This window comes from Somniosus microcephalus, chromosome 2 (genome assembly GCF_052327205.1).
Source record: "Somniosus microcephalus isolate GS21.2 chromosome 2, FLI_Smic_1.0, whole genome shotgun sequence".
Taxonomy (NCBI): Eukaryota; Metazoa; Chordata; class Chondrichthyes; order Squaliformes; family Somniosidae; genus Somniosus; species Somniosus microcephalus.
Window position 1 is genome coordinate 45920730 of NC_140988.1, and position 472509 is coordinate 46393238.

General features: G+C 44.3%; 3 protein-coding genes, 1 long non-coding RNA gene and 1 pseudogene across 16 annotated transcripts; 2 read left to right on the plus strand and 3 right to left on the minus strand.

Annotated features, from left to right (window-relative positions):
- Nucleotides 1-2255: 2255 nt before the first annotated feature.
- Nucleotides 2256-69925, minus strand: pgrmc2 (progesterone receptor membrane component 2). The gene is made up of 3 exons (XM_086009241.1): nt 69384-69925; nt 35553-35708; nt 2256-3606 (listed from the first exon to the last, which is right to left on the minus strand). The coding sequence occupies exons 1-3, from the start codon at nt 69790-69792 to the stop codon at nt 3509-3511; spliced, it is 663 nt and encodes a 220-aa protein (XP_085865367.1). The 5' UTR covers nt 69793-69925; the 3' UTR covers nt 2256-3508.
- On the plus strand, nt 15789-19123 carry LOC147122690 (uncharacterized; annotated as a pseudogene).
- A 12895-nt stretch (nt 69926-82820) lies between the features above and the next one.
- LOC147122691 (uncharacterized) lies at nt 82821-133613 on the plus strand. The gene is made up of 3 exons (XR_015081405.1): nt 82821-83286; nt 83955-84079; nt 131218-133613. It is a non-coding gene; the product is annotated as an uncharacterized LOC147122691 (long non-coding RNA).
- A 7470-nt stretch (nt 133614-141083) lies between these two features.
- LOC147122692 (la-related protein 1B-like) lies at nt 141084-266873 on the minus strand. Of its 7 annotated transcripts, XR_015081416.1 has the most exons (21): nt 266743-266873; nt 265359-265815; nt 235955-236016; nt 231210-231269; nt 226821-226998; nt 212905-213048; nt 211638-211793; nt 208169-208331; nt 207935-208079; nt 197196-197370; nt 183842-184014; nt 178343-178699; nt 174527-174650; nt 163541-163749; nt 162457-162563; nt 159970-160130; nt 157928-158072; nt 152366-152475; nt 151947-152074; nt 149004-151166; nt 141084-143075 (listed from the first exon to the last, which is right to left on the minus strand). XR_015081416.1 is itself a non-coding variant. In XM_086009259.1 (20 exons), the coding sequence occupies exons 2-20, from the start codon at nt 265726-265728 to the stop codon at nt 150921-150923; spliced, it is 3213 nt and encodes a 1070-aa protein (XP_085865385.1). In that variant the 5' UTR covers nt 265729-265815; nt 266743-266873; the 3' UTR covers nt 141084-150920. The 7 variants fall into 7 exon arrangements, 6 of the variants coding, with proteins under 6 accessions (XP_085865385.1, XP_085865413.1, XP_085865404.1 ...); XM_086009259.1 differs by having other exon boundaries at nt 141084-151166; XM_086009287.1 differs by lacking the exon at nt 265359-265815 and adding an exon at nt 262445-262553 and having other exon boundaries at nt 141084-151166; nt 266743-266825.
- Nucleotides 266874-271762: 4889 nt separating this feature from the next.
- On the minus strand, nt 271763-373943 carry abhd18 (abhydrolase domain containing 18). Of its 7 annotated transcripts, none has more exons than XM_086009315.1 (13): nt 373837-373943; nt 356323-356443; nt 350416-350500; nt 337610-337710; nt 331293-331371; nt 329369-329455; nt 327370-327395; nt 314108-314246; nt 312339-312428; nt 304712-304813; nt 290746-291115; nt 280788-280950; nt 271763-272720 (listed from the first exon to the last, which is right to left on the minus strand). In XM_086009315.1, exons 2-13 carry the CDS (start codon nt 356412-356414, stop codon nt 272669-272671), a joined length of 1386 nt encoding a protein of 461 aa, XP_085865441.1. In that variant the 5' UTR covers nt 356415-356443; nt 373837-373943; the 3' UTR covers nt 271763-272668. The 7 variants fall into 7 exon arrangements, with proteins under 7 accessions (XP_085865441.1, XP_085865475.1, XP_085865448.1 ...); XM_086009349.1 differs by having other exon boundaries at nt 373851-373914; XM_086009322.1 differs by having other exon boundaries at nt 373820-373903.
- Nucleotides 373944-472509: the final 98566 nt, after the last annotated feature.

The following is a 472509-nucleotide window of genomic DNA, read 5'->3' on the forward strand; positions in this document are numbered from 1 at the left end:
ATGCTGGAAATCCGAAATAACTGAAAATGCTGGAAAAACGCAGGTCAGGCAACATCCGTGGAGAGAAATTTGAGTTGACGTTTCCGGTCGAAACCCTTTTTCAAAACTGGGGTCTAACTTTGAATGGGGTATTTAACAGCGATGTCACTGTGGAAAAGTCAAAGTTTGTCAGTTTCCCTGATTGCCAGCTATGGGGGGGGGGGAGGGGATGCACAGTGCAGCCAGTGTTGGGTGAATGTCTGACTGCAACTTCAGGAGTTCCGCGTTAGGATGCACAAGCGCTAAATCCTGAAGTTACGGTCAGTTTCAAAGAGGTAATGATGGCGAAAAGCTGTTAGTTTGCCGTATTCCACACAACTCAACTGAAATACTAGTGTAATGGTAACAGAAATGCAAAGCTTGAATTGAAACACGCTCATTACTTAGCACAGACCCCAACATAGGTCAATATCTAGTCTCTGAAGCCCTACAATCTTATACTGTTGATTATTGGAGCTAGTGCCACAATTTACTTTGGTAGGAGTTGAGGTTTTACAAGTTTCCTAATGATACAGGTACTCAGTTAAATTATTACTATTTAGAAATTGACTGCATAGAGACAACCTGCTCATTATTCAAACGTTACTATGCCTACCAGTTTTAGTCAGATGGATGCTGAAACATTAAGCTCATGACTCTCCCAAAATACAAGTTATCAGATGACTGGCAAAATGCAGAAAACACTATCGCAGAAATATCTGCAAAAGACCACCGGCCAAAATGTGTTTGAGGATCTGAAATCATTTGAAAGGCATTCCAAATGTGATGTAACATAGGCACGCGTACAAATTCCACGGTAAGCTGAAAGAAATAAGCAAGAGCTTTGTAGTATACAGTGCATTACTGCATATTAATGCTACAGCAACCTTGCTCGGCTAATGTCATAACAGGTTTACTGTGCCTATAAATGCGTTGATTTGTTGGAAGTTTTACTATAAATTAAAGCCGAATTGTTCTACCCTACGTAAACTTGAGGTCATCCAAAACTTGGCTGCCTGTGTCCTAACTCGGACCAAGTCCCGTTCACCCATCACCCCTGTGCTCGCTGAACTACACTGGCTCCCGGTTAAGCAACGCCTCAATTTCAAAATTCTCATCCTTGTTTTCAAATCCCTCCATGGCCTTGCCCCTCCCTATCTCTACTCTCCTCCAGCCCCACAACACCCCCCACCCCCAAGATATTTGCGTTCCTCCAATTCTGCCCTCTTAAGCATCCCCGATTATAAATCGCTCAACCATTGGTGGCTGTGCCTTCTGTTGCCTAGGCCCTAAGCTCTGGAATTCCCTCCCTAAACCTCTCCGCCTCTCTTTCCTCCTTTAAAGGCGCTCCTTAAAACCTACCTACTTTGGTCATCTGCCCTAATTTCTCCTTATGTAGCTGAGTGTCAAATCTTGTGTCTTATAATGCTCCTGTGAAGTACCTTGCGACATCTTACTATGTCAAAGGTGCTATATAAATACAAGTTGTTGTTGTACTGGCAGTGTTTTTTTTTCTGGATATAATTTACACATTAAAAAAGATTCTCCAAGCAACATTTATATGCAAATGTGCAGTTTCCTGGAAGCTCAGTTTTAAAAGAAACCAAAATGACTTCAGAAATAAAATTGTTAAAATACAAAGCATTTGTAAACATATATGTAAGTTTTCAAAATGAACAAAGTGTCAAATGAAACAAAAGCTGAGAGAAAATGTGATGCAAAGCATTTTAAAAAGACTAATGTAGTAGCTAAAGGATTGACTGCTTAGATATCAGACATGAAAGAGGAATTCACATATCAAGTTGACACGTCAAGCGTTTTTATAGTCAGTCAAACATCTGGGTTTACAAGCACTTGTGACGTATATTGCAAACATAACAGGCTTGCATTCCTGAATAAATAGTCGGAGTGTACAGTAACAAAAAGCTACAAGCGTTTTGATAGTCAGCTGCTGTCACATTTGTACCATGCGTCCATGATTTGGGATTACATTGGTTCCCATCCATCCAAACAAGTAGATACAATTTAATGCAATTTAAACATTAGACAACACTTTATCCAAATTTACAAGTTCTAAGTTGGGAGACCGCAAACATTTTAACTTTTCTCAGATATAACCTTTGGTAAAGATGAAATACTTAAGCCAATGTAACCCAATCTGTTTTTGCTATTTCTGTTACCCGTGCCATTAATGCAGATTTTAAGTATTTTCAAAATAAATCACAAATCAGGCCAGATTATTAACCAATTGTTTATTGTGCAATATCCATTTGATCCACCATAACCTACAGCTCCGGTTCAAGATCTGTTACTCTACACGAAGTCAGTTCTGTCTGGTTGTAGTACGTACATGCTTTTATTAAAACAGTTACATGTATTTACAAAATTTGCAGTGCCTTACCATCCCAATTTTTTTTCCTATCCCACACAAGCTAAAGTACTGCCCTCTCCCACATAATAAAAGAGCTACTGCAAACAATAGGGAAGAAAATAATGAAATGTGGGCTTCTGATTATGACAACACTAAACTGTACATCACTACATAAATATGGCAGTATCACTGGATATGCTAGCCACACATTAGCACGAGTGGATTTTCCCCCCACTCTATCAATGGCAATATCATACTATAGGCAATGATACAGAGGTCTACAGGCAATGACTGCTTTTCTCCTTTGAACACTATTACACCATTGGCTCAGGTCTGGGGAAACTGATTTACAATATTTCAAGTTGAAGTAGAAAAGTAATCAAAATAAGGCACAATGAATATTACCTACATTTCGATAAATGGAGGGGAACCAGACTTCAGTGTTACATCATTGCAGAGAAATATAATTGCGTAACATTCAGTGGGAAAAACCACATAGCATTTTGAAACTGAGCCAGCACAATCAATCAGTTATCAGTACCCCCCACTTTCCTTTGATTACTGTATACTGATTTAGTGCAGTTTTATGGAAAAAAAGCCTTTAAAACTGCATTGTGCAGAGTATTCAAAATTCATCTCTCAACCCCAACTTTCAGTAGTGCAAACTACTTACTGTTTTACTGTAAAAGCAAGATCACTGGCAATTGCTTGTAATGTTGCTGTACATAAAAAAATTGCACAAAACAAGGATCCCAAGACAAAGGGGCCTTGCCCTATTACATCCAGTTTGAAGAATCTTGAAACGTTAGTCGGTCGGATGGCTTAAGCCCATCTCGCCTCTACCAGCAAACAAAAAGGTCCAAGATAAATCAACTCCTGGGTGATTTTTTTGCTAACATGGACGTAACCTTACCTGACTCATTACAACAACTGCAAAACAATGTTGGCAGCATATACCAGACATTTTAATTAAAATTTCCACACAAGGGTATTCATCACTTTTTACAAAATATATTTTGCATTCAATCATTTGTAGCTTGTGAAGAAAAAGGAAGCTGCAGAAATCTGAGTAAAATGGGTTGCAGCACGGAAGGCCCTTGCTTTGGTTGCTGAACAGTTTTAGTCCTGTTTTGAGTGCTCCTTAACATCTTCCTCATCTGTATATTCTGATGGTTCATCCCATGGTTTCAGCAGCCGGCCTATGTAGTCATATTTTTCTGCAAAATCAAATAAGCAAAGATTTTAATTCAGTAATACATCACATGCTTTTTAAAAAAAAAAAATCAGTGCATTAGTTTCTACATAAGTTCGTACGCCAGTAGGTTGCTCTTACAAAAGCAATGCATTGCTCATCCCACAAACTTAAAACAAATGGTTTCTTCTGGTGCATATCAGTTTTAAATAGTATTTTTTTTAAATGCTATTTTTTGGGGATGCAGACATTATTTAGCAGCCCTTTTTTCTTTTTTTACTTGAGTTAACTACTGAAAAAACCATGGTGGAGAACACAGAATTTGGAAAGGAATAATTACCAAAAACACAACGAAGCAGAAGCATTTTTACAGCATAATTTAAATACAGTCTAAAAAACACTGAATTGTAAACAATTTTAATCCTGTATTTCTAATCAAAAAGGTACAATTTCATTCCTTTTTTAAACCAACCGTATCTCTAGTTTTCAACAAAATTATCTGCAATTGTAGTTTGATGGAAAATTTGCCGAACACTGCAAAAGAATTGCAAATCACTCAAATGTTACACAACTATTATAGTACTGGATGCAAAAATATGCAGACATCTGAAAAGATGATGACTACGATCATTATATTCAAGAAAGATCCTGGCAAATTTGGAAACAAAAGGTCGCTGCTCATTTACAGTATCAAACCCTTGAGATCTGGTCCATTTGGTCAAAGTAATTACCATTACCGTGGCTGTTTATTTTTCTCCCCTCTGCTTCAATCACAGCACAGCCAGGTCATTAACGGCACTGGCTGTAATAATGTGCTGATCATTTGCAGGTGCTGGATACTGTTCTAAAATTGACGTCCTGCACTAATCCACAGGGTCATGGCTTCAAAAGGAATATTGGCCCAGAAATTCGGGTCCCAACGCGTGAGTACACACGGGGTACTCACTCGTTGGGCCTACGCAAGTGCCAGTTTCGTGCATGCACGGGAAACCAGCACTTCCGGTCCCCTGAAAGAAGGGGTTAAGAGGTGGAACTCGTGCGCGGGAGGGGCAACGCGTATGCATTGAACTTACTTTTTTTCCAAGTTTCTCCGGAAAGGTAAGTCTCCAGAAGTTAGACATGTAAAAAGCAGTCGCAAGGCCTGCTTTTAACAAGGTAAGCGGTGAATTAATTAAAATTAAAACATTTTTTCCACAGGTTTATTATTTTTAAATACTTTAAAGCAAGGTAAGTTTATTTTTAGCCCCGTTAGAAAATGTAATTAATTTTCAAAAATTTAAATTGTTTAAAATAGTTATTTCATGTAATTTATAGTTTATTTTAAAGATGTGATTTTTTTTTTTTTTTTTTAATTTGAGGTTTGTGATTTTTGGGGCTTATAGTATTTATAGTTTTGACAGCTCTTCCTGTCAAACTTATGAATGAAGCATTCCCTGCTACCACTGGCTCTCCATGGCCCGCATCGAACTAACTGCGCCCCTGGGACACGCAAGCACTGCGCGCCGGCAGTTGGAAGAGGCCCAGGATTGGAATCCCACGCGGGCTCACAGCTCAACGGCCGGCGCGCTAGGTAAGTGCAGGTCGGAGGCTTGCACCCGCGGGAAGCCTCCGACCTGAATTTCTGGGCCATTAAAGATAGTAGCCTGGAATTTCCTCAAGCCGACTTAGGCAAATATTATGGTAAAATCTACGCCCATCTTGCAATCACTGACTTGCGCAGAAATTTCCTGAAAATTTCATTAGCAAGCACCAGAATGTAAAAACTGTCGGAAATCAGCGTAAACGATTGATGTTATGAATATTAACGTTTGAAGCCATCAAACCATCATTTATGCACATTAGACACAACACGTTTAAGAAAACTCAATTGTGGAAGCTTCTTCCTTTTTAACGCAACAGATCCCGCTGCCATAAAAATACATTCAGAGATGCAGGTCTCAGCGGCGAATTTTTAAAAAATGCTACAAAACACCAGAAATAGTGACTTTGGGGGGAAAAACCACAGAAAATGCTGGACTTTGGGTCCTGCTTTGCCAGACATAATTGGATATAAATGCAGGAAATGTGTGTTCTCTGGTCTTAAGTGACTTACACTCGAGTTACCTTGGGGGAGAGAGAAAGCACAATGTGACTCTTATGCCATTATTGCGCTGAAAATTACAAGGAAATTCCAGGCCAATACTAGAGAAAAATCTAAAATATATAGATCCAGGAGTGTTAGTAGACTTTGAGCAGAACATGCTCAATCACTGCGTAGCAGCAATCAAAGAAAATATAATGCTGAACTATATAACAATCAGCAGAGTAAAAGTCAGAAGACATTAATGATGAAATGTTACAGTGCTCTGGTTAAATCTCTCATTAAGTTCTGTGGATGGTGCAGAGCCTTAAAGCTAACACCCAAGTAGATCATTTTGTGAAATGTGTGTTACTGGCAGCGTGTATCAGAAATTCAGGCATGCACTGCCCAAAATTTTTTGACCAAAATCTTAGGCAACACATGCCTGAACTTCCACGTTAAGCTTCCCTCCCATGAGCACAGACTCAAAAAATTATCCCTTTAATGTCAGACTTTGAGTTACATGAAAAGACTGAAGAAATTTCAGCTTTGATTAGAGGTGATGAAGAGACTTATCAGAAAATAAAGGAAGCAAGAAAGAAAATGAAGGAAGAAAGTTGTATTTATGTGGGGGGGGAGAGAGGGGGGGGGGAGAGAGGGGGAGGGGAGAGGTGTGGGGGGGGGAGGGGGGGAAGGGGGAGAAAAGAATATATATAAACAATGCGAATGTATATTTATACACTCAGGGATATACCTGTTTATACACTGTATGAATAGAACTGCGTTTATGTGCTAAACCATAAATGTATTTTGATGCTTTGGCAACATAAGATGTAACTTATCATGCCAATAAAGCGATTTGAATTGTGAATTGTGAATTGTGAATTGTGAATTATATAATGCCTCATCACATCTCTGGACATCCCAAAACATTTCACATACAAATGAGTCATTTTTAAAGTGTAGTCACTGTTGCCATGTAGGCGAACTCAGCAGAAAAACTCTACAAACAGCATTGAGAAATTACCATGGTTTTAAAAATATTTAAAAAACAAAATGCGTGCGTTAATTGAGTGAAGAACATTGCCCGGAAAATTTTCTGCTCCGCAGATCTTTTAACATCCATGTGAACAGGCAGATGGGGAGTCTTGATTGAACATCTCATCCAAAGGTCACACCTTCAGTACTGCACAGTGTCTAACCTAGATTGCTTTCAAGTTCTGGAGTGAGGCTTGAACCCACAACCTTTTGACAATTCAGCAAAGCTGACAAGTTAGTCAATGCTACAGAAAAGATAAAATCAGGAACACTACTTCGAAGTAAACCTTGACATTAGAAAAAACAGTTTAGATTGGGGAGAAGCAAATTTAGGACCATCAGCAAGCTCTTCACAGACTGATCAACCTGTAGAATGAAATTCTGCGTACGGCAGTCGAAGCATTAAATAGGAACAGGAGTAGGCCATTCAACCCCTCGGGCCAGTTCCGCCATGCAATCAGATCATGCCTGAACAGTATCTCAACTCAAATTACCCACCTTGGTTCCATATCCTTTAACATCACTACCTAATGAATATTTATCAATCGGAGTTTTGAAATCTTCAATTGGCATAGCCTCAACAGTTTTTCTTCTTTTTGGGGGGGGGGGGGGGAGAGGCTGGTGATGAAAGGAGAGTTCCACAGTTCCACTACCCTTTGTGTGAAGAAGTGCTTCCCAAACAGCCTAGCTCTAATTTTAAGGTTATGTCCCCTTGTTCTGAACACCCCCACCAGAGGAAATAGTTTCTCTCCATCTACACTATCAAATCCTTTAATCATTCTAAACATACCTCAATTAGGTCTGCCCTTAATCTTCTTTATTCAAGGGAATACAAGCCTAGTCGATGCAACCCATCCTCATAATTTAACCCTGTTAGCCCAGGTATCATTCTGGTGAATCAGCACTGCACTCCGTCCAAGGCCATTATGCCCTTCCTGAGGTGCGGTGCCAGAACTGAACTCAGTACTCCAGATGCGGTCTAACCAGAGCTTTGTACAACTGTAGTACAGGTAGACTATCCTTTATCCGAAAACCTCGGGACCAGCCGTGTTTCGGTTTTCGGAAAATTTCGGATTTCAGAAGGTATTTTATAAGACTGGGAAATTTGTCAGGGGTGGGGGGTCGGCGGGGTCGGGTCGGCGGTGGTCGGGGTCGTGCGCACGACTTATGCTGAACGAAAAAACCTTCGGTTTTTATAGAGGGTTTCGGTTTTCGGAAGTTCGGATAAAGGGTAGTCTACTTGTATGACTTTCACCCTTTCGTATTCCAGTCCCCTTGAGGTAAAGGGAACATTCCATTAGCCTTTTTAGTTATCCTTATAAAATCCTAGAGTAATTTGAGAAATGTTGGATGTTGTGATTGGGCTGCAGCGTGGGAGATGGGGGGGGCGGGGGTTAGAAGGTACAGAGAAAAAGATTGCAGATTTTTCTGTATGAATGAGTCATGAGCTGAATGGCCTCCCTAGTCCATATTGACCTTCCAAAACTGAACAGCAGCTCAAGTTAAAATGCCGCCTGCACAAAACTTAGTTCTCCCAAACACATTTGACCGTCAATAATTTATGCAGTAAGAAAGATTAATTTTTTTCTATAGGTTTTCAAAGTTTGCATTGTATTCAATATTTTTACACAATAGTAACAAGCCATCAAAAGTTTACTTGGTCATTCTCTTCAATTGGGCCATTTAATTATACTAATATAAAACCCAGAAATTAGAAATTCATAGTTAAAACCAATGGCCTGTGAAGAAAACACTACTACTGCAAGCACTTAACAGTTTGTTCAAAATCAGTTTATTATACAAAGCAGCCAATAAAATGATATTCACAATGACAAACACACTGGGTTAGAACACAACCAGGAACTACTGAGCATCTCAAATCTATCAAGTACACATGTTCCATAGAGCATGGTTACCTAGATAACCTGCCATTCCTCTGCCAATTTCTTGCATGGTTGGGGGGTGAGAAATGCACCAGGAAAAGACACTGCTGTAACTCTCACCCATTTTTGCACCAGTGACATTTTCCACCAGAAATACCATCAGGCACAAGAAGCACTTCCTGGCAGAAAGATTTAAACAAAGGTAGAATGACGGTGACATAATGCATCACATTACACCTTGATTTACTGTAAAATACCCCAACGCTCATTCTAAGCTGTGCGGCTGCGCAGCTCTCTGCTGGTCCCGCGCAGCCGGGGACTGGCTTTTTCAATGTTAAATGTTCAATGCACGAAACTGAATGGCCCGCAAATGGGGCCGTGCACCCAAAAAATAGTGGGAACATTGATGCCCTTATAAAACAGGTGTATACTGTTTCTGTAGTGCAATGATAAAGACGGAAATGCTTTCATTCTGTCACAGGACTTCTATATTGCAAGTACTGGAAAATCCTTGTACTGCAACCATTTAACCTAGCTTTTATTTGCATTTTCTGTCTACTGGGGTCTCTTGCTGCCTGGTTTAAAATTATAGGTCCCATTATTCCTTGGCCATGTAGGGCACATCCTTCAACTGTATTTGGCTTTCTTGGGAGAATTGAAGAAGACGAGTAAAGGGAACGCAGGAAAGTCAGGATACACAGGAAGCATCTCAGGGCCACTTAAATATCTCAATCCACAGATCCTATCGCCACCTCACCCAAGAACGGTGTCTCCACTTCCCAACGAAAGCCATCCAGGGTAGTCATGTTAAATATTGTACGGTGACCTCCATACCACCTCTGGCACACCTAGGATAATTGTCTGACATTGCCAAGAGACCATAGTGACCATGAGACACATCGCTCAATACCTCACTTACTTTTTTTACACCGCAAAAGCAACCACAGCCAGGAACTCATGCAGTTCCTCTTTGAATGTGTGTAGTGAATCCACGCTTGCTGCATGATCAGGCGACTTATTCCAAAGATCGATGACTCTCTGCCCTCCCAATATCTAACCTAGTACTATGCTTATGTCATTTATATGCATGTCCCACATGGACAGTCTAGTCCCTTCGTTATTTTGAAGGCCGAAATGAAACCTGCCCAAAGTCTACACTTTTCTAGAGTAAGCTGACCAAGCCTATTGTCATAACCAAGGGCTTTTAAGCTAAGTAACAACCTAGTGGCCCAGGCAGACCACTACCATTATTGACAACCTTCGGCCTACAACCAATTCCTATCCAACCCAGCATCTGTCCTCCAACCGCAGAGGATTCCATCTTATTAAACAATCTATTGTGTGGCACCTTGTCAAGCATGTAGCATGTCAACCGGCCCAACATCATTTACCAACCTGGTAACCTCAAAAAAATTTAACTAGGTGAGACATATCTTTCTTTTCCCGAAGCCATGCGGAGGGTCTCTAATAAACCCTTTCTCTGTCCGAGATCATACAGAGTATTCGTAATGATCCCTTCTAGCAACTTGCCTGTAATCAAAGTGAATCTAATGGGCTTATATTTTCCTGTTTGGACTTGTTGCCCTTTTGTAATAGAGTGACCTCTGCCAACGACCGGAAGCTCTGCCATGGCGTTCTGCGCATGAGCAGCTTCCGGTTCGCTACGTCCCATCATGCAACCCGATTGAAAAGATATGCACATGCGTAAATGACGTTGCGGTTTGGCGCCAAGTCCAATGTTGGTCGGGTCCCTCCGACACCAAAACTGCTTTGGATCGATCAGAGCCTATGCGCGAGGAATCCTCTGTTTTTGCTGTGAAAGGAACACCTGGACAGCCTTAGCCGCCAGGCACCGTCCACTGCTGCAATCAACCATGCAAAGCAACGCAACCCACCGAACAGGACAAAATAAGGCCCTGTTCACTGTCCGAGCGAGAATTGGCCCGAGTGTGGGGGAGAGAAGCCCCTGCTGTGTTTCGGGGGGGGGGGGGGGGGGGGGGGGCGTGAAAGTAACGTCGCATGAACAAGGAGCAGGGGAGGGGGAGTAACATCTCATGGGAAGGAGCTGGGGCGGGATGAGTGACGTCTCATGGGAAGGAGCGGGGATGAGGGGGCAGGGGAGTAACGCTACACGGGAAGGAGCGGGGAGTAACGTCACATGGGAAGGAGAGGGGGGAGGGGGAGTAATGTCAACAAGTGTGGTGCACAGATTTGTCCACAAAAATCCACCTGAGGGGGGGGGGGGGGGGGGGTGGTGGGGGTGGAAGGGGAAGAGGAAGACTGTGTGGGGAAAGGTGGAGGAAAGTGGCAAGAGGTGAAAAGGCTATGGCAGGTGAACTGGGGGAGGATGGTGGGGCAGGGCTCGATAGCAATAGGCTGTGGAGGGAAGAGGCAAACCTTTGAAAATGACTGGCCACTAATGGTCCCCAGAATCTGTGGGTAGCACTTTCACTTGAGTCAGAAGGACGTAGGTTCAAGTCCCACTCCAGAGACTTGAGCCCATAATCCAGTCCGATACTCCCAGTGGCAGCGCTGCACTGTCGGCGGTGCCATGTTTCGGGTGAGATGTTAATCTGAGGACCCATGTGTCCTCTCGGGTGGGTGTAAAAGATCCCACGGCACTATTGGAAAAGGAGCAAGGGTGTCCTGGCCATAATTTATCCCCCAACCAACATCGCTGAAACAGATTATCTGATTAATCTCATTTGTGGGGGCTTGCTGTGTGCAAATTGAATGCCGTGTTTCCTCTTTTACGACAAGAACTTAACTGGCTGTGAAGCGATCTGCGACGTCCTGAGGTCATGAAAGGCACTGTGTAAATGCAAGTCTTTCTCACTCATATTTTGCAGGTGCAAGAGTGATTACTTTGTAAGCGCCCTGTGCAGTTCCAACAAGTGAGTGAGTACGGCAGGACAGGGGGACGTGCTCGCTGTCCGAATAGGTAATTGAGAAAACCGTTGGCCTCCAGTCACATTTAGGGCTACAGAGCAAGCCACGATCAAAACAGCATTCCAGCTCATCAGGTTGGCAGGCTGCGACTAATGGGGTGCCGCAAGGATCAGTGCATCGACCTCAGCTATTTACAATCTCTACTCTCTGGAATTAAGAAGAATGAGGGGTGATCTCATTGAAACATATAACCTAGAAATTGGAGATGGCCACAAAACGGGCAGTGTTAAGGCCCAATGATGTTACGCTGCGGCAAGTCAAGGGGAGGTGCATTTATGCCGCAGCACCTCATTGTCATTCCACTCAACTTCAGCTGGAAGACGGCAGTGCCAACACATGCTGGAGCCTCAGCGCAGGGAGAGAGCCTGCAGATTATCCAACGTGGCTGTTGAGCAGTGATCGTGGCCGTGGAGAGGAGGCGAGCTGTCCTCTTCCCACACACCCAATGTCTTAGTGCTGCAGTGGAAGCGCAGAGTGCTCTCATGCAATCTCAGCTTGCTGCCACCCAAGCTCAGAGTGCTGCCATCGTGGCTGGGTTGTCTACCATCGACCGAGGTTGCAGGGAGTCGCAGCAGCAGAGCAAGCTCTGCTCCAACAAATTAGTAAGAATGCAGAGGTGCCATCCCGGGGGAGTGGCAGTGGGTCAGTACCCTGCTGTCCTCTCAGGATGACAGCATTCCTGTTTCCATCACTGCTACTATGCCATTATTGCTCTTGCCACTGCCCGTCAGGCAGCCAGCCAAGACTGCTGCCGCCTATGCCGAGGTGGTACAGTCTACAGCTGGGCCTTCTAGGGCCGCAGCTGCTTGTGGTTGTCCCGCAAGGCCATCTGAAGTCTCCCCCACGGAAACTCAGCAGCCTTCCACCTGCTATGCTTTAGCCACTGTGGGAGTACTTAATTAGGAAAGGACACCCAAATTGCACAAGGACGATTAGTTCGTGTTGTAAGTATAATTATGTGTCAATTGATTTTGGATCAATTTAATTATGTTTGGAATCTTTTGTGGTGGTGGCTCTCAATTTAAGCTTTCTGCCTAGGAGGAGGCTGTGATAATCCGTGACAGAGGGATGGTATGATGGGGATCTGGCGTTTCATTCAGTAGAATCAAGAGTCTGATGCGGCGTTCACGGACAGCCCGTCCGGAAGGGGGATTGGCTAGCTGCTTCCTCCCTTCCCTCCCCCTCATGCCGAGAGAGATGACAACGTAATCCTTTTGCCTGTTGTAGAATCTTGGTGACGTCCCAGATGCAGCGATGGATGGCGAACTTAGAGATGTTAGCTATGGAAAGTACTCCCAAGACTTCCCTTCTTCCTCTTTACATCTAAGGCAAGAAGTGACTTGAGGCTTTGGGACAAAGCCAGAGAACTTCGCCTTAGAGCAGAGAAGGCTAAGAGGAGATTTGATAGAGGTGTTTAATTATTCAATCTAAACCCTTCATAATTTTAAAGAGAAACTGTTTCCAATGGCTGACGGGTCGGTAACCAGAAGAGACAGATTTAAGGTGATCGGTTCTTTAGGCGTCATGAGGAAAAACTTTTTTACAAAACGAGTGGCTAGGATTTGGAATGCACTGCCCGATAAGCCGGTGGAAACTGATTTAATCGTAGCTTTCAACGGGGATTGGATAAATACTTGAAGGAGAAAAAATTGCAGGGATATGGGGAAAGAGCCGGGGAGTGGGACTAACTGGATAGCTCTTCGAAAAAACTGGCTCAGACTTTATGTTTCTGTGCTGTACTAGTCTATGATTTTATGTCACCTGCTGCAGACTGGAAGGATTCGCTAGCAAAGAAATTGAGGGCCACGGTGACCTTGACCGTCACTGGCAGAGCAGTGTTCGCCTTGCTGTCAGGCTGCAGGAGGTGGCAGAGTTCTGTGGCTATCTTATTGATGAGGCGTAGCCTCCTAATACACTGTTCCTTGCTTAAATATATATATGTATATATATGAGAAGTGCTCTCGGAAGACCCTAGATGGGTAAGGCCTCCTGTTGAGAGCCCTCCCTCTGCATGCATCTACTCCCCTTCTTCGTTGCCTCCGCTCCCTTCCCCGAAGATACGCGAGCATGGGGGGGGGGGGGGGGGGACTGCCAGTAGAGCCCCCATGACTGGTGAGCACGTGTAAGTAGAAGCCTTTAAATAAAAATGAAGGCATTCTCCACTTGTAACAACAACACCCTGTTACCTTAGAACCTTGAAAGAAGTTTATAAAACTGGAGTTGCAGAAAGTTGCACAGAGTGACAAGTGAGTGCTGATGATCCCTTTAAACACCACTGCTGCAGTCTCCTTCCTGCTTGTCTACGCTTGCTCAGCTCTTTGCTCGAGGCATGCCGCTAAGTTGAACGGCAAATTACAAACTCCCAGATCGTGCGTCCACTGAGCATTGCACACTGACATCACAACCTGCATCATCTCCATAATTTTAAGCGATCGCTGATATCAGCAGCAGCGATACTGTCCCACACCGCGATACTGTCCTGTAATACTGGCACACAACACGATTCAGCATCCATAGCACTTTGGGGTAAAGAATTCCAAAGATTTGCAAGCCTCGGAGTCAAGAAATTCTTCTTCATCTCAGTCTTAAATGGCCAACGCCTTATCCTGAGACCATGTCCCATAGAACATAAATAGGAGGAGTAGGCCATTCAGCTCCTCAAGCCTGCTCCGCCATTCAGTAAGATCATGGCTGATCTTCCACCCCAACTCCACTTTCCTGCGCTATCCCCATATCCCTCAATATCAAAAAAATCTATCAATCTCCACAGCCCTCCAGAATAGAGAATTCCAAAGATTCACCACCCTCCGAGTGAAGAAATTTCTCAGTCCTAAATGACCGGCCCCTTATTCCGAGACTGACCTCTGGTTCTGGACTCCCCAGCCAGGAAAAACATCCTCCCTGCATCTACTCTGTCGAGCCCTGTAAGAATTTTGTATGTTTCAATGAGATCACCTCTCATTCTTCTAAACTCCAGAGAGTATAGGCCTAGTCTACTCAATCTCTCCTCACAGGACAATCCCCCAATCCCAGGAATCAGTCTGGTGAACCTTCGCTGCACTCCCTCTTCTTTCGTATGGTAGTAGCAAAGCAAATCAAATGTCAATATCTAAGTCAGGCCAAAGCTTCTGGTGTAACAGCGTGGATTATCTTGTAGGTTTGCCTGCGAATTTCCTGAGGGCAGTGCTCAATGATGTGCTCCAGGGTCTGATTAGGAACTCCACAGTCGCATGATGGGGATACTTTAATCTTCCATCTATGGAGAAGGTGGCAGCATCTACCATGACCGGTTTGGAGCTAGTTAATGGTTGTCCACTGTTTGCGCGGAAGGTGAGACCACACCTTGAGTATTGTGTGCAGTTTTGGTCGCCTTACCTGAGGAAGGACATTCTTGCCATGGAAGGAGTACAGCGAAGATTCACCAGGCGGATACCTGGGATGGCAGGAATGACGTATGAGGAGCGATTGTGTCGATTGGGCTTATACTCACTGGAGTTTAGAAGATTGAGAGGGGATCTCATCGAAACCTATAAAATTGTGTCAGGCCTGGACAGACTAGATGCAGGAAGGATGTTTATGATGGCCGGGGAGTCCAGAACCAGGGGTCACAGTCTAAGGATAAGGAGTAAGCCATTTAGGACTGAAATGAGGAGGAATTTCTTCACCCAGAGAGTGGTGAACCTGTGGAATTCTCTGCCACAGAGAGCGGTGGAGGCCAGTTCATTAAATATATTCAAAAAGGAGTTGGATATATTTCTTGAGGCTAAAGGGATCAAGGGATGTGGGGAGAAGGCAGGGACAGGGTACTGAATTTGGATGATCAGTCATGATCTCATTGAATGGCGGAGCAGGCTCGAAGGGCCGAATGGCCTACTCCTGCTCCTATCTTCTATGTTTCTATGTTTGGTCCTTCAGGTTGCACTGTGGGGTCCTCTATAAGGAATCCATTCCGTATGTCGCAGTTCTTCCAAGCATTTCGCCATTGGTTATCAAGACAGAGGGGAGATCGCTGAAGGGCTTCGGCGACGGTCCAAAATAGCCTCCTAGATTTGAGACGGGTTGGTGGTAGGTTGTTCAAGTCGGCCTGGATCGGCATGTCTTTGCTGGTGTAGTGGTTGTATTCTCTGGGCACTGCATATTCGCGGCGTAGGTGTGGTGGTGTGATGTTTGCAAGCACGGGCAGCCAAGGTGTTGGTGTCGATAAAAGCGTACCGGTAATAATGCTCATAGCAGAATTCAGCTGGGCATCAACGGATTTGACATGCGAACTTGAAAGCCATGCCGGTGAGCAGTACTCCACTGTAGAGTACACCAGGGCGAGTGCTGCCGTACGGAGGGTTTGAGCGTCTGCTCCCCATGTGGATCCGGCGAGTTTCTGCATCAAGTTGACCCTACTCTTCAGTTTCTTCCCAAGGATCTGGAGATGTTGTCTATATGACAGGGTGCGATCAATCGTGACTCCTAAATAGGAGTTTTTTTTTGGCATGGTTTACCTTTACGCCGCAGAAGGAGACTTTCAAAGCTTGGTTTGCTTGACGGGTGTCGAGGTGGAATGTCGAGGTGACGGTCTTGTGGGTTTGGCCGAAGTTGCCATCGGCGGAAGTAGGCATCCATCCTTTGTAAATCACTGGTCAGGGTCTCTTCAGTGATGGACAGATGTGTTTTGCGTGGTCAAGGCAATGTCATCAGCGTATACAAACTTGCGGGACTCGGTCTCGGGCAGGTCACTGGTGTAAACGTTGAATAATATGGGTGCCAGGGCAGAACCCTGTGGGAGTCCATTGTTCAATGTCCTATATCTGCTCTTCTGGGTGCCAGAGTACACACAGAAGCGTCGGTTGCTAAGTAAGCATGGAGTTGAGAAGATGGATCGTTGTTCTGCAGGATAAAATGGTGGAGAGCTTGAAAAGCAGTCTAGGCTTCCATACTGTGTCATACGCTACTGATAGGTCCACAAGTGCTACGGCGGACTTGAGCTGGCGCTGGAAGCCTGCTTCGATGTGCGATGTTAAAGCTACCACTTGGTCGCAACAGTTACGGCTGCTCCGGAAGCCCGCTTACTCCTTAGGAACAGTTGGCTCGATGATGGGGGGCTAGTCTGTGGAGTAGCCTCTCCAGCATTTTATAACAAGTGCAAAGTAAGGAGATCGGGCAGTAGCTGGAGGCTTCACAAGCATTCTTCCCCTGCTTCAGGAGGGCAATTATTTTAGTCTCCCTCCAAATGGATGGAATTTTACCAGTTGCCAGTACCTCAGAGAAGGAGGTCAACCATCTCTTCACTTTGGGTCCCAGTGCTTTTAGGAATTCTGGGTAACCACCATCTGGACCAGCAGCTTTTCCAGATTTGGTTGTCAACAGGGCTGCGTTTAGTTCGTTCAAGGTGAATGGATCAGACATAGTTGACGATCTATGGCAAGTAAATCCTTCCTTAGGTAAGGAGACCAAAACTGTACACAATACTCCAGATGTGGTCTCACCGGGGTCCTATATAATTGCAGTAAGACGTCTTTACTCTTGTACTCCAACCCCCTTGCAATAAAGGCCAACATACCATTTGCTTTCCTAATTGCTTACTGTACCTGCATGCTAACTTTTGTGTTTCCTATACGAGGATACCTAAATCTCTGAACAGCAGCATTTGCTGACAAGGGTGGTGCTGTTGTTGTTTGGCAAACCAACCTCTATCTTGCATAGGCTGAATGTCAACTCTAATATCTCCTCCTACCTCCCCCTGGACCATGGCCCCACTACCGAACATCAAGCCATCGTTGCCAAGACTATCACTGACTCATCTCTGGTGATCTTCCTTCCACGGCTGCCAACCTGAGTCTCCCAAACCTGCACAGGCCACTTCTACCTCCTTTCCAAGATCCACAAACAGGAGTGCCCTGGTAGACCCATCGTTTCAGCCTGTTCTTGCTCCACAGAACTGATTTCTTCCTATCTCAACTCTATTTCTTCTTCCCTTGTCCAGTCTCTTCCCACCTACATTAGCGACTCTTCTGATGCCCTGCGCCACTAACAGTTTCCTGCTTCCTGGCCCCAATCGTCTCCTTTTCACTATGGACATCCTACACCTCCATCCCACCAGGACAGCCTGAGGGCACTGGCTGTATTGATGCGGTTTCCAGCTCTCGACCTGAACTGGAAAATTTCAGCTTTGGTTCCACCAGGAACACTCTGCTCCAGACTAATTACAGCCTTGGTCCAAACACGGACAAAAGAGCTGAATTCCAAAGGCGAGGGTGAAAGTGACTGCCCTCGACATCATGGAGTAAAACTGCATTCAATGGGGATCAGGGGGAAAAACTCTCCACTGTCTGGAGTCATACCTAGCACAAAAGAAGATGGTTATGGTTGTTGGAGACCAATCGTCTCAGCTCTAGGACATCGCTTCAGGAGTTCCTCAGTGCAGTGTCCTCGGCCCAACCATTTTCAACTGCTTCATCAATGACCTTCCCTCCATCATAAAGGTCAGAAGTGGGGATGTTTGCTGAGGATAGCAGTGTCCATTTTCTTTTAATTAAAATCTGACTACCCCATAAACTTCAGATCGATTTTCCCTTCGAGTGCTTGAAACAGCAACTCATATCAATTTTATTTTTATCAATTGCAATTTCAGAAACAAGTGATTACCAGGCTTGGTGGTTTACATGGTGTTTTAACATCAGAGGAGAAACTGACATCGTGTGTAGATAGGATTGGGCAGCTTCACCCACCCCTGTAGGAGTATCTTGCAACGAACTGGGTTCCGCAGAAGGAGATGTGGGTAACATATTCCTGAAGTACCATTCTATATTTCAGGAATAACACCAATAATTGGATCGAGACAGAGAACGGCATGATAAAACACCTGCTTCACTCCTCCTCATTCATGAAGGAGTGCATCGGGTTGCTGGCCCTCCACAAAGAGGTCCTAGATGGGGAGCGCTCCTAGACCATATTTTTGCAGAAAAACTCTTTCAAGCAGGTTGCAGAGACACCTGCAGATCTCCAGTCCTTCTATGCAGAGTTCACCAATTACACTGTGAAGCAGATGCGGGAAAATCATAACCTGTATACAGTGGGCGTCAAACAGCAGGAAGCGGACACAGTCACTGTGACTTCTGGTGACAAGGAGTACACTCTGCAGACACATGATGGCCTAGCTACCTGCAGCTGCACCTTCTGGATTCAGCATTTGTTGCCCTGCAAACATGCTATCGTTGTGCTGAGGCATTTGGGTTTGTCTCTGGGGAGACTTGCCCCAGACAGCTGTTGGCGATCATCTCGGCTACGCGTTTATGCAGACATTGCTCCTGGAGTTGTGGTTACTGAAGACCAGCCACGGGCCCTCAACAGCAGTGATAAGTACCGTATAGCTGCAGACATCACACATCGACTACAGTACATCTTAACCAACAGCGGAACAGATTTTCCAGCGACGGCTCGACTGGCTAGAATGACAGATTTACAACTGGCAGCAAGGACTGGGAGATGAGATGGAATGGACCAAGCTACCTGCAGCTGCTCCTTCTGGATACAGCATCATGAGCAATGGTGCAGCTGTGCCTCGATCAATGCCTGGTGCCTCCAACATGGAAAATGTACCCGAGGCCTTTTCATTCAGTTGAAACAAATGTTGGGGGAGAAATTCGGTACCTTAGCGCCTCCAGTCAACGCCATGGGGGGCGCTAATGGCTTAGCGACCAGGCGCGGCGATAGTACAGACGCCCGCAAAATTGAAGTGGAAGTTTATGGCAGCGGTAACCATTAGTGCCATGCTCTTCTGCGGCCAGAGATTGTGATGTCATCCGGCTGCGCAGCGCCCCGGCTCAGAAATTCACTCTCGTCCCATGCCGGAGTGCCTGCCATTAGCAACGACAGGTAGAGGAGGACGTATGCAGTCGGATGAGCGCTGGAGGAGTGCTATATAAAGGTGTCAACATCCGATTTATTTTTAGTTGGCAAAGAATGTTGCCATGTCAGTTTGACATAGGCAAACAGGCGTTTTGAGCGATTTCAGCGTTTTTCACTTGAAGGAGTCTTCTGCCTCAAAAATTAATAACTGTCTTTGAAGGCTCTGCTTCACCAAGGATGCGGTCAGAGCTGTGCCTCCTCCTGCAGCCAGACCGCGAGCCTCACATCAGGAGCACCACGGCTCTCAGTGGCAGTCAAGTTCACCATCGCACCTCAATTTCTACGCCAGCGGATTCTTCCAGTGTGCAACAGACGACATATCTAACATATCGCAGTTCGCCGTCCATTGCTGCATCTGCCAGGTCACAGATGCTCTGTATAGGAGAAGGGACTACATTTCCTTCCTCGTGACCAGAGAGAAGCAGCACGAATGTGCATGTGGCTTTGCCAGCATGGAAAGAAAGGCTTGCATTTATATAGCACCACCGGACGTCTCAAAGCGCTTTACAGCTAATGAAGTACTTTTGAAGTGGAGTCACTGTTGTAATGTGGGAAACGCGGCAGCCAATCTGCACACAGCAAGCTCCCACAAACAGTAATGTGATAATGACCAGATAATTTGTTTTTGTTATGTTGGTTGAGGGAGAAACATTGGCCAGGACACCAGGGTTAACTCCCCTACTCTTCCTTGAAATAGTGCCAAGGGATCTTTTATGTCCACCTGAGCGCGCAGACGGGGCCTCTGTTTAACTTCCCGGTTGCTCAGCACGTCCTCATCATTCCATACCACATCTCAAAGCTGAAATGAGACACGGCCCCAAATCTGCAACATTCCAATAATAAGTTTATCCAAATTCAGGAGCCACATATATACAACAATATTAACTAATCACCCTTGTGCAAACCCCTACTTCCTCTTTTTACATTGCCTTTCCCTAATCTACTGCTCCTACATAGTGTCTCCCTAGTGGCTGCAGCAGCGCTGGTGGAAGGCTGCTGAGTGTCAGTGCCAGAGACTACATGCAGGACACCCTTGACCAGCTCTGGAAGGCCCGGCTGTACACTGCACAACCTCAGGCTGGGTGGCGGCAGTCTGTGCTGGCTGGATGACAGGCAGCGACATGGGCAATGGCGGAGTGGCAGTGATGGGAGCAGGAATGCTGTCATCCTGGGGGGACAGCAGGTTCTTGCTCCACTGACCCGCCACTCCCTTGGGGCAGCACCTCAGCATCCCTACCAACCTGCTGGAGCACAGATTGCTGGCCTGCTGCAACACCATGAGATCCCTGGTGGACTGTGGTGGACCCAGCGACGATGGCAGCAGTCAGACCTTGCGTGGCATCAAGCGGAGAGCAGTCGGAGATTCGATGCCACCAACCATTGACTGCATGACAGCACTAAGACCTCGCTACTAAACTTGCTTCTAAAGTTCGCGTAGTGCCAGTATCTGAGGTGGTGCCTGCGAGTGAGACATGCAGTGAAGCGGTGCTTTGCTCCTCCTCCTCTTCCTCACTCTCAGTGGGAGGCTCAGGAACAGGTTGATCATCTGGTTGCTGATTCTCTGAAAGCATAAAAGGCACAAGACTCACGTGAAGGTGAGGGCAGGGGGGGGCAGGAAGGGAGCAAAGAATGCAGACAGTATCAGGAGCTGGAAAATGGGAAAGGCTTGTGGTGGGAGGGGGAAGTGGGATGAGATGGCATAGTGGTTAGCACTGTTGCCTCACAGCGCCAGGGACCCGGGTTCAAATCCGGCCTTGGGCGACTGTCTGTGTGGAGTTTGCACATTCTCCCTGTGTCTGCGTGGGTTTCCTCCGGGTGCTCCGGTTTCCTCCCACAGTCCAAAGATGTGCGGGTTAGGTTGATTTGGCTATGATAAATTGACCCTTAGTGTTAGGGGATTAAATACGTGGGGTTATGGGGATAGGGTGGGATGTGTGTCGGTGCAGGCTCGATGGGCCGAAATGGCCTCTATCTGCACTGTGGGGATTCTGTGATTGGAGACGGGATGAACATACCGTTGTTGCCCCCAAAGGGGTCGACGTTGCCGACGGCCGCGCCGCCCACCACCTGCTGCCCAATCAGTTGCAGCACTCGCTCCTCCAGGTCTGAAAGCTGCTGGAGCTGTGCATCACCTCCGCCTGTTCTCTACTGCTCCTCCTATTGCAAGCCATCTTGGCCTGCAAGAGAAACGAATATGTGAGTCATAGTTCAGCTAGGTGTTTGGGAGATATGCCTACCGTAGTTGAATAGCTGGGATTGTAGGCAAGGCGTGAGATGTGAATGTGAGTTTGAGTAGGTGCAGATGCTTGGTGGGTGAGTGGTAGTTTGTGCAGTGTGTACAGACTGAGGTTCAGATGCTGGTATGTAGGACCTGTTGAAGCATGTACTCACCTTGACCACCCAAGTGAGGTCGTTTAATTTCTTCCGGCACTGTGTCAGGCTGCGTACGACCACACCACTGGACGAGACCTCCTGGGCCACTTCCCTCCACATTGCCCTGAAGACCTGGGGCAATGGCCTCCTTCCAGTGTCCGGGAACAGCACTGCCCTCCTACGCTCCACTCCCGTGACCAATGCCTCGTCCGTGAAACGACTCGCTCACTCCCTGGGAGTGAGATCAGCCATCATGAGCAGGGGATTGAGCTGCTAATAGGTCACCTTCACAGCCAACAATGCTGATAATGAGGATCTGCACAATGATGCAACCTCCCCTTTAAGAGCTGGAAGGGGCCAGTGTGAAGGATCATTCTCGATTGCACAGGACCTGAAATTCATTATCGCTCTGCTGGTAGCACCCTTAGGTTATTAGCGCTAGATTCAGCGCTCCAGCTCTTTCCAGGAGCGCTAGCAACCAATTTAAGGGAAGCTCAGAATCATTATCACCTGGCGCTAATTTTCAAGATTTCAAAAATTAGTGGCCCAAACGGGGCGATACCGAATTTCTCCCCCGTTGAATTTAAATGCTCAAACAGACCCTCGCCATGAGGGCAGGATTTGGTTGGGGGGGGGGGGGGTGGTTGGAAAAAGAGAGTGTGGTATAGGTGGCTTTACAGCTTAAGTGCATAAAGGGCAGGCGGAGGACCCCAGTTGTTACCGCCGTCCAATGCACAGGCCTGGATCTCATTTGGACGCTGCCCACATCAAACCAGCGCTCTGCCTGTTGGTGGCGGTTGGAAATCGGATGGTGCCAGTGACAGTCAGAGGGGACTCGCACCTGTAGGCAACGGGAGAGCGCTTTTAATGTGGGCAACAGGAAGCACATACTTGTTTAAAAAGTTACCTTTGGACTTTTTAAAAAAATTTTAATTTAAAATTTTTTTTTTTTTTTTAAATAGCAACCCTTGTGGTTAAGCCACTCAGAAGAGCAACAACAATAATTTGTATTTATATAGCACCTTTAACATAGTAAAATGTCCCAAGGCGCTTCACAGGAGCATTATCAAACCAAATTTGACACCAAACCACTAGGGATTTTAGGGAACACTTGGTCAAAGAGGCAGATTTTAAGGAGGAAAGAGGGGTAGAGAGACAGAGGTTTATGGAGGGAATTCCACAGATTAGGGCATTGGAGGGCAATGTCCACGCACATGCTTAGGAGCAGGGAACTGACAAAATGGTCCCATTTTCCCTCCACGTCTGCCACTATACGACCCAATTTTGGCCAGTATAGCTGAGGAAAATCAAGCTCATAATGTGACCTCTGTACTGTGACTGCCTACTCTCAGCAACATTTAATGGTGTAACTGCATACTAGGAAAGATTCAAAGCTAAGCTTCCCCACCCTGCACAGCAATTAGTGTGACTGAGCTATGCTGACCGGGAGCATCCCAAATTCAATCCTTACTCACTGCTGATCTCAGCGACTTCCTGCTCCTAACTGGTATCCAGTGGGCTCTGCTAGAAACTGGGTGTGTCTGGACAGTATCAGTAATGCTCTTCAGGGTGAAAAGCCTGAGGTTCATTATCTAGGCTGTCACCTGAAGAATGGCCAGTAAGGAACCAGAGGTTTGAAGCTGTGCCAGTATCCATTGACCTGCATCCAAAGTCAGCCTGTGGCTGCCAGAGGGGAGGAAAGAAAAGTGGGAAGTCAGGAGATTAGAAGCTAGGTTCAATTTACATTATATACACCGAGTCTAATTTATTTGCTTTCAACACACAAACTTGATTTTCAAGTCTCTGAAGCAATATAGGGTAAAGTTGGTGAGGCAGGGCACTGCCAAAAGGGCTCACTAAATTTACCTTGATAATTAATCACCCCATCTGTTGCATCAAAACTCATTTTTTATGATTAACTTCTTTGCTTTTCTTTTTTTTGGTGTTTGCTCTTCCTTGTTCTTAGATGAGCCCAATACAGGAAACTCTTATCCGGCACCGACGGGACCGGCGTGGTGCTGGTTTATCAAAAAGTCCGGATTACAGAGGTATAGTAAAAGGTACGAGAGCCCCGTACACAGCAACAGATCCAGGCGTCCCTGTTGCTTAGCAACAGGTGCAGGAACCCCGGCCACAAGATCCAGGCATCCCTGTTGCTTAGCAACAGGTGCAGGAGCCCCACGGTTACACAGCCACAGATCCAGGAACGGCCACTAATATGAAGTAAAACTTACCTGAACCTCATGAATTTTGCCGGTTAACAGAGATTTCCGGTTATTTAGGTGCCGGTAAATCGAGAGTTTCCTGTATGTGTATACCAAGTGTCCTTGCCTTCAGGAGATAGGGCTGGCCTGGAGTCTCCAGGAATTGAAAATTAAACACCAAAACACTGCTGCAAACAACACCTGGGAGAAAAATCATTGGGGTCGGAAGCGTTATGCGCGCTTCCATTTTCTTCTAATATATCTGTTTATTGTTATCAAACTATTGGTGATGGGAACAAGGCTGGCAGCACTTTAAAGTGATTAAGTCACCCTGTCCAGATGGGATGCATCCTAGGTTGCGGAGCGAAGTAAAGGTCGAAATTGCAGAGGTACTGGCTACAATCTTTCAATCCTCCTGGGGTTCCGGGTCATGGTGCAGGAGTTTAAGAGTGTAAATCCTTATTTAGCCACTTTTTATATTGCAACATTAATATTTTGTGCCATTCCCTGGATTCCCCTCTGCTTTAAATAAAAGAAATTGAGACTTTATATTACTTGATCTTCTGTGGTATTGCTTAGAGAAAATTTGGGTACATTAGTGCATTTGTTCTTTAGCTTTACATACAGGACATTCACTGACTCTCTTCATAAAGCTGCTATTAAATATTATTCCTTGCCAAAGAAAATCTGTTCAGATCTTCCTCCGTGCACCTCTGAACCATGATCATTACCCAGTGACACTGGATTAGTGTGGAGGAATCAGTCCAGGTTCATAGAGTCTACAGCACAGAAAGAGGCCCGTCGGCCCATTGTGTCCGCGTCGGCCATCAATCCCGATCTATTCTAATCCCATTTTCCAGCACTTGGTCCGCAGCCTTGTATGCTATGGCGTTTCAAGTGCTCATCTAAATGCTTCTTAAATGTTGAGGGTTCCAGCCTCTACCACCCTTTCAGGCAGTGAGTTCCAGTTCCAACCACCCTCTGGGTGAAAACGTTTTTCCTCAAATCCCCTCAAAACCTCCTGCCCCTTACCTTGAAACTATGCCCCCCTGGTTATTGACCCCTCTCCTGGGGAAAAGTTGCTTTCTATCTACCCTATCTATGCCCCTCATAATTTTGTACACCTCAATCAGGTCCCCACTCAGCCTTCTCTGCTCTAAAGAAAACAACCCCAACCTGTCCTCTCTTCATAGCTGAAGCGTTCCAGCCCAGGTAACATCCTGATGAATCTCCTCTGCACCCTCTCCAATGCAATCACATCCTTCCTATAGTGTGGCGACCAGAACTGCACACAGTATTCCAGCTGTGGTCTAACTAGCATTTTGTACAGCTCCATCATAACCTCCCTGCTCTTATATTCTATGCCTCGGCTAATGAAGGCAAGTATCCCATATGCCTTTTTAACTACCTTATCTACCTGTTCTACTGCCTTCAGGGATCTATGTACATGCACACCAAGGTCCCTCTGATTCTCTGTCCTTCCTAGGGTCCTACCATTGTGTATTCCCTTGCCTTGAGTCCTCCCAAAATGCATCACCTCACACTTTTCAGGGTTAAATTCCATTCCACTGTTCTGCCCATCTAACCAACCCATCTATATCATCCTGTATCCTGAGGCTTCCCTTCTCGCTATTTACCACTCCACCAATTTTCGTATCATCTGCGAACTTACTGATCATACCTCCTACATTCATATCTAAATCATGAATGTACACTACAAACAGCAAAGGACCCAGCACTGATCCCTGCGGTACACCACTGGACACAGGCTTCCAGTCACAAACAACCTTCGACCATCACCCTCTGCCTCCTGCCACTAAGCCAATTTTGGATCCAATGTGCCAAATTGCCCTGGATCCCATGGGCTCTTACCTTCTTGACCAGTCTCCCATGTGGGACTTTGTCATCCACACACCTAGTCACCCCCTCGAAAAATTCAATCAAATTGGTTAGACATGATCTCCCCCCAGACAAAGCCATGATGACTATCCCTAATTAATCCCTGCCTCTCCAAGTGGAGACTAATTCTGTCCTTCAGAATTTTTTCCAATAATTTCCCTACCACTAATGTTAAGCTCACTGGCCTGTAATTCCCTGGTTTATCCCTACTACCCTTCTTGAATAATGGTACTACGTTAGCTGTCCTCCAGTTCTCTGGCACCTCCCCTGTGGCCAGAGGGGTTCTGAAAATTTGTGTCAGAGCCCCTGCAATCTCCTCCCTTGCCTCACACAGCAGCCTGGGATACATCTCGTCTGGGCCTGGGGATTTATCCACTTTTAAGCCCGCTAAAACCGCTAGTACTTTCACCCTCTTAATACTAATTTGTTCAAGTACAGGAAACTTTGGTTTATCCGGAGCTTGTATGGCTGGAAACCTCGATCTAACGGCAGAAATCAGCAGCCGTTTTGTTAAGTTTTTTTTCTTCAAGCAATTTTTTTTTTTTTTCCTAAAACAGTCAGTCAGTCTCTGGAAAGCCTCTCTGAAGCTGTTGCTAAGCTACAGAGACGCTTCCAAGGTACGGGCCGACTGTTTACAAGCTGTTGCTAAGCAACAGCGTTTGTGGTCAGATACGGAGATGAAAACCTCCATATCCTTCAACATTAGCGCTGGTCTGTCCGGAAGTTTTCATAGATCGGCATCACGCCGGTCCCATCGGTGCCGGATATCGCGAAGTTTCCTGTATATCACAGTCCCCCTGCCTGATTTCTATGCCTACATCGTCCTTCTCCATAGTGAACACAGATGCAAAATATTCATTTAAAACCTCACCCACATCTTCTGGCTCTACACACAGATTGCCACTTTGGTTCCTAATGGGCCCTACTCTTTCCCTGGTTATCCTCTTGCCCTTAATAGACTTATAAAACACCTTGGGGTTTTCCTTTATTTTGCCTGCCAGTGTTTTTTCATGCCCCCTCTTCGCTCTCCCAATTTCTTTTTTTAAGTACCCTCCTGCACTTTCTATGCTCCTCTAGGGCTTCCACTGTTTTTAGTCCTTTGTATCTGCCAAAAGCCTCCCCTTTATTTTCTAAGCCATTCTTGTATATCCCTCGACATCCAGGGTTCCCTGGGCTTGATGGTCCCACCCTTGACCTTTACAGGAACATGTTGGCATTGTACTCTCGATTTCCTTTCTGAAAGACTCCCATTGCTCTGATGTGGATTTTCCTACAAGTAGCTGATCCCAGTCCACTTTGGCCAGATCCTGCCTTATATTAAAAATCAGCCTTCCCCCAATTTAGAACCTTTATTTCCAGTCCATCTCTGTCCTTTTCCATGACTACCTTGAATTTCACCAAATTATGGTCACCATCACCAAAATGCTCTTCTGACATTTCTACCACTTTCCTGGCTACATTCCCTAGAATTAAGTCCCGTACCGCCCCCTCGCTTGTAGGACTTTCTACATGCTGGCTTAAAAAGCTCTCCTGGATGCACTTTAAGAATTCCGCACCCTCTAAGCTTTTCACATTCTGACTATCCGTTAATATTGGGGAAGTTGAAATCCCCTATTATTTCTACACTTCTGAGATTTGCCTACATATCTGTTCCTCTATCTCCCCCTGACTGTTTGGGGGCCTATAGTACACTCCCAGCAAAGTGCTTGCCCCTTTTTGTTTTTAAGTTCTACCCATATAGCCTCATTAGAGGAACCTGCTAAGATATCATCCCTCCTTACTGCAGTAATTGAGTCCTTGATTAATATTGCGACACCCCCTCCTCTTTTACACCCCCCCCCCTGTCTCGCCTGAAGATTCTATACCCTGGAATATTGAGCTGCCAGTCCTGCCCCTCCCTCAACCATGTCTCTGTGATAGCAACAATATCATACTCCCATGTGTTCATCAACACCTTCAATTCATCTGCCTTACTCGCAAGACTCCTTGCATTAAAATAAATGTCATCCAGCCTGGTCATACTCCCTTGTGCTGTTACATATCTGCTCTGCCTTCCAGGCCGACTTGTTTTTTCCTTTATATTTGGCTGTGCATCACTCCCTACTATAGCTCCACTCTGTAACCCATCCCCCTGCCAAGTTGTTTAAACCCCCCCCCCCCCCCACCCCCCAAACAGTACTAGCAAACCTCCCCGCAAGGATGTTGGTCCCGTTACGGCTCAGGTGCAACCCGTCCAACTTGTACAGGTCCCACCTTCCCAGAAGCTGACCCAGTGATCCAGGAAACTAAAGCCCTCCCTCCTGCACCAACTCTTTAGTCATGCATTCATCTGCTCTATCCTCCTATTCCTATACTCACTAGCATGTGGCACCAGGAGTAATCCAAAGATTACAACCTTTAAGGTCCTGCTTTTTAATCTGCTATGCAGCTCCCTAGATTCTTGTTGCAGGACCTCATCCCTCTTTCTACCCATGTCGTTGGTACCAATGTGAACCACGACCTCCGACTGTTCACCCTCCCCCTTCAGAATGCCCTGCAGCCGTTCAGTGACATCCTTGACCCTGGCACCAGGGAGGCAACATACCATCCTGGAGTCACGTCTGCGGCCACAGAAACGTCTATCTGTTCCCCTTACGATAGAATCCCCCATCACTATTGCTCTCCCATTCTTTTTCCTCCCCTCCTGTGCAGCTGAGCCACTCGTAGTGCCACAGACTTGGCTCTTGCTGCATTCCCGAGAAACCATCTCCCCCATCAGTATCCAAAACGGGAAATCTGTTGGAGGGGGAGATGGACCCAGGGGACTCCTGCATTACCTTCCTAGTTCTTTTACTCTGTCTGGCAGTCACCCATTCCCTGTCTGCCTGTGCACTCTTTACTTGCGGTGTGACCACCTCGTTAAACGTGGTATCCACGAAGATCTGAGTTTCGCGGATGCTCCAGTGACTCCAGCTACAGAATGCGGATTTCGAGTAGTTGCAGCTGGAGGCACTTCCTGCACGTGTTTGTCCTGGACACCGAAAGTGTCCCTGACTTCCCACATAGCACAGGAGGAGCACTCCACGCTGCCGAGCTGCCCTGCCATGTCTTACCCTTAATTTACTCCCTTGAAATTAAAGAATATTAAATACACTAGGGACCTTACTTCCCTTTAAACACTATTTACTCTAAACTAGAAATCTTACTTTTACTTCAATGACTGGACTGTAAAAATACTCACCAGGTCCTACTTACCAATCAGCTCCTTCCCTGGTTGTGACGTCACTTTAGCGGTTTCGCAGTTGCTGTTTGACTGCTCCCGCTCTCAGACTCTTTCCCAACTCGCAGCACTTCCTGCTCATTACCCAGTGACTCTGGGTTAGTGTGGGGGAATCAGCCCAGGTTCCTGCTCCTGATCATTACCCAGTGACTCTGGGTTAGTGTGGGGGAATCAGCCCAGGTTCCTGCTCCTGATCATTACCCAGTGACTCTGGGTTAGTGTGGGGGAATCAGCCCAGGTTCCTGCTCCTGATCATTACCCAGTGACCCTGGGTTACAGGGAGAAAATCAGATCAGGTCACTCCTTCTGATCTCTGCTTGGTGATTCTGTGTAATGAAGGGATATCAGTCCAGGATTAAGCAGTCAGCCATTGTTCGGTTGCTCCGGAGGTTCAGGGATTGACTGGTCGGAGGAACGGACCTTTCGCCGGATGAAGAGAGGCAGGAATGCTGGGGGCGTTCAGCTTGTCACTCACCATCAGCCCGGGCTGGGGCTCTCCGTCTCCGCAGGTGGCTCGGTTCATCTGGCAAATGGTCGACAACCCCAGGTGGGTGGCGATTTCTCACCGAGCTCTGCGCACCTCCAACCACCAGCAGCTGTGTGCAAGAGAGGCCACAGCAGCCTTGGAGATGAGTTCCCGCAGGCCAGGTGCATGGTTCCAGCCCCAGCTCCAAGCAGCTCGATCAAAACAAGTTTCCGGGTCGCGGCCGCCATCTGCGCATGCGCAAATGTTTTCTATCGTTGCAAATACGAGATCGTTAAGAACCGGAAGCGCACATGCGCAGAACGCTTCTGGCTCATTGGCAGCAGTCACGTCCTTTTTAATACTGGCACAATATGAGCCTCTCTCTAGTTCATGGGAACCTTCCTGAACTCTAGCAAGATGTTAACTATACAAGCAAGGGGCTTGCTGAGCACAGCTTCCAAGTCTTCAAGCACCATCGGATAAATGCCATCAGGATCAGTAGCCCGATGCGTTTTGTGTAGAGGGTGTTAATGAAAGGTAATGGGGGGGAAAAAAGGGAGCCAGTAGCAGCAAGAGCAAGGAGAATGCTGAGGGGAAGCCTGTGACAGCAGCTAGAAATATTCATAACACTCAGTTGATTCTTTTTCCTGAGAATCAGCTGTTATCACTACAGAATGTAGTGATAACTAATGTATTACAAGCCAAATGTATGTTGAATGTTTAAATGTCTTAATCTAAATGTACACTCTCGGGAGCCGCAAGCCTACATTTCGTTGTACTGCACTTGTGCACTAACAATGACAATAAAAGTTGATTTGATTTGATAGCATTCCATGCAACACTGTTCCCCTGCCTGGTTCGGACCACCCACCATCATCTGGGTAAACATCTAAACACTTCCAATTCCATTTATCCAGTTGATGATGTTTTTTCTAAGTAACTACCCACAATCTCACATCTTTGCACCACCATGTTTCTCCTTGGTGCCACTGTGTTCTTTATCATAGAATGAGGCCATTCAACCTACCCTGCCTGTGCCGGCTCTTTGAAAGAGCTTTCCAATTAGTCCCACTCTTTCCCCGTAGTCCTCCAAATATTTCCCATTCAAGTATTTATCCAATTCCCTTTTGAAAGAGATTATTGAATCTGCTTCCACCACCCTTTCAGGCAGCGCATTCCAGATCAGAACAACCGCTGCACAAATTTTTTTCTCAACACCTCGTTTTTTTTTGGTCAATTACCTTAAATCTGTGTCCTCTGGTTAGCAACCCTTCTGCCAGTGGAAACAGTTTCTTCTTATTTACTCTTAAAACCCTTCATAATTTTGAACACCTATTAAATCTCCCCATAACCTTCTCTTCACGAAGGAGAACAATTCCAGTTTCTCTAGTCTCTCCATGTAACTGAAGTCTTTCATACCATTCTAGTAAATCTCTTCTGCACACCTTCCTGAAGTGGTGCCCAGAATTGGGCACAATACTCTAGCTGGGGCCTAACCAGTTCTTTATAAAGGTTTAGCATACATTCCTTGCTTTTGTACTTTATGTGGGGAACTTTAACTCCCAAAAACAGGTGGGTTTGGGTCGTGTGGGATGTTAAAACAAGGCTGCGTGCCCATTTTAAATTTAACCCTGGCCAGCCAGGCTTTCCGGGCCTTGGGAAAACTGGTAGTTAAAGGGAGGCGAAGACTACTGGACCCAGCAGGCATTTGTCTTTCCACTTACTTGCTGGATTCAGCTTACCTACACACACACCCTTCCCACCGCCCCCCCCCCCCGCCAAAAGCCACCTCTCCTTCTCTTTCCCCCCCCCCACATTCTTTATGATCCCTCCCTACTAGGCTCTCCCTGCCTACGATCTAACCACCCCCACCTCCTCTTCGGCCTTCGATCCCTCCCTCCGCTCCTGCGGCCTGGTGCCAAAGGCTTACCCGGCCGACAGCTAACCAACCTCGCAATCTGGCTGGCTGCGTCCAGGAAAAGGAGACAAGAAATGTTAATCAGGTCAGTCATTAAATTAGTCAGGACCCAAGGGAAATTCACTCTTCCAGGTTTCCTGACTGCAAAACAGCCCACTGTTCCCTCTCCCTCCCACCTCTGAGCTCAACTTGTCCTGCCACCTTCAAAGATTTGTGTGCATACACCCCCAGGGCTCTCTGCTCTTGCATCCCCTTTAAAATTGCACCATTTAGGTTATATTGCCTCTCCTCATTCTTCCTACCAAAATGAATCACTTCACACTTCTCTGCGTTAAAATTTAAATTGCCATGTGTCTATGTCCTCCTGAAGTCTGTTACTATCCTCCTCACTGTTTGCTACATTTCAGAGTTTTGTCTCATTTGCAAACTTCGTAAATATGCCCTGTATACCCAAGTCCAGGTCATTTATATCAAAACAAAAAGAACAGTGGCCCCAACACGGACCCCTGGGGACACCACTGCACACTTTCCTCCGGTCTGAAAGTCCATATATGCAATATCAACCACACTACCTTCATCAACTTCAGTTACTTCAAGTTAGTCAAACACGATTTGCCTGTAACAAATCCATATTGTTCCTCAGACCAGCTCTGATCCCATGGATTTACCTTTCACGTTCCCCTGGCTCCTTGGACTTGGTTGCTTTTGATCCTCGGGTTTCAACCCCACTGCTCCTTTCTCCTGATAGCGGTGTATGCCAGCAGATCCAGTATACTAACACCCAAGGCCACTACGCAACTCCTCTGGACCACCTTATCAACCTCTGCTAATTCATAGTCAATTCTCCTTTGCCCAGATTCCACTGGACAACCTCCAGCAGTGCACCTACCAATATCAGCCTCTCAAACAGCTCCTGGATTCACTTCCTCTCCATAGCTGGACCTTAGTTTATGGCTACTCCAAGCTGACCCTGTGTACAACTACTTGCATTTATTTAACATAGTTAAACATCCCAATCCCTACCCCAATTCATCACTGCTCCTCTGCTTTCCAATTGCCCTGATTGTGTCCCAGGCTTGAATCAGTCTTGAATCAGTCCATAGTTCTCCTCTGTGCCCCAAAGTGCCCATCAAGGCACCCATTGCCACTTTATGAGCAGCAACTCCTACTGCTTCTCTTGCTGACTTCCCTACCCAATACACCCACTGGAGGGTTACTTCATCAACCTCCTCCTCACCCCACCCACTATTGCCCCACTGGACTCTGCCAGTAGATCAATCACCTGCATTTCCTGCCAGAATGTCTGCTCACTCATGGAAAAGGTCCTTGACACCTACAGCCTTATTGTGGATGATTGCACAAATATCTTCGCTTTTACTGAAACTTGGCTCATGGACGGCAACATCTTATCCCTTACTGAAGCTTTTCTGTCCACCACCGGCCCTTCCCAAACAAACAGTCAAGATGCTGGTTGTGACCTGAACACCAAGGCACACGTTAGGCTCTGTCCTTACTCCTCTGTGAAGACAGGGGGGTAGGCCTAGTGGGGAAGACGCTAATAACTTTATTAAACATGTCAATATTTAAGACACTTGCATATATTAAAACTAAGAACCTGCAATATAAGCATGGCATTAATGGACTAGTAATGTGCAAGGACAGACATGGTGTGCTCTAGGAACCGAACCACGCAGTCAGGAGATGATCAAGAGACCTGCACATACAACAGACTAGTTGAGAAATTATTGGATAGTAAAGGTACAAATCGTGAGAAAAGCAATGACAGTGTTGTGCAGGTGCATGAAAGAAGATTACAAAATTTACAAGATGGGTTAATGTACTACGTATTAATTTAAAATAACTAGAACGTATTGACATGTTATCCTCACGCTAGCAAGACACTACGAACCCTATAAATGGTACAAAACAAAAGCCGAGTGGAACTTTAACTTCTAGCTTCAACCAGCGTAAACAGATTAGAACTACGCACTTACAACTTTTTCTGATGAGTCCTCCCTGAGTCTCTGTCTGTACCAGTAATCTCATGGTCACTGTACATAGTGAGTTGTGTAATATGATTATAAAGCATTAAGCCGACGTCTCATTGTTTTCTAGTTTTCAAACTTGTTTAAAGGGGTCTGGATACGGATTTTCCTATAAAAACCCAATGTATATTTAGCCTATTAGGGGGGGAAAAACCTAATACTCTGGTACCTTATGCTCTGAGCTGCTTATCTTGTTCCACTCTACCATCCACTAATCCAGGATCATCCTGGACAGCAAAGATAGCCCTGGCTGCTTTAATCCACTACCAACCATTTCCGTAAACCCGCCCCCGCCATCACCTCCAACAAGTGCGATAAGCTCATGGACTTCTTTGTCACAAAGATTGAGACCATCTGTTTAGCTGCCTATGTTGCTTCCCCCTTCTACTTTCCAACCAAATCAAACCTCCCCACACCCTAGTCCTGAACCTGAATCTATATCATTCTCCAGTGCCTACCTCCTGCTCCCTTGACCCCATTCCTACTGAACTGACCACTTCAACTTCCTTTTCTGGCTCCCATGTTAGCTAACAGTGTAAACGGTTTCCTCTCATGTACTGCTCGTCTCCATTTCAAAACTGCCATCATCATCAACAACTCAAAAAATCAATTCTTGCACATTTTTGCCCCATTTCACTTTCCTCTCTGAAGTTCTAGAACTTGTTATAGCCTCCCAAATCCATGCCATCTTTCCAATAACTTTATCTGAAGCTCTCTAGATTTCCTTCCATGCAACAGTGCTGAAACTGCCCTAACCAAAGCCACAAATTATATTTTCTGCGACTGTGACCATGATGCATTACCCCTCCTTGACCTTTCTGCAGCCTCTGACACACTTGACCATACAATCCTCCCGCCAACGCCTTTCCTCCATTGTCCAGCTCAGTGCGAATGCCCTCGCTTGGCTCCACTCTTAGCCAGAGCGTCTCCAATTGTTTCTATACCAACCTCGCGCCATCATCAAATTCCATTGGAATCTATCTATCTTTGGCTCCCTCCCCGTCCTCATTTACATGCTGCCCCTGGACGACATCATCCAAAGATATGGTTTCAGTTTCCACATGCACATTGATGACACCCAGTTCTACCTCTCCATCACCTCTCTTGGCCCCTCCACTGCCTTGGTGTTGTCAGACTGCTATTCCAATATTCAGTCTTGAAAGTACTGCAATTTTACCTTATTAAACACTGGGAAAACCAAAGCCATCACCGATTCAATCTCCCACCCTAACCAGTATCTCGGGCTGAGGCAGACAGTTTGACTTCAAGAAAAGCTCCTAACCCCATATCCTTTCCATGACCAGGACCGCCTACCTCCACATCCATAATTTACCTCAGGCCATCTTCTGCTGAAACCCTTATTCATATTTTGTCAACTCCAGACTAGACTATTCCAATATGTTCCCGGGTGGCCACCCATCCTCCACCCTCTAAATTTCAGCTCATCCAACACACTGCTGCCCATATTCTATCCTGCACCAAGTGCTGCTCATCCTTCACCCCTGTCCTCACTAACCTACTATGGCTCCTAGTCCCCCAGCACCTGAAATTTAAAACTCCTAACAGTGTTTAAATCCCTTCATGGTCTCGCCCCTCCCAATCTCTAACCTCCTCCAGTCCTGAAACCCCCCCCGCCCCTCGCTCAAAATCTTCTTTTCTCAAAGTCTGGCTTCTTGTGCATGCCCCCTTTACCCTGTCATTGATGGGCATGACTTCAGCCAGCTAGACCCCACACGCTGGAATTCCCTCCCCAAATCCCTCTGCCTTTCCACCTTTAAGACCCTCTTTGGCCAAGCTACTATTGCTCTTCAAAAAAGAAATTAAAACATTAGAATTTAGAACAAAACAGTATAAATGAAATGGAAATTGGAATTTTAAACAAAAGCCCAATTATACAATAGTCCCAATATTTTCTTCATGGGCTATATCATCAATTGTAGAATGTCAAACGTAACCAGTAAAAGACATTGAATGCTTACCCATGAATTGCATCTCCCATTCTCTAACACTTTCCATCTGTACAGCATTTAAATCAGACAGATCATCAAATTCGTCCCTCAGAGCTTCTTTATCAAGACAGAAAGTAGCCAATCCTCTGGAGGCATCTCGGCCAGCAAATATGCCATAGGGACCATCTGTAAAAAAAAAAGTTTCATAAATAATAGATTAGACACTGGTTGAATTGGCAGTTGACAACTGAAAATGGATTTTGTCAGAAACTTCTATAAACAGTAGCTGATAAAAGAAATTCAAGAATATTTAAGCACATATTACCTCTAGGCAATTTAATGTGAATAAGTTGCTTCTCATGAAAATATTTAGGAATCTAAAAAGACCATTAGGTTCAACAGGCTTGTTTCTTTTTAAAAAAAAAAAATCAACCCCACTTACTTGCCTTCTCATCAAGTCCCTTATTTCATTCTTCAGAAATACATCCAATTGCCCCTTGAATTCATTTTTACAATCCCCTTGTATGACCTTCCTCAATATTTCCATGTTTTACTTGATCAGTTAACTGGAAAATATTAATATATCGCTATTACTCAATTTAATTGAAGTATAGAGCATAGAACGACTAGCCTATTGACCCGAATTCTTGCAGAAATGTACTTTTAATTGCGAAACAAAAAGGGGAGGGGCCAAAGCCTATGGTACATACTACGGCAACGGTTGAAAGCAAACTAAAAGGGAAAACTGGGCAGATCAGAAGTAGTAGTTTAGTGACACCCAACTTGGATTTTAAAGGCCTGAAAAGCAGAAAGATTGAGGATAGAAATTCAGTAGTTCAAGTCCCAAGAATGAGTTATTGTTTTAGCCTTGGAGTGTGGTTTAAGTTGCAGACTTATTTTTCATAGGTCTGACAATCCGCCACTGTAACAAGCTGCTATGTGACCTGCAAAACATGCAGAGTTGATTCAGCATGCTCATGAAGCAACACAAAATAGCACTGCAACACAAGCACGCTGAAGCTCAGCATCAAAACAAAGCAAGACATCAAAGACAATGATCAAAAAATCTTAAAATATGCAGGTACGCCCAAGTTAGTTAGGAAAATAAAACAGAATATCGAAGCAACACAATGGAAAAATCCCCATGGCTGAAATGTAATCACCCTTTGAAAGGGAGCAAGTCCAGATGGCCTCAACAGGCTGTGCCGATGGGATACCCAGTGCATGCGTCAAGCAGAATCCATGCACCCAGTCTCCAACAAGCACACAGGAGACTTGTGGTGCAGGGAGTTCGTTCTAGCAACACTCTTCTATGACTCAAACTGCAGAGCACTATGACATAGAAGTGCCTTTACAGTAGGAGACTTGTTTCGATCATGTAATGAGCAAGATTGGTTAGCGGAGGCCAGTCATCACAGCTCCACGATATCACTGCAGGAGTTCCTCAGTGAAGCTTTCTCAGCCCAACCATTTTCAGCTGCTTCAACAATAGCCTTCCCTCCGTCATAAGAACAGGAGTGGGGCTGTTCATCTCCATTCACAATTTCTCCGATAATGAAGCAGCCTATGTGATATACCTATCAATTCAGTTCATGAAAAGCGACGAGTTAAGTTAGTAACTATAGGTTTTTATTGGCTAAATAACAGAGCCCACCCTCGTGGGTGATCGGATCCAACAAGGAGGAATACCAGCCAGTCGACCACCTTTATACCTGGGCAAGCAGGCAGAGCCATGGGCGGAGTCAGCTGTGGTCAGCCCAGGTATAACAGCGTGACAAGAGGTGACCTTGTGTAGTGATACAACAGTGTAAACAGTGATAACCATAGTGTAACGATATAAACAGTGATAACCATATAGTGTAACGATAGTGAACGATAAAAGTGGTTTACCACATTCACCCCTTAAATTTGAGTCCGGCGGGGTGAAGTGTACTACCAGTTCGGGTATGTCAGTCTGTCCGGAGGCCACGTAAGCCTTTCTGATCGGCGCAGCAGCGGCGGCGGTGTTGCAGTATCCGATGTTAATGCTGGTGTCTGCGTGGTCGGCGAAGGCTCGTGGGGTTCCGGCATGCCGTCTACCTGGGCTGGATTTGGGGGGGTGGTGGGGGGTAACGGTGGTGTCTCAGGGGTGCCCGAGGGTGCGAGGTCTCGTAAGGAGACTGTGTCCTCCCGCCCGTCTGGGTCCTCCCGCCCGTCTGGGTATGCCACATAGGCGTACTGGGGGTTGGCGTGCAGGAGGTCCACCCTCTCGACCAGGGGGTCCATTTTATGGGCCCTCACGTGCTTTTGCAGCAAGACGGGCCCTGGAGAAGTCAGCCATGTTGGTAGCGAGGTTCCCGTAGTCGACTTCCTGGGGAAAACAAACATTCGTTCATGGGGGGTGGCGTTAATGGCAGCGCAAAGCAGTGACCGGATGGAATGCAGCGCTGCCGGGATGACTTCCTGCCAGCGAGAGGTTGGGAGGCCCTTAGACTTTAAGGCTAAGAGAACGGCCTTCCAGACAGTCGCGTTCTCTCTTTCCACCTGGCCGTTCCCTCGGGGGTTGTAGCTGGTGGTCCTGCTTGCAGCAATGCCTCTCGCTAGTAGGAACTGGCGAAGTTCCTCGCTCATGAAGGATGAGCCCCGGTCGCTATGTATATAGTTCGGGAACCCGAACAAGGCGAAGAGGTCGTTCAGGCATTTGATGACCGTGGTACTGGTCATGTCTGGGCAGGGGAAGGCAAAGGGGAAACGGGAGTACTCATCAATGATGTTGAGGAAGTACACATTACGGTCAGAGGACGGGAGGGGCCCCTTAAAATCGATGCTCAAGCGCTCGAAGGGGCGGGTGGCCTTGATCAGGCTTGCTCTGTCCGGCCTAAAGAAATGCGGTTTGCATTCGGCACAGGTTTGGCAGTTCCTGGTCATGGTCCTGACCTCCTCGATGGAGTAGGGCAGGTTGCGGGCCTTAATGAAGTGGTAAAGTCTGGTGACCCCGGGGTGGCAGAGGTCGTTGTGGAGGGTCTGCAGTCTATCAATTTGCGCGTTGGCGCGTGTACTTCGTGACAGAGCATCTGGGGGTTCGTTCGGTTTACCAGGCCGGTACAAGATATCATAATCGTAGGTGGAGAGCTCGATTCTCCACCTCAAGATCTTGTCGTTCTTGATTTTGCCCCTCAGCTTGTTATTAAACATAAAAGCGACCGAACGCTGGTCGGTGAGGAGGGCAAATCGTTTGCCTGCCAGGTAATGCCTCCAGCGTCGTACTGCCTCCACGATCGCCTGGGCCTCCTTCTCGACCGAAGAGTGTCTGATCTCAGGGCCCTGGAGGGCCCTTGAGAAGAAGGCCACAGGTCTCCCTGCCTGGTTAAGGGTTGCAGCTAGGGCGAAGTCAGATGCATCGCTCTCCCCTTGGAAAGGGATAGACTCATCCACCGCGTGCATTGTGGCCTTAGCAATGTCTCCCTTTATGAGGGAGAAGGCTGCACATGCTTCTGCCGTCAGGGGGAAGGAGGTGGACTTCATGAGGGGTCTGGCTTGTCCGCATAATTGGGCACCCATTGGGCATAGTAGGCGAAGAGCCCCAGGGTTCTCTTCAGCGCCTTTGGACAGTGGGAGAGGGGAAGCTCCATGAGGGGGCGCATTCTTTCGGGGTCGGGGCCGATGACTCCGTTCTCTACTACGCAGCCGAGGATGGCAAGACGTGAGGTGTTAAACACACATTTCTCCTTGTTGTAGGTGAAGTTCAGCCGTTGGGCCGTACGGAGGAATCTCTCCAGATTAACATCATGGTCCTGCCGGTCGCGGCCGCAGATGGTGACGTTATCTAGATAAGGGAACGTGGCCTGCAGCCCGTTCTGGTCTACCATCCGGTCCATCTCCCTTTGGAAGACCGAAACCCCGTTGGTGACGCCGAAGGGAACCCTAAGGAAGTGGTAGAGGCGGCCATTCGCCTCGAAGGCGGTATACTGGCGGTCCTCAGGGCGGATAGGGAGTTGGTGATAGGCCGACTTAAGGTCAATGGTAGAGAATACCCGGTACTGTGCAATCTGATTGACCATATCAGATATGCGGGGAAGGGGGTATGCGTCCAGCTGGGTGTACCGGCTTATGGTTTGGCTGTAGTCGATGACCAGGCGGTTTTTATTGCCGGTCTTAACGACTACGACCTGGGCACGCCAGGGGCTGGTGCTCCCCTCGATGATGCCCTCCTTCAGGAGACGCTGCACCTCAGAGCTAATAAAAGCTCTGTCCCCGGCGCTGTACCGTCTGCTCTTGGTAGCGACGGGTTTACAGTCGCGGGTGAGGTTAGCGAACAGGGAGGGGGGCGGGACCTTGAGGGTGGATAGGCCGCAGGTGGTACGCGGTGGGCGGTTTGAAAGCTGCTGGTTGTAGACTGAGTGGGGGGAGGGGTCCACCGTATGCCAAAGTGACACTTGAGGTGGCATTGGAAATCCAGCCCTAGTAGGACGGCAGCACAGAGCTGGGGCAGGACGAGAAGTTTAAAATTTTTATACTCCGTGCCCCTAACCGACAGGGTCACAACACAGTAGCCGCTGATGTCTGTAGAATGGGACCTCGATGCCATCGAGATCCGGTTGCGCGTTGGCCGGACAGTGAGGGAGTAGTGGCTCACCATGTCTGGATGGATGAAACTCTCCGTGCTTCCGCTGTCGAACAGGCAGGTCGTGGCGTGGCCGTTTACTTTGATGTCCATCATGGACTTGGACAGGTGATGCGGGCGAGCTTGGTCAAGTGTGACGGAGGCTAGTGTATGGCTGAGCGAGCTGCTGTAGTCTGCGGGTGAGGCGGTGGTCGGGTCTGGTAACAAGGTGGCAGCGCCCACGACGTTGAATAAGATGGCGGAGAAGATGGCCGCCCCCACAACTCACATGAGGCACTGCCGGCGTCGGTGGCCTTGATCAAAGATGGCCGCCCCCATGACTCTCACGAGGGGATACTGGCATCTGTGGCCTTGATGAAAGATGGCCGCCCCCACAACTCGCATGAGGCACTGCTGGCGTCTGTGGCTTTCCCCCTGCAGGCCTTCGCGAAGTGGCCTTTCTTGTGGCAGTCGGAGCAGGTCGCGTTTCTTGCAGGGCAGCGCGCCCTCGGGTGTTTCGCCTGGCCACAGAAGCAGCCGCCGGCGGCCCGATCGCGGGGCTCCGATGTCGCAGCCGATACCGGGGGTGGCGGTCCCGATCGGTTCCGGGACACCGACGCTGTGGTAGGTCCCAGAGGCGGCGGTGCGAGGGGTATTGCGGCCGGGGTCGGGCCCGAGTCCCAGGGTCGCGCAGCACAGTACCTGGAGTACGCCTCGAGGTCCTGATCACCCACGAGGGTGGGCTCTGTTATTTAGCCAATAAAATTGATATACCTATCAATTCAGTTCATGAAAAGCGACGAGTTAAGTTAGTAACTATAGGTTTTTATTGGCTAAATAACAGAGCCCACCCTCGTGGGTGATCGGATCCAACAAGGAGGAATACCAGCCAGTCGACCACCTTTATACCTGGGCAAGCAGGCAGAGCCATGGGCGGAGTCAGCTGTGGTCAGCCCAGGTATAACAGCGTGACAAGAGGTGACCTTGTGTAGTGATACAACAGTGTAAACAGTGATAACCATAGTGTAACGATATAAACAGTGATAACCATAGTGTAACGATAGTGAATGATAAAAGTGGTTTACCACATTATGCTAGCCTACAGCAGGGCTGGGATAACACCTAGGCTTGAGCTGGTAAGTGGTAGATAACTTTTGTGCCACATAAATGCCAGCAATGACCACCTTGAAGAACAAGCCCGCCAATCAACAGCATCACCAACAGCAAATTTCCCCATCAACATCTTGGGAGCGGGGTGGGGGTTGGGGCGGCAAATCATTGACCAGTAGTTAAACTGGACCAGCCATATCAAGGCATGGCTACAAGAGCACAGCACTCTGCGACATGTGGCTCACCTCCTGAGCCCTCAAAGCCTCTCCACCATCTACAAAGTCCAAGTCAGGAGGGTGTGGGAATACTCAACAGGCTGGGAGCAGCCACAACATTTAAGAAGCTGAACACCACAGAGGACAGAGCAATGTGCTTGATTGGTGCCCTTACCACTGGACTCATTATCCACCTCCTCCACCATCAGTACACTGGCTGCAAGATGTACAATATACAGGATGCACTGCAGCAACCCACCAAAGTTACTTGTATAGCACCTGTGACCTCTGCCAAGGAGGTCAAGAAGGACAAGAGTAGCAATGTTGCAGGAACACCTTCACCTCCAACTTCTCTTCCAAGTCTCACACCATGATTTGGACATATCACCATTTTATCATCATCAGTGGGTCAATATCCCAGAATTCCCTATCTAACACCATATGGGATCACCATCAACACAAGGACTACTGCAGTTCAAGAAGAACCACCATCACTTTCTCAGGGCAGCTCAGGATGGGCAATAAATGCAGCATTGCCAGAGTCATCCACATCCCAAATAGTTTTGATTGCAACACAGATCACACACAACTTTCAGCTACCTAAATCCTCCTTGAGGGAGGTGAATAGTCACAAGTTTTTAAGAAATTATTTTTCTAGATGACACTAGATTGGGGCAGGAGGACAGGGTGTTCAGAAAAGCACAAGAAACAACATTTCCATAAAGTATTTGATCAACTATATACTTATTCACTTTTATTCCTACTCTTGCCCAAATATTTACTCAGTTTTTTTCTAAAGGAGTTGATTCACACAGCATTATTTGATTTTGATTGGAATCTGATTTCACAGCTGCTATTCTGTAGAGTGGGGGGAGGGCATGCAGTATTCTAACCTTTAGTATCACACAAGGTGGTTTAAAAAAAAACTTGTGTCCTCTAGTTCAGTAATGCTTTCAATTAACAAAAAAAGTTAATCCTTGCTTTTTTAGCATTTTAACAACATGGATCATACCCTTTCTCCTGTCTTTTGTATTGAGTCTCTCAATAACAATGTTTTAAGTCCTAGGAGTTATCCATGAGACTTCTCTTTAAACACTATGAATCATCTTACAGAAGGTAGGGCCTCTAAACCATGCACAGTAGTATAAATGCAGCTATACAAAAATATTGCATTTGCAGCAACTTACAATCAACTGCAGTACTTAGTCAGCTTCACAGTAACAATGTTATTTTCAGAAGGATTGATACATACCCAAATTACTTTTCAATTTTGCCAATGCTCTTGGACATTTAGTATTTCATTTTTCTCCAAAATGGATTATCCTGTAATTATCCACATTCAAATCATTTGCCATTCCCTAGCTGATCCACCTAATTTGTCCAAATCCTGTCGCATGCTACCCAGCTCCCCACAGCTTGGTGTCAAGTTCTAATATAGCAAAGAGTTGCCCTCAACATCATCAGTATTAAAGCAAAATTAGCCTCCCCAGAACTTGGTCATCATCTTAAAACTTTTACCATCTACCACTTTCTCCTTCTGATTACCAAACCAGGTTTTCAATCCATCTAACCAATCCACCATTATATAAACATCAATCCTTCTTTAAAAGCATTACATCCTGGATTTTTGCTTCAGAAAATCCAAGAGATGCACTGCCCCTCCATAAGCTGCATGTAAATGGCATCTCACCTTCTGGGTCCCCATTCAAATGTATTGATCAGCATGAAGTTCCTGTACTTGCACAGTAGGTATGGACTAAACACGCTACAAAAATTTAGGGCTTGCCCATTCCAGTCCAAGTACAGGAAACTTTCGATTTACCAGCATCTAAATAACCTGAAATCTCGGTTAACCGGCAAAATTCAGGAGTAGGTTCAGGTAACTTTTATTACTTGCCTTCCTCCATGTGTTGTTGTGCAAGGGTGTGGCTGCAGCTGTTGCTAAGCTACAGAGACGCTTGCAACTTGTGGCCATTGTTTTGAAGCAGGGTTTGTTGCTTTATACGGAGCTCTCAGCTCCGTATCTTTTACTATAGCGTTCGGTTATCCGGAATTTTTGATGAACCGGCACCACGTCCCGTCCGTGCCGGATAAAAAAAAAAGTTTCCTGTACTCTTAACAGCATGGTAAGTCATAATTACTGCCAAACAACCTCTCTGGCACTGAAAGTTAACTTTTACAAGCGTAGAGTCTCATTCCTTCAGCTTTCAATTATTGCTGGAGATTTTTGTAAAAATTCAAACATTTAAAAAAACTTTGTCTTTGATCTCTCTTAATCCAATCTTTCATTATTTTCTTTATTTTACTTTCTGTAACTGATTTGACATTGAATTCACTATTCTAACTGGCACTTCCTGGTTCAGACTCTGTGCTGCTGATTAACAATTCTTCCAATCTGATTGGTTAAGGAGATAGTCGATTTCCCTGTTCACAGTTCCGAGATGCCCTGTAGAGGGCGCTGCACTGTTTGGCTGACAGCAACTTGCCTTGCAAAAGTCCATAGAAAGTCTATGGGCAAGTGCAATTGAACAGCTGTTGCCATTCGTTAAAAGAAAATGACTTGCATTTATATAGTGCCTTTCATGACCACCGAATGTCTCAAAGCGCTTTACAGCCAATGAAGTACTTTTTGAAGTGTAGTCACTGTTGTAATGTAGAAAACAGCAGCCAATTTGTGCACAGCAAACTCCCACAAACAGCAATGTGATAATGACTAGATAATGTTTTTGTTATGTTGATTGAGGGATACATATTGGCCAGGACACCAGGGATAACTCCCCTGCTCTTCAAAATAATGCCATGGGATCTTTTACGTCCACCTGAGAGAGCAGACAAGGACTAGATTTAACGTCTCATCCGAAAGACGGCACCTTCAACAGTGCAGCACTCCCTCAGCACTGTACTGGAGTGTCAGCCTAGATTTTTGTGCTCAAGTCCCTGGAGTGGGACTTAAACCCACAACCTTCTGACTCAGAGGAGAGAGTGCTACCCACTGAGCCACAGCTGACACTTACAGCAAAATCCAACCTATTATCAAATCAAATACAGCATAAAAGTAAGGACAGAATATATGACTTTAAAATGGGAACCTAAATTATATCTATGCACCGTGGCCCAATTATCCGACAGCATCTAACCCCACTTCACCTCAAAACTACACATGGATCTTGACTCTCCATGTGCAACACTACAGGAGACTGACACATAGCTTAAAAATATTTTGGAACCTTCTTGTCATTAACCATAATCAGACTTTTCACTTTCCTCTTGCCCCTGCGAGACACTCTCCAATTATCCTAAACTGACATTCACATGAATCAAGGCCTCATTACATTTTAATTTGTTCTCTTAAACTGAAGGAAGGTGAAAATTAACATCCCTTTACCTTCACTCCCAGGTTACTAACAATTTCAGGTAATTATTAAATTTAATATTTACCCAGTACCCTGCTTCACATGAGATGCCAATCATTTATTCCTTCTATGAAATTGCTTGTGCTTTTGTCCCTTATTTGATTGGCCTTAATCATCCACTTCACTTTTGGGATATTGAAATACTCCATGGTCAGGCTAAAATTAGTTGCAGCCACGCTCACTTGCATAAATAGTAAAATGATCTACTTGCTCACTTCAAGCTGACAACTGCTAATTATTACACTTTTTTACCTTTATTCATTTCTACTTAATTTTCCTCAACCATGTGCCCTTATTACTTCCACCCTTCTGACTGCATCCCTTATCAGTAATACCAGCCCTCTGCTTAGCTCAACTGGTCTATAAAAATATAAGCGTACAATTTTACAGTAGTAACCAACTGCAGACACAAGGTTCTTTCACCATCAGTAATGCAAGCCAGCAAGCCTATTGTAAACAGGCAGCATCATCAGCCCACGAAAATGTGGACCTCTGAATATTTGTGTTATGGCTGCCAGCTTTATTAAAGTAAATGGAGGCAAGGAGCGTCTCATATTTGGATTCTAGGTCTCCTTCGGTATTAAAAGCAGACTGCAGCAGCACTATAGGTACAAGCTCCCCAACATAGACTGCAAAATGGGGATCCCGACACATGGAGGCTGCCCCCTAAAAGGATCAAAGATCTTGTAAAATATAAACATCCCTTTGGTGACTTTACCCTCTAGGTTCCATCGCGTTCATCTTTTGCTTACTTCCATTTGCTGTAATGTCTATTTTTGCTAACATCATACTTAGTAATTCTTTCCGTACCCCCAGACAGATGGATACCTCAAAGTTTTAAATAGAAAAGACATTTAAGCTACATAAAGCATATAGCATAGATTCACCGGGTTGATGCCAGAGATGGGAAACTATAGATATGAGGAGAGACTTGAGAAGGAGGACACAAATAACCTCCCAGAGATGGCGGGGAACATAGGGTCTAATGAGAGGGAGGAACTGAATGAAATCAGTGTTTGTTGGGGAAATTGATGGGATTGAAGGCCGATAAATCCCCAGGGCCTGATAATCTACATCCTAGGGTACTTAAGGAAGTGGCCCTAAAAATAGTAGATGCATTGCTGGTCATCTTCCAAAATTCTATAGACTCAGGCACAGTTCCCATGGATTGGGGGGTAGCTAATGTAACCCCACTATTTAAAAAAAGGTGGTAGGGAGAAAACGGAGAATTATAGACAGTAAGCCCGACATCGGTAGTGGGGAAAATGCTAGAGTCCATTATAAAAGAAGTAATAGCAGAGCACTTGGAAAACAGTGACAGGATCGGACAAAGTCAACATGGATTTACAAAAGGTAAATTGTGCTCGACTAATCTACTGGACTTTTTTGAGGATGTAACTGGTAGAATAGATAAGGGAGAACCAGTGGATGTGGTGTATTTGGACTTTCAGAAGGCTTTTGATAAGGTCCTGCATAAGAGACTGGCGTGCAAAGTTAAAGCACATGGGATTGGGGGTAAGGTACTGACTTGGATAGAGAACTGGTTGGCAGACAGGAAGCAAAGAGTTGGAATAAACGGGTCTTTTTCCGAGTGGCAGGCAGTGACTAGTGGGGTACCGCAGGGATCGGTGCTAGGACCACAGCTATTCGCAATATATATTAAATGATCTAGACGAGGGAACTAAATGGAATATCTCCAAGTTTGCAGACGACACAAAGCTGGGTGGGCGTGTGTGCTGTGAGGAGGATGCAGAGAAACTCCAGTATGATTTGGACAGGTTGGGTGATTATACTGCATCTGCCATGCATCTGCCCAATGTGGATAAATGCAAGGTTATCCACTTTGGTGGCAAAAACAGAAAGGCAGATTAACTGAACGGCAATAGATTGGGAGAAGTGCAACGAGACTTGGGTGTCCTTGTGCACCAGTCGCTGAAGGTAAGCATGCAGGTGCAGCAGGCGGTTAAGATAGCGAGAGGATTAGAGTACAGGAGCAAGGATGTCTTGCTGCAGTTGTACAGGGCCTTGGTGAGGCCACACCTTGAGTATTGTGTGCAATTTTGGTCGCCTTATCTGAGGAAGAATGTTCTTGCCATGGAGGGAGTGCAGTGAAGATTCACCAGACTGATACCTGGGATGGCAGGAATGACGCATGAGGAGAGATTGGGTCAATTGTGCTTATATTCGCTCGAGTTCAGATGAATGAGAGGGGATCTCATTGAAACTTATAAAATTCTAACAGGACTAGACAGACTAGATGCAGGAAGGATGTTCCCGATGGCAGGGGAGTCCAGAACCAGGGCTCACAGTCTAAGGATAAGGGGTAAGCCATTTAGGACTGAGATGAGGAGGAATTTCTTCACCCAGAGAGTGGTGAACCTGTGGAATTCTCTACCACTGAAGGCAGTTGAGGCCAATTCATTAAATATATTCCAGAAAGAGTTAGATACAGGAAACTCTCTTTTAACCAGCACCTAAATATCCAGAAATCTCTTAACCAGCAGAATTCAGGAGTAGGTTCAGGTAAGTTTTACTATATATTAGTGGCCGTGTAACCGGGGTTCCTGGATCTGTGGCCGTGTAACCGGGGTTCCTGCACCTGTGGCCGTGCAACAGGGACTCCTGGATCTGTGGCCGTGTAACCAGGACTCCTGCACAAGTGCCTGTGGCTGTGTACGAGGCTCTTGTACCTTAGTAAGTATACCTCTCTGTAAGCCGGACTTTTTGATCAACTGGCACCACGCCGGTCCCGTCGGTGCCAGATTAAAAAAAGAGTTCCCTGTATATTTCTTAAAGCTAAAGGGATATGGGGAGAAAGCAGGGACAGGGTACTGAATTTTGATGATCAGCCATGATCGCATTAAATGGCGGAGCAGGCTCGAGGGGCCGAATGGCCTACTCCTGCTCCTATCTTCTATGTTTCTACTGGAGTATAGTTAAGAGGTTTCTAAAAATACAAAGGAATTTGATAGATTAAATAGGGAAAGACTATTTCTTCCTGACACGAAGTCATTAATTTAAAATAGTCATTAACAATAGTGAAGAGAGATGTTATGAGAAGTTTATTTATGTTGCAACATGGAATGCTTTGCTACAGGGAATAGTTGATAGAGATCGTTGTACCTTTTAAAGGAAAAGTGGACCAACTTTTGAAACTCAATGGTCCAGGGCTATGGGGAGAAATAGTGCAGTAGGATGAGTTCTGAATGGCAAAGAGCTGGCATGGATACAATGCAACAAATGGCCTCCTTCAGTGCCATATATGTCTATGTTTCTATGGCCATTGAAAGCTCATCTGCAATGTAAGCCGTTTCAGAACACCATCATACCACACTGATGCGTAACTTGGGCTTTAATCATGGTATCTAACCTAAACAAAAACAGCCCCTAAATGCAATATATACAATGTGATATGACCAAAAACTTATTTTCAATTTCTATTCATTGAACTGAAGTTACTGAGATACAGGATAGTCAATATTTTGTGCAGTAAACTGGAAAAAAGTAGTCTGGCTTACCTTTATTTCTTGTCCTCACATGATTTTGCCGCATAATAACTGCAACAGTTAATTACAAACCTACAAAATGGGAGATTATATATACATTGTAAGTAATAGCAGCTACCTTGGATAGCAAATTACAACACAGCACAGTCCAAGTTGACTATTTAATAAATCACTTACTTTTACTCAGTTTGGAAAAAGTCACTTGAGTCTTCACTATTACTAGCTTGCAACATACTGTCCAGGGTGGCTACTATTATTTAACATACACAATCTTCCATTTTGAAATCCAAGTTTGCAACTTCTGCAGCTTCTGCAGCTTTAATAATTAGGTCTTTGCAGGATTCGGTTTTAACCAGGTTTAACTGTTATCCCCCCAGTTGCCCCATTGACTTTTGCAGCCAGATGTCATTTAAAAAAAAAGCCACTACTGTATTTTCAATGATGGAAAAGTGATATAAAAGAGGATATTTACGCAGCATCTCAATTGGCGAAGGAAATCTTAGAGAGCACTGTCTGAGCATGTCAACTTCAAACAGCGGGGCCACATCTATTTTAAACAATCATTTGCCACTCAGTATTGCAAGAATATGAAAATATGTTAACAATTGGAAATCTTGTTTAAACTACAGAAGCTAGATTTTAATGGAAAAAAGGAACTATTTAAAAAAAAGACCCAACCACCCCCTCCATGTAAAAGAAAATCCTACACACCCTGATTTATAATGTAAGCAATTATTGCACAGCTCCATAGCTTATAACAGGATGAGTCGGGACAAGACTTCTCTATGTTCCATTGCTCAGTTTTTAAAGCCAGGCTGATTTAAGAAAGGTTGCTTCATATTCTGATATAAAGCCAGTTGGAGCAGGTCAATATGATGCAGAAACAATGTGCAGGGTTTGTGCTGAACCCTTTAACTTGCCTGCAGTTTTCACCAACACAGATGAGTGGTACAGCCAGATAGCCAAGCAAAGTCCAACAACTGTGAAATGCATACACTTCAATACAGTATTGCAGACATAACAAATTCCAGGAATTTCACTGGACAGTTAAAATTCCAACTGAGTTCCTGTAAAGTCCAGTTATATGTCCACTGTCTTATCTTGATAGTATCTACAAATGTCAATAGTCTACATCTGCATCCTGGCATAAAGGTAATACATGCCTGCCCATCTACTACTTTTCCAATGCCTTCCAATTGTTTCCTCCCCTGCCTAGCCCACAAAAAAGTTAAAAAAGTCATGGAGAGACAAGCATGAGCTCCAGAGGTTTTCAACTCTACCTCAGTGACTCTAAGTTATTGTCTTTCCTATAGCACAACATGCCAGCTGCTCAGCCAAGACCTCTTGCAAAGAGGGATAGAGATTACAAATCCAGAGAGAGAGAGTTAATAAATGATAAGATATCTAACACAGGAAGCAATCAACAGAGCATAAACAGGCCGGAGGGGGAAACTAAAAATCCTGCTATGTGTGGATGCTGAAAGGCGCTCCAAAATACCAAACCCTGATATGAAGAGGAGGGTAGCAACCTGGGAGGCTCTGCACCTACACACTCGGCAGCAAATGCGAAAAAAGAACCGAGGCATCAGTTAAACTGATGATCTCATTAGAGTCGAAAGATTTTTTTAAAAATTAGCAGCAGAGACTTTAAAGTTTAATTTCCCTTAATAATGTCTCCACCCTTCCACCACATACCCCTTGATCCGATTCCTCTTCACCCACTCGCAGGCTTTTACTTCATTTCAATTTTTGCTGTTTGTCTCACTATTCACTGGTTTCTCCTGGCATTTAAATGTTATCATTCTACCTCCTTCCCACTTTCCTACTCCCCAACAGCAAAAACATAATCCTCCACTCCATAAACATTGGACACCATCTCAAACAGAGGTCTTCATTCATAGACACATCAAGAAGACCTACGCTACAGTTCAATCCAACAAATAAAAAATACCACATAAACTGCAAGACATCAGGCATCATTCCAAAGAGATCTAGCTTCACACAAATATCAGGGGAAGCTAACCTACAGTCAGTATACTAGTGGGAGTTAAAAACTACATCACAGATAAACAGATACAAAATCAATCACATATAAATTACAGCACAGAAACAGGCCATCTGGTCCAACAGGTCTATGCCGGTGTTTGTGCTCCACACAGGCCTCATCCCACTTTAACAACAGAAAATGCTGGAAAAACTCAGCAGGCCAGGCAACATCCGTGGAGAGAAAATAGAGTCGACGTTTCGGCTCTAACCCTTTTTCAAAACTGGAAAGGAAATGAAATAGATCGAAAGGCCGGGCTGGGAGAGAACAAAAGAAGTGAAGAGACATTAAGAGGTATTCAAAACTAGACGAGATGGTGATAGGACTTAAAGACGGCTCTAGATTAGGTGTGAAATGTTCTGGCAGAATGAGAGACAGCTGCCATGTGGGAGAAAGGCCAAAACAAAAGATGTGGATAAAATATAAGCAAAAATGTAATGGGGGCCGAGGTTATGATCTGAAATTGTTGAACTTGATGTTGAGTCCAGAAGGCTGTAAAGTGCCTAATCGGAAGATGAGGTGCTGTTCCTCGAGTTTACGTTGAGCTTCCATGGAACAGTGTAAGAGGCCAAGGACGGTGAGGTCTGAGTGGGAACGGGGCGGTGAATTAGTGACAGGCGACCGGAAGCTCGGGGTCTGAACGGAGGTGTCCCGCAAAGTGGTCACCCAATCTGCGTTTGGTCTCCCCAATGTAGAGGAGACCACATCGTGAGCAGCGAATACAGTATACTAGATTGCAAGAAGTACAAGTAAATCGCTGTTTCACCTGGAAGGGGTGTTTGGGGCCCTGGACAGTGGGGAAGGGGGGGGGGGGGGGGTGAGGTATAAGGGCAGGTGTTGCATCTCCTGCGCTTGCACGGGAAGGTGCCGGGCGAAGGGGAAGGGGTGCTGGGCATGATAGAGGAGTGGACTAGGGTGTCTCGGAGGGAGCGGTCCCTACGGAATGCTGAAAGGGGAGGGGAGGGGAAGATGCGTTTGGTGGTGGGATCACTTTGGAGGTGGCGGAAATGGCGGAGGATGATCCGTTGAATGTGGAGGCTGGTGGGGTGAAAGGTGAGGACAAGGGGAACCCTATCGTGGTTCCTCCCACTTTACTTCAGCATAACCCCAACCGCATAACCCCCTACTCCTTTCTCCCTTGTGCACTTATCCAACTTCCCCTTAAATGCATCTATGCTACTCTCCCCAACTACTCCATGCAGTGGCTAGTTCCCCACTGTAACCCCTCTCTGGGTAAAGAAGTTTCTCCTGAATTCCTTATTGGATTTATTAGTGACTATCTTATATTTACAACTCCTAGTTTTGAACTCCCTCACAGTGGAAACATCTTCTCTACATCTACCCTATCAAATCCCTTGATAATTTTAAAGACTCCCCATTGGTTCATCGCTCCAGCCTGTTAAATCTTTCCTGATAGTTATAACCTCTCAGTTCTGGAAATAGATTTTAAATGTTCTTTTGTATTAATGGCAGTGCAATCCATGGCCTTCATCATATAACTGCAAATTGCTCCATTTGTAATAACATTAGCGTCTTGCACCTTCTTCCCCAACAGCAAAAAATGTTCATAAAACTTAAATTCCTACTACCATATGAAGGCATTTAAACAAAGAGAAAATGCTGGAAACATTCAGCAAGTCAGTCAATATTTGCGGCGATGCCGATATATGCAGATGTATGGCCACACATCCCAAAATGGAACACAACTACAGACAGGCACAGAGATGCCAAGCACAGCCACACACACGAGAAAACACTCAAACCAACACATTTAAAAGAAAATCAAATGCACATCAGCAAAACACACTGCATACAGATGCCCGCAGCAGAGAAATTACACCAAAAAAACTTACACAACAGACAAGTACCAATATCATATCAATGACACTCAGCTAGCATAGCACAGCACAAACACGTGAAGTATATCTCAGGGTGTGCAAAGCGATCAGACACAAAAACATAAGCAAACAGATCAAATCAAATTTTAAAAAATATATATTCCACAGACACCAAAATACAAAGCGTAACATTGCATTAACATACAAAAGGTTAATAGTTAGGACAAAAAAAAAGGTTGTCCCTCACATCTATCAGCATTTTATCCGCTCTCGTTACCCCTTTCGCTTCCTCTGCCTCCCCCCCCCCCCCCTTATGTGTAGACTAGAAGCTAATGATAGCAATTATTTGCGTAATGTTAATTAGTAATTTTGTTTTGAAACGCTAAGTTTTGAATACCAATACCATACTTACTCATTAAGACGGCTTCTAATTTCCTGTTTCCTGTTTATTTTTAACATTCAATAAAAGTTTTGCAGCATCAGCTTCTTGTGATTTTCTATTGCTGGCTTTACACTTTTCAGGCTCTCTCAAGCTTGCTAAATGTGAAAACTGTGAATTTCTTAAAGTACTGGAGAAACATAGCTCAAACCAAATTCTTTGACAGATACATCCACTAGATCAGCATGAAATGTCAAATAACTGGTAAAAGGTCCAAGTGGGACTTCAAGTAAAATATAACTTTTTAGACCAGAAAGGTTTATTAAAAGAATCATCTGCACTACACCCATGGGTATTCTGAACCGAGATATGGTATATCTGTCCATGACAGCATTGGTAGCAGTGACCACTGCACAGTCATTGTGGAGACGAAGTCCCGGCTTCACACAGAGAACACCCTCCATTGTGTTGTGTGGCACTACCACCGTGCTAAATGGGACAGATTCAGAACAGATCTAGCTGCTCAAAACTGGGCATCCATGAGGCACTGTGGGCCATCAGCAGCAGCAGAATTGTATTCCACCACAATCTGTAACCTCATGGTCTGGCATATCCCTCACTCTACCATTACCATCAAGCCAAGGGACCAACCCTGGTTCAATAAGGAGTGTAGAAGAGCATGCCAGGAGCAGCACCAGGCATACCCCAGGATGGCACCTCATTTTTGGGAAGCTGCAACACAGGACTACATGCACGCTAAAAAGCAGAAGCAGCATGCTATAGACAGGGCTAAGTGATCCCACAATCAACATATCAGATCAAAGCTCTGCAGTCCTGCCACATCCAGTCGTGAGTGGTGGTGGACCATTAAACAACTAACGGCAGGAGGAGGTTCCATAACTATCCCCATCCTCAATGATGGTGGAGCCCAGCACGTGAGTGCAAAAGACAAAGCTGAAGCATTTGCAACCATCTGCAGCCAGAAGTGCCGAGTGGATGATCCATATCGGCCTCCTCCCGAGGTCCCCAACTTCACAGAAGCCAGTCTTCAGCCAATTTGATTCACTCCACATGCTATCAAGAAACGGCTGAGCGCACTGGATACAGCAAAGGCTATGGGACCTGACAACATCCCGGCTGTCGGGCTGAAAACTTGTGCTCCAGAACTAGCCACGCCTCTAGCCAAGCTGTTCCAGTACAGTTACAACACTGGCATCTATCCAACAATGTGGAAAACTGCCCAGGTATGTCCTGTCCATGAAAAGCAGGACAAATCCAACCAGGACAAATCCAACCCGGCCAATTACCGCCCCATCAGTCTACTCTCAATCATCAGCAAAGGTGATAGGAGGAGTTGTCAACAGTGCTATCAAGTGGCACTTGCTCACCAATAACCTGCTCACTGATGCCCAGTTTGGGTTCCATCAGGACCACTCGGCTCCAGACCTCATTGCAGCCTTGGACCAAACATGGAAAAAGGAGCTGAATTCCAGAGGGGAGGTGAGAGTGACTGCCCTGGACATGAAAGCAGCATTTGACAGAGTGTGGCATCAAGGAGCCCTAGTAAAACTGAAGTCAGTGGGAATCCAGGGGCGGGGGGGGGGGGGGGGGATGCTCCACTGACTGCAGTCATACCTAACACAAAGGAAGATGGTTGGAGGTCAATCATCTCAGCCCCAGGACATCGCTGCAGGAGTCCCTCAGGGCAGTGTCCTAGGCCCAACCATCTTCAGCTGCTTCATCAATGACCTTCCCTCCAACATAAGGTCAGAAATGGAGAGGTTTGCTGATGACTGCACAGTTTTGTGCCATTCGCAACACCTCAGATAATGAAGCAGTCTTTACCCGCATGCAACAAGACCTGGACGACATTCAGACTTGGGCTGATAAATGGCAGGTAACATTCGTGCCAAACAATTGCCAGGCAATGACTATCTCCACCAAGCGAGAGTCTAACCACCGCCCCATGACATTCAATGGCATTACCATCGCCGAATCCCCCATTGTCAACATCCTGGGGGTCACCATTGACCAGAAACATAAATACTGTGGCAACAAGAGCAGGTCAGGTCAGAGGCTAGGTATTCTGTGGCGAGTGTCTCACCTCCTGACTCCCCAAAGCCTTTCCACCATCTATAAAGGCACAAGTAAGGAGTGTGATGGAATACTCTCCACTTGCCTGGATGAGTGCAGCTCCAACAACACTCGAGAAGCTCGACACCATCCAAGACAAAGCAGCCCACTTGACTGGCACTCCACCCACCACCTTAAACATTCACTCCTTCCACCACTGGCATACCATGGCTGCAGTGTGTACCAACTACAAGATGCACTGCAGCAACTCGCCAAGGCTTCTTCGGCAGCACCTCCCAAACCCACGACCTCTTCCACCTAGGACAAGGGCAGCAGGCGCATGGGAACACCAGCACCTCCAAGTTCCCCTCCAAGTCACAAACCATTCTGACTTGGAAGTATATCGCCGTTCCTTCATCATCGCTGGGTCAAAATCCTGGAGCTCCCTCCCTAATAGCACAGTGGGAGTACCCTCACCACAAGGACTTCAGCAGTTCAAGGCGGTGGCTCACCACCACCTTCTCAAGAGCAACTAGGGATGGGCAATAAATGCTGGCCTTGCCAGCGACACCCACATCCCAGGAATGAATTTTTTTTTAAAATCCTATATCAGACCTTCCCTTTTGTTCTTTCCTCCCCTCCTACCATCGCCCCCCCTTTTTTTTCCTCTGCTCCGTACTTGCTTATAAATTGTTCAACTGCACTTGATCCCAGAATTACACATAAATGAACTAATACAAGATTTTACAAATGCAAAGTGCCACAATCCACAAGTAATAAATACTGTAACGTACTTTCAAAAGGTAACAAAATGAAATCTCACTATTTCCCCTCCCTGCTGTCACCCCATTCACAAACGTAAAAGAATAAAAGCAGGGGGAAAAACTTCAGTCCCAAGTACAGCTTTAACCCTGATGCGAAGTGTACACGTCTGGCCTTCCATTTTTCTACATTGCCACCTCCTCCACAATTTTCAAGTAAACCCCTTTTCGGCAGACCAGTCCAAGCTGTGTACTTCTCCATCCAAAATGAATGCTAGGTTTACTCTTTGCAGGAAGCTACTTGTCAGCATGCATTGAACAAAAACAAAATACTGCAGATGCTGGAAATCTGGAACAAAAACAGAAAATGTTGGAAACGCTCAGCCGGTCACACAGCATCTGTGGAGAGAACAGACAGTTAACATAAATAAATAGAATTCCGATAGACCTATGGAAAACAAGAGGTGGTTAAATGGCAGAAGTGATATTAGCATGAGGCAACAGGAGACAGAGAAATAAAAAAACTATAAACTGCACATAAAAATAATTTGGCTGCACAGAACGTACACTCATACTTTCAACTCCTTTTGTATTGTTTTCCAATTACGTACAATGACACTCTGCTTCAGATACACCAAAGGTAGCAACTAATTTACCTCTTCGTTCTCAAACATGCCACATACAATTCCCCAGCCAAAAGTGTGCACAGACAACCGGCACCCAGACTGTCATTGCCAATGCCACTCTTCAGCTAGATTGTATACAAAAGCGGCTTAGGTGACATTTTCCCTGCAATTGTCGCCCTCTCCTTGCAAGTGCCTAGCTTCCACTCATTTCCTCCCCTTGATAACATGTATAGCAATAAGAAACTCGCTTGTGAAATACACATGAAAATGTGGATTGTCATTTTACAGCTCTGCGTTCTACAACTTTGTTAAACGTCAATGAAGAGGGACTTCTACACTATGTGACGTAAGTAGGGATTTTTCTCAACTTTTGTTTTTATATGATCCATTGTTCAGAATTGAAATAATTGTCTCGGGTACAGCACTATTGCTATCTGATACCTAATGCAATCAAAGCACTACGGCTACACCATCTTCAAGGAATATACTTGAGCATCAAGCGTCAGCTTTGGGTCAGTGGTAGAACTCTTGCCCAAGAGTCAGATGGTCGGGATTCAAGACCCACATCAGAGACTTGAGCATATCATCTAAGCAGACATCAGTGCAGAACAGAGGGGAGTGCGACACTGTCAGAAGTGCTGCTTTTTAAATGAGACTTTCAACTAGTCTGTCCACTTAAGACGCACATAAAAAAAGCCCATGGCACGATTCCAAGAGTAGCGGGGGAGTTCGGTTTCCTGGCTAACATCTATCCCTCAATCAACATCACCAAAAGCAGGTTATCGGATCATTAGCTCATTGCTGAGCACAAATTGGCTGTTGCGTCTCCCTACATCATTATACAGGTAGACCATCCTTTATCCGAACTTCCGAAAACCGAAAACCTCTGAAAACCGAAAGTTTTTTCGTTCAGCGTAAGTCGTGTGCACGACATGACCAGAGTGGTGCAAAACATGACAGGAGTGGTCCTCCGGGGCCCAGAACAAGAATTCCTGCAGATTGTCGACACGCCAGCCTTCGCTCTCAATGTTAAGTGTGACTGAGGGAGCTCTGCCTTTCCCTGTGAGCAGGGCAGAGGGTCACAGAGTTCCCTCCTGGGTAGGAGATTGCAGGCCGAGCCAGGCAGTGTGAAGGAGGTACCGGGAGAGTGAACCCAACAATACAGCAGCCCGTCCGATAGCTGCAACGGCCCATCCGATATTCTTTTCTCCCCGCCCCCCCACCCCTCCCGACCTGATTTGCGGGCCAGCTTAGCGTAGGAGTCAGCCGATATCCGGCTTTCCCGCAACTGGCGGCGGCAGTCGAGCCCCAGACCCCCGCTAAGTCAAGGAATTCAGAGAAGCAGGAAGGGGAATGAGACACAGAGCAGGGGGAGCTGTAAACAGACTGTGAGCGGCAGCACAGAGAAGCAGGAAGGGGAATGAGACACGGAACAGTCGCAAGAGGTAGCCTGAACTTATAAAATTTATATTAAATACAAATATAAAATTACCAAATTAATTTAATGTTCAGAGTTTCCCAGTCTGAAATAATACCTTCTGAAATCTGAAAATTTCCGAAAACCGAAACACAGCTGGTCCCAAGGTTTTCGGATAAGGGATAATCAACCTGTAGTGACAACAATTAAAGAACTTCATTGGCTGTGAGACATGCTGTGGTCATGAAAGGAGCTATGTCAAATGCAAGTTTGTTTGTTCTTTCTTTCAAAAGAAGCAGCATCCTTAAAACCTAAAAAGTTTTTATTCACCTGGCCTTTATACGGAAAATGAGGAAGAAATACAGCTCTACAAGAATCTTACTTCTATAACGGAGATTGCTTGCCTGAGAAAAGCAGAAAGAATCTCAATTTTTGTTAAGCAATCCATCAAGTTTGTATGTAGTCCAAGTTTGATTATTGTACTGTATGGTATCTTCCTGCTTCCGTGCAATAATCCTGGACAGTAGCGTTAGTCTGTACAGGGCTGTGCAAGAGTTTTACCATGATTTGGGATTAAATAGGCTACGTAAACCTACAAACTCAGACTAAAAGAGGCAGGTTTCAGTCCATAAAGTCTGGTTGTTGAAACTCATCAAGCCGTAAGCACGAGAAATGGTTTTGGGGGGAAAAGCACAAGCTATAGAAGTCTGCTGTTAAGTTACCTGGATCAGTTGCTTAAAACATTGAAAAAAAAAGAGTGGAAGGTCCTTGAAATGTAGCAATTCAGATAGTCAGCAGCTTCAAAGATTAACAGAATCCTCAAATTACAGCCAGATGGTTAGAGATACATAAACACACACAAACATTATACATCTCACACACTTTCTTCAAACTTTGAATAGAAGTCTTTCATCAAGTTTCTTGATGTACTTAAGAACAATATGGGTCACTAATTATGGACTACCAGGAAGCAGCGACACCCATGGAAACAAAAACTGCCCAGGCTTCAAGCTAGGAATGTTGGTACCATTGCATAATGCTGTTAATCTCATTGCAGTTATACTACACGCATTGGTTTGACACACATACCAGCCAGCTCCAGAGTGGTGTGAGCAAGCAGTGAGTTACACTAACTACCTGTACTCTCTCTCTAATCATCTAAAGTTCTGCACGTCCATAAAAACACCTCCAGACTCCCCCGATGGAGTAACTGAACCATATATGCCAAGATGATCCCAGGTTTAATCACCAATTATTTGTGTCATTTGATCGAAGTTGGTGTAGCATACAGCTCCTACTGGACATTCTCAGAGCTGGGGGGGGATGGGGAGGAAATCAGCTCGGGTTCCCACCCCTGGTTTCTATCCAGTGGCCCTTGCTAGAATGCACTTACGGAGTCAGATGAGGACTCTGCTATGATGCCCCTCCACTTTGAGGAACTGCCTAACAAGTTTCAAAATTCAGCTTTGCACAAGTTACAGTTCTATTGTACACCTTGTGTGAAAACCATGCCATGTCATGCTGATGCGGCATTACTATCCCATAAAGGTGTCCAATAATGTGATTGAACAAACGTGTATGCAAGCATATATGTTTGTTTCAGACATAACGATATGGGTAAAAACATTGCAAATAAAATTACAAATGTGAACAATTTTGTCTTTGCATCATCAAAACAAACAAATTTAAGGAGAACTTTAGGATGCAATGGGGAGCTGCAAATAAAATGTTGCAGACCTCCAAGTATTTAAGCCACTTTCAGATTGTCTTATCTTCAAAAAAATGAATGGTGTTAAAATGTTTTCTTCCCAGTGTCTCTTAATTCACCCTGGTATTTCATAACAATCTTTAAGTCATTGTAACCTTTTCCTCAGTAGCTCATATGCACATTGCTTGGCATGTACATGTTTTAGGATATGAAGCTGAAAGGCACTGTGCCAATATTCCCTAAAGCTTTTCTAGAGCATCAGAGGAAAGCAAGGCAGTTCCCATGCTGAAGGTGGGGTAGGAAAGAGGGAGCATGGTAAGGAACATAAATTTTAAGATTATTAGTCACCATGAATTATTCTTCTGCACCTCCTATCAGAACTTAGGGCAAATTCAGAGTATATAATTGCCTCATTCCCCTAAAAAAAGGGAGAGAATTTTAAAATTGAAGTAAAAAAAAGTATGGCAAAACTAGCTCCAGCACCACATAGCACCAATACTTATTTGGTATCAGCTTGGCTCAGTCAGTAGCACTTGTGCCTCAGAGACAAAAGGTGTGGCTTTCAAACTCCATTACAGACTTGAGCACCTAATCTAGGCTGACAGTAAGGGAGAGTTATATTTTCCTGATGTGTAGTCTTTCAGATGAAACGTTAACAGAGGTAGTGTCTGCCTGTTCAGGTGGGCATAAAAGATGCCATGGCATTATTCAAAAAAGAGCAGAGCTCTCCTGGTGTCCTGGCCAACATTCCTGCCTCCACCAGTAACACCAAAAACAGATTATGCATGACCTTCAGTTTATTTGCTGATGGTGAAACCTTGCTGTATGCAAATCAGCTGCTGCATTTACCTGACATAAACAGAGACTACACTTCAAAAGAAGCTCATTTGTTGTAAAGCACTTTGGGATGTCCTGATGAAGTGAAAGGCACCATATAAATGCAAGTTCTGTCTTTATTGAGAAACTTAAAAGGATATAGGTTTAAAAAAGTTATGCAAAAATAGCAGTAATACATTTCACAAATATCTGTAGCGATAACACTGCATTTGCAAAAATGATCTTTTAAGTATAAAGTTAATATTTGAGAGATTGGGCTCATGACAGGCAAGTAATGTATAACTTAGATAAGTGCAGTGTTATGCATGTGGGCAGGACAAATGCTCAACATTCATATACCCTTCAGGGAAAAGCAATAAAGGTGGTAGCGATAGAAAGAGATTTGGGCATTCGAGTGCATAAGTCTTTAAAGGTACATGAGCAATGCCGTGAAGCGATAGCTAGAGCAAATAAGGTGTAGGGGTGTATCCATAGGACAATTGAATATAAGACGAGGCATACTATTTTGTCCTTAGGCAGGCCGCACTTGGAATACTGCGTCCAGTTTTGGTCTCCTCACATGGTGAGTGATATTGAGGCTTTGGAAAGGGTGCAGAGGAGGGTCATTAGACTAATTCCCAGTTTAAAACATCTTAGTTATCAGGATAGGCTAAGAGTTGGGACTCTACACTTTCAAGACACGTAGACTGAGATTTAAGAGATAATGAAGGGAATAGATTGTGCGCCACTTGACAGTTTGTTTCAATTAAATAGGTTAGGGAGGACCAGGGGTCACAAATTTAAGTTGTATAAGGCTAGATCTAGGTTAGATGTCAGGAGCTGGTGCTTTTCCCAAAGAATAGTGAACTTCTGAAACAGGCTGCCGTTTCGGGAGGTGGATGTTGATTCGCTGAACTCCTTCAAGCAAGAGCTGGACCTGTTTCTGGCTGGGGCAGAGATCACCTCTTACAGAAGGTAGGGATTGCAGGGAATTCAGGGCCAGAGTGAGCTCCTGGACTAGTTTCGATTTCCCAGATTTTATCCCCCAAATTGGCCTGGGTTTTTAATTTTTTTTTTGCCTCTCCCAGGAGATCGCATGGTTTCGGGTGGGGTGGAGTGTATATGTTGTGATACACAAGGTATCGCAATTGTGTGGGACAGGCTCGATGGACCAGAGGGTCTTTACCTGTCCACCGTTGTTCGTAAATCTACAGTATTTTAAGTGTACATACAGTGCTACAACTAGTAACGAGACATTGCACCATTCTTATCTGCCTCCAACTCAACAACTTCCAGATGTCGAGATTAGACATGATTTTCTCAGTACATTGCCAAGCTTGCCACATAGGCAAGCCTCAATGTGTCTAACACAACGGTGCACTTGCTGTGCACAAATTTATCGTTACTTTATTTAAAAAAGAGACCCTTAGCTACAGTTTGCTGAAGGGAAAATTTTATGCTGCGGACTTCATTCAGAGAAACTACTTCAAATTAAAAAGAAACTTGTAGCATGCTGTTGAATATTAACCAGTTTTGGACAATATAATGAGGTCGTGAAGGTCGCAACACCTGAAACATTAACCCTACCTTCCTCTCTCCACGGGTGCCGACTGACCTGCCGAGTGTTTCCAGCATTTTCTATTTTAGATTTCCAGCATCTGCAGTATTTTGCTTTATTTAGTTCACTGCCACTTCCTTCCAGGAATGCCCATCCTGAAGGTCTGTACTTCAACATGATTTTTATTTGTCTCTTACCCTGTTAACCTTCATTGCAATCAGTTTTCCTTCTTGTGTTTGATCATGTGGTTGTGAAAGTGAGTTTTAATGAACACATCTCTTTTCTCAGCAACTATCCCCCACTCCGACTCATTCCATCTTTCCTGCTTCAGATCCATCCATGATCAGCTATCTTGGTGATATTCAGCATTACTTTAACCACTGCTCTCGCCACTTCGAGATCTACCCTCGCCACACTGCGCCGTTGAATGCATGCTCTCGACCTTTCTCTTCAGCAGCACCGACTGAAGGTTCTGACAAAGGGTCACAAGACCTGAAGTGTTAACCCCATCTTCCTCTCTCTACAGATGCTGCCTGACATTTTCTGTTTTTATTAATGAGATATATATTGTTAGCATGCATCACACCCGAGCATCACATTTTAATACAGTAGGTCACAGTTAAAAAAAGTTAAAGAACGCTAATCATTTGCAGTCTACAGCAACATGATCCAATAAGAAAATACTGTATTGGCTCAGGAGTCAGAATGTCTGTAACCTCTAATTGACCCAACCAGCTACTAATCGGAATCCAACTGATTTCAAGCATGCAGACCAATCAGCTTTAAAGAAAAATCAGATTACACTTTAGCAAAAATTACATTGGCCCAGAAATTCGGGTCTCCACGGGTGAGTACGCACGGGGTACTCACCCGTAAGCCCAATGGAAGTGCCGGTTTCCTGCATGCACTGCGCATGCGTGGGAAACCGGCACTTCTGATCCCCTGAAAGAAGGCGTTCAGAGGTCGAACGCGTGCGCGGGAGAGGCTGCGCGTGCGCATCGAATTTCGTTTTTTTTTTTGTTTTTTTTTTTGCAGGTTTTCCCGGGAGGTTACGTCTCCAGAAGTTAGACATGTAAAAAGCAGGCATAAGGCCTGCTTTTTACAAGGTAAGTGGTGAATTAATTAAAATTTAAACATTTTTTCCACCGGTTTATTATTTTTATAAATACTTTAAAGCAAAGTTTATTTTTAGCCCCGTTAGAGAATAAAATTATTTTTTCCAAAAATTTAAATTATTGTTTAACAGTTATTTCATGTAATTTATAGTTTATTTAAAAAGTGATTTAAAAAAAAATTATTTGAAGATTTAGTGCTGTTTTGGGGCCGTAGTGTTTATAAGTCTTGACAGCTCTTCCTGTCAATCTTATGAATGGAGCATTCCCTGCTCCGATTGGCTCCCCATGGCCCACGTGATCCCAGGGGACACATCGAACTAACTGCGCCCCTGGGATACGCAAGCACTGCGCGCCGGCAGCTGGACCAGGCCCAGGAGCGGAATTCCACAGGGACCCACAGCTCAACGGCTGGCGCGCTAGGTAAGTGCAGGTTGGGGGGCTTGCACCCGCGGGAAGCCCCCGACCCGAATTTCTGGGCCATTATACCATGTAATGCACAATATTCCTGCCTTTATAAAACAGCACATCCTCATCGTTAAGCACGAACAACACCCCAGACAATCCACTAGTATAAAGGAAAAATACACAGAACATAATTGGTGTTCCTTTAGAGCATCTTTCAATTGCATATACCATTGTAATTTAAAAAGTAGACAGCTAGATCGGCTCCTAGAGCTTAATCAATTGTACTTTGCAGCCATTAGTTAGTACAGTACAAGATCTAACTTTTTTTTTACATTTTCTTTGTGGCGAAATGCTATCCCCAATAAGTCAAGAATTAGTCATATTGAGAAACAGTGTGCTCCTACATTTTCTACAACAGAGGATTCTCACTCCCAGGAGTCTATCGTACTGATGCATTCCACCTCCATACAATTCATATTTTATAGTGAGGTCTGAATAAAACAATGCTAATAAGAGTCCATTTTATCTGGCTTCAAAAATGCTACTGTAATTCCCAGTGTTAAGGACAAATAGTACGTTGACCACATTAGATACAGGAAGAAAATGCTATTGGGGGAAAGAAACATTATAAAGAAACATGTTGCAGCTTTTGTTGATTTCAAATGAAATTGTATACTTCACAAAGTGTATTAAGCCTAGAGAGAAAGTGTCTTTCCTAATTTGAGTTTTTAAATAAAGTTGAATTTCAAAAGTAAACAGAGGTCTAGAATTAAACATTCGAATCATTAACACCTTTGAGATAGTGCTGCCAAACTCCAGAATCCCCCCAACGCAGTGCTACTAAAGCCTAGGACTGTCCTCTACGGCTACCAAAGTACAGGACCATACCCCTTGTGCTACCAAAGCGCAAGGCTGCCCTGAGTGCAGCGAAATTCCACTCCCTCCTCCGGGCTGCCAAATACCAGATAAAAAATTCCAAGTGGTGCCTTCTATAGATCTTGAATATTTGCAACTTAAAAAGCAAGGGGAAAAAATATATATTGGTCAATGGAATCTATACACTAAAAATCGCTTTGTCTTGACATCTGTCCATTCAGAAGTCCCCATGGATTTTTCTATGTTAATTGTATTCACATCTGATGTCACCTGCTCAGTCACATTATTAATAGGATTTTCCCCATGAATGTGACAGCCTGTGACACTGTAGTTGCACACTCCAGCAACTAAATGGCATTATGCAACAAATGTGTGGTGTCTCTCAGCTTCAATGACATGTGGATTTTTCAGAATCATTTTTGTCCTCAGGTAAACTAGCTTAAGTTAAATTTAAAATTTTGCTGTTTTTAATACATTGAAATATAAACTTCATAATTTTGTTTTCCTCCCCCTTTCCTGTAATATCACGAGTAATGGGGCTCCTCTCTGCTTCTATCTTACAAGTTGTTTATGCTGCCTGTCGTGGCTCCCATCAAGGGATGGTCTGCCTCTGCCCTCCCTCAACTCACTGTGGACTGCCTCCCCACACCCTCTGGCTTTTCTGCTGCCATTCCCGTTTATCGGTTGCCTGTTACTCTCTCTCTATCAACCAGCACTGTTCCCACTCCATCAAGCTCCGCTAGGTTTTTGGCCAATCTGCTCTGTGCGTCAGCGTTCCGCTCTACCTCCCCTGCGGGTTCTTCAAGCCAATCCCTATATTTAATTAACATAGAATCGTACAGCACAGAAGGAGGCCATTCGGCCAATCATGTCTGTGCCGACTCTTTAAAAAAAGCTATTCAATTAATCCCACTCACCTGCCCTTTCCCCATAGCCCTGCAAACTTTTCCTTTTCAAGTATATATCCAATTCCTTTTTGAAAGTTACTATTGAATCCGCTTCCACCACCCTTTCAAGCAATGCATTCTGGATGATAACTCGCTACGTAAATTTCTTTCCTCATCTCCCCTCTGGTTCTTTGCCACTTATTTAATCCGTATCCTCTGGTAACGGACCCTTCTGCCAGTGGAAACAGTTTCTCCTTATTCACTATCAAAACTCCATATAAATTTTGAACATCGCTCTTAACTCTCCCCTTAACCATCTCTGCTCCAAGGAGAACAATCCCAATTTCCCCCAGTGAAGTCCTGATCTTTCTGGGTGAGGCTGCTTTAAATGAATTAATCTTTCCTTCATTCTCAGTTTCATTTTTAGTTTTGACTACCCTGTCTTCTTCCTCCTCCTCCTCCTCCATCACCTCTTTCCCCCGTATCTCTGCTTCACCTCCCCATTCTCCTCTACACTTCCCTCCCTTCCACCTCCTAATGTACTTTTGTCATTGGTTACAACACTGCAGCCACTTCCTTTAGCCTCAAACTCTGTTGAGACCCTCCAGCATCTTTTTCTCCCTTGACCCCAATAGGCCTCTTTCTATATTCTCCAAACCTCGAACACGGCTCTACATTCCTCCTACCCCACTAACTTTCCCCTCTCAGCTATACCTGCCCTTTCTGCCCTAAACTTGTCCCATCTTCATAGTTCTAGTCCAATTACCCTTCAGCCTCTAACCCTTGACTTAAAGAGTGCACTTCGTCTTGACTCCCTGTATGCAACACCATAGGAGATTGATTAGTAGATGTAAAAGCCATTAATTTCCAGTTTTCACAGAATAAATCAGTCATGAAATTCGATCACAAAAGCACCAGTAAAAATATCAGAATATACATTGAATAAAAATGGAATTTGATTTATTTAGTAACTGCAAATCAATGAACCCAATGTTATCTCCTACATTACATAAACACCTTCTTTAATTGTGTTATAAAACTCACTGAGCAACACCGCATGAGATCTACCATTATAAAAACAGTACATCTGGTTCATCATAGTTCTCCATCCCTGTGTCACACAGCAAAGAGGAGTGCAAAGACTGTCATCTAACACAGGAGGCAGAATGTCTGTAAACTGAGTAACTTAAGCTTCTGTTCAGCAAATCAAACTTTTAAAATACTTCAAAAGCAAATTTGACCTGCAACTGACTCAAGATTCATTTCAAGAATTCAGTGCAATTATAGCTACACTCTTTTACATGGTATGCTCCTTGCTTTATAAAATTGCAAATCCTTTAACTTAATTTGAGCAATGCCATATGAGATTAGCTAAAACAATACAAAGTTATTACACAAAGCTATGTATTTGGGGGTTTACAAAACAATCATGATGTTTTCATTGAAATTGCAAGGATTGCCTCAAAATTGCCAGGAATCCATGTGGATATTTTATATTTGATAACATTTTTCAAAGTACTCCATTACTACAATACCCACTTGGAACTGAAACGGAATTTCTTTCTGCATTTCACAGCTTCTTGCACAGTAATTTGATGTCAAATGATCAGTCATGTAAAACTTTTGAATTAACTATGCAAATGCTTCAAATAGATTCTTGAATTTGGACTGCAAGTCAAATAACCTTCAAAAGTTACGGTTCAAATTAAGGGTAGATTATATGATCTGATAATGTAAATGTTTTAGCACTAAATTCCAACTTCGTTATTTATGTTGCTTACATCAAGTTACTGTATAATTCTATTTTTTTAGTGCAAAAAATGACTTTGAATTATCAGGAGTAAGCAGTATTAGTGTGCACCTGAAGGATTCAGTACCAAGGCCTCAAGAGAACAGAATTACCCTCCAACACTTTTTTTTTTTTTTTTTTTTTTTTAAAACACAGATTTTATGGTACAATGATTTATATGTAATGAAAAGCTTAATGTGCATGGAATTTTAATCTACCCACCACTGGGTTCATAGCCTGGTCATACTGACATTGTTGCATTGGTTACCTATACTATAAAATCACTAAATATACAAAACAACATTACATTATAATTTGAAAGAACCTGCACGGATCTGACAAAAGTCTCCATTCTATAATAGTTATTAGGGTTCTGTAGTGAGGGTAAGTAGCTCCAGATAGATTCCTAATAGAAAATTATAAATTTGGATTACTTCACGATTTATGTATTTACAGCTTGCATATGCAAATTTAGTTGAACATTAGCTCTCAGAATTTCCCCATTGAACTGCCAATGAAAACATGACAACTCATCAACACCCAGATTCAAACATTAGAGGAAAAGCAAGTTCTTGAGGTAGAGTAAGCAGGGTTACCGACTGTAATTTTGTGGCTGAAGGACTAAAACTGGTGCACTAGACACAGCTAGGGGACTAGATCCCTCCTATGTGGTGTCAGCTGTGGCTCAGTAGCACTCATCTCCAAGTCAGAAGGTTGTGGGTTCAAGTCCTACTCCAGAGACTTTGAGCATAAAAATCTAAGTTGACACTCCAGTGCAGTACTGAAGAAGGAGTGCTGCACTGTCAGAGATGCAGTCTTTCGGGTGAGACGGTAAACTGAGGACCTGTCTGCTCTTTCAGGTGGACATAAAAAAGGTGGACGTAAAAGATCCCATGGCATTATTTTGTAGAAATGCAGGAGAGTTCTCCCCAGTGTACTAGCCAATATCTATCCCTCAATCAACATCACAAAAACAAATAATCTGGTCATTATCACATTGCTGTTTGTGGGAGCTTGCTGTCTGCAAATTGGCTGCTATGTTTCCTACATTACAACAGTGACTACGCTTCAAAAGTACTTCATTGGCCGAGGTCATGAAAGGCATTACATAAATGCAAGCTTTCTTTACTGAGGGTTTACAAATTTCCAAAATAACAGTCCAATTGAGTCCAGAAAAATGTCCCACGGTTCCATAATTTGGCCTTTTAAAAAGTACACCCTTCAGTTGTGGTACACAATGATTGCACCATTGATGGAATATTTTTGAAATAATCTTTCATTGAACAATTCTGTGGCAGAGGCACTTACCTATTAGCCCACAGCATCGATAAAACTGATGCATGGCAAGTCTGAGCACAAGCTAGAAAACTGGTAGAGTTTTTGAAAAAAACTTCAGGAGTGTGACACAAGCCCATTAGTGCACTGTGCCAAGGACTATTGCTAATCCAGTCATGCATGGTTGTCTACTGGGCATTATTGATTGAAAGTGAAATGGTACCAGGCCTGCCTACTTAAATTTATAAAAGCACATCAGGGCAGAACCATTTATCAGACTTGAAGATTATGCAAGTTACTGAAATCTTCTGGATGTATTTATATCCTATTAAAAGTTCCATAATTCCATGCAACAAAGACACAGCACATCCTCAGTATTATACTCTTCTGTTTCCAGAGAATCCCAATAGAACAGTTATTGATCCCTTAAACTGGCAGTGGTGTAACTGTTAACCATCTTGTGACACTAAACTGATATCACCCATCAGCACAAGGAAAGCTAATTTCATCCACAGGTGCATCAGTTTTCTTTCTGGCTTTTGTAAAGCAGTATTAACCCCATAAATTTGAACTCAGCTTATAAAAATATACAAAGAATGTAATGTATGTTACTTGCTCAATAAAAGGTTATTTTTCCAGAATCCAGTAATTTCTTTCCCCAAAACATCAGCAATTCTTAAAAAAAAGTACCATCGCCACAATCTTTTGTATATAACTGCAATATTTGCATTCTCATTTACAGGATCTACCAGCGTCTTCTAAGAAAGTCGAATTACATTCAACTTTTTTTGCCCATCTCAAGATACTGTATAAAACACTGTACCTAACAGATAACAATGACGTAAGCAAACTTCACAAAAGTCTGGGAATGCAAAACCCTAAAAGCAGCCAATCTTCGCCAGTTCGAAACTTGAGTTCACGCACCGCCTGAATAGAACTACATTGCAAACTCGCGCAGCTAAAGTAACTTTACACTATAATCTCTTTTGAGTTCTACTGATTAAGGCAACTTCTAGCAGTACACAGGAAAACATCCTCAGGTCCGTAACGAGGTTTCACTGTACAATTCATCTGCCAAGAAAATTGCTCAACCATCACATCCTCTGAAGCATTTAGGGGGGGGGGGGGGGGGGAAACTCTACAAACGATCGAATAAAAGCAATTCTTTAAATTCCTAATTCTCACGTCTCTGGCTTAACTGATGAATATGGTGTTTCAGGAATGAAAATATACCCCTATTAATTTGTTGCTCTCTTACAGGACGTGAACAGTTTGCATACAAATATACCGAGAATAAATGAATGGGAAATCCAGCCACAAAGACGCACACACAAATCGCACATAGCTGCGCATCAGCACAGAGTGTACAGCGAAGTTGTACAGGCAGCTGCCTATCTGCATTCCCCAGTAGAGAGTGTGGAGCCCCTGTGTTTTGTTTATTAGGTGTGTGATTTGTTGTTGCACTGACCGGGTCCGTAGAATTTCTTCCCTTTGGTCACATCGAAGACTTTGCCGTTGACGGCGAGCAGGAGCCGCGGGTTCTGAAGTCCGTCGTACTCACGCAGCTGTTCCAGACTGAAATCGCGTTTCTTCATCTTGGGCAGCGCCGGCTCTTTGCGCTCCGTCTCCGCGCCGGCCCTCCTTCTCCGGTACAGTCTGTAGACCCCGAGCAAAGCCAGCAGCAACAGACAGACGTTAAAGACTAACCCGCCGAAACCGAAACCGGCGACCCCGGCCGCCGCCTCCTCCTCCTCCTCCAGGGACGGACCTGCCCCCTCACCGCCGCCAGCGCTGCCGCTGTTCCCTTCCACATCGTCCGCCATAATGCACGTTAGCAACCCCGCCAGCCGCGCGTACCCACTCCAGTATAGTGACATCCCATTGGGTCACCTTCAACAACACCTCCTCCAATCAGGCGGTGCCGCGCAAGGTCTGACGGGAGTTGTAGTCCGAAGGTCGTCGCACGCATATGCACCTCACAGTGACCTGGCACCGATGACGACAGATGCAGATCCCAGCACGCACCGCAGCCAGTCTTTTGTTGGACCCGCCGCCGACGTGGCACGTGGTGCCCTTGGGAATCGGCTCGTGGCGTGCATATATATCCCCGCGCAATGTCTTGACGTGGAGTCTGTGCACTCTGGCAGGGGAGAGTTATGCAAACTATTTGCTATGGTTACACGTGATATGGTGTCATATAAAGCACGTGAGATTAAGCTGCGGGTCACTAACATATGGATGTTTAATTAATAAAGCGTTCAGAACTCACCGGTTAACATTTGCATTAAATTAGCAGGCAGAAATTTTAGATGAACGTGTGTGGCCTGTAGTGTAATTTTATGACCCAATTTTGTTCTCGGGTGCATTAATTCACGATAGGTAGTACATTGAGAATACATTGCATAGAAGATAGGAGCAGGAGCCCCTCGAGTCTGCTCCGCCATTTAATGAGATCATGGCTGATCATTCAAATTCAGTACCCTGTCCCTGCTTTCTCCCCATATCCCTTGATCCCTTTAGCCTCAAGAAATATATCCAACTCCTTGAATATATTTAATGAATTGGCCTCAACAGCCCTGTGTGGCAGAGAATTCCACAGTTTCACCACTCTCTGGGTGAAGAAATTCCACCTCATCTCAGTCCTAAATGGCTTACCCTTACCTAACCCTTATACCAGGGACTGTGACCCCTGGTTCTGGACTCCACCACCATCGGGAACATCCTGCATCTAATCTGTCTAGTCCTGTTAGAATGTTATAAGTTTCAATGCGATCCTCTCTCATTGCATGTTAGTTTGTTATACTAATGGAGATATACCAACATTGAAAATTTAAAAATACAGAGGTTTATATTCCTATAACAATGGGAGTTGCTGGCAACGGTTGGAAGAGTCCATGGGAGACAGGGCCTCCCCTATACGGGTTCTAGGGGACAAGGCTTCTCAATAGTGGGGGTTTGAGGCAAATCCCCATAATATTTAGCCTTGTTTGTTATTGAGGATGCTGAACTGTGCAGGACATAAGGAAGCCCAGTTCAGTGGTCAGTAGAATTTCTGTAGAAACAGAATAATTAAGAATCATAGAATGATACAGCACAGAAGGAGGCCATTTGGCCCATCACGCCTTTGGTTGAACAATTCAATGAATCCCACTCCCCTGCTCTTTCCCCTTTGCCCTGTAAATTTCCCCCCTTCAAATATTGATGGACTATAATGCTGTGCAAAGCACTGTTTACGGGATACTAAAGGAAAAGAGCATCAAAAATACGATGAGAAGCAGTAAAGATCTGAAATTGTGAAAGATTATGCAAAGAAAGAGAGGCTTATATTTATATAGCGCCTTTCATGACCTCCCAAAGCACTTTACAGTTAATGAAGTACTTTTGAAATGTAGTCTCTGTTGTAATGTAGGAAATACAGCAGCCAATTTGCCCACAGCAAGCTCCCACAAACAGCAATGTGATAATGACCAGATAATCTGTTTTAGTGATGTTTATTGAGGGATAAATATTGGCCAGGACACCAGGGAAACTCCCCTGCTCTTCTTCAAAATAGTGTCATGGGATCTTTTATACCCACCTGAGAGGGCAGACTCAGTTTTACATCTCATCCGAAAGACGGCCCCTCCGATAGTGCAGCACCCTCTAGTGCACTGGAATGTCAGCCTAGATTTTTGTGCTCAAGTCTCTGGAGTCGGGCTTGAACCTACAACCTTCTGACTCAGTGGCGAGAGTACTACCAACTGAGTCACAGCTGACACACAAAAATATGATGAGCGTAAAGAGAAAGATTAGAGAACGACTGAGACAAGCCAAAATAAGTAATACCCAAGAGAAGAAAAAAGTAAAGCAAAACATCTGAGGGAAGTAAAATTAAAAGTGGGCACCAGATAGAAGTAAAATCAAAATGGAACATGTTGGAAGACAAGCATACAGGAACTTACAAGGGCAGACAGAAAGGAAGAGATATTTGAGAGCGGGTGGATAGTATCAGATTCAATAGGTAGGTTATCTCAGGTAAGTGATATGGTCAGGCTAGCATCAGAGAATGAATCTTCAGGGATTGCAGCTGAAGAACAATACAATAAGGAGCAGCGTTGTTATGAAAAGGGGACAAATGCTGAAGGAAGCCGAGGAAAGAGGGATACTGGATAGATTAAGATTGGTAAAATAAGCAAAAAAGATTTTAAAAACCCCGTGAAGCTACCTCAGAGATTATATTAATGAACGGATACCAGGCACTCTCCAACTTGCAGAAGCTAATAAGGTCCCAGAAGAAAAGGTAGTTAGAAAACCAGGGCGGTCAGCCTGGTTAAAAATGTGGTTTTCAGATCAGAGAGAGATTGTAATCTTAAGTGAGTCCATGCTCAGGAATGTGGACGGTGATGTGTGCCATAAGGGCAATTCCTACAGGATGGTGAGCTGTCTACCTGGAGCTAGCGCAGTGCATATTGAGCAACAGTTAGCAGGGATACAGAAGGGGACAGGTAGGGATCCAGTGGTAATAGTCCATGTAAGGGTAAATGAGATAGGAAAAACATAAGGACCTTAAAAGCCACATATATGAGAATTGGCTCAAAAACTCATGGATAGAGGATTCAAATTATGTTCTCTTGTATACTTCCAGTATTTGGGAAAGAAATGGAATTCACTAAAATTTGAGGTCTCATCAAAGACACAAATGACATCCTTTGTGGCTGTGACGAAGGTAAACAATCCCTCCTCGTCCTTCTTGATTTGTCTGCAGCCTTTGACACGGTTGACCACTCCATCCTTCTCCACCGCCATCCAGCTGGGTGGGACTGCACTCGCCTGGTTCCATTCTTATCTATCTAATCGTAACCAGAGAATCACCTGCAACGGCTTCTCTTCCTGCTCCAGCATCGTTACCTCTGGTGTCCCCCAAGGATCTATCCTTGGCCCCCCTCCTATTTCTTATCTACATGTTACCCCTTGGCAACATCATCCGAAAAAACAGCGTCAGTTTCCACATGTACGCTGACGACACCCAGCTCTACCTCACTACTTCTTCTCTCAACCTCTCCACGGTATCTAATTTGTCAGACTGCTTGTCCGACATACAGTTCTGGATGAGCAAAAATTTTCTCCAATTAAATATTGGGAAAACTGAAGCCATTGTTTTTGGTCCCCGCCACAAACTCCGTTCCCTAGCCACTGACTCCATCCCTCTCCCTAACATCTGTCTGAGGCTGAACCACACTGTTCGCAACCTTGGTGTCATATTTGACCCAGAAATGAGCTGCCGACCACATATCCGCAGCATAACAAAGACCGCCTACTTCCACCTCCGTAACATCGCCCGTCTCCGCCCTTGCCTCAGCTCATCCGCGCCTTTGTTACCTCTAGACTTGACTATTCCAACGCACTCCTGGCTGGCCTCCCACATTCCACCCTATGTAAACTTGAGGTCACCCAAAACTCGGCTGCCCGTGTCCTAACTCGCACCAAGTCCCGTTCGCCCATCACCCCTGTGCTCGCTGGCCTACATTGGCTCCCGGTTAAGCAGCGCCTCGATTTCAAAATTCTCATCCTTGTTTTCAAATCCCTCCATGGCCTTGCCCCTTCCTATCTCTGTAATATCCTTCAGCCCCACAACCCCCGAGATATCTGTGCTCCTCTAATTCTGCCCTCTTGAGGATCCCTGATTATAATCGCTCAACCATTAGTGGCCGTGCCTTCTGTTGCCTAGGCCCTAAGCTCTGGAATTCCCTGCCTAAACCTCTCTGCCTTGCTACCTCTCTTTCTTCCTTTAACACGCTCCTTAAAACCTACCTCTTTGACCAAGCTTTTGGTCACCTGCCCTAATTTATCCTTATGCGGATTGGTGTCAAATTTTGTGTCTTAAAATACTCCTGTGTAACACCTTGGGACGTCTTACTACGTTAAAGGCGCTATATAAATACAAGTTGTTGTTGTTGTTGTTGAAGTAAATGAGTGGCTGGCAGCCTGACGTGAGTGCAGCACTGCTACCTTCATAAATAACTGGAAATCCTTCCAAAAAGGACTGCTACATGAGAGACAGTTTACACAGGGACAACGAGAATTTAGGGCAGCAATAGGAAATAATTGAAAACAGACAGGTGGAGGGGGAGGACAGGGAAACAACAAAATCCCAAATGAGACAAATTGTATTGTAGAAGGCAGTCAACAGGTAGGTGTGGACACAGATTAAAAGAGAGACATATGAACCAAGAATAGGCAGACACTGGGGGATGTGAGAGAAGGAAACAGCATGATAAGATCTATATGCATGAATGCCAGAAGTATTAGAAATAAGATGCTGGAACTGGAAGTTGTTATGACCATAGGGAAACTATGATGTGGTGGCAATATCAGAAACAAGACTTGATCCAGAGAATGAAAAAGGATTTAACATTCAGGGGTATAACATGTTTAGAAAAGACAGAGTGGACAAAAATGAAGACGGTGTAGCCCTATATGTCAGGGATATTAAAACAGATAGTAAGAGCTTCTACAGTATATAAAAAGGAAGAGGGTAGCTAAAGTAAACATTGGTCCCTTAGAAGATGAGACTGGGGAATTAATAATGGGGAACGGGGAAATGGCAGAGACTCTGAACAAATATTTTGCATCTGTCTTCACTATCGAAGACACTAACAATATCCCAATAATGGATAATCAAGGGGCCACAGGGAGTGGGGAACTAAAGACAATCACTGTCACTAAGGAAATAGTACTCGGTAAAATAATGGAACTAAAAGACGACAAGCTCTCTGGACCAGATGGCCTGCATCCCAGGGTCTTAAAAGAAGTGGCTGCAGAGATAGTGGATGCATTGGTTGCAATATACCAAAATTCCTTGGACTCTGGAGAGGTCCCAACAGATTGGAAAACTGCTAATGTAACACCCCTATTTAAGAAAGGAGGGAGACAGAAGACAGGAAACTATAGACCAGTTAGCCTAACATCTGTTGTTGGGAAAATGCTGGAGTCCTTCATTAAGGAAGCAGTAGCAGGGCATTTAGAAAAACATACTGCAGTCAAACAGAGTCAGCATGGTTTTAGGAAAGGGAAATCATGTTTAACAAATTTGCTGGAGTTCTTTGAGGATGTAACAAGCAGGGTGGACAAGGGTGAGCCAGTGGATGTGGTGTATTTGGATTTCCAGAAGGCATTCGATAAGGTGCCACATAAAAGGTTACTGCATAAGATAAGAGCTCATGGAGTTGGGGGTAATATACCCTGTATTAGCATGGATAGAGAATTGGCTAACTAACAGAAAGCAGAGAGTCGGGATAAATGGGTCATTTTCTGGTTGGCAAACGGTAACTAGTGGGGTGCCACAAGGATCGGTGCTGGGGCCCCAACTATTTACAATCTACATTAATGACTTGGATGAAGGGATCGAGTGTAATGTAGCCAAGTTTGCGGATGATACAAAGATGGGTGGGAAAGCAAGTTGTGCAGAGGACTCAAAGAATCTGCAAAGGGATATAGACAGGCTAGGTGAGTGCGCAAACATTTGGCAGATGGAGTATAATGTGGGAAAGTGCGAGGTTATCCACTTTGGCAGGAAAAATAAAAAAGCAAACTATTATTTAAATGGAGAGAGATTACAAAATGCTACAGTTCAGAGGGACCTGGGGGTCCTTGTGCATGAAACACAAAAAGTTAGCATGCAGGTACTGCAAGTAATCAAAAAGACAAATGGAATGTTGGCCTTTATTTCAAGGGGGTTGGAGTATAAAAGCAGGGAAGTCCTGCTACAACTGTACAAGGTATTGGCGAGACCACACCTTGAGTACTGCATACAGTTTTGGTCTCCTTATTTAAGGAAGGATATACTTGCATTGGAGGCAGTTCAGAGACGATTCACTAGGTTAATTCCAGAGATGAGGGGTTTGACTTATGAGAAAAGGTTGAGCAGACTGGGCCGATACTCATTGGAATTGAGAAGAATGAGAGGTGATCTTATCGAAACATATAAGATATACTGAGGGGGCTCGACAGGGTAGATGCAGAGAGGATGTTTCCCCTCATGGGGAAATCTAAAACTCGGGGGCACAGTCTCAGAATAAAGGGTCGCCCTTTTAGAACTGAGATGAGGAGGAACTTCTTCTCTCAGAGGGTCGTAAATCTGTGGAATTCTCTGCCCCAGAGAGCTGTGGAGGCTGGGTCATTAAATACATTTAAAGTGGAGATAGACAAATTTTTGCAAGGTAAGGGAGTGAAGGGTTATGGGGAGAAGGCTGGGAAGTGGCTTTGAGCCCAAGATCAGCCATGATCTTATTGAGTGGCGGAGCAGGCTCGAGGGGCCAAGTGGCCTATTCCTGCTCCTATTTCTTATGTTCTTATATCTGTGAGGTAAAAGAAGCTGATCCTGTGCGAGGTAGAAAGCTACAGAATGAACTACTCTGGTTAGACATCACTAATGCTAAAAAATCCAAGCTAACAGTAGAGATATGCTATAGACCACCAGGTCAGAGGACAATTTGCTCTACGAGGAGATAGGAATGATATACAAGAACAGGAGCAGTATTTTATTGGGGGACTTCAAGCAACCTAATCTAAAATAGGAAAACCCAAGTGGTTTAGTGTCAGAGTTGCTGGACGTAGTGTATGACTGCTTCTTGACTCAGTGTGTTGAGGATGCTTAAGAACACTGGGATTGATAGTCTGCCAAGAATATGCAAGAACACCAGAGGTATCCTTAATCCCTTCATCTTAACTTCTCGTCAAGGAACTGTCTGGGGTTTACCACCCAGCCTATGCCGAGGAATGAATGATAAAGTTCCACTTGAAAAGCTATTAATTAAACTCAAAACTGTGATGATCTATAGTAAACCCTGGGAATGGATAAGAAATAGATTGAATGGTAGGAAACAAGTTCTTGTGAGAGGAATTACATCAGAGTGGAATCTGAAGAGGCAGCTCAGAAATCACAGTGAGTTGGATAATGTAAGTAAATGGTTAGAACAATGGCAGATGAAATTTAAATGCAAACAAATGTAAAGTGATACACATAGGAAGAAAAAATAGATGACATGTGTACTTCATGAATGGTGTTGAAATAGCTACAGATGAAGCTGCAAGAGACCTAGAAGTCTTGGTAGACTTGAAACTAAACACATCCAAACAATGCAGACCAGCAATCAACAAAGATAATTAGATGTTAGATTATATAGCCAAAAGTAGAATATACGTCAGAGGAGGTAATAATCAAACTTTATGACCACATCTAGCATACTATGTCCAGTTCTGGTCACCAAGAAGGAAGTACATATAATTGCATAGAATTTATAGCACAGAAATAGACCATTCGGCCCAAATGGTCTATGCTGGTGTTTGTGCTCCACACGAGCCTCCTCCCACCCTATTTCATCGAACCCTATCAGCATAACCTTCTATTCCTTTCTCCCTCATGTACGTATCTAGCTTCCCCTTAAATGCATCTACGCTATTCGCCTCAACTACTCCCCGTGGTAGCAAGTTCCACATTCTAACCACTCTCTGGGTAAAGAAGTTTCTCCTGAATTCCTTATTGGATTTATTTGTGTCTATCTTATATTTATGACCCCTAGTCTACACTATCAAACCCCTTCATAATTTTAAACACCTCTATTAGGTCTCCCCTCAGACTTCTCTTTTCTAGAGAAAAGAGCCCCAGCCTGTTCAGCCTTTCCTGATATCATTGTTGCAAATCTGTTTTGCACCTTCTCCAGTGCCTCTGTATCCTTTTTGTAATATAGAAACCAGGACTATGCACAGTACTCTACGTGTGGTATAACCAAGGTTCTATACGTTTAACATAACATCTCTGCTTTTCAATTCTATTCCTCTAGAAATGGACTGCAAGTGCTTTGTTTGCATTTTTATGGCTTTGTTAACCTGCATTGCTACTTTTAATGATTTGTGAATCTGTACCCCTTTAATGATTTGTGAGGCAGCGCAGAGAAGAGCCACAAGGTTGATTGCCATGAGAAAATACTGGAGAAACTTGGACTTTTCGGACTAGAAAGGAGATGTCTAAGGTGATCTTATCGAGGTATGTAACATTATGAAGGATATAGAAAAAAGTTAATCTGGAATATTACTTTAAATTAAACTGCAGAAGTAGAACTAGGGGGGTAGAGGTTCAAATTAATAATAGGTCATTTAGAACTAATATCAGGAATTACTTCTTTGCAGAAAGAGTGATCAATGTGTGAAATAAACTTCCAGTTCGAGTAGTGGAGGCAAAAGTCTTGGAATCATTTAAGAAACAATTGGATGGTACATAGGTGGGACATTAGGATCTCCCTAAGTGGATGAACTAAGATGGCTTTCCTGGTCTGTAATTGTCTTGTGATCTTATGACTGTAAAGACCAGCTAAAAAAAATGTTAAGTCTGAGCAAGTACAAGGGAACAAGAGAGAACTCGGAAACATTACTGGCAAGTTAATTTCAACATTTATTTAAAGCTATTTAAAAATTAACAAAATAGCTTGACATATTTTGTTCTGATACAGGATGTTTTCTAAAGGTGTTTGCAATGTGTCTCACTTACTTTTTAATCATGAATCTTACTCCTATCATTTCCCTTATGTTAATTGTTCCATTGTGGGAACTGAAGGGGCCCAGTAAAGCTGTGCCTCACTTTTATTCTCTTCTTCTTCTTCTTAGGCAGTCCCTCGGAACCGAGGATAACTTGCTTCCACATTAAAAATGAGTTCTCTGGTGACTGATGAGTCCAATGTGGGACCTACAGTCTCTGTCACAGGTGGGGCAGATGGTGGTTGAAGGGGTGGGTGGCATTCCGGTCTGTCACTGTTGGGGTTGTCCATGAGGGTCCTGATGTTCCAGGTCCCGAACTTCATTTTAAAAGGTGGAAGATGCCTGTGTGTGAATTCTTTTAACGTGAGGTGGCCGTTGCACACCAGCTACCACACGGGCTTGACAGAGCAAGGTCTTGGTCCAATGGCAAGGGGATCCAAGACGATTGGAGACCAGGCTCTGCTACAACGGCCTAGCACACACACACACACACACAAACATACTCCTACTGTCCTCCTCCCTCCTTCCCACAGGTCCTCTCTGCCTGGGTTCCGTAGGATGCATTGTGGTAGTCTTGATGCAGAGAGGTCTGGGAATTTGGGAGCTAAGTTTAAGTGAAGAGCCAGTGCTCACTGATGAAAACAAAAGGGAGTGTCAGCCTAGACTTCCGTGCTCAAATCCATGGAGTGGGACTATGAACCCACAACCTTCCGACCCAGAGGCGAGAGCACCACCCACCGAGCCACAGGCCAACAGTACAGCCAATGAAGTACGGTTGAAGTGCAGCCACTGTTGTAACGTAGGAAACGTGGCAGCCAATTCAGATGCAGAGACACCCACTGTGCACTTCCAGCATTTTCTGTGTGTTTTTAATTTTATTTCTGCAGAGCGATATTGTGCTTGTGTGTGTGTGTGTGTGTGTGTGTATGTGTGTGCTCAAAGTTGTCTGTGTTTGCTCGGTCGCCTTGTTCGAGCTGACTTTGTCCACCAGGCTCATGACTAATGAGATTTGAAAAGTGCTCGGGCCAATATCCGTCATGTGTTACACGTGACCTGTTGACCTTTTTTTTGGGGGGGGGGATTAAAGGTCATGTTGCATAACAACCGTTATGTGTCAGCCAGTGGCTCAGTGGGTAGCACCCTCGGCTCTGAGCCAGCAGGCCGCGGGCTCACAGTCCCCACTCCAGAGACCAGAGCACAAAAATCCAGGCCGACGCTACAATGCGCTGCACCGTCGGAGGTGCCATCCCTCAGACGAGACGCCAAACCGAGGCCCCGTCTGCTCTCTCAGGTGGCGCAAAAGATCCCATGGTTGCATTTATACAGCGCCTTTTATGACCACCGGGCGTCCCAAAGCGCTTTACAGCCAATGAAGTACTCCCCGAAGTGCAGCCACCGCTGCAATGCAGGAAACGCGGCAGCCAACCCGCGCATAGCAAGCCCCCACAAACAACATTGCGATAATGACCAGACAATCTGTTCCTGTGATGTTGGTTGAGGGATAAATATTGGGCAGGTCACCGGGGAGAACTCCCCTGCTCTTCTTCGAAATAGTGCCGTGGGATCTTTTGCATCCACCCGAGAGAGCAGACAGGGCCTCGGTCCAACACCCCATCCAAAAGACGGCACCTCCGACAGTGCAGCACTCCCTCAGTACCGCACCAGGAGCGTCAGCCTGGATTTTTGTGCTCAAGTCTCTGGAGTGGGATACTGCACAAGCAACACAATGATGTTTTCTGACAGAACTGAAATGTGAATTGCATTATTATATGTTTGTAAACAATGGGATATATATTTCCTAATAATTTTACCTCGAGTATAATGCCTCACCAACAACTTGAATTTATATAGCGCCTTTAATGTAGTAAAACGTCCCAATGCGCTTCATAGGAGTGTTATCAAACAAAATTTGACACCGAGCCACAGAAGGAGATATTAGGACAGATGACCAAAAGCTTAGTCAAAGAGATAATTTTTAAGGAGTGCCTTAAAGGAGGAGAGAGAGGTAAAAATGCAAAAAGGATTAGGGAGGGAATTCCGGAGCTTAGGGCTTATGCAGCTGAAGGCACAGTCACCAATGGAGGAGCGATGAAAATTGGGGATGCTCAGGAGGCCAGAATTGGAGGAACGCAGAGAACTCGGACAGTTGTAGGGCTGGAGGAGGTTACAGAGATAGGGAGAGGCGAGGCCGTGGAGGGATTTGAAAACAAGGATGAAAAGTTTAAAATTGAGACATTGGCAGACCGGGAGCCAATGTAGGTCAGCGAGCACGCGGATAATGGGTGAATGGAACTTGGTGCATATTAGGATACAGGCTGCAGAGTTTTGAATGAGCTCAAGTATACGGAGGGTGCAAGATGGGAGGCTGGCCAGGAGAGCATTGGAATAGTCGAGTCTGGAGGGGAAAGGCAGGGATGACTCCACGCTGAGAGAATATTCTCTATTGCTGCATGTCCAAAAGTAGCTCATGGAGACTCGCTGGCCTTGATATTAATCTGAAGGCTGATTCCAAGCCGGGGGGTGGGGGTGGGGGTGGGGTGGCGGGGAGGTGGAATTCAATGTCAAATCAGGTACAGAAAGTAAAATAAAGGAGAAGAAAAAAAAGATTCGATTAAGAGAGAGAGAGAGATAAGAGACAGAAAAAGTTTTTTTTTTTTTTTTTAATTTGAATTAAAAAAATCTCCAATAATTATTAAAAGTTGACGGAAAGAGATTCCACACATGTAAAAGTAAATTTTCAGTGACAGAGAGGTTGTTTGGCAGTAATTAAGACTTACCACGCTGTTAAAAGGGTACTTAGTCTGGAATGGACATACCCTAACTTTTTGTGGCGAGATTAGTCCGTATATACTGTGCAAGTACAGGAACTTCACACCGATCAATACATTTGAATGGGGACCCAGAAGGCGAGATGCCATTATCACGCAGCTTACGGAGGGGCAGCGCCACTCGGACAGCAGCTTACGGATTTTTGCGGTTAACTGCGCATGTGTGCTCACCGGAAGTTGCTGTCCAATTTGCACATAAATAATGTTGAGCGCTGTTTATTTTCACAGCAAAATCTGGCCCAATATCTGTAATATGTTTAAAATCTTAGCGCCACCACTGGTGGGAAAGTGTAATTGTAGCATGACAAGTTTACATAAGCAGTTTCCATCATAAATGTGGGCATAGGAATTTGTAATGGAAAAGGTTGACAAGTGCGTGTCATTGTAGGATTTTTAAAATATACATGAAGTAGATTTAGTGCTAAATACCAGGTAAGTCCTTCAAGAGGTCAGGAGCTGGCAGATGTGTTAAATTTTTCATGTCTTTCTGTAAAGACTGGATAAATCGAAGATCTATTTAAACTGCCTCAATAATCTTCTAAGTACTTTCATACTATAGGAGTGCACTTGACTGCAGATTTATGGGTCTCACTTTGTTGGCTGCACTGTTCGGTGAAAACAAGTCCAGGTTTCGGAACTGACTGCATGTCAGACCCTTAAAACATTGATCTATGATTCTAAATGGAACTCGTGACTACAAGGAGTAATTGAGACGAATAGCATAGATGCATTTAAGGAGAAGCTAGATAAACACCTGAGGGAGAAAGGAATAGAAAGATATGCTGATGGGAAAGATGGGAGGAGGCCCGTGTGATGCATAAACACCAGCATGGAACTTTTGGGCTGAATGGCCTGTTTCTGTGCTGTAAATACTATGGCCCAGAAATTCGGGTCGAGTGCTTCCCACGGGTGCAAGCCCCCGACCTGTACTTACCTACCGCGCCGGCCGTTGAGCTGTGGGCCCGCGTGGGATTCCGATCCTGGGCCTCCTCCAACTGCCGGCGCGCAGTGCTTGCGTATCCCAGGGGCGCAGTTAGTTCGATGCGTCCCCTGGGATCACGTGGGCCTTGGAGAGCCAATGGTAGCAGGGAATGCTTCATTCATAAGTTTGACAAGAAGACCTGTCAAACCTATAAATACTATAAGCCTCAAAACATCACTAAATCTTCAAATAATTTTTTTTTTTTTAAATCACATTTTTAAAATAAACTATAAATTACATGAAATAACTATTTTAAACAATAATTTAAATTTTTGAAAAAAATAATTGTATTCTCTAACGGGACTAAAAATAAACTTACCTTGCTTTAAAGTATTTAAAAATAATAAACCGGTGGAAAAAATGTTTAAATTTTAATTAATTCACCACTTACCTTGTAAAAAGCAGGCCTTACGCCTGCTTTTTACATGTCTAACTTCTGGAGACTTACCCTCCCGGGAAAACCTGCAAAAAAAGTGTAAGTTTGATGCGCACGCGCTGCCTCTCCTGCGCACGTGTTCAACTTCTGAACCTCTTCTTTCAGGGGAACGGAAGTGCCGGTTTCCTGCTCATGCGCAGTGCATGCACGAAACCGGCACTTCCATTGGGCTTACGGGAGAGTACCCCATGCATACTCACCCGTGGAGACCCGAATTTCTGGGCCTATGTAATGTAATACTATGTAAATGTATGGGCGAAACCCGCAAGTCTGCTCAGCGGGTCATAATCTGCAATTGCAATTGAATTGAAGCAATAAATTTTGACTTCCGGGTTTCGTATCTCGAAGCTGTGCAGTGGGCATGATGTGCACCCACATGACGCGATCTCAGCTCTATTTACGGGGACAATGTACAAATGGAAATTGGAGGAGCCAGGAGGTGTTCACGATGGATGTTGCTCATACAGCAAGGGCAGTACCCAGATTCAATGATGCATCACTGGAATTACTGCTGGGTGCAGTCAGGAACAGGAGAGACATACTTCTCGCCATCAAAGGGAGGAAGAAACCTGCAGCTCTCACCAAGAAGACGTGGTTGGAGGTGGCTGAGGAGGTGAGCAGTAGGAGCATTGTGCCCCGCTCTTGGATGCAATGCAGGAAGCAGTTTAATGACCTAACCAAGTCAGGAAAAGTGAATACATATGCTAATTCACCTACGTCCTGTGCTTTAAGTGCCCCGCCCCCCTTTCACTGTGTCTTGCCAAGTGTACTCCATCACATCACTCCTCACACCCATTCAATTTTTAGCAGCACCCTGCCTTCGCTTTTCATCACCGCCCCATTTATCCATCCACTGTTGCCACTCACTCCAATCCTTATGCAATGTGATGCATCTGTCTCATAGTCACCCTCACCAAATGCGCTGCATCCATCGGGTGAATACCTGGCCTTCGCTCACTCACAGGTCTGTTTCTTCGCCCCTTGTAGGAGAAGAGAGTGCAAAATGCAGGGAGAGGACTGGAGGTGGCCCGCCACTAATAGTCCAGCTCACAGATGGAGAGGTGGATGCCATGGAGATAAGTGACACATCCATGTCCCTCTCAATCGGAGATGGACAGACAGGGAACTCGCAGATAGCTGGTGACAGAATTACAGATATCTCTGACAAACTTAGCTGACTTTATTTCATCAATGACTGAACTATGAGAAAACCGAGTATGGTGATTGTCAAGATCGTGACTTTACCACAACTAAATCATATTCCCTTCTTCTGTCTTCCAGGGCCTTGAGGCGTACAAGTGTCGCAGGTCATGCATGACGACGAATCTTCAGAGAATCGCATTCCTTCTGAGGGTGCACCATCACAGGACGTACAGCCATGCACCAGTGCAGATACTCGCACTATGGTGGGTCCACTTATACAGTTAGTTGTAGTTTCTCCTGGTGATTCACAACTCACAGGTGAGCACGAGCAGACACTGATGGCAGGGTCAGCTGTGGAGTGTCTCTTCCAGTTAGGATATTTGACACAGCGGGGGGGAATTTTAACCCCCAGGAACGGGTGGGTTGTGGGCAGGTTAACATAACTGAATTTGACATCGCGACCGCAACCCGGCTCCAACTCGCCCACTTCCAGGTTTAACAGAGGCGCATTTGGATGCCTGCAAGTAACCTACCTAGTCGGGACTTTAATTAATGCAGATGGGCCAGTACTTATTGCAGCGATTAACGTACTTAGGAGACATTAATGAGGTCTTTTTTGCATTACTTAGCTTTAAATTTAATGGGCTGGATTTTGTGGGGGTTCAGTGGGCGGGATTGGTGGCGGGTCGGGTGAGAAAGTGTTTTTTTCCCCCAAGTGGGTCAGGACCCCGCTGTGAACCCGCTGCCACTGCCTTTACCAAATGTCGGGTCTGTCAGCGCTGAGCAGTCCCGACACGCAGCGGCGGGGGAGGCAATTAAAATCATTAGTGGCTTGTTTTCAGCCACTTAACAATGGTTTTTTCCCCAGCTTTTTGATTTTGACAGGTCGCCCACTGGTTTCCTGCTGTGCCTAGACCTTGTCTGTGAAGCTGAGGTGGGAGCTCAGTGGCCATTGAATCAGCTGATGAGTTGACAGTTTCAAATGTCAAGTCAAAGCTCCCAGCTGATTGAGAAATGTTCCCTTAAACACTAGCTTCTCTAAACTGCATTTCCACTACGGATTCAGAATGCTGCAAGTTTTTACACAACTCTCCATCCAGTCTGACCTCATTACCTCTCCCACCATTGATAGATCGCTTCTGTCATCTCTACTTCACCTGCCATCTATTCCATCAGCATGGGTGCCCTTGAAACACTCACCGTGGTCCTCAGAATCCCACCACAATCAGCCCCAACACCAACAGCACCAGGCACACCAGCAACAACACCAACCTTCTCCACAATCAACTGATGCTGCACAGGGCATCAGCACCCGAGCACATTGCTGCCTGGGAGGCCAGAGATGGCCTCACCATGGCCACATTTACTTCACTTGACGCTGTACACCCTGGCTGCCACATGATGCGCCAGGTTGGCATCACCCACACCAACACCATAAAGCATCTCTACAATGCCCAAGCCATTCCTTTCACACTCATCACCATTGTGGGTGGTACCGTTATGTGTCACCATTCACTGCAACTTGCTAAGCCACTTCCAAAGGTGCACACAAATCTGTCCAAGAACGCAAAGTATTGAAAATAAAGGTTTCAATGTTTGATACCACATTAACAGAAACTTTGCATGAACATTGCATAAAACACCCAAGTGCCTACCTTTGTGTGTTCTTAGTTGGTATGCTTGCAGTAGGATGAAGGTGAATGTGAGGGGTGGCTAGTGAGTTGGGGATGTGATAATGTAGATAGAGAGGGATGGGTGGAGGTGCAAGGTAAGTTGGTGTGAGTAAGGATGTGCAGGAGTAGGGTAGGGAAGGCAAAGTAATAGGGATGTGATAAGAGGCACAACAGGATGAGGTTGAGTGTGGCTTTGCAGTAACGTTTCATGATCTACTGAGATCATTGAAATGCTTGCGGCGCTGCACCCAGATCCTCCTGACCACATCCCTGCTTGTACCCTCCTCTGCAATTTGCAACCAGGCTGTGATGATCTCCTAGAGAGCTCTCTTCCGCCCATGGGAAGTGAAGAGGACCTCCGTGTGTGCTGTGACTCCCTCCATAAGCAAGGGAGGGCCTGGGTGCAGCCCTGCACCCCTGTGCAGTGCTTGTCAGTGTTTGCAGCACCTCAATGCTGTAGAAAACTGACAGCACAAATGTCAAAAGAAAGTTGGCCATGGTCCCTTTAAGGAAACTGGCTGATGACGCGTCATAAAAAGACATCATCAGACCCGCTTCCTCTAATAGGCCGGGAAACTCACTGGGCGGGCTTAACAAGCCCAGTCAGGGGTAATTCATGTCGGAGGCCAGGATGGAGACAGCAGCGGGGCGGGACCCGCCACTGACGTCGCCCGCCACGGACCTGCCGAGGTTCGTAAAATCCAGCCCAACGTGTCCAGCACAGATTTCCTGACACTCTCAGTTGATGTTTAATTTTAGGTCAGGAGACCCAAAATCAACATATTTCCTGTTTCTTAATGCCAATCTTGGTGCTAAGACATTCATTAAAGGCTCAGTATCAGATGAGTGACTGTTGACACCAAGTTACAAGATGGTGGCAGGAAGAACCATTCAGCCTTATTGTGGTGCAGCATTGTTCCAAACACAAATTCAATACTAAGAAGGAACAAGAATATAATTGGGCACCATTATACACTTGTAAAGTTCAGCCCAAATGTTCTCAAGCAGACTGGACTCCTTTGGCTACACATCTGGTGAGCAAGCATCTGGTGGATGTCTTATTCTGCTCTCAAAATGGAGGATTTTTCAAAGGAATGGAAATGCTTAACTGTCTTCACAAAATTAGCTAATGGTAACTGTAGAGGGAACTACAATTTGAAGCAGAAAAACAAGGAAATATTGTGACTTTTGAAGCGTGTTTATTAATACAAGATGTCTATCTACATTAGTAGCACACCAATGAATAAATATACATTTTAAAAGTTATATTTTCATTTTTCTAGTTTTTAAAAAAGTTCTGCACATTATGGGATCAGTATTGCCTGACTAACATTCTGAGTATTACTAGAATTAGGTTAACTATAGAATAATCTGCTTTGCTTAGTTTATCTTGTGCTTCAAGTGATCAATTTGGATGGATTGTTCTTAGCTAGAAGGCAGAAAGCTAACAGGATTTATGATTATTTGGCAACACTTCTGAGAGATGTTTTCTGTGCTTTGGAAGGTAATTTATGTCTGACCCATGTGATAGATATACTTAGCTTGGTAACGAACATGAAAACAAAGCCTATTTACAGAGTTCAACTCAGACTACAACCCAGTGGTTGTAAAGATAAGAATCTTGCTCAAGATTGTCAGCAAGAGCAAGCCTTCATTAATGATAAGCATTGCTGGTTTTAATTAAGATAAGAATGCAGAAGAAATGTGCTGCAGAAGTAAGTAATATATTTGAGGAGTATGAATATGATACCAAAAGATAAGTGGAAGAATGTACTATTAAAAAAATGTTGGAACAATGTTAAAACAGTGTTGGTTAGGACAGCAGAAGTTATTTGGAAAGGCCCAAAGAAGGAAACATAGCAACATAAAAGATAGGAGCAGGAGTAGGCCATTCGGCCCTTCGAGCCTGCTCCGCCATTCAATGAGATCATGGCTGATCATCCAAATTCAGTACCCTGTCCCTGCCTTCTCCCCATATCCCTTGATCCCTTTAGCCTCAAGAAATATATGCAACTCTTTCTTGAATATATTTAATGAACTGGCCTCCACCGCCCTCTGTACAGAGAATTCCACAGGTTCACCACTCTCTGGGTGAAGAAATTCCTCCTCATTTCAGTCCTAAATGGCTTACCTCTTATCCTTAGACTATGACCCCTGGTTCTGGACTCCCCGGCCATCAGAAACATTCTTTCTGCATCTAGTCTGTCCAGACCTGACAGAATTTTATAGGTTTCGATGAGATCCCCTCTCAATCTTCTAAACTCCAGTGAGTACAAGCCCAATTGACACAATCTCTCCTCGTACGTCATTCCTGCCATCCCAGGTATCAGCCTGGTGAATCTTCGCTGCACTCCCTCCAAGGCAAGAACGTCCTTCCTCAGGTAAGGTGACCAAAACTGCACACATTACTCAAGGTGCGGTCTCACCAAGGCCCTGTACAACTGCAGCAAGACATCCTTGTTCTTGTACTCGAACCCTCTTGCTACGAAGGCCAACATACCATTTGCCTTCTTAACCGCCTGCTGCACCTGCATGCTTACCTTCAGCGACTGGTGCACAAGAACACCCAGGTCTCTTTGCACTTCCCCTTCTCCCAATCTATTGCCATTCAAATAATAATCTGCCTTCCTGTTTTTGCCACCAAAGTGGATAACCTCACATTTATCCACATTATAGTGCATTTGCCATGTTTCTGCCCAATCACCCAACCTGTCCAAATCGTACTGGAGTTTCATGACATCCTCCTCACAGCATACCCTCCCACCCAGCTTTGTGTCATCTGCAAATTTGAAGATATTACATCCAATTCCCTCGTCCAGATCATTAATATATAGTGAACAGCTGGGGTCCTAGGACCGATCCTTGCGGTACCCCACTAGTCACTGCCTGCCACTCGGAAAACGACCCGTTTATTCCAACTCTTTGCTTTCTGTCCGCCAACCAGTTCTCTATCCAAGTCAATACCTTGCCCCCAATCCCATGTGTCTTAATTTTGCACGCTAGCCTCTTATGCGGGACCTTATCGAAAGCCTTCTGAAAGTCCAAATACACCACATCCACTGGTTCTCCCTTATCTATTCTACCAGTTACATCCTCAAAAAATTCCAGTAGATTAGTCAAGCATGATTTACCTTTTGTAAATCCATGTTGACTTTGTCCGATCCTGTCACTGCTTTCCAAGTGCTCTGCTATTACATCTTTTATAATGGACTCTAGCATTTTCCCCACTACTGATGTCAGGCTTACCGGTCTATAATTCCCCGCTTTTTCTCTGCCACCTTTTTTGAATAGTGGGGTAACATTAGCTACCCTCCAATCCATGGGTACTGTTCTATCGAGTTCTGGAAGATGACCAGCAATGCATCTACTATTTCTAGGGCCACTTCCTTAAGTACCCTGGGATGTAGATTATCAGGCCCTGGGGATTTATCGGCCTTCAGTCCCATCAATTTTCCTAACACCATTTCCCTACAAATACTGATTTCTTTCAGTTCCACCCTTTCATCAGACCCTATGTTCCGCGGTATTTCTGGGAGGTTATTTATGTCCTCCTTTGTGAAGACAGAACCAAAATATGTATTTAGTTGGTCTGCCATTTCTTTGCTCCCCATTATAAATTCCCCCGATTCTGACTGCAAGGGACCTACGCTTGACTTCACCAATCTTTTCCTCTTTACATATCTATAAAAGCTTTTACAGTCAGTTTTTATGTTCCCTGCAAGCTTACTCTCATATTCTATTTTCCCTTTCTTAATTAAGTATGGGAATGATTGGTGTACAGTATGTGACCCAACTGTGTAATATGGTCTACAGGAATGCTATCCATGTACTTTTATCAGTTCTATATTTATAACACACCCCAAAATTCAAAGGTACAGAACATGGAAAGGATAGAACCACCACTCTCATAAGAACATAAGAAATAGGAGCAGGAGTAGGCCATTTGGCCCCTCGAGCCTGCTCCACCAGTTAATAAGATCATGGCTGATCTTCTACCTCAACTCCACTTTCCTGCACTATCCCCATATCCCTTGATTCCCTTAATATCCAAAAATCTATCGATCTCTGTCTTGAATATACTCAATTTCTGAGCCTCCACAGCCCTCTGGGGTAGAGAATTCCAAAGATTCACCACCCTCTGAGTGAAGACATTTCTCCTCATCTCAGTCCTAAATGGCCAACCCCTTATTCTGAGATTCGTGACCCCTGATTCTAAACTCCCCAGCCAGGTGAAACATCATCCCTGCATCTACCCTGTCAAGCCCTGTAAGAATTTTGTATGTTTCAATGAGATCACCTCTCATTCTTCTAAACTCTAGAGAATATAGGCCTAGTCTACTCAATCTCTCTGAAAACTAAAAACAGTGGAAGCTGTAGAGGAGTATAGAAAGTGTAGGGGGGTACTTAAAAAAGAAATTAGGAGAGCGAAGAGGGGGCATGAAAAAACACTGGTGGGCAAAATAAAGGAAAATCCCAAGGTGTTTTATAAATATATTAAGGGCAAGAGGATAACCAGGGAAAGAGTAGGGCCCATTAGGGACCAAAGTAGCAATCTGTGTGTAGAGCCAGAAGGTGTAGGTGAGGCGTTAAATGAATATTTTGCATCTGTGTTCACTATGGAGAAGGGTGATGTAGGCATAGAAATCAGGCAGGGAGATTGTGATATACTTGAACAAATTAGTATTGAGAGGGAGGAGGTACTAGCGGTTTTAGCGGGCTTAAAAGTGGATAAATCCCAGGCCCTGATGGGATGTATCCCAGGCTGCTGTGTGAGGCAAGGGAGGAGATTGCAGGGGCTCTGACACACATTTTCAGAACCTCTCTGGCCACAGGGGAGGTGCCAGAGGACTGGAGAACAGCTAACGTAGTACCATTGTTCAAGAAGGGTAGTAGGGATAAACCAGGGAATTACACGCCAGTGAGCCTAACATCAATGGTAGGGAAATTATTGGAAAAAATTCTGAGGGACAGAATTAGTCTCCACTTGGAGAGGCAGGGATTAATCAGGGATAGTCATCATGGCTTTGTCTGGGGGAGATCATGTCTGACCAATTTGATTGAATTTTTCAAGGGGGTGACTAGGTGTGTGGATGAGGGTAGTGCAGTTGATGTAGTCTACATGGACTTCAGTAAGGCTTTTGACAAAGTCCCACATGGGAGACGGGTCAAGAAGGTAAGAGCCCATAGGATCCAGGGCAATTTGGCACATTGGATCCAAAATTGGCTTAGTGGCAGGAGGCAGAGGGTGATGGTCAAAGGTTGTTTTTGTGACTGGAAGCCTGTGTCCAGTGGTGTACTGCAGGGATCGGTGCTGGGTCCTTTGCTGTTTGTAGTGTACATTAATGATTTAGATATGAATGTAGGAGGTATGATCAGTAAGTTCGCAGATGACACGAAAATTGGTGGAGTGGTAAATATCGAGGAGGGAAGCCTCAGGTTACAGGACGATATAGACGAGTTGGGCAGAACAGTGGCAAATGGAATTTAACCCTGAAAAGTGTGAGGTGATGCATTTTTGGAGGACTAACAAGGCAAGGGAATACACAATGAATGGTAGGACCCTAGGAAGGACAGAGGATCAGAAGGACCTTGGTGTGCATGTACATAGATCCCTGAAGGCATCAGGACAGGTAGATAAGGTGGTTAAAAAGGCATATGGGATACTTGCCTTCATTAGCCGAGGCATAGAATATAAGAGCAGGGAGGTTATGATGGAGCTGTATAAAATGCTAGTTAGGCCACAGCTGGAATACTGTGTGCAGTTCTGGTCGCCACACTATAGGAAGGATGTGATTGCATTGGAGAGGGTGCAGAGGAGATTCACCAGTATGTTACCTGGGCTGGAGCGCTTCAGCTATGAAGAGAGAAGGACAGGCTGGGGTTGTTTTCCTCAGAGCAGAGAAGGCTGAGGGGGGAGCTGATTGAGGTGTACAAAATTATGAGGGGCATAGATAGGGTAGATAGAAAGCAACTTTTCCCCTTAGTAGAGGGGTCAATAACCAGGGGGCATAGTTTCAAGGTAAGGGGCAGGAGGTTTAGAGGGGATTTGAGGAAAAACTTTTTCACCCAGAGGGTGGTTGGAATCTGGAACTCTGCCTGAAAGGGTGGTAGAGGCTGGAACCCTCACAACATTTAAGAAGCATTTAGATGAGCACTTGAAATGTCATAGCATACAAGGCTACGGACCAAGTGCTGGAAAATGAGATTAGAATAGACAGGGCTTGATGGCCAGCGCGGACATGATCGGCCGAAGGGCCTCTTTCTGTGCTGTATAACTCTATGACTCTCCTCATAGGACAATCCCTCCATCCTAGGAATCAGTCTGGTGAACCTTCGTTGCACTCCCTCTAAGCCAAGTATATCCTTCCTTAGGTAAGGAGACCAAAACTGTACACAATACTCCAGGTGTGGTCTCACCAGGGCCCTATATAATTGCAGTAAGAAGTCTTTAGTCTTATACTCAAATCCTCTTGTAATAAAGGCCAACATACCATTTGCTTTCCTAATTGCTTGCTGTACCTGCATGTTAACTTTCAGTGATTCGTGTACAAGGACCCAGGTCCCTCTGAACACCAACATTTCCCAATCTCTCACCATTTAAAAAATACTCTGCTTTTCTATTGTTCCTACCAAAGTGGATAACCTCACTTTTCTCCACATTATATTCCATTCGGCATGTTCTTGCCCACTCACTTAGCCTGTCTATATCCCACTGAAGCCTCTGCATCCTCCTCACAACTTACATTCCCACCTAGCTTTGTATCATCAGCAAACTTGGATGTATTACATTTGGTCCCCTCATCCAAATCATTGATATAGATTGTGAATAGCTGAGGCCCCAACATTGATCCTTGTGGTACCCCACTAGTTACAGCCTGCCAACCCGAAAATGACCAGTTTATTCCTACTCTCTTTTCTATCTGTTAACCAATCCTCAATCCATGCTAGTATATTACCCCCAATCCCACGAGCCCTAATTTTGTTCAATAACCTCTTGTGTGGCATCTTATTGAATGGCTTCTGAAAATCCAAATATACCACATCCACTGTGTTGAGTCTGTGTTTTCCAAATGTAGTTATGCTGAATAACTGGACACAGACAACAGAATACTTAAACAGGTCTTTAGTAATTGAGGGTCAGGGCTGAACTGAAATACAAACTGCTCCACAGGGTTTATATACCGGTGTGGTCACCACCGGTACTACAATATACAGGAGCCATCAGAAAGTAGTTCATCACCTTAAGGTAGTCTCTTAAGGTGGTACAGGTTACATACACTACAATTCCTCCCCTTTTAGCTTAACAGTGTACACCCCAATTTAAACATAACATGGATAACATATATACAACTTTCATACAAAACTGTTCAAAGATTCAGGCCTAGAAATTCAGTTGCGTTTGCGCCCAATTAGGGGCGAAAGAGTGGGTTGCGCCGGAAGTTGCGTCGCGCCCGAAATTAGGTGGGCCCTAACATCGGCGTTAGCCGGTAGCGCTGCGCCGGCACCGATGACGTCATCGGTGTGCGCAGTGCCCCGGTACCGCCCGAAACCACGCCGATCCCCATCTTCAGTAGCGGCTGCCTCTTCCGTGGCGGGCGCTAACAACATCGGGAGACCGGGTCCTTACTGCAGCCTTAGCGGCGCAAGTTAAGGTGGAGGTGCGGGGCGGCCGCCTGCCCGCACCTCCTTCCCCGGCCTCCTCCACCGCCCCCCCCCCCCCGCGGCATTGCCGGCTGGTTTCCGTGGAGCCCGGCACTTCTCCGTTGTGCCGGGCTCTTTTGCCGGCACTTGCAATCGGGGCTCCGGCCGTTGCAGGCACCTCCCCCTTAAGAGAAGGGGGAGGCCTGCAGTACAGCAGCCTGCCGCACCGCATCGGGTGGCGCAGCGGGACCGGGAGCGCTGAAATTCACTTTCAGCGCCCCAAGCGGGGCGGACACACCCTGTACCAGCGCCCGGTTCCGCTTTGGGGCGCTGAAAGTGAATATGGGGCGGGCACAACTGGCTCCGCGGCGGGCGCAAAATTTTCGGCGCAAACGTGCTGGCGGGGCTATACCCAATTTCTAGGCCTTAGTCTCTGAGGAGGCCTCCTGATCCGGGCCGGATAACGCCTTTCAGGGGTCTCTGGTTCTCGTTGCTGGGGTGACTCATCCATTTGATCTCTTATGGATTGAACATCATCATGTACGTTTGAGTCTGAGGTAGATGCTACAGGCTCAATAACTTCTTCAACTGGTGTCTCTGCCGTAGACATGGGGTCGACCCTTGTTCTCGATTCCACAAGTTGGTCAGCATGACGTCGTATTACGTTCTCACCAACGTCTACCGTGTACATCAAGGGTCCTTGTCGGGCACGAATTGTTCCGGATTGCCATTTATCATTCCTATAGTCCCTGGCCAACACTGGTTGTCCTATTTCGAAACTCCGAGTGCCCTTGTTATTTACGTGCTGGAATTGTTTGTTTTCGACTTCCCTACGCACATTGGGTTTTAACAAATCCAATCGGGACCGCAACCTCCTGTTATAGAACATTATGGCAGGGCTTTGATTTGTCACTGCATGCGTGGCGTTTCGATATGCCATCAGGAAATTGTCCACCTTGTGTTATAGTGGAATATGGTCTTCGCTCATGGCCTTTATCGCCTTTTTGAATGTTTGTACAAATCTCTCGGCCAACCCATTTGTAGCCGGATGATATGGGGCAGATGTATAGTGTTTCACCCCATTCTTCTTCATGAATTTCTGGAATTCTTCTGACACGAACTGTGGTCCATTGTCTGAACATATTTGTTCCGGCAGCCCATTCCTTGCAAATATGGTTCTTAGAACTGCGATCGTCTTTTCAGAGGTAGTGGTCGACATCTTAATCACATCTGGCCATTTAGAATGTGCGTCTACCGCTATCAAAAACATGGAATCCATGAATGGACCTGCAAAGTCGATATGCACACGTTGCCATGGGGTTGAAGGCCATTCCCACGGATGCAGCGGTGCAATTGGAGGTGCATTTTGAACTTTTTGGCACCCTGAGCAGCTTTTAGTCAGATCCTCTATTTGTTTGTCGTAATTCCTTTCAGTGTTCCCAGTCCCTGTTGGAACACCTCCTTAGCATCGTCCAATATTTTGGACAGTCGTTTAGGTTTGACGTCGTCCTCTTTACAGGAATCTACAGTTAGTGCTTGTAAGGAATGCCAGTCCATATTTATTCTCCGGATCCATTCCCGTCCCAGTAGTGGTGGACCTCCCTCAGGTAACACATACAAGTCCATTCCCTGACTTTCTTTACCATTGTAGACCACCTTTACCTTTATCTTTCTGATGGGGTATACACTTTGCCCCGTGTATGTTTTCAATACAATCTCCGTATCCCTCAGGGGAATGTGTGAGAATAACCTTTTGTACTCTTGCTTATTCATGACTGTCAATGCCGATCCAGTGTCCAATTCCATCTTCACTTGGACTCCTGCTATCCGAAGCATGACCCAGATAGTTTGGTGGTCTGCTGTGTTACCCACATTATGTATTTTTAGACAACCCAGTTCCTTACTGCTGGAGTCTGAATCCGTCTTTTGTTCATCCGAACTGTTCTCTGTCACCTTGTGTACTTTCTTGTACTTCTCCTGCGGCGACTTTTTGTTGCTGGTCTTCTTTCCTGACCGGCATACTTTCGCTATGTGACCAAGTCTGCCACATTTCCTGCATTCTTTATCTTTGAACCAGCACTGGTTCTGGTCATGCATTGTCCTTCCGCAACGATAACACTTTACTGCACCCAATGCCATTTCATTGGTGCTGAATTCCGATGGCCTTTGCTGCATTTCCGCAGTGCCTCGTGCTGCTGCCTCGTGCGATGCTGCAATGCTGAAAGCTTTGTCCAGCATAAGATTCTTTTCCTCTAGCAGTCGCTTCTGGGTTCCTTCCTTTAGTAGCCCACACACGAACTTATCTCTAAGAGCGTCTGCTAGTCCTGTACCGAACTGACAGTACTTTGATAACTTGCGCAGTTCGATTAAGAATTCAGCGTTGCTTTCCTCTTTAAGCTGAATTCTTTTGTAAAATTTAAATCGTTCCGCTATCAGCAGCGGCGTGGGGTTTAAATGCTTTTGCAGGATAGTAACAATCTCCGCGAAACTCTTTCCTACCGGTTTATCTGGTGTTACAAGGTGCCTTAATAACCCGTACGTCTTCGCACCCATCGAGTTTAATATGGTTAGTGCTTTCTTATCCGCCGGTACCTCATTCGCTGTACAGTAAACTTCAACGCGTTCCACATAAGTGGCCCAATCTTCTACATCGCTATCAAAAGCAGTGATGTTACCCGTTTTTGGCATCTTGTTGAGTTTCCTTTATTTTATTTATTTTTCCAAAATGGCGGCTTCCCGCGCTTGGCGGCTTTTCCCACGCTTATCTTCTTCCCCCGCCGACTAAAATGGCGATTACCGCGCTGTTGCCGTTCTCGCCTCCCAGCGGTCCTTATTTCCCCCGACGCTGCTGCTCTTGTTCCCCGCCGCTCCCGCGGTCCTCGTGGACATTAACGCTTTTCTGGCTGCTGCGCGTCTCTGCCCGATTGCAGTCCGGCCCTTTTCACCGGCTGCGATCATGTTCTCCGCCCTTTTCTTCGGTTTCCCTCCCCTTCTCCCACTGACAACTCGGCCGACTTTCTCTCCGTGTCGCTAGATCGGGCTTACCCGCCGCTGTCGTAGAAGGGATGATCACTGCCTGTTGCTGATGGTGGACTTCGTGGCCAGCAAATCCAAACCGGGTTCTCGATGCCTCCCGTGCGATGCGGTGCTCAGCAGGATGATGAGGGCGGATGCCCCTTTTCGACGCCCGTTCTGAGGACGAAGCTTCCTTGGATGCAAAACTGCCGCTAGGTACGATCAGACTCGTCACCACTGTTGAGTCTGTGTTTTCCAAATGTAGTTATGCTGAATAACTGGACACAGACAACAGAATACTTAAACAGGTCTTTAGTAATTGAGGGTCAGGGCTGAACTGAAATACAAACTGCTCCACAGGGTTTATATACCGGTGTGGTCACCACCGGTACTACAATATACAGGAGCCATCAGAAAGTAGTTCATCACCTTAAGGTAGTCTCTTAAGGTGGTACAGGTTACATACACTGCACACTGGTTTCCCCTTATCTATTCTGCTAGTTACAACCTCAAAAAACTCAACTCTTCAGAGGCGCATTCAGTCGCTAATGTACCTTCAAGGTGGTCAAGATGGCGGCTTGAGCTGAAATGCCAGTTTAGCCCGCATTTAGCTCAAGACGCCATCTTGGTAAAGGGGTTGAAGCCTGCGCTAGGAACGGCCGCTCGGAGGCTTGTTAAGGGGCCGATTGCCACTTAAAATGCCTGCTAGCGCTCATTAAAGAGGCTGCACGGCATTTTGTTGGTTAGCGCTTCTCCTACCGCCTTCTCCTAACAGCAGCCAGCTGTTTGGGAGTAAGCACATCATTGATGTCGATTTTCAAGCGCTACTTAAAAGGATACTCACCGTTTCATGTTCATTTGCTGCTGGAGCTGTGAATAGGACATCTGAAACACATCAGGAGACTTTCTGTGACACTTTGTCAAGACTTCACCAACACTTGAGCAACACTATTCCCCAAATTCTCTGAGGACTTCACAAAAAGAGTAAGTGCTGCGCTACTCCACCTTATTGGACACCTTATAGGAGTCACCAGGAGAAATGCAGTACTTGGTTATGGCATCTTGCTAGGCATTCCCCTTGGTCTGGACGAGGAATAGGAGGAGGACATGAGGCCAGGCAGGGCAGCACCAGCTGCTGCAGGAGAAAGACAGGAGGGTGAGATGGCGTCCTTCCCCCCTGCGAGTACAGGACATCCCTCCTCTACCAGGGCCTCTAGTGCAGTGTACGAAAACCTGTGCATCCTCTCCCTCGGTCCCGGAGCCATCCTGCAACGGCTGCTGTGTGCCAGCCAGCACACTCCACAGCTTCAATGGAAGTGGGTGCGAAGAGCCCACATGTACTGGTCCATGAAAATTGCGTCTAATCAGCACTTGAGTGCTAAATATACAGGTTTCTGGTTTAGCACCTTCAGGCAAGTTCAAATCATGGTAATAAGTAATTAGGACAAAAATTATATGCTAAATCCAGACTTTCAAACAGGTGTGTCTTATCTACACAGCATCCATTCGGTTTTCACCCTTTGGCCAAAATAACCCCTAAGATGTATTGAGAATCTTTACTGGGAACAACAAAGAGTAAGAAGAATGAATGAGTTAACAAAATGGACAATAATCAGTTGAGGAGTTGGGTTAGAAGTTGGGTTAAAGATCAGTGGATATTAATAATTAACATAAGGTACAACAATTGTACAGCACTGATTGTAGATACAAGAAAAATTACAAGCGATACTTAAGAATGGTAAATTAGACAAGTTGAAATACTGATTGAAAACAAAATTATCGTTCTAGGAGATTTTAAATACCCACCCATTGATTGGGACAGGGAGTAAATGGAGAAAAAAGAAAGGAATACCTAAAATGTATGTAGGACTCCTTCCTCAAGCTGTGTATATGCTTACAAGGGAGAAGCATTGCTCGATCTATTTATGAGTAATGGAATAGGTCAGGTAGGCGAGTTCAGTGTGGGTGAGCACCTTAGGGGTAGTGACAATAAAATGGTAAGGTTTAAAGTCCAAATAAAAAAAGAAAAGGTTCGTCCAAAAACAATGGCACTTGATTCAAATAGGGTAGATTTTAGAAAAAGGAGTGAACTTAGATGAGATGATGTGGAAATATAAATTGACACAGGACTGTAGATTAACAATAGGATATTAAAAAAAATACATTTTTAAAATTTAAAAGGATTTTCAAAAGGCAGTTAAAACATTTAAAGAAATATTTCATAATTTTCAATTAATATACATTCCATTGAGAAATAAAAATTCCACGGGAAAAGTGATCCATCCGTGGCTAACTAATGAGGTTAAGGATATTATTATATTAAAAGAAGAGATTTATAATGTTGGCAAGTAGAGTAGTAAACCTGAGGATTGGGAGAGTTTTAGAAACCAGCAAAGGATGACCAAAAAATTGATAGAGGGAGAAAATAGAATATGCGAGTAAACTAGCAAGAAATATAAAAAACAGATTGTAAAAGCTTCTATAAGTATGTAAAAAGGAAGAGAGTAGTGAAAGTAAACATGGGTCCCTTAGAGGCTGAGACAGGAGAAATTATAATGTGGAATACATAAATGGCAGAGATGTTAAATAAATATTTTGTATCTGTCTTCAAGTAGAAGTCACAAAAAACATACCAGAAATAGTGGGGAATCAAGGGTCTAATGAGAGTGAGGAACTTAAAGTAATTAATACTAGTAAAGAAAAACTAGTATAAAAACTGGGATACAGAGTGGAGCTATAGTAGGGGGTGATTTACAGCCAAATACGGAGGAAAAAACAAGTCAGCTGGGAAGGCAGAGCAAATATGTGAAGGCAAAAGGGAATATGGCAGGACTGGAAGGCATTTATTTTAATGCAAGGAGTCTTGCAAATAAGGTGGATGAACTGAAGTTGTTGTTGAACACATGGGAGTACGATATTGTTGCTATCACGGAGACATGGTTGAGGGAGGGTCAGGACTGGCAGCTCAATATTCCGGGGTATAGAATCTTCAGGCGAGACAGAGGGGGGTGTAAAAGGGGAGGGGGTGTTGCAATATTAATTAAGGAGTCAATTACTGCTGTAAGGAGGGACGATATATTAGCGGGTTCCTCTAATGAGGCCATATGGGTAGAACTTAAAAACAAAAAGGGGGCAAGCACTTTGCTGGGAGTGTACTACAGGCCTCCAAACAGTCAGGGGGAGATAGAGGAACAGATATGTAGGCAAATCTCAGAGAAGTGCAAAAATAATAGGGTAATAATAGTGGGGGATTTCAACTTCCCCAATATTAATTGGGATAGTCAGAGTGTGAAAGGCTTAGAGGGTGCAGAATTCTTAAAGTGCATCCAAGAGAGCTTTTTGAGCCAACATGTAGAAGGTCCTACAAGAGAGGGGGCGGTACTGGACCTAATTCTAGGGAATGTAGCCGGGCAAGTGGTGGAAGTGTCAGTAGGAGAGCATTTTGGCGACAGTGACCATAATTCAGTGAGATTTAAGGTGGTCATGGAAAAAGACAAAGACGGCCCGGAAATAAGGGTTCTAAATTGGGGGAGGGCCGATTTTAATATGATAAGGCAGGATCTGGCCAAAGTGGACTGGGAGCAGCTACTTATAGGAAAATCCACATCAAAACAGTGGGAGACTTTCAGAAGGGAAATAGAGAGAGTACAACGCCAACATGTTCCTGTAAAGGTCAAGGGTGGGACCAACAAGCAAAGGGAACCTTGGATGACAAGGGATATACAAAAATGCATTAGGAAAAAAAGGGGGGCTTTTGGCAATTACAAAAGACTAAAGATGGAGGAAGCCCTAGAGGAGTATAAAAAGTGCAGGGGCATACTTAAAAGAGAAATTAGGAGGGCAAGGAGGGGCCATGAAATAACACTGGCGAGCAAAATAAAGGAAAATCCTAAGATGTTTTATAAGTATATTAAGGGCAAGAGGATAACCAGGGAAAGGGTTGGGCCCATTAGGGACCAAAGTGGCAATCTGTGTGTAGAGCCAGATGATGTAGGCGGGGTTTTAAATGAATTTTTTGCATCTGTGTTCACTATGGAGAAAGACGATGTAGACATAGAAATCGGGCAAGGGGACTGTGACATACTTGAACATATTAGCATCAAGAGGGAGGAGGTACTAGCGGCTTTAGCAGGCCAAAAAGTGGATAAATCCCCAGGCCCAGACGAGATGTGTCCCAGGCTGTTGTGTGAGGCAAAGGAGGAGATTGCAGGGGCTCTGACACAAATTTTCAGAACCTCTCTGGCCACAGGGGATGTACCAGAGGACTGGAGAACAGCTAACGTAGTACCATTATTCAAGAAGGGTAGCAGGGATAAACCAGGGAATTACAGGCCAGTGAGCCTAACATCTGTGGTAGGGAAATTATTGGAAAAAATTCTGAGGGACAAAATTAGTCACCACTTAGAGAGGCAAGGATTAATCGGGCATAGTCAGCATGGCTTTGTCAAGGGTAAATCATGTCTGACCAATCTGATTGAATTTTTCGAGGGGGTGACTAGGTGTGTGGATGAGGGAAATGCTGTGGATGTGGTTTACATGGACTTCAGTAAAGTTTTTGACAAAGTCCCGCATAGGAGACTGGTCAAGAAGGTAAGAGCCCATGGGATCCAGGGTGCCTTGGCGCGTTGGATCCTAAACTGGCTGAGTGGCAGGAGGCAGAGGGTGATGGTCGAAGGTAGCTTTTGTGACTGGAAGCCTGTGTCCAGTGGGGTACCTCAGGGATCGGTGCTGGGTCCCTTGCTGTTTGTGATCTACATAAATGATTTGGATGAGAATGTAAAAGGTATGATCAGTAAGTTCGCAGATGACACGAAAATTGGTGGGGTGGTAAATTGTGAGGAGGAAAGCCTCAGGCTACAGGACGATATAAACGGGTTGGTCAGATGGGCGGAAAAGTGGCAAATGGAATTTAACCCTGAAAAGTGCGAGGTGATGCATTTTGGACGGACAAATAAGGCAAGGGAATACACAATGAGTGGTAGGACCCTAGAAAGTACAGAGGGTCAGAGGGACCTTGGTGTACATGTACATAGATCCCTGAAGGCAGCGGAACAGGTAGATAAGGTGGTTAAAAAGGCATATGGGATACTTGCCTTCATTAGCCGAGGCATAGAATATAAGAGCAGGGAGGTTATGATGGAGCTGTACAAAACGCTGGTGAGGCCACAGCTGGAGTACTGTGTGCAGTTCTGGTCGCCTCACTATAGAAAGGATGTGATTGCTTTGGAGAGGGTGCAGAGAAGATTCACCAGGATGTTACCTGGGATGGAGCGCCTCAGCTATGAAGAAAGGCTAAACAGGCTGGGGTTGTTTTCCTTGGAGCAAAGAAGGCTGAGGGGGGACCTGATTGAGGTGTACAAAATGATGAGGGGCATCGATAGGGTGGATAAAGAGGAACTTTTCCCCTTAGTAGGGGGGTCAATAACAAGGGGGCATAGATTCAGGGTAAGGGGCAGGAGATTTAGAGGGGATTTGAGGAGGAACTTTTTCACCCAGAGGGTGGTTGGAATCTGGAACTCACTGCCTGAAAGGGTGGTAGTGGCAGGAACCCTCACAACATTCAAGAAGCATTTGGATGAGCACTTGAAATGCCATTGCATACAAGGCTATGGACCAAATGCTGGAAAATGGGATTAGACTGAACAGGGATTGATGGACGGTGCAGACACGATGGGCCGAAGGGCCTCTTTCTGTGCTGTAAAACTCTATGACTCTAAGTACTGGAGAAATTAATGGGACTAAAAGCCAATAAATCCCTTGGACCTGATGACCTACATCCTAGGGTTCTAAAAGAGGTGGCTGCAAAGATAGTGGCTGCATCGGTTGTGATCTTCCAACATTCCCTAGATTCTAGAATGGTCTCAGCAAATGTAAGGTAACAAATGTAACCCTGCTATTCAAGAAAGGAGGGAAGAGAGAAAACAGGGCATTACAGGCCAGTTAGCCTGACATCAGTCTGGAAAATGCTGGAATCCATTATTAAGGAAGTGGTAACAGGGCACTTAGAAAATGATGATTAGGCAGAGTCAACTTGGTTTTAGGGCAAGAGGTGCAGAATATAAAATTCAAAATATAATAGTGAATCTATATAAAACCTTAGTAAGTCCACGGTTGGAGTACTGTGTACAGTTTTGGCTTCCACACTATTGGAAGGATGAGGCAATAGAGAGGAACAGCACAGATTCACTAAGTTGCTGCCTGGTATGAGAAAATACATATAGGAACAGGAGTAGGCTATTTAGCCCCTCGAGCTTGTTCCGCCATTCAATGAGATCATAGCTGATCTGTGACCTAACTCCATATACACGCCTTTGCCCTAAATCCCGTAATACCTTGGTTAACAATAATCTATCAATCTCAGATTTAAAATTAACAATTGACCTAGCACCAATTGCTGTTTGCAGAAGAGTTCCAAACTTCTACCACCCTTTGCACGTAGAAGTGTTTCCTAACTTCACTCCTGAAAGGCCTGGCTCTAATTTTTAGGCTATGCCCCCTAGTCCTAGACTCCCCAACCAGCAGAAATAGTTTCTCTCTATCTACCCTATCAGTTACCCTTAATATCGTGAAAACTTCAATCAAATCACCCCTTGACCTTCTAAATTCCAGGGAAATACAGCCCTACTTTGTGTAATCTCTCCTCATAATTTAACCCTTAGAGTCCAGGTATCATTCTGGTAAATCTACGCTGCACTCCCTTCAAGGCAAATATATCCTTTCTAAGGTGGGGTGCCCAGAACTGAAGTAATACTCCAGGTGTGGTCTAACCTGCGTTTTGTATAACTGTTGCATAACTTCTACCCCCTTGCATTCCAGTCCTCTAGATATAAAGACCAGCATTCAATTAGCCGTTTTGATTATTTTCTGTCCATGACATTTTAATGATCTGTATACATGGATCCCCAAGTTTCTTTGGACCTCCACTGTTTTTAGATTTTCACCATTTATAAAGTACTCTGTTCTATCCTTGTTAGGTCCAAAGTGATGACCTCACATTTACCAACATTGAAATCCATTTGCCACAGTTTTGCCCATTTGTTTAATCTATTAATATCTCTTTGGTAATTTTATGCTTCCATCTACACTGCTTACAATGCCGCCTATCTTTGTGTCATTGGCAAACTTGGATATGTGGTTTTCTATCCCATCATCTAAGTCGTTAATAAATACTGTGAATAGTTAAAACCTCACTCGTCACATCCTGCCAATTAGAGTACCTGCCCATTATCCCTACTCTCTGTCTCCTGCCGCTCAGCCAATTTCCTAACCAAGTCAGTAATTTGCCTTCAATAAATATAAAGAAATTCTTGAAAATTGGGGCTTTTTTGTTACAACAGAGGAGATTACAGGATGATTTGATCGAGGTGTATAAAATTATGAAGGGATGGGACAGAGTCAATAAAACAGACAGCTTCCAGTGGTTGAGGGGTCTAGAACGAGAGGACAAAGATTTGAGATTAAATGTGAGAGGTTTAGGATAAGAGCACAATGTTATTTTTGTGCAGAGAGTTGTGAGGCTATGGAATGCACTATTGAAGTCAGTGATTGAAGCAGAGACCATGTCAGTTTCTAAGAACAAGTTAGTCACATGGTTGAAAGCAAGGTGGAAGAAAGGGATATGGGAACAGGGCAGGCAAATAGGATTAGAATTCCTGCTCATGTGGAGGATAAACATCAACACAGACTGGTTGGGTTGAAGGTTTTGTTTCTGTGTTGTAACTTCGATGTAATTCTTTGTCAATCCTAAGAGGACAAAGTCACGAGTAATCACAAGGAAAGAAGACAATCCAAAAATTGACCTTCGACCGAATATCGAAATAAAGGAAGTTGTTTACTTGGACAGCCCAATAACATCAGATCTTTGCAGAAACAGCAAAAGGAGTATGGCAATTGCAAATGATGTGTTTAGCAACGCAATGGAGTTTCTGTGCTGGCATAAAATTAAGTTGGTGATAAGATTGCTTAAAGGGGACCATAAGTATTGCTGGAGTAACTTCTATTCAAAGTACTCTACCTATTTATATTAGAAAAATATAGCCTTACCTGAAATTTCACTGGACATGAAATTCCCCATCTTGACTCCGGCATTTAAAGCCCCTTTCGACAGAAAAATGGCAGCCGACTCGTTTCCGGCCATTTCCAGTGTGGGCCGCGGCGGTCACCATTTTGGGCAGGTTGGTAGCACAGCCATTGGCTACGTTCGGCAGAAGAATGCAAATGAGGCAGATCGTGCATGCAACGCTGATTTGACGCACGACATGCCATTTTGGATGTCGCTGTTCCAATCAACGCCCTCTCCAAAGCACGCACAGCTGAACATGCGTTCAGCTGCATGAGGGACCCCCACCAGTGTTAGTTAAAGGGATCATCAACAACTTTCAGGTAACTTGCTTTTTGATTTCTAATGGCTTGTGGAACTGCTTGGAGCTTTGTACAGTTATTTAAAGTTGGTGAGATGACAGGGAGGGGTGCTGTAAGTGGAGAAGGCCTTGCTTCTGAATTCAAGGGTTCTGCTCTGACCACTTGCTCCCAGTCATGGGGGCTCCACTTGCAGTCCCCCTCGCGCTGCAGCATGAGAGGGAGATGGAGTAGAGGCAGCAAAGAAGAGGACAAGCTGCTCACAGAGGGAGGAGGAGGAGGGGGAGAAGGGCTCTCAGCAGGAGGCCTTACGCACCGAGGGTTTTCCCAAGAGCACTTCTCTTACCTGCACTTAAGCCAGTAGCAGTGTATTCAGAGGCTTCGCTTTACCAAGGAGGTGGTCACAGAACTCTGCCACTCCTTGGAACCAGACCTGCAGCCTCAGAGCAGGGTGACGACGGCGCTGCCAGTGGCCCTCAAGGTGACCGTGGCCTTCAATTTTTTTGCCACTAGATCCTTCCAGTCTGGAAAAGGCAACATAGCTAACATCTCCCAGTTTGCCGTCCATCATTGTATCCGGGAGGTCACAGAGGCTCTATACTCTAGGAGAGGGGACTGCATTGCCTTCTCTCTGAACAGAGAGAAGCAGGAGGAGCATGCATGTGGTTTTGCCAGGATATTGGGCTTTCCCATGGTGCAGGGCGGCACCGACTACACACGTGGTTTTGCGGGCGCCGCATATCAATCCTGAGATGTACCACAACCGCAAAGGCTACCAGTCACTTAATGTGCAATTGGTGTGCGGCCACCCCCAGCACATCATGTTGGTGAATGTCCGCTATACTTAAAAAAAAAATTGTTCCTGGGATGTGGGCATCACTGGCAAGGCCAGCATTTATTGCCCATCCATAATTGTCTTTGAGAAAGCGGTGGTGAGCCGCCTTCTTGAACTGCTGAAGTCCCTGTGGTGAAGGTACTCCCATAGTGCTGTTAAGGAGGGAGTTCCAGGATTTTGACCCAGCGACAATGAAGGAACGGCGATATACTTCCAAGTCAGGATGGAGTGTGACTTGGAGGGGAACTTGGAGGTGGTGGTGTTACCATGCGCCTGCTACCCTTGTCCTTCTAAGTGGAAGAGGTCGCGGGTTTGGGAGGTGCTGCCGAAGAAGCCTTGGTAAGTTGTTGCAGTGCATCTTGTAGATGGTACACACTGCAGCCATGATGGCCGGTGGTGAAGGAAGTGAATGTTTAAGGTGGTGGATGGGGTGCCAATCAAGCAGGCTGCTTTGTCCTGGATGGTGTCGAGCTTCTTGAGTGTTATTGGAGCTGCACTCATCCAGGCAACAGGCAAGTGGAGAGTATTCCATCACACTTCTGACTTGTGCCTTGTAGATGGTGGAAAGGCTTTGGGGAGTCAGGAGGTGAGACACTTGCCGCAGAATACCCAGCCTCTGACCTACTTTTGTTGCCACAGTATTTATGTGGTTGGCCCAGTTAATTTTCTGGTCAATGGTGACACCCAGAATGTTGATGGTTGGGATTTGGCAATGGTAATGCCGTTGAATGTCAAGGGGTGGTGGTTAAGAACATAAGAAATAGGAGCAGGAGTAGGCCAATCGGCCCCTCGAGCCTGCTCCGCCATTCAATAAGATCATGGCTGATCTGATCCTAACCGCCAATCCACTATCACAGAACCATCTCCTGAATCTAACAGAATTAGACACATGAAATAGGAGCAGGATCAGGCTACACAGCCCCTGGGCCCGCTCCGCTACCCACAGGGCCATGTCCAATCTGAACCTAGACTCATGTCCAAATTCCTGCCCGCTCCCCGTAACCCTTAATTCTCTTTACTTCTAGGAAACTGTCTATTTCTGTTTTAAATTTATGTAATGATGTAGCTTCTACAGCTTTTTGGGGCAGCATATTCCATGGACCTACCACCCTCTGAGTGAAGTAGTTCCTCCTCATCTCAGTTTTGAAAGAGCAGCCCCTTATTCTAAGACTATGCCCCCTAGTTCTAGTTTCACCCATCATCGGGAACATCCTCCCCGCATCCACCCGATCCAACCCCTTCACAATCTTATATGTTTCAATAAGATCGCCTCTCATTCTTCTGAACTCCAATGAGTAGAGTCCCAATCTACTCAACCTCTCCTCATATGTCCATCCCCTCAACCCCGGGATTAACCGAGTGAACCTTCTTTGTACTGACTCGAGAGCAAGTATGTCCTTTCTTAAGTATGGACACCAAAACTGTACACAGTGGCCTAGAAATTCAGTTGCGTTCGCCAGCCGTTAGCGCCATAAGAGTAGATGATCTCGAGTGCTAGGCACTTAGCGGCCGGGCGCAGAACGATCTGCGCCTACGCCCAACTTCAGTAGACATTTAGCGCCGGCGCAAAGTGTTTGCGCGCGCTCAGCTGCGCGCGCAACTTATGACGTCATTTCGTCGTGCAACGCCGTTTGTGCGCCCCAAACCGGAACTTCAGTGGCGCCCGCCCAATGTGGGCGTGGCGCTGTTAAGAACTGTGAAGTGGAACGCAGCAGAGGCCCTGCGGGCCTCGGGGAGCGCTAATTAAAGGGCACTTAGACTGAACTATAAAGGCCAGCCATTTTGCTGCAATGACTTTAGTGCAACGGATTTCTGGACAGAGACCAAGGAAGAGACCTTACTGATTTGGGCCAACATAGGAGAGGTATTTTTGGCTTCTGGCCAGAGCTTGGAAATTTGACTCATTGTGATTTCACTGTTTGCAAGTATATTATGGGGGCTGCATGGGGTTCCAACCCTCAGTTCCAGCATTATGTGCGAAGGGCTCGCAGACGCTGTGTGAGAGGGGCAGCCATGCCTAGACGCAGAGGGGCCATCAGGCGTCGGCAACGTAGGCCTTACCCACTCAGGGAATACCGCCAGCAGGTGTCCTATCTCACCATGACTGCCGCGCAGTGTGTTAAGAGGCTGCGCTTCAGAAGGGAGGTGGTTGCAGAGATCTGCCAGCTGCTTCACAGAGATCTGCGTCCACAGCTGATGTGCAGGACGTCTCTGTCGGTGGAAGTGAAGGTCACGGTGGCTCTGAACTTTTATGCAAGCGGGTCCTTCCAAGCCGCTGCTGGGGACATAGCTAACTTCACCCAGTTCGCCGTGCATCGCTGCATCCGGCAGGTCACCGATGCCCTTTTCACAAGGAGACACCAATTCATCTCCTTCCCCATGACCCTAGAGAGGCAGGAGCAGCGTGCAGTCAGATTTGCGAGGATCGCCGACTTCCCCATGGTGCAGGGCGCCATTGACTGCACGCATGTGGCTTTGCGGGCACCTATTGACAATGCCGAGGATTACCGCAACCGGAAGGGCTACCATTCCCTCAATGTACAGCTGGTGTGTGACCACAGGCAGCGCATCCTAGCTGTCAATGCCCGCTTTCCAGGCAGCAGCCACGATGCATTTATCCTGCGCCAGACTACTGTGGCTGACATGTTCCAGGCACAGCCTCCCCCAAGAGGATGGCTTATCGGGGACAAAGGCTATCCTTTGTGTACATGGCTCATGACCCCGCTCCGCGCGCCCAGGACCCCTGCTGAGGAGGCATACAACGAAAGCCATCAAGCCACAAGGAACATCATAGAGCAAACGATTGGCGTCCTCAAGCAACGGTTCCGTTGCCTGGATCGCTCCGGTAGATCTCTGCAGTATTCGCCGGATAGAGTCTCCCAGTTCGTCGTCGTTTGCTGCATGCTGCACAACCTGGCTATCCGCAGGACTCAGGCACTGCCACCTCACGTTGGATCACCACCTCAGGAGGACGAGCAGGAGGACCATGAGGAGGAGGAGGAGGAGTACCAGCCCAGGAGGGAGCCACAAGGTCCAAGGGCCGTCCGTCGGCGGCTTATTGAACGACACTTCTAGGCCCCGTCAGGGAATGGCTTGTGGCAATGAAGGCACATGAATGCAGCCGCTCCGCAAGCCCTCAGCCGGTTAACGCAACAACCACTTGAAACATCACACATGGACAAGCTGAATAAAGAAAAAGCTTTATTGAACAAACTCAGGGCCCTTCCCACATGAAACCCAAAAACACACAACACCCCCAAAAAACAGTCAAAAACATATCTCACTCCCACAACCTGGGGAGGAATAACAAAACTTGTCCATCCAAATGGCCTTCATCCTCGGCCTTACCAAAAGAACCCCCCCCATAGACAGCACAAGCACCCCCATATAAAAAAACATTTGCCTTCATCCTCGGCCTTACCAAAAGAACCCCCCCCATAGACAGCACAAGCACCCCCATATAAAAAAACATTTGCCAACACACTCTACTTTGTGTGCCGAGAGGGCGAGTCCTTGTCCAGCCTTTTCCGGCCCCTGGCCGACCTGCTGCTCCGCCTCAACCTGGGCCCTGTGGGTGTTGCAAGGCTGGGGGAAGGCTCCTGAGGGGCACATTGCATGACGGCAGATGCCCTTGGGGGTCGGCCTAGACGAGCTCTGGCCCTCGAGGGGCCGGCTGCTGACTGCTGCAGCTGTGGCTGGGCAGCATCAGTCTCTCCAGCAGCTCGTCGCAGCTTTGCTGGGGGAGTGGCAGTGGCGGCTGCAGCAATGGGGGCAAGCTGGCTGATGCCAGGCGCTCGCTGGTCGCCAGAGACACTGGCACTCGGCCGGGCTGGCACTGCAGCAAGCGCAGCAATCTGGTGAAGGCCAGACCGCTGTGCTGCAGCAGCGCGGCGGGTGCCCTGGCGATGCGTGCGTGACACAGCGAGTGTGGCAGCAGTGAGTGCCCGTACTGCCCTGGTCTGTGCCCGCATCAGACCAGCCAGTGACTGCACGGCACCACTGATCAACTGTCCACTCGCTGCCTGTGCTGCCCTGAAGTCGTCCCGACTCGCGTCCTGTGCTGCCCTGAATTCGGCCCGACTCGCGTCCTGTGATGCCCCGAATTCGGCCCGACTTGCGTCCTGTGATGCCCCGAATTGTGCCCGACTCGCGTCCTGTGATGCCCCGAATTGTTCGAGACCCCTGGCCTGTGCTGCCGTGAGTTGTTCGAAACCCCTGGCCTGTGAGGCCCCGAAATCGGACACACTATGAGCCAGGGACTCAATGGCCTCAGGCAACCGTGCCACAACCCCCATGAACTCGGTGTGCCGACGATCCGAGTCCGCGGACATTTGATCAAGGAGGCGCACCTCCTGGGTGAGGACCGTCTCCGGACTGGAGGCCGGACTCTCCCTCTGGGGAGAAGGCCGCCGAGCTGCCCGACCCTTCCCGCGTGGCTGCACGCCACTGGGCCCAGCAACTACACTCCCCTGCAACACTTCCCCCCTCTGGGGAGAAGGCAGCCGAGCTGCCCGACCCTTCCCGCGTGGCTGGACGCCACTGGGCACAGGAGCTACACCCCCTGCAACACTTCCCCCTGGCTCTCCTCCAGGGAAGACGTGTCCCCTCCATTGCCATCCCCTGGCGCGGATGAGGGTTCCCCCGATGTGCCGCCTTCCTCTTGCTCCTCCTCGTCCTCCTCTTCCGAGGGACTGACACTCGCAGCTTCAGGGACCTCCTCCTCACCAGCTGAAAGCAGGAAGGCACAAGAGTAGCTTTAGAGTGAGGACAGGGCGTCAGCGAGGGAGGCATGAGTGGTGGCATTCTGCGCATTGGTCGGACAGTGGCAAAGGATGTAGATCTGAAGCGCAAGGGGACCGAGAGAGGTCCAAACGGTCATGTCCTTACCATTGGGGCCCAGCACAGGGTCGGCATCTCCAATTGCAATGGGGCCAATCACCCGGGCACCCATGACTCGACCCACGCGCTCCTCCAGGTCACTGAGCTGCTGGAACTGGGCACGGCCTCCCCCAGTGACAGTCCGGCTCTTCAGATTCTGGGCCAGCTTGGCCTGCAAGAGAAAGGATGGCCTCTAAGTACAGCGTGGTGCCCTGTTGTTGTGTGCACTGCCTCCCATGGTCGAATAGCTTGGCCAGTGTGGTGCCCTGTTGTTGTGTGCACTGCCTCCCATGGTCGAATAGCTTGGCCAGTGTGTAAAGTGCAGAAAGTGCAATTGATGTTCATGCCAGTGCCATAGCTGCTGGATGAGGGCTGGCCATTAGGCCTTTGAGGTCCCTTTGCCCATAATGTGAGGTGCACATGCAAGGATGAGGAGGACACTGGAAAGGGTACTCACCCTGACAATCCGAGTGAGGTCGTTAAACTTTTTCCGGCATTGGACACCAGTTCTGGGGACATTGCTGTTGGCTGTGACCCTCTGGGCGATTTCCCTCCAGGCTCTCCTGTACACCCTCTTGGGAGGCTTCTTGCCACTGTCCGGGAACAAGATATGGCTTCTCTTCTCCAAAGCCCTAACCAGCACCTTTAAATCATGGGCAGAGAAGCGCTGCGCTCGCTCACGGGCCCTCTGCATCCTTCCTGGCGCTATTTCTCTCCAGCAGCAGTGTTTAGGCCTAGCTGGAGGGCTGCAGTATCCAGGGCGTGGCAGCAGACCAAGTCGACCCTTCCCCCTTTAAGAGCTGGCCGGCGCCAGGGTGTCTGCTGTCAATCAAAACATGACCGCACCTGCGCTGCGCCCGGCCTCGGCGGTATCAGTCTGCACCGCCGGCTTAGCGCCTAAAGATAGCCGTGCAACGCCAATTTTAGCGCTCGAGCAAACTCCTTGGCCAAAGCTACTGAATATCGGCGAAGTGGCCTCCACTTTCCGGCGGGCGCAAACTTTAGCGGCCGCCCGACTTTACCGCCCCAAAAGTGGCTATACTGAATTTCTAGGCCAGTATTCCAGGTGCGGTCTCACCAATACCTTGTACAACTGAAGCAATACCTCCCTGTTTTTATATTCTATCCCCCTAGCAATGAAAGCCAACATTCCATTGGCCTTCTTAAACACTTGTTGCACCTGCATACTAACCTTTTGAGTTTCGTGCACCAGGACCCCCAGATCCCTTTGTACTTCAGTACTTTCCAGTTTCTTGCCATTAAGATAATAACTTGCTCTACGATTTTTCCTGCCAAAGTGCATAACCTCACACTTTCCAGTATTGTATTCCATCTGCCAAATCTCTGCCCACTTACTTAGCCTGTCTATGTCCCCTTGCAGGTCTTTTATGTCCTCCTCACTCACTACTTTCCCGCCCATCTTAGTATCATCTGCAAACTTTGATATGTTACACTCAGTCCCCTCCTCCAAATCGTTAATATAGATTGTAAAGAGTTGGGGACCCAGCACTGACCCCTGCGGAACACTAGTTACTGATTGCCAGTCTGAGAATGAACCATTTATCCCAACTCTCTGCCTTCTGTTAGATAGCCAATCCTCTATCCATGCCAGAATATTACCCCCAATCCCATGAATTTTTTATCTTAAGCAATAATCTTCTGTGTGGCACCTTGTCAAATGCCTTTTGGAAGTCTAAATACACTACGTCCACTGGTTCCCCTTTATCCACCCTATATGTTACTTCCTCAAAGAACTCCAGCAAATTTGTCAAACATGACTTCCCCTTCATAAAACCATGCTGACTTTGTCCTATTAAATTATGATTATCCAAATGTCCTGTTACTGTCTCCTTAATAATGGACCCCAAAATTTTACCTACCACAGATGTTAGGCTAACCGATCTATAGTTTCCAGCCTTCTGTCTACTGCCCTTTTTAAATAAGGGTATTACATTAGCAGTTTTCCAGTCTGCCGGGACCTTTGCCGAGTCCAGGGAGTTTTGGAAAATTATTACCAATGCATCCACAATCCCTACCGCCACTTCCCTCAAGACCCTAGGATGTAAGCCATCAGGTCCAGGTGATTTATCCGCCTTGAGTCCCATTATTTTACCGAGTACCACTTCCTTAGTGATTTTGATCATGTTTAGCTCCTCCCCCCCTTTAGCCCACTGTTTGTCCAGTGTTGGGATATTCTTAGTGTCTTCTACTGTAAAGACTGATACAAAATATTCATTCAGTGTTTTTGCCATCTCCATATTTCCCACCATTAATTTCCCGGTCTCATCCTCTAAGGGACCAACATTTACTTTAGCCACCCTTTTTCTTTTTATATAACTATAAAAACTCTTACTATCTGTTTTTATATTTTTTGCTCATTTACTTTCATAATCTATCTTCCCTTAATCAATCTTTTTGTTATTTTTTGCTGTCTTTTAAAGTTTCCCCAATCCTCTATCCTCCCACTAGATTTGGCTACCTTATATGCCCTTGTTTTTAGTTGAATACTATCCTTAATTTCTTTACTTAGCCACGGATGGCTGTCTTTTCTTTTACACCCTTTTCTTCTCAGTGGAATATATTTTTTTTGGAAGTTGTAAAGTAACTCCTTAAATGTACACCACTGATCATGTATCGTCTTACCCTTTAATCTATTTTCCCAATCCACTCTACTCAATTCTGCTCTCATACCTTCATAGTCTCCTTTATTCAAGCTTAGCACGCTTGTTTGAGATCCAACCTTCTCACCCTCTAATTGAATATGGAATTCAACCATGTTATGGTCACTCATTCCAAGGGGATCCTTTACTAGGACATTTTTAATTAATCCTGTCTCGTTACACAGGACCAGATCTAAGGTTGCTTGCCCCCTGGTCGGTTCAGTTACATACTGCTCAAGAAACCCATCCCTAATACACTCAATGAACTCATCCTCAAGGCAGCCCTGCCCAATTTGATTTGTCCAATTAATATGATAGTTAAAATCCCCCATAATTATAGATGTTCCCTTATTACAAGCCTCAACTATTTCCTGATTGATACTTCGTCCAATAGAGTTGCCACTGTTCAGAGGCCTATAGACTACGCCCACTAGTGTTTTTTTCCCCTTATTATTCCTTACCTCCACCCAAACTGTTTCATTATCCTGATCTTTTGACCCAATATCATTTCTCTGTATTACAGTGATTCCTTCCTTTATTAACATAGCCACCCCACCTCCCCTTCCTTCCTGCCTGTCCTTCCTGATCGTTAAATAACCTGGTATGTTTAATTCCCAGGCATTGTCACCCTGCAGCCATGTTTCTGTAATGGCCACAAGATCATACCCATATGTAGTTATTTGTGCCATTAACTCGTCTATTTTGTTACGAATGCTACATGCATTCAGAGAGAGAACTTTCAAAGATGTTTTGTGACACTTAGTTCCTGCTTTTGCCCTTTTTATTACTTTACCTTTTACTCCATACCTTCTGCCCCTTCCTGACACGCTCTGGTTTTCAATTTCCCCACTGCTACCTAAGTCTATGACCTTCTCTGTTGTCATTTTTATTATTTGCTCTCTAGGAACCTCCCCCCTCCCCCCCCCCCCCCACTAGTTAGTTTAAAGCCCTCTCTACAGCCCTAGTTATTTGATCCGCCAGGACTCTAGTTCCAGCACTGGCCAAGTGAAGCCCGTCCCAATGGAACAGCTCCCTCCTGCCCCAGTACTGGTGCCAGTGTCCCAGGAAGCAAAACCCATTTCTCCCACACCAGTCTTTGAGCCACGCATTTAACTCTCTAATTTTATTTGTCCTAGCCAAATTCGCTCGTGGCTCAGGTAATAATCCAGAGATTATTACCCTTGTGGTTCTGCTTTTTAATTTGGCCCCTAGCTGCTCAAACTCCCTCAGCAGAACCTCCTTCCTTGTCCTATCTATGTCGTTGGTACCAACATGGACCACGACAACTGGATCCTCCCCTACCCACTCCAAGTTTCTCTCCAGTCCAGAGATGTCCTTAACCCTGGCACCGGGCAGGCAACACAGCCTTCGGGACTCTCGCTCTCGGCTGCAAAGAACTCTATCTATCCCCCTAACGATACTATTCCCTACCACTACAACATTTCTTTTAACTCCCCCCACTTGAATGGCCCCCCACTCCACGGTGCTGTGGCCAGGTTGCTCATCCTCCCCACAGTCCCTGTTCCCATCCTCACAGGGAGTAAGAGCCTCGAACCTGTTGGACAAGTGCAAGGGCTGCGGCTCCTCCAACACTACCTCCTGGATCCCCGTACCTGCCTCACTTCTAGTCACACCATCCTGACCCTGGCCACGGACTACATCTGAATTAATTAATCTAATTGGTGTGAATACCTCGTGATACACAGAGTCCAGGTAACCCTCCCCCTCCCTGATGTGTCTCAGTGTTTGAAGCTCGGACTCCAGCTCTTCAACACGGAGCTGGAATTCCTCGAGCAGCCAACACTTACTGCAAATGTGATCACCGTGAGCATCAATGGTGTTCACCAGCTCCCACATATTGCAGCAGCAACACATCACCTGATCTCCCATTCTATGTAATTAATTAAATTTATTAATCTTATTCTTAAATACCCTCTGCCCCGATTCTAGATGGTGAATATCACACCTTAGAAACTATAAACCAAAGAGATTTAAGCTTAAAAAGGGAGAAATACTTACCAACCAATCACTTACCCGCTTTCTAGTGACGTCACACTTGGATTACTTTTTACCTCTCTCCTTCCCTCCGAGTTCCCAGACTGGAGACTGGTTCGCCTTACCTGGTCTCTGGGACTTTTATAGCCCCGCTGCTGCCGCTGAAATTCCCGCCGATGCACTGAGGCCTTACCTGGTCTCTGGGGCCTTTTATAGCCCCGCTGCTGCCGCTGAAATTCCCGCCGATGCACTGAGGCCTTACCTGGTCTCTGGGGCCTTTTATAGCCCCGCTGCTGCTGCTGAAATTCCCGCCGATGCACTGAGGCCTTACCTGGTCTCTGGGGCCTTTTATAGCCCCGCTGCTGCCGCTGAAATTCCCGCCGACGCACTCTTGTTGGAGATAGTCATTGGCTGGAACTTTTGTGGCGTGAATATTACTTGCCACTTATCAGCCCAAGCCTGAATGTCATCCAGGTCTTGCTGCATGCGGGCACGGACTGCTTCATTATCTGAGGAGTTGTGAATGGAACTGAACACTGTGTAATCATCAGTGAACATCCCCACATCTCACCTTATGATGGAGGGAAGGTCATTGATGAAGCAGCTGAAGATGGTTGGGCCTAGGACACTGCCCTGAGGAACTTCTGCAGTGATGTCCTTGGGCGGTGATGATTGGCCTCCAACAACCACAACCATCTTCCTTTGTGCTAGGTATGACTCCAGCCAGTGGAGAGTTTTCCCCCTGATTCCCATTGACTTCAATTTTACTAGGTCTCCTTGACGCCACACTCGGTCAAATGCTGCCTTGATGTCAAGGGCAGTCACTCTCACCTCACCTCTGGAATTCAGCTATTTTGTCCATGTTTGGAGCCGATGAGCAGATTATTGGTGAGTAAGTGCCGCTTGATAGCACTGTCGACGACTCCTTCCATCATTTTGCTGATGATTAAGATTAGACTGATGGGACGGTAACTGGCCTGATCAGATTTGTCCTGCTTTTTGTGAACAGGGCATACCTGTGCAGTTTTCCACATTAAGAACATAAGAAGTAGGAGCAGGAGTAGGCCATACAGCCCCTCGGGCCTGCTCCGCCATTCAATAGGATCATGGCTGATCCGAATCTAGACTCACATCCACTTCCCTGCCCTCTCCCCGTAACCCCTAATTCCCTTATCTGCTAGGAAACTGTCTATCTCCGTTTTAAATTTATTTAATGTTGCAGCTTCCACAGCTCTCTCGGGTAGCAAATTCCATAGATTTACTACCCTCTGAGTGAAGAAGTTTCTCCTCATCTCAGTTTTGAAAGGGCAGCCCCTTATTCTTAGATTATGCCCCCTAGTTCTAGTCTCACCCATCAGTGGAAACATCCTCACTGCATCCGCCCGATCAAGCCCCCTCACAATCTTATATGTTTCGATAAGATCGCCTCTCATTCTTCTGAATTCCAATGAGTAGAGGCCCAACCTACTCAACCTTTCCTCATACGTCAACCCCCTCATCTCCGGAATCAACTGAGTGAACCTTCTCTGAACCGCCTCGAGAGCAAGTATATCTTTTCTTAAATATGGAAACCAAAACTGCACGCAGTATTCCAGGTGTGGCCTCGCCAATACCCTGTATAACTGCAGCAAGACTTCCCTGTTTTTATACTCCATCCCCCTTGCAATAAAAGCCAAGATTCCATTGGCCTTCCTGATCACCTGCTGCACCTGCATACTAACTTTTTGTGTTTCATGCACCAGGACCCCCAGATCCCTTTGTACTGTAGCACTTTGCAGTTTCTCTCCATTTAGATAATAACTTGCTCTTTGATTTTTTCTGCCAAAGTGCATAACCTCGCACTTTCCAATATTATATTCCATCTGCCAAATCTCTGCCCACTCACTTAGCCTGTCTATGTCCTTTTGCAGGTTTTTTATGTCCTCCTTGTAATGATCAATAACATGTCATTCTATAGTGGACACTAGGTGGAGCCGTAGAGCTGTGTAGAGCTGTATATATAAGACTACACTACCCAGCTGTATAGATATTAAGACTACATTACCCATGAGGCACTAGGCTACCCACAAGGCAACAGTCAAGATGGCAGCCTGCACACAGGAGCACACATGCTGCATCTCTACAGATACTGTACCTAGAGAACGTGTACTGAATAAATGACTAGCTAGAAGCTAGCTGTGTTCATAATAAGAATGTCTAGTTATTAATGAACATAAGATGGCACCAGGGTGGTGAAGATCTGCTGAAAATTGTGAAAAGCGACATGGAGAATTTGAAGCCACCAGAGCGTTTGAATCTCAGAAAAAATCGACTACAATTGGCAGACTTTTAAACAACAATTCAAACTCTACATTGCAGCCATCGGATTCGGTACGAAGCCAGATGCAAGGAAGATAGCGTTGCTGCTTACGGTTGCAGGCCCACAGGCGATAGAGGTATTTAATACATTTGTATTTAATCCAGAGGAGAACAGAGGAAAATTAGAAGATGTGATAAAAAAATTTGATGCACATTGCTCTCCCAAAAAGAATGAGACGTATGAAAGATACATCTTCCGTTCTCGGACACAGCAACAAAATGAGACTTTTGATAGCTTTATAACTGAACTGATCTGAAACTGAAAGCACAGACATGTAATTTCTCTGAGCTGAAATCATCCATGATTCGTGACCAGATTGTGTTTGGTATTCATGATAAAAAAAGTCAGGGAACGCCTGTTGAGAGAAACCGAACTAAATTTGGAAAATGCGGTGAAAATATGCCAAGCCAGCGAGCTAGCTCGAAAGCACACGAAGACTTTCAGTGAAATCAATAATGATACGATTGTAATGAGTGATAATGCTGCTGTCGGTGCTGTGTCCTACAAGGGGAAGAAACGTGGGCAGAACAGAAATGAAAAGCAATCGGAGGATGAAATTTTTAATTGTAAACGCTGTGGTTACAAACACCAGTTAAGACAATGCCCAGCATTTGGAAAAATGTGTACAAAGTGTAATGGAAAGAATCACTTTGCCAAACAATGCTTTTCAAAAGTAAAAACTAAGAAAGGGCAACGAGTTAATGTAATTGAGGACACTGATTTAAGTGAGACATTTTTTGTAGGAATGGTGTCATGTGACAATATCAAAAAGGATACAGAAAATGTGCAGCCCTCAGAAATGGACAATGCTGAACATAAAGTTAATGCAGTAAAAGAGGACAAATGGATGATCCCACTGCAGGTAAATGGAGCATTAGTTACCTTGAAACTAGACACTGGGGCAAAAGCAAACTTAATCAGTATGAGTGACATTAACAATATGAAAAAAAAGCCCAAAATACAGAAAAAGTCAGTACTACTGAAGGACTATAATGGACAAAAAATAGATAGCTTAGGTGTATGCAGACTTAGTGACAGTCAAAGACAAAGTGCATCATCTCATGTTTTCTGTTGTGGCTGAAAGACTTGATTCACTGCTGGGTGACAAAGCTTGTGAGGACTTAGAACTGGTCAAGAGAGTCTACCGTATAAACTGTGCCATAAGCAGACCAGATGACTCGGTGGATTCTGTAGTGAATAATTTCCAGGATGTGTTCAAAGGATTTGGAGTTCTACCATTCACTTACAAGATCCAGCTAAAGGAGGATGCTCAGCCAGTGGTACATGCTCCACAAAGAGTTCCAGCACCCCTGCGTGACCGGCTCAAGAATGAACTGGACAGAGTGACCACACTAGGAGTCATCAGGAAAGTCGAAGAGCCAACAGACTGGGTTAACTCCATGGTATGTGTGAAGAAAAAGAACAATGATCTAAGAATATGCATGGATCCAAAGGACTTAAATGCAAACATAAAACGTGAACACTACCAGATTCCCAAGCGAGAAGAAATCACCAGTGAAATGTCAGGTGCCAGATACTTTACAAAGCTCGATGCCTCACAAGGATTTTGGCAACTAAAACTGGACGAAGAGAGCACCAAATACTGTACCTTCAACACACCATTTGGCAGGTATTGTTTCCTCAGAATGCCTTTCGGGATAATATCTGCATCTGAAATCTTTCATAGAGCGATGGAACACATAATTGAAGGTCTGGAAGGAGTTCGGGTCTATGTTGATGACATCATCATCTGGGGCTCCACACTGAAAGAACACAATGAGAGACTGACTAAAGTGCTACAGAGCATACGCCGGAATGGACTGAAGCTCAACAAAGCCAAGTGTCAGTTTGGCGTCCAGGAAGTCACTTTCCTAGGAGATAATCTATCTGGTAAAGGAATAGAGCCAGATATGGAAAAAGTAAACGCCATACTCAAAATGCCCCGACCCACTGACAAAAAAGGAGTGCTACGCATCATGGGGATGATAAACTTCATTGGAAAGTTCATTCCTAACTTGTCAGCCAAGACAGCCTGTCTGCGAGACCTGCTACATAAAACAAATGAGTTCGCATGGACAGAAAGACATGAACAAGAGTGGATAAACCTCAAAACAGTGCTGACAACCACACCTGTACTCACCTTCTTTGACCCAACAAAAAGAATCAAAGTGTCAACAGATGCATCAAAAGATGGCCTTGGTGCGGTCTTGCTACAAGCAGAGGGTGAAGATTGGAAGCCTGTTGCCTATGCCTCCAGGTCTATGACTGATGCTGAGTGTCGATACGCCCAGATTGAAAAGGAATGTCTAGGCTTGGTAGTTGGACTAGAAAAGTTTCATGGCTACATATATGGACTTCCCACCTTCACAATCGAGACAGACCACAGCCCTCTGGTTGCCATCATAAAAAAGAACCTGAATGAGATGTCTCCAAGGATTCAACGACTCACGATGAAGCTGCAAAGATATGACTTTGAACTGATCTACACACCAGGCAAATACATAGTGTTAGCAGATGCACTATCCCGAGCACCCACAATGAGTCATGTGAGCTCTACTGAAGAAGACGTGGATGTTCATGTGAGTATGGTCACTGCTGCGCTGCCCATGTCAGACACAAAATCAAAGCAAATAGCAGAAGAAACAGTAAAAGATACAGTATTACAAACAGTAATAGAGAACATTCATCATGGTTGGCCAAAGGTTCCTGTCCAAAATATTTTCACATAAGGTCAGAATTGAGTGTCGCAAGTGGACTATTACTAAAACAGAACAGAATAGTCATTCCACAGGCTCTACGTCAAGACATGCTCAAAAGGATTCATGAGGGACACCTCGGAATTGAAAAATGCAAAAGGAGGGCAAGAGACACTGTTTATTGGCCTGGCATAAATAAGGACATTGAGAACATGATAGGCAAATGTGAGACATGTCAGAAACACCAAAACAAACAAGCAAAGGAACCAATGATAGTAGCTGACATACCAACAGCACCATGGCAAAAGGTTGGTATGGACCTTTTTCATTTAAATGGTAAAGACTATCTAATAGTGATTGACTACTATTCTAACTATCCTGAGATGGCGCTGCTCTCAAGCACCACAGCAAGCAGTGTCATAATGCATGTGAAATCCATCTTCGCCAGACATGGAATTCCCAGGATTGCCGTTAGCGACAATGGTCCGTGCTTCAACTGTAAGGAGTGGCAACAGTTTGCAGCACATTATGACTTTCAGCACATCACATCCAGTCCTTTGTATGCTCAGTCAAATGGTAAGGCAGAGAAAGGTGTTCAAGTTCTCAAGCAGCTACTGAAGAAAGCGACAGAAAGCAAGTCTGATCCTTATCTCGCCCTGTTGAGCTACCGAGCCTCACCTTTAGACTGTGGTTCTTCACCTGCTGAACTACTAATGGGTCGCAAGTTGCGCACCACGCTACCCTGCTGTGCAAAAGAACAGCAAAGTGAGGAACTGAGACAGAGACTTCAACTGTTAAAGCTGAAACAGAAATCATACTATGACAAGTCATCCAAAACTCTAAAACCATTGACAAGGGATGATGTTGTCAGGATTGAGGATCCAGATGCATGGAACAGGAAAGCTACAGTTGTTGAGGAAGTAGGACCAAGGTCATACACTGTTAGAACTGAGGAAGGACAGATTCTCAGGAGGAACCGCCGTTCCCTCCTAAAAACACAAGAGACTATTCAAGACCAGATTGATGACAATGCCGCAACTGCATCTTGTCATTCACCGCCAGAACAATCTCATGAAGACACATCAGACTTACCCGTGTTGAGAAGATCCACACGTGAAGTAAAAAAGCCTGATAGACTTAATCTTTGAGTACAATGTAAAGCTTTGAAAATGTGTTGACTGTTTTGAAAATGTTTATGTTTATAGAGCACTAACAAAAGTGTTACTGATATTATCTTTATTGTTTTCTTGAAAGTTGATTGATATTGATTTTGTTAAACCTCAAAGAAAGGGGGATGTAATGATCAATAACATGTCATTCTATAGTGGACACTAGGTGGAGCCATAGAGCTGTGTAGAGCTGTATATAGCTGTATGTATATAAGACTACACTACCCAGCTGTATAGATATTAAGACTACATTACCCATGAGGCACTAGGCTACCCACAAGGCAACAGTCAAGATGGCAGCCTGCACACAGGAGCACATATGCTGCATCTCTACAGATACTGTACCTAGAGAACGTGCACTGAATAAATGACTAGCTAGAAGCTAGCTGTGTTCATAATAAGAATGTCTAGTTATTAATGAACATAAGATCCTCACTCACTGCTTTCCCTCCCATCTTTGTATCGTCGGCAAACTTGGATATGTTGCACTCGGTCCCTTCCTCCAAATCGTTAATATAGATTGTAAAGAGTTGGGGTCCCAGCACTGACTCCTGCGGAACACCACTAGTTACTGATTGCCAGCCCGAGAATGAACCATTTATCCCAACTCTTTGTTTTCTGTTAGATAGCCAATCTTCCACCCATGCCAGTATATTACCCCCAATCCCATGATTTCTTATCTTGATCAGTAATCTTTTGTGTGGAACCTTGTCAAATGCCTTTTGGAAGTCCAAATACACTACATCCACTGGTTCCCCTTTATCCACCCTGTATGTTACGTCCTCAAAGAATAAATGCCAGTGTCGGATAAATGCCAGTGTTGTAGTTGTACTGGAGCAACTTGGCTAGAGGTGTGAATAGTTCTGGAACACAAGTCTTCAGCACGACAGCCGGGATGTTGTCGGGGTCCATAGCCTTTGCTGTATCCAGTGCGCTCAGTCATTTCCTGATATCACATGGAGTGAGTCGAATTGGCTGAAGAAAGGCTTCTGTGATGGTGGGGACCTCAGGAGGAGGCACTTCTGGCTGAAGAAGGTTGCAAAGGTTTCAGCCTTGTCTTTTGCATTCACATGCTGGGCTCCGCCATTAATGAGGAAGGGGATGTTCATGGAGCCTCCTCCTCCCCGTTAGTTGTTTAATTGCCTACCACCATTCAAGACTGGATGTGGCAGGACTGGCAGCAGTCATGATGCCTTCATCCTGCGCCAGTCTGGTGTGCCAGAAATCTTCCAGCCACCATGTCGAACCAGAGGCTGGCTGCTCGGAGACAAGGGCTATCCACTCTACACCTAGCTGATGACTCGCCTCCGCAACCCCACCAATCATGGCCAGTACTCATATAAAGACAGCTATGCTGTCATGAGGAACCTCATCGAGTAGACCATCGGGGCGCTGAAGCAATGGTTCTGTTGCCTTGATTGCTCGGGAGCAGCCCTCCAATACATGCTGGAGAGGGTGTCCCATTTTGTGGTGGTCTGCTGCATCTTCCACAACTTGGCCATCATGAGGGTGCAGCCCTTGCCACTACGGGTTCCGTGACCACCTCAGGAGGAGGAAGAGGAGGAGGATGAAGGGAGGAAGCAGGCATCAAATCCCCTTTCTGGACAGGCTCTCTGTGAGCACCTCATCAGACTCCGGTTCCAAAATTTTATAGACTCTGGAATAGTTCCCATGGATTGGAGGGTAGCTAATGTAACCCCACTATTTAAAAAAGGTGGTAGAGAAAAAACGGGGAATTATAGACCGGTAAATCTGACATCGGTAGTGGGGAAAATGCTGGAGTCCATTATAAAAGATGTAATAGCAGAACACTTGGAAAACAGTGACAGGATCGGACAAAGTCAACATGGATTTACAAAAGGTAAATCATGCTTGACTAATCTACTGGAATTTTTTGAGGATGTAACTGGTAGAATAGATAAAGGGAGAACCAGTGGATGGGGTGTATTTGGACTTTCAGAAGGCTTTCGATAAGGTCCCGCATAAGAGATTAGCGTGCAAAGTTAAAGCACACAGGATTGGGGGTAAGGTATTGACTTGGATAGAGAACTGGTTGGCAGACAGGAAGCAAAGAGTTGGAATAAACGGGTCTTTTTCCGAGTGGCAGGCAGTGACTAGTGGGGCACCGCAGGGATCGGTGCTAGGACCCCAGCTATTCACAACATATATATAAATGATCTAGACGAGAGAACTAGATGTAATATCTCCAAGTTTGCAGACGACACAAAGCTGGGTGGGCATGTGTGCTGTGAGGAGGATGCAGGGAAACTCCAGTATGATTTGGACAGGTTGGGTGATTATACTGCATTTGCCATGCATCTGCCCAATGTGGATAAATGCGAGGTTATCCACTTCGGTGGCAAAAACAGGAAGACAGATTATCTGAATGGCAATAGATTGGGAAAAGGGGGAGTGCAACGAGACCTGGGTGTCCTTGTGCACCAGTCGCTGAAGGTAAGCATGCAGATGCAGCCTACACAAAACAAACATTGCAAACATAATTTATAAGTTATTCAATCCAATACTACATAACAAAGTTAACTAATTACCCTTGTGCATTCCCTTAGTGTCTGTCTTTCGTGTTCCTTTGCCTATTGTAGTGCTTCTACGCAGTGCTACCTCAGTAGCTGCAGCCTGGCTGATGGAAGGCTGCTGACTTTCTGTGGGGAACACTGCAGATAGCTTTGCAGGACGACCTTGAGCAGCTCTGGGCTGTAGACTGCATCACCTTGGCATGGGCGGCAGCAGTCTGGGCAGGCTGGCTGGCTGACAGGCAACTGCAATGGCACTGGTGGAGTGGCAGGGATGGGAGTACGAATGCTGTCATCCTGAGAGAGGACAGCAGGTTCTTGCTGCACGGAGCCACTGCCACTCCCTTGGGACGGCACCTCAGCATTCCTAGCCATCTGTTGTTGGACAGGTTGCTGGACTGCTGAGAGACCCTGCAAGCCCCTTTCCACACCCGTAAACTCAGCCACGATGGCAGAGTCTGAGCTTGCTTGGCAGCAAGCTGAGCCTGCTTGAGAGCAGACTGAGCTTCCACTGCAGCACTCAGACATTGGGTCACTTCCGCTTGTGCTGCAATGGAAGCTGCAACATCGCCCATCACACCCAGCATCATGGTTGGGTCCACAAGTACTCCAATGGAGTTGCCCATCACTTCCATCCTGGAACTCATGGGCTCCAAGCTCCGCGCGAAACCCCGTGTAATGTTGGAGCCCGACTCCTCCATGCACCTTGACACTGACAAGAGGCTCTCTGGCAGGCCTGCCATTGCACCAAGCATTTTTGTCTGCAGGTCCATCACCCTTCTTCTGAAGGCCACCCCATCGAAGTCCTCATCTGAGTCGTATGGAGCAGAACTCATGTGGAACTCACCCTCTGGGGAGCTGGCACCCGAGCTACCCTTTCTCCTGGACTGGCTGCAGCCCACTCATGCCCGGTGACTCACCTGCCCCTATATTACCCTCTAAAGTACATGCAGTGCCACTTTCTAAGCTGGTGCCTGGGAGTGTCAGATCGAGTGGGGGTGATTTTTCTTCTACATCACTCTCCTCTTCTAGTTGGTCGGGGACTGTCTGGGCTGCTGGCAGTTCTTGGGTATCTGAAATGAGAAAGGCACACAATGAGAATGGTGAGGGGAGGAGCGGAAAGCAAGATGTGCAGGCTTACACCATCAGCAGCTTGTAAGTGAGAAGGGATTGTGCCATGAGGGGGAAGTGGGATGTGAGAAGAAGGAGTAGGTATGAGCATACCATCATCAGCAATGCTTTCAACCTTGCCGCTCACCACAGCCCCTCCAATTATTTCCAGCACTGTCTTCTCCAGTGCAGTAAGATTCTGCAGATGTGCTTCACCCCCGCCTGTCTGCTGCTACCCATGCTGATTGTGAGCCGACTTGCCCTGCAAGAGAGAGGGAAGTGTGTCAGTGAGTGTGGTGCAATGTGTTTGGATGAAGTGTGTCAGTGAGTGTGGTGCAATGTGTTTGGGTGAAGTGTGTCAGTGAGTGTGGTGCAGTGTGTTTGGGTGAAGCGTGTCAGTGAGTGTGGTGCAATGTGTTTGGGTGAAGTGTGTCAGTGAGTGTGGTGCAGTGTGTTTGGGTGAAGTGTGTCAGTGAGTGTGGCGCAGTGTGTTTGGGTGAAGTGTGTCAGTGAGTGTGGTGCAATGTGTTTGGGTGAAGCGTGTCAGTGAGTGTGGCGCAGTGTGTTTGGGTGAAGTGTGTCAGTGAGTGCGGTGCAATGTGTTTGGGTGATGTGCCTGTCATGGTTGAATAGCTGATATTGTGTGCAAGGTGTCTGATGTGGGTGTGAGGCTTGCAGCAGTGGTAAGTGTGTGAGGGTGAGGTAAAGCTTTGATTGTGAGGTATGAGTCGTGGTTGCTAGAGATTTTTGGTAGGTGAGTGATGGGGGTGTGGTGCATTGAGCAGTGTGTGAGGCTAGTGGTGAAGTTGGTGGGATATGGCATTTTAAGATGCATTCACTCATCTTGACCACTCCTGTGAGGTCATTAAACTACTTGCGGCACTGGATCCAGGTTCTGGGGGCAGCACTGATTGCACTGACAGCTTGGGCTATCTCCTCCCACTGCCTTCTGGCATTCTGTCTCAAAGGCCACCTGCCCCCCTGCGGGTAGAGGACCTGTCTTCTTCTATATACCCCCTGTACCAAGGCCTTTAATGCTGCATCTGAGAAGCGACCTGTTGTGACATGGCTCCATCCACAGTGACAATGAGGTGCTTCTGCAACAAAGCACCTCCCCTTTAAGAAGTGTAGAAAGCCTAGGCAAAATTTTATTGGCCAGCAGACTGGCGTGGCGCTGACATCGACTCCCACCATATTCGGTGGGAGTTTTGCGGCGGCGCTGCAGCATTGCACCCCGATCTCCTTCGCCCAGAGATTGTGATGTCATCACCATGCGCATCGCCCCGGGAGCGCCCTGGACCCGAAAATGACTGCCGCCCCCCCTGCAGCAGAGCCAGTTGAAAACACCAACAGCAACAGGAAGCGTGCATCGGGCGGCCAGCCGCTTTGGGGGCGATGCTTAAAGGCGAGGTGGCCGAGGTAAGTAAAAAAAAAATTAACTTTCTTGTTCCAGTTTTTTTCACGGGTTCCTGCCCGCAATCGATAAGCCGGGCACTCTGCTCGAGTGCCAGGCTGATCGAGCGGGATCACGGCTGCCTTGGTGGTCCAGGAAGGTACTTTTTATATTGCAGAGCCTGCAGCGATGGCCCTTTCCTTTAAGGGAGGGAAGGAGCCTTTGAACGCGGCAGCGCTGCACGGCCCAGTGTGCAGCGCTGCTGAAGTCTCTGCTCCGCCTGCTGCGCTCCAAGAAGGAAGTGACATGCTTGATTTAGCACTCCACTTCCTTCTTGGAGCGAAAGTGGCAAATTTTTCAAAAGTTTGACATCGTTCGTGCCTGGCGTTAACTTTTCAAACTCCCCCATAGAGTATGTATCAAATACAAATCATCTAAAGATTGGTTGATTGAATTAGCTAATTGATTGGTGTCTCCAGTGTTTTCTGGTATTGGCTTTGTTTACATAGAATCATAGAATGGTTACAGCACAGGAGGCCGCCATTTGGCCTGTTGAGCCCGTGCCGGCTCTCTGCAAGAGCACTTCAGCTACTCCCACTCCCCTGCCCTTTCCCCGTAGCCCTGCAAATCTTTTTCCTTCAAGTACTTATCCAATTCCCTTTTGAAAGCCACGATTGAATCTGCCTCCATCACCCTTTCAGGCAGTGCATTCCAGATCCTAACCAGTTGCTGTGTAAAAAAAAGTTTCTCCTCATGTCGCCTTTGGTTCTTCTGCCAATCACCTTAAATCTCTGACCTCTGGTTCTCGACCCTTCCGCCAATGGGAACAGTTTCTCTCTATCTACTCTGTCTAAACCCCTCATGATTTTGAACACTTCTATCAAATCTTGTCTCAACCTTCTCTGCTCCAAGGCGAACAACCCCAGCTTCTCTAGTCTATCCACGTAACTGAAGTCCCTTATCCCTGGAACCATTCTTGTAAATCTTTTCTGCACCCTCTCTAAAGCCCTTACATCTTTCCTAAAGTGCAGTGCCCAGAATTGGACACAATATTCCAGTTGAAGTTGGACCAGTGTTTTATAAAGGTTCATCATAACTTCTTTGCTTTTCTCCTCAATGCCTTTATTTATGAAGCGCAGGATCCCATATGCTTTTTTAACCGCTATCTCAACCTGCCCTGCCACCTTCAACGATTTGTGCAGATACACCCCTAGGTCTCTCTGTTCGTGCACCTCCTTTACAATTGTACCCTTTAGTTTGTATTGCCTCTCCTCATTCTTCCTACCAAAATGTATCACTTTGCACTTTTCTGTGCTAAATTCCATCTGCCATGTGTCTGCCCATTCTACCAGCCTGTCTTTGTCCTCTTGAAGTCTATCACTATTCTCCTCACCGTTCACTATACTTCAAAGTTTTGTGTCATCTGCAAATTTTGACATTGTGCCCTGTACACCCAAGTCCAAGTCATTAATATATATCAGGAAAAGCAGTGGTCCTAGTACCGACCCCTGAGGAACACCACTGTATACCTTCCTCCAGTCTGAAAAACAACCGTTCACCAGTACTCTGTTTTCTGTCACCCAATTTTGTATCTATGCTGCCACTGTCCCTTTTATTCCATTGGCTTCAACTTTGCTGGCAAGCCTATTATGTGGTACTTTATCAAACACCTTTTGGAAGTCTACGTACACAACATCATCCGTATTGCCCTCATCAACCTTCTCTGTTACCTCATCCAAAAACTCAATCAAGTTAGTTAAACATGATTTGCCTTTAACAAATCCGTGCTGGCTTTCTTTAATTACTCTACACTTGTCCAAGTGACTGTTAATTTTGTCCCGGATTATTGTTTCTAAAAGCTTCCCCATTACCAAGGTTAAACTGACTGGCCTGTAGTTGCTGAGTTTATCCTTACACCCTTTTTTGAACAAGGGTGTAACATTTGCAATTCTCCAGTCCTCTGGCACCACCCCTGTATCAAAGGATAATTGGAAGATTATGGCCAGTACCTCCACAATTTCCACCTTTACTTCCCTCAGCATCCTAGGATGCATCCCATCCAGTCCTGGTGAATTATCTACTTTAAGTACAGCCAGCCTTTCTAGCACCTCTTCTTTATCAATTTTTATCCCAACTACCTCGACTATTTCCTCTTTCACTATGACTTTGGCAGCATCTTCTTCCTTGGTAAAGACAAATGCAAAGTATTCATTTAGTACCTCAGCTATGCCCTCTGCCTCCATGCGTAGGGCTCCATTTTGGTCCCTAATCGGCCCCACCCCTCCTTTTACTACCTATTTACTATTCCCTTTTATGTTAACTGCCAATCTATTCTCATACTCTCTCTCTGCCCCTCTTACTTCCTTTTTCATTTCCCCTCTGAATTTTCTATATTCAGCCTGATTCTCACTTGCATTCTCAACTGACATCTGTCATACACCCCCTTTTTCTGCTTCATCTTACTCTCTATCTCTATCTCTTGCGTCATCCAGGGAGCTCTGACTTTGGTTGCCCTACCTTTCCCCCTCGTGGGAATGTACCTTGACTGCACCTGAACCATCTCCTCTTTAAAGGCAGCCCATTGTTCAATTACAGTTTTGCCTGCCAATCTTTGATTCCAATTTACCTGGGCCAGATCCATTCTCAACCCACTGAAATTGGCCTTCCTCCAATTAAGAATTTTTATTCTAGATTGCTCCCTGTCCTTTTCCATAGCTAATCTAAACATTATGATACTATGATCACTGTTCCCTAAATGTTCCCCGACTGACACTTGCTCCACTTGACCCACCTAATTTTCTCCTTGCAGGTTACTTATCACCATGCACCCTTCTGTAGCTGAGAGAGTGGGATGGACTGAAATATGAGGTTTCGTGTGATTGCCACCACTAGCACACCATGAATGGCTGACAGGAGACAGAACTCAAATGAAGCAGAGCTGAACAATATTAGTTTATCACCTCCTCCAAAGACAAAGCAGTTGTCTATCTTACAGTGTTTCATTTAGCATATTGTCTGAGAACTGGTAATGGTCAATAGGGTAAAGGCATTAGAGGGGAGATATGCAAGTCATGATACCATGGGACAGTGCTCTGAGTTTATTTAACATTGAGCCTTAACTTAAAAGAACATTTAAAATGCTTTGTTGTTCTAAAATACTTTCAGACACAATTTGAGAAGTTGGTGGCTCCAGTTTTTTTCCTTCAGTTACCATACTGAGGCAGTTTTTCTGGGTTGTTTTCTCATTTGATTATTTTAAGAAATCTAGTTTATACCTAGAAAGAGTGGTGCATTACAAATATGTGGTTATATTGGTTTAAGTCTGTTTGTGGGCACAGAATGGGCGTAAAAGGAGGGGTGAGGCCGATTAAGGACCAAAATGGAGCCCTACGCATGGAGGCAGAGGGCATAGCTGAGGTACTAAAGCGTGCACCAGATCAGATGGACACAACTAAGGCCCCAATTTGGTCCATTGGATTAATTTAAATAAAATAGCCGGGTTGACAGCAGTACTTGCGCTGTTCACTGGCAGCTCACCCATTGGAAGGCATCAATATCATGCATTGCTGACGGCATATAAAGGCAGCCTGCACCTCTTTAAGGGTAGGTGTGCCTCGGTTGTTGACAACTGCCCCTGAAAATTGTCAATAATAGTGGCAGGCAGAGGAAAAGCTGCAAGGCCTCGCTGTTTTTCTGATGCTGCATTAGAAGTATTGGTGGAAGAGGCCAGCAGGAAGAGGTATATCTTCTATCCAGGAAGCGGCAGGAAGATATCAAGGCAAGCTGATTAGGCAGAGGTGCCAGAATAGGGCAATGCCAAGAGCATCGCCCCCAGGACACGTCTGCAATGCCAACAAAATGTTCAATGATCTCACAAGGCTAGCTAAGGTAAGTCTCCTAACTCATATCTCTCATTACTCTGCTGAGCATTGTTGGACATCCTGGAGAGATGCACGTTGGACATCTTGGGGAGTTAAGGGTTAATGACTGAACTTCTTTGTATCTTGAAGCAATAAGCTTTCCAATATAAACAGGATGACTTTGAAGTGTCTTGAGGAGAAAGCATGGCTTGTCTTCTGATATGTAATGTGCTTGTGTAAGGAAATAAGTGTTAGTAACTCTAGGGTAATAAAACAGGAGTAGGGAATCCATTAGCCATAGTATGAAAAGATAACAGTTGGTAAACCTTTTCAAAGGTTTTAGGGACTGTTATGTCAGGAAGTCTTGTTTAAGGGAAGTAACTTCGAGTAAACAACTACAACTGTTGACATGAATAGGTTGTTTTCAAAGGATTTGGGAATAGATACATCATGACATTTTCCTTTGATGTAGTCAAAAGTGGTATATAAAGGAGCATGGTTTTCAACTGTAATTCAGAGGGCTCGAAAGATAGAGAAACCAAAAAACCACTCTCTGTATACAGTTAGGCTGATCACCTTTACTGTGCATCAATAAAGTCTGTTCCGTATACTCCACTACAAAGTGTCTTGTGCTTACTCAAAACGTGTTGTTGTGAACCAGAGAAGGAAGGAAGTTTACTGTTAACAAGCATCATCTCAGCTTAGCCTTATACGACCTGTAGCCCAGCACTCGCGACCCTTCCCTCTCCCGATTACCAGCACTCTCCTCTAATTACTGCAGTGCACTTTACTCCACTTCCTACTGCAGCACTCTGTACCTGCTACTCTCCTCACTATTACTTCCTTCAACTCTGCCATCTTTCACACACCAGCAACTCTATTCTACTCTGACATGCATATGCTCAAAACATCTCACTACTCCAACCCTGATGGACTCCCTTCTTTCTTGCAGGGAAAGCTAACACACAACAGGGAGCAGGCAGCCAGAGGAGGGATACCATTCATCGTGTGCTGCCCTCACTGGAAGAGCAAGTTATAGACATTGCGGGCATGAGCTTGGCATCTGGCGAGGCAGGAGGACAAGTCCCGTAGGGTTTTACACCATCTTCCCTTATTCCTTTCTCAGTTAAATTTCACCTCACTCACAATGCATGACATATCTGCTGCTTTCAGAAACCACTCATCTATGCCACTAAATGCTAACCCTTGTTCCTTTCTTCCATTTCAGGTCTAGAAGGTTCACATAGCCCTCAGGGAGCAGAAGGAAAAAAGAATCAGCACTCCAGAAGAGGAAGTTGCATTCAATCTTACACTTACAGACATCAGCTCAGAGATGTGCACCACACGTAGTTTAGAGGGTAGGCTAGAGGGGTCTGCACGTGGAGATTCATCCAGAAGTAGTGCACAGAAGCAAGGGCAGGAGGATAGTGGAAATCTGAACTCTCTCCCCCAAACAGCTGTTGAGGGTAAATTTCAAAACTTTGATCGGTAGACCTTTGTTAGGTAACTATTAAGGGATATGGATCCCAAGCAGGCTAATGGAGTTAAGATACAGATCAGCCATGATCTAATTGAATGGTGGAGCAGGCTTGAGGGACTGAATGGCCTGCTCCTGTTCCTATGTTGCTAGGATAGGATAGTCCAGGAAGCATATCACCAGGAGAGTTCACATATGAGCCCTACTGCAAAAGGGTACAGATGAAGACATTGAGGGCCCACCATACATAAGACCGATGGCAATCCACACAGACCTTTGAAGTTCACAGGGCTGCCTGCCAGCGAGATTGTGCAGAATGTTGCAGAACCTGGAGGAGTCCAGCTCCAAATTATAGAAACATAGAAGATAGGAGCAGGAGTAGGCCATTCGGCCCCTCGAACCTGCACCGCCATTCAATGCGATCATGGCTGATCATCCAAATTCAGTACCCGGTCCCGGCTTTCTCTCCATATCCCTTTAGCCTTAAGAAATATATCCAACTCCTTCTTGAATATATTTAAGGAATTGGCATCTACTGCTTTCTGTGGTAGAGAATTCCACAGGTTCACCACTCTCTGGGTGAAGAAATTCCTCCTCATTTCTGTTCTAAATGGCCTACTCCTTATCCTTAGACTGTGACCCCTGGTTCTGGACTCCCCGACCATCGGGAACATCCTTCCTGCATCAAGTCTGTCCAGTCCTGTCAGAATTTTATAAGTTTCAATGAGATCCCCTCTCATTCTTCTAAACTCCAGCGAGTACAAGCCCAATCGACCCAACATCTCCTCATACGTCATTCCTGCCATCCCAGGTATCAGCCTGGTGAATCTTCGCTGAACTCCTTCCATGGCAAGAACATCCTTCCTCAGATAAGGTGACCAAAACTGCACACAATACTCAAGATGTGGTCTCACCAAGGCCCTGTACAACTGCAGCATGTGCTATCTTTATGCAAAACATCGAGACACCATGCAGTCAACCATGGAGCGAGTGATCATCTCTATGAGCACTACAGGCGGCCCCACAGCAATGGAGCCTCTGATGACAGCATCTCTTTCGGCTTACGAGGTTTGAAAGAGTGTGGATAAGGGCTTCCAAGAGCATCTCAGCATGCCTGTGCTTTGCTTTCATGCAGAGCAGCAGGTGTGCTGATGCTCAATGCCCTGAAAGTGCCATTGGTTCCTTGGGAGAGGAATATGCAAGCCTGCACCCCCCGACAGCCTTTCAACCAGCACCCTTGTTGGTGCCAGCCAGCCAGCTGGGCGGAAGCTGAGTCCCAGCTTTCTGTAGCCTGTTCCTCAATGGCCAGAGTTCCTTTCTGCCCCACTCGAGCTCCAGAAATTAATTCATGAATGACATGTAGTCCTCCTTGCTGCCAAACAAACACAAGGAGGTGGAAGAAGAGCAGCACATGAGCAATCTGAGCTACTTCACTTCATCTCTAATTTGTCGCCCCGACAAATAAAAAAAGACATACATCACATCTGTAAGTATAGGCGTACCATGTAGAATAACCACAGTAAGCTTTTAAGATATATATCCACATATCAGTACTTATTCTGCAATGGCTATATGAGACTTTGAATGCTACAGAGAACTAATGACCGCTAATTAATAATCATCAATTCTGGGCACCACACTTTAGGAAGGATGTAAAGGCCGAAGAGAGGGTGGAGAGATTTACTAGAATGGTACCAGGGATAAAATACTTCAGTTACGTGGAGAGACTCGAGAAGCTGGGATTGTTCTCCTTGGAGCAGAGAACGTTAAGGGGAGATTTAACAGATGTATTCAAAATCATGAAGGGTTTTGATAGAGTAAATAAGGAGAAATATTTCTAGTGGCAGAGGATCGGTAACCAGAGGGCACAGATTTGTGTTTGGCAATATAACCAGAGGCGACATGAGGAAAAAGTAATTTACACAGCGAGTTGTGATGATATAGTAATCTGGGATGTTATGATTAAGGTTATCCACCAGGTGGTGCTGTAGCCAATGCTGCTACTAAGGTCAGAGGTTTGCTTCCTGTTAAGGGCAGAGGTTTTGCTTCCTCTATAGGTCAGCACAAGGTGGAATGCCAGGATGCTGATGCAGGCTGTCTGTAAACGTGTTTCCCAGTTGTTAATAAAGTACTCGTGTTAATTCTAACATCTAGCCTCTTTGAGTTCCTTGTTCCACTTTCTGGATTTATCACATTTGGTGACGAGGCAACTAAAGGACTCTGCATAAAGAAGAAAAGCCTGCCGGGACGTTTAAACAACAAAATCACGAGCTAAAGTTTGCTACAAGCTGGAAGAGAGCATGGCTGCCATGGTAGGAACAGTTTCCGCTTTTGATATTCAAGTACAAACCTGGGAAGAATACTGCGAAGTGTTGGGTTATTTTTTCGAAGCAAATGAAATAAATGATGCCGGAAAAAGGAAAGCCATTCTGCTTAGTTCAGTGGGAAGCCAAACCTACAGTTTGATGAAAAATCTGCTCAGTCCGGAAAAGCCTGGAGACAAATCATTTGTTGAATTAGTGGCTTTGCTAAAAGAACATTTCAACCCTAAGCCTAGTGAGATTGTACAGCGGTTCAAGTTTAATTCAAGGAAGAAGAAAGAGGAAGAGAGCGTAATGGACTATGTAGTGGTGTTGCATAAATTAGCACAAGGTTGCAATTATGGGAACAACCTGAAGGAAATGCTGCGAGATAGGCTAGTTTGTGGAATTATGGACAACCGAATGCAGCGTAGATTATTATCCGAGACTGGGCTTACTTATGAAAAGCATTGGAACTTGCTCAAGCCATAGAGACAGCGAACCGAGATGTAAAAGAAATACAGGGTTCAGACAGGGCTAATGCTACGCAAGTTGCAGGTCAGGTTGTTGTGCACAAGTTGAACATGCGTCAGAAACCACAACATGAGCATGTGAAGGCATGTTATAGATGCAAGGGCGATCACCTGGCGAGTGAATGCTGGTTTCTGGAGGAAAAGTGCTACAAGTGTGGGAAACAAGGACACATAAAACGAGCTTGCAGGGTGAAATCACCTGTGGAGGAATCCAAACCAAAAGGAGGAGGACAGCAAAACCAAGGGAGAGAAGTGAAAAAACATGGAGCACACCACATCAGCGGGGAAGCTGAGGAAGAAGAGGACATGTTCATAATGTATAGCATGTTAGAGAAAATTCCAAAAGTGGCTCCTATCACATTGCAACTGACAGTAAATGACTCTAAGGTGAACTTTGAAGTGGATACAGGGGCAGCGTGACCATAATGAAGGCAGAGTACTCAAAATTGTGGAACCGTGCAAAAGTTCCAGAGTTAAAGCCTTGCTCCCTGCATCTTAAAACATATACAGGTGAATGAGTAGCGGCATTAGGTACAGCTAAGGTAACTGTGCAACACAGGGACACAGTGGAACAGCTACCTGTAGATATAGTATCGGGTACCGGACCAAACCTGTTAGGTCGGGGCTGGATAAAAGAACTTAGATTAGACTGGGGAGCAGTACATCAAATAGATGCAGGCAAACAGTTGACTTTGCAAGAAGTGTTGAGTGAACATGAGAGTGTGTTCAAGGAGGAACTTGGCACATTTAATGGCCCCCCCAGCTAAGATTTATGTAGACAAGGAGGCACCGCCAAGGTTTTTTAAACAACGACCTGTGCCTTATGCCATGAAGCCAAAGGTAGAGGCTGAGCTTGACCGTCTATTGAGAGAGAACACACTGGAGCCGATGAAATGTTCGGAATGGGCAGCTCCCATAGTACCTGTTTTAAAACCGGACAATTCGGTAAGACTCTGTGGAGACTATAAATTGACTGTCAATCGGGTGTCCAAACTAGAGCAGTATCCTATTCCCAAAACAGAGGATCTCTTTGCAAACCTGGCTGGAGGAAAGAAATTCACAAAGTTGGATATGAGTCATGCCTACATGCAGATTACACTGGATGACAAATCAAAGAAGTATGTCACCATAAATACACACAAGGGCTTGTTTACATATAACTGCTTACCATTTGGTGTCTCATCTAGTCCAGCTATCTTCCAGAGGACAATCGAAGGTGTACTGCAAGGGATTCCACATGTTTCCATCTATCTGGATGACATTCTGGTGATGGGAAGAACCGACCAGGAGCATCTGAGCACCCTGAGAGAGGTACTACAGAGATTGGAGAGGGCAGGGTTCCAGCTCAAGAGGAGTAAGTGCACTTTCCTGGGGAATGAGGCAGTGTTCCTGGGACACAGAGTGGATGCCACTGGGCTCCATCCACTCAAGGAGAAGGTACAAGCACTGCAGGATGCCCCTGCTCCTACAAATGTGGCTGAGTTAAAAGCTTACCTGGGACTGCTGAACTATTATAACAGGTTTTTACCAAACTTGTCAACTGTGTTAGCACCTCTTCACAAACTACTGCGCAAGGAGACACAGTGGCAGTGGGGAGAGGAGCGGAGCAGGGGGTTTCATTTGAACAGTCCAAGAAACTGATGCTGTCGTCGGATGTGCTGGTTCACTACAATGCAGAGAAAGACATCATTCTCTCTTGTGACGCTTCACCTTACGGGGTGGGGGCAGTTCTTTCACACTGCATGGAAGATGGAACTGAAAGACCAATAGGGTTTATGTCCTGAACTCTAACACCAGCGGAAAAAAACGATCCCCAGTTAGACAAAGAGGGGTTAGCAGTAATGTTTGTGTTACTGAGGTTCCACAAGTACATATATGGCAGGAAGTTCACCATATGCACTGATCATAAACCTCTTCTCTCTCTTTTCAACGAAATGAAAGCACTTCCACAGATGGTGTCACCCCGGATCCAGAGGTGGGCAGTGACGTTGGGGGCATATGAGTATGTCATCGTCTACAAGGCGGGCAAGTATCATGGGAACACAGATGCCTTGAGCCGTCTTCCACTACCAGGCACACCTATCCGTGCAGTTCCAGAGGACAGAGTTTTGCTGTTGGAGGACACTGACACGGCCCTTGTGACTGCAGAGCAAGTAAGAACATGGACAGGTAAAGATCCAGTACTGTCTAGAGTTCGAGAATATGTGGTGAGGGGATGGCCACAGCATTCGGAAGGGGCTGACTTCACACCCTACAGTGTCAGGAAAACAGAGCTGAGTGTGCAGGATGGTTGCGTGTTGTGGGGAGCATGAGTGATTATTCCACAGTCAATCCTAGGGCAACTACATCAGTGTCATCCTGGGGTCTCGCGTATGAAAGCCTTGGCTAGGAGTTACTTGTGGTGGCCAAAGCTAGATGAGGAGATAGAAAATCTAGTCAAGACATGCAGCACTTGTCAGGAACACCGGAAGGCACCAGCAGCGACTCCTCTCCACCCCTGGGAGTGGCCGGATAAACCATGGAGAAGATTGCACTTAGATTATGCGGGTCCATTCATGGGGAAGATGTTCCTCATAATCATTGATGCACATTCCAAATGGATGGATGTTTATCCTGTAAATTCTGCTTCTGCCACTACTACTATAGACTGCCTGCGTCGGAGCTTCAGTAATCATGGGCTACCGGAGATAGTGGTGAGTGACAATGCCACTTGTTTTGTAAGTACAGAGACAAAAGAGTTCTTGAGGAAAAAATGGCATAGTGCAGGTGACCTCTGCTCCATATCATCCGTCCTCGAATGGACTTGCGGAGAGAGCCATACAAACATTTAAGATGATGAAAAAAAGTGCAGAAGGGAGTTTAGCAGCCAAAGTGTCACGGGTTCTGTTCAGCTACAGAATAACACCTCAATCCACAGGACTCTCTCCTGCTGAGATGTTATTAGGTCGTAGACTACGCTCCACTCTTGACCTTGTCCACCCAGACCTAAAAAGGAAAATGGAAAACAGACAAAACAAACAAAAAGAGAACCGTGACAAAAGAACAAAGAGCCGAAGTTTTGGAGAAGGAGATGCGATCCTTACCAGGAATTTCAGTTATGGACCAAAATGGATTCCTGGCTTCATAGATTCAATGACAGGTCCAGTATCATACAAGGTCATGTTGGGAGATGTTAGGGTAGTACGCAGACAAGTAGATCGGATACTTCCCAGACAAGGGGAAATTGAAATGGAGGTTCCAGATGCAATGACTGAAGACAGGGTTGCCCCCAGTTATCCAAGTGCATCTGTGGTGCCACCACCAGGGACAGAGATAATTCCACAGGAACCTATCCGTCAAGAGGAAACCATCGTTGCAGAGTCAGATACTCTGAGCACTGCTCAGGAGCAGCTGGTGGCTTCACCACAAACAAGCAGGGACTTTACTGTTAGACGTTCACAAAGGACTCACAAGCCACCAGAGAGATTGATACTGAACGGTTAGATTCGTCAAGCATGGAACATGATGAATGGAGACTCCTTATGTGACCCTCAGGAATGGTTGTTTGTTAAGAAATTCATACTGAAATCTTAAGGGGGGAGGGATATAGTAATCTGGGATGTTATGATTAAGGTTATCCACCAGGTGGTGCTGTAGCCAATGCTGCTACTAAGGTCAGAGGTTTGCTTCCTGTTAAGGTCAGAGGTTTTGCTTCCTGTATAGGTCAGCACAAGGTGGAATGCCAGGATGCTGATGCAGGCTGTCTGTAAACGTGTTTCCCAGTTGTTAATAAAGTACTCATGTTAATTCTAACATCTAGCCTCTGAGTTCCTTGTTCCTGTTGGGTGAAAATAAATTCACATCTAATCTGTGGTAAAGTAAAAGGTGCAGTTTATTGAAAACAGAGCTCTGGGAGAAGCGTATCAGACCCCGCGGTCTGTGCGAGCACCTTCTCCCCGATCAACAAAATTCACAAGCTTATATACAGTACAAGACTGGAGCACATCGATAGCCTTGATTACATTACTTAGTCCTTGGCCAGTCTGGCTTCGTGGCAACAGCTGCACCCCTCCCCAATTATATTCCTTCAAAAACAACCTAATTATACCTTTACATCGTTAGCTAAGCCCCTTCTTTTAGTTCGGTCTTTTATCAAAGTTTGTCCAGTTATCTGGACAGCAGGGTCCTTTCTTACTTCATTGTGGCTTCGGCCGATCAGTGACTCGTGATTGGACATGGCTCAAAGGTTAATCAGCTTCTCATATCTCCACATGCTTAATCACTTTTGTAGTTCAGTCCATTGTGTTTTTAAACTAGTCTCGACTGAAACTAGGTTGTTATGTTGTGTCGCTCGACTGTAACATTCAACTGGTTCAAATCCCAATCCTTCATTCCACTTTCTGGATTTATCACAGATGATCTGGAATGTACTGCCTGAAAGGGGGAGCAGATTCAGTAATAACTTTCAAAAAGGAATTAGATAAAGTACTTGAAGGGGAAATATTTGCAGGGCTATGGGGAAAGAGCAGGGGAGTGGGACTAATTGGATAGTTCTTTCCAAGAGCCGGCACAGGCACAATGGGCCAAATGGCCTCCTTCTGTGCTGTATCATTCTATGATTCAAGGTCGACCACCACAGACATCTCAAGTGCCTTCAGCGGAAGTTCAGCAGCCTTCCACCACCCAAGCTGTAGCCAGTGGGGAAGCACTACATAGGTGTACTAGAATAGGTAAACAAGCATTCAAGACAGGCACTAGGGCTTTGCACAATGGTGATTTGCAGATAGGCATAAGTCAAGTAACCCTTTGTTAAATCAAGATTGTACTCTTTTGGAATAGTGAAGTAAATGTTTTGTTTTGGTATAGCTGTTGGTCCTCATAATCTTAGTGACGTAACAGAAAAAATTGGAAGAAACAGTAAGTGCTGGTCAATCCGCATCTGAAAGAGAAGGTTGGCATTTTGAATGTGGCCCTTCATCAGAACACATATGGGAAGGGGAACGTTCCTCTTTGGGTGGAGTTCCAGTGGGGTGGGGCTTCTGACCGCCAATCCATATCCGCCCTAACCCCGTCCATTTTTCTGGTTTGGGGTTCATTACATTTGCACAGTAGGATTCCTGCCATCAAGAGGGAGCAAGGATGGGGAATCCTGGCGATACTGCAGTGGGGACACCCTACCTTGATCCCTCTGTCTCAGGCCTCCATTCCTTGACAAGCCTGCCCCTACCTGGCCTTGAACCTATCCTCCTGCTCACAATTGGTATCTGCTACATGACAGGGGAAAAAAACAAAGCCTATCATTCACATGTTATTCAATAAAAGGAGTCATGGTGTGGAGATGCCGGTGTTGGACGGGGGTGGACAAATGTAAGAAGTCACACAACACCAGGTTATAGTCCAACAGTTTTATTTGAAATCACAAGCTTTCGGAGTGCTGACGAAGGAGCAGCGCTCCGAAAGCTTGTGATTTCAAATAAAACTGTTGGACTATAACCTGGTGTTGTGTGATTTCTTACAATAAAAGGAGTGACCATTTGTATTAAGGGATTTTTTTAATCAACTACGGATTTTTTTTAATCAACAACACATATGAGCTTTTCATATATTCATTATTGCTGAACCTCTTTACATTTCCATATGAAGTAGTGTAACACTTTTAATGGGGCCACTTTAATTGCATGGAAGCCGATTTCCTGCGTTATGTAAGCAGAAAATGTCATGCAATGCTGGGAAATGTTACTTCCAATTGGTCAGCACAGGTCTAATGATTTAAGGAGGACCTATCTGTGTGCAAAATGGCTGCCATGTCTGCCTATATTACAACAGTAAGAACATAAGAAATAGCAGGAGTAGGCCATATGGCCCATCGAGCCTGACCCGCATTCAGTAAGATCATGGCTGAACTTCTACATCAACTGCGCTTTCCCACTCTATCCCAGTAACTGTAATTCAAAATAATTAATTGTATATGAAGAACTTTGGAATGTTTCTGAGAGGCATGGTAAGGCAGTATATAAATGGAATTTTTCTCTCATTTGTAAAAATTTGCAATCTCATTCAGACATTCTCGTCCTTGTTTAAATAGTGCAACAAATGTGAAATACTACACATTGGAAATAAAAGCATGAGGCATGTATGCACCAAGGATAGAATAGAACTTGCCAAGGGGGATGCTGGAAGAACCCTGGCTGTGTTAACCAACTCCTCACTTACCATGTATAAACATTGTGTGGCGACAATAAACAAATAGAATGGTGGGTTATATTGCCACATCAGTTGAATTCAAATCCCAGCTCTCCAGTGCCCTGGTCAGGCTGAACCTAGAGTATTGCGTACAGTTCTGGTCGCCATACTCTAAGCTGTAGAGGAACATAGGAACAGGATTAGGCCATTTAGCGCCTTGAGCCTGTTCCGCCATTCAGTGAGATCATGGCTGATCTATGACTTAATCCTATATAGGAGAGCCACAAGGCTCATTCCTAGTGACACGGGGATGAGCTATGAGGAACAACTTAATAAATTAGGGTTCATAAGCCCTGAAAGGAGAAGTTTAGTAGAAGACTGTTATAATTCAGGTGGCTCCCAATACTTTTTTCTTGTTCTTACAAGTAGTCAGATTTCCTAGGAAAGCCTGTGTTCACCCAGATCTGAAACTGAATCTGATGCATTTAGTATATGGGAAATAGCATGCCTCAGAGCAGGCTACTTCCCCTTTTATTGTGAATGTGCTACATAGGCTTCCATTACTTCTCATGCCACCTTGGTCAGGTGATATCAGCTATGCCAAACACTTTTCATAACAGGCTAAACTATGAAATAGATTTATTCATTAATAGTAATTTATAGAATCAAGCAGTATAGGTGAAATATTGAACAGTTCAGTACAAAACTGCAAATTTGGAAACATTTCACAAGGCATGACACAAACAAACCAGTCACAATTTGAGCTAAAGTACTTCTCAAAGAAAGTAAGCAATTTTGTGCCACAGTTTAAACAGAATACAGTCTTTGTATGAATTATGCAAGCTTAAGTTTGCAGAGGCTAATTTACCATTGTAGGAATGGCAAGAAATATGTTGGTTTATTTATACTTATGGGATAGATTTTACAAGTTAGCATTACTATCACCATCTCCATCCTCCCTTTCCTCTCCAAAGTCCTTGAATGTGTTGTCACCTCCTTCCCAAATCCTTGTCCATCTTTCCCACAACCCCATGTTTGTACCTCTCCAATAAGGTTTTCGTCCCCGCTACAGCACTGAAATGGTTATTAAAGCCACAAATGACATCCTACATGACTGTGACCGTGGTGTACTATCACTCATCCTTCTTGAACTGTCTGCAGCCTTTGACACGATTGACCACACCATCCTATGCCAATGCCTCTCCACTGTTGTCCAGCTGTGTGGGACTGCCCTCATCTGGTTCCATTCTTATCGATCCAGTGTAGCTAATCTCCTGCAATGGCTTTCCTTCCCGCTCGCCACACTGTTATCATTGGAGGCCCCCTTATATTTCTCAACTACATGCTGCCCCTTGGGGACATCATCCGAAAACACGTCAGGTTCCACATGTATACTGATGACACCCAGCTCTACCTCACCACAACCTCTCGACCCCTCCACCGTCTCTGATTTGTCACACTGCTTGATGACACTGAAAGAGCAGAAATTTCCTCCAACTAAATATTGGGAAGACCGAAGCCAGTCTTTGGTCCCCACCACAAACTCCATCCCTCTCCCTGCCAACTGAGGCTGAGGCAGACTGTTTGCAACCTTGGTGTCATTATTTGACTCCTAGATGAGGTTCTGACCATGTATCTGCTCCATCACCAAGACCACCTACTTCCAGTTCCATAACATTGCTCAACTCCACCCTGCCTCAGCTCATCTACTGCTGAAACACTCATCCATGCCTTTGTTACCTCTAGACCTGACTATTCCAGTGCTCTCCTGGCCAGCCTCCCATCTTACACTGTACATAAACTTGAGCTCATCCAAAACTGACACCAAGTCCCGTTCACCCGTGTTTGCTGACCTACATTGGCTCCTGGTCTGGCAACACCTCAATTTAAAAATTCTCACCCTTGTTTTCAAATCACTCCATTGCCTCACCCCTCCCCATCTCTGTATCCTCCTCCAGCCCGACAACCCTCCAAGAGCTCCGCGCTCCTCCAATTCTGGCCTCTGGGATGGAAGGAATTTTGGAAGGAAAACACACCACAGGAGTAGCTGTGTCCGTGAAAATTGAAACGGAGATACATACAATGACAATGTCAAATGGGAAAGTAAATGTCCACGATGTTGACTGTGACCACCCTCCCTCTTGGACAAGCTGCATGAATGACAAGGTGGGACTACCATTTCAAACTTTCCTTCTTTGGAATTTGTTCAACCTTGGGACCCAAGATGGAAGCTTCTTGACTTTTTGGTTAATCATGATGCAGTTGTCCTTGCCTGGGCTTGTAGGCTTGGTGTAGACCTCTAACAGAGACTTGGCCACTCTGTGCTATTATGGGACAGAAATAAAGGGTTATATGGCGATGGCTGTAACTCTCCAGTAGTTCCTTCACTTGTCTGCTTACGAGCCCTTTACTACCAAAGGACAAGTGAAATTTGTTGTTGTAGTTCTGATGAGATCCTTGAAAGGCTTAACTATGCAAGTAAATGTAGCATAAACCCCTTCAAAACAGATGTTGCACCAAAGCCTAGGGCTCCTGTTGTTTGCCGTTAGTGAAGTATTCTGGAGGCGGTCCCCAGTCAGTAGAAGCGATCCTTGAAAGGCTCATCATTCATAGCCTGAAGACATGAAAAACTGAAGCCAATTATTTTGATATTTGACCCAGATTTACACTGACCCCTAAAAATACTGCCAGTTCTGGGCTGTAGACTTTATCATTTGAATATGCAATTAAGGAGTTTGGCATAGCACAGCAGAGCCACAGTGAACCCAATACATCTCATCTACCCTGACTAGAGCCATACTGTTTTCAACATCAGTCCAGACATTGTTGGCTACAGAGTGGAGGGTTGAAGGATGAATCCCAATAAGTTTGGGACTTATGCAAGATGCTCCCACTACAGTACGATCTAGGCCATTGACCAGATTGTATTTTCTGCCAATATGATTTTGGTACCCTTCCCAAAATGGCTGCACAATCACAACATTAGACTTCTCCTGGAGTGTCTCAGTTCCATTTACCAAATAAGAGGGGAATTGTTCTATGAGGAGAGATTGAGTACACTAGACCTATATTCTCTAGAGTTTAGAAGAATGAGGTGTGATGTCATTGAAACATATCAAATTCTTACAGAGCTTAACAGGGTAGGTTTCCCCTGGCAAGGGAGTCTGGAACCGGGGAGGGGGTCACAGTCTCAGAATAATTTAGGACTGAGATGAGGAGAAATTTCTTCACTCACGAGGGTGGTGAATCTTTGGAATTCTCTACCCCAGAGGGCTGTGGAGGCTCAGTTGTTGAGTATATTCAGGAGAGCGATTGATAGATTTTTGAATATTAAGGGAATCAAGGGATATGGGGATAGTGCAGGAAATTGGAGATGAGGTAGATCAGCTATGATCTTATTGAATGGCGGAGCAGGCTTGTAGTTCTAAGAGTGAAATGATTGGGCCAAAATATTTAAAAACTGGAAAAAGTTTGAATATTTAATTGCTGAATGATGTGTCAAGAGGACAGCAGACATTAATTGACTTTTTTTTTTCCAATCTTGAGACATGGGTATTATTACTCATCCCTAGCTGCTCTGAGGTGGCAGTGGGTGGTCTTGAATTGCAGTCCATGTTGTGAAGGCACTCCCACAATGCTGTTAGGTAGGGAGTCCCAGGATTTTGACCCACTGTTGAAGGAACAGCGATATATGCTCAAGTCCATATGATGCGAGACTTGGAGGTGATGAGGATCCCATGCACCTGTCGCCCTTGTCCTAGCTGGAGGTCACTGGCTTGAGAGATGCTGTTAAAGCTACCATGGCAAATTGGCAATTGCAGCCTGTAGTAAATGCACACTGCAGCAACAGATGCTTAAGCTAGTGGATGAGGTACTCATCAAGTGGACTGCTATGTGCTGGATGGATGTCAAGCTTCTTGTTGCAGCTGCACCCATCTATACAAATGGAGAGATCTTATCACACTTCTGACTTGTCCCTTGTAGGTGGTGGCAATGCTTTGGAGAATCACAAGATGAGCCACTCACCACAGAACAGCCACACTCTGCCCTTAACTCATAGCCACGGCATTTACATTGCTGGTCAATGGTGACTTCCAGACTGCTGATGGTAAGGTACCCGGCCGTATTGGTGCCATTGAATGTCAAGGAGAGATGGTTAGGCTCTCTTGTTGGAGATGGTTTCACTTCCAATTGGGGAAAAATGAAATGCTGACAGGTACTTTGCCCTTTGTTGCCATACAACAGCAGTACATGGGTTAGCATCAACCACTTGCTTGCCCCAAAATTTTGGTCAAGCCTGGCTCAACTTCAACAGTATGGGAAAGCTGCACAATGAATAGATGTTGCCAATTCACCATGACTGCTGCCAATGGAACTGGCCATAGACTGAACCAGTGCTGGAATTTATTACAGAGCTTCAGTAAGAGCTGGAACTAATGCTATGCCAGTTTTGAAGTGTTACACCTGGTCTTTGAAAATAGGGGACCTTGTGGGGAGGTTTGCTGGTGCTGTTGGGGGAGGGGGGGTTAAACTAACTTGGCAGGGGGATGGGATACGGAGTGGAGCTATAGTAGGGGGTGATGCACAGCCAAACATAGGAAAAAACAAGTCAGTCTGGAAGGCAGAGCAAATATGTAATCACACAAGTGAGTATGGCAAGGCTGGATGGCATTTATTTTAATGCAAGAAGTCTTACGAGTAAGGCAGATGAATTGAAGGTGTTGATGAACACATGGTAGTATGATATTGTTGCTATCAGAGAGTCATGGTTGAGGGAGGGGCAGGACTGGCAGCTCAATATTCCAGGGTATAGAATCTTCAGGCGAGACAGAGGGGGATGTAAGAGGGGGTGGCGCAATATTAATCAAGGAGTCAATTACTGCAGTAAGGAGGGATGATATCTTAGCAGGTTCCTCTAATGAGGCCATATGGGTAGAACTTAAAAACAAAAAGGTGGCAAGCACTTTGCTGGGAGTGTACTATAGGCCCCCAGTCAGGGGGAGATAGAGGAACAGATATGTAGGCAAATCTCAGAAGTGTAGAAATAATAGGGTAACAATAGTAAGGGATTTCAACTTCCCCATATTAACTGGGATAGTCAAGAGTGTGAAAGGCTTAGAGGGTGTGGAATTCTTAAAGTGCATCCAGGAGAACTTTTTGACCCAGCATGCAGAAAATCCTACAAGAGAGGGGGCGGTACTGGACTTAATTCTTGGGAATGTAGCCGGGCAAGTGGTAGAAGTGTCAGTAGGAGAGCATTTTGGTGACAATGATCATAATTCGGTGAGATTTAAGGTAGTCATGGAAAAGGACAAAGATGGACCGGAAATAAAGGTTCTAAATTGGGGGGAAGGCCGATCTTAATATAAGGCAGGATCTGGCCAAAGTGGACTGGGATCAGCTACTTGTAGGAAAATCCACATCAGAGCAGTGGGAGTCATTCAGAAAGGAAATAGAGACAGTACAGCGCCAACATGTTCCCATAAAAGGTCAAGGGTGGGACCAACAAGTCCAGGGAACCCTGGATGTCAAGGGATATACAAGAATGGATTAAGAAAAAAAGGGAGGCTTTTGGCAGTTACAAAGGACTACAAACAGTGGAAGCCCCAGAGGAGTATAGAAAGTGCAGGAGGGTACTTTAAAAAAAAGAAATTAGGAGAGCGAAGAGGGGGCACGAAAAAACACCGGCGGGCAAAATAAAAGAAAATCCCAAGGTGTTTTATAAGTATATTAAGGGCAAGAGGATAACCAGGGAAAGAGTAGGGCCCATTAGGGACCAAAGTAGCAATGTGTGTGTAGAGCCAGAAGATGTAGGTGAGGTTTTAAATGAATATTTTGCATCTGTGTTCACTATGGAGAAGGACGATGTAAGCATAGAAATCAGGCAGGGGGATTGTGATATACTTGAACAAATTAGTATCGAGAGGGAGGAGGTACCAGCAGTTTTAGCAGGCTTAAAAGTGGATAAATCCCCAGGCCCAGACGAGATGTATCCCAGGCTGCTGTGTGAGGCGAGGAGATTGCAGGGGCTCAGACACAAATTTTCAGAACCTCTCTGGCCACAGGGGAGGTGCCAGAGGACTGGAGAACAGCTAACGTAGTACCATTATTCAAGAAAGGTAGTAGGAATAAACCAGGGAATTACACACCAGTGAGCCTAACATCAGTGGTAGGGAAATTATTGGAAAAAATTCTGAGGGACAGAATTAGTCTCCACTTGGCGAAACAAGGATTAATCAAGGATAGTCAGCATGGCTTTGTCAGGGGGAGATCATGTCTAACCAATTTGATTGAATTTTGAGAGAGGGTGACTAGATGTATGGATGAGGGTAGTGCAGTTGATGTAGTCTACATGGACTTCAGTAAAGCTTTTGACAAAGTCCCACATGGGAGACTGGTCAAGGTGGTAAGAGCCCATGGGATCCAGGGCAATCTGGCACATTGGATCCAAAATTGGTTTAGTGGCAGGAGGAAGAGGGTGATGGTCGAAGGTTGTTTTTGTGACTGGAAGCCTGTGTCCAGTGGTGTACCACAGGGATCGGTGCTGGGTTCCTTGCTGTTTGTAGTGTACATTAATGATTTAGATATGAATGTAGGAGGTATGATCAGTAAGTTCGCAGATGACACGAAAATTGGTGGAGTGGTAAATAGCAAGGAGCGAAACCTCAGGCTACAGGACGATATAGATGGGATGGTTAGATGGGCAGAACAGTGACAAATGGAATTTAACCCTGAAAAGTGTGAGGTGATGCATTTTGGGAGGACTAACAAAGCAAGGGAAAACACAATGAATGGTAGGATCTGAGTAAGGACAGAGGAACCTTGGTGTGCCTGTACATAGATCCCTGAAGACAGTAGGACAGGTAGATAAGGTGGTTAAAAAGGCATATGGGATACTTATATTCTATGCCTCGGCTAATGAAGGCAAGAGCAGGGAGGTTATGATGGAGCTGTACAAAATGCTAGTTAGGCCACAGCTGAAATACTGTGTGCAGTTCTGGTCGCCACACTATAGGAAGGATGTGATTGCATTGGAGAGGGTGCAGAGAAGATTCACCAGAATGTTATCTGGCCTGGAGCGTTTCAGCTATGAAGAGAGACCGGACAGGCTGGGATTGTTTTCCTTAGAGCAGAGAAGGCGGAGGGGGGACCTGATTGAGGTGTACAAAATTATGAGGGGCATAGATAGGGTAGATAGAAAGGAACTTTTCCCCTTAGTAGAGGGGTCAATAACCAGGGGGCATAGTTTCAAGGTAAGGGGCAGGAGGTTTAGAGGGGATTTGAGGAAAAACTTTTTCACGCAGAGGGTTGTTGGAACTGGAACTCACTGCCTGAAAGGGTGGGAGAGGCAGGAACCTTCACAACATTCAAGAAACATTTAGATGAGCACTTGAAATGCCATAGCATACAAGGCTACGGACCAAGTGCTAGAAAATGGGATTAGAATAGACAGGGCTTGATGGCCGGCACAGACACGATGGGCTGAAGGGCCGCTTCCTGTGCTGTATAACTATGACTCTATGATGCAGTGGCCCCAAGTTGTAATTGAAAAGTGAAGGAAAATTTTGCAGGCGAAATTGCAGAAGTTCAGCGGCATTTCTAAAATATTTGAGGCCTCTGGACAAAACATCTCAAATTCAACCTACTGTTAAGCCAAGCAACAAAAAAATCCCCTACAGGGCAAGACTAACGAGTCAGGTGGCTTGCCTTCTATACAGCGCAAGAGCAGAAAAAGTCACACAAGCCAGGGGTGTCCAACATGTGAGTTGCCTATAGTACACACTTATGCAGCCCATTCAAGACAAAAGCATGGACATCTCAAACATGAGCAATGTTGCAGATAACATCATCTCCTCTGTGACCTTTCCTCAAAATATAACTGTGTGGGAGACGTTGCAATGAAAGAAAAAAAATAGTAAATCCGCTGTAACCAAGGGAAAAATATATGCAATGAGAAAATAACTTGGTGCACTGGATTTGTGCATGTGGATGAGGTCAGCATTGTAAATTTTATGAATTCTCAAAACATTGAAAGGAATTATATACAGTAACAGGTGGGAAAATATATCTATGACACTTGTGCATACATGTTTTAGCTTTACTGGTTAATGAGGTACATGCTTTTGATAAATTTATCAAGATACCGTAATTCAAAACTTGAAAGATGCAGTGAGTATTTTTGCCACATTGTGTAAGCTCTTCTTTCACCTCGGATCGTTACACCTAAATGCCAGAAATCACAAGATCTACACAATTCATGTGATATTTGGAACTGGAAAGTACACACGAGAAGAATTATAACAGATGGTTATAAAGGATGACTAACGATAACATTTCTGTAGATGCAGAGCATTCTCAAGATGTTGCTGTTAATTTTTCAGATTGCAAATACTGACCAGGAAGACAGAAGTTATAGAAACCTACTACAATTTGAAGGGACTACACACAGATCTGGTTAGCACAGTTGTTCAAGGCCAGGCACTTCACTACAGAAAAACAAAAATCAGAGACCGAGGCACACAGTCACATTTTCCACACCTACCAGTGTCTGGCTCAAGAGCAGCTTTGGCAGAAACCTAGGAAACAGATCACTTGTTACAATCTTTGCTTGAACAGAGAGACTTAAAGGGTCAGGGGTGCAAAACAATAAAAAAGTGACAACCTTAAAATAAATTCAAATGCATAATGAAAAGTGGTACATGTATTTCAGAATTTTAAAACTCAGCATATAATAGCCATCATAGCGATGGTCAAGTTTTTCCTCTCACCAAAATGAGTCTCCAAAGAATCACAGTGCAACCAGTTACATTTTCTGATTCATTTTGTATGTTTTTATATGCATTTTTATAAAAGTTGGGAAGATTGCCACAAATTACACACGCTAATGCTAGATGTGCACACGTATTTCATTAGATGAAAAAATTAGGGTAAATATTCTAAACTGATTACTTTGAATGGTATATACAATCTTTCATCCAAGTATTTTACAATTGCTTCGTTCAGCTGGGTTTAAGCCTGGATTATACATCAAGGTATGATATGTATGTTATTTCAGCAAATTAAATCATGTACAGCTGTAGCATATTTATAATGGTAGTTATGTGGATTCCACACTGCTACTGTTCATTCTAGCCCTCTGATTACCAGCAGTAATTCATAGTTACTGCCCAGACTTTCCTACATTCAAGTCTGAACAGATAGGAAGACCAATAGATTGTTTTCACTGGTTGCATTAGGATGCTACTCTTAATAGCATATATTTAAATAAAAATGCGTCTGATTTTGAAGTTTTTCCAGTAATTTTCACAGATGTGAATACAGCCTTTCAAAATAAACCAGCAACCCACACCCCTCTTGCTATGTATAATTTAAAATAATGACACTGTCTTAATAATTCCTAAGAGCAAAATTAAACAAAATCACTTCAGTAAATGAGCACTTAAGTTTTTTCGTAAATTTTCCACAAAAATTTGAACATTTTACAACAGTATAATGGCATTAAAAAAATTACAAATCAATTGTAGTGCTTTACTGAAAGCACACTATAAGCATAAAATAAAGTGATGAAACAAAACCAGACCCCCCCAGTACCTCCTGAAGTGAGAATAATGTTATTTTATCTTTACCTGCATATCAAGATGCAGTAGATAATTTAAGCAGTGCAAGATATCATTAGTGATTCAGAAGACCATTTCTTTGAAAAAGCTGCACAATCTTCTTCAGTTCTACTTTCATTCAAGCCCAAACAATACCGTCTATATGAATCATTCTGTAACAATCTCCACTAAATTGTCAATAACTATGTAACCAACTGCTTTAAACCAAAAACACTCTGCATCCAGGATGATGCACAACCATTTTCAACACACTTTGTTAATTATTAAGTTATTCATTCAATTATGTTGCAACCTTGGGTATACCATCTTGGATGTAATAGTTTTTTTCTTTCCAGATTTTATTCTCTCCCTACCCAAGTAATTTCAAATGTACACTTCCCAGAAATAAATTTATGTACTCCGATATAGGTATATATAATTAATAATTAACAATAGGAGGAACTGGCTGTGAAAGCACTATGGTAATGGACTAAAAAATAATTTTTCTTCTTTAAGAAGTATGAGAAATCCTCATTGAAATGTAAGGCATCCCAAAATTCAAATGTGTAATTTTTGCATATTGTGCAGGAATGCGTTTCTGTAAACAGTAGCTCAAGGTAATCTTGAAAATCAAAATGAGGGGAGTGACAAATTGATAGATTCCAAGCTCCCCTCCCCTAAAACAGCTTGCTGAAAGCTCAAAACTAGGACTTAGTAGGTTTCCCCACCCCCCAAAACTGAAAGTAATATGAATATTTTCAAGTTTTTTCTTTCATTGAGGCAGTGTCTAAAAACTGGACAAGGTCCTTGAGCTTAAAATACTGATGCGATTTGTATAAGCAGGGAGACGTGACGCAGAAAGTCTATTTCTCAGGTGTTTTAGGTTCAGTGGCAGTCATGGCAGCAGTATTTTGGCTCCTGTTCTCAGATTTCCCAGATGAAGCATCCCATTTGGAAGGGTTTGTTGAGGCCTGAGGCTGATTGGTGAGTAAGGGCTTAGCAGCATTTACTGGTTTACTAGTAGAGGAGTTTGATAGATGTCTTCTGCGACCACTCTCATCAACTCCAGAAGAACGTCTCTTTCGACCAACCTCATCACCAAATGGAGGCTAAGAAATTAAAAAGTAGTAAGTTAACATATTTCAACAAACAAAAGTCAAAAGTATAATTTAATATGCAGTGAAAAGTAGATAGAGTGTCGAGAACGTTTTTGAGCAGAATGCACAATTATCTTTAAAATGCTGAGGCATGTAAGCAGGCTATTTGACTAGATCAGAAGGTATAAAATTAATTAGCTACAAGGTAAGATTTAAGGGGAAAAAACCAGAGTGGTGGATATATACCAACCAGTCTCCTGTACAAAATATAGCGGGATAATTATTTGGCTGGAAACAGATTTGCCGTTTATTTGGGAAAAGGTCAGACCAACATAAATGGTTTGCAGGATATATTGCTTTTTGTGTTTCTGTGGCAGATTCACGGTTAGGGTTGAATGGTGAAGATGGAAAATTATTTTGCAGTTTTGCTTGACTATACTGGAGAATTTAAGTTATTTATACAGGGTTTAAAGGCCAGCTTCTACATTGGATTTGCTCTTTCCATGGACAATGACTCAAATGGCAATTACCTACTTTATGTTCTTAGATCGCTCAAAGATAATAATGAGCACAATAGAAAGATCCTGCAGTATTGATAGAGTGTTGCCTCAAATAATCTGATTCAGCTAATAGATTTATTATTTGTGCTACAATTCTTATTGTATGTACATGCTGAGCAAGTGATGAATTAGCTAATTTACAATGAGATATAAAACTTTTTTGAACCATTCCTGAGTAGCTGAAGAAATCCCCTTCTGTAACTGAAGAACAAAATGCTAAAAAAACACTCACGTCAACTCTGAAGTCCTCAAGACGCTTGAACTTGCTAAGATAATCTTGCAGTTTGGGGTCAACTGGTAAATTCTTGGTTTGAGTGTACTTGAGAAAAGCCCAGAATTTTTCCAATCCATAGAGTTGTCCTAAAATGAAGGCACTCAAAAGTAAGTTTTTAAATCTAAACTAACCCAATTTATTAGAATGTAGTACTTTACAAGATTGCTGTAATTTCTTTACTTTTTTTTTAACGAGCATCGTAACAAGGCTGATCAATTCTTACGCCATCACATCATCTTCTATTCCCGTTACCATGCATATATGAAATGGTTTCTAAAAATAATCAACTTCCACTATGATGTAACTATAGACCCTGTAACTTCATACAGAAAACTACCTAATTAGTTCGTTGTTTATTTCTTTGGAATGAAGATTACCTTCTTCATAGTCTTTTATGGTTTCTTCCTGGAAGTCCTTGAATATGTCATGTCGGAATCGTCTCTCTAATCCATAGCTGTAAAATCTAAACAGGCACTCCAACCCATACCTGTAAAAAGAACACCAACACAGAAATATAAAGGGAAAAAAAGAGCAAATATTCTAAATGTGACGCAAACAAAATAAACCAAAATTTGCAAAGTTAGAATTTAAACAGTAATGCGGTGTAGCTAAAGATGCTGCATTCATTCTGGCAGATAACTGTTTAAAAAGGTCAAACTTCTACAAACCAAATACAGTATGTCACTGTAAATAATACAATTAAGTTTAATGTACATTTGATCTAGTGGGAGCCCATTAAATAAAAGCTGTGGGGCCAGAGTTTAAAAAAAAGCACAGATCCTGGTGAATGGGAAAGATACAAAGGGTCACAAAACAGATAGTAAGAGCTACAAAAAGGGAGTATGAAAAGAAACTTAAGGGATATCAAAATCAATGCAAAGAATTTTTACAATTACATTAGGAAAAAGGTAGTCAGGAGCAATGTTGGCCCTCTAAAAACTGAAAGTGGTGATATTGTCAATAATAATAAGGAAACGGTGGACATGTTGAATAATTACTTTGCGTCAGTATTTACAGTAGAAGAGGCTAGCATGCCGGAAATCCCAAGGACACGAATATTGAATCGGGGACAGGGACTCAATAAAATTAACATAAGTAAAATAATAATGAAGAAAATAATGGCACTAAAGAGTGACAAATCCCCAGGACCAGATGATTTCCATCCCAGGGTTTTAAAGGAAGTAGGTGAGCACATTGCAGATGCCCTAACTATAATCTTCCAAAGTTCCTTCGATTCAGGAACTGTCCCTTTAGATTAGAATATTGCACATGTCACTTCGCTAAATAAGACTGGCAAGGGAAGGAAACCAGGGAATTATAGACCAGTTAGCCTAACATCTGTTATCGGGAAATTGCTAGAGTCTATAATTAAGGATAGGGTGACCGAACCGTTTTCAAGGGTACAGATTGGGTAGATAGAGAGAAACTATTTCCTCTGGTTGGGGATTCTCGCACTGGGGATATAGTCTAAAAATGAGAGATAGACCTTTCAGGAGTGAAATTAGGAAACACTTCTCCACACACAGGATGGTAGAAGTTTGGAACTCTCTTCCGCAAATGGCAATTGATGCTAGGTAAATTGTTAATTTTAAATCGGAGATTGATAGCTTTTTGTTAACCAAAGGTATTAAGGGATATGGGCCAAAGGTGGTTATATGGAGTTAGGTCGCAGATCAACCATGATCTCACTGAATGGCGGAACAGGCTCGAGGGACTGAATGGCATACTCCTGTTCCTATGTAAAAGGGAACAATAGCACAAACACAAATTGCTTCGTACTACCACAATTTTCTGATAATACCTGTGCCACCTCTAGGATCGAAGTTTGAACTGTATGGTGGAAGGCTCCACAGTACAATTAGCAGAAACTTGCCACTTGAAACAAAGGGAATTTTTCTGATAGGATTCAGCAAGTCTACCAGTTAGTAATCTCGGCATATCTTTTGCACAAATGAGAAGCAGCTGTAAATGTATGCAACTTGATTAGATCCTTCAACCTGAAAGTTTTAAAATTTCTCTAGATACCTATTTACACTTTACCCCTAGTATTAGGGATGTTTGCATCCTCCCAAGAAATATTGTTGAAGAAACTAATATTAAATGCTTCTCTTTTCTAATTAATTTTCTATATAGACCTCCTGCACATCCAACATAGTTTGAACCTGACCTGTCATTTTCCAGCAAGACCTGCTTTTATAGAACACCTCAGGATGCCCCAAAGCACTTTACAGCCAATTAAGTACTTTAAGTGTTGTCACTGTTGTAATGTCGGAAACGCAGCAGCCAATTTGTGCACAGCAAGCTCCCACAAACAGCAATGTGGTAATGGCAGGTAATCTGTTTTAGTGATGTTGGTTGAGGGATAAATATTGGCCAGGACACCAGGGTGAACACCCCAGCTCTTTTTTTGAAATAGTGCCATGGTTTTTTTTTGTGTCCACCTGAATAGGCAGACAGTGCCTCGGTTTAACGTCTCATCTGAAAGACGGCACCTCCGACAGTGCAGCACTCTCTTAGTACTGCATTGGCGTATCAGCCTAGATTGCTACCACTGAGCCACAGCAGATAAACAACTTGCATTTATATAGCACTTTGGATATAATAAAATGTCCCAAGACGCTTCACAGGAGCGTTAGCAAACAAAATTTGACACCAAGCAACTTGAGATATTAGGCCAGGTGATAAAAAGCTTGGTCAAGGAGCATCTTAAAGGAGGAGAGAGGGTGAGAGATGAAGAGATTTAGGGAGAGAATTCCAGAGTTTAGGGTCCAGGCAGCTGAAAGCATGGCTGCCAATGGTGGTGTGATGAAAATCAGGGATATGCAAGAGGCCAAAATTGGAAGAGTAGAGAGATCTGGGAGGTTGTAGGGCTGGAAGAGGTTAGAGAGATAAGGAGGGGCTAGGCAATGGAGGGATTTGAAAACAAATCGCTCCTCAAAAGCCCGTGAGCAACTATGCAAGGTGGATTACTTACTGTAGATAGAAGAATTCCCAATCTTTGAAAGAAGTTCAACATTCACATGCAAACATATCATCCCATGGGAGGGGTGGGGAAGAATCAACTAGCACAATCTGGTTCAGCAGAAGTCAGGTAACATTGCGTCAGTTCGCCTTCTGTTATTTGCCCAGAGGCAGCAGTAAAACATAGGGGACTAGCACAAACACAAACATTACAATTCTAAGCAAAACTGTTAGCTCAAACTATTTGGTGTAAAAGCAGCAACATCTCTACCAAGAACAGATCAGGTAAGCCAGGAAGGTGCTTTGCATGAGGAGGCCGAACTTTCCAAATAGAAGACGACTTTGCCTATTGTAAGATAGTTAGCATTCTCTCAGTCAAGCTTCATGTGCAAACAGCAGTATACCAAAAAAGTGTGAAGAAAAAATTGGTGGTGGTGCTGATAGGGAGGGTGGTACAAAGGACCTACATCTTCAGATGCTTGGAGAACAAAGCCAAAACTGGCCATCCTAACCTCTCAAATCAAAACAATGTCAGCTTGGCTCAGTTCTAGCACTCTTACCTGAGTCAGAAGACAGTGGGTTCAAGCATTTGTGCACATAATCTAGGTTGACACTTTAGTACAATACTGAGGAATTCGCTGCATTACCCAAGACCCTGTCTTTCAGATGAGATGTTACACTCAAGTATTCAGGTGGACACAAGAGATTCCATAGCACTATTTAATGAAGAATAGAAAGGTTCTCCCAGGTTCCTGGCCAACTTTTATCCCTGAATCACTACCAGAGTCATTTAAACTTATTGCCCTTTGTGGAACCTTGCTTTGTGTAACTTGGCTGCCATGTTTGCCTACGTAACAGTGACTACACCTCAGAAATAATTCCTTGGCTGTGAATTGAATTGGAACATCCAGAGAACATGAAAGGCACTATATAAATGCACTTGTTTTCCTTCTTTCTTTAATTGCACTCAATGAATAGCACACAAAATAAATCAATTGGTTATGTATCTCATATGTAGTTTGTGGAACCTTGCTGCAGGCACATGAACTGGTGCGTTTGCCTTCAAATGAAAGTAGCTCCAAAAGTAATTGGTTGTGTAGCGTTATAGGCCATTTAGATCAAAGACACAAACTAACGACAGATTGACTTGTAAGAAATCCTGCATATGTTGGTTCAAAAATCATTACTCCCCAAGTACAGTAGAGCTATAACTTTCCCTGGTGGGCAATGTTCCTGTTAAGCTGCACGGCCGCGCAGGTCTGCAGCTGGCTCACTGGCTGTGCTGGTGTGGATTTTTGAATGGGCCGCGCAATCCGTTAAAAAAGCCGCACAACCCCCAACCCCCCCCACCACCCAAAAAAAAAAGCGAACATTGCTGATGGGTATGGCCTAACCAAGATGTTTGTATTCCACTATCCTGGGTATAAAAAGCAATCACAAATCAGTCATTAGCTAAAATCAGCTTTCCAAAGGAAATAATCTATTTGAATCAATGAAGATCAAGTGCCATGTTCACGTCAAATTATGCTTTTTTCCAGTGGATGAAATGAAACATAGTTCATAGAAAAAACTTTTGCACCTTGATTTACCAAATTAGGTGAAACTCAAACTTCAGGTAAAAAAGGAAAGCAAGTATAAGTAGTGTCCATTCTAGGTAAAATCAGGTGGACCTATCACTGATACATGAAGGTTACTAACTCTATGTCCATACAAGTACTAGCAAACTAACAGTATTATCGGAGACGAACTGAAGCCCACAGTAATCCATGTCTGATGTTAGTTTGTTGAGAACCAAATACGAATCCCACATTGCAATCAATAGACCTGTTCTGGAAGCACGGGGTTCCTCTAAGCTAGTGAGGTCATCCAAAACAAGGAGTGTCCACATTGGGTTGAAAAATGTGACTTTTTAAATTAACATTAATTAACCCACATTTTTTATCTATACAATCAATATATACATTTAGAATAGACAATGAATATTTTAATAAATACTTTATAACACTTCTTACTAGTAAATAAAAACATTTCTTTGCTGTGTTAACACAGACAAGCTAATAAATAAAGGAAAACAAGTGCAGTCTTGTTTTAGAGTGAGGCTGCTACACAATCCAAGGTGCAATTTTTTTTTTTTTTATTATAAAAAGAGAGTCCCATGGCTCTCTCTTGATTTCCTCCAACTGAGCAGAGTTTTCGACCCCATATCCGCTCCATCACCGAGATCACTTACTTCCACCTCCATAACATTGCCCGTCTCTGCCCCAGCCTCAGCACATCTACTGAAGCCCTAATCCATGCCTTTGTTACCTCTAGACTTGACTATTCCAATGCTTTCCTGGCTGGCCTTCCATCTTCCACCCTCCGTAAACTTGAGTTCATCCAAAACTCTGCTGCCCGTATCCTAACTCGTACCAAGTCCCGTTCACCCATCGCCCCTGTGCTCGCTAACTTACTTGGCTCCCAGTCTGGCAACACCTCAATTTAAAATTCTTATCCTTGTTTTCAAATCGCTCCATGGCCTCCCCCCACATCCCTATCTCTGTAACCTCTTCCAGCCCGACAACCTTGAGAGATCTCTGCACTCTTCCAATTCTGGCCTCTTGCACATCCCTAATTTGTGTCGTTCCACCATTGGTACCCGTGCCTGCAACTACCTAGGTCTTCGGCTCTATAATTCCCTCCCTAAAGGTCTCCGCCTCACTCTCCTTTACGACACTCCTTAAAACCTACTTCTTTGAACAAGCTTTTGGTCACCTGTTCTAATATCAGATTATGTGGCTTGGTGTCAAATTCTGTTTTAGAGTGCTCCCGTGAAGCGCGTTGAGATGTTTTACAACAGTAAATGCACTACATAAATGCAAGTTGCTGTTGTGGAAGGATTAAAATCCTCCATTTGATTTGAATCAAGAAGAATTGCCGTTTCTTATTGCATACTTTGTTTTTCATCTTCAACTGTAGACTGCAACTGATTATTATACCTGTAATTGTCTTTTGCATCCTCAAGAGATAACTGTTTAAATTCTTCGTACATCTTCCTGTTGAAGTGATCTCGGAGGAAGAAGGACCAGAAACGGAACAGTGTGTTCATTTCCTGGGACTGCCCAATTCCTAATCGCTTCCTCTCTGAAAAGAAAAGATGCAATGAGATCTGTACCTTTCCCAATATCCTTTTAAAATCAGCTTGAAAGAGCCTGGAAAAGGAATGAGTGTGCTAGAACCAGAGCTTTGTCAGGATTCAAACAGTGTAATTTTTTTAATATGACTTTAGATGTAGCATAAAGTATATTAAAAATTGTTTAAAATGGCTAAGACATGGTGCGTCCATGTGACAGGGTTATAGCCAGTACACAAAACTGGCTAGAGATATCCACATTTCTATGTTTCCTAGCTAGCTTACCTTGTTTGATGTTAATTACATCAGATGATAATGATGTCTGGAGATGTTATGTATACAAGTTTGCAGACTGGATGAAATAGACCATCATTACCTTTAATCTGACCCATCAGGAAATACTTTGAAAGAAAGACAGTTGATAAAAGTGCAACAATCTTAGTTGTCTAGACCATTGAAAAGAATCCATTTGATATTCAGACAGCACCACCCTGAAGTCCCAGTAAAAGACAAGAGCTGTGGATTTTTCCTGTAATCTTTAGCTTTCGGTTTCACATCATTTATTTCACATGAAGCAGCTAAGAGGAGCTTTGTGATATTTGCATGGCATAAATCAAGTATTGTGCTGCTAGTCCATTTCTGAATTATTCTACGTCATTTTATTGTTTGTAAATAAATTTGATTATTAGTTTGGGCGTGAACAGGATAGTGTGACTGGGATTTTACACCTTTTGAGTGGATGGGGTGTGTGGTGGGCAACCCAAGTGTTCTCTGGTGTGTAATTCTGTGGTAAAAGGGTAACTTAATCCTATGCCATGCTATTTTATTCATAACATGCATAATGGTGCAAGTTTCAGTTCATAGAAGACCTGGCCCTCTTATAGAAAATGCCTTTTGCTGTGACTACAAGTCAAACCCAGGAGAACACCAGAACTGTAACAATGAAGCTCTATGGAGGAATTTCCCAGCAGACTTCACAAAAACATGATATAAAACTCAAAATCAGCAGAGCTCTATAACATTGCGCGTTCTTCGGAGTTTTACAACCTTACAAGTCTCTGAAAAGAATAAAAACATAGATATATCTTCTTTCTTCACTTACTTTCAGAGCGTGGGGCACTTTGGTCTAAATCAACACCAAAGTACTGAACAATTAGGCAAAATTTATAAACATTCTTTTGCACCAGAAGCTGTGCCTTCAGTTTCAGGTTATGAATTAGCTTTTAAAATGAACCAAAATCTGCAATTATTTGATAATTGCGCTGAGAAATGAAGTTATATTTTTTGGCATCCAGCATTAGTAATCTAGATCATGTATAACATAGATGCTCAGTCTATGCTGCCACAATGTCAAAGAGCAATACCTACTGCACTAGTTGTAAGGATTTGAGTTGAGACTGATCAAACACATTAAACATACAACCAACCGCACCCCCACCCCTGTCCATCTCCATCATATAGCGTGTCAGCATCTTTATGGTCTGTGCGAGACTGCCAAACGATGCTCCGTTGTGTGCAACAGAGTCACAGCTGCTGGAAACTAAGTTGAGACTGCTCAAACACAATTAACGCAGGCCCCTTACAACCAAGAGAAGCAGTCTGTCCTGGATTAAAACCCAGGGCCCAAGAGGTTCAGTGGCATTTGTCATTACTTGCTACACCACCCAAAATTCCCATCTTGCGATAATTTAATACATTAAAATATTTTTCTTTTTTCAGTTGTACACTAGAAGAGAAACCTTCATTATCTTAGTAAGATCAGTCTAGTTCAAAACTGCAAAGATATCTTGAAATAAAAACACCGTACAAGCTTTTAGTATAAGCAACTGCTATTTTTGATGAGTAACTTTTATGTGCACTTTACTCTTGAATTATCCAACCGCCACAAGATACAGGAAACAGGCTCACCATTTAAACACCTCCGACGATATTTGTGGTAAACTTGTTGGGTGAAGCCATTTTCTCTTAAAAGCTCATGGGAAGGATGCTGGAACTTGGGCAGTGAGTTTGGTGTGCAGCCGTAACTTCCAACAAATGGTGTACCTTCTGAAGGACTGGCATTTGAACTACTAAACAAACAAAAACAATGTCAAAACTAAGAGTTTAATTCTTATTTTCCTCACTAGAGTGTCCCCCATCAAGTTTCTTGTGGATCCAATGCTGAAGCTGGTTTGTGCTTTCTCCACTTTCTGGTCAGGAGTTTCCACGTTTTTTTCCAGCGCAATTTGCCAGAAATCGGCCAAACCAACACAAAAGAGCGTGGAATTTTAAGCACAAATTACGTTCAACGCAGAGTTTCCACGATCGCTTGCGCTAGTTTGAAAAACATCGCACTACAAGTCGGCCCTGCCTACAAAACTGGCCGCCCCAGATCAAATTAATCACCATTGTGATTTCCTGCTAATTGCGCCGCTTGCGGGTCTTTGAGGAGGCTCTTAAAATCGAGCTTCTTTTAGACACAAGGACATCAATAGACTTGTTTTAAAGCTCTTAAATATATAGATATTTTTAATTTACTAAGAAACTGACTACTGTACACCAGTTACTTGTAAATGTTTCTCTATAGTTTTTCTAAACGTTAGTTTGTTATTTAAAATCAGGTTACTCACTAGTGGACTAGACACTGATTAAAAATGCTTATTTTTTGTTATAAACTCATTTTCAGCTGGATTAATAAAGCTGCACCAGGTTACCACGCAAGTATACCAATGGACATTTTTAATGCAAATTAAAAAAATTAAAATTATGTTCTAAAACAGTGCCCGATTGCGCTGGTTCATGGCAGATTCTACGTTCAGCAATATGCAAATTAGTTTGAACAGAAACTTGAGGGGGAAAACCACTTCCGCAAACTAGAGCAATTTGCGCCCAGATCGCAGATTCCGCCCAAAGTGGAAAATCCAGGCCTCTACCTTGCGCTGCCCCCTCGGTCTGTCTGTGCCTGAGGCTATGTCTATTCCTGCTCTCATACTGTTTCTGCTACCACTGCTTTCATATTCTCCCTATATAGGTGGTAAAATTGCTGCTTAGTGTTGGTGTCTGTGGTAGCAAAAGTATTTATGTTTTAGGATTAACTGGTTGACTCAAAAGAAGTGTCTCTGCTTCTTAGTAGAACTTCTTCAAAGCTTGAAAGGTTACCATTACTAAAAAGGGAAAGAAAATGAAAATTCTTCCAAAACATGCCATTTGCTGTAATTTATGAGCCTTTAGATCCATAAATCAGAAAGAATACTGATATTTCATGGTTACCAGTACTTTGGAATTACTTTAAAGCAAAACATTGAATGACATAAAAGGAACAACAGAAAAGGATCAGTTCTGGAGGCATTTAGTTTGTTTTTCTGGACATTGTGAAATTTACTCAATATTATACAGTCTTCAATTGGAGGAGCAGGGAAATTTGGGTGCAACAGACCTGGAAAACAATTAGTGCAAGTTGAATTGCAGCAGTTCTAAACCACATCCCCTCGCCTTAAAGATAGATATATTAATTGTCTTTCTGTAATGCTTTTGTGCAATGCAGTTCAAATGTCAAATCTATAACTAAAGCAAATGTCTGAGAAGGGGTCAGAGATTCAAAACTTGGAATCTTCCAGGCTGACATTTGTACAATTACCAGAGTTACTGGATGGCTCTAACAAGGAGGGTTTTTAAACTTATGAATTTTCTGTAAACTAGTCATGAAAATAACTATTTTGCACTGCTGATGCAGAGAAAATCTGGAGTGCGACTTGTGCACAAGATCATTTTGCTCAGTATATTTTATTTTAGCAAGGAAGTCATTTTTGTTAGTTTGGAAAACAGACATCAAAACCTGTCTATGGCATTTGCAAGTTACCTGTATATGTTGATCTTTCACAAACTTCCTAAATAATCCTATCATAGGGCTAGATTTTCCATCCCGGCAATAGGTAGGCAATCTAAACTATTGTCATCCAACAGTAATACCCATTGGGTTAAATAGAAATGCGTATTTGTGAATTACACATTTTATTCATCAATAATACTTTCTGTAGCATAAAAAACTATATGTTCAAGAATGCAGCATGAACACTGAATAAAGGAACCTCATGAAATTTGATGGAAAGTATTTCCTATTATTAAGCTGAGAGACAAGTGAACATATCCAGTGTACAGATATGCCATAACAAACATCTCAACTTGTCAATGTTGCAAATTTGGTGTCACAATTACAGTACATATATGGAGCTGTATTCTCCATTTTTGTGCACCACGAAATTGCTTTATGCATTCGATGTATATCAACTAAGCGCTTTTGTAAAATTGATGCAACTATGCAAGTACTGTATCACAATATTGGCTTACAATTGCATTGTGTTTCTACACTTTTTAAATAAAAATAATGTAGTCAGATCTATTAACAAAAGCATTTACCTAACAGACGACGTTCTTGGTCTGTGTTCTTTCGAATCCATAACCCAGCCAATATGACACTCAAGTGGTGGATTTGAACTATGCCTCGTCTTTCTTTTCCTTGGTGTCTGTAATAACAACCTCCTTGAAGTTAAAAACTACCAATAACTTAGCTTCTGCCTCAGTAAATTACACTTTACCCTCAGTGTACACATTCACATCATGTATTTGGGCCAAGTCACTGTGAGGTCAGAAAGGGCCTGAGGTGAAGAGATTATGAGGTTAAATAGGGACGCATTGCAAGACTGGTACTGTACAAAATGGATATGATGGTAAAGTAATAAAACATATCCCGATTTAAATTCATTTGAATATACAGCATATACATCCATATATAGAGTTAAAGCTGCCTAACCAGATTAAGTGACTTATCTTTGATAGTAAGTTTTTGAATTCCTAATTTAACCAGGATTACCTTTCACGTATTTCCCTGAAAGCAAACTCACTTCCCTTCCCAACAGAAAAAATTGTGTTTGGTAAAATGCTATAGGAAGAGCATAAACATTTAAAAAAAAAGTATTCTGTAAATTACATTTTTATACCCACAGATACGTTGCAATATGTAAAAGAATAAAACGGGGAGAGAGAGAAAAAGAGTGGCGAGAAAAATAAGGAAAAAAACCAAATACAGCTAAAGGAAAGCATCCAAATTGAGGTACTACATAATCAGCAATATACCAGCATTCCATAATCCTGAGCAATGATGCAAATAGATGCTGCATAAGGAGATCCCGCCGGATAATGTGGCCATAGTTTTTTTTTAAAATCATGTATTCTGTTTAAATCATACAATAGGCAAATAAATAAAACTAGAATGATAAAAGATAATGGTAAATTTTTAATTTCAAATTAGTACTAAACTGATGCATACGTTGCAAAGCGTAGTTCTCACTGGGATGCCTATTCTCAGTTGTGATGTTTTACGAAATACAAAAACTGAAGGTGACATCACTGTGTATGGTGCAAGTACATTTAGAACACTGGGCCAAAAATAATGCAATTCAAGATCTATTTCACTCAAAATAAGAATAAACATTTATTATACCTCAATATCCAATGGTCGTCCTTCTTTCACAACAGGATAGAACCGTGGAGTTTTATTGGGATCCTGTAGCCTAGGTGTACGTGGAGTCCTAGGCGTTCTGGCAGGACACACTGGAGATTCTGGTACAGTTGTAGGCAAAGAACGGGCTAGGTTTGATGGTGGCGGCTCTGCAACACCAAACAGCTTGTTGGCTAACTCTTCAGCATAATCTGTCAGACACAAATAATTCAAGATTTGTTTCTGTAACACATTCTTTTGTTTTAAATAGTAGCCAAGTACAGAAGTGGGTTACCATTCAAATACCAGTCTTCACTGGCATTCAGATTCTGCTATTCTCAGGGGTGAATGCCCACAAATTCAGAGTTAGGTACTTAAAGAATGCAAAATGGTACTTGAGCAACTGTAGTAAAACCCATGGGCTAAATGGAGGATGGCAAGCATAGGTACAAGAATGAGGGACTTCAGTTATGTGGAAAGACTAGAGAAGCTCAGAATGTTCTCCTTAGAGCAGAGACGATTAAGGGTAGATTTAATAGAAGTGTTCAAAATTGTGGGTTTTGAAAGAGTAAATAAGGAGAAACGGTTTACACTGGAAGCAGGGTCGGTAACCAGAGGAGGTTGATTAAGATAATTGGCAAAAGAACCAATGGGGAGATGAGGAGAAATTATTTTACACAGTGAATTATGATGATCTGAAATATACTCAAAGGATGGTGGAAGCAGATTCAATAGTAACTTTCAAAAGGAAATTGGATATATACTTGAAAAGGAAAAGATTGCAAGGCTATGGGGAAAGAGCAGGGGAGTAGGTCTAGTTGGATAGCTCCTTCAAAGAGCCAGCACAGACACAATGGACCGAATGGCCTCTTTCTGTGCTGTATTATTCTATGAATTGGAGATTCGGAGAAATTCCACAAACAGGCCCATGTTGCAGTCAGATAAGGTACAGTAATTGATAATCTTAAACCCACTGTGCCTGTCTCAGCAGGGCAGAGGGGCTGGGAAAAGGAAGAAGATTGCAGTTTGCCAGAAATCTGTAGTTCCAGCTCCTTCGGAGTGCCCACATTAAGAGAAGCGCTTCTGGGATTGATCATTTTTTAATGTTACTTTAAGAAAGCTGAACATGTACAAATTAGATACAGGATTGTTTTATCAGAAAAATAGTTAAGGATGGCATTATTAAGCCCTATAGTATTCAAATAAATTCCAGATCGCTTAGTATTAATTCATAGAATAGTACAGCACAGGCGGAGAGGCCTTTCGGCCCATCGAGTCTACGCCGGCTCTTTCAAAGAGCAATCCAGTCAATCCCACTCCCCTGCTCTTTCCCCATATCCCTGCAATTTTTTCTCCTTCAAGTTGCACAGATTTTGTACTTAACTTTTCACAGCCCAAGCATGGAGTAACAGGGAAACATTCAACATAGAAAGCAAGCTCTCCACCACCCCCCCCCCTTCAGTTTACAAACCTGATTTAAATGCGCATACAAACGTGGATGTGCCAACTTAAAGATGCAGTGTCCTATAACTGCAAATGCACCAAAAATAACCGCAGTACGAGTTCATTTCAAATATCATTCCATTACTCAAATATTGCCATTTTATTTAAAGGGATTATTTATTTTTTGACATCGCAAAGTAATCATGTATAGCTGTTAATGGGCATTGACATTCTAATCTCACACTATAAAGAATCAAAATTCAGCTTGTTAAAAGCTGGGTGCAGCAATAAATGTGTACTACAGGAAACTTTGTGATATCCGGCACCGACGGGACCGGCATGTTGCCGATCTATCAAAACTGCCGGACATACAAAGTTAATGTTAAAGCATACAGAGGTTTTCATCTCCGTATCTGACAACAAACACTGTTGCTTAACAACAGCTTCTAAAGAGTCGGCTGCAGCTGCAAGCGTCTCTAGCTGAAGCGGTTGCTATAGCTACAGACCTTGCAGTGCCTGACTGGGAAAAAAAAAAGAACGAGAACTAAAAAAACTTATAGAAAACGGCTCCTGATTTTTGCCGTTAGATCGCGTATTCCGGACATACAACCTCCGGATAAACCAAAGTTTCCTGTACTAGACCTCTTGACATTTCATAAATTCCATATGGTACCAGTCTGTTTTTCATAAATCCACAATAGCAAATATGGTTAAACAAGAATTATTTCACAATATATTTTATTTTCATGTTAAGTTCAAATTATCGAAGAAAAATGTTTTTAAAAATGGAGCATCATGCTTTTAATACAGGTAAGAGTTGCAAAGCAAAATATTAAAACTCTTGCTCCTTTGGTAGCTAGGTGGGTACATGTACAATATTGCATGGTAGTGCACCATTTTCAGGCTGGGGAGGGTTAAAAAGACGATAAATTATAGTTGATCACTGTTCAGTGACCCCAGCTGAAGCATATGTATGGACACCATAACTGAGCTGGTCTCTGATGGCCCATTGGTCTAATAGCCAGCTGTAGCTCACTGGCTAAGCTCACAAATGAAGAATAGCCACTTGTGTGAAGTACAAAACCTTGTGGAACCAGCCCATTTCCCACAAGGAAGATCAATGGAGAAAAAAAGAGGAAACTACTTTTCAGTTTGGTGTATTCCAGAACAGAATAGCAACACCTGAATTTTTTTTTGTAATATAATTCCTTGAAGGGAATCTCTTTACTGGCCAAATTGCAAAGCCTCAAAATCTGCAGCCACAATGCCAACATGAACAAATCTCAAATGTGAACTATCACTTACAAAATAAAATACTTTATGGCTGGAAGTGTTTTACATCATCAGAGTTCTCGTGACCCTATTAACTAGTTGAGCAGGTATAATCCTGACTTAAAAAAAGACATTTTTGGGTTGTGGGCACCACGTGCAAGGCCAGCACTTACTGTCCATCCCTAGTTACTCGGGAAGGTGGTGGTGAACCATTTTGAACCGCTGCAGTCCACGGGAAGTTATTCCTGTTAGGTAGGGAGTTTCAGGATTTTGACCCAGCAACAATGAAGGAATGGCAATCAATATCCAAGTCAGGATGGTGTAACTTGGAGGTGGTGGTGTTCCCAAGCACCTGCTGCCCTAGTCCTTTGAGGCGCTGTCGAAGAAGCCTTGGCAAATTGCTGCAGTACATCCTGTAGATAGTACACACCGCAGCCATGGTGCACCGGTGGTGGATGAGCTGTCGATCAAGCGGACTGCTTTGTCTTGGATGCTGACAAGCTTCTTGAGTGTTTTTGCAGCTGCATCCATTCAGGCAAGTTGAGATTATTCCTTCACACCCCTGATCTTGTGCCTGGTAGGTGGTGCAGAGGCTCTGGGGAGTCAGGTGGTGAGTCACTCACCACAGAATACCCAGCCTCTGACCTGCTCTAGTAGCCACGGCATTTATGTGGCTGGTCCAGTTGAGTTTCTGGTCAATGGCGACCCCCTGGATGTTGATGGTGGGGGATTTAGCGATGGTAACACCTCTGTCTTGTTGGAGGTGGTCATTATCTGGCACAAATATTACTTGCCACTTATGAGCCCAAGCCTGAATATTGACCAAGTCTTGCTGCTTGCAGGGATGGACTGCTTCATGAGAAATTTATATTAGGTTGATTAAAGTCTCCCATTAAAATAACTTTTCTGTTCCTGTTGATGATCATTGCCTGGCACGTATGGTGTGAATGTTACTTGCCACTTATCAGCCAAAGCCTGGATGTTGTATGGATTGCTTCAATATCTGAGGAATTGTTAATGGAGCTGAACACTGTGTAATCAGCAAACAGTCCCATTTCTGACCTTATGATGGAGGGAAGGTCATTGATGAAACAGCCGAAGAAAGTTGGGCTGAGGTCGCTATCCTGCAGTGATGTCCAGGGGTTGAGATGATTGGCCGCCAACAACCACAACCATCTTCCTTTGTTAGGTAGGACTCCAGCCACTGGAGAGTTTTCTCTTTGATCACCACTGGCCTCAGTTTTACTGTGGCTCCTTGGTGCCACACTCTGTCAAATTCTGCCTTGATGTCACCTCTGAAATTCAGCTCTTTTATCCATGTTTGTACCAAGGCTGTAATGAAGTCTGGAGCTACGTGGTCTTGGCAGAACCCAAATTGACCACTGGTGAGCAGATGAGTAAGTGCCGCTTTATAGCACTGTTGACGACTCCTTCCATCACTTTGCTGATGATTGAAAGTAAGCTTATAGAAAATAAGCCCTCCTGTATGCTTCAAAGACATGGACCATGTACAGCAGGCACCTCAAAGCACTGGAGAGGTACCACCAATGCTGCCTCTGCAAGATCCTGCAAATCCATTGGCAGGATAGGCACACCAACATCAGTGTGCTCACTCAGGCCAACATCCCCAGCATTGAAGCTTTGACAATGCTCAATCAGCTCCTATGGACAGGCCACATTGTCCGCAAGCCCAATACGAGACTCCCAAAACAAGCGCTCCGACATGGCAAGAGAGCCCCAGGTGGGCAGAGGAAATGCTTCAAGGACACCCTCAAAGCCTCCTTGAAAAAGTGCGACATCCCCACCGACACCTGGGAATCCCTGGCCCAAGACCGCACAAAGTGGAGGAGAAGCATCCAGGAAGGCGGCGAACTCGAGCCTCTTCGCCGGGAGCAAGCGGAAGTCAAGTGCAAACAGCGGAAGGAGCGCACGTCAACCCAAGCACCCCACCCACCCGCCCCTTCAACCACCATCTGCCCCACCTGTGACAGAGGCTGTAGGTCTCGCATTGGACTCATCAGTCACCCGAGAACTCATTTTTAGTGTGGAAGCAAGTCATCCTCGGTTCTGAGGGACTGCCTAAGAAGATAGGATGGTAACTAGCCAGGTTGGATTTGTCCTGCTTTGTGTGGACAGGACAAACCTGGATAATTTCCCACATTTTTGGGTAGATGTAGTGTTGTAGCTGTGCTGGAACAGCTTGGCTGGAGGCACGGCTAATTCTGGAGCACAGGTCTTTAGCACTACAGCTGGGATGTTGCCGGGACCCGTATGTAGCCACTGCTGTGCACAATGCATTCAGCCATTTCTCGATATCATATGGAGTGAATTGAATTGAATTGGCTGAAGACCTGAATCTGTGATGGTAGGGACTTCAGGAGGAGGCCAAGAAGGATCACCCACTTGGCACTTCCAGTGGAAGATGGCTGCGAACACTTCAGCCTAGTCTTTTGCACTCATGTGCTGGGCTTCACCATCATGGAGGACAGGGATATTTATGGAGCCTCCTCCTCCCCCTGTTAGTTGCTTAATTGTCCACCACCATTCGCGACTGGAGGTGGGAGGACTAGAGCTTTGACCTGATCCGTTGGTTGTGGGATTGCTTAGCTCTGTCTATAACATGCTGCTTCTGCTGTTTAGCATGCATGTAGTCCTGTGTTGCAGTTTCACCAGGTTGGCATCTCATTTTCAGGTATGCTTGGTGCTGCTCCTGACATTCTCTTCTTCACTCATTGAACTAGGGTTGGTCATCTAGCTTGATGGTGATGGAGGAGTGAGGGATATGCCAGGCCATGAGGTTACAGATTGTGGTGGAATACAATTCTACTGCTGCTGATGGCCCACAGCGCCTCATGGATGCTCAGTTTTGAGCTTCTAGATCTGTTCTTAATCTATCCCATTTAGGACAGTGGTAGTGCCACACAGCACGATGAGTGTGTTCTCAGTGTGAAGATGGGACTTGGCCTCCAGAAGGGCTGTACAGTGATTGCTAGTCGGCTATTCCCTCGTGTTGGTTCTCGCCAACTGCCACAAGCCCAGTCTGGCAGTTATGTCCTTCAGAACTAGGCCAGCTTGGTCAGGGGTGGTATTACCGAGCCACTCTTGGTGATGGACATTGCCCCACCCAGAGTACATTCTTTGCCCTTGCTACCCTCAGTGCTTCCTCCCTGCAGTGCTCAACTTGGAAAAGTACTGGTTCAATGGCTGAGGAAGGGTGGTAAGTGGTAATCAGCAGGAGATTGCCATACCTATGTTTGACCTCAAGCCATGAGACTTCATGGGGTCCGGAGGCAATGTTGAGCACTCTTAGGGCCACTCCCACCTGACTGCATACCACTGTGCTCATACCTCTGGTGGGTCTGTCATACCTCTGGTGGGTCTGTCCTGCCAGTAGGACAGGACATACCATGGGATGGTGATGGCAGAGTCGGATGACATTGGCGGATAGTCATACTTACAGAATCAGACCTATGTCAGGCTATTGGTTGACTAGTTTGTGGGGTAACACTCTCCACTTTGGCACCAGACCGCAGATGGTGAGGACTTTGCAGGGTTGTCATGTCTGAATTTAATGCCTAGGTTGCTGCCGAGTGGAGATTGAACCAGTGGATTTTTACTGATAACTTTTTATTCTAGACTTACTTAATTTTTATTTAAACCAAATTCAAATTTACAAACTGCCATGATGGGATTTGAGCTCATGTTCTCTGGATCCTAGTCCATTAACAACATAACACTACTGTACTCCTGTAGAATCATAGAAATTTACAGCACAGAAGGCGGCCATTTGACCTATCGTGCCCACGCCGGCCGAAAAAGAGCTTTCCAGCCTAATCCCACTTTCCAACTCTTGGTCCGTAGCCCTGTAGGTTGCGGCACTTCAAATGCATATCCAAGTACTTTTAAATGCGATGAGGGTTTCTGCCTCTACTACATTTTCAGGCAGTGAGTTCCAGACTCCCACCACCCTCTGGGTGAAAAAGTTCTCAACTCCCCTCTAATCCTTCCACCAATTACTTTAAATCTATGGCCCCTGGTTATTGACACCTCTGCTGAGGGAAATAGGTCCTTCCTATCCACTCTATCTAGGCCCCTCATGATTTTATACAACTCAATTAAGTCTCCAGTCAGCCTCCTCCGTTCCAAAGAAACCAAACCCGACCTATCCAATCTTTCCTCAGCTAAAATTCTCCAGTCCTGCCAACATCCTCATAAATCTCCTCTGTACCCTCTCTAGTGCAATCACATCTTTCCTGTAATGTGGTGACCAGAACTGTACGCAGTACTCTAGCTATGGCCCAACTAGTGTTTTATACAGTTCAAGCATAACCTCCCTGCTCTTATATTCTATGCCTTGGCTAATAAAGGACAGTATCCAGTATGCCTTCTTAACCACCTCATCTACCTGTCCTGCTACCTTTAGGGATCTGTGGCTATGCACTCTAAGGTCCCTCCAAACTTCAGTATCCTACCATTTATTGTGTATTCCTTTGCCTCGTTAGTCCTCCCCAAATGCGTTGCCTCACACTTCTCCGGATTGAATTCCATTTGCCACTTTTCTGCCCACCTGACCAGTCCATTGAGATCTTCCTGCAGTCTACAGCTTTCTTTCTCACTATCAACCACACGGCCAATTTTTGGATCATCTGCAAACTTCTTAATCATGTCCCCTACATTGAAGTCTAAATCATTGATATATACCACAAAAAGCAACGGACCCAGTACTGAGCCCTGCAGAACCACACTGGAAACAGCTTTCCAGTCACAAAAACACCCGTCAACCATTACCCTTTGCTTCCAGCCACTGAGCCAATTTTGGATCCAACTTCCCACTTTCCCTTGGATCCATGGGCTTTTACTTTTCTGACCAGTCTGCCACATGGGACCTTGTCAAAAGCCTCGATAAAATCCATGTAGACTACATCAAACGCACTACCCTCATCAATCCTCTTGTTACTGGTTCAAAAAATTCAATCAAGTTGTCAGACACGACCTCCCCTTAACAAATCCAAGCTGACTGTCCTTCATTAATCCGTGCCTTTCTAAATGACGACTGATACTGTCCCTCAGAAATTTTTCCAATATTTTGCCCACCACCGAAGTTAAGCTGACTGGCCTGGAATTACTCGGTCTATCCCTTTCTCCCTTTTTAAACAACGGTACAATGTTAGCAGTCCTCCAGTACCACGCCAGTAGCCAGAGAGGATTGAAAAATGATGGTCAGAGCCTCCGCTATTTTCTCCCTTGTTTCTCTTAACAGCTTGGGATACATTTCATCCAGGTCTGGCGATTTAGCTACTTTCAAAGATGCTAAACCCCTTAATAATTCCCCTCTCACTCTGTTCATCTCATCTAATATTTCACACTCCTCCTCAACTACGGTGTCTGCATCGTCACACTCTAAGACACAAAGTATTCATTAAGAACCATACCCACGTCTTCCACCTCAACACACAGGTTACCTTTTTGGACTCTACTAGGCCCTACTCTCTCTTTAGTTTTATTTTATAAATACATAGAGCATCTTTAGGTTTTCCTTGATTTTACTAGCCAATATTTTTTCATGCCCTCTCTTTGCTTTCCTAATTTCCTTTTTAATTTCATCCCTGCACTTTAAATACTCCTCTAGGCTTTCTGCAGTATTTAGCTCTCGGTATTGGACATAAGCTTCCCTTTTTTGCCTTATCCTAGCCTGTATACCCCTTGGCATCCAGGGGACTCTAGATTTGGGAGTCCCACCCTTTTTCTTTATGGGAACATATTTGATCTGAACCCTCTCTATCTCCTCTCCTTGAATGCCTCCCTCTGCTGTGACACGGATATACCTTCAAGTAGCTGATTCCAGTCCACTTTTGTTAAATCACATCTCAGCTGAGCAAAATTGGCCTTTCCTCACTTGAGAACTTTTACTCCTGGTCTACACCTTTGTCCTTTTCCATTACTATGCTAAATCTAACTGCACTATGATCACTACCACCAAAATGCTCTCCCACTGATAACCCCTTCCACCTGCCCAGCTTCATTCCCTAAAACTGAGTCCAGAACCGTCCCCTCTTGTTGGGCTTGCTCGCACTAGTTAAAAAAGTTCTCCTGAATGTATTTTAAGAATTCGGCGGCCCCTATATCTTTTATACTGATTCTATCCCAGTTAATATTAGGGTAGTTGACATCCACTACTATTACTGCCCTATTGTTTTTGCACTTCTCAGAAATGTGCCTATATATTTGCTCTTCTATCTCCCTCTGACTATTTGGGGGTCTATAGTGCACGCCCGGCAGTGTGATTGCCCCTTTTTTGTTTCAGTTCAACCCATATGGCCTCATTTGATGATCCTTATAACATATCATCCCTCCTCACAGCTATAATTGTTTCTTTAATCAATATTGCAACCCCCTTCCTTTTTTAATCCCCCTCTCTATCTTGTCTGAAAACCCTGTAACCAGGAATGTTGAGCTGCCATTCCTGCCCTTTTTTTTTTATTTGTTAATGGGATGTGGGCGTCACTGGCAAGGCCAGCATTTATTGCCCATCCCGAATTGCATCCAAGTGGCTATTCTTCATGTCCAAGCCATCACTACATTACAACAGTGACTACATTTCCAAAAAGTAGTTCATTGGCTGTAAAGCGCTTTGGGGCACCCTCAGGTTGTGCAAGGCACTACATGTCTTTCCTAGACAAGGAGCATCAGCAAACTGTGAGGGACATCGCTGCAGAGTCTAATCCTGTCCTCATCCTTTGGTACCTCATCCAAGTGGCTATTCTTAACGTAACTGTATTGGTAGGTTATTTAACTGAAAGGGGACTCACAACCAGGTACCATCCTGTTCTCGCCCAACATCCATACACAAACACTTGATAGCAATCAGGCAAGGGAGGCCTAGTGAATCCGCACCCCCCCCACCCCTCCCAAACCCAGGAGCAGAGGTCAATTGTGGCACTCTCATCCAACTGTAATCCACTAACTCAGCACTGATTGTGGATTCAATGTTGGAGCTTTCTGGTGGAATTTCATTTGAGGCAATACCTTTGGGGGATGGGGGTGGGTAATGGGAATGTTTCAGTAATAGCTATATCATCATACTTCCACATGTCTATCTGTGCCCTCAGCTCATCTGCCTTATTCACTAGACGTCTTGCATTGAAGTATATACCATTAAGCAATGCCAAACCCCTTTGGTGTCTATTTTCTAGCCTGTGTTTCCTCTGCCTTCCAAACTCACTTACTAATTTTCTGCTTTCCATTTCCAGCTTTGTTTCTCTCCCTTCTGAATCTACACTCAGGTTCCCATCCCCCACCAAGTTAGTTTAAACCCTCCCAACAGCACTAGCAACCCTAACCCCGAGGATATTGGTCCCGGCCCTGTTGAGGTGCAACCTGTCTGGCTTGTACAGGTCCCACCTCTCCCAGAACCGGTCCCAATGCCTCAGGAATCTAAAGACCTCCTCCCTGCACCATCTTTCCAACCATGCATTCATCTGCTCTATCCTCCTATTTCTCTACTCAGTAGCGCATAGCATCGGGAGTATACAAGGCTACGGGCCAAGTGCTGGAAAATGGGATTAGAATATAGAGCTTGATGATGGCTGGCGCAGACACGATGGGCCTCTTTCTGTGCTGTATAACTATTACTACCTTTGAGGTCCTGTTTATTAATCTCTTGCAAAGCTCCCTAAAATCTGCCAACAGGACCTCATCACTCTTTCTACCTATGTCATTGGTACCAATACAGACCATGACATCTGGCAGTTATCCTCCCCTCCCCCTCAGAAAGTACTGCAGCCGCTCAGTGACATCCTTGATCCTGGCACCAGGGAGGCAACATACCATCCTGGAGTCAGGTCTGTGGCCGCAGAAACGCCCGTCTATTCCCTAACTATTGCTTTCCGGACCTTCCTCCCCACACTGCACTATTGACACACACACACACAAATTTATTTTCTGCAAGCATGCCAAATAGAAACATTGGTGAAATCTGGTAGATATTTGATCCACTTCAATGTTAAGACTGTAAAAACAGAAGGGGTCAATTTTAATGCATTACAGATATAATGCAGTAAATGTGATCTAGCCTATTTTAATTCTCAAACAGAATTTACTTAAGTGGTAAAAGTAGACATGATACGTCACCCACCACTTTTTGTGCATTTAAATTCAACAATCATTATGAACTTGCTCTTGAAATCATAACAGGAAATTGGAATCAGTCAGTCTAAAAAAGATACACTAAGCAAGAATTACATTTTTCTTTGCCCGAGATTATACTGGTCTTACCTTGGTGGGCCTTTGGTGGTGCAGGAGGCACCTCCTGGTTTGGGTCAACTGGTGGTTCAGGTGTCAGGATATCAAAATGTTCTTTGCTGATCACATTCAACTTCTTAAAATTCTCAATTTCTTGCTATATTGTAGGTAGAAAAGCAAAAGAGTTACAATTTTTGTTTTAGAAACCTGAATGACCTCAGTCTAATCTTTTTCATTTGTGAGAAAATACTATATTTGTTAAGATATCCTCTATGTATCGGTATGCGTGCAGTATCAAGAAAAAACTGGGGCAATTTTCACTGACTGGGTGGTGATGTGGCAGAGTGGATTTCAATGCAATGCAAATAGGACGGATGGGCAATCTATTCCGCCACATTGCCACCAGGCGGTGAAATTGAAAATTTAATCCCGATCTTTTTTTGCTTGAAATAGTTGGCAAGCCTATTTGTTTAGGGACAAAGGAGATCGAGAAGATTTTCAGCACAATAATGCAGTAGGCAAGAAACAATTATACATCTTGGTATGACTTGCATTAGAACCATGTAAATCAACCATCCAGCTAATCAGATTACTTTTTAAAAGTCCTGTTTTAAAATCAATATTTATGCATACAAATTTTGTCCTGTTAACTCACCCAGCTCATTAATTATTCAGGAAGTCACTTTGACCCCTAAATCAAATGCAAAATTCAGTTGATCCCACTATGTGCAAGGGATGTATCTTGCAGAAATGTCTGAGAATTATTGTATCCAAGTCTATATTTCAGTATCTGGTGAGCAAACAAAATCTAAATCGAATTGTTTTCAACTTTCACTTGTTACATTAGGGACCCATGCTACAGCTGATCCTTTGTACATACTACTGCTCATCAGTGTGCAGGTGGACTGTATGCACTAACTCAGCTAGCTGAGTGGACCACTTTGAAGTCCAGTAGGTGATCAATTCAGTGAGGTTCTACTGTACATGTATAAAATTGTCAAATACTTCTTCACAAAGGTGGTATGCCTGTAATGGCAAAGATGAAGATTCCAGTAGGTTTTATATTGCAAAAGAGGGAAGAGATTTGAATACAGCACAATGTGCAAAGAATGTAAATCAGCTTGAAATCTCCATTCCAAAATAAAATGCATTAGTACATTCAGTATGCCCATTAATAGCTTACATTAATGCTTCCCCTTTCTACCAATGGGATTTCTCCAACCAACTCTTACCACCAATTCATTTAGGTTATTAAAAATGTTGATTTTAAGCCCCTTTTTTAGCTACCTGACCAAACAGAGTGCTTAAAAGTATGAAAGAATAGGACCGGGTAAATTGAAGCAAACTGCTTCCAGTAATTGAGAGGCCAAGAATGAGGGGCCATAGATACAAGGTTAAGTGCAAGAGATTTAGAACACAGGGTAGGAGAAACTTTCTTTACACAGAGTTGTGGGGCTGTGAAATTCACTTCCATAGTTAGTTGTTGAAGCAGAAAGTATGTCAACATTCATTAGACTGGATAGGTGGATAAAGGAAAAGGGGTTGAAGAAATATGGAAACAGCGTGGGTAAATGTGGTTAGAACTATTTGCTCACATGGAGGGTAAAAGCCCACAAGGGCCGATTGGGCCAAATGGCCAGTTTCCAGGTAGAAACTTCTATGTATTTCTATGCGTGTATGTAGCCGCATACTGATCTCATTGGAATATGGGTCACGTGGTTGCCATGGACCAAACAACCATCTAATTATCTGTTTAGTCCAAGAGAACCACAAGACCAACAAGGAAAAGACTAGTCCATTTTGTCTTCTAACAATGGCGGCAGCTCTTGCATCTCACCTCTTCTGAACCTCACTCTTGTTTCGACCTGACTGGCCACGGGCTGCAGGTTTCATTCCCCCTGGCTTCCCTGCTCTATAGGATTTGGCTTCAATCATATAGTGAGCTGCAAAGGGGCTGTAACGCCGACTACCTCCGCTCTTCACCCTGTTGTTCGCAACCAGGCTAACTCCTTCCCAGTCTTGGCCTCCTGCTCCAGAGGCTGAAGTGAGGAAGTGGTGGGTGGCAGGAACCGAGTGAGCCCAAGGTCCTGTATCATTGTGAAGATCCACTAGTACGATCAAAATTTCCAAGTTAGATATGGATATTTCCCAATGGATATTACGTGAGCAAAGTAGCTACTGAATCTTCCCTGGCATTAACATTTACAATGAAATGCAATGCAGCATATTTCAGAAGAACTAAAGGGGCAAAACATGCAATGATACTGGATAATTTTGGGCAATAAACTTTAGTGATAACTGAAATACTAACTCTACGCTGCCATTTAAAACACTAACCAATAGCCACAATTAAAATTTTAGAATTAAGAAATTTTAGGGCAGAAAGCCTTGTTCAAAGTACTCCCCCAATGTATGCACATGAAAAAAATCACAAACATCTTTTTATAAAAAAAACTTCCAATCTGTTGCCTTAGGGTAGACCTACGACTTCACCTCTCTCCCTCCCACAGAGCTGATAGTGATATCAGAGGGTTGGACATGTCCTGGAGTGACTCAATTCACTTTAATGCAGATCACAACTTTGGGACTGATGTGGGAGCTGATCTGGAGCCATCCCAGCCAAAGAAAACATGCTACTGGCTGGTATGATGCCGCATACTCAACCTTTTTGTATAGACAATATTTATAATTAAATGCAATACATCTTATTTCAGAAGAACTAAAAGGAGCAAAATACACAATGACACTGCAGCACTAATGCTCATCTTTCAATTATAACCCCCCCACCTCCAGCAAGTGTACTAGAAGAAACTATTTATATAGCACCTCATCACATCAGAAACATTCCAAAATGCTTTACATGCAATTAATTACTTTGAAGTGGAATAACTATTAGTAGGCAAATATGGCAGCCATTGACAGTGACTGGATGAATGATCATTTAATATGCTTCTGGTGGTATTGGCTGAGGAAAAAAATATTGGCCAGGATATTGGGAAGCTCCCTGCTTCTGTCAAAACAGACAGATGCAGCCTCGCTTTAACATCTCATCCAACAATGCAACAATTCCCAAGTGAAGATACCCACTGAACAGACTTATAGGTACCAAGTTCAATTTGAAAATCCAGACCAATATCTGTTACTCTGGCTCACAACACCTATCTCCGTTAGCTGCAAGTAAAGGAGATGTGGAGAAAGGAAAGAGGGAGGCTCAGTAATGCTCAAAACTTTGCAGCACTGATGCTCATTTTTCCCAATTAGTAACCCCCCCCCACAAAAAAGAGTCAACTAAGTATTTCTTCTGCATTGGTCTTACAGATGAGCAAAAAGCTAAATTATAGGTCAGCATTACCTTCATACCTTTAAAGGCTACTTGTTCTCAATACAAGTGCTATTTATATATTATACAAAGCACATACAACTGGTTTTAGTGGCAACATCCCCCTGGACTTTTAAAAAGTTTCATACTGTGCGATATACATGTCTTCCCTCCAGAAGTCTACATTCAACTCCAGCAGTGTTAAAAATAGGGAGAGAAAAACCTGTTATGCCATGTACAGAGCTTTCAAATGTAGGTGAATATATTATACATCACCCTAGGAAAGGTGATGGTTTTAACCCATTTTACAGCAAGTTCAGCAGGCTATCACTGATTAGGATCTAATACACAGAATATTTGATTTAAAAAAAATAAAAACATCAGGCACATTAATTTGATGGTAGTACCCTTCAATGGAGACAACTTTGGTACACAAAACAATTCCATTTGATATACTGTAGCTATTGACTGGTTCAGGCCATTGACCAAACCAAGTACGATTAGTAATATATAGCCAGACTCTGATTCACCTTTATTGTTGAATATTCTGGCCCATTTTCTTCCATCCAAAGATCTTGTTCGTAGTAGTATAAGCCATCATTGATAGCCTTTGCCAGTTCGGTTGTAATTTTTGCTCGTGAAACATGATTTCCTGTACGGTCACCACCCGGATGTTTGCGCAGGTGAGGAGGAGTCTGAGTCACAATCAGGATCTTGTTCACATCACGATCATCAATTTCATAGTCTGAGTCATCATCTGACCAATCTGTGAAGGTATTCTTGCGTCCCGCTATCTGTTCCATTTCTTCATCAAACATGAAATCCAATTCCTCCTGCTCTTCTTGCTCCTGTTTGTGAGCTTGTTGAGGTTTGGGTGACTCGTTCTCCTACAAAATCAGCAAGATTAGACAATTAGTTTATAATATATATTGATCTTTTGGTACAGCAACAAGGAGCAGAGTTGGTTTGTCTTAGTACAAACCTTAAATGCTTATGTCTGAACCACCCATTGTTTCAATAATATTTCAGAAATGAGATTGACCATGTAATGCTACTTCACAAGAAATTGTGATGCCTTTGCAGAAAGCACAGAGACTTACTAGATGGTACCAGGGATGAGGGACTTCAGTTATGTGGAGAAGCTGAGATTCTTCTCCTTAGAGCAGAGAAGGTTAAGGGGAGATTTAATATAGATGTTCAAAATCACAAAGGGTTTTGATAGAGTAAATAAGGAGAAATTGTTTCCACTGACAGAAGGATCGGTAGCCAGGGGAGTCAGATTTAAGGTAATTAGCAAAAGAGCTAGAGGTGAGATGAGAAGAAATATTTTAATGCAGAGTTATGATCTGAAAGAGTGGCGGAAGCAGACTTAATAGTAACTTTCAAAAGGGACTTGGATAGATACTTGGCGAAAATTGCAGGGCTATGGGGAAGGAGCCGGGGAGTGGGATTAATTGGATAGCTCTTTCAAGAGCTAGCACAGGCACAATGGGTCGAATGCAGATTCTGTATGATCATACCTTTCTGTGACTGGTAATAACCATTAAACTGCAATTTGTTTAACATAAATAATGCACCTCTAATGCAACAATGCTGTTGAGCCCAAATAGTAGCAAATAATGCCCTTCCAGCAGAGCCCTGGAAGAGGAAGCAGAGAATCAGATGTGTCTGCATTTGCAGTACAGGTGGGCTCTGAACAACAGCCTTGAGACAGAACAGGCCCCATCAGATTTCTCCAGGATAGATCACACTTGGATAACAACTTGCATGCATAGCACCTTTAATGTAGAAAAATGACTCAAAACACTTCATAGAGAAGAAAGCACATGCTAAGCCTTTGTGGATAGTTAGGAGAGATAATCAAAAGCTTCGTCAAAGAGCTGGTTTTGAAATGGCTTTCAAAGACAAGGGAAGTAGGTAGCGAGGCAGGGGAGTTTAAGGAGAGCATTTCAGAGAATAAGGCAGAGATAGCTGAAAGCTTTGTCACCAAAGGTGGAGCAGGGAAGAGGGTAAAATTAGTGGAGTTTTGGTCGATTTGGAGTTTATGAAACACAGGAGTCCAGCTCAGAAAGGCATGGAAAGCACTAGCAGTGGGCATCTGATACCGTAGAAGCCAGTCTATGCTTGTGTAATAGCTGGCTCGAGGTCAGACACTGAGTAAGTCCAACATTTTTCTGATCGCTGGGTAAAACTGGTGCTTCAAAATCAAAACCTGCCCCACAGACCACAGGAATGGAAGAGTCTCGCCAACGACCACTAATTTCACTGGCATCAAAACTTGTTCAAGGGAATCAGTCACAATTGCCTTCTCCACACCCACGGGAATGTGTACCTGTTCAGCCTACTCCTGCAGCATTTGGAGACTGTCAAAGTCCATTTAAGAAACAAAAAACCCTAGACCCGAGTAAAGAAACTGAACTGCTTTGGAAAGTTAAGACAAACTACTCTAGAATTATATAAATGTTTTCTTTTGTTCTCCTAATATGTATTATGAGCTTTATAAAAGACGTCTTTATTCCTTTGGTGGGGAAGAGAAGAGGAGAAAAGGAACTAAGCGAAGAAACAGTTATTTGAATTGGGGTGTTGCTATGACTAAAACTATCCATTTTGTATGGTGCGCACAGGTTGTATCTTTTAAGACATGAGGGTTGCAGAAATTGTAAACAATTTGGCAAGACCCCATGAAATTTATGAATCTGAAATATAGTGATGCTAGATGCCAACAATTTTGAACATTAGAATTCAAGCTTTTTTTTTTTGCACGAGAGCACTAGTGACAGATCAATTACTTAGTTCTTGTGTAACGTCATTTAAAAAAAATCATGCAGAGGCCCTGAGTTTGTACCAAAACAAATCCACAAAGAACGCAGTTGTGACTATAATAATTTGGAGAAATAAAATTAGAGTCGAAGGCAACATAAGGAACAATGCAAAGGCTGCAATGCAGATTCCCCCTCGCAAAAAAGTCTACTTCACTCAGTTATCAATGCTTAATGAATGCCTGGTTTTAAAGGATACGAGAACTAGTGGATGTAAGTTAAAACTGGTGAAAAGAACAATCACAGATGACAAAACATTTTCATGCAAACAGTAATAAGATAGTAGAGCGACAGTAGAATAGTTATGGCTAAAACCATTGACTCACTTAGGAACCAATTATAGATGGTGATGGGCAATCTCGTTTTTATTCTTGATGGACGAGCTAAGATGGGCCAAGTGATCTTTCTCATCTGTATTTATCTTGTGGTATCAACCATGGAAATTTATGTTTTCAGTGAATACTATATAGCACAGCTACAGGTAAAATTTTAGAATTGTAATCTTGATACAAATGGAATTTTCAGATATCATGTGTGCTGTGATAGAAAGCTATGAAGCTGGCACCACATCCCTCAACCTACAAACTCAAAAACCTTTATTTGTCCAATTTACTTTAAGGTTTTATTATCTGCATGTCTCAGTCACTCGGGGGGCGGGGGAGTAGAGGTGGAAGGAGGTCTGTTGATTATTTTTATTCTCCTAGTCTGCCTGTGCCTCACTTTCTCTTACAATCTTATTGTCTTGCTGTTGCTTATTTCTCTACCACAGTAGTGCGTTTTAAATCTTAAGCTGATGAGTTTTTTTGTACTTCACATTGTTGGAAATTCATTTCCGAAAGCAGATCCATGAACTTCAGGCTCAATTGGGTTAATGGAAGGACAACATTGGAGAAGTTAAGTCTAAAAGTAAGAAAAGCATGGACAAGGGTTTCAGTTGCAGTGGGGGTGAAGACAATGCATTGAAAGATCTTAGAGAGGAAAGAGAGCAATAATTTGAGATGATGGAGGGAATGAGTGGGCTTCTTGAAGAGGGGAGTGATGATAGAATTATTAACAGGAAGTGGAACAATGCCTGTGCCAAGGGAGCCATTAAATAGGTTAGTGAACATTTGGACAAGGAAAGATAGTTGACGGGTCAGGAGTTGGGTGGGAAGGGGATTGAAGGAGCAGGGTGGGGATCTCAGAAGATTAGCATAGCGAAGACAGAGGGAGAAGCTAGAGTGAAAGAAATGGAGCTTTTGAGGAAAAAAAAAGTTAAATATGAATATAAACTCAAAATATTTTCTTCAATTCGGTAAAATGGTGGGTTGATCACAGGGAGGTCGTAAGAAACCTACAGTTAATTAGATCCCCGTTAATACCACCTTCTGCACCACTGCACAAGCTTTGCAGATCAAAATGTGGTTGTGTTGCTTTTTGCATTAAAATCAGGTGTGAAACCAATGTCCAACTTGTGTCATGATTTCAAACAGGCTGCTGATCATCTCCTGATTGAAAAGCACACCAAAGGAAACAGCTGATCTGCCTTCTTTGTCAGTAGATCATCATTGGGCTGACATGTACTGCATACTCCCAGCAGCTAGCAAAGACCATCCTAAGGAATCCACAATACTGCCAGTGGAGACTCTTAGCGGAGTGAGCATTGCTGCTAGGAGCAGGAAGCACACTTTCCCATCCATGAATGTTACTTTCACCAGAGCAGCTGTTTCCACCAGTGGGTATTCTGAGTTAACTACAGTTCATTCACAAGGCTTACCTCACTAAATATATAGTACTGTGCTGAGAGTGGGAAGGATGATTACTGTCAAGCCTTTTCCAGCGTATCTTGGAGCAAGCCAAAACAGTGCTTAAAAAGGCTTACACAGAGCTACTTAGCATGAATTCACCAGCACCCCCTGTCCACAGAAAACCAGCAATTAGGATATTCCCAGAAACAGAAGGGGAAAGAGAGAGGGGAGAGAGAGAGAGAGAGAGAGAGAGTGGGGGTTAGGATAGAGTAAGTGAAGGGAGGAGGAAAGCAAGGAGAGAACAAAGGGATAGGAAGCAAGAGAAGAGAGGGGGCAAGGAAGAGGAAGCGAGAACAACAGATGAGCGAGAAAGGAACAATTGTACACACGAGGAAAAGAAGAAAGCATGCACATGGAAATGAGAGAAAGACAGAGCGAAAGAGAAACAGGAGATGGAAATGGTATGCTCCAATGACACCAAAAGGGGCAAAAGTAGATTGGGACATTGCGTTTTATCAAGTTTCTTCCAACTCAAATTATTTAATCACGTGGTCCACTCACTATTTGTGACACTGGTCTACTGGTTTAAAAGGCTGGCATCCTTACACTACAACAAATTGAGGTTTACAATTTCAATCACCACAATGTTCCATTTAAATTACACAAATTTTATCAAGTTGATTAAATGATGCAGTATAAATATAGTTAAACATCACAGAATTGTTAAACTAAAGAATAGCTCAAGATTAAAAAGGAATTTATTGAAAATTCAAGGAGAGGAAACTAGGTGGCCAATAGGCTGTCACACTATCATTTAACCTCTGGGATCCTATGTTCATGTGCAGTAGACTGTTAGGCTGAAAGTCTCCTCTTTAAAAAGATATTAAGGGTTTACTTGAAATGAGCTTTGGTAGTCTCAACTCAGGTCCCAATGATAACCAACCCAAAGTACAAACTGCTAGTAATTCTGCACTATTTAACAAGATGGTTAGTGTGGTAAATACAAAACATCACACTGGTACATTAGCGTATTTGATACTGGCAGAAGTGGAAAAGCTATCTCCAAGTATTCAAGGTGACTGTGCTACTGGACAAATTAACTGCTTACAAAAATACTTCTCCGTTAAGTAAATATCTGGTTACATTCTGAACTTTACATGTACAAGAGTTTCAATAAACATCACACCCTTATCGCAGACATTAGTCTGGACAACAAACAAAACCATGCATTTGCTAAATCAAAGATTGCACCTTAGAAGAAAGAGAGGTGGTCAAGGCTGTGATGCAGTAGTTTACTTTGTCTCAAGAAATCAGCTTACAATTCAGTTTAGGCCTGACATCACACTAGTTTCAATTATTACAATATATAATTTAATACATAACCTGTCGATGTCACCATAACAGTTTTGGCACCAAGGGCTTTGGCATTAACTTAGTTCATAATGAAGTATATATCTTGTTTGAGGGTAAAATCTAGGTATACCTTCAGATTGAGCGGCGATGGACGGTGTCTCTTTTTCACTTCTATCCAAGGATCAGATTCCAGATCAGGCAAACTTGTAGAAAGCCCCTTAGACATTGTCTGAAGGTTACTGGTTTCAACATTTTTCTTTGCATCAACAGGACTTCCCACCCTAGGGGAACTAGGAGCAGATTCTGAAAGTCACAAAGACAAAATATTTTACAATAATATTCTGTGTCACATTACAAAGGATTATTACATACAATTACACAGAATCTACGGGATAGAAACAGACCATTCGGCCCAACTGGTCTATGCCAGTGTTATAATCCACATAAGGCTCCTCATACTTTAATTACCTCTACAGATCCTGGCTCATATCCCTCAAGTATGCAATAGGCTTTAAATGTGTCAATATGAGTTTATTCACTTTGGTAGGAAGAATAGAAAAACAAAATATTTTTAAATGGTGAGAAACTATTAAATGTTGGTGTTGAGAGATTTAGGTGTCTCCCTACAGGAAACACAGAGTTAGCATGCAAGTACAGCAAGCAATTAGGAAAGCAAATAGCATGTTGCCATTATTGCAAGGGGGTTGGAGTACAAGAGTAAGGAAGTCTTACTACAATTGCACAGGGCTTTGGTAAGACCACACCTGGAGTACTGTGCACAGTTTTGGTCTCCTTAGCTAAGGACATACTTGCTTTAGAGGCGGTGCAAAGAAGGTTCACTAGATTGATCCCTGGGATGAGAGGTTTGTCCTATGAGGAGATTGGAGTAGATTGGGCCTATACTGTCTGGAGTTCAGAAGAATGAGAGCTGATCTCATTGAAGCATATAAGATTCTGAGGGGGATTTGCAGGGTTGACACAGAGGTTGTTTCCACTGGCTGGGGAGTCTAGAACTAGGGTGCATAGTCTCAGGATAAGGGGTTGGCCTTTTAAGACAGAGATGAGGAGGAATTTCTTCACTCAGAGGGTTGTGAAACTTTGAAATTCTCTACCCCAAAGGGCTGTGGATGCCGAGTCGTTGAGTATATTCAAGGCAGAAATAGATAGATTTTTGGACTCTAGGGGAATCAAGGGATATGGGGATCGGGTGGGAAAGTGGAGTTGAGGACAAAGATCAGCCATGATCTTACAGAATGGCGGAGCAGGCTCGAGGGGCCATATGGACTACTCCTACTCCTGATTCTTATGTTTCTAATCTTTCTTAATGCCACTTGCTTCAACCACTCCATGTGGCGAGTTCCACATTCTTACCACTCTGTAAAAAAAAAATATAGAACCTCTTCATAAATTTTAAGAGACCTCCATCAGGTCTCAGTCACAAATGACATCCTTTGTGACTGTGACAAATGTAAACTATCCATCCTCGACTTGTCTGCAGCCTTTGACACAGTTGACCACTCCATCCTTCTCCAATGCCTCTCCACCGTCATCCAGCTGGGTGGGACTGCAGTCGCCTGGTTCCATTCTTAACTATCTAATCATAGCCAGAGAATCACCTGCAATGGCTTCTCTTCCCGCCCCTGCATTGTTTCAGAAGGCTTTCGATAAGGTCCCGCGTAAGAGATTAGCGTGTAAAGTTAAGGCACATGGGATTGGGGGCAAGGTACTGACTTGGATAGAGAACTGGTTGGCAGACAGAAAGCAAAGAGTTGGAATAAACGGGTCTTTTTCCGAGTGGCAGGCAGTGACTAGTTGGGTACCGCAGGGATCGGTCCTTGGACCCCAGCTATTCACAATATATATTAATGATCTAGACAAGGGAACTAGATGTAATATCTCCAAATTTGCAGACGGCACAAAGCTGGGTGGGCGTGTGTGCTGTGAAGAGGATGCCGAGAAACTCCAGGATGATTTGGACAGGTTGGGTGATTGGGCAAAAGCATGGCAGATGCAATATAACGTGGATAAATGTGAGGTTATCCAGTTTGGTAGCAAAAACAGGAATGCAGATTATTATCTGAATGGCAATAGATTGGGAGAAGGGGAAGTGCAACAAGACCTGGGTGTCCTTGTGCACCAGTCGCTGAAGGTAAGCATGCAGGTGCAGCAGGCGGTTAAGAAGGCAAATGGTATGTTGGCCTTAGTAGCGAGAGGGTTTGAGTACAGGAACAAGGATGTCTTGCTGCAGTTGTACAGGGCCTTGGTGAGACCACATCTTGAGTATTGCGTGCAGTTTTGGTCACCTTATCTGAGGAAGGATGTTCTTGCCACGGAAGGAGTTCAGCGAAGATTCACCAGGCTGATACCTGGGATGGCAGGAATGACGTATGAGGAGAGATTGGATCGATTGGGCTTGTACTCGCTGGAGTTTAGAAGAATGAGAGGGGATCGCATCGAAACTTATAAAATTCTAACAGGACTAGACAGACTAGATGCTGGAAGGATGTTCCCGATGGTCGGGGAGTCCAGAACCAGGGGTCGGCCATTTAGGACAGAAATGAGGAGGAATTTCTTCACCCAGAGAGTGGTGAACCTGTGGAATTCTCTACCACAGAAGGCAGTAGAGGCCAATTCATTAAATATATTCAAGGAGTTGGATATATTTCTCAAGGCTAAAGGAATCAAGGGGTATGGGAAGAAAGCAGGGACCAGGTACTGAATTTGGATGATCAGCCATGATCGCATTGAATGGCGGAGCAGGCTCGAGGGGCCGAATGGCCTACTCCTGATCTGACCTTCTATGTGTATATTTTTCTATGTAAACAGTTAAATAGCCTTGAAACTAAAAAGAATCTAATAATAAATATAGACTAAGATATGGCAGGGCAGGTTGCGTGTCTGCACTGCAGTATGTGGGGGTTTGTGGACAGCAGGACTGCCCCGAGCGAAAATGTCTGCAGTAGATGTCTCCACCTAGAAGCTCTCCGGCTCAGATTCATTGAGCTGGAGGGAGGGGGAGGAGTATGAGTATCTGGACAGTTTGCGCCACCTTGGTCACACCTCAGAGGTGTGCATGGGTTCGTGTGACCTACAGTGCATAGCAAGGATAACCCAGGTGAGATAGAGAACAAGGATTCGCAGAAACTGATCCGATGCAACAGGTACAATGTACTTGCTACCTGTGAGGACAAAGATGAAGACTGCCAGAAGGACAGACAGAATGCTGGCTGTGGCACCTTGGAGCAGGAGGCTTTCCAAAGGGAGGAGGAAGGGATTGTAATGTGGTAGCTGTAGGGGGTTCAATAATTAGGGGGTCGGATAGCATAGTTTGTAAGCAGTATCGAGAGTCCCACATGTTGTGTTGCCTACTGGTGCCAGGGTGAGAGACATCGCAAACCGGCTTGAAAGGATATTGGCGAGGGAGGGGGAGGATCCAGTCATTGTGATCCACATTGGGACTAAAATTATAGGAAAGAGTGGGCAAGAGGTCCTGTTCAGAGAGTACCAGAAGCTAGGAGCTCAATTAAAAATCAGGACCGCAAGGGTTATAATCTCTGGATTATTACCAGAGCCATGTGCAAATTAGCATAACGCTAAGCGGATTGGGAAGGTGAACACGTGGCTGAAGGAGTGGTGTGGGAAAGAGGAATTCCATTTCATGGGACACTGGCACCAGTACTGGGACAGGAAGGAACTGTTCCATTGGGACAGGCTTCACCTGAACTGGGCTGGGACCAGGGTCTCGTGGAAAGCATGAATAGGGCGGTCACAAGGACTTCAAACTAGCAAATTGGGGGGGGGGTTCAGGTGGAAAAGGTAGTATGAATAATATTTCTAAAACAAATGAAAAGGAAGAGAGTAATAGTCAGAAATTGTGCATTAGGCACTACAGGTAACTTATATTTATACAGTGCCTTTAATGTAATAAAACATCCCAAGGCGTTTCACAGGAGTGTTATATATAAAAAAATATCAAAATTTGACACCGAGCCTTATAAAGAGACGTTAAGACATAGAAACATAGAGATAGGAACAGGAGTAGGCCATTCGGCCCTTCGAGCCTGCTCCGCCATTCAATGAGATCATGGCTGATCTTCGTCTGAGATCATAGCTGATCTTACCAGTTCAGTACCCCGTCCCCGCCTTTTCTCCGTAACCCTTAATCCCCTTAGCCTTCAGAAATATATCCAATTCTCTCTTGAAAATATTTATTGAATTAGCCTTCACAGCCCTCTGTGGCAGGGAATTCCACAGGCTCACCACTCTTTGAGTGAAGAAATTCTTCCTCATCTCTGTTTTAAATGATTTGCCCGCTATTTTTAGACTGTGGCCCCTGGTTCTGTGCTCCCCGGCCATTGGAAACATTCTCTCTGAATTCAGCCTGTCCAGGCCTGCCATAATTTTATATGTTTCGATGAGATCCCCTCTCAATCTTCTAAACTCCAGTGAGTACAAGCCCAAACTATTTAATCTCTCTTCGTAGGTCATTCCCGCCATTCCAGGTATCAGCCTGGTGAATCGCCGTTGCACTCTTTCCATGGCAAGAACATCCTTCCGCAGATGGGGCGACCAAAACTGTACACAATACTCCAGATGCGGTCTCACCAGCACCTTGTACAGCTGTAGTAAGGTATCCCTATTCCTATACTCGAACCCCCTTGATATGAAGGCCAACATACCATTTGCCTTCTTAATCGCCTGTTGCACCTGCATGCTCTCCTTCAGTGACTGGTGCACAAGAACACCCAGGTCCCTCTGCACTTCCCCATCTCCCAATCTATTGCCATTTAGATAATAATCTACCCTCCTGTTTTTACCCCCAAAGTGGATAACCTCGCATTTATCCACATTATAGTGCATCTGTCACGTATCCGCCCATTCCCCCAACCTGTCCAAATCGCACTGTAGCCTCCTGACATCCTCATCAGAGCCCACCCCTCCTCCTAGTTTAGTGTCGTCAGCGAATTTGGAAATATTGCATCCAATTCCCTGATCCAGATCATTTATATATATTGTGAACAGCTGGGGTCCCAGGACAGATCCTTGCGGCACCCCGCTGGTCACTGCCTGCCACTCCAAAAACGAGACAGATTGGTCGAAGAGTTAGGCTTTAAGGAGAGTCTTAAAGGAGGAAAGTAGAGAGGCAGAAAGATTTAGGGAGGGAATTCCAGAGTTTAGGACCTAGGCCGCTGAAGGCACACCCACCAATGGTGGAGCATTTAAAGTCGAATTGGCTGAAGACTGGCTTCTGTGATGGTGGGGACATCGGGAGGAGGCCGATATGGATCATCCACTCGGCACTTCTGGCTGAAGATGGTTGCAAATGCTTCAGCCTTGCCTTTTGCACTCACGTGCTGGGCTCCACCATCATTGAGGATGGGGATATTCATGGAGCCTCCTCCTCCTGTTAGTTGTTTAATAGTCCACCACCATTCATGACTGGATGTGGCAGGACTGCAGAGCTTTAATCTGATCCGTTGATTATGAGATCGCTTGGCCCTGTCTATAGCATGCTGTTTCTGCTTTGTAGCATACATGTAGTCCTGTGTTGCAGCTTCCCCAGGTTGGCACCTCATTTTTAGGTACGCCTGGTGCTGCCCCTGGCATGCTCTTCTACACTCCTTATTGAACCAGGGTTGGTCATGGTAGAGTGAGGGATATGCCGGGCCATGAGGTTACAGATTGTGGTGGAATACAATTCTGCTGCTGCTGATGGCCCACAGCGCCTCATGGATGCCCAGTTTTGAGCTGCTAGATCAGTTCTGAATCTATCCCATTTAGCACAGTGGTAGTGCTACCACGATCGAGGGTGTCCTCAGTGTGAAGACATGACTTTGTCTCCATAATGACTGTGCAATGGTCACTGCTAGCAATGCCAACATTGACAGATGCATCTGTGACAGGTAGATTGGCGAGGACGAGGTCAAGTAAGTTTTCCCCTCATGTTGTTCTCTCACCACCTGTCGCAGGCCCAGACTCACAGCTATGTCCTTCAGGACTCGGCCAGCTTGGTCAGTAGTGGTGCTACCGAGCCACTCTTGGTGATGGACATTGAAGTCCCACACCCAGAGTACATCCTGTGCCCTTGCTACTCTCAGTGCTATTGTCAGCTGTGGCTCAGTTAGTAACACACTCGCCTGTGAGTCATAAGGTTGTGGGTTCAAGTCCCACTCCAGGGACTTGCGCACATAAGGTTAGACTGACACTCCAGTGCAGTGCTGAAGGCGTGCTGCACTGTCAGAGGTACCGTCATTCGGATGAGACGTTAAACCGAGGCCCTGTCTGCTCTCTCAGGTAGACGTAAAAGGTCCTATGGCACTATTTCGAAGAAGAGCAGGGGAGTTATCCCCGGTGCCCTGGCCAATATTTATCCCTCAACCAACATAACAGAAACTGATTATCTGGTCATTATCACATTGCTGTTTGTGGGATCTTGCTGTGTGCAAATTGGCGGCCGCGTTTCCCACATTACAACAGTGACTCCACTTCAAAAAGTACTTCATTGGCTGTAAAGCGTTTTGAGACGTCCAGTGGTCGTGAAAGGCGCTTTATAAATGCAAGTCCTTCTTTCTTTCTTGTGGTGTTCAACATGGAGGAGTACTGATTCATCAGCTGAGGGTGGGCGGTAGGTGGTAATCAGCAGGAGGTATTCAGCAGGAGGTTTCCTTGCCCCTTCTTGACCTGAAGCCATGAGACTTCATGGGGTCCAGAGTCAATGTTGAGGGCTCCCAGGGCCACTCCTTCCCGACTGTATACCACGGTGCCGCCACCCCTGGCGGGTCTGTTCTGCCGGTGGGACAGGCCATACCATGGGATGGTGACGGAGGAGTTTGGGACACTGGCTGAAAGGTATGATTCTGTGAGTATGACCATGTCAGGCTGTTGCTTGACTCGTCTGTGGGACAGCTCTCCCAATTTTGGCACAAGTCCCCAGATGTTGGTGAGAAGGACTTTGCAGGGTTGACTGGGCTGGTGTGACGTTGTCGTGTCCATAGCCAGTGCTAAGGTAGGTGCCGGGTGGTCCATCTGGTTTTATTCTTAGTTTTTTGTAGTGGTTTGTTACAACTGGGTGGCTTGCTAAGCCATTTCAGAGGGCAGATGAGAAGTAAAAGTAGGGGTATAGCTAGGCAATAGTGACAATATAATACGCTTGAAGATAATAATTGAGAAGGACATAAGTATGATGAAAACCAGGTTCATAGATTGGAGAAAAGCTGATGTTGAGGGGCTGAGAGTAGAACTTGGGGAAAAAAAGGGCAACAATATTGGGAAACAACGACGTAGAACAGCAATGGGAAACATTTAAAACGGTATTCAACAGAGTGCAGGAAGAATAAATTCCGCTGAAAGGGCAGAACAATAATGAGACTTCATGGATGAATAAAGCCATAAGGGAACAATTGAGGGTAAGGAAAGAGGCATACATTAAGTACATAGGCAGCAGGGGAGTGCATGAATACGAAAAGATTAGGAGAGAAGTCAAAAAACAATTAGGAAGGCAAAGAGGAACTATGAAATTAAATTATCAAGGAACATAAAACAAAATAGTAAAATATTTTACAGGCACATCAATAAAAAAAGGGAATAGGACCATTAAGGGATAGACAGGATAAAACCACAGGTAACAACAGAGAGATGGCAGAAATATTAAATAATTATTTTGCTACAGTATTTACCAGGGAGACAGAACAGGTGGACATGACACTGGATGATAAGATTAGTATTGTAATAAGTGCATTTAAAATAAAAAAAGGGAATATATTAAATAAACTAATCAAACTCAGAGGATAAAAACCCTGGTCCGGATGGATTGCATCCACACATTTTAAAATAATCTAGGGAAGAGATAGCAGAGGCATTACTACACATATTTAATAATTCGTTAGAAAAAGGTGTAGTGCCAAGAGGACCGGCAGATAGCTAACGTAATACCGATATTCAAGAAGGGGGCTAGAACATTTCCAGGGAATTATAGACCAGTCAGCTTAACATCGATGGTCGGAAAATTAATGGAATCCCTACTAAAGGAGAAAATAGAACATCTAGAAACAAAAAATATAAAAATGAATAGTCAGCATGGATTTCAAAAGAGAAAGTCTTGCTTGACTAACCTTATTGAATTTTTTGAAGAGGCAGCAGAAAGAGTAGACAATGGTAATGCAGTAGATGCAATTCATCTGGATTTTCAAAAAGGCCTTCGATAAGGTACCCCATAATAGACTGATGAACAAGGTCAGAGAATGCAGAGTCAGGGGACAAGTAGCAGAATGGATTGCTGGCTGGCTTCAGGACAGAAAGCTGAGAGTGGGAGTAAAGGGTAGCTATTCAGTGGCAGAACGTGGGTAGTGGTGTTCCACAAAGATCAGTGCTGGGATCACTGCTGTTCACAATTTACATTAATGATTTAGACTTTGGAATCAAAAACGCATTCTAAATTTGCAGATGACACCAAATTGTTTGGGGGAGGGGCTGGAAGATAGTCAATACTGAGGAGGACTGCAACAAATTACAGGAGGACATTAATAAACTTGCAGAATGTGCATATAATTGGCAAATGAAGTTCAACATAGATAGATGTGAGGTATTACATTTTGGTAGGAAGAATAGGGAGGTCACACACTTGGAGGGTGCGAGTCTGGGCGGGGTAGAGGAACGAAGGGATCGCGGAGTATAAATACACAAATGACAAAGTTGCAACACTGGTTAGCAAGGCCATAAAAAAAAAGCAAACCAAGCACTAGAGTTTATTTCGAGAGGGATAGAATTGAAAAGTAGGGAAGTTATGCTGAACCTGTATCGAACCTTGGTTAGACCACTGCGTACTATTCTGGTTGCCATATTATAAAAAGGATATAGAGGCACGAGAGAGGGTGCAGAGAAGATTTACAAGGATGATACCAGAAATGCGAGGGTACACCTATCAGGAAAAGATGAACAGGCTGGGCCTCTTTCCTCTTGAAAAAAGGCAGAGGGGTGACCTAATAGAGGTCTGTAAAATTATGAAAGGTTTTGATAGAGTGGATACAGAGAGAATGTTTCCACTTGTGGGGAAGAGCATAACTAGAGGCCATCAATATAAGATAGTCACCAAGAAATCCAATAGGGAATTCAGAAGAAACATCTTTACCCAAAAATGTGGAACTCGCTCCTACAGGGAGTGGTTGAAGTGAATAGAATAGCTGCATTTAAGGGGATGCTAGACAAGCATGAGGGAAAAGGGAATAGAGGGTTATGCTGATAGATTTAGATGAGGAAAGACGGGAGGAGGCTCGTGTGGAGCATAAACGCCGGCACGGACTGGTTGGGCCGAATGACCTGTTTCTGTGCCGGATATTCTATGCAATCCTAGTTAAGAGTCAACCACATTGCTGTGGGTCAGGGGTCATATATAGGCTAGACCAGGTAAGGACGGCAGATTTCCTTCCCTAAAGGACATTAGAGCCAGATTTTAACAGCCTAACTGCGAGTGAGCCTTTATCTAATAGCGACCATAATATGATTAAGTTCAATGCTGTGCTTGAAAGGGAGAAACTCAAAACAGCTACCAAGATTCTAGATTTGGGTAAGGCTGACTTCAACAGAATGAGACATAGATTGCCCACAGTAAACTGGGCAAAGAATTTAATGTGATACAGAACCAGTTAATACTCCCAAGGGGCAAGAGCTCAACTTGCCAAAAAAAAAGCAGCCATGGACGACAAAAAGAGATAAGGGACAACATAAAACTAAAAGAAAAGGCATACAAGAATGCAAAAAATAGCAGATCCTGGCGAATGGGAGGGATACAAAGAACAGCAAAGGGTGACAAAACAGATATTAAGAGCTACAAAAAGGGTGTATGAAAAGAAGTTGGCAAGGGATGTCAAAAATCAACACAAAAAACTTTTACAAATATTAGAAAAAACAGGGTGGTTAAGAGCAATGTGAGCCCCATAAAAACTGACAATGGTGATATTCTAAACGAAAATAAGGAAATGGCAGACATGTTAAATAATTACTGTGTGTCAGTATTTACAGTCGAGGAAGAGGATAGCATGCTGGACATCAAGGAAACCAATATTGAATCAGGGACGGGGACTCACCAAAATTAACGTAAGCAAATTAACAGTAATGAAGACAATAATGGCACTGAAGAATGACAAATCCCCAACGCCAGATGGTTTTTAATCCCAGGTTTTAAAGGAAGTAGGCGAGAACATTGCAGATGTCCTAACTATGATCTTCCAGGAACTGTTCCTTTAGATTCGAAAACTGCACATGCCACTCTGCTATTTAAGAAAGGTGAGAGGGGGAAACCAGGGAATTATAGACTGTTTAGCCGTACATCTGTTGTTTGGAAATTACTAGAGTCTATAACTTAGGATGGAGTGACTTAACACCGTGAAAATTTTCAGCTGATCAGGGAGAGCCAATATGGATTTGTAAAGGGTAGGTCATGCCTGACGAACCTGATGGAACTTTCTGAAGAGGTGACTAAAGTAGTGGATAGGGCAATGTCTATGGATGTTATTTATATGGACTTTCAGAAGGTATTTGATAAAGTCTCTCATAAGAGAATGTTAGCTAAAGTTGAGGCTCATGGAATTGAGGGCAAATTATTGACATGGTTAGGAGATTGGCTGAGCGGCAAGAGACAGAGTAGGGATAATGGGCAGGTACTCTAATTGGCAGGATGTAACTAGTGGTGTCCCACAGGGATACCGCGGTGTTGGGGCCTCAAGTATTCACTGAGACACATATCCAAGTTTGCTGATGACACAAAGATAGGCAGCATTGTAAGCAGTGTAGATGGAAGCATAAAATTACAGCGATATTAATAGATTAGGTGAATGGGCAAAACTGTGGTAAATGGATTTCAATATAGGCAAGTGTGAGGTCATCCACTTTGAACCTAAAAAGGATAGATCAGAGTACTTTCTAAATGGTGAAAAGCTAGAAACAGTCCAAGAGAGACTTGGGGGTCATTGTCATAGAGTCAGTCATAGGTTTATACAGCACAGAAAGAGGCCCTTCGGCCCATCGTGTCCGCGTCAGCCATCAAGCCCTATCTATTCTAATCCCATTTTCCAGCACTTGGTCCGTAGCCTTGTATGCTATGGCGTTTCAAGCGCTCATCTAAATGCTTCTTGAATGTTGAGGGTTCCTGCCTCTACTATCCTTTCAGGCAGCGAGTTCCAAATTCCAACCACCCTCTGGGTGAAAAAGTTTTTCCTCAAATCCCCTCTAAACTTCCTGCCCCTTACCTTGAAACTATGCCCCCTGGTTATTGACCCCTCTACTAAGGGGAAAAGTTCCTTTCTATCTACCCTATCTATGCCTCTCATAATTTTGTACACCTCAATCGGGGGTTCTCCGTAAACTTGAAGTCATCCAAAATTTGGCTGCCCGTGTCCTAACTCACACCAAGTCTCATTAACCCATCACCTCTGTGCTCGCTGACCTACATTGGCTCCTGGTTAAGCAACGCCTCTATTTTAAAATTCTCATCCTGGTTTTCAAATTCCTCCATGGCTTCGCCCTTCCCCATCTCTGTAACCTCCTCCAGCCCCACAGCCCTCGGAGATATCTGCACTCCTCAAAGGCTGGCCTCTTGAGCATCCCCGATTTTAATCATTCCACCACAGCTGCCAAGGCCCTAAGCTCAGGGATTCCCCCCCCCCCCACCCCTAAACCAATCAGCCTCTCTACCTCTCTTTCCACCTTTAAAACGCTCCTTAAAACTTACCTCTTTCTGCCCTAATGTCTCCTTATGTGGCTCGGTGTCAATTTTTGTCCGATAACGCTCCTGTGAAACACCTTGGGACCGTTTTACTACATGATCATTAAAATGTCATGGGACAGGTACAGAAAATAATCAAAAAGGCTAATGGAATGCTGGTCTTCATATCTAGAATACAAGGGGTTAGAAGTCATGCTGCAGCTATACAAAGCCCTGGTTAGACCACACCTGGAGTACTGTGAGCAGTTCTGGGCACCACACCTTAGGAAGGATATATTGGCCTTGGAGGGAGTGCAGCGTAGGTTTACTAGAATGATACCTGGACTCCAAGGGTTAAATTACAAGGAGAGATTACGCAAACTAGGGTTGAATTCCCTGGAAGATTAAGGGGTGATTTGATCGAAGTTTTCAAGATATTAATGGGAACCGATAGGGTAGAGAGAGAAACTATTTCCACTGGTTGGGGAGTCTAGGACTTGGGGGACATAGCCTAAAATTTAGAACCAGGCCTTTCAGGAGTGAGGTTAGGAAACAATTTTAAACGTAATGGGTGGTAGAAGTTGGGTCAATTGTTAATTTTAAATCTGAGATTGATAGATTTCTGTTAACCAAAGGTATTATGGGATATGGGGCAAATGCATGTATATGGATTATTAAGGTCATAAATCAGCCATGATCTCACTGAATGGCAGAACAGGCTTGAGGGGCTAAGTGGCCTATGCCTATCCCTATGTTCCTACTCAATCTTTGCTGACAGTCCATCCTCTCAATTCTGGTAACTCCCATATAAATGTTTTCTGCTCTTTCTCCAGTGTTTCAATATCCTTTTTGTAGTATGAAGACCAGAACGTGCAGGGATTTAAGAATTGGTTAACTTTAAACTTCCAAAACACTATGGAGAAAGTAAAGTGAAGCTGGTCTTAAGTACAACTACAAAAAGAGACCAAGCATCTACAGTGTGTGAAATAGTCCTGAAGCTGATCAGCAGAAAAGCTTCACTTAGTTTTTAAAAAATCACGAAGCAGAATCTCCAGCACTGTAGTTAACTCAGAGAACTTGATACAATTACTGTACTGCTCTAATCTGAACTAGTTAAGTGTTTTTGATTAGGCCAGTAAGCAGCATCAAAAAGCCAGCATGACCAGTCTGACAGAGTAGCACTTCTGTCAACCTTTCACAACATCTCTTTCTCCCAGCTAAGGAGGAAGCACAATGGTGGTACACAGCAGCAAGGGAGCAGAAGAGAGTTTAGAAACAATGCATAAACCAATTGATAAACTAGGCAAGCCTTTTTGAATATAAAAATGAAAATGCTCGAGTGTTTGTTAATCACACTCTTGTGACAAACAGAAAAGGAAGAACGTCCAATACTGAACTACTATTTTCCTTCTATAATATTTGCCCTGTCACCATGGCCACTTGCCTCCATATATTCTTTTTCAGCAGTAAGGGAAGGCGACTTCCAAGGCCAATGCCTCTCCTTCCTTAGCCTATAGCAAGCATACGTGCTGTAGGGTAAAGACAGATAAAGTGTCAGTTTACACTAAGTCGAGGCATGTTACATTGCCGGTTTATGTCCAATAGCCTTGCTCTGTACTATAATTGGTCATACTTGGGGCTGTAAGTTGAGACCAATGCAAGGACTCAAACCAGAGATGACAGCACTAAGAAGCAGCAGCAGCTCAACTGCCTGACACTCAAGCTGCATGTATTACCAATGATGTTGGGACCAATGTTTTAACTGAAAGATTTACAGTATGCTTACCAGTTTGAGAGCCGTACATCTGTCCAGGTACAAATTCTGGGCAGTTAATTAAACGGGAAAAGTCAGTTCTTGGAACGTCAGAAACAGGTGGACCTGGAATTGGCCATTTTTCAGGACTCTCTTTTTTCCTCATTTTCTGGTCCACGATTTGTACCTCCGTACTCCCTTTTAAAGCCTAATTGATTTTGAAAACACAGCATTAGTAAACAGACTAGAAGATTTTTAGGATATGCAATAAAATAAATTCAAGAAATCATCTCAGGAATGAAGTTCCAATTAAGTTGACCTCAATTATGAAGAATTCTTTACCAATTAAAGGGTTAAAAGATCAAAAAAGGGGAGGAGACAACCTGCGCCGTTACATAGTCTAAAAATATAATAAAATATGTAAGACATGTTTTCAAATAAATGCAAATGTTCAGAATAATCTACCAGGCAAGTTAATAGATTGCAAAGCATTGGAGTTATTCAAAATACAATTAGATACTTTGCTAATGCTGTTGGGGAGGGTTTAAACTAGCTTGGCAGGGGTTGGGAACTTGAGTGTCGATTCAGAAGGGAGAGAAGCAAAGCTGGAAATGGAAGGCAGAAAATTAGTAAGTGAGTTTGGAAGGCAGAGGAAACAAAGGCTAGAAAATAGACAACAAAGGGATTTGGCAATGCTTGATGGTATATACATCAATGTAAGGAGTCTAGTGAATAAGGCAGATAAGCTGAGGTCACAGATAGAAACATATCATAGCTATTACTGAAACGTGGCTAAAAAAAGGGCAGGAATGGCAGCTCAACATTCCTGGTTACAGGGTTTTCAGACAAGATAGAGCGGGGGGATAAAAAAGGAGGGGGCGTCACAATATTGGTTAATGAAACAATTACAGCTGTAAGGAGGGCTGATATGTTATAAGGATCATCAAATGAGGCCATATGGGTTGAACTGAAGAACAAAAAACGGACAATCACACAGTTGGGAGTGTACCACAGACCCCCAAATAGTCAGAGGGAGATAGAAGAGCAAATATGTAGGAAAATTCCTGAGAAGTGCAAAAACAATAGGGCAGTAATAGTCAGGGATTTCAACTACCCTAATATTAACTGAGATAGAATTAGTGTAAAAATTATAGGAGGTGCAGAATTCTTAAAATGCATTTAGGAGAACTTTTTTAGCCAGTACATAGCAAGCCCAACAAGAGAGGGGGCGGTTCTGGACTTGGTTTTAGGGAAAGAAGCTGGGCAGGTGGGGTATCAGTGGGAGAGCATTTTGATGGTAGTGATCATAATTCAGTTAGATTTAGCGTAGTTATGGAAAAGGACAAAGATAGACCAGGAGTTAAAGTTCTCAATTGGGGAAAAGGCCAATTTTACTAAGCTGAGATGTGAGTTAGCAAAAGTGGACTGGAAAAAGCTACTTGAAGGTAAATCAGTGTCAGAGCAGTGGGAGGCATTCAAGGAGGAGATAGTGAGGGTTCAGAGCAAATATGTCCCCACAAAGAAAAAGGGTGGGACTCCCAAATCTAGAGTCCCCTGGATTTCAAGGGGTATACAGGCAAAAAAGGAAACCTTATGTCAGAAACGGAGCGCTAAATACTACAGAATGCCTAGAGGAGTATCGAAAGTGCAGGGGTGAAAGGAAATTGGGAAAGTAGAGGTGGCATGAAAAAATATTGGCAAGTAAAATTAAGGAAATCAAAAGATGTTTTATAAATACAGAAAGAACAAGAGGATAACTAAAGAGAGAGTAGGGCCTATTAGAGACCAAAAAGGTAACCTGTGTGTTGAGTCGGAAGATGTGGGTATGGTTCTAAATGAAAACTTTGCATCCGTCTTCACAGAAGAGAGGGACAATGCAGACATTGTAGTTATGGAGCAGCAGTGTGAAATATTAGATTAGATAAACATAGTGAGAGGGGAAATATTAAGTGGTTTAGCATCTTTGAAAGTAGATAAATCACTTGGCACGAATGAAATGTATCCCAGGCTGTTAAGAGAAGCAAGGGAGGAAATAGCGGGAGCTCTGACCATCATTTTCCAATCCTCTCTGGCTACAGGGGGCTGCTAATGTTGTAGCGTTGGTTAAAAAGGGAGAAAGAGATAGACCGAGTAACTACAGGCCAGTCAGCCTAATCTCGGTGGTGGGCCAATTATTGGAAAAAAATTCTGAGGGACAGTATTAATCGCCATTTAGAAAAGCATGGATTAATCAAGGACAGTCAGCACAGATTTGTTAAAGGAAGGTCATGTCTGACTAACTTGTTTGGATTTTTTGACGCGGTAACAAGGAGGGTCGATGAGGGTAGCACGTTTGATGTAGTCTATATGGGTTTTAGCAAGGCTTTTGACAAGGTCCCACATGGCAGACTGGTCAGAAAAGTAAAAGCCCATGGGATCCAAGGGAAAGTGGCAAATTGGATCCAAAATTGGCTCAGTGGCAGGAAGCAAAGGGTAATGGAGACGGTGTTTTTGTGATTGGAAGACTGTTTACAGTGGGGTTCTGCAGGGCTCAGAACTAGGTCCCCTGCTTTTTGTGGTATATATCAATGATTTAGACTTCAATGTAGGGGGCATGATTAAGAAGTTTGCAGACGATACAAAAATTGGCCATGTGGTTGATAGTGAGGAAGAAAGCTGTTGACTGCAGGAAGGCATCAATCAACTGATCAGGTGGGCAGCAAAGTGACAAATGGAATTCAATCTGGAGAAGTGCGAGGTAATGTATTTGGGGTGGGCTAACAAGACAAGGGAATACACAATAAATGGTAGGATACCGAGAAGTGTAGAGAATCATAGAAAGTTACAGCACGGAAGGAGGCCATTTCGGCCCATCGTGTCCACGCTGGCCAACAAAGAGCTATCCAGCCTAATCCCACTTCCCAGCTCTTGGTCCGTAGCCCTGCAGGTTAGAGCATCCCAACTGCACATCCAAGTACTTTTTAAATGTGGTTAGGGTTCCTGCCTCTACCACCCTTTCAGGCAGTGAGTTCCAGACCCCCACAACCCTCTGGGTGAAGAAATTTCCCTTCAAATCCTTTCTAAACCTTCCACCAATTACTTTAAATCTGTGCCCCCTGGTTTTTGACTCTTCTGGAACAGAGGGACCTTTTTTTATGGGATGTGGGCATCGCTGGCAAGGCCAGCATTTATTGCCCATCCCCAATTGTCCTCAAGAAGGTGGTGAGCCAGCTTCTTGAACCGCTGCAATCTGCATGGTGAAGGTACTCCCATATAGTGCTGTTAGGTAGGGAGTTCCAGGATTTTGACCCAGCGACAATGAAGGATTGGCGATATACTTCTAAGTCAGGATGGTGTGTGACTTGGAGGGGAACTTGGAGGTGGTGATGTTCCCATGCGTCTGCTGCCCTTGTCCTTCAAGGTGGAAGAGGTTGCGGGTTTGGGAGGTGCTGCCGAAGAAGCCTTGGGGAGATGCTGCAGTGCATCTTGTAGATGGTACACACTGCCACCACGGTACACCGGTGGTGGAGAGAGTGAATGTTTAAGGTGGTGGATGGAGTGCCAATCAAGCGGGCTGCTTTGTCCTGGATGGTGTCGAGCTTCTTCAGTGTTGTTGGAGCTGCACTCATCCAGGCAAGTGGAGAGTATTCCATCACACTCCTTACTTGTGCCTTGTAGATGGTAGAAAGGCTTTGGGGAGTCAGGAGGAGAGACACTTGCCACAGAATACCCAGCCTCTGACCTGCTCTTGTTGCCACAGTATCTATGTGGCTGGTCCAGTTAAGTTTCTGGTCAATGGTGATCCCCAGGATGTTGGTGGTGGGGGATTTGGCAATGGTAATGCCATTGAATGTCAAGGGGCGATGTTTAGACTCTCACTTGTTGGAGATAGTCATTGCCTGGCACTTCTGTGGCGCGAACGTTACCTGCCACTTATCAGCCCAAGCCTGAATGTCATCCAGGTCTTGTTGCATGCGGGCATGGACTGCTTCATTATCTGATGAGTTGTGAATGGCACTGAACACTGCAGTCATGAGCGAACATCCACATTTCTGGACTTATGTTGGAGTGAAGGTCATTGATGAAGCAGCTGAAGATGGTTGGGCCTAGGACACTGCCCTGAGGAACTCCTGCAGCAATGTCCTGGGGCAGTGATGATTGACCTTCAATCACCATAACCATCTTCCTTTGTGTTAGGCATGACTCCAGCCAGTGGAGAGTTTCCACCCCCCCCACCCCCGCCAATTCCCATTGACTTCAGTTTTACTAGGGCTCCTTGATGCCACACTCGGTCAAATGCTGCCTTGATGTCAAGGGCAGTCACTCTCACTTCACCTCTGGAATTCAACTCCTTTGTGCATGTTTGGACCAAGACTGTAATGAGGTCAGCAGCTGAGAGGTCTTGGCGGAATCCAAACTGAGCAGTGAGCAGGTTATTGGTGAGTAAATGCCGCTGGATAGCACGGTCAATGACACCTTCTATCACTTTGCTGATGATTGAGAGTAGACTGATGGGGTGGTAATTGGCCGGATTGGATTTGTCCTGCTTTTTGTGGACAGGACATACCTGGGCAGTTTTCCACATTGTCGGATAGATGCCAGAGTTGTAGCTGTACTGGAACAGCTTGGCTAGAGGCGTGGCTAGTTCTGGAGCACAAGTCTTCAGCACAAGAGCCAGGATGTTGTCGGGGCCCGTAGCCTTTGCTGTATACAGTGCGCTTAGCCGTTTCTTGATATCACGTGGAGTGAATCGAATTAGCTGAAAACTGGCTCATGTGATGGCCGGGACCCCAGGAGGTGGCCGATATGCATCATCTACTCAGCACTTCTGGCTGAAGATGGTTGCAAATGCTTCAGCCTTGTCTTTCGCAGTCACGTGCAGGGCTCCACTATCATTGAGGATGGGGATATTCATGGAGCGTCCTCCTCCCATTAGTTGTTTAATGGTCCACCACCATTCACGACTGGATGTGGCAAGACTGCAGAGCTTTGATCTGACCCGTTGATCGCTTAGCCCCGTCTATAGCATGCTGCTTCCACTTTTTAGCATGCACGTAGTCCTGTGTTGCAGCTTCCCCAGGTTGGCACTGCATTTTTAGGTACGCCTGGCGCTGCTCCCGGCATGCTCTTCTACTTTCCTTATTGAACCAGGATTGGTCCCCTGGCTTGATGGTAATGGTAGAGTGGGGGATATGTTGGGCCATGAGGTTAGATTGTGGTGGAATACAATTCTGCTGCTGCTGATGGCCCGCAGCACCTCATGGATGCCCAATTTTGAGCTGCTAGATCTGTTCTGAATCTATCCCATTTAGCATGGTGGTAGTACCACATAACACGATGGAGAGTGTCCTCAGTGTGACGACAGGACTTCGTCTCCACAATGACTGTGCGGTGGTCACTACTACCAATCCTGTCATTGTCAGATGCATATGCGACAGGTAGATTGGTAAGGACGAGGTCAAGTAAGTTTTTCCCCTCGTGTTGGTTCTCACCACCTGTCGCAGGCCCAGACTGGCAGCTGTGTCCTTCAGGACTCGGCCAGCTCGGTCAGTAGTGGTGCTACTGAGCCACTCTTGGTGATGGACATTGAAGTCTCCCTCCCAGAGTACATTCTGCGCCCTTGTTATTCTCAGTGCTTCTTCCAAGTGGTGTTCAACACGGCGGAGTACTGATTCATCAGCTGAGGGAGGGCGGTTTCCTTGCCCAGGCTTGACCTGAAGCCATGAAACTTCATGGGGTCCGGAGTCAATGTTATATCATTTTGCCGCCACCCCTGGTGGGTCTGTCCTGCCGGTGGGACAAGACAAACCCAGGGATGGTAATGGAGGAGTTTGGGGCCTTGAAAGGTCTGATTCTGTGAGTCTGACTATGTCAGGCTGTTGCTTGACTCATCTGACAGCTCTCCAAATTTTGGCACAAGTCCTCAGATGTTGGTGGGGAGGACTTTGCAGGGTTGGGTGTGCCATTGCCGTGTCCGTAGCCGGTGCCGAGGTCGATGCCGGGTGGTCCATCCGGTTTAATTTTTATTATTTTGTTTTGTAGCAGCTGAGTGGCTTGCTAGGCCATTTCAGAGGGCAATTTAGAGTCTGGAGTCACATATAGGCCAGGCGAGGGAAGGACGGCAGATTTCCTTCCCTAAAGGACATTAGTGAACCAGATGGGTTTTTACGACAATCAGATAGTTTCATGGTTACCATTACTGATACTAGCTTTTTATTCCAGATTTATTTAATTAACTGAATTTAAATTCCCCAGCTGCCGTGGTGGAATTTGAACTCGCGTCTCTGGATCATTAGTCCAGGCCTCTGGATTACTAGCCCAGTGACATTACCTCTACGCTACCGTAGAGTCCATTATAAAAGATGTAATAGCAGAGCACTTGGAAAACAGTGACAGGATCGGACAAAGTCAACATGGATTTACAAAAGGTAAATTGTGCTTGACTAATCTACGGGAATTTTTTGAGGATGTAACTGGTAAAATAGATAAGGGAGAACCAGTGGATGGGGTGTATTTGGACTTGCAGAAGGCTTTCGAGAAGGTCCCGCATAAGAGATTAGCGTGTAAAGTTAAGGCACATGGGATTGGGAGCAAGGTATTGACTTGGATAGAGAACTGGTTGGCAGACAGAAAGCAAAGAGTTGGAATAAACGGGTCTTTTTCCGAGTGGCAGGCAGTGACTAGTGGGGTACCGCAGGGATCGGTCCTTGGACCCCAGCTATTCACAATATATATTAATGATCTAGACAAGGGAACTAGATGTAATATCTCCAAGTTTGCAGACGACACAAAGCTGGGTGGGCATGTGTGCTGTGAGGAGGATGCTGAGAAACTCCAGGATGATTTGGACAGGTTGGGTGATTGGGCAGAAGCATGGCATATGCAATATAACGTGGATAAATGTGAGGTTATCCACTTGGGTGGCAAAAACAGGAAGGCAGATTATTATCTGAATGGCAATAGATTGGGAGAAGGGGGAGTGCAACGAGACCTGGGTGTCCTTGTGCACCAGTCGCTGAAGGTAAGCATGCAGATGCAGCAGGCGGTTAAGAAGGCAAATGGTATGTTGGCCTTCGTAGCGAGAGGGTTTGAGTACAGGAACAAGGATGTCTTGCTGCAGTTGTACAGGGCCTTGGTGAGACCACATCTTGAGTATTGTGTGCAGTTTTGGTCGCCTTATCTGAGTAAGGATGTTCTTGCCACGGAAGGAGTTCAGCGAAGATTCACCAGGCTGATACCTGGGATGGCAGGAATGACTTATGAGGAGAGATTGGGTCGATTGGGCTTATACTCGCTGGAGTTTAGAAGAATGAGAGGGGATCTCATTGAAACTTATAAAATTCTGACAGGACTAGACAGACTAGATGCAGGAAGGATGTTCCCGATGGTCGGGAGTCCAGAACCAGGGGTCACAGTCTAAGGATAAGGGGTAAGCCATTTAGGACAGAAATTAGAAGGAATTTCTTCACCCAGAGAATGGTGAACCTGTGGAATTCTCTACCACAGAAGGCAGTAGAGACCAATTCATTAAATATACTCAAGAAGGAGTTGGCTATATTTCTTAAGGCTAAAGGGATCAAGGGATATGGGGAGAAAGCAGGGACAGGGTTCTGAATTTGGATGATCAGCCATGATCGCTTGAATGGCGGAGCAGGCTCGAGGGGCAGAATGGCCTACTCCTGCTCCTATCTTCTATGTTTCTATGTTCCTTTTAAGTGCATGTCCACAGATCCCTGAAGGTAGCAGGACAGGTAGATAAGGTGGTTAAGAAGGCATATGGGATACTTTCCTTTATTAGCCGAGGCATAGAATATAAGAGCAGGGAGATTATACTTGAACTGTATAAAACACTAGTTAGGAAACGGCTAGAGTGCTACGTACAGTTTTTGGTCACCACATTACAGGAATGATGTGATTGTACCCTCTAAGTGCACAGAGATTTATGAGGATGTTGCCAGGACTGGAGAATTTTAGCTATGAGGAAAGATTGGACAGGCTGCGGTTGTTTCCTTTGGAACAGATGAGGCTGAGGGCAGGTTTCATGGCGGTGTATAAAAGGACCAGAGTGGGGGTAAGGGCCTATTTCCCTTAGCAGAAAGGCCAGTAACCAGCAGGCATAGATTTAAAGTAATTGGTAGAACTTTTTTCACCCAGAAGGTGGTGGGGGTCTGGAACTCACTGCCTAAAGGGCGGTAGAGGCAGAAACCCTCATCGCATTTAAAAAGTACTTGGATATGCGTACTTGAAGTGTCGTAACCTACAGAGCTATGGACCAAGTGCTGGAAAGTGGGATTAGGCCAAGTGGCCTCCTTCTGTGCCTTAAATTTCTATGATTTTTCAAGAGCAAACACCAATTTAGTTTGAAAACTCAGTTTGTCAGAACATCACAGTAAGAGGTAATGCTAAGTCTATATAAGGCACTGGTTAGGCTACAGTTGGGACTACTGTGTGCCGTCCTTTATAGAAAGGAAAATAAGTCAGAGACTGTACAAATAAGATTCGCCAGGATGAAAAATTATAGTTATGAAGAGAAACTTGAGACGCACGGGTCCATTGCCAATTTAATAGAGGCTTTTAAAATTATGAATGGTCCCCATTCACCCTATCAAAACCTATTATTTCCACTGGCTTGGGTGTTATCAATTTAAAATTGCCACTGAGTGAAGGGAAGGATTCGGAGTCATTTCTTAGCAGCAATTAGTTGAGGCAGAGATCATTACATCTTTTAAGGAAAAAGTGGATAAATATTTGAAGCAGAGGACGAGAGAGGTATGGGGAGAGAACAAGGCAATGAATGACGTCTCTAGTTTAGAGTTGGTACAGACACAAAGGACTGAATGGCTTTCTTCTGTACTGCTATTTTTTTATTGTTCCAAGAAAGAAACTCATTTAAATTATTAGCACCTCAATGAGAATAATTTTGTATTATGCACTTGAGCATAATTTTTTCCAGAACAGGCAAATAATCTTCACTATTGGAGGAGAAACACTTGCATGCATACAGAAACCTGCAGATCTACTACTTTGCAGGACTGGAACCATTGGACTATTATTATTCCCCACCCTTTTCAAATTTGAACCCAACATGGACTGGAATTCAACCCAACATATTTGAAACAGAAAACATCGACAAAGTGGCAATTACTAAGAAAAAACTAGCTTTGTCAAACTTCTGAAAATAACAATTTCTAAAGCTACCACAAAACTCTCAGAACTAAGTAACTAAACTAAACAGCAAATAAAACCATTTTCTGGTGTGTACAGACAAGAGTCAGGGCTGCTACTTAAGAGGAAAAAAAGAGCTGAGCACGCAATTCAGAACAAGCTCTCATGTTCAGCTAAGGGGGCATTACCGACACTAAATGGCTGCGAATGAAATTCTTAAAGGAGAGTCTCCTTGAGAATTCCTCCATTAGTGAGAGAATGGCATTTCATATCTGTATATGGCAGTCTGAACAATTTATATACCACTGCGGTTTATGTATGGTTTAAAAAAAAAAGTGCTGCATGCCATACACATATACAATATGCTAATTTCTTTTGAACTATTACAGCTTTAAGTTTTTTTTTTTAAATACATAGTTTTAAGAATGAGGATAGCAGTTTACAATAGAAAACATTTCCTTTTAGTTGTGTCACATCACTGCTTCATGCATACTGAAAATAGCACGCTTTTTTCCAAGTGGCAGTTCAAAATTTTGGAACTTCAACACTACTGTAAGTTACAATTTTGCACTATATTGTGTCAATACATTATAGTGTAAAGGTCATTGGATTTGTGGCTATCAGTTGGCACCACTCGCCCCTCAGCCTCGCAACAGGACTTGAGCACATAATCCAGGCTGAAACTCCAATGCAGTAATTCAGGAAGGTGCTGCATGATCTTAGGATGATCATTTAAGATTCCACGGTACTGTTCAAACATCAGGGAATTCTCCTGGTGTCCTGGCCAACATTAACCCCTCAACCAATACCACCAAAAAAGATTAACCAGTCATTGATTTCATTGTTGGTTGTGGGACATTGCTGCCACATTTCCCTACATAAAAGTCACCATAATCCAAAAATCTCATTCTTTATGGGGAAACACAAAATGTTTCAATGACATAATAAATCATCTTTTCTCAGTCAGATGATTAAAAGTGACAATAACTCCCTTTCTTAAAAAATGCTACCATTAATTTATTAGTTTACAACAACTTGCATTTATATAGCACTTTTAACACAGTCAAACACCCCAAGGCACTTTACAGGAGCATTATCAAACAGAATTTGTCACGCAAGGAGATATTGGGACAGGTGACCAAAAGCTTGGTCAAACACGTAGGTTTTAAGGAGCATCTTTAAAAGGAGAGAAAGGTAGACAGGATTAGGGAGGAAATTCCACAGCTGAGGACCTAGGCAGCTGAAGGTACAGCCGCTAATGACGGAGCGATGAAAATCAGGAATGTGCAAGAGGCCGCAATTGGAGAAGCAGAGATCTCAGAGGGTTGCAGGACTGGAGGAGGTTCCAGAGATAGGGGAGGGGCGAGGCCATGGAGGGATTTGAAAACAAGGATGAGCGTTTTAAAATTGAGCTGTTGTCAGACTGGGAGCCAATGTAGGTCAGCAAGCACAGGGGCGATGGGTGAACGAGACTTGGCGAGAGTTAGGATTCGGGCAGCAGAGTTTTGGATGAGCTCAAGTTTACGGAGGATACAAGGTGGGAGGCCAGCCAAGAGAACAAATGCAATTACAAAGTTCAGCTTCCATTTCCTGCACTTCACATTACAGAAATGGAAAAAAAAAATTACCTCAAAAATGAGATTTACATCGGTGGTTAGAGCCTGTACCCGGTGGAAACTGGCAATCAGAGAAATAGGTAAAAAACCTTGTTCATCCATCTTTCGTCGTAGAAAAAAATCTCTTTCCAGATTTTCCGTACTGAAGTAATATTCACTAAAAAAAAATTTACCAACGTTAAAAGAGTTCTCAGCTGTTGTCATTAGGAAAGCGTTACTATAGCAGCACAAGAAATGTTCACATACATTTGTCGTTTTATGTACTCCTTCAGTAATGTTTCGTCCACGGTGTACATCTGTGCTCCACTTCCATCATCATAATAGTACATCATGTTAGTGTTGTACTCCGGTATGTATTGGTCGGAGGCATCGTACGACTGCTTGTACCCATACGGGTAATCGTAATTCACTGAGGAAAAAGTAATCTGAATCAGTTGTGTTAATTAAATTTACATGTAGTTGAAAGTTACATCTGATCATAACTAGCATCACCTCCCATGCTCGCTCCGTGTACAGCTTTTTTGCAGGACTGTATGAATTTCTGTGTTCAATATAAACCATTTAGTGAAATACAACACTGGAATATCAAGTAGATTATTCACTTGCCCTAAAAAAAGTTAAACTGTTCATTACACTGCCATTTTTAGTTCCTCAGCCCAGAAGTATTATTGCAGAGTGTGATGGAAACCCTGATTTCCTCCAACAAAATGGAATTTCCTCAGAGAAACATTGATGAAACATTGTGCAATATCATAAAAATAACTGCTTCTGGAATTTTAAAAATATTTTACCATCAGAGTAAACTATCAAAAATCTACACATCAATAAATGTTTACCTATGCTGACCCTTCTTGAAATAATTAATTCTTCCATTACTAGCCATGAACAAGCACTGGTTTGTAGTTATCAGGGAAAAATGAATGGAAGTGCAGAATGTGATGCCAAAACACGAGCGAATATCCTGGAAAATCCTGTAATCTCATGTAATAAAAATTAGACCTTTTACTCAACATAAACCAATAGTTGTAGCCATTAATCACTCATCATTCCCCTTGGAGACAGGCTGATAATCTGCTCCTAAGCCAAAAGACAACCACTTGGAAATAATGGAAAGTTGCCCCAATTGCTCAGTTAGGCTGTTTGTAGAGTTCAGTCATGCCAAGCAATAGACCAAGATCAATTACTTGATTACTCTCAGCAGAGTGGTGGCATATGTACGTGGGGGCATCTGAGGACTGAATCAGGCTCAACTGTGATGCCCTCGACAGAGGGCAAGCCAACTGTTACTGTTGAGGCCTATACATTAACAACTGCTATTTATGGAAGGTATCAGACAGCAAGTGGCATGTGCAACCCTTGCCCCGGCATGAATCAATGTCTGCAGGAGAGGGGGAGAGGAAGGGATTAAAATTGTAAAATAAAAGCAAAAAAAATGTTTGATTCATTTTCCAATGTGCCCTCCCTGAAGAGTAAAGTCTTGCTTCCATTTCATGGCTCTCAGAGAGCATCAAAAACTCATCTTGTAGAGATCATGGAAACAAACAGTATTCAGTGGCACAACACAAGCCAAAGCACTATTACCAGTTTACCTTTAACATTAGTTATTGTGTTTTTGAACCTTGAACTATTTTGAAGGTATTCATCTGGCAATGCAGAGATAGTGAAACCTGTAAATTAGGAACATTTAAGGGACTTGCATCAGGTGTTCTTTATTTGCAGGTGTCCTTATTTTCAAAACTGCAATGTATGTACAGTAAACCAGATGGGCCAAATATCCTAGGATTGGCTGCTTCTCCTGCAGCATTCCTTCTTTCCTTTTGCCCTCACCTGGGATCGTGAATAATTCTGGAGCCCTGCCAGCAGGATGAGATTTCAGTTCATTTTCTGTTTGTTGGATTTCCTAGTCCATTATATATATTAATGATCTAGACGAGGGAACTAGATGTAATATCTCCAAGTTTGCAGACGACACAAAGCTGGGTGGGCGTGTGTGCTGTGAGGAGGATGCAGAGAAACTCCACTATGATTTGGACAGGTTGGGTGATTGGGCAGATGCAGTATAATGTGAGGTTATCCACTTTGGTGGCAAAAACAGGAAGGCAGATTATCTGAACGGCAATAGATTGGGAGAAGGGGAAGTGCAACGAGACCTGGGTGTCCTTGTGCACCAGTCGCTGAAGGTAAGCATGCAGGTGCAGCAGGCGGTTAAGAAGGCAAATGGTATGTTGGCCTTCATAGCGAGAGGATTCGAGTACAGGAGCAAGGATGTCTTGCTGCAGTTGCACAGGGCCTTGGTGAGACCACATCTTGAGTATTGTGTGCAGTTTTGGTCACCTTATCTGAGGAAGGATGTTTTTGCCATGGAGGGAGTGCAGTGAAAATTCACCAGACTGATACCTGGAATGGCAGGAATGACGTACGAGGAGAGATTGGGTCAATTGGCCTTATATTCGCTGGAGTTTAGAAGAATGAGAGGGGATCTCATTGAAACTTATAAAATTCTAACAGGACTGGACAGACTAGATGCAGGAAGGATGTTCCCAATGGCAGGGGAGTCCAGAACCAGGGGTCACAGTCTAAGGATAAGGGGTAAGCCATTTAGGACTGAGATGAGGAGGAATTTCTTTACCCAGAGAGTGGTGAACCTGTGGAATTCTCTACCACAGAAGGCAGTTGAGGACAATTCATTAAATATATTCAAGAAGGAGTTAGATATATTTCTTAAGGCTAAAGGGATTAAGGGATATGGGGAGAAAGCAGGGACAGGGTACTGAATTTGGACGATCAGCCATGATCTCATTAAATGGCGGAGCAGGCTCGAGGGGCCGAATGGCCTACTCCTGCTCCAATCTTCTATGTTTCTATTGCCAACCCAGGGTCCTTTACCATTTGAGGGGAGGGGATGTACTGATCCTTGGATCTGCTATGTTGGCAGCCTGCACAGGGCAAGGTGGCTGCTGTAGGGCCAAAGTGCCTAGCAGATCCCAGCTAAATTGTGGGAGGATTAATGTCCTGCAGACTCCTGTCCGGGACCCCCTCCCTCCGTGTGCAACAGTTGCTAATGTTTGAACTGTTGGGTAGGGGCTGTTGGCAGCTCAACAGTACCCGACGCACTGGTGGAGTAGGGTTGCCAACTCTGATTGGAGGCATTCCTGGAGGTTTGATCACGTGATGTTCTGACCACATAACCGGACCACAAGACTTCTACAAATGTTATTGGATTTACCGTATAAAGGTTGGATCCCCTGCAGTTGAGAATCTGTTTGTGGTTTTGTGCCAGCAACTGTTGTGTGAGAAGTTCCAAGCACCAGGAAGCCACCTGAAAGCAGGTGAAGATGGGAACCCGAGGACAGGGAAATCATTCCTTCCATCTCTCCCTCCAAGTCAGTCTCCATTCTCTGTCCCCCAGTCCTCATTCTCCCTCTCCCCCAGCTCGAGACCCCCACAATTCCAGACTCTCGCGCCCCCAATCGGCAGTTCCTAGCTTTTGTGTAATGAAGATCTTTAACGCAGCAGCCATACTTTTTTTTATAGAGCGGTTTAGACATTCAATCCCAGAGATATGCCACTATGCATGCTATAAAGAAATTTCCATTACACAAAAGCCATTTTTTCCCCCACCTGTTGCCGCCACGCACTTACCTGTGTGTTTTAAGTTGTAAACAGACTCACTGTAGATGGAATGGATATGGAAATACACCCCAAGTATACTTACCACGTGAGTTTCCCCTGCCACGTCCTCTTCCTCGACCTCGACCTCTACCTCGGCCTCTGAAACTCCCTCGCACGCCACCACCTTCACTTCTAACACTGCCAACTTCATCAGCGTCATCTCTTCTGTCTCTATCACGTTTGTCATCTCGGCGCCAACCTTTACAAAAATTAGTTTACAGTGTTATTCAAGTGCGGTTTCCAAGAAAATTGCTCTGAATGTATCACTAACTCAAGGGCCTCAGCACTGCCCTTCACTCCAAATTTACTTGATATGCTGGAGTCATTTTGTCTGATCTTGGTTGGTCTGGTAGCTCAAAATCTGTTCAGACACACATTTTTAGATCACAGGTACAATATATTAAAACTCTTCGCTATTCAGTTTGTGTTTATTCATGTAGCTTACACTTTAGTATTTCCAACAATAATCTGAACTCTGACCTGTAACAGCTCCCTATAATACCATGTGACACTGAATTATCTCCCCTCACAAATCACTCAACAAGCTTTCTAGAAAAAACTTCAATTTTCCCCCTCAAAAAATGTTTTGAATGCCCAACATAATGACTGAAACAAAAGAAATCGCACATTTATATATATTTTTTTACAAGATAATAAAACGTATCAATTGAATTGTTTTGTATTTTAGTGCCTTATTTCAAGTTTTGAAGGACTTGACCTCTCCCAAAAGGTTATTGCAAAGAACTGTGACACTCTCAGCTGAATGGAGATTGTGCAGTTTGAGCAATTTCCCAGAATGAATCAATACCAATTAGTTAACTGAACTGCTGCACATTTTTCTTTAGTTTCTAGTGGTTTCTGCTTGGTTGCTTTTCAGAATTCTTTGAAGAAAAACTAGAGAACAAATTCCAGAAGCTTTACTCAAGTGAAATTTATATCAAGTGATTTTTTTTTTTATAAAAAGAGTATGCAGAGAGCTTTGGTTTTGTGTGCTGTAAGCTCCAGAAAGCATAGTAAGTACAGTACATCTTTCCTTTTCCATCTTTTGAGTCCATGTTACAAAAGACAAGTTGAATTTTGAGGCAAACAGACAGCCTTTATTTACTGTCCTTTGTTGACAATTAGAAAATGTAAATATGCTAATTGCTGACATCTGAGAGACAGGGCAAGCAAGAGTAGGTACTCATGTTCCTGACAATCAGTTGATTGTGGAGCTCCTGTATAATACAATCCTGGGTCCATTATAAGCAAGCATTAAAAAAATTTCATTCTACTTTTTAAAAAAAAATCCAACCATTCAGGTCACTTACTTCTTGAATAATCATTTCTTTTGTTGTTTTGCAGCGATCGTGTTGTATCTGACTGAGATCGTGAACTGTTACGCGAGCTAGGCCTTTCTTGCCCATCTTGTTTCACTTCCTCCAAATGTAATGGAACCCATTTATGCTTGTTAGCTAAAACGTTTCAAAAGAAACAAAAGTAATTATGTATACTTAAGCTGTACTATCCATCAAGGTGATTTCACAGGATCCAAATAAAAGTCCTAAAACAAGTCTAGGAAATAGTCTTTTGATTTGGTAGTGAAAACCAAAATGTTTTTCCTCCAAACACAATTGTACTAGCTTTCAACTTGGATCATGACCTCTGATGAGCAATTGGACTCAAAACATGAAAACCATTAACAGAAATATTTAAAATATGTGGTTCTAGCAACACGTTTAATTATTTAACTCCCCATGTAAACAAAATGCCACAAAAAAAGTAAAAGAAACCACTGATCATGATTTTATGCCAATGGAGTACCATCAGTGAAGAACAACCACTTAAGAAATGATGGTCCAATAACAGCAGACCATCGTATAGCACTGAACCACTGCACAACCAATCCAGTTTTTTTTATGAAGAAAAAGGAACTGAGAGAGATACAATACAATCTAAAGAAAAAGTGTTCTTTCCGTTAAAATATAATTTTGGTTTTACTCATCAAGCATAGTTGCTGTATTTTATTTCAAATGCTGCATAATTCACTGACACACAATAGGTTCTAGATTAGGTCAACAAATGAGGAAACAGCAGAGAATGCTTGTTCTTGTATATTTATAGTAATTTGCTGGCTGTACAAAAAACAAAACAAATGTACCCTGGATCAACCTACATCATAAAATTCACAGCACAAAAACAGGTCGCGCGTTTATGCTCCACATTCCACCCACTCTATTTACTTCGTCTCACCCCATCAGCATATCCTTCTACTCCTTTCTCCCTCATGTCCGTATCTAGCTTCCCCTTAAATGCATCTATGCTATTTGCCTCAACCACTCCATTCTCACCACTCTGAGTAAAGGAGAGGAATCAGAATAACCCTCTGATGGAATAACAGGTTATCCACACATATGGAACAATATTCCGAAATGAATCAATGAAAATAGCACAAGAAAAAAAAAGAGAAGCCTGAAAAGAAATTCCAAGAAAATGCTCGGCAAAACGTAAAATTGCAGGATACAGTTTTCAATGAACAATTATACAAGTGATCTGATTTTTTTCAGGTCTGGCAGGGGCGGGGGTGGGCAGGGATAATAATAAGATATTCCATATAGGAGTAAAACATAAAGGGGGAGAAATTGAGTCACGCCCCCTTTGGGGTGCTAACTTCGCTGGGGCGCTACTTTTAGGGCCCTGGAAAAATTAGCGCCCCCGCAGCCATAATTAGGTGGTAGCGCCCCACCTCCCTCTTGGGGCGCTGCGAGGGAATATCGCGGCGCTACGTGCTGCGGTATTGTAAACCTTCCTCCCCTTCTTAATGGGGAGGGGCGTTGCGCAGCGCAACCCGGGGCCCAGCTGGGCCACCGGGGATCGGAGTGCCGGCAAAAGATCCCGGCACTCTTGGGGCGCTACCACCCAATTATGGCTGCGAGGGCGCTAATTTTTCCGGGGCGCTACTTGAAGTTAGCGCCCCAAAGGGGGTGCGACTCAATTTCTCCCCCTTTATGTTTTACTCCTATATCGAATATCTTGTTTTTGACTCTGACATTCTTGCAGAGAAATAACTGATATCAAAAGTGGGTACATGACCATTGTGGGAAGAAATCAGTGGCACAAAACACATTTTTAAAACCAACAACTGGCACTGGTTGGTAGCGGAGGTGACCGAGTAAGCCACTGTGGACCAATATTCCGAAATGAATCAATGAAAATAGCACAAGAAAAAACTGAGAAGCCTGAAAAGAAATTCCAAGAAAATGCTCGGCATAATGTAAAATTGCAGGATGCAGTTTTCAATGAACAATTATACAAGTGATCTGATTTTTTTCATGTCTGGCAAGGGTGGGGGTGGGCAGGGATAATGAGAGAGAACTGCAGTGAGCGGAAGTAGAAAAAGGGTAGGTTTGGTCCAGAGGGAAGAGACGTGATCTGACGCCACATGGTAGATGTTCCTTCTTTTGATAGAATAGAAAAATTCCTCACTAGCTATTGGACAGAGAATGTGCTAATTCTCTTCACTATTTATCCCATCAATCTTGGATTTAAACAGGGATTCCGAATATGAAAAAGTGTATTAATTCTTTCCCTCCCTTCCCACTAAAACTTGACCTGTAAATGAGGTACAAGAGTGATTCTTATGGTACTTAGTACTGGGGAGGAAGGGGAGAGCAATTTGGCTTCCATTTGCAATTATAAATGGTGCTTTCCATCGGAAACAAACAAACTAATGGGTTTTGTTTATTCAAAACTGTTAAGTGCTGACCCCTGCCCACCAGATATGCTGGCAGCTCCGCTGCAAAATTTCTGCGAGTGAAGCATGGCCACTATTATCTACCTACGACAACTATTCTGCCCTTGCTATTTATTTTGAACATGGCAAATTGTAAAAGACTTAAAGTAGAATTTTAAAACAAATTGTCCTCATGAATGCACAGAACCCTCTCAACACTTGTTTTTAAATATGGTAGAAGCTAATTAAGCTACCTCTCAAAACCGTCAAGAGGCACTGCTAGATGACTCAGTAGATAAATGCATCATATGGCATGGTACTGACCATACATAACCCGGTAATTGCATGTTTAACCCCTAGCCTGTGCTTAGTTTCAGATATCACCAGGGCAGTAAAGATGTGCTAAAGCTGGCTTCAAAATCTCGCTTGGGGAAGCAAAGAGGGGACAACAGCCGAATATACCACTTTAATTTCATCGGATCCACCCACTTTATCAATATTTTATCCAATGTGGGCAATGTGTTTTCTATTTATACTATAGCTATAAACAAAATAGTATTAAAAATCTTGAGATCTATAAAAACCCAAAATAGAGCTATTAGTTTGAATAGTTTACATTAGAAGCCTCCCAAGGCATCTCATTTAGTAGCAGAGAGGGTTAATGACGGTGGTGTATATGGACTTTCAAAAGGCGTTTGATAAAGTGCCGTATAATAGACTAGTTAACAAAAATGAAGCCCATGAGATTAAGAACATAAGTAGTAGGAGCAGGAGTAGGCCATACGGCCCCTCGAGCCTGCTCCACCATTCAATAAGATCATGACTGATCGACCTCAACTCCACTTTCCCACCTGATCTGCATATCCCTTGATTCCCCTAGAGTCCGAAAATCTATCTATCTCAGCCTTGAATATACTCAATGACTCAGCATCCACAGCCCTTTCAGGTAGAGAATTCCAAAGATTCACAACCCTCTAAGTGAAGAAATTCCTCCTTAAATGGCCGACCCCTTATCCGGAGTCTATGCCCCCTAGTTCTAGACACTCCAGCCAGGGAAAACAGCCTCTCAGCATCTACCCTGTCAATCCCCTTCAGAATCTTGTATGTTTCAATGAGATCACCTCTCATTCTTCTAAACTCCAGAGTATAGGCCCATTCTACACAATCTCTCATCATAGGACAACCCTCTCATCCCAGGAATCAATCTAGTGAACCTTCGATGCACCACCTCCAAGGCAAGTATATCCTTCCTCAGGTAAGGAGACCAGAACTGTGCACAGTACTCCAGGTATGGTCTCACCAATGCCCTTACAATTGTAGCAAGACTTCCTTACTCTTATACTCCAACCCCCATGCAATAAAGGCCAACATGCCATTGGCCTTCCTTATTGCTTGCTGTACCTGCATGCTAGCTTTCTGTGTTTCTTGCACGAGGACACCCAAATCTCTCTGAACACCAACATTTGACAGTTTTTCACCATTTAAAAAAATATTTGTTTTTTCTATTCTTCCTACCAAAGTGAATAACCTCACATTTCCATCTGCCACCTTACTGCCCACTCACTTAGTCTATCTATATCCCTTTACAGACTCTTGTGCTCTACTCACAGCTTACTGTCCCACCTAGCTTTGTATCATCAGCAAACTTGGATACGTTACACTCGGTCCCTTCGTCTAGGTCATTAACATAGATTGTAAATAGCTGAGGCCCCAACACTGATCCTTGCAGCACCCCACTAGTTACAGCCTGCCAACCTGAAAAAGATCCATTTACAACCTGAAAAAGATCCATTTATCCCTACTCTCTGTTTTCTGTCCGTTAGCCAATCCTCTATCCATGCTACTATATTACCCTCAACCGCATGAGCCCTAATCTTGTGTAATAATCTTTTACGTGGCACCTTATCGAATGCCTTTTGGAAATCCAAATATACTACATCCACTGGTTCCCCTTTATCTACCCTGCTAGTTACATCCTCAAAAAACGAATAAATTTGTCAAAGACAATTTCCCTTTCATAAAACCATGTTGACTCAGCCTAATCAGGTTATGATTTTTTAAGTGACTTGATACCACTTCCTTAACAATGGATTCCAGCATTTTTCCGATGACTGATGTCAGGCTAACTGGCCTGTAGTTCCCTGTTTTTTCTCTCCCTCCTTTCTTGAATAGCGGTGTTACATTTGCAACCTTCCAATCCGCTGGGACCATTTCAGAATCTAGGGAATTTTGGAAGGTCAAAACCAATGCATCCACTATCTCTTCAGCCAACTCTTTCAGAACCCTAGGATGTAGGCCATCAGGTCCAGGGGATTTGTCGGCTTTCAGTCCCATTAGATTCTCTAGTACCTTTTCTCTACTTATATTAATTACGTTAAGTTCCTCATCCTCATTAGACCCTTGGTTCCCCACCATTTTTGGTATGCTTTGTGTGTCTTCTACTGTGAAGACAGATACAAAATATTTGTTTAACATTTTCTTATTCCCCATAATTATTTCTCCTGTCTCAGCCTCTAAGGGACCGACGTCTACTTTTGCTACTCTTTTCCTTTTTACATACTTGTAGAAACTCTTACAATCTGCTTTTATATTTCTTGCTAGTTTTCTCTCATTCTATTTTCTCCCTTATCAATTTTTTGGTCAACCTTTGCTGGCTTCTGAAACTCTCCCAATCCTCAGGTTTACTATTATTCTTTGCAACATTATAAGCTTCGTCTTTGAATCTAATGCTATCCTTAACTTCTTTAGTTAGCCACGGCGGGATCACATCTCCCGTGGAGTTTTTGTTTCTCAATGGAATGTATTTTTGTTGAGAATTATGAAATATTTCTTTAAATGCTAGCCACTGCTTATCTACCGCCATACCTTTTAATCTATTTTTCCAATCTACCATAGCCAACTCGCCCATCATACCTATGTAATTGGCTTATTTAAGTTTAAGACTCTAGTTTTGGACTTGGGCAAGTCAATCTCAAAATTTATGTAAAATTCTATCATATTATGATCACCCTGCCCCAGAGGATCCTTTACTATGAGATTGCTAACTAATCCAGTCTCATTACACAATACGAGAGAGGCCGGTGTCGGGAGCGGCGTTAGTGAGTAATTAAACTCACTTTCGCGGGCTTTTATCAGAGGCTGGTGTCGGGAGCAGCAGGAGAGCGGCGTTACAGCGAGTATTTGAACTCACTTTCGCAGGCTTTTTTCCCCCTCAGAGGCTTACCAATCTCGCAGACTGGCGGCAGCGTTCCAGAGCCACGTCACGATTCAAAAAGTGATGCGGGCAAGAGGAAGCAGCTGATTGGGTGAGTACAGCCAGGTGAGTATTTATACTACTGTATAGTTTGACAGTTAAAGGTTAATAGTTTATAAAGTTAAGACGGTCTTAATTTTTGTAGTTATAGTTTCTAAGATTTCTGTTGTGTAGTGCTAGTAAACAAGGGCCCTTGAGTATATCATTTAATTGTAGTGTAATTGGTGGTATTGATTTGATTTAATTTAATTTGAATTAATTAAAGGGTAAATCATGACAGCACAGCTCGGCCCTGTGGTATGCTCCTCCTGCACTATGTGGGAAATCAGGGACACTTCCTGTGTCCCTGACAACCATGTATGCGGGAAGTATATCCAGCTGCAGCTACTGGCAGACCGCATTGCGGCACTGGAGCTGCGAATGGATACATACTGGAGCATTCGCGATGCGGAGGACGTCGTGGGTAGCGCGTTTAATGAGCTGGTCACACCGCAGGTAAAGGCTGCACAGGCAGGAAGGGAATGGGTGACCGCCAGGCAGGGTAGTAGGCGCAGGTAGGTAATGCAGGGGTCCCTGTGGCCATCCCCCTCTCAAACAGATATACCACTTTGGATATTGTTGGGGGAGATGGCTTATCGGGGGAAGGCAGCAGCAGCCAACTTCCTGGCACCATGGGTGGTCCTGCTGCACAGGACAGGAGGAAAAAGGGCAGGAGAGCTAGTGATAGGGGATTCTAATGTAAGGGGAATAGATAGGCGTTTCTGCTGCCGCAAACAAGACTCCAGGATGGTATGTTGCCTCCCTAGTGCAAGGGTCAAGCATGTCCCGGGGCGGCTGCAGGGCATTCTGGAGGGGGAGGGTGAACAGCCAGTTGTCGTGGTGCATATAGTTACCAACGATATAGGTAAAAAAACAGGATGAGGTCCTAAAAGCTGAATATAGGGAGTTAGGAGGTAAATTAAAAAATAGGACCTCAAAAAGGTAGTAATCTCAGGATTGCTACCAGTGCCACGTGCTAGTCAGAGTAGAAATAGAAGGATATTTCAGATGAATACGTGGCTAGAGGAATGGTGCAAGCAGGAGGGATTCAAATTCCTGGGACATTGGAACCGGTTCTGGGGGAGGTGGGACCAGTACAAACTGGACGGTTTGCACCTGGGCAGGACCGGGACCGATGTCCTAGGGGGTGTGTTTGCTAGTGCTGTTGGGGAGGGTTTAAACTAAAATGGCAGGGGGTTGGGAACCTGCGCAGCGAGACAGAGGAAAGGAAAGCAAGGATAGAAACAAAAGACAGGAAAGCAAGGATAGAAACAAAAGACAGGAAAGCAAGGATAGAAACAAAAGACAGGAAGGAGAAAAGCAAAAGTGGAAGGCAGAGAAATCAAGGGTGTAAATCAAACAGGACTACAGTAAATAATAATTCTAAAAGGACTAAGTGTTAAAAAAAACAAGCCTGAAGGCTTTGTGTCTTAATGCGAGGAACATTCGTAATAAGGTGAATTAATTAGCTGCGCAAATAGATGTAAACGGATATGATATAATTGGGATTACGGAGACATGGCTCCAGGGTGACCAAGGCTGGGAATTCAACATCATGGGGTATTCAACATTCAGGAAGGACAGGTAAAAAGGAAAAGGAGGTGGGGTAGCATTGCTGGTTAAAGAGGAGATTAACACAATAGTAAGGAAGGATATTAGCTCTTATGATGTGGAATCTGTATGGGTAGAGCTGAGAAATACCATGGGGCAGGAAACATTAGTGGGAGTTGTACACAGACCCCCAAACAGTAATGCTGAGGTTGGGGATGGCATTAAACATGAAATTAGAGACGCATGCAATAAGGGCACAGCAGTTATCATGGGTGACTTTAATCTACATATACATTGGGCTAACCAAATTAGTAACAATACTGTGGAGGAGGAATTCCTAGAGTGTATACGGGACGGTTTCCTGGACCAATATGTCGAGGAACCAACTAGAGATCGGGCCATCTTAGACTGGGTATTATGTAATGAGAAAGGATTAATTAGCAATCTTGTCGTGCGAGGCCCCTGGGAAGGAGCGATCATAATATGATAGAATTCTTCATTAAGATGGAGAATGAAGTAGTTGACTCAGAGGCTCGGGTCCTGAATTTAAATAAAGGAAACTACGATGGTATGAGGCGTGAGTTGGGTAGGATTGATTGGGGAATGTTACTCAAAGGGTTGACGGTGGATAGGCAATGGCAAACATTTGAAGATCGCATGGATGAACTACAGAATTTGTTCATCCCTGTTTGGCATAAAAATAAAACAAAAAAGGTGACTCAACCATGGCTAACAAGGGAAATTAGGGATAGCATAAGATCCAAGGAGAGGACATATAAATTGGCCAGAAAAAGCAGCAAATCTGAGGATTGGGAGCAGTTTAGGATTCAGCAAAGGAGGACAAAAGGATTAATTAAGAGGGGGAAATAAGAGTATGAGAGTAAGCTTTCAGGAAACATAAAAACTGACTGTAAAAGCTTCTATAGATATGTGAAGAGAAAAAGATTGGTGAAGTCAAGCGTAGTTCCCTTGCAGTCAGAATTAGGGGAATTTATAATAGGGAACAAAGAAATGGCAGACCAATTAAATACATACTTTGGTTCTGTCTTCACAAAGGAGGACACAAATAACCTCCCAGAGATGTCGGGGAAAATAGGGTCTAATGAGAGGGAGGAATTGAATGAAATCAGTATTTGTAGGGAAATTGACGGAATTGAAGGCTGATAAATCCCCAGGGCCTGATAATCTACATCCTAGGGTACTGAAGGAAGTGGCCCTAGAAATAGTAGATGCATTGCTGGTCATCTTCCTAAATTCTATAGACTCTGGAACAGTTCCCATGGATTGGAGGATAGCTAATGTAACCCCACTATTTAAAAAAGGTGGTAGAGAGAAAACAGGGAATTATAGACCAGTAAGCCTGACATCGGTAGTGGGGAAAATGCTAGAGTCCATTATAAAAAGATGTACTGTAATAGCAGAGCACTTGGAAAACAGTGACAGGATCGGACAAAGTCAACATGGATTTACAAAAGGTCAATCATGCTTGACTAATCTACTGGAATTTTTTGAGGATGTAACTGGTAGAATAGATAAGGGAGAACCAGTGGATGTGGTGTATTTGGACTTGCAGAAGGCTTTCGATAAGGTCCCGCATAAGAGATTAGCGTGCAAAGTTAAAGTACATGGGATTGGGGGTAAGGTACTGACTTGGATAGAGAACTGGTTGGCAAACAGGAAGCAGAGAGTTGGAATAAACGGGTCTTTTTCCAAGTGTCAGGCAGTGACTTGTGGGGTACTGCAGCGATCGGTGCTAGGACCCCAGCTATTCACGATATATATTAATGCTCTAGACGAGGGAACTAGATGTAATATCTCCAAGTCTGCAGACGACACAAAGCTGGGTGGGCGTGTGTGCTGCGAGGAGGATGCAGAGAAACTCCACTATGATTTGGACAGGTTGGGTGATTGGGCAGATGCAGTATAATGTGGATAAATGCGAGGTTATCCACTTCGGTGGCAAAAACAAGACGACAGATTATCTGAACGGCAATAGATTGGGAAAAGGGGAAGTGCAATGAGACCTGGGTGTCCTTGTGCACCAGTCGCTGAAGGTAAGCATGCAGGTGCAGCAGGCGGTTAAGAAGGCAAATGGTATGTTGGCCTTCATAGTGAGAGGATTCGAGTACAGGAGCAAGGATGTCTTGCTGCAGTTGTACAGGGCCTTGGTGAGACCACACCTTGAGTATTGTGTGCAGTTTTGGTCGCCTTATCTGAGGAAGAATGTGTTCGCCATGGAGGGAGCGCAGCGAAGATTCACCAGACCGATACCTGGGATGGCAGGAATGACATATGAGAAGAGATTGGGTCGATTAGACTTATATTTGCTAGAGTTTAGAAGAATGAGAGGGGATCTCATTGAAACTTATAAAATTCTAACAGGAGTAGACAGACTAGATGCAGGAAGGATGTTCCCGATGGCAGGGGAGTCCAGAACCAGGGGTCACAGTCTAAGGGGTAAGCCATTTAGGACTGAGATGAGGAGGAATTTCTTTACCCAGAGAGAGTGGTGAACCTGTGGAATTCTCTACCACAGAAGGCAGTTGAGGTAAATTCATTAAATATATTCAAGAAGGAGTTAGATATATTTCTTAAGGCTAAAGGGATCAAGGGACATGGGGAGAAAGCAGGGACAGGTACTGAATTTGGATGATCAGCCATGATCTCATTAAATGGCGGAACAGGCTCGAGGGGCCAAATGGCCTACTCCTGCTCCTATCTTCTATGTTTCTATGTAAAATAGCCTGTTCCCTGGTTAGTTCCATGACATATTGTTCTAAGAAACTGTCCCAAATGCATTCCATGAACTCGTCCTCCAACCTTTGCTAATTTGATTTGTCCAGTCTATATGAAGATTAAAGTCCACCAAGATTATTGCATTACCTTTGTTGCAAACGCCTACTATTTCTTGATTAATATTCTGTCCAATGGTATAGCTACTGTTAGGGGGCCTATATACTACTCCTACCAGTGTTTGCTGTCCCTCGTTACTCCTCATCTCCACCCATACTGATTCTAATTCCTGATCTTCTGAGCAGAGATCATTTCTCACTACTGTCCTTAAGTCATCTTTTATTATCAGGGCTGTTCCCCCTGCTTTTCCATTCTGTCTGTCTTTTCAAAACATTAAGTACCCCGGAACATTTAGTTCCCAATCTTGGCCACCTTGCAACCATGTCTCTGTAATGGCTATTAGATCAAACCCGTTTATCTCTATGTGTGCCACTAGTTCGTCTATCTTGTTACGAATGCTTTGTGCATTCAGATAAAGAGCCTTTATTTAATTTTTTTACTATTATTCCCTGCTTTGACCTTATTCTCTGCTGCACTGCTACCGTTAAACTCTCTGTCCCTTCTCACACTCTGCTTATTTTTACCCAAATCGCTACACTGCTCTTGCCTTGACCTTTCTCTTTAGATTTCTAAATTTCTCCTCACCTGACCCCTCTCCCCCCCTTTTTTTTTAAATAAAAGTTTAAAGCCCAATCTACAGCCCTAGTTATTCGATGCGCCAGGACGCTGGTCCCAGCCCGGTTTAAGTGGAGCCCGTCCCGACGGAACAGCTCCTTCTTTCCCGAGTACTGATGCCAGTGCCCCATGAATTGAAACCCCCTTTTCCCACACCACTCTTTGAGCCACGCATTTCATTCTCTGATCTACTTGACCCTATGCCAATTTGCGCGTGGCAGTGTGGATAGAAAACTGGCTAAGAAACAGGAAGCAGAGAGTAGTGGTGAACTGTTGTTTATCAGACTGGAGGGTAGTATACAGTGGTATCCCCCCACAGTTTGGCATTTGGACCACCACTCTTTTTGATGTACAGTAATGACCTGGACTTGGGTATAGGAGACAATTTAAAAGTTTGCAGATGACAAGAAACTTGGAAATGTAGTAAACAGTGAGGAGGATAGTGGCAGAATTCCCGAGGACATAGACACATGTCAGATATAATGTAATTTAATGCAGAGAAGTGAGAAATTATGCATTTTAGAAGGAAGAGAGGCAATATAAATTAAATGGTACAATTTTAAACTGGGTGTAGTAACAGAGACCTGGCGGTTCATATCATTGAAGGTGGCAGGACAAGTTGAAAAGGCTGTTAAAGCATGGAGGATCCTGGTCTTTATAAATAAAAGGCATAGAGTACAAACGCAAAGAAATTATGCTAAACCTTTGTAAATCACTGGTTAGGCCTCAGCTGGTAAGTGCCAAAGCCACACCCCAAGCTGTACTTCGCAGATAGGAACATGTCCCCAGAAATTGCTGTGTACTCAGTGACTTTGGAGGGCAGCACCATGAAGCTATCGCTACTTGATGTCGTGTGTTTGCCAGTACCAGCACATTTCAACAGACATGATAAAGAATTCAACTAGAAGCTAGATAACATCAGTTGATGCAGATAAGGACTAACAGTTGACTAACTGCAGCGTAAGTAGCTCAAGTGGAGGAGAAGCATCCGGGAAGGCACCGAACACCTCGAGTCTCTTCGCCGGGAGCAAGCGCAAGCACCCCACCCACCCGCCCCTTCAGCCACACCTGTGACAGAGACTGTAGGTCCCGCATTGGACTCAGTCACTCGAGAACTCTTTTTTAATGTGGAAGCAAGTCATCCTCGGTTCCGAGGGACTGCCTAAGAGAGAGAGAAGTAACTCAACCAAACTTGAAGGTTGCTTACACAAAGATACAAAGCCATGCTTTGATGACAGGCACTGGGTGTGGTCTTCTACCAATAAGGGCCTAAGTGCATAACATTATGGAAGAAGCCTTGGACATTCGAAGAGAAAGTGAAAATAATTGTTTGCTGTAAAAAAAAGTGAACTCAATCATACAGAACAGCAGCAATGAGAATAGCTCCACAACATAGAAATGATGCAACAACCCAGGAAAGGCAGCCTTCATTCCAGCATCAAATACATCCAAAGAGAATACACCCCGACGGTTCTATGAAGAATCGAGCTTTAAAACCCAATTTTAGAATGCATTGATGCTCTCAAAGGTGGAGGGTTCAAGCCCCATTCTAGACACTTGAGCACATAATCTAGGGGGAGACATTAGTGCAGTATTGCGGGAGTGCTGCAGAATTGAAGGTGCCGTTTTTTGGATGAAACATTAAACCGAAGCTTTGCCTGCCCTCTCAGGTGGACGGAAAAGATCGCATGGCACTATTGGGAGAGCTGGGGAGTTATCCAGGGGTCCTGGACAAAGTTTCATCCTTAACCAACACCACTCTATCTCATCGCTATTTGTGGAACCGTACAGGTATGCAAATTGGCTGCCATGTTTCCCTACATTAAAACAGTGACTACATTTCAAAAGTACTTTTGGGACATCCAGAGGTCGCAAAAAGAACTACATCCAGAGGTCGCAAAAAGAACTACATAAGTGCAAGTTCTATCTTTCTCCATCATTAGGGAGCAAATTTATAATCAGTTTATGAATTTTTAAGTCTACATTTCAGAAGGACCATTATTTGGTAAGTAGTACTGTAAATACACGATTAATGGTTTTGTTTAAATGTGAGATATAATGGTCTCCATTTTTCTTTCATATAAAATTTAAAGAAACTAGCTAAAAAATATTTAAACTGTACTATGTAAATAAATAAAAAAACAACCTAACCAGTCACTAAAGTACACCAAGATCACAAATTGCCTGCCAGTAAGAAGAATTTGGTCAATTTATAATTATTTAGATCTGAAGAACACACTTGCCAAGGAAAAGCTGCTTATAAGAAATCAAGCCATCAACTGTCTTGGGCAAAACATTATATGCAGAAAATATACTTCAGTTACCATTACATTCAAGATTATGTGCTTGCATGTAAATTGCAAAGTTACTATTTGGCTGGTTTACATAGGGGAATGAACTGAAAGAGGCTGCCAACTGCTATCTGAATGTCGACTGGCATGATGCAGAAACTGCATTTAATTTATCCATATGTATTGCTAAAGTTGTTTACAGGAGTAATGTGCTTTAATTTATATAGATTATACATATATGTACCTTTAGCAGGCCTTTCCCATATAACTTTAATTTGATCAAATTGTTAACATTAGAACTTCAATGTTAGAAAAATATATCACTCCTTTAATGGATTATAATTATAGCAGTTAGCTTTTTAACCCCATTAAGTCAGCTATCAAATTTCTTCCAAGGCTCACAACAGTTTAAAGTGCAAATCCAAGCTCAAGTGTTAAATCACAGCACTATCTGTTAGAGGTAGTTGATTGCGAAATTGACCAACATAAAGTAATACAGGAACCTCTCGTTTAAACGGCACCTAAATATCCGGAATTCTCTATTAACCGGCAAAATTCGTACTCCGAAAACAACACCTCAATAACCAGAAATGTTGCCGAGTCCGAGTTAGTCAGTGGGGGTAGTTCTTCAAACTGCCACTACTCGGCTTCTTGGCGCTGTCAGAAGTCCAAACACCTCAATAACAGGAGTCTGACTCTTTGTTTAAAATAGCCTCGGTAGATAACCCTCTCCGTCATCCGGAATTTTGAATCAACCGGCACCATCCTGGTCCTGTCGGTGCCGGATACCAAAGAGTTTCCTGTATATTTGTTTTTCTGCAATATTCCTGTGAACTTTTGATTGGGGGGTGGTAGGTGAGGCAAGAGGAAAGGAATACAATCTTAACATAACTTCTGTACAAAACAAACTACCTTTCTTCCCCTTTTGCAAAGATCCCTGGGATTCATCGTCAATGGCTGACTTTTCCTCGTCATCATTTTGCTGTGTTTCTCGGTTTTCTTTGCTTTCACTGTTGTCTTTCTTTTCAGTTTTGTCTTTCTTATTTTTATTCAGAGGCTTTTTGTTTGGTTGGTTCATGATGTTATGGTGCTATAAAAATGTGAAAAGATACAAAAACTAATATTCAGAAACATACTTTAATACAGTACAAATCAACTATCCAAAAATCCAGTGATTGTCACATGAATTGTAAGTTATAACCATCTAAAATAGTTATGTAGCAAGGGAGGGTATGCTGGTTAATTCAGTCTTTAGGCCAAATTTAGCCAGAGGAATTCAAATTTGAGTAGCACGCTATGTAGAAAGGAATGCTAGTGGCGCTTAACAATACTCGTTAGCATATGTAAAGCCACCTGTAGCTTAATCCTATCATACTAAAATGAGAATAATCACCATCTAGCACCACTGTCAACTTTAACACTTTAAAAGTTAGCCCAAATTGACATGCTCACATCTGACATGGCACATCAACCTATAGACTTGTAAGCCTGAACTGGCTTTAAAAAAGCCTGTACTGTCAGTTTTAGCCAGAGACCACTTTTCCAAATATGACCCAGTTAGGATCCAGAGGACAGATGAAAACAGGTAAAAGTATTTAACATGTAATAGGGAAAAGAGTGAATAATAAATATAATATTGACCCTGATTTTGAGGTCAGCGGCAAAGGAATGCTGCTCGCCGTTCACCTTGAAAAAAGCTGCCTATAAAGTTTTATTGGGCTCTAGAGCACAGACTTAGTCTTTTCCACTGTCAGTTGGATTTCGACGCCTTCTACAAGGGATCTATGGTGTCTGTGAATAGGAGAAGCAGCAGAGCCACTCAGTTTGAAGAATCCTCACATACAGCAAAGCAGGAAGTAAAAAAAAAAATGCAGGAAATATAAATTACTTTAAAATCATTGTACAGAAAGCAAAATAAAGATTGGGACGTACACATGGGATTAAGGGAGAAACTGAAATAGAAAAACACAAACATAATTTTTTTTTTAAATCTGCAACAATTAATTTTCTTGAGGGAATAAGACACCACACTTGTAAAATTAATTTTTCAGAGCCAGAGAGGTTGTTCAGAAGTAATTATGGCTTACTATGCCATTAAAAACTTGTTTGCTCCTGACTGAACAAGGCTTAAGTTTTTCCACTGATCTTTAGTGCGATAATAGTGGGTAATTAGTTTACGTTCTCACCTTAACAGCAGGTTCTGTGGCAATTCCATTAACGAAGACTGCCTGTGGATGAGCAGGATGTCACGGACAGCAACTTCCGGATTTCTGCGTTTAACTGCGCACGTGCGGATGCCAGAAGTTGCTGTCAGTTTTACCCAGTAATAAAGGCGAGCGCCGACAGCCTCACCATTATTACTATAGCCAGAGAAGTAAATCAAAAGTTAAAACGAGTAAATATAAAAAAAACGCGCATGCACAAAATTTTGAATGTGCTGCGCAGCTCGTTAAAGGGGCTGCACAGCCCCCAAACATTTAGAGGAAAGTTTGCATAGTCTGCTTGTATTCTTTCAAGTATAGAAGATATGGGGCTGATGTAACCGAGATGCTCAAGATTTGATAAATGTAAGAAATCACACAAGGTTATAGTCCAACAGCTTTATTTGAAATCACAAGCTTTCGGAGCACTGCTCCTTTGTCAGGTGAAGTGGAGAGATGCATAAAAACACAGCTTATATAGTCAGAGAATAATGTCAGATGTTTACAGGTAATCTTTCTAACTGCCATTTATCACACCTCGGCAGAGAGATAATCACAGCAATCAAAGGTGTAAATGGTGTCCAAACAGGTCAAGTCAGGAAAACATTACATCCAAAGATGTGCGGCTTAGGTTGATTGGCTATGATAAATTGACCCTTAGTGTTAGGGGGATTAAATACGTGGGGTTACGGGGATAGCGTGGGATATGTGTTGGTGTAGGGGTTACGGGGATCGGGTGGGATATGTGTCGGTGCAGGCTCGATGGGCCGAAATGGCCTCTATCTGCACTGTAGGGTTTCTGTGATTCTGTGAAAGAGCAATGAGGTGGGGTCACAAGGGGTCAAATGTTGCAGATGCTGGGGTCTGTATGAAAAACAAAAAAAAGACAGAAAACATTTTTTTCCTGGAAATCACAGCAGGTCCGGCCGCATCTGTGTGGAGAGAACAAGCCAACGACGACTCGAGTCTGGATGACCCTACGTCAGGTGGGGTTACATGTAGCGTGACATGAACCCAAGATCCCGGTTCAGGCCGTCCTCATGGGTGCGGAACTTGGCCATCAGTTTCTGCTCGATGATTTTGCGTTGTCGTGTGTCTCGAAGGCCGCCTTGGAGAATGCTTACCCGAAGATCGGAGGCTGAATGTCCTTGACTGCTGAAGTGTTCCCCGACTGGGAGGGAACACTCCTGCCTGGTGAGTGTTGCGCGGTGTCCGTTCATCCGTTGTCGCAGTGTCTGCATGGTCTCGCCGATGTACCATGCTCCGGGGCATCCTTTCCTGCAACGTATGAGGTAGACAACGTTGGCCGAGTCACATGAGCATGTACCATGTACCTGGTGGGTGGTGTCCTCACGTGTGATGATGGTATCTGTGTTGATGATCTGGCATGTCTTGCAGAGGTTGCTGTGGCAGGGTTGTGTGGTGTCGTGGTCGCTGTTCTCCTGAAAGCTGGGTAATTTGCTGCGAACGATGGTCTGTTTGAGGTTAGGCGGCTGTTTGAAGGCAAGTAGTGGAGGCGTGGGGATGGCCTTAGCGAGGTGTTCGTCATCATCGATGACATGTTGAAGGCTGCGAAGAACATGGCGTAGTTTCTCCGCTCCGGGGAAGTACTGGACGACGAAGCGTACTCTGTTGGTTGTGTCCCGTGTTTGTCTTCTGAGGAGGTGTCTGCGATTTTTCGCTGTGGCCCGTCGGAACTGTCGATCGACAAGTTGAGCGTTATATCCCGTTCTTACGAGGGCGTCTTTCAGCGTCTGTAGGTGTCCATCGCGTTCCTCCTCGTCTGAGCAGATCCTGTGTATTCGCAGGGCTTGTCCATAGGGGATGGCTTCTTTAACGTGGTTAGGGTGGAAGCTGGAGAAGTGGAGCATCGTGAGGTTGTCCGTGGGCTTGCGGTAGAGTGAAGTGCTGAGGTGTCCGTCTTTGTTGGAGATTCGTGTGTCCAAGAATGAAACCGATTCTGAGGAGTAGTCCATGGTGAGTTTGATGGTGGGATGGAACTTGTTGATGTTATCGTGATTTCTTACATTTGTCCACCCCAAGATTTGATAGGGTAGAGAGAGAAACTATTTCCTCTGGTGGGCGAGTCCAGAACAAGAGAGCATCACATTAAAATGAGAGTGGAAACCTGGAACTCTCTCTCGAGGCTGGGTCAATTGAAAACTTCCAGATTGACAAGAGTTGATTCAGGTAAATTCTTAATTATGGTCAAAGATTCAGATATAAGATAATACAGGAAAGAAATTAGGTTCTACAGCTTAAAAAACGAGACAGGTGGAACTTTGTTTTTAAACACAAAGATGAGAAAGTAGGAAGAGGAGTTGGGTGCTTTCCTGTTGGTATATATTCTTGTGCCATAGAAGAAACTCCTTTATAGAGGTTTTGAGCTAGTGATCAACATGAAACTAATAGTGCAGCCGCTTCTGGTATGGAAAACAACCATTTGCTGTCAATGACTGGGGGAAAAAAAGGTTCAGAATGCACTTATAAATTTTAGTGGAGTGAGGAAAAGGAGGGGGTTATTTGGCTGCACAAAGTAGGAATTTCTTAAGATGGACTGCATCCCGAAGCAATTACCCCCAGTGAATATCAGCAATATGCTACTTATGGTTATAGGTTGAATGAATTTTAAAAAATTATACTCCGATACAGATTGAATTAAAACATGTATAATTTCAACTAAAAAAACATTTAAAAGCCAGTGTTGCAGCTTGTTTCAGATGAGGCGGAACGAGTTCAATATACAGGAAACTCTCGATTTACCGGCACCCAAACAACCGGAAATCTCGGTTAACCGGCAAAATTCAGGAGTAGGTTCAGTTAAGTTTTTCTTCATATTAGTGGCCGTTTCTTGATTCTTGGCTGTGTAATCAGGGGTTTCTGCACTTGTACAGGGACACTTGGTCTGTGGCCAGGCTTCTTGCACCTGTTGCTAAGCAACAGGGAAGCCTGGATTTGTTCTGTGTACAGAGCTCTCGTACCTTTTAACTATAACTCTCTGTAATCCGAACTTTTTGATAAACCGGCACCATGCCGGTCCCGTCGGCGCCAGATAAAAAAGAGTTTCCTGTAAAAACAAGTGTACTACACAGTAACATACCTCTTTATTAGCGATTTCTCCTGGAGTAGGCCAATTTGTGATGTCACTGAAGTCACTCGCCTAATAGGAAGAAAATATGGATCATTCAAAAATTCAGCAGACTTAACATAGAATCTTACTGCACAGAAGGAGGCCATCGTGCCTGTGCCGGCTCTTTGAAAGGGCTATCTAATTAATCCCAATCCCCTGCTCTTTTCCATAGCCCTGCAAAACTTTTCCTTTTCAAGTATATATCCAATTCCCCTTTGAAAGTTATTATTGAACGTACTTTCACCACATTTTCAGGCAGTACATTCCAATCATAATTCACTGCGTAAAAAAAAAATTCTCATCTCCCCTGTGGTTACCAATCCTCCTGCCAGTGGAAAGTGTTTTTCCATATTTACACTGTCAAAACCCTTTATGATTTTGAACACTTCTATTAAATCTCCCTTTAATCTTCTCAGCTCTAAGGAGAAGAATCCCAGCTCTAGTCTCTCCACATAACTGAAGTTGCTCTGGTAAATCTCCTCTGCACTACCCTAATCATATGCCAAATGAGAAGGCATTTAATGAACCTTTCATGACAAGTCAAGGTCTGGAAATGTAATATTTATTCGAAGAAATCACAGGTTTAAAAGTTAGATATTTACTAAATACAAACACTTATAATTAACTTGAAGAATGTGGAAGTTGCAATTTCAGATTCCTATCATAAATTGACATAATATGGGGTGGCTCCTAAATGTCATCCTACCAAAGGCAACTGTTAGATAAAACTGCAGCAATGTGGATTCTCAACTTGAAGTCCCTGATCTCAACTATTCCAGTGCTTTCCTGGCTGGCCTCAAATCTTCCACCCTCCATAAACTGAAGCTCATCCAAAACTCTGCTGCCTGTATCCTAACGCACACCAAGTCCCGTTTACCCATTATCCCTGTGCTTGCTCACCGACATTGGATCCCAACAGTGTGATTTTAAAATTCTCATCCTCGTGTATTCCTCCATGGCCTCACCCTTCTATTTCTGTAGCCTCCTTCAACCCTACAAACCTCCAGGAACTCTGCGTTCCTCCAACTCTAGCCTTTTGCAATCCCACTCCTTTTGCCCCACCATTGGCGGCCATGCCTGGAGTCCTATAGGCCCAAGCTCTGGAATTCTGTTCTTAAACCTCTCCATCTCTCCCTCCTCCTTCTAGACCATCCATAAAACCTACCTCTTTAAATCAAGCTTTTGGCAACCCATCCCAATTATCTCCTTCTTTGACTCAGTGACAACTTTAAACTGATTATGCTCTACCAAAGCGAATAGGGATGTTTTCTTAAGTTAACAGTGGTATAACGGCAATACAAGTTGTTTTTGTAAACATGTCACAGTCCAATGGGATCAAGTATGTATGCTGCACAAACTCCCACATACTCATCACCCCAGTGCCCCCATGGTTGCCTTCAAAATTCTGTTCCTAGTTTTCAAATCCCTCCAGGGCCTCACGATATTAATTCTGCAATCTTCTCCAACACTATATCCCAAGAAACACCCTCCAATTCTGGTCTATGTGCAACGCCCTCTCCATACTACTGGTGGCAAAACCTTCAGCCACTATGCCCTCATTAGTTACCGTGCTAAACTTTCGTCTCTAAATCGCCCCCTACTTTCAAACACATCCTCAAAACGTATTTCTTTAATCAGTTTCCTTCTCATCTGCCTTCCTTCTCCTTTGTTACCCATGACTTGGCTATTCCAACGCACTCCTGGCCGGCCTCCCACTGTCTACCCTCCATATTCTTGAGGTCCACCAAAAATCAGCTGTCTGTGTCCTAACTCGCACCAAGTCCCATTCACCATCACCCCTGTACGCATGGTTAAGCAACGCCTCGATTAAAAAATTCTCATCCTCATATTCAAATCCCTCCATGGCCTCACCCCTCCCCATCTCTGTAATCTCCTCCAGTCCCACAATTCTCAGATATCTGTGCTCCTCTAATTCTCACCTCGAGCAGCCCCGATTTTAATCACTCCACCATTGGTCGCTATGCCTTCAGCTGCCAAAGCCCTAAGCTCTGGAATTTCCTCCCGAAACTTCTCCGCTTCTCTTTCCTCCTTGAAAACACTTCTTAAAACCTACCTCTTTGACCAAGCTGCCCTAATACGTGGTTCGGTGTCAAATTTTACAACGCTTCTGTGAAGCGCCTTGGGATGTTTTACTACGTTAAAGGCTCTACATAAATGCAAGCTGTTGTTGTTGAACTTATTTCCTATTTCGTGATCATTGTCCACCACTCTCCCGTAAAGCACTTTAGGGAAAGTACTATATAAATTTAAGTGGTAGTTGCTGAAGTTGCAGTAGTTTCACCAAATGCACAAGTGCTTCCATTTGTTGTTGTAAGCTTTCAAAATGGAGGATTCTCTGGATGCCAGCAACCTGATAACGCACCAAGAATGTGACTCATGGCTTGGGTAAGTTAGTACAGTCACAATCCTCCTGTAGCTCATTACAATTGGCTATTCCTATGAGGGCCCAGACAGTGGGCAATAGCACACTATTTGACGTTCTTTGAGGGTGGGAGTGAAAGAATCACGGCCAAATCAAAGTCCAGATACTTTCCACAAGTGGTACCCTTTGTTGATATTTTTCCCTTCTTTTCTGAAGCTCAAATTCTAAATATTAAATATACTGCTCCATTCCAAACATAAAACCAGAGACCCTCTGATCTATATGCTCTGTAGAAGAGACCTGCAAGAGATGGGAGAGGAGTGAAGGGTGCAATTCAGAACAAGGCGTTATATATAACCTAGCAAGAGAAAACATTACAACCTCACAGGGTGCAAATTTCTTAAAAAGGACAGTATATTTCAACTTTCTCCCACCTCGCAGCAAGATGACTTTGATACGAGGTTGAAAAAATAAAAATGAATGTGGTATGTGCTGTCAGGGGAAATCAAGGGCTGAAATCCAGCTCTTCAGAATGAGCCAAAACCCATCTGTTCTCCTATTTTCTCTCCTCCCTTCCCTCCTTAAAGCACTGAATACCCTGCTCAGATTTGGTTCCACAATGCAGGTCTGCACAATTTCCCCTTCTCTAATACATTGGCACGGAGGCCAACTGTAGCAACTCTACTGCTGTCCCAGACTGCAAACTGAGGATCAAACATGAAACTTTCCTGGTCTGTATTGACTGGCTACTCAAACAAACCTGCTGACCCTTAAGGAGAGATTCCTACAGTTTTAATTTCTTCATACCTTTATTTTTGTTTCCTTGGGTCACCATTACCACAACCTGCACTGGGATAATCAGCACTAAACACAGTGCCATGTTTCCTTCACAACACCACTTACTAAGGCAGGAAATTGTTTTGTTTAATCTTTTCTGTACTACTGTACTTTCCTTGCAGAGATTCAAATGGGCACGATGCAGCAGCAAATCAGTAGAGTTAGTAAATCTGGGCTCTGCCTCTTGCTGCATGCCCCACCTCCCCTTCAGACGATGCTAACTCTTGCTGGAGTATAATTCCATAGGTGCTGGAAGTTGTCCAATACCATGGCAAAGTGGTCATTCTTCATGTGCAAATAAGGCTGTGGGGATGCCACAAAATATACACTTTCCAGCGAAGTATCACTGGTTTGTGATCAGAAGCAGGAACCCAGACTTATTTCATTCCCTCCAAAGTCCAGAGGTGCCAAGGCCAGTAACAGCACTGCAAGCAACTGAATAAAAAGAAACCCAGAATATTTTCAACCTTCTGGAACACCTTCATCCACTGTGCCAGTGATTCTATATACCTGTGGGATGCAGCAACAGATTTACCAGCTCGATTGATTTGCTAATGCCTCTTGCCCATTTGAATCTGTTACAATGAAACAATGCAGAAAACAAAAATAAACAATTCACTGACTTAGCAAGTGTTGTTGTGAAGAAAATAGGTCAGTGTTTGGCACTGATTTGCCCACAGCAGATCCTGCCATGACAGTTAAAAAAAAATGCAGGACTGTAGGTGGGAGAAGGTCAGTTGAGAAGTAAAGAAATTGTTCGAGACATTGGAGGCAAGAGCTTGAAGGGTGGATAAAGTGCAAAAAAAAAAAAGGGCAACCTAGCAGCAACCAGAGGCACAATGGAAAAAAATGCTGCAAATGTTGTAAACACTCAGGTTAGACAGCACTGGGGGGAAATAGTCGGGCTCAGGTTCATATTTTGGATGCTATGCCTTTTGTTAGAACTGGTGAATGGTCCACACTCAAAACATTAATCCGTCCCTTGTCCCGCTTTTCATATTGTAACTATTCCTGTTCTGCTTTTACTAAGAATGGGTAATGCATAATAACCCTTCAGAAATAAAGCAAATTAGGAAAAAAAAAAGTAAAAAATAAATTGGAATTTGGAAAAATGGCCCAGAGGGAAGAAATAATCTGAATCCACTGGAAAGAAACAAAATACATATTTCAAGTAAGTTGTCAGATCATACAAGACTCATCATTTTATCAACTCCAAAACACACCAGGCAGGGAAGAGGAGCAGGAGAAAGGAAAAGGAGAACATGTTTTAAGGGGATGGGGTGGCCCAGACAACTAATAAAAGGTACAGCAGGTTACAAAATTATTTTTGGCCAGACCCAAAAATGTTTGAGAAGGTGAGCTGTCAACAAAACTTTCTAATGAAGGGGCCATATAGTTTATTGGTTTCTACTCATGATATAGTTTGAATATATAAGCTTACTATAAAACTACACAAGGACAATCCTTTAAGGATCTGTTAGCTTCTTTTACGTACCTTCCCAGTTTTCTTTGTCTTGGGCTTGCTTGCCTTGATTACTTTGGCTGAACTTTGTTGCTCTGAAATTGAAACGTTCAGTTTAAGTCTTTTGTACACAACTGAAAATTTAAGCATGGAAATTCAAGAATGTCAATCAAAATAAAATACGCATCAGAATATTACAACAATAAGGATTAAATATTGCATGTGGATTTGGCCAACACCAGGAAACCCACAAAATGTACCACTTTTGTGGCGAGGCTCCTTTTAGAAAAAAGTGCTTTCTTCTGTGTGTCTTTGTAGTAATTTCTCAATTTTGTACACCAATCAAGTGCGCTGTTGGTTTTCACCCTTCCGCTCTGAAGCATGCACAAGAGTAGCCAGGGAACACACTCCCACCAATTCCGCCCTCTTTCCTCATCAACATAGCAAAAACAGGAGATTTGGAATGTCAGAGGTGCAAATCTATACCTCATTACTTCAGGATGCAATACATTAGCGTTCTAAAACTACAGCACCATATATTTCCATCTATATGGTTCTATTCACTTATTCCCATACAATTGCATTTTTAAAATTGAGGACCAGACATTACAACAAAATAGTTAGGTAACTGAAAGCATTACTACATTCAGGCTTGAAGAACTCAATGGTCTATAGCTATGGCTTCACACACCACAAAACCGTGAAGCAAAAAAGTGTGCAAAACAATTACATTCATTTTTAATAAAAAATAAATGAAATTTCCACTTTGGACGCGGGAATCTGAAGTATAATTTCAAAATTTGTGGATGGCACCAATTTTTTTTTGGGGGCGGGGGGGTGCTGTTAACACGGAGGAGGACTGCAACAAAATACAGGAGGACATCAATAAACTTGCAGAATGGGCATGCAATTGGCAAGTGAACTTCAATACAGATAAGTGTGATGCGGTACATTTTCGTAGGAAGAACAAGGAGGCCACATACTCCTTGGAAAATAAGAGTCTAAATGGGGTAGAGGAGCAGAAGAATCTGGGGGTACGGATACACAAATGACTAGAAATAGCAATGCAGGTCAATAAGGCCATAAAACAAGCAAACACACTAGGGTCCATTTCTAGAAGAGTAGAATTGAAAAGCAGAGAAGTTATGTTAAACTTGTACAGAACCTTGGTTAGACCACACTTGGGTGTACTATGAACAGTTCTGGTTTCCATATTATAAAAGAAATACAGAGGCACTGGAGAATGATACTAGAACTGAGAGGTTGTACCTATCAAGAAAGATTGAACAGGCTGGGGCTTTTTTCTCTGGAAAAGATTGAGGGGTGGCCTGGTAGAGGTCTTCACTATGAAAGGATCTGACAGGTTGGACGTAGAGATGTTTCTACTTGTGGGTGAGACCAGAACTAGGGGCCATAAATAGAAGATGGTCACTAATAAATCCAATAGGGAACTTAGAAGAACCTCCTTTACCCAAAGAGTGGTTAGAATGTGGAACTCGCTACCACAAGGAGTAGTTGAGGCAACTAGCATAGATGCATTTAAGGGGAAGCTAGGAGAATGAATAGGAGATGTTGATGGGGTTGAAGGGTGGAATGAGGCATGAATGGAGCATGAATCTGTTGAGCAGAATGGCCTGATTCTGTACTGTCAATACTATGTAATACTAAGTGTACAATGCTCACAAAGTTACTCCATCTTACTGTTCGAGAACTATTGAAAAACTTTAAAAATGCATTTTTTCTATGTCAAATGTCTCTATTTTTGTTATAGAAAAGTACAATACCATGTGCCAATTCAGCTTCCTGTACAGTACAGAATGAGTCATTTAAATTTCTCAATTCTAGCTTTCTTCAATCTAACACAGTGCCAAGCTATTGGAAGCTGCATCATATTACATCATAAGTTTCAACATATCCATCACCTGATAAAGCTCAATACTTCAGATGCTTTGTGCGCCATTAATAGTTTAGGATAGTACCAGGAGAATTTACACGGACATATATATGTTAACAGCAGTTATGCGGCAAATGTTACCACTTTTTGTGTCTTTGTCAGCGTGTTTGTACATTCAAAGGCAAGAGACCTTTCCTACATACACCAACTGGACAAAAAAAAAATTCCTATTCACAATACCGAGACTTTTAAAAAGATTCCACACCCCAAATTTCTTCAGTTACAGCTTGCATTCGGCTTGCTGTATTTGAACACAAACTTACATACAGATACAGATCACAGCAAGAGGCAAGCAACTATACAAGCAAAACTTGAATGACTCAAGCTGCCATCAGGGAGTTTTAAAATATGGTTAAAGCTGCGCTGCAACCATCTATTGACAAAAATCCCTGCTTTCCTCAACTCAAACTTTTGAATGCAACATCTTATTTCCTATTTTTACATCATTGCTATTCCTGTCCCATAGCAACGTCCTTCAGATGAATGACTGCACTACTTCTACTGTCACTCTATCTGGACTACATGAAGGTATGAAAGTGTGTAGTTTTCTCTACAATTATTCCTAACACCCTAGAAAAAAGGTACAACTTCACCCACCACTCATTGTTCATCTGTTACTGCTAAGCCAGTTGTTTAAAAAACACAACAAAAAGGATGCCAAGAAAGTTGCCAGTCAAAAATGAATTCTACAGTACATGAATTAATGGAATACATGTTCAATAAAAATATTTAATTGCACCCAAATTAAATCCTTTCAAAACAATTCATCTGTTAGAATAATGCGAACGAGGGTGGCGCCAGTCTAATGCTATACAAAAGCACAGGGTTCAATGGACATCCTTGCACTGGTTTACATGTGAATCACGTTTGAGTATTAACTGTGGGAGCATCAAATCTTAAGTGATCAAAACTTGGGGCATCGCTGGTTAAATTATTTAGCAAAATATTTATGCAATTTAAGTTATATTTATCTTTATAAATTGGCAGCAACATTCCAATAAACTTCAATTCCATTCGGAATTTATGATGGCTGTAGGACAAGTGGTTAAAGTTGTACGTAGGTACTGCGTCATACCATTATATAAATCTGGTTCCCACATGTCAAGTGTCAAGTACACTGCATGGCGTACCATTTTGCCACATAGACTGTAAAGATCCTATATTCAATCCTTTCTGATGTATTAACCTAGTTCAGCTAGGGTGATACTGGTGGCTCAAGTAGTTACCGCACCCAAGGCAGGGAGAAGTTTAAAATATTCAAGTCAATGGGGGGCAGAGAGGCGGGGGGGGGGGGCGGGGAGGAGCAGGGGGCGGGGAGGGAGAGGGGCGCAGAGGGCGGGGAGGGAGAGGGGCGCAGAGGGCGGGGAGGGAGAGGGGCGCAGAGGGCGGGGAGGGAGAGGGGCGCAGAGGGCGGGGAGGGAGAGGGGCGCAGAGGGCGGGGAGGGAGAGGGGCGCAGAGGGCGGGGAGGGAGAGGGGCGCAGAGGGCGGGGAGGGAGAGGGGCGCAGAGGGCGGGGAGGGAGAGGGGCGCAGAGGGCGGGGAGGGAGAGGGGCGCAGAGGGCGGGGAGGGAGAGGGGCGCAGAGGGCGGGGAGGGAGAGGGGCGCAGAGGGCGGGGAGGGAGAGGGGCGCAGAGGGCGGGGAGGGAGAGGGGCGCAGAGGGCGGGGAGGGAGAGGGGCGCAGAGGGCGGGGAGGGAGAGGGGCGCAGAGGGCGGGGAGGGAGAGGGGCGCAGAGGGCGGGGAGGGAGAGGGGCGCAGAGGGCGGGGAGGGAGAGGGGCGCAGAGGGCGGGGAGGGAGAGGGGAGCAGAGGGCGGGGAGGGAGAGGGGAGCAGAGGGCGGGGAGGGAGAGGGGAGCAGAGGGCGGGGAGGGAGAGGGGCGCAGAGGGCAGGGAGGGAGAGGGGCGCAGAGGGCAGGGAGGGAGAGGGGCGCAGAGGGCAGGGAGGGAGAGGGGCGCAGAGGGCAGGGAGGGAGAGGGGCGCAGAGGGCAGGGAGGGAGAGGGGCGCAGAGGGCAGGGAGGGAGAGGGGAGCAGAGGGCAGGGAGGGAGAGGGGAGCAGAGGGCAGGGAGGGAGAGGGGAGCAGAGGGCAGGGAGGGAGAGGGGAGCAGAGGGCAGGGAGGGAGAGGGGAGCAGAGGGCAGGGAGGGAGAGGGGAGCAGAGGGCAGGGAGGGAGAGGGGAGCAGAGGGCAGGGAGGGAGAGGGGAGCAGAGGGCAGGGAGGGAGAGGGGAGCAGAGGGCAGGGAGGGAGAGGGGAGCAGAGGGCAGGGAGGGAGAGGGGAGCAGAGGGCAGGGAGGGAGAGGGGAGCAGAGGGCAGGGAGGGAGAGGGGAGCAGAGGGCAGGGAGGGAGAGGGGAGCAGAGGGCAGGGAGGGAGAGGGGCGCAGAGGGCAGGGAGGGAGAGGGGCGCAGAGGGCAGGGAGGGAGAGGGGCGCAGAGGGCAGGGAGGGAGAGGGGCGCAGAGGGCAGGGAGGGAGAGGGGCGCAGAGGGCAGGGAGGGAGAGGGGCGCAGAGGGCAGGGAGGGAGAGGGGCGCAGAGGGCAGGGAGGGAGAGGGGCGCAGAGGGCAGGGAGGGAGAGGGGCGCAGAGGGCAGGGAGGGAGAGGGGCGCAGAGGGCAGGGAGGGAGAGGGGCGCAGAGGGCAGGGAGGGAGAGGGGCGCAGAGGGCAGGGAGGGAGAGGGGCGCAGAGGGCAGGGAGGGAGAGGGGCGCAGAGGGCAGGGAGGGAGAGGGGCGCAGAGGGCAGGGAGGGAGAGGGGCGCAGAGGGCAGGGAGGGAGAGGGGCGCAGAGGGCAGGGAGGGAGAGGGGCGCAGAGGGCAGGGAGGGAGAGGGGCGCAGAGGGCAGGGAGGGAGAGGGGCGCAGAGGGCAGGGAGGGAGAGGGGCGCAGAGGGCAGGGAGGGAGAGGGGCGCAGAGGGCAGGGAGGGAGAGGGGCGCAGAGGGCAGGGAGGGAGAGGGGCGCAGAGGGCAGGGAGGGAGAGGGGCGCAGAGGGCAGGGAGGGAGAGGGGCGCAGAGGGCAGGGAGGGAGAGGGGCGCAGAGGGCAGGGAGGGAGAGGGGCGCAGAGGGCAGGGAGGGAGAGGGGCGCAGAGGGCAGGGAGGGAGAGGGGCGCAGAGGGCAGGGAGGGAGAGGGGCGCAGAGGGCAGGGAGGGAGAGGGGCGCAGAGGGCAGGGAGGGAGAGGGGCGCAGAGGGCAGGGAGGGAGAGGGGCGCAGAGGGCAGGGAGGGAGAGGGGAGCAGAGGGCAGGGAGGGAGAGGGGAGCAGAGGGCAGGGAGGGAGAGGGGAGCAGAGGGCAGGGAGGGAGAGGGGAGCAGAGGGCAGGGAGGGAGAGGGGAGCAGAGGGCAGGGTGGGAGAGGGGAGCAGAGGGCAGGGTGGGAGAGGGGAGCAGAGGGCAGGGAGGGAGAGGGGAGCAGAGGGCAGGGAGGGAGAGGGGAGCAGAGGGCAGGGAGGGAGAGGGGAGCAGAGGGCAGGGAGGGAGAGGGGAGCAGAGGGCAGGGAGGGAGAGGGGAGCAGGGGGCAGGGAGGGAGAGGGGAGCAGGGGGCAGGGAGGGAGAGGGGAGCAGGGGGCAGGGAGGGAGAGGGGAGCAGGGGGCAGGGAGGGAGAGGGGAGCAGGGGGCAGGGAGGGAGAGGGGAGCAGGGGGCAGGGAGGGAGAGGGGAGCAGGGGGCAGGGAGGGAGAGGGGAGCAGGGGGCAGGGAGGGAGAGGGGAGCAGGGGGCAGGGAGGGAGAGGGGAGCAGGGGGCAGGGAGGGAGAGGGGAGCAGGGGGCAGGGAGGGAGAGGGGAGCAGGGGGCAGGGAGGGAGAGGGGAGCAGGGGGCAGGGAGGGAGAGGGGAGCAGGGGGCAGGGAGGGAGAGGGGAGCAGGGGGCAGGGAGGGAGAGGGGAGCAGGGGGCAGGGAGGGAGAGGGGAGCAGGGGGCAGGGAGGGAGAGGGGAGCAGGGGGCAGGGAGGGAGAGGGGAGCAGGGGGCAGGGAGGGAGAGGGGAGCAGGGGGCAGGGAGGGAGAGGGGAGCAGGGAGGGAGAGGAGAACCAGGGCAGGATAGGAGGATGAGTAGAGCAGGGGGGAGCTAGGAGGAGGCAGCGGGGGGTGGGTGGTACCTTAACATAGCTGTCCCATATGCTCCAGAACCACAGAAATTTGAAGTGAAGTTGACGTTACTCTACATCTTATATGCACCAAAATAAAATTGGTCGAAAATGTGTTTACGTGCAATATCAAAGTCCAGTTGTCGGATATTAAACATTCTCCGATTTCACTTTGAACAGAACGGTTTTTGGGCAGGCTCACCTGCTAAGGTAGGAAAAAAATTCACGTAGACTGGAGTTCTCTGAAATTCTTCGAAGAGATTTATAATCTTCACTACCACTAATTTGGTCATTCAGAAATCCTTTCAACCTTTTCTGCCTTGTTCAAAGGGAATTGTTGCCACATAAGTGCCAGCTTTCTATCAAACCTACCATCCAGCAAATTCAGCTGGGAACAGGAAAAAGGCAATTTTTAAAAAACAACAGCATCTAACTGGTTGGTCAACATTCCAATACCAGTCAAAGAAACCCCCTAAACATTCTGTGTTGATTATTTAAGTAATAAACATTCTACCATTTATTGAAAGAATAGAATACACAATTATGGATGATTGAAAGCAAATAACAGACTTTAAATTAATCAAGTTTAAAAAAAATCAAATTACAACCCAATATGCACCTTCAAACTGCCGTTAACGGCATGAGCACTTACCTTGTATAAAAACAAAGCAACACTAGTTAACAGTTAAATGCAGTGATAAAAATGACCCAAGACTGCAAGGAGATATTGTGCCATGATTCACAGCAGGATACAGCAAAGAAATAGCGATGGCTCAGAATTTGCGGAAAGCATTCGCTGCTGGCCTCGAAAAACGCTTCGCACAAGGATCTTGTTGAGAACTTCAGGTTTTCCGATCTTCAATTCAAATCAACGAACTGTAGTGTCTTGTGTCAACTGTTGTAACGTCAACAGCCTATCAAAACGCAGAATTCTCAAACAGCAAGCAAGGAAGTGAGCATGCTCTTAAAATTCTAACTTTTTTAAATAGCTAGAGAGCGCAAAGCAAAATTGGGGCTCTCATATAGGGAAAAAGACAAACCTGAAATAAAGATGGTCAAACTTTTTTTTAAAAAAGTAAAACTTTTTTTTGAAAAGTTTAATTTTTATTTTTATTAAAATGGTCAAATTTGACACTGCACAAAAGTAAAATTAGTTTTCCAGGCCCTTAACATTTGTTTATCAGTAATAACGCTGTCAAAACCCCAGTTACACCTAATCCCTTTGGGCCTAACTTTTAGTGGGGAATTTAACAGCGCACTTACTGCAGAAGAACCGACGTTTTTATCAGTTTCAATGATTTGACTGATTATACTCAAAATCAGTATAACCGGGGTGGGGGGGGTGGCTGCGGCGCGGGGGCACAGCACAGCCTATTTCGGAACTGCTAATGATTGACTGCAACTTTGGGATTTCTGCATGCGCCAAATCCCGAAGGTGAACGCTGCCAGTTCACCATCATCTCGACTGCAAATTCCGGACCAATATTTTTATGAGAACTGAAGGAGAAAAATAGCAATATAGAGAAGAACATAAGAAATAGGAACAGGAGTCGGCCATTTGGCCCTTCGAGCCTGCTCCGCCATTCAATAAGATCATGGCTGATCTTCTACCTCATCTCCGCTTTCCTGCACTATCACTAGATTCCCTTAATATTCAAAAATCTATCAATCTCTGTCTTGAATATACTCAACGACTGAGCCTCCACAGCCCTCTGGGGTAGAGAATTCCAAAGATTCACCACCCTCTGAGTGAAGAAATTTCTCCTCATCTCAGTTCTAAATGGCCGACCCCTTATTCTGAGACTGTGACCCCTGGTTCTAGACTCCCCAGCCAGGGGAAACATCCTCCCTGCATCTACCCTGTCAAGCCCTGTAAGAATGTTGTATGTTTCAATGAGATCACCTCTCATTCTTCTAAACTCTAGAAAATATAGGCCTAGTCTACTCAATCTCTCCTCACAGGACAATCCCCCCCATCCCAGGAATCAGTCAGTACCCCGCTAGTTACAGACTGCCAACCCGAAAATGACCCATTTATTCCTACTCTGTTTAACCAATCCTCAATCCATGCTAGTATATTACCCCCAATCCCATGAGCCCTAATTTTGTTTAATAACCTCTTGTGTGGCACCTTATCGAATGCCTTCTGAAAATCCAAATACACCACATCCACTGGTTCGCCCTTATCTGTTCTGCTAGTTACAACCTCAAAAAATTCTAACATTTGTCAAACACGATTCCCTTTCATAAATCCGTGTTGACTCTGCCCAATCCTATTATTATTTTCTAAGTGCCCTATTACCACGGCCTTAATAATAGATTCTAGCATTTTCCCTACTACTGATGTCAGGCTAACTGGTCTGTAGTTCCCCATTTTCTCTCTCCCTCCTTTCTTAAATAGTGGGGTTACATTTGCTACCTTCAAATCCGCAGGAACCGTTCTAGAATCTATGGAATTTTGGAAAATGACAACCAATGCATCTACTATCTCTAAAGCCAAATCTTTCAAAACCCTAGTATGTAGGCCATTAGGTTCAGGTGATTTATCGGCTTTCCGTCCCATTAATTTCTCCAGTACTATTTTTTTACTAATAATTTCTCTCAGTTCCTCATTCGTGTTAGAGCCTTGGTTCTCCACTATTGCCAAGAAGTTTTTTGCGTCTTCTTCCGTGAAGACCGACACAAAGTATTTGTTTAATTTCTCTGCCATTTCCTTATTCCCCATTATAATTTCTCCTGTCTCAGCCTGTAAGGGACCCACATTTACTTCGCTAATCTTTTCCTTTTTACATATCGATAGAAGCTTTTACAGTCTGTTTTTATGTCTCTTGCTAATTTACTCTCATTTTATTTTCCCTTTCTTTATCAATTTCTTGGTCCTCCTTTGCTGAATTCTAAAATCCTCCCAACCATCTACCTTACTACCCTTTTTGGCAACATTATAAGCCTCTCCCTTTGATCTAATACTATCTTTAACCTCTCGTTAGCCACGGTTGGACCACTTTTCCTGTGGGGTTTTTGTGCCTTATTTGTTATAAATTATGTATTAATTCTTTAAATGTTATGCCTTTACTTGTCTACCGTCATACCTTTTAATCTGGTTTCCCAATCTATCGTAGCTAACTTGCCCCTCATAGGAGTTCTTCTCCAGCTGCGAGAAGTCTTTAACCCTGGCACCGGGCAGGCAACACAACCTTCGGAACTCTCAGTCGTGGCTGCAGAGAACAGTATTCTATCCCCGACTATACTGTCCGCTACCACAACTACATTTCCTTTCACACCCACCCCCCCCCCCCCCCCCACTTCAATGGCCTCCTGCACCATGGTTAGCTTGCTCATCCATCCTGCAGGCTTTTCCCTCATCCACATAGGCAGCAAGAACCTCATACCTGTTGGATAAGGGCAAAGGCTGAGGCTCCTCCAGCACTGTACCTGGGGTCCACTTACCTGCCTCAGTTGCAGACCTATACCACTACCTAACCTAAGGGGTGTGACTGCTTCCTGGATCAAAGTGTCCAGGTAACTCTCCCCACCCCTGATGCCCCGTAATATCTGTACCTCAGACTCCAGCTCAAAAACTCGGAGCTGAAGTTCCTCAAGATGCAGGCACTTACTGCAAACGTGGTTGTCCGGGATCACAATGCTCTCCACAAGCTCCCACATGCTGCAGTTGCGACACACCACCAGCACTGCCGTCCCTAAATGACCTTGTTTAATTTAATTAAATTTGCAATTAGGTAACTTAGTTTACAGTGTAGTTTCTTGACTACTTGATCTAGATTAAGTTAAGGGTACTGAAATTAAATATCTACCTGTAACACAAAGCACAAGTAGTGTCGGCAAAAAGCAACAACTCCTTCCCCCTCTTCTCCAAATTCCCAAATAAAACACTGTTCAAGTCCACTCCATTTAATCCCGCTCTGTGCAGGCCGCACCTTCAGTCTTCAATATAAAAGGAGTAAACTATTTGTATCACAATTTCCCAGCCTCATTTCTTTGACGATTGCACGCAGTCAGAAAGTACTAATACCAATGAAAAGCCAATAGTAGTAGTGAGGATATAATGACACCTAGCCAGTACTGCTGCCGTCTGCTAACCACCAGAGCACCCCCTGGATGCTGAAACGTGCTTAGAAGTAACTTTTCAATGGCAGGGTTTTTTTGAATCTGGAAAAGTGCAGGATAATTTATATTAACTTATGTTTATTTTTAAAACATTTTCAGATTTCATTAAAAAATGTACAGGTGACAACAAATCAGAGGAAACAAATCTTACTTCCATGCTTCATAATATTTTCCCCATGTTACATAACATAAAACTGTGACCAAAGTTTGTTTTTAATCCCCATGATATTTAATGATATAACCTGAGCTAGTCTTAAATACAGTAGCCATGAATGAGCAGGCAAAGATTCCAAGTGGCTAACGAGAAACGAGGAAAAGTATGGAGAAAATGAGGAATGGTGGAGACAGAAGTTCACTAAGGGAACAAGAAACTTGGGCAGCAATCATACAGGCAGAGATAAGTATCTTCTAATGGTTTGCCGAAGAGAAGGAAAGTGAACTTCATGCAACTGTCCAGACTAAATATGTTCAAATGTGTGTATTATGGAGCTCCACAGTTTACCAAAGAATTACATCCCAAATCACTGTTCAAGTACACAAATGCAATCCCCTCAACAAAAAAAATTAATCTGTAATTTATTTGAAGTTCCCAGCAGCATTATGCTCCATAACTTGCTCCGCCACACAGCATCTCTTTGGTCCTTCATTGCAGCTATGCTAATCCATGATCAGAACATGCAGAAACAACTGGGAATTAAATGTTTCAGTTTTACATGTCTTCTGATTTGGTTTAAGGACCAAAAAGTTAGCCTAGTGACTTGCTGCCAGGAGTCTTCCCTGAATATCAAGACAGTTTCAGTAGCCCGTAGAATGAAGAAGCCATTCTATTGGCCACCCAGTCCAAGATCGGAGAGGCTGTTTATTTAACCAGAGACCCCATGAGCCAGTTGGCCAATAGAATTTTCTCCATTATTTTGTGAAAGCTTTTTGGTTGCTCCGCCAACCACCATCATCTAATCTACACTCCTCTAAAGAATAGTGAGCATGTTGGGAAATGTGGTGAAGCAATATTGGAAGCATCAGCAGCAGCTGGCAAACCAGCAGGAAACATGGTGCTGGACCAAAAGCCTTTAAGGACTGTGAAGGCACCTGCCCTAAATGATTTCAGATTGCATTTTGCAAAATTGTGACATTACACCTGACCAAATCAGCGTGATGTTTCTTGATGAGGGGCCTGCATCTGAATCCAAAAAGGAGCATAAAGCCCAGGAATGCTCATGGTTTGAGGGGGTTGCTTAGATGCATACTAGAGAGACTTGCAGGCCTCATTTTAATCAATATTTCCATTAGTTTGCATACATCTCAGGCTTCAAGTGCTACGGCAACTCCACCACTGAGGCATCAGCTTTAAAAGCATCCCTTTTGCAGGCCCATAAAATTCAAACAGAATAAACCAGCAAGAAACAAGTACAAATAGAAACTGTTGCCTGTGCTTTATAGGCTGGATTGCCAGCGCTTGCTGGCAACTTAGCACATGCAACCAATTGTATTGTGTTTTCTATCCAGGTGGATTGTATAGGTTCCATGCCACTTTTTAAAACAAGTGCTGTGAATTCTCCTTGCGTTCTGGGCAACATTCCTCCCTCAATCAATACCACCAAAAAGGAAATAAACTACTCATTCATCTCCTTGAAGTTTGCGAGATCTTGCGTGGAAAATGGCTGGTACGTTTACCTAGAGTCATTACACTTCAAAATAATTCAGTGCTTGAAACATTTTGATGTATTTCTGATAGACATAATGCACCAAAACTAGTGGAAACCGTTCACCTCCCAGGAGCTGTCACTAAAGGAAATGTCAAAAGCAAGAACCCTGGCTAGCTTTCCCTGCCTAACCCGAGAACACAAAGTCAATCGTAGTACCTGTCACTGACTTGGCTGAGATCAGAAGTACTGAACTTGGGACCTTCTATATGGCTCAGTACAATACCATATAGTACTCACCAAGCCATGATGGAATCTCAAAACTTTACACTCCTAGATATCATGCAAGGAAAAGCTTGTCCTCCAATAGGTGATTGCTATCTCTATTCTAGCCTCCAACCTCCTTCAGTTGCAACCATTCACATATATCTGTTTTAAATAGGATGGTCAGTAATCCTATGACTTTACTGTCTTTTTCCTACTAAACTGCAAATATGCAATTTAACATGCCCTTCCTCCTTCCTAAATCCCCAGTGTGTTGAAATTATGAGCCATCGTTCTGCTCTTAACTCATTCTTTCCCAGAACACCCCAAAATGTGGAACTTATTTTTGGACTTTTGCATTTTTCAGGCTTTTAAAGCACAAGCTTGAGTTATCTTACTTTCTCCATCACCGCCCCCTCTTCAATCTTGATGGTGTCTTTAGAGACCATAGCCCTTCAGCTTGGTTTCTCAGTTACCAAACATCCAGTAAAGGACAATCTCAAGGATTCTCATTGTATCTTTCAAAACAATTTGACTCCATCTTCATCCAATTACAAATCAAATCCAAATTAACTACTATTGGTATTAACTTTGTCTTGTGTATTTTAGCCATTATACTTACAATCATTACTTGTAATGTTGGCTTCAAAGCTGCAGTTTAATTGACATCCTGTGAAACAGGGCCGCAATTCAAAGGCCTAGAAGTCCAACTCGCTGTACCAAAAATCCTCCTCCGTTCCAATAAAGACAAAGTCATCTTCTTGCCGTTTACAGGATAAATTATTTTACTGCTCAATGCCATATTCAATTGCAGCATGTGCAAATGTTTGTCACATTTACTAAAAGTGAAAATTCACCTGAATTGCAGATAGCGTGATGTTATAATAGGGGGGTGATGTCATATTAGATTCAACCACAAGCAGATAAGTAGAGGGCGTTTTGTATAATGGCAGCCTGGTAACACATGACATTGATGTATGAATGATGTATGATGCATCATAGAGAAGAAAATCTTCGCTGCACAATGCAGCTAATTTCCCAAACTGCAACTCACACTTTCAGTTAGCCCATTGGGAGCCAATATTTTAGGGAACCAATATATTACTTACTGTATTTACAGTCTTATTCTTTTGGAGTGCAGCCTTCATACAAAGCAAGAAATTTGCCATCACACACCCTTCATGGTGGTTGGTGGGAGCAAAACAGGAGAATTACCTGAAAAATTAAAAATGTCATCTGTTGCATCTGCTATGCAACAGTCTCGTTGTTTGGCAAATCTGCAAACTTTTTCCCTGAAGAGGGCAGCAGTGGGACAGGCTTGTGTCAATTCAGCAACTTCGGGAATTGCCTTCTGTTCAGCACCAGGCAATAAATTACTAGATACGGTACTTATAAAGTCACACTATTTCTTTGTAATTAATTCTCTGGACGTGGGCACTGCTGGCAAGGCCAGCTATTACTACCCATCCCTAGTTGCCCCAAGAAGGTGGCGATGGGCCACCTTGAACCGCTACAGTTAGTGATGTATTCTTTGTAGCGGTTTGATTATAAGTTGCAAACTTTTAAAGTATGCCTCCTATACCCAAGCCCACGTCATTAATAAACATCAAGGGGAGGTGCACGTAGGAGTTGACACTTTCTAATTCGGAACCTGCCCCCGTAAGAAGTTCTAAACTAGTGGCATTTTCATCCCAGCATTATTAAGTAATCACACCAGACTTGTAGCAAGTACAACATACCATCAATTTCAACTTGAATTTCCTCTTCAGTTTTCCACAGGTAAACATGACAAATCTAGAAACAGTCACATTAATTTAAATAGACTAGGGGGAAAAAAAATCACACTGAATAAAATTATATATAGGCTGTAAACAAACATCTTTTCCACAGTCTCCTCATCTGCCCTGAAGTTTCTGTTATGTCAATTATGTTGTTAGTAATAAGTGGAAAGATGCAAATAGTATTGTAAAATTTAAAGTATCTAGTTTTAAAGATGCACTTTGTGTGCCAATGCTATTTTTAAATTGAGGACTTTGCGATCGCACAAAGTGTTTCAAAGGACAATAAAGAACCATCAACAAAAACATTCTTTTTATTAAAAATTGACAATTCACAGAACTTGCAAGCAAGTCAGTATCCATACACTATGACAAGAGTAGCAGCACATGGTCTACACAAGTGATTTTCCCATAGCGCAAGTTCCCTATCTTCGCCATGTTGTCAGAGGAAGGCACAAATCATAGGTCAAGTGCTTCCCCACAGAAGCAGGGATGGCCAGCTAAATTTGTTACACTTTCCAGTTAACTCGTGACCTGATGCCATAGCCGACAAAAAAAGGTGGGCAGAAAAAGATCAAAATTGCGGGCTAATTAAAATGTGACCACAGTGCGTATAAACATTTCAAATAAATTAACATGTGGAGGCTTAGCTTCAACTATTACTTGAGGTCAGAAGGTGAAGGTCAAGATAGTATTTACTTGATCCTGATGGACATTACTAGTTCTAGTTTTCAAATCAGCATTAATAGGAGAAATGTACAATTAACAACTGGGAGTCACTTTTCTATTGATCTCAATACAAGAGTACAAGCTAAATTTAAAATGGCTGATACCAAAATAATTTCTTTGTGAAAGATTTCTACATTCCACAACAGAATGTAGGGATTGCACTATAAAATTTTAAGTGTTTTAATTTAAATTGTTGCTTTAATAATGGCCTACTTCTCCATCTCAAACTACCACAAGAGAGAAGTATACTAGGGACCCAAATTACTAAATTAACTTGTGCAGTCGACTGGCAATTAACTATTCTGAAAATTTTATAGTACTGCAATTAACTTCGTTTTCCCCTTTACTGCACCGCCTTAAATGCAAACGGTTACCTAGTTTAAAGCACGTGAGCAATGAGAGGTTGAAGAACCTGGGAGCGTTTACACTGGAGAAGGCTTACGGGAGATTTTATTCAAAGTTCTTAAGAGAATAGATCAATGGAGTCCCAATAATACGTTTGAGACTCTCACAAACTTTGAAACCAGAGGACTCGGGCGGAAGCTTAGAAGACAGAAGTGCACAGGCAGTTTAAATTTAACTACTTTACACAGAGGGTGGTGAATGCTTGGTGTGGAAACAAGCAGTAGGAAAAAGTTTAAGGGAGAGCTGCTCAAAAATTAGAGCATGAGTGAATGAGAGGTATCTGTTTTTACTATTGACTGCTAGATGGACTGCAGTCTTTTGATCTGTACTTTCCTATGCTCCTAACTGATGCTTGATTCTAGCTCATTCTATCAATTCATATCAAAATACTGTTCCATAGTATCAAAATTCTACACTGGTACAATGATCCCCAAGGCAGCAGTGTTTCATATCAGTATTTCTACAATTAGTGAGATTTCCCATTTCAGCTATATTTTAAGAATGCATAAAGTAAAAATTAGGTATCCCCTTAATTTTGGGACGTGGTGCAGGGTTAAAGTTAAAATGAGCATTTTCTTGGCCCACTCTCCTAGCAGTCAACTTAACAGCAGCACAGTATTACAAAAAAGGTGCGAATATTTAACAGAAGGAAAATAAATGGCAGTTCCATGTTAAAATACGATGAAGCAAACCTAGATAGACTTAACTGATGGACAAAACTTTTCTGCTGTAAATTCTCTGTAATCACAGCAAACTTTGGACCTTATGACTATTAAACCAGGAGTCACGAAAACAAATCATTCCACCACTGTCTGCAATCAAACCTTTGGTGGTTTCTTTGAAAAAACACATGCACACACAATTACAATTTCTCCACAAATGCCATGTCATAAACAAGTCATAGCAGTGAGATTTACTATGACCCAAATAATCAGGGACTGCATAGATAGGAAGGTGGAAGTTGGGCAGTCGCTAGATCAGAGATGCTCAAACTATGTCTTGTACGACTTATGTTGCCCATGAGCCCTGGCAATCTGGCCCATGAAGGTGGTCACACAATTCAGTTCTATTTGCATTTTTTTACTAGCTGATTTGTCCTATTTGAATTTTATGGGCCCGAAGGCTTGGAAAGCATTGTTAGTGTTCTGATTTAGGATTGTATCCAAAAATGCTAAGATCTTAGTATCCACAAATGTATATATATTGAAATTAATGGGTATATTGATTTAAACTTTACATATGGTCTATGAAAAAGTTTGGATATTCCTGCACTAAAAATAATTGCAGTTTTGCGAGGGATGAAATTCTTCACTGATACCTTTACCAAAAAGTCAAGTGTGAAATCACTTTTTTTTTTTATATACTTGCACTGATTTTTTTTGCTAAAATTAACACGAAGGATTTAGGTAGATCTTTAAAAGGATGCAAGCAAAACTAGCTTTTAAATGTGTTCACACTATTTTCCAGTATGCATTTCTGCTTTATATTTTGAAAACTACTCAAATCAAAAAAATAAGTATTTGCTACTGTGGTTTACGTTTTAGAATGTTTGATCTTGCCCAGTATTTTGTTTAAATTGAGTATTACCCGCTGTTACGCTACAACTTTGTTATAAAGCAGGTTAAAAAAGATATAACATTAATAGGAAAGACATTGTCATCTGTGTTTCAGTGTCTTAACTTTTAGTTTCTAGCAATTTTTCTTCTAGATATAAATTTCATTCTTCATTTTACCTCATATATATATTCTTCAAACAAAAGAGTATAGGCAACACTGCATCCACATGGTAGAGGGCAAGAGTCCAGTCTCCCTGCTAGGTACATAATAGATGGCTAGGATTCATTAATGAATCCAAGGGTACACCTCAATAAAAAGGGAACTTTATCAACTTTTAAAGTTTAAGTGGCACAGAAAAATCAATGGGTGATGGCATCACAAATAAATCAACTGAATTTAATGGATGGAAGCTCAGTGTAAAATGTGCAGCCTCACAACTCTAACATGCACAGTGATTAACTGCAAATGTCCTTTTTGTTTGAGATGTAGGTTTATAATCCATTAAATTATGTAAATGTATTTATCTAAGTGGTAATTACAGATTTTATTTGGTCAAAACATACAAAATGGCTACCAAAGATACATCGTCACATCTGAAAGCAATACAGTAGCGATTAGCTGCTGTAAAAAATTACGCAGCAAGATGATACAAGACCAATTATTTTGCTTTATTAACAAGGTATTAGGGTTAAAAAGAGAAAGTACACAAATAGATGTCAAAAGGACAACATCTCTTTTAAAGGCATTGTACAGCATAATATTTAAATGTCCTCACACAAATGCTTTCCATTATAATGTCCTCTATACATGCAAATGATTTAGTCAAAAATAAATGTAAAAAGAAATTAAGCACAGCATGCTCTCAAATACCTGGGCCTCAGGCCTCTTATTATCTAGGATGACTAGACAAAAGCTCAAATCTGCCCATACCACACAACATTAGAACAGGGACAACCTTCAGGGACTGAAAGGTGCAGCTGCAGCTCCGGCTCCGAGAACTGGCACAGTTCCAAGACGCCAGAACACGAGGCAAGAAACCGCACTCACACTTTACCTTTTCCAACAACTATGATTGTCACATGGCCTTTATTTTTACATCTCTCCGTGACTCAAATTTTAACACAGAAATGTCATTATGAAATAGCATAAAAATTACACCTTGGTGCCACACAAATCTGTTAAACTGATGAAAATGTCCCCCATTTACAGTACATGGTAGAGCACTGTTTTGCTGTAAATCAGTTAAGAAAAGCAAAGTCTGACATTCAAATAAATATATAGCCAATATCAATGGAGATTAACATCTTTAAAGCATTTTTTAAAAGTTTACCATTCAAGTATATATTAATATTTAAAAATGTGAATTATGAATACAATATAAAGCAGATATGCATACTTGAATAAAGCAGCTAATAAATGATATTACTGAAGATTACAGAGCTGGGTGAGGCCATTGTGGGATTTAAAGACCAGGATGAGAGATTTAAATGAGGTGAGAACCAATGTATGTTGGCAAAGGTGAGGATAATGGGTGAGCTGGACTTGATGCAGGATGGGATACAGACAGCAGAGATTTGGATGAGAAGTTTAGAGAGAGTTTACCTTACTTGATACAGTAATAAGCTTTATAAGGAACCGCATGGTAATAGCAACTAAATATGATTGATTCCCAGATCATTCAATCATGCCTCTATGCAAGGCACCAACTGGAAACCAGTGGTGATGGTGGCAGGAGAGAGAGAGAGAGAGAAGAGAAAGAGAGAGAGGAGAAAGAAAGAGAGAAGCTAGCTCGGTGATAATAAAGAAAGCTTTGAGGTTTTCTTTTGACACCCCACCTCCCACCCAACCCAGAAGAGGGGGGGGGGTGGGGGAAAGAGAGGGGGGAATAAACATGTAATAGGGGGGAATCATCCCTCAAAGCCTCTCACTCACTAAGGTGCCCAGATCAGAACAGCAATCAGCAAAAGTGCTGCAGTTGGAGCATAACTCAGTGGGATAAAGGGGTAAAATTAAGGAAGTTTATTCAAAAAGTAGGATTATTAATTAGTACATCTAGCAGTTTGAGTTATTATCCTTTAAAAGCTTAATTTACAAATGCATCATAGAATCTTTAGCAATGCATTAGCATTTAAGCAGCTTTTTTTTTGCTAAATCCTACACTCAAGTGCTACAAAGAACCCTGCATAAATTATGCACTGGCATTTTAAGAGTTGTTCTTTAAAAAGTTTGATATAGAAATGCATCACAAATTGAACCAAGGACTAATAAAAATAATACACGGCAGCTGCAACATTCTTTCTTTACTACTCCTACACCCCCATAAATACAAGCACACCCCTCAAAAGACAAGCACATATTTATAGGTTCTGTGGTTGCTTTCCTGCCTTGGACGTATGAACAAAGGGAATGTCAAAGCAACCTATTTACACACATATTGGAAACAGTAGTTTCAAGAGGTCTGCATGTGCAAAGTGCACCAAGAACTGTCAGAATGGAGACATGAGCCTCACATTTTCTACAACATAGGGAAAAACTTTCCCATTATCCTTGTAGCAAACTACACAAAGTTAAGAAAGAAAAACCAGACTCAATGACACCTGTCAATTTCTACATTAGATCAACAGTTATTGGCCAGTTTACATCTAAATCCAAACTTTTAGAATTCCTCCAACTGCCTGGCACCACATAGGAATGACATCACAGGTATCTCCAATCCTGTCCTCACCTGGCAGCGGGGGTTGCAAGGAGTGGGAAATGAGTCTATTTTTCCCTTCCTTGTCCAAGGGTGCAGGTCACTTGCAGCACACCAACTGCTGCCTCTGCAGAGATCAACCGACCTAGCATAGACCAGGGATCAAATTAAGTTAACTCAACTCATTATTCAAGTACTATGCAGCAAGAGCCTCATTCTGATCGCATTGGCAGTAGTAGAGCAATTATGGTATTTTTGATAAATTACAATTTACTTACTTATCTAATGTGGGAAAAATTGTAAATCTATTGTAATTATTATACAGCATCCACTGTGCAGCAATGAACCTAATGCTAATCGACAACCTTTTTGAAACCAGTTTATATCCAAGGTCGGTCAAAAAATACATTTTACATGCTATACGCAACATATATAAAATGCAATTGAGGGCCCGTATTTTCCAATCCCCAATGGGTGCGTACGAGCTGTGTACACAGGGACCGCGCAAGTGCCGGTTTCAGGCATGCAAAGCATCTGTCGAGAATCTGCTTGACAGATCGCACGCCTGACCTGGAGAAGGGCCTCAGCGGGGGCAGAATTCCGCTTTCTGCTGCACCTCCGCCTGCTGAAATCCCTTAAAACTCTTACGCCTGGTAAAAGCAAGCGTAAGGCTGTTTTTACCAGCATAAGAGTTTAAAAAAGTAAAAAAATATTCCTCCCCCACTCATTTACATTTATTTTTAGCCCCGTAAAAAAACTTTAATATTATTTTCAAAAAATTAAATGTTTAATATTTAATTTTATGTAATTTTAACTAATTTTAAATACTTTTTAAAAAAAATCATTTTTAATGTTTTGATGTGTTTTTTCCAGTGATCCCCATTCATACTTTTGACAGGTCTAACTTGTCAAAGGTATGAAGGGGGATTCCCTTCTCTCGTTGGTTCCCCATGGCCCACGTGATCCCAGGAACGCTTGCGAACCGCATGCGCCCCTGGGATACCTGGGCCCTGCGCATTTCGTAGAGCAGAGGCCCAGGAGCGGAAATGTCCAGACCTCCGGAGCCCTCAGGTAAGGGCGTAGATTTTTTCCAGATTGGAGACCTCCGCACGCAGGAAACCTCCGATCAGAAAATACTTGACAATATGTAAAGCTCCTGCTCTAAAAATTGAGGCACAGCATAAAGGAACTCCAAAAAATCAACACAGGAGCTCTGAAATTCGATTCTGTACATACAATAGGGGCAATTATATAGTTCTTCAATACAGTGGGAAAACATCAGTAACTGTAGGGTTTAATTTTGTTTTAAAATCACTGTTGAAGCTGAATTTTGGGTATTCTTGTATTTTTTTTCCTGCAGGAAAAAGATCTGAAGAAACTAGCCATCACTACATGTGCACGCCTTTTTAGTAGGTTTTTATTCACATAATTATTCTGTGATTCTTTTTGATGAAGCCACATCAGTAACATTACACAACTGGCAAAATTTTTTGGGGGGGGAGAAAAGGACAATTCTGCAATCACAATAAATGAGCAAGCCCTTGGACCCTACAGAATATATCATCAGATTTCTATACCATTCCTACATCAATTATCAAGTACTTCCTGTTGCCATATACCAATAAAAAAAGTTTTGTAATTTAATATAACAGGCGTCAGCTAATGTTCCCTCTAATTTTGTTTTGGCCCACACGGCCCCCTTGGACAGGCTGTGCGGGCCATTTAAAATTCCATACATGTGCAGTTTTTCTATTTAAAAGCTGGCTTACTGGCTGCGCGGGACTTGCAGAGCACTGTGCAGCCTAAAGGGAACGCTGGCGTCAGCGGTAGCACTCATCTCTGATTCAGAAGGATGTGGGATCAAGCCCCAATCCGGAGACTTGAGCACATAATTTAGGCTGCACTGTCAGAGGTGCCATTTGTTGGATGAGACATTAACCAATTAATCGTCTACTGGATGATGTGAAATATTTTTTTTCCTTTGGCTAACTGAAGTTAGGACAGAGCTGGAAGTGTGTAGGTATTTACAGGGAGTCCACTGAACAAAAACATTTGAAAATCACAGCAGGGGGGGGGGGGGGGGGGGTGGGGTGGTTATTCCATGCAACAAATTAGCTCTAAAAATATTTTAGACCACTATATTTGCTTATATGCAATTTGACTCCACAGCTTAAAATGCCTAAAAAAATGGTGAGACAACCAAACCAAGGACAACAGCATTCAGTATTTGATTGAATAGATTTAGAATTTTGTTGCGGCAGGGAGTACTCCAGGTGTCCTTGCCAACATGCACTCATCACCATCAAAAACAGATTAAGTTGTTAATTGATCTCTGATATTTGTGGGACCTTGTTGTGTGCAAATTAGCTGCTGCAGTTCCTGCATTACAACAGTGACTACACTTCAAAAATACTTCATTAGCTGTAAAGGGCTCTGGTTTGTTCTGATGTTGTGAAAGACACGATATAAATGCAAGCTCTTTGAGAAGTGCTTTGGGACGACTTGACAACATGACAGACGATATAAATGCGAGATTTTTCTTTCTTTAATCAGTTCTCGCTAAAATAAACTGGAAACTTTCTGTAATAGTTGAAAATATTATCCTCCCTTAGATTTATGTATTTTGTACTCAATACTGATGGGTTGGTGGAATATTGCCCAGGTGCATCCTATCAAGAAACAAGACAAATTTAACACGGCTGTTAACAGTCCCATCAGCGGCTTCCAATCATCAAAATGATGGAAGGAGCCAATGGTACCATTAAGAGATACCCACTCACCAATAATTACCTGCTGCCCAACACACCATAAAGAAAAAAAAAGTACTTGCATTTATATAGTGCCTTTCACAACCTCAGAACATCCCAAAGCCCTTTCCAGCTAATTAAGTGCCTTTGAAGTGTAGTCCATGTTGTAGTGTAGGAAACGCAGCAGCCAACTTACAAGGTGGAAATGACCAGATAATTAAAAAAAAAATAATGTGATGTTGGTTGAGGGATAAATATTGGCCACAACACCGGGAGAACTCTCCTGCTATTCTTCCAATAGTGCCATGGGATTCTTTAATTCCGCCCGAGGGAAGATGGGACTCCACTTTAACATTTCATTCGAAAGACGGCACCTCCAACAGCGCAGCCCTCCCTCAGTACTACACTGGGAGTTTCAGCCTAGAATGATGTGCTCAAGTCTCTGGACTGGGGCTTGAAACCATAACCTTCTGACGCAGAGGGGAAACGCTGAGCCACAGCCGACACCCGAGGCAGCAAGTCCTGCAGGAAAGTGCGAGGGGATGGAAGTTTTCTTCTCTCCCAACAGCCGCTGCCTACCACCCCCACGAGTTTGTTTGGCAAGTAGTCGAGTGATGCCTGCCTGGAAGGCCTCAGAGTTTGATACTATCCCTGATCTGCGCCTAAAGCTTGACTTTGACCAGGGTGACTCAGCTCACCATTGCTTGGGAGGGGGATAGATTTTTTTTTTTTTTTTTTTAAGCCAGGATTCCCTCTCCTGGTCACTACCCAGAGTCCTTGCCCCCCCGCCTCCCCAACTGGAAACTGCAAGGGCTGAGTCTGGTCCAGCTATGGCGGCTTTGACTTTCGTTCCCACGAGAGAACAGCCTGTACCAACACTTGCTGTCTGAACTCGCACGAAGAATGGGGAGAGAAAGCAGAGGACAACTTGCGTCCGACACTCCAGTAATAAGTGGGCGCACCGGGGAAGAGAGGGGAAAAAAGATTGGGGGGGGGGTGCAGGGGAGAAAAGAGACACGTGGAGAGACACAATCACAAGGACTGCAGCAGTTCAAGAGGACAGCCCACCACTACAGTCACGGGACAAAGGATGGGCAATAAATGTGGCCATAAAAGAAAAAGACTTGCATTATATAGCGCCTTTCATGACCACTGGACGTCTCAAAGCACTTACAGCCAATGAAGTACTTTGAATGTAGTCACTGTTGTAATGTGCCATGCCAACATCGCCCACATCCCACAAATTTTTAAAAATGGAACACAGACTCTTGGCATCAAGTGCCAATAAACATTCGTTTCACAAATATCACAGGTGAAATTCAGAGTAAAAATCCATTCCTGGTTGATCAAACAATGTGCCTGAACCCCAAACCCACTGTACATAACTGATTTTTTTCATTTCCCCATACAAGCCATCCTAAACGAGACTGCTACTATCCCAACTTATAGGAGTTTTGTCCACTAACCACAACCCTCAAGAGTTGAGTTTGGCCACTGCACACTTTAGGGCTAGAGAGAGGCAACTTGCTTTTCATTTCCATTAACACCTTAAATGAAAGGACGCCCTTCTATGTGCCAACTGGCTCCCTTCCAATAAAGTGCATATTTTTGAGTTTTTCCAATTTTAGTACAACTCTATTTAAAAAAGGCATACAACATGGTCTACATACAATTTTACAGAACCCCCAAATTAACTACAATCAGTATTAATAGTGTTACTTAGTTCAATTTTAATGACATGTTGGAAGTATGCTACTTTCATTGAGTAGCCATAGTCTTAACTTTGGTCTGCCTCTATGGCTTCACTAATCCCCAATCCAATTCCACACACCATACTGGACATTTCTCCAGCTCATTGCCTGCCTACACAGCTGCCCACTCATACCCAAATACTGTGCTGAGTACAATGGGGTGCGACGTTCTGCCTTGCAGCACCAACGTTATGAAATCCAAATATATTACATCTACTACATTACCCTTGTCTACTCTGTTATTTCTTCCAAGAATTCATAAGGTTGGTCAAGCAAGATTCCATTATCTTTCTCACCACTGACATTAAGCTAACTGGTTTATACTTCCCTGGACTTGTTCTAGCTCCTTTTTTAAAAACCTTTTTAAGTGGCTTCCTGAATTTTATTTGGAGGGGGGGGTAGAAAAGGGGAGTGAGAGGAAGGAAGATAAAAGGTCAAAGTCCCCAAGGGATTCTCAAAATTCCTTCTAGAGCTCTAATGTAGCAACAACTTGCATTTATTTATATAGTGCTTTTAAAGGTTAAAAAGCACCAAGGCTCTTTGCCTCATCTGCTTCAGGTGCTGCTGTCACTGAGAAATAACACTGAGTAATGCATCTAAATATATTTAAAAGCACTGGTGGAAAAAATATTTAACATTTAGCACACATGTACTATCACGCCTTTCAAAGGGTGCCATATCTGAAAGGATGGCCTCAAAGCATCCAAACCATTATGTGTCTGCTGGGCAAAGATTTGTTATTGGGGACTTAGTTAAATAGTTATTTCAGCTATCAGACTGATTTCTTTATTGTTGGCTACAGTGCACACAGGGTTAATACTGGCCTCTTAAGTTGTTGCTGCAAGGTACACGAATATACATTATGGTCTGGTTTCAGACAAAGGGGAGTTTAATATGCCAATATCGACAGAATGTAGACTCTGATGATGTTCTGTCACATAGTGCCAGCCATCACAGGTATTCAAAATACTTGGCAGCCAATCTACATAATTAAGCACTAATTTGTTAATATGTATTGCTGACAGGTTTTCAAATGGTGAAACAGACTGGTCAAGTCATCTGGCACATATCAAAGAATCAAGCATATGCCGGAGACATGTGTGAAGGGGTAGGGCCCATGATTAGCAGTCATCCTTTGATTAACAGCTCCGGTCACCAAAGAAACTGGGCTAGTTTGACTCCATGACAGCATTTCACCATGCAAGAAGTGAGCAACCATTTTCATGGTTCAGATTTATAGAGTGTGCAGGAGAAGCATTTTTATTGTTTTACTACAAAATGGATAGCAAAATATGTAAATTAATGTTAATGCTCTTTTGCACTGCCCACTTTCATTTACCTGCCGTGTTTATAGCATGAGCTTTGGTCTATGTTCAATCTGCCTATGAGTGTATTCAGTCTATATGCAATCTGTCTATGAGTGTATTCAATTTTCCTATCTGGCAGCATGTCAGCCACTCTAATAAGCTGGCATACAGTAGTATGGAGTTCTCTGTTCAATCTCTGGGTCTTACCATTGTTTACCTAGATATTGCACGGGTGAAGGCACACTCCACATTCCAGGGGCACTTAAGGAAGTGGTTAGTGTCAAAATTTCTTTGGTAATGCTCCTGTGAAGCACCTTGGGACATTTTACTACATTAAGGCGTTATATAAATGCAAGTTGTTTATGACACGGACACCAAACCAGAACAGAGCAGAATATCGAGTGTAACATCCAAAATTATATCAAGGGATACTACTCCTTCAACATTCTGCACGAGGTTTTAGTGCTTCAATTAAATCAATATTTTTGGCTTTGAGTACATACAATATCAAACTCTCAAAATCCAACTCTGTGCCCTGCAGGGACACAGGAGTCACTTTGAAATGCCAGAGCAGTTCACTGATTGACAGGAATTAGAATCAATCCTTCAGATCAAGATTTCTCAGATATGAACTTGCATGGAATAAAGCTCATTAAAGCCCTACCAGGATACAACAGCAGTTATCTTTTTGCCAAGTCAACATTTCCTGATTTATCCAGTCAGCATGGAGTAAAACATTGACAATAATATCTGCAGCAAGTGTTAAACTTCTACACCAACTCTGCTGCTGGCCTAGTGGATAAAGGTACTAAGCCGCACAGAACAGAAAGGTCCTAGGTTTGATTTCCTTTCGCTGACCTCAGCCAGAACAATTGAGGCATAATTAGCTTTGATAACCATGGACTATAGAGGGGGTTAAAAAAAAACACACACCCAGGGATCCTTTCCTAATTGCTGGAAGGTGCATGCGAGTGGTTGTTGGGTGAGAAGAGGACCCAACTTAGCTCTAATACTCTCTGTAGTCAAATTGCCACCTGACATTCACTGCCTGAAATCTAAACGAACAATCTCTTGGGTGAGGTACAGAGGGTTGGCCAGCATGCATGGACCCATACCCCACTTTTTTAAAAGTTGGAAAGACAAAGTTAAACCGCACTGGAATAGTGGTGTATGTTTTCTCCCACACAAGTACTTTTGCTCCAAATATGAAACATTGTCGTGCAAGTCCTATTAGAAAAGATGCCAGAAACACAACGGACCTTTTTTTTTAAACTTTGTATGCATCTATGCTTAAGTACGAACCAAATGCACAACCGGTATACCATGTTCATGCCTCCAATTGGCCACAGGTTGAGTTCTTAATCTCAAATTTGGGAGGGGAGCATGGGTGGGGGGGGGGGGGGGGTGGAAACAAAGAGGGTGTGAAGGCATAGCAAAGGTTAGCCAATTCCCAACAGCGAGGGGAAAAAAATAAAAGCTGAGGGCAACTCACCCTGGGATGCTCTTGCACACCTCCTAGCAACTGGTTAGAGCAGCTTTGGCAGAGGCCTGGGAGCAGGTCGCCTGCCCGCCCTCTCGGCAGGGGGGTGGTGCAGGGAGACCTAAAGAGGGGGGGAAGAAAAATAAATTTTAAAAATAAGGTGGAGGAGAATTTTAATCTCCAGTCCAATCAAATCTCATCCCATTGCATAACAAGGCAAACCCTCAAGTCCCAATGAATCTTTCTCAACTCCAAGGTTAAAAAGTTACATTCTGAACACTTGTCACCAAAAAAGCCCACCCGCCCTTCCATCTTTCCACCAATTTTCTCCCTCTTTCTAAGCGCATTAATTTTCTGGGGTACAGTTCTACAGGTGCCAGACATGGTCTGGTACCTTGCCAAGCAGCCATTTTTCATGCGACAGTCAAGGCAGTGGATGTTGGCAGGGTGCTCGGCCACACAAGTCATAAGCCCGATCCCTTCCTTGCATATCCACTTCAATGGTGCCACTGGTTAGTGATCAGCAATGGGAAACCTGTGTGACTCTCCTTGTAGCCAGGGACGCCTAAATTGAGATTAGTATCAAACAGATTGGGAATTAAGTGAATAAGGAACTTCCCTGGTCTGTATGGTTCTCGATGGTTTAAACAACAGCTACTGGAGGTGTGAACAAACTTTTAACCAAAGCCACCCCACTGGACTTCAGTATAACAACACACGACCACTGAATATGAATATTTACAAGCACTTGCCTTCCAGAAACTTGCAACCTTATTAGCTTTTACTTGGGCATGTCTGTTAATACATTCATACCCAAGATGAAATGTAATGCAATTCTCAAATTATACTGATCCTAAAATAGCATTTTTGCACACACCCATTTTCAAATCTAGAAGGCCACTTATGCTAGCTAACAAAGTATTAATCTGAAACTGGAAATGGCTGATTTACATCAAAATATAGACACACGGGAATATCTTGTCATTAGGGTTCCCTGGTGGTTGGCTACAAAGTGTACTGGCTGCAACTGTAAAGTAGGACACGTACCCTCTCAGCTGTAACGGCACAAGGCCAAGCATTTGGAAGCAGATAAAGGGTAATCTTACCCAAAATAAAGTTGGAAAAACAAAGATTTCATACTAAAAAGGATTGGATTTAGCTGCAATGCCTTCTTCTATCAAATAGCCTACCAACACTTGTTGTGAAGGCTCACAGATAAACAACAGCTCTTTGGGCAATGCATCAGGGGCAACATAATAGTATGCCAGCAGAGAGTTAATGCCTTCTGGAGAGGACAGGGAAGGAGAATATTGGTGGGAAAGGGGATTATATTTAATAATTGGCCAGAAAATATGGCCACCACTGCCTCCAATAGCAAATCTAATTTGTTTTACAATGCCACCAGGGCAACATAAAGTAATGCATGGCAAGTATGTCATTACAAGAAAGCAGAAACAATGATGCAATTATAATCCAGAATTCCTCAGCAATCAAACACTGTCAACAGTACATGCAATTCAGCTACATGACAGTGAACATGTTCAGTAACTTCGCAACCACTTACTCAGTAATGTGACCAGAATTTGCTAAACAAGATATTCAAACAGTAAAAAAGTGTTGAAGGATATGAATGATCACATTCTTCAAAAGGTACTGATATTTGCTATAGACATATATCTGCCACTAACAGATGCAAGTCAGGCTTTAAAAGTTAAGCCTATGCCTCCTACCATGTAAAATAAACTATGCAGTATCAGCTTCCATAATCAGGCATGGTCAGTTCAGTATTTTATTCCAACACTGTTCACCCACCTTACTAACACTATAAAACCCCGACTTCCTCCATGAAACACTGCCTGCCTGCCTGCAGTCGTACTACACGTGCTAGACTGAAATTTGATCAGAAATGGGGGATGGGAAGCATCCAAACTGCTCTGTAATCCTCGATGTGCTTTCATCAGCAGATTCGTACACTTGCAGCCATTACCTACGAAACTAAAATATTTGGCAATGGGAAGGGGTAGAGGGAATAGAAATCCAACTCAAATTCACATATTTTTCTAAAAATTTGCAAGTCATATATTCTATTACAAAATCTAAATCTTGTACACGTTCATAGAAAGGCCACCACGTTTTCTTCCAATAGGATTATGGGTAAAGCTGCTTTGATCTTTGTTGTCTCGGTTCATGGAAATTGCTGATACCACCACAGTATTAAAAAAAAAGCTAACTTTCGAGTGCAAATCATTACAGAGCTATTCGCGGCAGCAAAGACGGGGCTGTGTCGTGGCAAAGATCATGTACATAACTCCTGTCAAACTAAAAATAAATTTGATTTAATCCCCAGGAATAGATTTGCAGTTTCCCGACCGACGTCCTTCCTCCCCAGCAACTCTCGGCAACGCTACAGTAAGCAGAGCAGTTCTTTCACTTAAAAATGACAATTATGGATAGATTTCACTCCAGACTGCCAGTGTAAACAGACTACACCTTTTATAGATTTGCTTAATCTGATGCCCATTTACGTAAATAAAATGGATGAATGACTTACCAATATGGCAACACAATATGAAAACATGGACTCATACAGATTAAAGAAACAACACTCTTTGAGGCGCACGTGGGCTATAAACTAATCCAATTAACAGCTATTTATTCCACCAAACCGAAAGGTAGACAGTCCACGCGATTTTAAAACAGCACGTCAGATCGAGAAACTGTTCAAAGCTCATTTGTAAAATGACATGCCAACTTTTTTTTAAAAATTATTTTCCCAAACTATTACTAAATCGCAACTTCGTGACATGCAAGTAGCAAACTATAAGCAATTAAAAATTAAAGGTCATCGCCACTTGACTGTCACCTTGCAGCTTTTCTTCAAAAGAACCCCTCAGCCAGATTTTAAGTACAGATCCGGTGCACAAACCTGTCTCCTGACTGCTGACATTCACGCTGTTGGCAGAGACCATGTTTTTCTTCTTGGTCCAGGGGTTGATTTTAGGAGGAGGCGCTTCGGTGAACTTTTTCTGTGATTTCTCCGGCGACTCCCTCTGGTTTTGGTCGTTTTCCTTATTCTCTTTCTCGGCGTCGGTCGCCATCTCCAGCGGGCCTCCGGCCTGCGGCTCTAACCTGGCCGATAGGCCGCTCTCCGCGTCCTCGTCTCCTCCCGAAGCAGACGGCGATGTGGAACGGTCGCGGGTCACCGGCTCTTCCTGAGAGCTGCCGCCGCCGGACGGCTGAAGAGACGTGTCGTGATCCGTGGACTGGAGCATGGGAGACTCCACCTCGGTGGCCATCGTGCGCTGAACGGCTGGGCCGGTCTCGGGTCCACCGCTTCCCCCTTTCCTCTCTTTAATAATTTGCTTTAAAATATTGACGCTTTACTGTCAAATTAAAATATAAAATGGGCAATTAAAAAAGTGTGATGTGGAGCTAATCCTTCACCTCTTAAAATCCCACGGTCACTGGGGTTAAAAGACAGTAAACAAAATTCAGCGAGCGCCCCTCCCGCACCAGGGCAAACTTAAGGCGATTTAAAAATGAAGAGGGTTGGTTGGGGGTGTTGGAGAAACATCTAATAATAAAAAGGGAATAGAAGAAGTCAGCCACGCACAGTCCGGCGTGCAAAGCAAACAGCTGTTACAAGTATGTGCTGAAGAGGGGGTGCAGAATATATATTGTAAGGTAATAAATATACGCCTTCTCTCGAACGGTCTATATAATGACCAGGCGTCCTGTTGCTCAGCTCCCCTGTTAGGAGGAAAGGGTGGTTGTTGGAGTGGCTGGCGGCGGGGGGAAGGGGGGAGATAGCAATATGAGCGTTTGATCAGCCGGTGAAGGCGCTGCCGCCGGCTCTGGCCCACCACGTGCGAGCAGCGCAGCGCTTCGCACTGACGTGGCCGCCGCTCGCTTCGCTCCAGGAGCGCTCCGCCGGCCCAAGAGCCGCCGCCGCGCTTCACACCATTGTTGCGACACACAGTTGTTACTGTGGAAACAAGCGTTGTTTATGGTTTGTTTCCCTTCCCTTGGAAATAAAATATTTTCCCAAAAACCACACGTAAAAAAAAGCGAGGGGGGAGGGAAAAAATTAAACGCGAGGATTCTATAACGGTCAGTTGGGGAACGCGGCAGGCGTGGGTCAGTTCAATGCCGCGCACCAGCCCGCTCCATACGGAAAGCAATGTCGACCTCCTCCTTCTCCCCTTACCCTCACACAGGGCCTAAAAATACACCCTCAAGTCGATTTTTTTTAAACACCCCCCCCCCCTCCTCCAAAGAGGGCAAACGTTAAAAAAAGTCAAATGTCTCACCGGAATTTTGGGGGGAAAAAACAAACGTCTGCCTCCTGCAGGGGGAATTCCAACTCGCGAGGAAGAGGAGCAAACAAGCAAATTGAAAGCAGGAGAACACGAGCCAGCGCCAGCACCAGCACAATATGGTGGACTCAAAGGACGAGTCGCTCCCCTTCGAACTGGAGCGCACTCGCACTACAACAAACGTGGTTCCACGCCAGCCTCCACTCACTCGCCGCCTTCGTTGCTCTGATCCACTGGCTCACCCCCCTCCCTCCGAGACCGCCTGGGGATCAGCCTCTCTTATTCCAAGGAGTACTCCGATTGTGGCTTCTATTTTTTTTTCCCTTTTCCCCCCTCCTCCTTTTCCACTTTACTGTGCTCGCCAGATTTCTACCCTACTGCCCGCTTCCATTTGCTTAAGCTGACACATGCTTTCCCCCCACCATGTTAATCGACAGCTTGGTCACAGCATAGCGCCTGCGTACTAGTTGCTTCGTGTGTTTTTTCTCCTTCTTTCGCGTCCCGGGGGAGGAGGGTGGGATAACGCATGCGTATCTCTTTTTTTGCGATCGACCGGCTGAGCACCGCTTTCCTTTCAAAACACGCCGCCGGAAATACGTGTTCATTCTGCAGTGTGATTGATGTAAGGTGGAGCCGCATAGGCACTCGCTTCAGTCGGTCGCGTAATTGTACACGCGGGCAAGGGAAAACCACTTTCACTCCTTACACATACCACATTTCTTATTTTAAATAAAGCAAATTGACAAGGCCCCCCCCCCCCAGCTCAGTCCCATCTTTTAAAACTGTAAATTTTAAATTCCGACTCCTTTTCTGCCAACCGACTTCATACAACTCGTTATGCTACTTCGATGGGCGTGTTCACAACCTCCCAAGTTTCATTGCAAAATTGGGATCATTAATCAAAGGAACCAAAATCTGGAGAAGTTTGTTTCCGCTAGAAGAGTTCATTTCATAAAACAATTTGAACACTTGTACCATAGGTCATTTTATGTGGCAGTAATCGTCTTTCATAGAATAGAATTTTACAACACAGTTGCAGTCAGTCGTGGCTGTACCACCTACAGGACAGACCTAGGCCTGGAATTTCCTGTATCAGGGCGCAAACCAAATATGTGGCCTAAAAGATTGCAGCATTTTGGGTGTGAGTTAGGCGCATATGTACAATACGCTCGACTCTCATCGATTTTTTGCGCTCGCCTATCGATATTTGCCTGAATGTATCTCAGTCCGCAATAATGGCCCCGTCCCCAAGTTACAGAGCCTTACTTTAAAACCTATCCTTTTGACCAAGCCTTTGGTCACCTGTCCTTGGTTCGGTGTCACTTTTAATCTTATTACGCTCATGTGAAGTGCCTTGGGGCAGTTTACTACGTGTAAATGCAAGTTGTTGTTATACATAAGTCTCCTGCAATTACAGTAGTCCAGCTCTCTTCAAATTACAACCATATTTTCAGGTGCAGTAAGGTGTTTTATTAAATTATTTTTAAGTTAAAAAAAATTAACCCTTTTCTGTTTTTGAATGCATTTTAATGGTACCACTACTAAAATTAAAAATTAAGCTTCCCAGGTTCTTAAGCATGCTGTGCGTGAATGATGGTTAAATGAGTTGAAACATTTAATTTTCATACTTAAAAGAAATACAGTGCGACTTCAGCGCTCTCCTTAGGCCCCCCGATTGTTTTCACTAATTTATGCCCATTTTTACATTTGGACACATTTTAATGAAATTGGTAGGAAATTTGAGCATAACATGGCATCGGCATTTTCAGGTCCAACTTCTGGCTTGTGCCCACAGAGGAAATTGCAGACCTATTCCCAGACCTTGACCATACCCTTTCACCCAAACATTTATCTATTTTCTTTTTTAATACCATTGTGGATTCTGGTTTCTACCATTGTTGCTGGTGGGGGGTTGTATGCCATTATAACCAAGTGCAAACAATTCTCCTAATCTCTCTCTCCATTCTTTTGATGATCTTAAATTTGAATCCCCTAGTTATCAACTTATCAACCACTGGAAATAGATTTTCCCTTTCAGAATGGCCATATAACGCAAGACAAGGATGCAAACAACGACTTGCATTGCTATAGCGCCAGTCATAGGTTATAAGGTATCTCAAAGCATTTTACATTAAGTAAAAAAGTGAACAGAGAGAGTTGGGGTGGTAGGCTGGGAGGATAGGAAGTGTAATGGAAGAGAATGGACTTAGGGGTTTAAAAAAGGAATTCTAGAGCCTAGACTGGCTATAGAAATGGCTGTTAATATTGGGGCAAATTTGGGGGGTGGTAGTGGGGATATACAGAAGGCAAGAATTAGAGGAATGGAGAGTTATGGGGGATGTGTAGCATTGGAGAATGTAACACAGATATGGAGGGGTGAGGTCATAGAGAGATTTAAAGACAAGGAGAATTTTTAATTTGAGGTAATAGGGAACCAGAATGCAACGTCAGAAGCTTAGTTCAGGGTCAAATAGGTGACCGAGGTGGTGAACAGTCTGGTTTAGCCTGAGATAGTGATGGAGGGGGATGGAGCCTGTAGCAGGGACAGAAGACGATGGCTTTGATCTTCCCAAAATTTAGCTGGAGAAAATTATGGCTTATCCAAAACAATGTCAGACAAGCAGTCTTAATAGTATAGAGGTAGTGGAGGAGTTGAGAAAGAGGTGAGAAGAGGTAGAGCTGTGCATCATCAGCATACATGTGGAAAATGCCCCATGTCTGCAGATATTACCAAGAGCAGCATGTAGATGAAGAGGAGCACGTGGCCAATGATGGATTCTTGAGGGACTCCCAAAGTGATAGCATAGGGGGTAAGGAGAGGCCAGTGGTAGAGATGCTTAAACTATTATCTGATGGGCAAGAGTGGAACCAAACAATGGAAGTACAACAGAGGAGACGCATTGGAAGATGGTGGTGCGAGCAGCAGTTCCAAAGGTTGCATAGAGGAGAAGATGGGATAATGCACCGCCGGTCCCAGGGAATGTAATTTAAACTTTGGTTAGGGCTGTTTAGGTGCCCTGGAAAGAGCAGAAACCGGATTGGATTCAAACAGGGAATTGCAAGAGAGATGGGCACGAATCTGGAAGGAGACGATGTGTTCAGAGGATAAGGAGGTTGGAGATGGTGCAGTAGTTTGAAAGGACAGAGGTTGATCATTTTTTTTTAGGATGATGATGAAAGCTATTTTGAAAGGGAATAATTTACAATGTCAGTTAGCATGGGGGCCAGGGAGAGAAGTTGGTGGTCAGCAGTTTAGGGGGAATGGGGTTGAGTGAACAGGAGGTGGGTCACATAGAAGAGATGAGCTCAGAGAGAGCATGGAGGGGGTATGGGGAGAGAGAGACTTCAGATTTGGAGTGGGATGATGGATCTGGGTGGGGGGAAGCAGCAGACATAGAAGATGATCACACAGATAGGGTGGGACAATCCCACTGAGGGATACGAAACCAGGAACTAAAATTGTTGATATCAATGTGCTGGGGCATGTGGAGCCATTGAAGGTTCAAAAGGTGACTGTCTGTGTGGAGTTTGCACATTCTCCCCGTGTTTGCGTGGGTTTCCTCCGGGTGCTCCGGTTTCCTCCCACAGTCCAAAGATGTGCGGGTTAGGTTGATTGGCTATGATAAATTGACCCTTAGTGTTAGGGGAATTAAATACGTGGGGTTACAGGGATCGGGTGGAATATGTGTTGGTGTAGGGGTTACGGGGATCAGGTGGGATATGTGTCGGTGCAGGCTCGATGGGCCGAAATAGCCTCTATCTGCATTGTGGGGTTTCTGTGATTCTGTGAAAAAGCCATGGAGTGGCAAAAGTGCAGGCAAGGGTATTTTGTACGAGTTGGAGATTGTGGAGGGTTAAGACAGGGAGGCCAACAAGGAAAGCATTAGATAAATGAAACCGGAAGGCATGGACTAAGGAGCAGAACATGAGGTCCAGCAGCATACCAAAGTTCTACATTTCCTGGTTTACAGCCTCATAATCAAAGACTCCACTATGTTATGAAATGAAAATGCAGAGGCAATTATAGTCTCAGTAAGGGTCCTGTTAATTAACTAATTAAAAACACAGCATAGTCTTCTGAATGGGAAAAAAATCCTAAGTTATAAGAGAAGACACCTGTACAGGTATTGATATCTTTCAATCACAGTGATTTTGAGGAGAGTGTGTGAATATAAACATTTATCATGGAAGAAGCATTGTAAATTCTGTTTAGGCATTGATCATTTAAAAACAGAGAGGGGTGGGGGAAAACAGTCAACCACTTTGCAGAAATATTGATGCCCTCTAAATTCCATTTCAGTGTTACCCACAACTCACTGTCCCCATTCATGTCCCTGCAACAGAACTCCATGTCCTCATATCAGGAGTGCTATGCAGAATGTCTGGTCTCAGCCTGCTTCTAACCAGCAGCTTTTACAATCTGAAACATGTTAAGCTCTTGAACATGCAATTTTAAATGTACAAATATTTCCGTAATGGCATTTAGGATTAAGAACAATTTCTGATTACACCTCCCCTTTAAGAAACAGGTCAATCTTATGTAGGACAATTTCGCTTTGAAATGAAGGAAACAAGTTTGGCAAGTTTTTGCTTTGAATATTCAGCTTTGAAGAACATGATCAGGATATATATTCTGGGGAAAAAGGATAGTAAAACAACCAATAGAGCAGGAGTTGAAGTTTTTTAGTTCTATTTATGCATCATATTTAGCATAGTAATAATGCTAATTCTGAAATCCTAGCAGCATTAATACCATAATTTTGGGGGATTTTTCTGCTACACTGTGCACAAGTAAAAGTCTTAAAAAGAGAGGTCAGCGAGGACAGAATTCCGATAGAGGTACGTATGGGGGACATTAAGGGAAGCAATGATCTCTTTCTGCTCTGGGCATTCAGAAAGTACCCTGTTGACCTTTCCTCAATGAATACCACCTATGTACTCGAATCTCTTTGAACTTGTATGGCAACAAGTTACAATATTCCTCACTCATTATCTCAAGACAAAAGAAGCAGGCCATCTTTCATGAGTTTTATTAATGAAAATTGTAAATATTTAAATTTAATTATAAAATTCACATATGGCATTGAGCTGCTTTCTCAATTTTCAGTTACAAGTTCTCCATATAAAATGTGCTAAACTCAATCCAAAAATCATGGTTTTCACAAACTGCATCCAAAAGTTAGATCAACATTATAAGATTACTGTGTGATCTCAATTCCAGTGTCGATTCAGGAAAGCAGAATTAAGCAATTGGAATTAAAATGTCAATGGTATTTTCAGTTTTTATTTCAGATATACAGCATTTGCAATTTTTTTCTTCATTAAAAAATGTCACCTTGCTACATTAGAATCATGGTTTCTAAAGTTGTAGGCACTTTGCAGCACCAGATTTCTCCCTTTTATATGGTATTCTGAAGATTTCCATGACATTTGTTCAAGCCAGTTTTATTTTGTTGTACACTAGTTTCTTATTGTACTTTGTATGTATTCTTGTAAAAATGAAATTTGTATCTGTTTTCCCTGAAGTTCATACTTAAGTCAAAAAATAAAATTAAGCACGCTCCAACATATCCAATAAAGCTTACTAGTGAAAATGTAAAAACTATCCAATCAAGTTGACTATTAATGTTACCAAGCGCATCTTGGTTGCACCACTTATGAAAATGTAAGTGTTAGTCAGTTTCAACAAATTTTGAAATGTCAGACCAATAATAATTTGTATTAGTGCATATTTTGTTACTGTAATACTAAGTGACTTCCAACCATTACAGGATGATTAAGTTCCCCTTCTTCGGTATAAAGTTGCTTGCACAATTATTTTTCTTGTAGCAGTAATTTGGACCGGCCGTAATGCTGTCAGTTGTAAATGAAAATCACATTACAAGAGGACTACAATCAGCAGGACATCCAATGCTCAATCCTAGATGGAGTACTTCTGAAGAAAGCGTTCAAATGCATCATAAATGGCTTTCCTGTAAACAAAGAAAAGTTGTTGAATTTTGAAGAAATGTGCAATAAGAAGAATGTGATTAATTAGCACAGTCAACAGTAAATTTAGTTTACCCCTATTATATACCGTTAACCAGAGAGAGAGCAAGGGAACGAATGCAACAAAAAGAGAAAGGACGTACTTAATCAGAACTTTAAACCCATCCTGAATTCTCACACTGAAGCTACAAAGCACTTCCCAACCACTAATAAATTACACAAGCCTTTAGCATCTCTTTCACATCGTACCCTCATGTAGAATAGAAACCGAAGTGATTATGCTTTCCAGCACTGCAGTTTACCAACTGCACTTGCCACCCAACCCAAATGTGTCCATCTGTGCTTTCCCCCACTTAGCGCAATCCATTCTCCCATGCATTTGCCTGCATTCCCCATCATACCCAACCGTTTTAGTGCCAACATTTCGAACTGCACTGTCAAAGCAACATAAAAAAGCAACGGTGCAGTATTGGGAGCCAGGGCTATTTCTCAAAGTAGAGAAAACCAAACGGCAACACTGCATTTTCTCACCATTGAGGAATTGAGAATTTATCCCCTTTTACATTTGGGATTCATTAACACGTGCGATCATCAAGCACCACTAAAATTAAACTATTCAAATTTAGAAATACCAATCCAGCTGTAAATGCATGCGGAATTATTACATATTTCCATTTCCTATTTGGGCACAGCCAAATAACCTATTGCATTTTTTGTGTTTCTTCCATTTTTAATTTGCTTACCCTTGCTATAATGGCCCAATTAATTTTCATGGGGAACGTTTCCTTCCTGTCAAGTTTCTGCATCTAATCATCCAAGGTTTGCTCCTAATCAGATATTATGACCAAGATTGACTGTCTAGAACCGTTCATTGGTACCCATAAACAGTACCCACGAGAAAGACTTCCCTTCCAATTATTTCAATTTTTAATGCATCTTTTACTTAATTACCTGCCTATACCTTTTGTGGTACCTTTCGCATCCTTCCCTCCCCTCCTCATAACAAAAATCAGATAATCTCCTATATCCAGCACGCACTTCAAGAAACAGCACAGCTAAACACAAGATATTGTGTTGGCATGGTAAACTACCTTATAATTTACAACTCAGATTGCTCATGATCTCTACAATTAAGTGCTGGTCTTATTGGGAACTAAATTCAAGAAAACTGACAATTAAACTGGAAGATGGTTAATAGATCAATTGTCTTGGCTCTGAAGCGAGCAGTATCCTGGAATCTGAGACTATTTGTTTTTGGGGGTGGGGGGGGGGTGTGAAGAAAGGCTTTGATCGAAACTAACACAGGGTTCCATTCACCCTTTAAAGTATTCTTCCATCTGATCGAGAGACCAAGCAAATATTGTGGTTTATGGTCGTCCCGATTAGTTTTCAGTATTGGAATTTGTTTACAGGTAGACAATATCCTGCAAGCTATATTGCACTCTAGTTGAATCAAAATACTAATTAGTATAAACAATTGACTTTTAAAAACAAATCCCCCCCCCCCCAAAGACCAGATGGAACTAGTTTTCACTTAGGACATATACAAGGGTACTGATTCATAGAAACATAGAAGATAGGAGCAGGAGTAGGCCATTCATCCCCTCGAGCCTGCTCCGCCATTTAATGAGATCATGGCTGATCATCCAAATTCAGTACCCTATCCCTGCTTTCTCCCCATATCCCTTTAGCCTTAAGAAATATATCTAACTCCTTCTTGAATATAGTCTGTCTAGTCCTGTTAGAATTTTATAAGTTTCAATGAGATCCCCTCTCATTCTTCTAAACTCTAGCGAATATAAAAACATAAGAAATAGGAGCAGGAGTAGGCCAATCGGCCCCTCGATCCTGCTCTGCCATTCAATAAGATCATGGCTGATCTGATCCTAACCGCCAATCCACTATCACATAACCATCTCCTGAATCTAACAAAATTAGACACACAAAATAGGAGCAGGATCAGGCTACACGGCCCCTGGGCCCGCTCCGCTACCCACAGGGCCATGACCGATCCGAACCTAGACTCATGTCCAAATTCCTGCCCGCTCCCCATAACCCTTAATTCCCTTTACTTCTAGGAAACTGTCTATTTCTGTTTTAAATTTATGTAATGATGTAGCTTCTACAGCTTTTTGGGGCAGCATATTCCATGGACCTACCACCCTCTGAGTGAAGTAGTTCCTCCTCATCTCAGTTTTGAAAGAGCAGCCCCTTATTCTAAGACTATGCCCCCCTAGTTCTAGTTTCACCCATCATCGGGAACATCCTCCCCGCATCCACCCGATCCAACCCCTTCACAATCTTATATGTTTCAATAAGATCACCTCTCATTCTTCTGAACTCCAATGAGTAGAGTCCCAATCTACTCAACCTCTCCTCATATGTCCATCCCCTCATCCCCGGGATTAACCAAGTGAACCTTCTTTGTACTGACTCGAGAACAAGTATGTCCTTTCTTAAGTATGGACACCAAAACTGTACGCAGTATTCCAGGTGCGGTCTCACCAATACCTTGTACAACTGAAGCAATACCTCCCTATTTTTATATTCTATCCCCCTAGCAATGAAAGCCAACATTCCATTGGCCTTCTTAAACACTTGCTGCACCTGCATACCAACCTTTTGAGTTTTGTGCACCAGGACCCCCAGATCCCTTTGTACTTCAGTACTTTCCAGTTTCTTGCCATTAAGATAATAACTTGCTCTACGATTTTTCCTGCCAAAGTGCATAACCTTACACTTTCCAGTATTGTATTCCATCTGCCAAATCTCTGCCCACTTACTTAGCCTGTCTATGTCCCCTTGCAGGTTTTTTATATCCTCCTCACTCTACTTTCCCTCCCATCTTAGTATCATCTGCAAACTTTGATATGTTACACTCGGTCCCCTCCTCCAAATCGTTAATATAGATTGTAAAGAGTTGGGGACCCAGCACTGACCCCTGCGGAACACCACTAGTTACTGATTGCCAGTCTGAGAATGAACCATTTATCCCAACTCTCTGCCTTCTGTTAGATAGCCAATCCTCTATCCATGCCAGAATATTACCCCCAATCCCATGATTTTATATCTTAAGCAATAATCTTCTGTGTGGCACCTTGTCAAATGCCTTTTGGAAGTCTAAATACACTACGTCCACTGGTTCCCCTTTATCCACCCTATATGTTACTTCCTCAAAGAACTCCAGCAAATTTGTCAAACATGACTTCCCCTTCATAAAACCATGCTGACTTTGTCCTATTAAATTATGATTATCCAAATGTCCTGTTACTGTCTCCTTAATAATGGACTCCAAAATTTTACCTACCACAGATGTTAGGCTAACCGGTCTATAGTTTCCAGCCTTCTGTCTACTGCCCTTTTTAAATAAGGGTGTTACATTAGCAGTTTTCCAGTCTGCCGGGACCTTTGCCGAGTCCAGGGAGTTTTGGAAAATTACCAATGCATCCACAATCCCTACCGCCACTTCCCTCAAGACCCTGGGATGTAAGCCATCAGGTCCAGGTGATTTATCCGCCTTGAGTCCCATTATTTTACCGAGTACCACTTCCTTAGTGATTTTGATCGTGTTTAGCTCCTCCCCCCCTTTAGCCCCTTGTTTGTCCAGTGTTGGGATATTCTTAGTGTCTTCTACTGTAAAGACTGATACAAAATAGTCATTCAGTGTTTTTGCCATCTCCATATTTCCCACCATTAATTTCCCGGTCTCATCCTCTAAGGGACAAACATTTACTTTAGCCACCCTTTTTCTTTTTATATAACTATAAAAACTCTTACTATCTGTTTTTATATTTTTTGCTCATTTACTTTCATAATCTATCTTCCCTTTCTTAATCAATCTTTTTGTTATTTTTTGCTGTCTTTTAAAGTTTTCCCAATCCTCTATCCACCCACTAGATTTGGCTACCTTATATGCCCTTGTTTTTAGTCGAATACTATCCTTAATTTCTTTACTTAGCCACGGATGGCTGTCTTTTCTTTTACACCCTTTTCTTCTCAGTGGAATATATATTTTTTGGAAGTTGTAAAATAACTCCTTAAATGTACACCACTGATCATGTATCGTCTTACCCTTTAATCTATTTTCCCAATCCACTCTACTCAATTCCGCTCTCATACCTTCATAGTCTCCTTTATTCAAGTTTAGCACGCTTGTTTGAGATCCAACCTTTTCACCCTCTAATTGAATATGGAATTCAACCATGTTATGGTCACTCATTCCAAGGGGATCCTTTACTAGGACATTTTTAATTAATCCTGTCTCGTTACACAGGACCAGATCTAAGGTTGCTTGCCCCCTGGTCGGTTCAGTTACATACTGCTCAAGAAACCCATCCCTAATACACTCAATGAACTCATCCTCAAGGCAGCCCTGCCCAATTTGATTTGTCCAATTAATATGATAGTTAAAATCCCCCATAAATTATAGATGTTCCCTTATTACAAGCCTCAACTATTTCCTGATTGATACTCCGTCCAACAGAGTTGCCACTGTTCGGAGGCCAATAGACTACGCCCACTAGTGTTTTTTCCCCTTATTATTCCTTACCTCCACCCAAACTGTTTCATTATCCTGATCTTTTGACCCAATATCATTTCTCTGTATTAGAGTGATTCCTTCCTTTATTAACATAGCCACCCCACCTCCCCTTCCTTCCTGCCTGTCCTTCCTGATCGTTAAATAACCTGGTATGTTTAATTCCCAGGCATTGTCACCCTGCAGCCATGTTTCTGTAATGGCCACAAGATCATACCCATATGTAGTTATTTGTGCCATTAATTCGTCTATTTTGTTACGAATGCTACGTGCATTCAGATAGAGAACTTTCAAAGATGTTTTGTGACACTTAGTTCCTGCTTTTGCCCTTTTTATTACTTTACCTTTTACTCCATACCTTCTGCCCCTTCCTGACACGCTCTGGTTTTCAATTTCCCCACTGCTACCTAAGTCTATGACCTTCTCTGTTGTCATTTTTATTATTTGCTCTCTAGGAACCTCCCCCCCCCCCCCCACTAGTTAGTTTAAAGCCCTCTCTACAGCCCTAGTTATATGATCCGCCAGGACTCTCGTCCCAGCACTGGCCAAGTGAAGCCCGTCCCAACGGAACAGCTCCCTCCTGCCCCAGTACTGGTGCCAGTGTCCCAGGAAGCAAAACCCATTTCTCCCACACCAGTCTTTGAGCCACGCATTTAACTCTCTAATTTTATTTGTCCTAACCAAATTCGCTCGTGGCTCAGGTAATAATCCAGAGATTATTACCCTTGCGGTTCTGCTTTTTAATTTGGCCCCTAGCTGCTCAAACTCCCTCAGCAGAACCTCCTTCCTTGTCCTATCTATGTCGTTGGTACCAACATGGACCACGACAACTGGATCCTCCCCCTCCCACTCCAAGTTTCTCTCCAGTCCAGAGGAGATGTCCTTAACCCTGGCACCGGGCAGGCAACACAGCCTTCGGGACTCTCGCTCTCGGCTGCAAAGAACTCTATCTATCCCCCTAACGATACTATCCCCTACCACTACAACATTTCTTTTAACTCCCCCCACTTGAATGGCCCCCTGCTCCACGGTGCTGTGGCCAGGTTGCTCATCCTCCCCGCAGTCCCTGTTCCCAACCCCACAGGGAGTAAGAGCCTTGAACCTGTTGGACAAGTGCAAGGGCTGCGGCTCCTCCAACACTACCTCCTGGATCCCCGTACCTGCCTCACTTCTAGTCACACCATCCTGACCCTGGCCACGGACTACATGGAGCCTAATCGACCCAATCTCTCCTCATGCGTCATTCCTGCCATCCCAGGTATCAGTCTGGTGAATCTTCACTGCACTCCCTCCATGGCAAGAACATCCTTCCTCAGATAAGGCGCCCCAAACTTCACACAATACTCAATGTGTGGTCTCACCAAGGCCCTCTAGGCTTGAATGAGCTACCAGAGGGCAATGGGCTGAATTTTAAGGACTCCCGCTCAATGGAAATGGGGCGGTAATGACCCAAAAATCGTGGGGAAAGACTTGCTATCTGTTCCAGTCATCGCTGTGGCCCCAGCAAACCTCCTCTGGGCCTACCACTGGGCGATCAGAGCATCACTCGAGTCAGGTGGTAGGTCCATTTAAAGTGCAAATCTTTGTTATTTTAGGCGAGCACTGGATGAAGTGTGCAGCTCTCAATGTCCAGTATAAGCTGGCAGTCCAGCTGAAGAGGATCCCACAGTAAATCTATGTTTATTATTGTGGGGCCAGGAGTGCTCCTCTGGGCTTCAGAAAAATACTGTGGGCTGCTGCCGGCCCGGGGTTGTCCGCTTTGGCCTCGCTACTCCCCCCAGGATCTACCTGCAGCTGGTATTGCAGCAGCCGACATTCCTGTGGCCCAAAACCAGCGAGCTGCCTTGAAGCCACCCATTTGGCAACACAGCTCACCAATTCAATTCAAAAAGAGGCCCTGACCTCAAAATCGTGGTAGCCTCTTTGCTGCCAGAATGGCCGGCCAGCTCTGCTAGTCAGCTGCCCAAAAGTTAAAATCTGCCCCAATGACAGATTTAAAGGTGATTGAGGAGAGGAGTTAGCAGAAATCTCCATGGAGAGCTTTTACAGCATGAAATACTTTACTATAGGGAGTGGTTGAGGAAGAGGTCATTGCAATTTTTAAATGAAATGTGGATAAAGCAGAGGAAGATATAGGGCTATGAGGAGGCAGCAGGACAGTGGGATTAGTATTGTATTGCCCAGAGCGGTTATGGATATGATGGACCAAATGATTCCTTTCTGTGCTGAAAACTTTTATGGTCCTAGTATGCAGAGTGTCCCCACTTTCCTGAAGTGTATCTGATCTCTATGAACCAGGTGCCTCAATTCTTTGACCGCCACCGTTCCTAGTGCAATCTCAGTCATGCAGAGTAGCCTGGAATCATCAATGCACTATGCAATCAAAACATACAATGGCTTCATAAATTATATATGTGGATATACCTTTTTTGAAGAGCCAATAAAAAAAAATTCACAAGCACGATAGTTCATTAAGTTCTACCACAGTACTAGTCTGGCAATTTCCCCAACATAAGGGGTTTCCCATTTACCCATGTCAGCAGATAAAGACATCAAGTAGTTTTCATGAACGTATCTATAGGGTAGAGTTCAAAAATTGGAAGACAAGCAATTTCATCCACTTGCATATCGCCAAATAGTTGGCTAAGAAAAGGGGGAGAAAAATAAGATACGAAAGGATACTTCTCTGCCTCCTCAACTAGGGAACAATGTGAGGTGTAGGAAGAAAATTACAACTAACCACCTATCAAAAAAAGTTAGGGGTAAAAATTCGGCAGTGCCCCCTTTGGGGCAATAACTTTAGCGCCCCAAAAAAGTTAGCGCCCCCGCAGCCAATTTTCCCAGGTAGCGCCCCCGAGAGGGAGGAGGGGCGCTGCAAGCCAAAGCCGCGGCACTATGTGCCGTGGTATTGCAGGCCTTCCTCCCCTTCTTAAAGGGGAGGGGCCTGGCGCAGCGTGTCCCGGCGCCCAGCTGGGCCACCAGGGATCGGGAGTACCGGCAAACGAGCCCAGCACTCAAGAGAAGTGCCGGCCTCACAGAGCAGCCGGTACCCCGCGGGGGAGGGGGGCTTCACTGGGGCCAGGGACAGCAACGGGGGCAGGTGCTGGCAGGCAGCCAGCAACAAAAATGGCTGCCCGCCACCTCCCCTTTAACTAGCGCCGCCCTGGCCGCAGGCAGGCCCCCCTGAACACGTCAGACATAGCGTCCGGCAGTAAGTCGGGAGGTGCCACCCAATATTACAGCCAGGGCGCAAGCGGGGCGCTGCGCACAGCTATGACGTCATCGCCGGTGGCGTTAATGGTTAGCGCTGCCGCTAACCTCCTGCTGAATTTCACAGGAGGCATTGGCAGCGCTGCGCCCAGGCGCTAGTTGATTTACGCCCTCTTAGGGCGCCAACGGGAGGCGCAAATCAACCGAATTTAGCCCCCCTAGTGTTTGGATCTATATACTCAGCAATTTCTTCCTTTTAAGGTTAACAGAAAAATGCCTTTTGGCAATGTTTCACTGCTTTTACCTGAATAGGCCTTGTTTGAAGAGGTAAGCACTAATGTGACCCCCTTCCAAGTATCTGATTTCACATCCAGGCCAGATTTCATTAAGGCTCCGTACTCCAGCTCGGGGAATGTAGGCATCTTCCTTTGCTTGGACCACTATGATCAGACTGGGGTCCACTGGCACTATAATTTAAATCAAAGGAGATAATTAGAACTTCCAGAAACACAGCATATTTTTCACTAACTACTTAGAACTAACGAGTGCTAATTGAAATACTCTACTGGAGAAAAAAAAAACTTACTACTGTACATGGCAGAAGTACAGATTGCAGTTTACATTTGCTCCTTTTCGGGTATAAGCCACTTCTACTTCAAATATTTATCCAATTTTCCCCATTAAAAGATGCAATGGTCTCCGCTTCAACTACCATCATTTCATGCTCCAATAACTGTGTAAAGAAATTTCTCCTAACCTGTCTCAGTGATGATTTTTAATTGACCTCATCACTGACTCCCCAACTAAAGGAAACAGTTTCTTCCTATTCATCCCATGAAAAAATAACTTCATTTAAAAAAAAAATGCTATTAAATCTCCTCTGAACCTTGCCTGCTCCACTGGGAATAGTCCCATTACCTCAAGTCTCTCCTCCAATATATTTTCTCAATCTTGCTATCATCTTGTTGAAGATGTGCTCGCTATGGCTTTAATATCCTTTCAATAATGGGGCACCCAAAACTGCACACATCACTTATTTGTGGGTTAACCAATTTTTTGCATCAATACGTCATTAATTCTTTACTCATTACTATATACCTATTTATAAAATGTAAAATTCTACTGGCTTTTTTAATAGCTTTATGTACCTGTACACCAATTTTCTGGAAATTGTGTAATTGAATGCCTATGTCTTTGTTTGTTCACACTCTTCAGTGTTTTCCAATTAAGTGTATAATCCCATACCTCATTTTTTCTCTCAAAATGTATTACCTCATACTTGCCCACATTAAATTGCATCTGCCACCTGTCTGCCCATTCTGCTAACCTGTCAATGCCCTCCTGAATTTCTTTTTTTTAGAAATACAGTCCTCCTCAGTTTGCCAAACCTCCTACTTCTGTGCTATCAGCAAATGTTGACATTTTGTTCACCACACCAAAATCCAAATCATCTATATACATGGAGAACAAAAGTGGATCCAACACTGACCCCTATTAACCCTAACCCTTTGTTTAGTGTCTGTCAATGAAATGTTTACTCATGCTATTACATTTCCTCTTACACGTCTGAATTTTTGCAACATACTTTGTGACACACTTTATTGAATGGCTTCTGAAAATCAATTTACAATACATGAACTGGATTCCTTTATCCAGCAATTTCTTCAAAAATAATCTCAGATTTGTCAAACATGACTTGCCTGTAAGAAATCCATGCTGGCTGCCCTCAATTAACCCATCCATTTCTAAATACTTACTATTTTGTCTCAAATTATGGATTCTAAGGGTTTGCCTACAACTGCTATTAGACTAATTGATCTATAATTACCCAGTTTATTCTTCTCTAATAAGAGTATTACATTGCCTACTCTCCAGTCCCACACAACAATTTGCATACTTGAGAATTGAAAAATTGTGGCCAGAGCTATCTCGGCTTTGACTTACCTCAACAGCCTGGGGTGCATGCCACCAGGACATTTCCTCACTCAATCACTAAAAATAGATTAACTCGTTATTCATCTCATTGCAGTTTATGGAACTTCAGCATTTGTGGGACACAACATACAGAAAAGGGTTACCTACACAATGTAATTCATTCCACATGAAGCACTTCAGAAAATCTTTGAAAAATGCAGCTTTTTCTTGTCTGCACTACTTTTGTATAAGGATTTCCTTTCTAATTTATATTTTGGTACTTTGTGAACAACGATACTTTGGGGGAAAAAACTTTATTTACTTTTGGTTTTATTCCTTACATTCATTAGTGCCATGTGGGTTTAGAGCCTACTTTATAAATATCCTAAAAATGTTGTTCAACTTCTTTGTAATGAATGCAAATTTTAACCTTTGGTTTTGCATTTATCTAATAAGCAAAATTATACTTTGAAGTCTTTATTCCTGGCTTTTGTAAATCTTCAAAGAGGGATCACTTTGTAAATATGTATTCAGCATACACAAAAAACTGTGGACTTAAGTCAAACACACAATTTAATTTCTGTATCAAAAGAAAACATGTGAAATTTAATACAAAAAGCAGCTGTCCTTGGTAATATTTTACCCATAATTTTTACTGTGAACATGGTGCAATACATCAGGTTTAAAAGAAAAACACCAGGTTCCAAGCAATTAACAGAGCACATTTTTTTCTTGGCAGGTGGGGGGGGGGGGGGGGGAATTATGCTGCTCATGAAAGGTGTCAGTGCTAAAGCATAGGAAATTTTCTATGTTTGGCACAAAGTACTAGCAACTTCAGAAGAGCAACCGTATTGCATTTATCATTATTTGTATTGCACTCTGAGTGAGATGGCTAATTTAGTGTTAAGCCGGAGCAGTTTTGTACTGTGAACTCCCACTAGTAAACTCAATGGCGGAGGGGAGGTAGGAAATGGAGAAATTATTTTCAGACATATAGGAGAAGGTTAATGAAGGAAAGAAAAAAGGGAAAGGTGAAGAGTTTGAATAGATCACAGCTGCAGTTTTATCTGACAATGTGCAAAGCGTCAGAAATAAATATGGTGAACTAGAAGCACTAATTACCATGGAAGGACAGCATTTTGTAGCCTTAACAGAACCTTTGGTTCAGCTGGAGAAAATTAGGAACTAAAAATATTACTGGCTCTAAAATTTGAGAGAGAGAGAGAGAGAGAGAGAGAGAGAGAGAGAAGGAAAAATTGGAGGATGTGTGACCCTATTTATTCTTCTTAGGCAGTCCCTCGGAACTGAGGATAACTTCCTTCCACACTAAAAATGAGTTCTCAGGTGACTGATGAGTCCAATGCGGGACCTACAGTCTGTCGCAGGTGGGGCACTTGGGTTGACGTGCGCTCCTTCCACTGTTTGCGTTTGGCTGCCGCTTGCTCTCGGCGAAGAGACTTGGTGTTCGGCGCCTTCCTGGATGCTTCTCCTCCACTTTGTGCGGTCTTGGGCCAGGGATTCCCAGGTGTTGGTGGGGATGTTGCACTTTTTCCAAGGAGGCTTTGAGGGCAGCCTTGAAGCGTTTCCTCTGCCCACCTGGGGCTCTCTTACCGTGTCGGAGCTCCGAGTAGAGCGCTTGTTTTGGGAGTCTCATATCGGACATGCGGACGATGTGGCCCGTCCATCGGAGTTGCTCGAGCGTGGTCAAAGCTTCGATGCTGGGGATGTTGGCCGGAGTGAAAACACGGACGTTGGTGCACCTATTCTGCCAATGGATTTGCAGGATCTCGCGGAGGCAGCGTTGGTGGTACCTCTCCAGTGCTTTGAGGTGCCTGCTGTACATGGTCCATGTCTCTGAGGCATACAGCAGGGCGGGTATCACTGCTGCTCTGTAGACCATGAGCTTGGTGCTGGGTTTAAGGTCCTAGTCTTCAAACACTCTCTTCTTCCTCAGACGACCGAAGACTGCACTGGCATACTGAAGGCAGTGTTGGGCTTCGTCATCGACGTCTGCCCTTGTTGACAGTAGGCTCCCGAGGTATGGGAAGTGGTCCACGTTGTCTAAGGCCTCGTCATGGATTTTGATAATCGGGGAGCAGTACTGTGTGGTGTGGGGGCAGGTTGGTAGAGGACTTTTGTCTTATAGATGTTTTAGTGCAAAGCCGATGCTCTCATACGCTTCGGTGAAGGTGTTGACGATGGTTTGGAGTTCGACCTCAGTGTGCGCAGACGCAAGCATCGTCTGCATACTGTAATTCGATGACGGGACGACCTTGGATCTGGACTGGAGGCGACGGAGGTTGAACAGTTTCCAGTTTGTTCTGTAGATTAGCTCCACTCCAGCGGGGAGCTTACGGAGGGCGAGATGGAGCATTGCAGCCAGGAGGATCGAGAAGAGCGTTGGTGCGATGACACAGCCTTGCTTGACCCCGGTCCATACGTGAATTGGGTCTGTGGTGGATCCGTTGGTCAGGATCACGGCTTGCATGTCGTCATGAAGCAGGCAGAGGATGGTGACAAACTTTTGAGGGCAGCCGAATTTGAGGAGGACACTCCATAATCCCTCACGGTTGACGGTGTCGAAGACCTTTGTGAGGTCAAAGACGACCATGTACAGCGGTTGGTGCTGTTGCCTGCATTTCTCTTGATCTTCACCACGCGTCAACTACATGTCCATTGTGCCCTTTAGTGGGCGGAATCCGCATTGCGACTCTGGGAGGAGCTCTTCAGCCACTGGAAGGCAGTGATTGAGGAGGATTCTTGCGATGACTTTCCCTGTGGCAGACAGCAGGGAGACTCCTCTGTCATTACCGCAATCGGACTTGTCACCTTTCTTGAAGATGGTCACGATTACTGCATCTCAGATCCCCTGGTATGTTCTCCTCCTTCCAAATAAGAGAAATGAGTTCATGTATTCGCACCAATAGTGCTTCGCCGTCATTTTTTAGTTCCTCGGCAGGGATTCCATCTGCTCCAGAGGCCTTGTTGTTATTCAGTTGTTGGATGGCCTTTTCAACCTCATGCCGGGCTGAGGTGGGGTAGCGGGTAGCATGCTGCGGGATGGCGTTGAGGACACTCGCCTCGAAGACAGTGTGTCGGTTAAGGAGATCTTCGAAGTGCTTCTTCCAGCGGTCACTGACTGCCTCACTGTCCTTGATGAGTACCTCTCCATTCTTTGCCCGCAGTGGGGTAGGACCTTGGGTGCTTGGGCCGTAGGTGGTCTTGATTGCGCTAAAGAATCCACACACGTCATGGTTGTTGGCTAGCTGCTGGATCTCCTGCGCTTTCTCCATCCACCATCTGTTCTTTAGGTCGCGAGTTTTTTGTTGGACCTCAGCCTTCAGGTGTCTGTAGAGCTGCTTTCTTGCTCTCGAGTTCTGTTGCTGTTTCCAGATCAGGAATGTGCTTGAGGTTTATTAGCTCCTGGATCTCCTGGTCATTCTCGTCGAACCAGTCTTGGTGTTTCCTGGTCGAGTGACCGAGCATCTCTTCACAGGTGCTGATTATGGAGGCCTCAAGTGAAGACCAGGCGCTGTGGACACTCTGTCTCTGAATCACTGGGAGTCATCAAGTTGGTTGTGAGGCGCAGGCTGAATAGAGCTTTCTTATGGTGATGCAGACGTCCTTGCGGTCCCTCGCTCGGGCGATGACTTAGTCCAGCAGATGCCAGTGCTTGGAACGAGGGTATTTATTAATGACATGATTACAACCATACAAAAGAAAGTCCTCATTGATGGAGCATGTCTGGGCTGACTTACGAAATAAGGGACCTGTTAATATACTAGGAATATATTACAGCTAACTTAATTGTGGGAAATAAATTATGAAATTTGTCTGTAATTTAGAGCTTTACATCAACAGAATTGTAATAATGGGGAACTTTATATATCCTGAGGTAGACAGAGATAAATGAGTTTGTGATGAAACAGAGAGGAGTTCTTAGAATGCAACCAGGAGTTTCATTGATTAATGCTGAAGCCCAATATGAAAGGATACAGAATTAGATTTGCTTCTAGGTAACAAAACAGGACCTGAGAACACTATGAAAATAGTGACCAAAATCTAATAAAGACAGTCAAAGATAAAGGTATTGGACAGGAAATTAGCTGATTTCATTGGCATGATGAGAAGCCTACTTCAGATTAACTCGTTGGAAAAAAAATGGCAGATCAAACACCAAGCAACAGTGGGACATATTTTAAGTATGATAGATTTGGTAAAAGTAAAAGTAACATAGTCCAACTGGGTGTAAAGGGGATGGATCAAATACAGGGGTTCAATGGATAAATAGAAAGTTTACAGCAAAAATGAAGAAGAAAACATTTGAAAGAGGGATAACAGAAGGAGAAAACTTAAGAATTTAAAAAGTATAGAAGGCAAGCAAAAAGGGAAATTAAGACAGCTAAGAGAGTAAAAAAAAGACTTAACATAAAGGGAAATAACAAGGGCTATTATACACATGCTAGTAAAAGGATAGTCAAAAATCATGTGACCACTTGAGATGAAGAGAGCCATCTTGTATTTGAGAGTAAGAGAATGGCAGAGATATTTGCATATCATTTTTGCTGTAGAGGAAAGTGAAAGTGGAACTGTAGGGTACCCAAGGAGCATGTGGAAGAGTCATAACAGATGATAAATATCAAAAAGAAACTATCTTAAAATGTTTGAGCAATTCTAAGTAGCAAAGTCACCAGCTCAGATACTTCAGGAAGTTGGGAAAGACATAGAAGAGGTCTGATTACAAGTTTTTAAAAATCTTTGCAAACAGGAATTGAGCCAAAGGACTATAGAATAGGATAGGTTATACCCCATGTCCAAGGAGAAACAGATAAACCAGAAAATTGTAGGTCAGTTATCTAGTCTTACCTTGGCTGTGGGTAAACTCCTAGAGATCATAATATGGGGTGAAATTAGTGAACACTTAGAGGGGCATCAGCTAATTAGGGATAGTCAGCATTGATTTGTAAATTGTGGGTCATGCTTGACTAATTGAATTTTTGACAAAATCACAATGTGCAGATAAAGGGAATGAAGTTTTTTCAGAAGGTGTTTGATAAGGTGTCACAGAAGAGACGTTATGAAACTGAGGCACCTACTATTGAAGGAAATATAGTTGCATTGATAGGGGACAGAAAGAAAAGAGTAGGGGTAAATTAATGTTTTCCAGATATTGGCATGTGGGTTGTGAAATGCCACAGGAATCTGCGCTGGGACATCTTTTGTTTTCCATTAAAAAAAAAAATTGCATATAGACACGAGCAGCGATATAGAAGTTTCTAGATGACACCAAATATGGGGGAATTGCAAGCTGTAAAGATGAATGCAGGATGACAGATAGCAGAATGTGCAGATAAGTGACAGATACAGATCAATGCATAGAAATATGAATTAGTACATTTTGGGGGAAAAAAGTGAAAGCCTTTAATGGTAAGACCATCAAAGGAACAAAGATTTAGGGGTGCAGATACACAGATCTTCAAAGGGGAATGTAGGTAGAAAAGACCATTAAAAAGCAAATGGGATTCTGGATTTTATACATAGGGACAGTGAACACAAAAGCAAGGAAATTAATTTGAATTTGTAAAAGACATTAGTTAGGTCACAGATGGAATAATGTGAGCAGTTGTAGCATCCCATTATAGGGTACAGTGGTGAATCACTAGAATTACGCTAGGAATGAGACACTATAGTTTTTGATAAAGAAACGATCAAAAATTGAGGTGGCGTTTCACTGGAACAGAGATTAAGTGGGGGGGGGGGGGGAGGGTAGTAGAAGATTTCAAATTTATGAAAGGTTTGAGCGCATCAAAGTCAAAGACTGATTTGTTAGCAAATCATTAATGGGACTATAGACTCAGTGCTAACATTGGAAGAACAAAAAGATTACAAGAAACTTTTCTAATTATTGGAGTATAGGATGTTTTACCATGAATGGCAATTGAAACACAGACTATAACTTCATCTAAAAGGCAACTGGATAAGTGTTTGAAAAAGAATATAAAAGCCCACAGGGAAATAGCTGACATATTGCATTAGAGTAGATCACTCTAGTTGGATAGCCAACACTGGCACAGTCGTGATAGGCAAAAGAGCCACCTTCTGTGCTATATCTATGATCCTATAACTAACAGCCAATACCGTACCACTCATTTTTTCCCGTCCCCAAACCTTGGCTACAATGGGCCGTATTTTGCGACCCCTATAGGTGCGTACGAGGTGGGTTTAGACATGCGAAGCGCATGCGCTGAAACCCGGCACTTACGATCTGTCAAGCATCCTTTTGACAGATCCTCCACATCCTCAGGAGATGGGCCTCTGCGGGTGGAGAGTTGCGCTTTTTGCACAACTTCCATCCGCTGAATGCCCGTCAAATTCTTACGCATGGTAAAAGCAGGCGTACGGCCTGCTTTTACCAGCATAGGAGTTGTAAAAAAATAGAAACGCAACATTTTATCACTCATTTATGAATTAAAAATACTCTTCAATAAGTTTTTATTTTTAGCCCCGTACAAAATTTTTTTTTCAAAAAATATAAATTCTTGTTTAAAATATTTAATTAAATGGCATTTTAATTCATTTTAAATAAGCAATTTAAAAAAATGTATTTCATGTGTTGGTGTATTTTTTTATTTTTTTTTTAAAGTGATCCCCATTCATACTTATTGGAGTTCCGTACGTACGGAACTCACATAAGTATGAATGGGGATTCCCTTCTTTTATTTGTTGGGCCGGCCCACGTGATTCCAGGGGCGCCTACGAACCGCATGCGCCCCTGGAATATGTGGGGCTCTGCCCGCGCGGACCCAGAGAGGCCTAGCCTCATTGTCTCCCGGGCCACCAGGCACAGTCGTTGATTTTTTTTGCAGGTCAGAGGCGTCCGCCCACGGGAAGCCTCCGATCGCAAATGTTGGCCCATTAACTAGTTCCTAATAGCAATTAATTTTAAAACTTTATCTAAACAAAAAAAATCAAATGAGGCTTCCCTGTTAGCTAGCAAACAACTGAACAGTCATTTATGTTGTCACATTTGGTCATCCAGCAGCCTACTTGCTTCCTGCTGGGATACTCAAGAAACTAGAAACATCCACATTAATAAAGTGAGTTTTGTAGCTAGTGATTAAACAGATTAAATATTAATGACCGTCCTGCACTCTGCTAAAGAGAAAACACCATCATATATGAAACAAAACAGATACTTGGAAGTAACCTCATTGTCAGGTTCAGATGATAGAAATCCTGTGCACCATGTCATATGACTCCAGATTTGTAATAACTACAGAATGTGTGTTATTTTAACAGAATATAACAAAGTTCATAGGGACCAATTTTACCCAGTTGTGTTTTGGTTGATGGATCTATTATGGTGGACATCAGTGCACGCTGTTGATATGCAAGATTGTTGACAGTGAAGGACTACCTACTGTGACAATCATTGCATGTTTATTGAGTAATAATCAACAGCTGATTACCAAGAATGAACAATGCCAGAATATATAGATAATTGTAATTTTTGTCCCATTTAAATTCATTGTTTTTGTCTGTCCTTCCCTGCCAGGTCAGTTCCATGGTAGAGAGTGCATACAACAACCTGCATCCAGGTCTCTGCCAATGCAATTCTCAAGTGAACTGCTAAGTAATATACAAACACAGGCTGGGATGAGTTACCAGCTGATTTCATATCTCATCCCCTGTTCCTTGCCACCTTCCCAGGGGGAGAAATCTCCCTGCCTCTAAGCAGCAAATTACCCGGACATCCCTGTTGATATTGGTCACGAAGATGTGAGCTATGCTGTAGCAGAGTTCTAACAATAGGTAGCAGTTTATTGGAGCATTAGCAACTACATTTCCCAAAGTAAGAGTTAATCTGAATCTTTACTAGTTTCATTTGTAACTTCTTTAATCAATTCTCTCCAAAGCTCCTTGGAGCAGTGACTTATGCAGAGGTACATTTCCATGTATATTGTCAGCCTCCCAAGTACCTCAGCCAAGTCAGCATTCTCCACATGCAAGTTTAGACACGGAGTTTTGGCAGGCTATTCCACCACAGAATCCATTACTGCTGAGCCAATCTCCACGTACAAACACACTTCCAGCAGGGGTAACGGGATAGCGATCAGCAATGAACCTTCATGCAAATCTTTCCTCTTCCTTTCTGGATATAGAGACCAATCGTAAAACCCTAACTGCTGCCCTGGCTGAGATAAGCTAACCACATGATGAATTTACCCACTGAGCTATCAGTGGTTCCTAAGTGATAAAATTAGACACACAAAGCTTCGATTATGTAGTATAATACACCACTTTTGTACATGAGTCTAATTTGCATTTCATTGAAAGTTTTAAAGTACCTGAGAAATTTCCCATGTGTGTACATTCATCCATAACTCCTTTCATGAAGAGTATCGATTCTCGTTCTAGGGAGGCCTTCCTGTTTTCCCTCTTTAACAGCTCATGGTTTACAGTGGATAAATACTTGCTAGTATTTGTTGATGACATTCGGTGATTCAGACAGCCAGTTTTTGAGGTACCTTGAAGAAGAATTCCTTGTGTAGAGGCATTAAAGGCAGCCGAGTCTGTACTAAACTGAGTAACCGTCGCAGTCCTCATCACTTCTCTCTTGGCATTGAAGTCTAGCATGTCTGTGGCAAGGTGTTGCAAGTTGTCCAAACTGGATGGGGCGTTCTTTACAAAATCTTGGCCCATTTTAAAGGAATCTGTCTAAACATTAAATACTTAAATTTTATAAACAATTTCAAAGGCAGTTTGATACATATTCAAAGCAAACACTGGACTTAAGTTTCTGATTAGCTTCTCCTCGTTTCTTCCCCACCCCCATCTCACCCCACACTTGCACATATGCAGTTGGAACAGGAATCTTGGAGTAATCAACAAGGCAATCCCAAGCCAAATTTCTCCATAGCTCAGGAATGCCGAGATCAATTATAGCACTCCTCAGCTGAGGCCATGGACCATGCCCGAGAACATCCTGTTCTACATGGCTCACTTATGTGCCACATACAACATCTACTCACAGACATTGTGAAGTGGGAATTTCATTCATTTTAATTAATATCATGCCCAATAACCTTCCCCCAAATTGAATACCCATTTTACATCTTCTCTACAAAGACACTCATTCTCCTTCAGCAAAGAGCAAGTAATTCTGGCAAGTGATCTTTTCTATAGCCATCACCCTGCCAGCCAAAAAAAGAGACAGGATCATCCAAAATGAAACACTCCAACTACTGAGGCACAAAACCAAACCTCAGTGGAGCTCACTTGCAGGGGATAGGCAAGTCAGACAATTATTTGCACTGGGATTCAAATTTAGTCCGTGCTTTACAGCTAGAGTTCCCAACAGTTTTTTCTCCTCACACTTGAAGTCCTTCTTCACTTTCCAGCTCTCATGCTTCCTCCGACAGCTGTTATGGGAGAGAAGGGGGATTTATATGGTGAGCTATAAAGCCTCCCTACAGTTGACATGAATCCAACTTCATGGTGCAGGACAAGACCAGTCCCATTAGGTTTCAACTTCCCCCCCCCCAGTGGTGCACATTACGTCATTTAGAAACCCACCCGAGGACAGCAAGTCACCAATGACATTTGTTTTAATGTTGAAGGCTGAAATTGGAACAAAAAAAGTGAATAGCTTGTTTGATTAAATAGTACAAAAAATTTAAACTCATTCAATACAAGGAGAATGCTTGCAGCATGGCGCAGGACACTGTGCCATGGAGTCATGACAATGATTTCCTATGTATCAGATCCCTTGTCTTACATGGATGAATGGTTTAAAAACAGAAACCAGTCACTTCCTGAAATAAAGAATAGATTTGCCTTCCAAAGTTAGGCTTTATTAACTTTAAAATCGGCAGCATATCTTTCTACATCCAGTCCCAACTAAAGTTAGAAAAGGACTGAATTTAAGGTAACCACAACACATCATGTGATCATCAACTACCAATGAGATTACAACACATATCCCAAGGCAGTTAACAAACAACGAATCACAATACTTTTACTAATCGAGGAATAATCACCACATTCACCCCTCCTTTAAAATATACTCCAACCTAATAACTTTTACAATTTACAATTAATTATTTACAACTAAACTATGCACGAGAATAAAACTATTTACATAACACAATACTAAATGAACAACAAATAATAACATTACGCATAAGTATTAAGTATCTCTCAACTAAAACAATATACTATAATATTTCAACAATTTTTAAAACATTACTATCAATTTAAAAGTCCATTTTCAATCGGTCGACCGGATATCTTGTCCGTGTCGACCTTCTTAACCTTGGTGAAATTCCTTGCCCTCCCACGCCAGAAGGCACAGAAGTATCTTCAACAGGAAGGCTATCCATATCCCGATTCTCAACGGTTTCCGGATTAGAAATCCCATCAGAAGATGAACTGGGACGGTCATAAACATCTATCAAAGGCTGACTAATAGAAGTATGATTATCTGCAATCGGATTGGAAATATTCGTAGTATCTGTAACAGCATCCACATTATCCGAATCATGACCATTATTATTATCCTCAGAAGAGGGCTGGCCCCCACAAGGAGCCAAGTCTTTAATTGAAACAGTACTTTCTTTCCCATCTTGGAATCGAATATGAGCATATTGGGAATTTGCCTCCAACAGCTCCACCTCCTCCACCAAGGGGTCATATTTTGACAATCTAACATGGCGTCGAAGCAACACAGGTCCCTGCATAGTAAGCCATGAAGGTACCGAATATCCCGTAGATCTCCACGGATAGTTAAAGAGCCTTTCATGGGGGGTCACATTAGTAGCCGTTGAAAGCAATGATCTAATGGAATGCAGGGCATCAGGCAGTACCATTTCCCACTGTATATTCTTAAGGTTCCGGGATGTCAACGCCAACATAACTGCCTTCCAGATCACCCCATTGTATCGTTCGCACTGTCCATTACCCTGGGGATTATACGGGGTAGTTCGACTAGTAGAAATTCCGACTCTGAAGGTATTCCTTCAACTGGGAAGACATAAAAGAACTTCCCTGATCCGAATGGATATACGCAGGCATCCCAAAGATGACAAAAAGTTGAGTCAAACATTTAATAACTGTAGCAGCTGATACATCTGCACAAGGAAAAGCAAAAGGGAACCTTGAAAACTCATCCACAACAGTAAATATATATCGGTTTTGAGTAGTTGAAGGAAGAGGTCCCTTAAAATCAACACAAACGTTCAAAAGGAGAAGTAGCCTTTATAAGATGAGCTCGTTGAGGCTTAAAGAAATTCGGTTTACACCGAGCACAGATAGAACATGATGAAGTCATCCGCTTGACGTCTTCAACTGAAAAAGGCAAGTTCTTACTGCGTACAAAGTGTATCATCCTCGTAACCCCAGGATGACATAAGGCATTGTGAAGATTAATAAGCGTATCTCCGTGAATCACCGAACAATAAGCCCTCGACAGTGCATCAGCAGCAACATTATCCTTCCCCGGACGATAAACTATGTCAAAATGGTAACATGCCAACTCAATCCTCCATCTCATTATTTTATCATTTTTAATCTTTCCAAAATGTTTAACATCAAACATAAAGGCCACAGATTTTTGGTCAGTTACCAACGTGAAATGTCGCCCCGATAAATAATGTCTCCATTTACGCAATGCTTCTACTATTGCGTATGCCTCTTTTTCTATTGAGGAATGTCTTTTTTCACTATTATTCAAAGTACGTGAGAAAAAGGCCACAGGTCTTCCATTTTGGTTCAAAGTAGCCCCAATTGCAAAATCCGAAGCATCCGTCTCAATCACAAAGGGAACCTGCTCATCAATGGAATGCACAACTGCTCCTAAAATATCCTTTTTAAAATTCTCAAAACATGTCCTGGCCTCCCATGATAGAGGATATGTCGTAACCCGAATAAGAGGCCGGATCTTCCGTGAAAAATTTGCAATCCAATTAGAATAAGAAAACAGTTCAACAACTCGTTGCAAAGCCTTAGAATTAGTAGGACAAGGTAAATCGATCAATGGTCGCAGACGTTCTGGATCTGGTTTAATCTTATTTCCCGAAATAATATACCCCAATAGATTTACCTCAGTAGTCGAAAAGACACATTTCTCTTTGTTAAAAGTTAAACCAACTTTTTCCGCAGCTTGAAGGAATCTTTTTAAATTAGAATCATGCTCCACCCTTGATTTGCCACACACTGTGATGTCATCTAAGTATGAAAAGGTGTCAGAGAGGGAGTTATCACTTATAAAAGCATCCATTGCCCGTTGAAAACAAGCAACACCATTAGTAACACCAAATGGTATTCGGCAAAACTGATACAGCTTTCCACCAGCCTCAAAGGCCGTATATGGTTGATCTTTCTTAACAATAGGAATCTGATGATAAGCACTCTTTAAATCAATAGTGCTAAAAACTTTATACTGAGATACTTTATTGATAAGCTCATCAATCTTAGGCAAAGGGTACGCGTCTAATTGAGTATACCTATTAATAGTTTGGGAATAGTCTATCACCATTCGTTTCTTGTGTCTCTCATTAGTCGTGACAACTACCTGTGCTCGCCAAGGCGAACAACTAGGTTCAATGATTCCTTCCAATAAGAGACGTTGAACTTCAGAATTAATAAATTCTCTATCCTGACTACTATATCTTCTTGACTTGGTAGCAATTGGCTTACAATCCGACATCAAATTGGAAAAAAGTGATAATGGAGGAATAGATAAAGAGGTTAATCCACAAATAGATAAAGGTGGCTTAGTCCCTCCAAATGAAAGACTAAGAGACTCGTGTAACTGAAGCACATCATGTCCAATCAAAATATCCGCACAGAGATTAGGCAAAACAGATAGGCGTATATCAGTATACGTATTACCTAGAAGAACCATTTTCACAAAGCAACAACCAGCTATTTGTGAAATAAGGGTCGTCTGAGCCATACACACCTGATACGTAACAGGCGAAATTTTCAAATGCTTCTCCTTCACAAACTGAAGACTTATAAAACTCTCAGTACTGCCCGTATCTATAAGGGCCTTCACTTCCAACCCATTAACTTGAGCCGTAACTATAGCTTTGTTTAGGCCATGAGCAAATGCAGCAGAAATTGATGCAATAAACGCCCTATCTAAAGGCTGAATAGTCACAGAAAAGGTAGTGGAGGAAGACCCTCCCACACCAGGAGAAGGGAAGGTAATTGAACCTGATGATTTGCACACACGTGCATAATGACCTCTCTTGCCGCATTTACTACACACAGCCTCCCGAGCAGGACACTTCAGACGAGGGTGCCGGATATTCCCACAAAAATAACACTTCTGAATCCTAGAGGCAACGGCCGCCGAAGTAGAAACTGTTTCAAAATCTAGTAAACCACTCCCATTAAGTCCACATAATTCCTTTTCATCCGAAACCATAGTCGCAGGCCGATTAAAAAGAGATAAGAATCCGAACTTCTCTGAGCCATATCCAATGTAGAAGCTTGCTCAAAAGCACTTTTAAGATCCAGAGTCTTATTTTCTAACAACCGCTGACGAATTGATCTAGACAGTAATCCATTAATAAAAGCATCCCGTACCGATTCGTCCTTATATTCTTCAGCCGTCACAGCCTTATAATTACAGTCAACACTAAGGCACCGAAGTGCTTGTAAATAAGTATCCAAAGATTCTCCCACCTGCTGCCTACGGGCAGATAGAAGATGACGTGCAAATACCTAATTCTTTGGTTTAACAAAAATCTTTTCCAATGTAGAAGTAGCCTCTTCATAAGTTTTACAGTGCAAAATATATTTATATACATCCGGGTCAATGTAGTTGATCAGCATATTCAGCTTATTTAGAGCCTCTTGATCCAACACGCCCAAAAAGTTTTTAAATGTACAATACCAATGTTTCCATTTATCATCCACTCCAGCAGAATTGGGGTCAGCCTTGAATCGTTCTGGTTGAAGATATCGCTCCATTCTAACATAAAGTTAATAAATTGAAATAAAGAATAGATTTGCCTTCCAAAGTTAGGCTTTATTAACTTTAAAATCGGCAGCATATCTTTCTACATCCAGTCCCAACTAAAGCTAGAAAAGGACTGAATTTAAGGTAGCCACAACACATCATGTGATCATCAACTACCAATGAGATTACAACACATATCCCAAGGCAGTTAACAAACAACAAATCACAATACTTTTACTAATCAAGGAATAATCACCACACTTCCCTAGAGACAAATAAATATAGCAAGTCACTTTGGACTCCTCTCTCACTTCCTAGCAGGTAGCTTTTGACTACCTGGATGTTGTCTTTTGAAAGGCAAGGGATTTGCAGATAGCTAAAGCTGCTTTGGGAGTAATACCAGAGTGGGACAGGAAACAGGTTGTGCTTCAAATGTGCAGGGTCAAGTACACTAGCCAGTTTTCTACTAAAGCAAGGAACATACAAAACAACTTTGCAGAATTGGAAATGAGTTTTGAAGGAAAATTACAATAAAGACCTAGGTAAACCAGGACATTAATTGGGAAATTAAAAACTGTACTTGGATACAGAGTGTGGAGAAAGGATAGGCATAACAAAGCAGCTGGAGGAGCAGCAATATAGGCGAGAGGGCACAGTGCATTTTTTGAGGTAATAGAAGCACGTTGATAGACGTGAGGACAATGTGGATAAAGATGAAAGATGCTATAGAACTCCTGCTCATGAAAAGATAAACAAAATGATATTGTACATCAAGGGGAACCATAAAAGGCCAGAAGATTAATCATGGGGGATTTCCATACCTAGACATCGAGGAAAATGGAGTGCATGTTTCTAGAGTTAGTCACTGACAGAAATAAAGCTTTGTCGAGCCTCCAGCAGTTATATACAGTAGTGCCTTTTACAACCTCAGGACATCCCGAAGTGCTTCACAACCAATGAAGTACTTTAGAAGTGAAGTCACTGTTGTAATGTAGGAAAACACAGCATATACCATCAGCAAGGAGTGCGAGTTTTAAATAGACTTCAGCTAGTTGTTCTTTCAAGAGTTTTCTCATCTTCGTGAAGTAAAAAAGACAATATGTGAACACTATCCAGAAATATCTACATTTCTATGGGCATATCTGATTAAACTGGTTTCCTACAGGGAAGTCATTATATGTATTTACAAGGTAATTACAACAGAATTCCTTCATGTTTGAGACGTTAATACATCTTAGCTGACAAACTTGTATTGGAGCCAAACTAACTACATTAGCGTAGGCAACTGTTTGATATGAAAGTCAGGTGACAAAAATCAAATTAAACAACCACAATGACTACTTCTCAAATCCTATTTACATGAATAGTAAAATTAATATGATTAGACCTGGATATGGTTGGCAAAAAAGAAATCAAAGCTGCTGAGCAAATTTGACTATACCTATAAGATCACTAGCATTATTGGGGAATGTGTAGCAGCATAATGGGGACAGTAATTACTGACTGTAATACACTGAACGTATCTTTATAACAAATAGTATGAAGCAGTGCTCTGTACTCATGGCAAGCCTTTGAGTTGTTTTTGACAGCTACGTTGGACGATACAATTAGAGATATGAACCAGGGCATCAGCATACAATTCAAGACAAAAGGCAGCATTTCCAACCTCAGGAGATTAAAGATCAAAACTGTAATAAGGCAATGCATGCTTTATGAATTTTTATTCAGCGACAACTAAGTTATACTCAAACATTCTTAAACGGGTCCACAGCATGTTATTTATCAGTTTTCTGTGACCTTATGTTGCATGTTGCTCATCAGCTTAAAAGAATCTAGGTTATGTGCACGACTGCACTGAGTGAATTATACAATAAACCCAAGATGATGATTCAGAACCATTTCCAGCAGTTTCTATATTCACTGCAGACTGCATATTCCATAAGGAAATCAGAGTTCCCTATAAACTGAAAGTTAAAATATGTAGCGAACAGGAATAATGTGCCTCAGAGTTAACGACATAGCCTTGTACCACAGGGTTATGCAAATGAAGTTGGACAGGTTGTCCATTGTACATTCCTGATCTTTGATAGCCAGGAAAACAGCACTGTCAAACCAAATAGCTCAGGCTAAAGCTACAAAATAGATTTATTATAGGAAATAAAATATATACAAAAGCAAGATAAACCAGCAGACAAAATGAACAAACTTGCATTTATACAGTGCCTTTCATGACCTTAGGATGTCCAACGTACCTCACAGCCAATGAAGTACTTTTTGAAGTATAGTCCCTTGTAATGGAGGGAAATGTGGCAGTCAATATGCATACAGCAAGGTCCCACAAACAGCAAGGAGATAAATTAACATATAATGTGTTGTTTAGTGATGTAGGTTGAAGGACAAATATTGGCCAGGACACCAGGAAAACTCTCTTGCTCTTCTTCAAATAGTACTATGGGATCTTTTACAACCACCCGAGTGGGCAGATAAGGCCTCGGTTTAAAGTCTCACTCCCTTTGCACTGCACTGAAGTGTCAGCCTAGATGATGTCCTCAAGTCTCTGGAATGGAGCTTGAACCCACGAGCTTCTAACCCAAGGTGAGTGTGCTTCCACTGAGCCAAGGCTGATGTCTACAGTAATACTTCACTGTTATTTTAAACGGTTTCCAGTACCAAAATGTGTTCAAATTTGTAAGTCAAAAATTATCTTTTATGTGGGGCATGTCTCTACAGCCATAGAGCTCTTTCAAACCACACTAACATGAAAGATAAGTGGTTAAATTTAGTAAACTAAGTATCCTACAACTGCTACACAAATACCCTTCATTACCTTTGAAGCAGAAGCCAGTTTCTTTGAAGGACAGTTATTACTTAATAGGACAGAAATTATATTTCCATCACCCATGTAAATGGGGTTGTAGATAAAAGTCTCAGCTTTCTGGAACAATGTTTACTAGATCAAACTAGAAAAAAGGCTTTTGGAATATCTGTCTGGTGTAACACCACCTTAATGATTGTGGTAATTCAGACATTATGCACCATTTCTTCTCAGTGGTAAACTTGCCCACATTGCCATTTCACAGACTGCGGATTCTTGCTAGACAACCTGACTGAATTAGGTTTAATTTATAGGCCGCGTCCACCCCGCCTCCTCAACTGCTCTCCAAAGTTAGAAGCTATTCTCCATTCGCTATCATTTATTGCTCTACCCTCAGGCTCCAAGACATGAGAGATAATTTAAGACTTCGATTTGAAATACATTGGTCTAGCTAAATAGAAAAATAAAGCAATTTTATGATACAATGGAGGGCAGAATTTCATGTTCAATCATGATAAGATGTACCAAGCTAAATAAACTATTACAGCTCTGAGAACAACCCAAAGGGCTTTATGAACTGCTTTTTGAAGTTCACTAACTTATTTGGGTAAACACACACCAGCTATTTTGTGCACAGCATGGTCTCGTATACAGTAAATTACATAGAATTTACAGCACAAAAACTGGCCATTTGGCCCAACTAGTCCATGCTTATGCTTCACACAAGCCTCCTACCACCCCTCTTCATCTAACCCCATCAGCATAACCTTCGATTCCTTTCCCCCTCATATGTTTATCCAGCTTCCCCTTAAATGCACCTATGCTATTCGCCTCAACTACTCCTTGTGGTAGTGAGCTCCACATTCTAACCACTCTCTGGGTAAAGAGGTTTCTCCTGAATTTCCTATTGGATTTATTAGTGACTATCTTATATTTATGGCCCCTAGTTCTGGTCTCCCCCACAAGTGGAAACATCTTTTCTACATCTACCCTATCAAACCCTTTCATAATCTTATCAGGTCACCTCTCAGTTTTCTCTTTTCTAGAGAAAAGAGCACTGAATAGTACAGCACAGAAGGAGGCCATTCGGCCCATCGAGTCTGCACCGTCTCTTTCGAAGAACAATCCAGTTAGTTCCACTCCACCGCTCTTTCCCCATATCCCTGCAATTTTTTCTACAAGTATTTATCCAATTCCCTTTTGAAGATCATTCCTGATAGTTATAACCTCTCAGTTCTGGTATCATCCTTGTAAATCTTTTTTTGCACCTTCTCCAATGTCTCTATAACCCTTTTATAATATGGAGACCAGAACTGTGCACAGTACTCTAAATGTGATCTAACCAAGGTTCTATACAAGCGTAACATAACTTCACTGCTTTTCCATTCTATCCCACTAGAAATGAACTCAAGTGCTTTGTTTGCTTTATTAACCTGCAGCTACTTTATGATGTGTATCTTTACCCCTAGATCCTTTTGCGTCTCTATCCCATTTAGACTTATTTTCCAAGGAGTATGTGGCTTCCTTATTCTTCCTACCAAAATGCACCACCTCACACTTACCTATATTGAAATTCATTTGCAAATGACACGCCCATTCTGCAAGTTTTAGTCTCTTCTTGTACTTTGTCGCAGTTCTCCTCCGTATTAACTATAAACCCAACTTGGTGTCATCAGCAATTTTTGAAATTGTACTTCCAATTCCAGAGACCAAATCGTTTATGTAAATCGTGAACAACAGTGGTCCCAGCACCGATCCTTGTGGAACACCACTTCCTACCTTTTGCCAGTCTGAGTAACTGCCCATAATCCTATCTCAGTTTTCTGTTTTGTAGCCAGCTTGCAATCCATTCTGCCCAGCTTGCTATCCATTCTGCTAATGTACTGGATGACTAATTAATTTAGATTTTTTGTTGATGGTGTTGGTAGAAGGATGAATATTGGGCAGGACATTAGGAATACAGGAAACTTTCTGATATCCAGCATTAACAGGACCGAGCTGGTGCCGTAACATCAAAAGTGCCGGACAGAGTTAATGTTTAAACATACGGAACTGAGAAGCTCCGTGTGAATCAACAAACCCTGTTGCTTAGCAACAGCTTCAAAACAGTTGGCTGCAGCTGCAAGCGTCTGTAGCTGAAGCTGTTGCTATAGCTACAGACCTTGCAGTGCTTGACTGGGGAAAAAAAAGCAACGAGAACTAAAAAAACCATGTAGAAAACGGCTCCTGATTTTTGCCGTTAGATCGAGTATTCCGGACATATAACCTCCGGATAAACCAAAGTTTCCTGTACTTCCTGCTCAGCTTTGAATAATGCCACGGGATCTTTTACGTTCATCTAAACCACGGGAACAAGGTACCTGGGCCTCGGTTTAACATCTCATCCGAAGGACGGCACCTCCAACTCAGCTCTCCATCAGTACTGCATTAAAATGTCGCCTTAGATCATATACTTGACAGGAGTGCAGCTTGAACCCACTTTCACTTGACTCAGAGGAGACATAGCTAAGAACATAGCCAAACTGCCACAAGCGTGCAAGAGAGCGCGCATGTGAGAGAGAGAGAGAAATAGAGAGCGCAACAGAGAGCAACTGAGAAACACGCTGAGCACCTGGCAGAGAAGCAGAGCCCTAGAGCAACCTTGATTGCATGAGAATACAAACGACAGAATATTGAGAGACAAAGAGTGCGCGAGGGAGAGGGGTGCGCGCGAGAGAGAGCACAGAAACAGGCAGAGACAACACTCGTAAGAGAGTGACCGAGCACGAAATATGAACAAAAGAATATTGAGAGAGAAAGAGACCGAGAACAAACAAATGCCAAAAGAGAGGGAGAATGAGAGCATAGAAAGAACAAAAGACAGAACATTGGGTGTGAGAGAAAGAACAAGCATGTGCACTAAAGAACAACCGCCAAAGAACAAGAAAGATCACAAGAATTCCAGAACGTATGAAGAAATAAGATCTAACGATCGAGCACAAGGAGGAATGAGTGTATACAGGAGAAAGCATGAGCAATGAGGAAGAAAAAAGAGGATATTCTAAAGTCTCAAGAAAGATGTGTACCTCTCCCCTACTTACACATGCCAGCCCTTGCAACAGTGATGTGACATGAGCAATGCCATAGGAGATTGGCTCATTCTTTTTTTTTTTTTTTTTAAAAGTACATCGAGACTCAGAAGTATTCTATTAAAACTCCACAGCTAGTCAGGTTGTTTTATCTCCTATGATTTCTTCCTATGAACCTCTGCTCTTAAGCTTAGGGTTCAAATTGGAGACCCCTCTTAATCTGCATAGAACATTGTCACATCACAGTGCATTTACTCAATGAGTTGTAGGACTCAGCTAACTCAGGCTTAATTGATTTCTTATGCACTGGGGTTAATGCCTTCAATTTGGTTTTACATTAGCAAGAAAAATTTAAATTAGCAACATTCTTTTGGAGTTTTCTTGGTGGTTGAGTTAGGATGGCGATAGGTTACAACTCATTGCAAAATGTGACCCCAACCCAAAGATTTCCTCGCCAACTGATTCAAATGTCAGATTAGAATATAAAATTTTGTGTAGTAGCTTGTGAAAGACGCATAATTAAGATTTGGTTATAACTCTGAAGCAAGATAACACATTATACTGGTGCTCCAAAATAACATGCAACAAAAATGCAGACTCATAGGTCCCGATTTTAACTCCAGGTGGATTCCCCGCTTAGGCCAGAGTTAATATTAGTCCGGTCTCAATGATGTCATCAGGCCGCAACATGCATACATAAAGATAGACCCGGTTGGCTCTGGGCGCATGTCCTTGCTGCCTGCTCAGGAGAGCAGGTTAAAATTGGAGTTGTTGCCATCATGGCGGCTTTCGGATAGGTAAGAGCCAGGGCGATTTTAACTGCCCACCCGCCAGGTTTCTGCTGAGCAAGTTGGATTAAATTGACCCCAGAGAACCTATCCCACTTACTATTAGGCACTTCATAGAATGATGCAACATCGAAGAGGCCATTCGGCCCATCGTAGCTGTGCCAGCTCTTTGAAAGAGCTATCCAATTAGCCCCATTCCCCTGTCCTTTGCCCATAGCCCTGCAAACTTATCCCTTTCAGGTATTTATCCAATTCTCTTTTGAAAGTTATTGAATCTGCTTCTACCACCCTGTCAGGCAGTACATTCCCGATCATAACAATATCGCTGCATAAAGAAATGTCTCATCGCGCCTCTGGTGCTTTTGCCAATCACCTTAAATCTGTGTAATCTGGTTACCAACCCTTCTGCCACTGGAAACAGTTTCTTCTTATTTACTCTATCAAAATTCTTTATGACTTTGAACACTTCTATTAAATCTCTGCACAGCCAGAAAAGAAAAAAAGTTTCTTTATAAAAAAAGTTTCCCAAAGGCTTGGAAACAAGTTGGCCATTTGTCCTCTTGTTTGGAGAATAGAATGTGGCCAGGGAGACCTGTATAGGAATATACAGATTACATTTAATGGGGAAAATATGTCAAATAAACTCTCCAATGGTGATAGTTTGTCTTTGCTTCCAAGTGGTTTTACATGCTTGTAGGACAAGGATAAATTCTTGGAAGCATCATCATTCTTTCAAAATCACTGGCTTTGTTTGTCCAGAACTATCGTGAGGCCCTCCTGTTTCACTAACAAGGTGCCACCTGACACTCTCAGTTACATGCAGCACACTGGCCAAAAGCACACTGTGAAAGAATACTCATGCAGAACTTTTAACCTGTTGCTATTCAGTATCAGGCACGGGATACCAGTTAGTTTGGAGTTGTCCGGATTTCCCATAGTTGGCAACTTCAGTAGCAACAGTGTCCAACTATTTGAAAGAAAGCTATGAGCGTACAAGCAAAAGACAAAAAATACCCAGAATATCACCATAAACTAATTACTTCCAATGGCTGAATAAATGTATCCATTTTGAAAGATATAAAATGAGTCTGGACATGTACTGTGTGCATGCTGGCAGCCAGCTCCATGCTTGCACAGCTGACCGACATATCACATGCCTTTTTTTTTTTAAGTTGTATCGGGGTGGAAAAGAGTCAGCAAATAATAACTCATCTACCAATTACTTTTTAGTAGCAAAATTGTTTCACTGGTGGTGTGATTTTAAAGTGACAATTCAAAATGGAAAGGGAAAGAATAAATTGTTGCCTTGATATTTTGCATTCAGTTTTAAATTAAACCTTTGAGGTGATACTGATTAACGACATTGGTTTGATTATATCTAGAGATGCTAACAAAGTAAACAAATAATTATATAAACTAGGTACATTTTTATGCTAGAAATATATAGGTCTCAGGTTACTAGAGACCTTGGAGATCACCAGTTTCTATGCAACATCAGATGCCCAGACGTCAAGGGGCCTGTATTATACTAGGATCTTAGTCCTCGGTTAACATGGCTCCCATGGAAAATCTTTGACGGCAGTTTATATAATTTGGAATAACACTACCGTACAAAGGCAATTATTACATTCAGTGCATTGATATGTAGCACTTTGCAAACTAAAACAAACTTACTCCACAGTACTCTAGCAGTCTGATAATTTCTTCTTCATAAACAGTTTCTGTAGCATACTGCTTTTCCAGCTCTCTCCAATTCACTGCTTTGCTTAAAACACCCTGTGAATAGCAAGAATATTAAAATAAAACAATATTCAGTGTACATATATAATATAAAATAAAAACAGAAAATGCTGGAAATACAGTACTCAGCAGGTCAGGCAGCATCTGTGGAGAGAGAAATAGTGTTAACGTTTCAGGTCAATGACCCTTCGTCAGAACTGGAAAAAGCTGGAGATGGAACAGGTTTTTAAGCAAGAGCAGGGGCAGGGAAAGGGGGAGGGGAGAAAAGAACAAAAGGGATGGTCTGTGATAGGATGGAAGGCAAGAGAGATTAAGAGACAAAAGGAATGATGGTGCAAGGCAAAAGGAGATGGTAATGGGACAAGTTAAGAAACAAAAGATGGCTCGAGATGAAGCTCCAGCTTTTTCCAGTTCTGACGAAGTGTTATTGACCTGAAACGTTAACTCTGTTTCTCCCTCCACAGATGCTGCCTGACCTGCTGAGTATTTCCAGCATTTTCTGTTTTTATTTCAGATTTCCAGCATCCGCAGTATTATGCTTTTGTTTCAGTGTACATATACTTAACACTTGAGGGCTGCAGCTACATTTTTGTATTTCATCACAAAACCAATCAGAATTTTCCACTGTTCTCAGACCAGAAAGAGATTAGTCCTACTACTACTTGCATGCATTGTATCAAACGTAAGTCACTCACCACTGGATTGGGAAATATAGATAGTTTACAACAAATACATTACACTTACACACATTGGTCTTGGAAAAAAACTTAAATGGCAATGTTATAGCACATTACCAATTTATCTTCCATGTAGATTTTCTGTCCAAAGGAGCAGTTAAGGGAATTACAGCACAGGGGGTGATCATTCCGCCAGTCATATCTGTACCAGTTATTGCGAGAGTAATCCATAAGTAATCCCACCGTCCTGCTCTCTCCCATAAGCCCTGTATCTTCCTCTGCTTCACATATTTAGCCAAGTTTCCCCTAAAAGAGTCTCCAAAGGTCATGCATATGAAATTTCTCCTAACCCCTCCTGTCACACAGTTATCATTTTAATTGATGATCCGTCACTGACTCTCCAACTGGGGAAAATAGTTCCTCCCTATTCATTCTATCAAAATCCTTCATAATTTTAAAAAGCTCCAAAAATCTTCTCAGCCTTCTTTGCTCCAGTAAAAATAGTTCCAATATCTCCCATCTCTCCTCATAACTATAGTTTCCCATCCCTGGCACCATCCTAGTGAGTCTGTGTTGCATACACTCTATAATTTTATCATATATTAGGGCATAGGAACATAGGAACAGTAGGCCATTTAGCCCCTCGAGCCTGTTCCTCCATTCAATGAGATCATGGTTGATCTGCGACCTAACTCCATATACCCGCCTTTGCCCTATATCACAATACCTTTGGTTAACAAAAATGTATCAATCTCGGATTTAAAATTAATTAACCTTGCATCAATTGCCATTTGCAGAAGAGTTCCAAACTTCTATCACCCTTTGTGTGCAGAAGTGTTTCCTAACTTCACTCCAGAGGGGCCTGGCTCTAATCTTTAGGCTATGCTCCCTAGTCCTAGTCTCCCCAGCCAGCAGAAATAGTATATCTCTATCTACCCTATTAGTTCCCCTTAACATCTTGAAAACTTCGATCAAATCACCCCTTAATCTTCTAAATTCCAGGGAATACAATCCTAGTTTGTGTAATCTCTGCTCATAATTGGAGTTCCGGTATCATTCTGGTAAATCTACGCTGCACTCCTTAAAAGGCCAATATCCTAAGGTGTGGTGCCCAGAACTGCTCACAGAACTCCAGGTGTGGTCTAACCAGGGCTTTGTATAGCTGCTATGACTTTGTATGACTTCTAACTCCTTATATTCTGGTCCTCTAGATATAAAGGCCAGCATTCCATTCGCCTTTCTGATTATTTTCTGTACCTGTCCATGACATTTTAATGATCTATGTACATGGACCAGTAAGTCTCTTTGGACCACCACTGCTTCTAGCTTTTCACCACTTAGAAAGTACTTTGTTCTATCTTTTTTAGGTCCAAAGTGGATGATCTCACATTTGCCTACATTGAAATCCATTTACCACAGTTTTGCCCATTTGTTTAATCTATTAATACCTCTTTGTAATTTTATGCTTCCATCTACACTACTTACAATGCCGCCTATCTTGGAGTCATTGGCAAACTTCGATATGTGGCTCTCTATCCCATCATCTAAGTCATTAATAAATAGAGTGAATAGTTGAGGCCCCAACACAGATCCTTGCGGGACAACACTCATCAGATCCTGCAGATTAGAGTACCTACCCATTATCCCTACTCTGTCTCCTGTTGCTCAGCCAATTTCCTAACCAGGTCAATAATTTGCCTTCAAATTTTGACTTTAGGCACCCTAAGCTGCATACAGTACTTTAACGGTGGCTTAACTATTAGCTTGTACAATATGACTTCAAATTCTATAGGACCTTTATCATCTATCTGCACTTGCATTTTCAGGAAGTTATTATTTGAACTCGGACATCTGTTCATCCACACCCTTCAGCATCTTTTGAATGTATATTCCATGACTTGTTTTTCCTCCCAAAATGCAGTACTGCACACTGCTCCACATTAAACTGCATCTGATACAGGTTTGCCTATTCCACCAATATGTCAAGTCCTCCTGAAGTCTTTCACAGTCCTCTTTGATGTTTGCCAAGCCTCCTACTTCTGTGTTGTCAGCAAATTTCAATATTGTGCTCCCTAAGCTCAAATCTGAATCCGCTTTATATACTGAAAACTGAAGTGGATCCAATAGTGACCCCTGGAGCACACCACTTCCAACCCATCTCAATCTGGCCATCTATTAACCCAAACACTACTTCTTACTCCAACCAACTTTTGATCAATGCTGCTATAATTTCCTCGTATCATATGCCTGAATTTTTATAACAAGCCACCTTATCAAATGCTTTCTGAAAATCCGTTTATATCTACTGCATTCACTTTATTTATCCAATTGATCACTTCAAAAAAAAAAACTATAAAACTGGCAGGAGGAGCAAGAACTTTGGCTAGTTTTTCTCTCCCTAGCCCAAGGGTACTGAAGCAATTGTAGCGTCCATACTGCACCCAAGATCAGCCAAATCAGCACATCAAATCGGAGACATTCATGACTGTGCAATTCAATTACATACTGAATTTAGCAACTCAGCCATCAGCTGAATTTCAGTAACAGTATTTCAGTAAGAATTTACTTTAATTTTCCCAGCTTAAGTCTTAATTGTACAGATTTAATTTTTCAGCCTTCTACATTTTATCAAATTTCACAATGTAGGTGAAATATCACCCATTAGAGATGCATTATTTAGGCTTTACTGTGATCAAGATTACAGATGGTAAATTCCATTCTTCTACACCACTTCTCCAAGGTCAAATCCTGCAGAACTGTTCTCTTGCTGTTCCACCCCTATTTGTCTTAAAAGTCAGATCCCCTGAAATGTTTTTTTCTCTCTGTAGTTACATAGTCCCCTCTACAGGCTGCATCCTTGGTCTCCTCCGAGTCATCCATTATCTGCTACCCCTCGGTGATACCACATGCAAGTGCCTTTTGCTCCCCATCCCATCCACTCAACCATAAGAGATTGATTTTTCATTCACTAAACCTCTGCCCTCTAGAATTTTCTCCTGAAACCACCGTGCCTTGCTATCTCCCTCCTTGCCTTTGAGAACCTTTTAAGAATTATTTGTATGCAAAGACACATGGAAAATCTTTTGTTCATGGATTGCAAGCTACACCAAATGTACCTTTATGCATTACTGTATCTGGCATAAATCAAAAAAGTTAGTTAACAAAAAGGTGCAGTTAACTTTCAGCAACCCCACTACAAAACAACGCTTTAACTTCCACCTCAAAATAATTTGGGATACGAGGCCAAAATATCACAGAATACATAAATCTGAGTAAACCTGGGCTATGCACCAACTGCAGCTGAACGGACAGAGCCACTCAATGCCACTCTGACATATCTGTAAAGCTATGGTGGCCAACTCACATGCTCCATCAAAATGAAACAATATTGTGTTTTTCAAGTAATGATCTAAATCAAATGTTCAATGGGTAAATGTGGACTATAATTTCTAATGCATGAAGGAAGAAACATTTCTCAACTCCAATCTATCTGCAGTTTCTATCAGTCATGGGCTACAAATGTGTGTTTCTTTAAATAACATTTTTTGATTTAATTTCTATGCTCAATGTGGTTATTAATGCTGGGAAGTTAAATACCTTATAAATTCAAACACCCAGTAGCAGCACTCCTATTGATTCAGCAATCACCACCACAAATGCAAAGCACACCTCCTACTGCATCAGTGAGGTATCTTCCATTTCCCACACCAAAGAGTTGAGACTGACCAAACTCATTTCACAAAGGACACTGACAACAACAGACCTTTACCCCATCAGTCTGACTGGATTTGAAACCAAATTCCAGAGTTGCTTTCAAATCTAACACACTACTCGACTCAATTGAACAGTAACAAGATTGTCTAAGTTTGAAAGGCACTTAGAGATAAATTATAGGAATTTATTCAAGTCTGATGGAGTTTAAATACTAAACAACTTGCATTTATTTAGCACCTTTAACAAAGTAAAATGTCCACTTCATAGGTGCATAACAAGATAAAAATTTACACCGAGCCAAAGAAAATGATTTTAGAATAGGTGACTAAAAGCTTGGCCAAAGTGGTAGGTTTTAAGGAGCGTCTTAAAGACGGAGAGAGAGAGAGAGAGAGAGAGAGAGAACGGTGAAGAGGTAGAAAGATTTAGAGAGGGAATTACAGAACTTGGGAACTAGTCAGCTCAAGGCATGGCCGCCAACAGTGAGGCGAAGAGAGTGGGGGAGGCAGAAGGGGCCAGAATTGGAGGAACACACTGTTCTTGGTGGGTTGTATGGCTGGCAAAGGATATACAGAGATAGCAAGGGGAGGGGGGCAGGGCCATGGAGTGATTTGAACAGGAGGATGAACGTTTTTAAATCGAGGCATTGTTAGACCAGGAGCCAATGTAGGTCAGCATAGGGATGATGGGTGAACGGGACTTGGTGTGGTTTAGGTTATGGGCTCAAGTTTATAGAGGGTGGAAGATGGGCGGGTGGCCAGGAGAACATTGGAATAGTTGATTCTGGAGGCCACAAAAGCACGCATGAGGGTTTCAGCAGCAGATAAGCAGAGGCTGGGCGGCGACAGACAAGGAAGTAGGAAGTCTTTGTGATGGAGAGGATATGGGGTCGGAAGCTCAGCTCAGGGTTAAACAGGACTGCAAAGTTGAAAACAGTCTGGTTCAACCCGAGATAGTGGAATGGAATCGGTGGCGAGGGAACGAAGTTTGTGGTGGGGGGGTCGAAGAATATGGCTTTGATTTTCCCAATGTTTAATGCAAGGAAATTGCAGCTGGATGACAGCACATAAGCAGCAGAGGGATTGAGAGAAGAGGTGTTGAGGTAGTGCTGAGTGTCCTCGGCATACATGTGGAACTGAACGTCATATCTTCGGAAAATGTTGCCGAGGAGCAGCACGTTGATGAGAAATAGGAGCGGGCCAAGAATAGATCTTTGGAGGTCTCCAGAGGTAACGGTGCAGGGGCAAGAATAGAAGCCATTGCAGGAGATTCTTTATCCAAGCCTGGATTGATAAGAGTGGAACTAGGCAAGGGCAGTCCCACTCAGCTGGATAACCAAGGAGAGGTGTTGGAGGTGGCTGGTGTAGTCAATTGTGTCAAAGGCTGCAGGCAGGTCAAGCAGCAGGAGAAGTGATGGTGCACCATGGTTACAGTCACAGAGGATATCATTTGTGATTTTACATTAGGGCTGTTTCAGTGCTGAGAAATGGGCAGAAACCGGAGAGGTTCAAACATGCGTTGCGGGAAGATGGGCACAGATTTGGAAGGCGAGAACACATTCAAGGGCTTGGGAGGTTAGAGATGGGGCGGTAGTTTGCAAGGATAGAGCGGTCAAGGGTGTTTTTTTCTAATATAGGAAGGGGGTTGAAAGAGGGATAGTACCCCAGGGAAGGGAACTGTTTATATTATCAGCTAGCATGGGGGCCAGGAAGGAAAGTTGGGTGGTCAGCAATTTAGTGGAACGAGGATTGGGAGAGCAGGAGGTGGGTCTCATGGACAAGATGAGCTGGGGGAGGACATATGTGAAGATTGAAGAGAAACATATAAGTTCTGGGTTAGGTCGGGGGGGGGGGGGCACCTTGGGGTTAGTTTGGCTTGGTGGACAAGGGGTTGTCCTGCCGATGAATGGCTAAACTAGCTGTGTGCATTTATGTTCCAAGTCTGCAAAGATAGGGCCGTACCAGGGGGAATGATCAGGGTGGGAGAAAGCAAGGATTTTACTGTGGGAGTTTGGGAGTTTGAAAGTGCCGTTATAAGTGACTTGGGAGAGCGCTTTTCCAGGAGTAAACGCAGAGGAAGTTGGGTTGGAAGGGAGAACAGGGATGTTGAGAGATGAGGAATACAGGAAGGGATGAGAGATGGCCAAATCTGCAATTGAGATAATGCGAAGAGAGGGATCACATGAGATGGCAAGGTCAAGGGGATGGCTGTGAATATGGGTAGGAGAGTTTATGTGGTGGGAGAGGTTAAGGGAGGACAGGAAGGCAATGAACTCAGAGGAAAGGGGGGGGGGGGGGGCGCCCAAAGTGAGTCAAGGTGAAGGTTGAAATTACCGAGCAGAAGTCACTCGGTAGAGGCTGACAGAGATCAGCAGTGGGGATCCCTCGGTGAGAAACTTGCCGTGGAGCTTGGGTGGGCGGTTGAGAACGAGGATTGTAAAGGCAAGGCGAGCGGGATGGAACAAAGCGAGGTGCTCAAAGGAGGACGTGCTGCCGGAGGAGTAGGGGATAGACCAAGGTGAGATTGGCCACTAGCAGGGTGGGAAGGTAGGCGAAAGAGTAGATTGGGGCAGTTAGGGTTGCTGTTTGTAAGGAGGCAGCAACAAGTGTCTCAATGAGTCTTGGAGAATACCAAGAGGCACAGTGGGAAGCTGTGGGCTTATCCCAGAGGGATAAACCACTTTCAAATGAAGGTATACAGCATTTAAGAGTTATGAATGGCAGTAGCAAAACAAATGGTACCTAGCTGTCCTCCCCATAGTATTGGGGTGGGGAGGTAGAAGAAACAGAAGAGTGAGTATTTAATGTGAAATTTATTTTCTGCTGCATACAAAGTTGCGTATGAACTGTTACACGTTCTTTTAAAATGTGTTTGATGTACACAAAAACAAGTTACTTAGCTTAAGGTTTAATATTTCTACTTTGAACTAGAAACCAGAGACCAAAAGTTACTGTAATCAAAGATTTCAATTCCATTTTCAAAAAGGACTTCATACAGTATCCATAGTGCAAGTGTAACAAAACAAAAAGTTTAATACAAACACACAAACCTGACAGGATCTTTTTGCAAGTTTAGAAAGCTTTCCACTCAGTCTCTCCACACAATGTTTAAACATTTCTTCAGATGAAATAAACTAGCGAATCACAGAACTGAAACAAAGAGTGATTACTCACTGTTGTAAAAACTCCCGAGGCTGTAGACCAGGACAGACAGGGTACTAGCGGTATGGGTTTGGGCCAGTTAGTTGCAGCTAATGATGCCATCTGCAAAGAAAATATTTAGTGTCACTGCAATTAATGTAAAGCAAGCTTCTTTGGAAGCCATTTTATGTAGCAGCTCCCTCAAATCGGTACAAAAATGCAACAATGGACCACGGCCGTTCTGCCCATTAAACCTGCTTGGTTCAAAAGGCAATGTAGAAACGGCACATGAATTCTCCCCCCAACTCATTCTTGGTAAGGTGAAGTGACCATAGGTCAAATTTTTTGTAAGATAACACTCAAACTTACTTTTCTTTATTCAAAAGGTAAATTTTAAAATTCTATTCACAGAATCACAGAAACCCCAGTGCAGATAGAGGCCATTTCGGCCCATCGAGCCTGCACCGACACATATCCCACCCGATCCCCATAACCCCACGTATGTAATCCCCCTAACACTAAGGGTCAATTTATCATAGCCAATCAACCTAACCCGCACATCTTTGGACTGTGGGAGGAAACCGGAGCACCCGGAGAAAACCCACGCAAACACGGGGAGAATGTGCAAACTCCACACAGACAGTCACCCGAGGCCGGATTCGAACCCGGGTCCCTGGCGCTGTGAGGCAACAGTGCTAACCACTATGCCACCGTGCTGCCCACAGCCTATTATAACAATTAATATTTAAATGTATATTCAACTCTGAGTAATGCACGAGAATTAGCCACATATTTTACATACTAACTGACCCTCCTGTCTCCATCTCATTCTTCCCATCTTTGCCCTGCTCACATTTGATCTGCTCCCATCTGATACAACAATCAGCCCCTCCCTTGTCTATCACAGTCTGCTCCACCCCCTCCATGCCCATCCCAATCTATCCATTTCTGCCTACTTCTTACTAGTCCTCATCCACCCATCCCATCCTCTTCTGCCTTTGTCCCCTTCTCTCCTCATCCATTTGTCCTGCAATCCCCATCACTGTCTCCATTCCGCAGGTCCTCAATCTCCTCTTTCAGTTAGATGAAACTTCAGTTAAAAAGCCTAAATCCTTCACATCTGCCATTTAAAAATACAAAAAGTTCTGCACCATGCAACTAAATGTCCAGGTTTATTTTTATAGCATGTTAAAATGTTACAGTTCATAGTTTTACAAAATTGTCAATTCTATTTTTTTATTTTTTTTTTATTTTTATTTATTTATTTATTTATTTATTTATTTTAAAAAGGACCCAATTACCTGGCAGTGATGATAAACCAATATTAAATCGGTCTTTTCAATACTCAGGAAAGATGCGAGGTACTTTGGCCTGAGGATAAAGCCAGGAGACAGACTGAGGCCAAACCAAGAGCAGAGAGCCCAGAGCTAAAGCCCAGGAGCAAGTAACCAGAAGGAAAATGGAGACACGAGGAAGTGGCAAAATAGACAGAAGGGGCCTGCAGTCACCAAAGCAGAAGCTCGAAGTCCTGCGGCTGAGGATTAGGTCAAGAGTGGAGAGGCTGGGTACCAGAGGGGAAGATACACATTTGTAGGTGGAGTGGAGGGATTGGCCCCTAGTGATAACTATATGACCAATAATTGATTAACAATTCACCTACCCTCAATTTCAGTAAACAAACAAACTAAAATTGAAAATCACTTAGCACAGTGGATTTGCGGCATTTTCAACCTTTATTTTCTTCAGTTATATTCGCCCACCTTTTGGGCAGTTCAGCAACTTTAGAAAATGTTGAAACTTACATGACCTCCCATTGATATCCCGGTCATTCCTAGAGGTCCATAACCCCCTCTCTCCAGCCAATGAAGAAGAGCTGCAGACTCCAGGACAAGAGCTCCTCCCATCACAAAGAGATCAGAGACATTCCTTAAACTTGACCTCCTGTCCAGAGAAAACAAGATGGAACAAGTGAAAACCGTGGACTATTTAACAGCAGCTTTGACATTTTCCCCTTCAAACCATCCTTTTAAATGTGTATGTCATTATCACTGTAAAGTACAATAGAAATTCCTTCTTGCAATCATGTTACTACAATCCTTTATTTTTAGGCAAGTTTATTTTTCCTGAAGGTGCCAACACATGCTGGTGCATGGTTCAAGGATGTTTCCTTGCACAAGTAACCATTTTCATGCATGAGCAGAGACGATGAGCTCCAGGCTAACTGACCATAAGGAGGCCAGTCAATATAGTGTCTGTAAAATATTCAGTGTTTGAAACAGGCTGTGGTTACAAGTTAACTTATCTCTTCTCCTGACCCAACATCACGGACCACAGGATAGTGAACAGGAGTGGGTGGCCCGGCTCACCTTCCCTTCCCAAGATCAGATGTGCGGAGGTAACTGTAGCACCTCTGCTATCATACCAGTTTTGCTTTCATAGAAACTATAATTTTACTGCCAGCAAGGAGATTCTGGATTTAGATCTTCCCCACTGCTAGTTGACTCTGGCCATGTTGCTGATGGGGAAAAACCCTCATGCTTCCTGGAGCAAATTCATAGGAAATAACATGGACTACCACCAGAGACTGACCAGAAAACAGTGTCAAAGTCCCAGAATCATGAGAAATCATGCTCCTGGCTGAAGATAGAGATTTTTCAGTCTGATGTTGCACCCTTTTATGTTTTCTATTGAACTGTTGCAGAATGCTCCCCATCAGTGACATCACCAAAGCATCCTAGCAAGGAGAGAGATCCAACTTGTTGAGTTCCATGGCGGCAATAATGTTTCTATGATGACTCCAAATAAAAATGCTAAAAATGGTATACTGTAGCTATAAATAGCAAAAAGATAGCCAAAGGAAGCATGGGGCCGATGAGGGACTAAAATTGTGGAGGCAGAGGCCATGGCTGAGGTACTAAATGAGTATGCTGCATCTGTCTTCACTAAAGAAAATGCTGCCAATGTCACAGTAAAGGAGGAGGTTGTAGAGAAATTGGATAGGGTTAAAATTGATAAAGAGGAGGGACTTAAAAGGTTGGCAGTGCTGAAAGTAGAAAAGTCACCAGGTCCAGATGGGATGCATCCGAGGTTGCTGAGGGAAGCAAGGGTGGAAATTGCAGAGGCTCTGGCCACAATCTTTCAATCCTCCTTAGATATGGAAGTGGTTCCAGAGGACTGGAGGATTGCAAATGTTACAACCCTGCTCAGAAAAGAGAAGAAAGAAACCTGGCACCTACAGGCCAGTCAGCCCAACGTCAATGGTGGGGAAACTTTGAGGCAATAATCCAGGCCAAAATTAATTGGCATTTGGAAACATATGGGTTAATTAAAGTCAGCACAATTTGTTAAAGGCAAATCACGTTTGACTAACTTGATTTGAGTTCTTTGATGAAGTAACGGAGAGGGTTGATGAGGGTAGTGCGATTGATGTGTATATGGGCTTTCAAAAGGCATTTGATAAAGTACCACATAATAGACTTGTTAGCAAAATTGAACCCCATGGGATTAAAGGGGCAGTGGCTGCATGGATAGGAAATTGGCTGAGGGACAGAAAACACAGTTGTGGTGAGCGGTTGTTTCATAGACTGGAGGGAGATGTGCAGTGGTGTCCCCCCAGGGGTCGGTTGGGACCACTGCATTTTTTGATATGGACTTGGGTATGCAGGGCATAATTTCAAAGTTTGCAGATGACAAGAAACTCAAATGTAGTAAGCAGTGGGGAGGATAGTAAGACTTTCAGGAAGACAAACAGACTGGTGAAATGGGCAGACACGTCAGATGAAATTTAACGCAGAAAAATGTGAAGTGATCCAAAGCGCTTTACAGCCAATGAAGTACTTTTAAAGTGTAGTCACCATTGCAATGCAGAAAATGCGGCAGCCAATCTGCGCACAGCAAGCTCCCACAAACAGCAATGGGATAATGACCAGATAATCTGTTTTAGTGATGTTGATTGAGGGATAACTAATGGTCAGGACACCAGGGATAAATCTCCTGCTCTTCAAAACAGTGTCATGGGATCTTTTACGTCCACCCGAGAGCAGATGGGGCCTCGGCTTAACGTCTCATCCGAAAGATGGCACCTCCAACAGTGCAGCACTGGAGTGTCAGCCTAGATTTTTGTGCGCAAGACTCTGGAGTGGGACTTGAACCCACAACCTTCTGACTCAGAGGCGCGAGTGCTACCAACCGAGCCAGGGCCGAGAGGCAATACAAATTAAATGGTATAATTTTAAAGGGGATGCAGGAACAATGAGACCTCGGGGGTGTACGTGCACAAGTCTTTGAAGGTGGGAGGAGAAGTCGAGCAGGCTGTTTAAAGGCATACAAGATCCTTGGCTTAGATTATCCTAAACCTTTGTAAAACACTGGTTAGGCCCCAGCTGCAGTATTGTGGCCAATTCTGGGCACCATACTTTAGGAAGATTGTCAAGGCCTTAGAGTGGAAGCAGAGGAGCTATTCTAGAATGGTACCAGGGATGAAAGACTTCAGTTACATGGAGACTTAGAGAAACTGGGGTTGTTCTCCTTACGAGTAGAGAAGGTTAAGGGGAGATTTGATAGAGGTGTTCAAAATCATGAAGGGTTTTGATAAATAAAGACAGACGGTTTCCAGTGGCAGTAACCAGAGGACATAAATTTAAAGTAATTGGCAAAAGAACCAGAGGCAACATGAGGAAATTCTATTTTACAATGCGTTATGATCCGGAATGCACAGCCTAAAAGGGTGGTGGAAGCAGATTCAAGAAAAACTTTCAAAAGGTAATTGGATAAATACTTGATGGGGGCTATTTTACAGGGCTATGGGAAAAGAGCAGGGTAGTGTGACTAACTGGATAGCTCTTTCAAAGAGCCGGCACAGACACGATGGGCCAAATGGCCTCCTTCTGTGTGGTTTTATTCTATGAGCGTATTACTTTTATTTAGAAAATGGGAGCACTTTAAGCAAAAAGTACTCCCTCCTAAACCTCCCTTCTCCTTTAATGTATAGATGTTTTTCTAAATAGTCTTTTTTAAAAAGCAAAAAATAGCCTGAGGCGATCACACTAAGCAGCTCCTACTGAATCAAAATGTGAGCATAAATAGTGATTAGTACATGGTTGGTTGAAATCAAGACTGGCTAACCAGCAAGCTAATTAAGACAGTGGAACAAAAAGTATAAATTCTTTAAAACAGAAGTAAACAAAATTCTATTCCAAAAGCAACTTGCAATTGAACAGACAAGAGGAAAAGTGTTTTTGCCTTTTAAAAAAATGAAGTGCCTCATTCTAAACCATTTAATAATGGCATTGAACAAACCACAGAATTAAGTTTAACTCACTTTCTCGTTTAGCTTTTTGTCCCTTATTTCAGCATAAGATTTCGATTACTCACTACTACCCTAATTAAAATGTAGCATAATTGCTACATGTCACCCGAAAAAATACATTAAAGTCTCGATTTCTTTCTCTCTCATTCTTTAGGTTCCACAAAGAATTAGCTCCATTTGTTTTGTTGATTTACCTCAACAGTTATCCTTCCCCCAGAGGTAAGTGTGCAATACAATTTATCTGGTCATAAGACGCGTCTATACAATTTCTAATGTTATGTAGAGATCACATTTGGAAACTATGCTACCTACAATATAGTTAAAAATAGATTACTTCACTTAAAAAATTGCTAAAGGAACAAATTATTACATCTGAATAAAAATTCCAGGCAGCCTTGACCACATTTAAATGGACGCAAGTTCACATGTAAATCATTGACACATTATACTTTCAAGCAATTAATAACCTATGACATTATTTGAGTTTAAAACATGGTAAACCAGCAATCTAAAAAATGTGCTATTGCTTTCAGCAAACACCAAGTAGGGCAACTGTTCTTTTTACATTTTTTTTTTCTGAACTCAGAAGGACATTATGGAGAATGCATACATACTCAACTCATAACATCACATCAATTCACTTTTGTTTCCAATATAATGGAGAATGGGAAGAAATGTTTCAGGATTCATCATTTATATCGAAGGTTTTATATGTGATGCCATTTAGCTTGGAAGTCTATGTAAAACAACCAGCTCACTTAAAGAAACTACCACAACTAGTGGTTAGCGTGAATATAATGCAATACTGGAAAGATTTCCAATCAATCCTTGGGAAGCCCCCAAAGGCATGACAAACTTCAATATACTGATGTTTGTTTAACTATATTTATTATCATTGTACGGTTCAGTGTCTGATACTTAATATATTTCACAGGGAATCTGACATATACAATATCACAGTATTAGCTGCATTTAACCCAATTGCAATATTAAAATTAAGTTTTCAAAGTTGCAGCAGCTATTGGAAGAATTCAAAGTGCAAAGTAGGACGAGTATACTTTCAGGTTAAGTCTCTGAATTTTAATTACCAGAGATAGAAAGGGGTTTTAAGTAGAAGATTACCTGGAGTATCAAACATTTTAGTTGATTTGGGTTTCATCAAATTGCCTTTTGTCATCTTCCTGCTTACCAAAAAGTTTCATTGCCTTATTATTGAAATCTTTACTTTAAAATCTTCCCAAACCCACCTTCTGATGTCCCATAACTCTCTTCCAAACACCACCTTACTTTCAAGACTTTCTAATTTAGGTGAATGGCGTTTGGTTTTAAATATCTTTGACTTCTACAACAGACATTACTTCAGGCAAATGGACCAATCACAGCAAGGCCAGCATTTATTGCCCATCTGTAATTTCCCTCGAGAAGGTGGTGGTGTACTGTCTTCTTGAAATGCTGCAGTCCGTGTGGTGAAGGTACTCCCACAGTGCTTTTAGGGAGGGAGTCCCAGGATTTTGACGCAGCAACGATGAAGGATTGGCGATATATTCCCAAGTCAGGATGATGTGTGACTTGGAAGGAAACTTGCATGTGGTGCTGTTCCCATGCGCCTGGTGCCTTTGTCCTTCCAAGTGGTAGAAGTTGCAGGTTTGGGAAGTGCTGTCGAAGAAGCCTTGGTGAGTTGCTGCAGTGCATTTTGTAGATGGTAAACACTACAGCCATGTTGCTCTGGTAGTGGAGTGAGTGAATGTTTAAGGTGGTGGATGGGGTGCCGATCAAGCGGGCTGCTTTGTCCTGGATGATGTTGAGCTTCTTGTGTTGTTGGAGCTGCACCCATCCGGGCAAGTGGAGAGTATTCCATCACAATCCTGACTTGTGCCTTGTAGGTGGTAGAAAGGCTTTGGGGAGTCAGGTGAGTCACTCACCACAGAATACCCATCCCCTGACCTGCTCTTGCAGCCACAGTATTTGTGGCTAGTCCAATTAAGTTTCTGGTCAATGGTGACACCCAGGATTTGATGGTGGGGGATTCGACAATGGTAATGCCATTGAATGTCATGGGGAGGTGGTTAGACTCTCTCTTGTTGGAGATGGTCATTGCCTGGCATGAATGTTACTTGCCACTTATCAGCCCAAACCTGGATGTTGTCCAGATGTGAGCACAGACTGCTTCATTATTCAACGAATTGCAAATAGAACTGAACACTGCAACCATCAGCGAACATCTCCACTTCCGACCTTATGATGGAGAGGTCATTGATGAAGCAGCCGAAACTGGTTGGACCTAGGACACCGCCCTGAGGAACTCCTGCAGCGATGTCCTGGCGCTGAATGATTGCCCTCCAACAACCACAACCATCTTCCTTTGTACTAGGTATGACTCTAGCCAGTGAAGAGTTTTCCCTGTGATCACCATGGACTTCAATTTTACTAGGGCTCCTTGGTGCCACACTTGGTCAAATGCTGCCTTGATGTCAAGGGCAGTCACTCTCACCTCACCTCTGGAATTCAAATGGTGTTTGAACTGATTGAATAGGTCAGAAATTTCATCCACAGCTATTCAATGGCACAATCAGCATAACCAGTTTAAATGTGGAGATGGAAAAAGTTGATACAAAAACATAACAATGGGAAGTCAAGGGCAGACAGCAAATGCATGCAAACAGAAGATTTTTCTTAAATATATTATAGATATTTGGAGTTGACGGTCTAAATATTTGGGTAGTACACAGAACTCTTGATTCAAATAGTGACCTAGGAAGCATTTTTCTGAATTCAACTGTATACTGGGAGATTAGACAAAGTATAGAAATTGGACAGAGCGTTATCAAACAAAATTTGACACCGAGCCATATAAGGAAATATTAGGACAGATCAGAGGTAGGCTTTAAGGAGTGTCTTAAAGGATGAGAGTGTGGTAGAGAGGCGGAGAGGTTTAGAGAGGGAATTCCAGAGCTTAGGGCCTAGGCAGCTGAAAGCACGGCCACCAAGAGTGGAGCGATTAAAATAGGGGATAAGCAAGAGGGCAGAGATCTTGGAGGGTTGTAGGGCTGGAGGAGGTTACGGAGATAGGGAGGGGCGAGGCCATGGAGGAATTTGAAAGCATGGATCAGGTTTTTTTTAATTGAGGTGTTGCCGGACCGGGAGCCAAGATAGGTCAGCGGGCAAAGGGGTGATGGGTGAACAGGATTTGGTGCGAGTTAGGATACCGGCAGCAGAGTTTTGGATGAGCTCAAGTTTATGGAGGGTGAAAGATGGGAGGCCAGCCGGAAGTGCGTTGGAATAGTCAAGTCTAGAGGTAACAAAGGCATGGATAAGGGTTTTAGCAGTCAATGAGCTGAGCGGAGTCAGGTGATGTTACGGACATGGAAGCAGGCGGTCTTGGTGACGCGCCGGATATATAGTCGGAAGCTCATCTCGGGGTCAAATACAACACCAAGGTTGCAAACGGTCTGGTTCAGCCTCAGCCAGTGGCTAGGGAGAGGGAGGGAGTCAGTGGCTAGGGAGTGGAGTTTGTGGCAGGGACCGAAGACAATGGCTTCGGTCTTCCCAATATTTCATTGGAGGAAATTTCTGCTCATCCAGTACCGGGTGTCTGACAAATTTAGATACAAAGGAGTCGTCGAGAGAGGTGATGGTGAGGTAGAGCGGAGTGTCATCAGCATACATGTGGCACCCCGACGTTCTTTACAGATGAATCATAGAATGGTTACAGCACAGGAGGCCGCCATTTGGCCCGTTGAGCTTGTGCCAGCTCTCTGCAAGAGCACTTCAGCTAGTCCCACACCTCCTCCCTTTCCTCATAGCCCTGCAACATTTTTTCCTTCCGGTCCTTATCCAATTCCCCTTTGAAAGCCACAATTGAACCTGCCTCCACCACCCTTTCAGGCAGTGAATTCCAGATCCTAACCACTCGCTGCGTAAAAAAGTTTTTCCCTCATGTCGCCTTTGGTTCTTCTGCCAATCACCTTAAATCATGTCGCCAAGGGGCAGCATTTAGATGAGAAATAGGAGGGGCCAAGAATAGATCCTTGGGGGACTCCAGAGGTAATGGTGAGAGAGTGGAAAGAGAAGCTATTTGCAGGTGATTCTCTGGCTATGACTGGATAAATAAGAATGGAACCAGGCGAGTACAGTCCCACCCAGTTGGACAGAGGAGAGACATTGAAGAAGTATGGTGTGGTTAGCCGTGTCAAAGGCTGCAGACAGGTCGAGAAGCCGCTGAAGGATAGTCTACCACGGTCACAGTTACATAGGATGTCATTTGTGACTTTGATGAGGGTCATTTCATTTCTGTCTTATCTGGCTCCAAGTATGCCAGATCTTCAAGAATTCTCTGCGGCTTTCCCCTGATCCTACTATTGCTTTCCACTCTTTTTATCCTTTTATGCCAGCGATGTAATTGATATTTTATCTTTTCCCCCCTCCATCAGATCTGATGTTACACCTTAGTCTAATCATGCCTGCCATGTTGCTGTTTATCGTTAAAAAAAATCCTAATGACACCTGGCATCTTGATCTGCCTGAAGCACTGCCAGCCAACTTCATCTCAGTTAGCAACTTCTGTAAACCTACTAAGAGCTGCTAAATACAACTTGAAAAAGCATCAATTACTATTTTCCTGCCCTCTAGCAACTACTACTTCTGATCCTTTACCAAAATTGTCTCCAACATCTTTTCCACAAATCTTCTATTCTGATGGCATACCAGCTCTCCCAAGAGAAATAAAATATTTTTGACTCCTCTTTCTCTTTCAACTCTAATCTTGAAGCTCTTAACAAGAACCTTCTTTCACTGCTCCATTCTACTCTACTATTATGACTAACACATTGGGCCAAATCTTGCAGCCTGCACCCATCAGCTCAAACAATGTTGCGCCGTAACTTATTGGAAATGCGAGCGGATAACAAGGGCACCTGGGACCTATGTGAACAGTGGGACCAACAGTCTATCTCGTTAACAAATGAGATTAGTATTGAGAAATAAACAAAGGAACAACGGAGAAGGAGGGTGAATTGGAGTCAAATCAGGTACAGAAAGAGAAATAGGGAGGGAAAGAAAGATTGGAATGAGCGAGAAAAGAGACAGAAAGGGCAAGAATTTTTTTTTAATTGAAATCTAAGAATCTACTACATGCAGGAATGAGACTCAAGAGTTTAAATTTTTCCCTTTCTGGGCCAGAGTGGTTGATTGGCATTGCATTAACAAATATTACATTGTTAAAAGGGTACTTGCACACTTAATTACTAGGCCTAACTTTCTGTGGCAAGTTTAATGGGCATTTAATTTGCAAATCCAGTAAGTTCTTAAAAACAGAAGCTTAGGGCGAGATGCCATTCGGCAAGTTTGAGATTTGCAAGTCACGGCGTATCACTTAATCCCCTGAACCTGCTGCCTGATTTGCGCATTGATAATAGAGTATGTCGTTAACACACCGTTAATTTTCCAGCAAGATTTGGCCCCACGTTTTAGTATCATACAGGTCCGTCAGGATCCTCCATTCTTTGGATCCCTTCCCACTATTTTCACTACGTATCGCCAAACTAACCCGTCTTATGTCAATCTCTCATTTCAAGCTCCACCGTTACTTCTCAAACTTTTACTAGTGTTCACCCCATCCATAAGAAAATTATAATTCTTACTGTTCAAGTTACTGCTTTATTGGCTTCAGTACAAGTTACAAAAACTGTTACTTCTTAAATTATCCATCACCTTGAAAGTTCTGGTCTACTACCAGACTCAACTATTCGAGTGCTCAGCTGGTCACCCCCCATAAACTTAAGCTCATTCAAAACACTGTTGCCTGTATCCTAACTTGCACCAAGTCTCATTCGCCCATCACCCTTGTGCTCGTTGACCTATGTTGGCTCCCGGTCCAGCACCGCCTCAATTTTAAAATGATCAGTGTTCAAATCCCTCCATGGCATCTTGTGCATCCCTCACTCCTGTTGCCCTAAGCTCCAGAATTCCCTCCCTAAACCTCTCCACATCTCTACCTCACTCTTCTTTTAAGACTCTCCTTAAAACCTACCTCTTTGACCAAGCTTTTGGTCACCTGTCCAAATGTCTCATTCTGTGGCACGGTGTCATTTTTTGTCTGATTAAACTCATATGAAGCTCCTTGGGACATTTTAAAATGTTAAAAAGGTGCTATATAAATGCAAGTTGCTGTTGATTACTTTTAAGTTTCTTTCACCAAGTCAATCAGAGCCAGTGGTCCTACAGGACGACCTGATTACAAGTTATTGCAGAGTTCAGTTTCAAACTGCCAGACACTTAACCACTCCTTTAAAACCACCTGCAGGCTTCCCTTGAAAATTATCTAAAGACAAACCTATTTACTGTTGCTTTTTCTTTCTTCAACCTTACTGCAACAGCCAATGCACCATAACACATTAAGCACAGACTACAATGTGAAAATCAGCCACATTCTATTTTTGGGGAATAAAAACTGCTTTGCAATTTACAGGAAACTCTCGATTTACTGGCACCTAAATAACCAGAAATCTCTGTTAACCGGCAAAATTCAGGAGTAGGTTCAGGTTAAGTTTTACTTCATATTAGTGGCCACTCCTGGATCTGTGGCTGTGTAACTGGGGTTCCTGCACTTGTTGCTAAACAACAGGGACGCATGGTCTGTGGCCGGAGTTCCTGCACCTGTTGCTAAGCAACAGGGAAGCCTGGATTTGTTGCTGTGTACAGAGCTCTCGTACCTTTTAACAATACCTCTCTGTAATCCGGACTTTTTGATAAACTGGCACCACGCCGGTCCCGTCGGTGCCGGATAAAAAAAGGAGTTTCCTGTACAAACTAAAGTGTTTTAAAAGTTTGCAGAGAACGTTTCAAGAGATTGTAGCATTTCAAAATACATATTTGAGGACTTTAGTCTAATTTAAAAGGAAACTCAAGAAAAAAGGGTCATATTCAATTCCTTAGCTGAATTTGGTTTAGCTAAAAAGTGAACTATGCCTTCGCACAGAGCCTTTAAATTGTGGATTTGTTTGAAAGCAAGACTGTCTACCTTGTAGAGTCCTCATTCTTTTGATCGATGACATGCCTTACACAACGCAAGATCTATCCAATCTTCATTTGTTCTGGGAATCACAGAGGTATTTTGACCAGCTGCTGTTATAACTATCCCATGTGAACTGCTGCTTCTGACAGTATGAAGGAAGGCTTAAAGCCTGCATGATAACTCAAATCGCTTTAACCCACACTATCCTAATACAACATCCTTAAAAATTCCTAACCTTAAAACACCAATAACAATTCCAACAGAGCCCAAGGGGATGGTTATGAAGGATGCTATCATTTGAAGAATGACAAAGACCTTACAAGGTAGGTAATCTTATTTTGGTCATTCAGGCATTCCTCACACACAGTAGTATGCATTTAGGAGGATGGAAGCCATAGCTGGGACATTGCAAACCCTGCTGCCAGAACAAAGCTGCCAAAAATATGGCCCAGAGTGCTGGTCTCTGTGAAACATGAAGTTTATAGTGGAGGGGGAAATTGTCCAATGAAAAAAATGCAGAGACTCCCTCCCTCTACACAAGGCCTGTTTGCATTTCAGAATTGGGAAAAATGAATGCAATAGAATCAAAGAAGCCAATGACTAATGGAGAGAATTTGTTTGTTGCTAAGTGTTCTGCCAATCACTGCCCGATCACCATGTAACAGACCTCCCCAGGGAAATGAAATCACCTGCAGCAGTGCAGAGTAAAGAAGTGGAGCCCAGAGAGGATGGATCAAGGATAACGTGACATGTCAAAGGTGCCAAAGCTGGATCATAACTGTCTCCGCTAGGAAGGAGTCAACAATATCTTCCAGTTTGGACGTCCTCGGGGAGAAGAAAACAGATGGAGACCACTGTGCGGATATTGCCCAGCTTGTCCTAGCTGAAGACAAGGGCCCTATCTAAACAGATTGGACAAGTTTGAAGTTCAGTCAACTTGTTTGGAGCCTCCAAGTGACCGATGCTTATTTAGAGAATGTTTTTGTTTAGGTGCTCTCTTCCTAGTAATAGAAAAAACCCTTCAACAACTAGGCTAGAAATAACTATGGAGGCTGCTGCATAAATTGACATGTGCTTTTAAGACCCTGATGCTGTAAGTTGATCTACATATTTAGCTGAACCAGTCAAAGAAAGCCAATAAGACCAAAGGCAATCTGGAGGTTGATTTATCAGGAGTACTCGTATACAACAGGCCATGAGCTGAGAGTTCTGCCTCCTTCCTAAAATAATTCAAATGGGAGCAATCCATTCGTCTCTATGTTCTAGATTGACAGATGACAGCTTCTTCCCCACAGGGAAAGGTAGACTGGTTGTGGCCAGAATAATCTAGACCAAATAGACTGAACGTTGTCCTAGAAAATATATATTTTCTTTTTAAGAAAGAGCTTTTACCTCAGTTTACATCTGCCATTTCCATCATTCAAAGCTAAGGAGTCTTACTAGGGTAGCAGATACAAATTTAGCAAGTGTATGGATCATGAGTTGTGAAGAAACAATTTAAGCAATTCTCATGAACAACTGCATCAGAAAGTGGGCCATCACACTTCTGACACTGTTTTACAGCCTTAGAATCAATGGGCCAGCCATGAATTCCTATCTCAAAGTCTTGGATCTGGACTGAGTACCAAGTCTGGGCAATAAAACAAAGATCTCGCCCAAGCAATGCTATTTCTTTCCACCCCAAATTTCTTTGGTACAAATAAAACTTAAGTGCATCGGAGGTCCCCTGCTCTAATTATATGGTGACCTTATGCTAAAGTTTGAACCCTGCTCAAAGCCAGGGTAGAGTTCTGTTTTATACACGACTAGGAGGCTAAGTCCAAGGGACAAAACTTGAGGTATCAATCTCCCAGCATGAGGGGGAAAAAAAAGCACCCTGCTCCAGGCCACATGATATTTTTGTTGTTGTAGTTGTTACCATCTGATGATATCCAGAACAAAAAAAAAACAAAAAGTCCAAAGATGTGCAGGTTAGGTTGATTTGGCTATGATAAATTGACCCTTAGTGTTAGGGGATTAAATACGTGGGCTTACGGGGATAGGGTGGGATATGTGTCGGTGCAGGCTCGATGGGCCGAGGTGGCCTCTATCTGCACTGTAGATTCTGTGATTCTGTGTGTGACTGAGAATCTCAGGTATTTATTGCTTTACAGACTAGGCCTCCATTGAGAACAGCCTGAAACTGATAAATATCCCACAGTAAGACTAGATTCCTGGAGTGACAGAGAAATTGCCCCCCTCCAAGCATGCACAGAGGAATCAACGAGAAGAGAAACTAACAGATAAAAGTATAACTAAGCATTTAAAAGAGATACGTGCTGCTTTTCACTCCTAGAATTAGAGGTCTGGTCCTGGACGTCAAACAAAAGTGACACTGGGAGTTTGGAGAATTTTCTCAAAATTGGTGTTGGGGGTGGGGGTGAGGGTCCAGTACAAGAACTGAACTATCCTGCAGGTCCTGGGAATTTATACAAGGCAGGTGCAAAGGGTCACATTGGGGACAATCCTGACTACATCACAATGGGATTCCTCAGAAGCATCAAGGACACCAATGAATGTAGGTGCTGATTCAGAATTACAACCATTATGCAAACAATCCAGCATTTCTAGTACAGTCATAAGATTTAACAAAATTTGAACATGGATAGATAAAGCAGAATATTCAATTTCTTGGGAGGAGAACGAGATGGATTAAACATGAGGGGATACATGGGTACACAAGCATGCATTACTAAAGTACTTACATTTGATCTTTAGGTTTCCTATAGCCATGTAACAATACTGTCAAGGGAAATAGCTACTTTCACAACGTGCTTTAAAACAGATATGAACGGGAGCACAGATTCAAATAAATACATCTGCATATTCAGTATTAAAGCTAGAGGATAAATCTATACATATCCTAACTGCTATAAGTAGCGCAGCATAATATTTAAATAGGTCATTTGATCAACTGGATTTTTTCTTTTGAAAAGTAATCTGACCTAGAGGATACAAGGAAGAAATTGGCAAAGGCTCAAATCCTAAATAGTGGGAAAATTATTCCTTCCCAACCCTTGGTAACAAATAGCTATCTGGATCATCAAAAACAGCTAACACTATACGTATGTAGATTAACTACTTTATAATAAAAAAATGATCTGCATCTGCCTGCTTCACCCAATTCTTGTGCCAATATAAACAGATTGAAGGTTACTATAAAGTATAGACACAGATGACCAAATATTCTATGGAGCACTGTAGCTCCCACTTTGTTCCGAAAAAAAGAATAAAACGTGCTGGAACTGAATGTTATTTGGATAACCTAGAGTTTTTGCTCAATTGTTTTCAAGGTTACAAAGAAATTTAGTATTCAGGAGCTTTACTCATTCACTATTTGTCACTATCAAAAGATTAAATATGTTTAGAGTTCAGGTTGGCCCAGAGCGCAGCACTATCAATGGACAGTGCATTTGAGTGCCGTGACATGAAATTGATTCAACGCCTCATTCTTTGGATGTATCAATTTCAGTAACATTGGTGCAGGGAAGCACTGAGTAGAGGGAAGCCTTCACCCAAGTCTCTTGCATTCCTACTGTCAGCTGGCTAAATACTGCATTGGCAGTGGCCTGGAAGCAGACACCTGTACACAGGCATCGCCTGGGAAGGATTCAAACATGAAGAAAACCAGGTGAACAGAAGGCAATAAACTCGCAAAAGAGTGCAAATAAAATTAGGGCAAATCCATGGCAGTACAAACAGCATACAATCTTTTGGAAGGAATAGGCCAAGTAGGTTATTCCATACTTCATTCACTTATATCTACTACTTCTGCCCACGTTATTTTCTTGAATATTGCTCAAGGAGCGCTGATTATAATTAAAGGGATCTGACTTAAAGTTGAATCTAATAGTCCAAAGGAGATGAATTTGCATTAGATATAATAGTTAATTACTAGATGTTTTGTCCCACAGTCTCAGCTGGTTAAGGTAGTGAGTAGCTGAGCGATACAAACTACGTTCAATAACATGGATTTCACTAAGTGATCGTATTGCAACTAAAGTAATGGCAGGCACACCACAGTTGGCCTCAATGTCCCAGGTTTTTGGGGAAGGGGGCAGCAAAACAACTCATTCACTATCCAGTGAACCCTACTGGAAGTGCACATGTGGAAGTGCACATGTAGACAGGATTGGGCTCAGCTGTAGTGCCGATCAACACTCATGCATGAAGAAGGGCCACTTGGAAGAGATACTGAAGGGTGACCAGAGCCCTTTGATTCTTATATCCTAAAGAGATTCACTCTTTGCTTGGATATGAGTGAGCGAGGTGAAGAAAATTGGAGGGAAAAAAACCTCCCTTTTATGTTGTCCGTGTCTTCACTATTCAGGGCTTAGGACTTCAAACAGGACAGGTTCCTCCATTAAAGTAAACAGCATTCATCTTTGAAATTATTTTTAAGAATCAAGTTAAATTCTTTAATTTAAAAAAATATGGACATGATTCCCTCTTTAAAAAATGAACATGACAACAAATAAAAACTTACAATACATCCAGAAACGGCTGTACCATTTTTCTTTTAAAAGAAAAAGCTTTACTTCCCAAGGTTGTTTTAGAAAATGTAGTTTATTGATCTGACCTCTATCAACTAGTCAGGAAACAGCCCTTTGAAATCACAATTCCAAACTAAGCTTTCTCAAAATATTTAGTGTAGCTTTGCAGCATTTACTGTCACAGTAAAATTTATAAATGTTCACAAAGGATATAGTAAGGATTTTCCAGAAGAAGTGATCCAATGCATGCTTCCTTTATCATTGGACGGGCCATCAAAGTGCGTCTTCGCCAGTAAAACTAGGAATAGTTTGAAGGGAAATATGTTAAATGAAATTCTTAGTGTGTAAAGAATTTAATTAAAAGCCACGAACAACTTAAGGTGACAACACTTTTAAACCCAGTCATGTCACTTTTCAAGTCAATACGCACTTATTGTGAGATTACTACAAGTAACACAATTTATAACATCCAGATTTATATTTTCTTATTTTGTAACCAACCCCGAGCTTTCTTCCCCTCCCTGAAAAATACACTCCTGAAGTTTTTGTGTACACGTACACAGTTACTGCAACTATGTAGTAAATATGCAGGAGTTTCACATTTCGGGAGCGAAATGAAAATGGTGTAAATACCGACACTCAAAGCAATGTTAGAACTTTCAGTCCTGATTATACAGTAGAATCCAGGTAGAGTCATCAATATGGCCAGGCGCCCAAATCATCATCACTATAACTGACTGACCATTGCAGCCAATTCTCTATGTACTGGGACTTAGTTGTGACATGTGAAAATTGTGTGTTCATCTCAACATTTTAAGATAAACAGAGTTTAATAAGAAATTCACTCAAACTGTTCGTTTACTCAGCAGCCCTGCAGGGCATTATAGGAGTCCAGCACAAAGGAAAAACTGTGCCTAAGATTTTGGCAAAAGGGATTTGAAACTTCTATCCACATGATCAAGACAAGCAGATTCCCCAGTGCTACAAAGGCTGCAACTCACTCCAAATTGCTACTTTGTTAGCTGGCTAAAACCTTTTACAAGCTCAGTCACCAACAAAACTTAGTATCTGGTAGCAAAAGCCCAAATTGAGGTGTAGTTCCCAAGGATCCTGGCAGACCACCTACACCCTGCATAAGCAGCCATTCTGTAAGAGAGCCGGAATAATGGGTGTTGGCAGGCAAATCCACCACGGAGGTCACCATCACCATGTTTGACCCTGTCTGTGTACATGTACTTTCTAGGAAGGGGTCACAAGCTAACAATTTGGAGCTGGAACCCTGTATGACTTTTCCCTTCATTAGCCCAGGTATGCTTACAGCAATGTAGGATCTCAATCACAGCTCAGGTGGCAATCAGTTAACTCAGCACAGACTAGGAGTAAAATGTGGGCCTTCATGACTTGTGCTCCTTAGTACCATACCAAGTAGTACATTCACCAATTTTTTTTTTTGGGGGGGGGGGGGGGGGGTGGGGGGGGGGCCTGGTTGGAGGAAGATAGGGCGGAGAAATTAGAACAGTTCCTTTTCTTTATGAAACATGCAAACCAATTTTTCTGAAGGTGCGGACTTGTTGCTGGGGTACGGTTCCACAGGCATTAGTCATTCTCCAGCACCTCGCTCAAGTGCCCATTAATGTGCTGCAGAATGCTAGCAGGCTATTCAACCATTTTGGGGGGGGGGGGTTAACACAACCGAGTCCAATCCTATCATCAGGCATCCAGAATAGTCGGTATTATACTCGAGGAGTTTGGCATGGTGCATAGGGAGCAAGAGAGATGAAGGAGAGAAACTTTTTTGAAAAGCAAGGGCAGGATCTGGGTCAACTATAATGTCCCCTCACAATCAAGTAACCCACTGGTACTTTGTCAAGACTTCTATATGAAAAATGATCACTTGTGTGACCAGCATTCGTGGAATCACATTCTAGCAAAAGGTCAATGTATTTTAAAAAGAGAGCAAATATTTGCAGCAAAGAAATAAATAATGCTGCGAATACAAAAATAACCCCATCACAATTTTAAATTTGTTTTAAAGGTACAATACTGTCATGTATTTAAGAAATCATACATCAGGCTACTTTACATTAATTACTTCAGAAAAACTTAAAACAATCACTGTTACTCTCTCCACTTACATGGTCTCCAGTGCCAGCCAGATGAACACATACAGGTCGGTATTTACTCTTCCATTCTTTCGGAACTATAAACTGAAACCTGCAGCAATGGCAGTGTGAGTAACTTCACGTGGCTAGTTGTACATTGATGTGATAATCATAAATCCTAAACAGAACCTAGACTGAAAAAAACATCTGATATATACTTAATATCTTAGAAAGCTAACATGCAAACTGTATTGTCTGTTCAGTGTGAAGAAACACAATTTTAAATATGCTTAATATATTTCAATTTATTATTAATCAGCACCATATTTTGGCCTTTTCTCCAGATAAAGTAGTAAGGACTTGGTAAAAACAATCTTTAGATTGAGAATAGATTATGCTAAATCTTGAATTCTGTTGGCATAGTTTTCCCCTCCTTACCCCCGATTAATCCACAGCAACATCAAATTCAGTCCAATCCTGACCTTAACAAGATATCTATGTATATATATTCACTTTTAAACAGGAATTACTATAGTGACCATATATAGGATACTCGCCATTTTTTCCCACCCCAAGCCCAAAGAAATTGAGACCATTTCTAACACCACCCCAAATGATATCAGCCCAACTGAGATCACAGAAACCTGGGACCCTTCTGTTCTGTACTGCTCAGTACTACACTATACAGTGCACTTACCCAGTGGGCTATCAGGTGGTTACTTAATTTTAATTATTGGATGTTGAGTACCACAAATTTTTTTCACAATATGTTGAAATTATTATTTTTTATTGGCTGTTAGTTGGTCTTTAGTGATGCAATAATTATTATGTTAATTATCTGAGTAATCCATCTATAAACAAATGTACTATTCAAATTTTGTAACTATCCAAAAATATTTTCAGTGCTACATTTTGCATAACCAAGACTACAATGTATTGTGATATAATGCATAACTAAAATAAACACAGAACTTGACAGTATTATATTGAACAGTAGATCTTCAAATCTTCAACATGACAGGGGGTGGAAATTTATGTGATCTTGTGAATGATCTTGACAAAGCACAGGCTGAAGATTTGTATTTGTTTATGTGACTTTGAGCTAGTCATCATTAATCTTTGAGGCTAGAAATTATTCTTGGCCTCTAAATATGTAGTGGCATACTGAAATCTTCATCACACTGTTACAGAAACTGTTGGGTGAAAGCCCTTAAACGTGGCCAGAGACAATTAGCCACAGATTCATCAATTTGTCAATGCAGTGTGAAGCGAGATAGCCAGGATAGCGATAGGAAGCGGGACAATGAGCCCAAGATGGTAAACAGGTTAGCATCTGGTGTTTTGTAGGAACCACCTCATTTCTGGGGGGGGGGTCTTGTTCACAATAACTACTGTCACATTATAATGAATCATCCAGGACAGTATGCATGATTAAAGGCCTATAAAGATTGAGTTTTCCTTCACAATTTTGAGACAAGAACGAAAGGTTTGATGATGATTACATCTCTACCCATAGGAAAAACGGGGTATATGCGTTTATTTCTCTGTATGACTACTGCTTAAGAGACATTGAGTATGTCAAGACTTGGCCGCGCGCACAATAAAAGGTTTAAGTTGCAATCATATTTGGTGTCAGATTCAAATTCTCATAACGAGCCTCCTCCCATCTTACTTCATCCGAGCCAAACATATCCTTCTACTCCTTTTTCCTGCATGTACTTATCTAGCTTCTCCCCTTGAATGCGTCTGTGTTATTCGCCTCAACCACTCCATGAGGTAGCGAGTTCAACATTCTCACCATTCTAGGTAAAGAAGTTTCTTGAATTCCTTATTAGATTTATCGGTGACTATCTTGTGGCACCTAGTTTTGGAATCCCCACAAGTGGAAACATTCACTATGTCTACCCCATCAAACCCCTTCATAGCAGCAACATGTATTTATGTAGCACCTTTAACCCCTTTAAGGCGCTTCACAATTTCACAACTTAATTTTGAAGACCTCTACCAGGTCATCTCTCAGTCTTCCTATTTCTGGAGAAATAAAAACCCAGCTTATTCAGTCTTGCCCTATAGTTGTACCCTCTTAGCTCTGGTATCATCCTTGTAATTTTTTATTTTGCATTTTTTCTCGTGCTTCTATATCCTTTTAGTAATATGGAAACCAGAACTGTGCACAATACTCGAAGTGTGGTCTAACCAAGGTTCTATAAGCTTAGCATAACTTGTCTTTTCAATTCTATAACTCTAGAAATGAACCCCAATGCTTTGTTTGCACTTTTTATAGCTTTGTTAACCTGTGTTGCTACTTTTAATTATTTGTGAATCTGTACCTCTAGATCCCTTTGCAACTCTACCCCATTTAGACTCTTATTTTCAAAGGCGTAGGTGGTGTCCTTATTCCTCCCGCCAAAATGCATGACCTCACACTTATATTGAAATTCATTTACCATTTACACGCCCATTCTGCAAGTTTGTTAACTCCTTCCTCAGTATTAACTATACCACTAATTTAGTGTCATCTGCAAATTGATATTGTACTTCAGAGTTCAAATCATTTATGGAGATGCATCTGCAACAGGTAGATTGGCGAGGACTTGATCAACTAGGATTTTCCCCTCATGTTGGTTCTCTCACCATCTGTCGCAGGTCCAATCTGGCAGCTGTGTCCTTCAGGACTCTGCCAACTTGGTCAGTAGTGGAGCAACTGAGCCGCTCGGTGATGGACACTGAAGTCCCCCACCCAGAGTACATTCTGTGCCCTTGCTATGCTCAGTGCTTCCTCCAAGTGGTGTCCAACATGGAGGAGCACTGATTCATCAGCTGAGGGAGGGTAGGAGGTGGTAATCAGCAGGTTTCCTTGCCCATGTTTGACCTGATGCCATGAGACTTAATGGGGTCCAGAGCAATGTTCCCTCTAATATTTTTTGGCACCCATGGCCCCTTTAAGGGGCTGTGCAGGCCATTCAAAATACTGGGCACATGCGATTTTTACATTGAAAAGCTGGCTATGCAGGATGCTTGGAGCCCACGCAGCTTAAAAGGGAAGTTGGTCCGGAGTCAATGTTGAGGACTCCCAGGACCACTCCTTCCCAGCTATATACCACTGCACCGCTACCTCTGGTGGGTCTGTCCTGCCAGTGGGACAGGACATACCCAGGGATAGTGATGGCAGTGTCAGGGACGTTGGCTGAAAGGTATGATTCTGTGAATAGGACTGTCAGGCTGTTGCTTGACTAGTCTGTGGGACAGTTCTCCTAATTTTGGCACAAATCTCCAGATGTTAGTGAGGAGGACTTTTCAAGGTTGACTGGGTATGCCTTTGCCATGTCCGAATCCAGGGCCTAGGTTGATCACACGTGGTCCGTCTGGTTTTATTCTTATTGTTTTTACTAGCAGTCTGATGCAACTGAATGGCTTGCTAGGCCATTTCAGAGGGCAGTTAAGAGTCAACCACATTGCTGTGGGTCTGGAGTCACATATAGGCCAGACCGGGTAAGGGCGAGAGATTTCATTCCTTAAAGGACAGTGAAGCGGATGTCAAGACGCAAAGATTTAAACAAATAGTACCAGGGATGAGGGAATTATGTGGTGGAGAGTCTAGAGAAGCTGGGATTGTTCTCCTTAGAACAAGGAAGGTCAAGATGAGATTTAATAGACGTGTTCAAAATTATGAGGGGATTAGATAGGGAGAAACTGTTTCCACTGGCAGGAGGGCGGATAACCAGAGGACATAGATTTAAGATAATTGGCAAAAAAGCCAGAGGGGAGATGGAGAATTTTTTTTTTAACTCAGCGAGTTATGATCTGGAATGCACTGCCTGAACAGGCGGTGAAAACAGATTGAATAGTAACTTTCAAGAGGGAATTGGATATACTTAAAAAGGGAAAACAATTCAGGGCTATGGAAAGAGCAGGGGAATAGGACTAATAGGTACCTCTTTCAGAGAACCAGCACAGGAATGATGGGCCGATTGGCCTCCTTCTGTGCTATATGATTCTAAGTTTAATTAGTTTATTATCTCCCTCCTTTCTATCTTAAATGTCTTGATATCATTTTGATCTCTTCGTATGTCATGTCCACCTTGTTAGTTTCCCTGGTAAAAGTAACTATTCAATATTCCTGGCATTTCACAGTCATTAGCTATGAGTTTCTCTTTTGCATCCCTTAGTGGTCCTATCCTTATCTTAATTTTACTTTTGTTATTTGTGTGTCTGTAGAATACTTAACAATTTATTTTTATATTCGTAATTCCTCTTTGCTTTCCCAATTGTTTTCTTGACTTCTTTCCTAACCTATTTGTATTCCCTTTTGTCAATGTACTTAAGTGTACACCTTTTTAAAAATGTTAATGTTATCCTTATCTCTTTATCCATCCATGATGTCGTGTTATTGGCTAGTTTGCCCATGTTTTTTAGCTAAATTTACTTCTCCTGAACTCTATTGATCATCTTTTTAAATATTTCCCACTGCTGTTCTATCTCAATATTTTATCTAGTTTACCTTCCTCATCCCCCTCAATTAACTTTTTCCAACCTTTGTCTCACTCATGTCTCTCTCAAATCATGAGCTTAATCCGTATTGTGTTGTGATCACTATTGCTTAGATGCTCCCCTTTGCTTACTTCTCTTATCTGCTCTGGTTCATTTCCCATTACTAAATGCAGCAGTGAGTCCTCTCTTGTTGGGCTTCAGTTTCACTTCTGCAACCTCCCAGCAGGATCAGCATCCTTATTGTTTCTGGATATTGATCAAAAGCAATCAACCTTAATAACTTAGTGTTGGCTAAGTATTGCTCTACACTTCTAAATTAAAGGCTAGCCACCTTGCTAAGAATCCAGAAACAAAAGATGTGATCCCACTGAAAGGAGTAAATGCCCATCAGCCTCCACCTAATTCAAAGTATCAGGTCACAACAACCTGCTGTAGGACCATTGCATCTGAATAGTTTGATTAGGGAAACATTTTGCTTCATAGATACTTACCCATAGAATACCCTTCCCCTTAAACAGTGTTAATAGGCGTAATTAGAAGTTACCTAAAAAATGTCACGATGAAGAATTGTGATAGATAGTTAATTGTGACAAGAGTGGTCTGCACAGAGTGGTCTTAAACAGAGTGCATCATAGAGTGTTTAAGTTGCGAATTTGGAGAGTGGGAATTCAGTATAGATGGAGAAGGAGATGCTGCTTTTTGCCTCCAATACTTGTAGTGATTTGTGTTAAAGGTAAATATTTAATTTATCTACCTATAACTTAAACTAGATCAAGTAATTTTCTAAAAAAACAAACCTATAAGCCAAGTTGATTAAATGCATAAACTTTAATTAATTAAATGAAACAAACAAGGTTATATAGGGATGGCAGGGCAGGTGGTGTGCTGCAACTACAGCATGTGGGAGTTTGTGGAGAGCATCACGAACCCGGACGACCACTTCGGCAGTAAGTGTTTGCATCTCGAGGAACTTCAACTCAGAGTTGTTGAGCTGGAGTCTGAGGTGCAGACATTGCAGGGCATCAGGGAGGGGGAAGAGTTACCTGGACACTTTGAACCAGGATGCTGTCACACCTCTTAAGGTAGGTAGTGGTACAGGTCTGGTTAGTGGTCAGGGACAGGAGGGTGTGACTGCGTATCAGACAGGTAAGAGGACCCCAGGTGCAGCGCTGGAGGAGCCTCGGCCTTTGACCTTATCCAACAGGTACGAGGTTCTTGATGCCTGTGTGGATGAGGGCAAAGTCTGCAGAGTGGAAGAGCAAACTGACCACGGCACTGTGGTACAGGAGGCCATAAAGTGTTTGGGGGGGGGGGGGGGGGGTGAAAAGGAATGTTGTAGTGGTAGGGGACAGTACACTCGAGGATAATGTTCTCTGCAGTAGTGATCGGGAGTTCCGAAGGCTGTGTTGCCTGCCAGGGTTAAGGATATCTCCTCACGGCAGAAGAACTTGGGAGGGGGAGGATCCAGTTGTCGTGGTCTACGTAGGAACCAACAACATAGGTAGAACTAGGAATGAGGTTCCAGAGAATTTGAGGAGCTAATGTCAAAATTAAAATGCAGAACCTCAGATAATAACCACTGGATTGTTACCCGAGACACGTGCAAATTGGCATAGGGACAAGCAGCTCACGTTTGCATTTATATCATACTAGTAATGCAAATTAATGGAAACTCGGTTACATAAATGACCATTCAGGATGTCATTGGAAAACACTTGGAACATTGAGTGTATCTGTACATCCCAGCCAGAAGGATCCAACAATTATTTTTACCTTGTTAAATAAGGAGAAATTTCACACAGCTCAGGAAAAAAATGCAAAAACATTGAGGATTCATTAGTATGCCTTTATTTCCTTACCTAGCTTTGACAGATTCAGCTGGCATAATCCCTGGTAGATAATGATCCAGTGGAGACACGAAGTGTCCATCCATGATCTGACAATCAGCCTGTTCTTCCATCTGTAACAAACAGCTTTCAGTTACTATTTTATTCCTTTGTGAACACAAAAAAACGATTTCTTTTTTGAAGTTTAATGGTTATTATCTCACTTCTCAAGTTTTCCCAAAACATAGAGGCCTGGATTTTGCTCTCAGCAGCAAAGGAACGGCGTTCGCCATTCACCTCACGGACAGCTGCCCAGAGTTTCCTCGGGCTTTTGAGCATAGACTTGCTCTATTCAGACATCTGATCCAGAGAGAGACAGACACAATTCCTGAACCAAGAAAGCAGACAGAGCCCCTGCCCTAACCGTCTCCATTTCACCATGGATGTCCAGTCATCTACACACCTATAACTCCCACCAGGAATGCCCGAGTGCCCTCCGCTTCTTCCTTTAACGTAGGCCCAGTCACCATCCACCACCACCTTCCTCTGCCTGGCTGAACTTCTCCTTTGACTCTATTCACTTGCTCCAAATAAAAGATGTTGCTATGGGAACACTTTTGGGTCCTAGCTATGCCTGCCTTTTTGTGGGATATGTCGACCATGATTTGGTCCAGTCCTACTCTGGTCCCCTCCCTCATCTCTTTTTCTAGTACTGATGACTGTATTGGTGCTATTTCCTGCTCTCAGCCCAAACTGAAAAATGTCATCAACTTTGAATCCAATTTTGCCTTCACATGGTCAATTTCAGACTCTCCCTTTCCTTCCTCAACTTCCCTATCTCCATTTCTGGGTATTGGCTGTCGACCAATATCCACTACAAACCCACTGACTCCCACAGCTACCTTGATTACACTTCCTCCCACCCAGCTTCCTGTAAAGCTATTCCATTCTCCCAGTTTCTCCACCTCATCTGTTCTGAAGATACCACCTGCCATACTAGTGGTTCCTTTGTGTCTTCCTTTTTCTTCAACCGAGGATTCCATTCCACCGTGGTTGATAGAGCCCTCGACCATGTCCCTCCCATTTGCCGCACTTCTGCTCTCACCACTTCCCCTCCCTCCCAGAACCACGATCGGGTTCCCTCTTGTCCTCACTTTCCACTCCACCAGCCTCAGCATTCAACAGATAATCCTCCGCCATCTCCAAACACATCTTCACCTCCCTTCCCAGCATTCCAAAGGGACCATTCCCTCCACAACACCCTGGTCCACTCCTCAAATCACCCCCAATATTCCCTCCCCTTCCCACAGTGCCTTTCTGTGCAAGTGCAGGAGATGAAACACTTGCCTTTTACCTCCTCCCTTCCCACCATTCTCCCTTCTACAAAACATTTATCAAGGCTTTTCTCTCCCAAAGTCTGCATCCTTTTTTAAATCCTTATTTGCATAATTCTACATGAATGAGGACACGTGTCAGCAAGCAATAAGGTTATGGTTGCTGCAACCTACCCAGTCCCTATCTATGAGATTGGTGGGTAGCAGTCACTAGCAAGAATGGTGGACAATTTATCCTTGGGGTAATGAGACCAATTGCATGCTTCCATTGCTATTCTATTGGAGTATAGATAAGTTTGCGCTGGCCAAGGACCTTGCTGGTTTGAATTGTTCAAGCCAAAAAAAGTCAGGAATTTCCTAGAACGACATAATCAGCAAATTTTGCCATAAGGTACGCTGGTTCGTGCACCAATCTTCCTGATGCAAACTTGTGCCATGATTTCCTGGGAAACTACTTGGCATACACCGCAGCAAACATAGTGGCTTTCCATAGATTACAGAAGCGACGTGACCAATGCCAGGTCCCAGGCACCTTGGGTGGAAGCACTACAAAAACTCAGAACATGCATCTGATATACCTATCAATTCGTCCAATAAAAAGCGACGAGTTAGGAACGTAACTAAAGGTTTTTATTGACTAAATAACAGAGCCCACCCTCGTGGGTGATCGGGTCCAACAAGGAGGAATACCAGCCAGTCGACTACCTTTATACCTGGGCAGGTAGGTGGAGCCATGGGCGGAGTCGGAGGTGGTCAGCCCAGGTATAACAGCGCGACAAGAGGCGACCTCGTATAGTGATACAACAGTGAGAACTATAGTGTAACGATAAAAGTGGTTTACCACATTCACCCCTTGTTTAGATTTGAGTCCGGCGGGGTGAAGTGTACTACCAGTTCTGGTATGTCAGTCTGTCCGGAGGCCTCGTAAGCCTCTCCGATCGTCGCAGCGGCGGTGCTGCATTATTCGGTGTTAATTGCTGGTGTCTGCGTGGTCGGCGAAGGCTCGTGGGGTCTCCGGCATGCCGTCTACCTGGGCTGGAATTGGGGGGGTGGTGGGGGGGGGGGGGGGGGGTAAAGGTGGTGTCTCCGGAGTGCCCGAGGGTGCGAGGTCTCGTAAGGAGACAGTGTCCTCCCGCCCGTCTGGGTAAGCCACGTAGGCGTACTGGGGGTTGGCGTGCAGGAGGTTCACCCTCTCGACCAGGGGGTCCGTTTTATGGGCCCTCACGTGCTTTCGCAGCAAGACGGGCCCCGGAGAGGTCAGCCAGGTTGGTAGAGTGGTTCCCGTAGTCGACTTCCTGGGGAAAACAAACATTCGTTCATGGGGGGGTGGCGTTAACGGCAGTGCAAAGTAGTGACCGGATGGAGTGCAGCGCTGTCGGGAGGACTTCCTGCCAGCGGGAGGTTGGGAGGCCCTTAGACTTTAAGGCTAAGAGGACGGCCTTCCATACCGTCGCGTTCTCTCTTTCCACCTGGCCGTTCCCTCGGGGGTTGTAGCTGGTGGTCCTACTTGCTGCAATACCTCTCGCTAGTAGGAACTGACGGAGTTCCTCGCTCATGAAGGAGGAGCCCCGGTCACTATGTATATAGTTCGGGAACCCGAACAAGGCGACGAGGTCGTTCAGGCACTTGATGACCGTGGTACTGGTCATGTCTGGGCAGGGGAAGGCAAAAGGGAAACGGGAGTACTCATCAACGATGTTGAGGAAGTACACATTGCGGTCAGATGACGGTAGAGGCCCCTTAAAGTTGATGCTCAGGCGCTCGAAGGGGCGGGTGGCCTTGATCAGGCTTGCTCTGTCCGGCCTATAGAAGTGCGGTTTGCACTCGGCGCAGGTCTGGCAGTTCCTGGTCATGGTCCTGACCTCCTCGATGGAGTAGGTCAGGTTGCGGGCCTTAATGAAATGGTAAAGTCTGGTGACCCCGGGGTGGCAGAGGTCGTTGTGGAGGGTCTGAAGTCTATCAATATGCGCGCTGGCGCATGTAATTCGTGAAAGAGCATCAGGGGGTTCGTTCAGCTTACCTGGCCGGTACAAGATATCATAATCGTAGGTGGATAGCTCGATTCTCCACCTCAAGATCTTGTCATTGATTTTGCCCCTCAGCTTGTTATTAAACATGAAAGCAACCGAACGTTGGTCGGTGAGGAGGGTAAATCGTTTACCTGCCAGGTAATGCCTCCAGCGCCGTACCGCCTCCACAATTGCCTGGGCTTCCTTCTCGACCGACGAGTGTCGGATCTCGGGGCCCTGTAGGGTCCTTGAGAAGAAGGCCACCGGCCTCCCCTCCTGGTTAAGGGTAGCGGCTAGGGCGAAGTCGGATGCATCGCTCTCCACTTGGAAGGGGATGGACTCATCCACTGCGTGCAGTGGCCTTGGCTATGTCTCCCTTGATGAGGGAGAAGGCCGCGCACGCTTCCTCCGTGAGGGGGAAGGATGTGGACTTCATGAGGGGTCTGGCTTTGTCCGCATAATTGGGCACCCATTGGGCATAGTAGGCGAAGAGCCCCAGGGTTCTCTTAAGTGCCTTAGGGCAGTGGGGGAGGGGTAGCTCCATGAGGGGGCGCATTCTTTCGGGGTCGGGGCCGATGAGTCCGTTCTCTACTACACAGCCAAGGATGGCAAGGCGCGAGGTGTTAAACACACATTTCTCCTTATTGTAGGCGAGGTTCAGCCGTTGGGCCGTACGGAGGAATTTCTCCAGATTCACGTCATGGTCCTGCCGGTCGCGGCCGCAGATGGTGACGTTATCTAGATAGGGGAATGTGGCCTGCAGTCCGTTCTGGTCAACCATCCGGTCCATCTCCCTTTGGAAGACCGAGACCCCGTTGGTGACACCGAAGGGGACCCTAAGGAAGTGGTATAGGCGCCCATTCGCCTCGAAGGCGGTGTACTGGCGGTCCTCGGGGTGGATAGGGAGTTGGTGGTAGGCCGACTTAAGGTCGATGGTCGAGAATACGCGGTATTGTGCAATCTGATTGACCATGTCAGATATGCGGGGAAGGGGGTATGCATCCAGCTGGGTGTATCTGTTTATGGTCTGGCTGTAGTCGATGACCAGGCGATTTTTATCGCCGGTCTTAACGACCACGACCTGGGCACGCCAGGGGCTGTTGCTCCCCTCGATAATGCCCTCTTTCAGGAGGCGCTGCACCTCAGAGCTAATGAAGGCTCTGTCCCCAGCGCTGTACCGCCTGCTCTTGGTAGCGACGGGTTTGCAGTCGGGGGTGAGGTTAGCGAACAGGGAAGGTGGCGGCACCTTGAGGGTGGATAGGCTGCAGGTGTTACGCGGTGGGCGGTTTAACATTCGCTGGTTGTCGACTGTGAGTGGGGGGAGGGGTCCACCGTATGCTAGGGTTACACTTTGGAGGTGGGATTGGAAGTCCAGCCCTAGTAGGACGGCAGCACAGAGCTGGGGGAGGACAAGGAGTTTAAAATTTTTATACTCCGTACCTTTAACCGACAAGGTCACAACACAGTAGCCGCTAATGTCCGTGGCGTGGGACCTCGATGCCATCGAGATTCGGTTGCGCGTTGGCAGGACAGGGAGGGAGTAGTGGCTCACCATGTCTGGGTGGATGAAGCTCTCCGTGCTTCCGCTGTCGAACAGGCAGGTCGTGGCGTGGCCGTTTACTTTGATGTCCATCATCGACTTGGACAGGTGACGGAGGCTAGTGTGTAGGTAAGCGAGTCGTTGTCGTCTGCGGGCGAGGCGGTCGTCGGGTCCGGAGGCCCGGTGGCAGTCGGGCGAGGTGGGTACAATGGCATCTCCCACGAGGTAGGACAAAATGGCGGAGAAGATGGCTGCTCCCATAACTCACGAGGCACTATTGGGGTCGGTTGCCTTGATCAAAGATGGCCACCCCCATGACTCACGTGTGGGGATGCTGGCCTCAGTTGCCTTGAAAGAAGATGGCCGCCCCCACAGTTCGCATGAGGCACTGCTGGCCTCTGAAGAGCCGCTCCTGCAGGCCTTAGAGAAGTGGCCTTTCTTCCTGCAGGTTGAGCAGGTAGAGTTCCTGGCTGGGCAGCGCGACCTCGGGTGCTTCTCCTGGTCGCAAAAGCAGCCGGCGGCCCGATCGCGGGTGCCCGATGTCGGAGCCGGTACCGGGGGTGGCGGTCCCGGTCGGGTCCGGGACGCTGACGCTGAGGTAGGTCCCGGGGGCGGCGCTGCGAAGGGTATTGCGGTAGGGGTCGGGCCCGAGTCCCAGGGTCGCGAGCAGTACCCGGAAAACGCCTCCTGGTCCTGATGGGCCACCTCTAGGGAGAGAGCGAGGGCTTCAGCTTTGTCCAGGTCGAGGTCTTTAGCTTCAAGCAGTCTTTGCCGTGAGTAGTCGGACCGTAGGCCTTTCACAAAGGCATCGCGGATATTATCTTCCGTATTTTCAACAGCCGTCACCGCTTTAAAGTCACAGTTTCTGCCGAGTGCTCTTAGCGCCCGTAAAAATTCAGCTACAGACTCTCCTGGCTGTTGCGGGCGGGATCTTAGGAGGTGCCTGGTGTACATGTAATTTACCGGGCTCCGGTACTGCTGTTTCAGTAGGTTGATAGCGGCCTCGTATGTAGTCGTGTCCTGGATGAGTGCGTATACTCTCGGGCTCGCTTGGGCGTTCAGAACTCTTAGTTTGGATCTCTGAGGGACGCCGGATTCTTCCAGGTAGGATTCGAAGCAGCCCAGCCAGTGTTTGAAGTCGAGGGCTGAGTTTGCTGCCTGTGGGTTTAGATCCAGGTACGGTGGTTTGAGGGCTTGCAGCCAAGCCGGCTGGTGTGGCTGGTGTAGCCCGGTGTCTGAAAGCTGCTGTGGCTGTGCTTCTGGGAGGGCTTCTGGCTGGCCAGTAGTAGACATCTTTAAAATTTAGTCAATAAAATTGATATACCTATCAATTCGTCCAATAAAAAGCGACGAGTTAGGAACGTAACTAAAGGTTTTTATTGACTAAATAACAGAGCCCACCCTCGTGGGTGATCGGGTCCAACAAGGAGGAATACCAGCCAGTCGACTACCTTTATACCTGGGCAGGTAGGTGGAGCCATGGGCGGAGTCGGAGGTGGTCAGCCCAGGTATAACAGCGCGACAAGAGGCGACCTCGTATAGTGATACAACAGTGAGAACAGTGATAACAATACAACAGTGATAACTATAGTGTAACGATAGTGAACGATAAAAGTGGTTTACCACAGCATCTATTGCCATGATGCCTCATGCGACGTGCCTCCAGCCTCTGCTTTGCTTCCACAATGATAATAGTGAATAGGGGAATGCCCAGTGGAACGGCCATTGCAACTAATTTGTCCTTCTGAATAGGGTTGGGTGGGGGGAGGGGGGGGAAAGTGGAGGTCCTAAAAATACATTCTTTAGACACTTATAGGACTCTGGTAAGGGAAACTGAAAATATTAAGAGATGAGCAAAACAAAACTCCCCAAAAAATTAATTAAAAACTGCAGAGATGAAGTTGCAATGCTTGATTGGTCCTCCCAGGCTGAGATTCATCCGAGAACCACAATTTACGCTGCTAGCAGATAACCTCGGGCCCACCTGTGTCTAGAATTTTCAATGTAACTGCATGCCACAAAAAAACTAGTGTAAATCAAGGAATCAATCCCGAAGATGTTTTGAATGGGGTGGAACTATGTTAATGAGCTTTCTAGGATTTCAGGGAATGTCTGGGCAAGGTAGTGCAGAAGTTCCCAGGAAATTAGAGTAGCGTGAAAATTGGCTTAACTCACTTACACCATATTTTCCTCAGACTTTTGTGCTGGAAACATAGATACGCTATTGTAATGGTGCAAGTTTCTAGGAAGTTCTGGCCAATACATTTAACTACTGAAACACCAGTGAGCCACTTCTACTTTACACCTAGCAATCACACCAAGTATTCCTGAGGTACTGCATGACAAGGATCAGATGCACTGCACAGCTCACTCTACGTCTTCCCAACACTCCACAAGCCTAGTATCAGGATCAGAAGCAATACTTAGCTCCCTCTACTTTGACCCAGCAATAAACTTTTCTCTCAAAGGAGCATTCTTTACTGCATCAACCAGTCATTAGCACTTGCTTTATTAAAGCTTCATACTGAAACTGAAGTCTAAAAATTCCCTTTCCAATTTCTCAATAGATTTTTTTTATTTTTTATAAAAGACCCAAGTTCAAGAGGAACATAATTTGGACAATTTACATTTGTAATCAGTTATCTCAATCAGATCCACGCAGTTGTCACTGAACTGTAGCATTTATTCATGGGATCCTATGACTTGAGGGGTTCAGGTCAATGAGTGTTATAGCTTCCAGTGCTCACTATGGAGGCACTTTGGGATGCATGGTGACATTACTGGAATGTCCAGGAAAGGAGGGAGGCAAGAGTTGAGGGTCACCAAGCCGAAGAAAATTGATGATTTTGCTAAAATGTCAAAAACGATTATGGCACATATTTTACAAAAAGGAGTACTTGAAAGCAAAGTCTAAGTGAGATACCTATTGTTCCAACTGTTTTAGTAAAAGTTCCATGGTTTCCTGGCATTATCAGAAATGGAGTGACTGCTGCCAACGACCGGAAGCTGCACAGAACCATTCTGCGCATTAATCTGGAAGCTGATATCGGTGATGTTTCTGCCTTTTATGCCCCCCCACAGAGCCCGCTCCCTTCCCAGCTTTTTTTCCTGCAGTCCCAAAGGCCCACTCCGTTCCCAGCTTTTTTCCCCCTACAGTCCCGAAGGCCCGCACCGTTCCCGGCTTTTTTTCCCCTGGAGCTCATGAGTCTCATCTTCCATCCAGTCACGCGTTCATACTGAACCAGACCATATAAATCCTTGGCGTCCTGTTTGGCCCAGAGCTCTGCTTTAAATCCCAAATCTTTTCTATCACCAAGACTGTCTATTTCCACCTGAGCATCACTGCCCGCCTCCAGCCCACCTCAGTCCTTCCAACAACTAAACCCTTATCAATGCTTTTGTCACCTCTAGAGCCAATTGTTACAATGCTCTCCCTTCTAGCCTCACAACCTCCACAAACTCCAGCTTGTCCAAAACTCAGTAGCCCATATCCTAGATGTCCATTAGCCCCATCCACGCTGATCTACACTGGCTTTATGACCCCTAAGTATTAAATTTAAACTCCTAGTTTTAAAATCTCTCCATAGCATTGTTGCCAACCCTATCTGCAACCTCCTCTAGTCTTATATCCTCCCCACACTTTTCAATCCTCTGACACTGACCTTGTGTGTGTCGCACCCTCAATTCACCACCATTGACTTCTTCCAGTTGCCTTTGCCCCATTCTCTGAAATTCCCCCTTTAAGCTGCTCTGCCTTTCCCTCAAAAACCAACTTCTTTTTATCAGGTTTTCAATTACCCCATCTAATCTCTTCCTCCACTGCTCAGCATCCATTTCCCTGTCCGCTTTTCTTTTTACATTAAAAGCGCGATATATAAATTCCAGTTGGTGTTGTTATTGATGTTTTTAAGTCCTGTGGTGTTGCTCATGGAGATTTTTTTATTCAAAAACTCAAGTACTTAAATAAATCTGTGTCCTGATCCATCCCAGTTACACCTTGCTACATTGGACTGCTTATAAATTAAATCCAAGTCTTCTCTATATCGCCCTGCTCATGGATATTTATCAAGAGGCTGATAGTATCAAGCTTGTGGAAGCTCAAGACACTCTTAGTCTCTAGGCCTATATTTCTCAACCATCTGAAGAGCCCATAACAATGCACTCATATCCAAATTCATAATTATAGTGTATTAAAACTCACCCAATTATCAATAGCTAACGTCAGAATCTAAACTTGGGTAGGAACTACCACGACGGCTGAATGTAATTGGTGATGTAACCAAAGCAGAAAATACACAACTAGAAAGTAGAAAAACTAGACAGTTTTATTATTTTTAATTGGTATATATAAATTAATAATACTATGGAGTTAGTTGGAGGAACTTTCTCCATTTTCTCCTCTCATCTCCAAAGCTGCCTCATCCACTACGGTTCTATTGGCGCCAGCCACTCGGATACCTCAACCACATGGCCCATCCTCATGAGAACCTGGACAATGAGAGGCAGCAAGCTACAACAGTACAATAAATCAATCAAGCCCAATGTTGCCCTAATGCACATCAACACACATGTACTTTCCAGCGGTTATCAAGAGCAGGACTTCTGGCTGATTTATTTTCCTTTCCCTAGCCCAGGTATTCTAAGTTAATTGTCACACACCTACTGCTGCCCTGCCTGAAATCAGCAAACAGGATTGCCTTTACTGGTTTGTAATGCAAAGACACTCACTGGTAAAAGTCACAGCTATTGGGGGAGCCTGTTCCTCACGTGCTTATCATGCAACACTGCTATATAAAGATGAATATCAATAATGTTACTTTTTTCATATTTTGAAAAGACCATGGCTGCTGACTGTAGTATTTTCTAGTATCAAGTATTAACTGTGAGAACATAGTAAAATACCACAGAGTGATGCAATGCACTGAGAGCTACAATGTAGTTAATTACACACCCATTCTGACAGTTTATTCATGTTTTCTTGTATAGAATTTTACAGGATGGGTAGAGGCTATGCCATTCCATATCCAACAACCCTCTTCATAAAAACAATTCTCCTGACCTCTCCCTTTGTTTTCTTTCCATGATTTTAAATTTATGTGCTCTAGTTTCCAACTCACTGACCAATGGAAATAGTTTTCACCAATTGACCTGGTCAAAACCCCTCAATTCTGAGCACCTCCATCAGTTGCTTTGCAACCTCTCCATGGCCTTAACACCTATCCTCAAGTAAGGCACCCAAAATCAGACAATATTCCAACTGCAGCCCAATCAATGATTTACATATATTCAGCATTACCGCTTTGCTTTTCTACTTTCTACCTCTATTTATAAACCAAAGATCGCATTTGCTTTTTAAAAAAAAATAAACAGCTTTATCAACTTGTCCTCCCACTTTAAAAAATGTGTGTATCTAAACCCCAAGTATCCATGCTCTTTCGCTCCTCAACGTTTTCTCAAGTGTATATCAATCCTTATCCTCACAAAAGATAAATTCATATTTCTGCACATTAAATTTCATCTGACATGTTGCTTACGGTCATCTTCAATTAAGCATGCAAGGACACAACTGTTTACATCCCTCAATGCTGAAAAACATCCATTACTGCTCCTGTTTTCTACCCCTTAACCAATTCCCCAACTATGCTACCACACTCCCGTTAATACAGCGTGCCTTTATTTTATCAAGCCTCCTTAGGCAGCACCTTATTACAGGAAACTTTGTGATATCCGGCACAGACGGGACCGGCGTGTTGCCGATCTATCAAAACTGCCGGACATACAAAGTTAATGTTGAGGCATACAGAGGTTTTCATCTCCGTATCTGACAACAAACACTGTTGCTTAGCAACAGCTTCTAAAGAGGCAGCTGCAAGCGTCTCTAGCTGAAGCTGTTGCTATAGCTACAGACCTTTCAGTGCCTGACTGGGAAAAAATGAACGAGAACTAAAAAAAACTTATAGAAAACGGCTCCTGATTTTTGCCGTTAGATCGAGTATTCCAGACATACAACCTCCGGATAAACCAAAGTTTCCTGTAATACATTTTGAAAATGCTTATCCACAACATCCATGACATTTCCTTTATCAATACATTTCATTGTATAGTCAAGAACTCCATTAAATGTCAGACACAACTTGCCTTTCACAAATCCATGCTAGTGGTCTTAATTAACCCATGTGTTTTAAGGCAAGTGTTAACTTTATCCTGTATTATGGCCTGTAGAAGCTTCACATCTAATGTTAGACTGACTGATCTACAGTTACCCGATTTCTCCCTTTTTGAACATTGGCAATCATCCAGTCCACGTATGTGAGGAATTTCAATTAAAAGGAGACTGTAGAGTTTGTTTTAGTTTGTATATCATATTCCTTGTGACCCCTGTAACATTGTATTGTATTTATATGGTAATGCAAACAAAGAAGCTACCTTGACACATGGCCTCTATCAGGAGAGATGTATCACGTAGGCTGCAAATTCCCAAGATGAGATTTCTCACTTATGATTTCCTACATAGCAAGTTCCTAATCTCAAATAATGGCCTGTATTTTGTGGCCCCTGCAGGTGCGTACGCGCCCGCAAGGGCTGCGCAAGTTCCTGTTTTTTGCACGTGAAGTGCATACATGAAAACCTGGAACTTGCAATGTCACGAATCTTCTTGACAGATCCAACGCATCCCCGGGAAAAGGGCATCTGCAGACAGACAGTTGCGCTATTTGCCCAACTTCTGCCCAGCGAATGCCCGTGAAATTCTTACGCCAGCGTAAGAGTTTAAATGAACATAAAAATATTTTTTTCTCTATCATTTAAACATTAAAACGCCTGTAAATTAAGGTATGGTTATTTTTAGCCCCTTTAAAACATTAAATTTTTCAAAAAATTAAATTTGTTTTAAATATTTACTTAAATGGCATTTTAATTAATTTTAAATATTGAATTAAAAAATGTATTTGATGTGTACATGTATTTTTTGGGGTATTCCCATTCATGCTTATGGGGATTCCGTACATACAATGGCCTGCTTGACCCCAAGCTGACAATCAGCCCATCATCATGATAGTTTATTTCCACCTACTTCATCCCCACTGCTACTAAAACCCTCAACCATACTCTTTACACCACCAGGCTTGACTTTTCCAACATCCTCTTAGTCAGCCTCCCAAACTCCTCCCACAAACACTCCAATTCATCCACAACTGTAGCACCACATCCCACTCATACTAAGTCATGCTCACTTAGCACTGTAATTTTCACTAACCTCCATGGGCTCTTTCTCCCCACAGCACATTGATTTAATTTACAAATCATTTCATGGGCTCACTCCACCTTACCTCTCCATCCTCCTTGATGTCTACATCCCAGCTCATATTTTCTGCCCTCAAGTCTGGGCCACTATTCAGATCCCCTCCCTTTATCCTACCACTAGCAGCATTACGGTCATGCTGAATTGAATTCCTTTCCTAAACCTCTCCCTACCTTCAAAAGCATTCCCAAAACTAACCTCATTGACAATGCTTTCAGTTATCTCCGCTAACTTCGCCCAATTCCTACTATGTCTGATCTGCCTAGTTTGTCAAGTGGATTCCTGTATTAAAGGCTCAATACAAGTGCTAGTTATTGGTGAAAAATGCATCAGGCTCAACTGAACTCACCCAGAGGCAAATGAGGCTGCACTCAACTGATGGTTGAACTTAGTAGAGAAAATAGCCAAGCAAATCTACAATGGTTAACTGCACTCTTATTTTTCATGTACTTGACTATCCACGAGAAATTTTGCAGGAGTTGGAGACCAGAGTCAGTGCTTGCTTGCTTTCACAAGTGAGCCAAAAATCTGATTTACAGGGATATACAAGTTAAATTAGGCAAAGAAGATTAGAATGAGGTTTTATCTTGTCCCACAGCATAATCGAACACAAAAATAAAAAATTACAAAAGGCCATTTTGCCACTAAATGATTACCTTGTCAATAAATATAGGGTAGTCTTTTGGAACCAACTGTTGACATTTTTCTCTGTTTCCTATTGTTTTTCTAAATTCAAACAACCTGCAATTTTAGAAGAAAAACAATTACAGTATTTTCAAAACTTTTACATCTGCAATCTTACACACAACTTCCAATTATATGCGAGCACCGTAATAGCCAGAGTTCTAACTAGTCACCAAGGGTATACATAATCTAAATTACAAGGGAATACACAAAGCCATGTTGTTGCTTATTTACAGCTGCAATTTTAGAAATTTGATCATTCATCTCTATCAACTACTAACAGCAGCTAAACAAAACAATTTTAGGCTTTATAATTTTTCCAAGGCATACAAATAAGAATATATCCTAGAAGTTTAAAATTAATTCAATTCAGATCTTTGGAACAGTTTAAATAAGCACATGATGCCACGACATTGGAATACCCAATACATTGTAGCCAGCTGTACTAATTTAAAAGCAGCGAGAGAAATGTCACGGCTCTAGAGCAGAGTGGAATTTTGGGTACAAATAAGCAGAGTGGGCCAGGAAGGGACAGAGAGTAACAAAGGTAATAGGGCAACAGTGACTAATGTGACATCAGGGAAAAATAGAAATAAAGTCAAAGCTAAAGGCACTATCTCAATGCATGAAGCATTCGCGACAAGATAGATGAGATAGAGCGGATAGAAATTAACAGGTTTGATCTAATAGCCATAACGAGATGTAGTTGCAAAGTGGCCAAGGTTGGGAACTAAATATTCCAGGACACTAAACTTTTAGAAGAGATAGGCAAAATGGAAAAGGAGGAGGTGTAGCCCTGATAATAAAGGATGGGATAAAGACAGTAGAGAGAAAGGATCTTAGCTCTGAAAATCAAGAAGTAGAATCAGTTTGGGTGGAACTAAGAAACAGCAGAAAACATTGGTGGGAGTTGTTTATAGGCCCCCAAACTGTAGTTGTAATGTAGGGCAGAGTATAAATCAGGAAATTAGAGGCACATATAACAAGGGTAATAGTGATCATGGGGGACTTTAATCTACATATAGACTGGGCAAACCAAATTTGCAGTACAGGTAGACTATCCTTTATCCGAAAGCCTCGGGACCAGCCGTGTTTCGGTTTTCGGAGAATTTCGGAAGGTGGGGTCGGCAGGGGGTCGTGCGCACGACTTACGTTGACGCGCAGCGTAAGTCGTGCGCACGACCCCCCGCCGACCCCCGCCGGCCCCCGCCCGCGGACCCCCGCCGGCGCCCCCGCCGACTTACGGTCGGGGCCGGGGCCGGCGGGGGTGTCGGGCGCACGACTTGCGCTGACGCTCAGCGTAAGTCGGCGGGGGTCGGGGCCGGCGGGCCTTTACTCCTTTTAGAGTCCCAAGTCCTTGTTGGAACACCTCTTCCGCGTCAGATAGAATTTGTGACAGACGTCCAGGTGCGACGTCATCATCTTTTTTGTCAGTCACAGTTAGTGCCAGAATGGAATGCCAATCCAATTGTAGTCTTCGGATCCATTCACGTCCCATCTCGTAGTATATACACATGTATAGTTTCTGTGTTTCCTTTCCGTTATATTCAACTGGCACCCTTATTTTTCCTCTGGGGTAGACCTTTTGCCCCGTGTATGTCTTCAATACAATGGACGTGTCCTTTAAGGGTATGTGAGAGAATAGCTGCTCATAGTCTTGTCGATTCATGACAGTTAGGGCTGATCCTGTGTCCAATTCCATCTTCATTGGGGACCCTGCTATCACGAGGGTGACCCAAATGGTTCGGTGATCTTCTTTTGCAATCAGGTTGTGTAACTTTAAACTTAGTCGCCTGCTCCCGGAGTCCTTATCACTCTCCTGATCTTCTGAACTACTATCTGTCAGTTTCTTTACTTTCCTGTACTGTTCCTTAGTAGTTCTTGTCGTGTTGGTCTTCTTTCCCGACCTGCAGACTCTTGCTATATGTCCCATTTTCCCACATTGCCTGCATATTTTGTCTTTAAACCAGCAGTCCTTCTGCTCATGGGTTGTTCTGCCGCAGCGATAGCACTTTTCGGCTCCATATGCCATTTCGTTAGCGCTGTATTCTTGTGGTTTCTGTTGTATTTCCGCAGCTCCCCGTGCTGCTGCTTCGTAGGATACTGCCACGCTGAAAGCCTGTTCTAGCGTCAGGTCCTTTTTTGAAAGTAGTCGTTTCTGGGTTTCTTCACTCTGGAGCCCGCAGACAAACTTATCCCGTAAGGTGTCTGCCAGTCCTGCTCCGAACTGGCAGTGCTTCAATAACTTGCGTAGTTCCGTAAGATAGTCAGCATTGCTCTCATCTTTGTGCTGATTTCTTTTATGGAACTTGAATCTTTCTGCTATCAGCAGTGGTGTAGGGCTTAGGTGTTCCTGTAAGATATGAACAATCTCCTCAAAACTTTTCTCCATTGGTTTAGCTGGGGTAATTAAATTCCGCAATAGGCCGTACGTACTCGCACCCATCAGATTTAATAATACCGACGCCCTCTTTCCATCAGCCACCTCATTTGCCTTGCAGTACACTTCAATTCTTTCCACATACGTGGTCCAGTCTTCTACCTCGTTGTCGAAAGCAGTGATACTGCCACGTTTCGGCATCTTGGGCGATTTTAAATGGCGCCTCCCGTGCTTTTGCTTCTTCCCCCAACGGGATAAAATGGCGCCTCCCGCGCTTTTGCTTCTTCCCCTTACTGCCACGCTGCTCCTAGCGTTCTACGGGGTAATGGCGGCGACCCGCAGCTTCGACGCGTCTCGCTTTCCTTCCCCCCCCCCCTCCGTTTAGTTTCTCTCCGCTGTCCTGTTCTCGAGCACCGACCGCGCCCTGTGCGCTCCACCCTCTCTCTCGTTTTCTTTTCCCAGCGACGCTGCGCGGCCCGATTTGTAGAGCCGCTCGATCGAGCTTGAGCCCGCCGCAGTCCGGAAGGGTCAGCACGCTACCTGCTACCAGCACGATTCGCTGGAACCACAGTCTCTCCCGCAATTCTCCAAACACCAATGGATTCTTTGGCGGTTGCCCTCGGTCGACGCCCGTTGCTCAGACTACGACCTTCCTTTCAGGCGAGATCCCCGTGAGATGATGCCACACTGCAGGTGAGTTCGAACTTACTCGTCGCCACTGTAAAGTCCGCGCCTCAATAATACACGGACTTCGGGAGAACAGTTTAACAGGTACTTTACTGAACAAGAGGCAGCTTGAAACTGAAACTACAGAAGCCTGCTAGGGCCTTTTATACAGGGGTGGTCACTGCTGGTACTGCAGTCTAAGACCAGTTATTCCCTTAAAGGTACATACACAACAGTAAGCCTGAGGATTGGGAAGATTTTAGAATTCAGCAAAGGAGGACTAAGAAATTGATGAAGGGAAAACAGAATGAGAGTAAACTTGCGAGAGACATAAAAGCAGACTGTAAAAGCTTCTATAGGCATGTAAAAAGAAAAAGATTAGTGGAAGTAAATGTGGGTACCTTACAGGCTGAGAAAGGAGAAGTTAGAATGGGGAATAAGGAAATGGCAGAGAAATTAAACAAATACTTTCTGTCTGTCTTCACAGAAGATGACGCAAAAAGCTTCCCAGAAATAGTGAAGTACCAAGGCTCTAGCGAGAATGAGGAACTGAAAGAAATTAGTAAAAAAAAACTGGAAAAATTAATGGGACTGAAAGCTGATAAATCCCCTGGACCTGATGGCCTACATCCTAGGGTTTTGAAAGAGGTGGCTATTGAGATAGTGGATGCACTGGTTGTCATTTTCCAAAATTCCATAGATTCTAGAACGGTTCCCAAAGATTGGAAGGTAGCAAATGTAACCCCACTATTTAAGAAAGGAGGAAAAACGGGGAACGACAGACCAGTTAGCCTGACATCAGTAGTAGGGAAAGTGCTAGAATCAGTTATTAAGAACGTGGTAACAGGGCACTTAGAAAATAATAATAGGATTCGGCAGAGTCAACACGGATTTATGGAAGGGAAATCGTGTTTGACAAATGTTAGAATTTTTTGAGGTTCTGACTAGCAGAATAGATAAGGGGGAACCAGTGGATGTGGTGTATTTGGATTTTCAGAAGGCATTCAATAAAGTGCCACACAAGAGGTTATTAAACAAAATTAGGGCTCATGGGATTGGGGGTAATATACTAGCATGGATTGAGGATCGGTTAACAGACAGAAAACAGAGTAGGAATAAACAGGTTATTTTCAGGTTGAGAGGCTGTAACTAGTTTTTTGCAAGAATCAGTGCTTGGGCCTCAGCTATTTACAATCTATATCAATGATTCTGATGAGGGGACCAAATGTAATACATCCACAAGTTTGCTGATGCTACAAAGCTGGGTGGGAATGTGAGGAGGATGCAAGGAGGCTTCATGCGGATATAGACAGGCTAAGTGAGTGGGCAAAAACATGGCAAATGGAATATAATGTGAAGAAATGTGAAGTTATCCACTTTGGTAGGAAAAATAGAAAAGCGGAGTATTTTTTAAATGTTGAGAGATTGGGAAATGTTGGTGTTCAACCTGGGTGTCCTTGTACACAAATCACTGAAAGTTAACATGCAGGTACAGCAAGCAATTAGGAAAGCAAATGGTAAGTTGGCCTTTATTACAAGAGATTTGAGTATAAGAGTAAAGACGTCTTACTGAAATTGTATAGGACCCTGGTGAGACCACACCTGGCGTACTGTGTACAGTTTTGGTCTCTTTACCCAAGGAAGGATATACTTACCATAGAAGGAGTACAGCGAAGCTTCACCAGGCTGGTTCCTGGGATGGGGGGATTGTCCTATGAGGAGAGATTGAGTAGACTAGGCCTATACTCTCTGGAGTTTAGAAGAATGAGAGGTGATCTCATTGAAACATACAAAATTCTTACAGGGCTCGACAGAGTAGATGCAGTGAGGATGTTTCCCCTGGCTGGGGAGTCTAGAACCAGGGGTTACAGTCTCAGAATAAAGGGTCGGCCATTTAGGACTGAGATGAGGAGAAATTCCTTCACTCACGAGGGTGGTGAATCTTTGGAATTCTCAACCCCAGACAGCTGTGGTGGCTCGGTCGTTGAGTATATTCAAGACAGAGATCGATAGATTTTTGAATATTAAGGGAATCAAGGGATATGGGGATAGTGCAGGAAAGTGGAGATGAGATAGATGATCAGCCATGATCTTATTGAATGGCGGAGCAGCCTCAAAGGGCCAAATGGCCTACACCTGCTCCTATTTCTTATGTTCTTAAACTACATTCTACTGAATTCCTAATCTCAGCTACTTCACTATAGAGAGGCAAGGCGTGTAGAGGAGACATTTTCCATCCAGGGGTCTCCTTCCTTGACTGCTCACTCACACATGCACGTGGCTGGTTTGGAACTGTACTTGGATACCTTGTAGGCAGAGGAACAAAGTAAACAACCAAGTCCATGGCCCCAGTGTACAAAGCCCTATATCTCCTCTTTCTACAAATACTATAGCAGTTTTACTGCTAATACGAAGGACTGTTGCAGAACTATTCAAACCCGAATGGAGATGGAAAGTATGGAAAAACGTGAAAGCTACGCATGCACCAACATGCTACATGTGTATGCACACAATGCAGTTTAAAACTTTTCCTACTAAGTTCTATCTCAGCCTCTACTATTCTTTAGTCAAGACAAGCAGCTAGTCTGAGAAACAAATTTGTCTACAGCCACCAATTAAGCCTTGTAGCAGCTGAAAGGCAGTGTGCTTCAATGTTGCTGAATAGGATAGAATCATTTCTCTTCCCACATCACAAGGACCCAAACATTGAATTTGAACTCTCAGACTAGCTTCAAAATCAATCCCTCAAAAGAAATACTAGATCACCTCGACAGTGCAACACTAAAATAATGTTGACAAACATTAAATGACAAACAGTATCTTTATACAGTACCTTCTGAGATCATCTGGCTTTCCCCATCCTTGAATGAAAAGTTTTGTAAGAAGGAACCGCCTATAGAGAACGTCCAACTTACTGACACCCATCCGAAGGAGCAATTATTCTAATACCGCATCTAATTAAAGAAAGAGGCATTACTTTTAAAATATCATATATCAAATATCTACATTATTAAGGATATTATATAAACTGGTTACTGTAGCCAAAATGATTAAGAAAAATGAAATGAGAAAACTTAATTGATCAAATGAGTAGCTGAAACAGTGGTGTGGAGGCAGGGGTTTTGATTCATGGGCACTGGCACTAGTTCGGGGGAAAGAGGGAGCTGTTCCATTGGGACGGGTTACACTTAAACCGGGCTGCAACCAATGTCCTGGTGAACTAGGGCGGTAGATAGGGCTTTAAACTAATGAATGTGGGGTGGGGGGATTCAGGAAAGGGTAAATTCAAAAGCAGCAAGAGAAAAGTCACGGCTGTAGAGCTGAGTAGCGACTTGGGGAAAAAATAAGCAGAGTGGGTCAAGAAGGGACAGTGAGCTTAAAAGGTAATAGCGTATTAGTGACTAAGGTGATATCAGGGAAAAATAGAAAAAAAGTTAAAGCTAAAGCCACTAAAGGGTTTGATCTAATAGCGATTACGGGGACATAGTTACAAAGAGACCAAGGTTGGGAACTAAATATTCCAGGATACTTGACTTTTAGGATAGGCAAAATGGAAAAGGTGGTGTAGCCCTGATAAGGATGATATAATGACAGTAGAGAGAAAGGATCTTAGCTCAGAAAATCAAGATGTAGAATCAGTTTTGGGTGGAGCCAAGAAACAACAAGAGGCAGAAAACACTGGTAGTAGTTTATAGGCCCCCCCAACAGTAGTTGTAGTGTTGTGCAGAGTATAAATCAGGAAATTAGAGGTGCATGTAACAAGGGTAATACAGTAATCATGGGGGACTTAAATTTCCATATAGACTGGGCAAAACAAATTTGCAGTAATAGTGTGGAGGACAAGTTCATGGAATGCATTCAAGATAGTTTTCTAGATCAGTATGTCGAGGAACTAACTAGGAAACAAGTTACAAAAAGCAAAATAATGCGGATGCTGGAAATCTGAAATAAAAGCAGAAAATACTGGAAATACTCAGCAGGTCAGGCAGCATCTGTGGAGACACAGAGTTAATGTTTCAGGTCGTTGGCGAAAGGTCATTGACCTGAAACGTTAACTCGGTTTCTTTCTTTGCAGATGTTGCCTGACCGGCTGAGTATTTCCAGCATTTTCTGCTTTTATTTTAGGGAACAGGCTATTTCAGATCTAATACTGTGCAATGAGACTGGGTTAATTAATAACCTTGTAATAAATGGAAGAGTGATCATAATGATAGAATTTTATATTGAATTTGAAAGTGATTTAGTCAAGTCCAAAATTAGGGTCTTAAATCAGAACAAAGCAAACTACGTAGGTCTGAGGGGCGAGTTGGCTAAGGTAGATTGGGAAAGTAGATTAAAAGATATGATGGTAGATATGCAATGGCAAATATTTAAGGAAATAATGTATAATTCACAACGAATATACATTCCCTTATGGAATAAAACACCCACGGGAAAAGTGGTCCAATTGTGGCTAACAAGAGAAGTTAAAGGTAGTATTAGATTAAAGGAAGAGGCTTATAATTTTGCCAAAAAGCGTAGCAACCCTGAGGATTGGGAGGATTTTAGAATTCAACAAAGGAGGACCAAGAAATTGATAGAGAGAGAAAACAGAAATGGGAGTAAATAGCAAGAGACATATAAAAACAGATTGTAAAAGTGTCTATTGGAATATAAAAAGAGTTACAGGCAGAGACAGGGGAAATTATAATGGGGAATAAGGAAATGGCAGACACGTTAAACAAATACTTTGTACCTGTCTTTATGGTAATGACAAAAAATTCTGGAAATAGTGGTGAACCAAGGGTCTGAGAATGAGGAACTTAAAGAAATTATTAGTAAAGAAATAGTACTGGAGAATTTAATGGGACTAAAAGCCGACAAATCCCCTGGACCTGATGGCCTACATCCTAGGGTTTTAAAAAAGGTGGCTAGAGAGATAGTGGATGCATTGGTTTTGATCTTCCAGAATTCCCTAGCTGTTAGAATGGTCGCCGCTGACTGGAAGGTAGCAAATGTAACCCCGCTATTCAAGATAGGAGTGAGAAAGAAAACAAGAAACTATAGGTCAGTTAGCCTGACATTAGTAGTAGGGAAATGCTATAATCTATTATTAAGGACAAGGTAACAGGACACTTAAAAAAAAAGGGAAATTGTGTTTGATACATTTTTTGAGGTTGTAATTAGCAAGGTAGATAAGGGGGAAACCAGCAGATGTTGCATATTTGGATTTTCAGAAAGCATTCGATAAGGTGCCACGCTAGAGGTTATTATACAAAATTAGGGCTCATGGGATTGGGGGTAATATATTAGCATGGATGGATTGAGGATTGATTAACGGACAGAAAATAGTTGGAATAAAAGAGTTATTTTCAGATTGGCAGGCTGTAACTAGTGGGGTACCGCAAGGATCAGTGCTCGTGCCTCAGCTACTTACAATCTCTGTCAATGACTTACATGAGGGGACAGAGTGTCGTCTTACACCCAAGGATATATTTGCCTTAGAGGGAGTGCAACCAAGGTTCACGAGACTGATTCCTGAGATGAGGGGATCGTCCTAGGAGGAGAGATTTAGTAGGCTAAGGCAATATTCCCTAGAGTTTAGAAGATTGAGAGGTGATCTTGTTGAAACATGTAAAATTCTTCAGGGGCTTGACAGGGTAGTTGCTGGGAGACTGTTTCCCCTGGCTGGAGAGTCTAGAACTAGGGACCAGAGTCTCAGAATAAGGGGTTGGTCATTTAGGACTGAGATGAGGAGCAGAGGGCTGTGGATGCTCAGTCATTGAATATATCCAAGATTGATCAATAGATTTATGGATACTAAGGGAATCAAGGGATATGGGGATTGGGTGGGAAAGTGGAGTTGCGGTAGAAGATCAGCCATAATCTTATTAAATGGCGGAGCAGGCTCAAAGGGCCGAATGGCCTACTCCTGCTCCGATTTCTTATGTTCTTATGTTAAATATAGTTCATCCACAGACCACGTACAGTGGTCAAGCTGAAATCGCTGGCACTTTACAAGTTACATGCATCCTATAATAGACTACCTCACTTACTTAACACTCATTAAAACTGTGTATAAATATTCCGATTCCTGAAAAAAAAAATGTAGAAATCCTGGTATCTCTCAACCTTAGCTAGCATCCCTCAATACTTCCCCAAACCCCCAAATTACAATAAGCATCATGCCCCATGGAGAATCTTATTACCTCAGTCTACATTTATCCCTTTATTAGAATCTTACAGCACAGAAATAGGCCATTCAGGCCATCATGCCTGTGCCGGCTCTTTGAAAGAGCTATCGAATTAGTCCCATTCCCCTGCTCTTTGCCCATTGCGCTCCAAATTTTTCCTTTTAAGTATACATCCAATTTCCTTTTGAAAGTTACTATTGAATCTGCTTCCACTACCCTTTCAGGCAGTGCATTCCAGATCATAACTCGCTGCATAAAAAAAATTCTCATTGCGCCTCTGGTTCTTTTGCCAATCACCTTAAATCTGTGTCCTCTGGTTACCAACTCTCCTGCCAGTGGAAACAGTTAAGAACATAAGAAATAGGAGTAGGCCATATGGGCCCTTGAGCCTGCTCCGCCATTCAATAAGATCATGGCTGATCTTCTACCTCAAGTCCACATTCCCACCCTATCCCCACATCCCTTGATTCCCTTAGTATCCAAAAATTTATTACTCAGTCTTGAATATATTCACAACTGAGCATCCACAGTGCTCTGGGTAGAGAATTTCAAAAATTCACAACCTTTTGAAGAACTTTCTCATCTCAGTCCTAAATGGCCAGCCACTTATTATAACCCCTAGTTCTAGACTCTCCAGTTAGGGGGAACAGCCTCTGAGCATCTACGCAGTCAAGCCCTCGAAGGATATTATACGTTTCAATGAGACCACTTCTCATACTTCTAAACTCCAGAGAATATAAGCCCATTCTACTCAATCTCTCCTCACAGGACTACCCCCTCATCCCAGGAATCAATTTATGATCCTTTGTTGCACCGCCTCCAAGGCAAGTATATCCTTTCTTTAGGTAAGGAGACCAAAACTGTACAGAGTACTCCAGGTGTGGCCTCACCAAAGCCCTATATAATTGCAGCAAGACTTCTTTACTCTTATACTCCAATCGCCTTGCAATAAAGGCCAACATATCATTTGCTTTCCCAACTGCTTGCTGTACCTGCATGTTAACTTCCTACCATACATTACACACTCTTTATTTACTATCAAAACCCTTCATAATTTTGAACACCTCTATTAAAAGTCCCCTTAACCCCGCTGCCCCAAGGAGAACAATCCCAGCTTCTCTAGTCTCAAAATGTGTCCTCGCCAGTGAACCATCCACAAAGTTTGAATTTGTTTCCACTTTTAATTAAATTCAACAGGCATGTTAGCAATGCAATACCACCATTGTTCTGTGACTAAACAATCACAGTTCATAACATTACATCACATGAAATCTCTGGTGCTTTACAGGATGCAATTGGTTAAGTAGCTGCTGTGTCACTATGACATTGTCATAAATTACCATCAGGATCCCAGAGTTCAAAACAAAATAAATCATAGCAACTTGAAAGTGTAGAATAGGTAAACACAGGAATGCCAGTGTAATTGGTCAAAATAACTCAAACATTAACAAAAGGGGAAGACAGACTATGTTTTATAAACATATGTTCCATTTTGGCAAGCCATACAAATGAGTAGGATGAGAAAGATACTGCCTAAGTATCTTTTCAAACATTTAAGATGTTTAAACTCAACCTATTAAAGACAAACAAATTGAATATTTTTCTTTCCAGATGAATATTTAGTCTCAACACTAAATTCTTCCATATCCAACATAAAAACTCTTAAGTACCAAGTACAATCAGAATAGGAAATGATTTTCCTTTCAGATATGGTACTCCAATAAAAGTGTGCAATATACCATCACAGAGTGCAGCAAAAAATTATTTCCAATGATGAAAATGCCAAAAATCACTAACAGTTTAAAACAAGGTCCTTATATTGTCAAGTACTGATCTGGTCAACGCCATGGGAATGCACCTGGCTAATCTAAAAAATAAGTTTACTGTGGAAAAAAAGGCAAGTCAGTCACTACCCAGTTACACGGCCATTTTTTCTGCCTTGTCTCTTAATTTGGAATGGGGCAACCCATTTTAAAAGTCTAGTTTTACCAATTGTATGTAGAAATTTTCATACAAAGGTAATTTGTAGAAAAGTAGTAATGCTTCATTTGTTACTATTTTGTCTTTCAACAAATGCAACTCTTCAACCACCATCACAACCATAACCCAACTACCAGCACCCTTTCCATTGCAAGCCCTTACAACTTATACATTTGGGAGTATCAAAAACATTTACAACAGCTCTTGCCCCATATTCCAGTTACATTTTTCCATCCATGAAAGGGGAAAACCACAACTAACCACACCCTCTCTGCTAAATAGAAAGTCACCACTGGTACACCCTCCCACCTGCTGAATCCTTGCTGGCTGGCTGGCTGGCCGACCACCCCCCACCCCACCCAAAAAGCGGAACACCTCCATTTAGTCTGCAAGTGCGGCCCCATGCTTCCAGTCACCTGTCATTTTAATTCTCCGCCTCACTCCTAACTATGATCTCAGCCTCCTAACATTATTCCAATGAAGCTCAACGCAAGCTCGAGGAACATCACCTCATCTATTAGGCTCTTTACAGCCTTCCGGACTCAACATCAAGTTCAACAATTTCAGATCATAACCTTTGCCCCCATTTTTCCAGACAGCAGCTGTTAGTAATGATTCGGCTATTTCTATTTACACCTCCTCTACACCCATCTTCTGTTTCTTTATTTGTCCTATTACCATCTCCTTTTGCCTTGCACCATCAACCCTTTTGTCATTTAATCTCTCCTGCTTTCCACCCTTTCCTTGCCTTCCCTTTTGTTCTTTCCACCCCTCACCACCACGACCCCCCCCCCCCCCCCTTTCCCTGCCTCTGTACTTGCTTAAAACCTATTATAACTTAACATTTTTCAGTTCTGACAAAAGGTTATCGACCTGAAATGTTAACTCTGGCTTCTCTCTCCACAGATGCTGCCTGACCAGCTGAGTAGTTCCAGCATTTTCTGTTTTTATTACAGATTTCTAGTATCCGTGGTATTTTGCTTTTGCATCTGCGCATATGTCTGGTGAAGACAGCATTTACAGAGCAAGCCTGGACTTGGTGTTTGTAAACACGGGCCCACGTCCACATTGGTGTACCAATGGAAAATTGCTGACAAATACCAAAAATAGAGGGTAAAATAAATTGTTTATTTAAAATTAACACAAAAACAGCAAAAAGCATAAACTTTGAGGTGGTTTTGACAGGAAAAATATATAGACAAGAGGTTGATTTAATAAGCATAGGTTGCATAAGCAAAGATATTTATTTTTTATTCCAGAGAGATTCAATTATTTACACCCTCTGAGAACAGTACATTGGTTTGGTTTTTATTACAGGCCCAGGTTTAGGTGTCATCCAGGCCTTTGTTACCTCTAGACCTGATTATTCCAGTGCTCTCCTGGCCAACCTCCCATCTTCCACTCTAGATAAGTTTGAGTTCATCCAAAACTCTGCTGACCGTATCCTAACTCACTCCAAGTCCTGTTCACCCATCACGCCTGTGCTCGCTCACCTATATTTGATCCCGATCCGGCAACGCCTCAATTTTAAAATTCTCAGCCTTGTTTTCAAATTGCTCCATGGCCTCACCTCTCCCCATTTCTGTAACCTCCTCCAGCCCTACAACACAGATCTCTGTGCTCCTCCAATTCTGGCCTCTTGCACATCCCTGATTTTAATTGCTCCAGTGGCTGCGCTTTCGGCTACCTAGGTCCCAAGCTCTGGTATTTCCTCCCTAAACCTCTCCGCCTCTCTACCTCACTCTCCTCCTTTAAGACACTCCTTAAAACCTACCTCTTTGACTAAGCTTTTGATCATCTGTCCAAATATCTCATGTGGCTTGGTGTTAAATTCTGTTTGATAACACACCTGTGAAGCACCTTGGAGACAATTTACTACGTTAAAGGCAGTATACAAATGCAAATTGTTGTTGTCTGGAGCTCCCTGTCCCCACTACATTCTTACCAAACCCGATCAGCAACTGAACATTTGGCCATTTTTCCCCCCCATTCAAAACATTCTTCAGTAATTATCCAGCCACATAATCAATACAGTTGAAGGAAAAAGTAGCATGGGCAAGGACTTGGACTGGTACAAATCACTATGGGATTAAAGTGAGCCCAATTGCACTGCAAAAGTCTCCCACTCATTAGGAGTGCTTTTCCAGCTAGCTTCAAAATTTGCCCACCCAAAGTACTTTCCAGCCAGCCCACATGCTCCTTCACCTAGCCCAAGCACCCCATACCACAATCCCACCGACTATTCCCAGACCCCTGTGCAACTAGATACCATCATTCCTCGGAGGTCCAGCCCTCCCCCCACGCCTTCCCGGAACATGTCCCCATTCACCAGGTCCCCACCAAATTCCAATCCCTTTGCTTCCTCACTTCCTCCCACCCGGCTGCAGCCCTGTTCCCAGTCCCGCTTTCTCTCTCAACCACCCAAGTTGCACCACATCTCTGGCAGCTGCTCAGCACACACTGGGTTGCCTCTCATCTTCCTGTCTGAAAGTTAAGATTAGCTATTGAGCACATCATTAAAGAAACACAAAAGGGAACAGACTTAGAGAATGAGAAAACTGTGACTGCAAAAGTGAAATAGATGATTCGTTTTTTTTGTCCATAAGCAATGCTATATATGACTTGATAATAATTACAATATTCAAATCTTTAAAATCATCCCCCAAAGCCCTGAAGCTTAAATCAATCCTCCTTAAAGTGTAATGCATAGCTCATTGGGTTTGAAAAAAAGATCAGTGACAAAAGTGTTTTGCTTTTCTTTAACCTGTCTCCTACAAAAACATTTGCTTTTTAAAATGTTTCAAACCATGTTGTCGACCCCTCATATGCTCATTGTGGTAAAGCTTTAAAGCTGGTTTATCCAGATCATATTTGAGCATCTCTAATGTCTTATTTTACCCATTCTGGTAACCCCTGTGTTTAGAGGATTTACCTGTCACTTGTAGCCATAATAGTTATGTATTTTAATCACTAGAACAAAAAAAATCCTAATATTATTTTGAAATGTTGGATCTAGCACGAGACACTGTGTTCTGGGCCAATCAAATCTGGATCTAAAGGCTTCTGAAGACAGTTTGTATATAAGGAGTTCTAGTTTTCTCAGTGTATGGAAAGAGGAACACAAAAGGGCTGCACTTGGAAGACCTCCTCCCTTCCACCAAGAGACTAACTCTCGTTCTGTTTAGCTAGACTCATTTAAAATTACCATCTGATTACATTGCCTAAAGAATTCATGTGACACGTGCAGTCATAATACTATTGTAACCATTATATATTTTTTTCAGATTACTTTCTTTCTTTAAAATTTTAATTGCCTGAATCGCATTCCATTTCAAAAGGAAATTACCCATTTCATCAGTCCTAAAACTGTTCCATTTTACAAACCTTACACAATTTAAGTCTCACAAAAAATGGTTAATAATAAAAATTGAGTAGCAATGCAGTACAGTGCAGCACCAAAGCATTTGGCAAGTGACACGGTGCTATGATTTCTAATTTCAATTCTGCCATAGGGAGCTATACCAGAGTCCAGAGCACTTCCAGAAGGAAAACCACCCAAAGACACTTCCTGAAACCACCTATTAAGTCCCTCATTCAGCAAGTTATCAGAGTGTAAATTATTTGCTACCTTTCAATTGCAACGTCATGTTGCATGGGGTGGTAAAACCTGCATCATGCCTACCAAATTTGTGATCAGTTGCAATTTATAACTACAGCTTCAGCAAGAAAACAAGTGGAAATGTGACGATTTTGTAAAGAAGCTCTTCTAAAGTTTAAATGCAGTTTGTCAAACACAGGAGCCCAGCGTAGATTCTAACCCCCTTTTACATACTATTAAATACTTACTGTCATGACTAGGTACTACAAAGCCCAAACTGCACTGTTATATTTCTAATGATTTAGCATATAATTAAAAACTGTTACTGGCTTCTCAGTTTCAAGTCCAAGGACTGCCTGTCCCTCGAAAGTTCCAATTGGGATTCAGTTGAGTCAACAGACGGCAGCTTACTAGAACAGGATTCAGTGGAGATGAGAAAAGAGAGAAACTAAAAGTTCTGTCCTTCATTGACCACAGCTGTGGCTCAGTGGTAGCACTCTCACCTTTGAATCAGAAGTTGGTGGGTTCAGGCCCCACTACAGAGACGTGATAATCTAGGCTGACACTCCAGTGCAGTACTGAGGGAGAGCTGCACTGTCGTAGGTGCCGTCTTTCAGATGACATGTTAAACTCAGGCCCCATTTGCCCTCAGGTGGGTATAAAAGATCCCATGGCACTATTTCGAAGAGCAGGGGGGGGGGGGGGGGGGGTTCTCCTCAATGTCCTGGCCAATATTTAGCCCTCAACCAGCATCGCTAAAAAAAAATGATTATGTGGTCATTGCTGTTTGTGGGAGCCTGCGGTGTGCAAATTGGCTACAACATTTCCTGCATTACAACAGTGACTACACTTCAAAAGTACTTAATTAGCTGTGAAGCAGTTTGGGACATCCTGAGGTCATGAAAGGCACTATATAAATGCAAGTCTTTTTCTTTCACAGAACACAACTGTTAAAAAATGTAATATGCAACAATAACTGATAAATGCATAGCTGCACTTTTATTCAAAGGGAAAAAAAATATTTAGCTTCCACGTGGTTTTCTTTCCTTCCTCTGGAACATTAATTTCCAATGTCTCTGCTAATATGAATGTTGACCCATCTGCTTCAAGTTGCATAAGAATTGCATAAGGCAATTTGCTTTAGATTTTCTCGACCTTTGGGAAAGCGTTTTCACGCTGCTCAATGTCGCGCTTCAGAGCGCAAGAGTCAGAAATTCACCACCTGGGGAAATCCCAAACACAAACCTACATCTTGGTAACATTGTCATTAGTCAGAAGGTTGTGGGTTGAAGCCCCACTCCAGGACTGAAGCACATAACCAAGGTTGACATTTCAGTGCAGTGCTGAAGGATGTGTCATCCTGATAAGACTTTAAATCAAGGCATCCAACTGCCTGCTCAGTTGGATGTAAAAGATCTTATGGCACTCTTTGAAGACTGGAGAGTTCTTCCAGTACTATTTGAAGACTGGAGAGTTCTTCTAGTATCCTGGTCAACGTCCCTTCTTCAACCAACACCCTTCTTCCAACTAACCACCAGAAAGACTGACTACTCATTCAACCAACTTGATATTCATGGGATTTTGCTGTGTGCCTACATAACCATTACTACATTTCAAAAGTAATTAATTGGCTGTGAAACACTTTTGGACATATTAAGGACATGAAAGGTACCATGCAAGTGCAATTTCTTTATTTACCACTTCCATGCAGCTTATCAACATTGCACCTTTAATACATCATCACTGATGGTGAACAGATTAGAATTGCATTGTAGATATAATTAAATCTCAAGAAACTAATGTCACTGTCTGTATTTTGTGGTGCTCTGGAAGCATACAGAATTGCTCAGCACAAATTGAAAGATCCAGAATCTAGCTGCACCCAGTACTTAACTACTTAATGGGAAATTTAAATTAGATTTGCACCCAGTGCTATCCTTCAGTACAGGTTACGTCTACACATCTTTGCTAGCGTCTACTTACAGGATTCTTTCATCTTTTTCAGGGATTTTTGAATGGAAGAAATGCAAGTAGAAAAATGTTAATATTCTGGGTGAAAATTAGTCAGTGAAATAAAATGTTTAAAAATTCACACTAAACATCACACTATGTTGCTAACTACTGTTATAAAACAGCATATCCTCCAACTCACTGAGCAATGCCATGGGAGCTCTGCATATATATATCAAATAATTGTACTTTTGTGAAGTTTGAAATGATTTTATATTACAAAAAAAAATAAAGGCACAAAGAACTACATCTCAAGTTGGAAATGTCAACTTTCAGGTAAAAGTCACCAATTGATTGGAAATACTTTAATATCTAAATTTATTGGGATCAGTAAAAATGCAGAACTAAAAACATTTTTGATCTAGTAGAGATTTCATTGTATTGGGTTGCTGACTTTTGTGAACAATGAACATGCGAGATTTTATTGGCAAAAGTTGTTCACAATGAAATGAGAAAGCAGGGGGGAAAAAAGGAACAAAACCTACAGGGGTATAAGTGGCATGTTCTACAACTATAGAACAGTTCATGACAATGGTGGGAGAATTTTATTTATAAGCATATATTTAAAAGCAGTTATCTGTAGCTCATCTCTGTCCATTTCCAGATGTCCGAGGTCTGCGAAAGACAAGGAGTGAGCAACAAACCAGATACAGAGACAAGAACAAAAGTGTGATAAAGACTGCCAAAGAGAGAGAGACAGAAAAAGAGTGAAAAACAGAGAAGGAGATAGAAAGAATTGAGAGAGTGGGAGACAGGCAAGTTACAGGAAGATATCCCCCCCCCACCCACCCACCAGAGTGTTTGTCTACAGTAATGCTGCTGCAGATAAACTGTCTTTTAAGAAAAGAACATTTAATGATACTGGTCTCCTCCAATATCTAGTCATTAAGCTAAAGACGCCAAAAGGTTTGAGTTTCAATTTCCAGTCTATGATGAATTAATTAATTAATCTCAGCTGGGGTGGCAAATGGAACACAACAATTGTCTTCAACAAATGAGACATCTGATCAGTTAATCTCTTTTTGGTGGTATTGCATGGAGGAGAAATGGTGACAAAGTACCAAAGCATTCCCTCTGCTTCTTCAAAGAATACCATAGACTCTTTTACTTACTTGAAGCAGCAGACCGGGCCTCGCTTTAGCATCACATCCGAAAGACAGCACTCAGAAAATACAGCATTCCTTCAGTACAGGAGTATCAAGAGTAGATTACGTGCTCAAGTGCTAAGAGTGGTGGAGCGTGAATCCAAGAAAGTTGCCAACTGAGCAATGATGACACTTAAATCTATTAAGCATCATATACTATGGAAAAAACGTGTCAAATACATTTACTGTTCCATGGAATTGAGGTGGTAAAGTGGATGCAAGTGGTTTTCTATTCAATTATTTATTTAATTTCCCTTCCTTTTATTAACTTACCTCTACTCTTGACATTTCACCTAAAATGAACCAGTACAACTAACGTCATTTACAAATATTTTAAAAGCCAGTTGTAAGTAAGGCTTCAGATAATGAGTTTGAAATTCCTACCACCACCTTAGTATGCCTTTGGGGTTCCATCCTTTGTCCATTCCATTTGCTTATTTGGCGACATCATTCAGAAACACAAGTTCAGATTATGTTTGATGACACCCGATTCTATTTCTACACTTTTCCAGTGATCCCAACACTGCTGAGTTTTTGGATCTTTACCTCAAGATAATTTCCTTGTACTCAGCACCAAAGACCACTTATAAGCTTGCTTATTCCCTAAACTGCAGTGTTCCTTTAGATGCCAGTATCTGGGTAACTAACAAATCCAGAGGTTAAACAGAAACCATTACTATATTTGGCTTACTAGAGACATCACATGCTCACATATGATATCCTTGACTGCAGAAAGCAGTAAAATAAACACTCTAGCAGGTTATGGTTTAGGGTACAGGTAGACTATCCTTTATCCGCACTTCCGAAAGCCTCTAAAAACCGAAAGTTTTTTCGTGGAGCGCAAGTCGTGCACACGACATGACCCGAGTGGCGCCAAACATGACAGGAGTGGTCCGGGAGCTCTGCCTTTCCCTGTGAGCAGGGCAGAGGGTCACAGAGTTCCCTCCTGGGTAGGAGATTGCAGGCCGAGCCAGGCTGTGTGAAGGAGGCACCAGGAGAGTGAACCCAACAATACAGCAGCCCGTCCGATAGTCTTTTCTTCCCCCCCACCCACCCCCCGACCTGATTTGCGGGCCAGCTTAGTGTAGGAGTCAGCCGATATCTGGCTTACCCACAACTGGCGGCGGCAGTCGAGCCTCAGACCCCCGCTAAGTCAAGGAATTCAGATACGGAACAGGGGGAGCCGGAAACCTCGATCTAACGGCAGAAATCAGCAGCCGTTTGGTTAGGGTTTTTTTTCTTAACCTAGCATTTTTTTTTAAATAAAAGAGTCAGGCGTGGAAAGAGTCTCTGTAGCTTAGCAACAGCTTCAGAGACGCTTCCAAGGCAGGGCCCGAGTGTTTACAAGCTGTTGCTAAGCAACAGTGTTTGTTGTCAGATACGAAGATGAAAACCTTCTGAAATCCGAAAAATTCCGAAAACCGAAACACAGCTGGTCCCAAGGTTTTCGGATAAAAGGATAGTCTACCTGTATAAACCACAAGCAAATCTGTTAATGGACAAGAAAACAGTAACAAAGACCAATAGCAGATTTACAGGAATAGGCATAATCCAACTGTTCCTACTTGGAATAAAGAAAAGTTATGTCTCTTGCATTAAAATTTTTGGTAAAATTTGATCGGAAACAAGGATCCTGGCAATAACTTTACGTTGCTAACCTCCCACAAAGTCTACTAGCTCAACTGAAGCAAGTCTTGAGATATTTTTGCTACTATATTTGGTTTACTAGATACATCACATGAGAAAGTCGGGAAAGAAATAGGGCCACTAAAGTCACAGGCAGCAATAGTGAAATGGTAGAAATATTAAATAATTACTTTGTTTCAATATTTACCAGGGAGTCAGTTCAGGCGGACATGACATTGGAAGATGAGATTAGAGATGCTATAACTGCATTTAAAATAAAAAAGGAGAAATATTAAATAAACTAACTAAACTCAGAGGATAAAACCCCTGGTCCAGAAGGATTGCATCCACGCATTTTAAAAGAATCTAGAGAAGAGATACCAGAAGCACTATTTTATATATATACTTAAAATTCGTTAGAAAAAAGTGTAGTGCTAGAGGACTGGTGGATAGCTAACGTTATACCTATATTTACAAAAGGGAGATAGAGACCAGTCAGCTTAACATCGGTGGTAGGAAAAATAATGGAATCCCTACTAAAAAGAGAAAATAGAAAAACATCTAGAAACCAAAAATAATAATAATAATGAATAGTCAGTGTGGATTTCAAAAGGAAAGTCTTGCTTGACCAACCTCACTGAATTCTTTGAAGAGGTAAAGAGTAGACAAAGGTAATGCAGTAAATGTAATTTAACTAGATTTCAAAAAGGCCATCGATAAGGTGCCACATATTAGACCAATTTATACAGTCAGATCATGCAGAGTCAGGGGACAAGTAGTAGAATGGATAACTGGCTGGCTTCAAGACAGAAAGCAGAGAGATGGGGTAAAGGGTAGCTATTCAGAGCGGCAGAAGGTGGAAAGATGGGTCCAACAAGGATCAGTACTGGGACCGCTGTTGTTCACAATTTAGACTTTGGAATCAAAAACACAATTTATAAATGTGCAGATTACACCAAATTTGGGGGGTGTGGGGAAGTCAACAGTGAGGAGGACTGTAACACATTACAAGAAGACATTAATAAACTTGCAGAATGGGTATATAATTTGTAAATGAATTTCAACACGGACACCTGTACAAAATCCAGCACACACATCAATCCTCGCTTACGCCCCCAGCAAACCGACTTCAAGCACCTTCATAATCTGACGCTATTTAAATAATCTCCAGCTCTATGCCCCCACATGCTCCCTCAGACACCAGTTTAGTCCCAAAACAGAAAAGTGGCAGAAACACTCAGCAGGTAAGGCCACATGTGTGGTAAAGGAAAAAAGTCAAGTTCTGACGATGGGTTTTATCTCTGAAGTGTTAACTTATTTTTTTCCCCATAGAGGCTACCTGGCTTGCTAAGTGTTTCCAGTAATTTTCTGTTTTTGTTTCAGATTTCCAGATCTGCAATATTTTGTTTTACCAACTTATTTGTTGCTCACTGCTTCCTCATCCACAGCCACTCAGTCCCTGCCCTCTGGAATCTCTCCCCAAACATCGCCACCCTACAACCCACTGCTTTTTATAGCCTCCATAAATCTTTTCTATTCAATAAGTAATTTCATTCAACCTTTCTATTCCTCCTTTACCTCCCCACTTGGTATCAACCTCTGTCCTCCACTGTAAGTCACTCAATCTATAAGTGAAGATGCTGCAGAAATGGAAATAGTTGTCAAACAATATGTAGCAAAAAAAATTCCATAGCATTAGAAGTGTTCTAAGGTAGAAGAGGCTTTGCTTCTGAAAAAGGTCCAAAAAACTGACTAGTTTGAATTAAAATTAATATATAGAATCATAAGCACAGGAGGCCGCCATTTGGCCCATCGCATCTACGCCAGCTCTTTCGAAGAGCAATCCAGTTAGTCCCACTCCCCTGCTTTATTCCCATATATCCCTGCAATATTTTCTCCTTCAAGTATTTTTCCAATTCCCTTTTGAAGGCTACTATTGAATCTGTATCCACCACCCTATCAGACAGTGCATTCCAAATCCTAACAATTCATTGTATAAAAAAGTTTTTCCTCATGTTACCTCGGGTTCTTTTGCCAATCACCTTAAATCTGTGCTCTCTGGTTATCACACTTCAGCCATTCAGCTCTTTATTTACTCTATCTACTTTATCCAATATCCCCTTAGCCTTCTCTGCTCTAAAAAGAAGCCCAGCTTTTCAAGTCTACCCATGTACCTGTAATTCCTCATCCCTGGACCCATTCTAGTAAATCTCTTCTGGACCCTCTCCAAAGCCCTCATGTTCTTTCTATAGTGTGGTGCCCAGAATTGGACACAGTACTCCAGCTGGGACCAAACTAGTATTTTATATAGGTTTAGCATAACTTCCTGGCTTTTGTACTCTATCCCCCTATTTATAAAGCCAGGATCCCATATGCTTTATTAACCTGTCCTGCCACCTTCAAAGATTTGTGCACAAACATACCCAGGTCTCTGTCTTGCACCCCCCCCCCTTTAAATTTGTACCATTTAGCTTGTATTGTATCTCATTCTTCCTACCATAAGAAAGAAAAAACAAACTTGTATTTACATAGCACCTTTCACAACCACTGGACGTTCCAAATCGCTTTACAACCAACAAAGTTCTTTTCTTTTAAAAAAAAAAGTGTAGCTACTGTTGTAATGAGGGGAAACGTGGCAGCCAATTGTGCACAGCAAGATCCCACAAACAGCAATGCAATAAATGACCAATCTGTTCTAGTGATGTTGGCTGACAGATAAATGTTGGCCAAGACTGCAGGAGAACTCCCCTGCTCTTCTTCAAAAAGTGTCATGGGATCTTTTGAATTCACTTGAGGGGACAGACAGCTTATCCTCTCGGCTCATCCGAAAGATGGCAACTGATGTGTCAGCTTATATGATGTGCTCAAGTCTCTGGAGTGGTGCTTGAACCCACAGTCTCCTGACTTTGAGGCAAGAGTGGTACCACTGAAGCACAGCTGACATCTTAAATATTTTTACAAAATAAAAACCATGTAATTTTGCTGAGACTATTAAAAAAATCATAATACATAGAAGCATTCTTTGCCAGAAGCAAAATTATTCCAAAACATAAGCACTAAGGTTTTAACAGACTTAACAGTGATTCCTTTTGTTCAAACTTAAGTCTGGTGTAAATATGGACTCCGTTTTCATGAATTGGAGAGTAGGTTGTGAAGAAGCTTTTAAACATAAAGCTACATAAATTATGCATTTGTTGGTTTACACTAAACTCACATTTTGATCCCCTCCATTTCTGAGCTCTCTACAGCAACATTTTATTTCTTTTTTTAAATCTAAACTTACATAGCCATGAAAATGTTTTTAAAATATTAAAACTAGTGCTGCAATACTTTTACCATTGAAAATGGCCAATTTTGTCAATTGGAAAAAAATCTTGAACTACCCTTACTTCAATGGTTATAAACATAACTAGAACAAGGTAGCCTCTAACCTCAGTTCCAACCCCGTTTAAATCCATTCATTTCATTATTCGTTTAAAAAAATCAATTACCAAAATACATTAAAATTCTGCAATGTGTCCTACGGAGCTCTCCGATTTAAGTGAAAGTTTTGTCCAAAACAGAAATTGTCTCATTCGCCGGCAGCTCTTTACTGTCACCCTAGACTGGGCTGAACCAGGGCGGGCCATCCAGCTACAGATCTGCAACTCAAAAGGGCATCAGAGGTCAACTCTCACCGGCCATCAGATCACCCTATGCGAGCTTAAATCAAAAAGTAGAATAAAATAACTCAATAGATTGTCTGCACGTTGGCGGCCCCGCTCGCTCGCTTCTGTTCTCTCTCTCTCTCTCACTCACATACACCACACACTCACGCTCAGCCCGTTACCAGGACAGCCGCCATCTTGCAATCATCATGTGCCCGCTGGGCTCAGCGAACCGGCCAATCAGCGCTCAGAACGACCGTCCGTCACAGTAGCGCGAGAGCTGAGCTTAACTCAGGTAATTCAAGGCGTGGCGGCGGCAAGAGATGGCTCCGGATGAGGAAGGACATTCATCCCATCTTAATTCACCTGTCCAGAGAGCGCCTAATGTCCCATCTTGTAGCATTCAGGGGTGTTTCTTGACTGTTTCCATGGTTTTGGCCTCCACTACTTACCTGGAAGTCTGTTGCTGGTGTGTCAGTAATGCCAACCTCCACCTTCTCATAAATCTAGTAAGTCACACAACACCAGGTTATAGTCCAGCAGCTTTATTTGAAATCACAAGCTTTCGGAGCGCTGCTCCTTCGTCAGGTGAAGTGGAGAAATGCATAAAGACACAGCTTATATAGTCAGAATAATGTCAGATGTTTACAGATGCATTTCTCCACTTCACCTGACGAAGGAGCAGCGCTCCGAAAGCTTGTGATTTCAAATAAAGCTGTTGGACTATAACCTGGTGTTGTGTGACTTATTACATTTGTCCACCCCAGTCCAACTCCGGCATCTCCACACCATGGCTTCTCATAAATCGACAAGACAAAGGCCAGAATTTTCCGGGATGGTGGCGGGCCGGGTGAAAAAATTATTTTTCGACAGTGGGTCGGGAACCCGCTGTCATCCCGCCACCACACGCCTTTCCCCCAGGCGTGTCTGTCATCGCGGAGCCGACCCAACCGGCAGCGGCAGGCAACCCAATTGAAATATTTATCACAATAGCAAAATACTGCAGATGCTGGAAATCCGAAATAACAACAGAAAATGCTGGAAAAACTCAGCAGGCCAGGCAACATCCGTGGAGAGAAAATAGAGTCGACGTTTCGGGTACAACCCTTTTTCAAAACATATTTATCAGGTGGTTTACAAGCACTTAAGAGCCCTTTTTCACTTTTTAAATTTACCTGCATGGCCACAGGATTCACGCAGTCTGTCAACCTGAGGCAGGAGTTCCGTGGCCATTGCTCCAGCTGATTACTTGACAGCATCAAATGTACAGTAAAAGCTCCCACCTGACAGATGATCACTTTCCTCAGGCAGAAGCTGTTGCTCAGTCCATTTCCAGCACAGATTCTGCAGGCTGCAAGTCTTTCCAGCCAAGTCTCCATCCAGTGTCACCTCATTGGAAGAACTCTCACCATTGACGGAATGCTTCTGTCATCTGTACTTCACCTGCCATCTAATCCATCAGCATGGGTGCCATTTATACTGTCTCACCTTGGTCCTCAGAATCTGACCACGATAAGCCCTAACACCAGCAGCACCAGGCACACCAGCAGCACCAACCTTCTCCGCAATCAACTGATGCTGCACAGGACAGAGGGCACCAACCATATTGCTGCCCGGGAGGCCAGCGATGGCATCACCATGGCCAGATTTACTTCACTTGACGCTGTATATCCTGCTGCCACATGATGTGCCAGGTTGGCACCACCCCACACCAACACTATAAAGCATTCCTACAATGCTCAAGCCATTCCTTTCACACTCATCACCATTGTGGGGAGTACCCTTATGTCTCACCATTCACTGCAACTCACTAAGCCACTTCCAAAGGTGCACACAAATGAGTCCAAGATGGCAAAGTGGTGAAAATAAAGATTTTAATGGTTGACAATACATGAACGGAATCTTGCCATTAACATTGGATAAAACACCCAAGTGGCTACCCTTGTGTGTTGTTACTTGGCATGATTGCACTAGGATGAGGGTGAGTGTGAGGGGTGGCTAGTGAGATGGGGATGTGATAATGTAGATAGAGAGAGGGATGGGTGGAGGTGCAAGGTATGTTGGTGTAAGGATGTGCAGGAGTAGGGTAGGGAAGGCAGAATGATGGGGATGTGATAAGAGGCACAGCAAGATACAGTTGAGTGTGGCTTTGTACTAACGCTTCATGATCTAATGAGATCATTGAAACGTTTGCGGCACTGCACCCAGGCCCTCCTGATCTGCTTGTGATCTCCTCTGCGATCTGTAACCAGGCTGTCTTGGTCTCCTGGGGCGGTCCCTTCCGCCTGTTGGAAGAGAAGAGGACCTCCCTGCATGCTCTGACTCCCTCCATAAGCATATGGTGTAGTACACTGACAGCGCTATGTTAGATTAAACTTCAAATCTAATGTGGCCATGGTCCCTTTAAAGACCCCGGCTGAAAACGCGTCATGAATGACGTCACCAGACCTGCTCCATCTAATTGGGCTGAGTAACGCGCTGGGCGGGTTTAATAGGCCCCATTAAGGTAAGTTCATTTTCAACAGCGGGATGGAGCCAGCAGCGGGGTCACGACCCACCACGGACACCACACGCACCGGACCCACCCAGGTAGGCAAAAATCCAGCCAAACTGTTAAAAATCAAGAGATTTGGTCTATAAATATTTTGTTCAAACATAAACCAATACAGATTGATTGTTGATTTAAAAACCTCATTAGTGGCTTATTTAATCGTTTACTTTCTGTTGTGTCTCCTTGTGTTCTTATCTATCTATATATATAAACGGATACTTCTGTCTATCTGTCTGTCTGTCCTTCTGTCTGTCCTTCTGTCTGTCCTCGGGTGTGCGTCTGTCCGGCTATGCGCTCGAAAGTTACAGAGCGTACCTACGCGTGCGTTACGTCGAAAGAAAGCTCACCGTTCCAAAACGATGGTAAGCGTATTTACGTTTCGGCCGGACAAAAATTGCGCCCGCGGTATCCAAAAAACCTTCAACATTCCGCTCATTATCCACTCATTACCATAGAGTGACATTGAGGTCGACCAATCGTACGGTCAACCAACCCGATGGTCGACCAATCAATGCGTGGCGGGGGCGGGTTCGTCGCATGTGCAGCCGGGCCCTCCTAGAGTCGAGTGACAGGACGATTGACCAATCCTATGCTTCGGTGACATGACGATCGACCAATCAGTGCATGTGTGGGCGGGCCTTATCGTTCTGAACTGAGGTGAGTGGCCGCCATCTTTATTCTCACCTTCTGTGTGTTTATTTGTTAGGAGCGACTTTTTTTTTAATGTGTAAAACGTAAAAACACAATGTCTAAAACGTTAAAACACAATGAAGATGGTGTCCCATCTTCTTAACAGCCGTTTAAAAAAAAATAACTTTTGGTGTTTTCAGCAAGAATGCGCGTTCCTTCTCCGTGGCAGCTTTTTAAAAACATTAAAAAACTTTCAAGATGGCCTCCCATCTTCTTAACACCCGTTTTTGAAAAAATTTTTTTTTTGCTCTTTCGCTGACCCCCTCAAAACACTCCTCCCCTCCTCCCACTCTCCCTCATCCTCCTCCCCCCCTTCTCACTCCCTCCCCCCCTTCTCACTCTCTCCCCCCCTTCTCTCTCTCTCTCTCTCTCTCTCCTCCCCCGGCGCCTCCCCCTCCCTCCCCGGCGCCCCCCCTCCCTCCCTCGCCCCCGCCCCCCCTCCCTCGCCCCCCCTCTTCCTCACCCTCGCCCCCCCCTCTCCCTCGCCCCCCTCTCCCTCGCCCCCCCTCTCCCTCGCCCCCTCTCTCCCTCGCCCCCCCCTCCCTCGCCCCCCTCTCTCCCTCGCCCCCCCCTCGCCCCCCCCTCCCTCGCCCCCCCACTCTCCCTCGCCCCCCCTCTCTCCCTCGCTCCCCCCTCTCTCCTTCGCTCTCTTCGCCCCCTCTCTCCCTCGCTCTCTTCCCCCCCTCTCTCCCTCGCTCTCTTCCCCCCCACAGTCGCTTGCTCTCTTCCCCCCCACAGTCGCTCGCTCTCTTCCCCCCCCACAGTCGCTCGCTCCCTTCCCCCCCACAGTCGCTCGCTCTCTTCCCCCCCACAGTCGCTCGCTCTCTTCCCCCCCCACAGTCGCTCGCTCTCTTTCCCCCCCCCCCCCAGTCGCTCTCTCTCTCTCTTTCAACATGTCCTCGAAAAAGCCTCGGCACCGCCGGGCACTCCAGCTAGTCTATCTATATATATAAAGGAGTCGATCTGTCTGCCCTTCTGTCTGTCCTTCTGTCTGTCCTCGGGTGTGCATCTGTCCGGCTATGCACTCGAAAGTTATACGGCGTACCTACGCGCGCGTTACCCCCAAAGAAAGCTTACGCTTTCGGGACGCTGGTAAGCGTATTTACTTTTCGCTCGGACGAAAATTATTCGCGCCTTATGCAAAAAACCTTCAAAATTAAACTCATTATCTGCTACTTAGCATTGATTGACTGACGTCAAAGTTCCACCAATCCTGTGCCATCACGATTGACCAATCCTACAGTACGGTCCCCTGACGGTTGGCCAATCGGTGTGTGTGTGTGTGGGCGGGACTAATCGTTTTCATCTCAGGGATCTGGCAGCCATTGTTTCACTGCCATGCCTTCAGCTTCCAGCTCAAACTACTTTGAAAGTTAGTATCTCTTTTAAAAATAACATAAGATTTACCAAAAACGTTTTATAAGTACTTTCACTTTCATCTTTCAAGGTATTAAAAGGTAGAAATGTTGCCCGGCAGCAGATTCACACAGGGAGAGAGAGAGACAGGGCCTGAAAGCCCTTTGATCATCCAGCTTTGAAAAAGTTAGTTTCTCTTTTAAAAATAACATAAGATTTACCAAAAACGTTTTATAAGTACTTTCACTTTCATCTTTCAAGGTATTAAAAGGTAGAAATGTTGCCCGGCAGCAGATTCACAAAGGGACACAGACAGGGCCCTAAAGCCTGGGACTCGATTTAAAATGTTGCCCGGCACCAGATTCACAAAGGGACACAGACAGGGCCCCAAAGCCTGGCACTCGATTTAAACCGCCCGCCCCAAAACAGCCCTGGCAAAGCCGGGCTCCCCCAGCTAGTACTATATATATTACAGACACTTTTAGTTCAATTTAGTTAGTGCTTTTACTTAGCTGTATTCCTGCTTTTGTTACAGTGCTGCCGCATGGTGCAGAGTGATACAAGATGTCCGACGCTGCACTGTGCACTGCCCGTGCACAGTGTGCCACATAGCAATATAACTACACCATACCAAAGTAGTTCCATACCAAAGTAGTTCTATTTAACGATGTGATACTATAACAATGGCCCTGAAATTAGGATCGGGTGCTTGCCGCGCGTGCAAGCCCCCGATCTGCACTCACCCTGCGCGCCGACATCTGAAGCCCGGGCCTGCTTGCATTTCCTGTCACTGGCCTGGTTCAGATGTCGGCGCGATGTGCTTACCTGATCCAGCGGCGTAGTTAGTGCGATGTGCCGGCTGGGATCAGGTGAGCACTGTGCAGCCAATCAGGGGAGGGGAAACTCATTCATGAGTTTGACAGAAAGAGCTGTCAAACTCATGAAAACTCCTGGCCCCAAAACACTGCTTAAACCTGAAAGAAAATTAAAATAAACATTGCACTACTTAAATGAACAATAAAGAACTCTGAAAAACTATTTTAAACAATAATTTTAAAATTTGAAAAAAAAATTTTTTTTTTTAATCGGGGCTAAAACTAAACTTACCTTACTGTAAATTCTTTAAAAATGACAAACCTGTGGAAAAAAAAATTCTCAATTGTACTAAAAGCCCACTTACCTGAAAAACGAAGTACTTACGTGTGGTTTTTCAATGCGTAAAGACCGGAGGCCTTTACACACGCGCAACTCTGAAAAAAAAAAGGAATTTCACTGCGCACGCGCTGCCTGTGCAGTCGCGCGCATTCTGCCTCTTAACCCCTTGGGTCAGAGGACAGGAAATGCCGGTTTTCAGCGCATGCGCTGTGCATGCTGAAAACCGGCAATTCCTCCGGGCACACGCGTGAGTACCCCGTCCGTACTCACGCGTTGTGCCCGGAATTACTGGGCCATTATAACATCTCTCTTTCTCAAAAAAACTAAAACATGAAATTTAACAATTTAAATTAACAAATATTATATCTAAACTATTATTATCAACTACAAAGAATCATGAGTTTTTTTTATTCGCGATATCGCTCAGGTGGTTGGATGTTGTCCCTCCATCTTGTGGATTTGGTGGTGGCCATTCCTCTCTGCGGTGTTTTGGTGTGTTGCACTCTCGTTGTTGTTGTTGCTGTCGCCTTTGGAGTTGGAGTGTGCATGCTCGTGGTTGTTTGATTTGTAGCGCTTGTTTCTGGTGTTGTACTGCTTGTGGTAGCTGGTGTTGTCAATGTTGCTGATGTTGTCTGCTGCTTATCCAGTTCAGGTGAAGGTCTGATGTGGAGTCTGTTCCGTCTGTATTGGTTACCAGGTTCAGTCTCTACGAAGTAGGATCTTGGAGTATCAGCTTTTCCAATGACCTTGGCTGGATTCCAGGTTTTCAACACCGGGTCTTGCACATGCACTGATTGTCCATTCAGCAATTCTGGTAGCGTCTTTGCATGTTTATCGTAATGTTTGCTTCCTACGATTTGTGCTTCTGCCAGCTTTTGTCTGAAGTCCTCCTGGTCCTGGGGAGGATGTATTTTTGCTGGTAGTGTAGTCTTAAACTTCCTCCCATTCAGCAATTCCGCAGGTGATTTCATGTCTGCTTTCAGTGGTGTTGATCTGAGTGATAGGAGGGCAAGGTCTTGGTCTTCCCCCATTTCACTACTTTTGATGAGAGTTCTCTTGACAGTCTGGATTTGTCGTTCGATGAACCCGTGTCCCCTTGGGAAATGTGGGGATGAGGTTACTATTTTGAACCCATACTTTTCTGCCAGAGCTCTGAATTCACTCGATGTGAACTGGGTTCCATTGTCACAGATTACCTTTTCCGGGATTCCTTGTTCAGCAAACAAGCTCTTTGCAATCCTGGTGGTAGTTGTGGCTCTCAAGTCTTTCATCCTTCTCACAAAAGGAAACTTGGAATAGTAATCTGCCACTATGAGATACCATTCTTGATTGCACATGAAGAGATCTGCCCCAACAGCGTGCCATGGTCTTGACGGTATTTCACTAGGTATCATCTCCTCTTTCTATTGTGCATTTCTGTATTTCTGGCATATATCACATGCAGAGACCATCTGTTCGATATTTTTGTACATGCCTATTCCAGTATACAGCTGATCTGGCTCTCAGCTTGTATTTCTCCATTCCCATGTGGCCTTCATGTATGAGACGGAGAAGTTGTGTCTGCATCGTCTTTGGCACGATGATCCTCGCTCCAGCAAGGAGAATACCGTCTTCTACTGCAATATCGTCTTTAATCGACCAGTATTGACGAATTGTCACCTGTACCTGCTGGATTCTCTCCGGCCACCCCTGTATTACTTGTTGTGTGAGTAGTTGCAATTCCTCATCTTTGCTAGTCTCATCTCTGATTTGACTGAGCTTTGTAGGGGTAACACTCACTAGGTGGTGAATTTTTACTGTTAGGCCCTCCACCTCGTGTTTCTCATATGGTGACAATCGAGACAACGCATCTGCTAGCACCATTTCCTTTCCTGGCTTATATTTAAGCGTGAAGTCATAGCTTTGGATCCTTAGAAGTAGTCTTTGCAGTCTTGCAGGCACTTTGCACAGATTCTTCTTATAGATCTGTTCTAGTGGACGATGGTCACTCTCTAGTGTAAATCGCCTGCCATATAGGTATGTATGGAATTTCTCGCATCCGTACACTACTGCTAATAGTTCTCTTTCTATGTTGGCGTATCTCGTCTCGGCTGACATCAAGGCCTTTGATGCGAAAGCTATCGGCTTTCCTTCCTGCACCAGAGCTGCCCCTAGTCCTCTGGTAGGAGCGTCTACTTGCAGAGTGACTGGTTTTCTTCTGTCATAATATGACAGACTTGTTTCCTTGCACAACAGTTCTTGAAGTTGTTTGAAATTCCTTTCGTGTGATTCAGACCATTGGTATTCAGCGTCTTCTTTCAATAGCTCTCTGAGATTTGTTGTATGTTCCGACATGTGTGGGATGAAAGAACTCATGTATTGGACCAAGCCGAGGTAACTCCTCAGCTCTTTCTTATCTTTGGGTGGTTTCATTTCAGCAATCGCCGCAATCTTCTCTGGACTTGGCTTGACTCCCTCTGGTGTATAAATCATACGGAAGAATTGGCATTCCTTGACTTTAACTATGCACTTATCTGCATTTAACTTGATGCCAGCCTTCCTGGTACGCTCCATGGCCTCATGTAGGTGCATGTCATGGTCTCTTTCATCTGCTCCATAGATCTGAATATCATCAGCTATTCCTATAGCTCCTTCACAGCCTCTGTATGTCTCGTCTACTTTCTGTTGAAAGATATCTTGACTGACCTTTAACCCGAATGGTAGCCTCAGGAATTTGTAATGCCCAAATGGTGTGTTGAGTCATAGAGTCATAGAGTCATAGAGTTTTACAGCACAGAAAGAGGCCCTTCGGCCCATCGTGTCTGCGCCGCCCATCCATCCCTGTCCAGTCTAATCCCATTTTCCAGCATTTGGTCCATAGCCTTGTATGCAATGGCATTTCAAGTGCTCATCCAAATGCTTCTTGAATGTTGTGAGGGTTCCTGCCTCTACCACCCTTTCAGGCATTGAATTCCACATTCCAACCACCCTCTGGGTGAAGAAGTTCCTCCTCAAATCCCCTCTAAATCTCCTGCCCCTTACCCTGAATCTATGCCCCCTTGTTATTGACCCCCCCACTAAGGGGAAAAGTTCCTCTTTATCTACCCTATCTATGCCCCTCATCATTTTGTACACCTCAATCAGGTCCCCCCTCAGCCTTCTCTGCTCCAAGGAAAACAACCCCAGCCTGTCCAGCCTCTCTTCATAGCTGAGGCGCTCCATCCCAGGTAACATCCTGGTGAATCTTCTCTGCACCCTCTCCAAAGCAATCACATCCTTCCTATAGTGAGGCGACCAGAACTGCACACAGTACTCCAGCTGTGGCCTCACCAGCGTTTTGTACAGCTCCATCATAACCTCCCTGCTCTTATATTCTATGCCTCGGCTAATGAAGGCAAGTATCCCATATGCCTTTTTAACCACCTTATCTACCTGTTCCGCTGCCTTCAGGGATCTATGTACATGTACACCAAGGTCCCTCTGACCCTCTGTACTTCCTAGGGTCCTACCACTCATTGTGTATTCCCTTGCCTTATTTGTCCGTCCAAAATGCATCACCTCGCACTTTTCAGGGTTAAATTCCATTTGCCACTTTTCCGCCCATCTGACCAACCCGTTTATATCGTCCTGTAGCCTGAGGCTTTCCTCCTCGCAATTTACCACCCCACCAATTTTCGTGTCATCTGCGAACTTACTGATCATACCTTTTACATTCTCATCCAAATCATTTATGTAGATCAAAAACAACGAGGGACCCAGCATCGATCCCTGAGGTATCCCACTGGACACAGGCTTCCAGTCACAAAAGCAACCTTCGACCATCACCCTCTGCCTCCTGCCACTCAGCCAGTTTAGGATCCAACGCGCCAAGGCACCCTGGATCCCATGGGCTCTTACCTTCTTGACCAGTCTCCTATGCGGGACTTTGTCAAAAGCTTTACTGAAGTCCATGTGAATGTTGTCAGTGTTGTTGATTCCTCATCCAACTTCATGTTCCAACATCCATTTCTGGCATCTAGTTTTAAGAAAACCTTGGCTCCTGCCAGTGATGGCGTAATCTCCTCTAGCATTGGGGTGGGATAGTGATCCCTCTTTATCGCCTGGTTTAGATCTTTGGGGTCCAAACACATTCTGAGACGCCCGTTTGGCTTTTCTCGTACCACAATTGAGTTTACCCAGTCTGTGGGTTCAGTGACCTTTACGATCACTCCCTTTTCTTCCATCTCCTTTAGCTCTCTTTCAAGCTTTGTCTTCAGCTCGATGGGTACTTTTCGTGGAGCATGGATAACGGGCTTTACCTCTGGATCGATGGTGATGTGGTATTGGAAATCTCCGAAACATCCCACTGTATCATTGAAACATTCCGGATACATGTTGTGATAATAATAATAACTTCCGGGAAGTTATGTGCACATCACTTCCTGTGAACTGTGAACTGTGAACTCTGTGCATACATCACTTCCTGTGCATACGTCACTTCCGGTGTTTGGACTAGTATAAATACTGAACTGCTCAGTATTGTAAAAGGGCTTCACCTAGAGGCATGGTGAAGACCGCTCTTGTATATAGTTTAATTATAAGTTGCTTAAAGCTTACTTTAAAGTTCCTTGATGTGTGAGTCTTTTTATTACATCAATTTAAGCAACTTAGTATTTACACTCACAAATACTAGACCTTCGGACAAACTCGGAGTTAAGGATCCAGGGAACCACCCATCATGGAAAACATCCTTAAACCTACTCGTCTGGACTTGGACCCAAACGCACCAGCAGCTGGCAGGGTATGGAAGCACTGGTACCGTACTTTTGAGAATTTTCTTGATGAATGTAAAGCGGATGCTTCTACTAAACTGAGGATACTTATCAACTATGTGACCCCAACAGTGTTTGAATATGTTGATGAATGGGATAATTACGATGAGGTGATCCGGGCACTTAAAAAACTATATGCCAAGACCGCAAATGAGGTCTATGCTAGACATCTACTGGCCACAGCCTGACAAGGGCCAGGGGAATCGATTAACGAATTCCTCCAGGAACTTCGCAGGCTCAGCGTAGATTGTAACTTTCAGGCAGCCTTGGCTGAGCTGTACCGCGAAGAAATGATTCGTGATGCTTTCATCTGCGGGATTGCCTCTCCATTTATACGCCAGCGTCTGCTAGAAAGTAAAACACTTGAGCTACAAAAGGCTTTTGACCTGGCTTGTTCTCTGGATTTGGCAAAGAAAAATGCAGACCTCTATCAGCTGCCCAGATCTCGATCTGCTGCTGTAACTGCAACCAGACGATTCAAGTGGCCTCAGGTGAACTCTATCATGGAGGAATCTAATCCTGATGATAATTCTGATGAAGAAGAGGAGTATGACCCCACTTTAGCAGCCTCTTGGCAATCTAGGAAGGAATGCTTCTTTTGTGGAGATTCTTTTCACCCTAGGAAATTCTGCCCTGCTCGCAATGCGATCTGCAGTTATTGCGATAAAAAGGGACACTTTGCAAAAGTTTGCCAATCAAGAGCCTCTACGAGGGCCTATCCAGCTAAGGCCTACCGAACTGCCCCAATTAGGGCCTATCAAGATGCTCCGGCTAGGACCTATCAAGCTTCCTCTCGAGCTCTCTCCCGAAGAAGCACACCTAGAGTTTCAGCCACTCTCTGTGCAACCACATCAATTACAGCTGCTTGCCCACAGAACCTGTTTCACGCAGCTACAAAAGTTTCAATTAATGGGCATACCTTAGATGCCTTAATTGACTCAGGAAGTACTGATAGTTTCATTAGAGAACAGATTGCTGCGAAATTGAAACTACATATCTTCCCATCGGACCAGGCAATTGCGATGGCTCAGTCATCACTTAATACCAGAATCTCCGGCTTTTGTATCATTGATATGACACTTAATGGTCGTATGTATCCCTCCACCCGACTTTCGGTGCTCAAGGACTTATGTAGTGATCTCATCTTAGGGCTGGATTTTCAAAAACAGCATAAGAAACTCACCATTGAGTTCGGCGGATCCAAACCTGGACTTACTATTTCTAATATACTGTCTAAATTACCGTTTTGTGCATTATCAGCAGCTTCACTTGATGAACCCTCATTATTTGCCAGTATTCCTCCTCGATGCAAACCAATAATAACGAAATCACGGCGCTTTAGTCAGGAAGACCAATCTTTTATTGCGGCTGAAATCTCTCGACTTTTAGCAGAGGATATCATCGAACCATGTTCGTCGCCCTGGCGGGCTCAAATCGTCATCGTCAAGAACCCTCTAAAACCTCACAAACAACGACTATGCATTGATTATTCGCAAACCATCAATCAATATACTGACTTGGACGCCTACCCATTGCCACGCATTGATGATATGGTTAATAAACTGGCCGAATACAAAGTGTTCTCAACTTACGATTTGAAAAGTGCCTATCATCAGGTACCCTTGAAGGTCTCAGATAAGCAGTACACGGCCTTTGAGGCTAATGGACGGCTGTACCAATTTCGTTGCCTTCCATTCGGGGTTACTAATGGAGTGGCTGTCTTCCAACGGGCAATGGATGGCCTGGTTAAGCAGGAAAACTTAAGGGACACTTTTCCCTATCTTGATAACATTACTGTTGCAGGTCACGATCAACAGGAACATGACGCCAACCTCCAAAAATTTCGGGATGCTCTCCATCACCGTAACTTAACTTTGAATGAATCTAAATCTGTTGAGTCGCAACCGACCATCAACATCCTTGGCTACTGCGTAGGCAATGGTATCATTAAGCCAGACCCAGAAAGACTTCGCCCGCTCCAAGAGCTCCCGTCACCTAAGAATCCGGCTTCTTTACGTCGGGCTCTCGGTCTGTTTGCATACTACGCTAAATGGATTCCTCATTTTTCAGACAAAATCCAACCCTTGCTGCATGCTAGATCATTTCCATTGGAAACAGCGGCTGTTGCGGCCTTTAACCTTCTCAAAAAACAGTTGGAGAAAGCGGCTCTTCACTCCATCGATGAGACTCTCCCTTTCATAGTCGAATGTGATGCCTCGGAGGTGGCGATCTCGGCTACTCTAAATCAGGAAGGTCGTCCTGTAGCATTTATGTCCAGGACCTTACAAGGTGCCGAGCTACATTAACCTCCGGTTGAGAAGGAAGCCACAGCCATCATAGAGGCGGTACAGAAGTGGAACCATTTCCTAGCTCGCCAGCACTTTACATTAATCACGGACCAGCGATCAGTCGCCTTCATGCTCGATAATCGAAAACGAACCAAAATTAAGAATAATAAAATACAGCTTTGGAGGATGGAACTGGCCTCTTTTGGTTACACCATTCACTATCGACCTGGCAAGGAGAATGTGGCCCCGGATACCCTCACATGAGCATTCTGCTCCACTATGTCGTCCTCTACTCTCATAGATGTCCATAATGGATTGTGTCATCCTGGCGTTACGTGCATGCTACATTTCGTACGATCACGGAATCTCCCTTTTTCTACTGGAGATGTAAAGAAAATGTGCTCAGAATGCCGGCTTTGTGCAGAATTAAAACCTCAGTTCTTTCGCCCCTCAGATGGTATGCTCATACACGCAACCCAACCGATGCAACGACTTAGCATCGATTTTAAGGGCCCAGTGCCCTCTTCAACTCGGAACACATATTTACTCACCATGATTGATGAATATTCACGTTTTCCGTTTGCCTTCCCCTGCTCCAATATGCTGGCGTCCACAGTAATCTGCTGCCTTGAGCAGGTATTTTCTCTCTGTGGCATGCCGGCTTACATTCACTCGGATCGGGGTCCATCCTTTATGTCAAGGGAACTCAAGGACTACCTCTCAGAACGGGGAATTGCTACAAGCAAAACGACGCCATATCATCCCATCGGAAATGGGCAGGTAGAGAGGTATAACGGTATCATCTGGAATTCCGTACATCTTGCTTTAAGATCTCGGGGCCTACCAAACCAGCAATGGGAAACAGTGCTTCCGGATGCATTGCACTCTATACGGTCCCTTCTTTCTACAGCCACAAATACTACACCTCATGAGCGGTTCTTTGGATTCCAGCGTCGCTCATCTTATGGGACATCCCTCCCGTCATGGCTAACTACTCCTGGACCTGTACTACTCCGAAGATACGTTCAGACGTCTAAAAATGACCCTCTCATAGACGAGGTCGAACTAACCGATGCCAACCCCACCTATGCATACATATGATATCCCGACGGCCGAGAATCTACCGTATCATTACGGAATCTGGCTCCCTGCCCACCAGGACCTAGTGGGGCATCGAGTGATGGTATTTTACCAGGAGCCTCTTGGAACCTACCAGGTACCCCTCTCCAGGATCCTGATCTGACACCAACTAGCTTGGTACCGGTAGAACCCCGTACTCAAAGTTGCGACCCTCCCAGTACCGCGCACCAAAGTACTGATCCGCCACAGACCAGCTCTGCACCTCCCTCTGAACAGCGACAGACCGACTCTGCACCTATTGGGACTCGTACACGAAGCCATGATCTCCCCGACCCTTCACAGGGTAATCCAGGCCACACAGACTCTGACCAATGGCCAACAGCGTGTAAGCGGACCAGCGACCCTCTACGACGGGAACCCAAACGGGTGCGACTCTTCCTCGTTCGGCGGCTGCGGAACAAAAAGAAGACCACAGCCTTCTAATCTCGCAGGAGGGAAGAATGTGATAATAATAATAACTTCCGGGAAGTTATGTGCACATCACTTCCTGTGAACTGTGAACTCTGTGCATACATCACTTCCTGTGCATACGTCACTTCCTGTGTTTGGACTAGTATAAATACTGAACTGCTCAGTATTGTAAAAGGGCTTCACCTAGAGGCATGGTGAAGACCGCTCTTGTATATAGTTTAATTATAAGTTGCTTAAAGCTTACTTTAAAGTTCCTTGATGTGTGAGTCTTTTTATTACATCACATGTCTATCAAGTCTTTTTTACTCTTGATTTGTGGGCGGTTCTCCAGTGGGGTGTTGCTGTCTATCTTCAGTGACGTTTCCGTCAGCTCGTGATGCACTGAGATCAATCTCAACTTCTCACAGCTGTTTAATCCCAGGATCGCTGGCCCCTCAGTGTCGGTGACATAGAACATGCAGTTGATGTTCTTTCTTTTATGTGTCCCTTTGATAAAGGTTATTCCAAGTTGTTTAATCTCACTCCCCCCATATGCTGTCAGCGTGACATTGCCTTTAAACAACCGCTTTTCGGGTAGCCATCTTCTCTCAGGTTTTTGGGAAAGATCTGCTGGTACAGTCTCAATGGGAGCATGTTCTGAGCCCTTGTGTCCAGCTTTAACTTTAAGTTGATGGTTGTGGGCCAACCTTTGACATTTTTTTTTATTTGGATGATGGTGTGCAATTCTCTCCTCGGAGTATTTTCTGCTCTGGACATCTCGTGAAGCTGTATCTTTATGGTTTCGATGTTTAGTGCATTGTTGTGATCATCATCATCATCCTGCTCATCCATGGCATGGATATTGTGTTTCTTTCTCTGGTTCTGCTGTCCGCCTTTGTTTTTGATGTATGTTCCTCCTTTCTTCGTTCTACACCTCTTTTCCCAGTGGTTTAGTTTGCCACATGCATTGCAGCTTGTTCCATATGCTGGACATTTCCTCTTGTCTGTGTAATCGTGCGGTCTTCCACAATTTCTGCACATGTTTCCCCTGTTGTCATGTGCATGTCTTTGTGTGTTGTACTTTTCTCTCACTGCATCCACTCTGTTGTCCGTCTCAGAAGCCGTCCACATGTCAGCCGTTTGAGAAATCAACGTTTTCATTTGCTGCTTCATGGCTTCATGAGCTCTCGCAGTATCTATAGCCTCTGTTATTCCGAGCTTTTCTTTTCCTATCAGGGCTTTTTGTACCTCTACATGTGCTGACCCCCATATTAGCTGGTCCACAAGCCTTTCCTCCATTTCCTTAAATTTACACTTGCTGGCTTCGTTTCTCAGCCTTGTCAGGAAATTGTCAGCTGTTTCACCGGGTTCCTGTCTTAGACTCTGGAATTTGTATTTGTGTATACGGTGATTGGATTTAGGCTCTAGATGGTTGCTGAATTTATCAAAAATTGTCGCTGGGTTTTCCTTTTCCTCTTCAGTCAAACTCCAGCTATTATACAAATCTAGGCCTTTTTCTCCTGTCCACAACAGAATGTAACTAACCTTTTCCTCGCTGGTAGTACCCTTCAGGAAGCTTTTGAATGTAAGCTCACATTTCTGTTTGAACTTGCGGAATGCTTCTACTATATCGTCGGCTTCCCAGTTCATGAGGGGTTGCATTTGCACAGTCAGTGCAGCAGCAGCCATCATTTTAGTTTCCCGTACGATTCACTTTCAATCACCGCAGACACCGGCACTCACAATCAGCTCATAAAATCACTTTTCGTCTTATTCGTAGTTCGTATAGCAGAATTTGTATTCACTTATACCGCTGCCACCATGTTGTGTCTCCTTGTGTTCTTATTATACTATATATATATTACAGACACTTTTAGTTAGTGCTTTTAATTAGCTGTATTCCTGCTTTTGTTACAGTGCTGCCGCATGGTGCGGAGTGATACAAGATGTCCGACGCTGCACTGTGCACTGCCCGTGCACAGTGTGCCACATAGCAATATAACTACACCATACCAAAGTAGTTCCATACCAAAGTAGTTCCATTTAACGATGTGATACTATAACAATGTAACACTTTCCTTTATTAGTATATAGTTGTGATCCTTAAAAATGGCGGGCACGTGTAAATTAGTTTTTTTCCATTGATAACATGGGGGCAACCAGTGTTCTTCATTTTCAATAAAATACTAGTTGTGCTTATGCTCTTACACGTGGTTTGTTCAACCTTTATTGGATGTAATTAAAAATGAATCTAAAACACAGAAACTTTAAAATAAAACACAAAATGTACACAAGTGGTTTTGTTCCTAGTAAATCCAGTCCCGTTCATTTGCGATTTATTTGATAATTGTAAATGGGTAATCTAAATTAATTATTGATTGTTGTAGGTGAGGAATCTGTCTGTGTTCTTTTCTTGTTACCTAGTTCTGAGGGGCTCTGCAACCATCCAGAAGTTCGACTGCAGCCCTGTGTTGGCCAGGCTGCCGGCTCGGGCCTGTGCCCGCGCCCAATTGGACTGGCGGCGGCAGAGCGGGCAGTTCAGGGTTGCTGATTTCCACCATCTGCTGGAAGCAGCCCTGGCACAGCAAGTGTCCACATGGCAGCATCACCGGCTCCACCAACAGCAGCTCCTGGCAAATCGGGCACAAGCACTTGGCCAGGCTGAGAGGTGGGGTCAGAACCAAGGCCAGGGCTTCAGGCTCGGCTAGGCTGCTCCGTTTCCTGCGCACCATTGCGGCCGCTTGAGCTCCAGTTTAGTCCAGTTTGGGAGTGACATCGCTGTCATTTCAAAGAAGGAAAAGAAAATTACAAATTGGTTGAAGCCAGTGCAATTAAACTTAATTTGGAGTTGGTTGAGCTGCAAAGTGGGTGCTGGTTGCATGCACGCAGGCAGATAGTTTGTTTTGCAGGGTTGCTGAGGCAACGGCTTTGATTGACATTCGGGCATATGCTAATGAGATTGTGTGTAGTATACTTACGTTGAGCTGGGGACAGGGCTTCATTCACCCACATGTTTTTGCATTTGTGTCGCTTTCGAGAAATCACAGCAGTTCAACTGTCTCCGTGCCCTGGCTCCCCAGAGGGGAGAGAGGAAAAAAGAAGCACACACGATCTCAGTGTGAGTAGCGGCTCCCGGAGCCTGGGACGCACCACTATCCTCCTCCATGGACAGACCATCTGGTGCTTCCCCGACCTTTGCTCCCGGACAGGAAGCACATTCAGCCGTCACTAACCAGTTACTGACATCTGAAGGTGAACGCGACCAGCTTTGCAAGGAGAGAGAAAAAAAAATCGCAAGATTTGACAGTTCTATCGCGAGATCATTACTGAGGCTTAATTTTACTTCGAAATTGCGTCTCTCGTGATAAATTCGCAAGAGTTGGCATGTCTGAGAGTTCTCCTGGCCAACAGTTATCCCTCAACCAAAACAGGTCATTCATCTTATTCACTATTTCTGGGACCTTGCTGTGCGCAAATTGGCTACTGTGTTGGCCTACAAAAACAGTGACTGTGCTTCAAAGTAATTCATTGGCGGTGAAGATCTTTAGGATGTCCAGAGGACATAAAAAGTTTAAGCTCTCTTTTTTAAGCACTTGGGCTACAAGGAGAGGTTCAGGGAGCTGGGAATGTTTATACTGGAGTAAAAGCGGCTTAGGGGAGACTTTATCAAAGGGTTAGAGATAAAAGTGAGACTTAGTACATTGATTGACAGAATCACAAACTTTGCAACCAGGAGGCTCAAGATCAATAGAACGGGTGAGCAGACAGCACGGTGGCATAGTGGTTAGCACTGTTGCCTCACAGCGCCAGGGACCCGGGTTCAAATCCGGCCTCGGGTGACTGTCTGTGTGGAGTTTGCACATTCTCCCCGTGTTTGCGTGGGTTTGCTCCGGTTTCCTTCACAGTCCAAAGATGTGCGGGTTAGGTTGATTGGCCATGATAAAAAAAATTGGCTCTTAGTGTTAGGGGGGGATTAAATACGTGGCGTTACGGGGATAAGGCTTGGGTGGGATGGCTGTCGGTGTAGGGACTGGGTGCTAGGGTTTGGATGATCAGCCATGATCTCGTTGAATGGCGGAGCAGGCTCGAAGGGCTGAATGGCCTACTCCTGCTCCTATCTTCTATGTTTCTCTGATTCAATGACCTCACACTGAGGGCAGGGAATGTGTGGAACAAACTGCCCAGAGAGACACTGGAGGTGGAGAGTGTCGGCAGATTCAAGAGGGAGGCAGATGGATAGATTTTTGACTAAAGGGGGGCATCCAAGGCAGTAGCCTGGAAATGACAGTCGGTGATACCAGCAGACGGAGGGTTAACACATTTCTTTGGCTGTTGTTTTAAAGCAGGAAGTAACAATTATATCTTTAAATGGTTCCACTAAAAGAGCAGGCAGAGGAATGCCAGATAAATAGGCAACAGTAATTTATAATCTCCAGTATAGATAGACTGAAAGGGCCTTTACAAGCACTGGACATAGGAGCAGGAGAAGGCAATTCAGCCCCTCCAGCCTGTTCCACCATTCAATTAAATCAAGGATGATCTGTACCTCAACTCCATTTACCCTGTGCTCCTGATTTGATTCAACCACAGTTGCAGAAATTACACCACAGCTGAGAAAACATTGCTCTGCTGGCCCTGGGCGCCCCCTTAGATTATCAGTACATTCTGATGGTGTCACAACCATTTCTGACGGTGGAACCAAGGTCTGAAACTGGTTACTTGAACAAACTGATGGTTGCTAAGTGAAATCCGTGAGCTCGATTTTTATTCTCAAGGCGGGTTGGAATCGGGTTGCATGGTGGGCAGGTTCCGGAGCCACTTCCAGCGGGATCAGCTGTTGACGTACGATTTTAATTAAATTGGGGCGTGCTGGCCGGTCCAATGAGTGTGATCGGGTCGGCTGGCCGCCTCTGATGATGTCATCATAGCAGCTGACTTTAAAGCTCCCATTCAGCCTAAGCCTTTCTCTTCTGCATTCTGATACTCAGTGATATTGCTCCAACCACAATGACTTCTTCCAGAGGCAAGGCAGCTCCTCGATTTAATGATGAGTCCCTCCATGTTCTTGTCGAAGCTGTAAGAGAGCGCAGGGAGATTCTCTTCTCTCCGGATGGCCGGAGGAAGCCTCTTCAGCAGACCAAGGCAGCCTGGCTGCGCATTGCTGAGGAGGTCAGCGCAAAGTCCATTTGTTAATGCTCCTGGATCCAGTGTAGGAAACGGTTTAATGTGCGAACATCAAAAGTGAGTATCCCATCACACTTACCTTGAATCTGTTTCCCTTCTCTTTTCATCACCAGCACTCTGCGTTGTAAGCCTTCTCCTCCACATACCACCTTACCCTTACTTCCCTGCACCCTTACCTATCCATCCCTGTCTCTGTACTGAATCACTTCAGCATCCTGCCTATGCACCCCTTGGACTCGCTCTCATTGTTATGCAGTGACAACAACTAACAATGCACAAGGAGCTAGCTTCCTCTTGGCACCTCACCCCAGCTTCTATGGTAGGAATTCTTCACACTCACTCCATCACTGTGGTTGAAACTCCGCTTGTGTCCCTCCTTGCAGGAAAAGATAGCTCACAATAAGAGGGAGAGAGCTCTGACTGGAGGAGGTACACCAACCCTAGCAACCTTGACAAGTGCTGAGGAGGCTGCACACAAAATTGTTGGAGGTGGCAAGGATCTGGAAGTGGACGATGGAGAGATGGGCACACTAGAGGAAGCTGGTGACATAATAGAGTTTCATCCCTCTCATTGACATTTAGTGATTGACTGCAATGGCATATGATGTTCATAGAGAATCGCGTTGTATCATCTGCTCAAAAGGATGTGTCTACAACATCAATATCAGATGTCTAAATCATGCCTTTACTCTCCCACAGGACCATCGAGCGCTCCCCTCCCCACGATCCAGGACGAAGAGCCAGACTACTCCTCAGAGGAACCTGAAGCCTCTGAGGGACCAGCATCACCAGGACTCAGCGCACCCAGCACCAGCACAGCAACGCACGCCTCGGTGGGGCCATCGCGAGTTAAAGTAGTGTTGCCACCTGGTCTATCACAGCACACAAGTGAGTATCAGCAGATGGTGGAGACAGCGACAGCAGTGGAGAGTCCTCGGTGGAGGTCGTAGCTATCTCCTAGCTCTGCTAAGCAGCATGCAGATGCTGTGCCTCTGGGGCCATCCAGAAAAAGAGTGGCTCGGGAAATACAGGAACAAGTGCAGGAGTCTCTGGAAGGGTTTGCCTCCAGGGTTAGTGCGAGTGTGGATAGAATGGAGGATTCCATCTCAAACATCAGCACTGCCGTGGTGGAGGCAATGCCGCATGAACGCACCACCATGGATAGGATGGCAACCTCCATGGATAAGATGGCAACCTCCATGGAAAGGCTGGCTACCGCCATGGAGGAAATAAGTCGCCAGAGTCAGGAAAACACGGTGACTGTTCAAAATAGATTGTCATCTCTGGAGTAGAGATGGGCAGCTATTGAGCAGAGAGACCAGAGTTTCATGGACGTCCTTGTGATGAGGACTGCCAGTGCAGATACGGGTCCTCGTGGCCCCCCTGAAGTACAGCAAAGTGCTCTCCAGCCACTTGCCAGCACTGAGGTGCGGCTGATGCATGAGAGAGATGTTGTTGGCAGGACACAAGGAAGTGTGGGCTCCTCTCAAAGCGCTCGCCTGACCATGCCACTGCAGAGCCCTCAGTCAGAGACCCACTTTGTGGAGCCAACTGAGATGGCCGTTTCAGCCCCTGCACAGCCGCAGGAAGAGCAGACTGTTGAAGAGCATTCCCAGGCTCCCAAACCCCGAGGACACCCGCCAAAGGCATGTAAGCAGGTGCAACATCCTAGTCAGCAAGGTGCCTCTACATCTGCTGAAGCCACAGGGGAAGGACCACGTAGAAGCACACACAAGAGAAAGATTAAGCACAAGGGGAGTCACTTGGGTGTTTTGTCTTTTTTTTCTGACTGTTCTTGGCTTATGATCCTTTTGTCATGTGGTAAAGAATAATTATGGCAAACAGTTGGTTGTGTGGCCTATGTGTTCTGGCAAATGGCAAAAGCGCATTGAGGGCTCAGGGCGACTTGCTTTTGTATGCTGATGGTGAAAGTGATAGGAAATAACCGGGTATAGCAGAGATGATGTATGACGTTGGACAAATGAATACACCAATGAATACAAATCATGTCCTCCAGTAACTTGTCTCCTTGAACCTGGCCTGTTTCTGACAAGACAGGAAACAGGAGCCAGAAGCACAAAAATGGGAAACCACTATCAAAATAGGATTAGCAAGGCAGTTAACAGGCTCTTAACTGCCTTAACTACCTGTCCCATCGGTTCCAGTCAGGTCAGTTTGGGAGCGGCTGAACAGAAACTCACGAAAATTGGGTGGAGGCGGGTTGGGTGTCTGAAGCCATTTTTTCTGATTTTCACTACAGACCCGCCTCCAAACCTGCCTCCTCAGGGCTATTAAAATCGAGGCCCGTATCACTTTCTCTCTTCAATGATCCCAATCACCCTTTTTTGTTCTATATTGAATGAACTAAACAAGAACACCTTTCAGAAGCCAAATTAACTGAGTTCCATGTGCCAACATGGGCAATTATTACATAACATAAGAACATAAGAAATAGGAGCTGGAGTCGGCCATTTGGCCCTTCGAACCTGCTCCGCCATTCAACAAGATCATTGCTGATAGAGTCATAGAGTCATAGGCCTAGAAATTGAGTTTGGGCTGCGCCAGGGCTTTAGCGCCGGAAGTTAGCGCCGGCGCTAAGTCCCTTTGCGCGCGCCAAAAATTCAGTAGCGCCGCGCCCAACCGGCTGCCGGCGCTACTGAAGGGTTTTAGCGCCTGAAAACTGGCGCCACGCGCTGCATTGCGGCGCTATTCCGGCGCTGCGGCGCCCGCTGCGGTGCGGCAGGCTCGGGAAGTGCAGGCCTCCTCCTTCCGTTAAGGAGGAGCTGCCTGCACCCGGCCGCGGCCCGCGCAAATCTCTGCAAAAATGAGCCCGGCACCTCGGACAAGTGCCGGGCTTGCATCTGTTCCGGGGGGGGGGGGGGGAGAAGTCCGGGGAGGGAGCTGCGGGCAGGCGGCCGGCGGGAAAGCGGCCGGCCGCCGCGCCTCCTTAAAGCGCCGGCGCAGACTCCGGCAGCACTCGTTTGCCGGAGTCTCAGTTGCGGCTGCCACTGGCGAGGCGGCCGCAACTGAATTTCGGCTTGGGGCCGGGTAACCACGGCAACCGGGACGCTGCGCACACCGATGACGTCATCGGTGCCGGCGCAGCGCTACCGGTCTACCGCCGCGGAAGGGCCCCAGGCAATTTAGGAACCAGCGCCAATTGCAGCGCTAGGCCCTCTAGCGCCGCAAAATCGGTGCTAAGGGCACTCAATTTCTAGGCCATAGAGTTTTACAGCACAGAAAGAGGCCCTTCGGCCCATCGTGTCTGCGCCGCCCATCCATCCCTGTCCAGTCTAATCCCATTTTCCAGCATTTGGTCCATAGCCTTGTATGCAATGGCATTTCAAGTGCTCATCCAAATGCTTCTTGAATGTTGTGAGGGTTCCTGCCTCTACCACCCTTTCAGGCAGTGAGTTCCAGATTCCAACCACCCTCTGGGTGAAAAAGTTCCTCCTCAAATCCCCTCTAAATCTCCTGCCCCTTACCCTGAATTTATGCCCCCTTGTTATTGACCCCCCTACTAAGGGGAAAAGTTCCTCTTTATCTACCCTATCTATGCCCCTCATCATTTTGTACACCTCAATCAGGTCCCCCCTCAGCCTTCTTTGCTCCAAGGAAAACAACCCCAGCCTGTTTAGTCTTTCTTCATAGCTGAGGCGCTCCATCCCAGGTAACATCCTGGTGAATCTTCTCTGCACCCTCTCCAAAGCAATCACATCCTTCCTATAGTGAGGCGACCAGAACTGCACACAGTACTCCAGCTGTGGCCTCACCAGCGTTTTGTACAGCTCCATCATAACCTCCCTGCTCTTATATTCTATGCCTCGGCTAATGAAGGCAAGTATCCCATATGCCTTTTTAACCACCTTATCTACCTGTTCCGCTGCCTTCAGGGATCTATGTACATGTACACCAAGGTCCCTCTGACCCTCTGTACTTCCTAGGGTCCTACCACTCATTGTGTATTCCCTTGCCTTATTTGTCCGTCCAAAATGCATCACCTCGCACTTTTCAGGGTTAAATTCCACTTGCCACTTTTCCGCCCATCTGACCAACCCGTTTATATCGTCCTGTAGCCTGAGGCTTTCCTCCTCGCAATTTACCACCCCACCAATTTTCGTGTCATCTGCGAACTTACTGATCATACCTTTTACATTCTCATCCAAATCATTTATGTAGATCACAAACAACAAGGGACCCAGCACCGATCCCTGAGGTACCCCACTGGACACAGGCTTCCAGTCACAAAAGCAACCTTCGACCATCACCCTCTGCCTCCTGCCACTCAGCCAGTTTAGGATCCAACGCGCCAAGGCACCCTGGATCCCATGGGCTCTTACCTTCTTGACCAGTCTCCTATGCGGGACTTTGTCAAAAGCTTTACTGAAGTCCATGTAAACCACATCCACAGCATTTCCCTCATCCACCCCCCTAGTCACCCCCTCGAAAAATTCAATCAGATTTGTCAGACATGATTTACCCTTGACAAAGCCATGCTGACTATCCCCGATTAATCCTTGCCTCTCCAAGTGGAGACTAATTTTGTCCCTCAGAATTTTTTCCAATAATTTCCCTACCACAGATGTTAGGCTCACTGGCCTGTAATTCCCTGGTTTATCCCTGCTACCCTTCTTGTATAATGGTACTACATTAGCTGTTCTCCAGTCCTCTGGTACATCCCCTGTGGCCAGAGAGGTTCTGAAAATTTGTGTCAGAGCCCCTGCAATCTCCTCCTTTGCCTCCCACAGCAGCCTGGGATACATCTCGTCCGGGCCTGGGGATTTATCCACTTTTTGGCCTGCTAAAACCGCTAGCACCTCCTCCCTCTCGATGCTAATATGTTCAAGTATGTCACAGTCCCCTTGCCCGATTTCTATGTCTGCATCGTCTCTCTCCATAGTGAACACAGATGCAAAAAATTCATTTAAAACCCTGCCTACATCATCTGGCTCTACACACAGATTGCCACTTTGGTCCCTAATGGGCCCTACCCTTTCCCTGGTTATCCTCTTGCCCTTAATATACTTATAAAACATCTTAGGATTTTCCTTTATTTTGCTCGCCAGTGTTATTTCATGGCCCCTCCTCTCCCTCCTAATTTCTTTTTTAAATATGCCCCTGCACTTTTTATACTTCTCTAGGGCTTCTTCCGTCTTTAGTCTTTTGTAACTGCCAAAAGCCCCCCTTTTATTTCTAATGCATTTTTGTATATCCCTTGTCATCCAAGGTTCCCTTTGCTTGTTGGTTCCCAACTTGACCTTTACAGGAACATGTTGGCGTTGTACTCTCTCTATTTCCCTTCTGAAAGTCTCCCACTGCTTTGATGTGGATTTTCCTATAAGTAGCTGCTCCCATTCCACTTTGGCCAGATTCTGCCTTATCATATTAAAATCGGCCTTCCCCCAATTTAGAACCCTTATTTCCGGGCCGTCTCTGTCTTTTTCCATGACCACCTTAAATCTCACTGAATTATGGTTACTGTCGCCAAAATGCTCTCCTACTGACACTTCCACCACTTGCCCGGCTACATTCCCCAGAATTAGGTCCAGTATCGCCCCCTCTCTTGTAGGACTTTCTACATGTTGGCTCAAAAAGCTCTCCTGGATGCACTTTAAGAATTCTGCACCCTCTAAACCTTTCACACTCTGACTATCCCAATTAATATTGGGGAAGTTGAAATCCCCCACTATTATTACCCTATTATTTTCGCACTTTTCTGAGATTTGCCTACGTATCTGTTCCTCTATCTCCCCCTGACTGTTTGGGGGCCTATAGTACACTCCCAGCAAAGTGCTTGCCCCCTTTTTGTTTTTAAGTTCTATCCATATGGCCTCATTAGAGGAACCCGCTAATATATCATCCCTCCTTACAGCAGTAATTGACTCCTTAATTAATATTGCAACACCCCCTCCCCTTTTACACCCCCCTCTGTCTCGCCTGAAGATTCTATACCCTGGAATATTGAGCTGCCAGTCCTGACCCTCCCTCAACCATGTCTCCGTGATAGCAACAATATCGTACTCCCATGTGTTCAACAACAACTTCAGTTCATCCACCTTATTTGCAAGACTCCTTGCATTAAAATAAATGCCTTCCAGCCCTGCCATATTCCCTTTTGCCTTCACATATTTGCTCTGCCTTGTTTTTTTCTCTGTATTTGGCTGTAAATCACCCCCTGCTATAGCTCCACTCTGTACCCCATCCCCATGCCAAGTTAGTTTAAACCCCCCCCCAGCAGTGCTAGCAAACCTCCCCGCAAGGATATTGGTTCCCCTCTGGTTCAGGTGTAAACCGTCCGACTTGTACAAGTCCCACCTTTCCCAGAAGCAGACCCAGTGATCCAGGAAACTAAAGCCCTCCCCCCTGCACCATCCCTTTAGCCACGCATTCATCTGTTCTATCTTCCCATTCCTATACTCACTAGCACGTGGCACCGGGAGTAATCCAGAGATTACAACCTTTGAGGTCCTGCTCTTTAATCCTTCATCTAGCTCCCTAAATTCTTGCTGCAGGACCTCATCCCTCTTTTTACCTATGTCGTTGGTACCAATGTGGACCACGACCTCTGGCTGTTCACCCTCCCCCTCCAGAATGCCCTGCAGCCGCTCAGTGATATCCTTGACCCTGGCACCAGGGAGGCAACAAACCATCCTGGATTCACGTCTACGGCCACAGAAACGCCTATCTGTTCCCCTTACTATAGAATCCCCTGCCACTATTGCTCTCCCACTCTTTTTCCCCCCTTCCTGGGCAGCAGGAGCACCCCCAGTGCCAGGAAGATCTTCTACTTCAACGCCACTTTCCCGCACTATCCCCATATCCTTTAATTCCCTTCGTTCCCAAAAATGTATCGACCTCTGTCTTGAATATACTCAACAACTGAGCATCCACAGCTCTCTGGGGTAGAGAATTCCAAAGATTCACAACCTTTTGAGTGAAGAACTTTCTCCTCATCTCAGACCTAAATGGCCGACCTGTTATTCTGTGACTGTGACCCCGTGTTCTAGATTCCCCAGCCAGGGGAAACATTTTCCCAGCATTAACCCTGTCAAGCCCCTTAAGAATTTTATATGTTTCAATTAGATCACTTCTCATTCTTCTAAACTTTATGGGGGGAAAATTCGGTTGCTTTGCGCCTCCCGAGGGCGCTAATGGGGCGCAAAGCAACTAGCGCCCGGGCACGGTGATATTTGTGCTGCTCGCGAAATTGACCAGACATTTTGTGGTGGCGCTAAACACTACCGCCACGATCTTCTGCGCCCGCAGATCGTGACGTCAGTTGAGCGTGCAATGCCCCGGTAGCGCCCTGGATCGGATATTGAGTGGCACCCCCTGCCTTTCCGCTTGCCGCTAGCAACGACAGGTTGAGGGAAACGTTTTGCAGTCGGGAAGGGACTGGGGGAGCACTATTTTTATACTTGCATTGGAGGCAGTCCAGAGACGATTCACTAGGTTAATTCCAGAGATGAGGGGGTTGACTTATGAGGAATGGTTGAGCAGGCTGGGCCTATACTCATTGAAATTTAGAAGAATGAGAGGTGATCTTATTGAAACATATTAGATATTGAGGGGGCATGACAAGGTAGATGCAGAGAGGATGTTTCTCCTCGTGGGGAAATCTAGAACACGGGGGCACAGTTTTAGAATGAAGGGTCGCCCTTTTAGAACTGAGATGAGGAGGAATTTCTTCTCTGAGGGTCGTAAATCTGTGGAATTTTCTGCCCCAGAGAGCTGTGGAGTCTGGGTCATTAAATACGTTTAAGGTGGAGATAGACAGATTTTTGCAAGATAAGGGAGTGAAGGGTTATGGGGAGCGGGCTGGGAAGTGGCTTTGAGCCCAAGATCAGCCATGATCTTATTGAATGGTGGAGCAGGCTTGAGGGGCCAAATGGCCTATTCCTGCTCCTATTTCTTATGTTCTAATTATTAATCACTAATTTAACCTCCCTACATCTATGCAAAGCTAAGGGGATATAGGAGAAATGATGCAAAGTCATTGTTATAGAGGATTTACAAATAAACATGAAACTTTTTATTGATCTGTTTTATAGTTTGTAAATTGCTTGTAGTTTTGAAATTGCACTGTATGGTGGAGGAGGATGCACACTCTGTTTTTTTTCAAAATCCCCATTTTAAGGGTAATTTATAGTTGAGCATTGTTGTCAGCTCGACCTCTTAGCACAGCGGGTATCCTTGTCAGATACATAGCCCTATTTGACTTCAATTTGGACAAGAATACGTTCTTGAACCAGGGACTTTCAACCATTTGAGTCTTGAGACTTTCTGAGCATAAATTGAGAAGTGTGGGGCCCACTTGAAAATTCAACGGTATGTTACAGGTTTATATCTTCTAACTCTGTTTAATCCGGTGGTGAGAGTGTTTTTATCTGTGCAATTCCAAATCGTGCAAACAATTGGAGCGGAAAAGGTATTTGTCTACTTTAAATCTCAAATAGAGGTTTTTCTCTGCCTGCTTATAAAAGGCTGTTGGAGTCGCTAGAAATCAACAGGCTCTGAGACTTTTGTTGCAGCAAAGGCAAAACGCGTGTTACTTTATTCACTCTCCATGAGGACTGAGGTTCTCAGCCTCGTTGCAGGGCTATGACGTCATCACGCTACCGACGCATGATGACATCACGCTACTGACGCTCTTAAAGGGACCCTGCCCTGATAACCCAACCAAGTACGTACATATAACAACATTGGCTATACATAGTGAATTGTACATATAACCACATTGGCTATACATTGTGAATTGTGTTATTGTCCCTATGTGGTCTCCGCCACAAGGCCATCTAAAGGATCTTTGATAGACCAAGGCTCCATAATCCCCCTGCTTATCTCTGTATTGTGGTGTGGCGCCAAGGGGTGATCTTTGTGCCGCCCATTCCCTTCACCCACCCCGCTCCCCCCGCAGAGTTGGCTCTATAGGTCCAGGTACCCGAGGCTTAGGCTCCATTTTGGGCCCGGGCCACTCGCACTAATTTTAAAATGGCGCTCGCTCCTGCTGCCACCCCTCAGTTTTGCAGCTGCAAACAGTTGATCCCTTAGTCACTCACTCACTCAGAGACTGCTGTGATTTCTAACAGGCCCAGAAGACACTGTTCCCCGCCAAATCACAAATCACGTATTTTGCCGCGCATATGCAAATCGGTGTATTTTTTTCAAAACAATCGTGAGATTTTGACATTCCATCAGGAGATTGCAAGTGAAGCGTTAGCTTACTCTGAAATCGCGTCTCTTGTGATGGAATCGTGAGAGTTGGCAACAATGATATGTTGAGCACTCTTGTGTAAAGAATTTCCTGATATCTGGACTAAACTTTCATTATAAGCCCACTGACTCCCAATGCTACCTTGACTGCACTTCGTCTCACCACACTTCCTGTAAGCACTCTATTCCATTCTCCCAGTTTCTCTGTCTCCATCGCATCTGTTCCAATGATGCCACCTGCCATACCAGTGCTTCCGATATGTCTTCCTTGTTCCTCAACCGAGGATTCCCCTCCACCATGGTTGACAGTGCCCTTGATTGTGTCTGTTCCATTTCCCACACTTCTGCTCTCACCTCTTCCCCTCCCCCCCCCAGAACCATGGTAGTGTTCTCTTTGTCCTCACCTTCCACCCCACCAGCCTCCACATTCAACAGATCATCCTCCGCCATTTCTGCCACCTCCAGTGTGATCCCACTACCAAACACATCTTCCCCTCCCCTCCCTTTTCAGCATTCCAAAGAGACCGTTCCTGCTGCGACACCCTGGTCCACTCCCCAATCACCCCCAACACCCCCTCCCCCTTCCTGTGCAAGCACAGGAAATGCAACACTTGCCCTTTTACCTCCACCCTTCCCACCGTCCAGGGCCCTAAACACTCAATTCAATTCAATTCAAATCGCTTTATTGGCATGATAAGGTACATCTTATGTTGCCGAAGCATCGAAAAACATTTATGGTTGAACACATAAACACAGATCTATTCATACAGTGTATAAACAGATATATCCGAGTGTATAAATATACATTCGTATAACTTGTATATACTCTTTTCTTAGGTTTACTGGTTGTCCCTCTGTTTATGGCAAGCTGTAACATAGTGTGCCGCTAAGGTTACACAATTTCTCTGTTCCCCTAGTAGGTATGGGAGTTTTTGGTCGTCATTCAAATTTCTGAATTCAGGGCATATTTTTGTGAATTTTTGGTAGAAATTCTCCCTGATGCCCTGATATTTTCCACAAGCTGTGAGGAAGTGCCTCTCTGTCTCCACCACTCCCTGACTGCAGTGAGAGCATATCCTGTCCTCTCTTGGCAGCCGGGTCTGTCTGTGTCTGCCTTTTTCGATGGCCAGGCTATGTTCACTAAGTCTGTACCTTGTCAAGGTTTTTCTCAGTTTGCTATCCTTTACCATGGTCAGATATTCAGCCATGTTGTACTGTCTGTTTAGGGCCAAGTAGCAATTGAGTTTGTTTTGGGTTTTTGTTGTTTCTGCCCAATATGACAGGTATTTTTCCTTTTGCTTAGTGACAATTGTGTTGGGTCGAATTCTCTGTGCTACGATGTCACTGTCCTGGGGCTGGTTATTGTTAGTAGTGTTAGTAGTTAATTCACTGAGTCCCAGGACTAGTTGACTGAGGGTATTCTTCTTTATGGTCCTCTCTTGGCATTTCAGGGCTTCGTAATGATAGCAGTGGGGGTTGCTCATTTTTAGGTGTTTCCAAAATTTGGTGGCTCTTTTTTGGATAGTAATTATTAATGGATATTGGCCTAGTTCTGCCCTGCATGCATTGTTTACGGTTTTCCTTTGAGTCCGGAGGATACCTTTACAGAATTCTGCATGTAGGATCTCAATTGGGTGTTTGTCCCATTTTGCAAATTCTTGTGTGTTAGCGGTCCCCACACATCACTGCCACAGAGTGCAATTGGTTCAATTACTGATTTAAAAATTTTGAGCCAAATGCTAATTGGGGTTTCTATTTGGATTGATTTTTTAATGGCATAGAAAGCCCTTCTAGCTTTCTCTTTCAGTTCATTCACAGCCAGATGAAAATTTCCTGTAGAGCTGATTTTTAAGCCCAAGTATGTGTAGTTAGTGGTTTGTTCAATTTTAGTTGTTCCTAGTGTGAAATTTATTCTGGGTCCCTGATGTCTGGATCTTTGCTGGAACACAAGGACTTTGGGTTTTTTTGGGGTTTATTGTCAGGGCCCAGGTCTGACAGAATTACTCCAGCAGATCCAGGTTCTGCTGTAGACCCTCCTTAGTTGGTGACAGCAGAACCAGGTCATCTGCATAGAGGAGGAATTTAACCTTGGATTCATATAGGGTGAGGCCGGGTGCTGTAGATTGTTCAAGTAGTTTTGCCAATTCATTTATGTAAATACTAGCTGGGGGAGCCCGGCTTTGCCAGGGCTGTTTTGGGCTGGGCGGTTTAAATCGAGTGCCAGGCTTTGGGGCCTCTCTGTGTCCCTCTGTGAATCTGGTGCCGGGCAACATTTTAAATTGAGTCCCAGGCTTTTGGGCCCTGTCTGTGTCCCTCTCTCAATCTGCTGCCGGGCAACATTTTTACCTTTTAATACCTTGAAAGATGAAAGTGAAAGTACTTATAAAACGTTTTTGGTAAATGTTATGTTATTTTTAAAAGAGATACTAACTTTTTCAAAGCTGGATGATCAAAGTAGTTTGAGCTGGAAGCTGAAGTAATGGCAGTGAAACAATGGCTGCCAGATCCCTGAGATGAAAACGATTAGTCCCGCCTACACACACACACCGATTGGCCAACCATCAGGGGACTGTACTGTAGGATTGGTCAATCGTGACGGCACAGGATTGGTGGAACCTTGACGTCAGTCAATCAATGCTAAGTAGCAGATAATGAGTTTAATTTTGAAGGTTTTTTGCATAAGGCGCGAACAATTTTCGTCCGACCGAAAAGTAAATACGCTTACGACCGTCCCAGAACCGTAAGCTTTCTTCGGAGGTAACGTGCGCGTAGGTACGCTCTATAGCTTTCGAGCGCATAGCCGGACAGACGCACACCCGAGGACAGAAGGACAGACAGATAGACAGATCGATTCCTTTATATATATAGACTAGCTGGGGGGAGCCCGGCTTTGCCAGGGCTGTTTTGGGCCGGGCGGTTTAAATTGAGTGCCAGGCTTTGGGCCCTGTCTGTGTCCCTCTGTGAATCTGCTGCCGGGCAACATTTTAAATCGAGTCCCAGGCTTTAGGGCCCTGTCTGTGTCCCTTTGTGAATCTGCTGCTGGGTGTGGGAAGTATTTTGTTTGTTTGTCTCCAATTTTAACTGCACATTTATTGTTTGTATACATTGATTTAATTACATCATATGTTTTTCCCCTACACCACTTTCAATAAGTTTCAAGAATAGACTGTCGTGCCAGATGGAATCGAAGGCCTTCTGGAAATCTATAAAGCAGGCAAAAATTTTGCTTTTGTTTTGATGAACATGTTTGTCAATTAGGGTCTGTAGGGTGAAGATATGATCTGATGTTCTATAGTTTGGTAGGAATCCAATTTGGCTTTTACTCAAGACATTGTGCTCCTCAAGGAAGTTTATAAGTCTTTTGTTTATGATACTACAGAAAACCTTCCCCAGGTTACTGTTTGATGTAAGAAAAAGGAGACTTACCATCAAGTAACTTTAAAGTAAGCTTTAAGTAACTTATAAACACACTATATACACAAGAGAGGTCTTTACCATGCCTCTGGTAGAAGCCTCTTACAATACTGAACAGACCAGTATTTATACCAGTCCAACAGGAAGTGACATATGACAGGAAGTGAGGTATGTACACAGTTCATAGTTCATAGTTCATAGTTCACAGGAAGTGATGACATAACTTCCCGGATGTTATCATTTTTATCACATTCTTCCCTCCTGCAGGATTAGGAGGCTGTGGTCTACCTTTTGGTCCGCAGCCACCGAACAAGGAAGAGTCGCACCCGTTTGGATTCCCGTCGTAGAGGGTCACTGGTCCGCTTACATGCGGTTGGCCATTGGTCAGAGTCTGTGTGGCCTGGATTGCCCTGTGAAGGGTCGGGGAGATCATGGCTTCGAGTACGAGCCCCAATAGGTTCAAAGTCGGACTGCCTCTGTTCAGAGGGAGGTGCAGAGCTGGTCTGTGGCGGATCAGTACTTTCATGCGCGGTACTGGGAGGGTCGCAACCTTGAGCACGGGGTTCTACCGGCACCAAGCTAGTTGGTGTCCGATCAGGATCCTGGAGAGGGGTACCCGATAGGTCCCAAGAGTTTCCTGGTGAAATGCCATCACCCGATGTCCCACTAGGTCCTGGTGGACAGGGAGCCAGATCCCGTAATGATACGGTAGATTCTCGGCCGTCAGAATATCGTATGTTTGCATAGGTGGGGTTGGCATCGGTTAGTTCGACCTCGTCTACAAGAGGGTCATTTTTAGACGTCCGAACGTATCTTCGGAGTAATACAGGTCCAGGAGTAGTTAGCCATGACGGGAGTGATGTCCCATGAGATGAGCGACGCTGGAATCCAAAGAACCGCTCATGAGGTGTAGTATTTGTGGCTGTAGAAAGCAGGGACCGTATAGAGTGCAATGCATCCGGAAGCACTGTTTCCCATTGCTGGTCTGGTAGGCCCCGAGATCTTAAAGCGAGACGTACGGAATTCCAGATGATACCGTTATACCTCTCTACCTGCCCATTTCCGATGGGATGGTATGGTGTTGTTTTGCTTGTAGCAATTCCCCGTTCTGAGAGGTAGTCCTTGAGTTCCCTTGACATAAAGGATGGACCCCGATCTGAGTGAATATAAGCCGGCATGCCACAGAGAGAAAATACCTGCTCAAGGCAGCAGATTACTGTGGACGCCAGCATATTGGAGCAGGGGAAGGCAAACGGAAAACGTGAATATTCGTCGATCATGGTGAGCAAATATGTGTTCCGAGTTGAAGAGGGCACTGGGCCCTTAAAATCGATGCTAAGTCGTTGCATCGGTTGGGTTGCATGTATGAGTATACCATCTGAGGGGCGGAAGAACTGAGGTTTTAATTCCGCACAAAGCCGGCATTCTGAGCATATTTTCTTTACATCTCCAGTGGAAAAAGGGAGATTCCGTGATCGTACGAAATGTAGCATGCGCGTAACGCCAGGATGACACAAACCATTGTGGACATCCATGAGAGTGGAGGATGACATAGTGGAGCAGAATGCCCGTGTGAGGGTGTCCGGGGCCACATTCTCCTTGCCAGGCCGATAGAGAATGGTATAACCAAAAGAGGCCAGTTCCATCCTCCAAAGTTGTATTTTATTATTCTTAATTTTGGTTCGTTTGCGATTATCGAGCATGAAGGCGACTGATCGTTGGTCCGTGATCAACGTAAAGTGCTGGCGAGCTAGAAAATGGTTCCACTTCCGTACTGCCTCTATGATGGCTGTGGCTTCTTTCTCAACCGGAGGATAATGTAGCTCGGCACCTTGTAAGGTCCTGGACATAAATGCTACAGGACGACCTTCCTGATTGAGAGTGGCCGAGATCGCCACCTCCGAGGCATCACATTCAACCACGAAAGGGAGATTCTCATCAATGGAGTGAAGAGCCGCTTTCTCCAACTGTTTTTTGAGAAGGTTAAAGGCTGCAACAGCCGCTGTTCCCAGTGGAAATGATCTAGCATGCAGCAAGGGTTGGATTTTGTCCGAAAAATGAGGAATCCATTTAGCGTAGTATGCAAACAGACCGAGAGCCCGACGTAAAGAAGCCGGATTCTTAGGTGACGGGAGCTCTTGGAGCGGGCGAAGTCTTTCTGGGTCTGGCTTAATGATACCATTGCCTACGCAGTAGCCAAGGATGTTGATGGTCGGTTGCGACTCAACAGATTTGGATTCATTCAGGGTCAAATTACGGCGATGGAGGGCATCCCGAAATTTTTGGAGGTTGGAGTCGTGTTCCTGTTGATCGTGACCTGCAATGGTAATGTTATCAAGATAGGGAAAAGTGTCCCTTAGGTTTTCCTGCTTAACCAGGCCATCCATTGCCCGTTGAAAGACAGCCACTCCATTAGTAACCCCGAATGGGAGGCGACGAAATTGGTACAGCCGTCCATTAGCCTCAAAGGCTGTGTACTGCTTATCTGAGACCTTCAAGGGTAACTGATGATAGGCACTTTTTAAATCGTAAGTTGAGAACACTTTGTATTCGGCCAGTTTATTAACCATATCATCAATGCGTGGCAATGGGTAGGCGTCCAAGTCGGTATATTGATTGATGGTTTGCGAATAATCGATGCATAGTCGCTGTTTGTGAGGTTTTAGAGGGTTCTTGACAATGACGACTTGAGCCCGCCAGGGCGACGAACATGGTTCAATGATATCCTCTGCTAGAAGTCGAGAGATTTCAGCCGCAATAAAAGATTGGTCTTCCTGATTAAAGCGCCGCGATTTCGTTATTATCGGTTGGCATTGAGGCGGAATACTGGCAAATAATGAGGGTTCATCAAGTGAAGCTGCTGAAAATGCACAAAATGGTAATTTAGATGGTATATTAGAAATAGTAAGTCCGGGTTTGGATCCACCAAACTCAATGGTGAGTTTCTTATGCTGTTTTTGGAAGTCCAGCCCTAAGAGGAGATCACTACATAAGTCTTTGAGCACCGAAAGTCGGGTGGAGGGATACATACGACCATGAAGTGTCATATCAACAACACAAAAGCCGGAGATTCTGGTATTAAGTGATGACTGGGCCATCGCAATTGCCTGGTCCGATGGGAAGACATGTAGTTTCAATTTCGCAACAATCTGTTCCTTAATGAAACTATCAGTACTTCCTGAGTCAATTAAGGCATCTAAGGTATGCCCTTTAATTGAAATTTTTGTGGCTGCCTGAGACAGGTTCTGTGGGCAAGCAGCTGTAATTGGTGTCGTTGCACAGAGAGTGGCTAAAACTCTCGGTGTGCTTCTTCGGGAGAGAGCTCGAGAGGAAGCTTGATAGGTCCTAGCTGGAGCATCTTGATAGGCCCTAATTGGGGCAGTTCGGTAGGCCTTAGCTGGATTGGCCCTCGTAGAGGCCCTTGATAGGCAAACTTTAGCAAAGTGTCCTTTTTTCCCGCAATAACTGCAGATTGCATTGCGAGCAGGGCAGGTTTTCCTAGGGTGAAAAGCATCTCCATAAAAGAAGCATTCCTTCCTAGATTGCCAAGAGGCTGCTAAAGTGGGGTCGTCCTCCTCTTCTTCATCAGAATTATCAGAATTAGATTCCCCCATGATAGGGTTCACCTGAGACCGCTTGAATTGTCTGGTTGCAGCTACAGCAGCAGATCGAGATCTGGGCAGCTGATAGAGGTCTGCATTTCTCTTTGCCAAATCCAGTGAACAAGCTAGGTCAAAAGCTTTTTGTAGCTCAAGTGTTTTACTTTCTAGTAGACGCTGGCGTATAAATGGAGAGGCAATCCCGCAGATGAAAGCATCACGAATCATTTCTTGGCGGTACAGCTCAGCTGAGGCTGCCTGAAAGTTACAATCTACGCTGAGCCTGCGAAGTTCTTGCAGGAATTCGTCAATTGATTCCCCTGGCCCTTGTCGGGCTGTGGCCAGTAGATGTCTAGCATAGACCTCATTTGGGGTCTTCGCATACAGTTTCTTAAGTGCCCGAATCACCTCTTCGTAACTATCCCAGTCATCAACATATTCGAACACTTTTGGGGTCACATAATTGACAAGTATCTTCAATTTAGCAGGAGCATCCACTTTACATTCATCCAGAAAATTCTCAAAAGTACAATACCAATGCTTCCATACCCTGCCAGCTGCTGGTGTATTCGGGTCCAAGTCCAGACGAATAGGTCTAAGGATTTTCTCCATGATGGGTGGTTCCCTGGATCCTTAACTTCCGAGTTTGTCTGAAGGTCTAGTATTTGTCAGTGTAAATATTAAGTTACTTAAATTGATGTAAGAAAAAGGAGACTTACCATCAAGTAACTTTAAAGTAAGCTTTAAGTAACTTATAAACACACTATATACACAAGAGAGGTCTTTACCATGCCTCTGGTAGAAGCCTCTTACAATACTGAACAGACCAGTATTTATACCAGTCCAACAGGAAGTGACATATGACAGGAAGTGAGGTATGTACACAGTTCATAGTTCATAGTTCATAGTTCACAGGAAGTGATGACATAACTTCCCGGATGTTATCATTTTTATCACACTGTTTACACAGATGCCTCGATAGTTATTTGGGTCAACTTTGTCCCCACTTTTGTATATGGGCGTTATGAGTCCTTTGTTCCAGATATCAGGGAAGTAACCGACACTCAGAACCAAGTTGAAGAGTTTCAGTATAGCCAATTTCATTTTATCGTCCGTGTGTTTAATCATCTCGCTTAGGATGCCGTCTGCCCCGCAAGCTTTTCCTGGTCGCAGGTCCTTGAGTTTTTCAATTAGCTCTTTTTCAGATATTATGGGGTCTATCGGGTTTTGGTTATCTTTTATGGCAAATTCGAGCTTTTCCAGTTTTCCGCATATTTGGTATTGCTCTGGGCTTAGTGTGTTTTTCTGGTATAATTTTTCAAAATGGTTTTCCCATGTGTCTCCGTTTTGAATGGCCAATTCGTCGTGTTGTTTTTTGTGTAATGTATTCGGTTGTCCCAGAAACAATTGGAATCAATGGATTCCTCAATGGAGATGAGTGTATTCTTAATGTACTGCTCTAAAAACAGGAGGGTAGATTATTATCTAAATGGCAATAGATTGGGAGATGGGGAAGTGCAGAGGGACCTGGGTGTTCTTGTGCACCAGTCACTGAAGGAGAGCATGCAGGTGCAACAGGCGATCAAGAAGGCAAATGGTATGTTGGCCTTCATATCAAGGGGGTTCGAGTATAGGAATAGGGATACCTTACTACAGCTGTACAAGGTGCTGGTGAGACCGCATCTGGAGTATTGTGTACAGTTTTGGTCGCCCCATCTGCGGAAGGATGTTCTTGCCATGGAAAGAGTGCAACGGCGATTCACCAGGCTGATACCTGGAATGGCGGGAATGACCTACGAAGAGAGATTAAATAGTTTGGGCTTGTACTCACTGGAGTTTAGAAGATTGAGAGGGGATCTCATCGAAACATATAAAATTATGGCAGGCCTGGACAGGCTGAATTCAGAGAGAATGTTTCCAATGGCCGGGGAGCACAGAACCAGGGGCCACAGTCTAAAAATAGCGGGCAAATCATTTAAAACAGAGATGAGGAAGAATTTCTTCACTCAAAGAGTGGTGAGCCTGTGGAATTCCCTGCCACAGAGGGCTGTGAAGGCTAATTCAATAAATATTTTCAAGAGAGAATTGGATATATTTCTGAAGGCTAAGGGGATTAAGGGTTACGGAGAAAAGGCGGGGACGGGGTACTGAACTGGTAAGATCAGCTATGATCTCAGACGAAGATCAGCCATGATCTCATTGAATGGCGGAGCAGGCTCGAAGGGCCGAATGGCCTACTCCTGTTCCTATCTCTATGTTTCTATGTTTCTTGGTTCTGAGTGTGTTTTTGTATTGTGTTAGTGCCTGACAATAAGTAAGGTGTAATTCCTCGTTTTCTGGTTGTCTGTGTTTTTGGTTTGATATTTTTCTGAGTTTTTTCCTCATGTTCTGGCAATCGGAGTCAAACCATTTTTCGTAGTTTTTTGTTTTGGGTTTGTTCTTGCGAACTTTCAAGTTTGACATTGATGCCAAATTATCAAAAATATTATTTAGGTTATTCACTGCCCGGTTTACGCCTTCTTTATTGTGTGTGTATGTATTTTCCAGAAAGGTGTCCAAGAGAGCTTGAGTTGATTGATTGCTAATTGCTTTCTGGTATTTTTCCGTGCTGTTTTTGGCCCATCTGTAAGATTTTTTAATGTTGTACAGCTTACTGGGTTGTGTTTCTGTGTTGGTTGTTTCTGTCCTTTTAAGATATGCAGTAATTTGACTGTGATCTGACAGTGTTGTTTGTAGTTTGACTGTGAATGTTCTGAAAGAGGATGGGTCCAGATCCGTAATCATATAGTCCATGGTGCTGAAGCCAAGAGGTGAGCAATAGGTGGATCTTCCTAGGAAGTCTCCCAATAACCTACCATTGACAATGTACAGACCCAGGCTTCGACAGAGCTGCAGGAGCTGTTTTCTGTTAGCATTTGTCTGTTTGTCGCAGTTATGCCTGTGTGGATGGGAAGGGAGATCAAAGTGGTTATTCCCAAATATGTAGTTATTCCCCTGATTATTGGTGAAGTCTGGTTCTTCGCCAAGTTCTTGAGTTGAGGTCATTCCAGGTGAAACAGCGATTTACTTGTACTTCTTTCAATTTAGTATACTGTATTCGCTGCTCACGATGTGGTCTCCTCTACACTGGGGAGACCAAACACAGATTGGGTGAGCGCTTTGTGGAACACCTCTGTTCAGTCCACATGCGTGAGCCCGATCTTCCAGTCGCCTGTCACTTTAATTCTCCGTCCCACTCCCACTCTGACCTCTCCGTCATCGGCCTCCTACACTGTTCCAATGAAGTTCACGTAAGCTCGAGGAACAACACCTCATCTTTCTATTAGACACTTTACAACTTTCTGGACTCAACATTGAGTTCAACAATTTCAGATCATAACTTCTGCCCCCATTTTTTTGGATGGCAGCTGTTGCTGATGATTCTGATATTCCCATTTACAGCTTCTCTAGGCCAATCCTATGTTTCTTGTCCCATTACCATCTCCTTTCGCCTTGCACCATCATCCCTTTTGTCATTTAATCTCTCCTGCCTTCCACCCTACCTTCCCTTTTGTTCTTTCCTCCCCTCCCCCCTTTCCCTGCCTCTGTACTTGCTTAAAACCTGTTATATCGCTAACCTTTTCCAGTTCTGATGAAAGCTCATCGCCCTGAAACGTTAACTCTGTTTCTCTCTCCACAGATGCTGCCTGACCTGCTGAGCATTTCCAGCATTTTCTGTTTTTATTTCAGATTTTCAGCATCCGCAGTATTTTGCTTTTGTATCAGTACTAAAATTACTAGTTTGAACCTATGTCCCGTAATTCTAATCTTACAGATTAATTTAAAGTAATATTTCAGGTTAACATTTTCTATAATAACAGCAGAAAATGCTGGAAACACTCAGCATCCGTGGAGAGAGAAACAGCGTTTCTATACCTTTATCAGTCCTCTTAGAAACGCTTCCTTTTCAGGTTGAAAAGTCAAAGATTTTCCAGTCTCTCTTCATAACTCAGACCCTTGACACTGATGATTATCTTCCATGCTCTTCCCTGCAATGCCTCTAGCGTTTAAATGTCTCATTTGTTTCTCGGCATTCAGCCAAAGTATTCAAAGAGTGGTCTAACAAGAGAAGTATACAGCTTGATTATTACCTCCTCTGGTTTATATTCTACTGTTTTGGCTATTTAGTTCAACATCTTATTAGTTTTGTTGAATGCTGCTCTGCATTTGTTAGTCATGTTTAGCGTAGAATCTACTAAGACTCCTAGGTCTCTTTCAGCTTCATCCTTAGCTATTTCAATACCCTTCATGCAGTACGTATGTTGTCTGTTTTTCCTTCCTATGTGTAGTACTGCACTTGTCTGCATTAAATTTCATCTGGCATTCTGCCCACTTATATATTTTGTCCTACTCATTCTGTAATTTTAGAGCTGCCTCTTTCAATTTCATCTCCCCTCTTACTTTGTTTCCATGTGCAAATTTGCATTGAGTTTCTGACTACAGGTTATTTATGCAAATTAGAAACAGTAGTGTTCCCAGCCCTAAGGTACCCTTCCCCCTCTGTACTTCTTCTCACTCTGACAAAACTCCTCGTGTGGAACTTTATCAAATCATTTTTGGAAGCCAAAGTAAAGAAAGATTTGCATTTATATAACGGCTTTCACGACCACCGTCTCAAAGCGCTTTACAGTCAATGAAGTACTTTTGGAGTGTAGTCACTGTTGTAATGTGGGAAACGTGGCTGTCAATTTGCGCACAGCAAGCTCCCACAAACAGCAATGTGATAATGACCAGATAATCTGTTTTTTTAGTGATGTTGATAACTCCCCTGCTCTTCTTCGAAATAGTGCCATGGGATCTTTTACGTCCACCTGAGAGAGCAGACGGGGCCTCGGTTTAACGAAAGACAGCACCTCCGACAGTGCAGCACTCCTTCAGCACTGCACCGGAATGTCAGCCTAGATTTTGTGCGCTCAGGTCCCTGGAGTGGGACTTGAACCCACAACATTCTCACTCAGAGGCGAGGGTGCTACCCACTGGGCCACGGCTGACACAATCTTACCACAGTCCACTAGATTATTATTTCCTCAAAGAAGTCAAGGGTGTGGGCACAATGCAAGTACAGTAGCCCAGTGATTATGGTACTGGACTAGCAATCAGAGGTTGTGAGTTCATCGGAGTATTTCCTAAATGGTGAGAAACAAATAACTGGAGGAGCAAAGAGATTTTGGTGTCCATGTACACAAATCACTAACAGGTACAAAACAACAATCAAAAAGGCCATTTGGCCTGTATCTCAAGGGCACTGGAATACAAGGTGGAGGATGTATTGCTTCAGTTGTATAGAGCCTTGGTCAGACTCCATCTGGAGTACTGTGTTCAGTTCTGGGCACTGCACCGTCGGAAGGATATATTCACCTTGAAGGGGGTGCAGGGCAGATTCACCAGAATGATACTGCAGTTTAAAGGATTAAATTATGAGGTCAGGTTGCATAAACTTGGCTTGTATTCCCTTAAGTATAGCAGATTGAGGGGTGCTCTAATCAGGGTGTTTAAAATGATAAAAGGATTCAATAGGTTATATAAAGAGAATTTATTTCTTCTAGTGGGAGAATCCAGAACAAGAGGGCATAATCTTAAAATTAGTGCCAGGCCATTCAGAAATGAAATTAGAAACCACTTCTTCACAGAAAGGGTAGTAGAAATCTGGAACTCTTCCCTCAAAAGGCTGTGGATGTGGGGTCAATTAAAGCTTTCAAGAGATCAATAGATCTTTGTTAGGTAAGGGCATCAAGGGATATGGGCCAAAGGCGAGTTGAGGTACAGATCAGCCGTGATCTAATTGAATGGTGGAACAGGCTCGAGGGGCTGAATTACATTAAAATATGATTACTATAAAATGGTTTAGATCCTTTAAGATTAATTGGTGAGGATTAAAACAAAGCTAGAGAAAACTGATTGAAAGTGTAAGCATATCATATTCCACTAATCTGCCAGATGTAAAACACTTTTTAAAAATGATCTAAAGCATTTACTGAATGAAAAAGCATTGCTAATAAAGATCTTGGATGCCAACACAATGGAAAGAATAATAGTCTGTAGAATTGCTTGTTTGGTAAAAGAGATAAATTTGTTAGCAAATGACAAGGAAACAGTATCTCTGGGCTGCTATGTCACATATGTATGCTGTGCTTGTTATTTCCTCACCCAGTGGGGTAATTTTCAATGTCGCCACCTGGGCAGTAACCTGGTGGAGCAGACCGCCCGCCTTTTATAGCACCCAATTTTCGTTCCATTGGCAGCAAAGTTGAAAATTATCCCCAGTGAATTTTTGACCTTAGCTATGCCACGGAGGATAAACACCAACCGGTGGTGCAATTCCATGGAACTCCAATGTATTGTGCATAATGGCTGCTATGAGGTACAAGTTACTGGCTGGCTGATTTTCCCTTCCCCCTGCCAGAAGATACTGAAACTTCCATTCAGTCTCCATGTGGCTGAGATCAAGAATTGAGCAAATAGCAGATTGAACCCATGTCCTTCTACTCTGCATTATTTATTGTTGCCCAGTGAGAAAATCATATGCAGCATTGATGTTCCATCACATGAAGATATTCAACAAATTACACAAAGATATCCAACAAAGTCCATTGTGCAGTTATTATTGGTTTAGTGAACCTTGTTCTGCAATATTTCTTCACTGCCACAATCCCAAAATCCTGGGACTTTTAACCTGCAAATTTCAAGACGGTTTCATTTCCTGAGATGCCAGGATGCTAGAATTGCAAATGTTAACTACTGGTGATATAATGGCTTTGGTTATCTGGAAATAGGCTGTTACAGTTCAGTACTTTTCTAACATTATTTCCTCATGCAAAGACTCTTATATTCTCACTAAGTGGACTATGTTGATTACTTTATGCCATGCTGAGTTATCATAAATAAATTCAGATCACAGTAAATTAGAATTGGAATTCATGTAGGATTCCCACAACAACTGCTGTCAATGCAGAAGATAGAAAATATCAAGCACTGAACACATTTCATACAGGTTAAATGTTTTAATCAAATTTATTTGTGATTGGGATTCACGGAAGTGAAGATATTGACAATAATGGTTGTTTTTCAGACTGGAGAGAGATATACAGTGGTGTTCCCCAGGGGTTGGTACTAGGACCACTGCTTTTCTTGATATATATTAATGACTTGGACTTGGGTGTACAGGGCACAATTTCAAAATTTGCAGGTGTCACAAAATTTGAAAGTATAGTGAACAGTGAGGAGGATAGTGATAGACTTCAAGAGGATATAGACAGGCTGGTGGAATGGGCAGACACGTGGCAGATGAAATTTAACGAAGAAAAGTGCAAAGTGATACATTTTGGTAGGAAAAACGAGGAGAGGCAACATAAACTAAAGGTTACAATTCTAAAGGGGGTGCATGAACAGAGAAACCTGGAGGTATATCTGCACAAATCGTTGAAGGTGGCAGGGCAGGTTGAGAAAGTGGTTAAAAAAGCATACGGGATCCTGGGCTTCATAAATAGAGGCAAAGAGTACAAAAGCAAGGAGGTTATGATGAACCTTTATAAAACACTGGTTCGACGGGTTTGAGTACAGGAACAAGGATGACTTGCTGCAGTTGTACAGGGCCTTGGTGAGACCACATCTTGAGTATTGTGTGCAGTTTTGGTCGCCTTATCTGAGGAAGGATGTTCTTGCCATGGAAGGAGTGCAGCGAAGATTCACCAGGCTGATACCTGGGATGGCAGGAATGACGTATGAGGAGAGATTGGGTCGATTGGGCTTATACTCGCTGGAGTTTAGAAGATTGAGAGGGGATCTCATCGAAACTTATAAAATTCTAACAGAACTAGACAGACTAGATGCTGGAAGGATGTTCCCGATGGTCGGGGAGTCCAGAACCAGGGGTCACAGTCTAAGGATAAAGGGTAAGCCATTTAGGACAGAGATGAGGAGGAATTTCTTCACCCAGAGAGTGGTGAACCTGTGGAATTCTCTACCACAGAAGGCAGTGGAGGCCAATTCATTAAATATATTCAAGAAGGAGTTGGATGTATTTCTTAAGGCTAAAGGGATCAAGGGATATGGAGAGAAGGCAGGAAGAGGGTACTGAATTTGGACGATCAGCCATGATCTCATTGAATGGCGGAGCAGGCTCGAGGGGCCGAATGGCCTACTCCTGCTCCTATCTTCTATGTTTCTTCTATGACTTCAACTGGAGTATTGTGTCCAATTCTGGGCACTGCACTTCAGGAAGGATGTGAAGGCCTTAGAGAGGGTGCAGAAAAGATTTACAAGAATAGTTCCAGGGATGAGGGACTTCAGTTACGTGAATAGACTAGAGAAGCTGGGGTTGTTCTCCTTGGAGCAGAGAAGGTTGAGAGGAGATTTGATCGAGGTGTTCAAAATCATGAGGGGTCTAGATAGAGAGAAACTGTTCCCATTGGCAGAAGGGTCGAGAACCAGATGACACAGATTTAAGGTGATTGGCAGAAGAATCAAAGGCGACATGAGCAAAAAAAATTTACGCAGCGAGTGGTTAGGATCTGGAATGCACTGCCTGAAAGGGTGGTGGAAGCAAACTCAATCATGGCTTTCTAAAGGGAATTGGATAAGTACCTGAAGGAAAAACATTTGCAGGGCTATGGGGAAAGAGCAGTGGAGTGGGACTAGCTGAAGTGCTCTTGCAGAGTTGGGCTGAATGGCCTCCTTCTGTGCTGTAACCATTCTATGATTCTATATACTATGTAGCACAAAGGGTAGTTGTGGTGAATAGGGGGTAGGGCCCAATCCTGGCATGCTCCTTTAATTGATCTGCCTGCTGGTTCCTTCTGCTCCGTTCTGTGCTCTGTTGGCTTTAAGCAAGTTAGATGTGCCAATTTAGATTGTTAAATTCAAAAGAATGCATGTTAAGTGTAGCCTTCAAACATCATATACATTGCTGCTGACCAAGGAACTAAGAAAAGCAATAACTGAAAATCGAAGAAATTAAATGGGTGAACTGGATATGGAACTGGCCCCCTCCAACTAAACATGGCTTGCATCAGCTAATTGCACATTGATAATGAAGCAACCTCTGCTGTGTTTCTCAAATCAATAGTACACTGTTCAGGGTGATTCCTTCCCCATTAGGGCAAAAATAACATCAACAACAACTTGTATTTATATAGCGCCTTTAACATAGTAAAACATCCCAAGGCACTTCACAGGAGTATTATAAGACAAAAAATTTGACACCGAGCCACATAAAGGGATATTAGGGCAGATGACCAAAAGCTTGGTAAAAGGGGTGGGTTCTAAGGAGCATCTTAAAGGAGGAAAGAGAGGCAGAGAGGTTAAAGCAGGGAATTTCAGAGCTTAAGGCCTAGGCAACAGAAGGCACACCACCAAAGGTTGAGCTATTATAATCAGGGATGCTCAAGAGGGCAGAATTAGAGGAGCGCGGATATCTCGGGGTGGGGTGGGGGGGGGGGCGGGGGTAGGCGGTTGTGGGACTGGAGGAGATTACAGAGATAGGGAAGGGCGAGACCATGGAGGGATTTGTGCAATGGTAATCAATATCTAAACAGCGCTTTTTTTGGTCATCACTGTCTTTGGCATTTTTGCTGCTGATTCTATCTATGTAGTATTTTTAATCATGCTTTGAGTGAACAAAGTTACTTTTAAAGGAAAGCTGTCTCACTTACAATACAATCAAGTGGTATATGATTTCAACAGTATCTTTTTGCATGTCAGTGGCAATTACTTTTTGTGCAATCATAATCTAATTTTATATGTTCATTGGTTTGAGAAAAAAAGAATTGATTGGTGATTGGCTTATAAGTAAGTAACTATATAATTGATTTTGTTATCTCTGCACTTAATTTTTTGTTTCAAGGTGACAGCGACTACAGAAATAGAAATATAGCTGCAGTTTCAAATTCCTAATCCAAAGCACTATTTTAAAAGGGACACATAGAGATTACATAAGAACATACAAATTAGGAGGAATAGTAGGTCATACGTCCCTTTGAGCCTGCTCCGCCATTCAATAAGATCATGGTTGATCTTCGACCTCAACTCCACTTTCCCGCCCGATCCCCATATCCCTTGATTCCCCTAGAGTCCAAAAAGCTATTTATCTCAGCCTTGAATATACACAATGATTCAGCAACCACAGCCCTTTGCGGTAGAGAATACCAAAGATTCACAACCCTCTGAGTGAAGAAATTCCTCCTCATCTCAGTCTTAAATGGCCGACCCCTTATCCTGAGACTATGCCCCCTAGTTCTAGACACTCCAGCCAGGGGAAACAACCTCTCAGCATCTACCCTGTCAATCCCCCTCAGAATCTTATATGTTTCAATGAGATCAACTCTCATTCTACTAGAGAATATAGGCCTAATCTACTCAATCTCTCCTCATAGGACAACCCTCTCTTCCCAGGGATCAATCGAGTGAACCTTCGTTGCACTGCCTCTAAAGCATGTATGTCCTTCCTCAGATAAGAAGACCAGAACTGTGCACAGTACCCCAGGTGTGGTCTCACCAAGGCCCTGTACAATTGTAGTAAGACTTCCTTACTCTTGTATGCCAATCCCCTTGCAATAAAGGCCAACATGCCATTTGCCTTCCTAATTGCTTGCTGTACCTGCATGCTAACTTTCTGTGTTTCCTGTACGAGGACACCTAAATCTCTCAACACCAACACTTAGTAGTTTCTCACCATTTAAAAAATATTCTGTTTTTCTATTCTTTCTACCAAAGTGAATAACCTCACATTTCCTCTCCATCTGCCACCTTATTGCCCACTCACTTAACCTGTCTATTTCCCTTTGCAGGCTCATTGTGTCCTCCTCACAACTTACTTTCCCACCTAGCTTTGTATCGTCAGTAACCTTGGATACATTGCACTCGGTCCTTTCATCTAAATAATTAATATAGATTGTTAATAGCTGAGGCCCAAGCACTGATCCTTGCGGCACCCCACTAGCTACACCCTGCCAACCGGAAAATGATCCGTTTATCCCTACTCTCTGTTTTCTGTCCGTTAACCAATCCTCTATCCATGCTAATATATTATCCCCAACCCCATGAGCCCTTATCTTGCATATGTTCTGGTTAATCAGAATATCGTCTTCATATTATGCAAATATTTTGTCAGCTGTTGTATTTTGTACAGTAAAACAACATTATGGGTTATTAGCGGCAACAATGATAGTCGTTGGCATTCCCAAGGAGGAAGGGAGCAAAGAGATGTGGTTTCCAGTGCTCCCTATTAAACCATCAGATGTAACCACTTTTTCTTTTCTATAAAAATATCATTCCCCTAGTAAAGTTTTCAGACCAGCTTTTTGACTCTGTTTAAAATCATGCAAGGCAATATAATTCTGTCACTTGTAAATTATGTTATTGGGATGCACCAATGACAAAAGTTAAAGTGTGAACACCTAGGTTCTTTGCAGTGTCAGCCATGGTGAAGTGGTAGCACTTTTACTTGATTCAGAAGGTTCTGGGTTTAAATCCTACTCCAGAGACATAAGCACATAATCTAGGCTGACACTTCAGTGCAATACTGAGGGAGTGCTGCACTGTCGGGGGTGCCGTCTTTCCAAGGAGATGTTTAACCGAGGCTCCGTCCGCTCTCTCAGGTGGACGTAAAAGAGCCCATGGTGTTACAAACTTGAGGTCATTCAAAACTCTTCTGCCCATGTGCTAACTTGCATCAAGTCCCGCTCACCCATCTCCCCTGTGCTTGTTGACCTACATTGGCTCCCAGTTAAGCAACGCCTCGATTTTAAAAATTCTCATCCTTGTTTTCAAATCCTTCCATGGCCTCGCTCCTCCTTATCTCTGTAATCTCCTCCAGCCCTATAATCCCCCTAGACCTCTGTGCTTCCCCTATTCTGGACTACTGACCATCCCCGATTTTAAATGCTCCACCATTGGCAGTCGTGCCTTCAGCTGTGTAGGTCCTAAGCTCTGGAATTCCTTCCCTAAATCTCTCTGCCTTGCTACTTCTCTTTTCTCCTTTAAGACTCTCCTTAAAACCTACCTCTTTGACCAAGCTAACATCTCCTTGCATGGCTCAGTGTCAAATTTTGCTTTTTTTCCCGTGCCAGCTCTCTGCAAGAACACTTCAGCTAGTCCCACTCCCCCGCTCTTTCCCCGTAGCCCTGCAATTTTTTTCCTTCAGCTACTTATCCAATTCCCTTTTGAAAGCCACGATTGAATCTGCCTCCACCACCATTTCAGGCAGTGCATTCCAGATCACTTGCTGCGTAAAAAAGTTTTTCTTCATGTCGCCTTTGGTTCTTCTGCCAATCACCTTAAATCTGGCTCTTTGAAGAGCTATCCAATTAAGCCCACTCCCCTGCCCTTATCCCATAGCCCTGCAAATATTTCCCCTTCAAGTATTTATCCAATTCTCTTTTGAAAGTTATTATTAAATCTGCTGCCACCATCCTTTTAGGCAGTGCATTCCAGATCATAACAACTTGCTGAATTGTGAAGAGTAGAGGAGTTATCCCTGGTGTCTTGGCCAAGTGTTATCCCTCAACTGGCATCACAAAAATAAATGATCTGGCCATTATCACATTACTGTTTGTGGGTCCTTGCTACACACAAATTGGCTGCCATGTTTCCTACATTACAACAGTGGCTACACTTCAAAAGTACTTCATTGGCTGTAAAATGATTTGGGTCATTCTGAGGTTGTGAAAGGCGCTATATAAATGTAAGCCTTTCTTTTTTTTTCCTTCTCCAAAACAATGATAATATCTAGAATTATCAAGTATCACATTGCCACATTATATGTGGTGTATTGCGGAAAAGGTTAAAGCAGACACGTAGTTGGGTAAAATAAATAGTTTGAAGATCCGGAGGGGAGGAAGGCCTCCATGAAGTAATTTGATCCTGTAGAAAGTGAGCTAGGGATACAAATTTTCAATGAGCTTTGCTGGATCTCTTCATAAAGAGCAACAGAGAGAAATGGTCAGAAGGTTAATCCTGGAAAAAAGACTTAGCATTTTAAAAAAACACAAGCTTTACTAAATTATATCAAGGTAAGGTACATTCTAAATATTTATATATATGCAGGAAAATATGACATTGTCCTAGAAATTCGAAAACTCCATGCCCATTTTACAGGCATTAAACCGACGCCCAAGGGTCCAATATGGTGTTCGATTCCACTCCCTCAATTGTAAAGTCTGTGGGTTGTACAGTTAATAACGACACAGACTTCAGGAATAACAAACAAACAGGTCTTTACTATTCGAAGGTCAGGGCGAATCTGCCCAAGGAATCATGCCACAACACTTATATACCGGTGTGGTCACCGTCGGTATTACAGTATACAGAAGCCAAACAAGTAGTGCCACACCTAAAGTAGTTCTCTTAAAGGTGAACGGTTACATACAATAGTTCTCTTAAAGGTAGACGGGTACATACACTACAATCCTCCCTTTTTAGCTTATTACATACAGAGTCCCCATTAAACATAACATATCTTCAACTTCATATAAAACAATTTACAGACATAGTCTCGGTGGGAAACAGTTCACAGGTTCAGTCTCTGCGGGAACAGTTCACAGATTCAGTCTCTGATCTTGACTCGGTCCGAACAACATCTCTTTGGTGTAGATGGTTCACATTGCTAGCGTGACTCCTCCATATCCTTTTCTTGACTTAACAGCTTGAACTTTCGTCCTGCTGAACCAGCAGTGCTGACTTTTACAACAACTGGGTTGCCTTGATATTTTCCTACTTCCCAACTGATTTAACTCCTTTCGTAGGGTCCACGCATGATCTGGTAGAAGTGATAATATTTGCGATAGTTATCATCTTCTGCTTCTTCTTTTTCTTTTCTGCTTTTTGGAGACTCTCGGGGCTCCCTTATCAGCTGCCAGCTGTAGCGCCACCAACTCTCTATGTTCCTTCGACTTTAAGTGCTTCATCCTGATTTCGGCACTTTGGGAGTTTTCATCACAAACTGGGCAGACCACATCCTTGTAATATTCAGTGTCACTCAACAGGTCATGGTAATATTCGGGTTCGTCCTGAGTTAGGCCAGCGAGAGGGCCTTCTACTTCCTCCTTACCCATCTGGACATTAGCTGACTGTGGTTCCTTCCCTAGACATCTTTCTTGAAAAGACTTCTTCATGCATTCATCTTCATCCCGCTCTTCCTGGGTTTCCTGCAAATCCTTCACTAATGACCTCATTTGTGATTTCAATACTTCCCCTTCCCTCGGGGATTGATTGATCGGGCTATTCAATCCTTCTACTGGAGCAGCTGTTTCAACATTCTGTTGTTCACATAGACGCGATTCAGCGTACTTTTGGCATCCCAGTAAAGTCTGTTTTGCAACCTCAGCTATTTCCCAAACTTTTGAGAGCTCCGAACTCCTTCCCGTTGAAGATTGAAGCTCGTGTTCAGATTGTTCCCATTGCAGAGTCTTTTCCCTCAGCATATGAAGGAGTTGGCTGACCGTTAACTCTTCCACGGGAACACTGTGGATCAGAGTCTTCTCCATTTCATCCACCTTTTCCTCCAATGCTTCCACCTTCTGTTCCTCTTGTCCTTTGGCTTTCAGCGCTCGGAAAAGTTGCGCCCTGATGCTCTCTAGCTCATGTTCAGGGACCATTCTTACAGTCTCTGTGTTTCTTACAGTTTCCTTTTCTTCCACTGAAAGGATTCCCAGTTGAATCTGTTCTTCAAGTTGTTGAACCTCGGACATTGCCGCCTCATATTTGTCTTGGGTTTCCTTCAATATTTTTATGAGTTCTTGGACATCTTGTCTTTCATGTTCTGCCATGTCTTTCACCTCTAATTTCTCATCTATGGATGGAACTTCTACCGATGAGTCTGTCTTGGCCTTGAGCTCATCAAGAATTTCCTGCAGCCTTTGGACTTCTTGCTCATGTTCAACCTTTAGTTGTTCATATGCTTCTACTGAAACTAGCTTTTCGGAGGTTGCCGAGTTAACCCCCTCCAGAATTGTAGCCTGGGCCTGTTCATACTGTTCTTTCAACTTCTCACACTCTGCTTGTAAGGAGTCGTAGAGAAGAACTGGAATAACATCCTGGCTTCCTGAAGATTCCTCTTCATTTGCTTCTTTCGCAATTTCCTGTTGGAGTTCAGCCAAGGCTGCTATGCTATCTGCCTCTCGAAGTCTCACTGCCATCAAATCTTCTTTATTCTTGCAGTCTATCTCAGCCATTTTCCGATTACTTTCATTTAACTGAGTGAGTAGTCCCTTATTCTGGGCTGAGAGATATTGCACCTTCTCATGTAGACCATAGCACTCCTTCTCTGCTCGACATAGCTGGTTACTGCTGATTTGGTTCTGTGTTTCAAGTTCCAACATCCTTTGCTTAGCTTCTTTCAGTTTCGCCCCTATAAGCTCCTCTTGCAACATGGCCACATTATTCACATCAAGTAAAGAAGCGTTTCTCTTTTCCATGTCCAAGATTTTTTTCTGCATATCTTTAAGTGCACACTGCGATTCAGCTTCTCTTAACCTTGCTTGCACTAGCTCCGTCTCCAATTGCAGAACAAAATCCTCAGTGTAGCGTGGTTTGCCTTTATGCTGTATCTCTAGATCATGCAAATATTCTAACTCCTGAACATCATAAGGGAGATGTGATCGGTAATTGGTCACGATGGCTCTATGGTCGCTCTTTGCTTGAGCTAGCTGCCTCTGCTGTCTTTCCAGGTTCTCCCATTCGGTGTCCCAGAACTTTTCCATTGTTTTCATCTCTTGTACGAGATGGTAACTCAACTGTTCTAATTGTTGTCGTACTTTGAAATAAGTTTGAGTCCGAGTTCGGTGTTCTTCCGTCGTGGATAAGCCCTTAACTTGAACAGGCTCAGAATTCTCTGTCAAACTGGAGTTCTGCTCTGAAGCTTTATTCTTCTCGGTAGCATAAGCCTTTATGCATGTCTTCGTTTTCTCCACCATAGTCGGCAAGTTCATTTTAGCCTTGTCTTCCATATTTGAGTTGGTCTTATCGTCATCCGTTTCAGAATCTGAGCTGATAGCTTGCACCGAGTCCTCACTCATTATGGCTTTTAGATAGTGCCATTCCATGTCTATTTTCTTGATCCACTCTCGTCCTAGAAGTGGTGGTCCTCCCTCAGATAATACGTACAAGTTCATTCTTGGGTGTTCTTTACCCCTATCTCTCACCTTGACTCTTATCTTCCCCATGGGGTATACCTTATGCCCCGTGTATGTCTGCAATACGAACTTGGTATTTCTTAAGGGTATGTGAGAGAATAGCCGGTGGTAGTCCCTTCGATTTATGACTGATAGAGCTGATCCAGTGTCCAACTCCATTCTTACTTGGACTCCAGCTATTTTTAGTATGACCCAGATAGTTTGTAGGTCAGCTTCCTTACTCGCATTGTGAATTCTCAGACTACCCAGCTCCTGGCTGTTTGGGTCTGAGTCTGAATTCTGTTCGTCTGAACTCTTCTCAGCCACCTTGTGTACCTTGTTGTACTTTTCTTGTGGTGGCTTCCTTTGGTTGTTGGTCTTCTTCCCTGACCGGCATACCTTAGCGATGTGACCCAGTTTGCCATATTTCCTACATTCTTGGTTCTTAAACCAGCATTGATTCTGGTCGTGTGTTGTCTTCCCACAACGATAGCATTTTGTTGTAATTGAGGTAATTTGGTCCACCCCGAGTGCCGCCGCCTTTAGCTGCATTTCCGCCGTTCCTTTCGCTGCGGCTTCGTGCGATGCGGCTATAAGGACAGCCCTGTCAAGTATGAGGTCGTTCTCTTCGAGTAGTCGCTTTTGTGTCCCTTCCTTGGACAATCCGCATACGAACTTGTCTCGCAGTGCCTCTGTCAGATTCCCTCCGAACTGGCAGCATTTCGCTAGCCTACGCAGTTCGACCAAATATTCCGCGTTGCTTTCGTCTTTCCGTTGCGTTCTTGCATAGAATTTGAATCGTTCAGCCAACATCAACGGTGTGGGGTTCAAGTGGTCCTTCAGAACAGCCACAATCCCTTCGAAAGTCTGATCCGCCGGTTTAGCTGGTGCTAGTAGATGCTTCAAGAGCCCGTATGTCTTTGCGCCCATCGAGTTTAGCAATGTTATCGCTTTGTCGTCTTCCTCTATTTTGTTGGCTTCACAATAGATCTCGATGCGTTCCACGTACGTGGCCCAGTCTTCTATCTCAGAATTAAAATCGTTAATATTCCCTCGCTTAGGCATCTTCCTTTCCTTGGGAGCAGCACAAGTATTTCTTTAATTCTTATTTATTATTTATTTATTTCTAAGATGGCGGTTTTTCCCGCGAAAATGGCGGTTTCCCGCTCTTTCCTTCTCTCCCCGCCCCTTCAATGGCGGTCTCCCGCGTCTGTCGTCTTCTCCGCCTAATGGCGGCTTCCCGCGTTTCTTCCCTGGTGGGAGGGGTACGCTTTCCCCACAGCGGACAGGTTCAGCCGCTGGGCTGGCTTCCGCACAGCTCCCCTTACTCGGCTCTGTCTTTCTCTCCCGCTCGCACAGCTCTACCGGCGCTGGGTACCCCGTTCATGGAGAACAGTTCAGCCGCTGGACTGGCTCTCGCGCAGTCTCTCTCCCCTTGCTCGGCTCTGTCTCTCTCTCCCCCACGTTCGGCTCTACCGGCGCTGGGTACCCCGTTGGTGGAGAACAGTTCAGCCGCTGGACTGGCTCTCGCGCAGCCTCCTTTGGTCGGCTCTGCCTCTCCCACATGCCCGGCTCCCGTTCGCCTCCCAGCCCTCACGCAGTCCGGTGCTTCCCTCCCCGGCTGCGGCTGAGTTTCTCTCTTCCCGCACCTGCTCCCAGTCTCAGCGCTTCGTGGCTTCGGTCGCTGCCCGGCTTTTCCCGCCGATCGCGGTCCGGCTATCTCACGACGCCGTTGGACCCGCCTTCCTGACCAGCTCTGCTCCCCCTCGACCGTGGTCGAGTGCACAGCCCTTATCCTCCGGATATTCTTTACACTTTCCCCTACTCACAGTCTCCGCGGCCGCCTTATTTCCTGCTGATCGGCTCACTCCGCACCGTGGTAGAAGGGTAGTCAGTGCCTGTTGCTGATGGAAGCTTTTGTTGCTAAAGTCTTCCTCCTTTCTATTGCTGCAGCCTCGTGTTTTCTTCCAGCAGAACGACGAGGGCGGTTGCCTCTCTTCGACGCTCTTTAGTTGCTTTGGTAGTCTTGCCGCAGGGTACGATCGGACTCGTCGCCACTGTAAAGTCTGTGGGTTGTACAGTTAATAACGACACAGACTTCAGGAATAACAAACAAACAGGTCTTTACTATTCGAAGGTCAGGGCGAATCTGCCCAAGGAAACATGCCACAACACTTATATACCGGTGTGGTCACCGTCGGTATTACAGTATACAGAAGCCAAACAAGTAGTGCCACACCTAAAGTAGTTCTCTTAAAGGTGAACGGTTACATACAATAGTTCTCTTAAAGGTAGACGGGTACATACACTACATCAATGTCCAGCTTTTTTGCTACCACAGGCAGCGCATCATGCATGATATGCTGATAGGGTTAGATGAAGTAGGGTGGGATGAGCGTAAACACTGGCATAGACCAGTTGGGCCTGTATCTGTGCTGTGAATTCTATGTAGTCTGTGTAATGCAGGACTACACACAGTTTCCTGGCAGCAGTTATAATTCATTCATCCTGCGCCAGACCTCTGTACTGGCTTAATTCCAACCAGGCCATCAGGTCACAGGTTATCTACTGGGGTATCCCCTTCAGACGTGGCTAATGACTCCTGTCAGGAACCTGAGCACAGTCGCAGAACTGGCCTAAAACAATAGCCATGTGCTGCAAACAGGAACATTATTGAGCAGGCAGTTGGCATGCTCAAGCAACACTTCCACTGCCTAGACCTTTCAAGTGGAGCTTAGCCGTCCAGCCTTGACCATGTTTCCAGATTTGTGATTGTGAGTTGCATGCTTCATAACTTTGTGATAATGAGAGGGATCAGCCCTTACCACCACCAGGACAGCAAGAAGTGGAGGAGGAAGAACAGTATGATGAGGAGGAAGAGCATGAGCAGCATCGTCCATCAGTGCCCCTAACTGCCAGAGCTCTTAGACAGTAACTCATCCAAGAGCACTTCACGTGAACCATTCCTCTGTTAGGGTGCATTTTTGTAATAATATAGACAGAGGCTGCAGCCCTATGTGTGCCAAGAATAAATTTGAGATGTGGAATCAAACACTTTCATGATTATTAAGGGTTAAATTAACATATACTCACAGCTAACACCGAGATTACAAGAGATGTTTTGCTGTAGAAGAACGCACGTTCCAGTGAGTTGAGCTCAACCTCCTTTCCTCTTTCCCTCTTCTTCTTCTGCTTCTTCTAACTTATGGGTACAGTTTCACATCATTTATGCTGTTTCTGGCTGAATTAATCTATATGTGTTCTATATTCCATGACCCTTTATACACACTCGGTATTACCAGTCTTTATCAAGATGTTCTAGGCCTCCTAAACATTTATCTCTGTTCTGAGTCCCATGGACGCAAAGGTTCAGGGTCAAGGGTGTCACTGAGCGGCTGCAGGGCATTCTGGAGGGGGAGGGCGAACAGCCAGAGGTTGTGGTCCACATTGGTACCAATGACATAGGTAAAAAGAGGGATGAGGTCCTGCAGCAAGAATTTAGGGAGCTAGGTAGAAGATTAAAGAGCAGGACCTCAAAGGTTGTAATCTCTGGATTACTCCCGGTGCCACGTGCTAGTGAGTATAGGAATAGGAAGATAGAACAGATGAATGCGTGGCTAAAGGGATGGTGCAGGAGGGAGGGCTTTAGTTTCCTGGATCACTGGGTCTGCTTCTGGGAAAGGTGGGACTTGTACAAGTCGGACGGTTTACACCTGAACCAGAGGGGGACCAATATCCTTGCGGGGAGGTTTGCTAACACTGTTGGGGGGGGGTTTAAACTAACTTGGCAGGGGGATGGGATACAGAGTGGAGCTATAGTAGGGGGTGATTTACAGCCAAATACGGAGGAAAAAACAAGTCAGCTGGGAAGGCAGAGCAAATATGTGAAGGCAAAAGGGAATATGGCAAGGCTGGAAGGCATTTATTTTAATGCAAGGAGTCTTGCAAATAAGGTGGATGAACTGAAGTTGTTGTTGAACACATGGGAGTACGATATTGTTGCTATCACGGAGACATGGTTGAGGGAGGGTCAGGACTGGCAGCTCAATATTCCGGGGTATAGAATCTTCAGGCGAGACAGAGGGGGGTGTAAAAGGGGAGGGGGTGTTGCAATATTAATTAAGGAGTCAATTACTGCTGTAAGGAGGGATGATATATTAGCGGGTTCCTCTAATGAGGCCATATGGGTAGAACTTAAAAACAAAAAGGGGGCAAGCACTTTGCTGGGAGTGTACTATAGGCCCCCAAACAGTCAGGGGGAGATAGAGGAACAGATATGTAGGCAAATCTCAGAGAAGTGCAAAAATAATAGGGTAATAATAGTGGGGGATTTCAACTTCCCCAATATTAATTGGGATAGTCAGAGTGTGAAAGGCTTAGAGGGTGCAGAATTCTTAAAGTGCATCCAGGAGAGCTTTTTGAGCCAACATGTAGAAAGTCCTACAAGAGAGGGGGCGGTACTGGACCTAATTCTAGGGAATGTAGCCGGGCAAGTGATGGAAGTGTCAGTAGGAGAGCATTTTGGCGACAGTGACCATAATTCGGTGAGATTTAAGGTGGTCATGGAAAAAGACAAAGACGGCCCGGAAATAAGGGTTCTAAATTGGGGGAAGGCCGATTTTAATATGATAAGGCAGGATCTGGCCAAAGTGGACTGGAAGCAGCTACTTATAGGAAAATCCACATCAAAGCAGTGGGAGACTTTCAGAAGGGAAATAGAGACAGTACAATGCCAACATGTTCCCGTAAAGGTCAAGGGTGGGACCAACAAGCAAAGGGAACCTTGGATGACAAGGGATATACAAAAATGCATTAGGAAAAAAAGGGGGGCTTTTGGCAGTTACAAAAGACTAAAGATGGAGGAAGCCCTAGAGGAGTATAAAAAGTGCAGGGGCATACTTAAAAAAGAAATTAGGAGTGCGAGGAGGGGCCATGAAATAACACTGGCGAGCAAAATAAAGGAAAATCCTAAGATGTTTTATAAGTATATTAAGGGCAAGAGGATAACCAGGGAAAGGGTAGGGCCCATTAGGGACCAAAGTGGCAATCTGTGTGTAGAGCCAGATGATGTAGGCGGGGTTTTAAATGAATTTTTTGCATCTGTGTTCACTATAGAGAAAGACGATGTAGACATAGAAATCGGGCAAGGGGACTGTGATATACTTGAACATATTAGCATCGAGGGGGAGGAGGTACTAGCGGTTTTAGCAGGCCAAAAAGTGGATAAATCCCCAGGTCCGGACAAGATGTATCCCAGGCTGCTGTGTGAGGCAAAGGAGGAGATTGCAGGGGCTCTGACACAAATTTTCAGAACCTCTCTGGCCACAGGGGATGTACCAGAGGACTGGAGAACAGCTAACGTAGTACCATTATTCAAGAAGGGTAGCAGGGACAAACCAGGAAATTACAGGCCAGTGAGCCTAACATCTGTGGTAGGGAAATTATTGGAAAAAATTCTGAGGGACAAAATTAGTCTCCACTTGGAGAGGCAAGGATTAATCGGGGATAGTCAACAAGGCTTTGTCAAGGGTAAATCATGTCTGACCAATCTGATTGAACTTTTCGAGGGGGTGACTAGGTGTGTGGATGAGGGAAATGCTGTGGATGTGGTATACATGGACTTCAGTAAGGCTTTTGACAAAGTCCCGCATAGGAGACTGGTCAAGAAGGTAAGAGCCCATGGGATCCAGGGTGCCTTGGCACGTTGGATCCTAAACTGGCTGAGTGGCAGGAGGCAGAGGGTGATGGTCGAAGGTTGCTTTTGTGACTGGAAGCCTGTGTCCAGTGGGGTACCTCAGGGATCGGTGCTGGGTCCCTTGCTGTTTGTGATCTACATAAATGATTTGGATGAGAATGTAAAAGGTATGATCAGTAAGTTCGCAGATGACACGAAAATTGGTGGGGTGGTAAATTGCGAGGAGGAAAGCCTCAGGCTACAGGACGATATAAACGGGTTGGTCAGATGGGCGGAAAAGTGGCAAATGGAATTTAACCCTGAAAAGTGCGAGGTGATGTATTTTGGACGGACAAATAAGGCAAGGGAATACACAATGAGTGGTAGGACTCTAGGAAGTACAGAGGGTCAGAGGGACCTTGGTATACATGTACATAGATCCCTGAAGGCAGCGGAACAGGTAGATAAGGTGGTTAAAAAGGCATATGGGATACTTGCCTTCATTAGCCGAGGCATAGAATATAAGAGCAGGGAGGTTATGATGGAGCTGTACAAAATGCTGGTAAGGCCACAGCTGGAGTACTGTGTGCAGTTCTGGTCGCCTCACTATAGGAAGGATGTGATTGCTTTGGAGAGGGTGCAGAGAAGATTCACCAGGATGTTACCTGGGATGGAGCGCCTCAGCTATGAAGAAAGACTAAACAGGCTGGGGTTGTTTTCTTTGGAGCAAAGAAGGCTGAGGGGGGACCTGATTGAGGTGTACAAAATGATGAGGGGCATAGATAGGGTAGATAAAGAGGAACTTTTCCCCTTAGTAGGGGGGTCAATAACAAGGGGGCATAGATTCAAGGTAAGGGGCAGGAGGTTTAGAGGGGATTTGAGGAGGAACTTTTTCACCCAGAGGGTGGTTGGAGTCTGGAACTCACTGCCTGAAAGGGTGGTAGAGGCAGGAACCCTCACAACATTCAAGAAGCATTTGGATGAGCACTTGAAATGCCATTGCATACAAGGCTATGGACCAAATGCTGGAAAATGGGATTAGATTGGACAGGGCTTGATGGACGGCGCAGACACGATGGGCCGAAGGGCCTCTTTCTGTGCTGTATAACTCTATGACTCTATGACTATGAGAATAGTGGTGTTTAGAGTATGGTAAAGCATAGACTATTATTATGGTTTCACTACAGATAAATGTAAACATGTGTAGACAGACCTAGGAAGCAGGCTGCTTCTGACCTCTGTACAGACATGCACTGTCAGCTACATTTTCAGGCTTTTAGTTTTAGGCTTCTAACTACAGAGCTGAATATAAAATGGAACTGAATACAAATGGATTGTTTTTGTACAAAATGGATTCCTTTACCAGCTCTCGATCTAGATCTCTAACAGCCACTCCTTATTTCATTGATTCTTTGGTTAAAGTCTCTAATGCCTCCCATTCCCAATACACCAACAATCCTTGCCACCACCATCCTCACTACCACCATCCGATTGCCTTTCTTCAGTCCAGCCTTATGGATGTTGCGCTCACTTCACTACAAATATTAACATCAACACCAATTCCAGAAAACAAAAATGTAATCCAACAACTCAGTTCCATCTGTGCATAATATTTAACAGGAATAATGAAGCTACCCTTATGCAACCACTTAATGCCCGTCTTGTGTGCTTGTTTACCTATCCTAGTGCTCCTACGAAGTACAAGATGTGGCTACAGTTTGTGAGGTGGAAGGCTGCTGAGCTTCCAATGAGGATTCTTCAGATGGCTTTATTGAGTGACCTCGAGCAGCTCCGGATGTTTGTCGGACCTCTTCCTGAAGTATCAGGGGTTGTGTCCACATATTCAACACCAGAAATGAAAGAGAGGAACAAGGGTTAGCTTTTAGTGTGAAGGGTGAGCAGAGAGAGAAGTGGCTGGTGAAAGCAGCTGCAGTTTGTCATGCAGACTGTGTAGGGCGAGATAGAAATAAGAGGAGAAAAAGACAACAAGGTGTGATGAAACCCTGTGCGATGTCTCCTTCAGCGTTGCCACTCACCATGTCCATGACTCTACCCCTGCCAGTGATGGCCAGCATGTCTGTTTCCACAAGGTGTGCAGGCAGGCTTGCCCTCCTCCAGTCACCGACTCCTGCTGCAAGTTGTGCACGACCTTCTTCAAGAAAGAAGGGAGTGCATTAGTGATAGGCCTTGTGAGGTTTTTGAGAATGTGCCTGTCATGAGAGTATTAGGGGGAAAAATTCGGTTGCTTTGCGCCTCCCGTTAGCACCCTAAGAGGGCGCTAATGGGGCGCAAAGCAGCTAGCGCTTGGTCGCAGCGATGTTTGTGCCGCTCACGAAATTGACCAGACATTTTGCGGCGACACTAAACACTACTGCCACGATCTCCTGCACCCACAGATCGTGCAATGCCCCGGTAGCGCCCCGGACCGGGTATTGAGTGGCGCCCCCTGCCTCACTGCCTGCCGCTAGCAACGACAGGTTGAGGGGAGCGTTTTGCAGTTGGGAAGGGACTGGGGGAGTGCTATTTAAAGGTGACCGCTTCCTGCCTTTTTTTGTCTGCGACATTTTTGCACCATGCATTCAGAGAGAAAGAGAGAGAGACTTCTGGAGAGATTCAACGCTGTGTGAAGGAGTTTTGGGTACTGAGCAGCACTTCGCAGGTTCATTTTGATTTGACCTTCCTTGCATCAATTTAGAAGAGTCTATGGGGGCTGCACTCTGAGCTCTTTCCCTAGGCCTCTCCATTGTTCTTTCCAGCAGAATTGATGTACAGGTCCCTCCAGGCCGAGATTCAAGGCTGCAATGAGCAGGGTGTGAATGGAGAGCAAGATCGACCCACCCCTTTAAGAACTGGCTGGCGCTAGTATATCTGTGTTCCATTGCTGACTGACATCACATGAGCTTCGCCAGCGCTCTGAGGTAGCTACTCGCTCCTCGGCGTTAGCGCCTTGAGAGGTGTGTAGCGCCTGATTTGGCGCTCCAATCACCTCCAGGGGCGATAGAAGCCAAGTTTGCAGTCGGAGGCGATAATTAGCGCCAGGCGCTAGACTTTGCGCCCGGCAGATAATTGCACCCCAAATGGGGCGATACCGAATTTCTCCCCCTATAGTTCATATTTTGTGTGGAAAATTAACATGTGAGGGTTGCAATAGTGGTGAGAGTAGGAAGTGGAGTGAAGTGTGGTGCAGTGATTGTAGGAGAGTGAAGGGAACCAGGAGAAAGGAGTGTTGCGAGTAGTGTGGTTGCAGGTGGTGCAGCCATGGAAGTTTCACCTTGCTTGAAAGATTAAATGTGTTGGTAAGAATCCCAGACCATGCACATTGAATACAGTCCATTGGAAAGAGAAATGGCCTTTTCTCTTGCCATACTCACCTTTATATGTTCTTGTGTCAAGGAGATTTTGTGGAGCTTTTACAAGACATAATTGATAAAAGCTATAAAGAATGAACTTGCATTTATATAGCATCTTATTATGTCCTCACAACACTGAAATTGCTTCACAGCTAATGGATTGCTTTTGAAGTGCAGCCACTCTTGTTATGTAAGCAAACATGACAGCACGCCAAGGTCCTGCAAACAACAAGTGAATGAATAATCAGATAATTTGTTTCTTGAGGTATTGGTTTAGGTAGGACACCCTGCTTTTCTTTGAACAGTACCACAGGATCTTTCATGGTTATCTGAGCAGGTAGAAAGGATCTCAATTGTGTAGCACCTAAAAGTTTTAATGAGGAAGCACACAAATCCAAGGGGACCTGTGGTTCATGCTCTTGTCTGTTGTTTTTAATCAAGAATCTCTAATAAGTTTGCATCTCTATGAATGTTGGGTGTTATTTTGCCTTACGATTGGTCTGTGCTAATCATGTGATATTATCATGGTTAGCATAGGTGTCAGCCTTGGTTCAGTGGTAGCATTCCTGCCTCAGTCAGAAGCTCATAGGTTCAAACCCCACTCCAGGACCTGAGCACATAATTCAGGATGACACTTCAGTGTAGTACTGAGGTGTCCAAAGTGCTGTCTTTCAGATGAGACATTAAACTAGTTTCAACCACTTTTTAATCTCCTGGCTCACCTCCTTCCGTTAGGCTTCTGGGATTTTGTAAAGTCTTATTTGTCACTCCGGTTGGCGTCACCAGGTCATGGCAGATTGCCCTCGTCCTCCTGGGTTGAGATGTAAATACATCGTGGTTCTGATCAACCATGTCCTGAGCCTCCCTATACTGATCCTCAATCAGTTCACTAAAGAGGTGAGCTGTTCTTTGTATCTTGGAGTCAGAGCCCCCTAGCGGTTCCTCCATCATTGCGAGGGCCTCTTGCAGAGCTCACGTGGTCCGCATCAGTTCTCTAAGTAGTTCCTCCACTGGGGTTGGTCTCTTTGTTTCTCTATTAGAGACATAAATTCAACTTCTGACGCCACGTTACATGGTCCTACTGTCTTGGAATCTCCTTTCTTCTACATGGTCGTAAAAAACTCTCCAACTCCCAGTCTCTTTCAGCTTTCTTGCTTCTCTTGAACTTCACCCTTTTATGCTTAGCTGGCTGGGGAAGGTCTTTCCCCACTCCAGTAGCAAGTACCTTTTAAAGGCAAAGGGGGAGAAATTCGTTGGCACCCCCTTTGGGTCGCTAACTTCGTCGGGGCGATACTTTTAGCGCCCCGAAAAATTTAGCACCCCGTGCCGTAAATTCAATGGTAGTGTCCCAAGGAGGTGGGGTGCTAATGGAAGCACTCCACCTTCTTCCAGGGGCACTACAAGTGAATATCGTAGCGCTATGTGCAACAGTGCCACGCGGGTCGGCACGTAGCGTCGCGGTATTGCAGGCCTCCCTCCCCTGATTAAAGGGGAGGGGCCTAGTGCTGTGTGCCCCGGGGCCCTACTGGGCCCCCAGGGAGCAGGGTGCCAGGAAAGCAGCCCGGCACTCAAGAGGAGCGATTGCAGCCAGCACCCCGAATAAAAAAGGGGAAGGGGGGCAGGTGCTGGCAGTTGGCCTAAAAAAAAAAGGCCGCCCGACAGCTGCCTTTTAACTTGCGCCGCCGCGGCTGCAAAAATGCCACCCTGACCCTGTCGGACATATCGTCCGGCGATAGGTCAGGGGGCGCTACCGAAATTTGCGGCTGGGGCGCTGCGCACGGCGATGACGTCATCGCCGGTGGCGCAACGCCACGGGGCGCTACCGGCTACCGCCACCACTAACCTCCCCCTGAATTTCGCGGGAGGCATTAGCGGTGTCGCGCCCGGGCACTTGGGGTTTTGCACCCAATTTTTCCCCAAAGTTCTTAAAGGGGCCATACCCTTACTTGGGAATTAGGGCTCGCAATCACCCTGCTACATTATCTCATTGTTATTTGTGGGACCTTGCTGTATGTATTTCCCTACATTACATCATATTTCAGAACAAACTTAGAATGCAGCCATAACAGTTACACACCTTAAGAACAAAAAAAGACAAGACAAACCCCCTTCAGCTAAATTTCTTGAATTTCCCCACTTTCTTTGTGGGGGTGGGGGGAGAGGGGGAGGAAGGGATAGGAGGTGAAGAACAGTGTGCCCTGAGAGGGAGAGACATGAAGAGCAAAAAGCTAGGAGAAAGACAAAATGCCAGGTTGAAAGAAATAAACATCATAAATACAGAGGCAAAATACTGCTGATGCTGGAAATCTGAAATACAAATAAAAATGCTGGAAATACTCAGGTCAGGCATCATCTGCGGAGAGAGGTGGGGGGGTGGAAAAGAGGGAAGCCTGACTTCAGTAGTTGGGAAAATGCTAGAATCTATTATTAGGGGCGTGGTAACAGGGCACTTAGAAAATCATAATATGATTGGGCAGAATCAACATGGATTTATGAAAGGGAAATCGTGTTCGACAAACCTGTTTTTTGAGGGTGTAACTAGCAGGGTAACTAGCAGGGTAGATAAGGGGGAACCAGTTGATGTAGTGTATTCGGATTTTCAGAAAGCATTCGATAAGATGCCACACAAAAAGGTAATTACACAAAATTAAGACTCATGGGATTGAAGGTAATGTATTAGCTTGGATTGAGGATTGGTTATTGGACAGAAAACAGAGAGTAGGAATAAATGGGTCATTTTCAAGTTGGCAGGCTGTAACTAGTAGGGCACCGCAAGCATCAGTGCTTGGCCTCAGCTATTTACAATTTATATCAATGACTTAGATGAGGGGACTGGGTGTAATGTAATCAAGTTTGCTGACGATACAAAGCTAGGTGGGAAAGTAAGCCGTGAGGAGGACACAAAGAGGCTGCAAAGAGATATAGACAGGTTAGGTGAGTGGGCAAGAACATGGCAGATGGAATATAATGTGGAGAAATGTGAAGTTATCCACTTTGGTAGGAAAAATAGAAAAGCAGAGTATTTTTAAATGGTGAGAGATTGGGAGATGTTGGTATTCACAGGGACCTGGGTGTCCTTGTACACGAATCACAGAAAGTTAACATGCAGGTGCAGCAAGCAATTGGGAAAGCAAATGGTATGTTAGCCTTTATTACAAAGGGATTGGAGTATAAGAGTAAAGAAGTCGTACTACAATTATTTAGGGCTTTGGTGAGACCACACCTGGAGTACTGTGTACAGTTTTCGTCTCTTTGCCCAAGGATATACTTGCCTTAGAGGGAGTGCAACAAAGGTTCACCAGACTGTTTCCTGGGATGGGGGGATTGTCCTATGAGGAGAGATTGAGGAGACAAGGACTATATTTCCTAGAATTTAGAAGAATGAGAGGTGATCTCATTGAAACATATAAAATTCTTACTGGGCTTGACAGTGCAGATGCTGGGAGGATGTTTCCCCTGGCTGGGGAGTCTAGAACTAGCAGTCACAGTCTCAGAATAACGGGTCAGCCATTTAGGACTGAGATGAGGAGAAATTTCTTCACTCAAAGGGTTGTGAATCTTTGGAATTCTCTACCCCAGAGGGCTGTGGATGCTCAGTTATTGAGTATATTCAAGATGGAGATTGATAGAGTTTTGGATATTAAAGGAATCAAGGGGTATGGGGATAGTGCAGGAAGGTGGAGTTGAGGTAAAAGGTCAGCTATGATCTTATTGAATGACGGAGCAGACTTGAAGGGCTGAATGGCCTAATCCCGCTCCAATTTCTTATGTTTTTATGTTCTTTTGGGATTAAGTGGTTGTAAGCACATATGCTGATAGACAGATACAAAATGGCTGACTGTGGCTATTACGATCGTGTGTAAATCAAACACATTTTATTTTTGAAGTACTGTGATATGTTATGAACTGTTATATGTACTACATTTTAATATGTTGAAGAAAGTATGGCTATTTTAGATTTTGTATTGCTTAATGAGACTGAGTTAATTAGTAATCCCATAGTAAAGGATCCTCTGGGGAAGAGTGATCATAATATGTAGAATTTCAATTTGGGTTTGAGAGTGAAATACTTAAGTGCGAAACAAGAGTCTTAAACTTAAATAAAGTCAGTTACATAGGTATGAGGGGTGAGGTGGCTAAGGTAGATTGGTAAATTAGATTGAAAGATATGACAGTAGATAAGCATACGGAGAGGTACTCATCAAGGACAGGGAAGCAGTCAGTGCCCGCTGGAAGGAGCACTTCGAAGATCTCCTTAACCACGACTCTGTCTTCGACATGAGTGTCCTCAACTCCATCCCACAGCATGCTACCCGCCACCATCTCAGCACAACCCCAGCACGGCATGAGGTTGAGAAGGCCATCCGACAACTGAAGAACAACAAGGCCTCAGGAGCAGATGGAATCCCTGCCGAGGCACTAAAGCATGGTGGAGAAGCACTGCTGGTGCGAATTCATGAACTCATTTCTCTTATCTGGAAGGAGGAGAGCATGCCAGGGGATCTCAGAGACGCCGTAATTGTGACCATCTTCAAGAAAGGTGACAAGTCCGATTGCGGTAATTACAGAAGAGTTTCCCTGCTGTCTGCCACAGGGAAAGTCATTGCAAGAATCCTCCTCAATCGCCTTCTCCCAGTGGCCGAAGAGCTCCTCCCAGAGTCGCAATGCGGATTCTGCCCACTAAGGGGCACAATGGACATAATCTTCACCGCACGTCAATTACAAGAGAAATGCAGGGAACAGCACCAACCACTGTACATGGCCTTCTTTGATCTCACAAAGGCCTTCGACACTGTCAACCGTGAGGGATTATGGAGTGTCCTCCTCAAATTCGGCTGCCCTCAAAAGTTTGTCACTATCCTCCGCCTGCTTCACGACGACATGCAAGCCGTGATCCTGACCAACGGTTCCACCACAGACCCAATTCACGTACGAACCGGGGTCAAGCAAGGCTGTGTCATCGCACCAACGCTCTTCTCAATCTTCCTTGCTGCAATGCTCCATCTCACCCTTAGTAAGCTCCCCACTGGAGTGGAGCTAATTTACAGAACAAACGGGAAACTGTTCAACCTCCGTCGCCTCCAGTCCAGATCCAAGGTCGTCCCATCCTCTGTCGTCGAATTACAGTATGCAGACGATGCTCGTGTCTGCGCTCACTCGGAGGTCGAACTCCAAACCATCGTAAACACCTTCACCGAAGCATATGAGAGCATGGGCCTTACACTAAACATCCGTAAGACAAAAGTCCTCTACCAACCTGCCCCCGCCACACAGTGCTGCCCCCCGATTATCAAAATCCACGACAAGGCCTTGGACAACGTGGACCATTTTCCATACCTCTGGAGCCTACTGTCAACAAGGGCAAACGTCGACGACGAAGTCCAACACCGCCTTCAGTGTGCCAGTGCAGCCTTCGGTCGCCTGAGGAAGAGAGTGTTTGAAGACCAGGACCTCAAACCCGGCACTAAGGTCATGGTCTACAGGGCAGCAGTGATACCTGCCCTGCTGTATGCCTCAGAGACATGGACCATGTACAGCAGGCACCTCAAAGCACTGGAGAGGTACCACCAACGCTGCCTCCGCAAGATCCTGCAAATCCATTGGCAGGATAGGCGCACCAACGTCAGTGTTCTTGCTCAGGCCAACATCCCCTGCATCGAAGCTCTGACCACGCTCAATCAGCTCCGATGGATGGGTCACATTGTCCGCATGCCCGATACGAGACTCCCAAAACAAGCGCTCTACTCGGAGCTCCGGCACAGCAAGAGAGCCCCAGGTGGGCAGAGGAAACGCTTCAAGGACACCCTCAAAGCCTGCTTGAAAAAGTGTAACATCCCCACCGACACCTGGGAATCCCTGGCCCAAGACCGCACAAAGTGGAGGAGAAGCATCCGGGAAGGCGCCAAACACCTCGAGACTCTTCGCCGGGAGTAAGCGGAAGCCAAGCGCAGGCAGCGCAAGGAGCGCACGTCAACCCAAGCACCCCACCCACCCGCCCCTTCAACCACCGTCTGCCCCACCTGTGACAGAGACTGTAGGTCCCGCATTGGACTCATCAGTCACCTGAGAACTCATTTTTAATGTGGAAGCAAGTTATCCTCGGTTCCGAGGGACTGCCTAAGGAGAAGAGTGGCAAACATTTAAAGAAATATTCCAAAATTCTCAACGAATATACATTCATAGAGTCATAAGAGTCATAGAGTAATACAGCACGGATAGAGGCCCTTCGGCCCATCGTGTCCGCGCCGGCCATCAAGCCCTGTCTAATCTAATCCCATATTCCAGCATTTGGCCCGTAGCCTTGTATGCTATGGCATTTCAAGTGCACATCCAAATGCTTCTTAAATGTTGTGAGGGTTTCTGCCTCCACAACCCTTTCAGGCAGTGAGTTCCAGACTCCAACCACCCTCTGGGTGAAAAAGTTCTTTCTCAAATCCCCTCTAAACCTCCGGCCCTTTACCTTGAATCTATGCCCCCTAGTTATTGACCCCTCTACTAAGGGAAAAAGCTCCTCAGCATCCATCCTATCTATGCCCCTCATAATTTTGTACACCTCAATCATGTCCCCCCTCAGCCTCCTCTGCTCCAAGGAAAACAAACCCAATCTGCCCAGTCTCTCTTCATAGCTGAAGCGCTCCAGCCCTGGTAACATCCTGGTGAACCTCCTCTGCACCCTCTCTAACGCGATCACATCCTTCCTGTAGTGTGGCGACCAGAACTGCACACAGTATTCCAGCTGTGGCCTAACCAGTGTTCTATACAGCTCCATCATAACCTCCTTGCTCTTATATTCAATGCCTCGGCTAATGAAGGCAAGTATCCCATATGCCTTTTTTTACCACCTTATCCACCTGTTCCGCCGCCTTCAGGGATCTGTGTACTTGCACACCCAGATCCCTCTGACCCTCCGTCTTGGCTAGGGTCTTTCCATTCATTGTGTATTCCTTTGCCTTGTTAGTCCCCCCAAAGTGCATCACCTCGCACTTTTCCGGGTTAAATTCCATTTGCCACTGTTCGGCCCATCTGACCAACCCATCTATATCGTCCTGCAGACTGAGGCTACCCTCCTCGCTATTTACCACCCTACCAATTTTTGTATCATCCGCGAACTTACTGATCATACCCTTTACATTCATATCCAAGTCATTAATGTAGACCACAAACAGCAAGGGACCCAGCACCGATCCCTGTGGTACCCCACTGGCCACAGGCTTCCAGTCACAAAAACAACCTTCGACCATCACCCTCTGCCTTCTGCCACTAAGCCAGTTTTGTATCCAATGTGCCAAGGCACCCTGGATTCCATGGGCTCTTACCTTCTTGACCAGTCTCCTGTGCGGGACTTTATCGAAGGCCTTACTGAAATCCATGTATACCACATCCACTGTGTTACCCTCATCCACACACCTAGTCACCCCCTCAAAAAATTCAATCAAATTAGTCAGACATGATCTTCCCTTGACAAAGCCATGTTGACTATCCCTGATTAATCCTTGCCTCTCCAAGTGGAGACAAATTTTGTCCCTCAGGATTTTTTCCAATAATTTTCCTACCACTGATGTTAGGCTCACTGGCCTGTAGTTCCCCGGTTTTTCCCTACTACCCTTCTTGAATAATGGTACTACATTAGCGGTTCTCCAGTCCTCTGGCACATCCCCTGTGGCCAGAGAGGTCCTGAATATATGTGTTAGAGCCCCCGCAATCTCCTCCTTTGCCTCACACAGCAGCCTGGGATACATTTCATCCGGGCCTGGGGATTTATCCATTTTTAGGCCAGCTAAAACCGCCAATACCTCCTCCCTCTCGATGTTAATATGTTCGAGCATATCACAGTCCCCCCGCCCTATTTCTATGTCTACATCGTCCTTCTCCATAGTGAAAACAGATGCAAAAAATTCATTTAGAACCCCTCCTACATCTTCCGGCTCCACACACAGATTGCCACTTTTGTCCCTAATGGGCCCTATTTTTTCCCTAGTTATACTCTTACCCTTAATATACTTATAAAACATCTTCGGATTTTCCTTTATTTTGCTCGCCAGTGTTATTTCATGGCCCCTCCTTGATCTCCTAATTTCTTTTTTAAGTATCCCCCTGCACTTTTTGTACTCCTCTAGGGCTTCCTCCGTCTTTAGCCTTTTGTATCTACCAAAAGCCCTCCTTTTTTTCCTAATCCATTCTCGTATATCCCCTGACATCCAAGGTTCCCTGTGGTTTTTGGAACCACCCTTGACCTTTACGGGAACATGTTGCCATTGTATGATCTCAATCTCCCTTCTGAAAGCCTCCCATTGCTCCGATGCGGATTTTCCTACAAGTAGCTGATCCCAGTCCATTTTGGCCAGATCCTGCCTTATCCTATTAAAATCGGCCTTCCCCCAATTTAGAACCTTTATTTACGGCCCATCCCTGTCCTTTTCCATGACCACCTTAAATCTTACCATATTATGGTCACTATCACCAAAGTGCTCACCTACTAGCACTTTTTCCACTTGGCCGGCCACATTCCCTAGAATTAGGTCCAGTACCGCCCCCTCTCTTGTAGGACTTTCTACATGCTGGCTCAAAAAGCTCTCCTGGATGCACTTTAAGAATTCTACACCCTCTGAGCCTTTCACACTCTGACTATCCCAGTTAATATTGGGGAAGTTGAAATCCCCCATTATTATTACCCTATTATTTGCACATTTCTCTGAGATTTGCCTACATATCTGTTCCTCTATCTCCCCCTGACTGTTTGGAGGCCTATAGTACACTCCCAGCAAAGTGCTTGCCCCCTTTTTGTTTTTAAGCTCCACCCATATGGCCTCATTAGAGGACCCTGCTAATATATCATCCCTCCTTACTGCAGTAATTGACTCCTTAATTAATATTGCGACACCCCCTCCTCTTATACCTCCCCCCCTGTCTCGCCTGAAGATTCTGTACCCCGGAATATTGAGCTGCCAATCTTGTCCTTCCCTCAACCATGTCTCCGTGATAGCAACAATATCATACTCCCATGTGTTTATCAACACCTTCAGTTCATCCACCTTATTTGCAAGACTCCTTGCATTAAAATAGATGCCATCCAGCCTTGCCCTTATATGTTTGCCCTGTCTACCAAGCTGACTTGTTTTTTTCTCTATAATTGGCAGCACATCCCCCCCTATTTCAGCTCCCCTCTGTATCCCATCCCCCTGCCAAGTTAGTTTAAACCCCCCCAACAGTGCTAGCAAACCTCCCCGCAAGGATATTTGTCCCGCTCTGGTTCAGGTGCAACCCGTCCGACTTGTACAAGTCCCACCTTTCCCAGAAGCAGGCCCAGTGATCCAGGAAAGTAAAACCCTCCCCCCTACACCAACTCTTTAGCCACGCATTCATCTGCTCTATCCTCCCATTCCTATACTTACTAGCACGTGGCACTGGGAGTAATCCAGAGATTACAACCTTTGAGGTCCTGCTCTTTAATCTGTTACCTAGCTCCCTAAATTCTTGATGCAGGACCTCATCCCTCTTTTTACCTATGTCGTTGGTACCAATGTGGACCACGACCACTGGCTGTTCACCCTCCCCCTCCAGAATGCCCTGCAGCCGCTCAGTGACATCCTTGACCCTGGCACCAGGGAGGCAACAAACCATCCTGGATTCACGTCTACGGCCACAGAAACGCCTATCTGTTCCCCTTACTATAGAATCCCCTACCACTATTGCTCTCCCACTCTTTTTCCCCCCTTCCTGGGCAGCAGGAGCACCCCCAGTGCCAGGAAGTTGGCTGCTGCTGCCTTCCCCTGGTGAGTCATCCCCCTCAACAGTATCCAAAGCGGTATACTTGTTTGAAAGGGGGATGTCCGCAGGGGTTCCCTGCACTACCTGCCTGCCTTTGTTGCTCCGCCTGATGGTCACCCCCTGTGCTGCCCTACCCTGAGGCGTGAACAACTCGCTAAACGTGCTATCCACGAGCCTCTCAGCATCGCGCATGCTCCAAAATTCATCCACCCGCAGCTCGAGCGCCGCAATGCGGTCTGCAAGTAGCTGCAGCTGGATGCATTTCCCGCACACATGGTCGTCAGGGACACTGGCAGCGTCCCTGATTTCCCACATGGAGCAAGAGGAGCAGAACACGGGTCTGAGCTCTCCTGCCATGACTTACTCCTTTAATTAATTAAAAAATTTATTCAATACCCCAGTTACAGGTATACTCTAGGGCGCTTTATTTACCAACTGTCCCCACTACACCAGAGACCCTAGAAATTTAACACCACAGAAGTCAAGCTTGTATTGAAAAGAGAGAAATACTCACCAACCAATCACTTACCTGCTCCCTGGTGACGAAATAAAAACTCCATGGGAAAAGTGATCCCTCTGTGGCTAACTAAAGAAGTCATTAGATTAAAAGAGGCTTATAATGTTGTAAAGAATAGTAGTAAGCCTGATTGGGAGAGCTTTAGAAACCAGCAAAGGATGACCAAAAAGATGCTAAAAAAAAGAGAAAAAATAGAATGAGATTAAACTAGCAAGAAATATAAAAACAGATTGTAAGAGCTTCTACAAGTATGCAAAAAGGAAGAGAATAGCAAAAGTAAGCGTTGGTCCCTTAGAGGTTGAGACAGGAGAAAACATAATGGGGAACAAGGAAATGGCAGAGACATTAAACAAATATTTTTTTGTCTGTCTTCACAGTAAAAGACACAAAAAGTATACCAAAAATAGTGAGAAACCAAGGGGCTAATGAGAGTGAGGAACTTGAAGTAATTAAAATGAGTAGAGAAAAGTACTCGAGAAACTAATGGGACTAAAAGCCGACAAATCCCTTGGACCTGATGGCTTACATCCTGGGGTTCTAAAAGAGGTGGGTGCAGAAATAATGGATGCATTGGTTGTGATCTTCCAAAATTCCCTACATTCTAGAACGGTCTCAGCGGATTGAAAGGTAGCAAATATAACCCCACTATTCAAGAAAGGAGGGAGAGAGAAAACAGGGAAGTACAGGCCAGTTAGCAAGACATCAGTTGTTGGGAAAATGTTGGAATCCATTATCAAGGAAGTGGTAACAGGGCACGTAGCAAACCATAATATGATTAAACAGAGTCAACGTGGTTTTATGAAAGGAAAATCGTGTTTAACAAATTTATTAGAGTTTTTGAGGATGTAACTAGCAGGGTAGATAAAGGGGAACCAGTGGATGTAATATATTTGGATTTCCAAAAGGCATTCGATAAGGTGCCACATAAAAGGTTGCTATGCAAGATAAGGGCTCATGGGGTTGGAGGTGATATATTAGCATGGATAGAGGATTGGTTACCAGACAGAAAACAGAGAGTAGGGATAAATGGGTCATTTTCTGGTGGGCAGGCTGTAACAAGTGGGGTGCCGCAAGGATCAGTGCTTGGGCCTCAGCTATTTACAATTTATATTAATGACTTAGATGAAGGGACCGAGTGTAATATATCCAAGTTTGCTGGTGATACAAAGCTAGGTGGGAAAGTAAGCTGTGAGGAGGACACAAAGAGCCTGTGAAGGGATATCGACAGGTTAGGTGAGTGGGCAATAAAGTGGCCGATGGAGTATAATGTGGGGAAATGTGTGGTTATTCACTTTGGTAGGAAGAATAGAAAAACAGAATATTTTTTAAATGGTGAGAAATTATTAAATGTTGGTTTTGAGAGATTTAGGTGTCCTTGTACAGGAAACACAGAAAGTTAGCATGCAGGTACAGCTAGCAATTAGAAATGCAAATGCAAGGGGATTGGAGTACAAGAGTAAGGAAGTCTTACTACAATTGTACAGGGCTTTGGTGAGACCGCACCTGGAGTACTGTGCACAGTTTTGGTCTCCTTATCTGAGGAAGGACATACTTGCCTTAGAGGCGGTGCAACGGAGGTTTACTAGATTGATCCCTGGGATGAGAGGGTTGTCCTATGAGGAGAGATTGAGTAGATTGGGCCTATACTGTCTGGAGTTTAGTAGAATGAGAGGTGATCGCATTGAAACATATAAGATTCCAAGGGGGATTGACAGGATAGAAGTCGAGAGGTTGTTTCCCCTGGCTGGAGAGTCTAGAACTAAGGGGCATAGTCTCAGGATAAGGGGTTGGCCATTTAAGATTGAGATAAGGAGGAATTTCTTCACTCAGGGTTGTGAATCTTTGAATTTTCTACCCCAAAGGGCAGTGGTTGCTGAATCATTGAGTATATTTAAGACTGAGATCGATAGATTTTTGGACTCTAGGGGAATCAAGGGATATGGAGATAGGGCGGGAAAGTGGAGCTGAGGTCTAGGATCAGCCATGAGCTTATTGAATGGCGGAGCAGGCTCAAGGGGCCGTATGGTCTACCTCTGCTCGTAATTTTTATGTTCTTAAGTATAAGCAGGAATGAACTGTTTCTTTTAAATCCACGAGGATCTATCTGTTTCAGATCATTCTTGTTAATTGTACTTTTGATGTATGTTAATTCAGGTAAACAAATAGAATTTTAGTTTTAAATGTATTTCCTCCAACACAAAACATTAAAATAAAAGTTTGCTACAGTTGATCTAGCACACCTTTAAACCTTCTGGTTCATGCATCCCTAAAGTGACAGATGTAAAAACACCCTCTGTGCGTGCCACTGACCTGTGAAACATGGTCAAACTCCACAAATTGGAGCACATAATTCCAGTATGCTCAAACCACTCACATTAAAAATGGAGTTCTGGGAGTAAAGCAGGGATTTAATTCCTATACAAAAGCAGTTCTGGCAAAAGGTCATCGACCTGAAATGTTAACTCTATTTCTCTCTTCACAGCTGCTGCCTGACCAGCTGAGTATTTCCAGCATTTTCTGTTTTTATTTATATAATTCCTATAAATTGGCTGATGCGGTAACTCATCAGAGACAACATCACAAGGGAATGATGATTGTCATATCAGGGAGAAATATTCCATGGATCTTCATAATATATTCTGTTTACACCATATGTTAAAGCTCAATTAAGTAAAGAATGAGGTAGTGTTATTATGTAAAGAAGCAAACACGCCAAACCTGCCACCTTTCAGCTTGAGGTTTAACGGTAGGTGAAGTGGTGCATGATACTCCTTTGTGCTTTGGTTCTGGTGTAGCTAGAAGCAGCATGAATGATGATTCGTCTAACATTATGTGATGCATTTAAAATGTTTACCCAGTGAACATTTTCTTCAAATTCATTTTTTTTATAATTAATTAATTATATAGGGAAAGAAGCCTTTAGACTTTTTTTTTCTAACATTGCAGATGTAGAAGGTTCACTTGTTTGGCAAGCAATTATGAAATAAGTGAGGTGCAAAATGGGTTTTGTAAATATATAGAATATATATATAACAGGTTAGTTGTAATTTTTTCAGAAAGACTTAGTGGAAGAGGAAAACGTAATTAATAGACCTGAAATTGCAGTCAGAGGCTTCCCGCTGGCGAATGCCTCCGATCTGCAAGAAAAGCATGCACCTACCTGGTACCTCTGTATCTTGGACTCTTGCAGTCCTGGGCCTGCAGGTGTACGCCTGCATAAAGGCCCACGTATCCCAGGGGCGCATGCGGTTCACAAGCGTCCCTGTCCAACCAACCATAAAGGGGGATTCCCATTATGCTTATGGGGATTCCATTTACGTACAGAATCCCCATAAGTATAATAAAATGACATACAAAGCACACTTTCACACAACCTAAATAAAAATAAATCACCACATGATTAAAATGAATAAAAATACAATTTAATTAAACATTTAAAACAAAAATTAAATTAAAACATTTTTTTTAATACATTTTTAAAAGGGCCAAAAACAACACAAACTAGTTTTAAAGATTTTTGAATGTTTGAATGATTTAAAAAAAATTATTTTGCTATTTATTTAAACCCTTATGCTAGTAAAAGAAGGCCCTATGTCTGCTTTTACTATGCGCAAGAGTTTCATGGGCATTCACTGGGCAGTAGTTGGGCAAATAGCCCAACTCTCCGACAGCGACTGTCCATTTAAGCTGAAACTTGACAGATCGCAAGTTCTGGGTTTTCGTGCAGCGCATGCGGAAATCCGGAACTTGCAGGGCACTTACGACCGCGTGCGCTGTACGTACGCGGTCATAGGCCCTGTAAAATCCAGGCCATTCATGTTTATCTTAACCAGCAGTGTCAAACTCAATTGAAATGGTGGGCCTGATCCAACATCCTGTCACTTGGTGTGGGCCACATTCAGAAAAAGTTATTTGGACACACTGAGGTAGAATTGGTATATCTTTTTGCCCATATTTTGGGCACCAAACAGGATCAGTGTATATCAATTTCTGGGTGCAAGTTCTTGCATCTAATCTGCGCCAGTGGCATGGCTGCTGCCATATTTGTCCTCACTATTTCCGATTTCCCAGTCTCTGTAGCCCCTCCTCCCTTTCGCTCCTGATTGCCCCATCCCCCAACTCCAGTCCCCATCACACTCTTCCTGACTACCAATCTTGTCACCGTCTCTCCCTGCCCTAATCTCCCGACTGCCCCCCAGTCCCAATCTCCCAACACCCCGTCCCAATCCAAGTTGCCCAACTCCCCAGTCCCAATCCGTATTGCAGCCCCCCCCCCTCCTCCTATTCTGTCTCATGGCCCCCTCAGTCCCACTCTGTCTGCTGACCCCACCACTCCCAACCTGCCTGCCGACCCTGAGGGGAGGCGCTGCTGTAGCACAAAAGTTAAAAGGTGCAGTTCTGCAGTTCTCCCAGGCTGTGAGAAGCAGCACCCGGGAGACTTGTATCCCATTTCGGGACATATGGCAACACTATGCGCAGGACACTACAGGCCGGATTAAATTATCGCAGGCCGGATGTTTGACACCCTGATCTTAACTTTTATTTGAACAAGGTCCTCACAAAGATTTATAACAAAAGTGAAGGCTCAAGAGTGAAGTTGCAATTGCAAAGCAAATTATCTTGAGAATGTAATGCCAGCATGGACATTATACCATTTCAGTATTTCAGTTGCAGGATAGAGGCTCTTTCTTGGGCTAGTATACATAGACAAACACTGCTCTAATAGGATTCTCCCTCTTTTCCAGGTTGGAAACTTTTCCAACACTCACAATCAAGGCTCAGACGTGAATAGTGGACAATTGGGCAAGGGCAACCAGTGCCCATAGAACCTTATGTCAGCGTAGAGTCAGTGTCTTTAAGAAAGGAGTTAAGGAGAGAAACTTGTTGAGAATTTAAAAAAACTACCCTCCTAAATGCTACCACTGAAGACTCAACATAGGCTTCCTAAATTTCTCCCCTTTTCACATAACATACTAAGCAGTTTCCTAAACAATAATAGGATTATCCCTACCCCGCTCTAGGAAAGTAGAGGTGTAGTACTCAGTAGGGATATCATAGTGTTTGTGTTGAATCACAAAAGAAACACTAATTATTCAAAACAGAGTAGAGGATATAGACCCTTGAACATCAACACCAAGGAGACCTCTGCTAACAATTGATAAAACCATTATAAAATTCAGAAGGGAGCTTGACTCTCTTCTCACAAGGTGTCATGGAACAGCTTCACACTATGTGATACAACAAACATGGTTGTAAACCATACAGACTCTGGCTTATGCATGGAGATGCTAACGCTCAAGCAAGACTATCCCATTTTTGCAACTCCAAAATGGTTCTCAAATTGCTAAACCCAGTGTCAATAAATCATGAATTTGTGAAATGTTATAAGAACCAACACAAATCTGAACTCTCAGCACCAGCAAAAAATGCTTAAGAATATCTGTCCAATCTCCAATTGAACAAAACCAAATCAAAAACATTAAACTAGGCTTTTCCCATCTTTCAAGAAGAAGCCACCTAAGCAATATAGGCCCTTCTGAACAGAAAAACTAGCTCATATTAATTATTAATCTTGACCCGTGCTACAATTTTGGATTTTTACATTAGATAATTACTTGGGTTCAGTGTCACTGCCCACTCCTGTAAGTGGACCTCATGTCCTTATGACCCAAAGTATACCTTTACCTGCCCAATGTAATAATAAATAACTTCCGATTGAAGTTATGTGCACATCATTTCCTGTGAACTGTGAACTCTGTGCATACCTCACTTCCTGTGCATACCTCACTTCCTGTGTTTGGACTAGTATAAATATTGAACTGCTCAGTATGTAAAAGGGCTTCTCCTACAGGCATGGTGAAGACCGCTCTTGTATATACTGTAGTATAATTATAAGTTGCTTAAAGCTTACTTTAAAGTTCCTTGATGTGTGAGACTTTTTATTACATCACCCAATATCTAGGTAAATGTAGTGAGACCCAGTGATCAAACAGATAACTCATGTCACTGTACTCCAGCTTACTGGAATGTATCACGTGCTGCTACGTGATCTTGTCTTTGGTAGGCAGCAGAACATAAACTCTATCAGACTGCACCTTGGGCTGTAATTACTAAACAAATTTATCGAACATTTAAATAGGTAGTGATGTGCCTCAATAATTCCGAGACTCGAAGTTAGCAGAACAAAAACAAGGCTTTTATTAACTTAGAACGTAACACGTAAACGAGAGAGATGTCGTCCTTCTGGAGACGGAGGCCAGACTGAACTAGCTTACAAACGGGGCCAGGTATGGGCGGAGCCCTACACACAGCACATTCCAGTATACAATACAGCACATTCCAGTACACAATACAATGAGGTCTGGGGGAAGGGAAATGACACTGAAACCGATCTCAGTCACAGGCAGTGATGAATGGAAGTATTTCATCACATTCACCCCTTCTATAGGTTTAGTCTGTTCGGGGGTTTGATAGTCCTCTGCGACCGACGTGGCTGTTGCGGTGCCGCGGGTGTCGGCTGGGTGTCCCCGGTAGCCTCCTGGGTCTCTGCCGGGGGTGCCGCCAGGGTTGTTGAAGGGGTAGTTGGTGGGGGTGCCGTTGGTCGGTGTTCTTCCGGGGGTGATGAAAGAGTAGTGGGTGGGTAAGAGTTGCTGTGATCGTCGTTGCCGCTATTGCCGTGGTTGTTGTCGATGTCGGCTGGGGCGACGTCTTTTATGGACACGGTGTCCTCCCTTCCGTCGGCGTGCCGGACATATGCGTATTGGGGGTTGGCGTGGAGTAGGTGTACTGGCTCCACGAGAGGGTCCGTCTTGTGGCTCCTCACATGCCTTCGCACGAGTACCGGACCTGGGGTGGAGAGCCATGATGGCATGGATACGCCTGAGGTGGATTTCCAGGGAAAGACAAACATTCGTTCATGAGGCGTGGTATTAGTGGCCGTACACAATAGCGACCGTATCGAATGGAGCACATCCGAGAGAACTTCCTGCCAGCGGGAGATAGGGAGGCCCTTGGTCCTTAGAGCTAGAGTGACTGCTTTCCATACTGTCCCGTTCTCTCGCTCCACTTGGCCGTTACCCCGGGGGTTGTAGCTGGTGGTACGGCTCGTGGCGATCCCCCTGGACAGCATATACTGGCGTAGCTCTTCACTCATGAAGGACGCCCCCCTATCCGTATGGATGTAGCTCGGCATACCGAACAGGCAGAACAGGCTGTTGAGGCATTTAATGACCGTGGCGCTGGTCATGTCTGGGCAGGGGAAGGCGAATGGGAACCGGGAGTATTCGTCCACAATGTTCAGGAAGTAAACATTGCGGTTGACGGACGGGAGGGGGCCCTTGAAATCTAAGCTGAGCCGCTCAAAGGGCCGTGTAGCTTTGATTAAGTGGGCTCTATCTGGGCGGTAGAACCGAGGCTTGCACTCAGCGCAAGTGCGGCAGTTCCTGGTCAGGGACCGAACTTCCTCAATCGAGTAGGGTAAGTTACGGGACTTTATGAAGTGGAACAGCCGCGTGACCCCTGGGTGGCAGAGGTCGTTGTGGAGGGTCTGTAGCCGATCCCCGGTGGCGCTGGCACACATCCCTCGTGAGAGGGCGTCAGGGGATTCGTTAAGGGCCCCTGGCCGGTAAATGATGTCGTACTCGAAGGTGGAGAGCTCGATCCGCCACCTAAGAATCTTATCATTTTTAATCTTCCCCCTCTGTTTATTATTGAACATAAACGCTACCGACCGCTGGTCGGTAAGTAGGGTGAAGCGTTTGCCGGCTAGGTAGTGGCGCCAGTGGCGCACTGCCTCCACGATGGCTTGGGCCTCCTTTTCCACGGAGGAGTGTCTGATCTCGGGCCCTTGGAGGGTCCTCGAGAAGAAAGCTACGGGCCGCCCCGCCTGGTTGAGGGTGGCCGCCAAGGCGAAGTCGGACGCATCACTTTCCACTTGAAATGGAGTGTTCTCGTCCACTGCCTGTAGCGTGGCCCGCTCAATATCCTGCTTAATGCTTTTGAAGGCGGCGTGGGCCTCAGCAGAGAGCGGGAAAGAGGATGCTTTCAAGAGGGGGCGGGCTTTGTCGGAGTAGTTGGGGACCCATTGGGAATAATAAGAAAATAACCCCAGGCACCTTTTCAGGGCTTTGGGAGTGTTGGGCAGAGGCAGCTCCCGTAGGGGGCGCAATCGGTCGGGGTCTGGTCCGATTTCCCCATTCTCCACCACGCTGCCTAGTATGCAGAGGCGCGTGGTGTTGTAAACGCACTTGTCCTCGTTGTAGGTGAGGTTGAGTTTTTGTGCGGTTTTCAGGAACCTCTCGAGGTTCGAGTCGTGATCCTGCTGGTTGTGACCGCAGATGGTGACGTTGTCGAGGTAGGGGAAGGTTGCCTGCAAGTGGTGGTCATCGACCATGCGGTCCATCTCCCTCTGGAAGACCGAGACCCCATTCGTCACCCCAAAGGGGACTCTGAGGAATTGGTAGAGGCGTCCGTTCACCTTGAAGGCGGTGTACGGGCGGTCCTCTGGTCTGATAGGGAGCTGGTGGTACGCTGACTTGAGGTCGATGGTGGAGAACACCCGGTATTGGGCGATTTGGTTCACCATTTCTGATATGCGGGGTAGCGGGTAGGCGTCTAGTAGGGTGTACCTGTTGATCGTTTGACTATAGTCGATCACCATCCGTTTCTTCTCGCTACCCCTTACCACTACCACTTGGGCGCGCCACGGGCTGTTGCTGCGTTCAATAATGCGCTCTTTCAGGAGCCTGTCTACCTCGGTCGCGATAAACCGCCTGTCCTCCCAGCTGTACCTCCTGCTTTTGGTCGCTATTGGCCGGCAGTTAGGGGTAAGGTTCGCGAATAGCGAAGGCGGCTTTACCTTCAGGATAGCCAGACCGCACACTGTGAGGGGCGGCTGGGACCCACCGTACTTGAGCGTGATGCTTTGGTGGTTGCACTGGAAATCCAGGCCCAAGATCACGCTCGCACATAGGTTCTTCATGATTAATACTTTAAAATTATCATATACAGTTCCGTTAACGCACAATTGTACCGTGCAGTAACCCAGAATGGTCGATGTCTGGGTTTTGTCAGCCATAGAGATGGTACCCTGAGTAGGGACCACCTTTAGGGAGAGCTGTTGTGCCAGTTCCGGGTGGATAAAGCTCTCCGTGCTTCCACTGTCAATTAAGCATTTAACCCGGCACCCGTTTACCTCGATGTCCACCATTGATCTGGATAGCGGGTGCGGCCTGGTCTGGTCCACTGTGACCGATGCCACTGTAGGGCCCTGATCGATACAAGATGGCGTCCACGCTGTCTGCTCACAAGATGGCGGACCCCACGAGGTCGGGCAAGATGGCGTCCAAGATGGCCGCTCCCACGGCGCACACGCGGCGGTGGCGGGTTTTCCGGCGGTTGGTTTTCCGGCGGGGTTCCCTCTGCACACCTTCCCGAAGTGCCCCTTCTTACCGCACTTAAAGCAGGTGGTGCCTTTCGCCGGGCACAGGTTTCTGGTGTGCTTTGGCTGCCCGCAGAAGTAGCAGTTGGGTCCCTGACGCGTCGCGGCTGTCGTAGGGCTTCTGGGGAGAGAGCGGGGCCCAGCCGGTGTCGGGCTGTCGGGCGGGGGAAGATGCCTTCCAAGATGGCGGCGCCCTCGGTGCACACGTGGCGGCGTGGACGGCGCGGGCTGAAGAGTAGGCGTCCGAGTTTCTCTGGGCCACATCCAGGGATCGCGCGGTGTCCGCAGCCTGTTTCAGGTCCAACCCCGTTTTTTCCAGCAGTCTTTGCCGGATGTAAGTGGAGCTGAGGCCTGTGATGAAGGCATCGCGAACAAGCTCGTCAGTGTACACTGCGGCTTTTACATCTCGGCACTTGCAGTCTTTGCCAAGCATTTTCAGGGTGCTTAGGAACTCCTCCACCGATTCCCCAGGTCGCTGTGTGCGGGTGGCGAGCAGGTGCCTAGCATACACCTCATTCGTAGGCTGCTGGTAATGCGCCTTTAAGATGTCGCAGGCGGCCAGGTACGTCTCGGCGTCTTGGATGAGGGGGTAAACCCGGTGGCTTACCCAATTCCGCAGAATTCCGAGTCTCATCCTCGCAGCGTCCGTAGCGTCTTTGACGGCTGCGGAATTGTCCAGGAAGAATTCCATACACTCAAACCAGTGTCCGAAGCGTGCTGATGCGTCCGGAGCATGTTGATCCAAATCCAAACGTTCGGGTTTCAGGAGTTGATCCATAGTGTTGAAAAATAAGTTAATAAAATTGATGTGCCTCAATAATTCCGAGACTCGAAGTTAGCAGAACAAAAACAAGGCTTTTATTAACTTAGAACGTAACACGTAAGCAAGAGAGATGTCGTCCTTCTGGAGACGGAGGCCAGACTGAACTAGCTTACAAACGGGGCCAGGTATGGGCGGAGCCCTACACACAGCACATTCCAGTATACAATACAGCACATTCCAGTACACAATACAATGAGGTCTGGGGGAAGGGAAATGACACTGAAACCGATCTCAGTCACAGGCAGTGATGAATGGAAGTATTTCATCACAGGTAGAGAAACAGTATTGAACAGAAAACAGTAGATTTATAGTAGATACAGAATTTATTATTCTCTTCAAAATAAAAGCAGCTAAGGAGTTTCCCCTGCACTAACTCAACATGAAAGTAACATGAAAATTGGTTCGTTTACTTCTTGAGTAGCTTTCTGCTGCCAGGGAGTCCTCGGATTACCTGTGTACTCTGATGGCTCCAGACTCAGTGTTGTATTCTGCAATACCCCATAAAATATAGCTCTAGATTCCTTTGAAGATACAGTATTCCAAAACAAAAGGACATTAAAACTGTATTTCTCATAACTACATTTAGGTGGTCATGGTCAGATATCCACAGGATTCAAAACAGCATTTACCCACACAAATACAGCTTCCAAACAAACATGGACTGTAAATAGCCTCACAGGATGCTTGTAATTGAATGAAATTGCTTGAGTGATTGATCAGTTCCAAACACTTTGAATGACCTAGGAGATGGGCCCTTGTCACAGGGCAATGGCTGAGCATCCCATTGTCTATTAGTCCACAATGATCACAGCAAGTCGTAAATATTCACATATCAGTGCCTTTAGCCATACCAGATCATAATATATATTCTTTGCAGCTTACTAAAACAGCTAGCAGTAACCAATTTTAACCCTGTGTATACTATGAGTAGCAAGAAATAATTCATAAATAAATATTCCATCACAGATAACAATGCTTCTTTTTTCATAACCTGCATTAAAAGATATAATGCTCTCTTAGAATGGAAAAATGGCTGAGTTCAAAAAGATTATGTTCTCAGTGCAGCTCAAAAAGGTGAATATTTTCCAACTGGCCTATTGTCAACAACGTGCAACCATATTCAATTCAATTCAATTCAATTTTATTTGCCATATGTAACTAGTACAATGGAATGCTTACTCCCCGTAGGGACACGTCAGCTATTCTTACAGCGCTGTGTTCAGAAAGTCAATTCTTTGGTATCCAGTGGCAGTGGGAGCACGATGTCCCTCAGCCGCTCCGTACTCCTCGTCACCGTGGCCTCCTCCTTACTGTTGCCAGCTCGGCTCCACGTGTGGTGGCCTGCTTCTCCCACTCAGCCTCTGGCCACCATTTCTGGCTCCCCTCCTCCCAGTCGGACTGCGAGTCATCGTGGCTGCTGCTGCTGCTCGATGCGCTACCTCCGCCTGACTCGCCAAACACATCCTCCGGTCGCCGCGGCCTCCACCTCACCGTGGCCGGCTCCACGGTCTGACGGCTCGGGGCCTCCCCCCATTAATTAGTTTAAAGCCCTCTCTACAGCCCTAGTTATTCGATTTGCCAGGACTCTAGTCCCAGGACTGGCAAAGTGAAGTCCGTTCCAACGGAACAGCTCTCTCCTGTCCCAGTAAACTGTTCTCCGCTCCGGCTCTCGCTCTTTTTAAACTGTTCTCCGCTCCGGCTCTCGCTCTTTTTAAACTGTTCTCCGCTCCGGCTCTCGCTCTTTTTAAACTGCTCTCGGCTCCGGCTCTCGCTCTTTTTAAACTGCTCTCCGCTCCGGCTCTCGCTCTTTTTAAACTGTTCTCCGCTCCGGCTCTCGCTCTTTTTAAACTGTTCTCCGCTCCGGCTCTCGCTCTTTTTAAACTGTTCTCCGCTCCGGCTCTCGCTCTTTTTAAACTGTTCTCCGCTCCGGCTCTCGCTCTTTTTAAATTGTTCTGCGCTCCGGCTCTCGCTCTTTTTAAACTGCTCTCCGCTCCGGCTCTCGCTCTTTTTAAACTGTTCTCCGCTCCGGCTCTCGCTCTTTTTAAACTGTTCTCCGCTCCGGCTCTCCCTCTTTTTAAACTGTTCTCCACTCCGGCTCTCCCTCTTTTTAAACTGTTCTCCGCTCCGGCTCTCGCTCTTTTTAAATTGTTCTCTGCTCCGGCTCTCGCTCTTTTTAAACTGTTCTGCGCTCCAGCTCTCACTCTTTTTAAACTGTTCTCCGCTCCGGCTCTCGCTCTTTTTAAATTGTTCTCCACTCCGGCTCTCGCTCTTTTTAAACTGTTCTCCGCTCCAGCTCTCGCTCTTTTTAAACTTATTATTAAACTTATTGGCCTAGAAATTCACTATGGCCCCGCCAGCTGGCTAGCGCCCAAAAGTTAGCGCTGGGCGCGGAGCCATTTGCGACCGTCAGATATTCACTTTTTGCGCCCCAAGTCGGAACCGGGCGCTATTCCAGGGTGTGCCCGCCCCCGCTTGGGGCGCTGAAACTGAATTTCAGCGCTCTAGGCGCCGCTGCACCACCCGCTGCGGAGCGGCAGGCTGCGGTACTGCAGGCCTCCTCCTTCTCTTAAGGTGGAGGTGCCTGCAACGGGGAGATCGCCGCTGGATAGTGCCGGCAAATGAGCCCGGCACCACGGAGAAGTGTCGGGTTCGCGGAAAGCAGCCGGCAATGCCGCGGGGGGGGTTGGAGGAGGCCGGGGAAGGAGGTGCGGGCAGGCGGCCGCCGAGAAAGCGGCCGGCCGCACCTCCACCCTAAAGCGCCCCACTAAGGCTACAGTACGGCCCCGTTTTCTGGTCGCTGTTTGCGGCCGCTGCGGAAGAGGCAGCCGCAACTAAATATGGGGATCGGGCCGGTATCGGGGCGGAACCGGTGCACTGCGCACACCGATGACGTCATCGGTGCCGGCGCAGCGCTAACGGCTACCGCCGCCATTACCGCTGCGCTGAATATCAGCGCAAACTCCTATATTGGCGCAGAAGCCCTCTTTAGGCGGTAACTGGGCGCAAAGGTGGCAGCGCCTTACTGAATTTCTAGGCCATTATGTCTTATTATTCCCCCATAATAGACATCGAACCAAAGAAAAAAATTCACACTACAACCAAAAAAAAACACAAGCTGATATGACAGGAGAGTAAAATAACTTACTGTATGATGCGCCATCAATAACTCCAGAAGACTAAGAGTTAAACTTATAACAAGTAGGCTTTTATTAACAAAAGAATACGAGCATGCCTCTGCTGGTAGACCGATCCTTAAAGCCAGGGGGACTGGAGGTCAATCACCTTTATACCTGGGCTTAGGGGTGGAGCCAGGGGCGGAGCCAGCTGAGGCATGCCCAGACATGTTCTGTACAGGCAGATTAGTGGTTTACCACATTCACCCCTTGTTTAAAATGAGTCCGGCGGGGTGAAGTGTCTCAGAAGTTCGTATAGGCAAGTCTCTCCGGGGATCTTGTCTGCCGTAGTGATCGTCGTGGTGCCGGCTGCGGTGGTTCTTTTCCCGCGGCCGTTTCCCGCGTGGGCCGGAGCACCGGCGTGTCGTCTTTGTGGGTGCGGGGTCGGTGGGTGTATAAGGGTGGGTCACAGGGCCCTGGCGTGCCGTCTACTTGGGTTAGATGTGGATTCCCTTCTAGGGGTGTGTCGTGGGTAATGGTAATGGGTAGTGGGTAATGGTGTTTTCGGTGGCACCTGAGGGTGCGAGGTCTCGTATGGAGACCGTGTCCTCCCGCCCGTCAGGATACGCCACGTATGCATATTGTGGGTTGGCGTGGAGGAGGTGGACCCTTTCGACCAGGGGGTCTGTTTTATGGCTCCTCACGTGCTTCCTGAGCAAGACGGGCCCTGGAGACGTCAGCCATGGCGGTAGCGATGTCCCCGAGGTGGATTTCCTAGGGAAGACGAACATTTTCTTGCGAGGGGTGGCGTTCGTGGCGGTACAGAGTAGTGACTGTATGGAGTGAAGCACATCGGGGAGAACTTCTTGCCAGCGGGAGGTTGGGAGGCCTCTGGACTTTAAGGCTAGCATGGCGGTTTTCCACACTGTCACGTTCTCCCTTTCTACTTGTCCGTTACCCCGGGGGTTGTAGCTGGTGGTCCTGCTCATGGCTATCCCTTTTTCGAGCAGGTACTGGCGCAGCTCGTCGCTTATGAACGACGAGCCTCTGTCACTATGGATGTAGCTGGGAAAACCGAATATGGCGAAGAGGTCATTGAGACATTTGATGACTGTGGCGCTGGTCATGTCCGGGCAGGGGATAGCGAACGGGAAACGGGAGTACTCGTCAATGATGTTGAGGAAGTACGTGTTGCGGTCAGAGGAGGGGAGGGGCCCTTTAAAATCTACGCTTAGGCGCTCGAAGGGGCGGGTGGCTTTTATCAGGTGCGCCGTGTCTGGCCTATAAAAGTGCGGTTTGCATTCGGCACAGACTTGGCAGTTCCTGGTCATGGTCCTGACCTCCTCGATGGAGTAAGGCAGGTTGCGGGCCTTAATGAAGTGGAAAAACCTGGTGACCCCCGGGTGGCAGAGATCGTTGTGGAGGGCCCGTAGCCTATCGACCTGTGCGTTGGCACATGTTCCACGGGATAGGGCGTCCGGGGGCTCATTAAGTTTCCCGGGCCGGTAGGTGGATAATTCGATCCTCCACCGCAATATCTTGTCGTTTTTGATTTTGCCCCTCTGCTTGTTATTGAACATAAATGCTACTGATCGTTGGTCAGTGAGCAGGGTGAAGCGTTTACCGGCCAGGTAATGCCTCCAATGCTGTACAGCCTCCACTATAGCCTGGGCCTCCTTTTCGACTGAGGAGTGTCTAATTTCGGGGCCCTGGAGGGTTCGTGAAAAGAAGGCCACGGGTCTCCCCGCCTGGTTAAGGGTTGCGGCCAGGGCGAAGTCAGACGCATCGCTCTCCACTTGGAAAGGGATGGACTCGTCCACGGCGTGCATTGTAGCCTTTGCAATGTCCTCTTTTATGCGGGTGAAGGCTGCACGGGCCTCTGCCGCCAGGGGGAAGGAGGTTGACTTGATAAGGGGCCGGGCTTTGTCCGCGTAATTGGGCACCCATTGGGCGTAATAAGAGAAAAACCCCAGACATCTCTTCAGGGCTTTGAGGCAGTGAGGCAGGGGTAGTTCCAGAAGGGGGCGCATTCGGTCGGGGTCGGGGCCGATGACTCCGTTTTCCACTACACAGCCAAGGATAGCGAGGCGGGTGGTGCGAAACATACACTTTTCTTTGTTGTATGTCAAATTTAAGCGCTGGGCTGTTCGGAGGAATTTTTCTAGATTGGCGTCATGGCCCTGCTGATCATGGCCGCAGATGGTGACATTGTCCAGGTAGGGAAAAGTGGCCTGCAGCGCGTTCTGGTCAACCATCCGGTCCATCTCCCTTTGGAAGACTGAGACCCCGTTGGTGACGCCGAAGGGGACTCTGAGGAAGTGGTAGAGGCGGCCGTTTGCCTCGAAGGCAGTATACTGGCGGTCTTCAGGCCTGATAGGGAGTTGGTGGTATGCCGACTTCAGGTCAATGGTAGAGAATACCCGGTACTGTGCAATCTGATTGACCATATCAGATATGCGGGGGAGGGGGTATGCGTCTAATTGGGTATACCTATTGATTGTTTGACTGTAGTCAATGACCAGGCGCTGTTTCCCGCCGGTCTTCACGACCACTACTTGGGCTCGCCATGGGCTGGTGCTGCCCTCGATAATCCCCTCCCGCAGGAGTCTCTCTACTTCTATTTTAATGAAGCTTCTATCCCCGGCACTGTACCGCCTGCTTTTTGTTGCGATGGGCTTGCAGTCGTGGGCGAGATTAGCAAACAACGGGGGGGGGGGGGCTGACTTTCAGGGTGGATAGGCTGCATATTGTGCGCGGCGGTTGTTTTAAATTTTGCCGGCTGCAGACTGTAAGTGGGGGCAGGGGCCCGCCGTATGCCATCGTGACACTCTCTAGGTGGCACTGGAAATCCAGTCCCAGTAGCACAGCAGCGCAGAGCTGTGGCAGGACAAGGAGTTTAAAGTCTTTGTACTCTGTGCCCCTTACTGTCAGGGTCGCTAAACAGTAGCCGCCGACGTCCGCCGTATGGGACTTGGAGGCCATAGAGACCCGGTGGCGCGTGGGCATGACTGATAGGGAGTAGCGTCGCACCGTGTCGGGGTGGATAAAGCTCTCCGTGCTCCCGCAGTCAAATAGGCAGTTTGTTGCGTGACCGTTTAACTTGATGTCCATCGTGGACCTGGCCAGTTGGTGAGGCCTGGATTGGTCCAGGATGATGGAGGCCATCGTTGAGGTTGGTGGGTCGCTGTTGTACTCGCGCGAGGCAGTGGGGGAGTCAGGGGCCTGGTCCCAAAGTGACGTCCAAGATGGCGGCCCGCACGGCTCACACGCGGCGCTGCTGGAGTTGGTCGGTTTCGCCCTGCACACTTTGGCATAGTGCCCCTTCTTTCTGCATTTGGAGCAGATCGCGTCCTTCGCCGGGCAGTGTTGTCTGGGGTGCTTGGCCTGGCCACAGAAATAGCACTTTGAGCCTCTGGACATCGCAGCTGTAGTTGGGCTGCAGGTGGGCCGTGGCGGTGGTGGCGTGGCGCAGGCCTGTGGCCTTACCGTGTCCCAAGATGGCGGCCCCCGCGACATCCACGGGGCGGGGAGGGCCGTATGGTCGGGGGGTAGGCATCCATGTTTTGGAGGGCCACGTCCAGCGAGTTAGCAAGGGCCACAGCCTTCTGCAGGTTGAGCCCACTTTGCTCTAGCAGTCTCTGTCGAGTGTAGCTGGACCTGATGCCGGCGACGTAGGCGTCTCTGATTAGGTCATCAGTATTTTCCGCGGCCGTCACCGATTTGCACTTGCACTCCCGGCCGAGGACTCTCAGTGCCCGTAGGCATTCGTCACCAGATTCCCCGGGTCGCTGTTTGCGGGTAGCCAGGAGGTGTCTAGCGTAGACCTCGTTGACTGGCTTAGTATATTGTTCTTTTAGTATCGTGATAGCGGCCGTGTAGGATACAGTGTCTCGGATAATCGAATAAACTTGGTGGCTCACCCGTGAGTTCAGTACTAGCAGTTTGTCGGCTTCGGTCCTGACGGTAGTGCTGGAGGCCTGCAGGAATGCTTCGAAGCAGCTCAGCCAGTGCTCGAAGTTATTTGATGCATCCACCGTTTGAGGGTCCAGTTCCAGGCTTTCCGGTTTCAGGATTTGCTCCATTTCAAAATCTTTTGTTAATAAAATTGATGCGCCATCAATAACTCCAGAAGACTAAGAGTTAAACTTATAACAAGTAGGCTTTTATTAACAAAAGAATACGAGCATGCCTCTGCTGGTAGACCGATCCTTAAAGCCAGGGGGACTGGAGGTCAATCACCTTTATACCTGGGCTTAGGGGTGGAGCCAGGGGCGGAGCCAGCTGAGGCATGCCCAGACATGTTCTGTACAGGCAGATTAGTGGTTTACCACACTGTAAGACTAATTAATAAGGAGGAAACTGCTTAGTGAACAAAGAGAACAAGATATAGTATAGAATCTCTATTTATTAGTTGAAACTATGAGGGATGCTCACAAAGCACTTATAAATGTGTTCTACTTGTCATGCTTTACAACATATACCATATTACAACTAAATCTACCATATGTAATACAGTATTACACACAAACTGAGAAACAATTGCATTTTTTTTAATTGAAATTATTTTTCTGCTAAGGAAATTGATTTCGAAACCCTAGGCTGTTATTTTTACAGTATCATTTTTGAGGATGGCTAACACGACTAAACATGTAAGTAATTGAAAAATGTTACTGTTTTTGAGCTGAAATGAGTCCGTTTTGTTTAAGGGGCTGTATTAAAAGGTTTTGGAGCAGGTTCACTTCCTAGAAGAGTCAGGAACAACCCATTTGGAAAAACTCAGCTCAAAGTCCATGTTAAACACTGATAAACGTGTATTCAGTAGCAAATGCCATATCTTTTATCTTGCAGTTCTGGTGGGCTTGTTTAAACAATAGCCCAGGATAAAACTTTAACCTCAAAAATTCAATGAAAAAATACCACCCCATCTTCTAATTTATAAAATTGTTAAGTTGTTTTGTGAAATTGTAAAAAAAAACTCTAACCAATTCTCTCCTTTTCCTTCCCTTCCTGAAGGCATCAACTCGTTGTTAGGGTACCGTCCCACGTGTATTACTTACCCTCTGTGATCGTTCCTTATGTGTGAGCCCAGACCGTGAGTATTGGAAAGTTATTTGACTGCATGGGCCATCACTTTTGAGCCTGGTCCTGTCTTCACCCTTAGTCCATATATGCTCTTCCAACAGGGGTAACTGGATAGCGATGAGGTATGGAAACCCTAACTGATTTTTCAACTCCCTCACTCAGTAGTCTTGAAGCCAATTGTAGTGGCTCTACTGCCACCCCAGCTGAGATCAGCTAACTAAGCAGGGATTGAACCTAGGACATTCCTGGTTTGTACGGCTCAGCTGCTCACAGATGTTAGGGGACACTTAAAGAATTTACAATGCAGTGGCTGTCCCCTCCCTCTCAATCAAGGTTACCATCGTCAGGTAGTAGCTTAGGCTGGGCACTGAACATAATATTTACCATTTCAATTTCTCCTTCAGTGACTTAGCATGCAAGTACACCTTGTGCTGTGGTACTGAGCTATACAGGTTTTATTTGTGGTCTGCCCCGAATGATCTGGGATAGTTTCAGAATACAATTTCCCTCAGTGCCCTGGGCTAGAGAGGGGGAGAAAAAAAATGATCAGCCAAGGCTCCTGTTCCAAATGATTATTCAGCAATCCCTGCTAGAAAATGCATGTGTGAATGTCAAGTGAAGACAGGGTCATGTACAATTCTGGTAGTCCCCATGGTCAACAGTACACCACCCTGACATCCGGGCTCACACACAAAGAATGACCACTTGGATGAAGTACTGGAGAACTATTACTGACATGGAACTGTACTCCAGCACAGGTTGTTGCCTTTGGGAGAAGAAAGGTATTAAGAGAAAATTAGAGCGGGGATTAAAAGTATAATAAAATTGTAATGCTTTTCACCATGGAAACTTAAAAAAAAAAGACCCTGGGTTTCTCGTTCTTATGATAATGTAATTTTTTGAGGATGGCTACCGTGACTAAATCTGTAAGTAATTGAACAATTCTATTGTGTCTAAGCTGAGGGCAGTCAGTCTTGTTCAAGGAATATCATTGCCATATTAGTTTTGGAGCAGGCCCAGTTCCTAGAATAATCAAGAACAACCCATTCTAAAAACTTAGTTGAAACACCATGTTGATTGCTGATAAATGTCTACTGAGCAGCAGGTATTGTATTATTCACTGTGCAGCTTTTCTTAGGGGCTTGGTTAAACAAATACTCCAGGGCGAAGACTCCATAATTATTCTATTTATTTAAACAATACCAACAATATCTGTGAAATTAAACCAATATACCCTTACCATTTTAGTGGCTTTCCTTCCAATTGGGACTGGCATCTGTATAATCTTATTAATGTTGCAAAGACACTTTGACAGTAATATTAATTAATACATTCTAAAATTACGTTTAAAATTTGAGTTGGAATTTGTTTCAACTTAGACAGTATGTTTCCTATACATACTTAAAAGTAGGGATATTACAAGGCTTTACTCTGTGAAATTCCTTAAGTATTTTAAAACTTGTACCTACAACAACAACAACTTGCATTTATATAGCACCTTTAACATAGTAAAATATCCCAAGGCACTTCACAGGAGCGTAATCAGACAAAAATTGACACCAAGCCAAAAAAGAAGACATTAGGACAGCTAGCCAAAAGCTTGGTCAAAGAGGTAGATTTTAAGGAGTGTCTTAAAAGAGAAGTGGAGAGGCTTAGAGAGAGAATTCCATTGCTTACGGCCTAGACAGCTGAAGGCATGGCCGCCAATGGTGGGTGAAGCAAGTCAGAGTTCACAAGCGGCCAGAATTGGAGGAATGCAGAGTTCTCAAAGAGTTATTGGGCTGCAGGAGGTTAGAGAGATAGGGGCGAGGACATGGAGGGATTTGAACATGACAATTATAAAAAGGATATTGAGGCAGTGGAGAGGGTGCAGAGAAGATTTACAAGGATGATACCAGAAATGCAAGGGTATACATATTAGGAAAGGATGAACAGGCTGGGTCTCTTTTCTCTTGAAAAAAGGCTGAGGGGTGACCTAATAAAGGTGTTTAAAATTAAGAAAAAATTTGATAGAGTGGCTACAGAGAGAATGTTTCCACTTGTGGGGAAGAGCATAACTAGAGGCCATCAATATAAAGTAGTCACCAAGAAATCCAATAGGGAATTCAGAAGAAACTTCTTTACCCAAAGAGTGTTGAGAATGTGGAACTCGCTATCACAGGGAGTGGTTGAGGCGAATAGTATAGATGCATTTAAGGAAAGGCTAGACAAGCATATGAGGGAAAAGGGAATAGAGGGTTATGCTGATAGATTTAGATGAGGAAAGACGGGAGGAGGCTCGTGTGGAGCATAAGTGCCGGCATGGACTGGTAGGGCCGAATGGCCTGTTTCTGTGCCGTTTATCCTATGTAATAAGAATTTGAGGTGTTGGTGGATCATATGCACAGATGTGATGGGTGAACAGGACTTAATCCAACTTGGGATATGACCAGCAGAGTTTTGCATGAGCTCAAGTTTATGGAGGGTGGAAGATGGGAGGCCGGCTCGGAGAGCACTGGAATAGTTGAGTCTGGAGGTAACAAAAGCATGGGTGAGGGTTTCAACAGCAGATGGGCTGAGGCAAGGGTAGACAGGCAATATTATGGAAGTGGAAGTAGGCGGTCCTGGTGATGGAGAGGATATGGGGTCGGAAGCTCAGCTTAGGGTGAAATTAGACGCCAAGGTTGCAAACAGTCAGGTTCAGCCTGTGACAGTTGCTGGGGAGGGGGTTGGAATTAGTGGCTAGGGAACGGGGTTTATGATGGGGACTAAAAACCACGGCTTCGGTCTCCCCAATGCTTCAATTGGAGGAAATTTCTGCTCATCTAGCACTGGATGTCAGACAAGCAGCCTGACAACAGGGAGGCAGTGGAGGGGTCAAGAGAGGTGGTGAGGAGGTAGAGCTGGGTGTCGTCAGTGTGTTTGTGGAACCAGACTTTGGGCTGGATTTTGCCAGCCGAGACGAGTTGGGGTGGGGCTTACCGGCCAATAAAGGGAAAGCCGGTGACAGACGACACCAGCGTATGACGCTTTATCTGTCAAATGTTTTGACAGATGAATTGTCAGTGTTTGACAGCTTTGAGAAGCTGTCAAACACTGACAATCTCTGTTCTAAGGTGAGCCCTTGCACAAAGGCTCACCAACACCCCTCTCCTCAGCAGAAAGCAGATGGCTGCTGCATCTGAGAATGCAGCAGCCATTCTGTCATCTCTGCCGTTGAGGCGAAGCACCTCCGGATCCTCAACGGTTGAAGCCTGCAGAAAGAAGCAAAGGTACGGAAACTTTTTCCAACACTTTACACTCACCTCTCATACTTACCTATCCACACTTGCACCCATCACTCACCTCTACAGCTGACATTTCAACCCCTCTCACCCCCGCAAACCCACTGCTCGCCTCGCTGACCCTGGCGAGGTTCGCAGCCATCGAAAAGCCCACAATTGCAGGCGTAAAATGGGGAAAAGCCTCAAAACTGTCTGTTAACTACCTGTTAGGCAGTTAATTGGCTCTAATCCCCTTCCTGCCTCGAGGAGACGGGTCCCTGCACGACTCGGGGACCCGCCTCCCGGGAAGATGGCACAGAGGCGGGTTGGGAGCGGGGTTGGTACCCGCTCCCAGTTTCTGCCATTTTCCCGGCAATCCTGCCTCTAAACCCGCCTCCTCAGGGTTGGTAAAATCCAACCCCTTGTGTTTTCCGGTGATGTCACCAAGGGGCAGCATGTAGATGAGAAACAGGAGAGGGCCAAGCATAGATTCTTGGATACATACAGAATGCAATATGTGATTAATCATTACATATTGTTCTTTTTACAAACTTCATAACACAGTCAAAGAAAGAAGAAGGGTAAGTAGAGCTCATTAAAAGTGTATAAAATACTGCAGTATCGATAATGTAAACCCAGATTATTACTTCAGAGTTGTTAGATCTGGATGGAAATTTATTAGGAAACAGCTATTAGTTAGAACATATTGGCCCTGAAATTAGATCGGGGGCTTGCCGCGCGTGCAAGCCCCCGATCTGCACTCACCCTGCACGCCGACATCTGAAGCCCGGGCCTGCTTGCATTTCCTTTCACAGGCCCGGTTCAGCTGTCGGCGGGCTGTGCTAACCTGATCCAGCGTTGTAGTTAGTGCGATGTGCCGGCTGGGATCAGGTGAGCACTGTGCAGCCAATCAGGGGAGGGGAAACTCATTCATGAGTTTGACAGTAAGAGCTGTCAAACTCATGTAAGAAGTCACACAACACCAGGTTATAGTCCAACAGCTTTATTTGAAATCACAAGCTTTCGGAGCGCTGCTCCTTCGTCAGGTGAAGTGGAGAAATGCATAAAGACACAGCTTATATAGTCAGAGAATAATATCAGATGTTTACAGGTAATCTTGCCAACTGCCATTTATCACACCTCGGCAGAGAGATAATCACAGCAATCAAAGGTGTGAATGGTGTCCAAACAGGTCAGTCAGGAAAACATTACATCAAAGAACAATGAGATGGGGTCACAAGGGGTCAAATATTGCAGATGCTGGGGTCTGTATGAAAAACAAAAAAAGACAAAAAACATTTTTTTTTGCTGGAAATCACAGCAGGTCCGGCCGCATCTGTGTAGAGAGAACAAGCCAATGTCGACTCGAGTCTGGATGACCCTGCATCAGGTGGGGTTACATGTAGCGTGACATGAACCCAAGATCTCGGTTGAGGCTGTCCTCATGGGTGCGGAACTTGGCTATCAGTTTCTGCTCGACGATTTTGCGTTGTCGTGTGTCTCGAAGGCCGCCTTGGAGAATGTTTACCCGAAGATCGGAGGCTGAATGTCCTTGACTGCTGAAATGTCCCCCGACTGGGAGGGAACACTCCTGCCTGGTGATTGTTGCGCGGTGTCCGTTCATCCGTTGTCGCAGTGTCTGCATGGTCTCGCCGATGTACCATGCTCCAGGGCATCCTTTCCTGCAACATATGAGGTAGACAACGTTGGCCGAGTCACATGAGTATGTACCATGTACCTGGTGGGTGGTGTCCTCACGTGTGATGATGGTATCTGTGTTGATGATCTGGCATGTCTTGCAGAGGTTGCTGTGGCAGGGTTGTGTGGTGTCGTGGTTGCTGTTCTCCTGAAAGCTGGGTAATTTGCTGCGTGGTACATCGGCGAGACCATGCAGACACTGCGACAACGGATGAACGGACACCGCGCAACAATCACCAGGCAGGAGTGTTCCCTCCCAGTCGGGGAACACTTCAGCAGTCAAGGACATTCAGCCTCCAATCTTCGGGTAAGCATTCTCCAAGGCGGCCTTCGAGACACACGACAACGCAAAATCGTCGAGCAGAAACTGATAGCCAAGTTCCGCACCCATGAGGACGGCCTCAACCGAGATCTTGGGTTCATGTCACGCTACATGTAACCCCACCTGATGCAGGGTCATCCAGACTCGAGTCGACATTGGCTTGTTCTCTCTACACAGATGCGGCCGGACCTGCTGTGATTTCCAGCAAAAAAAAAAATGTTTTTTGTCTGTTTTTTTGTTTTTCATACAGACCCCAGCATCTGCAATATTTGACCCCTTGTGACCCCACCTCATTGTTCTTTGATGTAATGTTTTCCTGACTGACCTGTTTGGACACCATTCACACCTTTGATTGCTGTGATTATCTCTCTGCCGAGGTGTGATAAATGGCAGTTGGCAAGATTACCTGTAAACATCTGACATGATTCTCTGACTATATAAGCTGTGTCTTTATGCATTTCTCCACTTCACCTGAAGAAGGAGCAGCGCTCCGAAAGCTTGTGATTTCAAATAAAGCTGTTGGACTATAACCTGGTGTTGTGTGACTTCTTACATTTGTCCACCCCAGTCCAACTCTGGCATCTCCACACCAAACTCATGAAAAGTATGGGCTGCCAAAACACTACTTTAACTTTAAATAAAAATTTAAAAAACATCCCACTGATTATAATAACTATAAATAAGTTTTAAAAAATGTTTTAAACAATTAATCAATTTTTTGAAAAAATAATTTTTTTAAAAATAGGGTCTAAAACTAAACTTACCATCCTGTAAATTCTTTAAAAATAACAAACCTGTGGAAAAAAAATTTCTACATTGTACTAAAAGCCCACTTACCTGAAAAACTAAATAGTTACGTCTTGTTTTTCCACGCGTAAAGACCGGAGGCCTTTACACGCGCGCAACTTTGGAAAAAAAAAGGAATTTTACTGCGCACGCGCTGCCTGTGCAGTCGCGCGTGTTCTGCCTCTGAACCCCTTCGTTCAGAGGGCAGCAAATGCCGGTTTTCCCCGCATGCGCTGTGCATGCTGAAAACCGGCATTTCCTCCGGCCAGACGCGAGTACCCCGACCGTACTCACGCGTTGGGACAGGAATTACTGGCCCATTTACTGAAATAGTGGTCAACATTCATAATTTGTCAGTCAGGGTCATAGAGGCAAGTACTTTGGTTTTGAACAGTACAATGGGAATGTAAGGGTACTAGATGGATGAGCTGCACTAATTTCCCTTTGCTCACAGACCTTCCAACCCACCCTAATTTTTGAACAGACTTTCTTTTAGCATATACATAAAGTTCGCACTGCTTAATATTATGGATATGTTTTATATCAACCAGGGTGCTGCATTTGCAAGGATAACTCAATGACAGCATGTAGAAATCAACTCGTGTTGTTTTAATGCTCGATCCAACCAACCCCTACAGGCCAAGGCAATCGAGTACCTATCACCAATGTCAGACATAATATAACGATAACAGCACTATCAAACTTCATGCGCTAGAGTAACTCTAATGCAGCACTGTAACCCAGTGTGCAGACATAACATTTCCTCCCCCCTCACAGAATTTCAAACATGAAATGTAGTGACAAAGTCCTGTAGGTGGCCAGGGCGAGAACGTGTACGAACAGGCCGAGGTGGGGACTGGTGAAGAGCAGGCTGAGGTGGGGACTGGTGAGGAGCAAGCTGAGGTTGGGACTGGTGAGGTTGTGGCTGAGGCACAATATCTGCTTGAGGGTTGGCTGGCTGAGCCACATGTGCATCCCGCCACTCTGGGGGGAAGGCTTGGGGGTTAGATCCGTGTAATCCTGCATCAGGGGGTGCTGGCACCTTCCGAAGGCGGCTGGCATGCCACCGAGAGCCATCAGTGAGGCAGAAAGTGGCTGGTCCAAGTTGGCAGCTGATTTGGAGAGGGGAGGACCAGAATGAGGCCATCTTATTGTTGTGGTGAGGCCTGCGGACTCTGACCCAATCGGAGACTGAGATGTTGGGCGCCTTGGCCCTCTTCGACTGGTCGAAACGGAGTTTCATCTTCTCCTGCTGTCTGGCGACTGTGGCTTGAGCCTGTGGAGCAGGGCTCTGAGCTAGCGAGGGGCGGAGCCTGCCAAGGGGCAGCATGAGCTCACGGCCTAGCATGAGGGATGCGGGTGAGACCCCTGTAGTGGAATGCTGGGAGGCTCTGTAGTGCAGCAGTGTGTTGAGGAGGGCCTTGTCAAACACACACCCCTGGGATAGGTGTGCTCTGAGGCCATTTTTCAGTGTCTGGTTAAAATGCTCCACTCCCCCATTTGACTTGGGGTGGTAGTACGCTGTGCGTACGTGACGGATGCCCTTGCTCTCAAGGTAGGAGGAGAGTTCCAAAGAGACCATTTGGGGGCCATTGTCTGTGGTGATGGCCTTTGGATGCCCCCAGCGGGAGAAGAGGGACTCAAGGATATCGATGATGACCCGAGAGGTGACGGAGCCCACGGCAGTGACCTCTGGCCATTTTGAGTGCAGGTCATAGGTCACCACTAGGAACTGTTGATGGTGGGGGACACCATGGATCTCACCACAGACGTCCAGCTGCAGGTGCTCCCAGGGCTGAGAGGGCCAGGCAAGGGGTTGCAGGGGTGGAGGAGCTTGGTGGTCAGTCTTGCCACTTACAAGGCAAGCTGCACAGTCCTTGACCAGGGCCTCGATTTCCCTGTCGATACCCGGCCACCACACCAGGTCTCGGCATCGTTGTTTGAGCTTCACTATGCCCAAGTGGCCCTCGTGCGCCATGGATAAAACACGCGCACGAAGGGCACGTGGGACCACAGTGCAGAGCCCACGTGCAACACAGGAGTCATTCCAGCAGGAGAGCTCCTCTTTAACTCTGGATGGGGCAGACAGTTCCTCAGGCACCTTGCGAGGCCAGCCATCTCTGATGAAGGTGCACAGCTGGGAGAGGGCCGGATCCTGTTCAGAGGCCTCTTTGAGCTCCTGGAGAGAGACTGTGGTTTGGAGAGGCGTGTGCAGCATCTGTATGATATCCTGTTCCACATGTTCAAAACCGACGAGTGGGGCTGGGGCAGAGACAGTGCAGGAGAGCAGATCTGCAACAACATTGTCACGTCCTGGCGTGAACTGGAGACTGAAATTGTATTGGCGGAGGTGGTCAGACCAGCGGTGTAGACGCAGTGGTCTGTGGCCCGTGCCGGATGTTGACAGCAGGGCAGTGAGAGCCTGATGATCGGTTCGCAGGGTGAAGGCACGGCTATACGTGAACAGGTGCCACCGCTCATATGCCCAGACGCACGCCAGCGCCTCACGCTCGCCTACTGAGTACTTCTGTTCAGTGGGGCTAAGGGCTCGGGAGGCAAAGGCGATTGGTTTCTCCACTCCATTCTGTATCTGCGATAACACCGCCCCCACAGCTGCAGCGGACGCGTCGCAGGTGACGAGGGTGGGGCTGGCGACGTCAAAGTGAGCCAACACTGGAGGCGACGTGAGCTGTGATTTGAGGAGACATACAGCTTCCGTACAGGCTTGTGACCACACCCAGGGCTCATCCTTTCGCAGGAGCTGGTGCAGTGGGGCTGTGGTGGCTGAGTACTGGGGCAAAAACTTCAGGTAGTACCCAGTCATGCCAAGGAAGGAGGCAACCTGTGCTGCAGAGCTGGGTTCTGGGATGCTGTGAATGGCATCCACGTTTGACTGGAGTGGGGATATACCATCAGCCGACAACCGAAACCCCACAAACTCGATCTCTGAAACAGCAAAGACACACTTTTCGCCATTCAGTGTGAGCTTGTGTTTTGCTGGAGCCGTGAAAACTCTGAAGGCGTTCGTCGTGAGTGGAGGTCGAGGGCCCATGCACGACGATGTCATCCAGGTAGATGGCCACCCCAGGAATGCCCGCGAGCACAGAGGACA

Excerpts from the sequence above, each read along its gene's own strand:
- pgrmc2 (XM_086009241.1), bottom strand. The coding sequence starts at position 69,792 with ATGTCACTATACTGGAGTGGGTACGCGCGGCTGGCGGGGTTGCTAACG. Across the intron at positions 35,709-69,383 it reads GAAGAAATTCTACGGACCCG|ATGGTCCCTATGGCATATTT; the intron begins GTCAGTGCAACA and ends TTTTTTTTACAG. Across the intron at positions 3,607-35,552 it reads ATGGGAGATGCAATTCATGG|AAAAATATGACTACATAGGC; the intron begins GTAAGCATTCAA and ends TTGATTTTGCAG.
- LOC147122692 (XM_086009259.1), bottom strand. The coding sequence starts at position 265,728 with ATGGCCACCGAGGTGGAGTCTCCCATGCTCCAGTCCACGGATCACGAC. Across the intron at positions 231,270-235,954 it reads AGACAAAGAAAACTGGGAAG|GCGAGTGACTTCAGTGACAT; the intron begins GTACGTAAAAGA and ends TCTTCCTATTAG. Across the intron at positions 174,651-178,342 it reads CAGAATATTCAACAATAAAG|CAAGAAATTGAGAATTTTAA; the intron begins GTGAATCAGAGT and ends CCTACAATATAG.
- abhd18 (XM_086009315.1), bottom strand. The coding sequence starts at position 356,414 with ATGGGTGTCAGTAAGTTGGACGTTCTCTATAGGCGGTTCCTTCTTACA. Across the intron at positions 350,501-356,322 it reads AAGCCAGATGATCTCAGAAG|GTTGTTTGAATTTAGAAAAA; the intron begins GTACTGTATAAA and ends CTAAAATTGCAG. Across the intron at positions 312,429-314,107 it reads GGATATCAATGGGAGGTCAT|ATGGCATCATTAGCTGCAAC; the intron begins GTAAGTTTCAAC and ends TTTTCTTTGCAG.